The sequence below is a fragment of the Schistocerca americana genome, chromosome 3 (genome assembly GCF_021461395.2).
Source record: "Schistocerca americana isolate TAMUIC-IGC-003095 chromosome 3, iqSchAmer2.1, whole genome shotgun sequence".
In the NCBI taxonomy this organism is placed as follows: Eukaryota; Metazoa; Arthropoda; class Insecta; order Orthoptera; family Acrididae; genus Schistocerca; species Schistocerca americana.
Window position 1 is genome coordinate 611,134,102 of NC_060121.1, and position 576,716 is coordinate 611,710,817.

At 40.6% G+C, this 576,716-nt stretch overlaps 4 protein-coding genes and 1 pseudogene across 7 annotated transcripts; 3 read left to right on the forward strand and 2 right to left on the reverse strand.

Moving 5' to 3' along the window:
• The first annotated feature begins 329 nt into the window (after window positions 1–329).
• LOC124605369 (uncharacterized protein C1683.06c-like) lies at window positions 330–71,608 on the forward strand. 4 transcript variants are annotated; one of them, XM_047137000.1, is made up of 7 exons: window positions 330–428; window positions 20,315–20,511; window positions 47,463–47,643; window positions 47,728–47,844; window positions 69,246–69,385; window positions 70,332–70,448; window positions 70,965–71,606. In XM_047137000.1, exons 2-7 carry the CDS (start codon window positions 20,317–20,319, stop codon window positions 71,214–71,216), a joined length of 1,002 nt encoding a protein of 333 aa, XP_046992956.1. In that variant the 5' UTR covers window positions 330–428; window positions 20,315–20,316; the 3' UTR covers window positions 71,217–71,606. The 4 variants fall into 4 exon arrangements, with proteins under 4 accessions (XP_046992956.1, XP_046992953.1, XP_046992954.1 ...); XM_047136997.1 differs by lacking the exon at window positions 330–428 and adding an exon at window positions 776–878 and having other exon boundaries at window positions 70,965–71,608; XM_047136998.1 differs by lacking the exon at window positions 330–428 and adding an exon at window positions 885–1,909 and having other exon boundaries at window positions 70,965–71,608.
• Window positions 71,609–108,243: 36,635 nt separating this feature from the next.
• LOC124607963 lies at window positions 108,244–108,360 on the forward strand (annotated as a pseudogene).
• A 62,629-nt stretch (window positions 108,361–170,989) lies between these two features.
• On the reverse strand, window positions 170,990–242,044 carry LOC124605771 (corepressor interacting with RBPJ 1). Its single transcript, XM_047137655.1, has 7 exons — window positions 241,848–242,044; window positions 241,147–241,241; window positions 214,645–214,794; window positions 211,640–211,740; window positions 180,430–180,575; window positions 175,166–175,263; window positions 170,990–171,794 (listed from the first exon to the last, which is right to left on the reverse strand). The coding sequence occupies exons 1-7, from the start codon at window positions 241,917–241,919 to the stop codon at window positions 171,344–171,346; spliced, it is 1,113 nt and encodes a 370-aa protein (XP_046993611.1). The 5' UTR covers window positions 241,920–242,044; the 3' UTR covers window positions 170,990–171,343.
• A 473-nt stretch (window positions 242,045–242,517) lies between these two features.
• On the forward strand, window positions 242,518–433,241 carry LOC124607026 (26S proteasome non-ATPase regulatory subunit 6-like). Its single transcript, XM_047139191.1, has 8 exons — window positions 242,518–242,717; window positions 290,913–291,134; window positions 351,619–351,824; window positions 360,007–360,152; window positions 360,238–360,457; window positions 402,736–402,844; window positions 409,854–410,022; window positions 432,623–433,241. The coding sequence occupies exons 2-8, from the start codon at window positions 290,990–290,992 to the stop codon at window positions 432,795–432,797; spliced, it is 1,170 nt and encodes a 389-aa protein (XP_046995147.1). The 5' UTR covers window positions 242,518–242,717; window positions 290,913–290,989; the 3' UTR covers window positions 432,798–433,241.
• Window positions 257,826–262,419, reverse strand: LOC124606252 (putative inhibitor of apoptosis). Its single transcript, XM_047138228.1, has 4 exons — window positions 261,931–262,419; window positions 260,020–260,042; window positions 258,307–258,361; window positions 257,826–257,957 (listed from the first exon to the last, which is right to left on the reverse strand). Exons 1-4 carry the CDS (start codon window positions 262,417–262,419, stop codon window positions 257,826–257,828), a joined length of 699 nt encoding a protein of 232 aa, XP_046994184.1.
• Window positions 433,242–576,716: the final 143,475 nt, after the last annotated feature.

Here is a 576,716-nt window from a genome sequence, read left to right on the forward strand (position 1 = left end):
GCACTGGTCATCTTCACCCACCGAAGGATGTAGATGAAGGTAATAAAGTTTCCATCTACAGCAGACGATTACACTGAAGTCAGTGACAGTGAATAGACTCATGCAGAGAAGTGCAAACAGTTCTAGCAGCGACACTGTTTATTTTTACTTTATTTGTTAAATAGTTTTAATATTTTCTTGTAACAGTGGAACATAAGGTGAGTCATTCTATCAATGTTGGCTGAGATGGCAGTAGGTGGACAGAAATTGAAGAATAAAGCATTTTCAGATGTAGTATGATATTCTTGTAATGGATTGTAGTGCTGTGACTTCCTAACACTGTCGGTGCACTTCACGGTGGTCTGCAGAGAATAGATGTTGATGTGTGGCCACCCGTGTGAATGCCGCTGTTTCAAATGCATTATGGAATGTTTTTACATAACGTGACGGCAAGTGTGAATTGATCTTTAGTATGAAGTAAGACGCGTAGTTGTACATATTGGCTTCTAAACATTTTTCTGTACATTTTCATATGTTTAATGAAAGAAAGAAATTTTAAAGCTTATGATTACTTATCTTGAAATACTTGAACATCACTTTCCCTGTTTTTAGTTACCAATATGCCTTAGGGATTTCGCTTTGGATCTTAACATTACTAAAGCCATTTCCTTAATGCTGAAGCTAACCGGAACTTTTGTGCAACAGATGGTCCCTCATAACATGATAGTCACCCTTTCATACACGTTTGCACCATGACATGTTGCTCACGTTCCTCCTAGGCTCCTACTATTGCCATGCGACAGAGTGAATGAGGTCTACCTCGCTCGGCTCTTACGTAGCCGCCCCCACCACCGGAGTCGTAAATTGCTCACGATTCGTCGGGTTTAGTGGCGTGTGCGGTATGTGCTCATTTGTTTACGAAATGAATAGGGCGCACTTGTTTTGCACTTCTACTCTAAGTTGTACTTAGAAATGACGTAGTAAGCTGTCTAAGTCACTACAGATTTGAAATAAAGTTAATGCGCGACAAAACATTTTGTATTAGATCCACGAACTCGACTATTTAGCCTTAACGCCAACGATGAATCCGCAGAAATTGAACGATTGCCCGACTTGTACTGAACGACGTAACGCAGTCTTTCCAGAATATTTGCAATTTTGTTGTTGTTTCAGCTTATTGCAACTACTTTGGAGAAAGGAGATAAAAATAAAATACATGTGACGAGGCGTGTTTTTTTATTTGTCGTGTTAAACAAGTTCGCCACACGATGTTTATTTACTGTCACTATTTTTTTTTCATTCCAGAAAAGTGAGATTTTCCGTGTGAATCGATCTCAAAAGGTCTTTGATAGGTTTCTCACCGTAAAATTTTTCATTTCAATTAGTAAAATGGCCACATACTAAGAAACAACTACAGTGTATTATGCATTCATAACTACTGCTCTTACACTTTTTCTCTTGTAAGATGTTTTACAGTCGCAGATGTTTACAGTGGCACTTTTAGACTGAAACATTTCCTGCCCCAGTAATAAAACATAATGCATACAGAAACATAACAGATTAAATATTCACCTGTGGCAGATTAACATACTTTACAGGACATGCAGGCGCCTTCTAGTTCGCTGAGTAACACATTTGACACTGTGGTACTGCTTGTTTGTGTTCTTAGCATACTATTAGGTCAACAATGCAAATAAACCATTGGTTGATATAGATTATATATGTTGCAACCTATGAACAAAATTTATGTACTCTTCCATTTGAAAATAAGCCCATTGTTCAGTTAATAATTCAGCATAATAACGTTTGCATGCAAGTCTGTGTGTTTTTTCATGTGATAACTGGAATGCCAAGTGCAATGCTATGTCTAGAAACTGGACCTTCATTCATACATATCTTGGTACTATACAGTCATTATATTTGTGTAAGAGTGAGTGTCTCCTTTCTGGTAATTTTTATGTTTCTATTTATAATGAAATGATAGAGTATTATTAACTTTCTCAAATATTTAAATTAAAATTTCTTGTAGTGGCTTCCAGTTTATTGTTTTAGTGAGCAGTATTACCCTCATTGTGCGTACTTATATGTCTGTGTTGTTCAGGTGCTGGTTTCATGAAACATTCCACCCTTTACATTTTATTCTGTGTTAAATGCATAACTAGCAATAAAATGTTGTCTAAGATGTCTCATCTGTAGATCCTTTCTACTTGATCTGTCAACCTAATCCATTTATGTGACTGCCTACATAACCAGTTGCTTGTTTTCTGATTTTCTTGTTTGCCATTTGTATCCATTCTGGGTGTAGTATTCAAGTTAGGCCTCATAATTTTGATGCTGGGACAGTGCTAGCCTTCTTTAGACATGAATTATATTTGTAAGCTTGTTTAATGTGGAAAATATTTCAGTTTCTTTTTAAACAAAATTCATTTTGCTCTGTAGGAATTTCTAAAAAAATATTCCTAAGCAAGCAGTAAAAAGAATAATTTGCCACAAACACAACTCCTAAATTTACTTTGCAAACAACTGACTCTGAATAACTTTATGCATTTGTTGTCAGAGGGGTTTTGACTTGATGATTTGGAAAATGTATTTCTAGGTGTGTAACTGCATTATTAATAAATCTGAGGCAGAGTTGCTGACCAGCAATTGTCGTCATAAAGCATATTGAGTAGTACTGCTAATGGTCACATATGAAAGTGACACACTACATGGTTTTCACAACTGGCAGAGGTGATGAAGGAATGACAGGTTACTCTGATCGCAGGACGAGACAGACCCAACTGTAATGGAGACAGGGGTTCACCCCAATAAAAAAGTAGTGGCATTCTCAGTTGACCATAAACAAAACAAAACTTGAATAAAACAGATAGGAAGAGAAAGAAAGACTAGCTATAGTATGTCCAACTACATTATTTTTTTGGAACATAGACTGATCTATAGCATAGTCTGAGGTATAGGTTAGGTTGAAAGGTAACGATTTGGTTCTGATTTTGCAAAGACAATGAATATGAATACAAAATCGTAAGGTTAGGTTGAAAGGGAACAACTTGGGTGTGAGCTGCTGAAGAAGTGTTTACGGCTTCAGTTAATCCAAGAATAGCATATCTGAGAAAACAGAAAGTGTTAACATTAAAAAGAAATTTGAATGTTAGAATGTCTTTTCTGAATGTATTTATCTGGAAGGTAACCGTGCACAGAAGTGAAACATGGCCAATATACAGCTCAGACAAGAAGAAAATAGAATCTTGTGAAATGTGGTACAACAGAAGAATGCTGAAGATTGGATGCGTAGATCATATAACTAAAGAAAATGTTCCAGATTGAACTGGGAAGAAAAGAATTTTATGGCACAGCTTGAGTAAAAGAAGGGCTCTATTGATAGTACATCTTCTGAGGTATCAAGCAGTTGTGATTTTGATAATGGAGGTAAGTACATACATTTGTTAAGTATATGTAAGTAAGTAAGCCTAAAGTCATCAGAAGATCAAAATCAATTGCAAAATGGTTGAGATAAGATATCTGTATAATGCAAAAATTGGCTGTTGACCCTAAATAATGGAAAGTGTCAGGTGATTCATATGAGTACTAAAACATATTTGTTAAAGCTGGGTTACATGATATACCAATCAAATCTAAAGGCCGTAAATTCAACTAAATACCTATGGATTACAATTACGAACATCTTAATTTGGAAAGAACACGTAGAAAATGTTTTGGGGAAGGTAAAGTGTTGGTCGAACACTTGGAAGATTTAACAGGTCTACTAAAGAGACTGCCTACACTATGCTTGTCCATCCACTTTTGGAGTACTACTGTATGGTGTGGTGATCCTTACCAGATAGGATTAACGGAGCACATTGAGGAGGGCAACACCTTTTGTATTATCCAGAAATACGAGCGAGAGTATCATTGAAATAATACAGAATTTGGGGTGGACATAATTTAAAAAACAAGATATTTCTTGTTCCGGTGGTATCTTGTCACAAAATTTGAATCACCAAATTTGTCCTCAAAATGTGAAAATATTTTGTTAATGCCAACCTACACAGGGAGAAATGATCATCATAATAAAATAAGGGCAATCAGAGCCTGCTTAGAAATATGTAGATGTTCATTTTTTCTACGCACTGTTCAAGAGTGGAATAATAGCGAATTAGTGCGGAGGTGGTTCGAAGAACCCTCTATCAGGCACTTCAGTGTGATTTGCTGAGTAGCCATATAGATATAGGTGTAGAACTAAGGAAACAATACAGAGGTAATTGCAAAAGCATCAACTGGAGAGATCTGATGAATGAAAAATATGAGAAGATTGAGCTATATTTGGGAAAGAAAGTCTGAAATTGATGAAGATAAAAAATAAAAAAAAAAATGTAAATTATTTAGAAGTAATAAACTAAAAGCTAACACATTGAAATCTTTGAAAAAGTAAAAATCTAGAAACAAATTATGAATTCTTGGTAGCTACAATTCAGAGAATGCAAATGCACTGGGTCGACAGATGCGTCCGATCCCATGCATCGGCTTTGACCTGTGACGTAAGGGTGTTGTCGTGTGTGACGTCATGACGGCGTGGAGTTTGGTTTGTGAGTGTGATGTGTTTGAGTAAAGTTCTGGAAGAGTACAAGTGTAAGAATTTCTAGAACATGGCATTCTTGATAACGTACTATGGAGATGCTAATTCACTGTACGAGTACACCATAAGTCTCATCACTCATTCCACCTTTCAAAATTAGACCACCACTCTGATTATCAAGCAAAAATGGTTCAAATGGCTCTGAGCACTATGGGACTTAACAGCTGAGGTCATCAGTCGCCTAGAACTTAGAACTAATTAAACCTAACTAACTTAAGGACATCACACACATCCATGCCCGAGGCAGGATTCGAACCTGCGACTGTAGTGGTCGCGCGGCTCCAGACTGTAGCGCCTAGAACCGCTCGGCCATCCCGGCTGGTGATTATCAAGCAGATTTCTCATATCACCTCAGTATGCTGGTACTACATCCTCCTTTAAAAATAGACTGACTGTTTTCTTCTCACCAGGTGCCAGATTAGCCAGAAAAGCTTTCAGTAGCCCTCCTCTTCAGGACCACTTTTGAGACAACTGCTGTCATATAACAGTGGACATGCAATGAAGCTTCAGTTTCTTTTTACACAAGAATATTTAGCACTAAGGTGTCAGTGGGTATCAATGATCATGGATGTGGGGACAGTACTATTAGCACAGAGTGTTCTCTCAGTACATAAATATGATCTTTGTACCTCTTTAATCACATGCGCTTCAGGAGATGGAAACTCATTATTGAGTGATTAATCCATTCATACATCATGTACTTTATATTCCATAATGAAGGAGAACATCCAGTGATGTGGAGCATGTCAGGTCATACAGTGACAATTAGAACAGCTGTTATGAACAAATTTTGTACAGCATATTGATATTACACTGTCATGCAATGCTGTGTACTACTATCAGTAACAAGGATAAATTTAACAAACTAAAATCAGCAGGAAAACTGTTACTTCAAATCAATGTTTGTACTTCCTCAGGATCATTAAAAAACTACTTTGTAACACTTTTAGTGTAATATATCTTTTACAGCAAATATTGCTTCTTGCCATGCAGCTAAAGAAATCATAAGTTGTTGATTCTGTGTGCTCAGATAATTTCTGAAAAGACTGGCTAATGCAGTATTTTTTTTTTTTAATTTTCTTTTGAAAGTATAGGGTTTTCCAGTTCCTTGCATTATGTCAGATTGAAGTTTGTTTAAAGTCTTTGCTCCCTCCTCCTCCAGTGCTGGGAGGCTAGAATAGACATGTGGTAATTCATTGCCTGTCATAGGAGGCAACTAAAAGGAGCATTATACCTAGCCATACTTTTCGTTGATGCCTCAGCTATTATTAGAACACTTGTCAGTTTTAGCTCATTTTGCAACCTTTCCCTCAACCTCTTTGGTGTAATTACTAATGGTCTTCATTTAGGGTTGACCTCCGGTTTTCTAAATTTCACAGATCTGTGAACCATTTGGGGAAGGACACTAATGTGGTGCATAACCTATCCACCATGCACCTTGATTTTCTACATCTATTATTAGAGAGCGTTTATTTTCACACCGAAAATCCAGCTAGGTAGCCAGTCCACCAAGGGAAGGTTGTCACGTACCATCACAGATGTAGTGCCCTGACAGTGCAGGGATCACCTGCCTGAGCTGTAACCTTCCCATGCATGCTGAGGAGTAGGAGCCTATCCAGTTTGGGGCACAGGACTTAGAGCAACAGCTAATATGCCAGGTAGCCTTTGCAGTGGTAGGGCTTGCCCATGGGATGAGCCTCTGATTGTAGTGAGTGGCATCAGGGCAGACGATCTACAGTGAAATGGATTAAACTCACCCATACCAGTGGTTGTGCCAATATGGCTATCACTTCAGGGAGAAAACAAGACTTTAATATAGAGACTTACAACCACGGCATTTCCTTGTTTGGTCACACCATGGGATGAGAGTCAGGCAAGGAGAAATGGAGGTGAATAGCATGCTCAGTTGTTAGTGTGCTCCAGAAGTGGTGAAGAATCTTATGTAATAACAAAGCCACTGTTTTTCATTAGAAATATTCACAACGGGTTCAGAGAGTTGCTGCTGTAGGGAAAATGCAAAATGAATCCATGTTGATCAAAATGTACCCTTCAAGCTTGTGACAAGCTCAAGGATATACCAGGTACCATCTCTCCTCATGACAAACTCAACAGGATTAAGGTGTCACCTAATGCTTCAAACAGATGAAGAACTGCATGCAATCTAGAGTGATGTGGAGTACATTTTGTTCAATGCATTCTGAGAGGACCTAAGGATAATAGGGTGGGCACAGGAGCTTTCATCCTTATCTGTGATGGAAATGTTTTATCTGATAAAATTAAGGTCATTGTTTTTAGGTGTGATGTCAAATCCTGGTTCCCTCCTCCTATGAGATGTTTTAGGTGCCAGAGGAGTGGACAATGTCCTCTTACTGTACTAGTTAGGCTGCTTGTGGGATATGCAATGGACAACATATGAGAGCAGTCCATGAGAACAACCACATACATGTGTAAACGGACCAGATCGCCAACCATCCCACTTCCCCCCATTTACCAACATTTTCAGTTTTCAAGAGGAGAGGAAAATCCAGGTAGGCCCCCCTTCTGACTGAACACACCGACTCCAACAGTCTTCCACTTTTGGAAACATTCCTGGAATTTTTTTCCTGGGGTATGTTAAGGACACACTCTGTACTTGCCTTAATGTCTTCAATTGAGTCAAATTGCTTCCCTTTCAGTGAAAATTTCAGTTTAGGAAACAGGTAGAAGTCCACGGGGGCGAAATCAGGGCAATATGACGGTTGTGGAAGCACAGGAATTTTGAATTTTGTCAAAAATTCAACAGTGGAGACGGCAAAATGAGCTGGAGCATTGTCATGGTGTAGCACCCAACTCCTGTCTTTCCACAATGCAGGCCTTTTCTTCTGCATTTTTTTTTACCACAAACGCTCAAGGACACTTTTTTAGTATTCCTGGTTAATTTTCTGTCCTCCAGGGGTAAATTCATGATGCACAATACAGTTAGAATCGAAAAAAAAAATACCAACATTGTCTTCACCTTTGACCGACTTTGCCTTGCTTTTTTTGGTTGGGGTGAACCTGGAGTCTTCCACTGTGATGACTGCACTTTGGTTTCAGGATCATATCCAAATACCCATGATTCGTCACCTGTAGTTACCCTATTTAATAAATCTGGGTAATTTTTAGTCTGATTAATCAGTTCTTGACACACTTCAAGTCGGTATTGTCTCTGGTCACTCGACAACACTTTTGGAATGAATTTTCCAGACACTCAACGCATGTTCATATCTTCAGTTAAAATTGACTGAACTGCATAGAAACTTAAATTAAGTTCATCAGCTATCTCCCTAATTGTAAGCCTACAATCAGAGCACACTTTCACAACATTTTCATTCGTGTTTGAGGTGGAAGGACTGCCGGACCATTGTTCATCTTCACATGATTCGCGAGCCATTTTTAAATCTGTTGAACCAGACAAAAACATTTGACTAGTTCATACAATTATCTCCAAAAGCTGTGTTTAATAGTCTCAGAAGCTGATTTCCCAGTTTGAAAACAAAATTTCACACAAACTCGTTGCTCCGTTTTTACGTCCATTTTCACGCAGGCAGAAGCCGGCAACAAGCCCTAACAGACTCACACTCAACCAGCTTCTACAATGAACTGAGTAAAGGAAATGCAGTTTCTTGTCTGAGAGCATTCAAGGACAAGGCAATGACTCACTCCCCACCCTCTGTGTACCTGCCTACCAAACCACTAAGCAGTAGTGGACCCATTCTTAAAGCTTTCCAGTCACACTTCGTATAATAAACTTGACCATCACTATTATCAGGATGCTAAGAAAAAGTATGAGTGACTCCACCCAGTCGATATGATGTCGAACTTTGCACGGCCGGCTGTTGTGGCCGTGCGGTTCCAGGCGCTTCAGTCTGGAACTGCGTGACCGCTATGGTCGCAGGTTCGAATCCTGCCTCGGGCATGGATGTGTGTGATGTCCTTAGGTTAGTTAGGTTTAAGTAGTTCTAAGTTCTAGGGGACTGATGACCACAGATGTTAAGTCCCATAGTGCTCAGAGCCATTTGAACCATTTGAACTTTGCACGCGTTGTTTCAAAAACCACAGCTAGCGTGGTTAGAAAGTCTCATGTAGCAACTACTGGCCCTAGCCACATGTGAATCCCTGTTTTTCAGTCAGAGTAGAACACATCAGCTCCCTTGAGCCCCAAACCCACAGCACCAGTGGTAACTATCCTATTGGTGCAGCCAAAGATGCCTCATCTTCTGTCAGCATTACAAGAGAATAGGGCACCTGGCAATGTGTCCCCCTCCCAGGATGGACCAGCAGTCTACCATGAACCAGTGGCTGAAAGAATCAAAGTCTGTGGGTTATGGAAGAGAATGCTCGTAAACACCAAAACCTCAAAGAGACAAGGAAAAATTAGAATTAAATCAAATTCTGCTACTCCGATCAATCCAACCCCTCCCCTCCTCCTCCCTCCCCCTTCCCCCCAAATTGGTGAAGAATCACATATTCAGATGGAGCATGACTCAACAGCAACGTAATTTGTACTTCTGTTACCCCTTTGTTGCTTTCTCAGATCACAGTCTGTTCCTTCAATGGAACTGTAGCAGCTACCATTGCCACCTGGCCAAACTCCTTTAATGGCTACTTACTCTGCAGTTGGTGTGGCACTCAGGAGATGTGGGTCTGAGAAATCCAACTCTCTAATTATAAACCAAACATCCTAGTGTAAAAATTGCATTAACACCGATAGTGTGTTTGGGGGAGTCTGCAGGTTCATACGTTTTTACACCTTCAGTGAGTAAATGACATTAAACACTGCATTAGAAGCTGTGGCTGCTTGTGTCCATAAATCAGTTAGGATAACAGTATATAATATCTATCTACCCCCAAACAGATGTATACCAAATGATGTGCGGACGGAGTTAGTGGAACAGCTGCCTCCACCTTTCCTCCTACTGGGGGACTTCAGTGCTCACAATCTTCTGAGGGGCAACAGCAACAAATCTAGCTGGGGCTAAATAATAGAGCAGTTAATTTCAGAATTGCAAGTGTACTTATTTAACACTGGAGCTGCAATACATTTTAGTACAGACCATGTAACTTACTCAGCCGTAAGTATTATAGTTTGCAGCCCGAGCATCTCACCCTTGATTCAGTGGTAGGTCCGTGGCTACCTCTGTGACATTCACCACTTTCCTCTCACTGTATCTTTCTCAAACCACCAACCAATGAAATATGCAACTTGGTGGTTGCTTCAGAAAGCCAACTGGCTTTCACCTACAAAGCAACTATTGAAGCCAATCAAAAAGTTGACATCAAAGGGGTGGTGCAAGATACTATTGACTCAATTATATTCACCATGGAAGCAGTGTAACCTATTCTTGAGCCCCATCCTGATACCTGTGCCTTGTGGTCTGAAAACCATACTACAGCCATCAGAGAGTATTGAGGGAGCTTCAACAACACAAATATCATCATTCTATAGAACATTTAACAGTAATCGAGGGACTTCCAAGTGAAGGCATGGTTTTTAATAAAAAAGAGAAAGCAAAAGTGTTGGGAACAGTATTTGCCCGTGTATGAGGGCACACACCCCATCATCTCAAGTATGGACAAAACTCCACCACATTTGTGGGCATCCAACATCAACATTAGGTCCTGGCATCTACCTCAATGGCAACATCTGTTCTGATCCCACAGTCACAGCACACTTTGCTGAAGTGTACGCTCGCAGTAATTACAATCCTAATTTCCTGACATGGAAACATCAAACGGAATGGAACTGTTGATCCTTCCATGAACAAGGACTTGAATCATACAGTATCCATGTACTGAATGAGAGTTCCAATGTGCTTTAGTAGATTGTTGAGATACAGCCTGTGGACCCAATAAAAATGCTTACACACCTTAGTGACAACAACATAAAGCACATCCTCTAGTTTTTCAGTTGTATTTGGTGGGAAGGGGAGTTTCCCTCCCAGTAGCAGAAGGCTGTTATGATTCCTATCCAAAAATTGGGAAAAGACCCTCAAATTTTGACTAATTGTCAACCAGTCACTCTAACAAATGAGCCACATATGGTATTTGAAACAACAGTGAACCATTGACAGTGTTAGTTACAATAATTGTTATAGGAACCATCTTAATTTGCATGGGAAGTTTGTTTGTTCATTGATGACCAGTTTTGGATGGCTCGTCCATCATCAAATCATCCATGTGCATAAGTCTTCCATTACAACCAGATATGCTATATAAGCCACAAAACTTGTCAATGTGGTACTATACATTGTAGCTCACTGTATGTCAAAACATAAACAACCGTTGCTTTTAAGATCATCTGCAAGATGTCCAGGAATTTAGTTTACATCATGTTATTATTGCTTGCTTTTACAGAATGACTGCAGTCCGTATGTACTTTAGCCCCAAAAAATAATATCATAAAACAACAGAAAGTGAACATGAGCAAAATTAACAAGCACCTATTGTTCAAGTCAACACAACTGTAGGTATTTCTAAGTGCAAAATATGCCCAACCAAGCTCTTGATTAATTTTTCTATGTTTTGACTCCAAATTAACTTATTATACAGTTGGACCAAAAAAAAATTGTACTTAGTGTTTCTTGTGATTTATATTGCATAATATGAGTACTTATGAGATCAGTTTCTTGTGATCCAGTGGTAGACCTGGTCAATTATCATCTGGTATGCTTGCATTTGGGAATCTGACTGTGGTTCAATACTTGTTCGCTTGTGTTTTTTCAGTTACTGTACTTGAAAATGTGGCATCAACCTGGGCATCATTGTTTACAGTGCTCCATATCTCACTGAAAAATAGAATGTGCTGAGTTCAAAAGATCTCTGTTTATAGAAACCATGCTGATCTCTATAAGGAAGATTTTTGCTATCCAAAGAGGTCATAATATGTGAGCATGGAACACACTTCACAATTCCATAAGCAGATTGATGTCAACAATATAGGCCTATAATTATGTTTATACTGGAAATGGCCTGCACTGTTTGCAATAGCTTGGTACCCTTAATTGTTCCAGTGACCCATGAGAAACAGTGACTGTAAGTGAAGTAAGTCTTTTCACATGATCTGTATAGAATCATTCAAGTTTCCCATCAGATCCAGGTGTCCTTCATCTGTTTAGCAATTGTAGTCAGTTTTGTATTATTTATGTCTGTCAGTTACTAGGAGATCTGAAACACTGCTCTTATGAGATGGTTCTCTAACTGCATGAAGTAATTTTTAGAGAAGACATTCAGACAATCTTACATGAATCCCTGCCCCTGGAACCATTTTTAATTACTTGACTCTCCCATTCTGAATAGTCTTCCTATCATGAGGTCTGTTCAAAATATTCTGGAACATTCGTAATTTCGCACCAATGGTGTGTTGGAACAAAATGTGGTTGGCATGTCTCCCCATGCCTGTGTTTAATGTGTAACTGCCAGAAGCTTCATTGTTGTATGTCTGTTAGTTATTGTTCAGTGCTGTATTGAACAGAATGTTGTGTCGCACGGTTTGTGAATTTCGAAGTGGCAGAGTTGGAGGAGCAACGTGACTGCATTAACTTTTATGTGAAACTCAAGAAAACCCTTACAGAGACACACCAAATGAAGCGGGAAGCCTACATTGATGAGTGCGTCAGCTGTAGTTGGTGTTATGAATGGTTCACATGGTTATAAAATGGCCAGATGGAAATTAAAGACGACCCTTGTTCAGGATGCCGTATGATGTCTATCAATGACGCTCACATCAGGAACTTGAACAAAATTGTGCATGCCAATCAAAGACTGACTGACTGAGAGATTGCAAAAGAATGTAGCATTTGAGTTGGACCATATCAGGAAATCCTGACACAGCATCTTGGAGTGCATTGTGTTGCTGCCAAGTTCGTCCCACAGTTCATGAGTTAGAACAAGAAAGAACTTCGACTCACAATCTTTGAAGAGGTTTTGTATCGTGCAAATGAGAACAGGATGTTCCTTAACAGAGTCTTAACTGGTGATGAGATGTGGGTCTATGGTTGTGACATTGACCAAGGTAAAGTCTTCACAGTGGGTCGGGAAAGGTTAAAAAAAAAAAAAAGTCAGTTCAGATCAAATGCCAAAGCCATGCTGATAGTTTTCTTTGACTTTGAAGCATTAGTTCATCATGAATTCATGCTATAGGGACAAACTGTTAGTCAATGGTACTGCCAGGCCGGCGATGCCTGCGAGAAAATGTGAGAAGGAAGCGGCCTGAGATGTGGCGAGACAATTTATGGTTTTTCATCACGATAATGCACCTGTACATTCATCCCTTTTGGTGCATGACTATTGAACATAAAAACAAAATCACTGTGCTGCCTCATCCTCCATACTCTGGAGACCTGCAGACTTTTTTTATTTCCAAAGTTGAAACTCTCACTGAAAGGATGAAGATTTGTAATGATAGACAAGATAAAAAGAAAATTTACGGATAGCACTTTGCGTGATCCAGCAAGAGGCGTACCAAGACTGCTTCCGGAAGTGGAAACAGTGTTGGGAGCAATGTATCAACAGTGGATGAGAGTATTTCAAAGGAGACCATGCACAATAAATAAAAGATAAGTGCAGAAAGGTTTTGTGGTCAAAGTTCCAGAATTTTTTGAACAGAAAAGCCAGAAAACTTATCAGTGATATCCTTGAAATTTTTTCTGAATCATTCTGCCTGAAGCAGGTGGTCCATAAAAAGCATCTGGTTACTATGTTTGAATCACCTTTGATGCATTCCTTTATCCAGTTTATTTCACATTTGGAATCTGTAAAGAACTTACTAACTATTATTGAGTTCTATATGGCAATAAATAGACCACTACAATTGCTGTCAGTCTGCTTTTTCACTGACAGAAATGGAAAGTTTTGTGCAGTGAAGCACCATTCCAGTATTTATTAAATGTTATGGGGATGTTCATACAGTGACTGTAATCTAATGAGACTGGGAATGACTTGAGAACCACCATAAGAAGACCGACTGGCTGAGTCAACAGCAAGTCACCAAGAGCGAACAAGAAGAGTTATACACGATGAAGCACCAGTCCTATAATTATAAGGGGTAATAAAATAGTTTCCATTTGAAGGCATTGCGGGAGTGTATGTGCAGTTTGTGCAAGTATATAAGCACCAACATGTAAGCAAGGATTTAGTGTGGCTTTTGTATCTTTATGATGTGCGTGCAGTAGGTGCAAAAAAGTGAATTATGGTGACATTATTCCAGTGCAAAAAAGTGAACTATGGTGACGTTATTCCAGATGTGTGCAAACAGGACCAATGTGCTGTTATTCTTTTCTTGCCTGCCGAAGCACAAATACTGGTTGACATTCATCGGAGAATGAATAATTTGTATGGGGCGGTAGTGTCATTCATAGCACCCTTGCCCCAAGATGTTCAAGAGCCAGTCATCTGCTGGAAAGGTTGTCTGAACACTGGGGCCCATTGCTTATTGATTTCCTGGTGTCTCCATCACTGGGGAATGATACCCATGTGATTATATGACCTCGGTCCCTTAAAAAAAGTCCTTGAAGATTGCTGACTCCAGTGAGACGAGGATGTGCAGCAGGCAGTTATGGACTACTTCACATAGCAGGACACAGTGTTTTATCAAACAGGTATCTTCATCAATGGGATGACTGCCTCAATGCTCATGATGATTTTGTCTGATTGGTATACCGATTCTGGACTGTGCAGCATTCACATGGAAATTTTTTGATTGCCGCTTATAACATATGTTATGGAGATGGTCATATAGTGATCAGAATCTGACAAGACCGGGAACAACTTGAGACCCAACACAAACTGCCCATCTGGCCGAGGGCACCAGCAGTCAGTTGCAAATAGTACACAAGAGGGTGCAATGAGAGAAGGACAGACAACAGAGGCATAATGACAGAATAACAAGTCCAGAGAGTAAACTGAGATGGAAGACCTAAGACATAGTGAATCCAGAACCAAAACAATGATTTGTAGCAAGAGCAATACAAGAACACTGTGATATCATGACTGACTACAGAGCCATTCCATTGTAGGCTTTAAAGGGTGTGGCTGCAGTTGGTGATAAGTCTGCAAGGTGGGCATGTCCCCTAGACAGTGCTTGCAGCAGTGACACCAGAGCCTGCAGATATAGTAGTGCTGTCTATTGGCTGGCATAGGATCCATACCTTCTGGCTGGCCTTCAAACTTGCCAGGCCGGAATACCAGACTTCATCATGTAACAGGTATTGTATCATTAAACTCTCATTCCATTAAAAACTGATGTCCACCATCAACATCAATATGAGATGTGGCCCCCTCAGGCATGTATACAGTCTTGTATTCATTGTGGCATCCAAATGTCATCTTGAGGAATTTCTTGCTATGTCTGAAACACATGCTGCACTAGTTCATGAAGATTGCTGGCTGGATGCTGGTATGAAAGTATGCGTTGTCCCATCACAGCACAGCCATGCTCTATGGGTGGAAATTCAGCGGGCAGAGCAAGCCAGTCAGGTATCTATATACTTCTGAAGGCATTTTTATGCCATTTGGTACCTGATCCTGAAATATATGATAACAGGTTTGACCATTCTTGCCACATACTGGTGATAATTCAGCCTCTCTTCAACAATAGCCAAACAAGCCCTGGTGCCATTTCCAATTGCTCTCCTCACATGATTCCAGGTGTTCTAGAGGTGTGGGCCTCAAGAATCGCTGCTTCTAGTGACCTTTCACTGGGTCATCTATGGACACATTGATGAATATCTGACCACTACAATCAGAGATGAAACTCATTGCTGAACACCACAAAATGCTATTCAATGTTCCAGCTGACCCTGGCTCTACACCAGTCAAGTCTGTTGTCCGTGATGTGGTGTAAACAACATATGGCAACTAAAGAGCTCAAGCCAGTGCCTATATTTCAGCTGTTGTCATCTGTCTATTCATTCAAGCCAGGCAAACAATCCTACAAGCTCCTCATGGTGAATGGAAGGACCAATGGCTACTTTCCTTCCCACTCTCTATCCTGAGTTCATCTCGTAACCACTCATTCTGCAGCCATTGCACTACAACCAACTGCTTATGCCATCTGTCAATATGATGTTGCCACTCCTTCATACTAGTGATTTGACCTTTCTCAAAGTTGAAAATATAGGGATAAGGTATAAGTGCACGACCTCTGGACATGCTGTCTTGTGATCTCCACTTGAAAAATTGCAGTGATGTTGGACCCACCGAATAACTGTCATGCATGTACACTATTCTTCATCTGTAGGATTGGCTTTATTGTGTACTGAAATAAGCTCACATTAAGATGACATTTTAATCAGTATGCCTCATAGTCATGGAAATACCTGAGTCTCAGTTTGATGTTAAAATGATTTAACATTTTCCATTTCTGCAGTATATATTCCAATATTAAGCTTTTGATTTCTCAGCTAGTCACGTCATATTTTAGGTAGCTTTCAGTTTGTGGTACTATGTGAGACTTGTTACACCCGATAATACTGAAATAAATGTAGGACCTTACCATAGGTATTTCAGCAGTTAACTAACACTACATTAACAGTTAGATCTCATAGCACTGACGAGAAGCAATATCTTCCTGAGAAGGTGTAATCCATAACTCAGTTCCCTACTACAAAACTATGTGTGATGTTGGGACCTTTCTAGGGTATTGCATTGTATTACCAGTGAGTTACTGAATGTTTTGTACCATTGTTCAACCTCTTCAGGAATCATTACAAAGCTGTAACATATTCATTTGGAATAGCAAACAGTGATAAGTTATTTACATCTCATTCTTTTTAAGAAATTCTGTGCTTCGGTTGGATGATGTAAATGCTCATTTTTGTCATACTAGAAATGTCAGGGGTACAGGTTTGGAGCTATCCACATCTAAATATGTGGAGTGAAAATAATAGAACTTGCCCCCAATGTTCTCAGCGAAAGAAGAGATACACTTTGTCACTGAAAAGAGAATGTTTTGAACCACAGCCCACACCTATATGTTTGGAAGGCCACTCACTGTCATTATAAGTCATTAAAGTTTTGGTTAGATCCAACAGTTCATGGGGCTAATGCTCACTATGTCAGAAGCATTCAGTATGCTACATGCTCCTACTGAGTCATACTATATGGTCAGTGTTCTATCTGTGAATGGAGGTACAACAAATAACAGAAGGTGTTAGTAATCAACATAGTTTATTCCTCTACCATTAAAGACGGGAAACTGACTTACACACAACTTCAGTGACTGGCTAAAGCTGCCATTCAGACAGTGATTAGCAAAGTCTGTGAATCACACTGGTGATCAAAGAGTCGAATAGAAGATGTTTATGTCTGGTATGCATTTGTTTCCACAAGTCACAGTCATCAAAGTACAGTGAGGGGTTAAATTCAGTATCTCCTGCGATATCCAAAGATGTATGCTAGGCCTTATCTTTTCACCTATTTGATCCTCTGTTTCTTTAACTCTCTCATTTCTCAAAGCTTTCCCATTTGTCTTCTGCTGTATTCCTTTCCCCTCTTTCAGTCAACCATTGCCTAGTGCTCCCTCTAGAACACTCAACCATCTTTGATTCTTTCAACCTATCCATATCCCATCTCTTTAATTTCCCACCTCTTTCTGATTTCTTCAGTTTTAAGCTACAGTTCTTAACCAGTAAAAGATCTGAGTCTACATCTACCCCTGGAAATGTCTTACAGTTTAAAATCTGGTTCTGAAATCTCTGTCTTACCCTAATGTAATCTGCCTGATACCTCCAAGTGTCCTTAGGTCCCTATTACATATACAGCCTTCTTTCATGATTTTTACACCAAGTGTTAGCACTGATTAATTTGTGTACTGTGCAAAATTCTACCTAGTGACTTCGTGTTTTTCCTTTCCCTCAGTCCAAATTAAACTACTATTTTTCCTTTTTCCACTATTGAATTCCAGTCCCCCTTCACTATTAAAATTTTCTCTCTCTTAACTATCTGATAATTTCTTTTATCTCATCATACACTTTTTCATTCTCTTCGTCATCTGCAGAGCTAGGTGGTATATAAACTTGTACTTCTGTGCAGGTGTTAGATTCATGTATATCTTGACGACAAAAATGTGATCACTATACTGCTCATAGTAGTTTACTGGTATTCCTGTTTTCTTATTCGTTATTAGATCTACACCTACATTACCCCTATTTGATTTTGTATTTAAAAACCTGTACTCACATGACCAGAAGTCTTGTTCATCCAGCCACTGAGCTTCGCTAACCCCCAATATATCTATTTTTAACATATCCATTTCCCTATTTAAATTTTCTAACCTACCTGCCCGTTTAAGGGATGTAACATTCCCACAGAACATCAGTTTTTTTTATGATGACATCCTCCTGAGCAGATCCTGTTAGGAGATCCAAAGGGGAACTGCTTCACATCCGGAATATTTTACTCAAGAGGATGCCATCATCATTTAACCATACATTAAAGCTGCTTGCCTCCAGGGAGAAAAGGCCTCCTTGATTTCAAGAATTTTATGTAAAATGATTAACTGAATTATCTGATGGAAGCAGCCCTTTAGTACTGTAACAGGAAGAGTGTGCTATTTTTCAAAGTATCTCTACTGACGTACATAACATCCTGATTTACAATGAAATGAAAAATCTAGAAGTAATTCCACGAATAACTCAATGTGAACAGATTAATGCTCATGGAAGGAGCCTGCATTATTTACCTGTAACTGTCAAGGTATAACTCAACTAGCTCTCTTTCATAAATGAGATTGACGGGACACAATATGTGAATCGATACATATTATACGAGGTGGCGCAGTGGTTAGCACACTGGACTCGCATTTGGGAGGACAACAGTTCAATCCCGCGTCCGGCCATCGTGATTTAGGTTTTCCATGATTTCCCTAAATCGCTCCAGGCAAATCCCCGGATGGTTCCTTTGAAAGGGCATTGGCAATTTCCTTCCCCATCCTTTCGTAATCCAGTGAGACCGATGACCTCGCTCTTTGGTCTCTTCCCTCAAACAACCCAACCCAACCCAACATATTATAGAAATTTTTGTATATTCCACATCTCCTCCTAAACCACTGGACAATTTTCAATCAAAATTGGTACACATTCACTTACTATCTGTAAAGAATCACTGTGGAGGTAAGATCCACCTAACTATCAAAGTGGTGGGGCTGAAAATGAAGTATAGACCATAACACGCAAATACCCATACATGATCCATCCAGTATTTGAGAATGAGAGCACTTAGTGACTTACAATATACTTTACATGTGATTCAAACCCGCGCAGAACTTTTTCTCACTGACAGTTCCTGCAAAATGATGAAGGGAAAAAGTTTTTCACTTAGGCTACTCCATTTTTTCTGCTCATGCAGTAAAACTATCTTATCAGGCATGACCTTTTAATTTATTACTTGTTTACTACTAACTGTATTCATAACACATTTTGCGTTAGTATTCACATATATCACTACCAAAAATATGTACCTACAAAATGATGTCATTGTACGACACGTAGATCATGAGATAAGATATCATAAACACTGAGGTGCATGAAACATTCATTGCCCATGACACATTGTCACATCATTTACGATGTTTAAATTTATTACGTTTTTGCTACCACTATATTTGCAACACATTTCATGGACAGTATACAAGTATGCCACTAAATGCACCTACCAAATTATTATTGTACGACACATAGTCCAGGCGATATGCCATCATAAACAATGAGATGCGATGCATGAAAAACTGCCGCATCATGCATGATGTTTAAATTCATTACTTCATTACTATTAACCATATATACAACATATCTCACAGACAGTACCCACATGTGTCGCTGAATGTAGCTACCAAATCACATCATTCTGTGACAACGCGTTTCAGGAGATACGATGTCAGAAACAATGAGATGTGTGAAAAACTGCTGCATCATGCGTGGTGTTTAAATTTATAGCTTCTTTGGCACTAACTCCATTCACAACACATTTCATAGACAGTATCCACTTATGCCGCTGAATGTACCTACAAAATTACATCATTGTCATTAATGATACAGGTGAACTATGTTTGTAAATATGTGTAAAATATATTAAATATATGTGAACTGTATGTGATGTGCATACAAGGGCAAAGCTATGAGTAAAAAGCTCCTCTTAAACTGCTGGACTGATTTCAATCAAACTTGGAACATACTCTAATTACTATCTGGAAAGAAATACTGTGCTAGTAACAACCAGCAACTTCCTACTGGGATAGGGATGATAACATGTAGAGAGAAGAGGGTAGGAGGAGACAGAGAGAGGGAGAGGAGAAGATGGACAGAAGTAAAAGGAGCAGATGAACAGAAAAAGGAAAGAGGAGGAGGTGAAGAGTGAGAGGGGGGAGCAGGAGATGCACTAATAGAAAGTTGGAATAAATATATACCTGGGATACACCAGATACTCAGCTAGTGAATGAATGAACTTACCCTACTTCTGTCAGATGTGTAATTTTTGTATAAAGTGTAGTTATTTACTGGTATGTACAGTTTGGCTGTGAAGTTCTCAGTTGGTTGGATTTAGTTGACGTTTAAGATTGTTCCTGATTTTTTGCAGTACATCTTAAAATACAGTGACAATGTTCTAAGAATTTATTCAAAGAAAATAATTTCTAAAAAAGATTTCAGAATGTAATGCCTTGTCTTAATTACAAATATCCTTCTGCAGATATGTCACAAAATCTACAGCTTGTGATAGACACAGATGTAGGTCTAGATGATGCACTTGCTCTTATGCTGTGCTTAGCATCAGAGGCTTGGAATGAAGCTAAAATTCATGGTGTAACATGTGTACATGGAAACACATGCCTTGAAAACGTGTGTAGCAACACACTGAAGGTGCTACATGCTGCAGGCCGCTTAGATGTGAGTCATTGGTCTCCAATACTGTTTAATTGCATAATGTGCATGTTTTTATGAACTCAGTTGCAACAATGTAAACAGCATTTTAATGAATTATTTCCATGTTTTTAGACCTACCACATAAATCTGTTTACATATTAAGAAATAAATGTTAATTTAGTAATTTGCTCTGAATGGTGTTAAAAATTGTGGCACCATTTTTAGAAAATTTGCAATAGCTTATGTTGCATTTGTCAGTGTGTCTGTCTTCTCTCAACATCCATTTTATCTTAATTTGATTAAATTACGGATGTAGTATATTTGCTGATAGGTAAATGATGTGAAATAGTGTAGTTTTGCACGCATTAGTGACAAGAACAGGAAAAACTGTGTGAGATAGATATCCTGCAGAACTGCTTGTTGTTAAAACTAAGAAATTTCCTTTGTGATGTATACATAGGTCACAAAGTGTTATTGACTCACTAACCTATATTGCCAGTAATGTTGGTCTTAGGGATGAGATCAAAGCCTGATACAAAGGGTGTTAAATGATGCGTGTACAGATGTATGAGGGACACTGTAGCTCAGCAACATTAGTTTTTAGATATTAAGCTTAGGTTGTTGCTGAGTGGTGTCCCAGAAGTATGGAATGGGATGGTGCTCTGTAAGGTGGGTTTAAGAGTACCAGTTTGAATGTTGAACAAGGCAGAACTTGTGATAGTTTGGGAAGTGTCTCTATATAATAATTTAGGATTCTGTTGTTGAAGAGCATCAGGACTCAGTGGTGTTGTCTAACTGTTTCGCTCAATTTTTAATGAGGACTTACGAATATTCCATGAGTATCTGAATGACTGTTTAGCAACAAGACCAGCTATGAACCATGAACTTTGCTTTCATTAGCTGTTGAATGGTAGAACTTTATTGTTATGATGGAGGATCAAGATAACTTTGTAAATATCCTCAAGTGTGAGAACTGTAATGGAAGACTACTGAATTTCAATGAACATATGAGGATTCAGAACTTGATTAACTGTGAATTATAGTGAATGACTTAGATGAATACATATGCATAAGCATTCACCTTCCCTAAATATTTTATTGAAGTGACTGCATCAGGCAGCACCCTGCTAATACTGTATTCAAATGTTACAGGATTTTTTTTCCTACTCATGTGGATTAACTTACATCTATCTACATTTAGAGCAAGCTGCCATTCATCACTCCAACTAGAAATTCTACATAGTAATTTGGTATATTCCACAGTCACTCAATAGTGGCACCTTCCTGTATACCACAGGGTCATCAACAAACAGATATACAATGTTACTTACCCTGTCTGTGAGTTCATCTACGAATGTAGAGAAAAAGAGCAGTCTTATCATAATTTCCTGGGGCACTCCTTTCCTACTACCAACCTTACATGCTTATTCCATTTCATATCACTTTTCAATGTTTCGTTGTGTCCCCTTATTTGACTTGTTTCATCAGCACTTATTGTCACAGCATCTTCTCCACACAGTGAATAGATAGTAATGGTGATCTGAACTTGCGTTCCAAATTAAAGTCACTGTGTGTCACCGACCATATTTCAGAATAAGACTCTATAGTCCAGTACTTTTAAGCATTTCTGGTGGCAGCAGGGCAATGTTGACTGAAGTTCAGGGACATAATGCTGCTGTGCACCTGGATAGCAGAGAAAAGTAATTACCAAGGTAATTGTGTTATGTACAGTGCTGTAAACACTATATTTAGAAGTGATGCTACTCATTTAATGCCTCAGATCTGCACTGTACTATTCATGATCCTGTGTTCTATTGTATAACCCAAACCACATTCACATCTGTTAATCATTTTCTTCTGAAATGAGGAGAGGTATGTAATGTGCAGTCATGATTTTTATCATAGCTTTTTTGGAAATTATATATTTCAGTAGAAATCTCTCAAACACTATTTTTTAAAAATTTAGTACTTTCTTGTTTGTGGTGAATTGTCCAGTGAAGTTATGCATCATTTTCATGTTCTGTAAATGCAGCCAGAAGAAAGCTTTAACATAACAAAGCTTACTGTTCACTGGATATATTCTCAAGAGCTTTCATAGTTTTTCTACAAGGATAATGTCAAAAACATCAATAAATCTAACAAGGTTCCTCTCTCAATTCAAAACAATGAGATACTCAGTTCTTTACTTTATTTGTGACTCTGTAAGTTTACAGAAAACTCACCACAGCCACTAGTACTGAATAGTGGTATTGTTTAAATTCAGACATTTGCAAGAGATGCTTATGCCTACAGTCATGATCTTTTACATAAGTTTATTGGCGCATTGACAATATTATGAAAAGGATAGATTGCTACTCACCATAAAGATGACACATCAAGTTGCAGACAGGCACAACAAAAAGAGTGTTACACAGTGAGCTTTTGCCCAAAGCCTTCATCACACACACACACACACACACACACACACACACACACACACACACACACACACACACACACATTCACATGAGCCAGCACACCACTCTGCTGACCATATCAGCATCCTAATGATGTCCCTAGATTTTCACTGGTGTTTTTAATTTTTAAGATGTTTACACTTTAATCAGTGGGGTAGTTTATGAAGACTAATTTGATACTAATTATTTTCAAACCAATGAAATTTCAGCATGAGATTTTCACTCTGCAGCAGAATGTGCTCTGATATGAAACTTCCATGCAGATTAAAACTGTGTGCTGGGCCAAGACTTGAACTCTGGACCTTTGCCTTTTGCGGGTAAGTGCTCTACTAACTGAGCTACCCAAGCATTACTCACGACCCATTCCCACAGCTCCAATTCTGCCAGTACCTCATCTCCTACTTTCCAAACTTCACAGAAGCTCTTCTGCAAAATTTGTGTATTTGTAGATAGCTATGTAGTCTACCTTATCATACAGCTCTACTTTTACCGATTTACAATTTATTTTTTGTGAAATTAAGTTTTTATACCTCAGAATAAACATTCCGGGTTATAATTCAAAATATATGTATAAAAATCTGAATCTTTATTTTGATGCAACTCCTCAAATACTGTCTTCAGACACATGGTTTGTTGGAATTGCTTAAAGCATTTAAAAAGTTATTAATTTTCTAAGTTCATGTGTATTTACAAAGCTTGCATCTTGAATAATTTAAGTATTGAGGAGGCATTAGACATGCATTCTCGTATCAGTTTTCTCTTTCTCCTAATTTTTAGCTATATTGGTTTAGGTTATGGATTTTGCAGCCGTGAAATGATTTCCCCAAGCCAGTAATACACCAGGTTACCTGCTCCCTTCTGCAAACCATGTTTGTATTTGGCTTCTTATTCCCATCAATAGCAGAGTCTAATTTATCATGTACTGGGTTAGCAGCCAACAGGTAGTCACTGCCTTCTGTTGAGCATTCCTAGCTTTTGATTCAAACATGCCATGTCCCCTACAACTATCAAAACAGATCACATACACTGTTACCTTGACATCTCACCACACAGTCACCATAGTGCGTTAGTGTTGTTTGTGTTCCATGTTGTTACCACAGCTTGTAGGTACATAAAAGGCATGAACAGCATCAGATGCTAGGTGATCACTGCGAACTATAAGGAGATTCCCCCTACTCATGTGAGACAGCATTATCATTACCTGATAGATTGTGAAAGGCCTTCATTGTGAATCTCCACTTGGCTGACTGGACAAATCAAGCAATATCCAGATTTGTGTGCATTCAGATCTGACAGTGGCCTGATGTTGAACTGCATGGAAAAGTGGTAGCAGGCACACTTGTCATCAAGGTTGAAGTTAACCGCATCTGACCACCACAAGCACATTGTAACCCTTTCTAATCTGCACATGCCATCCAAGAATGAGTAATCGACCCCTTACAACATTAACTGTCATTGTGCGCCTTTGGTCAGAGACTAGCAGCAGCTGTACAAGAGAATTATCATTTCATTTTTAGGCTGCTGTTAACGCCACAACACAAATTGTTGCATTTGGAGTAGTGACATGACCAGGAAGCATGGTCTGCTGATGAATGTCTTTGCATTGTGTTCAGCGATGAATCACTGTTCTGCACTATCTGGGAAAACCACTGTCAGTGAGTATGGTGTGACCAGGGTAGAAGTCCCATTCTTCTATTGATTTTGAGAGGCACAGTGGTGTCACTCCTGGCATCATGGTGTGGGGAACCATTGGGTTGACTTAACGTCACAGCCAGTAGTGATTGAGGAAACTCTGACAGCATAATAGTACGTCTTAGTTGTCCCGTGTCCTCATGTATTACCTCTCATGCTATGGTATTGTGGTGGCATTTTTCAAGAGGACAGTGCTCATCCTCATATGACACATGACTCTATGATGTTGAGGTATTCTGATGGCCAGCAAGATCCCATGATCTGTCCCCGTTAGAACATGTGTGGAATCAGCTCAGGCTTCAACTCTGTCCAAATGTCAATATTCAGAATATCAAGAACTAGTTACAACAGTTGTCAGTCAGCTTGCCGTGGGAGAAGCTACAACAGCTTTATGCCATCCTTTGCAATCGAATCAGTGCATGCATCCAGGCCAAAGGGGGGTGCATTGTCATACTGAGAAGTGAGCTCATATTGCCAAGTTCTTCGTAATTTTGACTTGATTTTGTAATCACTGAAATAGCATCATATACCAGTATCCTATCAATCATGAAGTTTACAGCATAGATGATAATACTATTAACAGTATATTTTTTAACTCTGGTACAGAAGACATCATATACCCATATGGAATGTGCCTTTTGCATTTATATTGTTTCTGATGCTAATCTTCATTCTAAGGACTTTATTGTGGCAGTAAGGTTTTTAGTAAAAGTTGTGGTGCGTCTTGCCGCATTTCTGTCATCTCATTGCTGATTTTGTTTAAAAATGAAAGAACTATTGGTGGCTTGCCTTTTCACTATTTACTTTATGTAGGAAATCCCGTACATGTACTTGTAGTTCATTTCAAATGTACCTAGTACATTACTCTGACTTGGTTCTACACAGTAGCTCTTTTTGCTTCATTTTTGTCTCTTTATGCATTAGAAGGCATGTTTCTCTCTTAATAGACCCAACAGACGTCTCACAATATCTGCACAGATGTCTGTTCTGCACTTCATTTGTTGTAGCTGCCAGTAATGTTTCTAGTAACTTTGACATTTTGCACCTTTTAATACTGTCCACAATATGTTGTTTCCTCTGTATCTGAAAGTTCTCTACACAGTACAAGTAGAAAAAGTTCTGCTTTCAGCTCTTCCAGTCCACTTAACTAACATTCAGTTGGAATCAGGAAATCTAAAATCTCTACTAACATGTTCAGCTAATGAACGTCTGTATTCATATGCCTGTGACGACAGGTATGTAGACTATCTACTTATCTTGGTAGCACAAGTTTGATTAAGCATTGTTATATCTATATTAGTTTGGGCTTCAGCCCTTTTATGGCATGAATATAGTACCTCCTTCTGATTTGGCACTTGTAGATTAAATTATTATATGATTTCTTGTAGCTCCATTCCTAACTCACTAATTATCCTACTGTTCCACAGCACCAGTGTATCAGTGGTATTAACTGCTACTCCACCAGTAATCTACACAGTGTAATCTTTGAGGTGTAACACTCATAAATATAATACTAAAAGGAAAAATGATTTATGCTATCCATCACACTGCCTCAGCATGTCTCAGAAAGGAGTGAGATATTCAACTATAAAGATTTTGGCCACCTATCAAAGTGATGTAAAGAATTTAATGTGTAATGAAATTAACTTCATATACAAACAGTAGATCTTTAATTCATTTTGTCACACTACCTGTCTTACACTTGTCAGACTTGAACCATTAAGCATTAATTGCCTTTGTATATGAAATATGTTTTTAGTTCTTGAACTATAAGACCATGATATCCAGTGTTATTGTAAAAGTGATCTGCAGATGAACTTTTGTTGGACCTACTTTAATTTTTTTGTGTGTTTTTAAGTAACTAAAATTTGATAGAATGAACGGTAGACTCTTGCAGAGAAATATCTTCCTTAGCATTGTTATTCATAGAAAACCCACACATATGAAATGCTTCTATGTTGTTGTTGTTGTTGTTGTTGTTGTGGTCTTCAGTTCTGAGACTGGCTTGATGCAGCTCTCTATGCTACTCTATCCTGTGCAAGCTTCTTCATCTCCCAGTACCTACTGCAACCTACATCCTTCTGAATCTGCTTAGTGTATTCATCTCTTGGTCTCCCTCTATGATTTTTACCCTCCACGCTGCCCTCCAATACTAAATAGGTGATCTCTTGATGCCTCAGAATATGTCCTACCAACTGATCCCTTCTTCTAGTCAAGTTGTGCTGCAAACTCCTCTTCTCCCCAATTCTGTTCAATACCCCTCACTAGTTATGTGATCTGCCCATCTAATCTTCAGCATTCTTTTGTAGCACCACATTTCGAAAGCTTCTATTCTCTTCTTTTCCAAAGTATTTATCGTCCACGTTTCAGTTCCATACATGGCTACACTCCATACAAATACTTTCAGAAACGACTTCCTGACACTTAAATCTATACTAGATGTTAACAAATTTCTCTTCTTCAGAAATACTTTCCTTGCCATTGCCAGTCTACATGTTATATCTTCTCTACTTTGACCATCATCAGTTATTTTGCTCCCCAAATAGCAAAACTCCTTTACTACTTTAAGTGTCTCATTTCCTAATCTAATTCCCTCCGCATCACCTGACTTAATTCCACTACAGACATGCTTCTATATATACAAAGAAGACTGCTGACAAAGTTAGCTTTGTTTATTTTTTATTTGGTATGCGTATTCCATGATCCGTACATGCGAGTGATTCGCCTGGATGTGGAACGTGAATGTGCACCATTCACATAGTTGGTTCTAGTTTGTAAGCAGTTTTGATGGAGAGTTTTTTTTTTCATACTGATAGTGCCTTACGTTGTACTTTCAGTTTGTGATGAACCAACCCTTAACGGAGCTACCTAAATGAAGTTAATCACTCTCAGTTTTCTTTTAATACTAACCCTCCTGACACAGATAACTGTAAATTAGTGAGTTGCCACTCTCACTGTAAAATGTTGACCCTGCGAGATGAATAATTTGTTAACTATGATACATCAAGCCCTTCTGACTACTGACTTCCTGAAGATCCAGCATATCTTCAGATGATTGGCGAACTATATTAATATGAATACTAAAAACTGCACAATAATAAATCAAATTAAATTAAAATCTCTTCTGTTCAATTACATCTCCCACAAAAATATGACAAAACACTCTGGAATGCAGTGATAACCAAAATTCCTGAAAACACTTTAATGATAGACTAACTCTAATAAGGACACGTCAGTATAAATTGAGAATGAAGCTCTTTTATTAAATCTGAAGTTGCAATATTAGAGTAATGCCGAATAGTTTTTGGGTTTGTATCTTAACCCAAGTAGTTGCTAAAACTTTACTAAGTCTCAGTAATACTCTTAGCAACTCTTTGGACTTCCTAGAAACTGGTAACATTAATAGAAAAGCACAGATCCTTCAGTCCTTTACCAAAAAGAGGTTCTACCTCCCAACTGTAAACTAACTGTGTGTTCCCTTGAGAACTGTACCTTGTGTTATACAGACAGCGTCTCTCTGTTTTCCACCTCTCCAAGTAGAACTTTCAGGCTCTTCCTGTGTGCAGCATATCCTCCGCTGCCTTAATGTCTCTTGTCATGCTCTATATGTTCCAATCCCCCCTTGGGCATTCAGCCCCAGCCTAACACTCATTGACTCACTGACTGGCATCACTTAGTTCCAATAACATCAACATAGAGGAATTATTGGCAAAGTTTAAGCAGATTGTAAATCATGGTCTGGAGAATCATGGGCCTAGTATGGAATTTTCCATGCGGGAGTATTGTAAAAACATACTGTCATTTGACCATCACACAGACTCCCATATGGATGATGTAGTAATAAGCATAACTGAGAGAGTTGAAAACAAATAAGCCACCAGGTCTGCATGGGATCACAATTTGGTTTTACAAAGAGTCTTCTTTTTATTGATGCCATACACCAGTAGTGCATCGGTTGCTTACAGGTGGCGTTCCTTTGCTTCTTGAACCAGCTCTTCAAAGTTGTTGATGTCAGTTCTTGTCTTGATATCCTGTGACCATGATTGCTTCCTTCTACCTCGTGGGTCCTTTCCTTCTATTCTGCCTTCTATAATTAATTGCAGAAGTTCATATTTCTTCCCCCTCATAATGTGCCCCAGGTACGATGTCTTTCTTCTTTTAATTGCCCTCATTAGTTATCTGTCCACCCCGGCTCTACACAGCAATTCAGCATTGCTCTCTTTCTCAATCCATGGTATTTTTAGTAATCAGCGCAAGAGCCACATTTCTGTTGCTTCTAATCTCTTTACAGAAGCTGCTTTAATTGACCAAGTTTCCGCTCCATAGAGTAGGACGAGGATAACATAGCATTGCACCACCCTTATTCTCAGATGGAGCGGCATGTCTGTGTATATCAGCACATTCCGTAGCCTATGGAATGTTTCTTTGGCAATCCCACAGTGATTCAAAGAGTGCTCTATGGAATTGGCTCCTTACTCAGCTTGTAATTATTGCAAATCTCTTGCCCAGTGCAAAGTCCCAAACAACTGGAAAAAAGTGAAGGTGTTTCCTGGATAAAAAGAAGGGTAAAAGTATGGACCTACAAAATTACAGACCAATATTCCTAACACTGGTTTGCTGCTGAATTCTTGAACATATTCCGAGTTCAAATTTCATAAATTTCCTTGGGACTGAAAAGCTGATGTCCATAAATCAGCACAGTTTTAGAAAGCATCGCTCATGCGAAACTCAGCTTGCCCTTTTCTCACATGATATACTGCAAACTATGGATGAAGGGCAACAGGCAGATTCCATGCTTCCAGATTTCCAAAAAGTGTTTGACACAGTGTCCCACTGCAGACTGTTAACAGAAGTGTGAGCTTATGGACTAGGTTCACAGATATGTGAGTGGCTCGAAGACTTAAGTCTTCGGCCAAGGATGTTGTCTTAACGAAAAGTGTTCATCAGCCACAAGGGTATCATCAGGAGTGCTCCAGGGAAGTGTGATAGGACTGCTGTTGTTCTCTTTATATGTAAATGATTTGGCAGACAGGGTGGGCAGCACTCTGGAGTTGTTTACTGATGATGCTGTGGTGTACAGTAAGGTGTTGAAGTTGAGTGAGTGTAGGAGGATACAAGATAACTTAGACAAAATTTCTGGTTGGTGTGATGAATGGCAGTCTGACTCTCACCACCCTCTTGTAGCTGAAAGTTGATTTATTATTTTTTGAAGTAAGTTACTAATTTTGGCAGCTGGTCACATTTTCACTGCACTTGCCACACTGAGATAGTGACACATTGCTGCGAGAGATAGAAAAGATTGAATGTAAATAATCAGCTTTATTATTAACACTCATATTTTATTCCTCTTGTTTGTAGTAAGTTGAAAACTTGTTATTCATTCTTACTTTTGGTATACTTTTTATGACTGTCTTAGAGGATGATTCAGTTGGTATTACAATACAAAATCATGTGAACACTGGAGGACTTTCTGGTGAATACTGCATATATTTTCAGTCATTTCACTTCACAGTACAAATCAATGTAACACACACAACTTGTACTCAATCCTCGCACTTCAAACTCGTACAACCTGCTGAACAAAAAACCGAGATTTACCTCTAACAATATGTAGCAAAGAAGTTACTATCATATGTAGCTCTGTTTATGCAAAATCATCTTTGGGACATACATTTCATTAACAAAATACTAATAATTGTTCACCTTTTTTGAGAAGTCCATAATCATCATTGTAATTACGTTACATGTTTATGTAAGATGACATTCAAACATTTTCACATGGCTATGCAGCAGTGGATTTTTTTTTCAGTGTGGAATCATTCATTTCATTTCATATGACCCAAGATTGGTTAGTACATTTATCTCTCAATAATCAGTTTTATTACAATTGTACCCCAAATATGTTGATAGCATAAAATGCCAGAAAAATTTTGATATACAATAAAACTGGTTATGCCAACAAGTTTTGGAGTGTAACAAATCAGTATTCATTAGTTCTTCATTACATGATATACAACATTTTGATGACCTTACATCATTCAAAGGAGGTTAAGAGCAAAATTTTGCTTTACAGAGTTCTTTTCTCTTACTTGTAGCTTTTTTGACATGATATAATTTTGTATATTTGGAGAAAACATCATCAAAAACAAAAATATAACAATAACCATTTTTGCTATGTTCCATAGTTGCACCTATATTTCATACTCCAATCACAGGTAATTCTATGTAGTCTTGGTTATGTTATGTAGTCCTGGTTATGTCTTATGTTTTTGCTTAAGGATTGAAACACTCCTGAAATTTGGCTGCCTGTGTCAACAAGACACCTGCCTTCCCATAATCCTATTCTGACCTTAATTAATGGACAACAAACATTATTACATTTATCAGTCTGAACATCCTCACATGACAGGTCATCTTGTATCTCTTCAAAACTAAAACCTCCAAAATCATTGTTGTTCTTACCATTTTCATTGCCTTGGCACACTTTCATTAAATTAAAGCAGACATTGTTATCACTGTCACTGAGAATTTTATCAGTCCATATACACTTACCTGTTTCACTTAGATCAGCACTGTAGTACTTGTCTTTAAGCTGTTTTACAACAATATATTTAATTTTATGCCACCAGTCAGGATATAAAGTTAAACATAGATTTTTTTTTTACCAAGATTCTAAAGCTTTCATCTTTCTCAATAGCATCACCATTTAACCACACATTATATAAAAAAATTTCATTCTAATTCATAACTTTAAGCAGCTTACTGTCACTGTCATACCTGGTAACTGAATTAATATGATCATCTGTACATGCCTCCTTACTAGTAATTAAATAAATAAATAAATAAAAAATCAAGAGTTTTTTTGACTGTGATACTGTCATTAACGTCACTTAATCCCTTAACAGTGTCCTTGGGTGCCTCTACAGCATAATAGCCACTACTACACATTTCCTTACTAATACCTAATGCCTCCAACTCTTCCTTAAAACAAACAATGTAATTTTCTTCTTCATTACTATACTCACCATCACTTACCTTCAATTGATTATATTCAATAATACCACAAACAACTTCAATGTCACCACGCAAATTACCAGCATCACAATCCCCTATTTCATTGCTGTTAAAATACCCATTATCACTTAATTTGCTATTCATTAATACTATATTCACTTTTTTCTTCCCTGGTTACTGTATTAGTTTCTGAATTCCAAAATCCTCAACAAAAATCACAACCTTCAGCATTTAACAAATGACAAGTCTCTAACTAGTTATAGAATTCTAATAAATCAATTTCTTCTGTATCCTCCTTTCCAATTTCTGTATGCTCACTGACCTTATTTTCATATTTTACCTTGCCTAGTGAACAAACTTCTTCCTCAACAGATATCATATTAACAGGATAGTACACATCTTTACGATAACTACTGATTTCTTCACTAGGGTGTTTTTCTTCTGAAATACTACACCACCCTGTTTCCTTGTTTTGTTGTTATCATCTATATTCCAATTTCTGTTCTAACTATTGCCATGTTGCTCTCAACAATACAGATTTTTACCATTTACTCTATTACATTCCTTCTGATGATAATTGTTACCATTGTGATTATTATGTTCCTTCCTGTTGTGATTATTACTATGCAAATTTCAGTTACTACCTCTTTCAAAATGTGTGTGTGTCTGTTGCAATTGTATTTCCCTGTTTTTGTTTCCCTAAACACTATCTAATTTATCTACATATTTCAAAAACTTGTCTGTCGTGTCATTTGGCCCATAGATTAGATCCAACTGCACCTCAGCTGATAACCTCATTTTTAAAGCATCAGTCTGGGTTAGTCCATCAAAAAGTTTCCTCAGATGAGCTAATTTTTTTAGTTGAGTTTTTCAAAACTGTTTCATACTAATACGTCCTGCCATATAATTTGGTCCATTGAGCAATTCAATTTTTATTCTGGGTTGTTCAATTTCTGACTAAAATTCATCTAAAACTCCTTTCTCAAAACCTGCATAGGTTGTGTCATCATTTATATATTGATTAGCCCATCTTAATGCTTCACCTCCAGAAACTTCTTTAAAAAACTTGACTTTCATAATATCAGTCTTATTAGACACAAAATTCTCTCTGCAAAGCAGCAGAGAACCTGCAGGATCTTCACCAGAAAAGTTTTTCATTGGAATGTTCCAGAACATTGTACCAATATCGATTTCTATTAACTACATCATTAGACAATTCTTCAGCTTTTTTACACAAAACAGAAACACTACTTTCTAGAGTATTGGTTTTGTTGTAACTTAATTTCACTTTTTTTTTTTTTCAATTTGCTGTCTACTGTCTTCACCTGGCAAGTGCCAGTTTGGTGTTAACATTAGTTGCCAAATTCAAAATTCAATTATTTACATTTTTGTCCACTGAATTTATTTCCTCATGCTCTTTTTCAAAAGCAGCTTTTTTTTCCTAATTTAAGTGATCTCGTCTTTGATATTTTTGACTTCTGTGTTAAATTAAGTTCAATTCCTTTCATTTTAGATTCCACAGTCTCTACTCGGCCCTCTAACCTCTCAATTTTTCGATTGATATTGTTTAGTTGAACTGTATTTTTACCGATACAATTAAATAATGCTCCTATTGGATGACCAATTTCTATGAACTAATTCCCATTATCATGGCTCACTTTGATTAACAATGACAGCATGGTACTTATGTCATTATCATCGTCTCATTTTAATTCATCAATTTGTTTTTGCTGTTTTACAAGTTCATCACAAAAGTTTTCCTGTTCTTGTTTGACTACACTACACTACGTAAGTCTCCCATGTCTGTATTATCCCCACTGTTCCAGATTCTTCAATGACTGTCATTGTTAATAATTGTACAATGAAACACTTCACCAAAAAGAAAAAAATAAAGAAAATATTTCCAGTACTTAACTTCGATGTTTCAGGTCGACGTTGTTAATTACTCACACCACTTTTTATTTTTCATCCTTTTCATCTTCTTGTTTACAAACTCATTTTTGCTGCTGTTGGTGCTGTTTTGTAGCTGTGGTTCATATCTGGCTGATACTTCACATAAAATTTTCACAATTTTTTTTTAAATCTGCAACAAGAAAAATAGTCCAACACAGTATTCACAGTTCACTTTCAAAAAATCCCGAATAATGCCACCATATTCTGACCATCACCACCCTCCTGTAGCCAAAATTTGATTTATTAATTTTTGAAGTAAGTTACTAATTTAGGTGGCTGGTCACATTTTCACAGACTTGCCACACTGAGATAGTGACACATTGCAGTGAGGGATAGCAAAGGTCGAATTTAAATAACCAGTTTTATTACTAATACTCATCTTTTATTCCTCTTCTTTGTTGTAAGTTGAAGGCTCGTTATCCATTCTTGCTTTTTGTATACTCTTTATGATTGTTTGGAGGATGATTGGGTTGCTACTATGAAATCATGTGAACCCTAGTGGACTTTCTTGTGAATAATGTGTATATTTTGAATCATTTCACTTCACAAAAAAGATAAATATAACACACATAACTTGTGCTCCATCCTTGCACTTCAAACTCATACAACCAACCGAACAAAAAACAAAGATTTACCTATAACAACTTACAGCATAGAACTTAATATCATATATTGAACTATTAATGCAAAATCATTTGTGGGACATACATTTCATTTAAAAAATACAAATAATTGTTTCTCTTTTTTGGGAAGTTCATAATTATCATTGTAATTACATCAAGTGTTTATGTAAGTTGACATTTAAAAATGTTCGCATAGTTATGTAGTAGTGGATTTTATTTTTTGTAATTCACTATGGAATCATTCATTTCATAAGGTTCAAAAATATCAGTTAGTACATTTATCTCACCATAACCAGTTTTATTGCAGCAGCTAGCTCTAGATGTAAAAAATGTGTTAATAAAGTAGAAGAAAAAACCCATGATGTTTAGATACAGCATTTGTAGTGTCCTGCTTGACACAGTCACAACATTTAAATCTCTGGGCATAATGTTGTGAAGCGATATGAAATGGAATGAGTATGTGAGGATTGTGGTAGGGAAGGCAAACGGTTAACTTTGATTTATCGGGAGAATTTTAGGAAAGTGTGGATCATTTGTAAGGGAGACCACATATGGATTCTAGTGTGACCTATTATTGAGTATTGCTTAAGTGTTTGGGATCAGCAATAGGTCAGATTAAAGGAAGAGATCGGAGCAAGTCAGCTGCTGATAGATTTGTTACTAGTAGATTCAGACAACGTGCAAGTGTTACAGAGTTGCTTCGGGAACTCAAATGGGAATCCCCAGAGGGAAGGTGATGTTCTTCTCGAGGAATGCTATGGAGGAAATTTAGAGAACTGAAATTTGAAGCTGACTGCAGAATGATTCTGCTGCCACTAACATGCACTGCACATGAGGACCACAAAGATAAGATACGAGAAAGTAGGGCTCATATAGAGGCAGGTAGACTGTCATTTTTCCTTCACTCTGTTTTTGAATGGAACAGGCAAGGAAATGACTAATAGTGTTACAGGGTACCCTCCGCCATGCAATATCAGTGGCTTGTGGAGTATCTATGTAGATGTAGATATAGATGTTGACCCAACTCCCTTCCAGCTCGTGTATCTCGATACTCATTCTTGACCTCTTTCTCCCTTTGGTGGTTGTCTTATAAACATCCATAGAAGCATGCTTACATTGGTTACTCAGCTCCCTACTACACTGCAACCTTGCTTGCTCCTGCCAGGTGAATATATCAGTATAGCTGTTTTCTGATAAGTGAAACTGTTATGTTTAACAGGAAAGTAACACCTTGCATCTGCCAACCGACATCCCTTGTATGGCTGCAAATAGCCTTGGCATTCCTGGAGCCACGATCGTTCCAGAACAAGCCTTGGTGTTGTATAGGCTTCAGAGCTAACATTTCCAAGAATGGATTAATTTCGCTGTGGTCTGGCAGTCATAGGCCACTTGTACCCAAGTGTTAGGTAAGCTGCCTTCTGGCTTCCCAGGGATGTGGCAGAATATGCACCATTCCCACTCTTAGCCAGAAACCATTATCCAGGGAGATATTCTCTTTGTGACACTCGTTTGACATGGCAGAAAGCTGATTCTTCTATAAACTTCAAAATTTGAAGCAAAATACTTTTACTTTTAGGACTATTCTTAAACAATTCATAGTTATATTTGGAAGCTTTTGCTTCCGCATACTTTTTTGTGAGATTTTGTTCATACACTGGTTCAGTGAGCTCTTGCATATGAAATAATTATATAATAACTGTTACATTCAACAGGAAAGTAACACCTTGTAGCTGCTGACTCACATCCATTTTGTGTTTGCAAATATCCTTGGAGTTCCTGGAGCTGCTAATGTTCCAGAACAAGTCCGGGTGTTGTATAAGCTTCAGAGCTAACATATCAGAGTGTGCATTAACCTTGATGTGTCTTGCACTCCTGTGGGGCTTGTACCCAAGGGTTAGGTAAGCTGCCTTCTGGCTTCCCAGGGTTGCGGCAAAATATGCACCACTCCCACTCTTAACCAGAGACCATTATCTAGGGAGATATTCTCTTTGTGACACTAATTTGACATGGCAGTGTCCGCAGACCGTGGTCTAGTGGCTAGTGTTGCTGCCTCTGGATCTCGGCATCCCACGTTCAATTCCCAGCTGGGTTGGCGATTTTCTCTGCCCGGGGACTGAGTGTTTATGTTGTCCTCATCGTTTTATCATTATCATCATCACTCGTGATAGTGGCTAGATTGGATTGTGTAAAAAAAATTGGACTGTGTAAAAATTGGGACTTAGTACGGGCCCTGATGACCATGCAGTTGAGCGACCCACAAACCAAATATAATTGACATGGAAGAAAGCTGATTCTCCTGCAAACTTCAAAATTTGAAGCAAAAGACTTTTATTTTTGAGACTATTCTTAAATATAGTTACAGGATGTATGTATAGTCTCCTTGGTTGCACAAAATTAATGTCAAATTGACCATGGTTTTGACTGCACTAAGGTAGTCTTCATCAGAATAAAAATTACATAGGATTACATGTTATCACACCATGTGTGAAAAATATCTGAGTAAAAGTGCTCTAGTCACACATGGTGTGATTACATGCAATCCTATGTAATTTTTATTCTGATGAAGAATGCCATAGTGCAGTCGAAACCACAATAATTTTGTGCAACTGAGGTGGCTATACATACATCCTGTAACTAAATAACGTACAGTTGCTGGATCTTAGCAAAAAAAAAATGTTTTTATTCTTAAAGAATTCATAATTATATTCAGAAGCATTTGCTGCCCTGTGCTTCTTGATGAGAATTTGTTCATACACTGATTCAGTGAGCTCCTATGTACTAACTAACTAAAATGCAATTTGAATTAATTTTTGCTGAACATTTTATGTTAATTTTCATATAGAAAATGCACTCTTACCAAAAGTGGTGTTAATGTCAAACATATGGGTGTATTTTGTGAAGCATAATACTGTAACTGAACATTGGAGAACTAATAATATTCCACTATAAGTTAATTATTATAAATAGCCCCAGTACTACAGTTAATTTATACATTAACATTGTTAAGATATTATTTATAATACGGGTCCTGCATCTGACTAGTTAGTGGTTCTTTAGCCCAAGTCAGATCACTTTTGAAGGTATTGTTAAAAATTACATTCATTAAAATGAAATCATGATTAGAAATTTTGAGTACATTATTTTTTTATACTCACATTTGTCCTATTCACAAAAACCCAGGATGTTGCAAGCTGCAGCAAGCAGATACTGGAACACATTGTTGACGAGAATAAACAGATGAGATAAGTAAAATTTTATAACTTTGTGTTATTCTGCTACTGCGTGAACCTAATTTTGTGATATGCTTTGTTTTCTTTTTTTAAGTTAAACATGCACAAAGCACAAATAAAAGTATTATTTTGCACTGTACTTGTGGTAGTAGGATAGTTACAGCACTTAACATAGCAGTAAGGTTAATGGTTCCCATAAACTTCATGTTGTCTTCTTTTGCCTATTCACAATATTGCGTCTGCTGCAAGGCACACTTAGTTTGAGCGTATTTTCATGAGTGGTAAAAAATCTAAGTTATTTCACACCAATTCAAATTTTGCAAGCAGTAGTTATTGTAACAGTGTAGGCAGTTACTTTACTCCAGCAGGCCATGTTTCCTACAAAAACTTGAAACAATTTCTGGGGATGCCATGCAACATGTTCAGTGACACTCTGTAACTGGCTGACATTAAATGGTCATCAGCGTCACTAAAAACCATGTGAGACAAGAAAAATAAATTAACTCAGTGATGGTTTGTCCTTATCTGCTAGTTATTAAAACAGTCACCTCAGTCCATACATTGGGCATACTGATAAGCTTTAAAAATTGGGGAGTGAAAGGGACGTTGACAAAAAACAAAATACATGAACATTTATCATCAAAATCTCTACATACTCCATTTTAGGAAACCCATTTCCACAACTGAAATTTCTTCTAACAGTCTGATTCTGGTAATACTTGCAGTTCACAGTAAAATATACAACTTTTTGACTTAACATCCTTGTGCCCCAGTGATGTCACATGATATCTTAATCACACTTACCACTCCTCTGCCTGATTACACCACTCACCACAATATCACTCCTGACTGCAAGGTCTCACCTTGATTCAGAGATTTCTTGTATGGTGAAAAATTCCATTCATAACTTTTCCTGTGTCCACCCACAATTTGTTCGTAATGCTTAGACAACATTGGTGTTACACTGATCTGCCAGAACACTATGACCATCTACCTAACAGCTGGTGTGTCATGGATAGCAGTGGCAACACGTTGTGGAATGGAAGCAGAGGCCTTGGTTGGTCACTGGAGGGAGTTTGCTACATACCTGCACACACAAGTCACCTAATTCTTGCAACTTCTTGGGAGGGGATAACAGTGGCAATGCAGTGTGGCATGGAAGCAGAGTCCTTGGTTGGTGGATAGAGGGAGTTGGCACCACATCTGAACACACAGGTCACCTAATTCTCGCAAATTCTGGGAAGAGTGCAAAGAGCTCAGTCACATCACAGATGTGTCCGATTGGGTTCAGTTCTAGCAAGTTGGGCGGCTAGCACATTAATTAGAACTTGCCACTGTGTTCCTCAAATCACTCCATCACACTCCTAGCCTTGTGACATGTTGCATTATCTTGTTGAAAAATGCCACTGCCGTAGGGAAACATCATTGTCATGAAGGGGTGTACGTGGTCTACAACCAGTGTATGGTACTCCTTGGCCTTCATGGTGCCTTGCATGAGCTCTACTGGACCCATAGATGCCAACCTGAATGTTTTCCAGTGTATAATGGAGCTGCCACCTGCTTGTCTTCGTCCTGCAGTGCAGGTGTCGAGGAGCTGTTCCCTTGGAAGATGATGGATTCACACCCTCCCATCATCCTGATGAAGAAAATATCAGGATTCATCAGACCATGTAATGCTCTGCGACTGCACCAAAGTCCAGTGCTGATGGTCACGTGTCTATTTCAGTCATATTTGCCAATGTTGTGGTGTTAACATTGGCATGTGCAAGGATCGTCAGCTGTGAGGGCCCATTGTTAGGAGTGTTCCGTGCACCGTGTCTTTAGATACACTTGTAGTCTGCCCAGCATAGTAGTCTGATGTTAGTTCTGTCACAGTTCGCTGCCTGTCTTCTTTTACCAGTCTGCACCGCCTATGATGTCTGACTTCTGTAATAACGGGTGGCTGCCCAACCCGTAACGTCTGGACATGGTTTCACCTTGGTTTCGCCATGTGTTGAAGACACTCACCAGAGCAATCCAGGAACGCTCGACACGTCATGCAGTTTCCGAAATGTTCATGCCGAGCCTCTGGGCCATCACAATCTGTCCTTAGCCAATCTCAGATAGATTGCGCTCTGTCCCCCACTTGTTGGCCTTGGGTCATTGGTACTAGTCTCAGCTGGTGGTCAACCTGGTCCTGACTACTGTTTTTTTCCCCAGATGACAGAATTTTTTGGAATTTGCTTGTTCCATCTGAATGATAACTCTGCTTTCTGTTTGAAGTTACACCTGGTAATAGAAACTCAACCCACTACTACATGATGTTTATCCATGGTGTATACACTCCGAGACAACTGGGAAATCCGGGAGAAACCCGGGAATTTTTTTATCAGGGAGAAAACTGGGAAAAATCTCACCCCTCCTGTCATTCATATTTTGTTGACAACACAGCTTCTCTCGGACATACCCAATTAGTTTTGAAGGTTTTTAATTTGCTGAAACTATGCTAATAAACTGCTGCTGTTGATGATATTGTCATAAATATCCTCAAAAATATTATGAAACTTGCTACTCATGATACAGAAGAAGCATTGAATTGCAAACAGACACAATGAAAAGAGTGCCAAATGTTGAGCTTTTGGACAAAAGGAGTCATCCTTTGGAAATAGAAAAACACACACACACACACACACACACACACACACACACACACACACACACACGGCCACTGCCTCTAACCATTGTGACCCAATACCCAATAAGAATCTCTTACCCATAACTGGAGAAAAAAAACAAGCTTTTTCAACTGGATCTTAAAAGCAGTGATTCTGCTAACTAGGTCCACTATATCAATGTATGATGCATAAAAATTAGCAGGAAATTTTTCAACAGAAGATACAGATTTTTCAGTTAAGCCATTTCCTTACAGGTTATTTGTGTGAGATGGAGAGGTACGATACTGTATATGTGAGATCTGTTTTCCATTTCTCTTATTATTCCATTGTATACTGCCAAGTACTTTAATTCAAAACAGTTTCTCTGCACAGATCTTGTATGTCTCGCATTCAGTTATCTTTACAGTCACCCTCTTCATCTTCAAGGGAAAAGCTTCTTTTCCTCAGCAGAAGATAACTACACCACGTGTTTGGGAACTCACGCATCTCTCTTGGTTAATGCTTAAACTATCTTTCTTTCTTGCCATTTTTTACCAGTGTTTGTGCCCCCTCTGTGTTTGTGTCCTTGACGGGGCCTATCTTGCCACCCTTTTGGTATCATCCTGCTGCTGTGTGCACAGAACTTTGAAACACTTGCAGACCTATAACCATACTTAGTACACATAGGGCTTACTAGCTAGGAATAAACGGCATGGAAATAAGATACCTCAAGCACTGTTTGGATTGTGAAGTAGGTGACACTAAAAAATTAAAAAAAAAAAAAAGGTGTTAGTTTCAAATCAAGTTTTTGGTTTTGCTAGTTTGGTTGATGATGGCCCTGATGATGTTTCAGCCTTGGGAGTGATAGAAGAGCTGGAAAGAACGTGACTTGTAAAAAATAATGGAAAAGAACTGACATTAATATCATATCCACTATTTCTGGGTTTGCTAGACTGATTGTTGACAGATCCTATGATGAATGGAATGTTTCATGTGATATATACTGATGAAATGTTCTTGAGCATCCAGCAGCTTCAAGTGATTAAAAAAGCATGAGCTTTCTGCTGAGTGCCTTTCAGTCACTGTCAAATGGTGAGTATCACATGATTGCTGATGCCACACTACCATCTGTGACGTAACTGGTGCCACTCCAGTACCATATATGGTAATGTTTTCACTGCACACCCACCACATCCACTTCAAATTTCCAATGGCCAGGTCCCAAGCAGTGCTTAATGCAGGCCACCATCTTCATTGAGAGTGTTATCAGAAATTTATATCTTGATGGTTCTTTCGTAACACTATCCCAAAAACCATTTCTCAGTTTAAAAATAGATGTCTCAGTGAATGCAATTCAGGATCCTCGTGCCAGAGGATGTTCTGCTATCACTGATTTTTCAGAACACTGTAGGCAGAAACACCTCTCATGTTCTAAACAGCACTGTTCAATAGCTTGCACAGTCTGTCTGACATAAAACTATCCACACCACACAGAAATTTGTGGATCCTTGTGTTATGATCCCCACATCATCTTTCACAGGCTTCTTGCGTTGTCAGACTTTTTCTGGATGCCTAAAAACTAAATCAGTTTCATGCTTCCTTAAGAGCTGACTGATCTTTCTTGTTACCAACATCATCCATGACTGCATTAAGTTCACAAAGGAGATAGAGACAGATGATGCCTTGCTATTTCTTCGCATTCTCATCCATTGAAAAACAACTGGGTATCTCAGCCATAGTCCGTACCAGAAACCCACCCCCACAGACCAGTATCTGTTCACTACCAGCCACCAACACCTGTCACAGAAACATTGTGAGCTAATGACCTCGATACGTTGAGCAGAAGCTATTTCAGATACTGAAAACCTACTGAAAGGCAGAGCCACTTATGGAAAGTTTGGTATCCATACAAGGTGTGACAGTGCCATGAACCATCTCTATTGGCTCAAATGTATGAAACGATGGTGGCCTGACAACAACCTGGGAGCTAAATTCAGAAGAGGGCACATAACTCAATGTGCATGTTGATCTCTGAGGGAGCAGTGTCCAAACACTGTGTAGAGATCAAATACCGAGGAAAGCACAGCACGAGACCATTGCAAGTGACTGATAACTGAGAACACGTGGGGCAAACACTTGGTCTTCAGGCAACCTGGGTCAGTGTCTCTGCCCTTGTCACAATTCACCCACTCTCCCTGTGGCACTGTTCTGTACTATTCTGCTGTGTTAACCATGCCAGCCCTCTGCATCCATATCAATGTCTGCTGGAAGGGATACGAATTCCCCACCCAATGAACAGGCCATGTCAGGCCGAAAATGGCCTGGTTTGTGCTGTACCTCTGTTGCAATACCAGAGAGGGAAGGTGATTTCTTGGCAGCAGATCAACACTGAAGGAAACAACACCAACATCACCTACTCCATCAGAAGGGCAGAAGACTGCAGTAGATGGGGTTATGGTTGGTCCACTGTCGTGAGCAGGGTGAAAACTCCATTGCTGTTTAGCAGGGCAAAGAGGGTACTGGTTCAAATTCCATGGGCTCCACAGTGTTAGGCACAGGAACTAGCCCCTCAGTAGCCTTATATCGTGGTCAAAGATAGAATGGCAGAGAGTGCAGATGGGGTGGCAGTGGGAGCCTCTTCTGGAACAAAGGCACAACTGACCCGATCACCCAGCTGGCTTTCAGACAGTGATGTCGAAGGACCAACAGATTGTAGCCACAACTGATTGGAATAAAGGATCCTGACTGACATGCATCACAAACAGCTACTTGGTTTTGTGGTCCCCCACTACATCTGGCAGCCAACCCTACTGCCATCTGGAACAATGGAAGCACTGTGAGGAAAACATGATGTACTGCGACAGTCTGGGATGTGCGACTCAGGGTGCAACAAGCCAGATAGCTGGCACCCATGCAAATGTTCCACTGGACTACACCCATTAATCAGTCTTTCCCAGCATGTAGCAAGAAAACTTGACAGCACATCATATCAGAATGAGGAAGACGTGGACTTTGTGACTCAGGTCTTGTGTGTACACACACAGCCCTCCACCTCTGAGTTAGATGACAGATGAAACGGAGGGTAGATGTGCTGATACCACATACCATAGCAAATATAAAAATCTTCAAGCTCCAGCAACATAAATTGCTGAACATTATTAGATACAAGCATCTCATGGGGGAAACTGATGCGGTGGCACAACCTGATTTTGTGCATACGCTGCACAAGCCCACACAAGATGTTCAATATCACGATTGACTATTGGCCAGTAGATGAGACAGCATGCAAAAACCTTCATATGAGTCATATCTCAGTGTGACCCATCCAGCAGCTGGAGTATGCAACACCAGAGGGATGACCACTTGATAGATTTGCTCCTCAATGCTGAGTTGATAACAAACGGGGAAAAAATGCCACCACACCAAGTCTTTTCTGAAAAAGTGCACTCTGGCCAGTCCATGTAGACTGCTGAAACGGTTTTTTGGAAAAGCAGGTGTGGCCATGGCAGTCACGATCTCCTGTGCCATCAAAGGAAAATCCAGCAACGTCTGTTGCAAGGCATTGTCCAAGGTGAAAACGAGAGCCTCCTGTCAGTGAAACTCTGGATCCAGTCTTGCTGGCAATCACAATAGAGTATCTGCATTTGTGTACTGGGAGGTGAACTGGTATTGAATGTCAGAACAATAATTACTGAGGAAGAGCACCTACCACTGTAATCTGTGGGCAACCCTGCCTGGCAGCTTGGAATGAGGGCCAAATAATGAAACCAGCAACTTGGGGTTGGTGATGAGTAGGAACATTGTCCCATACAAGAAAACATGACACTTTTTTAAATATGAAAATAACAGCCAGTGCCTTCTTTCTCACCTGTGAATAATTATGTTGTGCGATGAAAAGCACCTTGACGTGTTAGCAGTGGGCTGCTCAATGCCATCCGGGTTCTGATACGACATGACCACAACAATGCTATACTGGAATTCATCACAGGCCAGGGTTAAACTATTACCCAGTGTAAAAGAAGCCAAACAGAGAGCAGAGCACAAACACTGATGTGTGGAAAAGCCCATTGACAGTTGGCAGGCCAGACAAATTTGACACCCCTTTGGTGAAGCTAGTTAAGAGGAAGGCAGATTTTCATGGCTTGGGGAATGAACTTAGCATAATACAAAATCTTGCTCAAAAAGGACTAAAGCTTTCTCAGATTCTTGGGCACTGGCAAGTTGACAATGGCTTTGACGTGCTCTCTGTAGGGATGAGGCCATCTTTGCTGAGCACACGACCTAGAAAATTGACCTTTGGGGAAAAATCCTACATTTTTCCAATTCGCATTGAAGGCCATTATCAAGAAGACATTGGAAAACCATCTGCAGATTCTCTAAATACTCCTCTCACAAGGGGTCCATGATCCAGATGTCACTGAGGTAGTTTACACAACAAGGAATGTCCTGAACCAACTGTTCCAAATATTGTTGATGAATTCCAGGCACAGACAAGCAATTAAAGTGAAAAAACACATAGGGGTGTCAGGCACCAAGAAACTTCAAGAAATTGCAAAAAAATGGTTCAAATGGCTCTGAGCACTATGGGACTTAACATCTGAGGTCATCAGTCTACTAGAACTTAGAACTACTTAAACCTAACTAACCTAAGGACATCACACACATCCAGGCCTGAGGCAGGATTCGAACCTGCGACCATAGCGGTCGCGCGGTTCCAGTCTGAAGTGCCTAGAACCGCTCGGCCACACCGGCTGGCCAAGAAATTGCACCCAGCAGCAGGTACTGGTAAGTGATGCACTAGTTGATTCATGAAAAATAATGGCTCCCTGATAACTTCATCACAACCTCTCTAATGTTGGAATTGAAAATAGCCTGTGACACATTGCGCGTTGATCATCTGTTTAAAATCAACACAAAGGCACAAGGGTGCTCTCATGCTTCTGAATAAGCACCAAAGAGATGGCCCACTTACTTGACGAAATAGGAGAGACAATGCCGAGGTCCTACCAATGCAACACCTCAGCCGTGACATTGCCATGTATGACAAAGGAAATGGGGTGGGAGTGACAAAAGTTAGATATTTCAGACAGCATAAGGGAGATGTGTGCTCGAAATTTGCTCCCAACCCCAATGTATTCTCAAATAACTGGTTGTATGATTATAATAAGGAGTCCAAATCTTGGAATGGGATTACTGAGACACTAAATATACGTTATCAACTATCTGGAAGCTGAAAACAGAATAGTGTCTGATCCAAAAATATTCTGCACCAATGGTGAATTAGCCATTAACAACATTAGCTGCCATTCCAAATTTTTATAATGTGCAGAAATGGAGAATTGTCCCCTTAAACAAATACACTGTTTACTATAAGACACAATGTGACATTGTGTGTGTTGCAGTGCAGGGCAGCCTATGAACCAGTACGTATCAAAGTTAATGAGGACCTGTGGCTCACCTACTGTCACAAACTATTGGCAAATGGCCTGTTTGCAACATACACCACACATAGCATCTATGTGCAGTCAGTCCCATTGAATATACGCCAAATTAAAATTGGGACAGGACTGCCTGCATGCCCATTGAGCAGAAACAAGTGCGGAAGGGCAGTGATGCTGAGAATCTGGAAAATATTGTGAGAGGGGACTACAATTCTTTGATTTATGTGTACCCACTAATCCTGATACATGGTATTGCTGCGATGTCACTGCACAGAAATCATTCACAACAGCAACAAACACAGCGACTCTATGTAAGGCAAGGCTGCCTGGGGTCCCAGAGGGCTATTTACCATGCATGTCTATCTTTGACACATGCCAATTGTTGGAAAGTACATCCCTTGCCACTGCCTTAAGTTTATGTCACTCAGCAATCTTAGCAACTTTGGCTAAAACAGGGGCCTAGTTTGGATCTCTTGGTCAGATGTTAACCGGACGATCACATCCCTAGTGAGTGAGTCTGCATACAGTGTAGCACGTTGGGGACACTCAAACCAACACTTATGTGAGAGACCTGGGTGGTTGGCAATCCATGCTGCATATGAGTACCCGGGACACATGTGGTGCTGGTTAAACTGTAACAGGTAATTTACACGTTTCTGTTGGCTCATCAAAGCTGACAAATGGTGTGAGAGTGGCAGGGCTGGGGGAAGTCTTGTCAATTAGCACCTGGGCTGCAGTCAGCACAGTGTGAGTATGGAGCCATTCCACATTTTGTTTGTTGTTCCTGCTGCAGCTTTTGTTGCTGCTCTTGGAGGCGCAATTGCTCCTTCCAATGTTCCTAAACTGCTGGGTTCATGATGGCCACAGTTCAACACTACGAAAAAAAAAAAAAAAAAAAAAAAAAAAAAAAAAAAAAAAAAAAAAAAAAAAAAAAAAAAGACCTTTACATGTGTAAGAATGTCCAGTGTCAGCACTTTTCTGTTGATACAAGGTGTGATAACCCAATTTAAACCATGTGAGCTGAAGGTGACTTGACAAGAGGCCTGGAGCTGAGCCCTGGAAAAGGGAATGAAACTCAACATGCAAGTCAATCTACAGGGGAGCAGAGTGCCGGAATACCACATAGAGACCAAGCACAGAGGAAAATACAACACATGACCAGCATGAACAACTGCTAACTGAGCACATGAAAACAGAGCACTGTATGAGACAAAGACGTGATCCATGAGCATTAGAAATGGTCGGCCAAGCCTATTGTCACTGGCAACACCTGGGTCAGTGGCTCTGTCCAAGCCATGCTTTGCATATGCCATTCATGACAGCATTCTGTACCATTCCCCTGCGATAACCATGCCACCTCATCCGCATCCATCTCGATGTCCACTGGTAGGAATGCAAAAGAAAGTATTCAAGAAAAAGAGCCAGAATAACAAACACATTTCAGCAGCTATTTCACTGAAGGCATGTGAAGAGATGGCCCCCAAGGAGGACATGAAGAAGTTTGTTCAGTAACATGAAAGATTAGCTGGTTTCTAAAGAAGCATCATAACTTTGAAGTGGGCGCAGAGGGGCTGCAACGAAAACATTATCATATATGGCATTGGAGTAGACACCAGTGAGGTCACAGTTGGCAGCAGCACTCATGTGGGTCATTGCCTGACAATGGCTGAGGGCACTTGACTGGAAGCTTCTGGACATTTAACCATATGTTCGACTGTAAGCTTGAGAAAATGTTGTCAGTATATATCATTGTAAAACCATGCCCTCATACTATTGTTTCATATAAGCTACAGTTTCATGGGTTTGATTCTAGCTCACAAATATGTATATTTCAGCTTCTTTGGAGTATGTGTAATTCACTGTTGCTCTACTTTTGTCCGACTTGTCTTGGAAAAAGATTCAGTGTGCAATGCTGACAAATATGTTTGTATAGATTCCAGTTTTTCGGGGGGCAAGTGAATCTTTGGTGGAGAGTCCAGAAAGTAGAGCAGAATTCTATCATGGCTGTGATGGCTTTGGAGATTTTCAATATCCTGCTGCCCCAGATCCTGATCATCACATACAGAAAGATCATGCTGTTAGTTTCCTGACCAAAATTACCTCAGAAAGACCAAGTAAGTTTTAGTTTTAATTTATAATTATGAGAAACTTTACTAGTATAGATTGTTTTACTGATTTTAGCTACTTGCAATTTTCAGATGAAATCAGTCTTCTTTGTCTTGGACCTCTTACAAACATAGCTCTTGCAATCCATATGGATCCACACTTTTGTACCAATGTTAAGGAAATGGTAATCATGGGTGGCAACATTGCTGGTAAAAAACTAAACATAAATTATAATAACATTTAATGAAAATTTGTATTTATATTCTTAGGACGTAGATGTGGTTCTTAGTTATTTTATTTGTTTACTTTTTGTTTGATTAGATTTGAGCACAGTAAAGCTAATGATCAAAATAAAATGAGATGGGTATACCAAATTAATGGAAAATGTTCTTGGAAATTATTGCAACAATAGTTATGATGCAATGAAGAATTAATGGTTTAAAGGATGCAAAGATCTGTTTACAGTGCAATTTGTTGGTTTATGTTTGTAATGTGTTAATGTTGATATAAGTAAATTATGAAATATTACAGCAGACAATTCCCAAAGGTATTTATATTAAAATTCAACAAAAAATTGAAAAAAATGCATAGTATGCTGTTGAGAGACTGGAGAAATCAGCTTTTCTATCGTACTTTTCTATTTGTGTACATAGTGCAGGGTGTTTATAAATGAATGGTACAGTTTTAAAAACTAATAATAAATTTATTTATTACTTTATGCAGGTAAATCTTACAGCATGAGCAATGCAAACTGTCCAAGTTTTTGATCCATTTATCACAATCTTCCAATATGTGCACTCTTGGACACGCAACACACATAAACTCAGTAATCTAATTCTTTCCATACTCAGTGCAGCATATCTTCCATGATGGTCTGCTGTGCACGCATCATCCAATCAAATATTTCCTGAGGGATATGTGTGTGGTTATCATGTATGGTTGGTCGGTAATAACACACACTAATTATCATATATGCATTTATTAAACACCGGGACAGAAAGAAAAAACATGGCAGAACACAAGTTACACACCGAGAGAAGACATAGAACAAAAGCAGTTCAAATAAATAACAGTCAAAGATGGGGTGCTCTGCGCCAGAGATGCCATAGAGGCTTCCCCCTCCCCCGGTAATGCCGAGCAAGGCGGTTGGAGGCTTCATCACTCGAATTCATAATTTCTGTGCCAGCACGGCGATTGTAGGCGGCAGCCGGCGCAAGAAGAGAAGTATGTGCGTCGGAAACTATGCTGCAAGAGTCCCGTGTGTCCAACAGCTACACAGGCGGTGAGACATCAGTCGAAGTCAGGTTGGCAGCATCGGAGGCAGGTTAGCGGTTGTAGGCGGCAGCCAGCGTGAGAAGTATGTGCGTCAGAAACTGTGCTGCAAGAGTCCCGTGTGTGCAATGGCTACACAAGCGGTGACACATCAGTCGAAGGCAGGTCAGCAGCATTGGAGGCAGGTCAACAGTGTCAGGCGATTAACAGACACAGTCTGTGGTTGTCTGTGTAGATGAATTACAATGTGTTTGTGCCCCAGTGAGGGCCCGAATAAGGTGGCTGCAAGGCCGCTCACATGATGTCATCATGCAACATCACAAATTCACATGAAGCAAGGTCCTTTTGGACAAACATAGGCAGGGTGGAGTGAGGGCATGGAAGGGGGGTGCAGAGGTGTGCAACATGTGCATGAACCTGTTGAACCAGAGCAGGAAGATCCATGGTATCAGCTGATCGTGAATCCTCCACGAATTCTGCAGGAAGGAGGAGGGGTTCGCCATACAGAATCTTGGTGAGCGATGCGTACAAGTCTTCTGTATGGGCCGAGTGAATGCCCAGCAGGACCCAAAGGAGAGCCTCATACCATAAACCACCTTGGCACATAAACACGGCCTTGAGAGTGCAGTGCCACCATTCGACCAGGCCGTTCACCTGCAGGTGATAAGCCATGGTGTGGAATTTGGCAACACCGCAGAGTTTGCATAGTCGTGCAAAGAGGACAGACTTGAACAGTCATCCCTGATCGGCCGTTGGAGACGGGGGACAGCCGAAACGAGCAACCCACACCGAGACAAAAGAACGAGTGATGGTCTCAGCCGTGATGTTAATAAGAGGGACCACCTTGATCCAGCATGTCATGTGGTCGATGTCCAATAAGGCATATCTGTAACCCTTGGAAGTGTGGAGGAGGCCAATGACGTCAATGTGGACATGCTGAAGGCATCCCTTTGGAATGTCAATCTTGCCTAATGGAGGTTGACCACGCCTGCTGACCTTGTTGCGCTGGCACGAGACGCACACGCAGGTCCAAGTGCGGCAGTCATGCTTCACGCCGGGCCAGACAAAGCCCTCAGTCACTAGCTACGTTGTTGCTCACTTTGCAAGGTGAGCCAAGCCATGCAAAGCAGTAAAGACCCCGTGACGAAGGGCGGTAGGAGCCAGGGGTGGGGAGTGCCCATAAAGGTGTCACAAAGGACAGGGATCATTGACCCGTGTAGGATACGGGGTTGGACAGAGAGCGAAGACTCATCTGATATTAATTGGTGTGTATATCATGGTCTTCAGCCTGAAGTTGGGCGAGCTCTTCCAGATTTAGTGGTGCGGTTAGCACGCATATGCAGAAAAGATAGTCTGCCACAACATTCTCTGTGCTGCAGATATAGCACGCATTGGAAGAGTGCTGACAGATGTAGTCCATATGGCAGAAATGCCTCAGCAGAAGGTCCTTAGGTGGGTTATGAATAGCATCCATGAGTGGCATGTGATCTGTGTGGGTTGTGAAAGGTCACCCCTCGAGGTCACTACGGAAATATTTATTCACCTTGTACACAGCAAAGAGCTCATGGTTGAAAGCCGACCACTTACACTGGCTCTTAATCAGTTTCTTGAAAAAGAAGTGGAGTGCTTGGGTTGAGTCGGCAGTGTACTGTTGTAAAATGGCGCCTGCAACTGAGTCTCTGGCATCAGTAGTGATCGAAACATGGGCCTCAGGGTCAGGGTGGACAAGTGTAGCGGCTTTGGCAAGGGCAGTTTTAACGTTACTAAAGGCACTGAGCATGGGTTTGGTCCAGTCTAACCTCCATTTCTCCATGGTGATTTTGCTGGAGAGGGTGCCAGTGAGGGCCATTTGGATGGAGGCAGCGTGAGGAATTTGGCAGTGGTAACAGTTTGCCATACCCAGAAAACGATGGAGCTGAGCATAATCGTCAGGAAGAGGAAGATCAAGTATGGATTTGACATGAGAACTCATTGGTCAGAGGCCATCGGCAGAGACAGTATGGCCTAGGAAGGTAACTGTTGTGGCACAGAGTTGAGATTTATCATGGTTGATCACCATGCCTTTGGCAGAGGGGGCCAAACGGACTGCGTCAAGGTGAACTTGATGCTCCTCAGCAGAGGAGGAAAAGATCAGTATATCATCTAAGTAAGCATAAGAAAATGGCAGATTTAGCAAAATGGAATCAAACAACCGCTGCCACATCTGCGCAGTGTTTTTCAATCCGTGAAGCATGTAACAGTATTCAAATAGGCCGAAGGGTGTGATGATGACCGTGGATGCATAGGGCTTTGATGGTATGCCTTGGAAAAATCTTAAACAGAGAAACACTTAGAACCATGTAGTAATTGCGTGAAATCCTGAATATGAGGAATTGGGTAGTAATCATTAATGGTGCGAGGATTAAGGGACCTGTAGTCCCCGCACTTGCAAAAGGTGCCGTCTTTTTTAGGAACAAGGTGAATAGGTGAAAACCAGTTGTTATCAGTGTGGTGGAGTGCACCCAAAGCCAACAGATCCTGAACGATTTCCTTGGTGCACAGAAGTTTGGAAGTGTTAAGGCACCTGGCCTTATAACGTACAGGTAGGGTGTCTGTGGTGTGAATCCTATGACAAGTGCCTTTACTGATGGGTGATACTTGCGAAGGAAGGTCTGTAAGAGGGGTCAGGAAGGGGTCCACAGGCAACATTGGTTCACTGACCTTGCTGAACCGGGGCGGTGTAGGCAGTGCGTCGGCTCATGTCAATGATGGAGGATGCGGTGCAGGAGCGCAGCACGGAGCTGTGTCTTGTAGAGTCGACCGCGACGATGAGGAAGCAACAGCAGGTGGAGGAAAGCTCAACACAGGGGCAGATTGGGAAGAAGGCACAGTAGAGGTGTGTGTTGGGTCGCCTCATTGTGGTTCTGCAGATAGGCGATGTATCGTACGTCATGCGTGTGACAATTCAGCAGAAGCACAGGCAATGCGGGTGCATAACGTTTTGTTCTGGGTGAGGAGTTCGTCGATTTGTGAGCGCACGTCTGACGGGTCAGAGAGCTGTGTAGTAATGTGCTAGAGCAGGGATGCAAATGTGGAAAGTGTAACCAAGGAGGCAAAGAGTGAAGTTGTGCTGAACTCATTTGAGCACAGAACGGTAGAACCAGATGCGTGTCGCAGTGCAGCGGCCTACAGGTGTGGTGAAAGTCCTTAATGATGTAGAAAATCCAACTCGATCACAGGTTCATCCATGTTGGCAATGTGGAATGCCCAAGGAAAAGTGTGGACCAGTGATAGGCGAAGCGACATCTTGATGGAACCATGGACCACAATGGGAGAACGATTGGTGGCAATCAAAGTGAGGTTAGCAGGTGAAAGTGTGTCGCCAGCATGCTTGGCTGGGATAACACTAACATTGGCACCAGTCTTTACAAGAAAGGGAGTGCCAGATGACATGTCTGTGGCATATAGGTGTCGTGTCGCTGAATGTTGTGGAGCAGTCATACAGAAGGTGCTGTGAAGGGATGTCGCGGGCCGTGGCACCTAAACATGCCAGCCAGAATCATTTGGGTAGGCACAAGGTGTGCAGCAGTTGCGGGTGGCATCCCCTTAAGTAGCGTGGTACCGGCGCAGTGGGTATGCCGGTAGGCTAGGCAGTGTGGAGTGGAAGCAGGCAGCAGCTGTCTTCATTGGGGCCGGTCAACGATTGGGCTGCTGCTCATGCAAGGTTGGCGGCTGTCGGGAGGCTGCAGGCAGTACCTCCTGTAGGCTGTTAGGTGGCAGCTCCTGACTGGCAGCCGAGGTGCCGATGCGAACATGCTGCCCTTTGCCAGCAGGGGTGGAACTGAAGGTGCAGGCATGCCAACTGAGGGTGATAGAGATGTGTCCATGACAGGCGGTGTCGGTGACGAATGATAGCATAAGCTTGATCTGCCATGCATAAACGAACCTCAAGTGGGTCAGTGTTGTGAGACAGTAGATGAAATTGTATATCTGAAGGCATTTTGTCCATCCAAAATGTCCAAATTGCGGCATCAGGTAATGCTTGATCATCAATTAGTGCACGTAGGTGCCGCCAAAGCTGTGAAGGGGTGTGGTTGTTGAGATGCTCATTTTGAATGATGTGGTGGATAGCCTCCACTGGAGGACGAGAAAGGTGCTCGATGAACAGTGCTTTCACCATCGAATACGTGTGCGAGGCGGGTGGTGAGAGAAGCAAATCACTGATGAGGTCCAGATGAGCGAGGAGGTGACTCACCAGGCAGACAGAATGTGCGTTGTTGTCTGAAATGCTGTGGATGTTCAGTAGGTGATCCACTAATGCGAACCAAGTCTTAGGGTTATCTTTTTGCAAAGCAGGTAGCTTGGGGAACCTGCCGGGTAACACATGTTGAGGCAGCACTGGCAGGTGGAGATCTGTGTGAGCAGGGCAAGATGCCTCCGACACTGGGAGTGCAGTAGCGGTGATGGGTGCGATGCTTGAGGTCTGCGTGGGGGGGAGGGGGCGGGGGCGGCTGCATGCAGCACATGGTGTGGAGGGTGTGGGTGCAAAAGTTGGCACGGTGTGTCCAAACTGCATGCCTGATGAAGAGCACGGTGCGGGTGTAATGGCCGGTGTCATCGCAACAGCGGGCAGAAGGCGGTCATGGCACAGCCACGAGGGGGCTGACCCAAAAACCAGCGCAGGTGCAACAGCCGGCGCCATTGTGAAAACTGGCGGAAGGCAGTTGTGGTGCAATCACAATGCAGTGATCGCCAAAACTGGTTCGGTCAAGGCGACCAGCATTGCCGAGACAATGTTCAGAGAGGGGGGAGGGGAGGGGGGGGGGGCAGTGCAGTGATACTAGGCATGTGAGAATTTGCTACTCCATGAACAGAAATGTTCGAATCACAGTTCTGGAACTTTGTTTGCACATCAAACCAGCCCCAAGATAACTGCGTAGATGAGGGGTAAACCACAATGTCTTTAACTGGATGATCATCCATGATGTCGTTAGGCAGTGTGCGCTGTCCATGTTGTGGCCTTTGTTGTGCTGCCACACTAGACTGTGGCCATGTTGAGCCAGTTAAGGTTAGCTGGCCACCGGCGTGGCCAGGTGTAAATAATTGTTCACTTTTATCCAAACGTGCATTAGGAACACTTGACCACTCGTGGTCACAAGCGCAGTTTATAGGGTGTGTGGCAGTAGCACAGAAAGACACTAGTAGATCCATTGTGGCGAGAACAATGTGGGCTGCCACACAAAGTTTGTTAATGATGAAAACAAGTACAAAATAAATCATGATCACACAACGTCAATGTTGGGGTCACCACTGTGGTTATAGTGTATGGTTGGTCAGTAATAACACACACTAAGTATTGTATATAATTTATTAAACACTGGGACAGAAAGAACAAACATAGCAGAACACAAGTTGCATGCCGAGGGAAGACATACAACAAAAGCAGTTCAAAGAAGTAAGGGGCAGCCAGGGGCGAAGATTGTTGTCTTCTGTTGCAGCATGTCCAACACAGTATTGGTGAAGAACACTATTAAGAAGCTCTTGTACACTCCTGTGAAGATGGGGCAGAGCACCATCCAGTTGCAAAATGTAATCACCATAACAGGTGTTTGGCACAGAGAACATTCACTTTTAGAGAGCTATGCTGATGCTCTATTAGCATGTGTGGTTTTCTTGCTTCTGCAGATATGGACATTGTGTGTGTTTACCTTACCAGTCACATGGAAAGTGGCTTCATTGCAGAAGATGAATCTTCCAACAAAACCAGCATCCTCCATTTTTAACTGCAGCTCTTTACAGAATCACCCCTTTTCACGCTGTCTGTTGGTGTAAGAGCGTGTACTAATCCCACTTTGTACAGTTTAAAATGTAGCCATTTACAGAAGACCTTCCACACTATAATCGATGGCATGAACAAGGACTTTGGTGAAATGCCTTGTGCACTCTTTCAACATGTGCATCAGACACGTGACTTCGACCACAACTTTTCCCCTTACAATGCATCCAGTTTCTATAAACTGTTGGTACCTCATACCTACATTATTCTCATTGGGTGGGTATTTCCTAAACCGTGCATGAAACTCATGCTACACAGAAAAAAGAGCACACAGAAAGCCTTTTCCTGTTTGCCGGCCATCTTGGAAACAGATGCTATGCCTGTGTAGTAAGCATGACAACCAAATAGTGGATAGCGCATCTAAAACTTGGACAGTTGCCACTGCTTATGCTGTTAGGCTTGCCCATATAAATTAATAAATCAATTTATTATTAATTTTTAAAACCAAATCTTCTGTTTATAAACGTCCTGTATATCAAGCAAATGCCTTCTCTTCTTAGGGTAGGGGTTTAGTATGAAGGGTAGTCAAATGAAAACCAAACACCTGCCACAAAAAAAACCTTTTTGAATGGTTCCATTTGAAAGTAATCACCACACTCATTAACACATTTATACTGTTTCTTGTTTCATAGAACATTTTTGGATGCTGTTGGATCCCTAACTACACCCACTCTTGCACTTCCTCATCCAGCTGAAACCAACATCCATGCATGTCTTTCTTCAGGTTGCCAAAGATGTGAATATCACATGGTGAAAGAACCAGGCTGTATGGAAGATGTTGCATTGTACTGTTTCCCAACAAAATCACTGCAGTGTGACCTTTGTCCAGTTGGCAGTGTGGGGACAAGCATTATCATGAAACAGGATGATTTCATCTGACAGCATTCCTGGGCATTTTGACTTGATGGTGCATTGCAATTTCTGCAGAGTGTTTTCATAGCAATGTGCATTGACTTTGGTTCTATGCTTGCGGAACTTGATGAGCAGAGGAAGCATCCTGTTGCATGATAATGCCTGCCCCCACACTGCCTATTCAGATGAAGGCTACACTTCAGTGATTTGGTTGAGAATCACTGCAATATCCTCAGTGCAGCTCGGGTCTTTCACTGTGTGATTTTCACTTATTTTGTGACCTGAAGAAAGACACATGTAGACATCAGTTTTAGCCTGACAAGGAAATGCAAGAGATGGTGTGGTTGTGGATCTGCCTGTGGCTGACAGAGTTCTATGAAACAGGAATGGATGCTCCTGTCTCCCAGTAGGATAAATGTCTTAATACATGTTGTGATCACTTTTGAATGGAACCATTCCATGGTCTCATTGTGGCAAATGTTCAGTTTTCATTTGACTGCTCTTTATACATCGACACTAGTGTCCAGCTTAAATAGCAAGCAAGGGAATTTCAAACAAACATCCTCTGTTGTCTCTGGAGGGGGTTGCCATCTCGAATCCCATGTACATGTTGAGGCTTCTATTTCACTTTAAATGCTTTTTAATATGCTTATGATATTTATAATTTATTTTCAGTCTGGTGAACAGTCTCTATGGCTTTATAAAACAGTGAAAAGGATGCCCAGTGCAGTCGTCCACTCCAAGCTGTATCTAAGTGTTCATACCACACGTCATCCAAGTCCTCCAAACTAAGCCCAACGTCAACTGCATCCACAGTCCACCAGTGTGCAGCGCACTGTCACTCCCAGATTACACCGGCTGCTCCATTGCCCATCTGATGGGGCTCATATCTCTGATCTATCAAGTTTCCTTGACACGATTGATCAGTAGTGAGCTTGTGTGTGTTCAGCTGAGTTCTTGTTTTCATTTTTTGCACAATATTTCGGTGACAGACCCAGCCATCTTTTTCAGGTGCTGCAAGTTTTGCCATTATGTGTACTTGCTGTATGGTCTCCAATCGACTGTGAGCCATTGTTGGTCTCATACTATTATTTACAGCCAAGTTTGACTCCCATCATCCACTGTGCCCTTTGAGTCCAGGCAGTAAGTACACATAATAGAAAAACACCTGAAGAAGATGGATGGGACAGAAATGAAACCATTGTGCAGAAAATGGAAACAGCTACTCAGCTGAACACCTGGAAGCTCAGTATTGATCAATCATGCTGAGAAAATGTGAGAGATCATATCACTTAACTCTATGTATGCAAATTAGATAAACTCCACCAGAAGAAAGGTCGACTTCTCAGTGCATTGACCTTCCTAACAAGATGTCGAGTTGAACAAGCTGTAGGTACATTTGTTAAAATCAAACATCACATTAACATACCAGGGGCAAAAAGGATTAGGCACTGTCCAAGCCTGGCTCCAGTACGAGAAGAATTTGTGACACTTGATGGTTGGTAGACGTCACTTCAAAAGAGCTTCTTCATCTCCATCTTTACGTGTCGGCTAAACTCTCTGCAGAGTCTCAAGAATGGGTTTACAACAATATTGCAAGCAGAATCTCTGCAGTTGAAAACCTCTGCATGCCAAAAATCAAAATTTGTTCACTTGCACATGAGCCAAGGCAAGAAGCTGGGGTCATAATGTAAACACTGAGAAACAGTGAAGAGCCTTGCTAAGGGTCTAAATTTTGCACCCATTACAAATGCTGCCAATAGCAGATTATATCAGCACCATGGAGCAGGTTATGGGTGCTGTGGAACATATTGTAGCTGCTCTCACACCGGAAGCAGCAGAAAAGGTTTGCTGCAAAACCTGTAGAGCACTTACCGGGGCATCAGAGCTAAGATCCAACTGCTAATGAAGAATGTGTAGCATTGAAAACTCTGTGGGAGGACAATGAAACTGTAGTTCTGCCAGCTAAAAAGGTTAACACTATGGTCCTAATGTCATGTGTGGACAACAGTAAGAAGATATTCAATCTCGTGAATGACACTTCATACTGACAGATGTCAGTCCTACAAATAAAATTGAGAGGAAGTGTCATAACATGAGCAGCTGTGCTACCATGACTATATGGCCTGCATAAGGTATACAAGGAAAGAATTCCACTAAGATCCATAGTTTAGTAATATTGGCACACTGTAGCAGGATGGGTCATCCTCTTACTTTCCTTTAAGCAATCCGTCTGCCTACCTGGATAGGTTTCAGGTTGTCTGCCCCTTCACTCTATGGTAGTAGATACTGGTTTAGCCAATAAAAGCAGCATTGATGAAAATTTGAATAAATACCTATCACACTAAGGCCACGTAACTCCAGTTCGTGGGCTGTAACTGAAAGTTAGTTAAACTATTGAGTGTTTGGGGTTCTTTGACTCATTTGAAAAAAATGTCTAAAATTTCCTATAAGATGGTTTATTGTCTTTAAAATACAGAAAATAGCTATCAACTCCGTCTTTAATATCCTGACATCAATTATGCAAAGTTCCAAGATCACACCTGAAAGCAGCCAGAAGGTATTTAGTCCGACCCAATATTTTGAACATCCTTAACTGCTACTGGCTCATAACCACTGGTGAGTTAACACATTCAGTCATTCAGTATGCTTCTAGTAAAGAAGTGCTCACCATAATGTCTCATAATCTGTACAAAACATGCCACAAGGAATTTATGTATGACATGAAATTTTCTTGAATTATCTCCTAAAATCGGCCACTCACAAAGCTCAGACTTTCACAAAATACTTGGTGCTGTAGTTGCTTTTCACCCATGACTAGAGAACCAATCAAATGTGCAAATTTCTTCATTTTGGCACAAATTTGATTAGCACAGTTTAACATAGGTGTTTACCAGAAGACGGCTCCCTAATGATTATCTACTCACATGTCTTCTCACTGTATTTCTGTCAGCCAATCAGATTACCACAAGTAATTTAGACCAGAAATTTTGTAATTCTGGAACTAAACAAAATTTAATGAAAACAAAATGTGGTTTCTTGCCCCAAAATAAATAACTAATAAATTTTATACTTGATGCCCCTTCTGGCTGCCTGTTACAAAATCAAGCTCATTCCAACATGTGTCATAAATTCCCCTATTGTGCAGCAACTTTCTCACATGTACATTTTCATAGTTGTAATAAAATATCACATTCTCTGTTTATTTATGTCCTTCATTCACTCTCTCTGTCTCTCAAAAACACTCATTTTACCAAAACATGATGAAATAATAATTTTCCAAAGTACTTTCAATTACATCAGAAACATGTGGTAATAAAACTAAGCAAAATTCCAGAAAATTAAATTATATGAACCTATCCTCTTGGTTGTAGTTTCAAATGATACTGTAGATGAATCCATTACAGTCCCTAACTCTGTTTCATAATGCCAGCATGGTTATATGTTTTAGGTAAAAATTTACATCCCCAAAAGAACTGAACTTATTGATTTGAAATTTTACCAGTACCATTGTATTATTCATAGAATTTGGTATACTAAGTATGAAAAAGATTGATTAATAGATAATAGTACTTCTTCAGATTCATAGAGAGTATGCATAATGTATTGCATGCAGCATTAAGCAAGTACACTGCTTGCTTGGCCCGATAGCCAGTGTCAGCTGTGCCAGCGTGAGAATCAAAATCTGGTCTCCTCCCAGCTCCATGGCCAGTTACACTTTCAGTGAAAGATAACAACTCATAATGATTTGCTGCATTACAGCACCTAGAAACCAGCTGACAAAATATCTGAAATGCATACTCAGTAAATACATGAGAAGTGCAAATACCATATTCAATAGTCCATTGACCTTCCTCAGTCAACTGCTATTCCAGGATATAAATATTACGGTCAGTTTTGATGTAATCTCCATCGTTATGAGAGTTCTTTTTCTGATTCCTTGGAATTAATATTGGAAAAGGTAGACAGTCCTTCCACAGAACTTTTTAGGCATATTTTGACATCTCCTTCCACAGAACTTTTTAGGCATATTTTGACATCAACTTATTTCCTATATGATGGAAAATATTATGAACAGACAAATTGCATTTCAGTGGGTCGTCCATTATCACCTGTCATGGTGAACCTGTAGAGGGAAAACTTTGAAGCAAAGGCACTTGAATCCACAAACTGAAACCCATGTTTCTTTCAGGACATGGATGACACTTCTGTAGAATGGCCATGTGCATTGGAAAAGCTTCAAGAGTTCCTGGAACATTTAAACTATCTCCATCATAATATGAAAGTCATGATGGAACTTGAAAAAGAGAGCCACTGAAGTCTTAGTTAAAAGAAGACTGAACAGATCCCTACGTCACAATGTATATAGAAAACCTACACACATGACCTCTATCTTCACACCACAAGCCATCACCATCTATCACAAATAAATTTTGTGCTGAAAACTCTGGCCCATAGAGCTCGATCACATTCAGACAAGGGGAGCCTTGCCAGAGAATTACAAAACCTGTGACTGATGTTCTGAAAGATGGTTACTCACAGCATCAAACTGTATGGCAATGCAGTCACAATCAAGAACGTCTAAGAAATAGTTTTAGGCTGAGAATGAGGAAGAGAAGCCAAAAATCACTTATCTGCCTTATCCAATATCCAGAAAGATCAGTAGACTACTACAGAAACATGGCATCCAGTGTGTTCACTCCTGTCAACTAAGATAAAAAGTATTTTTTATAATATTAAAGATGATCTACATCTCCAAAAACTGGGTGTGTATCATATTCCATGTGAATGTGACATGACTTGCTTTGCATAGAATATAAGAACAGTTGAGGAGAGACGCAAAGAGCATCAGTGACACACCCAACTAAAACAACCAAGAAAATCAGCTATTGCTGAGCACTGCGTTGAGTATAATCATGAAATGAAATGAAGTACAATGATACCAGTACTGTGGTGCAAATGCCAAGTTTCTGGGACAGTGTAATTCAGGAGTCTGTCAAAATAAAGATGTCAGAAAATGTGATAAACAGGGATGGGAGTTACAATTTAAATAACACTTGGAGTCTGACGCTCAATTTATTAAAATCTCACTGCCCATCACATCTATCAGAGTTGGAAAATGCTGAGGAAATTTATGTTTCATGGAGTATCAGTGCATGCTCTGTAAAACAAAAGAGCGTCACAGCATGCAGTGGACATTAGGAATTGAACTCGGCTATAAATTGGAATCCAAGCAGCGAGTATACACGGTAGCAAAACTCACAGCACCTGAAGAAGATGGCTGGTTCAGTCTTCAGAATACTATGCAGAAAATGGAAACATCAACTCGGCTTGCTATTACTCATCTCTATGCATCATCTGTGGCAGTCATGCTAACACTGACTGGTTACAAGCTTCCACCCCACCATGACCACTATCCTGGACCACCCTTGAGCTCTACTGCTTTCCCCTGCTATGGCCACACTGCCTTTGCCCTTATAAGAACTCATATCAGTGATTATTGGTGGGTTGGAACCAAGTAGTGCAGATTGATGTCTGAATGACTGTGTTGTTGTCTATAGTTCAACAGTGTAAATAAAGTTCATTTATTCTTGCTACTTGGGGGATATTAATTGAAGTGGCTCTCTCAATCATGACACAAAACTTGATGACAAGGAGTGAATTGTTTGGCTTTTTAATACCTTGCATCCTCATCCAGTATAGCTAACCATCCCTGTGCATCACTTTCGAAGGTAGTTGATTTTTTTCTCTTGCTGCATAGATTTCAGTATGGCATTGCCATCTCTGACTATATCAGCACAATAGCTAGTGCTACAGCACCTGCAGTGGAACAACAATTTTCAACAAAAGCTAACCTGTTTCCTTCATACCATCGCAAGTGATGCCATCGCTTTTGCTCCCACCCAAGCTCATCATTATCATGCTGATGTCCCACTGGTGCATCACCAGCTGGCTGAGACTGTCGGTCCCCTGCTGACATCCCATTTGCCTGTCACCATCCTACCAAGCCTGTTGGCATACTGTGTTTCAGCTACTGATGCTGGCTGCTTCTCAACCAGCCAGCCCTGTCACTGCATTGGTGGTAGTCGGGCACCTGCGGAGACATCTTTTCCTTAGCTGTCCCTGGTGCATCGCACTCCATGGTGCATCCGGAACCACTGCCACTGGCTCCACCACTGACACAGCTCCTTCTGTCTCCACCACAGCCTTCTCTTTTGCCACTGGCATAGCCTCCTCTCTCACTGCTGGAAAGACCTCTTCTTTTGCCGCTGGTATGACCTCCTATTTTGCCATCAGCATGGTCCCTCTTTCACCGCCAGTTCAGTCTTCTTCTCAGCCACCAGCATGGACTTTTCCACTACCATCATGCCTTCCTCCACTGCATGCATGGCCTTCTCCACTTCTGGCACACCTTCCTTTACTGTTAACATTGTTTTTTTCCACAACTGGCATGGCTTCCTTCACTGCAGTAATGCCCCCTTGCATCTAGGTCCAGCTTGCTGCCACCATCGTGAGGTCACTTCAGATGGTTTCATTTTCTGTGTCACTTCGTCCTTCCATTCTTGCTTTTTTGTCTCCTGCTGTATCACCCTCAATCGAGCCTTTGTCCTGTTTCAAGTTCCTTTTGCTGTTCTTTTCTGTGAGCATTAATTTTCTTGTGGAACCTCTGAAGCAAAACCCTGGACCACACTTGGCCCCATGACCTATGCCACCTTCCTGTGACCGGCTTTCCTTTCTCAGTAACAGTCCTGGCCATATGTTGTGTATCATGTCTCCAATCATAGCAGCTTTTCTTGTTGGCTGCGTGGCTGCATCAGTGCCACATTGAACACCTTATTGGCTCGTCGGCTTCATTGCGTCTCTAGCAGCTGCCATTCATCAGGTGTCATCTTACAGTGGCTGCTGGTGTTTGCTGATGCCACCACTGGTTCACAAGTTCCATGTCACCTCTTCCCAGCAGCAGCTGCATTGCGTTCTTAAGAGGGGAGGGATATTGTATTCACCTGGGATCCACCTCAAATCAACATGGGTGTATACTGCAGACTGCCTTGTACCTGGCTGCTGGTGAGACCATCATGTGAGATACAAGAAAACAGTCCAGTGACAACATAAGCACACCATGTTGTCATCAACCACATCTCTCAGAGCTGCCAGGGTAACACACAGCCCCAGCTTCACTGTTAACAGCACAGGCGTTGCTGCAAGTAGAGCTATCATTGGGGACTCAATGTCTTCCTTTGCAGGTTATGTGTCTGCTTGATATCAAGCCTGTATGTTCCACTGGGCAGCAATAAAGGGCACTGCCCGACCGTTCAGAACTGGTTCACATTGGAAATCACTCCAGGACAGGTGTGAATTGCATCCTGTTGGTGCATCATTTGGAGCTCCCTTTGCTACAGAAGAGTCGTCAGCTCCACACCATGTCTGAGTGTTCTCTCCACACCTCATCCAAGTTCTCCACAGGGGGCCTGATATCGGTGCATTTGTGGCCCATCAGTGCACAACTCATAATCACTCCTGGAATATGCCGGCTGTGTCCATCGTTCATCTGATGGAACTTGTCTCTCTGTGTCTTATGCCACAACCACACTATCTTTGACCAACTACAAGCTTCCAACTCGCTAGGACCTTTCTCTCTCTTGTGGAAACCCCTAGAGCTCTACCACTCTCCACCTATATGACCCCTTTTATACTCCCTTTAAGAGAACTCTGTCAATGTGACATCAGTCACTGTGAATACATTGGGACCAAGTAATGTTGTTTCATGTATAAACAGCTGTGGTGTTGTATTTAGTTCATGAGCATGAATAAGGTTCATTTACTCTTGCTAACTCGGGTACATTAATTACTGTGGCTCTTTTATGACAATGTAACAAAACCTGGCAACAAGAAGTGGATTTCATCCCACCAGTGACTTTTTCATATTTTGCATGCTTCCCCAGTACAGCTGACCATCTCTGCGCACTGCTTATGATGTTTACGGATTGTTTTCTCTTACTGCATACATGTGACTCGTGCGAGGGTTGACTGAAAAGTAATGCCTCCACCTTCGTAACTCTTCAATAGTTGGCAGCATTGGTATGCGGCAGGTACTGGTTTGTTCTATAGCCTCTTTGCTACAGCTCCAGTTGGCAGGAAGCCTTAGCATTGACCGAGGAAGGTGGCGCAGTGGTTAGCACACTGGACTCGCATTCGGGAGGACGACGGTTCAATCCCGCGTCCGGCCATCCTGATATAGGTTTTCCATGATTTCCCTAAATTGCTCCAGGCAAATGCTGAGATGGTTCCTTTGAAAGAGCATGGCCGACTTCCTTCCCCATCCTTCCCTAATCCGATGAGATCGATGACCTCGCTGTTTGGTCTCTTCCCCCAAACAACCCAACACCTTAGCATTGAATGGTTGTGTTGTTACAGTAGAAAGTATGGAATCCTGCACAAACGGTCGGTCAATGTGATTTAAGCAACGTTCAGTCATTGAATTCTTGACAGCAGAAGGTGTCACCCCAAAGGAGATTCATCAGAGAATGAAAGCAGGTTATGGTGTGAAATCTAGTTTTGCAGGATAGAGAGAATCAGGTTATGGTTGTGGAGGGGGCCATAATCAGTTACTGTCAGTTGCACAAAACACACAAACTTTTATTATCCTAGGCTTGACCAAGGCTAATGATAAGGGCCAGGAGAAATACCCAAGCGATATACTCCCTCAGACCCAATCATGCAGAGGCAACACCTGACCATTGGCCACCCGACATCTCTGCACCGGAGAGGGGACCGACCAAAGTTTCGCAAGATGACCAAATTCAAGAAACCCTTCGAAGATCAATAGTGAAAGGGAGCTACCAGAATCCAAAAGAGCACAAATCGGTTCCCCACCTACTCGAGAATATATATAAGGCAAGGGTGGTGATGAGGGAGAGACAACACGGGTACACCAAGGTTTAAAGGCACAATCCCGAGGTCGCTGCCCAGCCCAGCATCATTTGTTGGCTCTGGGCTTGTGAGGTTGAACGCAAGAGAGCACCAAATGAGCCGTGCTACTGCACCTGAAGCAATGCCGGGGTTCCCTTTTCACAGTCTCATCTGATGTAGGCCATTTTGGAATTTCCCTTGACAACGCCCGTGGCCTGACCCTTAACTTCACGACATACATCGTTCGCAAGCAGCAATGTAGATATCGCTGCAACAGTGGCATGGAGCTCTTCCCAGGTTGAAGGACGATCACGAAAACCAAAGTGTGGCTTATCCACCGCTCGCATTCCCCTAAGAACAATAGACACCAACTCCCATTCTGGCAAATGGATCAACAAGGTTAAGCAGGCCATCTGAACTCTGTTGACATACTGATGTAACTCCTCTTTATCCTGCTGCATCTCCCAAATGTAATGACACTCAAGCTGTTTCAGAACTCCAGTGCTCAATCTCTGGTTAATGACAAGCTCCCTCAATTGCTGTAAGGAAAACCCTTCTGCCATGGCTCAGGATAGGAGGTTCTGCAACTCACCTCTAGCTAATGGGTACAATAGTGACAAAACTACTTGGTGTGGAATGTGAAAGGCAGCAGCATGTTGCTCAAGAGGAACCAACAACTGTAATAAGTTTTCAACCTGCTCAAGTCAATCTACAACTAATTCAGTAATATCTCGAAAGAAATATGCCAGAGGATTAGGCAATTTGGCAAACGCTGCGTCTAACTTGGCAGAGGATATAACAACAACAACACCTGGCTGGCTCCTGGTTCCCCCTTGATACAGCAAGTTCCGCTCTTCATTCCTCTTTCCATCCATTCTAAACATGTAAGCTAAACTGCAATGCATTAACCAAAGACCCCAATTCAATGGTTAATTTTTTATGATGTTCCTCCAAACCTAACATGCCTAAATCCGCTATCCGATTGGTTAAATGCACTAACTGTGCCCAAACCATGTGCAATTGACTGTCAATAAGTTGAGTGCCTTCCAAAACACAAATGGTGTCCTCAAGCCCCCTAACAGCCTTAAACAAAAATTCAAAGGCTGCTTCTGTCTCACCCACCACCTCCAGCATGACATCAACCGGGTGAAGAACGGTAGCATGCAAGCAGGCCACTAAGTCCGGAACACTGCTCTCAATGGCTGACACCTTACCACCAACTCACAAACAAGGTGGTCCCCGGGCACTGCCTGACCGCCATTAAAATAAGTCACCTGAAACAACTTCCTCAAAATTGGCATCTAAAAACTGCCAAGGCACAATAACCACTCTAAAAAAATATGAACAAACAACTAAAAGGCTGCCAAACTACACGCTGTGCCAGACAGCGTCAGCACAGTGAGGAAAAACACACTGCCGGAAAACTACGCTAACGACTACGGCAGGTAACTGGGGCGTTAACGGCCACAAGCCACAAAATTCCACTTGTGCACTTCATTGATAAGTAACAATCAATTTAATAGTTAAATACCATATAGGAAGATGGCTGCAAAATTTTGCCGACTCCAACACACCGTATGTTGCTGCTAGCCGGAACGACCCAGGAAGCAACAACTGGCAATTAACGAAAAGATGTCACAGCAGTTGAGGTTTCATAACATGTTAACTGATCACTCAACTTCAGTGTCCAGGTTTGGTGGGCAGTGAACTTCGTAGGGCTCGCAGCTAGCGCCCCACAATCCGACCGCGTGTGCACGCCGCCAGCGGTCCCGGCCTGACCTCGCCGCTCTCTCCCAACTGACCGACTGACGCACACACCACCACACGGAAATATAGTGATCACACCAAAGATGGTACAGCAGTACTAGTATCGATAAGCACTGCTGCTGCCACTGACAGAGGCAAGTCACCAAATTGTTATGGTAGTAACTCAGGGAGAAATAAGACGCCACTTGATTGTGACAAAATGCCAAAGAACAAATGGCATCAACACGAGCCGGCCATGGCTCAAGGTGATTGTGCTGATGTGAGTACTGTGCGTCTTCATTCTCATAACCTGAGAGGAGTTTCTGGCAAATTTCAAGTCTGTGCACTTTCATTTCAGGAGCATCTGGGGTACCCATCATGCACAGATCTTCCAATAGCCAACCAAAGCAATAATGTGACCCACAGGTTCTTGTGAAATGCCAGTTGTGCTTGCAGTTTCTCTCTGAGTGATACAGTAATCGTTCTGAATCAATCTGTCTACATTTTGCTTGTGAAACTCGGTGGTTGCTGTCACAGGACGTCCAACTCTTTGTTTGTCAAGCAGGTCAGATGTTCCTGCCTCAACATCTGTAAACTTACTAGCCCAATGATGCACAGTACTCACATACACAATCACCATAAACTGCTTTCATTCTCTGATGAATCTCCTTTCAGGTGACACCTTCTGCTGTCAAGAATTCAATGACTGCGCATTGCTCAAATGGCATTGACCGACCATCTTGCACAGGGTTCCTTACTTTACACTGTAACAACACAACTGTTCAATGCTAAGGCTTCCAGCCAACTGGAGCTGTAGAAAAGAGGCTAGGGAACAAGCCAGTACCTGTCTCATACCAATGCTGCCAACTGTTGAAGAGTTAGGAAGGTGGAGGCATTACTTTTCAGTCAACCCTCATAGCAGCCTCCAGATATATTGGCACAATAGCTACTGCTACAGTGCTACAATGGAACAATGACCTTATACAGGGCTAATCTGCATTCTGCTCACTACCATGAGTAATGCCATCACCAATCCTCCCAGGTGAGCCCGTGATAACCATGTGTCATCCTACTGACACATCACAATCCAGCCAAGCCAATCAGCACCCTGCTGATGTTGGCCAAGCCCATTAACACCCTGCCAATGTCCACAGCCTGTTGTCCTCCCAGCTGAGTCTGTTGGCTCCCTGCCGATGTAACACCAGACCATCACCTTCCAGTCGAGCCTGTCATTGCCCTGCTGACATCACGCCAGCCTTTTGTCTGCCAATGCCAGCCCCTTCACAGACAGTTCTGTTGCTGCATTTGTGTCACCCCTTGCACCAGCAGAGATGCCTTTTCATCTGTGACCCCTAAAAACCACTAGTGGGTTCCAACAAGTGTCTTGCTGCTGCTGCCACACTCCCCTCTGCTGAGAGCCCCAGTGCCACCAGCTCCACTGCCGGGATGACTGCCTCTCTCACCACCAGTATGGCCTCCTCTCACACCACTGGCACAGGCTCCTCTTCTACCACTCTTCTCCTTCCTCCACCATCAGCACTCTATCCTCCACCACCAGCATGGCTTCTTCTGCCACCGGCACACTGCCTTCAGTGCTGACATGGCCTCCCCTGCCACTAGCTGGGCCCCACTTTAAGCCATTGTTGCATCCTCTATTCTTATGGTTTCGTTTCCTACATCACTTCCTCCTTCCAGTCCTGCTTTTTAGCCTGCTGCCGTATTGCCTTTGGTTGATCCATCACTCCTGTTATCAGTTACTTCTGCCATTCTTTTCACTAGGCATATGGTGAGACACTCTAGAACGTTCTGATGCAAAATTTTGGGCCACACCTGGTCCCATCATCTTTGCTGCCTCCTGGTGGCTGGCTTGCCATTCACAACAGTGACCGTCCCATCTCTTGTTTTCAGTTCCCTGATTGTGTGTGGGCTTTCCTGTTGGCCACGTCAATGCCACATTGCATGCCTCACCAGCCCATTGACATTGTCCATCTTGAGCAGCCGTCATTGGTCAAGCATAGCCTCCGATGGCTGTTGACTCTGGCTCACTGGTCTCAGGACTTCTGCTCCCAGTGGCACCTTCATTGACTTCACCATCTCTTCTTATAGGGGAGGGATATTGTATCCACCTAAAGTCCACCTCCAAGCAACACATATGTTTGTTGCAGATTGACACCTGTCCAGCCACTGGTGACACCATTGCGGGAGATGTAACAAAGCAATCTGACAGCAACATAAGCACACCACATTGTTGTGAGCCGCATTTCCCGCAGCTGCCACACCGTATAACCAGATGCTGTTGCTGCTCTAGAAATCAGCAACAGGAGTCACTGTTGATGGTTTGCCCCTTACACACAGCTCGCATAAGAGTAACACCATCATAGTCATATGCCATGATCAGCATAAGTTTCACCCGATCCCAATTGGGCTCCTCTCTCATATACATAAATTTGTTTTCCTTAGTTTCAATTGAAATATAATTTTGTGTTTGTCCTTCCACAAAATAGACATGATTGAAAGTAACCAGCTGGACCATGTTTTCATTATTAGCTACCAAAAGATTTTTTTGTGTGCCATATCTCAGATTATGTTATTTCCTTTTTTCATCTGCACATGAGTATCTTTCTTCTCATTCAAGTTCTCACCATTTTTCTTACTCATGATCTCTAAAGTTTTTCCTATTTGTTTGAAATGTTTTCATTTTTTTCATACATTTTGAATTCCTGTATTTAAATTTTTCATTTTGTGTGTGTGTGTGTGTGTGTGTGTGTGTGTGTGTGTGTGTCTTGTTGTCATTGTTGTTGTTGTACAGGAAATCTGTTCTAGTTCTTCTATCCACTGATGTACCAGAAATCTTGTTTGTTTACTGTTTCTTCTTACTCTCATAATCCCTCATTGTCAAAAGTGAGTGATTCGTATAAGATATTAAATTGTTCTTGAGCATTCATCCAAGACATAAGACTCAGACTCCACTAAAAAACTTGATATACTATGCATGGATATTTTTAATGTTCATAGGAGTTGGGAATATCACAGCTGCAGCTGAATTCAACTTCCACTGTGATCCTGAGGCAGCACATGTTGTTCTTAAGAGTATGAAGTCCCCCATAACAATTTTTCCATGGGAAACAGCACTTACAAGAACTAATATTTCATATGTAAGTATTATGTATACTTATCACCATTATATAGGTGTAATATGAAATCTAAAATGTCGTTAATCATTTTGCATTAAAAGCTCATGCTTTTAAATCCATCACTAGTAATGATCAAGAATACATAGAGATGTATGATGTCTAGGTTTGAATTATTTGCTTCATTAAAATTCCGTTTGAGAATTGGACACAGTGCAACAGCCACTGACAATTTATTTTTAGACCCAACAACAAGCAATGATTTTGCTGTAAAATTTTTACCCAGCAGCTTGTCTGATCTCAATAGTCAAATGTTAATAAAATTACTGACCAGTTAAGTACATATATGGATAAAAAGTACTTGATCACAGAAATATAAACAAAGAGTGTATCACAGTTTTTTGGAGAGGTATTACAGGAAGAATTTTGGAGAGAAGTTTATAAAGCTGACAGAGGAAATTCAAGTTTAACTCTTTCTTAAACATGTTCCTACAGCAATTTGAGTCTTGTTTTCCCCTAAAACAAAAAAGGGTGAAACTGAGCTGTAGCAAGGATAAGGGTTTGTCTGTATCAGTGTATGTGTTTTGCCACTTCTGAATAGAAATGTTGACACAGAAATTTAGCATGTAATATTTGTGATGCAGTTTTGCTGCCTTTTTGTTCTCTGTAGCACTGCATATGTAATCAGATAAATTTCTTTATTCTGTTGTCCTAAAAATGGCCATATAGTGTCTAAACAGCTCTGTATCAAAAATTGGGCTGGCACACATGTGATATCGTTAATGGGAATTTGATACTCCATCACACTTCAGCTTGAAAGAAGTTACTAATGTAAAGATTTCTTTTTTAAACATTGTTATAGTAAGCTGAAAATCTAGATTTTGATCTGGAAGGTGTTTACTTGTACTCAAAATTGCAGTGAATGACTGAAGAAAACGTACTCCTTTTTTTTTTAATTTTATTTTAATAGAGATGGCGCAACGATGTTTTGGGAAAAATTCAGAGCCCTCAGATGCAGCTTTTGAATCAGGCAGAAGCAAATGTAATAGCCAGACACTACAAGGATGGTTGGGTGCAGTGTGATCCGGTTAGTATTTCAAACGAAGGTTGATTTAACTGTCAGTCTTTGTATGATTTATGGACCAGTTAAATTGCATTTGTTACTTTCTATTCCATAGTTGATTGATTTATTATTTAGTTCTCACTATTTTTAACTGTCAATGTTTTAGTGAAATGTAAGTCATGAAATGGTAAATGTAGATTTATTAGAAATACAGGTTGTGTCAAAGGAAACACATTGCTTTTTACAAATGCAAGGACATCTTTATCAAATTCTATGGTTTTCATATATATCTATTGAAGTTAACAAAATCACCTAAAAATTTTCGTATACATTATGTTTGTTATGTGTTGTGTTGCGTCCCACTATGAAGCCCATTTGAAAAACAAGTGTTTCCACAGTTTTCCTTTGTGGAATTAACTTGATACTTTGAGTTAAGTAATCTAAAAGATGCATTATTAGAAATTTGACTGAATATGATAGTAAATTTTGCTTCTTATTGTAAAGGAAGTGTTTCATAGTTTCTCATTTGGTTTACTTAAGGCTGCTGCTGCCATCCTCATGAGGCCTTCCATTGCCTCATCAAAAGTAACGCATTATGTGATGGTAGAGTTACATGGACGGCATACAAGAGGAGCAATGGTTCTCGATCATATCAATTCACAAGGGAAAAAGCATAATGTGACTATTATAGAAAGCATTGATCTAAATCTGTACAAGGAGCTACTTCTGACTGCTGCAAAAACTAACTTGAGCAGAAGTAAAATACAAAAAGGACAGGGAGAAGAAACATGATTTTATTTGTAACTTTTGTGTAAGTTAATATCATACAAAAATATTATGTATCAGAATTAAAATTGTAATTTTGAATTTCATAAAAGTAGCTTAGCATGTTTTCATATATTGTCCATTAAGATTTATTTTCAAAACTTTGGCTTATTAGTTTCTTATTCATTTCCCGTGATGTTAACTGAATGCCTGTCTTAATCCTATTACTCCTGCTATTTCATGTATAAAAAAAGGTTCCTTGTGTCATGCTATCATCACTAGATGATAAATTTAATTCTGCAGAATGAATCAGTATAATACTGATATATTATTGTTTGTATTCATGTTAAACATAATTAGTATTATCTCTGTTACATTTCTCTAATGCAATATAACATGAGCAAATATATAACTTTGTATGTAACTATGTTTCATTCTGTTATATTCTTGATTTACTTCCTGCAAGAGACAATAAATACTTCTGATTAATGTCATTTGTTTTTAATATTACCTATTTGCATAACTACATTATCGTATGAAACCACAATCTTTGTGTAACTTAAAAATGAAATGTATTTCTGCAGTTATGTTTTATGTATGTAACTACCATTACCAGTCAGGAAACAAAAAGGGCTATTAGAGACACTTTTGGTATATCAAACATTTTACATTATTTCATTCATTCATTCATTCATTCATTCATTCACACATCCATCAATTTGTGATATAAATGAAAATGAGGTAGCAGCAGAGATGAAAACTGCTTAAGTGAGCACTTACTTACGATAAATAAATTCTTTACAAGTAACAAAATAAAGGCAAAAACGATGTCTAACATGATGGAACTGAACAGAAAGAGTTACACTGCAGGCAGGGGAAGTGTGATATATTACAGGGCTCCCAGTTACAGAATAATTTGATTGGTTAAAGAGTTGATTTTATCTATGCAGGGAGACAAAAGCAACAGTGGTCTTAGCCTGCTGCTGCCCACACCGAAACTGAATTTATTGTGTAGTTTTATTTCCTGTGATTCTACTAAAGCCAACCCATACTCTTAAGAAGTAGTGGGAGATCCTTTACTAATTCCTTTTTAGACATAATTTCTTCAGTCTCTACTGACCTGTATTTTCTGTCCTCCAGAGCTTCACACTGGAAGATTAAATGTGGTAAGGTTTCATCTTCCTCACCACATGTTCTACACTTAGGACTTCTTCCTCTATACAATCACGTGTATCTGTCTGTTAAAGTTCCCATGGCTAGTCAATTGTTCTGCCATGAGTATATTTGTTTCCTGTTCAAGTTTGAGATTACAGACCTTGTCTTTAAATAAGGCTTTGGCATCTTTAGCTCGCCATATTTTTGTTTCTGGACTGTAGTCCAATGTTCTACATGCTGCCTGCTAATCCAGCTATGTAATTTTGGTTTTACCATTGCCTTAGTGATGGTTAGGACAGGTTCTGGTCCAATAACTGGAGTTTTCACACCTGTCGTGTCCAGTCTACCAGCTTATACAGTGTCACTAAATCCTGAATGACCAGGGCGCAAAGCAGGTTTAACCTGTTGCTTTTCTTTAGTTTCCCAATGGCTTCATGGCATTGTTGTGACAGTGCCACGACATTTAACAGTGCCGCCATGACAGTACGCGCAAACGGCAATAGAGGTGCTCCGCAACTCGGCTGAGCACGGGAGCGCCACCTATCTACGAACGGCGCCGGCCGCATGTCACGGCATGGCAGTCAAATAAGAGATACTGAGTTGTTATCAGGTAACGAGCTATTGTTTCTAAGTGAGTGTGTTTGAATATCTACGCAATTATTGGTGATTAAAGGTTATAACACTTTTTGGCGACGAGGTCGGATATTTTCACTGCGTTGTGGATTTGTGTGTTCGTGACGGGGCAGACATGGAACAGCTTATGCAAGCTCTCATTGAACAACAAACACAGCTGACGGCTGCTATTCAGATGTTGTCGACGTCACTTACTCATCGTCTGTCTTCCTCTTCTCCGCCTCCATTCCCTCCTTACGACGAGGCTGCTGAAGATTGGGAGGATTATGAGAAGCGTTTGCGGCAACACTTCTTGGCTTTCGGCGTTGTCGACGCTCCTATGTGTAAGTCGTTATTTCTATCTTGGATTTCCCCACCGATCTATCAGCTGCTATCTCAGTTAGCCCCTCTGCGGGAACCTGCCTCTCTGTCCTTCCAAGAAATGTGTGACTTATTGTCTAACTATTACCGAAAAAACACCCACGTCGTTGCCGCCTGCGTGGCGTTCTACCGGTGTCGTAAACAGCCCCATCAATCTTACCGGGCTTGGGCAGCGGAACTACACGGTCTGAGTAGGAAATGTCAGTTTGTCACGGACACTCATCATGAGTCTTATGCTGATTCAATGGTTAGGGATGCTATTCTACGGCTTGCTCCTGATAAAGAAGTTCGGCAACGTGCCCTACAACGGCCAAACCCGTCGCTGTCTGAAGTTCTAAGCATCGCTCAATCCTTTGAAGTGTCTCACGCTGCTGGCACACAAATAGACGCGTGGTGTGATGTAGGCGCTGTACAGTCAACTTTCGACACGGACAATTTGCCTGTTTCACACGAGAACGAAGGTGTGGCGGTGGTTCACTCGGGTAAACAACGTCGCGTTGGGCCGCAACGCTCGCAGCGAAAACAGCAATCACAGAAGCAGGTTTGTTCTGCGCTTCCTTCTTGTCCACGTTGTTTCGTACAGCATGACAGGGCCGCGTGTCCAAAACGTTGGGCCATGTGTAATTAATGTAGGAAAAAAGGCCACATTGCTTCTGTGTGTCAGTCCCCTAAAGTTCCTGTCGACAAGGACGAGGCATCGGACATGGATGTTAACTGTGTGCTTTCTCAAACAAATAAGTTGTTTGTTACTGTTCGTGTTCTGGATAAAGACATTCGCATGCAAGTGGACACTGGCCCTGCAGTAACTCTCATTAATTCTGGCACGTATTTGGAGTTGGGCTCCCCTCCCTTGTCTCCAGTTACGCGAAATCTGAGAACTTATAATAAACAGAAAATTCCTATCATTGGCCAGTTTGATGCTTCCACTGCCTACAAGTCTGTTGTTAGGCCCCTCACGTTTTATGTGGTGGATCATGCGGGCACTGAAAACCTGTTCGATTATGATGATTTCCAGTTGTTCGGGTTCTCCATTGATGATGATGTGCACCTCATATCTGAGGATATTCCGTATCAACAGCTGGAGGGATTGTGTTCTGAATTTTTGTCCGTGTTCTCTGCTGGTCTGGGTCATGCCAAGGATTTTGTAGCCCACATTACTCTTAAACCTACAGCTTGCCCTAAGTTTTTCCGGGCACGCCCTATTCCGGTGGCGTTGCGTGCACCCGTCAAGGCTGAGATATACAGGTTAACAGCTTCAGGGATTCTCCTTCCTGTTACCTCCAGCGAATGGGCATCGCCAATCGTGGTGGTTTCTAAACCAAACGGGAGTCTGTGATTGTGTGGTGATTTTAAAGCCACTGTCAACGCTCAGAGCCTCATTGACACTTATCCTCTTCCCTGTCATGCTGCTCGCTGGGGGCCAGTTCTTTTCCAAACTTGATTTATCGGAGGCGTACCATCAGTTGCCATTGGATGCTTCTTCCAAGGAATTTCTCATCATCAACACTCCTTGTGGGTTGTATCAGTACCAGCGGTTACCATTTGGCGTCGCTAGCGTGACGGCCATTTTTCAGCAGTTTTTGGAACAGACCACGGCTTCTGTTCCCGGCTGCATAAACTATCTGGATGACATTGTTGTCACGGGGACCTCCACTGAGGAGCACCTTCGCAATTTGCATTCACTGTTTCGGGTTTTGCATTCGGCTGGGTTGAGGTGCAATCTGGACAAGTCACAGTTCTTCCAACCCTCCATTGTGTATCTTGGTTTCCACTTGTCCCATGAGGGTATACGTCCTCTACGTCAGCATGTTGCAGCCATTAACGCTCTACCCCAGCTGTCTACGGTCAAAGAACTTCAGGCGTTTCTAGGCAAGATTGCTTATTATCACAAATTCATTCCATCCGTGGCGGCGGTAGCTCATCCTCTGCATCAACTGTTATGCAAAAACGTCCCTTTCTGTTGGTCCGACGAGTGTGAGCAGGCTTTTGTCCGCCTGAAGGCTCATTTGCAGTCGGCGCCTTGTCTTGCCACATTCCGTCCAGGTCAGCACTTGGTTCTGGCGACTGACGCGTCACAGTATGGCCTAGGGGCTGTTCTCACCCATCGGTATGAGGGCAATGTCATGCCTATGCTTCCAAGACCCTCAACGATGCGCAATGGCGTTACTCTCAAATCGAAAAGAAGGCACTCGCTATCATTTATGCTCTGAAAAAGTTCAGCGTTTTTTTGTATGGTTCTAAGTTTCACCTCATCACCGACCACAAGCTGCTAGTCTCTCTGTTCAGCCCATCGGTGTCGCTTCCGGATAAGGCAGCTCACCGCCTGCAATGTTGGGCCTTATACTTGTCTTGTTTTCACTATGAGATTCACTATCGCCCCACGGCCCAGCACGCCAACACTGACGCATTGTCACGATTGCCGATGGGCCCCGACCCGGTTTTCGACCGTGATGAACTACTCTGTTTCCACATTGATGAGGAAGAACGTCGTGTGGTCGAGGGTTTTCCACTTACAGGTTCGCAGGTTGCGTTGGCTACTGCGCGGGACTCGGTCCTGTGCCAGGTGATCGGTTTTGTTCAACGGGGTTGGCCGGACAGGACCAAGGGCCGGGCATCGGATCCCCTTCGCAACTACCGTGCCTTGCACCTTCGTCTGTCTGTTCGTGATGGTGTTGTTCTTCTGGCCACGGATGGCGCATCTCCATGGGTCATGGTGCCAGCCTCTCTTCAGAAAGATGTTCTCAAACTGTTGCATGAAGGCCATTGGGGTATTTCTCGGACTAAGTCCCTGGCCCGCAGGCACGTTTATTGGCCCAGTATTGATTCAGACATTGCCCACATGGTTGCTGCGTGTGGTCAGTGTGCTCAACAACTGGCTGCACCTCGTACTATGCCCTCTCCGTGGCCTGATCCGGCGCAGCCATGGGAACGGGTGCACGCTGACTTTGCCGGCCCCTTCCTCGGTACTTATTGGCTACTGTTGATTGACGCCTTCTCGAAGTTTCCGTTTGTTGTTCGATGTCCGTCGCCCACCACTGCGGCGACGACGTTGGCTTTGTCCAAAATCTTTGCGCTAGAAGGTCTTCCATCCACGATCGTCACGGACAATGGCCCTCAGTTCTCTTCGCAGGCCTTCTGTGATTTTTGTACTGGACAAGGGATTCATCATGTTACAGCACCGCCCTTCCATCCACAATTGAATGGGGAGCTTGAGTGCCTTGTCCGCACTTTCAAAATCCAGATGAAAAAATTCCTTAGTGATTTTTCCACAGATGACAATCTGCTGCAATTTCTGAGTTCTTATCGCTTCACGCCTCTGGGTGATCGCAGCCCTGCTGAACTCTTGCATGGCCGCCAACCACGCACTCTATTGCACCTGCTTCACCCTGTCAGAGCTTGTGCTGTGTCCCCTAGTGCAGGAAAATACTCGGTGGGCGCCGATGTGTGGGCACGAGGGTATGGATCTTGCCCTAAATGGATTCCAGGGGTGGTCAAGGCTCTTCGCGGCAGCCGGCTTTGTGAAATACGTACGGACGATGGCATGGTTGTTCGCCATTACGACCAGATGCGCCCACGAGTGGTGGCCATGCCGGTGCCACCGCCCTTTCCTTCGCCTCCATCAGCCCGAGAAGCCAGTCCTGTCGCTGCTGCCGATCTACCATACGTGTTGATGCACCCGACGTCGCTACCGCTTCCGAGTACGCCGGAACCGGCCGCAGTCGCGACGCCACCTTCTCCGGGACCCATCTCGCTGGAGCACACCCCCAGGTCCACGACACCTATGGATGCTGCTCCGGAGTTTTCACCCATCATCTCGTCCAGGAGGCACATTCCACGCACGAGCTTCCGTCCTGGACATTTTCGACCATACTCTCGAGTCTCTCTGCGGGATCTTCTCAGGGCCTCACAAGAGGCCATGGATGTCTCCGCACTGTCCATGTCTCCACAGAAGTGAGTGTTTTTTTTTTTTTTTTTTTTTTTTTTTTGAAGGGGGGAAAAGTGTTGTGACAGTGCCACGACACTTAACAGTGCCGCTACAACAGTATGCGCAAATGGCAATAGAGGCGCTCCGCAACTCGGCTGAGCACGGGAGCGCCACCTAGCTACGAACGGCACCGGCCGCATGTCACGGCATGGCAGTCGAATAAGAGATACTGAGTTGTTATCATGTAACGAGCGATTGTTTCTAAGTGAGTGTGTTTGAATATCCACGCAATTATTGGTGATTAAAGGTTATAACAGGCATTCTGCAATGATCTTTGATCTCATTGTAGGTACTGGTAGAGATTACAGAGCTGCAGGGCTATCCAAGTGATTGTAGATGATATGATCATTGTAGCATCTATGCAAATTCTCCTCCAAACACACACTCTGATAGCAGATATTTCTGCCTGGAATGCTGTGACCAACTTCCCGAGAGAGACTGCTCTCTCTGGTCCGGGCTGTACCTCTTATAATTTGGGCCCAGTGCCTTCATCTGTTTTACACCCATCAGTAAAACAGACTATGTCTCCTGAATATTATCGTGGTTCATTCTTCCACTGCCCCTGTTCTAATCATTACACTGAAAGATTTATGGAAGCAGCAGGAAGTTGTTATATGGTCACCCACATTTTCCTGACTATCCCTATACTTATCACACTCACTATATTGGTGTAAGATTCTCGATATTCTAAAGCAATTTCCAATTTTTATCCTGTATGCTCCTACCACTGCCTCCATTGTAACCCAAAGGTGTAATGAGGGTATGTCCAGCATGGTCTCCATTCCAGCGGTGGGTGTGCTGCTGCATTCTTCACATCTTCTCAAGCTCCTTAGGAGCCACCTTCTGTACTACTTTATTCACCCTACTGTAACCCCATAAAATATCATTGGTTTTATTACAGTGGTGTATATCCAGTACATACTCCTGGGGTGTGTGCTTCTATATATCCAGTACATACTCCTGGGGTGTGTGCTTCTATAAGGCAGTGCCCCCAGAGAGGGATTATGGATTTAATTACTGCTGTAAACCACCACCAATTGACTCCTTTTATTAGTATGGTGTATGTCTGTGTGATTTGTCTGTTATTTTTACCTTCAAAACGCAAGAAAAAATGAACTTGATATATGAAGCTATACAGTTGTGAAGTGAGAAAAACAGAACTTTTGAAAAAAAAATCGTCCTTAACATACTAAAAATCATCTACATAGTGTAACTTTTAAGGCATCAAGCTGACTTTGACAACTCTATTCATATTTTTGGTGAATTCTAATGGGAAACCTCCATCATATCTTCATCCTGGCATTCACCAGTGCTAGTTCAAAGGCAAAGATCTCCCACGTAAACACTGAGTGTGGTGGCATTATTCCAGACAAGAAAAAGTTTTAAAAAATCACATTATTCTTTTTTAATGTTGACACATTCCAGCTGACTACTTCATCTTGGGTCCACCTCACCAGAATTGAGAAAATGCAACAGTTGTACAAGTTTATGAATGTTCTACATAACTTTTTAACTTAACCTGCTTCCAGAAAGCAGCAATTGCCGTTAATATGTATTTTAGCACATTAGGCACCCTGTCATGAAATATTCTTTTAAAAAAAGTTAACTTCAGTTCTGTATTATTATCCAAAAACTTTACAAAATTTAGATTCCTCATGGAGAGCTGCATCAAACCAGTCTCAGGACTGAAGACCACAACAACAATAACAATGCGGAATATGAACTGTTTTCTGTGACAGAATCCGTTGCTCATTGTACTTCACATGAAAAGCACAGCATGTTACGTCAGACAGTTCACATAAACACACTCCTGTAACATAACACAAGTCCACATCACCTGGCATGAAACATGTGAATTGTCTTGCATTTCCACAGCTGATTTCTTCAATCACTTTTTCTTGATGTAAGCCATTTATAATGAACATATGTCACAAAATTTTTAACTCCCAAAGCTTTTATATAGGATGTGCTTTTGATGACTGGTGCTACTAATCCCATGCTTAACAATCAGTCTGGAATGTTTCACTGTTTAGCTCATAACTGTCATGCATGCATTATGATGTAGTGTTGCTCCTTGAATAAAGAGGAATATTCAGTTCTAGTCATCAGCATTGACCGGTGATATGGGAACATGCGCTGAACATCATAAACAATATAGTGACTACACATACTATCAGAGTCAATTTTTTTTTTACAAATGGTCTAAGGTACAGATAAGTCTGTAACCACAACCAGGTTTTTTTTTTTTTTTTTTTTTTTTACTTTCACAGTCATTGGCTTTGCCAGCTCATTAGTAAACTGCTCCCTTGTAACCTAAGTTAGAGCCTGGGCTAAGCCACAGATGAGTCTGCCACCACAACCACTATTTTTTGCTTTCACATAAGTTGACTTCATCAGCTCTCGACCAAACTGTCACCTTCCAAGGTAACCTAGCACTTGAGCTGAGCTCCAGATGAGTTTGTCACTACAACCAGGTTTTTCCCTTTCACATTCATTGGCTTCACCAAGTAACAACCAAAACATGAAAATATACATCAAAAGGTGACTTGGCAGCAGCCATTAGCATTACACACTGGTCAAAGCCAGTGACCAGTGCTGAATATTCCTCATGACTCTATTCCACTTGTGGTATTACCAGTTCTTACTTGTGAACACTGCATTGTTGATAGGATTTTGCTTCTGTATACCCAGGTCCACTCTTCCTGTCTTCTTCCATTACTGACTGTTTGAAAGGAACTCCCTCCGATTGTTATTTTTGTACTTTTTTTGAAGCTCACACTAGTTCACCTTTTTGTAGTACTCAGTAGTTTTATGGGGACTGGATAAGAGGGGCGAAATTTTCGGCACCGTCATCCAGAAATGAGCATGAATGTCTGTAATTAATATTATTTTAAAGGTTATGAGGATTAAAGAATATGCTGGTGGTTAGAAATGAGGATGCATGTTTGTAATTAATATTATTCTAATGGTTATAAGGATAAAGAATATGCTGGTGGTTAAATACACTTTGTGAACTCTTCACAAAACTATAATTTAATTATTTCTGTACATAAACAGTATATTATAGTTTCGAATACTTTGGCTTTCACTGTTCTCTTTTGCCAATGGGTATCACTGAAACTGTATGCTGTAATGAAGCAGAAAAATTGATTACTGTAATTAGCGCAAATATTTGTTTTGTGTACTGTATTATTAGTTTGAGATAGCCCTTGGGTGTTGTACAGTGACTGGAGTTCATCAGCATATACTCTTATGACACAGTAAGAGCAATATGCAGCTACCGAACACCACACAGACTGGTCAGAGGAGGACGGGGGAAGGTCTTGGACAAGAGTCTGCAGCAGAGATGCAAATTAATAATGGATAACACTACTATCGAAAAACTTTGTATAATTTGAATCGGTGGGAATTTGAGATCCACTCAGTAAGATCTATGAAACTCAGTCTGTAATAAAAGTGAATTGTTGTCTATAGTAGCTGCAAATCATTTTGAAGAAGTGTAAGTAGAAGAATAATTATTAATATATAAAAAATATAAAAAAGGAAACATACACTCCTGGAAATTGAAATAAGAACACCGTGAATTCATTGTCCCAGGAAGGGGAAACTTTATTGACACATTCCTGGGGTCAGATACATCACATGATCACACTGACAGAACCACAGGCACATAGACACAGGCAACAGAGCATGCACAATGTCGGCACTAGTACAGTGTATATCCACCTTTCGCAGCAATGCAGGCTGCTATTCTCCCATGGAGACGATCGTAGAGATGCTGGATGTAGTCCTGTGGAACGGCTTGCCATGCCATTTCCACCTGCCGCCTCAGTTGGACCAGCGTTCGTGCTGGACATGCAGACCCAAACATGCTCAATGGGGGACAGATCCGGAGATCTTGCTGGCCAGGGTAGTTGACTTACACCTTCTAGAGCACGTTGGGTGGCACGGGATACATGCGGACGTGCATTGTCCTGTTGGAACAGCAAGTTCCCTTGCCGGTCTAGGAATGGTAGAACGATGGGTTCGATGACGGTTTGGATGTACCGTGCACTATTCAGTGTCCCCTCGACGATCACCAGTGGTGTACGGCCAGTGTAGGAGATCGCTCCCCACACCATGATGCCGGGTGTTGGCCCTGTGTGGCTCGGTCGTATGCAGTCCTGATTGTGGCGCTCACCTGCACGGCGCCAGACACGCTTACGACCATCATTGGCACCAAGGCAGAAGCGACTCTCATCGCTGAAGACGACACGTCTCCATTCGTCCCTCCATTCACGCCTGTCGCGACACCACTGGAGGCGGGCTGCACGATGTTGGGGCGTGAGCGGAAGACGGCCTAACGGTGTGCGGAACCGTAGCCCAGCTTCATGGAGACGGTTGCGAATGGTCCTCGCCGATACCCCAGGAGCAACAGTGTCCCTAATTTGCTGGGAAGTGGCGGTGCGGTCCCCTACGGCACTGCGTAGGATCCTACGGTCTTGGCGTGCATCCGTGCGTCGCTGCGGTCCGGTCCCAGGTCGACGAGCACGTGCACCTTCCACCGACCACTGGCGACAACATCGATGTACTGTGGAGACCTCACGCCCCACGTGTTGAGTAATTCGGTGGTACGTCCACCCGGCCTCCCGCATGCCCACTATATGCCCTCGCTCAAAGTCCGTCAACTGCACATACGGTTCACGTCCACGCTGTCGCGGCATGCTACCAGTGTTAAAGACTGCGATGGAGCTCCGTATGCCATGGCAAACTGGCTGACACTGACGGCGGCGGTGCACAAATGCTGCGCAACTGGCGCCATTCGACGGCCAACACCGCGGTTCCTGGTGTGTCCACTGTGCCGTGCGTGTGATCATTGCTTGTACAGCCCTCTCGCAGTGTCCGGAACAAGTATGGTGGGTCTGACACACCAGTGTCAATGTGTTCTTTTTTCCATTTCCAGGAGTGTATATCAATATTTTCATTTTTGTGAACTAGAACCCACTCAAAATATTGCCCATTGTCCACATAAAATATAATTTGCTCCGGTCTGTACAACTCATTAAATATATTTTGCGAACTCTTCATGAAACTACAATTTAGTTATGTCTATACATAAAAAGTAAATTATAGTTTAGAATACTCAGTCTTTTCTGTTCTCCTCTGCTGACAGAAATCACTGCAACTGTACACTGTAATGAAACAGAAAAAGTAATTACTGTGTTTCCCATGTAATGTTGTAATGGAAACCAGTTCTGAGCTGGTGTCAGTGTATTGAGTTCCTTATGTATGTATCTGACAGGATCAGAAACTGACTTTCTACACTGAAACACTGAAGCACTGAAGGAACTGGTATAGGTATGTAGGCATGCAGGCATGTGTATTCAAATATAGAGATACGTAAACAATCAGAATATGGCACTGCAGTCGGCAATGCCTATATAAGACAAGTGGTGTCTGCCATAGTTGTTAGATTGGTTACTGCTACTACAATTGCAGGTTATCAAGATTTGAGTGAGTTTTTATGTTGTATTATAGTCGGCACACAAGCGATGGGACACAGCATCTCCAAGATAGCGATGAAGTGGGGATTTTCCTGGATGACCATTTCAAATGGTTCAAATGGCTCTGAGCTATGGGACTTAACATCTGAGGTCATCAGTCCCCTAGAACTACTTAAACCTAACTAACCTAAGGACATCACACACATCCATGCCCGAGGCAGGATTTGAACATGCGACCATAGCAGTTGCGCAGTTCCAGACTGAAGCGCCTAGAACCGCTCGGCCACACCAGCTGGCTGACCATTTCACAAGTGTACCATGAATGTCAGGAAACTGGTAAAACATCAAATCTACAACATCGCTGTGGCCTGAAAAAGATCCTGCAAGAACAGGATCAATGATAATGAAGAGAATCATTCTACATGACAGGACTGCAACCCTTCTGCAAATTGCTGCAGATTTCAATGCTGGGCTGTCAACTAGTGTCAGCGTATTGAACCATTCAATGAAACATCATCGATATGGTCTCTCAGAGCCGAAGGCCCTCTCGTGTACCCTTGATGACTGCATGACACAAACCTTTACACCTTGCCTGGGCCTGTCAACATTGACATTGGACCGTTGATGACTGGAAAGATATTGCCTGGTCAGATGAGCCTCATTTCAAATTTTATCAAGGAGATGAACGTGTATGGGTATGGAGACAACCTCTTGAATCCATGGACCCTACATGTTAGCAGGAGACTGTTCAAACTGGTGGAGGCTCTGTAATGGTGTGGGCCATGTGCAGTTGGAATGTTATGGGACCCCTGGTACATCTAGATAGGACTCTGACAAGTGACACATACGTAAGCATCTTTTCTGATCACCTACATCCATTCACGTCAATTGTGCATTCCGACAGATTTGGGCAATTCCAGCAGGCCAATGCGACTCCCCACATGTCCAGAATTGGTACAGAGTGGCTCCAGGAACACTCTTTTGAGTTTAAACTCTTCCACTGGCCATCAAACTCCCCAGGCATGAACATTATTGAGCATATCTGAGATGCCTTACAATGTACTGTTCAGAAGAGATCTCCACCCCCTCGTACTCTTACAGATTTTATGGACAGCCCTGCAAGATTCGTGGTGTCAATTCCCTCCAGCACTACTTCAGACATTAGTCGAGTCCATGCCACATTGTGTTGTGGCACTTCTGTGTGCTTGTGGGCGGCGTAAGCGATATTAGGCAGGTATATCAGTTTCTTTGGCTCTTCATATCTATAGTATCTATTATTTATTTGATCACAGGAGAAAATAAGTTTTTTTATTTGAAGCACCATTTATTAAAACAGGCTTGGATGTATTAATGAAAAACAATCACAAAATTGGTATATTCAGCTACAAATTAAATTTTATTTCGGGAACACTGTCTAATGGATTTTTTCTATAACAATCTATTAAGTTCTTTGCAAGCTCTTCAGCAGATTAATAAATAAATAATTGATACAGATTATTTGAATTAACATTTTTATGTACTATTATTAACCAATTCCATTACAAAGCTAATGATACTTTGAACATACCATTTACTAGTTTTTTTTTTTTTTGTATAAAGTGACAAAGATTGCAGTTTTCAAAGTCAGATTACAATATTGTCATAGTGTTTTTTGTTTGCTGTCACTCCAATATTAGTTAAATACAGTTCTCTACTTTAGAAACATGATATTGGATTAAAATAACACCTGTAATACCGAAGTTGCCTCTGTCTTTTGTAAATAAATCTGTTAGCTTCTGTTTCTGGAACATCTGTATCAACAGTATAAGGGCGGAGGAGTAAGCATATGCTGGACGCACAGGGACGCAGTCCAGCATAACCCTGTGAACAAAACTTTAGTTAATTATGTCATATGTGGCGGAGCTTTTACTCTGAGGGTGATAGAAAACTATAACTGTAAATGACAAACAATATGGATTGCAATATGTACAATACTTCCTTGTGTTTAAGACCAGTACAGTAACACAAGATAGGTAACATAGGCTAAAAAGACAGACAGTAATACGTTCCTGCATAATTTGTAGACCTACTTGTTTCATCTATGGGGTGCATTCAAGTTATATAAGCTCCGATTTTCTTTCTCAGGACTGGAAACAGACAGTTTTCAAAATATGTGTGACAGAGATTGGAACACTATATGAAACACACAACTCCAGCAGCAGTGGAGATAGGGTGGACAATTCTTGATTCTTAATATGACGATATTTTCATTATAAGAACAGTGTGTTAGCATCCATTTTCTCCATTTGATGGTGTGATACTGACTGAAATTCATGACCAGTTAAGTGAGATGTGGTGATGATGTCATGGATGTGCCTAATGTGTGTTCCCGGGTATGACAGTTCAAAGGAGACAGAAGAATGTCATATCACAACAAACCAGGACAATCTCAGTCTCGCATCACTGTCTGATGACATGATGGAGTGGGTAGAAAAAGTTGCTTTGGAGGACTGCTGAATGAGTGTGGAATATATCACCTCCAAAGTTGCCATTTCCATGGGATCTGTGCACACAATCCTGCATGAAGACCTGAAAATATGAAAATGTCCTCCAGGTGGATGCTACAAATGTTGATGGACAGCCAGAAGGCTGCCTGCATGGCATGTTGCCAAGTGATGTTGACTTGTGATGACAGCATGAATGGGACATTCTTTTAATCGATTGTGGCAATGAATGAGAAATGGATGCTGTTTTTCAATCCTGAAATGAAGCACCAGTCAGCTCAATACCGACTGCCAAAAAATTTTCAGATAAGTACCGGTGCTGACAAAATTATGGTGGCTATGTTCTGGGACAGCACTGGTGTAATCCTCACTCATTGTGTTCCAAAGGGCACAATGATGTCAGGTGCATCCTTCCAAGATATTTTGAAGAATGAGATCCTTCCAGCATTGCATGATAAAGGCTGCACATGTGCTCTTTCACTGAGAAAATGCATCAGCACATCAGGCAAATACGACACTGCAGTTTCTTCATGACAACAACTTTAAAGTGATTTCTCGTGCTACCAACTCACATGACCTGCCTCCTAGTAGTGAAAGTCACTCAGTTTGGTTGCACATTCACTAGGCATGCCACTATTGCATCAGCAATTTTCCAGTGATCAGACCAGACTCCTCAAGAAGTGTTCACAGCAGCCATGGAGTCATGACGTTGACATTGTGAAAAATGTGTATAGCTGCAGGGTGATTACATTGAGAAGTGACAAGTTTCACAGTTTTTGTGTGATTGGTTTGTGAGGAAAAAAACTGTAGGTGTTATAACTTAAATGCACTACATATTTGAAAAGTTTGTACTTTTTACTAATGTTCAGATAGTGTTTAATGAGACATATATAAATGAAATGTTCCTTACTATTCATAAAATGTCATTATTTTGATCTAGACTATTGATTAAAGAACATATATTAAAATCAGCTGCAAATTAAATTAGGCTTCTAACTGAAATAAAAAGCTCAGTTTCAAAGAAAGGGCTTCTGCATTTCTATAAAACAAATTAAAAAAGCATCTTAGATAACTAGAAATGCAAAATTGTATCATACAGTACAATAAGATTTGCCACAAAGATATGAAAGAGGCAGAATAGAAGAAATAATGAATGGATCACCAAATCAGAAAATGAGACATAGGCGCATTGAATACCATTTGGTGTAAAAACAAAATAAAATGAAATAAAATAAATAAAAAGGCCCAAATCCAAATGCAAAAACTTTCACACCAGTGTGCTATATGTTAACAGAACTTCCATTTACAAAACTGTTATTGGCCAATAGTGGATAAGAAAATATGCCTTTTACTGACATACATAACTTTGGTGGGAAAATATCAAGTTGTGGAAGAAAAAGAAGAAAAGTATTATCGTGAAGGTCAAAAATGTGCAAATATTTGAGCCAACACTTTAGGAAATACTTTCAAAGTATGCTTAAGCTGATGAAAGTTCTTATCCACAATTACTTTGGAACTCAAAATATGCACAAGAGATTAATGTTTCTGAAACAAATCATGTAAGATGGTGTCCTATTGTTCTATAAAATTAACAAGACAGTATATTATAAGACCCCTGATGCTTGGAGTTAATCATTCTTCCCCTACAGCTACATGCCAATCTACCAATGATTTCAAAAGAACTGATGAGTGACAGACCTGTTGGTACACACCAGTGTACGGTATGAGTATAATGAAAACATAACAGCATCATGCCCCTGCAGTCCTATTTCTGTAAGTATTCTAATAACAATATGTAAGCATACTAATAACAATAACTGATAATTCTATGTCTACTTCCATACTTTGCAGACCACTGTGAACTGCATGGCAGAGTGTTTTCCCATTTACGACATACATAATTTCTTCGTGCTCCATTTGCATATGAAACATGGGAAGAATTACTGTTTAAATGCCTCTGTCTGTTATATAATTAATCTAAACATGCTTTAGCAGTCCTTTACTGAACAGTTCTTAAAACTCAACTAAACCAAACTCCTCCCAAACAGGCCACGAAGGCTCAACGATACTGACCGGCCGCCGTGTCATCCTCAGCTCACAGGCATCACTGGATGCGGATATGGAGGGGCATGTGGTCAGCACACCATTCTCCCAGCCATATGTCAGTTTCTGAGACTGGAGCTGCTACTTCTCAATCTAGTAGCTCCTCAGTTTGCCTCACAAGGGCTGAGTGCAGCCCGCTTGCCAACAGCACTCGACAACGCTTAACTTTGGTGATCTGACAGGAACCAGTATTACCACTGTGGCAAGGCCATTGTCACAGAGCAGTTCTTAGGAGGCTGTAATATGTATATTCCTCATTAAGTATTTGTTCTTGAAACTTTACAAGTAGGCTTTCATAGAATACCTGTTATCTACCTTCCATGCAGCTGCCAATTCAGGTTTTGCAGCAACTACATGACACTCTCATGTGGATCAAACAAACCAATGACAATTTATGTAGCCCTTCTTCGTAAACCTTCAGTATCCATTATTAGTCCTATTTGGTATGGGTTCCACACACATCAGAAATATTTTAGAGTGGGTAACACTAATGTTTTGTAAGTGATTTTCTATGTAGACTGATTGCATTTTCCAAGTATCCAGCCAATGAACAGAAATCTGCCCCCTACTTTACCCACATCTGAGACTATGTGATCATTCCATTTCATATGCCCCAAACTGTTACTCTGAGGTATTTGTATTAGTTGACTGATTCCACTTAAGACTCACTGATACTGTAGTCATAGGATACTATGTGTTTGTGTCTTATGCAGTGAGCAATTTTACATTTATGAACTTTAAAACAAGTTAGAAATCTTTGTGACTTTGAAATGTTATCAACATCTGACTTAATATGTGTGCAGCTATTTTCAGATAGCTGCATACTTCGTTATAGATGATAGCATCATCTGTATAATGTCTGAGGTTACTATTGATATTGTTATGTAAGATCATTCATACAAATGAACAGCAAGGGTTCAGTCACACTTCCCTGGAGCATTCCTGAAATTACTTTGATATCTGTTGGTGACACTCTGTCCAAGATAACATGTTGTGTCCCCCTACTGATAAATCCTCAGTTTCATTAGATATCTTCCATATTTCTATTAAATAGTGTTGGTGTGGTAATGAGTCAAATGCTTTACAGAAGTCAAGAAGTACTGTGTCTACCTGATTACTTTGACCCATGGCTTTCAGAATGTCATGTGAGAAAAATGCAAGTTGGATTTCCAATGACTGATGTTTTCAGATTCCATGCTGTTTGAGCTGGAGGAATTCACTCCATTTGAGATACCTCACTATGTATAAGCTCAGAATATGTTCATAGAAAGTATAACCAATCAATGCTGATGATAATGGACAGTTGTTTTTTGGATCATTTCTCTTATACTTTTTTGTAGATTAGTGTGGTCTGTGCTGTCTTCCAATAACTTCAATTCAAGATGGTGGCCGAAGTAAATCGTGAGTGTGATATTTCTGTTAGTAAACAAAGAAATTGCAAGAAAATATGTGAAAAGTGCAAACAATTCAGCGTTTACCGTAATAATATGTGCTTGGTGTGTCTTATTGTCGGAAAAACAACTGAAATAGATACTAAGGACATAGAAAAACGCTATAAAGACATTGCCTGCATAGCAACCACGTCCTACAACAGTGATATGAACGTGTTTCTCAATTCCGGTTATTGCTACTGTGAAAAGCGAGCTCACAAAGGAATAACATGTGTGAAATGTAAAACAGTATTTCATTTTCAATGCGCAAATGTGAGTTCAAAATGGAATATATGGTTATGTGCAAAATGTGATCAAAATGAGTTGAATAGTAAACTTAGAAAGGACTGTAAAAACTAAATTATTATGGCATTAATAGAAGAAATACATACATTAAAATACAAATGTGATGAACTTTCATATATGATAACAGAAAATCGTAGTACAACTCGCACTGATAAAAGACTAGATCCTAGCACCCAAGTTTCAAGTGAGGAAATTTCATCTCGTTGTACAAGATGCAAGAAAAATGTGAAAATTGGTGTGAAGTGCAACGAATGTTGCCTACTATTTCACTTTAGATGTGGAAAAGTTGATCCATCCCTTATAGAAGACATGAAATTGTTGACAAACTGGAAATGCGAGGAATGTAGGACAAGATCTAATGCTGTAAGCCAACAGGAAGTTTACCATAGAGAATTAACAACAGCAATGGACGCGCAAAATAATGAAACACCGTCCCAGTCCACAGGGCAAACACATTTTCAGAAAAGCAGCACTGGATGGATTATGCATCGAGCGACCCGTAAGGTAACGAACAACACAAAAGTGAATAGTTATCTTAATCTTTGTACAATCCCTGAACATGAGAATAGATACTCAGCTCTAACTCATGTAAACAATGACAGTGATCATCAATTGACAGTCCAAAGAAGACATACCCCAAATAAAACTGTGATAAAGCAATCTCTTTAAACAAACACAAAGGTACTGCGAAAAAATAAACACTATAATAACCTAAAAGTTTTCTCAGACATTTTTGGAAGAGGGTTAGCTATAAAACTGAAAACAGATGATGCAGCAGGAAGGTTCGAAATTCAGGGACTAGTAAAACCAAATGTAAGATTAAGCCAAGTTGTTGACAGTGTTGAAGAAGAATGCAAGAATCTATCATCAAACGACTATGCAGTAATTATAGGAGGTGCTATTGATGTGTATCACAATGAAACCATTGCAGCAACAAAAGTGCTGAAAGAGTCACTGGGTAAGCTAACACATACCAATGTAATAGTTGCTAAAATACCTCACCGTTATGATCTAATAGAACAATCGTGAGTGAACATGAAATTAAAAAAGCAAATAACATCTATGATTCAGTATGTAAACATTTCAAAAATTTAACAGTGATTGGCATGAATGATATTTCAGACTGCTGCCACACCACAATTGTCCCCCTAAGCAAACCATGTCACTGTAACAGGGCTTGTCATACAAGCCATGGTCAGCATCTAAATGATGTAGGAAAGTCACTTCTAAGCAAAAAAATACTTGGGATTGTAAGAGAAAAATTAAGCTCTGCTAATAAAACAATTTATAGGCTTCAGTTCAAAGATATGGTACAGGGAAACTCCCAGTAGTGACCAATTCTAACACAAGTTGGATTTGGTCACAACAGTTTTCAAGGGACAGTAAAGATAATGCAACAGAAAAAGCAACAAGTATTCCTCCCAGTAACAAAAATGATTTAATGTTATTTCGTGTTAATGTACAATCCCTAAGACATAAAGTTAATGAGTTACAGAACTTGGCAGACAAAATTAACTGTAGCATACTGTGTATTAATGAACATTGGTTGCATGACTCAGAAATAGATAGGTGTGTACCTTATGGCTACATATTAGCCACAAAATATTGTAGAACAAATATTGCACATGGTGGAGTTGCAATCTGCATCAAAGAAAACTTAAATCTGCAGCATTCAGTGATCGACCTACACAAACATTGCATTGAAGGTGTATTTGAAGTAGCAGCCATAGTACTGCATACCCAAAAAATTATCATTGCTTCTGTGCACCGTACACCAGCCTCTGACGAGGAAGTTCTTATAGAAAAACTAAGTTCACTAATCAAATTATTCACTAAACACAAAAATCACAAAATTTTTATTGCAGGTGACTTCAATATAGATATAAGGGAAAGTAGAAAAAATGTAAATGACATGGTTAACAGCTTAAAGGCACTAAATTGCTACTGTATAAATGAAAAACCTACTAGACTAGATGCATGCCTTGACAATGTAATTAGTAATGTAAATCAGGATCAACTAAAGCATGATGTGATTAAGCTAGAGTTATCTGATCCTGACAGGATATGGGTCAGAATGGGCAGTATGAACCAGAGAGAACTAAACAGTTAGTCACTTTCAGAATACTAAAAGAGAGCAATATTGTACAATTGAAACATGAACTGAAGGTGGTAAATTGGCCAAATACACTACACAATATAAAAAATCTTGATGAATTTTTTCTGTATGTTTTTATGTATCATTAAAAATGCAGTAGGTTGTCACTGTCCACTTATCACAAAAAGATGCACCCCTAACAACAGAAAAAAACCTCAGCACTCTAACAAGTGGTACACTCCAGAGCTCAAGCAAATAAGGACACTGCTAATTATACTAAAAAATAATAGTGATAAAAATGAGGAAGCCAGGAAACACTATGTGACCCTTAAGAAGTTGTACAAATATGAAATAAAATCAGCTAAATGTAAAGTAAATGATGAATATATTGCAGGCTCAAAAAATGCCTGTCAAGCAGCTTGGAAAATAATAAAAAGTGAAATTAATATGAGCAAACAGGAAGCCACAGTGCCTATAGATTGCAACATCCTCAACAAACATTTTATAAATTGTGCCAGCTCTCATTCTTCTTCTTCTTCTTCTTTTGGTAAAAATAATTCTGATAATATTTCAGCTGCTGTAACCCTTCTTAAACAACAAGCACCAGCAACCAAGAAATTCTCTTGGTCAAAAATCACCTCTGGCCACATTATCAAATCTATAAAGAAACTTAAAAACTCAAAAACAGAGGACTATTATGGGCTTAGTAACAGTATTTTTAAACACATAGCATACTTGAAGAAGGAATATTCCCTGAATGTCTGAAAATGACAGTTACACTCCCAATCTATAATAAAGGTGACAGAAAAATGCCAAACAATTATAGACCTATATCAATAGTTCCCATTATATCAAAAGTAATAGAAAACTGCATACATATCCAAATTTACAATTATTTTGAAAGTAACAAATTATTGAGTAAAAACAAGTTTGGCTTTCAATCTGAACTATCGACAACCAAAGCCGTTGAATGCCTCCTTAGTAATATATATGAAGGATATGAAAACTAAGGCTTTCGACTCAGTCACACATGAAATAATGATAAAAAAACTAGAACATTATGGTATTGTAGATAAACTACTACATTTTTTTCGATCATACTTAAGCAATAGGGTACAATTAGTAAAAACAAACTATCAAAAGTCAACACCCATGAAAGTAAAGAGAGGAATTCCACAAGGCTCAGTGCTTGGCCCTTTCCTGTTCATTGTTTACATCAATGACTTCTCAAATTATATGCCATGCAACAATGTACTGTATGCTGATGTTATGACACTAATAACAGATGGAGAATATATGCAAGATGTCATAGAATACAACAAAGTAGTAACTGAAATGAGCAGTGACTGGTGCAGAGCCAACCTTTTATCAATAAATTGAAAACTGAAGAAATTTACTTCACCCTGAAACCAATTGAACAGAATACAAAAAATGTCAAATTGCTAGTTTTAAATATAGATCAAAAACTTACATGGGACAGACACACAAATTATCTATGTGGCAAACTTGCTCGAACTCTCTTTCTATTACACAAGCTGACACACATTATCAGTAAAAATCTGCTAATCTCCACATACTTTGCTTTTTTCCATTCACAACTGCAATATGGGGTACTTCTTTGCGGCAACTCAGTGGGTTCAAGTACCATCTTCAAGTAGCAGAAGAAAGCAGTCAGGTGCATTTTAGGACTAGCACCAAAACAAAGTTGCAAAAATCATTTTAAAGAACTAAAGATAATGACACTACCTAGTATATACATTTATAATTGTTTAATATATGCTAAAGAGAACATAAAGAACTTTAATTTAAGATCTGAAGTGCATGTTCATAATACTCAAAATAATAGTAACATAGACCTACCATACAAAAGGCTGACATTAACACAAAAGAGCCATAAATGCCTTAGCTTGAAATTTTATAACAAACTCCCAAAGGCTGTGAGCGAACTACCAATGAATAAGTTTAAGCAAACAATAGAAGTGTGGCTCAAATGTACACCATATTACTCACTTGGTGAGTTTCAGAACAGTGACACAAAAGAGATATGCTACATGAAACAAAAAACTGCCATATGAATTATACCTGTATGTTTGTGACAGTAATGTACCAACAAAGACATTTTACATGGATACGTAAGAAGTACCATAAATATATCTTGATACTATTGTATAATTAACTGTTATGATTTATTATTATTATTATTATTGTGAATGAATAATTGTTGTATTATAAATATTACTTTAGCATGCATATATTTTTGCCCTGCACAGGCACAATTATGTACAATAATAATTATTGTAATTTTAAAAAAAGTATTGAACACACTGATGATGCCAATTGTATGGAAAACATACTGAAAGGCAAATAAAGATTCTTTTCTATTCTATTCTAACTCGTCCTGCTTTTTTTTTTTTTTTTTTTTTTTTTGTTATTTTTTTTTATTTCATTTTTTATGAGATGTGTTACTGCCACTTTTTATAATTCACTGTAGGTATAAAAGTTTGCTTGAGGGATATTATGGTTCAAACAGCAACTAACTCAGCTGTAAAAACTGTATAGAATATGTAATGATTTCATGAGCTCTGAGGCAGTGTTCATTTTAGCCATTTCAGCTATTTCTCAACATTCTTGACTCTAGTATCTGTTCATTCTTTGTTTCAGTGGTGCATGAATTAAACTGGGGTACTATTCCTGGAGCTTTCCTTGTAAATGAATCCTTGAAATGGAGATCATCATTTTTTCTTTTGCTTTGTTACCATCTAAATAATTAATTGTGTCAGCCACTTTAGTGCCAGTGACCACCTTTACATGTGACCAGATTTTCCTTTAGTTTTTTAAGATTCAGCTATGGTGGTTATTGTGCTTTTGACATCCAGATATGTTTCATTTAGTATCTGCCTATTCATTGCCCTATACTTTGTTTTACATGTATTGTGCAGTAATCACTGTTTCTTTAGAAGTCATTTTATAGAAGGGACCTTAAGTCATTTATGGTTCTTCACATCATGAACTGTTCTACTAGGTGCATATCTATCCAGTGGTTGGTCATCTGTTCTTCTAAGTTTAAATTATAGTTTATCTACATGATCCTGCCCAGAGCTAAATGTTCTCTATGAGACATATTCATTTGATTGCTCTTTGTACTTTGGTTATCATTGTTGCAAAACTACCTCATGCTCACTAATACTAACTTCAATGTGGACATTCTCAAAGAGGTCAGCATCATTTCTTGCCATTAGATCTAAAACATTTCTTCAAGAGAGGGCCTCTAATCTATTTTAATAAGTAGTATGACTGAGGAGTGTAAAAACTAGTGAACTCGGATTTTCTCCACTGTTTTTGGTTTCATTTGAGAATGAGCCTGGTGGTTGACAGAAGGGCCCTATTGTGAATTTATGCGTACTCTTGATACTGATTCTCGCCCACACAATCTTGGATGCATCTTAAATTTTTATCAAGGTGCAGTTGCAGTTTCTGTTTTGGTGAATTAGAATTTCTTTCATACTGTAGTAAATATGGCACTTCCATTTGTCATTAGCACATCCTTTTGAAATGTAATTTAATTTGCCCAAGATCTCATTGCTGTCAATTTCAGGTGTCAGCCAGCAGTCTGAGCTCCATAGGATCACTTCCGAATCTGGCATTTTGTTGTGATTGTTTTGGAAGTTGATCACAGGGGTTATAGTAATCTCTTCTGTGGTAGGCACATTTTTCGATCTTACACTATTTTTGAGTCTCCTACATAAAGGGTGCCCCATAAAGAATACAACTTTTGGAACACTTGCCATTTCTGTTCCAGTAATTTGGCAGGACTGAAAGCTTAGTGATTTTCATTTATTTTCTTTATAGTTACCAATGCAGTGCTTCATGCAGAACAGTGGGTTATCACTGAAAAAACTTGTTAAAGGTGTAGTGAATGTTTGGTAGAGACTGTTTGCATACTCCGTCAAGTGTTTTGTCAATGTAATGCACCAAATAAGTTGATTGTGATGAGACTGATTTCTAAACTTGAGAAAACCAGTTCACTTGTGGACATTAAACCTCAGGACATCCTCATATTAGTCATTCTGCATAAAACATTACCATTGGATTGATAATGTTGCTGTAAATCCAGTGAAATCTGTTAGCCGACAATCAAAGCAATTACTATAACCAGCATACAACAGTTTCCAAAAGAAGATCTTTGCCTTTGGGCAAGTGACACAAGAACTGAAGACAAATGATAATGAAAAGTGCCAAATTTGCCCATTGATTGCTTGTGAAACAAAGAATGGACAACAAGTTCATCGAGAAAATAATATTCAAAATCTTGAGCAAGATGTCAGCAGCTGTAGAGTTATGGATACAATGGGAATCATACAGCAAACCAATTGCACATCAAAAGTTTATTCAAATCTTGACCTACATTTTGACAGATGTAAACCTATCTTCCTCACAAGAAGTAATAACACCTAAAACTAGGATATATTATAACCACTACATAGAAGTCATGTGCATCAAAAAGAAACATCAAAAATTACATACAGTGGAAATATAAAATAAGCTTACGTGTTATATATTGTGTGAAAAGAGAAATGAAGTACAAAGAGAACTGAAGTACAATGATCCATCCATATAAATGCTATGCCACAGCCATAAAGCTTAGTCAACAGCAAAAATGATCCACGTAAAATCTAAGGCTACATGCTTCATACACACTGACAACTAACAGGACAGAAGGGACAAGCCAACAGGAAACTTATGTCCAGATGGTGCTCATATAAGAAGCAGTGCCACCCACATAAGACATATGACATGTTAATAAAATCACATTAAAATAATATTCCAAAAACAGTAATATAACAAAAATTATAAAGTAGCATCTAAATCTATGCAAACAGTGAACAAAACTACGATGCACATTAAAGTAGGACAATGACTGATTGCATGTTTGAGAAAAATAACATCTCAAAACAGCATGGAAAGGCTGAGACAGCTACCATGCCAAACAGGTCAAGAGCCATCATAAAGTTTCTGTTTTTAAGCTGTAATTGATCATTTAAAATAAAGTCGATATAATTGAAATTTTGCTTAAAAATTAAAAATTTCTCCAGCAAGTCCAATCTCAAACCATTCTCTGTGAAAAACAACTGTTTCTTTCAAATTAGTGCGGGAGAGTGCACATTGTATGAGATGCTCAGCATAAATAGACACATGCACATACCGCTCCCTTTTACAAAATAAATGTCCTTTGAATCTAACTTTGACTGGTCTTCCTGTCGGCCCTGTATAGAGACAGGGACAGTCATTGCACCTTATCTTATAGCTGCCAGAATGAGAAAATGGTTCATCATTGCACTTTAAGATGTGAATTAAATTTTTCCAGAGACTGTTGTTAGTGGAGCACAAAACTTTTCAGCTATATTTCTTAGTAGAAGGCAGCATAAATGAAATATTCCTCAGAATTGGTATCCTGGTTGTTTCAGCTCATCCCCAAGCACACAAATTGGCCTTTCTCCATTCTAATATTCATCATGCTTTGGTTACTCAATTATCCCTAGAGAATTTTTGGGAAGAAAGAAATTTGATTGAAACTATAGCCAGTAATAATGGCTATGAACCACCATTAGTAGACTGAATATTGGATAATAAAACTACTAACACATGTTACACTATAACAGATTACAATCTGAAAAAAGGAAGTAAAGAGGAAGGGAATTTCTTTCCTGTCCATTGTTAGGAAATATCTCATATAAGCCACCTTCTTATTAAGGTATATGGCTGTCAAGTTTCATTTTCAATCAACAACAGTTCTGGGAAAAATTTAATTCATGCCTTAAAGTGTGTGTAGAACCATTTTCTCATTCTGGCGTCTACTAAATAAGGTGTACTGATTTCCCTGTTTCTATATAGGATAGACAGGAAGAGCAGTCAAAGTTAGAATCCAAAAACATTTATTAGGAAAAGGGGGTGGCTGTGCTTACACAGAGCATCTCTACAATGTACACACTCCCCTATAAATTTAGAAGATGTGGTTTTATGCCAGTTCGTGTTGGCCATCATGTCATATTATGTCATGTCCCTTCAAAACTTTTGGCAATACATTACAAGTGGTGGCATCCACACTGGCCATCACATCACGGTGCAGTCAAGGTTTCTTGGGAAGAAAGTTTTGACAGCTGACATCATCATCTGTCATTGATACTATACTGATACACAGCCATGTGCTGAGCTACATACTTTGATTCATTGTGCTTTTCTTGATTGATATCAGTTTGTGGCAACCATTGATTGCTGATGACTCAAATGAGGAGTGCTGTATCTTTGGATACAGTGAGCTTTGGAAAACGTTTGGACTTTGGTGGTTTTCACATGCTGTGTTATATTTTTATGTGTGACTGTGTGTGAACCCACTTGGCACTCAACCGCAATTTCATGACTTCTTTCAGGAATCCATCTGCTCGGTAATTGATGTTTTCACTCATGGTCTTGTGCTGCCCCCTTCTACACAGACCATGGATGACGGATCACCAGTGGCACATCTCAGCACTGCTACTTTCATTTCATCTGACTTGCTTCATGATTCTTTCTTGTTGGCCATGCTGTGTTAGTTGTGAGACCATACAGGCCCTTTCTCCACATGAGTTGTAAGTGCCGGGCATAGTATTGTCCCAACACAAGTGCCAGACTTTCATCAGAACATCGCACTTGTCACTGTTGCACAGTCGGGTGCCATTGGATACTACGGGGGTAATCCCAAAAGTAAGGTCTCCTATTTTTTTATAAGTACATAGACCTGTTTATTTCTACAATGGTTTACATCAGTTTACAGCTTGAACATTTAGCTATTTTTTGACATAATCACCATTTCTGTCAATGCATTTTTGTAGATACTGTGGCAGTTTTTGTATGCCCATGTTATACCAGCTTGCCGCCATGCTGTTCAGAAAGTTATGAACCTCTTCTTTCACCTCATCAACGGAGCTGAATCGCTGGGGCCACAATTAATGCTGACAGGTACAGTGAGACTCTGAAAAAACTCAAATGGGCAATTCAGAACCAGAGAAGAGGAATGTTGAGCGAGGGCGTACACATTTTCCATGACAACACTCGCCCACACATCATTCGGCAAACCGATGCTCTCCTGCAACAGTTTCAGTGGAACATAAGCACACACAAACCCTATAGTCCTGACTTGGCACCCAGTGACTATCACCTGTTCCCTACGTTAAAAGAACATTTGGCCTGAAAGCGATTCAGCTCCGATGATGAGGTGAAAGAAGAGGTGCATAATTTTTTGAACAGCATGGCGGTAAGCTGGTATGACATGGGCATACAAAAACTGCCACAGCGTCAACAAAAATGCATCGACAGAAATGGTGTTTATGTCAAAAAATAGATAAATGTTCAGGCTGTAAACTGATGTAAACCATTATAGAAATAAACAGGTCTATGTACTTATAAAAAAATAGGTGACCTTACTTTTGGGATTACCCTCTTACGTGTCCAAACCCACATATGGTGTGCACCCTACCGACTCTGCTATAGGCTCTGCCTCCATGCCATTTTCCAAAGCTGCCACTGATACAAATGGACAGCCCCTAGTGGACAATTTTTTGGACACACGTTATTGTAGACAACGACACTCATTTTGTTTGTTTGGTGGACCATTTGCATGACCACCCCGATCTTATTAGTGACTTACTGCTAAGCATAATAAATATTTTTCTGTTCATGCACTCCTCATTGAGGGTCTTTCACGTACACAAGCAGATGCAATAGGCGGCATCATTTACGGTAACAGTTATGTGACAGAACACCCTCCCAGCTGCGACAACGCTTCTGGCTCAAGTCACGACAGAAGTCATACCAGACTTAGCACTCTGGACATTGTGGTTAGTAAAACTGCCACAGGAATTACAACTACAACTGCTTCCTCATACCTCATCATCATGTGAGGATAAACTGCTGTTGGCTGACAAGACATACGCCATTATTCAACACTGCTGCGTACTTCCCTCATGCAGTGCAGCATCTGCTCCTGAGGTTGGTATGCCAGCAGCTATACTTCCTCCATTGGCTGGTAGAGGTTGGTGTTGGTTCACCTTGAACATGGCAACGAACCCAGGCACCTAGCGACCAGCAACAGGAACCACCAGTGCCAAGCTTCATTGACTGCAGCCAAGTCAATGCAGTCCCCCCTCCACTCCCCTCTCCCACTGTTGTGGAAGGCATAGCAGCTGCAGCTGACCCACACATAGTCCTTCACCCAGTACATCCACTATGCTGGTTCCACACAACTTTCAGGGTCACCACTTGCAACTGTTGATAACCCTGTGCATTACCAAACACTTCACACAGATTGCAGTAGGCACCATGGCCGTCTGTATGCTTTGGATTTATGCTTGTCTCATCATTTTCCTACCAACACTGGAGCTGATATTAGTGTTGTTCCACTCTTGTTCACTGTAGTGGACGTGATACCAACCAAACTTTTCCTTTGAGTGGCAAATAAATTGACACTTCGCATCAACAGTATTGTAGTGTTACCTATTAAACTAATCCTTGGTGAACTATTCAAGTGGTCCTTTCACATCCCTGATGTTGATGACCCAGTACTTTAAATTGATTTCCTGATCCACCTCTGTCTGTCACCTGACCTCCTGCCACCTGCTTTATTGCAACAACCTTCAGGTACACATACTGCATGTTCAGTCGCTCACTCAGCTCCACTTCCCCCTCAGCCCTCCAACGGTACTGACACAGCTCTAATCAAGTGCTCTTCTCTGGTGAACTGCCTCACCATTTCCGTTGCTCAGCTTCAATCCAAGTGTTCTGCAGTTGCCAACCTACACACTCACAATGCAGAATTGAACCACACCTCTCAATGGCCCACTGGTGTGCAATGCCTCAAATTCCAGATGTCTGTGCTGCTGTATCTTGACCACAGCAGCGTGCCTCTTACGACTGTGGCACACTTGCCCTCACCCACACTGACGGCATCTCAGGTTAGTGACTTTTGTGTGCTACTGACTCCCACTTGAGATGTCCCCTTGTTGCGTTTGTCACTTCAAATGAATGCTATAACGAATGGGACAACTCATAAAATTATCAGAACAGATGCCCCCCCCCCCCCTCCACCCACAGTGCGTCATAAAGCACACTGCCTCCCTCCACACAAACTGCCCCTTGCTAAGACTGCAGTGGATAAAATTCTGCAGGCAAGCATTGTTCAGTAGTCAGACAGTAATTAGTCTCCCCACGCACACTTAGTCTCCAAGAAGGATGGTACAGTGCCCCTTTGCAGTGACTATTGTTATCTCAGTGCACATACCATAATAGACAGTTATCCAGTCCCATGTATTCAAGAGTTTGCCCAACTACTTAGCGGAGCACATATTTTCAGCGTTTTGGACTGCTGCAAGACATATTTACAAATACCAATGGAAGAGAGTGGCATGCAAAAAACAGCCTTGATCTTCCCTTTGGCCTTCATTAATTCTGTTACACGTCTTGTGGCCTCAAAAAATGACTCAAACTTAGCAATATTTCATAAGCTGACTTCTCTGTAACTGCTCTTGCTGCTATACATACTTAGACAACATTGTTACTTTCTCCTCCTCTGACAAGGAACATAAGGTACACATTGCCATGGTACAGGACTTGCTGGCATGTAACAGAGTCAAGACTAATAACAATAAATCACAACTTTGCCACACCTCTGTTATGTTGCTTGGGAACACTGTCTCTTGTGAGGGTATATGTCCTGCACAAGATCTGCATTTGTGATCTGCCACTCCCAGTGCCTCCTTTTCATGAATTTTGCCAGTTTTTGGGGTTCATTTTTTTTTCAGTTCCCTCTTACTGATGCATTAGCTGTCAAGCAAACTTCAGGTAATCATTGGATGCTGTGGTCTGATGAATGGTGAAAGCTTTCAAAGATCTCAAAACAGCTTTAGAATGTGCCATCACTCTTGCTCAACCCTTTCCAGATGCTCACATCTCTTTTATGGCAGACACAGTGTGTATACGCGGACAAGGAAAAAAAAAATTCCCAGATTTCTCCTGGATTTCTCGGTTAAAAATACACATTCTCCTGGGTGAAAACATACTTTTTCCCTGTTAACTGACAGTATATTTACTCTCGGAACTGTATAACTTATTCGTGTATATTAGTGTACATTACTGTATAACTTATTAGTCCTTTGAATGATTATGGTTTTATACACAAGCGTAGAATTTCATGGTGCTTTAGAAAACGAAGCACAGGGAAAAAAATACGTTTTGGAAACATCTTTGATGAGCAGCAACATCTATGCTGCATATTTTATAAATTCGAGTTCCACCAAACACCGCATGTTACTTTCTGAAGCATTGAAATCGAGATAGCGATGCGCATTTGTAAGCCAGGCAAAGCTCATCTCACCAGCCGATGACAACAGGTATTCAGAGCTGAGGACACGTGATATAGTCAGCCAATAGTAACATCACTGTTATGAAGTGTGAACACACAAACAGAAAGAAGCTAATGGTTTAAATTAATATACATAGCGTTGCTACCGAAAAGCAAAGCTTTCACATATAATATTGGTCTAGAAGATTAATATGCTGCAAGAGAAGCTAAGCTTTCACATTTAATGTTGGATTTTTTATGCCTGTATTACAATGTAAGATATATTGCACAAATGTTCCAGTAAAATTTTTAATAACGACATAAATGTCTGAGCTTCACGGCTCGAAATTCATCTAAATGGCTCATCATCAAAGAGCTGAATTTTAAATGAGCGTAAAACGCTCTGTGATTTGAGAAATTCATAGTACATTCTCGCACATAGTTCAACTTGCGTAAAAGGAAAGTTAGTTTGATAGCAACGCTTTTCAAACCACCATTTGGAATATTTTCCCGTGACCTATTACAAATAGGTTTGTTTCTGCAGTTGCCAGAAAGCGCCAGATGACAGGCATCACCGCGCTTGCGCAGCTACGATGTCGTAGGGAGCCCATATGTTCGTACATGTAAAACATTAAAAGATCTTACATTATGTCATAAAAGAAACAAGACATCAGAGGATACTCCAAGATCATCAGAATTTCGTGACCCATGCTAAAATGTCCACATTTAAAGTGCACACTTAAAGTGAACATTTGTATGTCCAGATTACCAGTGACGTAGGCCATGACCAGATATTAAGCTTTTCAATGTAGTTTCTGGGATGTAAATTTTCTTGGAGTACCAGAATTATGTTATCTCATGTTTGGTTCTTTATTATGGCATAACGTCATACTTGCTAGAGGTTAAGAAAGTGCACTTGAAATGCAGCGAACAGTGTGTGGAATTAAACACTTCATTTCAAATATATTGTCTGCCTTAGAAGAAAAGATTAATAGCAGAAAATTTCTTTAGAAAATCGACAAAAATAACTTCATTGTTCTGCAAGGCAATTAACGCTTGACTGTCAGAAAGGTGGAAATAAAATGAAATCTTCAACTGACAATACATTTTAGCCTTCCATAATTATGTGAATGTACACTACCGGCCATTAAAATTGCTACACCAAGAAGAAATGCAGATGATAAACGAGTATTCATTGGACAAATATATTATACTAGAACTGACATGTGATTACATTTTCACGCAATTTGGGTGCATAGATCCTGAAAAATCATTACCCAGAACAACCACCTCTGGCCGTCATAACGGCCTTGATACGCATGGGCACTGAGTCAAACAGAGCTTGGATGGCGTGTACAGGTAGAGCTGGCCATGCAGCTTCAACACAATACCATAGTTCATCAAGAGTAGTGACGGGTGTATTGTGGCAAGCCAGTTGCTCGGCCACCATTGAGCAGACGATTTCAATTGGTAAGAGATCTGGAGAATGTGCTGGAAAGGGCACCAGTCGAACATTTTCTGTATCCAGAAAGGCCTGAACAGGACCTGCAACATGGGTTCGTGCATTATCCTGCTGAAATGTAGGGCTTTGCAGGGATCAAATGAAGGGTAGAGCCACGGGTTGTAACACATCTGAAATGTAACGTCCACTGTTCAAAGTGTAGTCAATGCAAACAAGAGGTGACCGAGACATGTAACCAATGGCACTCCATACCATCACGCCAGGTGATACACCAGTATGGTGATGACGAATACATGCTTCCAATGTGTGTTCACTGCGATGTCGCCAAACATGGATGCGACCATCATGATGCTGTAAACAAAACCTGGATTCTTCCGAAACAATGACGTTTTGCCATTCGTGCAACCAGGTTCGTTGTTGAGTACACCATCACAGGTGCATTGGACAAATATATTATACTAGAACTGACATGTGATAACATTTTCATTCAATTTGGGTGCATAGATCCTGAGAAATCACTACCCAGAACAACCACCTCTGGCCGTAATGCAGCGTCAAGGGTAACCACAGCCACGGTCTCCAAGCTGATAGGTCACGATGCTGCAAACGTCGTCGAACTGTTCGTGCAGATGGTTGTTGTCTTGCAAACGTCCCCATCTGTTGAGTCAGGGATCGAGACATCGCTGCACGACCCATTACAGCCATGCGGATGAGATGCCTGTCATCTCGACTGCTAGTGATATGAGGCCATTGGGATCAGCTCGGCGTTCTGCATTATCCTCTTGAACCCACCGATTCCATATTCTGCTAACAGCCATTGGATCTCGACCAACGCGAGCAGCAATGTCGCGATACGATAAACTGCAATCGAGATAGGCTACAATCCGACCTTTATCAATGTCGGAAATGTGATGGTGCGCATTTCTCCTCCTTACACGAGGCATCACAACAACGTTTCATCAGACAACGCCGGTCAACTGCTGTTTGTGTATGAGAAATCGGTTGGAAACTTTCTTCATGTCAGCACGTTGTAGGTGCCGCCACCGGCGCCAGCCTTCTGTGAATGCTCTGAAAAGCTAATCATTTGCATATCACAGCATCTTCTTCCTGTCGGCTAAATTTCGCGTCTGTAGCACGTCATCTTCGTGGTGTAGCAATTTTAATGGCCAGTAGTGTATATGTGACAGACGAAATTCCCTCATACTTCAAGAAGAATGTATTAGTTTTGGTAGAAGCCGACCTCAGAGAGGATGAGTTTGGATTCCGTAAAAATGTAGGAATTCGCGAGCAATACTGACTCTACGACTTCTCATAGAAGATAAGTTAAGGAAAGGTAAACCTCCGTTTATAGCATTTGTAGACCTAGAGAACGCTTTTTATAATGTTGACTAGAATACTCTCTTTCAGATACTAATGTGGAAGAAGTAAAATAAAGGGAGCAAAGGCTATTTAAAATTTGTACAGGAACCAGATGGCAGTTATAAGAGCTGCGGGGCATGGAAGGAAGCAGTGGTTGAGAAGGGAGTGAGACATGGTTGTACCTGATTCCTGTTATTCAACCAGTAAAGGAAGCAATAGAAAAATTTGGAGCAGGTAATAAAGTCCAGGGAGAAGAAATAAAAACCTTGAGGTCTGCCGATGATACTGTCATTCTTGAAAGGAGGATATAAGATGAACATCAACAAAATCAAAACATGGATAATAGAATGAAGTCGCATTAAATCAGGTGATGCTGAGGGAATTAGATTAGGAAATGAGAAACTTAAAATAGTAGATGAGTTTTGTTATTTGGGAAGCAAAATAACTGATGATGGTCGAAGTAGGGAGGATATAAAATGTAGACTGGCAACGCCAAAGAAAGCGTTCTGAAGAAGAGAAATTTGTTAACATCGAGTATACAGGGTGTTACAAAAAGGTAGGGTCAAACTTTCAGGAAACATTCCTCACACACAAAGAAAGAAAATATGTTATGTGGACATGTGTCCGGAAACGCTTACTTTCCATGTTAGAGCTCATTTTATTACTTCTCTTCAAACCACATTAATCATGGAATGGAAACACACAGCAACAGAACGTACCAGCGTGACTTCAAACACTTTGTTACAGGAAATGTTCAAAATGTCCTCCGTTACATGCATCCACCCTCCGTCGCATGGAATCCCTGATGCGCTGATGCAGCACTGGAGAATGGCGTATTGTATCACAGCCGTCCACAATACGAGCACGAAGAGTCTCTACATTTGGTACCGGGGTTGCGTAGACAAGAGCTTTCAAATGCCCCCATAAATGAAAGTCAAGAGGGTTGAGGTCAGGAGAACGTGGAGGCCATGGAATTGGTCCGCCTCTACCAATCCATCGGTCACCGAATCTGTTGTTGAGAAGCGTACGAACACTTCGACTGAAATGTGCAGGAGCTCCATCGTGCATGAACCACATGTTGTGTCGTTCTTGTAAAGGCACATGTTCTAGCAGCACAGGTAGAGTATCCCGTATGAAATCATGATAACGTGCTCCATTGAGCGTAGGTGGAAGAACATGGGGCCCAATCAAGACATCACCAACAATGCCTGCCCAAACGTTCACAGAAAATCTGTGTTGATGACGTGATTGCACAATTGCGTGCGGATTCTCGTCAGCCCACGCATGTTGATTGTGAAAATTTACAGTTGGATCACGTTGGAATGAAGCCTCATCTGTAAAGAGAACATTTGCACTGAAATGAGGATTGACACATTGTTGGACGAACCATTCGCAGAAGTGTACCTGTGGAGGCGAATCAGCTGCTGATAGTGCCTGCACACGCTGTACATGGTACGGAAACAACTGGTTCTCCCGTAGCACTCTCCATACAGTGACGTGGTCAACGTTACCTTGTACAGCAGCAACTTCTCTGACGCTGACATTAGGGTTATCGTCAACTGCACGAAGAATTGCCTCGTCCATTGCAGGTGTCCTCGTCGTTCTAGGTCTTCCCCAGTCGCGAGTCATAGGCTGGAATGTTCCGTGCTCCATAAGACGCCGATCAATTGCTTCGAACGTCTTCCTGTCGGGACACCTTCGTTCTGGAAACCTGTCTCGATACAAACGTACCACGCCACGGCTATTGCCCCGTGCTAATCCATACATCAAATGGGCATCTGCCAACCCCGCATTTGTAAACATTGCACTGACTGCAAAACCACGTTCATGATGAACACTAACCTGTTGATGCTACGTACTGATGTGCTTGATGCTACTACTGTAGAGCAATGAGTTGCATGTCAACACAAGCACCAAAGTCAACATTACCTTCCTTCAATTGGGCCAACTCGCGGTGAATCGAGGAAGTACAGTACATACCGACGAAACTAAAATGAGCTCTAACATGGAAATTAAGCGTTTCCGGACACATGTCCACATAACATCTTTTCTTTATTTGTGTGTGAGGAATGTTTCCTGAAAGTTTGGCTGTACCTTTTTGTAACACCCTGTAGATTTAAATGTCTGGAAGTTCCTTCTGAAAGTATTTGTATGGAGTGTAGCCACGTATGGAAGTAAAACATGGACAATAAACAGTTTAGACAAGAAGAGAACAGAAACTTTTGAAATGTGGTGCTGCAGAAGAATGCTGAAGATTGGATGGGTAGATCCCATAGCTAAAGAGGAGGTACTGAATACAATTGGGGAGAAGAGAAATTCATGGTGCAACCTGACTAGAAGAAGGGATCGTTTGGTGGGACACAATCTGAGGCATAAGCGGACCACTAGTTTAGTATTGGAGGGAAGCGTGAGGGGTAAAAAAATCGTAGAGTGAGACCAAGACATGATTACAGTAAGCAGATTCAGACGACTGTAGGTTGCAGCATTACTCGGAGATGAAGACGCTTGCACAGGTTAGAGCAACATGGAGAGCTGCATCAAACCAGTCTTTCGACTGAAGACCATAGCAACGCGTTATGACATTTCTGGAAACCGAAAATGTCATCTGTAGAAATCCAAATGCGTCCCGGAAATATCGATTGTGTGAAAACCATCTCACTCTGTTCGTCCAAGAGACCAGAAAGCAGTAGATACTGGAGCTCAGATTGATTCCGTGCTTCTTGACTTCTGGAAGGTGTTCGATACAGTTCCACCCTGCCGACTAATGAACAAAACACGAGAGAACGAAATATAAGACCAACTGCGTAACTGGACTAAAGAGTTTTTAGCAGACAGAAAACAGCATGTCATTCTCAATGGAGAGAAGTGTTCAGACGCAAAAGTAACTTCAGGTGTACCCCAAGGGTGTGCTATTGGACCAGTACTTTCCTCAATATATGGGGTGTCTGAAGCGAAATGGTAAATATTCAGTAATATAACAATGGGCTATAAACGCAGAGTTATGGTCACTTCGTCATCTTTGATACTGGGAAACAAATCTCCTCTGCTGCAAGCTCTTTTCTGTCCCTACTGTAGGAGGAGGTAGCACGACCAAAAACTAAAAAACATGTCTTGTAAACATGGGCTCTAAAATGGATACTTAAGACATATGAACACTTGGTCAGTAGAAGAGATGCATTTCACAGAAGGGAGGTGAAGAATTACTTGTAGCTTTGAAAGTACGCACTTTAAAGCCAACGTTTATCAGAATTTTTTCTTCTTTTGGTACATACTACCACGTTTCAAAATATGGGAATCAAAGAGCTTGCTGCAGAAAAGATTTATTTCACAGTATCGATGATGAAGAAGTAATTGCAAATGTGTGAAATCTTATGGGATTTAACTGCTAAGCTTACACACTACTTGACCTAAATTATCTGAAGGACAAACACACACACACCCATGCACGAGGGAGGACTCGAACCTCTGCCGGGAGTAGCCGCACAGTCCATGACTGCAGCACCGCAGACCGCTCGGCTAATCCCGCGCGGCGAAGAAGTCATTATAGCTCTTAAGGTATGCATTTTAGAGCCCATTTTTACGAAACGTAGTGGCTTCGAATGATCAGGTCATATCGTGTCATACCGCTGAATACTGACCATTCCTCCTGGGTCATCCTGTATATAAGAGACTCAGTGGATAACATTGGAAGTTCTACGAGACGTCGTAATGGTAGAAGATTGCATCGAAACGCAGGAAGACCTGCAGAGGATCGACATTTGGTCCAGGGATTGTCAATTAATCCTTAGCATAAACAAATGTAAATTTTCTAGGTACATAAATAGGCAGGGCAACGGCCTTGCCGCAGTGGATACACCGGTTCCCGTGAGATCACCGAAGTTAAGCGCCGTTGGGCGTGGCTGGTACTTTGATGGGTGACCATCCAGCCGCCACGTGCTGTTGCCATTTTTCGGGGTGCACTCAACCTCGTGATGCTAATTGAGGAGCTACTCGACCGAATAGTAGCGGCTTCGATCAAGATTACCATCTTGACTTCGGGAGAGCGGTGTACTGACCCCACACCCCTCCCATCCGCATCCTCCCCTGAGGATGGCACGGCGGTCAGATGGTCCCGGCAGGCCACTCGTGGCCTGAAGACAGAGTGATATACTTTAATAGGCTGAAAGACCTATTATTGTATGATTACAAAATTTTAGAACAAACCCTGGAAGTAATTACTCCTATAAAATATCGAAGAGTATGCATGCGTAGCGATATTAAATAGAATGGCCACATACAATCAACTGCGAGTAAGGCAGATGCATGACTGATATTCACGGGAAGAATCTTCAGGAAATGTAGTCCATCAACAAAGGATGGAGCTTTCAAAACATTCGTTCGACTATTACTTGAATATTGCTCGCCAGTATGTGATCCGTACCAAATAGGTCTGATTGAGTAAACAGAGAGATCCAAAGAAGAGCAGCACGTTTCGTTATAGGTTCATTTAGTAAGTGCGAAAGAGTCACGGAGATGCTCAGCCAAATTCAGTGACAGACGCTGCAAGCGAGGCATTCTGCATCACGGTTTGGTTTACTGTTAAAGTTCCGAGAGCGTAGTTCATAGTACGGATAGCTCGCGAAATGGCCATGATAGTAAAATTAAAGAGATTCGATCTGAAGCGCAGGGTTATCGGGAATCGTTCTTCTTGCGAACAACTCACGACTGGAACAGGAAACGGGAGAAGTGACAGTGATTCACGAAGTACCCTCAGCCACACACTAAATGGTGGCTTGCGGAGTATGGATGCAGGTATGGATGTAGATGTTTATGACAGAGAATCCAGCGCAGACAGACTCCATCGACTTCGACAGAACAGTTTTCTTTTTGCGTGACAATGGTTTGAAATTCGATTGGAAACAGTTAACGGTTCTACAAATCAAATCTGTGACGAATCACAGCTATAAAATATGCTAAAAGCGGACTAGCTGCATATAAAACTCATTATGTTATTGTAATTAATATTTGTAACTTGCAAAAATGTACCTATAAATAAAGCAGAACATTGTGAAAAACGAGATGGTTGCACAAATTGGACCTAGCCTTCGTTATTTCGAATAACATTGATTCCAACAAATAGTACAGCAAGCTGATTCAAAAATGCGATGGCAGATAATGTATCTTCAGTTATTTCGAAGTACAGAGCAATGGATGAGATTTCTGCTCTGTAGCTGTATCTGTATATACATCTACATGTAAACTGCCCAAGCCACATGATGGTTTGTGGCGGAGGGCACTTCATCTACCAAGGTCACTCCCCCCACTTTCCTATTCCATTTGCGAATAGTGCGCGGAATAGAGGTCAGCTGGTAAATGTTAAGTGTGAGTCTGACTACCCCTAACGTTACCTATATGTTTATTCTGCGAGGGACGAGTCAGCATGTTAACTGACTCTTCCTGGAATTTTCAATTTTCTATCTGATGAAAATATCGGCTGCAATGATAGTGACAAAAGGTAAAGCGTCCAGTTATGCAGTATGGCCAACACATCGTAATCTGCGAATATTACCGCGTATCTGCCATGGTTTCGACACAATTTACTACCACGTATATGAGAATATCGACAGGAATCTTGTAAACTAAATTCTATACATGATTCCTGAACAATACATCTATCGGTATCACATCTAGCGATCGAGGCAGTCCAGTTCACAGAACCACAACTGTGGATCAATTTTATTACTATACTATGATCATGTTATATGGTACAACCTATAAGCTAACACAATTCCGTCTAATAAAGAAAGAAAAAAAGCAAAGAATAACATCCTTGAAAAATAGCTGTTAGGTTTTGAGTCTCAGTATGGCACACAGTTTTAATGTGTCAAGTATGTTTTTGTTTCGGAAAACGAAAGAATTTCTACAGTGGCGTAAATAAATTTATGTGAGGTACAACATAATGAGAACAGCTACATAAAAAAGCACCAGAAACTACAGGTTTCAATTAACAAGCGCCCATCCAACAACTGTGAATACTCAGCGAAAGTCTGTTAGCAAATTTCATTTTCATCCAACCTGAATGTGTAGTCGCGCGGAGACGTCACAATCCCTGCTGTCAGTCGAAAACCATCGTTTGCTTACCTCCTCTGTATCATCTAGAGCCATGACGAACCCCGAAGAGCCTGCGAGGAACAGAAGGGTAACTGCAGCTACAGAAACCATGGTGGCCTACGAGTCGGACCATCCATCGTTCACCAATATATCGAGTGGCGGCCGCCAATGGCAGCGAGCCGGTCACAGAGTCAGCCAATAGGGTGCCCTGGGAGTTGATTTCCTGCGCGTGGGCTCCACGTTAATACAGCGGTGCCGGCGAAATGGGCATTCCTTCTGAAATCGCGACTCAATTACTCCGAAAAAATAATTCGACGATATTGCAAGAAAACAATAAAGGAAACGGAAATAATTGGCTTCACAAGAAAAGAAAGGCACTATCTGCTATCAAGAAGAAAATAAATGAAAACGCTGTCCACTGAGATGTTTTATTAGTGTGATTCTCTGAATGTTTTGTTTCAATTAATTTGTCTCAAAACAGAAGGATATTGTCCGAAGAAACTGAAAATAAATTTTCATCATCTACTTATTATTGCTAACAACGACTCTTTCATGTGGAGTTCATTCTGTTATTACCTTATATTCAGGAATTAAATTCCTTGGGGAGATACGAGAGCATGTTGATGCCCTCACAAAACACTTAATTCCGTAAGTTGTTGATTCTGCGTTATTCGTTAGATTAAATAAAACGATGTTTTTAATATAGCTTTGCTGGAAAACGATAACTTCGATAATGGCTCATATTACACGGAAATTACATGTATTTCCATCAGTACACTAATTACTGTGGAAAAATATAGAGACCTAGCCCATTGGTATTTTCTTTATTATCAAAATCCTCATCTCTTTCCTCCTTTTCTATCTTTATTCGAATAGGAATCTTCAATTCACATTCTCTGCCCTTACCCGTGCTATTTTGCAGATGATGCAACTATCTATAATGAAGCACTACCTCAAAAAAACTTCACAAGTACCCAACCAGATCTCATAGCATCTCAAAGTGGCACAAGTGATTTAAATGGTCAGAAATGTTAATTTGTACACTTCATAAAACGCTAAAACATAATATCTTAGGGCTACAATAGCACTGGTGATTCACAATTGGAGTCAAAACCCCAAACATGGATATGGAAATAAACAATAACATAGGTTCGTTCGTATCAAAAACGTAAAAATACGGGAGAAGTGAACAAGTAGATTGAAGCTATAAGATGATATTGGATGACAAGAGAACTGTTAGTTCACGGCAAAGGGCTGGGTCCTAAACCAGTCTGGCTTTAAGTTTTGACAGTTCAGGAAGTACACTTCTCTGCACAGTGAACATTTCATTAAAAACAAAGGTGTGAGTTTAGGCACTAGCATGATCAGAGACTGAACACTCGATAAGTTGGAGCAGGATGGAGGAAATAACCGGCCGCGATCTTATCAAAGGAACCGTCGTGGCGTTTGCCTTAAGGCGTGTGTCCACGAGCAAGTAAACTTCCGCTAGTCCCTTGCAGAATGTACTTCTGCAAGTTCTTTCACGTGGAAACACTCCCAGAAAGTCGACTTCCGAAAGTTTAATCACTTTGCAGTAGCTTCTGCAAGTTGATGGGAACAGTATCTAGCACCTTGCTGCAAGTAATTGCCGAACTTGCTACTTTCTGGATTTGTTCCCCAAACCTGCAGAATTTTTTTTGCTTTCGGGACAGGTTCGAGACTGTCAATGTCGAAAATGAGAATGAGGCGAAGATAGAAATGTGAAATGAATTCACCGGTTTTTGGTTTCTCTAAAAGGGAAAGAAGAATATCTTTAAATTTTTAGCTGTTTTTTTTTTATTTTATCAGAAACATAAATGCGCTACATAAAAGTAATAAATGTTACCTGCAAAAGTCGAACAGTAATTGAAAGGCCATTCTTGATAATATAGATTGCTACATTTTTGTATCCCGTTTTCGAATATTTGTTTCTACCTAAAGACAGAGATGGACGAAACTAGATACGACATTCTCAGAAAGTTTTTGATTTGAGCGAAGTCGCCTGATTTCATTTCATTCAATAGTCTCTTGATAATTTAAATAACAACTCTGTACCCATTTCTTTACCCAAATATTTCTTCTTTTCATAAAGTTGTCTTTCGTGGCGATTTTTCTTCACTAATAGTAATGGAACAGCAGTAAGTAACGGCTGCTCTGTTTTTAACCACGACTATCCCAGATGCAAGAGTCACTAAATGTATTTTCGAATTGGGCACCCTGCCATATAGATTTTTTCAGCAGCTACACGTTTGCATAGGTTTCAGAGTGCAAAATCTGCTATAAATCGTTGAAAATGGCTGTAGAAAATCGCTTTCGGTTGGAGGAGCCGAATGTTGTCTTGGGGGCAAAGATCGCCAATTTTTTGTAAACCTGGTCGCCATGCCATGCCTGGATTCAAAGCAACCGCTAACTTCAAATTGTCTTCTAGTGCAAAGCCTGCTAAATGCTTCCCACACCCGCCAAGATCAACAGGCATGGCGTTCGCCATGCCATGTCCAGATGCAAAGCATGCCAACTTACCAATGTAGGCATTCAAAGCTACCTTACAGTTTGTTACGTTTAGAAGCGATATTTTTCGCATTCAGAGTTACGTTGGCTGCACGGTAGCGAACGTGTACGCAACAGTGAAGCTCTCGCTACCGATGCATTGTCGAAATATACTACGGTAAGCACAGTTCAGCTGACCAGCAGTTGTCAGGACGGTTTAAATACAGAAGATGGTTCAAATGAAATGGGAGTAGTAGAAATAGTTGGAATTCTGCAAGAAGTTGAACCTGTCATAGCAGTTACAAATGACCAGAACGATACCGTGGGCGACAGTCCCTCCCAGAAAAGAAGAGGTGTTTCGATCAGTGGAAGAGAAATTTTTCCAAAAAAGAAAGGTAAGTATGTGAAAAGTATTCTTAAAGCAATGTTATGCAGTGAAAATTGTGTTTACACTAATTGTTATGACGTAACCTCAACAAATTCGTTGTACGATCTGTGCTCTCCTCTACACAGTGGCATAGTCCGACCAATTTAATGGTTAATTATGCAAAACTGAAACTGGTAACTATCAGGCAAAAAGTAAGAGTGTAGCCCATAACAAAAGTTAAGAAAATTTGTGTTAAATGCAATAGATCTCGCAGAGAGCAGCAGGAAGTTCTTGCGATCACCCGTACTTTTACTATGCACTACACTTACCCTGTTGCCAGATTGCTCCCAGTTTCAATTTCGCAGGAATTATCTGCTGCGGAGGATTTTAAGCAACTATTGGGGGATAGGATGTTGGCACTAAAAATGAAATTTTCTACCAATCATGTGGTTTAATCATGCATTTTTATATACATTACTCGGTTTTTTAACTTAGCTCGTCGTGCTTACTATACCTTTTATTTTATCTGCATGTACAGACTTCTACCTACTTTTCAAGACCCATGATGTGCTTTATTTATTTATTTACATGTCTTGCATGTAGGCCATCAAACTGATGACTTTTGCAAACGTCATACATAGCTTGAGTGGATTAATATACATAACACTTACATATAGTATACATTCAGCTTAATATTCTAATTATATTATATGTTAGGACAGACTGCAAGTAGATTAGAATTCACTGAGTGGATATATTTACTAAGAAGGCTTTTAACTCCCCGTGGAAGAGCTTTGGTTCACAAATTTTCAAAGCATGTGGCAGCTTGATGAACCATATCTGCCCATTAACATAAGGAATAATTTTACTTCTGTCCTCGGCCTGAAGCAGTTACCCTCGCTTCTAGTATTATAATTATGTGTGTCACTGCACATACTTACGTTGTTTTCATTATTCAGAAAATATATAATAAGTTTGTACAAATACAAGGAATATATTGTTAAATATTTATGTTGGACAAACGTTTCAAGACAGGACTCTCTGGACTTTAGTCCACGCACAAACCTAATGGCTCTTTTCTGTAACATTAATATTCTATTCACGTGCAGGTCTGCTCCACAAACCCACTGTTCAATACCATAATTGAGAAATGGATAAACTGTTCCATAGTAAACAATTTTTAGTGTTTGATTTGGGATTATTTTCGCCAACTGATTTATCAGAGACAAGTTCCTGCTGATTTTCTCACTTTCAGAAGTAAGGTGGTTTACTCAATGGACAGTTTTGCCCAGGTGGACGCCAAGAAGTTTAATGTTATTTGTTTCTGCTGATGTAATATCGCAAGTATTGTTTATTTTAGCCTTATTAGAACCAGTTGTTTTAAATGTCAGTAGCTGGGATTTACTGATGTTGGTGTTTAGACCCTGGTGTAGAAAATATATCGTTACTTTCATCACATCCTTAGTTGCAGCTGAGTGTAATGTCTCAAAGTCTTTTTCATAAAATTAGAGGGCAGTGTGATCAGCATAGGTTACTAGATGTGAGTTGAAGGGTTGTGTAATGTCATTGGCATAAAGCAAGAAGAGAAAGGGACCAAGAATCGATCCCTGTGGTACCCGCTGGATTACTATATCTCTGACTGGAAATCTATTACCTTATTATCTATTTTATACGAAAGTTTAGTGCACTGTTTGCAATTTATCAAGTATGTGGTGACAAATTGCATAGATGAGTTCTTGATGTTGTAAACTTTAAATTTCTTAATGAGCAAACCAGGGCTGACTGGATCGAAAGCCTTGGAAAAAATCTAAGAATATGCCTGGTGTCTTTATACCTTTGTCAAGGAGAGTGTACTCTTTACGAAGAAATTCAGCAACTGCAGTGCTTGTGCACCAATCTTTCCTAAAGCCATGCTGTGTTTCTGTCAACAATTTGTTCTTGTAAAATAAACAGAGAGCTGAGAAAGGATAACCATTCCAAAAACCTTACTGAAGGTAGTGAACAGTTATATTGGGCAGTAGTTTGAAAGCTCTTTTGTTTTTCTCTTTTTATGCACTGGTTTAACAATGCCACTGACTGGGACTACTTTGGTCTTTGCTGGGTTACTTTGGTCCAACGGAAAAAGGTTTAAATTTTTGTGCTGAACAAAGAAAACCAAATATATTGGTATTTTTTGGTTTAAAATATATTTTATACCCTACTTGAGGGTATTTTATAGTTTTGGGTAATTTAAAATTTTTTTATCACTGGCAACACTGGAGTTTTTGTAAACCTTTGTTTCGATTTGTGATTTGTTTACCTCCAAACTTTTCATTGTGGACGAGTTCAGTAACAAGGTAAAAATAAGGTAAGTATCAAAATATCATCTTTCATAGTCTGTTACCAATGTGTGATAATTGTGTTTGCTTATTCTTTTTTCAAACAGTACATGTTTAACTTTTTGTAAACTTCGCCTAAAACTAGATTTTCAGGGCTACTTTGTACTAGGCCTAATTTGGACTAAAGTAGCCCCATCAATTTAAAAATACGCTTTTTACTTCCAGATTAAAACACAAATATTTTTACTAACGTTGTTGTATATGTTACTGTTGTGCAATATTATTTTGGTTGTTTTTGTCCAGTAGCTGATTGCACAATGATGATAATGTACAAGAGGTTCAAGAAAGTACACTGATTATAATGTTGAGATCTTGGAAGCTTGATTGGAGGACATACGAAGTGGAGTAAGAACACAACGAAGTGCAAGTCAGTATTACAATGTACATAAAAGCACAATAATAAATAAGCTTAAAACCTATTTGTTACTGCTACCAGTAGGCCTACCAGCAAAGAAATATGGCCATCCTACAGTCTTCAATCAAGAAGAGGCTCATATTGACAAGTTAGCTACATTTGGACTTCCTATCACTGATCTTGATTTAAGATACTCCATAAAATACTATCTTGACAAACAGTTTTAAAAACAACTTTCCAGGTCCCAATTGGGTAGCGTCATTTAGAAGTCACCTTAAGTTAACAGTGTCTACAGCAAGCAACATCAAACGAGTGAGGGCTGTTATTGATGAAACTGTAGTCAGTGATTATTTTGACAACATGCAAACTGTGCTCAGTAACGTTCCAGAGGAGAACATAAGGAATTATGACGAGACGAACCCGCGAGATGACGCTAGAGCAAGCAAAATCATTCGTAAAAGGGGGCTGAAGTACGTTGAAAGTATAATGGAGTCAACAAAGCCTTGTATTTCTTTAATGCTTTGTAGAAGTGGCTGTGGAGAGATGTTACCTTCCTACATGATGTATAAGTCGGAGCATTTATGGTCTATATGGACTAAAGGTGGTCCTGCAGGATGCAGGTACAACAGAGCAAAAAGTGGATGGTTTGATTCTGAGACATCCGAAGATTGGTTTATGACCACCTTACTTCCACAGTTGAAAAATCTGTCTGGTGGCAAGGTTGTGATTGGGGACAACGTAAGTTTCCATATCAAATTAGAAATTGTAAAAGCTTGTGAGGATAATGGTGTAATGTTTGTGTGTCTGCCACTGAACTCAGCACATATCATCCAACCATTGGACATCACCTACTATGGCCCTATTAAAAGGGAATGACGCAAGATATTGACTTTTTGGAAGGAAAAAATCAAGTCAGTGGCAGGCTTGCCCAAGCATCAATTTCCTGCTAAAACAGCTGGCTGAATGTTTGTATGTAGAGAAAAAGGAAAATATGATATCTGGATTTTAAAAAAATAGGTAACATACCTTTTGACAGAACCAAAGTACTGGAGCGCTTGCCTCAACATGGTAGCTTCAACAGCCCTATGGAAAGTCTAAGTGGAGGACGTGTCATGCAACACCTTGCAGAAAAAAGGAAGGATGTGACAAAAAGTACTAGACCAACTCAGAAACGTAACAAGTTGGATGTTCCAGCTGGAAAAAGCTTTTGTTCAGAGTTGTTTCATGAGTCGAGCAAAAATGAAATGGACTTAGAAGGTGCATGAACCTTTATACCTAAGCTGAAAAAAGTGGTCTAGTGTAGAAAGCAAGAACCAGCAAGCGAATCGGGTAACACTAGCACTTACAGTCTTCATGATGACAGGGCTGCTCATGACGGCTCACACCTTCCTTTAAGTGAAAGTGAATTGTAGATTTCAGTGAAGTGGTAAGTACTATCGAGGCTATCAAGGAAACGCCACCGGCACCAGACCTAGAATCAAAAGGCTCTGAGCTCTATGCGACTTAACTTCTGAAGTCATCAGTCGCCTAGAACTAATTAAACCTAACTAATCGAACGACATCACACATATCCATGCCCGAGGCAGGATTCGAATCTGCGACCGTAGTGGTCACCCGGCTCCAGACTGTAGCGCCTAGAACCGCACGGCCACTCCGGCCGGCAGACCTACAATCATTAAAAATAACTTTGTTATTGTCATGTATGAAGGAAAGCACTAGCCAGGTTTTATAACAATACTACTTAATAGGGGATAGCTATGCCCTACAGTAGACGGTATGAGCAAGACCACAAAGTCCTGGAAGTGGCCCAACAAAAAGGAAATTCTTATTTATGAGTGGACTGACATGACGAAAAAAATTATCCCTCCCAAACTCATGAAATGAGGACGCTTTAATGTTCCTGAGATGGCTGATTTTCAGTTGGTATAAGAAATTTGCATTAAAAAAGTCAGTAGAACAAAAATAAAGGCTTCTCATGTTTTTCAAATCAACTCTAAAATTTTGTTTTTATAGGTATTTAAATAAGTATTTTTTTGCTGCTTTGTATTGTCATTTCATTGCCTGAACGTTGTGTAAAGGGTTACAACAGTCTAACATGTGATTTGTATTCAATTTTGTATTAAAATAGGTGAGTGGTGCAAAGTAGCTCCAAGCAGGGGTTACTTTGTTTCAACATTTAAAAAATAGTGAAAAAATAAAAAAAGATAATTTCTTTAAAACAAGTTGATATAGTTTACTTCTTCAAACTTTGTTAATTGGTTAAAACTAAATTTTGACATTGAAAACCCATTTATTACATTTTTATTAATTAATATGCAAGTGAAAACATGAAAAACTGACCAAAAGTAACCACACTCGAGGGTGCCTATTTTTAGACTACTTGGATCAGTGCTTTCTCTAATACGACAGTTTATGAGGCACGTTAGTGGTTTAAATATTTCTTTTATGCATTTTTCAACTACTACACTTGACATACCATCCCATCCAACTGAGTATTCGTTCTTTAATGTGGGGATTATCATGTTTATATCATTTTATCTAATCTCCTCATATTTAAAACTCACTGCGTGTAGGGTGTGATTTGGTATCTCTGGGTACATTTCTAAAGCGTGTGGTTATTTCCTGTTGGTGATATGAAATGTTTATGAAAAAGGTTATATAATGCTTTTGGTTCTTTTATAATAGTACCATCCTGTATAATTCATAAGGGTTTGCTGTACCTAGTTGTGGAGGTTTTTCGATACTTATTGATCAGTTTCCAGGACACCTTACTTACATTGGTAGAATATGAGATTTCATTACTGTGGACTTGTTTTCTAAGGTTTGAAAGTTCTGCTTTAAAGGTTTTCTTAGTAGTGTTATATTTTCGTTTAAAAGTGTGTAGTCTTGTTGATTTGTACAGGACATCTAGGTCATTCATATTTTGCCTAGGTTTAACAAGGCTGGCTGGAAGTCTGAATTTGTTATTACTTCCACTCTGTCTGTGTACTGGCCCTCTGTGCATTTCTTTAATGGGACAACAGGAATCAATGTGTCTCATTAGAATGTTATAAAACACATCCCATTTTTATCTGATCCTTCCACCTGGTAGATTCTACCCCACTTCTCCTCCGGTAGTTTAATTTTCAGAGAGTTGGTGTTATTATTTCTCACAACTCGCTTCTTTTCAAAAGTTTTTGGTATTATTTTAGGAACTGTTTTTCTATATTCTATCTTTTACATACAATGGTCTGAATAATGAAAGTCTGTGTTTCTGTACTTAGCAGTGACTTCAGCAGTTTTGTTAATTATTGGATAATCTATCCTGGTAGAAGTAGAATCTGAGGCCTTGGTATCCATGGTAACTGTATTACTAAGATAGTATGAAGGTGATACATCTAAAAGTTTCATGTTAGCTATGTTGCTGGAGTTTGCATCAATGTTAAGGTCTCCAAGTATAGTAAGGTCTTTGGGACCAGTTTGCCTAATTATGGTATTGAAGCTGTTGAGAAAATGGATTACATCTTCACAAGATGATCTGTCTATTCCTATCACTTTTTGTTTTACTACATTGACTCCATGCTCTTTTAAATGAATTGCCATACCACTCGCTTCTCATATCCCCTCTTCACTATATTGCTAAATAAATGTAAGATTCTTAGACTGAATATGTTCTCTCACAAAGATCGCCACAGCTCTAGCCTCATTCTGTTTTCTGTAATAACTGTGTACCATAACTTAATCATCTAGTTTATAATAGTTAATTTCATTAAATTTCAGACCATGTTCAGTTAATACTTGTAGCAAATGCTCATCTACTAATATCTGCAATATAATGAATTTCTTTCTTAGGTCTACATATTCTGATGTATCATGCTAAGTGATGCTGTGGTTCTACTGTGTTTATACATCTGTGAATGTTGCAATGTTCTGTGAGAGTGGAACCAAGATTATCTCTGCTGTTAAACTAATCTTCTACATGTGTGATTACTGTGAGTGCACAGTTTGCTTGGTTGATCACTGCTTCTTCCCCCTAGTCACCATTTACTGCTAGTATTTACTGAAGCATGGGACTTTGTTTCAAATATGAATCCAAGGCCTTCTCAAAGACGCCTGATTTTAAATATCTCTTTGGAAAACCAACACATAATGAACTTACCGTGCAAGGCAAAAAAAATCACCAAAAGTGTTACCGGAAAAAAAGACGAGAGTGGCAGAGAAACTATGTAGCTCAGTGTGTCTCTACTATATCCCCTAAAAGAAGATCCGGCGAGGACGAAAAGAGGAAAAGAACCATCAACTCCCATTTTTCTTTACCGAAAAGACGGGCCAGGAGATCGAAAATGTTGCTGTTTGCGAAGTGGCTTTTGTGTCAATTTTACAAATTAACGTAGATAGGGTCACCAGATCGTGCCACAAAATTTTAGACCAAGATGCAGTTCCCACTGAGACGAGAGCAGGCAACAGAAGAACCAAGGTGTATGGAGCGAGAAAAGAGTGTGTAAAACATCACACTAAGAAATTCAACACCTTAAAAGATCTCTACTCCCGAGGAACCAACATCCAAAGAGTCATTTAAGTAACGAATTGAGCGTAATCAAGATGTTGATCATGTATTGTGAAGAGAACCCTGAAAATGTTGTCAAATACGATGTCTACACGAGCATTTTTTGCCAAGGTTTCAGTACTGGCTTTGGTGGCTCGTATGTTGGTACCTTCATGACATGCTTTCGATGGAAAATCGTGTTGAAGCGGGAAAAAGAAGCGCCGAAAAGGAGTGCGTGCAAACCCAGCTCAAAGTCAACAAAACGAGAGCTGACATCTTCTACACAAAGCTGAAAGAAAACAGCGAAGTTGAAGTGACTCTCAGTACGAGTGTCAAAGAAGTGCCTGACCAAACGGCCTGTTACTGTCATTGAATGTGCCCTTACAACTTTACAGACCTGTCAAGTGTCTTTAGAGTTCCACCAGAACACCGACACAATGTTTTCGTATATTTGGATGCAACATGAAAACGAAATAGTGTCAATGGTTGACCACAGACTAACTCACCAAAACTCGGAAGGAGGGAAAAACTTCGATTGTTTTCCGGCGGATGTGGCGCCAGATCAAAAACAGGACGATGATCAGCATTCTATATGTCGCCTATTTCCTCTCGAAGCTCCCATCAGTCTAGAAGAAACAGAACTGTAGTTCCCAATATTGGGTCTCTCTTTCATCCTACCTAATCCGGTTTTTTGTAAAATCAAAAGACAATTCTGCAAGTTGAGCGTCATTGAAAACCCATTTGTATACATGCAGCATATCGAGAAATTGACAACGGTAGTACGTCTAGGACAAAATGAATAACCTGTTCAAGATTGGAAATAAGATGCGGAAAGGTCAGATAAAGTTACTAGTAACTGGCATTTCCAGCCTGGAGAACAATTTTGAAGCTGGAGAGGGGAGGAGCATCCTGAACAAAGGAAAAAATTAACGCAAAGCAAATGGCTTAACACCTATCACAGCAGGTTTAGAACCTTCAGAAGCGAAACTCAGAGACGTCAAAAAGCTTCTGGAGCTCCACTGTACTGAAGGTTGGTCGACCAACAACAAATTCAAATTCTACAGCTAGATGTTCGACAAGTAGGTAGGCACACCCAGGGTCCCTCCTGCTGCTGCCAACCCTCAGAACTCGGAGGAAGGCAGAAACGATTTTGAGTTGATAGTGTTGAGGTCGATGTCACTCAAAAGCAATTTTCTATAATTTTTTGTCGCTGTTTTAACTAAGATGCAACTTTCTGCCAATTTTTTCATTATCTAATATTTTGTCGATATTTACGAAGATGCAATTTGGAGCTTATTTTATTTTCTACAGTATTTTGTGATGTCAAAAGCACAATGGTGTCTCTTCTTTTTTAAAAAAACCTTATGTTAAACATTCATTTTTGTTCTCTTTTTGATGTTAAATAAGTCAGTCTTTCCTTTATATGACAGTTTTTTAGAATTTTCAGACTTCTCTTTGAAATTAAATGTTTTCTGTTTACAGTCACAATCATTACATTCCATCCTTGTGTCATTCCTAACATGTGATCGAATAGTGTAATTTTATCGATATGTTTGCAAAACCGGCTAACTGCATAAATCGGGTGCAGAAATCGCTAAGTCAATATTCCACTTAAGATTTTAACGTCTAAAACATAATCGCAGATTTCAGCTTTTATTAGTGAGTAATTACTTAATTTCTTACCTATTGTTAAAAAAAATTAAGTCCTTAACTTTAATAGTTTGGATGGAACGAGTTTTTCGCGGTTATCCCAGTTTCACTTATCATGTAGTTAGCGGCTTTTGCATCTGGGCTGCTCCTGTGTCTATCTCCCGACGCAACATTAGTGGAAACATTTCTGCAAGTACTTGCAGCAAGTTACTGAAATTAACGTGGTAAAACAACTTGTAGAAATAAATGTGCACAAGATTTCGTTCTGATGTAAACACCTCTGTAACTGCTTGCAGAAATTGGTTGCTCAGGTTACTTTGAATGATTTAGGAAAATGTAGGAAAACCTGAATTCGGACTGGGGAAACATAATTATAATTGTTTTTACCCCATTCAAGTTCAATAGCCTGAGGGTCTGAATCAGAGGCTGAGACGGTTCTGCGACCGTGTAGGCTGCAGATTCCTCGACTTGCGCCATAGGGTGGTGGGGTTTCGGGTTCCACTGGATAGGTCAGGAGTCCAATACACGCAGCAAGCGGCTACACTGGTAGCAGGGGTTGTGTGGCGTGGATTGGGCGGTTTTTTAGGTTAGATGGCCTCGGGCAACTACAGAAAGGGCAACAGCCTCAAAGGGTGCGGGGCAAAGTCAGGACATGTGGGGACCAAGCAGCAATCGGTATTGTAATTGTAAACTGTCGAAGCTGCATTGGTAAAGTACCGGAACTTCAAGCGCTGATAGAAAGCACCGAAGCTGAAATCGTTATAGGTACAGAAAGCTGGCTGAAGCCAGCGATAAATTCTGCCGAAATTTTTACAAAGGCACAGACGGTGTTTAGAAAGGATAGATTGCATGCAACTGGTGGTGGCGTGTTTGTCGCTGTTAGTAGTAGTAGTAGTTAGTAGTAGTTTATCCTGTAGTAGAGTAGAAGTGGATAGTTCATGTGAATTATTGTGGGTGGAAGTTACACTCAACAACCGAGCTATGTTAATAATTGGCTCCTTTTACCGACCTCCCGACTCAGCAGCATTAGTGGCAGAACAACTGAGAGAAAATCTGGAATACATTTCACATAAATTTCCTCAGCATGTTATAGTCTTAGATGGAGATTTCAATTTACCAGATATAGACTGGGACACTCAGATGTTTAGGACGGGTGGTAGGGACAGAGCATCGAGTGACATTATACTGAGTGCACTATCCGAAAATTACCTCGAGCAATTAAACAGAGAACCGACTCGTGGAGATAACATCTTGGACCTACTGATAACAAACAGACCTGAACTTTTCGCCTCTGTAAGTGCAGAACAGGGTATCAGTGATCATAAGGCCGTTGCAGCATCCCTGAATATGGAAGTTAATAGGAATATAAAAAAAGGGAGGAAGGTTTATCTGTTTAGAAAGAGTAATAGAAGGCAGATTTCAGACTACCTAACAGATCAAAACGAAAATTTCTTTTCCGATACTGACAATGTTGAGTGTTTATGGAAAAAGTTTAAGGCAATCGTAAAATGCGTTTTAGACAGGTACGTGCCGAGTAAAACTGTGGGGGGCGGGAAAAACCCACTGTGGTTCAACAACAAAGTTAGGAAACTACTGCGAAAGCAAAGAGAGCTTCACTGCAAGTTTAAACGCAGCCAAAACCTCTCAGACAAACAGAAGCTAAACAATGTCAAAGTTAGGGTAAGGAGGGCTATGCGTGAAGCGTCCAGTGAATTCAAAAGTAAAATTCTATGTACCGACTTGACAGAAAATCCTAGGAAGTTCTGGTCTTACGTTAAATCAGTAAGTGGCTCGAAACAGCATATCCAGACACTACGGGATGATGATGGCATTGAAACAGAGGATGACACGCGTAAAGCTGAAATACTAAACACCTTTTTCCAAAGCTGTTTCACAGAGGAAGACTGCACTGCAGTTCCTTCTTTAAATCCTCGCACAAACGAAAAAATGGCTGACATCGAAATAAGTGTCCAAGGAATAGAAAAGCAACTGGAATCACTCAACAGAGGAAAGTCCACTGGACCTGACGGGATACCAATTCGATTCTACACAGAGCACGCGAAAGAACTTGCCCCCCTTCTAACAGCCATGTACCGCAAGTCTCTAGAGGAAAGGAAGGTTCTAAATGATTGGAAAAGAGCACAGGTAGTCCCAGTCTTCAAGAAGGGTCGTCGAGCAGATGCGCAAAACTATAGACCTATAACTCTGATGTCGATCTCTTGTAGAATTTTAGAACATGTTTTTTGCTCGAGTATCATGTTGTTTTTGGAAACCCAGAATCTACTCCATAGGAATCAACATGGATTCCGGAAGCAGCGATCGTGTGAGACCCAACTCGCTTTATTTGTTCATGAGACCCAGAAAATATTAGATACTGGCTCCCAGGTAGATGCTATTTTCCTTGACTTCCGGAAGGCGTTCGATACAGTTCCGCAATATCGTCTGATAAACAAAGTAAGAGCCTACGGAATATCAGACCAGCTGTGTGGCTGTATTGAAGAGTTTCTACCAAACAGAACAGAGCATGTTGTTATCAATGAAGAGACGTCTACAGACGTTAAAGTAACCTCTGGCGTGCCACAGGGGAGTGTTATGGGACCATTGCTTTTCACAATATATATAAATGACCTAGTAGATAGTGTCGGAAGTTCCATGCGGCTTTTCGCGTATGATGCTGTAGTATACAGAGAAGTTGCAGCATTAGAAAATTGTAGCAAAATGCAGGAAGATCTGCAGCGGATAGGCACTTGGTGCAGGGAGTGGCAACTGACCCTTAACACAGACAAATGTAATGTTTTGCGAATACATAGAAAGAAGGATCCTTTATTGTATGATTATATGATAGCGGAACAAACACTGGTAGCAGTTACTTCTGTAAAATATCTGGGAGTATGCGTGCGGAACGATTTGAAGTGGAATGATCATATAAAATTAATTGTTGGTAAGGTGGGTACCAGGTTGAGATTCATTGGGAGAGTCCTTAGAAAATGTAGTCCATCAACAAAGGAGGTGGCTTACAAAACACTCGTTCGACCTATACTTGAGTATTGCTCATCAGTGTGGGATCCGTACCAGATCGGGTTGACGTAGGATATAGAGAAGATCCAAAGAAGAGCTGCACGTTTCGTCACAGGGTTATTTGGTAACCAAGATAGCGTTACGGAGATGTTTAGCAAACTCAAGTGGCAGACTCTGCAAGAGAGGCGCTCTGCATCGCGGTGTAGCTTGCTCGCCAGGTTTCGAGAGGGTGCGTTTCTGGATGAGGTATCGAATATGTTGCTTCCTCTTACTTATACCTCCCGAGGAGATCACGAATGTAAAATTAGAGAGATTCGAGCGCGCACAGAGGCTTTCAGAAAGTCGTTCTTCCCGCGAACCATACGCGACTGGAACAGAAAAGAGAGGTAATGACAGTGGCACGTAAAGTGCCCTCCGCCACACACCGTTGGGTGGCTTGCGGAGAACAAATGTAGATGTAGTACAAATGTAGATGTAGATGTACCACTATGCTTTTGAAAGATGCGGGGCACACGGTGCTGCCACTGGAGTATTAAAATTCCACAAATTTGGGATTACTGCAAGAATCAAATCTGTACCACAGTCTAATATAACAGTCGCGACACTCACTGCTGTAAAAGTTGTTGCCGTTTGACAGATGGAGCGACACTAGCGCTCCAAGCGGCAGGTAAGGTGAACGTCAGACACGTCGTAAGCATAATGTTTGTTTACATCCATTTCCTACGTAATTTCCGAATTATTCGAGTTAGTTTCTTGCCTCCAAGAGTTTGTGTAGTATCAGAAGGCATATATGTTTCTAAAAATGATTCTAAAATAAAAGTATGGACAAAAACCATGAATAGAGTGGCAAGCTACAACACATTCGTGAAGAAACACTTGTGACATTGGACAGAATTGCAGCTTACCACTTTGATATCAAAAGAATATAAACACACAGATTCACATGTAAGAAGCACAGACATGTACCTCTACATGCAACAGCGATGAACAGCTCGTTTATCGTTCTGTAGGCCTACTGTGTTTGTCATTGTCGCCTGATGCCACAAGTACGACCTTCATCTTTATATTATTCTAAGTGGGACAAGCAACTGCCAAATAGTGGGAGAAATATGCTGAAAACATTATAATGAGCTGATTACATTACATTTCACGAAAAACCAAATATTTGAATAATTTTCAAACAATCTGCCTGTAGGCACTTTCCTTGTCCTACAATAGTTTCGCTCGAAGTCTAGCGATCTGCACATTCTAACACTTCACACGCTTTTGTAAGACACGAACAGCTGCACTTAATCTAACCACTTCATCGTCAAAGCAGGTCTGTGTTGATGATTCTCACGAATCTGGCACTAATACATGGAGAGTTGAACTGGCTGCTTCTGTGTCATAGGACTGTTTTACAGCTTTAGATTGACTGTCGAATCTTTGTGGCAGTTCCTCTTCATCGTCAGTTGGCTTATTTGGAATGTCAAACAGTGTGGATACTGCATTCCACACGAGTTTGTTATTGTCTGCGTTCATGAACTGGTTTTGTTCGAAATGTAGCGAACAAAACCTAATGTTATTATACAGTTAAACCGGGTCTTTCTTCATAAGGTCTTCTCGACTGCTATAAACTAGCCATTTTTTGCTCCTAAAATGAAACATTCATCATTTATACACATACGGTTTGCAAGTGAATCCTGACGATACAGTTTAGTAACATGATGGTGTATACCTCTCAGGATCCTTAGGAAACCTAAAAAAGGCAGCTGTGGTGTCTTCTTCGTATTGCTGCTGCAATTTATTGCGCTACAAACGCTCCCGAAGGTAAAAACCATTGTAGAAATCAAAATAAACAATCACTATTCGCTTTCACGATCGCGCCGAACTCACAGTTCAACCTACCGGCCGCTTGGGGCGCTGCTGGCGCTGAAGGCAACAAAATCGAGGCGAAGTGTTGCGACTGTTATGTTAGACTGTGTCTGTACTCTGAACGTTTTAATATTTGCACGGACACGGGCGCAAGAACAGAGAACTCAGAATAGTATATCACAAAAGTCCAGACATTCTACCCGACTGCTTTAAATTATACATGGTCCAGTCACATGAATGTGACAACTGCCTTCGCTCGATGCCAATGTGCAGTAACCACCCACAGACGACAGGTAGCATAACTAGCACTGGAGGGTACATAAAGCGTAGCAGGGGATGCAGAAACATGAAGCTGTTGCCATAATTCGGAAACGGAGTGATTTATTTGACGGCCAAAAGGGCATAAATCGTTGACTTTTGGGCCAAGGATGAAGGCATTTCCGAAACGGCTAAGTCTGCAAACACTTCACATGACGTCATGTTTAAAGTATACTGTATAGCAAAATGGCGCCATCCAAAACCAGCGCCGAGACAATTGTGGTGCACCACGGGCCATAAATAACAGGGGGAACGACAGCTATGGAGACATGTATGGCCAAAGAGACGTGCAACTGTTGAGATACTGACCACACAGATGAATCAAGGAGCTACTAACAGTGTCTCCTCAATGACCATTCAGCTAATATTGCTGTTGCTGTGAGGGAGGGGGCAGGGGGTTGTGCAGCAGGTGTCTGATTCGTGCACCAATGCTGACTGCTGTTCATCAGTGAAGAAGACTCGAATTTGGAAGCTAATGAACGTCCACTGAGTGACAGCAGTTGGCCTTTTGAGATGAATCCTATTTTATGCTCCATTGGATATATGGCCATTGGCACCGTGAAAAGTCTGAAGGCAGACCTCTGCAAGGGTCCAGGTTGGAGGAGGGGGCATTCTGGTCTGGGGAATGTCTTCGTGGCATTGCCTGGATTATCTCGTCATTCTGGAAGGCACAATGTATCAAAACAAGTATGCACCTATCCTTGGGGCCCATGTCCACACCTACATGCAGTTCGTCTTTCCTCGGCAGGATGACATCTACCACCAGGACAATGCAATGTGCCACACAGTTTGCAGTGTACCTCTGTGGTTCAAAGAGCAACAAGACGAGTTTACTACATTCCCTTGGCTAGCAAACTCCCCAGATTTAAACCCAATAGAGAATCTTGTGATTCCTCAGCTGAGAAACCTAGTGCAGGTGGAAACAGCACAGGAGTTGGCATGGCTCCACATCTCTGTTGGTACCTTCCAGTACCTTATCAACTCACTCCCTGAACATCTTGCTGTGGTCTGTGCTGCAAAATGTGGTTATTCATGCTTTTCACAGTTGGTTACAGTGATGTGACTGAACAACATACATACAATTAAATTCGAAGTGCACACTGCAAAAACACCTCGAAAAATAATGTTTCTGTAGTGTTGCTTGGAAATTTTGCATTTAGGACTACAACAAAAAAGGCAACATTGTGATTTAAAGATTCAGAATCAGCCCAAAGAAAAATTACAAATTGCTCAAAAGAAGTATTTCACCACACTGTGGCTCACATAGCCTGCTTTTATTTCTGTCTCTGCATACAGCCACCCATCTGATGAAAGTATAAGTGAACTTACATTCTTAGTGCAGATCAATAAAGCACGTGTTCTGAATCGTATATAAGATTATGCAGCTTGTGCATGTTATTCAGTCTGTCAAAGTCTGTCAACATGTCTCAAAAAGCCATTTTCAAGCTCGGGTTGAGTACATGTTGTTACACTATGGCAAACAGGACTGTCAGTGCGTAAAGTCAACACCTTATTGGTGTATAACATAGCAACATGATTCGAGTAATCAACCACTATCATGAGACAGAAAACATTGAAGAATTGTCTTTTGATGGTCACCTGCAGTCAGCATCACACTGGGCGTTTAGGTGTTTGTTATGAACGACTGTAAAAACCCTACTAGCCACTTGGTCAGCGAAGAAAGTAGGCAAGGGAACATCTGGAATGGCCATTTTGATATCAAATGTGTATCAGTGTCATTGAGTCTTCTTCACAGACGACTGCCAGGTTTTCATGAGGACTGATGATAATTTGTAGCAGGGTGCGGAGGCAGCTAGCAACTATCATATGTCTCAGACATACACCCACATGGGCTCAGCAGGAAGGTGGGTCTCATATTCTGTGCGTCACTGCTGAGAGTAATTTGTGGGCTGTACACTGTTGGGACAGGATCCTGCCAAACTGTGGCCAAGAGCAAAGTAGATTGCCCTGTTGCACAACATGCAGCAGAACATAACACACTTGATTTCAATGGCTGCCTCACTACCAGAGCCATCTGTATCCTTGCTCCACCACCAGCTTTTCTCAATTGCGCAGATAGGAGTTATCCTTACAACACATACTTTGCTCCCATAATTATCCTGACCTCAACCTACGGTAACATAATGGCCCCACACCCTCGACCAAATAGTTTCCATCTCCTCTGTCCTATCATCTCCTCCCCATTCTCATCTCACATCCTGTTTATTTGCAACCCTCTCCCAATGCATCTGCCTGTCTTTCCCCACTCCTCTCCTTTTCCGTTCCTTTTTTTCTCACCTCCCTACCCCACAACCTCCTGACACTGTGCCTGTTGGCAGCCTAGTCCCGGCACACTCCACCAGACAGCGTTCATCTCTCTCCCCACCCATACACTAATATCCCTTCGCCATCCCCTTCCCAACTCCTCCAGATTGCCGCTTGCATCCCATGTGATGTTGCATTCTGACCTGAGATGCTGGAATTGGTGGTCGTGTGTGCATGAGGTGTCCTTCCCTATGTATCTAACAACAAGAAAGAGCAATGACCCAGAAACAGCCAAATATTATAAAAAGTACTGTGCTAAATTAAGAAAAGTTATTAAAAAGTCCAGAAGCATGTGCATCACGTCTGAGATTAATGCCTCTGATAACAAAATCAAAACAATTTGGAATATTATTACAAGGTAGACAGGGCAACCAAGAGTACAGGATGACGGCATCACCATCAAAGTGAATGGAAACTTGATAAACAACAAGCTGGAAGTTGAAAACATTTTGAATAATCATTTTTTAAATGTTGTAGAGAAAATAGGATCTAAATGTTTATTAGAAGAAGCAAGGCAGTTAATGGAAGAGGCCTTATCCACACCATTTGATACAATTGAAATTCCACCCACCTCTCCTTCTGAAATTAGGAAGATAATAAACTCTCTCAAGAATAAAAGCTCACATGGAATTGATGGCATTTCCAGCAGGATAATAAAAGCTTGTTCCCAAGAAATAAGTGAGATTCTTAGCCACATATGTAATAGCTCTCTGAAGCAGGGTATTTTCCGAGATAGACTGAAGTATGCCATTGTTAAACCAATGTATAAAAAAGGGGATACGTCTGATGTCAACAACTACCGCCGTCCAATCTCTCTTCTGACTGCCTTATCCAAACTTCTTGAAAAAGTAATGTATTGTAGAGTAGCTTCATACCTTTGTAAAAACAAAGTTTTAACAAAATATCAGTTTGGTTTCCAGAACGGTTTTTCAACAGAAAATGCTATTTACACTTTCACTAATGAAATATAAAATGCTCTGAGTAACCGGAAGTTACCCGTTGGGATTTTTTGTGGTCTATCAAAGGCTTTTGATTGTGTAAATCATGGAATACTTCTAGATAAGCTCAAGTACTGTGGTATGAATGGGACAGTGCTCAAATGGTTTAAATCATACCTAACTGGAAGAGTGCAGAAAGTTGAAGTAATCAGTTCACATAATATGTAAAAAAACTGGTGATTTCTCGAACTGGGGAACAATCAAGAATGGGGTGCCACAAGGTTCGGTCTTGGGTCCTCTGCTGTTCTTAAAATATATTTATGACTTGCCATTCTATATTCACGAAGATGGAAAGTTGGTACTTTTTGCCAATGATACAAGTATAGTTATCACACCCAACAGACAAGAATTAACTGGTGAAATTGTAAACAATGTTTTTCAGAAAATCACTAAGTGGTTCTCTGCAAATGGGCTCTCATTAAACTTTGACAAAACACACTATATACAGTTCCATACAGTAAATGGAATGACACCATTAATAAATATAGCCTTCGATCAGAAATCAGTATCTAAGGCAGAATATTAAAAATTTCTTGGTGTATGCATTGATGAGGGGTTGAACCGGAAAAAACACACTGAGGATCTGCTGAAACGTTTGAGTTCAGCTACTTGTGCTATTAGGGTCATTGCAAATTTTGGTGATATACGTCTGAGTAAATTAGCTTACCACGCCTATTTTCATTCTCTGCTTTGGTATGGCATCATATTCTGGGGTAACTCATCATTGAGTAAAAGAGTGTTCATTGCACAAAAGCGTGTAATAAGAATAATTGCTGGAGCTCATCCAAGATCATCCTGCAGACACTTATTTAAAGAGCTAGAGATCTTCACTTTAGCCTCACAATATATATATATTCACTTATGAAATTTGTTATTAACAATCCGAATGAATTCAAAAGTAATAGCAGTGTACATGGCTACAACAATAGGAGAAAGGATGATCTTCACTACTCAAGGTTAAATCTAACTTTGGCTCAGAAGGGGGTAAATTATGCTGCCACAAAAGTCTTTGGTCACTTACCTAATAGCATCAAAAGTCTGACAGATAGCCATATAGCATCTAAAAGGAAATTAAAAGAATTTCTTAACTGAAACTCTTTCTACTCATTAGATGAATTTTGGATGTAGTAAGTGGGTAGTTTCCCCAAACCACACACACACACACACACACACACACACACACACACACACACACACACACACAGAATTAAAAACATTAAGTGCCATGTAATATTTCGTGTAATGTAATATCTTGTATAGACACCTTTTATTAACCTGACATGTTCCACATCATTACAAAGTGTCATATTCATGATCTATGGAACAAGTACTAATCTAATCTAACCTGTGTGTGTGCATGAATGTTACATGTGTGTCTTTCTTTAGTGATGAAGGCTCTGGCTGAAAGCTATATGTGAGTATCTTATAGTCATACCTGTCTGCAACTTGACATGCCTGCTTTACATTGAGTACCAATCTGTCTTTTCCTACATTGTTGATATATTTATTTAAAGCGCTCTTGTGTCAACAAATATTTTGTTTGACTTTCCAGATTCATGGACATATCCTTTGACCATCTTCCACCCATTTATCATTAGCAACTGGGACATAACATTTGGATCCTCAGAACATAGTTGCTGCTGACTCACATCATAAAATCTGGCAACAAACTGTGTCAATGCCATATCATTTAATTTCCTTTGTTGCCTATTTCTTATTGCTTTTCGGACATTTTTGTTGTGCTTTTACAATTTCTGCTTGTGTAGGGTGACCAGATGCAATTCTTTAAAAAGGAGGACAAACAGCTTCAGAAAGGAGGACAAAGGAAGAAAAAAGAGGACACATCAAACGGGTCAACTGCAGACAAGGATACCACTCGTCAGCTTTGGACAAGTCACGTGACTGCCGGGAATTACCGGTAAAACTAGTAGTTGATTGTTACTGATGGTCAGGTGATGGTTAAATGAGCAATATAAACAAATTAAAAACATTCATTGTGGTGACAGTGTGGCATCCATTGTTTTGTTGTGTCAACAACACGGAATTGTTTACAAAGTGAAAAACGTAAGACCACTTACCTCCCTTCATTTGACGCACCGCAACCAACATCTACAATTCAAGTAGCAGCTGACGACATGTAAACTGCACATTAACCTTCCGAATACAAATAAATTGAACGACTATGAAACAATGAAATAAAACCATGACAGTTAATCAGTCGAGCTATTTCTTACCTTTATTGGCCACTGAGACGTACAAACTAGCTCCACATATCTTACATTCTGCTGCAAATTCATTTCTTCCTTTCTTAAAGCCGGATATTTGCAGGAATGGACATCAGAAAATTTAAATTTTCGTTTAGGCATAGGCAAATATTTTATGTAACTCATTCGGTTAAAAATTACACTCACAAATCACACGTGCACTACAGGAAGCTAAGCCAATACAAAGCGAAGATATGAAACGAAAATTTTAAATAATCGATATTTGCATTCACTTATAGGCAGATAAATGATAACATCAACAATCCTGGTGCAATCTACTAACACCGCCTTCATACGTGTTTCTCAAGAAGGCTGTGCCAATAGTTAAACTATTTAAGAAAAGAGCAACAGAATGGGATGAATTGTAAATTTAACTGTATTACCCTCAACTTTGCGAAAAAGCCAGACACTGTAAAAACCCGCCCGGACCCCAGACAAAGAGCTAAAAAGGAGGATATGTCCGGATAAATCCGGACGTCTCGTCACCCTATGCTTGTGGATATGTCTGTTTCAGATCCCTGCTTGTCACTTTTGTTTAATTTACTTGTTGTTGATGCCATATATAGATTAAGCTTTAGTATTATTTGCTTTGGCATAGCTACCCCACCACCCCAAGCCCCACAGATTCCCTGCCTGAATGATGTAGCCTGCATCCCCTCTGGCTGCCAGTGGTCTCATGCCACCACTGTCTGGCACGGAACCTATGGCCTGAACCCTGCATCCCATTCGTTGCCAAGTGGACAGCAGATGCCCACAGGCCTGGTCCCCTCCACTCCACACTGGCCAGAGAGTCACCACACCACTTCAAAACACAATTGCAGTTTGACCACCAGAAGACCTCGCACCATCACTGGATGCAGGGGCATGCCCTCCTTCTTGCTCCTCAGTTGTCTCTCAAGGTGAATGCCGAGGCATGGTGAAGTGCTCGGCACCAGCCTCATCTTCAGCTCCTCTCTCCTCATCGTATCCTGCATCCATGCCTAGGCCTCCACCATTGTTGCAGCACTACACAATAGTGGTGAAGAGGTTCAGGGAGAAGGCACATAGTGTCGTAGCTTATTGATACTGCCAGAGCCAGTACATCAAAGAATCCTGTGGCTGGCCGGCCGGTGTAGCCGTGCGGTTCTAGGCGCTCCAGTCTGGAACTACGTGACCGCTACGGTCGCAGGTTTGAATCCTGCCTCGGGCATGGATGTGTGTGATGTCCTTAGGTTAGTTAGGTTTAAGTAGTACTAGGGGACTGATGACCACAGATGTTAAGTCCCATAGTGCTCAGAGCCATTTGAACCATTTTGTTGAACTCCTGTGGCTGCAGCAGATCAATGAAGACCACCTAGGCACCAGTCTTCTAGTTCAAGATTACTTCTAGTTTCTAGCTGGTGCCAAACATTACACCAAGTTGTTGATAGCTCTACTGGCAAACATTCAGTGTACATATATGCATGCCCATCTTGGGCCTGTGCTTATACATAGCCACGGCTACCACAAGCTGTCAACAGTGTAGCATTTCTTCACCCACAAGTTGAGTACAATATGTTTACTTAAAGTTCACTTGTGTAAACTAATCTTTTGATTGTCTGTCCAGATTCCTGTGGTGGCAGATCCTTTGGCCGCCTTCCACCCCTTTATCATAAGCAATGAGGCTAATCAGATACAATCATGACAGATACGAAGCACAGTGATATTATACATCAGACACTCTTGCATCTTTATGCTGAGGAGAGGAGGGGAGTGTAGTCTATGTCCAATCCTCACACATCAAGACAGGGTGCACAATACTAACCATACTAACCTTAAAGTTGCTGTGTGTGCTCAGTATCGTTGGCTACATTGCAGTTGGGAGCATGGGCAATGGTGTGTAATTGGTCAGAAGGTGCATGATCACATACACTTTCTCATGTTTGTCAGAGCAGTGGGTGTGTGAGATCACCTGGAGGTGTTTGCATGCCAACACAAGAGTAGCTGATGTGTTTTCAATGACTTGTAGGAGTGTTTTCAATTACTTGTAGGGGAGACATGTTCTCAGCATGGAGTGCATCGGAAGCTGTATGGCAGTCGTCATAGCACTGATGTATTGAGGATAGTTCTTCTGCTACTGTGACACATCCCTTGAGTGTGCTGACGTGTGCAAAATCATGGTCCTACTGCCTGGATAGGTAATGTGTTGTGTCACAAAAGGATGAGGATGGGGCTATCAGGATAACAACCTTGTGATGTGGTATCCCTAATTGCGTTGCAAGAGTGAAGATTATTGGATGTCCGTTGAGGGGCAGAAGTGATGGAGGAAACTGATTTCCACAACCAGTTCCATGGTGATGATAACATAGAAGGTCCGTGTGAGTTGGTGTTCCGGTGATAGTTGCAAGGTGTGTGTGTGTGTGTGTGTGTGTGTGTGTGTGTGTGTGTGTGTGTGTGTGTGTGCATCTATGCATCTTGATCATTGAATTACTAGCCGCCTGAAGTTGTAGCATTGAATTTTGTTGAGTGTTCATGAACTAACATTGGATTCCGTGTCCACCAAAGAGTGCTTTTTTAAATTACAGTCAAAGATTTACAGTCAGCCTCCCAGGTGTGTAGCCTGAAATGGCTGTTGGCAGCTTGACGTCTCTGCATGGGTTGATGCACCGATGGCAGCCTACGTTTGAAGTTTGGGAACCCACAGGGAGAGCGGCAATTGCATGCGACATTACCGAACTTGGCATAGTATTAGCAGTGTTGTGACCTTGAGACAATGGCAGCAGTCAGTGTAGTGTTGCCCGCTGTGAGAGTGGTGACGTGCACCCTGCTGGTTGGTGCCTGGGTTTAAGGCAGTGACTGCCAGCCATCCTTGGCTCTGCTTGGGGCAGCCCAGATTGGGGTAGGGGGAGGAGGGGGTTAGCAGAGGTTGTGGGCATCCAAGTAGTAATGTGCTGCAATGGTATGGTGTCTCTGTAATTTATATGGTGCCTATCTTGTAGTATAGTGAAAATTCTGTCCATGAGAGTCAATCATTTTCCAGGGTTTCAGTTCTTGTGGTATCATTGACAGTAGTAGTTGTGGTGGAAACTTAGTTATACAGAGTGGCCCAAGCAACATCCAGCATGAGGTTAATATCTAGAGTAGATCGGGGTTATTGCCAAAGCAGTGACAGTGTTCTGTTGACCAAGTGTTCATCACTGTTTTGTTATTGTTATTATTATTATTATTATTGCTACTCAGCTGTCCAAGAAAGCCTTTGTAGCAGTGCAGATCTGGCTATGTTGCACTTGTTGTGGATGGGCAATGCTACTATGCCACCATGTGTATCAGGATGACAAATTGGGTCATGAGTCATCAGTCTTTAGACTGATTTGATGTGGCCCACCAAGAATTCCTCTTCTGTGCCAACCTCTTCATCTCAGAGTAGCACTTCCAACCTGCATCCTCAATTATTTTCTGGATATATTCCAATCTCTGTCTTCCTCTACAGTTTTTATCATTTACAGCTCCCTCTGGTAACACCACATCTCAACTGCTATGTTCCAGTTTTCCCACAGTCCATATTTTACTACCATACAATGCTGTGCTCCAAATGTACACTCCTGGAAATTTCTTCCTCAAATTAAGGCCTATGTTCGATACCAGTAGACTTCTGTTGACCAGGAATGCCCCTTTTTGCCAGTGCTAATGTGCTTTTGATGTCCTCCTTGCTCCATCCATTATGGGTTATTTTGGTACCTAGATAGCAGAATTCCTTGACTTCAACTATCCTAATGTTAAGTTTCTCTCTGTTCTCATTTCTACTACTTCTCATTTCTTTCATCTTTCTTTGATTTACTCTCAATCCACATTCTGTGTTCATTAGACTTTTCATTACATTTAGTAGATCCTATAATTCTTCTTCACTTTCAAGGATAGCAATGTCATCAGTGAAGAATCTTATAATTGATGTCCTTTCACATGGGGTTTTAATTCCATTCTTGAACATTTCCTGTATTTCCATTATTGTTTCTTTGATGTTATAGATTGAGCAGTAGGGGTGAAAGACAACATCCCTGTCTTACAGCCTTCTTAAATTGAGCAATTTATTCTTGGTCTTCTACTCTTCTTGTTCCCTCTTGGCTCTTGTGCATGTTGTATATTACCTGTCTCTCCATATAGCTTACACCTATTTTCCTCATAATTTCAAACGTCTTGCACCATTTTACATTGTCAAACACTTTTCCCAGGTTAATAGATCCCACCTTGATTTTTCTTTAGCCTTACTTCCAGTATCAACCACAATGTCAGATCTGCATCTCTGGTGCCTTTACTTTTCCTAAAGCCAAACTAATCACCATCTAACACATCGTCAATTTTCTTTTCCATTCTTCTGTATATGACTCTTGTCAGCAACTTTCATGCATGAGCTGTTTAGCTGATTGTGTGATAATTCTCACACTTGTCTTTGGAATGAATCTCATACATTCTACACACCAATGTGACTAGTCGTTTTGTTGCCATTTATCCGAATAATTGTAGAAATTCTGATGGAATATTATCTGCCCCTTCAGCCTATTAGACCTTACGTCTTTCAAAGCTCTTCTATATTCTGATTCTAATACTGAATCCCCTATCTCTTCTACATTGACTCCTGTTTCTCCTTCTATCACATTAGACAAGTCTCCCCCCCCCCCCCCTCATAAAGGCCTTCAATGTACTCTTTCTGCTCTCTCCTCTGCATTCAATGTGGAATTCCCTTTGCACTCTTAATTTTACCACCAGTTTCCTATATGCCGAGGCAGACCTTCTGACAATTGTTTCTCTTTCAATATTTTCACATCTATCAAGCAGCCATTTTGCCTTAGCTTCGCTGCATTTACTATTTAATTCTTTTGAAAGAGACTTTTATTTCCATATTTTGAACTCCCCTCAACATTTTTGTACTTCATTCTTTCATCTATCAGCTTAAGTATTTCTTCTGTTACCCATGGCTTCTTCACAGCTATCTTCTTTGTATTTACATTTTTCTTTTCTACTTCTGTGATTGTCCTTTTTAGAGATGTCCATTGACCTTCAACTTAACTGCCTACTGAGCTGTTCCTAATTTCAGCATCTGTAGCCTCAGAGAACTTAAAGCAATCTCTTCACTCTCATTCCTAGTACCAAGCCCATAGTATCCCATAAGCCTTTCTCCTATTCCTTCCCCTACAACAGCATTCTAGTCCCCATGACTACTATATTTTGATCTCCCTTACATACTGAATTACCCTTCAACATCCTCATATAATTTCTCTATCTTTTCATCTCCAGCTTGCGATGTCAGCACGTATACCTGAATTATCATTGTCAGTGTTGGTTTGTTCTTGATTCTGATGAGAACAACCCTATCACTGAACTGTTCACAAAAACTCACTCCCTGCTCTACTTTCCTATTCATAATGAATCTGAATCCTGTTATATCATTTTCTGTTGCTGTTGATATTACCCTATACTAGGGTGTCCATTCGTCCCGTTTTTCCCGGGACAGTCCCGTTTTTTACCAAAATGTCCCGCTGTCCCGAAAGTTTTTTTGGGGACGCTCAAATGTCCCGTTTTTTTATGATTCCGCTTGGCTAGACTATTTTACGCTACTGGTTGTTTGACTTGGTATTAACTGCGCAATTGTTTACGCTAGGAAGCGTGTGATGACTTTCAGCATACCCCAAACATGTACCGAACTGTCAAAAATCGCAGGTAATTTTAAACTCACTATAGGTTACGAATAACAACGAAGATTCATCTCCTCTAAATCGATCCACTGAATCCGTCCTTTCGATCCAGAGATACTCTACACCACTGATACTTGCGCTCTGGCTTCCGTCACCACACAGTTAATGTTGTGCACTGTGCAATCACTGTTTCATTATGCCAAAACGAAAGTGTAATTTTAACAGCAATGTAAAAAACGAGTTTCCTTTTATCACTGGTTGTGGAGAAACTGTAGAATGTATGTTTTGCAGATCAAAATTTGCTATTGGTCATGGTGGAACGTATGTTTTCGTTAGTGAACTCTCTGTGGTCAGACGCAAAAAAAAAAAAAAAAAAAAACAGAATGAAAGTTGAAACAATGAGGGCCTTGCTCAATGTCAAAACACACTTTAATGGTGTATCGTGTACTGACTTTTGTGATACAATTTCAAACGAAAATGCACTTCTTGATAAAGTACATAAAAGTGAAAAGTACGGTGATAGTGTGGCAGAGTAATTGAAAAAAGTGATTTGGGATCATATCAGTGCATGTTGTAAAAGTAAACTTGTATGTATATTAAATTTAGTCAATACAATATTTATGTCCCGTTTTTTTTCTTCATTGTCCCAGGTTTTTCTCAAATTTATTTTAAATGTCCCCTTTTTCAATGAAAATGAAATGGACACCCTACCCTATACTCATCCAACCAGAAATCATTTTCTTCTTTCCATTTCACTTCACTGATCCCCACTTCACCTAGATTGAGCCTCTGTGTGGGGCAGCGGGTGGAATAATTGTTATAAATGTTTTGTTTTTCCCAGCCGATTAGCAACATATATGGGGCGGCGGGTGGAATAATTGTTATTAAATGTTCCTATTATTTATTTAATGCTGTTGTTTGCCGTTCTCAACACTGGCTCTCTAACTACAATATTGGCAACCAGAAAGTGATTAGCAAAACGTGAAGCCTGTAGTTAGAATTCCTAGTGCCCACTTCATCTGAGAAATACATTTATAGCTACAGCTTATAGCTCTGAGGAATTAGGAGATTGTCTGGGATTCATAATCAAAAACCATTCTCTCTAAAACGTTCACTATATTCTGAAAGTCACAGACCAGAAAAAGAATCCACACAATCCAACTACCAGAGCAGTTCAGAGTCTAATGCGCTGATGCAACTATAACTGCTCAAATTAAATGTCTAAGTGAATGCTCGCCATAATTTGATGATAATGTTCATCAAACGCCATGCTAAATAATGGTAGAATGTCTGTCCCGCAGCAGCATGTGAAAATACGACATACGCAAACTGAAGATAGATCATTAAAGTCATCCCAGAATTAACACTTCACTCGAAAACGATTTCATGGTTACGCGTATCCCGAGTAACTTATTACGGCATCCGAGGCTGTTTATAGCAATGATACCAACGTGACGTGACTCCCGGCACAGGTGGTTCGCTAATCAGCGTCTGGAGAGAACTGGGGCCTTCCTCGCACAGCGTTCTTACATATAAAGCCGAGGTGCGAACGGCTAAGGGAATGCCTGATCAAATCCGCTCTCCCGACTAGCCGCTGGGCTAGTAATGCACCACTTTAAGTTATCGAATAAATCATTTCTTCCTTTGCTGATGGCCGATGAAGCTCTCAATTTAAATATGCAATCAGCACACAGGTAAGTAATCATAATAAAAGCAATTATTATGAAAAAGGAATCTAAATATAAATTTTTAAGTTTATAGCTCTTTTCTGTTGCGCCAATGATTTTTACAGAAAAACATCCAAATTTCGAAAATAGTTAAAGTTATTGAACTGATATTCAACACATATTGATATAGTATTACTCCTGACATGCTAGAAACGTTTCAGGTGATTTACTTGATTTTTAAAGTATTGTGCAACATTTATAATGTCAGAGCTAGTTACAGTGGACTAGGCTGGCACACAATGGAAAGACATGTGAATTTTGTAAAGCAGAGTATGCTGCTTCCCTACATCAGCCTCTACTTGATTTTTTTTAATGTAAATGGGGAAAAAAATTAATTACAAAAAGGGAAGCAAGAGTACAGCTTAATTCCCTATGAAAATTTAAATTTTAAATGTAAACATATAGAAATATTAAAAGAAAACTTATTACCTACTTCAATTATTTAAATTGCTGGCATGTTCACTGCCTCTTAATAAGCAACATTAGCACTCAAAATTTAAGCAAAATCAATGAAACACTTTGGCATACATATTGCCTTAGACAGACAAACACATAAAATATGTAAAATTGTGAAAATCTTAAATCCGTTAATACATTTTTACATATACAAATTCAAAGAAAATAACGCAGTTATTCATGATACGTAAACAGATAATTATATCTTAGCAGTCTTTTCTAAACCTGAAAGAAAATTTCACAAATCATGACAATTTCATTTTTACACACGTGGTTGTAGCCGCTTTGGCTGGCGTTCTACACTTCCATTTACAAGGGTAGAGGAGGGGAAGTTGCTATGGTGTGTGTCCTTCACGTTCACTCTAAATTACATGGGGAAAGGGGAGGGGTCACTGTGAGTTGTGTCCAAGTCACTCCACGCTTTCACGCAGCTACCAGGCTACCATTATCTGGTTTGTCCTGTAGAACAAACAAAAAGAGTGCCTCAGACTCTGTTTACTTAATATCTAAGGGTGGGTCACAATGAAATGAGGATATATACATCTTATCTTTCAATATGTTACTGGAACAAAGTTAACAGAACTTTTTCAATTTTACTCTCGCGGTTACTTAACTGTCATAAAATCGGTAAACAAATGGCTCAAAACGCCATTAGTCACGTACTAGAGAAAATTTATGCTCAAGGCATACAATCATAAATCCCATTTAATCTCAATTTATCATTTCTGGGCCAGAACACTGAACCAATGCTCGGTACATTCCTGATACATTTGTATTTTATTTACTTAGCTGACTCATGTTCGATTACCTTATTCTTAAAGATAGTGTGAGTATATTTGATTAGTAGTTGTCTTTTCAGCTTCTTTGTACATGTGAGTAACTTGTGGTAATAGTACAATTCTGAGTGTTCAAAACACACTACGTTTAGTTGACTACTAAATCCACTTATTGGTCCTCTGCTGCTGTGTCAGTTCCACATCTGCAATTATGTACTTACTTCATCGAAGTGTATTTATGCTTCACGTCATATTTATGTTTCACATCTGCCATTATGTTACTCAATTATGTTGCTAGTGTATGTACTTATTTAACACTCACTCTATTAACATTTAATGCATAGGATAGCACATTTATTTCACATCTATAGTGTATTGCAGCTGATCTTTTTGCTCACGTGTCAATCCATTTCCACTTGATCGGACGCTGAAACCACAGGTAGTCTCTCTCGACCTACCCCTAAAGTGCATTAAGTAATTATGGATGAGCGTAATGCTAAATTCCTTAAACCTATAGGACACCATGAGCTGCTCTGTCTCATCTAACATAAGGGTACCTATGGTTGCATTCACGCCCCCAACTCATAACCTCAATATGTGTAGGTGTGTTCTGTCACACACTACACCAAATAACGGCCAGCTCCAACCTTATAAATATTTCAAGGACGTGTCCTTCACGTCTCAACCACAAACACTGTTCAATTCTATTACACTGCCATTCCTTGCTACACAAGGTGAGTTCATTTTTACAAATTATCTGCATTTTTTCATAACACTAAGCAATCTCTTTTACTATTAATTAGTTAGCTCTACAGCATACAATAGGTTTCACTGCCATTTCAGATCCTGCTTTTTAAATTACTGTTGGTGGACCATTTCCAATAAAACAACAACTTTGTACTTATAATATTACCAGGGTTCTATACATACTTGTTACTCAAATACATTTGTATCTTAATTACATCATACTTCTCTGTTGTTTATGTCACTGTTAGGTTTGTCACATTAGGTATTTTCTTCACTAATCGGTGGATAGAATGATTACAGAACTCATGGCTTGATAGCCATGACGGAAAATTTTTTTGTATTGCATAGAAGGAGTCGAAACTTTGGTGGATAGGAAAGATGAAGAATGAGTGAGACCTGAAAAGGAAAGAAGATCTCACACAGCTGGGACTGCACAGCTGCCACACTGTGTAGAGGTTACAGAACAACCTCCTCCCTACAGAGTTCATTTGTTTATTATTGGCTTGACAACCATAACAGAAAATTTAATGTGTTGGAAAGAAGAGGTCGAAATTTTAGGTGGATAGAAAAGATGAAGAGTGAGTGAGATCTGAAATGGGAAAGAAGATCTCACACAGCTGGGACTGCACAGCTGCCACACTGTGTAGAGGTTACAGAACAACCTCCTCCCTACAGAATTCATTCACTACCTATGAACTTCTTTAGGTCGATCACGTTCCTGAAACCTAATAGCTTTTTACTATTAGGGTACTCTATCCTATATGCATTGGCATGTGGTTTTCCTATGATCCTGAAAGGTCCTTGGTATACGAACATGAATTTCTTTGTTTCTGCATTTATTTTCTTTGATTTTTCCTTGGTTTTGACAAGGACTAACTGACCTATTTCAAAACTGGTGGGTACAGCTTTTGCGTCATGACGCTTCTTCCTTTCCAATGCTCTTTTTCTTATATTTGTCCTAGCCTTTAACTTCTTCTCGTCTGTGGATATTTGCATTAGAATAGGGAATTCTACCATATCTGCAATCACATTGTGTGGTTCTTGGCCAAACATCAATTCGCAAGGCGCAAAACCAGTTGCATCATGCCTTAAGTTGTTAATTACATTCTCAAAATACTTCATGTGCTCTGCCCAACTTGAGTGTTTCCGAGCACAATAAGTTCTGCAAAGCCTATTCAATTCTCTCATAATATGTTCACTCATATTTCCTTGGGGGAAATACGCAGATATTTTCCGATGTTTCACTCCGGCCTTATCCAGACATTCTTTAAATCTATCAGAAGTAAATTGAGGCCCATTGTCTGACAGCAAATTCTTCGGAACGCCAACGTTCATGAAGAAATCTTTTTCCAACTTTTCTACCAACGTTTTTGCATTTGCTCTTTTAATTGGGTATAGCTTAACAGATTTACTAAATCCATCCACAACAACAAAAACATGGGTGCACCCACCTCTCGAAGCGGGAAGAGGGCCAAACAAATCACAAGCCAGTAATTCTAGGGTTTTAGTTGGCTCTACTGAATGCGTATCCCCTTGTATTCTTGTGTTAGCAGCACGGACTTTCTGGCACACTACACAAGATGCTAGACGCTTGGCAACACGGCGGTACATGTTGTCAAACTCAACTTTCTCTTTTAATTTTGCAATGCACTTCTTTGCACCATATGCCCATACCTCAGGTGTACATAGTCGATTAGAAGTCGACCTGTTGTGAGCGAAAGCACAGCTTCCACTCAGAAACACCTACCTTTTTCCTCCTAAACAGAATACCTTTATGCAGACAGTAGTATTGCAAAACCTTATGATAGTTCGCATCTCCCAAATAGCTCTTTACTAATTTCAGCTGGTCGTCTGCATTCTGCTCACGTCTCAAGTTCCTAATCACCCTCTTTAATGCACTTTCTTCCTTTACTTCGTGCAATGCAAACATTCGTACTTCACTTAGGTCTGTTGCTGTAATTCCCGCGTCGTCACAGAGCTCCGCACTTCTAGATAACCCATCAGCTACCAAATTATCTTTCCCTTGAATATATCTAACCTCAAGGTCAAACTGCTGGAGATACAATGACCATCTTACCAAAGGAGCATTCCTCAACTTACAGGTCTTTAAAAATGTCAACGCCTTATGGTCACTGTAAACTATTATCTTGTGACCTAATAGATACTGCTCAAATTTCTGTACCCCAAATACAATTGCCAATGCTTCCAGTTCTGAGATGCCATAATTTCTCTCTGCTGCCTGTAAAGATCGACTTGCGAAAGCTATAGTCTTGTGCACTTCTTGTTCGTTCTCTGTTTCTACTTGGAATATCTCCACAGCTATACCATAGCCACTAGCATCAACACACATACAGAATGGTTTTTCAAAATCAGGATGATGTAAAATAGGACTATTAATTAAAGATTGTTAAGCACCTCAAACGCCTGTTGACATTCTGCTGTCCAAACCCAAGGGGTATTCTTTTTCAGCAGGAGGTGAAGACAGGGCGCATTAAAAGCCTGATCACTAACAAAACGCCTATAGAAGCCGAAAAAACCGAACATTGATCTCAACTGCTTCTTGTTTCTGGGAGCCTCAAATTTTTCAATGACTGCTAGCTTGCCTGGGTCAGGCAGAATACCTTTTCCACTTATCATATATCCCAAGAAACCTATTTCCTCTTTAACGCACTCTGTATTTTCAATCTTTAGTTTCATGCCACCTCTCTCAATAGCCTCTAACACTTCCTCTAATAAAACTATGTGTTCTTCCCAGGTAGGAGTTGCTATTAACAGATCATCTACGTAGACTGTGATTTTATTAATTAAGGCTGGTCCTAAAACATGGCACATCACACGTACGAAGGCACAAACAGAGATATTAAGTCCGAAAGGTACCACATGGTATTGGTAACAAACTCCTTTGTACAAGAAAGCTGTGTACTTCCTTGAACTTTCCGCCAGTGGCAAATTCCAATATCCACACGTGATGTCCGTAGAAGTTAAGAATTTTGCTCCCCAGAACTTTTGCAATAACTCGTCCATGTTCTGTGGTCTATCACGTTCCCTAAACACTATTTCATTCAACCAACGAGCATTCAAGACCAATCTGACACTCCCGTCTCTTTTTGGTACAACAACAAGAGGATTATTGTACTCACTGACCGCTTTTTCAATCACACCCCACTCTAGCATTCTCTGTATCTCCTTTCGAACCGCCTCCTTCCTAGCTACATGTATTTGGTATGGCTTCCTGAAAAACACTTGGCCATGTTTCGCCTTTAATTGACATTCATAATCTTTGACCACGCCAGGTCGATTTGAAAATACCTTATGATGCCTTTTTAAAACCTGTCTCAGTTCTTCCTCCCGATTAGCTGAAATTTTATCGATTTCCTGCAATTTAGCTTCTATTTTGTCCAAAATAATTGCTTCTTCTTCTTCTGTGTTTAGCTTACTTTTACTAAGACTAACACCTTCGTCCCAGTATCTCCTATTTTTCATAACTCGATAGGCAGCTCCCAAGTTTCATCATTAGTTACTACATGTTCATCAATAAAAGGTTCCGTAATTACTCCGGTTATCAGCAAGACCATTTTTAACTGGCTTCTTTCAAAGTCAACAACACTCTGATATTTCGGCAAGAGATCTATGCCAATTAAAACCTCAATACTGAGATTGTTTACAATTAAGCATGGATGATCAATTAATTTACCATTAATGTCAAAGGGCAGCAAAGCTTCTTGCTTTACCATTTTTGACCCCTTGCCAGTAGCACCAATTATTCTTAGTCCTGATACCCTCATTATGGTAAGCTTGTCTTTACTAGGTAATGCATCAAAGAAGGACTGAGATATCGCACTCACCTCACTTCCACTGTCTAAGAGACAATGTACATTGATACCCAACATATTCACTATTATTATAGGGTGGCTTATTCTAGTTTGTGCAGGTGGTTCCTCAAACTCATCCAATCGTTCCTTTTGGATTTGTCTCCAACTAAAGTGATCGACATCTGTCTTCATTACATTTAGGTCAAAGTGTGTAGGGGTTTCCTGAATTACATTTTCAGCTGCCTTTTCCAGTCGGTCTATTAATTTCAAACTGAAACACCACACAACTTCATTACATTTAGTTTGCTGACCATGACCCAAATTACTGTAGTCTGAGCGATTCTGCGCCTCCAGACCGGGCATAACACTAGTTACAGCTAAACCACTTTCACTATTATCGTCGGGTTTCTTCTCAAGTGACAACTGGTCACAGCTACTGGGTTCATCGACCCCCAACAGGCTATCCTCTACATTCTCACTTACCTCCTGTCCTAAATCTATTAGTACAGTATCAACATCCTGCACAGGCACTTTAGATAAGAGCACATCATCCTCATCGTAAATATAAGCATGAATTTCTTCTGCTTCTCCACCTGACAATTCAGTATTTTGTAGCTCCTCCCTACCATTACATTGCTGCGCCTTCTCTTTCTCTTCCCACTTAGAAAGCGTCTCTAACACGGTATCTATCAAATACTGTGAGTGATCTAATATTTCTGCTGTATCCTTAGATGCTACCGACCCCTCATCCACATGTTCAGTCTGAGTATTCTGATCTGTCTTACCAATTACTGTAATTACTGGCTTAGGAAAAGTAACCGCCTGGTGAGCGCCAGTGTCCTCATAGATGGGAACTAGTTTTCCTGCCTCGGCCTACTACTGTTTCCTTTATTTCCATTACAATTAACTGGCACAGCATTGCTTTCCGCACTGTTGTTTACCTGCATAATTTTGTTCGGAACAAAATTACTATCATTTGGATGCCATTGTTGGTTCTGATAATTATTTTTCCAATTCCTACCTCTCTTAGGATGGCGAACACCTACTGTTCTGATGTTTACATTGCCATTCTGCTTGTTCTTAAAATTACTACTAGTGTTATTAGCATTTCTGTTATTACATGCTTGCTCCTCATTGGCAGCCACACGCTCTACACGTTCCGAATATTCAATGAAACGATCCAGATTGTCTCTAGGGGCAGATATAATTCTAGTTTGCCAATACCATGGCAGTTTGGCTTCAAGACCCAGTATTATCATTTCAGGTTTTAGCTTTTCGGCCAAATGTGACAAACGTGAGATCCATGACCTGGCAAACTCTTTAATAGATTCCTTGCCTGCATTGAAGCGTTTTCAACTCCAAAATTCTCGCAACACTTCATTTTGCTTATTGCTACACCAATACTCATTAATGAAAGCTATTTTAAATTCCGCTAATGTTTTACACTTCAACATGACATCAGCTGACCAACGCATGGCGTCACCTGCTAAATGGCTTCTAATAAATGAGATTTTCTCTCGTTCAGACCAAGTTGGTGGAATCACATCTTCAAAATCGTTCCAGAAATCTAGCGGGTGGATATTTTTATCTGGATTGAACCACAAGAACTGCCGACACTCAATAATAGCGGCGTTTGCAGCTACAACTTGTTGCATACTACCATTACCAGAAGTTACTAAAGCTACTTTACTCTCAATGTCAGCAATGTTAGTACTAAAACCAGAGAATCATGAATTTCAACTAAAATTTTAATTTGTGAGATCCAGAATACTGTTTCTACTAAATTATTATGAAAAAGGAATCTAAATATAAATTTTTAAGTTTCTAGCTCCTTTCTGTTGCGCCAATGATTTTTACGGAAAAACATCCAAATTTCGAAAATGGTTAAAGTTATTGAACTGATATTCAACACATATTGATTTAGTATTACTCCTGACATGCTAGAAATGTTTCAGGTTATTTACTTGATTTTTAAAGTATTGCGCAACATTTATGACGTCAGAGCTAGTTACAGCGGACTAGGTTGGCACACAATGGAAAGACTGATGTGAATTTTATAAAGCGTGAGTATGCTGCTTGCCTACATCTGCATTTCCCTTTTCAGATTTTCTGGCTTTCCTACCATGTTCTGACATTCCATGCCCCAACTCCTAGAACATTATCCTTTCATTCGTTGTTCAGTCTTTTTCTCATGATCATCTCCTTCTTGGCAGTTCCCTTCCAGAGATCTGAATGGGGGACTATTCCGGAAACTTTTACCAGTGGAGAGATCATCGAGCCACTTTTGCAATTACAGGCCACATGTCCTGCGGATACACATTATGTGTTTTTAATGCAGTGGTTTCCATTGCCTTCTGTATCCTCATGCCATTGATTATATCTGATTCTTCCACTTTAGGGGCAGTTTCCCACCCCAATGGCATTATAGTGCCCTGAACCTCTGTCTGCTCATCCAGTCTGTTTGACAAGATCATTGCAGAATGAGGGTGACTTCTTATGCTGGAGGTGTTTTGCCACCAATGCTGATGATTTTTATTCCAAATTTAAGCAATGGCAGGTTCACACCCAGTCACTCAGTCCCCCCCCCCCCCCCCCCCCCTACCATCCCTGCCCCCCAGAGCCCTAGACCACAGATCTCCATATAGCACTCAATGAGTCAAATGTACACTCTGCAGTGGCATTCCAAGAGGTGGGTTTTTACAGGTTGGAATGGTGGCACTTTAGGTTGAGAGTTGAATCTGTGAGGTAGATAATGACTGTGATGTGGTGCAGTTGCAGTCAGCCAAGCTGGTAATGGTGAGGAGAGAATTTGCTGGAATCACAGTGTGGTAACAAATGTGGCTCCTAGTACGCCATAGTACCAGACCAGCTGTGTAGGTATGTGATGTGTATAGGTTGCGCGGGTAGAATGGCTCATGCAAGTCATACTAGGTTTAGATATTGTGAGGTGGACGGAGGAACTGTGACAGTGCAAAAAAATTAGTGACATGTACATATACAATTTATTGTAATGCTATTTTTAACTAAAATTGTATGGAAATTCGCTGGATGTGCTTCAGGACAGCTACAACTAAGTAGTGGCCTGTCAAGGTGTGCGTTACTGAATACAGTCTCAACAAGACTATGTGCATCCTGAGTGCACTGTCAATCACTGTAGCAAACACTTGTCCCTATGCAAAGGCTATAGGTGACTCTACTTGTAGATTAAGTCTCGCAGGGTGATCTCCACTACGAACTGCAACCTTGGAACTCCATACTAGAACTGTCATATTCCAACGCTGAACATGAATCATCCATTGCTACATGAGCCGCCACTTACCACAATACAGAAATCCATCTCATTGGCAGTTGTGTGGAGGTTGCTGATTGGGCCGTGATTGTGGTTGGTGGTGAACTTCAAAGTGCTGTCCATGGCACCAGTTCAGAAACTGTCTCGGCATGCTGGCTACAATGTATCAACTGGCAAGGACACAACAGTATGTGTGAAGTGGGTAGATATCCAGTCACATTACATGGTGTGGGTGACATGGCTGACTCATGGGGCATATCACAGTTTGAAGAAGGTTTCACTTGGTGATTGTATGCCCACTGTTGTGAGTTTCCAGTTGATTCCTGCTCATTTCTCCTCAGAGTCTAGCAACAAGTTGTCTGTTGCCTGCCATTGCTGCGACATAGTAGGAGTTTTGTTGGTTGGTACCATAGCATTCATAGCTGCGGGACACTCACATTTTATCATAGGTTGATATCCACACAAAGATTGCACTGTTAGTACACTTCAGATGCATTAATTGCATTTTTGATGTTCCATGGAGCTGGCAGAGCTGTATTCAAAACAAAATATGGCTGCATTGTTATTGCACAATGAGATGTTTGACACAAAAATGCATACAACATGTTTTGCAGTTGACGAAGGGTCACCACTGTGGTTGAATTCCCTACCAGGTGACAGGGAATGTCCAAATGGTGAGTTGAAACTATGATCGTATAAATTATTTATTTACAAAGCATGAAACAATGACACATCTACATTGGGTCATGGCTTAGAAGCACTGAAGACTTTTCTCTGCCCACAGATATACCTCTCTTTGCTTGCCAGTGATGTGCATCACTATCAATATCCCCATAGTCATCTTCTCCCTCTAAAATGCTGAAGTACTATTTTTCACTCTACAGACTGATACTCAAATCTAAAGCCTTCTCATTCCCTGTCAGACTAGCCAGTAAAACGTGTCCAGTTCTTAGTAGGACCAGAACTTTGGGGTTCTCAGCAAGATCCTTTGCTGATGTAATGGTGTAAGTTGTATGCTTTGCACATTGATTTTTCTCTGCTAACTCTTGCCAGCCAAAATTTTTATCACTGTACTATTGCTTGTTCTAAAACTATCACTTCCACTTTTTTGTGTATACTCTTGCTCAATGCAAATGCCACCCTTCCTGTCATTTCTCTCTTCATCAATGATGTCTCATCTCTGCACTGCCAGTGCTACAGAAGCTTCTACACAATGTTTTTGTTGCATATCAAATCTGCAAAATGTTGAAAAATGGCACTCATTTTTGCATGAGAGTGTTATTCTTAAGTAACAGTATCTGCACTTTATCAATTATAAATGGAACTGTGTACCCACTGGCACACTTTCCCTCTGAGAATACAGATCCTGCTAAGTAAAGGAAGCCTCAACGTCACCTTCACATCCTTCTGACTTTGTTGGCACTATTCATTTAGTGAATGGCACCAGTTTCTGACCCTTTTTTGCAGCAGTGTCTTTTACAGCTCAACTGACTTCTGGCACTACTTATGAGTAATGACAAACCGCAATACAAAACGAAATATAACAAAACAAACTTTTGCACATCCACAGTCATACAAATTTGGTGAATTAGGTGCTAAGGCGCTGGGTTGCCAAAGGTTGCTTTCAATCACTGCGCATCTACAGTAGCTCATAGTATAGACTGACTGACAGTACCTCAGCTGGCTGGCTGCTGGCTGGCAAAAATCCTTTTGAAATGACTAAAAGAAGAAAGTATAAAATATCAAAACTTGTACATTTCAATTAATTAAACTTTTTATGTATTTAACACTTGTATAGGGAGGTAAATTAAAAGCTATCCAACTCAAAAAACGTTTTAAGTCACTTAATTCTTTTAATAATGAATGTGCTTTAAATACTTATATTATCATCATATGAAACTAACCAAAAACATTTTAAGCATTTCAAAATGAGTGCAGCAGCTCAATTACCGTATTTACTCGAATCTAAGCCACACTTTTTTTCCGGTTTTTGTAATCCAAAAAACCGCCTGTGGCTTAGAATCGAGTGCAATGCAAGCGGAAGTTCTGAAAAATGTTGGTAGGTCCCACCACAACTAACTTCTGCCATCAAATATATGTAGCGCTACACAGGCATGCTTTGTAGGCGCAAAGATAAATACTGGCGCCAAAACCTCTGCGTCAGTAAATAAATTTAAAAGAAAAGGTAGAAGACGAGCTTTTTTTTCTCCGCCCCAAGTTTCGACCACTGCATTTTCATACGTTATCCAACGAAGTAAATACAAATTCCGTATTCTTCATCTTAGAATGTAGCAGAATTTCAATGTACTACGAAAATCCGACTGGCAAGATTGTTTGGGATGTTTGTCAATATGGCCAACTCTACGTTCTGAATTTTTTCCTACCAGTGAGAAGAAATGGTTGCTAATAGGAACCTGATGAAATGTGAATCACATGCAATATTCTCTTCACCATAAGAATAATACGAATACAAACATTTTGCCATGTATTCTTGCGTGTTTGTTGCTATCTCATTTAAATCCTGTCTGCCTAATAAACTACGAAACTAGAGTGAGACAACAGCAAACGCGGAAGAATATACATATCATGTCATGTTTATATTCGTATTATTCTTATGCGTAATAGTGATACAGTCAGAAATGAAGCACAGCAACTAACTAGATTTTTAAATCTAAGATGTCTCTAATTTCTATGCAGAATTGGATGTACTAAAGAAGCGGCCGCAAAGATTTTCAAACGGTGAAAAATTTTTGTCTAACTCTCGTTCAGAACATGTTCTATCATACGCAGTCTATTATTTGGTTCTTGTTGATCATTATCAAAGAAAGCAGCAGTGTAAGTAACAACAAATAGCAGTCTCTTGCCATTGTTTCGCTAATGAGACGATTCCTATCTCTTTAAAAAAAAAAAACTGTAAGCGGCGGTAGCGCGCACAAAAGCTAGCCATCCCGCGAGCAGCGACAGGCCGTAAACACGCACTATCAGAATGCGGCAAACAATGCATGACACAGTATAGTAATGCATTTTCAGCTTGGCGACGTAAACACCATTAACAAAGAAGACGGCACTTATCAGATCAAAGGAAAATAAGCAATCGATTCAAACCAGACGAAGCACGTGAAAAAGGAAGGGTACCCGTATAAATACGGATGGAGCGCCTGACGCATAGCAATGGCTACCTGGTAAAGCTTAACTGCTAAGCTTACGACTCAAACCAAACTACTGTAGCTGCATCGTCATTCATTCAACCTAAATTGTGTCTCATATTACAATGGACCAACTTTGTTTTGATTTGGAGGTGCGGCCTAAAACTTTTCTCTCCCCTTGAATTTTGAGTCTCAAATTTCAGGTGCGGCGTAGATTCGGGAATTCTTTTTTTTTTAATTTCGAGTCTCATTTTTCAGGTGCGGCTTAGATTCGAGTGCGGCTTCGATTTGAGTAAATACGGTAGCATACAAGGTCCAACAAAAAGCAGTGTGTTTCATCATGGGATTGTGTAGCCAGCGTGTGAGTGTTCAGAGATGTCCAACAACCTCCTTTGTTAGATGGTACAAGAGAGGCATTGTGCATCATGGAGAGATTTACTACTGAAATTTTGAGAGAGCACTTTCTGGATAGAGGTAGACAACATATTACTTTCCCATAGATACGTCTTGCCAATTGTCTTACAGCCAATACAGCAGTTACACAGTATGGTCCACACTGGGTTGAACTGGTTACCATTTAAGGATAAAAGTGTCTCTATGCTTTCAAGGCTGTTCTATATAATATTTTATTAATTATCTGGGAACTTAATACCTATGAGCAGACCTTCATTAACGTGGTAAAGAGGGGCACCATATCAAATGCTATGCAGAAATCTAGAAGTATGGACTCTTTCTGTTGGCTTCATCAATATACACAGGATATTGTGCTAGAAAAGAGCAAGTTGAGTTTCACATGAGTGGTGTTTTCTAAACCTGTGCTGCTTTGTGGACACTTAATTCTGTCTTCAAGGAAATGTATTACATTCAAGCTTAGAATATTTTCAAGAATCCTGCTGTGGATGTGTTAAGGATGTGTATCTGTAATTTCATGGGACCATTCTTTTACCGAACTTATACTAAGGAGTCGCCTGTGCTTTTTTCCTGCTGCTTGGGATTTTGCATTGGCTGTGGTATTCGGCATAAATGCAAGCTAAGAAAAGGGCCAATGCCCTCTGTATAACAGAATTGGGATTCATTCTGTACCTGGCGACTTATTTGTTTTCAACTCTCTCTGTTGCTTCTTAACATCAGGGATGCCTACTTCTGTGCCCTCCATATGGGAGTTTGTGTGACTGTCAAACAATATTATGTCTGTACAATCATCTTGCATGAATGATTTCTGAACTGTGAAACTTAAACCTTCTGTTTTCGTTTTGCTGTCTTATATTACCACACCAGACTGGTTGACAAGCAACTGGATAGAAGTCCTTGACTCACATAGTGATCTTATTAGGACCAGAACTTTGGGGTTCTCGGCAAGATCCTTTGCTAATGTAGTGGTGGAAGTTGTATGCTTTGCACATTGATTTTTTTCTACTAACTCTTGCCTGCCAACATTTTCACATCCTTTTTTGACCAGAGTGTGCAACAGTCTCTGCTACTTCAGCATTTTCTGACTATTGTTATTAAAGCATATTGGGTCTTTTCCACTCCTAATCCACTTCCTTGGCACATACCTCTTCAGAGTGCAATTTGCAATCAGTTTAAAGTTTGCCCATAACTCCTCTACATATATCATTCTGAAACTAGACTATGTCTGTCCACTGTCTAAGTAGGACGCTAACAGCTATTTATCTGCTCTTTCCAGCATAAATATGCTCCTAGCTCTCCTGATGGATTTATTAACTTTAGTAACTGTTGTTCCTATGACATCATCATGGTCTGTAATCTCTGTCTCTACACTGATACTGTCAATAATGTCACACCTGTTTGTAGTTACAAGGTCTAAAATATCTCCGATTTGGATGGGTTGACTAACTACTCTGAAAATTTTTGGAAAATGTGTTCAGAGCTATTTCATGAGACTGTCTCCAATGAATCCATAGAAGTTCCAGCCTAAATTCGGTAGGTTAAACTCACCTCCAACCAGTGCTTTTTTTCTAAAAAGAAGTTTGTGGGTACTCCAACACTGGATATAATGCAACGAAAATTACTTATAACTGAAGCACGAGAGACCACCCGTCTGCTTTCAGCCACGATGTCATCAACATGTCGACATACAAGAAAAAAAAAATGGTATCGGACTCTTCAGTTGACTTTACTGCAGCTAAAATGAAGCAGGCGATACCGAGAAACACCCAAACATGCAAGAGAATGTGGTATAGAACACTTCAGTTTACATCACCTCAAATGAAGCATGCGATTCCCATCAACCCCTGAACAATAAAAGAAAATGGTAGAGTACACTTCAATTGACCTATAATACACTTCAAATGAAACAGGTGAGTCCAATCAACCCTCCGACATACAAAACAATACAAGGAAATATTACCGAACACATATTTTAGGCTACAAAACGCCACTAAAAGACACAATACAACAAAAACCATCCACACCTATCATCAACAACAATAGAAACTACACTACAAATATCTTTTGTAACCTTGTTTGGCTTCCGAAATGGCATAGATGATGGGTGGTATCCCGTGCTTCAACTGACCCAGTTTTTAATACAGCTGAAAATTTATTTAACTATAAAACTACAGTGTAACTTACATTAATAGCATTACAACAGTTTCCAAAATGGCTTTAGTTCATGGCTGCTGTAGTCTTCATGCCGTCTTACTTTACTCTTGCTATCAGTAGCAAGATGTCTGCTGAATGTTTGAGCGTACGCATATCCGTTTAGCATTACCATCGACCACTATTAGTGAGTGAGAGCACTACATGCTTGTCGAGCTGGTTGTCAGCGATTCAGTTGTCGAGAACGGTTGCCGCAGCTTCGAAATGCTTGAAACAGTCAATGACATCGCTTTTCCCATCAAAAACTGCACTGGTGTCATTGGTATCACAATTACCAACATGAAAAAATGAAATAAATAATTTACATCCGTGAAATAAATCTTTGACACTCTTCCAAGTTCTCAACATCATAAAAAAATTACTCTATCGACGAAAAAGTTTAGAGGTACGCATCCCCCAGCGTTCCCCCAGAAAAACAGCACTGCCTCCAACTAACATTGCATGATCAGGGTATTTCCGCTCTACTGGGTGTCAATTTTCTTTTTATGTTTCTACAACATTTACGCCAGAATGAGGTGGCTGGCATAAATATTTGACAATGAACTTGAGTTCACCTAGGCCAGTTATTTGTGTCCTGATACCTTCACAGACTCAATTTCAACTTCCATAGAGAAAATATTTTTGTCTACTGTACTGCACTCTTCCTGCTATGAAGTATAACCTCTCTTTTTGATATACTTTGCATGCCTCATTAGATATTTCAGAGCTTTCTACTTCGGGTTTCATCTCTGTCTCAATTCTGAGAATAAATTGAATATGACAATTTCCTAGAGGGCAGTAAATTAAGGAAATTTCTTATGAATGCTTTAGCAGTTTACTATTAAATTTTGACAGCTAAAGTGTTGCTATTATGTATGTTATCTGATTTACAGGCACTTCACATTTTATAACAAGTGGAGCTAGTCACTGGTATGAAGACAAAATTATGCCATTGCTCATGCTTTGTATAATACCAACACTAGTTGTTTTAAAATGTTTGTTAAAACCTTCTACTCTTTCATTAACTAACTTTCAAGCCATGAAGACACATCTTCAGATGGTATTTACGGACGCTTCACATTTTATACCAAGTGGAGCTATTCTGGGATTGTAAGTATAGTACTTTGTAAGTATAGCACCCATTAAACACCAGCATGGGGAACACAGCATAAAGATGCATTTGGTTTAACAAGTAATTGTGAAACAATTACTTGTTGTACAAAGTGCATTTTAATTACAATACTATATTCCTTCCTGGATTTTCCAAATGCATTTTAGCACTCTGTTTTCCTTGCTGACGCTTATACTGTTTAATGTTCTTAAAAATATTATAAAGTGACTGGTCACAACATTAATTAACTGCTATTTTAACCACAGTTGCAGGTTCAATTTCTGTAATAGATAAGATTAATGCACTTCAGATTACACAAGCTGCTCTCTCAGTATGAGTACGAACACTGGGTGCCACAACAGTGTGGACGAGTAGTGACGCTTCATGAAAGTTCGTTGACAATAGCAGCTGCAATCCACACAGTGGTTATGAATGTCAGATTTTCAGGAACTGCAGAAAAGTTGTTTCTTCGGATGAAACCCAAATCTAATGCATCAAGGTAGTGGTCTTTGGCACATACTGTGCTCACTTTTGGGACATCAGTACTTAATACAGGGATTAGCAAAATACAAGATGATGGTAGTGCCTAGTTCCTTGATACGAGTGTAAACAGTGTCTCATGGTTACCATTCACCTTCACATATTTGCTTTCTTCCATGATAGCAATGCACAGTCCATCACAACATTGTGACCTGAAATTCTGTAAATAATGTCAAAGATTGCCCTGGACACTTTTTATTTTACCAAAACTCTTTGCCTTTTGACATCATCATACATCTTTGATCTCAGTTAAACAGACATAGCTCCATCATACATATTGAAATAGTTCCTCTGTACCAACGCATCTGGCTCGCAGAATCTTACTGTTTCCATAGTACGGTGTTTAATTGTTGATAGTAATTCAAAATGAGGTTTTTCTGCTTACTAGGTATGCAGTTGTATTAATAGCATCAAACTGTGTGAAAGTACTAAGCCAAGTGTTGAAGACGTTTGGAATCATCAGAGTCTACACCATGGAGCTTGCTATCACATGGCCACAGGTCACACGTCACACAGTCCACTGACAGCAGTTTCTGGCTCATGCGCAGTGTCGCTCAGCTGGGTTGTGCTGGCACAGTGTGCTGTGTCAAAATCACGGATTTCATTCGCCATTACAATTGCTGAGCATCCAATCTGCTAAATGGCCAATAAAACCTGATAAGTACAATACGCATATATGTGTAAAGCATTAAAAGGCAATAAAACATGTTCTAGATGATCCGAGCATGCCACAGAGAAAACAGGTGGTGAACGCATGTGGCTTCAGTGAGGTAACAACTCACCATCACTAAGTCCAGAGATGCTGAGTCAGTGATGTGATGCAGCCAGCTGCTATCGAATTTACCAGATGTCCAAAAGGAATAATAATTGAACTGTCAAAAGTTGGTGTGGCATTGCATGTTTGTTCATGTGAATGGTTCCCCAGTAGACCTCTTACCGATAAAGTTAATCTCAGGGTAGGTCTAGGTCGGATATAGTATCGACCCAATGCGTGTTGTAGAGAGGTATCGCAGTTGGAGAGGTGGAGTTTGGCTGGTGAAGCCAGTGTAGTATTTTGTGCAATTTATGGAGACAGTGTGGCAACTTTGTCATTTAGCCCCTGTTGATAGATGTAGCTGTGACTGTAGTTTTCCTCCCAAGTCCGAGCTATGGAATATATGTAGGTTCCGGGACTTTGAAGTAGTCGCGGATTAGACACTGGTTTGGCAAAATTGTGTTTTTGGGTGGTCAATTGGTTGTCATCCTATGGACAGTTCGGGAGGAAGGAGTGGTTATTTTGCTGTAGATACAGCGTGAACCGTGTTAGAGAGAGAGAGAGCTTTACAGTTGATGATTTTTAGGGAATTGGTAGAACCCGGTATCCTGTTCGTGTTGTATGATTAGTGGTTGCGTTCACCCAGAGGTAATTGGACTCTTAGTTGTTTTTGGGAGCGGTTTGATAGTGACTGGTGTGTATCAAGGAGGGAATGCCTTGAACACATTTTTGGTTGTTGTTTGGATGTTCGAACTGTTTCACCTTGATATGAGAGATTCCACCAGCAGGTGGAGTTAGTATGCAATGGGAACAAAAAGGAACCATTTACAAGCAACACGTAACTAAACAAAAAAAACTTGGTTAGTAGAAGTGACGAGGGGCCTGATTTAATTTAGGGAACTTTAGTGAGTTGTGTTGTGCTAACGCCTGAAGGGGCTCAGTTTTGTTTGAATAGTTAATTAAGGTTAAGGCAAAAGAGGTGGTGGCTCCTAGGTTTTTTGTTTATATTTTTGTTTGTTCTTGAATTTCCGTTTCTGTGAGGAGGGTGTAGTCTTTGCTGGCATTTGACCACTTAGGAGATTTCAACTTGTATTGAGATACCTAATTGCGAGTTTAAGTGTCACCCTAAAAGTGACGTGTTGGAAGGATATTTAATTTCAAAGTGCAAGGGAAACTTATTTGGTTGAAATTGAGTGATGAATAATCTCAGAAAACAGTATTATTACATAAATCTGAATCAGTAGAAACTCTTACAAAATGATGAAAGCAAAGGTTTAAGTTTCAGATATATTACTAGCTTCTTGTGTAGCATAACCTCGAATTGGTATTAGGAAGTTTTGGTTTCAGTGAAAAATCACTTAATTGTTTTGGTACATGCAAACTACACAAGAGTCCAATACTAATAAAAGGTAACAAGATTACATTTACGTAAGAAAAGTTCTCAGTGACAGAAAATCAGAACTGAAGTTATTTGAAGTTGTTACGAAAAGTCAGCGATCATATTCACAAAGATGGTGTGGTTAATCTGTAGGATACATTGTATATCATTATTTACATAGCAACATTAGACTACACAGAAAGAAATAAAATTCTCTCTTCAGTTATCTTTATCCTGGTATAAACATTGTCCCAATACGAGTTTAATATGAATCGGTCTTTGCTCTCACTCCATATTTGAGGTGAATGCTTTAAGTTGTTAAAAGATTATGAGGTAGTTCCAGAGAAATTGTTCTGCATTGGAAGGAAGTTGTTGCTTGTGAGGACAATTGCACGCTGGCTTTACAATTTAGCTTGACATAATATAAACAGGTATCGTACTGAATAATTTTGGTGTCTTGTTTTGGATGTTGGGGAGATAACGTGTGTTGTCGCTGTATTCTGCTATAACGTGTGTTGTCGCTGTATTCTGCTAGTCTCATCATTGCTGGTAGATAGCGATTGTCAATGTCATTTGGATATTTGAGTTTATCTATTTGTGGTGTAGAATTGCTGTACAACCTCGAATTTTGCATATAGTGAAAATGCTGTTTGTTATTATATAACATTTGAGTTGACTGTCTCATAGGTGTGTATTATCATTGCAGTTGCCAATCACCAAAGGGTTGATCCGTCCTCAGTCTTGTCTAAGAGTGCAACTACTGTACTAGCTAGGCATGAAGTGTTTGCGAGACACTCAGCTGCTACTGGACTTACTTTTCTTTACTTTTTTGTGTCCGGTTTTGCTTTTCCGGTGTTGGAAGGGTTGGCCGTTGTCATTTATTGCAACGTTTCCGGGGGACGCCAGCATTATCCGACAGATGATTCTCGGTCTCTTATCTCAGATAATGCACGCGTGGAGGTTCCTTCCTTGTCCCCCGCTGCTACTGGAATCTTCTATGATCAGAGAGCGATCCACAGTCATAGCAACGACTGTCGATACTAAAACTACATAATTCATGCCGTAGTAGTCGATTGGTTTGCTCAAGCAATTTTGCATGGCAGAAAGCCATACATCAGCAGCACAGTACGACCCCTTGTCATTTTGAGTTAGATCTTGACCCACCAGTCGGCGTGTTACAAAGGCCCTGTATACGCACTACCGGCCATTAAAATTGCTGCATCACGAAGATGACGTGCTACATACGCAAAATTTAACCAACAGGAAGAAGATGCTGTGATATGCAAATGATTAACTTTTCAGAGCATTCACACAAGGTTGGAGCCAGTGGTGACACCTACAACATGCTGACATGAGGAAAGTTTCCAACCGATTTCTCATACATAAACAGCAGTTGTCTGGTGAAACATTGTTGTGATGCCTCATGTAAGGAGGAGAAATGTGTACCATCACGTTGCCTACTTTGATAAAGGTCGGATTGTAGCCTATCGCAATTGCGGTTTATCGTATCACGACATTGCTGCTCGCATTGATCGAGATCCAATGACTGTTAGCAGAATATGGAATCGGTGGGTTCAGGGGGTCATACGGAACACTGTGCTGGATCCCAACAGCCTCGTATCACTAGCAGTCGAGATGACAGGCATCTTATCCGTATGGTTGTAACGGATCGTGCAGCCACGTCTTGATCCCTGAGTCAGCAGATGGGGACGTTTGCAAGACAACAACCATCTGCACAAACAGTTCGACGACGTTTGCAGGAACATGGACTATCAGCTTGAAGACCATGGCTGCGGTTGCTCTTGACACTGCATCGTAGACAGGAGTGCCTGCGATGGTGTACTCAATGACGAACCTGGGTGCATGAATGGCATTTTTTCGGATGTATCCAGGTTCTGTTTGCTGATGGTCGCATCCATGTTTGGCGACATCACGGTGAATGCACATTGGAAGCGTGTATTAGTCATCACCAAAACTGGCGCATCACCCGGCGTGATGGTATGGGGTGCCATTGGTTACACGTCTCTGTCACCTCTTGTTCGCATTGACAGCACTTTGAACAGTGGACGTTATATTTCAGATGTGCTACGACCCGTGGCTCTACCCTTCATTCGATCCCTGCGAAACCCTACATTTCAGCGGGATAATGCACGACCACATGTTGCAGGTCCTGTACGGGCCTTTCTGAATACAGAAAATGTTCGACTGATGCCCTGGCCAGCACATTCTCCAGATCTCTCACCAATTGAAAACGTCTGGTCAATGGTGGCTGAGCAACTGGCTCGTCACAATACGCCAGTGACTACTCTTGATGAACTGTGGTATTGTGTTGAAGCTGCATGAGCAGGTGTACCTGTACACGCCATCCAAGCTCTGTTTGACTCAATGCCCAGGCGTATCAAGGCCATTATTACGCCAGAGGTGGTTGTTCTGGGTACTGATTTCTTAGGATCTATGCACCCAAACTGCGTGAAAATGTAATCGCATGTCAGTTCTAGTATAGTATATTTGTCCAATGAATACCCGTTTGTCATCTGCATTTCTTCTTGGTGTAGCAGTTTTAATGGCCAGTAGTGTAGTTGTCCCTGCAGTATCACAGCGGCCCTGGGCAGCATACAATCATGAAACAGCTACACGCTAATGCCGCTCCAATCACGTTGTGGCATGCCAGAGCACTCACTGCCAGCAACCATATCCATAGGCTGCCAGGGCCCTACAAGTGCATGTGGCACCACACACTGGCAGTATCACCCTACACTATGCTACCTCTGCTGCCTCACCACTCAGATCGACCTCATCTGGACTTTTACTCAGATTGGTACTGGACTGACTTTCCTGGGATTTCTACTATATTGCAACCTGACCGGATTCTTCCATGGAGTTTGCCACTTACTGTCCCAGTTTCAGCTCTCAGCCCAGCCACTGAACTTATGTACATTTTTTTCTGTCTTTCCTTGCAGAGAAATAAACTGTGTTGCTTGCTCATGCCTTCTATTATTTATTGTACTTTCATTCATGAATACAACAGAAGGGATGGTTCCCGAAGTAAAATGGATGGAGGAATAAAGATTATGGTTTAACTTTTTATAGAGGTAAATCGTAAGCTCGGATTTGGTAGGAAATTGTACATTACCTTTTGACAGATATCATCACTGTGTTTAACACAAGTGATTTTGAAAAATCATGGAAAACCTAAATACGAATGGTTGGATGGGGATTTGAAGTACTCTCCTCCCTATTGAGAGTGTAGTGACTAACCCATTGCTCCAGTTTTCACTGTGAATAGGACTGAGTTAAAAAAATGGAAACACTGGTGAAGATATGACACTGTACATTTTTAAGTAATTACATGTACATGAAGGATTCAACATCAAGGAAATGTGTGTGTTGTAGCTGAACTTTTATGTGGTTTCATTAGCATCAGCTGTTAAACGTTGCGCACATTGTCCAAGCTGAGAAAACTGAATGTTATGATTTAGACAACTGGAACCCCTTCAGATGAAATCCATCAGTGAAAGAATTTCGGGAGTAAAAATAGTAAATGGGATAAAACAACTGCTGCAATTTTTAATCCTGTTATTGTACCATCTGTATTGACTGTGTAGTTACTGACTATGGTATCTCGACTCTTTTGTTGTGTTATTAATTCCCCTGCCCCAGAAGCACAGAACATTTTAGAAGTAGTTTCAGGAATAAAGTTACATCCAATTTATTCATGTACTGTTCTGTACTTCTAGTACTTCTATATCCTTTTCAAAGTTTGAATTGTGATGTCAGCAAAGCTACAAATGACATTACTTGCATTTTTCACAGGGAGTTTTCTACTGCTCAGAAAACTGTAGGCCTATAATATTTATTTATGCTCTATGTGTCTAACAGACAGAATTATGGCAGCTTCAGAAGGAAGGAGGATTAGGATTTACCATCTTGTCAACAATGAGGTCATTAGAGACAGAGATCAAGTTTGAATTGGGAAGAAAATTGGCCATGCGTTTTCAAACGAACCATCACAGCATTTGCTTTAAGCAATTTTGGAAAATCATGGAAAATATAAATCTACACAGACAGATAAGGTCTGAACTGTGGTCCTTGGGAATGCAATTAATATGGGCTAACCACACCACCACCTCACCCATTGTGGCAGCTCTCGTAAATAAAGCAAAATTAAAGCAGCATTAGCTGAATCTTTTGTGTTGAAACCATAACCACCCAACAGCATAACTTATGTTCTCTCACAAGTTATAATAGAAAGGGTTTATCAAAAAGAAAAGGCAATTGGTTAACAAAAAATCTGCAGAAATCAGCTTGTTCTTGTGCAGTGTTATAGGGGTAGGTAATGCAACATGGACATAGATAGAGGGTGGAAGGGGGGGGGGGGGGGGGGGGAGAGAGCTTCGGGGGTTCAACAAACCCCCAGCCCTCCCTCCCCTCACATGTTAACAAATATCCTCTTTATTTCAAAATTACTGCGTTTTTCAAACCACAACTATTGCCAGCGTGACATAGTGTACGAGGAGAATACGGCACCGATGCGCCAGCAATGGCAAAAATATTGGCACCAATGTGTGGACTGAGCCACAAAGGAATGTGGTTTGTCTGGAGTCCAGGAAAGCCCAGGTAGAACTGCCCTTGCATGAGGATTACCCTGATTGTCACAGAAATTCATTCACACAGCAGCAGCTTAAAACTACTGTCGTCGTTGCACTTCCTGGAAACTGTGGAAATGTAATTATCATGTTGAGTATTTTTTTAAGCATTTATTTTAAATAATGTTATGTACAATGGAGGAATGGCTAGTTTGCTCCATACGATAAACTCAGTTTTTTATGTTTACTCTTCTACTTTTACATATATGAGAACTGGCCAATTTGATGCAAAATTGTCCAAAGAGAAAAGTAGTACAGCACCAAAGCGGGTTTACAAAAAGTCTAAGAAAGTGACAAAAGCTTATCTGGTAAGTACATATCACCATTTAACAATGTAATACAAATCACATGAATCGAGATAATACTTCGATGTGCAAAAAGTAACTTTTGCACGATGTGTCACTGCCGTATAATATACCTCGTTGAAACTTGGACTATACATAGAAAGAACTGCTACAATATAGTACAGGAGTAACTGGAAGAAACATGCAATTAGAGAAACAGAAATGATTTTTTTTTTTATTCAGAAGCAATAATTACATTGACACCCCCTCCCCTTCCATGAACCATGGACCTTGTCATTGGTGGGGTGGCTTGAGTACAAACAGTCATACTGCAGGTGCAACCACATTGGAGGGGTATCTGTTGAGAAGTCAGACAAATGTGTGGCTCCTGAAGAGGGGAACAGCCTTTTCATTAGTCACAGGGGAAACAGTCTGGATGGTTGACTGATGTGGCCTTGTTACATCAGCCAAAACAGCTTTGCTGTGCTGGTACTGTGAAACGGCTGACAGCAAGGGGAAACTACAGCCATAACTTCTCCCCAGAACATGCAGCTCTACTGCATGGTTAAATGATGGCATACTCTTGGGTAAAATAGTTCCCTATTCCAATCTCCAGGTCAGGACTACTCAGAAGGATGTGATTATCAGGAAAAACAAAACTAACTTTCAACGGATCGGAGTGTGGAATGTCAGATCCCATAATTTGGGGGGACTGATGACCTCAGATGTTAAGTCCCATAGTGCTCAGAGCCATTTGAGCCTTAATAGGGCAGATAGGTTAGAAAGAGAAATGGATACGTTAAAGTAAGATATAGTATGAATTAGTGAAGCTCAGTTGCGTGAGGAACACGATTACTGCCCAGGTAAATACAGGGTTATAAATACGAAGTCAAGTAGGGGTAATGCAGGAGCGGGTTTAATACTGAATAAGCAAATAGGGATGCTGGTAAGCTACTATGAACAGCATAGTGAATGCATTATAACAGCCAAGATACACGCGAAGCCCGCCTCTATCACAGTAGTACAACTTTATATGTCAACTAGCTCCACAGATGATGAAGAGATTGAAGAAATTTATGATGAGATAAAAGAAATTATTCAGACAATTGGAAGAGACATAAATTTAATTGTGATGGGGGACTGAAATTCGATAGTAGGGAAAAGAAGAGAAGTAAAAATAGTTGGTAAATGAGGACTAGGGAAAAAGGAGCGAATTTCATAATTGCTGAAACTTGGGTTAAGACTGTATATGTGGAAGAGACCTGGAGACACCACAAGGTTCCAGATTCAATATGTGTTAGACAGAGATGTAGAAACCAGATTTTAAATTGTAAGACAGTTCCAGGGCAGATGTAGACTCTGATCATTTACTGGTTATGAACTGTAGATTTAAACTGATGAAACTGCAAAAGGATATTAGGCAACAGATGATTACAACAGGGAAGAGGAATATAGCAGAAGACAGATGGGTAGCTTTAAGAGATGAAATAGTGAATGTGGCAGAGGATCAAATAGGTAAAAAGACAAGTATGAGTAGAAATCATTGGATAACACAAGAGATATTGAATTTAATCAGTGAAAGGAAGAAAAATAAAAATGCAATAAATGAAGCAGGGCAAAAGGAATACGAACATCTAAAAAATAAGATCGACAGGAAGTGCAAAATGGCTAAGCAGACAAATGTCAGGATGTAGAACAAGTGGTAAGATAGATGCTACCTACAGGAAAATTAGAGAGTCCTTTGAACAAAAGAGAAGCACTGTATTAATATCAAGAGCTCAAATGGAAAACCAGTTCCAAGCAAAGAAGGGAAACCAAAAAAGTGGAAGGAATATATAGAGGGACTGTACAAGGGAAATGGAATTGAGGTCAATATTATGGAAATGGAAGAGTACATAGATGAATAATGAGAAGGGAGATATGATACTGTGTGAAGAATCTGACAAAGCTTCGAAAGACTTAAGTCAAAACAAGGCCCTGGAAGTAGACAACATTTCATTAGAGCCAGTGATAGCCTTGGGAGAGCCACCCATGACAAGTCTCCCATATGGTGTGTAAGTTGTATAAGACAGATGAAATACACAACAATTCCAGTTTCAAAGAAAGCAGTTGCTGACAGATGAGAGACCAGCCAAACTATCAGTTTAGTAAGTCATGGTTGCAAAATACTAACACAAATTCTTTACAAAGAATGAAAAACTGGTACAAGGCACCTCAGGGATGACAGGTTTGGATTCTGGGTAAATGTAGGTACACGCAAAGCAACACTGACCCTACGACTTATCCTAGAAGATAGGTTAAGGAAAGGCAAACCTACGTTTATAGTATAGTGAAGTTTTTGACAATGATGAATGGAGTACCCTCTTTGAAATTCTGAAGGTGGCAGGAGTAACATTCAGGAAGCCAAAGGCTATTTACAACTTGTACAGAAACCAGATGTCAATTATGAGTCGGGGAAGCAGTGGTTGAGGAGTGAGACAGGGTTGTAGCATATCCCCGATGTTATCCAATCTGAACATTGAACAAGCAGTAAAGGAAACAAAAAGAAAAATTTTGAGAAGGAAATAAAGTTCAAGGAGAAGAAATAAAGTTCAGGGAGAAGAAATAAAAACTTTAAGGTTTGCTGATGACACTGTAATTCTGTCAGAAACAGCAAAGGATTTGGAAGAGGAGAATGGACAGTGTCTTGAAAGGAGGATGTAAAATGAACATCAACAAAAGCGAAACAAAGACAATGGTTGGTCAGTTGGTTTCGGGGGAGGGGGGGACTAACAGTGACGTCATCGGTCCCATTGGACTACGGAATGATGGGGAAGGAAATCAGCAGTGCTCTTTCAAAGGAACTATTCCAGCACTTGCCTGAGGTGATTTTAGGGAATTCGTAGAAAACCTAAATCAGGATGGTCAGACACAGGTTTGAACTGTCATTCTCCCAAATGCGAGTTCATGTGTGCCTGGCATGCACCACCACACTTGGTAAACAAGGATAATGCAATGTAGCCAAATTGAAGGGAATGAGATAAGGAAACAAGACACTTAAAGTAGTAGATGAGTTTTGCTATTTGGGTGGCAAAATAATTGATGACGGCCAAAGTAGAGAGAATATAAAATGTAGACTGGCAATGGCAAGAAAAGAGTTTCTGAAGAAGAGACGTTTGTTAAGACTGAATAGAGATTTAAGTGTTAGGAAATCTTTTCTGAAGGTATTTGTCTGGAGTGTAGCCATGCTTGGAAGTGAAACACGGACGATAAACAGTTTAGACAAAAAGAGAATAGAAGCTTTCAAAATGTTGACCACATAACTATTGAGGAGGAACTGAGCAGAACTGGGAGAGACAAGAAATTTGTGACACAACCTGACCAAAAGGAGGAACAATTGGTAGTACACATTCTGAGGCATCAAGGGATCACCAATTTAGTATTATAGGGAAATGTTGGGGGTAAAAATCATAGAGGGAGACCAAGAAATGAGTACAGTCAGCAGACTGAGGAGGATGTAGATTGCAGTAGTTATTATGAGCTGAAAAGGCTCACAGAGGATAGAGTAGCATAAAAAGTCAAACCAGTCTTCAGACTGAAAAAAACAATAACAACAACAATTACAATAAAGTCACCACATTCATGTTGGTCCTCTGGACATAGCAAAAGGTGGGACATGGTTCTTAAAAGTGTTTGTGATCACCACAGAAGAGAATGCATGCTCTGCAATGTGCTCCCACACTGGCCACAAGGTTCCTCCAATAGCGTTGTTGACCACCACTCGATAGCTGTTGGTGCATGCGGACATGCTGCAGTATGCCTTCACAACACATCCCACACTTGCTTGATGGGATTTAAATTAGAGGAATGGCCAGACCAGTCCATTCATCAAATATTCTCTCGTTCCTAAAAGCTTCTCCACCAGCACCGTTCAATGCAGTTGCAAATTTTCATTAAAAAAAAAAAAAAGAGCCAAATGCAGCTTTGAAAAGGTTCACGCACATAGGGAAGGAGTACAGAGTCATAATAAAGTTGACCAGTGAGTGTGTCATGTTCAAAGATTTGGAGGTCAGTACGCCCATGCAACATTATGCCTGGACCACCACGACCTAACACCTGGACCACAAAAATGATGATGATCAACAATGCTGGACATCCCTCATATAGTGAGAGGTGAGAACACCCAGGAAAATCGTCAAACACGACCATTTTCGATGTCCAGGAGTTAGGTTGTGGTGTCAGATGAGTTCCTGTTGCTCTTTTTGCACAATTACCATGGTATGTACCTTCAACAACAAGATTTTCAATATGCCCTCTCAAAATTTCACAAGTGCCCAAGTCATTTTTTTCCAATTACTGATCTGAAAATTTCTTTGTAACATCACAGACAACTTTTTAAAAAAATTGGTTTCTTCACCTCATATTTGATGTAATCCCATGATGTGCTTTCCCCACAAAATATGCCTTTTGTTTAAGGTAAAATTTTTGAACAGATGGACAATAAATGTGGGACTCATTTAACACTGTACTGGTTGTAGCAAACTGATCCGTCTAATAGGATTTACTGCACTTTTCGTGAACAGTGACTGCAGTACAGTTAACCCAAAACTGCATGTTTATCATTGTTTCACATCTTAATCCCCTTAATAAGCCTTTTTTTCTTCACTGTATCAGACCTACCCCATCCCTAACACTTCCACCACAAATAAAACATTCCGATGTTGTGCCGACTTCCACTGACGAATGTAACCAAACAGTGGTCAGTTGATGAGTGATGCCTCCTCCAGTGCCAGATTTAGCAGTGGCCAATAGAACAGCTTGCAGGAAACAAATGTTTTCCTCAGTAGAGCAACAAGATCCAGACAATGATTGTACTGATAAGTAAATGATACAACAAAAGTAGAAAAAATAAACCACTGAATGGAAAGTAAAAGACTGATTGTCATTAACCATCAATTTCCATAAAACTGATAAATGATTATATTTACTAGCCAACTAGGTTCTTTGACACTTCTCTGAATTTTTGAAAACACGTTTTAATGCTATACAACTTTCCTCTTTGAATTTTTTTTGTCAAGTTCACCAATTGCTAGATATTTGCAAGTTTTATGGCACTGCAACTCAAGGATAAAAAGAAATCTTGCCTGATATGCTATAACTGACTCTTGCAGAAAAACGATTACACTAAATAATACAGACTAGGGGAAAGGTTTAACACGAGTTCATCATTGTTAAATAACATAAAAAATTTAGTGAATTATTTTTAGAGTATTATTCAGAATTGGCTGAAGATTTCTGCAGCTCACCTGAGCAGAGTTTTCATTTGTTGGCAGTTGGGTATATTACAGTTGAGTTGGTACCTACATGAGAACAGACGACAATGCAACCAACACATAGATAATAATGTTCATAATCTGGCTGCATGAATGACAGATACCTCAGCAAGACTTCGTTATGTCTGAACTCACTGCACCAAAACATGAGATTCACAGCACATATAGAAGAAAATAATCAACTTCCATTTTTGGACATTCTCTATTACATTATCTCTTGCAACAAGACGTCCTCTAAAAGCACTAGTGCATCGAGACCATAAAATCCCTGACTTACAACAGTTTAGCAGTGGAGCTACAGCATCTACAGACTGTCTTCTGTAACACCAGTTACAGTGACCACCAGATCCAATGCACCACGAAGCAGAAGAAGCCTAGGTAACATCATCTAAAGAGAAAAGAAAAAGCTGCTGTGATAGTATGTATACCTTATGCCAGTGAACATATCAGAGAAAATCGGAAGAATTCTCCAGAAAAAATTATAATGTCAAGTGTATATTTCACCTGCCATCTACAATGAAAGCTTTGTTGGGGTCTGTTAATGATAGCATAGTACTCCAGAAACCAACATATCTAGAGGATATATAATGAATTATAACAGAATTACAACAGGCTAACACATTTTGGGATTGAATTTTCAAAGGATCCATAGAGATCTGGCTGTACAATAAATTTATAAATAAATAAAAAATTTTTAAAAAAATCTTTCCAACCAAGCAAGGCTTGGGATCCAGCCTTGGACTTGTTGAAAGTGGGAAGATCCACTTACATCTGGTAAACCAAAGTGTTAAGGCCACACACTGTAGATATGCCTCCTCTGCATCAGCAGCATTATGGGCCTGGTAGTGGAAGAAAAACAGTACATTACCCACACCGTCTTGTCAGTGGTGTCATGCCTGTGACTGCCAACGCATGAGCGACATCAGGAGGGAGGAGTATGAAGAACTTCATGAACTTGAGCACCCATCTGATAAAGTCATAATACAACTGCTTTTGTAATATGCACAAATAGTTCATTTTGTTGAACTTGTGGAAGTCTGAAAATACTATTTGTGTCTTTATAGCCTATGATGAGATCTCTAGCATTAAGAGAAGAGAAGTTAACCACTAAAAGGTGCTTTGGACCACAACCTTAATGCCCATAAAACAAAAATCATCAGTGATAGAAATCATCTGTTCAGTTCATCGGATGTAAAGAACACTCCACAGTAAAAACAAAATGAGGCAATGTAATAAGAGTAAACTGAAGTACAAATACTTTTTTGTTGACAGTGACACCCACTGGCTTCTTACAACTTTATTTTTATTATTCATGTCACTACAGGAGTGATGCATATAGGTTGCAAGAACAATTTTTATGTTGCCTGAAAATAATCAGAGAGATTGAACCTAGTAGCAAAATAAAGGCTTGTTTGTAAGTTGTTCATTCTGATACATAAAAATAACTTTCTTTAAATTTTTATGAGCTGTGGGGCAATGCCTGCAAAACCCAAAAAATTACTTTGTTTTGTACTTGTGTTGTTCATACACTTATTCTCAGTCTGTAATGGAAGACTGACCACTATGGTAAAATATTCATTGCATAAATTAGCAAATTGACATTATTTTTCAACTATAGCTAGTCTAAGAATGCAATTATTTTGCCATCTAAAAACAAATTATTTTGAGGGTGATTACATGGTTACTAATCTAACCACCGATACAAATCAATTTTATTTCATTATCTCCTTTTCTACATTTTACTCTGCGAATAAAAGAAACCTTTATATATAACACAGTACTAGCAGAATTCTCTAATTAAACACAAATCTGAGTTTGCACAAAGTGTGGCTGCTTCAGTTTCACAGATGGAAGGGCTGCCACAAAGTATCACTTAAAACAATTAATATAACAATGATGTGTGGAATTAATACACAAATATTCTCCAACAACTATTTCTCACATGATATTTCTTATTCCAAATAAATCCAGAAAATTTTATAAATGATTGTCTATTGAAACAAACTGATCTGTAATGAAAACTGTTGCCAATGTTCTCTGACCATGGCATGAAATCAAGATCTACGTTGCCTCTTTTCTGAAGATCCCTCGTGGTTTTCTATTGATTTTCTCTTTCTTGACTGTTCATCATTGTAGGTTGGGTGTCTTTTATCTTCAGATTTTCTGTTTTCATGATAATGTTTCGACTTTGATTTTCCTTTTGAGTTTTCCTCTGTTTCACTTTCACTACTACTGTCTTCACTACTACTGCTTGAGCTTGAGGTAGAAGATGACGATTGTTCATTATGGTTGTGCTGCTTTTTCTTCTGTTTCTTCTTGTCTTTATCAGTATGTTTCTTGCTTGATGTTTTCTTTGATTTCTTTTTCTTGTTCTTATGCTTTTGTTCTCCATCTGAATTAGAACTGTCTGTATTATCCTCTTTCTTGTGTTTTGAATGGCTTTTGTGTTTCTTCCTCTTTTCCTTTGAATGTCCGTTTTCCATTTTTTCCAACTTAAGTAAAGCTCTGAAAACAAAACAAAAAGAGCTACAGAAACACCATACTTAACAATTAAAATGCAGCACTAAAAATTATGAAACAACTCTTTACATAGTCAATAAGCAGTAATGACTGTAACTGGATGTCATTGAGTATACTCCTTCCTCCTCTTTTACACACACACACACACACACACACACACACACACACACACACACAGAGAGAGAGAGAGAGAGAGAGAGAGAGAGAGAGAGAGAGAGAGAGAGAATTTTAACACATCTATCAGTCTTACTTCTTCCTTTCTTGCCAACTCATCTGTGTACCCATATTCTAGATTCATCTTTCAGCATTATTTGTATCTTTTTTCACCTGCACACAAAATTGTGGATTAAATCAGCTTTTGGCATATTACCGTATGCCAATGTCCAACAATAAAATCTTATTTTCTGAAAGAAACCTATCATAATGAAAATAATTGTCTACAATTAATGCTTCAGTTCACTAGCAGATTTAGCCATAATAATTCATTGTTAAAAAGACTGATTAAGCCTCGTGTGTCTGTCACTGATGATAAATATTCTTTTACTGAATATCATACCAGTCTAATCATAGCTGCTCCAACAACTGGGTGTTTAAAATTACACTTAAGGAAAGTTACTTTATAATGAGAACCAAGAAGACATTTTTGGTACACTATTGGCATTGAGATGAAATACCCCATACCTACATTACTACAAAATCGCAGTACCTTCAGAAAGACCAAAGAAAAGGCATCTGGAGACTCTTAGGAAAGACATACAGTATTTTTCCTCAGAGGTTTCCTTTGTGGGGAACTACTGTCATGAAGAACTTTTTGAAAGAAATTTCCACCACATGACTGTAAATTACTACTCATTTATTTCACACAATCATGATCTTGGCTTTATAGCCATTCTCAAGTGAAAGCTGAAATGTCACAAAATGTCTTACATGCCTAAATTACATGTCATCGTCAAAATAACATTTATTATCTGCTCTTATACACCAGTCAGCGTATTACAGGATACAAGTACATATCAAAGATACCAAATAAGGCTGACACTGTGCACAGTAAATAAACACTGTCAAACTGCAATGTGTATCTGTCAGCCATTGTTATGACCTGCATTAATCATGTCCTTACATCAACTGACAGAATTTGTCAAAACAACCTAAGATTTTCTTATCACGATTTCTGCAACAAGTAACCAAATTGATTTGAATTACCTTGGTGAACATCCTTGTCTCTCAGTAAATTACAGACAATTCTGTTTTCATTTCAGTACCCTAACTAAAAATATTTTATTACTTTTCAGGGGCTATCAGCTGCTCATTTGTTTACTTCATCATCATTTCCTTCAAAAACAAACTTCTGAATCCTTTAAGACATTTCTTCTCCTGTCAAATGTAGAGCCATCTGTGAAAGCAGCCATGTCATATCAGCTGTGCTGCTAATATTATCCAGCATTCAACTCGAGTATGACAACTAAACAGCTGCCTAACTACATGAGTGACCATCGACAAACTGTAGCTAACTAGAAACTCTACCATCCACTTGATCAACAAGTTGCAAATTGCTACATGCTTCATCAATGGCTTCAGCAGCTATTCAGTACCTGTACTATTTGGATTTCTCCCCTACACTTCTTGTCAGCCTGAGCACCCACTCATTAAACAGGTGCAAAAACTGATGTGTGAGTTTCTTCCAATTGTATTAACATAGCTGTGCAGGTGTGTCCGTATGACTTAGAGGAGCCATATGAGATATATATGGATAAAAATACGTACCAAAGTCAAATTTTACAATTAACTAACTAGGTTGAAACTGCAGGGAGAGTATAATGCCTTGGTCTACACACAGTGCACATAGCTGTCATTTTAATTCACTGATACACATGTAACACTGTAAAATATGTCTCCAAATTTATTATAACCTACTAAATACACTTTTAGTACTTGGTTCAAGTACATAAGCATCCACATTTTAGCAGTCACACCAAAGTTCACAGCTGCTGCTGATGTATGAAAACAAATACACTATGTGATCAACAGTATCCAAACACCTGGCTGAAAATGACTTAAAAGTTCGTGGAATTCAACATGGTGTTGGCCCACTCTCAGCCTTGATGACAGCTTCCACTCTCGCAGGCATACGTTCAATCAGGTTTCTTGGGGACTGGCAGCCCATTCTTCATGGAGTGCTGCACTGAGGAGAGGTATCGATGTCGGATGGTGAGACCTGGCACGAAGTCGACGTTCCAAAACACCCCAAAGGTGTTCTATAGGATTCAAGTCAGGACTCTGTGCAGGCCGGTCCATTACAGGGATGTTACTGTCATGTAACCACTCCACCACAGGCCGTGCATTATGAACAGGTGCTTGATTTTGTTGACAGATTCAATCGCCATCTCCGAATTGCTCTTCAACAGTGGTAAGCAAGAAGGTGCTTAAAACATCAGTGTAAGCCTGTACTGTGATAGAGCCATGCAAAACAACAAGAGGGGCAAGCCCCCTCCATGAAAAACACGACCACACCATAACACCACTGTCTCAGATTTTTACTGTTGGCAGTACTCATGCCGGCAGATGACGTTCATTGAGCATTCGCCATACCCACACCTTGCCATCTGATTGCCACATTGTGTACTGTGATTCGTCACTCCACAAAATGTTTTTCCACTGGTCAATCGTCAATGTTTACGCTTCTTACACCATCGTGGCATCATTGGCATTTACCGGCGTGATGTGTGGCTTATGAGCAGCCACTCGACCATGAAGTCGAAGTTTTCTCACCTCCTGCCTAACTGTCATAATACTTGCAGTGGATTCTGATGCAGTTTGAAATTCCTGTGCAATGATCTGAATAGCTGCCTGCCTATTACACATTACGACCCTCTTCAACTGTCAAAGGTGTCTGTCAGTCAACAGAATGAGGTCAGCCAGCTTTTGTGCTGTACGTGTCTCTTCATGTTTCCACTTTACTATCACATCAGAAACAGTGGACCTACGGATGTTTACGAGTGCGGAAATTTTGCATACAGACATATGACACACGTGACACTCAATCACCTGACCGCGTTTGAAGCCATGAGTTCCGTGGAGCACCCCAGTCTGCTTTCTCATGATGTCTAATGACTACTGAGGCCGCTGATATGGAGTACCTGGCAGTAGGTGGCAGCAAAAAGCAGCTAAATGAAAAACGTATGTTTTTAGGAGTGTCTGGATACTTTTGATCACATAGTGTACTTATTCAGGTGGGTTAATACATTACACAGACATCAGCAAGAAAAATCTTACAATTCTAAATTCAATGATCAATTTTCACCCTGCATTTGGAACACAACATAATGCTATCAGCAAAGTAACTCGATACTTCTTACCTCAAAAGCTTTTTCTTCTGCTTTTTTGACAGGGATTTCAGCATCTCAATATCTGATGCCTTCAGCTTATCGTCATCTGACTCCACTTTCACTGACCTCTGGAAACAAAAGCCATAACTGTAATGTAAAAATATAAATTTCATCTCATTTGCAAATCTAGTAATAATATGTAGGGGTTTCCAGAAATGACTAATTTCAAATTTTCTTTTACAACTAAATACTTTATTCAACAAATGATATGAAAAGAACCACAGCTTCTATCTGGTTAAGGGACACGGCGTTGCAACTTTAATCACCTACTCTAAAGGAGACTTACCAGATGAGATGAGAAGGAAAGTCTGTCCTCCTCATCCCGTCTGGTAAGTCTCCCCTGACCCACAGCTCTGGGCGACTTTCCCAAAATCCACCCTTCTCCTAGACATCTCCAATTCTTTTCCTTCACCCCTCTTCCCTCCCCTACAACCCTTCTGTCTGAAGAGGGAGACACTGGCTTCGGAAACTTCTCTAATTATAATCTTTTGTGTGTGTGTTCCGCTGCTGCTTGGTGGGAAGATATTATCTATCCGGTTACCTGATTTTGTCAAAAATTGATTGCTTTTGCTGTTACATCAAGCAATTACGATGTTTGAAACTAATTACATATTAAGTATTTTTTCAGACAATGGTAAACAGATTGCCCTTACATCCTCTTACCCAGGTTTAAACTTTGCTGGATGCTTCATCAGTTTCCACATTTTGCTACAAATTATTAACATCACCGGCAAACACATGCAAAAGAGTGGAAATTTTGCTACATATCTCTCTCTCTCTCTCTCTCTCTCTCTCTCTCTCTCTCTCTCTCTCTCTCTCTCACACACACACACACACACACACACACACACACACACACACACACTTTGCGCTGGATGGTGTGTCCATCCTGAACTTTCCTTACTGTACTTATAATCTAAACGGTAATATCTTTCAGAGACATAATGAAGTTCAAAACAATAATGGAAATTCCTGGATGGAGCAATATTTACAATAACGGAAAGGCAGTCAATCACCTACAGCAGGCCGCTGCATGGAGCACAGAAACACATAGCAAAAAAAAAAATGGTTCAAATGGCTCTGAGCACTATGGGACTTAACATATGTGGTCATCAGTTCCCTAGAACTTAGAAGTACTTGAACCTAACTAACCTAAGGACATCACAAACATCCATGACCGAGGCAGGATTCGAACCTGCGACCGTAGCAGTCGCGCGGTTCCGAACTGCACGCCTAGAACCGCTAGACCACCGCGGCCGGCAAACACATAGCAGGAAAAAGCGTTTACACTATAATCCGTTCATCATAAGAATAAACCCGATGTAAATGAACACAAACACAATGAATGGTCAGAAGCTGTAGCACACGTACACTGGTATTGTTATGCTCTTGGAAGTAGGTCCTACTTATGTATTAGATATTACTAAGTTCCATTAAATGAAACTTAAATATATTCAAATGTATTTACAGCCATCAACATTTTCTTAATCACACTTTAGCTATGTGGTTTTTATTTCAAAAATCGTGAATAGTCACAGTCTCTGCAGCTTTGTGCTCTGATTGTCGCACTGTTAATGCGCAGTATGAAAATGGCTTAGGCTGCTTTCTGTTCCATAGTGAAACGCATGTGTGGAACATGGTTAAAAAGTGCCGAGAAATAGGTTGTGTTCTTAATGTTTTTCACAAATTTACAGAGATAATCGGCTTTGAAGTTTTCCCAGTGCTGTATATAATGCAGTTGATACACAAATCCACAACGAATGTGTAGTGCTGTCGGTAGCATAATGGAATGTGAACCAATTGCAGTTATTCATGTGTTGGTTCAAACCTCCACAGTAACATTTTTTTTTCCTCATTCAATTTGAAATACCTACATCTCGTAATTATAAAATTCATCATAATTTTTTATGAATAATGCACATCGTCTTGTTTCTAATTACATATTGGACAAAAAATTTGTTTCCATTTAAAATACAAATTTTTAATTAATTTATCGTGTTTTACGAAAGACTGTTCATAAAAGTTGTTTACATTAAGAAAACATAACAATTTAATTTTTTAAGGCATAAATGAAAAACCAAATCCTCTTTATTTGGAGATGTCCATTGTTTTATAAAATACCGTAAAACATGAGAAACAACCATTTTCACAGCATCCAGCACAACATACAAATGCGGCATTTTTACATTTGCTACTGTACCATTACAATACGAACCCAACAGAACCGAGGCTGGAGCCAAGCCACAGGATTTGACCCGAGAAGTAACAGGACTGTTAAGCTGCCAGACATACTGGAACTAACGCACACAGCTTTTTCACGTGTCATTGCTGAATACACAACGGCTCATCTTAAAAGAAGAAGAGAAAATGCTGCGCCAGGTTGGCTTCGTGAATTCTATTGTTGACAGGCTCGTTATCAACGTAGCAGGTGACACTTCCAGAACTGAAATGTATTTCTTGGATTCAGATGAGGAAGGAGCTAAGAGATTACGAGACAACTGACTGTAAGTAATACCTTCAGTGGCTTCAATATTTAACTATACAGTGAAATCCTTCATTACTCTCTTACATTACACACAGCTTATGCAGAAAAATTACCCTATGGTTAAGTCTCAGGAATTTTCATCATTCTTGTTTTTAATTACAATAGTACGTTAGCTAAAAACTATAACATGTCGCGGTTTTCATCCAGTCATCTAAGGAGTGTATTGAGGGAGATTTACAGTGTATTATTTCAAACTGCTCAAAAATTAAATGACATTCAAAGCTGTACTACTCCTATGCTCGTCTCTCTTTAGTGGGAACTGCAGTTGGCCATGTCACTGTAGGCTAGCTGTACCAGCTGACCGGCCAGTGGTGTCTAAGTTAAATGCGCTGGTAAATCTGTTGTCCTGTATTATCACTAAGTCAATGTGTGCGCTACACACAGCACAAAACGCACCCTTATTATCATACTTAAGAGACTCGAGACAGCCTGGCTGCAGCCCCACGTGAAACGGAAATCTAATGAGGTTCCAGAAAATGCGGAAGAATACATAGTGCAATGTTTATCAGGTTTATTCTTACGACGAAAGGATTACAGCTTCCGAGCAATAGCTCTTTTTCTAGAAAATGTACACACATTCATGCACACAACCACACAGATACCCAAACACAACAATGACTATTGTTTGAAAGCAATTTATAAAGTGGTGCTGGAAAATAGAGAGTGTTGACAAAGTTAATGAGAATGGAGACTTGAGTATAGGAAGACAGCTGAACAATCCCAGCACTTATGAGTTTGAAATGCAAGCAGTGAGTACAAGGGAAGATGAGACAAGACACTGTACAGCAAAAAGTACTGCTTCTTTATCTATGGTGTCTTGATTATATTCCATCATCACTGCAGGAGTTCATCTGATAATGTAGTTAATCAGCACACACAAAATTATTAAAACAGACAAGCTTAAAGAGCACATCCTAAAACTTTCATAAATCTTAATTAAAGATAACCCTGCCCAGTGAACTCGGTACAAAGAGTAGTTTCCAAACATGATGCAAGAAGAGGAGATCATTAAGGAAATTGTTTGGCCTGATAAGGTTTAGTTTAAGCCGTAAGAAAAAGTAAACATACTGAACTAAGCGAATTATTACACAAGTAATATACACGCGTTGGTGGAAAAGAAAGTCATAATACCAAGAATTAAAGTGATTTAGATGTCGTCTCAAGGCCACTGTTTCATGTATGTGCAAGTAGTACTCGTCACTTGTATCTGACCACACATCTCTTTGGCATGCTACGAGGGTGGTTTGAAAAGTTCTTGGAACGGAATAGATAAAAAGTACTTAGATCACTGAAACTTATTTTTTTCAATGTAGTCTCCTTGTAATGCACTTGTCCGATATTCAAGTGCCTTGATCCCATCTAGAAAATGAGTTTCCTCGAGGCCTGTAAAATAGTTGTCAGCTCCGGCTATCAATTCTTCGTTTGAAGTGAATCTTTGTCCACCTAGAAAACATTTCAATTTTGGGAAGAGATGGGAGTCTGATAAGAGTTATATCAGGTGAATAAGTGGGAAGGGTGGGGGGAGGGGGGGGGGGGGGAAGGTTGGCAACAATTCATACCTTAGTTCATGTAATCTTGCCATGGTGACAGCACGTTTTTGATCCAGCATCAAAAGTTGTGTCATCCATCTTGCAGATAATTTTTTCATTTCTAATTTTTCAGTTAAAATGTGATATACCCTTTCAGATGACATCTGGCAAGTGTGAGCAATTTCACGCACTTTCAATTGGAGATCCTCCATGAGCATTTTGTGCACTTTTGCAATGATTTCTGGAATAGTGACACATCTTGGTCGAACACTGCTCGGATCATCATCTAAGCTCTCCTGACCAAATTTAAATTCATTTGTCCACTTGGCAACAGTTGAATATGAAGGAGCAGAGTCCCCCAGTGTATTCTGGCAATCAGCATGAACGTCGTTTGCTTTCATTCCCTTCTTTACGAAGTACTTAATCACTGCTCAAATCTCAATTTTTTCCATCTTTGCAAATCACTACACAGAAAAGACAACACAGCCATGTCACTGCCACAGCTCTCTTGGAAGAGCACTGACATGGCATGTGTTTACAGGCAACAGTCCAATGAATATCATCTGAACAACTCTTGTGCTAGTGCAGACCTCTTGTGATGATTCCGAGAACTTTTCAAACCACCCTCGTATTTGTGTGCTCCATGATAGTGACAACAGCAGATATTACTAATGATATATGAGATTGCCTTGAGTAAAGGGTAAGATTGAAAGGAGGATTGGGTTTTCCCACATTCTTCACATTTAGTATCACTAGACTTTATCGATTGGAATCCCAAACCATGTTGTGCAACATAGGTAACTAACCACATAGGCACAATGTCAGGAAAAAAAGTGAAAAGCAATATGTGACAATCACAAGAGATACATTGAGAAATCTTTACCAAAGAACATTTCATGTTACAAAAGAACATTTCACGTTCATCAAATGTGACAACACTGATGATGACCTATTGTGTCACAAGTAATTGCTGGAGGTAATCAGGATTCATCATCTTATGTCTGTATCAGTTTAGAGTTATATTTAAACTGTCTCATCCCTCAATCCCCTGGGAATGTCTACACATTTTATGGAAACCTTTGTATTCAACACGAGATTCCAACTTTCAAGGACAAATTTAAACAGGCTCTGTTAATGATTTATCTTCTAATGAAACAAACCTGCGATGTCTGCTGCTGGAGAGAAAGTGCACTCTTTTTCATTGCAAGTCCATCCTCCCTCATCTGCTGTAGCAACAAATGAGTATCAAGACTGGAAGCTGTGTTTTCAGCACTTGATGACTGATTATACATAGGACATTCCTTATCTGAAATAAAAGAGAACTGGTAAGATGATTAACGTCACGCTAATGAGTGACAGGAAATGCTGTTCCCAACAGGCAAATTAAACGATACATATTTATTTACCATGCATGTACTTTAATCCAAACAGAGATTAATTTACATATTTCATCTTACATTTAGTAAAAATCCCATAGAAACTGAGTACCAAGGCAGTGAATTTAAAAAGTAAACTTCACTGTAAAATAATTTATTACACACCATACAGAAGCAAATTATGTCATAACACAGCAACTTGAAGCCATGACCAATATGAAGTAGTGCAGAATCACAGGTCTCAAAATATTTTGCATTTTCCTTCCTCCTTACTGGTAGATGGAAACTAATACTAAAACAGATGCTGAAAGAATGATGAGCAATCAGGAGAGCTACTGTGATTTAGTCATTCTAAAGTCACAATTTACTATGAAGTGCCTATAATAATTGCTACTGAATTCTTGACATCTGTGCACATTTCCACCGCACATCCATCGTGTGTGACATCCGGCAACTAGAGTTCTATGAATGTGCTGGGTGACACTTCCAAAAACTCCATCTGTAATGTCACACACTATCTTACATACCATCTATTCCATTAAATTTATATCAGAAGAACCACAAGGAAGTAAAAATCTCATTACAAATGTGCTTAAGAGGATTGCAGGAACCACAAGCTGTTCCAGTTGCACAATAAAGAGAATAAAAGAGGGGGGGGGGGGGGGGGGAGGGACTGCTTCCTAAAGCTTTACAATTTCAAGAAAGACATGGAGTCACGGGAAGGAAACTTTATATTTAGGTAATATTAATGAACAGGTTGTCATGGGACAGATTGTCAGGGGGCTGACACATAATTTGTATGTGATACATGTTCTTTATTTTACATTTCTAGAATTGTAATAATCAACATTGTGTCCTATAGGACCGAAAGGCAAAGGTCCAGAGTTCGAGTCTCGGTCGGGCACACAGTTTTAATCTGCCAGGAAGTTTCATATCAGCGCACACTCCGCTGCAGAGTGAAAATCTCATTCTGGAAACATCCCCCAGGCTGTGGCTAAGCCATGTCTCCGCAATATCCTTTCTTTCAGGAGTGCTAGTTCTGCTAGGTTCGCAGGAGAGCTTCTGTAAAGTTTGGAAGGTAGGAGACGAGGTACTGGCAGAAGTAAAGCTGTGAGTACCAGGTTAAAACTGCAGCAAGGCCTTTGGCCATGTGAATCCCTAATCTATAGATTTAATTTTTTATGCAGAAGTCAAACATTTTCCGAAAAACTACTTCAGCATGAGATGCAGATTTGGTTCCTTTACACAAAGAAACCTTTTAAACAGCACAGATGATGATTCAACAGCCAGTTATCTCCTTTCCTTCAACCACACCTAGATACAGACATTATTCTTTGTGTTACAGGGCTAAAAAGTCTACCACAAAGTGTACATGACAAAGAAATGGGCACTGAATCTGAATAATGAGTCAGTGTTTGTTATGCTTTACACGAGGAGTGTTGTCACAGGCTACACGTCTAGATCAGCCAAGTCACTCACTGCATCAAGATGATAGTCAACATAGTCTCTTTTAACGTTAGTGATCATATTGTAACAAAATAGTTCACGCAGATTTCTTTTGTATTTTACTCTCTCTTTATCTCCAGCTTGCAACTACAATTATGGCCATATTTGAAATCATAGACATGTGCGTGTGTGTGCACGCGCAACTTTTGTTCTGTAGTTAAAAAGCCAGCTTGAAGCATAAGTGAAAAGCAGTTCTGTCTACTATGAAGTAATTTTTAGATAATAACTGTGAATGTCATTTATGGTGATCTTTTTATGATTACTGCTCACAAGAAGACAGTACAAACTTCCCCTCACCAATTTGATTCATACTAACAGAGTGTGTAGGGCACGACTGGGACTGTAACATACATAAACAGGAACAGGCAACTTTCAAGCGGTTTTGAGAAAATTGAGTTCGAAAATTATAGGCATGCTTATACTGCAAGCTTTGTAGGACCACCAGTGTTCATGGGATCTGCAGCCGAGCAAGTAAGCACTTAGTTTCATATGTGTGAGGTCTCTGGATCAAATCTCGATGCTGGCAGTTTATTTTTCAATCCCATATAATTCTAACAACAAATTTATTAAGACAATAAAAAGTATCAATATTTAATCACTCATTTACTTTTTTATAATATTTAACATGAAAAAAATTAGAAAATTTTTTTTCTTCAAGGAGATTGAAAATCAAAAAAAGGATACACGAGGACTTTCAATCAAATCAGTGTAGTCATTTTATTTACATTATTACATCTACATTTGTGAAGATTATAATGTGTAACCTATTCAGCACTGCTTGAATCAGGATGATACTGACTGTAGAAACATGGAAAACTATATTTATTGCAACATACATCACATGTAAGGTACATCAAATTTTTGCATGTGCATGGTTTTTTCAATATATCTATTTTCAAAAGAAACTTGATTTACATTTATAAACGGTCACTGATCACCACACAAATTTGCGGCGTACCATGCCCATTGAAGTACAGTATTAAGTACTGGTGCAGATAACTCATAAAAAGATAGAGTACTGGCAGTGAGATTTGATACAGAAACCTCATGCTTATAAAACTAAGTGCAAGGAAGTAATACCAGCAGCAAGATTCAATCCAGACCTCGCGCTTATGAAACTAAGTGCTTATTTGCTCAGCTATGGACTTGTTGCATATTAGCAACCATACAAAATATATACACATGCCTAAAATTTTCAAACCCAATTTTCTCAAAAATGGTTGTGAGTTGTGTCTTTCTACTTATATATGTTGAAGTCCTATCCATATCCTGCACACCCAGTCAATATGAATCAAGTTGGTGAAGGGAAGTTCATGTGATCCCCTTGTCAGTGGCACCACAACTACAAATAAAAAAATCTTCCACATCCACTGATACCTTATCAATTCTGCTATTTATGTGCAATAATAAATGAAAGGAAGTGTTGTAAATTAGGAATTTCTTACACAACAGTTGGCACTTGAATAGCAAAATTTCACTCATTTTCTTCTATGAAATACATTGACTAAGCATTCAAATCAGATGCATTAACTTCATGTATTCCATTGACTTGGTTGGTGAACAAATGACTGACTTCTGAACGAAGCACAATGAGTGACCCAATAACTCATTGGAGCCTATAACGAACGTGCCCCCCGAAACAAGTAGCCAGTTGAAGATGGCTATCATTGCCGACTACACATGAATTTCATATAATGTCATTAATACATCCGCTGTGGTCTCTGCCACATCACGTTGTATATTTATGCCCTTCGTTGACAATTTTAGAATTAGCTACCTGTCTAAAAATTATCAGTCTAATGAAGTAGTGATGTAAATTTTTTAAAACTATGTGGGTTCTGTGAGTGAACAATAATTGAACCTTTTCTATTTTTAGCCCTAGATTGTTTCATTTCACTTCTTTAGGGGTAATTACCTCACATATGGAACTATTGATTTAGATAGTCACATTAGCTGGCAAGTAATCAGAGAGGTAAGTTTTTGATTTTCTTTTGAGTGGGGTGGGCTTCTCAGTTGCTTGCTTTATGATACGTGGGATCTTAATGAATATCTTTGCACCAAGAGCACATAGCTCCACCATGAACCCCAGGCAGGGAGGCAAAGTCTATATGAAAATTATATTTTTATCTGGTATTGTGATTTTGTTGATCACAGTTCCACTGAAATGATTCCTATTGTCAACAACAAAAACAATTTAGGAATGCAGAAATCATTGATAGCATTCAACTATATTCTGTTCTATACGCAGCTCAATAACATGTTTTGAGGGACAATGTTCATCATCATCATCATCATCATCATCTAGTTGTAAAAAATAGCTTCTAAAGATAAAATGCTAAAATATCAACTGCAGTGTACAGAAGATAAAATAGGCTCTGGGCTCTTTTCTTAGATTAAAATCTTCGACATCTATCAGTGGTTCCCCATCTCACACTGCACATTACACCAGGCCACTCTGTTCTATTGTGAGCTCCAAAAGTGTCAAGTTGACACTTCTGTACGGATCTGGTGGATAATGTGAACTGACATGTCCACAGCATTACTGTATAACTGCAGCTTATTGGCTAAACCATAATGCTCTTCAATTGGCCACCTACTTTTCCTCATTTCCTAAGCTGACGATCATCAGCCTCTAGCTATTCCATCAAAGAGGTATCAAAAATATATAATCATGTTTTGGACCTAAATATAATTCTACAAAGCCATTAAGAAATATCATTTCGTTCCAGAATGAGATTTTCACTCTGCAGCGGAGTGTGCGCTGATATGAAACTTCCTGGCAGATTAAAACTGTGTGCCAGACAGAGACTCAAACTCGGGACCTTGAGAGCACTTGCCCACAAAAGGCAAAGGTCCCGAGTTTGAGTCTTGGTCCGGCACACAGTTTTAATCTGCCAGGAAGTTTCATATCATTCCATTGTCTTTCATTTGTGCCTTCAGAATATTGCCATGCTTCTCTTTGCAAATGGCAATCTCCAGTTTTTCTAACAAGTCAAATTTCCTCTCATTCTTTTCTATGAGCAAGTTTTGTAAGTCGTCGTCTTAATGGGACGGCCTGTCTTGTATATATGATTCACAACAACTGATTTGTCACAAGTACTTAATCTGACTGCAACTTTCTCTTACTTGTGCCTGATCCATTGTTCTTCCTGTTTGTCCAATATACCCTGCATCAAGCATGTGCATTGAATTTCATAAACTTGAACTTATTTATCTTTGTACCAACATCATGCTTGAAGTTATACTTAATTAGATTGTTTGTCAGGAACACTATTTTAATACTGTGGGTTTAAAAATGTTCATGGTCTTTTGTGGGCACAGAATCATGACCATTTTCATTTAATCTCAGTTAAATCTGTTCCTTCGGTGCTTATTACCTTTATGCAGCAATTTATTAATAATATATGCTTTGTAACTAGTGTTAACTGCTATCTTTTTAATGATGTTTAGTTCCGTGTCTCTACCTTCTTGATCTTGGTGTAGTGCACACTGTAGTCAGTAAACTGCACTTCGCACTACACCATGGAAGGAAGGTTATTTATAAGACTGCGGATGGCACAAATCACTAGTAATCACAGCATCAGTTGTCGCTTTTCTGCACATGGTAAATGTGTGCTTACTGCCCTGCTTTTTAACATTCAAATTAAGGAATGACCTTGTGGATAACATCAGAAGTTCACTGAAGCTTTTTGCGGATGATGCTGTAGTATATCGAGAGGTTGTAACCATGGAAAATTGTACTGAAATGCAGGAGGATCTGCAACGAATTGACGCATGGTGCAGGGAATGGCAATTGAATCTCAATGTAGACAAGTGTAATGTGCTGCAAATACATAGGAAGAAAGATCCATTATCATTTAGCTACAATATAGCAGGTCAGCAACTGGAAGCAGTTAATTCCATAAATTATCTGGGATAGGCATTAGGTGATTTAAAATGGAATGATCATATAAAGATCAGTAAAGCAGATGCCAGACTGAGATTCATTGGAAGAATCCTAAGGAAATGCAATCCGAAAACAAAGGAAGTAGGTTACAGTACACTTGTTCGCCCATTGCTTGAATATTGCTCAGCAGTGTGGGATCCGTACCAGATATGGTTGATAGAAGAGATAGAAAAGATCCAATGGAGAGCAGCGTGCTTCATTACAGGATCATTTAGTAATCGCGAAAGCATTACGGAGATGATAGATAAACTCCAGTGGAAGACTTTGCAGGAGAGACACTCAGTAGCTCGGTATGGGCTTTTGTTGAAGTTTCGAGAACATACCTTCACCAAGGAGTCATGCAGCATATTGCTCCCTCCTACGTATATCTCGTGAAGAGACCATGAGGATAAAATCAGAGAGATAAGAGCCCACATGGGGGCATACCGACAATCTTTCTATCCACGAACAATACGAGACTGGAATAGAAGGGAGAACTGATAGAGGTACTCAAAGTACCCTCCACCACGCACCGTCGGGTAGCTTGCAGAGTATGGATGTAGATGTAGATGTAGAAGGAATTGAAAACTGCTGTCAATTTCATGGTGCACAGTAAACTTAATTTTGATATGGGTGTCACTGAACTTTTTTACTGTTTCATCAAAACCTCATCAGAACGGCCAACAAGCAACAAAGTATTGTCTACATAAAATTTATAATAAACAATTGTACCTTTAATGGTTAGGTTAGACAAAAGCTTTGTCTTCTACGTCATTGCTAAAAATGTCAGGCATAGTCCATGCCTGTGAAAGTTCAATAGTTCAATTAAATCGCTGGTCTCTTGTCTTGAAAGTTTACTGTATTTAAGGTCATTTCTTCTGATTATCTCTACAGTTTCATGACCAAAACACAGGAGTATGTATTCTTAACATCTAGTGAAACCAAATGGGAATCATCAGTGACTGGCTTCTCCTTCATGTTGTCAATTAGAGCCATACTATCATACACTGAACAGTTGTTCTCATACATGTAACAAGAATTTTGTTATGCAATCTAGACATATACTCAGTGGACAGAACAGCACCTACCAATCTTGAACATAGAAAACAAAGGGAACAAACTTGACATGCTAGAAGAATTGGATATTGTTATTCATGAAAAGAAACATAGAAATATTATGAATACACAAGTGAAAGACAATGAAATGACATTTCTTAGCAACTTCGTAGAATTGTTTTTAGGGCAGATTTATGATTATAAATGGTAATACCTCGTTGACAGAGTAGTTAGTGGCTGGCAATAGTATGATTAAGAAATGAAGAAAAGCAGGTACCAATAGAACAGCATTATGGTTGAGCCAATTGCTGCAGTTACACGTAATGCTGCAAACATGTCCATTCATAACAACTCCTTAATCTCTGCAGAAGTGCCAACTTGACACACTTGGAGCCCACAGATGAGCAGTAAGACGCAGTGCGGTGTAGTGTATGGTGTGAGATGGGACAGCTACGATGATTTTAGTGTAAGACTTGGACCTAAAGTCCAAAGTGTCTTTATTCTACTTTAATTACTGAAAAAACTAAATGGCTGTTACTTCACACCTGTAACGGATAATATTGAATTGCATAAAGGAGTGAATGCATTGGAAAATGAGTGTAAGACTTCCAAGATCCTTAAGATTTTGACCATCATGTCTATCAAATGCCACATCAGACAACTGTAGGTGACACCCTTCACCCCCTGGCAGCCACGGTATTTTTGGAAATAAGACATCCTGCAGCCACTTCATTTTTAGTCAAACTTGGTAGCAGTGAAAGAAGCAAATATTTGTGAATTTCACACTTCTTTCAAAACCCTAGGACAGGTAAATACAAGTAACAGAACGTGTTAGTCAGATGCAACTGATGTGGAGTTATAATGTTACATGTCACTTATGACTGGTACCTTGGCAGGTATCTAATGTCTAATATTTTTTGGAAGTTTTAAAATGATTTGTCAACAGGCACAGCCAATAATGTGGGTGTTACCTCAACAACAATGAGGTTGAGTGTAGATGGTAGGATTAATTTGCTTCATACCTTTAGTGTGCGTAAGACGGCTGTTGAAAAGTTGAGTGAAGAAGTAGTGCATAGCATTTTACAAGTTATCAGTGATTAAGAGATTTCTTCTAATGACTATTCCATATCAGATATGGAATCCTGTGATTCAGATGATGAAGGATATACTAAGAACAAACGCAGCTGTTGTATTTCAGCAAACAGAAACAGAGGAAGAGGAAAGATTGGTAGACCCCATATGAACAAAAGTGTTGTTGGCAGAAATAAAAGAAATTATTCAGAGAGTGAAGGGAGACGAAAATTTAATAGTCATGGGTGACTGGAATTCGGCAGTAGGAAAAGGGAGAGAAGGAAACGTAGTAGGTGAATAATGATTTTGGCTAAGAAATGAAAGAGGAAGCCGCCTGGTAGAATTTTGCACAGAGCTTAACTTAATCATAGCTAACACTTGGTTCAAGAATCATAAAAGAAGGTTGTATACATGGAAGAAGCCTGGAGATACTGACAGATTTCAGATAGATTATATAATGGTAAGACGGAGATTTAGGAACCAGGTTTTAAATTGTAAGACATTTCCAGGGGCAGATGTGGACTCTGACCACAATCTACTGGTTACGAACTGTAGATTAAAACTGAAGAAACTGCAAAAAGGTGGGAATTTAAGGAGTTGGGACCTGGATAAACTGACTAAATCAGAGGTGGTACAGAGTTTCAGGGAGAGTGTAAGGGAACAAATGGCAGGAATGAGGGAAAGAAATACAGTAGAAGAAGAATGGGTAGCTTTGAGGGATGAAGTAGTGAAGGCAGCAAAGGATCAGGTAGGTAAAAAGACTAGGGCTAGTAGAAATCCTTGGGTAGTAGAAGAAATATTGAATTTAATTGATGAAAGGAGAAAATATAAAAATGCAGTAAATGAAGCAGGCAAAAAGGAATACAAACGTCTAAAAAATGAGATCGACAGGAAGTGCAAAATGGCTAAGCAGGGATGGCTGGAGGACAAATGTAAGGATGTAGAGGCTTATCTCACTAGGGATAAGATAGATACTGCCTACAGGTAAATTAAAGAGACCTTTGGAGAAAAGAGAACCACTTGTATGAATATCAAGAGCTCAGATGGAAACCCAGTTCTAAGCAAAGAAGGGAAAGCAGAAAGGTGGAAAGAGTATATAGAGGGTCTATACAAGGGCGATGTACTTGAGGACAATATTATGGAAATGGAAGCGGATGTAGATGAAGATGAAATGGGAGATATGATACTGTGTGAAGAGTCTGACAGAGCACTGAAAGACCTGAGTCGAAACAAGGCCCCGGGAGTACACAACATTCCATTAGAACTACAGACGGCCTTGGGAGAGCCAGTCCTGACAAAACTCTACCATCTGGTGAGCAAGATGTATGAGACAGGCGAAATACCCTCAGACTTCAAGAAGAATATAATAATTCAAATCCCAACGAAAGCAGGTGTTGACAGATGTGAAAATTACTGAACTATCAGTTTAATAAGCCACAGCTGCAAAATGCTAACACGAATTCTTTACAGACGAATGGAAAAACTAGTATAAGCCGACCTTGGGGACGATCAGTTTGGATTCCGTAGAAATATTGGAACACATGAGGCAATACTGACCCTACGGCTTATCTTAGAAGCTACATTAAGTTAAGGCAAACCTATGTTTCTAGCATTTGTAGACTTAGAGAAAGCTTTTGACAATGTTGACTGGAATACTCTCTTTCAAATTTTGAAGGTGGCAGGTGTAAAATATAGGGAGCGATAGGCTATTTACAATTTGTATAGAAACCAAATGGCAGTTATAAGAGTTAAGGGGCATGAAAGGGAAGCAGTGGTTGGGAAGGGAGTGAGACAGGGTTGTAGCCTCTCCCCGATGTTATTCAATCTGTATATTGAGCATGCAGTGAAGGAAACAAAAGAAAAGTTCGGAGTAGGTATTAAAATCCATGGAGAAGAAATAAAAACTTTGAGGTTTGCCGATGACATTGTAATTCTGTCAGAGACAGCAAAGGACTTGGAAGAGCAGTTGAACGGAATGGATAGTGTCTTGAAGGGAAGATATAAGATGAAAATCAACAAAAGCAAAACGAGGATAATGGAATGTAGTCGAATTAATTTGGGTGATGTTGAGGGTATTAGATTAGGAAATGAGACACTTAAAGTAGTAAAGGAGTTTTGCTATTTGGGGAGCAAAATAACTGATGATGGTCGAAGTAGAGAGGATATAAAATATAACTGGCAATGGGAAGGAAAGTGCTTCTGAAGAAGAGAAATTTGTTAACATCGAGTATAGACTTAAGTGTCAGGAAGTCGTTTCTGAAAGTATTTGTATGGAAGTGAAACATGGACGATAAATAGTTTAGATAAGAAGAGAATAGAAGCTTTCGAAATGTGGTGCTACAGAAGAATGCTGAAGATTATATGGTTAGATCATATAATTAATGAGGAGGTACTGAATAGGATTGGGGAGAAGAGAAGTTTGTGGCACAACTTGACTAGAAGAAGGGATCGGTTGGTAGGACATGTTCTGAGGCATCAAGGGATCACCAATTTAGTATTGGAGGGCAGCGTGGAGGGTAAAAATCGTAGAGGGAGACCAAGAGATGAGTACACCAAGCAGATTCAGAAGGATGTACGTTTCAGTAGGTACTGTGTAATGGAACTGACGAATAGACGTCATTTTATTTTATGATACACTAATAGACGTCACTTTATTTTATTATTCACTAAAGTCGTGTTATAAAAGCTTTTGCTTAAGATAATACTAAGTTAGGTGTTGCGATCAATAATCGATATTGGAATTGTACGTTCTTTGTAGCTTATGACCGTGATCTTTGGTCTACTACGGGCTTTCGGCCACTTGTGGTCTGGCCACGGTTGAGTGTAGTTGTGCATATAGTTCTTGCAATAAATGTGTTTGATACAAAGAAACCGTGGAATACTGCGTCATTTTTCGATAGTCCAGTAATAATTAAAAAACCCGCACCTTTTTCTTGGACCCAAAGCAGCCAAGGAATCATCGCCTAGACAACAAGAAGCCACAAGGACAACGCAGACACAGCAGCATCAACAAAGGAGACATCATGGCCAGCTCTACTAAATTACTTTACAGCCATTAGCCACACCGTAACGGTGTCCTTATGGAGTTAACTTTTCCTGCACAGTAGAGCCGGTTCGTGACAACTGGGGGCTCGTCCGGGATCCAGACATTTATATGTACTGGATTGACGAAATCTGTTGTGCAGAAGTCTAATGACCACGTGGTACGAAGCAATAAAGTGGACTGACCACACGCGTGAGGACCAAGACTGAAAAGATAAGTACATTTGTTTAGTGCTGTTTTTTTTTTTTTTCCTTTTATTATTTTGTGTGTGTGAAATTTCACGAAGATGACCATTGTGAAAGAGAAAAGTGGTGCGGAATCTGAACAGGAGTGTGAAAATTTGTTAGTCTTTGGGGACGTAGACATACCGATAAAAACGGAAGACGAGTCAGTCAATGAAACGGATCAGAGCCTTAATCCCTCAGAACGTGAGACGTCGGACATTAAATTACTGTTACAAATGATGAATCAATCGTTAGTTTTTAATCAGACTGTTGCAGCCCGCTTACAAGCTAATGAAGAACAATTGCAAAGCATGAATCAGTTGGTCGCGGACAATTTTCGGGTTATAAACCAGAAAGTGTCGCGTCTAGAGGGAACTATGAACAAAAAATTTGATAATGTCTTAGTTTGGGGTAATAAACTTCGCAACGATATTTTAAAGATAGACAAGAAACTTAGCAAGGCAGAAACAAAGATTTTAGTGGTAGAATCTAAAGTGGGAGAAGTAAATTCTAGTCTGAGTAACAAAATTCAGTCTGTAAAAAATGAACTGGTCACAGACAGAGAGGAAAATGCAAAATGTTTAGTTAATGTTAATAATCAAATAGATACAGTTTGTGTAAATGTAAAAGCTATGGCAGTAGATCTTGAAAGTAGAGTAGACTCTAAACTAAATGTTGTGAATGATAAAGTGGAAACAGTCAGTAACACGGTAAAACTACACGAGATTGAAACTAAGACAGATGTTAGTGAATTAAAAAGTACAGTATCAGAGTTGAACCAAAAGTTTGAAATATTTAGCAATGAGGTAGCTAACAAAAATTTTTCTATGAACACATGTACCTTATTATCCAATATTCCAGTTAAAAACTTTTCTAATGAGTGTAGTTTGCATCCTGTCGACTTTCTGCAGAGTTGTAGAGACAACTTTTTGCCCAATATGAGTGAAAGTTTCAAAATTAAGTTTGTTAAAAAATTTTTGGAGGGAGAATCTTTGTCATGGGCCAATCAAAATTTTTCTATAGACATGTCTTATGCAGAATTTGAAATTGAGTTCTTGAAACGGTTCTAGTCTGAAACTGAACAAGCCAGGATAAAGAGCGAGTTCCTAAATGGGCCAAATTATAGAGAAACACAGGGGACTATGAAACAGTTTTGTAAGAATCAACTGAAGAAACTTGTGCATTTGAGTAAACCCTTCGATGAGCTCACACAGATATATGCTTTGAAGAGAAGGTTGCCAACAGATGTGCAATGGGACCTAGTGTATGGACCAGATGACAACATTGAACAATTTCTTAACTATGTGGACAAGCTTGACAGGATTATAGACAAAGTGGGGAAACCAAAAAACTATTTCAATCACGCACAAAGAGGTGGGGATCATAGTTGGGGAAACACTAATTTTAACAGGAGGGAAAACAGTAGGCCCAACAACCATAGTTTTCATCATAGGGAACAAAATAGTCACAATATTAATAACAATTTCCATGCAAGGGAAAACTATAATTTCCATTCGAGAGGACAATCTGGGAACAATTGGAACAGAAGTAATTACAGGGATTCTGAAAACAGGAATTGGCGTGAACATAGTGACACCAGGGGTCAAAATGCTATGGGAAGTCCTGAAGCAAAAAACTAGTGTACGCTCCATTGTCGGTCCACAAGGTAGGGGCGAAAAGCATAGGTAATAGAAGGACCAATAACAGTGACTACATTGCACCAAGAGATACGTCTCAAGTAATGAGTAGTTATCTTATGAATGTGTACTACCCTCTAAACACAGTACCTGTTAAGAATGAACACATTGATTGTAATAAAGAGCCAGAGAAGATATTTAACTTAGTTGAATTTTATGAATGGGCAGAAGCTTGTAGTTTGTCAGAGGACCTGCAGATTAACGATTTAAATAACCTAGGAATTGATGCACTGATGAGGGAACCAAGTGAGCAAATTGTCGACACTGATTTAACGGGCAAAGAATTAAAAACACCTGGATGTGAAAGCAACGTTTTAAGTTTTCGGAAGAGAGAGGTTGATGATTGTAGTATGTGGGGAAATGAAGATTTAATGATACATGATGATGGTGAAAAATATTTTGTTTGCTTGAAAGAGGAAATGGAGGCATTAGGTGTTGTGGGAGATACTGATATGCATGTTTTAGATGTACCCAAAAGTGTTATTAACAGTTCAATTGGTGTTAATGCCAGTGTCACAACCAATAGGCTCAGTAATCCAACATCTTATGAAGGAACCTGGGCAGTTGATAAAGATTCCCTGAACAGTGAAACTGACTGTGCAAGTAGGCTACCATGTACAATGAACAAAGGTGACTTATTTCTTTATAATATGTGGCTAAATAGTGATGCAATTAAAAATGATAGCAATTTTAGAAAAATGATTCTTAATATGTCTCAAATTTTATATCCTGATTGGTGGAAAAACACTAAACATATTATTGTTGAGCAACTGAAGGATAAATACCTTAGTGGTGAACAATGTTATATGGGTGAAAATATTTGGATTGAGGGAATTATAAATGCAAGTGACAGTGCCAATGATGTGTGTGTTAATGTAATGACCGTAGATAATAAAGGTGACAGTAATATAGGTACTTGTAAGTCAGAAAGTCATTGTTTCAGTGAAATTCAAAATGATTTATTGTATGAATACGTTCAGCCTGAAAAAGGTGGTGACATAGGTAGTCCGTTCATTAGAGCAAAAGTTGGTACATGGGAAGGCAAGTGCCTTATAGACACAGGGAGTCAGGTGTCAGGAATATCTGAAATTCTGAGCGAAAAGCTGAAGTGCGAGAAAGATTACATTGAAATGCCAGTCATTGGGGTGAAAATAAGAGGGGCTACAGGAAAACATAGTAAAACTGTGAAAAGACAAACTTTGTTATCTTTTACAATTGAGGGAGTCACATTTACACATGGATGCCTAATTATACCAGGCCTCGGTGAGGACTGTATTCTCGGGATGTCATGGATTCGGAGTGTAGATGCAAGATTTGACTGGGGAGGACAAAAACTTATCATAACAACACCAAATGGGGGGTGTATCTCCACCAAATTTGTCAGATCAAATACAGTTTTGTGTAATGATAAATTTAACACTATAAATCTTGTAAAGGAGAAAAGATATGTTGACAAACACATAACGGAGCTAGATTTAAGTGAAGTAGATTTCAACACTCTGGTAAACACTAAGATTTCAGAAGCTAGCAGTCTAAATGATGAGCAAAAACAGGAACTAGAGTCTTTGTTATGGGAATACAGTGATGTCTTTAGCAATATTCCAGGGAAAGTTAGGGGTTACGAATGTACTTTGCTAGTAAGACCACATGACCCATTTTTCATAAAACCATATGGTGTGCCCATAGCAAAACGTACAGCAGTTGAGAAAGAATTACATAAGATGGAAGTGTGTGGCATTATTGAAAGGAGTATCAGTGCTTATAATAACCCACTGGTAGTTGTGTCAAAAAGGGATGTGGGAGTGAGAATAGTTCTTGACTCAAGGCCTTTAAACAAGATCTTATACAGAGAAACAGACCACCCTGAAAACATTGATGAGCTGTTGCACAAGTTCAAGGACATAAAATTAATGTCAAGTCTAGACTTAACCTCAGGCTTTCACCAAGTACCCCTGGCACCCAAATCTAGAAAATACACTGCTTTTCTTTACAATGGCCGTTGCTATCAGTTTTGTGTAGTCCCGTTTGGCTTGAACTCATCGGTAGCAGAATTCATTAGAGCTTTAGACCATGTGCTTGGGCAGGAACTTGTATCCAAATTAGTGATTTATGTAGATGACATTTTAGTAACTGGACAAGATTGGAATGAGCATGTTGGACTTTTAAGACAGGCATGTGAGAAACTTAGAAGAGGGGGAATGACTCTAAAACTAGAAAAGTGCAAATTTGCAGTACCTGAGTTAAAATTTTTGGGACATGTCATATCAGAAAAGGGAATTTTGGCTGATCCAGACAAAATTAAAGCTATTGCAGAGTTTCCTATACCCCGTAACAGAAAACAACTGAAATCATTTTATGGGCTATGTGGCTTCTACAGAAAATTTGTAAGTAAACAAAGCTTAAACACACCCTGTCTCAGTAACTTGTTAAAGAAGGACACTGTTTGGATATGGAGTAAAGATTGTCAAGAGGCTTTCGACATAGTAAAAAAGGAACTGAATAACCAGAACCTGTTACATAGACCAGATTTCAATTTGCCTTTCTGTTTACATACTGACAGCAGTGATTATGGGTTAGGTGCTGAATTATTTCAAGTAAAAGAAGTCAATGGGGAGACAGTTCATGCTACAATTGCATTTGCAAGCAGAATGTTACTAAAGCATGAAAAGAACTATACAGTAACAGAAAAAGAGCTAATAGCCATACAGTGGTCATTTTCAAAATTCAGGACCTATTTACTTGGACATAAGGTAATAGTGTACTCTGATCATAAAGCCTTAAGCTATATACAGGAATGCAAACTCTATCATGATAGGCTTACAAGATGGGCATTGTATTTACAACAATTCAACTTTGAAATTAAGTATATCAAAGGCAGTGACAACATAGTTGCGGATGCTCTATCAAGGCTACCAGTAGGAGGGGAAACAGAAGTTTTTGATCAGAATGAAGAAAAACAGTTTAAAATGAGGTATATTAAAGGGGTCACAGATGAAAAAGTTGTTAGATCATTGTGTGATAAAATCAGGAGGAACCAGAACCGTGATGCAAATTGGAAATTAGTAAAGAGCTGTTTAGGGAAAAAGAACTATGAAAAATTAGATAAGTACTATAAGGTGTTTAAAGGTACCCTGTTTAGGAGAACTGACAAAGACTCTGATAATTGGAAACTATGCTGGCCTGAGGGGGAAGCTGAGAGGTTAATTAGATATACTCATGAGAGCTATGGTCATTGTGGCATACAGAAGTGTATGCAGAAATTACAAGAAAACATATACTTCTACAATATGGCCAAGAAAGTCAGAAAAGAATTGTCAACTTGTGATAAGTGCCAACGAGTCAAAGTAAGTAACAGAAAATGTCAAGGTGAAATGCATAACATTATTCCTGCACAACCTCTAGACTTAGTCGCTGTTGATTTCTATGGTCCACTTCCAAGGAGTAGGAGTGGTCACTGCTACATTTTTGTCATGGTGGATGTATTTTCTAAACTGATCAAGTTGTATCCTGTCAGAAAAGCCACAGGGAAAGAGATAGTTACAAAGGTTGAAAAACATTATTTCTTAAATGTTGGGAAACCAAAAGCAGTCTTGTCAGATAATGGTTCTCAGTTTTTGTCAAAAGTTTGGAAAGCCTTTGTTGATAAATCGGGAATCAAACATGTTCAAATATCTGCATATAATCCATCGTCAAACCCAGCTGAGAGGTATATGCGCGAGATTGGCCGCTTATGTCGTACATATTGCAGTCATAAACATCCTACATGGTACGACCATGTACGAGACTTTGAAGATGTTATGAATAGCTTGCAGCACACTTCCACAGGTTTTTCACCTTATGAAATTATGTTCCATCTAAAACCAAACAACATTATCACTGAACTCGTAGAATTTCCACCATGCACAATGATGACTATGCATGAACGTGAGGCCATAGTCAAAGAAACAATGATAAAACAGGGGGAAATTAGAAAAAGACGACATGATGGTAAGATCAAAGCATCCAAGTTTAAAGTAGGAGATTACGTTTTAGTAAAATCACATGAGAAATCAAAAATCCTAACTTCTGAAATAAAGAAATTCTTTGATATATACATGGGTCCATTCGAGATTGTAGAACATCCACACCCAAATGCATACCGGTTGGTGTATCCTAAATCCAGGAAAGTTCTCGGGCTGAGGGATATTGTTTCGTTGAAATTGTATAAACAAAAGGGATAAGACTAGTCTGAGAAAGTTAAAAGGTGACGCAAACAAAAGTTTTTCACTAGAAATTTTGTATACAAAAAAAAAAAATTGTCTGAGTTTGACACAGTTTTGTGCCCTTGAAAATGTTTATTATTTGTCTAATATGTATTCACTGTATGAAGTGTTTGCAATGAATTTTCTGTGTAATATGCTAGCCATGTTAGTTTTTGATATTTCTGTATGTTAATGCAATTTGATTGAAGTTTAATAATTTGTGTACTTTTAGTTTGTGTAATTCTCACACCACACTTGTTGAGATGTCATTTAAAATGCAAGCCACTAATCTGCACTAAATCTGTCTTGCAACAATTAAGTTTTTTAAATTTGTTACTCTTAAAGGCAGAGTCCTAATTACTACACACTTAAGTGCTTGAAATGTCCAACTCTACAAGGAGATGATAATTTTCAGTAAACCACATGAATTACTGTATATTTCTCTCTCAACCACTGCAAATGCAAAGGCAGTAATATTTTTTTTAATTTTGATATATACATACCATTCCAAAACTTTCATCCATGATTCTACCTTTGCACTTTTATTGTGAATATGAACCCTCGGAACAAACAATTGAACCTTTTTATCCTTGGAGTAATGTCTCTGTGATTAGATATTTTACACCCAATATGTTAATGCATTTGTATTACATGTTTATAGAATTTATTAGTATTTAAAGAATCTTTTTTGACCAGTTCATATCTGTGTAGTATTACTCAGACAGATACTGTAAACTTCTCCCACTAGATAAACATTAGCAGAAGGTTAACTATGTATCCTAACCAAGTACTTACATATAAACATTATGTAACCAAAAGGTAATCTCTATATGTGATTTTTAGATAACATGGCATTATAGACAACAAAGCAATACAAACAGCTAAGCTTTGAAAACAGACGCACTGCAGGACAAGCAAGAATCAGACCTTTTAACGGACGTCACCTATGTGCAGATGGTCAATGTGGGACAGACTGTGAGTAGTGTGAAAAGTGGACACTTAAAGAAAATAAAACAAGCCTGCAGTTAAAAGTTACAGTTCTTCAATGGTCTCATGTGAAGTGCTAAAACATTATGGACTCTTCTAAGTGAAAATTGTGAATCTTCTTTCGTATTTCATTTACCCTAAGGTTAAAAAATTGTATGTTTTCCTTTACTAAGTATAACAATTTCAGTGTTAGCATAACTCAAAGGAAACAGTCCTATTAAAAATTTTAATTTATTTAAAAACATATTCTTGGCAGTTCCATTATTCTGTTGTCAGAATTTTGTTCGCATGTTCATACGTACAAAATTCTTGGGGGGCTATTGTAATGGAACTGACGAATAGACGTCATTTTATTTTATTATTCACTAAAGTCGTGTTATAAAAGCTTTTGCTTAAGATAATACTAAGTTAGGTGTTGCGATCAATAATCGATATTGGAATTGTATGTTCTTTGTAGCTTATGACCGTGATCTTTGGTCTACTACGGGCTTTCGGCCACTTGTGTGTTGGCTGCGGTTGAGTGTAGTTATGCATATAGTTCTTGCAATAAATGTGTTTGATACAAAGAAACCGTGGAATACTGCGTCATTTTTCGATAGTCCAGTAATAATTAAAAAACCCGCACCTTTTTCTTGGACCCAAAGCAGCCAAGGAATCATCGCCTAGACAACAAGAAGCCACAAGAACAACGCAGACACAGCAGCATCAACAAAGGAGACATCATGGCCAGCTCTACTAAATTACTTTACAGCCATTAGCCACACCGTAACGGTGTCCTTATGGAGTTAACTTTTCCTGCACAGTAGAGCCGGTTCGTGACAACTGGGAGATGAAGAAGCTTGCGCAGGATAGAGTAGCATGGAGAGCTGCATCAGACCAGTCTCAGGACTGAAGACCACAACAACAACAGATCGCTACTCACCATAAAGATGACACTTTGAGTTGCAGACAGGAGAGAAGATTAGATCACAACAGGCACAACGAAAAGACTGTTACACATTCAGCCTTTCATGTGTGTGGGCTGCTTCATAAATCATCATCCGCATCACTACTACCAAAAACAAAACTTGAGAAAAGGACAGACTGCTGCTAATCATAAAGGTTACAAGATGAGTTGCAGACAGGCACAATGAAAAGAGTGTTAGACATTGACAGTGGTCGGAGATAGCAAATGGGTGCATGAGGTTTACTCGCGCGCGTGTGTGTGTGTGTGTGTGTGTGTGTGTGTGTGTGTGTGTGTGTGTGTGTGTGTGTGTGTGGGCGCGCGCGCCTTTCTGAAGAAGGCTTTGGCTGCAGCTCAAAGTACCATCTTTACAGTGAGTAGCAATCTATCCTTTTTATAATATTGTTGGTAATCGAACCTGGACTTTCCACTTTTTCATACTAATAAACGTGTTATTTGTGAAGCACATATAGTAAATTTTGTGTCTGCTGTATTTAAACCAATTTCTTCTGTTGTACACAAGGCCATGACCACTGCGTCCAAAGCTTCATGAGAGGGGGACAGCCTTTGCCCGCACAATAAAATTGCACTTTATGTCAGCCTGATGAGAGTCACACAGTTTCTCTGAAATAAAGGGTGTCATCCATATCTGCCTGATATGATCTAGCATGAAAATATTAGTGTCAATCACACTCAGCTGACTCTTTCACAATAAGTTGCCTGACATTTACTATGTTAAACAGGCTTCTTCAATAAACATGGTTGCCTACTTTATACAGTATTATTATTATTTACTTCCATTGAATAATTACAATCTTTACTCTACATACAATTGCCCCAGAACATACTTCCACAAGACAACATGACATGAAATTACACAAAAATAAGCAAATAGTTTCTCTTTAGGTCAAGACAATGAGGATAAAACATGCTGAACAGCCAACCACATTTGTGTTTCTCTTTATTTATGCCAAGGCACATTTTGAGCTTTTATCAATTTTCAGTTGCTTTAATATAGTTACTTCATCATCATTACAGCATCTTTATGAACTTCAGTTGGTTCAGTAATGTTTATGTCTGGTGCTAGCAGTCGTTTTTGCTTGGCTGAAATTGCATAAACTAATCTTTCTCAGATTAAGACAAACTATTTGCCCATTCAGCAGAGTTGCGTCTGGTTAAGGTTGAGCTTGGATCTTTCAGTAGTGCGATTCTGTCATCCGTAACATACAATTTTCTGACTCGTCCATTAAGTCACTGGAAGATCATTTACATGGGTTAAGTAAAGGAATTGTCCCAGTACCAATCCTTGTGGGATCCAACATTATGTTCCACCATTCTGAGGTTAGCTTCATGCTTGTTAACACAGCCTGTCAATGACACTCCTCTGCTTTCTGTTAAAACTTTGGCGACATGACAGCCAAGTGACAAGCATGATTACAGTGCTCATGAAAAAATAAGTTTTTATCATACTTTTTGATTGAATTTTTGTTCTTTTTTTGTTTGTTTCACATCATGAAAACGTTTTGCAGTACATTCAGTGGTTATTATATTGAAAGTTTATTGGTACACTGAATTTCTGACGGTCTTCACCCAGGTCTGATTTTTGTTTCCATACTAAACCAACACTTATTACAATATGTGCATGTTCCTCATGTATATACACAATTTTTGCTTTCAATAGCTACACTAGTGTCTTTTTCCTTGTCACAAACGTAATTTGGTGTCTCTGTATAATGTTTAGAAAAATCTGGATGGCCAGATGGGATCTGAATCATTGTTCTCCTGAATTTGAGTCCAGTGTGCTAACCACAGAGCCACCTCACTTGGTGAGAGAGCATACAAGCCCCATTAACAAAAAGTAATAAATTACTTCTTTAGTTAAGGCATTTTTCTCACATTATCTAAAACATGCATGTGTTGTAGCCTTACTGAAGGAAGGTAACGCAGGATTGGAAACTACAGGCCAGTCTCACTACTGCCTGCATTATCAAAGATAATCAAATCAATCATGAAGGATAGGCAAATGAGTTACATCTTTACGTTACAACTTTAAAATGATGCAAAGTTTGGTTTCCAAAGTGGACGAGGTACAATATTAGTTGTTACAAAGATCAAAGAAGTGGTACTTGCTCTTGACAAGAACAACTGTGTCACAGGTATATTCTTAGGCTTCTCTGACTCATTTTCCAATATTGACCATAACATACCACTAAACAAACTAGAAGCACCAGTTATAAGAGGAACAACAAAGGAATGGTTTCAATCTTACCTGGAAAATAGGATGCAGAAGACGAAGAGTGTTCACATATCTGCTGGTGACAAATTTTCAGTAAAACAACTGTCAGACAAGAAACCTATACATATAGGTGTTCCTCAGAGTAATATATTGGGTCAGTTATGATTTTAATACACAGGGTGATAAAAATTAAAGCTGCAGAGCCAAAACACTGTAAAAAACAAACCATTGCACAAAATGACACCAAATTTGAATGAAATATTACTGAAGAAGGGGGAAACATTATGGATACAGAAAAAATTTAACAATAATTTTACTACCAGATGGTGCCATAAGTTGCAGAATATGTAAAACAAAAGATATGACGTGTACAGCTGTTCGTCAGTTTGCATCTGAGCAGTACAGTCAACATGTAAATGTTGATTCTTTTGATAAATATTTATCATGCAAGAATTTCTTCAAAGCTTCCAGACCAGGAGATGAGCCAAGACTTTCACAACATTTTCTTAAAAAAGGTAAAATAGGTGAAGTATGTCAGTTGTCAGTGTGTTTCAGTTCAGTTCGTGAAATGCCTTTGAACAGGAGCTTGATTTGGTAGTGATTGACTATTACTTCCGGATGTTGCACATTAATTTTGTTCAATTTACATGCACTTGCTTGCTTGTTTTTCTATACAAGTTCGTTAATCTGTCTAGCTTACAAATGAATCGTGGGTATATTTCTATCAGCACAACATTTTGATTATTTTCATGCTTGCACTCGTGATGGTTGATACAGAGGTGATGTGAAAGTTCTTTTTAACTAATATTTTTTACATTTATTCCGTTCCCCAGGCAGTTGAGGTGATCTTTGCAACTCATTAAAAATTGTCTAAAGCTTGTTAATCTGGTTTAATTTGCACTGAATACCATTATATATTATTCAATATTGTATTATTTATATTACAGGTTGGATAGGACCTGATACAACTAATTGATGCTCCGCGACTTGCAAGTACTGTTGAATTACATTAAGAGTACACAAAAAAAAAAAGGATCTCGTGAGTCACACAAAGACTGAAAAATGTAAGAAGGCTGTAGCATTTGACAAATCTGCAAAGTCACGCAAAACTTTGACTTCAACGTTCAAACCAGTTTTGTCAGAAACAACCAAGATAGCTGAACTGAAAATTGTTGCATTCATCGCAAAGTACAGTTCATTATAGACAGTGGACCACATGATCGAGATACTACCACAGCTACACCTTTAGGCATCTGCGATTTCGGATCTAAAACTCCATCGTACTAAATGTTTGATGCTAAGTAAGAATGTGCTCAGTCCGTGCATGCTTCAGGATTTGGTAGAAGCAATTGATGATGGTCCATATTCAATCATAATTGACGAGAGCACTGATCTTTCGACACAAAAATTTGTGTGTTATACTGTGCTTTTTCTGTGCAAAGAAAAAGGCACTGATCACAACATTTTACTGATTGATAAAAATAATTATAATTGATACTAATGCAAAAAGTATGCACGGTGCCACTGAAGCTCAATTAGAAGAAGATGATTTAGGAGTTGAAAATATGGTCGGGATTGGCGTCGATGGTGCGAATGTCATGGGTGGGAAACACAATTCAGTCACCGATCTGTTTAAGAATGAAATAAGCGACATAATTGTCATGAGGTGCATTTGTCATTCACTCCATCTGTGTGCTGGAAAGGCATCGAAAACATTACTGTGTCAACTGGAATTCTTGGAACGGGAAATGCTTAGTTAGTTTTTCTACAGCCCTAAATGATCAGAAAAGTATAAGATATTGTACGAAACTATGAATGGTACTGGAAAAATAAAAAAGATTCAAGGCCTTAGTGGAACGCGTTGGCTTGCATAGTCCAAGGCAGTTAATACAATATTAGTTCAATGGGAAGAACTACAACTGCTATTTTCAATTGCTAAATCGGAAGATAAATGCTTTATTGCTTTATGGCCGAACAGCTTTACGATATTATGGTGAGATTACCATTCAAAGCTTTCCTGATCATCTTAAAATTTGTACTGAAAAGTATAACACAACTGAATTTACTTTTCCAAAGTGACCACGTGGAACCTACTAAATTGCTCAAAAAATTATTTTTTATTTTCAAAAGTCTACTGCAAAAACTTGTGGTATCATCGAGCCTACAGAAAGTGAGTGACAGTGAATTAGCGGATTTCGATTTCGAGACCCATCTAATGCATACATCCGCAAAGTATTTTGGCCATGAGTTTCATTCCATTGCACAAAATATCGATGAGAAAGACTTACCCGATGTCAAAGAATGGTGCAAGAAATTTCTCTGTACTTTGGAGCGAGAAATTCAAAAAAGATTGCCTGATAATTTGTCTATTCTGAAGACGATGGCCTATCTTCATCCTCAAGTTGCATTGTCTCAAATAAAACCGAGTGTGTCTGTCATTTTCACTAAAATTTACAGAACTCACTTATACGGTGACAAAAATGAAACAGAATAGGAATGGAATCAGTTGCAAAATAAGTCATGGTCGAATGTAACCATCTCTGTTGAATTTTATACTGAGGTATTTCAAGATTGTGATTCTGCTGGAGAAAAGCATTTTGGAAATGTAAAAAAATAAATTACACAATAATCTGTCTCTTGAAGTACTTCAAAGTATCATGATGGTAAGATTTACATTGCAAAGAGACTGTGGTTTGTGTGTCAAATTTGTTCCATCCACTCGTATGCTCGAAATATTCAACGTCACTATGTATGATCACAAACGCGCAGGAAATAGTAAAACGCAACATGATACTCAAGCCTTTACCGAAATATTCAATGTTTTATAAGTTGAAGTCAGAGTACATTTTTATTGTTCCTGAAATATTTTTGTTCCATGTTAAATTAGAAGAATTCGTACTGTGTGTTATTTTTTTCCCACTATCATTATTCTCTTAACTTTAAGATTTACTAACATCGAAGTATGTTAACAAACAGCATTACTAAGTTTTTCAAATAATGAATTAAACATCCTTACATAAAAATGTCTATTTTTATATCAATTAACATCATCACAATGCTTAAGAATTAGTCTAAAAAATTCGCCAGTGTCTGTTTATCATTATTTAGATTATAAGTGGCATTGTATAAAATACAACTATGTAAAAAAAAAAAAATCATCATTTCTTCCTACCCGAATGTTTTTTGTTAGTAGTTCAATGTTCCTATCAAACACAGGTGCCTCTTTGGAATTTTAGGTCATTCAAAGGAAAATTTAGGGGGATTTCGAATTGATCCTAAGGGGGAACGTTTTTTAGGAGTTGACAACACTGCATCTGAGATGCATGACTGTCTCAATGTAGAATTGTGTGTTGTTGTTAAAGTCCTTTTACAAGAACATCGACTGTGTGCAAATAGTTCTGCAGAAGTTCTGGATACTAATGAATATGAAAAAAGGTGTTGGCCCGATGTTTGCCAAAGATCAGGAGAAAACTATTGGTAAATTCAAAAAGGCAGGTTCTTTTGATTTGCAGTGCTATAAAGGGAGGAAAGCAACTGATACGACATCAGTAGTTGTGGGCACAGCACTGCTGGAGGGGTCAAGCAGAGGCAAGCAAACATGTAGTAGACAGGCAACTGCCCAGACTTTAGCCAAGCCTGTGAACATGGTGCACAAAATTCTACGAAACATCCTGTATCATCCAATATTGCAGTCCACAACCGAGAACATCATGAGGAGGTATCTGCTCCAAAGACGTTGCAGTCGACTTAGTAGTAGTATCAATACGAATTATTGCAACAGTCAACCAACATTAACCAACAGGATTGTCAGTAACAGAAAAAGTAACATCAAAACGACCTCCTCGAAAAACAGTCTGTCCTTTCAACACATCAACCAGAACGGACAAACTGACGCTCATGTTATATTCAGTCTCCACATCCAAAATAGATTTGTAAATAGTAGGCTTCCATCGGAACACACGATGTACCTATGACGAGGCATGCTGCCGACTGTGTGTCAGCTACCGGAAACACGCTATTTATAGACGACACGTCACCCAAGGTCACGGATTTAGAATTATTTCGACTGCGGCGATGCACTTATCCAGCCGTCGCGCATAGGAGCTCTAGTATGCGCGACGCCAACTGAGCGGGCGGCCTAACAACAAGGGGACCGAGCACATGAGTGATATCAAGATATTAGAGTGTGGAATGTTTAGGATGGGTCATTCATACTGACCCAACAGGTTTCTTTTATGCTGTCATGTCGTTTATTAAAACTAAGGGTACAGCTCTATGTCTACAGTTCGGAGGATGTACCACCACTTCATTACATACTATTATATCCAGTTATATCACCAACTATTTTACATTTCATATCAACACCTTTACCATGGACAGAGACACAAATATTATCATCATGAGAGAGTTTACAAGACCTGCGGGTCCTAACACACAATGGTTTATCAATTAAAAAAATTAGTCGATGTTTCACCAACACCACGAGCTTGAGACATGATTACCATGAACATCCGATAACCAAGAACATCACGAGGAGGTATCTACTCCAAACATGTTGCAGTTGACTTAGTAGAAGTATCAACACTGCAACATCTTCCATCCCCAGTTTTCCAAACAGACTGGAGTTAGTGCATGGGGTGTAGCAGCACATTCTGGGATCCAGAGTCTTCAGTGGAGCCCTTGACATGTGCAGCAATGAAGAATAAAACTGTGTTTATATGACAGAATGTTGTACAATAGTGACCATCTAAAAGATGCAGTGCAGTTGTTAAGAAGCTGGCTTTACATTTGGGAGGATGGAGTTGGCTCTGCCCAGAAACCTTGCTTTTGGTTTCCTGTGGTTCAGGCAAATGCCAGGATGGCCAGGATGATTTGTTCAAGGGCTTGGCCAACCACCTGTCCCATCCTCCAAACCCATAGATACGTATTATGTTTACAACACTGTAAGATGAATAAATAAATAACTAAATACATACTATGACTGTTTCCATACTAGAGGAATTCCAACCAATCGCATAATATTTTAGTTTGTCAAGTCAAATTTTGTGATCCACGTACTCTGAGGCTTTGCAAGATCGCAGAATATACCACGAGGATAATTTTTCTTGTTTATCTCTTGCAAGACTTCGTACATGAATTCTTGTATTGCTTCCTCTGTAGAGGACCCTGTGCAATAACCAAATTGAGAGACAGATAATAAGGTCTACACAGATATGTGAATCAGTGTCGTATCTTAGGCCACTTTCTCAAAAACATTTGAACAGACAGGAAGGAGTGAAATGGGTCAGTAATTCAAATGATTTGCTTGTTGTTGTTGTTGTTGTTGCGGTCTTCAGTCCTGAGACTGGTTTGATGCAGCTCTCCACGCTACTCTATCCTGCGCAAGCTTCTTCATCTCCCAGTACCTACTGCAACGTACATCCTTCTGAATCTGCTTGGTGTACTCATCTCTTGGTCTCCCTCTACGATTTTTACTCTCCACGCTGCCCTCCAATACTAAATTGGTGATCCCTTGATGCCTCAGAACATGTCCAACCAACCGATCCCTTCTTCTAGTCACGTTGTGCCACAAACTTCTCTTCTCCCCAATCCTATTCAACACCTCCTCATTACTTATGTGATCTACCCATCTAATCTTCAGCATTCTTCTGTAGCACCACATTTAGAAAGCTTCTATTCTCTTCTTGTCTAAACTATTTATCGTCCATGTTTCACTTCCATAAATGGCTACACTCCATACAAGTACTTTCAGAAACGACTTCCTGACACTTAAATCTATACTCGATATTAACAAATTTCTCTTCTTCAGAAATGCTTTTCTCCCCATTGCCAGCCTACATTTTATATCCTCTCTACTTCGACCATCATCAGTTATTTTGCTCCCCAAATAGCAAAACTCCTTTACTACTTTAAGTGTCTCATTTCCTAATCTAATACCCTCAACATCACCCAAATTAATTTGACTACATTCCATTATCCTCGTTTTGCTTTTGTTGATTTTCATCTTATATCCTCCCTTCAAGACACTATCCATTCCGTTAAACTGCTCTTCCAAGTCCTTTGCTGTCTCTGACAGAATTACAATGTCATCAGCGAACCTCAAAGTTTTTATTTCTTCTCCATGGATTTTAATACCTACTCCGAACTTTTCTTTTGTTTCCTTCACTGCATGCTCAATATACAGATTGAATAACATCGGGGAGAGGCTACAACCCTGTCTCACTCCCTTCCCAACCACTGCTTCCCTTTCATGCCCCTTAACTCTTATAACTGCCATTTGGTTTCTATACAAATTGTAAATAGCCTATCGCTCCCTATATTTTACACCTGCCACCTTCAAAATTTGAAAGAGAGTATTCCAGTCAACATTGTCAAAAGCTTTCTCTAAGTCTACAAATGCTAGAAACGTAGGTTTGCCTTTCCTTAATGTAGCTTCTAAGATAAGCCGTAGGGTCAGTATTGCCTCACGTGTTCCAATATTTCTACGGAATCCAAACTGATCTTCCCCAAGGTCGGCTTATACTAGTTTTTCCATTCGTCTGTAAAGAATTTGCGTTAGTATTTTGCAGCCATCACTTATTAAACTGATAGTTCAGTAATTTTCACATCTGTCAACACCTGCTTTCTTTGGGATTGGAATTATTATATTCGTCTTGAAGTCTGAGGGTATTTCGCCTGTCTCATACATCTTGCTCACCAGATGGTAGAGTTTTGTCAGGACTGGCTCTCCCAAGATCGTCAGTAGTTCTAATGGAATGTTGTGTACTCCCGGGGCCTTGTTTCGGCTCAGGTCTTTCAATGCTCTGTCAAACTCTTCACACAGTATCATATCTCCCATTTCATCTTCATCTACATCCTCTTCCATTTCCATAATATTATCCTCAAGTACATCGCCCTTGTATAGACCCTCTATATATACTCTTTCCACCTTCCTGCTTTCCCTTCTTTGCTTAGAACTGGGTTTCCATCTGTGCTCTCGACATTCATACAAGTGGTTCTCTTTTCTCCAAATGTCTCTTTAATTTTCCTGTAGGCAGTAGGTATCTTACCCCTAGTGAGATAAGCCTCTACATCCTTACATTTGTCCTCCAACCATCCCTGCTTAGCCATTTTGCACTTCCTGTCGATCTCATTTTTTAGACGTTTGTATTCCTTTTTGCCTGCTTCATTTACTGTATTTTTATATTTTCTCCTTTCATCAATTAAATTCAGTATTTCTTCTGTTACCTAAGGAATTCTACTAGCCCTCGTCTTTTTACCTACTTGATCCTATGCTGCCTTCACTACTTCATTCCTCGAAGCTACCCATTCTTCTTCTATTGTATTTCTTTCCCCCATTCGTGCCATTTGTTCCCTTATGCTCTCCCTGAAACTCTGTACAACCTCTGGTTTAGTCAGTTTATCCAGGTCCTATCTCCTTAAATTCCCACCTTTTTGCAGTTTCTTCAGTTTTAATCTACAGTTCATAACCAATAGATTGTGGTCAGAGTCCACATCTGCCCCTGGAAATGTCTTACAATTTAAAACCTGGTTCCTAAATCTCCGTCTTACCATTATATAATCTATCTGAAATCTGTCAGTATCTCCAGGCTTCTTCCATGTATACAACCTTCTTTTATGATTCTTGAACCAAGTGTTAGCTATGATTAAGTTAAGCTCTGTGCAAAATTCTACCAGGCGGCTTCCTCTTTCATTTCTTAGCCAAAATCATTATTCACCTACTACGTTTCCTTCTCTCCCTTTTCCTACTACCGAATTCCAGTCACCCATGACTATTAAATTTTCGTCTCCCTTCACTATCTGAATAATTTCTTTTATTTCATCATACATTTCTTCAATTTCTTCGTCATCTGTAGAGCTAGTTGGCATATAAACTTGTACTACTGTAGTAGGCATGGCTTCATGTCTATCTTGGCCACAATAATGGGTTCACTATGCTGTTTGTAGTAGCTTACCCACATTCCTAATTTTTTATTCATTATTAAACCTACTCCTGCTTTACCCCTATTTGATTTTGTATTTATAACCCTGTATTCGCCTGACCAAAAGTTATGTTCCTCCTGCCACCGAACTTCACTAATTCCCACTATATCTAACTTTAACCTATCCATTTCCCTTTTTAAATTTTCTAACCTACCTGCCCGATTAAGGGATCTGACATTCCACGCTCCGATCCGTGGAACGCCAGTTTTCTTTCTCCTGATAACGACATCCTCTTGAGTAGTCCTCACCTGGAGATCCGAATGGGGGACTATTTTACCTCTGGAATATTTTACCCAAGAGGACGCCATCATCATTAACCACACAGTAAAGCTGCATGCCCTCGGGTAAAATTACGGCTGTAGTTTCCCCTTGCTTTCAACCACTCGCAGTACCAGCACAGCAAGGCCGTTTTGGTTAGTGTTACAAGGCCAGATCAGTCAATCATCCAGACTGTTGCCCCTGCAACTACTGAAAAGGCTGCTGCCCCTCTTCAGGAACCACGCGTTTGTCTGGCCTCTCAACAGATACCCCTCCGTTGTGGTTGCAGCTACGATACGGCTATCTGTATCGCTGAGGCACGCAAGCCTCCCCTTCAACGGCAATGTCCATGGTTCATGGGGGGACGATTTGCTTATCTCTAGTTTTATACTGTGGCTGTTGTCTTCAGTCTAGAGACTGGTTTGATGCAGCTCTCCAAGCTACTCTATCCTGTGCAAGCTTCTTCATCTCCCAGTACCTACTGCAACGTACATCCTTCTGAATCTGCTTGGTGTACTCATCTCTTGGTCTCCCTCTACGATTTTTACCCTCCACGCTGCCCTCCAATACTAAATTGGTGATCCCTTGATGCCTCAGAACATGTCCTACTAACCGATCCCTTCTTCTAGTCAAGTTGGGCCACAAATTTCTCTTCTCCCCAATTCTATTCAATACCTCCTCATTAGTTATGTGATCTACCCATCTAATCTTCAGCATTCTTCTGTAGCACCACATTTAGAAAGCTTCTACTCTTTTTGTCTAAACCATTTATCGTCCACATTTCACTTCCATACATGGCTACACTACGTACAAATACCTTAAGAAAAGAATTCCTGACACTTAAATCTATACTCGATGTTAACAAATTTCTCTTCTTCGGAAGCGCTTTCCTTGCCACTGCCAGTCTACATTTTATATCCTCTCTACTTCGACCATCATCAGTTATTTTGCTCCCCAAATAGCAAAACTCCTTTACTACTTTAAGTGTCTCATTTCCTAATCTAATACCCTCAGCATCATCTGATTTAATTAGACTACATTCCATTATCCTTGTTTTGCTTTTGTTGATGTTCATCTTATATCCTCCTTTCAAGACACTGTGCATTCCGTTCAGCTGCACTTCCAGGTCCACCGAGCGAGGTGGCGCAGTGGTTAGCACACTGGACTCGCATTCGGAAGGACGACGGTTCAATCCCGTCTCCAGCCATCCTGATTCAGGTTTTCCGTGATTTCCCTAAATCGCTTCAGGCAAATGCCGGGATGGTTCCTTTGAAAGGGCACGGCCGATTTCCTTCTCAATCCTTCCCTAACCCGAGCATGAGCTCCGTCTCTAATGACCTCGTTGTCGACGGGACGTTAAACACTAACCACCACCACCACCACCACCACCACTTCCAGGTCCTTTATACTATTTATAGTATACACTACACTACATAAGTAAGTCAATTAGCAACCAGGCCCAGAACCAATGACCATTTAGAAAAATAGATCAATGGTAGTTTTATCAAGTCCATGTAAAATTTTAATATTCTGCTAGGAAGACTATTGTAGCCAGCATAATTATTACAACTGATGTATCTTGTAATCTCTTTAGGAATGATATTTTTGAAACTGGCGGTGCATTCAGTGTCAGCTGATGTAAACATAACTCATCTATGATGAACAGTAGTAAAAGACAAACAACTGTGCAAAACGTTAAGATTACACATTACACAATTTAACATGAATAAAATACAGCAGTTCTCAGTTTTGGCTAATTAACACCACACTGAATGGTGTAGTATGATATTATATAGCCACATAAAAAAATAAAAACAGAAGTACCTGTGTTGATGTGTCCCCACTTGTGACATTTAATGCAGCGAACATTACGCACTTGTATACCAAATGGTTGGTCCCGAATTTCTGAATCACCTTTACAGTAGCTAGAAGAAAGAACATCAATGGTAACACAACTTTTATTAGCAAAAGTTTTTAAGAAAAAAGAAGCAGCCAGTTCTAAACTAACATCATTATTTCAATAAGATGAAATCTTGAATGGGAGACTGAATGACTTATAAGGGAAGCCAACTGTTCATTATACAAAGGAGGTACTCAGCGGACCCCCCCCCCCCCCCCCCCACACACACACACACACAGCCTGCGTTCCCTCCTCTCTCTGTTTCTTTCCAGTTAATGACTGCCCCTGAGTGCATTTTTTCTGTATGGTGATTAACTCTGAAAGAGAAAGTGATAAACTCAATTTTTCAAACTGTGATATTCAAGTTAATGACCGAAGATACACAAAAATTTTCCAGTAAAACATACATGCTTGGCAAATATTTAAAGACAAAGACTGTGTAATGGTATGTAAAATAAGTGAAAGGCAACTGCTCACACATAGAGGACTGGCATGTGGCACATAAAAATACACAACAAAAGACAGTTAACACTAGCTTCCAAGCTTTTGCTCTCTCTCTCTTTCTTTTCTTCTTTTTTTAGTAAGAACACACACACACACACACACACACACACACACACACACACACACACACAAATGTACGTAGAATACAAGGAGGGGTAGCCAGATGACTCAGCAGCTGCACGACAAGACAAACAGAATTCCGAGGGTAGGGCTTATAAGGGATACAGAGAGGTGGAGGGGAGGGGAGGGGAGGAAGATGGTGATGAAGATGGAGACAAGGAGGGGGAGGGAGAGCAAGGGAGAAAGCGCGGAGAAAAATGAAGGTAGGCAATAGAAAAAAGAAAATGTGCCATGGCCTACATCCTGCATTCAAGACACCCCATCCTACACTCAAGACACTCCTCACTTCCTTCACTGTTTTTCCACAGTTCCTGTCAAATTAACAGACTGCTTGTTACTCACTGTTGATGTAATGTCCTTATACACCAACACCCTCCTTGTCCTTCTCAACTTAAGAGCCACCATCCTAGATGCTGATCTCCACCTCTCAGATGGCTCCATAATACATTATTCATATCAAGTGCACCAACCTCCAACACTATTTTCATTCTGACAGCTGTCACCAGTTTATATTAAAAAGTCCCTACCATACAGTCTCACCACCCATGGAAAATATATCTGCAGTGGAAAGTTGTCAGAATATACCAATAGCCTTACCAGAGCTTTTATTGAGAGACAATAGCCTTTCCAACATCCATAATCACATGTCCCGTGTCATCTCCTCCTCTGATACAAGTAACCCTGTTAATCAGGCATCAACCAGCACTCCTCTAATCACTGAGTATCACCATCACCTTGAAAAGCTCAACCACAACCTCCACCAGTGTTTTGCTTACCTCCTGTCATGCCCACATGAGGGATATCCAACCCAAAATCCTACCCCCCCCCCCCCCCCCCCCCAATCACCCAAAGTAGTGTTCCACCACCCGCCCAACCTACAGAATATTCTTGTCCATTCCTACTCCAATCCTGCTCACAATCCTGCACCCCATGTGTCAGTTGCATGTGGTTGACTCAGGTGCAATACCCATCCCACACAGCCACCCACAACCTCCTACTGCAGTAGACAGACAGGCATCTGCCACCCAAAAAAAAAGTATGGCCATGTTTGAAAGCAGCCGTATTATATATTAGCTATGCTGCAATTACTGTACAGCATTGCATGTGGACATAAAAGTATCCAATTACCCAACTGTTCACTAGTGTGAATGGCAGTTCCAAAACTGTGGCAAACTGCAAATTTTACCATACAGTTGCCAAACTTGCAGTGCACAACTCTTAAACATGCATATCTTGAGCTCTCGCATTCTCCCTGGTCTAAACCTCTGTTAACTTGTTTCCCACTGCCTCATCTTACCTTTTTATTTCTCTCTTCTATTCTTCTATCCACACTATTCCTTCCCCATCCCCATCATGTCTTGCCTTCCTTCACCACTCTTCCCCCCTTCCCTATGTGAGTTCTCTCTCTCTCTCTCTCTCTCTCTTTCCCATTTTTCTCCCTCTCCTCCCTTTTTTCCACACCTCTCCCTTACTCTCTCCTCTCCTTGTGTCTCTCTTCATCATCATCATCATCATCATCATCATCATCATCATCATCATCATCATCTTCTCCTTTTCTCCCCTCCCCTCCCTCTCTTTCTAACCCTTCTATATGCTGCCCTCTGAACTCCGTTCACCTTGTGCACTGCTTACTCAACTGGCGAAAGACCTGCCTTGCATTATTCTGTTACTCTCTCCTTGCCATTTGTGTCCTTCCCTACACCCTCCCTGCTTCCATCTACCCAGGTAACTGCTTTCAATAACTGACATTCAATAATCAGTGCGTCTCTACCATAAGCATGTACATTTTACTGTCTGTGTGGTTATGTGTGTGAATGTACATACTCTTACAAGCAAAATGGCAAGGGTTCGAAAGCTAGTGTTAACCATTTTCTATAACATGTTTCTATGTATGACACATCAGTTCTCTACAGGTAAGTGGTTGACTTTCCCTATTTTATTTATTTTTCCATCCAGAAATTTCCATTACTGTTATAGTGCGTAAACAATGATACCTTAAGATGCACCACAGGAATACTTTAAAGCATTGACACAAGAGGCAGATTTAACTCAAGTATCACAAATTTAGGCAGGAAAATTGTACATTATCTTACAGTACATCTGAAGCAAGCAATCTGAAGGACAAGCTTGGCTAACTATCTAGTTAATAAATCAATTTGTGCAAGTAGCTTCTAATAAGGGAAATATTCTCCTTCAACAGAAAACATACGATAAAATCCAAATACAACATAGAGTGTCAACTATTTTGGGTGTGTGAACAAACAGAAGCATTAAAAATAATGCATTTACATTTATAAGTACTCACTCCTCTCTTGGGGCATTGAATTTCCGCTGCCATTCAAATTTATACTCTGGCTCATCGTCTTCTCTTTCACGTTCTTTTTTAGTTCCTGGAGGTGGTTCATACATAAAATTGACACTAAGTTTGTCCTTGCTCTCCTTGCTCAGCAACGCCCTAGTAACAAAAAAAATTATTAACAAAAGAATACACAAATATTAACTTACGTATCAGTGTCAAATCACAAAATCCCCGATGAAACTAAATCTTCGAACTATTTGGTAACAAGATTAACATAATACATCAACACAACAATTTCAGCGAAGTGAACTAATTCACCAACCATCTAAATTCGCACACTAAAATGTAATGCAATGAACTGCATGCATGTAAACTGGCAATACACTGTGGTGTCATATTATTATGACCACATGCTAACATACATATTAGTCATTTGTAGTATGTAGAACATCTAGACAAGCTAAAACCACATTGTTATTTGACATGTTGATGTCCATACATTGTACACAATTAATCACAGTCAAAACCTCTCTCCTTGAAAAAAATGGTAATTTAGATTGATGTCATTAGTAGTCCCTTGCAATAGACTTTCACTTATAGAATCAGCTATGCACCATAAATTTCACATATAAGAGGAGTTCAATACATTATTCAACAGTTCAGTAAAAAAACTGGACTAATTTATCACCAAACACTGAAGAATTACCCTAACACTCATGTCAATAACAATCAGAAGCAGACATTTATAGTTCAGATAGAAGGACAATATAACTATAAAAAAAATTGATAAGCTTCATGGGTTGGAAGATAATAGAAATGAATGTTATAGAGAGTCAACCACAATTGATATGTCATGTTCAACAGCACTGTCATTGAAAAATTGAGAGAGAAAAGGGTGTCAAATTTTGGTTACATTATGAAGTTTGCCAGCCATCAAAGAAGTCCATTGTTATTGAACTACATGGCCTACCCCTTTTGTCCTCTCATCACAACACCTGACATAACCCTTCATTGACCAACAGATTAGCAATGTTTGCAGTCTCGTTTATGCTCCCGACAGCTCCTCAGTACCTTAGGTATACAATAAATGGTCACCTTTACTCTTTCCATCATTTGTATTCTACCTGGGCTTTCCAGTAACATCTTTAAATTAAATATGTACTTTACTTTACACATAAATTCTTTGTTTCAAGAGTAAAGGTCAATATTCCTCAAACTCACAAAAAAGATAACTTGAAGATAAAAAGTTCAAATACACATCTGTTCTATTCTCAATTGATTCAGAGTCAAGACATATTTCATAGACTTTCGATTAATTTATATTTTCCCTGGTGATGTACGATTCCCATATTGTCCAACTACTCCTTACTTCTTTGCTCTGAACAATCTTGGTCTGAATATCTTTGCAGTTATGAAACAGTGTATTTCGTTTGTTGGGACTCGTAAGTGATTCAAAGTGCATCCCAGGGAAACATCAGGTAACTGTTTCTTTGGGAATCAATACTGTAACCAAAGCAGAACCAATGTCATAGCATTCTCATGTGATGCTAGTTAATTCTAAGAACAAATACCAGTTGATAAGTTAACCACTTTGAGTTTTTCTGCTGTTGAACATTTCACATTCAAAAAGTAGACAGTAATATAGGTTGGAAAATCTCAATAATGTATGACGTCAACACTTGCAAGAAAGTACGGAAAAACAAGTAATGAATTCAATCAATCAACACAATGAAATTGGATAGAAAGTGATGGTAGGAGAACACACATATAAAAAAGGTATTGATTTTGCAAGTTTTTTTGAGCCAGTGGCACTTTGTGGTGGTCATGCCAATGTAAAAGGCCAAACAGTGTTTACAAACAGTTGGTACACAATATGCCTTGTTTCAAAGGCAGCTCTCTCCTTGATCATATATGTTTTGTCAGATCCAGGGCTGGGACAGGTGGTGGTATAGGGCAAGTATTACATTGCAGCCAGTCACAAGGGAAGGTACCATAGGGTAGGGAAATGGGGGTAGAAGGAGCATTGGCTCTAACAAGGATATTGTGGAGATTGGGTGAGCAACAAAAAGCTATTCTAGGTGTGATGGGCAAAATGTCAGACAGAATAGACCTCATTTCAGAGCATGAATTTAGGAAGTCATAGCCTTGTCAGAGCAAATGATTAATACATTCATTCATGAATGTAATGAGTTGCCTCTAAGATATTACACAATGAATATCAAAACAGACAATGACCAAAACCAATATGTGGAGATTAGGCCGCAATGAAAATCTGACAATCAGAGGTCTATAGAAACAAGTTATGGAGTTCTTACAAAGGACAACCAATGCAAGAGTATCTTAAAAAAATACCCCACCATCACCCAGGAGGAAGAAATAAATTTAGCAGATCAAACAGAAGATGGATCCATCATGCAAAACTGAAGCCAAAGAAGAAAATATATTTCAAAGCTCATTTCTGTAGCAATGAGCAGTGCATCACCATAATTTATACAGGATGATCAGAAAGTTTCTCCCCTTTTTAACAGAGCCCCTGAGTTTTGATGCTCTGTGGAGAGAAGACCCCTTTATACCAACTGACATTGCTGGCTGTATAAACTTTAATGCAAGTCTAAATTACTTGAAGAGTCATAGTGAACACATTCCCACACTTATTTTTCTGTTGCTGGCAACTGTTGTAGTGGTGCCCTTCTTCTATGTTGATCTTTTTCATAAATTTAACATGCCTGAGCTTGGTAAGTTAATGAAAGTTTGTCATTCAGTTTTTTTTGTTTTACATATCCATCTGTTTCCACCTAATGAAAGAACAGAAAAATAATTTATCTTATATCTAAATTGTAATTAGGGAGATAAAAACGACAGATTGGAGAAAGTTTAATTTTCTTTGATTTAATGGATTTGTACATTCCTTATTTAAACTAATTTTTAATTTTATCTGTAGTTATAATAGAGGGAAACATTCCACATAGGAAAAATATATCTAAAAACAAAGATGATGTGACTTACCAAATGAAAGTGCTGGCAGGTCGACAGACACACAAACAAACACAAACATACACACACAAAATTCAAGCTTTCGCAACAAACTGTTGCCTCATCAGGAAAGAGGGAAGGAGAGGGAAAGACGAAAGGAAGTGGGTTTTAAGGGAGAGGGTAAGGAGTCATTCCAATCCCGGGAGCGGAAAGACTTACCTTAGGGGGAAAAAAGGATGGGTATACACTCGCACACACACACACACACACACACACACACACACACACACACACACACATATCTCCATCCACACATATACAGACACAAGCAGACATATTTAAATCTGCTCCCAGGATTGCAATGACTCCTTACCCTCTCCCTTAAAACCCACTTCCATTCGTCTTTCCCTCTCCTTCCCTCTTTCCTGATGAGGCAACAGTTTGTTGCGAAAGCTTGAATTGTGTGTGTATGTTTGTGTTTGTTTGTGTGTCTGTCGACCTGCCAGCACTTTCATTTGGTAAGTCACATCATCTTTGTTTTTAGATATATTTCTCTGTAGTTACCTGCATTTCTCATCCTTTAAGGGTGTCATTTAACAAATGGGACCAAAACATGAACATGTTCGTTCCCAGATTCAAGGTCTACATACCAGAGGAATGTCTTAACACAAAAATTGCTCAAACATCAAAAATCGTTAGACTTTGAGTTAACAAAAGAGATGGCAATGTCAGTGACAGTGAAGGAGCTGGAGGACCAAAAAAACACACATCAAACATTAAAAACAAAATCTGGTACTGGCGGAATTAAAGCTATGAGAACAGGTCGTGAGTCGTGCTTGGGTAGCTCATTTGGTAGAACAATTGCCCATGGAGGCAAAGGTCCCGAGTTCAAGTCTCAGTCCAGCACACAGTTTTAATCTACCAGGAAGTTTCAGCAAAGGATAAAATTGTCATTGGTACTTGGGCAGTTACCAAATGTCTGATGACTAGCAGCAGAGACAGAAGACCATCAATAGGACAACTATAACAGGCTTTACGCATAGATAATCCTGGGGAAAACATGCTTATGCCTAACCAACAAAACACACGCTATCAGAAAAAAAACTTGTTGACTGTCATGCATTTTGTAAAAGAGTAATGTCTGGTGGTTTGTGCAATGTGAACCCTGAAGGAAAGAGCAAAAGTATGAACATTTCATTTACAGACGAGTCTTCAGGAGAGCTTTATCCAAAGCACAATAAAAAAAACTGTCAAATCTGCACAAATGAACCACAGAAAATTGGCCCAGCTCACAGAACAAAGCAAGGATTGCAGATAATGGGTACTGAGGGGCATCTGTGGCTATGGAAAAACTAAACTGCATGTGGTTGATGCAAAATCCAAAAAGGACCATCAATGGTCATTATTATTGGCAAAGAAATGTTCCTGTCTCTTCTTAAGCAGTTTAGAATGGCCTTTTCCAAATCTAGAAATGCTGTTCTTATGTAAGAGAGAGAAACAGTTCACATGGGTCAGACAACAGGATGTAGTCTGCAACAAACCTTGTTAACGTAGCAGAGACCAATTTATTATACATGTTCAGGAAGAATGGAACTCAAGTCACCTGTGAAAAGACAGCAGTGCTTGCAGAAAGTTTTGGCAGATGGCTTAAAGAATGTCTCCATAATCAGGAACACCATATAAAAATACTGACAAGTGAACTAATGACTGTCCAAGTCATTCATTTAAATGCAGAGACATGTTTTAATAGAAAAACTTCTGTGTAATAAAAATATTCTAAAAATGTGAGGGAAAAACCAAAAAACTTTCCATCCACCTTGTATATCCATAGGTGTTGATGCACTTCTAAAAAGCAACGGAGCTCTTACAATACTAAGTATAGGAAGTTAATAGTGCACAGAAATACTGTGGCTCAAGTCTTTTTTTTTTTTTTTAAAAAAAAAAAAAAAAAAAACAGTTGTTGACTATATGCTGGATAGTTATACATCTAGTAGACCAATTCATGATGGGAGGAACTCTTCATGGTATACAGTCACTGTAAAAAGACTTCTCAAGCAACAGCGACTTTTGCATAGTAGATGTAAGGCAAATCACGGGGCCCTAGGCAGAGAGATGTAGAACTAAACACGTTCAGATGTCAAGAGGGCTAGGACTACCACAGCAGATCCTTATCAAGAGATCTGTCATAAAACCTAAAGAAATTCTGCTCATACGTAAAGGCTGCCAGTGATGCCAAAGTTTGTGTCCAGACATTCATAGATGACACCAACACAGGAACTGAAATTGAGACCAGCAAAGTAAAAGCAGCAACAGTGCATTCTGTTTTCAAATGTTCTTTTACTAATGAAGATACAGATGTATTGCCTCAGTTCCCTTTTTGGAACACTGCGAAGATGATTAATGCAGATTTTAGTGTCAGTGGCATTGAAAAACAGCTAAATTTAACAAGGCTCCGGGGCCCAAATGGATCCCTATAATATTCTACACAGAGTTTGCTGTAGAATTAGCTCCAGTTTTAACCAAACACAGGTCACAGCCAGCTATCAGGACAGTAGCAGAAGTTATCCACAAAACTTCCGTCCAATGGCAGTGACATCCACCTGTTTAGAATCCAACAGGATATTCTGAACTCTAACACAGTAAGATATCTTGAACAGAATGATATCCTCCATGCTAACCAGCATGGATTCCAAAAATAACGATCATGCAAAACCAAACTTGGCATTTTTCTCAAATGATATTCTGAAAGCTATGAATCTCAGCAGTCAGATCCAGTATTTCTTGACTTCCAAAAACAGTTTTACTCGGTATCACTCCAAAATTGATTAACAAAAGTGTGATCATCTGGGGTATCAAAATTTATGACTGCAACATGAATTAGAATATACAGCTTTTCACCACAGAGTGGAGGCACTGAGAGGCAGATGGGCCCATTAAAAGTACAATAAGCTTCTGTACAGTGCTGAACATCTTTATGTAGTAAGTAGTAATTTATCTTTATTCAATTTGTTGTTATTGTATCCCAGATCTTCCACTGTTTGAAGATTAATGATTCTGTTGAGGATTACTTGGTAGGGAGGATGTAGCATGTTACCTTGGACGGAGAGTCAATGAAAGAAGTAACTTTAGGCGTGGCACCTGGACGTGTATTGGGGTCCTTTGTTGTTAATGTTGTAGAATTATGACCTAGCAGACAATATTAATAACAACATCAGTTGACATAGTTATCTATAATGAAGTAATGTATGAAGGGAGCAGTAGAAATATTCAATCAGATCTTGATAAGCTTGCAAACTAGTGCAAAGATTGGCAACTTGCTTTAAATGTACAGAAAAGTAAAATTCTGCACTCCACAAAATGCAAAAATGTAATAGTTTATAACAAAATCAATGTGTCATAATTGGAACCAGTCACATCATACAAATACTTTGTAGCAACAAAACAAGAACATAGGCTCACTAGTAGGTAAAGTAGGTGTTAGATTTCAGTTTATTGGTAGGATACTGGAAAACTGTAGAAAATCTATAATGGACATGGCTTAAAAAATATTCCTCTCACCCATCTTAGAATATTACTCAATTGTGTGGGACCCATTCCAAAAATGAGTAACAGGAGATACTAAACTTATACAAAGAGGCCATGTGAGGTGGCACAGTAGTAATACACTGGATTCTTATTCAGGAGAATGGCAGATCAAATCCTCATCTGCCCAAGCAGGTTAAATTTTTCTTTGAGTTTTTCAAATCACTTTAGGTGAATGCTAGGATGGTTCTTTCAGAGACTACAGCCAGTTTCCTTCCCCATCCTTCGTGCCGAGTTTGCTAATGAAGTTATGTCCGAAAAAGGCTGCATAAATATTCAGTCAAATCTTGATAAGATTTCAAAGTGGTACAAAGAATAGCATCTTACTTTATATATACATAAATGTAAAATTATGCACTTTACAAAATGAAAAATGCAGTGGCCTAAGACTACAGCATCAATGATTCACAATTAGAATCAGTCAACTCCTTCAAATACCTGGATGTAACAATTCATAGGGATATGAAATGGAATAATCACATAAGTCAGTCACAGGTAAGGCAGGTGCCGACTTCCGATCATAGCTAGGTTACTGGGAAAATGCTGCAGTCTACAAAGGAGACTGTTTAGAAATCATTAGTGCATCTCATGTTAGAATATTGCTCGGGTGTGTGGGGCTCATATCAAATAGGACTACAGCAGGATGCTGAATGTATATGAAGAAGGGTGGTATGAATGATCCCAGTTTTGTTTGAACCATGGGAGACGGTCACAGAAATGTTGAAAAATATGAATATCCAGCCTCAGGAATATAGATGAAAAATATCCTGAGAAAGCCTACTTCAATTTCAAGGAGCAGCAATTTAGTGAAGATTCTGGACATATTCTTCAGTCTCCTAGTTATCAAACCTACAGGAACTAAGAAGATAAAATCTCACTAAATACCGTATGCACAGAAGGATTTAAGCTGTAATTCTTCCCGTGCTCCATAGTTGACTGAAATGAGAAGAAACCCCAACATGTGGTACCATGCTAAGTACACTCTGCTACGCACTTCACCATGGTTTGCAGAGCATGTATGAAGACATCACTGTTATTTTGTACAAATGAATTACAGGACAATTATATGTCTGTTTTGGAAAATGTGTTAACTGAACAACTAGATGAATTCTACTGCCCACGAGAATAGAAATGTACTTTCAGCACTCCCCATTCTACCATAATGCGAAACAGCATTTCCATTGCATTTAGCCCAATAGGCTGTGAAAGACAGAACACTTCCTCTATGGTACAGATGTCGGCAATACTTTAGTTGTGTGTGGCCTAAAGAGGAGAGGGGAGAGGGTCAGTGTAGAGTAACTGTAAGTAATAAATGAAAGGTGAAAAAAGAGGTGATTATTCTGAGTGCCGATATTGAAACGATTTGATATTATTCGTAGATTATTTCTTGTTACGGTGGGTCATGACAAGTAGTAGCAAATAAAGGTGTGATATTTATATTTGTTACTTTTTTGAAACAAAGGTGGTTACAGGCTGATATGTAGCATTGTCCACGGCCTGGATTACTGTTTAGCTTCGAAAGTGGTGGTGAGTTGGTTCTGCATTAGTGAAGCCAACAAATGAGATGTCAGAACAAACAGCTCACCTGTATTTACTGAACAATATAAGTAGTGATTCAGATGTATCTATCACATCACTTCACACCATAATTTCAGTGGTAAATCATGTGCCACAAATTGATTTTTACTGCTATGGTGAATAACTTGAAAACTTTTGGGGTTAATGGTGGTTTTATTGAATACATGTGCATTCTGTGGTTACATTCACGCAAAGATTTGAAATAACTACTTCAACTAACTGTGAAACACACTGTTCCCTCTTTTGGGTGTTTATAACCAACTGCTGACACATTCTCTTTCATATCTCCCTGCCTCATGCCCAGTGCAACCAACACTGCGCTGCAAAAGACTACGTAATGGCCCTGGCCCCATTCTAGTCGTATCTTTTCTGATCACCACACTCTCTTAGAACAACGCACACACATTTTCAGATTTTTGGTTATAGGGACGAATGAAAGCAGAACAGTACACAGAATAGAGATATCTGTGAGATCAACTGCTAGCTCGCCTCATGCACGCTGCTGTCCCCATACAGGAATATGGGTATGCAATAGCTAAGCGAGTCCAGTCTGATGTAGTGGTAACACAAGACAGCAAAAGGAAAGCTGGCGTTTTAAATATCACATCAAAAAATTACATATGGAGGATAATCACACAGACATACCATCATTTCACTGCCACATAAACTCCTGTTTAGTGAACATCCTAGGCATCCTTGGCATTGAAAAGGAGTTGAAAGAGTTGAAAACAAATAAGTCATCACGTCCAGATGGAACACCAATTTGGTTTAACAGAGAGAACTCTTCAGTATTGGCCTTGTTGACTGGTATTTATTGCAAATCTCTCGTCCAGTCCCAAAAGACTAGGAAGAAAAACGCCAGTATATACGAAGAGTAATTAGGAAAACTACAGATCAATATCCTTAACGTCTATTTGATGCAGAATTACTGAGCATATTCTTAGTATGAATACAATAAATTTGGTTGAGAGAGAAAGGCTTCTACCCACAAATCAACATGAACTTAGACAGCATCGCTCATGTACACAACTCAGCTTGCTCTTTTCTTGCACGATATCCTGTGGACCATGAATGAAAGGCAACAGGCAGATTCCACATTCCTTGATTTCTGGAAAACATTTGACATAGTTGTCATACTGCAGACTCTTACCAAAGGTCCAAACATATGGAATAGAGTCTCAGATTTGAGAGTGGCTAAAAAAATCTGAGCAACAGTGAGTGTTGTAACTGCGACCGAAACGGTCGCAGGGTTGACGGAACAGAAAGCTCGGCGGGACCCATGGAGCGGCCTGCGAACAATGACACAAACGGGAGAGGACGGACACAACCAATGAAGGACCTAACTAACAACAACAAGACCGAAACAACAGAATCACAAGAAAACCATGTCCACTCGTCTCGTACACAAAACAAGAAAGTAAAGAAGCTGTCTAAGGCAAGGCGATAAGTCCAGAGACGCACGCAAGATTGGACTGACTGGCTGAGCAAGAGGCAGGTGCTTAAATACGTGATTGGGGGTGCTGCTATTGGCCGCTAGGACCACGTGTTCCACTGTGGTGCCTTCACACTAACTGTGGGCCATGAGGCGCGTGCTGCCACGGCTTACGGTGCGATGATGCAGAGACCTCTAGGGGTCTTCGAGCTCCATGCCGTCTGGCGCGGATTCAAATTCTGCAATACGCGGTACCAGAGCGAGTGTCCATGGAGACAAGGGGTGGGGTGGGAGATGGGTCCCTGTTTGAGTATGATATGTATCAAATGGGTACAATGTTTACACTACATGTTGGATGGCCATGTAGAATACTAAGTATGTATTTAACATCCAACCACTGAAAATCCACATGCTTCCATACATCAACTTATTCTCTCAGTATGTCCACATGCAGACCAAACTCCAAAACAGCTGTTCTAATGGATAGCAAAGATATTACCAAAGACACTAGGGGTTTATATTTCATTGCGGCAGAAATTGGGATAATTACATGCCTCATTTCTGAAATATAATACATGTAACATTGATTACAAATTTATAGTTAAATAAACCTAATAACAAGAATGTCAACTGTGTATTCCATAAAGTGAGTATGAGGTGCCACATAAAAACCTCATTTGCATCATCAATTCTTGAACAATTACATGAATCGGACAAGTAAAAGTGCACTTACAGGGTCGGTGGCTGTTACACTGCTTGTCAATGTTGGTAACACTTTGCCTGATGAATGGTGGGAACTGAATAAAATGAATCAGAATGCTTGTTTGCTACTACTCTATGTTTCATAAATAAAGTTGGCTGTTGTTTTGTTTTATCAAGATAGAATTTAATCACATCATCACAAATCAGGAATATGGCATATAAGTAAGTTATTGCAATGATGAGCCAATATGTTGGACTAAATCTACACATCAACCTACTGCTGCAATCAAATTTTCGTTTTGAGATTTGTTGGCTTCACCGAGACACAGCAAACTGTCACATTCCAACCTAACCTGGGCCTCAGTCTGTGCTTCAGGCCAATCTGTCAGCATGTCAGGTTTTCCTACCCCAATTGAAGTATTCGGTATCATATGTCTGCTTTGACCAGTGACATAGCTGTGCCATGTTATAATACATCATGGTGGTGTGGCATATATGAATTGGATCATGTCTGCAGAGTGCATGTGGTGAGTTTGTGGTGGTATGCCCTGGTGTGGGAAGTTTGATGTTTGTTCCTATATTGTTTGTGAATGCTGTTAGTGATATAATGGACTTCATGAGTGCTATCTGTATGAATAATACTGAAAGAGATTGTGATGGGATATATGCTTTTGATGTAGACAATTATGGAAACATATTTGAAACTTCCTGGCGGATTAAAACTGTGTGCCAGAGGGAGACTCGAATTCGAGACATTTGCCTTTCGCTGGCAAGCGCTCTATCAACTGAGCTGCCCAAGCACGACACACAACCTGCCCTCACAGCTTCACTTCTACCAGTACCTCGCCTCCTACCTTCCCAACTTCACAGAAGCTCTCCTGCAAACCTTGCAAGACTAGCACTTCTGGAAGAAAGGATATTGCGGAGACATGGCTTAGTCGCAGCCTGGGGGATGTTCCCAGAATGAATTTTTTACTGTGCAGCAGAATGTGCACTGATATGAAACTTCCTGGCAGATTAAAACTATGTGCCAGACCGACATCAGAACTCAGGAACTTTGCCTTTCACGGACAAGTACTCTAGCAACTGAGCAACCCAAATAGGTTAGGTTAGGTTAGACTCATGACCCATTCTCACTGCTTCACTTCCATCAGTACCTCGTCTCCTACCTTCCCTTCCCATGGTAGGAGACAAGGTACTGGCAGACGTGAAGCTGCGAGGACAGGTCGTGAGTCATGCTTGGGTAGCTCAGTCGGTAGAGCACTTGCCCGCAGAAGGAAAAGATCCCAAGTTTGAGTCTCGGTCCAGCGCACAGTTTTAATCTGCCAGGAAGTTTCATATCAGCACAGACTCCGCTGCAGAGTGAAAATTTCATCAGGGAAATATATTTGTTTTTGGGTTTGGGTTCATTAGTGTGGTGTGTTGTTTATGGAAGGAGATTTAATTTTATGTTTCAGTTTTTGTTAGTTGTGGATATGATAACAAAGTGGTTCTTGCATGCTGCGATGGAGGACACATTGAACACAATTAAAAAATTTGATTTAGCTGCCATATGCGTTCATTTGTGCAGATGGTTTGAGACTGATCATCGTTTCTGCATTTCGGACTAGGAACCAATATTTGTTGCAATGTCAGCAGGACAATGCATGGCATTCTATCCAGAGGGAATCCTGGTTGCAGAGGTCTAGGCTGATCATTTGAGAGATTGCACTGATGGCATAGTATTTTTGCTATCATTAGATTGCTAGATTTCTACACCGTTGTCTTTGGTTGGTAAATATGTTTTCATGGTTTTATTTATTTTTCATTGCATGGTATGTGTGTTTACATGCATAACTGGATGTTTCTTGTATTGTATATCAACATTGGTTTCAATGCAATTTTTAATGAATTTTTGGGCTGTGTTGTTAGTTGTTGGTAATTATTTTGGATTGTGAGAAGTAGGTATCACGGAATTTGTTTTACCTACAGTGGTCAGGTAATTATATGGAAGAGTTTTGTTCTTGTAGCACTGTGGATTTCGTTTTAGCCATATAGGTCAAGTGAACTATTAAATACTGAATTTGTCAAGTTGTATGTGGTTTTGTGCTAGTGTGGATTTTGTTTCTGCTATATAGGTCAATACAAATTTCCTGTACTGGCTATTGGAGCTATGTCTGAAGTCATGGCATTATACACTCCATTTGAGCTATACAGGCCACGTGAAATTCTCGGTCCTATGTTTTGGAGCTATGTTTGGGTTTATGGACTTACTTTGAGCTGTACTGAATAAATGAAATTTCTGATACCAGTTTTTGATCAGATTTGTTATTGTTGTTTTGTTGTTTCCTGAGGGTTTCATTTGACTGATTTTTGTGTTAGTGTTTGTTCCAGTATGTCTTAAATATTAGGCGCTTGTCGTGTATTTAGTTCATCCCAGCCAATGAAGCCCTTAGTTTCGTATTATTTCTGCAATCACATTTCATATTATTTGTGTCTGTTCACACGTGTAATGAGTGGTGATGTCGTCGTCATCATCCATACCACTGTATAAACACAAGTCATTGTTTACGGTTGCTACCAAAAATATCGAAAACTACTCGACTGATTTACCTACAAATTTAACACACTACTCTACTGAATATTTGGATGGACATATATTATACATATAATATATAAAAATATATGTTATATATAGAGGAAAAACTTTTTTACCACAAATCTCAAAAAGAACTTGACTGATTTGTTTAAAATTTGTACACGATATCTAAGGAACATCTGAATAGACACAGATTAAATATTTTTTTAATCTATATAATATATAAATATACATGTCTGTGAAAGCTCGTGGCCAATTAAGTTCAAATTTTTACATGATACTGTAATGAGCATTTGGTCAGACACAGGCTACATGTTTTTAACACACACACACACACACACACACACACACACACACACACACACACACACACACGGGAGGGGGGGAGAGAGAGAGAGAGAGAGAGAGAGAGAGAGAGAGAGAGAGAGACTGCTGGAGGGTGGAGAGAGAATAGACAGAGAGATTGCTTGGGGGGGGGGGGGGGGGGGGGGGATGGACAGAGAGATGGGGTAGGAGGTGATGAGCAGAGAGAGGAGGGAAGAAGAAGAAAGAGATGGTTGAAGATAGGGGGAGGAGGAAACCGGCAAGTGGGAGGGATGGTGGGGAGGGGGAAGTTTTTAGTGTATATCCAATTCCCATAATTATTAAGCAATGGTGAAGCATTGCTGGGTATATTAGTGTTATATAACCTTGAAATATGGTTACCCATCATTTTCATGACATTACAGGGAAAAGATAACGGCAACAGTCAGTTTTGCCATTTTCTTCCATTCGCCAGTTTTACAATTTTCTTCCATTCACCGTGTTAGTTTTGCCCATAAATGACCAAACTGCCACTATGAACTTCAGCTAGGCCTCGAGCTACACTACAGGTCAGTCTGTCAGCTCATCTAGTACAAAACTCCATAACCAACTATAAAATATTATATATAACAGGAAATGTGCTGACTGTTTGACTCATCATTGCCTAGCCCAAACTGCTAAAAACAGGAACTTTAAATTTGGAGAGGGTGTTGATCTTATGCCACAGGCACCATTTAATATGGGATATAGCTGTTATTAGGGCAATTTTGAAGCTAGAACTACGAAAACTGGTATTTGGTTTCTTGTTAAAAAATGACAAAAAAATATGATTTAGTGTTTTGGAAATTCAACCCCTAGGCATTTTATGAAAGTATCTTATTGTGAAGGCATTTTCAAAACTAAATCTATGAAAATTTATATTTGGTTTCTCATAGAAACAACAAAAATTGGAAATTTAACCCCCAAGGTTGGGTGCAATGGGGATGAAAGTTTTCATGAAAATATTTCATTATCTCAATTAGAAATAAAGAAATATGTGTATAAGGGAATGCAAATTTCTATGGTAACATCACCACAAGAATTTAAAAAGGCAGGATTAACAAAAACTTTCAACTCCAGCTACCAGAATCACTTTGTTGGAGGAAGTATATTTGGAAAACACCATGCTTCTACAGCTTTAGCTAGACAATGCAGTCTACACAAGTGAAGCAGTGGGCACTACACCAGTTCATAATAATCATACCAGTAAAAGTTATTCTAGCACTCTGCATATCAAGAACAAATGTAATCAATTCATATCTTCTTACAAAAGAAGATTCAGCGATTCTCATTGGCTACCAGATAGTATGACCCGTTTGCCTACAACCCACACGAACAAACTGCCACAACCAAGAGCCACAAAATCAGCATTAAGTGAACATTGGTGTTACAAAACATGAAATCTCACCAATTCATCTAAGATGATGTAATTGAAGAAATAAGAAACGATTAAACATTATTACAGCTGCATTCCAGAATTACAGTACATGTAATATTAGTCACAAAGCCATAGCCAAATAAACCTAATAACAAGAATGTCAGCTGTATATTACATACAATGAGTAGCATAAAACCACATACAAAATTTCAGTAGCATTATCAGTGTTGTAGAATTACATTAACATTATATAAATAAAAACAACATTATAACAATGAAAATAATCAATTTTTGACAATACAATGTAATTGGATGGATAAAAAATGTGCTCCCCAGGCGGTGGCAAGGAAACACAAATATAAAAAAGGTTTTACATATGCAAACTTTCGGATCCAGTGGCTTCTTCCTCTGGCAGAAGGGTTGAAGGGGAAGGAAGAGGAGTGAAGGAAAAGGACTGGTGAGGTTTAGGAACAGGGACAGAGTTCAGAAATATCACCCAGAACCCTAGGACAGAGAAGACTTACCAGACAGAAACTGCCCAGTAAGTCTCTCCTGACCCGGGGCTCTGGGTGACTTTTCCAAACTCCACCCCTTTTCCGAAATGTCTCTAGTCCTTTTCCTTCACCCCTCTTCCTTTCCCTTCAACCCTTCTGCCAGAGGAAGGAGCCACTGGATTCAAAAGCTTGCAAACCTAAAACCTATTTTTATACGTGTGCTGTCCTGCTGCCGCTTGCTGAGTAGATTTTTTTATCTATTTAAAAACAGTGTTACAACACACACAACTGCAATAGCCCAGCTAAGGAGAGGAAATTGAGGCTATGGGAAAGGAGTGAGGTTTGCTTAATGGTGTTTGCAGATACATATTGATGGTAGGCAATGAAAACCTTGTAACACAATTTGTCTGTCTGAAAATTTGCACAATTTCAGCAACCAGTAACTCCACCATGAAAGGGGGATTTGAGAGTGCATAGATTTCTCTAATTTGTCTATAACGAGGCTTCTACTATATAGTTATACATGTAGCACTTCACATTTTTTTAATAAGCTGGCTTTGCTTCACCTGAAAAATTTAACAAAATGTAGTTACACGGTTTTCATTGCTTACCATCGATATGCTACTCATTTAACTCTACAACAATGACGACATAAGTGGGACTTTATATGTGGATTTTATACTCCTCACTGTATGTAATACACAGGTGACATTTCTGTATTTGGTTTAGTTAGTTATAAAATTGTAACTAATGCCATTATATCATATTTCAGGAATGAAGCATGTAATTATCCCTCTTCCTTGTGCCTTGAAGGGAGATCTATGCATAACGCACAGATATACATTATATAAACTTGTAGAGGTCAAGAGGAATGTCTAATATGAGTCATCGCCTTTGGCCAGCGATGTAATGTTAATGGCTGCTGTCATGTCACCTTTTCATGCATACAGCCACTGTTTTAAATAAATAAAAATAAAAAAGACTGGGTGTGATGACAGACTGATCTGTAGCCTTGCCCAAGGTATAGGTTAGGCTGGAAGGTAACTGTTTGGTTGTGAGTGATGAAACCAATGAACGTGATACTGAGAAAACAGGGTTGTGGTGACAGAATTAACTGTAGCTTAGCCTAATTGAAAATAAAAATCTGCAATAATGTCAAATTACAGTTGCCACATTGTTTACAGCATTTCTCACATTTTTCCTAAGTCACTGCTCAAAACCAACAACTTGTATCGAACATTCCTCTATAACCAACCTGTAGCACCTTTGTTAATTGTTTTGAGTCATCAGTTTTCTGCCTCCAATGAATTCATCTCCTCTGATAACTCTTCATCACAGTATCACCTGCAACATATGTCCTAAATTATTTGCTGGATGTATTCCAGCCTCAGTTTACGTCCACGTTTTTACTCTCTACAGCTCCCTCTAGTACCCAGGAAGTTATTCCGTGATGTCTTAACAGATGTCCTACTATCTGTCCCTTCTTCTTGTCAGTGTTTTCCATGTATTCCTTTCCCCGTCGATATTCCGGAGAACCTCCTCATTCCTTATGTTATCAGTATACCCAATTTTCAACATTCTTCTATTGCACCACATCTCAAATGCTTCAATTCTCTTCTTTTCCTGTTTTTCCACAGTCCATCTTTCACTACAATACAATGTTGTGCTCCAAACACACATTCTCAGAAACTACTTCCTCAAATTAAGCCCTATGTTTGACACTAGTAGAATTCTCTTGGCCAGGAATGCTATTTTTTGCCTCGCTACTCTGTTTTTATGTCCTCCTTGCTCTGACGATCGTAAGTTATTTACCTGCTTAGCTGGCACAATTCTGTAACTTCATCCACTTCATGACCATCAATCCTGATGTTAAGTTTCTCGCTGTTCTCATTTCTGTTACTTCTCATTACCTTTGTCTTTCTTCGATTTACTCTCAACCCACATTCTGTATTCATTACACTGTTCATTTTGGTCAGCAAATCCTGTAATTCATCTTCATTTACACTGAGGATAGTGATGTTATCAGTGAATCTTATCACTGATGCCCTTTCACCTTGCATTTTCATTCCACTCTTGAACCTTTCTTTTATTTTTGTCATTGCTTCTTCAATGTACAGACTAAACACTAGAGTTTAAAGACTACATCCCTGTTTCACACCATTTTTAATCTGAGCACACGCCCTTGGTTTTCCACTGTTATTGTTCCCTCTTGGCTCTGGATCATATTTTATATTACCCTTATTCCACAGTGGCTTACCACTACTTTTCTCAGAATTTCAAACATCTTACACCATTTGTGATTGTCAAATGATTTTTCCAAGTTGACAAATCCTATGAACATGTCTTGATTCTTCTTTAGTCTGCTTCCATTACAACACTCAATGTCAGAATTGCCTCTCTGGTGCCTTTATCTTTCCTAAAGCCAAACTGATCATCATCTAATACATTCTAATTTTCTTTTCCATTCATCTGTATATTATTCTTGTCAGCAACTTGGAGCACGAGCTGTTAAAATGACTGTGATAATTCTCACACTTGTCGCCTCTTACAATCTTTGGAATTGTGTGGATGATATTTTTCCAAAAGTCAGATGGTATATTGTGAGACACACACAAGTGACATGCCACGTCATGACTTGTAGAATGTTGGCAAGATGGCGTCAAGTGAACATTTTTTTGTGTAGTGATGTCTCAGTGTCTTTAAAAAGTGAATGTGAGGTTTGTAAAATTTGCGTGAAGAAGGTCAAAAGGAGTATCATGTGTGCCGACTGCAAGTACTGGTACCACGATAAATGTGTCAAAGTCAATTTGAAATATATAAAAGACGAACATGACTGGACATGCCAACAGTGCTTCGTAAGTGCTGCGGAAAACGAAATAACGAACATGCTAAAGACAAAAGAAAAAATAATAGGCGTGTTAACAAATGATTTGATGTGAATCAATACAAAATATCAAGAACTTCTGAGGAAATATCAAGAGCTGGAAACTAAATACAAAGCAGTGGATCAGAATTATCGCCTAACTCAAGACAATGCCGTTGTTATTTGTCATTCTGAGCGGAAAATGTGGCGTGTGCCGAAAAAAACAAACAAGCAAGAACTACATGTAAGTACAGCCCCAGTGATACCATTATCAAACAAATTCTCAGCGCTAGTAGCAGATCGTGGTAGCACAACAGACATAATCGAACCAGAAAGGAATCACAAAACTCCCACTAAAGAACCAAAAAAGAACTTGCCAACCTTACGAAGCACCAAAGGGTTCCTTCTGTACACCGACAGTCATGGAAAAGATCTATCCAAACATTTTCGCAAAAGTATGTCTTCAAAGCATTTAGTTTTCGCGAAAATCAAGCCTGGTGCAATGTTAAATGCAGTGGTGGAGAATATTACAACAGAAACAAGTCAACTGAACAAAACCGCTCATGTTGTGATTACTGGCGGTGGCAACGACGTATACAAAAACAAAAGCAAGACAGCCCTGCGATGCTTCTGTAACATATTACCAAAACTATTTCAAACAAACATTGTCATCACAAACGTGCCAGTGCGACACGATTTACAGCTGTGGTCATGTGTAAACAAAGAGATTCGACACTACAATTCCAAGCTAAAGAACCGGTGTGATAAATTTAGCCATGTACATTTGATAGACTTAATTAAGTAAGATGAGTTGTGATGAACGCGGATTCCACTTAAACAGGAAAGGGAAGGCCAAGCTAGTTTCCCACATAAGCAAACTGTGTGAGAAAGACAGTGTGGAGAAAGCGCCAACTGCTCTGGACTACAACCACGAGACTTTTTTAGAATAAAGGATCATAATAAAAGTTTTCAGGGATGTATTTTGGATATGACTGAGTCCCATTCACGCAAGAAAAGCCGGCTGTGAAATAAATGATCAGTCATTGCAGGTCAGTTCTAAAAAACCATTGTATGCAAAATGCTGTAAAAAGTGTAACTCAAAACAACTTTGATTCGTGCAAGATGGTAAATAAACAAGAAGGGATAACACCCTTAAAGTTAATGCACTTAAACGTGCAATATCTCTGAAACAAACTAGACATTCTACAAATATTCATAGAGGAACACTCGCCACATGAACTATATTATAGATTAGAAAGTTACATACTAGCAAATAGTTATTGTAGGCAAAACCATAAAGGTCATGGTGTGGCAGTTTATGTTAATAAGGATATAGAAGCTAAAAAAAAATCCTTTCTGGAACACCACACCAAAGAAGGATCAACTGAAATGACAGGTATTGTAGTCCACAGTAATGATCTTAAGTTACCAAAGCATAAAGCGATTGGAGTATGTAGGCCACCAAAAGCTTATGTAATGCTGTTAATGGATAAACTCAGTAGTGTTGTTGGTCAGGCCGGTTCTAATGACCTTACTATATTAGGTGACTTTAATATAGATGCAAACTCAAATAGTATAGTAAACTTTAAACTCAGTGATGTACTGACCTCATACAATCTTGTAAATATAGCGAACACTGACACCAGAGTGACAGACACATGTTCCACTAGAATAGACTATGCTATAATCAACAAAGATGTTATAGATAAGGTAAATTACAGTAACCTAGATTTTCTTATTCTGACCACTTCTGTCAGGCGATAGAATACAAAAATTCAGTTGTGCCTAAAATACCAAAAATTGTGCTACAGAAATGAATGCTGAATTCTTCAAATATTAATGTTCTTAAAGACAAACTAATGAATGAGAAATGGGAGTCTGTGTACCAAGTAAAAGGGTCGGATAAGAAATGGAATGGATTCTACTCAATCCTACTGCAACATTATGAATATAGTTGTCCACTCATAGAAATCCAGAAGGTAGTTAAACACTGTCAAAATGGAAGTAATCCTAGACTAAAACTCCCAACAAATCTGATTAGGCTCAGGCAGCAAGTACATGATCTAAACCAGCTTTATAAAGCTACTACTATGCAGGTTTTCAAGGAAAAATACAATAGGACCAAGAAAACTTTTAAAACTGCAATTGTTAACCTAAGGTAGCAGATTACCAGCAAAACAATAGAACAGTCTGACAACATAAGCAAAGCATCTTGTAAGCTGATTTACAAATACCAAAAAGGTCCCAACAAGATGAACATGGCACCACTCAGCATAAGACGTGATGGTAACGTTATAAAAAACCCAGATAATATACATAATATTTTTAATAACTATTACATTTCTGGTGAACAATCAACCCATATTATAGATTCACAGGTAGAGACCCGATGCCATCTCACCCAGTGTACTGAATTTGAATTTGTGGAAGTGAATGAGCAGGAGGTTCACAGGGCAATATACATGCTAAAGAAAATTTTTTTGTCTGGATGGGATTGTGTATCCAGTGCTATTACAAAAGTGTGCTTAAAACAAATCCAAACCTCTTGCTCACCTGATTAATTGCAGTATTAGAGAAAACATGTATCCAACAGTTCTAAAAATGAGTGTAGTGAAACCAATGTATAAAAAGGGAAGTAAGGAAGATGTCTCCAACTATAGACCAATATCATTAATTCCCACTTTTAGTACGATATTCAAAAGCATTATCCTTTCTCAGCTAAGTGTCTTTTTCACAAAATATAAACTGCTTGTAGATTCACAGCATGGCTTCAGAAAAGAGCTAAGTACAACCACAGCAGTTACACAAATGATCCATGAAGTTTACTGTCTGTTGGAACAGAAGATGCAGACTGCAAGTATATTTTTGGACCTGACAAGAGCATTTGATATGGTAAACCATAGGGCACTTCTTAAAAAGCTAAAATCTTACAGTATTGGAGATCAAGCCATGAATCTTCTAACCACGTACCTGTTGAATCGCAAGCAAAGTACTAAATTGTCATAAAAACTAGATAATAAAATCACGAACTCCCAGTCCACCAGCGAACCTGTATTAAAAGGTGTACCACAGGGCTCAATCCTTGGACCCTTTCTCTTCCTTATATATATTAACGACATTGCACAACCCATTAACTCCCATATTGTAAGCTATGCAGATGACACGTCAATCTTATTCTATGGGAGTGAATCTAATGAGCTAGAATCTCTTGCTGCTAGTGGTGTAATAGAAGTAACAAAACACTTAAATGATCAGGGACTCAAGGTGAATGTCACACAATCTCAAGTACTGACATTTAAAACAGGCAGTTCTCACCGCAACAATATGAATAGTGTGTGTAATATCTCCGCAACAGAAAATGGTAACTGTAAATTCCTGGGTGTGTATGTTGATGAAAATTTGCGGTGGACATTTGTGTTTCTTAAGAAGAGAAATTTGTTAACATCGAATATTGATTTAAGTATCAGGAAGTCGTTTCTGAAAGTATTTGTATGGAGTGTAGCCATGTATGGAAGTGAAACGTGGACAATAAATAGCTTAGACAAGAAGAGAATAGAAGCTTTCGAAATGTGGTGCTACAGAAGAATGCTGAAGATTAGATGGGTTGATCACATAACTAATGAGGAGGTACTGAATAGAATTGGGGAGAAGAGGAGCTTGTGGCACAACTTGACTAGAAGAAGGGGTTGGTTGGTAGGACATGTTCTGAGACATCGAAAGATCACCAATTTAGTATTGGAGGGCAGCGTGGAGGGTAAAAATCGTAGAGGGAGACCAAGAGATGAATACACTAAACAGATTCAGAAGGATGTAGGTTGCAGTAGGTACTGGGAGATGATGAAGCTTGCACAGGATAGAGTAGCCTGGAGAGCTGCATCAAACCAGTCTCAGGACTGAAGACCACAGCAACAACAACAACAACATACCACATTAATTTTGTATGCAGAAAAGTCAGTAGTGCCATATATCTCCTCAGCCAGCTCGCAAAGATAGTTCCTATCCAAGCACTGAAATTAGTATATTATGGAACACTTTACCCCTTTCTCAATTACGGAATTGAGCTATGGGGGCTGTGCAGCTGATGTGCATTTAAAAAGAATACTACTACTACAGAAAAGAGCAATAAGACGTATACACGGGATGGGACATAGAGATTCATGCCGTGAAATGTTTGTGCAGCACAAATATCTGACAATATATTCTCTGTACATCTTCAAAATAGTTTTAATTTTTATAAGTCAACCAACAGAAGCTTCACTCTTTTTCTCATTGTCACCTTCCCCATGGCAGTATCCTCCCAGAGATCCGAATGGGGGACTATTCCAGAATCTTTTGCCGGCGGAGAGAGCATCATGACACTTCTTCAATTATAGGCCACCACATGGTATGAGTACACATTACGTGTCTATAATGCAGTGGTTTCCATTGCCTTCTGTATCCTCATGCTGTTGATCATTGCTGACTTCCTGCCTTTCAGGGCAGTTTCCCATCCCACAGGCAAGAGTGTGCCCTGAACTCTTGTCTGCTCCTCCACCCCCTTTGACAAGGCCATTGGCTGAATGGGGGTGACGTCTTATGCCGGAAGTCTTTGTCCGCCATTGCTGATGGTTTTTATTTAAAATTTTTAAGTTGTGGTGCAGCTCAAACCGAGGACTGACGATGTTTTGATCACTAGTCTGGACCTCTGGACCATAATATTTGGCAATATATTTTAATACATCAGAACAGCTGGTTTGGACTTCAGTCTGCATGTAGACATGACGAGAGAATAAATTGTGATCATATATGGAATGATGTGGGCTCTCAGTGACTGCATGTTAAATATTCATTGAAGTTCTCCCACAGGTATACAACCCCAGAGCTACGATATTTTGGAGAAAAAAAAAAGGGATTTTTCAAAATGTGTTGATTTTGTAGTGCACATTTTTCTGAAGAGTTTGATGTATGAAACATGTATGTTCGAGGAAATGTAATATACGATATTTTCTTGCAAGTGTGCCAAAGTGCTGTTCCATGCCTCTTCCCACAGGAGTCTTCTATGGCATGTCACTGTATTTTGCTATGTGGAATTCAAATGTATATATTTTGTAATTAAAGCCATCAGGACAGTGGAAATAAAAATATCTTGTGGTTCCTCTCCTACCCCCAGTCAGCCAGTTTGACACCCTACCCACTTAGAAAAACTCATAACTTGTGACCAGGAGAATAAGAACGCTTCAGAAAATTTGCACTCTTTATTGTCTTTTAGCTATTAACTTTCTCTTTTGTGTGACATAATATTAAATATAGGCAACATAAAACCAGTACAGACAAGAGACAAGACAGTACACACTTCTTCGATCTGTAGGTCCCAGCAGTTTTTTCTCTCTAATCTTGCTACAACTTTACACGGCATGCTTTCAGTTCATCAAACGTTTTGTTACATGAAAAATCAAAATGTCATTACCTAATACTGGAAAAGCAGTTAATATGAATAGACCCAAGAGTAGGGTGGTTTCTCTATTTGATTACACCTATTCTGTCACTGTCTGCTAGATAAAATGAAACAAGCCTTTCTAATACTGGAGCAGTTGTAACACATGCCAAGAGACTGGTTAGGCACAAATGATAATTTTTATCTACCACATTTAAATAAATAGCACAAAAGAATATAATTAAGGAAGTATGAATATCAAATGCCTATTAGGTCTATTACAAGCAAAAAGTTTTATGTCAGGAAACAGTTTCACATTTCGCTCATACATCCCAGTTTCTCAAGCACAAGATCGAAAAGCAGTGGTGGCAGGAATTTTTTTTATATAAATTTGGGAACATCATGTTCTTCCATATAATTTGTGTAATGCATTTCTTCTTCTTCCTCGTTCTAACAAACAATCTTGTCATCACTAATTCAGTAACTATTCCTGCCATTGTCAAAACTTATTCTCCGATTAAGTTCACTAACCCTGACAAAAATCAACGGTTCAGTTATCCCGCATTTATTCTCCAGTTAGGCATCATTGTGTGTTAGTACTATGATTTTTCCACACTATTCTCAGAATAGAATTTAAGTGGCTGCAATTGGGGACAGTAAATCTGGCACTTAGTAGTGTAGCAATCTGGCAAAAAACTTTCAGCCAAAACTTCATTTTCTTGGACACACCAGGAAGATAATATGTAATCTTTCTTACCTGTTGGTTGTTTATTTCCACTTTGATAGTCTGAATCTATGGACTCCGCTAATGATTATAACAACACTTACCATTTGCACACCCAATCAACCACATAAACAAACAGTGATTGGTATTCAACCATTTGGGTTTATTCGGCTCAGCTTGTATAGCCCAGCCCCCTTTTGTCGGTGGGAAAGTTCTTTATTTCTTGATTCGACGTGGATTCCCCTGGCAGAGATATCACACATTCAAAAATCAACTCTGAATGTCTTGAAAAATGTTCACAAACCAACAGGGATGCGTTTTCAAAATCATATGAATAATTGACTGAACAACGTGCACTGGATGCTAGGTGCTTTGTGAGACAACATTTTTTCCTTCGAGAATATAAATTTGCCGCTGACCGCCCCCCCCCCCCCCCCCAAGAAATTGCCGCAAAGGGCAAATACCCAAATACGCTGGTTTGTCCCCTCCCTCCCCGGATCCATGCAAACATGTATTAAAAACATTATGTTACTATTTGATACAAATAATGTTAATGTTTTAAAATAGTTTTGCATGTGGGCTGGTGGACTGATTTCTGTATCTCCTCTGTTGCACCATGATGCGTAGAGGTGTATGAATACAAGTACTAGGCTGTAGACAACATTAAATTGACAACTCTGCCACTTGACGTGTATTTATGTCAGTTTTTTTTACATGTTACATGTTTTGTTCCATCTCTGTTTCATACATTTTGTAGATTGCTATGGCTATGATGTCCGAACTGGCCAATAGTAAATAAACTGAAAATTGTACAACCTACAATGGAAAATGTTTTCTTTTGAAAGATATATCAAGGCTGTCAACTCACCTGCACACAAACTTATCAACATTCGACACTGTTTGGTAAGCACACTGTTAAGAACACGAACTCAAAATCTTTATTCACAGAAACTGTTCTACTGAATCCAATCACCCCAGAAGTCACAAAGAAGCCAGCTTCAGATATTTACTTCACAAACTGAACAAAATACCCATGAACAAACATGATTACACACAAGAACTGAACACAATAAAACAAATTGCACAGGAGAATGGAGAGTATGCAAAATAAACCACAAAATACAAAAACAAATAACCAAAGCGCGCAAGCACGCACACACACACACACACACACACACACAACAAATCAGCTGAGAGTAAACAACAAATGCCACATAATGACTTACAAAAACAAAGTCACACACAAGGTGGGTAATAAACTAAAGAAACAAGGACTCAACATTGCGTACAGAACCAACAACACAATACAAAGCAGACTTGGAAGAAATACCACCAACACTGACAAATACAGACAGTCCAGTATGTACCAACTTACTTGCAACTGGTGTCAATCTGTATATGTGGGCAAACATGTAGGAATTTCAGAACCAGGTATACAGAACACCTCAGAGCACGGAAATGCAATAGCTCACAGTAAAAATTTGCAGGCCACCTGATAGCACACAACCACTACCCAGCAAACTTTGAAACTGACAAATACAATTCAAACTCGCACGCCTCACTCAGCCAAACATGCTATGAAACAAATGAATACCACACAGCCCCAACAACACGCAATGGCAACGAAAACTCTGCCTATGTTTTGAGAAATCAAAAAACTGCAGTGCCAAGCGACCATAGGTCACAAAGTAAGCCTATTTACTTCACCAAAAACACAGGAGAATGCACCACAATCTCAAAACTATAAGTTACACACAAAAAATGTGATATAGACTCAGTTCCGTTCGTAAATGCATAACAAACGGAAAAATAAATTACATTTTGCTGTTTGCACATGACAAGTTGTATACTGTGTAGCAGAATAGCTACCAAAATAAATGGACAATAGCATCATGTAAGGTATATTAACTAATGCATACATCCACTTTTCACCAATTAAGCTATAAATCGAACTTTGACATAATGTTATAAAGAACAAAAATGTTAATATGTGGGCCTAACAACAATTTTACAGTTAAAAATAAAAATTAAACCCACTAAAGACAGCACAGAAGAGCTGAAACATGTATGGGTGAAACAAAACAGGAAAACAGGTGTCTTGCATATGACGGAATTTCTCATCCCATTTTCGTAGCAAGCACAGGCGTAACAAGAAAAAACTGCACCACAAGATGATTGGTCTCAGGTTGATTGATTTTTGTTGTAGAGTAAAAAAGAACCTTAATAGTATGAAACAAAGAACAACTCAGGTTAGTTCAATCTTGCATGAGCATTCTATCATGATTAGTATTCTTCAACAGTCAAGGGCAGACATTCTTGTACTTGCTATGTTAAAATAAAGATGAAAATTGGAATGTGATGAATACATACTAACAATAGGCCAGAACTGATTTACTTATGACAATAAAAAGTGCTACACTGTTATTACATGTAAATTACATATTCTTACTTGTTGGTATACAAATCTTGCTCCTTTTCATATTGTACTCTAAGTTCTTCTTGCTTTTTCTTATAAGAATCAGCTTTCTGTTCAGCCATCCATACCTGTAATTATAAAGTTACATCTTTTGAAGCAATAATTTAGGTACATGTGTCAATTCTATAAGCAATATACCGAAATGACAGTGTTATAGGTGGTTACATATTGAGCCAGATTCTTGCTGGAAATTATTGGTTGGATTAAATGAGGGCAGTAACAAGGTGCAACTATGCAATGACTTTTAAAATATCTTTTGATATTTTCTGTTATGCAATATACTCAAAATGAGAATGAATACAAAAGCAGTCAAATGTGGTGTAATGTTTTAACTTTATGCAAACAAAATTGTGACATTGTATCTGCATTTCTAAATAAAGAATTTTTAAGATGCAGATAATTTGGTTCCATGTTCCATGGAACCTCTTCATGATAAATCGTTATGATGTTGAACGAGTTTATTTATATTCACATCGTTGCATGCTGAGCATCTCTAAATCTTTTTTAAAATATACAAATGTGAGTAACTAATTTATATCCGCCACATTTTGCACATTACAATGATATAAATTCTTCTACGGAATACAAGAGGTTGTCAAGAATAACATACTATTTGTAGTATAACTCAGTTTCCGATAAACGAAATTGTTAGTGAGGTATCATAAAAAGCTTACTCTCTTTAAGTTATCTCGAGAGGCTGGATGGAAAAACTTTTTACACATATAATTATTAAATCCTTTCCCCATCTTTTATTTGTGTTTGGCACTAACACTAGTCACAACAAACAATAAAAATACACAAAGTAAACACTATTCCACAACCACTCTCCCTGCCCTACTCCATTCTCCAAAACACTGAAGTTGAAAGGCCTGTGACAGGTGACAGCGATTGCACAGTTCGATTTAATACATTCGAGTTACCAAACTATCGCTATTCATCACGATTATTGCAGTGTGATTCGTAAAGTTTTGAGAGATATTTTTGATCTCATTTTAGAAAAGATTTTTTCCGGCTCAACTTTTTCGAGGAATTAGATGACGTTTTAGAGACTCTTAAACTAGCCACTAGCTCCTGCGGAACTCCATGGAATGTGATAATAGGTACTCCCAAACAAAAATAAATATTTGTATTTTATTGAATAATTTTGTAATATTTCATAACCTCGTGCTGCAGTTTACATTTAAAATTTTCATCCTCAAATAGTCATTATTGGAAGGTTGTATGAAAGGGTTCCATATCGGATCTATCATTGCTTTTATTGAGCACTTTGACAAATCTCCATTGGGTCTGCGTAAGAACTCTGGACCCGCCATCTAACTTCAAACTTTGGGATGACTAGCACTTCGTGAGGAGAGTTTGTCGAAGCAAGGCTTTATTATACGCGGATACGTCATGCGGCGTGGAGTCATCTGGTTGAGAGTAGTATTTTCCGCGAAATTTACTATCGTTGTTGCGTGGTAATCGTCGTTAGAATAGTGCACGTTGAACACGAGGATTAGTAGTGTACTTCGCACGTTGAGAAACATTGACGTCCACGTCCTGAGGTCAGACGCTGTTTGTACTGTATGCCATAGGGAGCATGAGTCACTAAGATAAGTTCGTATAAAATTTTTCTGAAGTACTGGTAATCTTTTAGGTGCAGCTGTCGTTTTTTGCGAAAGAATGGTAGTAAGATTTATTGTTGGTTTACAACTTTACCGTTTTTGTACGCAGTAGTTTAGTGACATGTATTTGCTTATTATAAGAGCGCTTTTAGTTTGTGAGAGTTTTGAGTCTTGGTTGCACGAGTTGTAGATGCAAGCTGCATTGGAGGGAAGCGAAGACTGACGGTTTCTACCGTAAATACAAATGTAGCTTAATTTTTACGTAAGACACTATCAGTAGCAACTTCTGCCTGTCATTTACGTTCCTGATGGCTCTTCTCCATGATGGGGTATATGAAACCCGTGTGAATGAATAAATACAGAGAACTTAGTTCCCTGTGTGAGCCGAGTATAACAGTACTGGTGATATTGCGCAACAGATGGTAGCTATTTTTTCCCCCAAAATGAGGACACCCACAACGCCACTGACCAACACGATTTTAGGATTGTTCTAGTCCGGATCTCCGTGAGAGGGCAGAATAGCGTATTACCGACGTCATACAGTACTTAGCGGTGCTAGATTTTTTTTTTTCTCTGTAGCCTAGCCCAGGTAATCGATGCTATCTTGTGACGTTTTTTTGGTTTTAAATAAGAAAGTATGACTGCAGTAGAACGGTGACTATGGTGAAATCCAGACTAATGCCCTCAGGATTGCAGGATTTAACACTTTAGCTTAATTTTGTATTTTCAGATAGCTGTATCGCACCGAAATAAACTGTTAAATGAAACTAGGAGGAAAGACAAACTATCACAGCCAAGAAACATAGACCTCACAGATATATATAAATGCCCCCGTGAACGAGCAAACTTGTTTTTGAAATGCGCTCTTTCCTAGCCAAAGCATCTGTCAAACAAGCCCTTACATGTATAAAAAAAGTTTGCCAGTTAAACCTCACTTTGAAGCACACTGTTAGTGTTCGTGAGTATTTTGACAGTGGTGAGAATGGCCACAAATGCAAACAAAGTTGTCATAGCACTGACTTTGGCACTGTGTTGAAAGAAGAAAACAAGCTGCTGGTCCAGGGAATTGCTTAAAATGAGAAATTCGCCCATGAAAATCGGCTAAGGGAAATATTACTCTCATAAACCGAAGATTACATCAACTTTTTTCGAGCGGACAATGGAATTTTTGCAAACATGTTTGGCACTAGTAAAAGAGTAAACTTGTCTATCAAATTCGTTTTTATGTAGGATGGAGGTGTGGAACGAACCCCTTACACGTAGCAAAAATGATCGTCAATTGAATCTGAGTTTTGAAGCAGACACTTTTCATGTATGCTTATTTTGGCACTGGTAGGATTGGCTGCAAATGCATATAAAGAGTTTCTTAACATCGACTCTGCCACTGCGTGTAAAGAAGAGGAAGAAAAAAGATGCTACTCCAGGGAAAGATTTAAGAGAAAGAAGTATACACATGAACCTGTTAATGGAAATGTTACACTTAAAACCTCGTGATTGCACCAGTTTCTGCAGATGGACAGTAAAGCGTTTAATAACTTGTTTAGAGCTACATCTCCCTCACACTGAAAATTTACCTTCATCTACTTGGTCCTCCAATGACAGTTCATTAAAATATAGACCACATCGCCTGTCGAAGAACCGGAAAACTTTAGTTTCTTTAATTTCATTGCATGCATGTTATGCACGAAATATTTTGTTCAGAACCTCATCCTCCGTAATATATGGCTGGAAAAGATGAGACCTCTAACATTTTGGTATTGGTCAGTGCTTTTTGTTTTTGTCCTTGATAGTAATTTCCACAATTGAGACTCACGATACAGTGAGATAAATTATAATAAAACAATTTTCACGAAACATCGACAGAAACAACGTCCGCCCTATTGCCAAACTTTTCTTCAATCAAAATTTCGGGACTCTCGTTTCCGACAACCGCATGATTGGCTATCGACTGATGTTGGCATTCGATACTGGCCTCTCAGAAGGTTGCATACGCGTTCCAAAGATTCACAGAAACACGTCATTCTTGGAATGATTTATTATAATTATTTATGTAATAAAATGTCACGTAATGATTTATCAACGGCCAGTGCCTTCATATAAGAGTGCTCTCTAAGGAGAGAATTATTATCGTCAACAATTTACAAATTAAGAATAAACACTTATTTTACAATTTGTAGTATGCCTTCTCATTATGGCTGATCACTGAAAATTTATTACAAACGCATCACCATTATCTTTAAATGTCACTTCATTAGCCATCAACGATACAAGCCTTCAAAACAGAATATAATGATCATGACCAGACGTTGCATGGTTAAGTGCTAGTGTAATGAATAACGTCGTGGTTGCTGAAATCGAAAGTTGTTGGTTCGCATCCCATTACATTCAATTTTTTTCAGTGTTATTAACACGTTCTATTACTTTCTGCTGACAGTAATAAATGTATTCTACAATACTGGTTGTTATTTACATTGTCTGGTCCGAGCACGAAGGATGAAATAAATATTTAGCGAGTTCCAATTGTGTGGTTAGGCAAGAACCTAAGAGGATATCTTAAATTCCTGCGACCGAAACGAACAATAATAAAATACATATATTGGGTCTTTATTTCCACATATGCGCCGCCTTTTGAGTGTGTGGTTAGGCTGGAATGTAAGAGGACATTTTAAAATGTTGCGAGTGAAATGAGGAGCATTAACATTCATATTCTTCTGAACCACAAATGTTTCGCTGTTTATGTACGAATATGTGGCGTTATCCTAGGGCATGGTTAGGCACTGATGCAACTAAAACAAGCAGCAATAAAATTCATTTTCTGCCTTTTTACTAATATTTGGCTCTTTATTTCCGAATATCTGGCGTTTTCCGACTGTGTTGAGGCTGGAGCCTAAGAATACAGTTTTAAATGCTGTGGCTGAAACGAGTTGCAATAAAACTTGTATTTTTTCTCAGAACTATTCGTCTCTTTATTTCCAAATATTCATATTCTTTTTTGTCGCAAAGTCGATAGCCGATCATGCAGTCGTCGAAATGACATTACGTTTGTGGGACTTGTAAAACGAGCATTTTTCCAAAAGTTTCTTGCAGACATGATCTATGCTTGACATACACCAAACAGCACCACACCCTGTCAGATGTTTGGCAAACATAGTACAGTGTGATAAACTGTTTGATTATTTACGGAGGCCTTAAGCTAAAAAGAACTAAACATCGATTGTAAGTAATATACATAGATATATTAGTTTTTAGTGACATAATCGATCGTTTTTAAAAAACTAACAAATAATGTAATGCAACAACCGAAATACCGGTGTGTAAATTGTTGACTATTTGAGAGGAAATCGAAAATAGAAAGAACATCATTCTCGAAACAACGCGAAATCGTAGAACTGTATTCAGACGCTACATTAAACGTCGAAAATGCGGACATGTCGGCATACCTGCGGACGTATGGTAGTCCCGTGCAGCATTCAAACTCTGACTGCATCAGCAGAGGTATGCGTGCAAAACAGATACCATACCATGCACTCTAGCTGGAGGAATAGTTGTGGCATTCGATTAAATGGTTTAGGAAAATCATTGCCAGATTGTAGTAGAATAATATATGTCCTGAATCGGCCAGACCACGAGATCAAAATAATAATTTTAACAATGGTTACCTTCCTCCATGATCTCCCTTCTGCTGGTTCGAGCATGTTAAAGGAAAACCTGCATTATGACAATTATAAAAGTATCGACTTTGAAAGTTGTAATTCTGAAATGATGTCTTCTGTAGATAACAGATAAAGTTCCTGTGTAAATAGAGCTATAGCTTTATTACACCTTTCTTAAAACTGACACGAGAGAAACAAGGTATATATAAAGAAAAATTCCGCATAACAACTGGAACTGAAAGCCTTGGCATCTCAGACAAAGTCACACGATGAATTGAATGCCACCAACAGGAACTCAGAGTCTTGGCATCCCAAACCAAGTCACATGACAAATTGAGTTCTACCTCTTACCTTTGTTACACCAACACATGTAACTGTCAGATGACTGTGAAACAGTAATATTGGCAAGACAAATATTGTGACTTCAGCACATAAACTACTCCACAATGACATAAATTTTATGTAAAAAACAAATATTCGATTCTATACCAACCACCTACCACTGTAACCTGTGACTTCTAAACTTCACTGTTGCAACCATTTCAAGGAAATGGACATATCAGAGCAGCGAATTCTGAACATTTTTCTCCACACATGCAAATACCAAATTTATTTCAAAACATTGGCACCAGATGACACAAATCCAGGGACCACCCAAATAAAAGTGTCCTCTAATAACACCATAAAAGTTAACAGAAAAAATGATTAATACAAAACAAACTAACTTTCGAATCCAATACGCAAACATGGTGTCACTTTCAGAACACTGTTATTGCAAAAAGCTAATGGATGATACCAAAGACTTCAATTCACTCATTTCCTTCGCAATATAATTTATACATCTGTGTTGTTTTCATTGTGAAGACTGGCTGTGGCAACTTCCCATACTACTCTATTGTGTACAAGGCTCTTCATCTCTAGATAATTGCTGAGATTTGCATCCATTTGAATCTGCCTGTTTCCTGTAGTCAAGCCTTTGTCTTCCTCTACAGTTTTTAAATCCTGAACATTCCTCCACTGCTAAACTGACTCCTTGTTGTCTTTGGATGTCACCCATCAACCTACCCCTTTTTTTTTTTAGAAAAATTGTGACAATTTCTTTTCTTCTCTATTTGATTCAAGACCGCTTCATTAGTAATCCGATTTACTCACTTATTCTTCAACATTTTTCTGTAACACCATATTTCAGATGCCCCTATTCTCTTCTCATATAAACTACTTAAACTCCCAATTTCACTCATGTTCAATGCTACACTCTAAGTAAATATGGTCAGAGAAGATATAACACTTAAATTTCCATTTGATTCTCAACATATTTCTCTTTTTTCAGAAACGCCTTTCTTGCTATTGCTATTCTGCATTTTATGTCCCCTCTATTTCAGCCATAGTCAGTTATTTTGCTAGTGCTTTTGCTATGTTTTTAAAATTTCATTTACTAATCAAATTGTTGCCTCATTTCCTGATTTGATTCGACTGCATTCAATTGCCCTTGGTTTACTTTTGTTGATGGCCATCTTACGTCCTTTTTGACACACTATCCATTCCATGCATGCACTCTTTCAAGTCTTTTGCCAGCTCCAAAAGAAGTGCTGTATTATTGGCAAACTTCATAGTTTTATTTCTTCTCCCAAAACTCAAATAAATTTTCCAAATTTTCATTTGTTGCCTTCTCTCTTTGTTTCATGTACACACTGAATAACATTGAAGAAAGGATACTATGTTGTCTCACTCCTTTCTCGGCTTCCCTTTCAGTGATTCACCTCTTATAACACCAGTGTCGTTTATGTTCACGTTATAAATAACTTTTCGCTACCTGCATTTTAGTCCTCCTGCTTGAATGGGTGGTACTGCGCTTGCCTCCTATGCCAGTGGGCCCATGTTCGATTCCTGGCTGGGCTGGAGATTTTCCCCACTCATGAACTGGGTGTTGTCCTCATCATCATTTCATCCTTATCACTGGCTGCAAGTCGCCCAGTGTGGTGTTGAATGAAATAAGACTTGCATATGGGGGCCGAACTTCCCCAACTGGGGCCTCCCGGCCAACGATGCCATATGCTCATTTCATTTACCTGCTTTTTATCCCTACTACCATCAGAGTTTCAAGGAGTGTGTTCCAGTCAACTTCATCAGAAGCTTTCTCTGAACCTACAAAGACTATAAGCATTGGTTTCCCTTTCATCAACCTGTCTCCTAAATACTACAGTCAGTATTGAAGAAAAAGTTGATGCCATGCTGAGATTCAGTGGAGGATGTTAAGGAAATATAATTCACCCACAAAAGAATGAGATTACAAAACACTTGTTTGACTGATTCTTGACTCTTAATCATGCGATTGGAACCCTTACCAGGTTGGATTAGTAGAAGTGAGAGTGTTTCATCATAGAATAATTTTGTCAGCTGAAACTGCATTAATGAGATGCCAAAAAATCTACAGTCACAGATAATACAAGAGAAGTGTTCTGTAGAACAGTTGGCCAACATTTCACTTCTTGCCACATACATCCTGCAAAAAGAAAAATTATAGCTCGTACAAAGCCTTGTCTACAGTATTTCTACCCAGTTGCCATTCACTAATGGAACAGGGAATGGGAGATATGATAGTGGTACCAGAAATACCCTTTGACACCTCATACACCTTGAGATGGCTTGCGGAGTATAGATGCAGAGTCCTCTGGCATACAAACTGATCTTTCCCACATTCAATTTCTCCCACTAGTTCCACTGCTCTGTGTACAATTTGTGTCAAAATTTTGAAAACATGGCCTCTTAAGGATGCAGGCTACTTTTCTGGCTCTATATTATGTAAAAATCAACACCTATTTTTTCAGGTATTGTTTATAATGTATAAGTTTTGCATATGTTTTGTTGATACCAGGTAATGCAGCACTCTTTCTAAACAAATTAGAAGTATTTTGAATATTTTTAACCTGCGTGGGGTTATTAAAAAATTACAAAGAAATTGATGCAATTTTTCCAAAATGTTCATCAAATTGAGGTACCATTTATTCCAATCTTATACATTTGAAGGAGACCAAATTTTTAGCAGATATGCATGACATGATGGCTGAGGTACTAGATCTGTTTAATTCCACCTATTATGTACAAGGACAAGACAATATATCTCACATTTTAATTTTTATAATTTTTTCTTAGTAAAAATGTTATTTTTTCTATAATTTAGTTGATTCTGCAATAAAACTTAGGACTACTACATAAGTATGGACTATTGCAAGTTACAGAAAAAAGTTAGAACAATGCTTTATAAACTTAAGGAAATATTTGGACCAGAATTCTGAAAAATACAACTTGCAGGAAATTGTGAATGAAGATATGAGTCCATTTAAACTGTGCCTCAGAATATTCCTGAAGCATAGTCTTCATCATGCAGCATTTCTTCATCTTCAGGCTTCCTCTTGGCATTCCTTTTAGCACTTCTTGCTTCTTTGCTAACTTGAACAGCGAATCAAGCAAGCAATTGATCTTCCATGTTAGAGCCACACTTCATTCCTAAATTTCTCAGGACTTCCAACCTTCCTATCGCTCCATCATCGAAACATATCACTTCATCTAGTACACCAACTTTAAATGTATTTAATAGTACAAAAACATTCTTGGGTAATCTTTCCCATACGCAATGGTTGAAACTTTCATTTGTATTCTGAGTGCCCCCATGAAGACATTTACTAAGCAAAACAGGGTCACTCCGGTTTCTAAAAATTGGTTTTATTTAATTCATAACAGGCTCAGGAAGATAATGCTTATGATGGTATATCTGACCACTTTCTTATGCTTTTTGGTAACCACACTAAGAGTCTGCTCCTTTAGGGCGAAGTCCGTGAACAGGGTGTTTATCTGTGGACCACTTATGAAGGTAGGTGGCCCATACAGCTTTTCTCATTGCTGTAACATCATTCAGAGGTGCAGTTCATCTAATGGACAGTCCATTATAACTCTGAAGAAGGTCTATTTCAGTTTCTGTCAATCTGCCTCAGCCAGAAAGAGATTTTCCATTAAATAGGAACTTTCATTTCTCTTCATAGCTTCCTCAATCTAGAACCCATCATCTTTTGCACACGTTCACAACACTTCAGTTTTGTTACCAAGGTATCACCATAAACATTGAACTCACTAATTTTATTCAAAGCTTTAGAGTCCCCATCGCCTAGGTAGTTCATACATCTAATGTTATAAAAGGGCACTGACCTCTGAAATATTTTTAGAGTTCCATCACACTCCATACCTCCACTGTAACCACCACAATTCTTAGAACACCGATGTTCAATAAGTCCTTCAGTGTTACCATGGCAGGTGTGGCAGTATGGAGATAAGCACTCAACATCAACAACTTTTCCATTCTCCAGAGAAGTAGCACTTACAACACCATTCAAGGAACAATGTCCTCAACATCGCCATGTCCCATCAAGTGCAACAGCAATGTCCCTGGTTGCGCTATTATATACAGTTTCTTTTACTGCACGTTCCATAGATGCTTTAGAGACAACCATCAATGCACCTAAAAGTATTTTTATGTACTTGCTGAACCTACTGGGAGGAGGAGAAAGGTCCATCAAATCACAAAACGTTTGAGCAGCCTTTTTTTCCTTTTCCTATTGCACGCATTGCATACACTAACTTCAAATTCACATCATATGAATTATGCACAAAGTTCAAAGTCCTTTTCGAGGTAGATTTATTGCAGTATCTACACAGAACAACTAATTTTGACGCTAAACCTTTCCTGCTAAATTGTTGTTTAGTTATATCCAGACAGCTTACACCATCACATTGTTAACATTTCGCCACTTCCTTTGTCAAAGAAGATAAGATGCCCACATCAGCAACAACAAGTCCACCACAAACAACGTCATTGTTAACACAAAAACTTGAATCGCCAAGAGGTGTGCCACGTGGAAGTTTCTTCGATGAGGAACTGATACATAGGTTACTTTCAACAGTGTGGTTACCACAGAATTTCCTTTTATTGAATTTCTTGATGCATAGCATAGTTTGTAGTCATTGCACGATAAAGGATATGTACTTCCACAAATATATGTAGCACTTGAGCAACAAACATTCAGTAACACGTGAACAAACTGCTTCAGCGAAACAAAAGTAAATACTAGTAAAGATAATCATTTACAGACACTAGAAACCTGCACTGTTGCCAACATATACAGTGTATCATACGTAAAATCGCTGGAAACTGAAAGTTCACAGTTCTTTTCGAAATAATACTCATTTCTGTAACAGAAATAAAGGGGGCATAGCAGCATAAATGACTGTAACTTTAAAATTTGATGTATATATAGGGTTTTTTCATTTGAAACCCTATAATGTGTATATCAATATAATCAGGAAAGACTATAGAATTTAATAACGTCATAAAAATTTTATAAGTACCCTGTGTCCTTAAACTGACAGTTCTATAAATTCACACTTGTCTGCGCTTGCTGCCTTTGGAACTTGAATTATAACAATCTTCTCACTGTATCAGGTTATTTTGCCTGTCTCACACACCTTGATCCGCCTCTGTAGTGGGGTGGTTGGTGTAGATTGCTGCCATGCATAGGACCTAGCTTTAATTACTGGTACTGTGAGAGAATTTTTCTTGGTGGGAGGACTGTAACAGTAATCACTCTGCTTTATGATGTCAATTGAGGAGCTCCTTGAGCAGATAGTAGCAGCTCCAAGGTCTGTTAACCTGACAACAGTCAGGAGAGTGATGTACTGACCACATGTTCCCTCATTACCACAACCAAGTGATGTCAGGACAATCCTATGATCTCATAAGAAAACAAACTGTCCAGTTGCGATACCTTAATATTATGACTCATACGTAATCAAACCACTAACTTGGGCACATGTTTTGTTTATTCAAGCTGTAATTAATGGACAGTAACAATCATAATTACCATAATTTATGGGCAAGATGGCCCCCTAGTGGTGCCATGTCTACTGAGATGAGGTGTTCAGCGCATTTCACTTAAAGTCATAACCATCTTTCTTTTTTTAATGATGGTAGTTTTAAATCAGAAAACAAGACACTTCCACTGTGCTGCTTTGGTAGTTTCTCTGCCACCACCAACGCCACCCACTGCTCCTTAGCGTCACTGAAATTGTCATTCATAATAAGGTCTCACAGGAGCAGTAACTAACAGATTTCTGCCACTTTTTAAGAAGATACAAGTAAATGTGTGTTTTGTCTCTCTTCTGGGGATGAGGTGGAGATCCTGCCGTCCGCTGAGGATCTAGATCTCTCCAGACCCTCAGACACAATGGATATAGACTGCTCAGGCAAAAAGTCGGTGACAGCAGGTGACCCTGAGGCGTAAATTGCCTCATTGAATGTTCCATGCCTTCCCAGTCTCACGATGACATCATCCTCCTGTGGAATTGCGGCGGTTTTTTCCACCGTCTAGCTGAGCTATGGCAACTGTTAAGCTTTACATCTGCTTTCTGCATTGCCCTCCAGGAAACCTGGTTCCCGGCAATGCGGACACCTGCCCTCTGTGGCTATAAGGGATACAACAGGAACTGTAGCGAGTATAATCGAGTGTCAGTTGGAGTTTGCGTTTATGTCCTACACTCAGTCTGTAGTGAAACAGTGCCCCTTCAAACTCCTCTTGAAGCTGTGGCTGTCAGAATAAGGACGACGCAGGAAATAACTGTCTGCAATGTATATCTCCCTACAGATGGTGCAGTACCGCTGAATGTATTAACTGCACTGATTGATCAACTCCCTAAACCTTTTCTACTTTTGGGAGATTTTAACACCCATAACCCCTTGTGGGGTGGCACCGTGCTTACTGGCCGTGGCAGAGGTGTCGAAACTTTACTGTCTCAGTTCGACCTCTGCCTCTGAGATACTGGGACTGCCACACATTTCAGTGTGACTCATGGTAGTTACTCGGCCATTGATTTATCAATTTGCAGACCAGAACTTCTCCCATCTATCCACTGGAGAGCACATGACGATCTGTGTGGTAGTGACCACTTCCCCATCTTCCTGTCACTACCCCGGCGTAAGGGCCACGGATGCCTGCTGAGAAGGGCTTTAAACAAGGTGGACTGGGAAACTTTCACCTCTGCTGTCACCGTTGAATCTCCCCCACACGGTAACATCGATGTGATGGTTGAGCAGGTGACTACAACAATCGTTTCTGTGGCAGAAAACACGATCCCTCGCTCTTTAGGGCGCCCCCGGCGAAAGGCGGTGGTCGCCGGAAGTCGCTGAAGCTTATCAAACGACGGAAGTAGGAGTGTTGGGAGAGATATGTCTCGACCATTGGGTGCCATACGTCACCTTCACAAGTCTGGGAAGAAATCAAACGTGGTTTCGGGTACCATACCCCAACAGGTGTTCCCGGTGTTAACATAAATGGCGTGTTATCTAATGACGTAAACGCGATTGCCGAGCACTTTGCTGAGCCCTATGCCCAAGCCTCTGCATCGGAGAATTATTCTCCAGCCTTTCGCACTCTCAAACAGTGGCTGGAACGGAAAGACCTCTTGTTCACTACATGCCACAGTGACTCCTATAACGCCCCATTTACAGAGTGGGAGCTCCTCAGTGCCCTTGCACATTGCCCTGACACTGCTCCTGGGCCAGATCGATTCCACAGTCATATGATTAAGCATCTCTCATCTGACTACAAGCGACATCTCCTCGTGATCTTCAACCAGATCTGGTGTTGTGGCATCTTTCCATCGCAAAGGCAGGAGAGCACCATCATTCCAGTACTTAAACCCTGTAAAAACCCACTTGATGTGGATAGCTATCGGCCCATGAGCCCCACCAACGTTCTTTGTAAGCTGTTGGAACCTATGGTGTGTCAGTGGTTTGGGTGGGTCGGGTCCTGGAGTCACGTGGCCTGTTGGCTCCATGCCAGGGCGGCTTCCGCCAGGGTCACTGTACCACTGATTGTCTTGTGTCCCTCGAGTGTGTCATCTGAACAGCCTTTTCCAGACGCCAACACCTGCTTACCTAATTTTTTATTTCCGAAAAGCGTATGACACCACCTGGCGACATAATATCCTTGCCACATTATACGAGTTTAGTCTCCGAGGCCTGCTCTCGATTTTTATCCAAAATTTCTTGTCTCTTCGTTCTTTTCATGTCCAAGTTGGTGCCTCCCATAGTTCCCCCATATCCAGGAAAATGGGGTCCCGCGGGGCTCTGTATTGAGTGACTCTGTATTTTTAGTGGCCATTAATGGCCTAGCAGCAGCTGTAGGGCGGTCTGTCTCACCTTCTCTGTATGCAGATGACTTCTGCATTTCGTACTGCTCCACCAATACTGGTGCTGCTGAGCGGCACCTGCAGGGAACCATCCACAAGGCACAGTCATGGGCTTTAGCCCAAGGTTTCCAGTTTTCGGCCTCAAAGTCGTGTCTTATGCTCTTCTGTCGGCGTCGTACCGTTCATCTGGAACCACAACTTTACTTTAAAAATGATCCAATCACTGTAGTCTAGACATATCGATCCTTAGGACTGATTTTCGACGCCCGATTGACGTGGTTTCCTCACCTTCGTCAACTTAAGCGGAAGTGCTGACAGCACCTCAATGCCCTCTGCTGCCTGAGGAACACCAACTGGGGTGCAGATCGCTCTACACTGCTGCAGCTCTACAGAGCTCTTGTTCAATCCCACATTGACTATGGGAGTCTGGTTTATGGTTCGGTGGCGCCCTCAGCGTTGCGTTTACTCGACCCAGTGCACCACTGTGGCGTTCGCCTAGCGACAGGAGGTTTTGGGACGAGTCCGTAGATCAGCGTCCTTGTGGAGGCTGGAGTCCCTCCATTGCAGATTAGGCATGCACGACTGCTGGCCAGTTACGGTGCACATGTTCGTAGTTCTCTTGCACATCCTCCTTTTCCCAACCATGGCAGTTCATCTCTTGCATCGGCGGCCCAGGTCAGGGGTTCCAGTTGCAGTTCGTATCTGATCCCTTCTTTCCAAACTGGAGAACTTGGCTTTAGCACCTATACTTGATGTCGATTCATGTACACCTCCATGGTGTACACCTAGGCTGCAGCTTCGCCAGGACCTTTCACATGGCCCTAAGGATTCAGTTAATCCTGCAGCTCTCTGCTGCCACTTCCTCTCGATTCTTGATATGTACCAAGGCCACGAAGCAGTTTACACCAGCGGCTCGATGGCTGATGCTCACATCAGCTTCGTGTATGTCCATGGAGGACATATTGAACAGCTTTCCTTGCCCAATGGCTGCAGTGTTTTTACTACTGAGCTGGTGGATGTATCTCGTGCTCTTGAGCATATTCGTTCATGACCTGGGGAGTCGTTTCTTCTGTGTACTGATTCATTGAGCAGCCTACAGCCTACCCTCATCATCCTTTGGTAGCGACCATCCAGGAGTGCATCTAAGCCCTGGAACGGTCCAGTCGTTTAGTGGTTTTTGTCTGGATCTCAGTTCACATTGGAATTCCATGCAACAAACTTGCTGACAGGCTGACCAGACAGGCTATGCGGAAACTGCTTATGGAGATCGACTTCTCTGCAACTGACCTGCGTTCAGTACTACACCACAAGGTTTTGCGACTTTGGGAGACGAAATGGCTTAAACTCAGCAAGCACAACAATGTGCCGTTAAGTAGAATGTGTGGCCCTTGCAGGGACTCTGTGGTTCTCTGCCGGCTCCACATTGGCCATGCTTGAGGGACTCACGGCTACCTCCTGCATCGTGATGACCACCTCAGTGTCATTGTGGCACCCCGCTGACAGTGGCTGTGGCTGGCTTTTCCTTTTTATTCTCATGGTCAAGCAGCCATGGACATCTACTGTCTTCATATTACCCCTTCTACCTGTTTCTTGCTTCTCTCTATGGATTTATTTTCCTGTTTTGTCCATAGTGGTGTTGGTTGTCCTTCTGTTCTTCTGATTCTTCCTTTCTCCTGTTATTGTGCTGTACATCTCCTTTCTTTTCTTCTTTCCCTTGTGTAATTATTTTATGGGGAACAAGGGACCAACGACCTCGCAGTTTGGTCCCTTCCACCCCTTTTAATCCAACCAACCAACCAACTCTCCTTACACCAAGTGAGGCGCCGTTTGGCAGCCACTCGACCATGAAATCCTAGTTTTCACACCTCCCTCCTAACTGTCACAGTACTTGCAGTGGATCCTGCTGCAGTTTGGAATTCCTGTGTGATGTCTGGATAGATGTCTGCATATTAGACATTATGTCCCTCTTCAACTGTCAGTGGTCTCGGTCAGTCAACAGATGAGGTTGGCCTGTACACTTTTGTGCTGTACGTGTCCCTTCATGTCCCACTTCACTATCACATTGGAAACAGTGGACCTAGGGATGTTTAGGAGTGTGGAAATCTCGTGTACAGACGTATGTTACAAGTGACACTCAATCACCTGACCATGTTCGAAGTCCGTGAGTTCCGCAGAGCGCCCCATTCTGATGTCTCACGATGTCTAATGACTACTTAGGTCGCTGATATGGAGTACCTGGCAGTAGGTGGCAGCACAATGTACCTAATATGAATAACGTAAGTATTTGGGAGTGCGCGGATACTTTTGATTACATAGTGTACAATGCAGTGGTAATGTCATGTTTCTTTCTTTCCTATCCCACCATAACATACTTGTTGAGATAAAATGAAAGACAGAACTGCTGGTGCTGAATGCCTCTGGACAAAAACTTTTGATTAGGACCTGATTGTCTCATTGCAGTCCTTATTGTGAGATGCATGTTGGGTTGAGTATCATTGTTGCTCACAACACTTTGATGAAGAAGTAAATACATAATATCTCTATCTCCCTTTCGTCAGAATATTGCTTACCCCTCATGTTCTCACGAATCTGCATCTACCTGATTTGGTTGTGTAAGGCTGGCTCTTGCCACGTCGCAAAGCCCTGATAATTCTCTCGAAACCCCATCACATTGGGACATCACTGTTCCCTTTGTTAGGTTGTTCAGTGGTTTAGCGATCAATGGCTATGTAGAGAGCTAAACAACAAGAAAAGATAGCACATTAACACACAGGAGGGAGTTCAGCATCACGTGGATGCTTTTATCCAGATACTTTACAACTGATCCTGTTTCCAGTGATTTGCAGTCGGTGTCATAATAGAACAGTAGCAGACGCTTCAGCTATTTTAGATTCAAAAGTTAAATTTATCTACATTCAGCTCCAACTCCCACCAATCCTCAGTCCTCGGCAAATCGCTATAGCCTATCAGTGTCGCAACACTGCTGTAGATGGGAGCGTATTTCTATATATATATATATATATATATATATATATATATATATATATATATATATATATATATATATATATATTCCGCAAACCACTGTATAGTGCACAGTGTCGACTGTGACGTAGCAGTATTCTCGATTCTTTTCATTCCTGTTCCACTCACATGCTTAATGTTCGAATAATAGCAAATGTCTGTGTGCCGCTATATATTCCCAATCACTTTTATAATTGCTACGGCAGACAGAAGCTTTTTCTAATGACCAAGGAAGCCTCACTGCTGCACCTTCAGTATACATGGACTGCACAACAAAACTCAGACATGTAACACACGTAATTAATCGATATCAAATGATTCTCTGTAAACGTGTCCCTGTCACTGTACTAATAATTTTCATTGTATTCCATAATTGTTACCCTATAAATATGATGACACAATAAAGTCAGTCTTCGTTGAATGCACAACGTTTTGCGAGAAATATAGTCTTTTATCGATTGGGATATACCCTCATAATGCGATTCTGACAGCATCACAGAGCTTTTAACATTCACTATTAGTTTAGATCTTTAACACTGATGCAACTACTGTGAACAAACAAGCACAATTCTGAGATTGAAAGGGGGGGGGGGGAGGATTTAGCGTTTACTTACAGCACTGTTAATTTTTTTCACCCACGAACTGTTTGAAGTGGTTTCACCATTCCAGCTAGAGCAGTGGACAGTATGCATAAATGTAGTGGTACTAATTTTTTTGTTTTTAGAAAGAAACCCACCACTGCTCAAACATTGGTCTGAGCAGTGATGTTGATTAGGTGACAAGCAGACTGAATTTGCGACTGCTCACCTGCCACACACAGATCGACCTGTCTGTTCTTAGTGTTTGGGTTATTTCCCTTAAGATTCCAGTAAACGAATCTGAGCCTGAAGACATATGCATTCTATTTCAGCTTGTTCCAGACGCTTACTGCTAGATATCTTACAGCAATTAATGCTTCCAGTTACAGTGTAGAGGATTTATGATTCTATTATTGTGTAACAGTTCGTCCAGGTCAAGTAATAGCTGCACCATATGATGACTCACCTGCTTTATTTCTTCGTTGATTGTCCTCGGTGTCGACGTACTGCGTTGCTACACTGGCTGAAAAATGGTTTGTGGAAGTGCAGCTACTGTCTACTTTAAATGATGTAGCCAAGAGATGCACAGTAGAGTTTCACAGTCTTTTACTTTCACTGTTCACAACCCCCAAATATTACACAGTTATATGGCCAATGCACTATTCTTTAACTTTCGATAAACCTCATTAATAATTTTCAGGCAAACATCCATATACTGCTACAGTATGTTTGTTGATTTAGTGACTGAAATCACAAACACCACATCTCCATCTCAATGCCCCCACACTCTTAAGCCAGACAATACCATCCATCTATTCTCATTCCACTGCAGTACATACCACTTTCTGTAGACCATATTGAACATCTACGAGCAGTAAAAACCTAACCACAAAGTTCACAGTTCTAGAAGAAAAGAAAAGTGAGGATGTAGCAGACACTGTCACTGTTTTTACACACGGCCTAATGGTTTAAAACTTGTTCCACAGTTAAACTGTAGTATTGTTGTTGTTCTAACCAACACAGGTTTCTCATCCGAAACTCGGCCCTGGACTGACTGTCTCGTGACCAAGAACTGGGCCCTTATATATCTTCACAATAATAGGTGCTGAAACTACATATTGTTCAAAGTTAAATTTACAGAAATTACAATTAAAACTTAACTCATTAAATTAACTGAACACACTGAAAAATTCGTTCCTTTTAACAGTCTCTTCTACTGCAAGGTTTAGACTGAATTATTTGTTTAAAGCATGAAATTAACAAATATAAGTTATGCAAACAATACTTTTGACGAAACTGAAAATTACTTTGGAATTAATTAAGGGCTGGTATTGTTAACATATTTTCGAAGAGAGCCAAATAGATACTTTAAGATTACTAGTTTTTCGTCTTCCAAATGTTTGTAATTAGTACAGAATTTATATTTGTTTGTAAGTCAAAAACAGAATTTAAGTTATGAAACAATTACTGATTCCACCATATAACAAAAGATACTAACAAGTAATAGTTAAAATAAATTAGAAAATCAATTACATACATAAAGATATGCACAAAATTAGATCTGGTGTTATATTCTTTATAACTGAGGGTCAATTTTTCTCTGTTATGAAAATACAGATTATTTTCACATATGTTAATGGTAATTAATTCAAAAAATTTAAAGATGAATTTCAAGGAGGCAGATGGCAAAACAAGAGGAGAAGTAAAAATCATTCCAGCCTGCTTTGTCACAACCACAGGTCTTCCCACCTGCTTGTAGCTGACTCTATCGCCTACGAACATCCTAAATCCAAAACAAATACACTATAAACTACTGATCGTGTAAAAAAAAGTTACTGCTATATGCTTCCATACATAACCTAATCCATCCCTTTTACTCTCAGAGAAAAATGTAGTCGTTACCAGAGTCTCTTTTCCATTACATATTCGAATGAACGATGTCAAACTATATGATTCTAGCAGCATCCACATCATGCTTTTGCTTCGATGATCACACATGTAAAATGAACAGATATGAACTCACATGATTGGTAGAGCTTCTAACAATACCACCACTTGCAAAGTAGGTTAGAAATCAGATTAATAATGTTGCTCACACAGCATATGTTCGCTTTATCGGACAACAACAAAGTTATTGACTGTGGATGGTATCGTCAGAATGGAAATAATGAGGTCACTGTAAAAAAGTCATTAATTTTGGCACTTATCTTGAATGGATTCCCATGTAGATTTCATCGAAGTTGTTATGGCTCATCTTGTTGATTCTAGAGTGATTCCACTATGACTGCTAGAAGGTCCAGATCTGTATTTTAGCAATATTTGAAGACCTAACAAATACGTTTATCAGGAAATTCTCAATGACCAAACAATCCCAGATCAGAACAATGGTATGGTAGAAGTATTTTTTGACTTGGTGTTCATGATCCACCTTTTTATTAAACTTCTTGTAAATTCACATATACTTCTTCTTAATTGTCACATCATCAAGAAAACAGTTTTGTATCAATCTTCATATATTTAATTTCCACTTTAACCAAACACAAGACTTGACTGTTCTTTTACAAAGCGAAATGACAACTTAACTTCTGCCATAGAAGGCCAAAATGGTTACAAGTAAGTCACAGAAATGAATACACACAAGAATCATATCACTGTAATATATCGATACATCGGAATACTTATACATTAATAAAACCAATGTGAATATTGTCACAAAAATATGTCTGTTACTTTGCAGAAAAGTAGTACGATATTACTGGTATTGAGAACTGGGGTTGGAGTGCCGTAATGGTCACGTAAATAGAGAGCCATTACAAGCTGTTGAGTAAATGTTACTGTCCACCGGTACATGTCATTTAACCACAAACAGGTCTATGCATGCTAAAGGCAGGATATAGCAGCTGACAATGTCCTCAAATTTGCAATGGAAATTAAGAATGTATTGTGAGGTACAATGGTGGGGCTCATTCAAATAGTGGAAAAAGCTGTACAACAAACTGATACATATCATGTGACAGTTGATGGCTAAGTATGGTGCATTCTGTTTCAGCATTCCTGTCTCTGACAACAGTGGTGTTGGTGAACTAATACTCATTGTGTTTTGCATTGCTACATTAAAATTGACAGCTCGAGAATCATCACAGAGCATATTCCTAAAACATCAAAGTGTCATGATCAGTTATGGACTGGAGAAAGTGGTATATACTGCAGTGGAATGAGAGTAGATGGGTGGTATTGTCTGGCTTAAGAGTGTGGGGGCATTGAGATGGAGATGTGGTGTTTGTGATTTCAGTCACTAAATCAACAAAAGTTCAATGCAAGATGGTATATCACCTCCAACAAGTTTTGAATGCAATAATGTGAATTCAAAGCACACAAAAACCAATTATTTGCTAAATAATGTGTTCAATTAAAACTATAGTCTTTCATGCTATGTACAAGCGTATAGATTCATTCCTGATTTTGAAATGTAATTTGCGTATGGCAAAACTATCCATTCATCCTGTGAAGCAATGTAAACAGATGGGTGTAGCAATTTCCAAAAGTCTGTCAGGGCTATTGATGTTGTGTAGAGTGCTCCCTGCCATCTTTTACAAATGTTCCATTAAAAATATAGCCTTCCACACCATATGCACACTGTACTAATATTCTGAAATGTACTTCTCTATCGCTAACATTTAGCCACATATGACACACGAGAGCAATGTTAGAAGCTCTCACAGTCACATTGTGTTCTGATGTTGCTTTCAGAAGATTTGATGGAGGTTTAATACTAGCTGCATTCTTTTCCACAATTCTTGCACCTATATTCAGACAGATATTATCCAAAAAAACCTTACCCTTTGCAAGAAGCATGAACAAGCACTTGGAAAACCATACAGCATGCTCAACCCATGGGTTGCTCATTTCATCCCAATATTTCAAACTTCTACCACAATGGAAATGCATAGTTTCATCTCCATCACCGGCATAAAAGAATGCAGGTTCAGTTAGTTTGTCAGGACGCTGCTTAATAACTGAAGGCCAACCTTCAAAAGATGGCAGCCTCGCATCGTATGTTCTATATTTAGGGTGAGCTAAACTAATCTCCCACACATCTCCCACTGCTGAAATACAAATGATGCTGATCCAGGAGGGTAGTAAATCCATTTTGCACAGGTTACAGGTATCATACAAAAGAAACAATTCAACCCACAACAGGTATACTTTTTCAGATATACCTTCCCAACAGCCTCCAACACCCACTATGTTACAGAGCGACCTGATTTCAAAGCTTCCTTCCTATATGGCCTACTCTAAAGATTCAAGATGCTGACACTTCTGTTCACGTGACCATGATGTCACTTCTGGTCACGCATTCTAAATTTGGTAGTAAATCTAATACAGTTGTAAAAATCTAGTACAATGGTGCTATTTTATTGTGTGTGTGTGTTTGTGTGTGTGTGTGTGTGTGTGTGGCAGTTTCTCGCATGGGGCTCCCAGACTGTACCCCAGACCTAGCACTGGTGAATCCACCTTCAGACACGGTACTGCATATTGTGGATGGATTCACGTTCGAAACCTACACTGGACCTACCACTGATGAATCCACCTTCAGACATTGCCTTGGAAGTGTCTCAGGTGGATTCGCCTTTGACCCCTGCCCCAACTGTAATGCATGGTGGATCCATTTTCAAACCATATCCTGGATGGAACATGTGGTTCCGCCTTTGAACTCTATCCCAAATGTTATGTGTGGTGTATTCACCTTCGAGCTGTATCCTAGTCATAACATGCTGTGGATCCACCTTAGAATCCAGGAATGTACCGTGGGGGGCACTGCAGGACACAGATACACAGTTACATACAGGAAAATAGCGCAATTGTTCTAGGTGTTTACATCTGTACTGCTTTTACAAGAAAATTTAGAATATGTGACCAAAAGTGACATCATGATCACTTGAGCAGAAGTGTCGGCATCTTGGACGTATAGAGTAGGCTATATATAATGGGAGCTTTGAAATAGGTCGCTCTGTAATGTAGTGAATGTATGAGGGTGTTTGGAAGGTGTGTCTAAGAAAGTGTATCTGTGTTGGGTTGAACTGTTTCTTTTATATGATACTTTTAACCTGAGCAGAATGGATATCTCCTGAATCACCATCATTATGCCGTTCAACATATATGTGAAGCTGCAATCTTTCAAAGATTGGTCTTTAGCTATTAAGCAACATCCTGACAAACTAAAGCCTGGTTTACACGACGACATTGGGTTGCGCCACTCATCGTGCGGAACGAGTTGCACGCAAGTGGTTTCATATATGACTGTAGACATGGCGAAAATAGTATACACTTCAGTTTCGTCTTTTTGTGGGTCCCTGAGTCATGTCTGAAATGAAAGTTATGGCAGCTGCACGTCACGCGAATTGTGATGGAGTTAAAGCTTATTTTGTGGAATCGCTGCAGAAGAAGAAAATAAGAAATGTGTTTCGATTCGTGACTAGATGAAGAAAAGACATCATCTTGGTTCCTCAGCATCCCTCCTGAAATAATTTATAATGGAAGAGCCAAGAAGTTCTTTTAATTTTTTTAGAATGTCACCAGGACTGTTCATGTTCCTTCTAAATAGAGTTAATTATGCGATAATGAATAAAGGTACTGTACTGCATGAAGTACTGTCGCCAGAACTGAAATTACATATCATATTTCGTGCATTCAAAGCGAGAACACTCGGCATGCTATAAGATAGGGTTTTTGTTGGTGATGACGTTATTTCATTAACACCAATGATTATTTACATTAACAGTAATGAGTATTAACATTAGCAACAATAATTATTCAAAGCAGGTCGCATTAAGAAGAGAATGGTTTGCAAACTACTCTCTTGAAGATAGATCTGTACAGTGCCAATATTTCAAAATTCTAACATATGTGAATGGGGAGCACTGCAGCGATGTTTTAAATAGATGAATATTGAATAAAGAATGCAGCTTCTTGAATTTGTTTAGCCTTCCCTCCTGTCGACAATATTCCTTAACAAAGAGTTGCCCAACTCAAACGATGGGATTTTAGAGTTGTAGATGAGAGAAGTGCCTCAGCTAGAATTACACTTGCTTATATTTTTCTTAATTCAGTTGTATATGCGCTCCTAACTCCATAAATTTTGCCCTGCAGCTCAGATATTGTCAAACCACCTATGTTATGATCGCACATGATGGTCTCAGTGACAGCAATATGTTGCTTCCTTTTGTAATCGACATCACTGAAATCCCACAAACAACTATGCAAAGTATATATATCCAAAAAGCGAACGTTATTCTCCGTTCCCCACTTCATATTTCATTTTGTCTACACACTATGAACACACATAATTTCAGTTTTTCTACACTCTATGAACACACATAACCTCAAAACTAGTCCGCAGCTCATTGTCTTGCGGCAGTGTTCTCGCTTCCGACGCACGGGGTCCCGGGTTCGATTCCCGGCGGGGTCAGGGATTTTCTCTGCCTTGTGATGACGGGTGTTGTGTGTTCTTTATCATCATTTCATCATCATTGACTTGCAAGTCGCCGAAGTGGCGTCAACTAAAAAGGACTTGCAATACGGCAGCCGAACTTCCCCACATGGGGCCTCCCGGCCAACAATGCCATACGATCATTTCATTTCATACCTAAAACTTACGCAACTAGTGTCGCCAAAGTTGGAAAACGCCGAAGTGTTTAGTTTCACCAATGAGTTGCGCAAGCTCGCGGCGCGCATACGCAGTGGCCGTTAGTGCAGTTGCCTGCAACTAGTGTCATCGTTTAAACTAGGCTTAAGTGTAGCTGGATTCTTTATTACCAGCAATGGAGATGAAACCATTTGCTTCTATTGTGGTGGAAGGTAGAAATATTGGGGTGGAACGAGCAACCAATGGGTTGAACATGTTGTGTGGTTTCCCAAATGTTTGTTTGTGCTTCTTGCAAATGGTAAGAATTTTGTGAATAATATGTCAGAATATAGGTGCAAGAATTACTGCAAAGGATGTAGCTAATATTAAACCTCCATCAGATCTTCCTGAAAGCATCATCAGAACACCATGTGACAGTGTACACCAGCGCAAAATTTGAGTCGAGGAAGAAATGGGAATACTATTCTATTAAATTCCTTGTGTTCTATGTGTCACAGCCCTGTTTTAAGCTACAGTAAGAGCATTATTTAATAAAGCAACGATATTGTAAGCGATATTATTATTTTATTTTCTGTTTTTTATACATCATTGAGATACATTTTAAAAAAGCATTATCATTGAAATGCATTTATTGAGAGCTTTTTCCTACATCAGTACGCTTAGGTCTGCTCTTAATATGATAGCTATGACTACACTGTGATATTTACACCTCACGATCTGCGTTGAAGGATCGTGATGTTTTAATGTCAAAACGTACAACTGACGTTCAATACCACCATTCTGTCGAAGTATCTAGCCTTGCATGGTGTTAAAAAAACATTTCATCCCCCAACAGAGCACTATTGTTACGACCTGTGCTACTCAGTTCCAAATAATCTGGTAACAAATACATTGTGACATGTACGCTCCACTAAGCTAGTGGTAACCAGATTCTGTATTGGGATGTATTACAGGAATCTGGTCATGTCGTCGAGTGTTGTGTGTCGTATCTATGCACTCTAGAGATATTGTACCATTTTCTATGGTCAGGAGCAGGAGGAATATTAGGAGAAATTGGTGTAGATGCATTGGAACTATGACAGCCATCTAAAGCAGAACTGGTTTAAGTTCAAAAAGGACCATCAGCCTCTACTATTGTAATGATTTTGTATAGATGACTACTAGCTTATGGATTCGGATAAAATGCCAGATGTTTTTAACATAATGGGAGAAATGCGTACATAAAAAAAGAACTAGTTTTGAAGCTCTGATTGTTCGAGTTTGATCCTGTCTAAAAGCTAGTGATATGGAAGAATATTTCAGAAAATCAGTATGGGATGTATGTGGAGTGGAACACTGCATTATTGACGGAATATTTGTTAATGATGACAGGGAGTACCATACATAACATCACTGAATTAATGTAGCCCTGACAGACATTTGGAAACACTTCCACACATCTGACTCTATTGCTTTGCTGAATGGCTGGGTGTTTTCATCACAAGTAAATTACATTCCGAAAATTGGCAAGGAGTCTATTTACATGGCATAGAAGATTGTAGTTTTAATGAAACATATGTTAATGGTTGCAGGTAGTGCTTTATACACACACACACACACACACACACACACACACACACACACACACACACACACACACACACACATCACTGTACTGACAAAGGTTTGCCACACGGAGTGGCTGCACGGTTTGCACAGCCCCTCCTCCTAGTGGTTCGAGTCCTTCCTCGGGCATGGGAGTGTGTGTTGTTCTTAGCATAAGCTAGTTTATGTAGTGTGTAAGTCTAGGGACTGATGACCTCAGCAGTTTGGTCCCTTAGGACTTCACACACAATTGAACATTTCACACAGGTTCAGAAACTATGTGACAATATTTCACAAATATTATTTTTTGTGTGCTTTGAATTCCACATTATTGCATCCAAAACCTGTTGGATGTGGTATACTATTTTGCATTAAATATTCATTGCTCTTAGTATGCTTGAGTGATGGCAAACAATACATCTCCATGTCAATGCTCCCACTATCTTAAGCAAGACTATACCACAGATCTACTCTCGCTCCACTACAACACATACCTCTTCCTGCAGACCACATATGGTCACGACACTATGATACTTTAGAAACATGTTCCACGATGACTCTCAAGCTATTAATTTTAACGTAGCAACACCAAACACAATGAGTACTGATGCACTAACGCTGCTGCTGTCAAAGACAAAAATGCCAAGACAGAAATATTCCTCCATTCTATTTGAATGAGACCCACCATTGTACTTCACCACATATTCTCAGTTTCCAGATGTAAATCATATCTGCATGTCACCTAACATTACAACAAGGACCAATGTGTAAGTACTGTTGTGTCTGTTTCTAAAAACACAAAATTAGTACCGCTACACATATACACACTGCCCACTGTTCTAGTTGGAATGCAATTTCATGGTCAGCCCTCTCTGTAACGAAGCTGTAACGAAGCTGTGATTCAATCCTGCCGCGCGGGATTAGCCGAGCGGTCTTTGGCGCTGCAGTCGTGGACTGTGCGGCTGGTCCTGGCAGAGGTTTGAGTCCTCCTGCGCGATAATTTAGGTTAAGTAGTGTGTAAGCTTAGGGACTGATGACCTTAGCAGTTAAGTCCCATAAGATTTCACACACATTTGAACTTTTTTTTAAACATTAAATCCTGAATCTTTGACCTGGTCTTACAGTAGCTCTGATATATGCTTGTTTCTGCAAAGCAGTTGCATCTGTGTAAATGATTCAATATACAATGTGTATTGGAAGCTATGTGATGCTGTCAGAATGGCATTGCGTAGGTGTATGCCAACTGAAAAGAAACTGTATTTCTCGCAATATGCTATGCATTCAACAAAGACTCTGATACCGTTGTATCATCGTGTTTCCAGTGTAGCAATCAAAGGAATGCAACAATGGTAATTAGGACACATACAGGGACATATTTATAGACAATCATTTGATACGGATGAGTTATGTGTGTTATGTGTCTGAATTTCTTTGTGCAATCCTTTTATAGTAACGGTGCAGCAGTGAGGCTTCCTTGGTCATTAAAAAACCTATATCTGCTGTAGCAATCATAACAGCAATTCGGAATATAGAGAGGCATACTGACAATTATTTTTATTCGATCATTACACATGTGAGAGGAACAGGAACAAAAAAATCAATGATACTGCTACACCATAGTCGACACCGTGCACTATACAATGGTCTGCAGAATATGTATTTAAACACATGCTCCTGTCTATAGCAGTGTTGTGACACCAATAGACTATAACGATTTTCAGAGGACTGAGAATTGGCAGGAGCTGGAGCTGAATGTTGATAAATGTAACTCTTGAATCTAAAATAGCCAAAGAGATCTGCTACTGTTCTATTATACTATTGACCACAAATCACTGGAAACAGTACCGTTCGTAAAAAATCTGGACATAAGCACCCAAATGCTGGTGAATTTCCTCCTGTGTCTTAATGTTCTATTTTGTCTCATTGTGATAGCTCTCTACAAAGCCGGTGAGTGGTAGAGGGCTGGACAGCCTTCTGACTAATGGAAAATTGCTGTCGCAATGAGACGAGGTTTCGAGAAAATTAGTAGGGATATGTGACTTCGCTGTGGATATCTAGATCCAGTCTCACTCATCAAAATCAGGTAGATGCAGGTTCCACATATCGAATACTGGACTATTCATGAGAATATGAAGAGGGAAGGGGTAAGTGATACTCTGACAAATGGGACGTAGAGATATGATCCCTCTACTGCTTCTTGTAAATGTAGTGAGCAAACATTTCACTCCCTCCCACATAGGTCTCGTGAAGTGAGTATTAGAGGCTAAAAGGAAATTTTTTATCCAGGGACATTCAGCAGCAGGTGTTCTATTTATTTTCTCTCCATAAAGAAAGAAAGGTGATGATGCTGCCACATTGTCCATGAATATATATCGACAGACGAATTTTTTTATGAAAGAATTGTTAAAGGTGAGAATATGGGGGAAAACCAATGTCATCAATGAAGGATCAACCCAAGTATATTAAAGTTGGTTGGTGGCCCCCACCTGCTACTAAACAGCTCTGTGAAGGTATTGAATAAGTCCTTTGAATGATGCTTATGTAATAAATGTGGCTGGACAAATTGCCTGAAGAAGCTTGTAACATCAAGCTAAACTGACAAAGGCTTTCAAGGTTCTTTTCGACGACTTCTGGAAGAAAATGTTAAACACCACCAATACAGAGATGACTTGCAATTCAGCATTTTCTTTCAACTACTCAGCCATGAAATATAATTGCGTTACCTCGACAATTGTTACCAATCCTCTGCGCAGTTGCAGTACAATAAATAAAGTGTAAAAAATTCGTGTGTGACTGAGAAGACACATTTCTCCGTGAGTTTTTCCCGTCCTTAAATGGATAGACTAACATTTTATAAGTAGACTAAATAAAAAAAGAGAGGGACAGTGAATACGGATTACCCTGACTGACAGACATATTCTTTCCATGCCCAATTCATAAATGGTTTTAGTTGCAGACGAAAAACAGTTTGACAACTCCTAGGAGTTGGTTGGTTGGTTGGTTTGGGGAAGGAGACCAGACAGAGTGGTCATCGGTCTCATCGGATTAGGGAAGGATGGGGAAGGAAGTCGGACGTGCCCTTTCAGAGGAACCATCCCGGCATTTGCCTGGAGCGATTTAGGGAAATCACGGAAAACCTAAATCAGGATGGCCGGACGCGCGATTGAACCGTCGTCCTCCCGAATGCGAGTCCAGTGTCTAACCACTGCGCCACCCCACTCGGTCCTAGGAGTGATGTAGTGTATATCTGATTGCTACGACAGCGAAACTTAAAACGAGGCGAGAGCCATCTGCCGGATTTGGAACATTGATGCATACATCGACAAGCATTCGGTTGGAACGACAGAAAAAATACTAGATTTCTCAAACCATAACTGAACGTGAATTTTCGTAAAACTAATGAAACAACATACCTCTGGAAATGTATACAGGTTATCAGGATGGATGCAGATTCACATATACAGTCTCCCTGAATATCTAGGTGGGGGAGGGGATATTGTGATTAAAGCAAATTTTTTTATCGTGGTATGCACATTATTATCTCATAGAGCCTTGACTGCAGCTGGACAGAGGTGTGTGTCTTCTCGAAGATGAAGGGGCAGAGAAGAACTCGCCGAACAATTGGTGGCAATGTGGTCTGTTGTCCTGCCTACTCATCAATATGGGGTGCCTAGGAAACCTGCTTTTTCGGACCGCTAGACAACAAATCAAGCAAATTGTATTAATGAACTTTTATTACATTAAGATAATTGACAGTACTTAACGTTGAGAATTCAAAATGATGTGTTGCAAGCAATGGCTGACAGACCAAATAAGAAAATCGCCCATTATTTGCAATTCCTGATACCAGTGAAATAATACAGTTCCTAAGTCGCTGCTGCAGAGCTCGTGGAACGGCTAGTCTCCAACTGGCCTGCGCCAGGCGGCTTTTTTCCCCCTTTATTGTAATTTCATGCCCCTTCCCCACTTGGGCAGGGGAGGGCTGCAAAGGCACAATCCACCGCTTCAGCTGAGTGGCATTACAAAAAAATAAAAATGAGAACTGATACATAAAAAAGGGCGCAAAAAGGGGGAAATAATAACACAGTAAATGGAGGTAATGGAAGTTAAAATATACACTAATATGGGGACGTTCATATGGGGGCAGTTAAAAAGTCGATATAAAGTTAAAATGACACAGTTCGCGATTTGGGGCACTTAAAATACGCTGGAGTCACACACACAAGTTAAAAGTCAGTCACAATACAAAAACACACAGAGTGAGAGACACTTAAAAAAAACTGTAAGTGACGGTGCACACATGAAGAATAAAAACTGCTGGTAGGGACCTGCCCCGAGGGGTGGGAGGCCTGAGGCGGGGAAAAGACAGGAGAATGAAGGTGTAGTTGGGATGGGTGAGGGGGGAGGGGTGCAGGCGGCGCGCCCTTATTTCAGTCTCTGTGTCGTCCTATAGAGGGATCGGCCAGCTAACAATTGGCTGGCGTTTTCTTCACAGCCCTCTCTGCTCCAAAGTTCCTGACCGGCGTGGCGGCACTTGACTTTATGCTGGAACATGGTCAGTCGCAGTTCAATGCACAAAGCCCCTCTGCCTTTACGCCCACTGCATGCAGGGATGAGCGGGGAAAATGCTCCTGCAAGTGACCATTGATAGAGCGTCTCTTTACATGCAGGTGCTGTGGCACATATGGCGCAGTGAAGACACTGTGTTCATTGCTACGATAGGGATTACTCTGTAGACTATGGAAATTTATTGTTTTTTACATATTTTTAAGGGGTCATTGCATTGTGCTACATTTGTTTCAATACAGTCACTGTAATTATTCGAATACTAGGCCCGGCAGTTATCTTGTGGCAGTACTAATATGTGAGTGTGAGTGATCCATTAGGTGGCCGTAGAAACATGACTCAGCCAGTCTATTGCAGGCTTCATGAGTAGATCATATACATTCCTCTGGAAAAGCATTCCAGTTGTTGTTTCTTACAACTCCGTTAAGATCACATAGCATCATAGGAGCTGGAAGTTATGTCACACACTAAAAGTGTGTGGGGATAAGTTCGTTTCAAGCAAAATGTAGGGTTGCTGTGTATGTCTCATTGTTATTTGTTCTCCTGAAAAAAGTGGCTATCTGTGGAGAAAATCGACAAAATTTGTAAGAACTATAAATAGTGTCATATATTGGTGTGCTCAGAGGGTATGCATCAAGGTGTTAGTCACTACACATTTAAAGTCCCGTGTTTAAGTACATCTTCCTGAAAAAGTAGGTATTTTGCGGAATACTGAGGGAAAATAAACAGAACTCATGCGAATTGTCTGAAAACTATAAATAGTGTCCTTTGTTGGTGGGTTTGTGAAACATTTAAAGCTGTTTATTTTTCGATGTGTTTCCTAAAAGTCGATAAAATAGCAGCGAAACCCTTATTTATGTACTTTAAAAAAAGGTAAACTTAGTCTTGAACCCTATATTTACAAGAATCTTCTTAAAATTGAGGGAAAATAGCAACGAAACCCATAGTTACAAGTAACTTCTCAAAAAGTGGGGGTAATAAGTCAAATAGCTATGAAACATACCATCTTATGAAAATAGGTAAAAATTAGCCACGAAACTGCGTAGTATAATATCTTGCAGAAAATAACTTGGGTACTGAACAATCATGCAAGCCAGGCAACAACACTTTGTGCTATACTACGCTGGAAATTTTCAACGTCATACGAATTTACGACTACTGTGTCTGCTGTTGCTTCAGTGAGATCCATATTAAGAATTACAATGTGGGGGACGCTGAGGAGCAGTGGGTGCGATGGTGGTGATAGAGAAACAACCAACAGCACCACAGTGGGGGTGTCTTGTTTTTTAGGTCTCAACTTACCATCATTAAAAAGTGATATTATCACTTGAAGCCAAAAGTGTTGAACACTTTGCTAAAAATGACGGTACTCGGCGACCATCTTGCCCATAAATTATGGTAATCATGACAGGTTCTGTCCATTAATTATAGCATGAATAAACAAAACATGAGTCCATGTGAGCGGTTTGTTTGCATTCGGGTCATAAAATTGGCTAGCGCAACTGGGTGGTTTATTTCCTTAAGAGATTGTCCCGAAACTGGTACATACTCAATACGATTGTGTCCTGTGCGCCGACCGAAGTGGCCGAGCGGTTCTAGGCGCTGCAGTCTGGAACCGTGAGACCGCTACGATCGCAAGTTCGAATCCTGCCTCAGGCATGGATGTGTGTGATGTCCTTAGGTTAGTTAGGTTTAACTAGTTCTAAGTTCTAGGGGACTAATGACGTCAGAAGTTGAGTCCCATAGTGCTCAGAGCCATTTTTTTTTTTGTGTCCTGTGCGAAGTGAACTGGGTCGTTGTTGTGGTGCAGAAACAAAGATCCTTGTAAAGCATCATCTTGAAAGACTCTCATAAACTTATCAGAAATTTCAGTAGTGAACTCCTGTAACTGTTTGCCCTTTATGAGCGTAATCTGTTAGCCAACGTCCCAAGGCAGTCCCTTGAAACACTCAGCGTCACCTTGCTTATTGACGGTAGGGTTTTTGTGTTATTCTGGTGGCTATGAATCGACATGTTCCCTCTGCTTGCTTTGCTTCTTTTCCCTGGGTTCACAGGAAAGATATATACAGGGTTATTACAAATGATTGAAGCGATTTCACAGCTCTACAATAACTTTATTATTTGAGATATTTTCACAACGCTTTGCACACACATACAAAAACTCAAAAAGTTTTTTTAGGCATTCACAAATGTTCGATATGTGCCCCTTCAGTGATTCGGCAGACATCAAGCCGATAATCAAGTTCCTCCCACACTCGGCCGGCGCAGCATGTCCCCATCAATGAGTTCCAAAGCATCGTTGATGCGAGCTCGCAGTTTGGCACGTTTCTTGGTAGAGGAGGTTTAAACACTGAATCTTTCACATAACCCCACAGAAAGAAATCGCATGGGGTTAAGTCGGGAGAGCGTGGAGGCCATGACATGAATTTTCCAATCTCCTGTTTAAGAAATGCCAAACATCATGATGGAAGTGCGGTGGAGCACCATCCTGTTGATAGATGAAGTCGGCGCTGTCGGTCTCCAGTTGTGGCATGAGCCAATTTTCCAGCTTGTGCAGGTACGCGTGTCCTGTAACGTTTTTTTCGCAGAAGAAAAAGAGGCCGTAAACTTTAAACCGTGAGATTGCACAAAACACGTTAACTTTTGGTGAATTGCGAATTTGCTGCACAAATGCGTGAGGATTCTCTACCGCCCAGATTCGCACATTGTGTCTGTTCACTTCACCATTAAGAAAAAATGTTGCTTCATCACTGAAAACAAGTTTCGCACTGAACGAATCGTCTTCCATGAGCTGTTGCAACCGCGCCGAAAATTCAAAGCGTTTGACTTTGTCATCGGGTGTCAGGGCTTGTAGCAATTGTAAACGGTAAGGCTTCTGCTTTAGCCTTTTCCGTAAGAATTTCCAAACCGTCGGCTGTGGTACGTTTAGCTCCCTGCTTGCTTTATTCGTCGACTTCCGCGGACTACGCGTGAAACTTGCCCACGAGCGTTCAACCGTTTCTTCGCTCACTGCAGGCCGACCCGTTGATTTCCCCTTACAGAGGCATCCAGAAGCTTTAAACTGCGCATACCATCGCCGAATGGAGTTAGCGGTTGGTGGATCTTTGTTGAACTTCGTCCTGAAGTGTCGTTGTACTGTTATGACTGACTGATGTGAGTGCATTTCAAGCACGACATACGCTTTCTCGGCTCCTGTCGCCATTTTGTCTCACTGCGCTCTCGGACGCTCTGGCGGCAGAAACCTGAAGTGCGGCTTCAGCCGAACACAACTTTATGAGTTTTTCTACGTATCTGTAGTGTGTCGTGACCATATGTCAATGAATGGAGCTACAGTGAATTTATGAAATCGCTTCAATCATTTGTAATAGCCCTGTACATGTTTATGATGATTATGAAGCTAAAGAAGTAATTGTACCGACCTAATGCAGTTACAGTATTTACGCTTCTGTCTCAGTTAAGCAAGTTTTTTTAAATAGATGGGAACAGTTGTGGAATGGCAATGTTCAGAGTGCCGTGCAAGATACTGAAAACCAATCTATAGCTGGTTTTGCAATTTTTGCACTATTGACTAAAATCTGACACACCATACTTCAAGCACCACAGCCTCAGTTTCTCTTATGATTCCCATGTCTTCGCAAAGAAGTGGTTTGCTTCTATGTTACTCATCATTCAGATTCATCTGGACGCATCTGCACCACATAATCATTGTGTCACATGAGGGCGCACTGTTGTTATTGTTGTTGTGGTCTTCAATCCTGAGACTGGTTTGATGCAGCTCTCCATGCTACTCTATCCTGTGCAAGCTTCTTCATCTCTTAGTATCTACTGCAGCCTACATCCTTCTGAATCTGCTTAGTGTATTCGTCTCTTGGTCTCCCTCTTCGATTTTTACCCTCCACGCTGCCCTCCAGTACTAAATAGGTGATCTCTCGATGTCTCAGAACATGTCCTACCAACCGATCCCTTCTTCTAGTCAAGTTGGGCCACAAGCTCCTCTTCTCCCCAATTCTATTCAATATCTCCTCATTAGTTATGTGATCTACCCATCTAATCATCAGCATTCTTCTGTAGCACCACATTTCGAAAGCTTCTATTCTCTTCTCGTCTTAACTATTTATCGTTTACGTTTCACTTCCATACATGGCTACACACCATACAAATACTTTCAGAAACGACTTCCTGACATTTAAATCTATACTCCACGTTAACAAATTTTTCTTCTTCAGAAACGCTTTCCTTGCCATTGCCAGTCTACATTTTATATCCTCTCTACTTCGACCATCATCAGTTATTTTGCTCCCCAAATAGCAAAACTCCTTTAATACTTTAAGTGTCTCATTTCCTAATCTAATTCCCTCAGCATCACCCGATTTAATTCGACTAAATTCCATTATCCTTGTTTTGCTTTTGTTGATGTTCATCTTATACCCTCCTTTCAAGACACTGTCCATTCCGTTCAACTGCTCTTCCAAGTCCTTTGCTGTCACTGACAGAATTACAATGCTATCGGCGAACCTCAAAGTTTTTATTTCTTCTCCATGGATTTTAATATCTACTCTGAACTTTTCTTTTGTTTCCTTTACTGCTTGCTCAATATACAGATTTCATATTATCGGGGACAGGCTACAACCGTGACTCACTCCCTTCCCAACCACTGCTTCCCTTTCATGTCCCTCAACTCTTATAACTGCCCTCTGGTTTCTGTACAAATTGTAAATAGCCTTTCGCTCCCTGTATTTTACCCCTGCCACCTACAGAATTTGAAAGAGAGTATTCCAATCAACGTTGTCAAAGGCTTTCTCTAAGCCTATAAATGCTAGAAACGTAGGTTTGCCTTTCCTTAATCTATTTTCTAAGATAAGTCGTAGGGTCAGTATTGCCTCACGTGTTCCAACATTTCTACGGAATCCAAACTGATCTTCCCCGCGTTAGTATTTTGCAGCTGTGACTTATTAAACTGATAGTTCGGTAATTTTCACATCTGTCAACACCTGCTTTCTTTGGGATGGGAATTATTATATTTTTCTTGAAGTCTGAGGGTATTTCGCCTGTCTCATACATCTTGCTCACCAGATGGTAGAGTTTTGTCAGGACTGACTCTCCCAAGGCTGTCAGTAGTTCTAATGGAATGTTGTCTACTCGCGGGGCCTTGTTTCGACTCAGGTCTTTCAGTGCTCTGTCAAAGTCTTCACGCGGTATCATATCTCCCATTTCATCTTCAACTACATCGTCTTCCATTTCCATAATATTGTCCTCAAGTACATCGCCCTTGTATAGACCCTCTATATACTCCTTCCACCTTTCTGCTTTCCCTTCTTTGCTTAGAACTGGGTTTCCATCTTAGCTCTTGATATTCATGCAAGTGGTTCCCCTTTCTTCAAAAGTTGTAACCTCCCCACAAAAATTTAAATGATAATACTCAAATGTAAATGCACATAGAGCTGAGTGTAACCTCCCAGCAATTAAATTTAAAGACAATGACAATTAAATGAAAAACAATAGCAATCTGACCCAAGTGTAAGCTCCCCAAAAAATGAAAGTCAATTCAATGATAATGAAATCTCAGTCACAATGAAAAATACAAATAGACCGAAATGTCGATCTTTAGGCCCTGATTAAACTCAAATTCTTACCTCAGTAAAACTGCATCTGCTCTTATTTTTCGCCATAGCTTGGAGGAAATGCATCGCAAAATATTTTTTTTTTGAATTTTAAGGGAACTTTTCTTTAAGGAAATGTAAGGCAAATATTCTTTCAAAAAATGATTATTTGTTAAAATTGGTTGGTTTAGAAACAAAATTATTATTGGGGCGATTCTTGAACAAATTAATTACAGTTAATTTACATTACAATTATCAAATGTGCGCAATGCTGCTTCATTACCTTATTTAAAAAAATACCTCGTCCTGAATCTTGACCAGAGTGCCATGTCGATGCCCGCCGACTCCTCACACACAACTGCTAACTCCCTACATGCAACTGAACTCTACTGCGACTCGACCGCAACTGCACTCTCGCGCTACTGCCTCGCTACTGAACACTCGCGCGGCCAAGCGCAGACTAGGAACTCTCTGGTCAAAGATTTTATCATGCCTCACCATCGCTGCTACATAACATACGTGTTTCATAACCCTCCACTAGGGGGGCAAAAATTTGGCAGCGATGGTGAGTCATTTGGACTTGCCATCGCAAGATATTTTTTCAACTAATTAACTTTACAATTACAGCATATATACAGATATAGAATGTGAAGGAAATATGGTGCACATGCATCAAGTACAGAACATATTAGACAATGACAAAATGTGAGTACAAAACATATTAGCAAATCAGAAAAATGTATATACATATTATTTGATAGATAATAAAGTGCACACGCACTGAAAAAATTCTTTAGCATTTTCAGAACAAATAAACAGAATGGCAAAAAATCATGTTGACAAGTGATATGAGTGCACATGCACTGCAGTTGAGAACATATCAGCAAATGACGAAATGTATATACAATGAGTAACAAATGACATAAGTGCATACGCACTGAAGTATTGAACATATCAGGAAATTATAAAAAGTATACAGAATGAGTACAAATCATATTGAAAAATGAGAAAAGTGCACAGGCACTGAAGTTCAGTAGAAAACATATTAATATATAACATAAGTGCACATGCACTGAAAAACTCTTTAGCATTTTCATAACAAAAAAAAATGCAAAGGTAAAAAAAAATTATTTTGACAAGTGACATAAGTGCACATGCAGTGCAGTTGAGAATATATCAGCAAATCAGAAAATATATTAATAAATGGCAAAAATACACACGCACTGTAGTACAGAGCATATCAGAAAGTCACAAAATATATACGAATGAGTACAAATGGCATAAAGTGCACACGCACTGAAAAACTCTCTAATATTTTAACGACAAATGACAAAAGTGCACACGGACTGTAGTACTCTCTAGTATTTTTCTTCAACAAACAAACAAATCAAGGAGTGTGATAAAGTGCACATGCACTATACAAGTCTTTAGTAATTTCAGGATAACTGATCTTATTAACAAAAGAAAGGAAGTGCACACGCACTGTATATGACTTTCCATTTTACAAGAATTATGGAAGGAATAGGAAGGATTGCATCATGGTTGTAGCACTTAGGTTGCACGCAGCTGCACTGAAAGTCCATATCTTTCCACAGAAGTACAACACCAAGTGAGACAATTTGCAGTTCTTTTCCCAGAAGTATTTATCAGCGTATCCAAGACACTGAAATGTCGTAGTGATATTTCCTGTTATCATTTTGGAAGTACGTCAGGTACACCAAACAGTGGGACCATAATAACGTCTTCATCGCTCACAGTGGTGGACAGCATGTCGTGTCAACACCACGCTCTTACAAGGCACACCAACGTAGAATTAGTGCAAAAACCAAATATAGTGCTCCATGATTATGAGGATGGACAGGACAAATGGATATTACAGTAATTCCAGGTAGTTAGGTCAGAAGGTGAAGGACATTAAGTCACAGTCTAGTCTTGATTACATTAGTAGTTTGTGGCATTCATAGCCCAGTTATTGAACATTTCTGTACCATGTATTTAGTATTACAGAATAATGTTCATAAAATTAAATTATTGGCATCTTGGGTAATCGTATTACAATAAACAGTGGCAGTCCTTGGCCAGTCACTAAGCATATTTAGTATGACAGAATAATGTTCATCAAAAGTCATAATTGAAAAGGAGAGTCAATTATTGGCATAATTAATAACATAATTCATTTAGTTACATTAATTATTGGCACTCAGTGGCCAGTTACCAAAATATGAAAAGTCATCATTGAAAACAGGAGCTAATTAATGGCATAATTAATAACATAATTCATTTAGTTATATTAATTATCGGCACTTAATGGCCAGCAAGTATTGAATAGTATAAAACATTGTTCATCATTCAGTATTATTCAGAACTCTCTTAAATGAGTAGCATTATTTGAAACTGGTGATACACACCATTAAGAAGTCATGATTAAAAATCAGTTAATTACAGTCATAGCATTAATAATCATGGGCATTATAAGTAGTCTCATTACAATAAACAGTGGCAGTTATTTGCCAGTTACAAAGCATTATATATATATATATATATATATATATATATATATATATATATATATTTGTATCATTAAAAAGTCATTACTGAACTGACATACTATTCAGAGCTGATCAGTATTATTCAGAATTCTCTTAAACTAGTAGCATTATTTGGGACTGGTAATACATTTTTTTTTGTTTTTGTGCTAGCAATGCATTGCGTTGGGATCGATAATTAATTGCTGAGGCATAACAATATTAGCTTTTAACCTATTGCTGCAAATGAGGATAGGTATCGTCATTCGTCATGAGTCAGCTGTAGCAAAGTTATGTAACAAGGCAGTATATGTGATCACATTTATAAATGATAGACACAAACAGGTAAAAAATAAAAATGCAAGTACTAGAACCGGTATAATAAGTAACAGGTTTAGTAAGTATCATGAAAAGCTTCTCCTGAAAAGAAGAAAAATAATACAAAATAGATTATTGAGCTGAAACAAGAAACGCATACTATGCTGAAAAGTAGTGAACTTCGAATTAACAGGTAGTGAAATGCGTATAAAAATGCGTTCCATAGCTGTCCTTTCCAAAACCTTCAGTCATCATACCATACGATATAAAACATACTGTCAAAACAAACTGCAACAAATACTTAAATAACTACATAGCATAAATACATAAACTTCAACATCATCCTCATCTGTAAAGAAAAACTTCATTATCCATATTATCTTAACTTCATTATTATCATCACCTGTAAAGAAAAACTTCATTATTCATAGTAGCATATTCTTCATCATTACTCTTCATCAGCATTCATCATCATCTGCAAAAAATCACTTCATTATTCATTACACAACTATTCCTTATCTAGCATATTTCATCACTTAAAACTAAGATGTGTAGTTCTGTCTGACAGCCTGCATCAATCGCCTTGTATTCTGAAAGAAAAAATTAGTTAAGACTGCTATTCTACGATGTGTATAGTATATTCTTGTTAATGCTTGTTAATTCTGATCCATTTACTCTTTCTCATAAGGAGTTTGTATCTTCTTTCGTCTATTCCGTGGTTGAAATTCCCATTTCTGTTTAATTTATTTCCTTTACGTATTATTTCTTTCTGAAATTGATGAACAAAGATTAATGCCTTGCATTTAAATCGTATACCCACTAAATAATGACTGGTTTATGGTAACATAATTAAGCATACAGCATAACATGACAGAAAACGTAATATGTCAAAAGCATAGACAGTGTTCAAAGGCAAAAATGTACTGAGAATATCACAATGCAGCAGAAAAAAAAGAACAATGTAAAATAGTCACGATGTTGAGATATCACAGGGCAAAAAATGTCAAAGTCAACTGGTGTGTTATACCTTAACTATTTCACAGTGCATACAAACAAAACATGAAAACAATCGTACATACTTAAAAAAGACAAAATGTGATGTTCGTTGTGTTCAGCTTGTATGTAGTGTAGTTAATAGAGGCGACAATTAAAGACTTTAATGGAGAGAGAATTTGATAAAATTAATACGTCACTACATAGAATTGCATAATTATTCATAAAATGCGTAAGTTCACCTGGAAAATATGCACGGTCTAATGTGTAACAACAAGAAAAGCGACCTGCTAACCTTACCTTGCCGGGCACTTGGCAAGAAAAAATACGATAATCATCAATAATTAGTCATGTGAATATAATTGCATAAATGTTCATAAAAATTAGCAAATAGCATTACAGCGTGATAAATCGTAAAGTATGTTCACTCAATAAAGGGTTTTATGTTGGATAAGTGGTGGTTTCCATTCGATTTTCTGGTTCTCAGAGTTTCGACGTGTACTACATTGGGGTGAGGAATACTGCGAATCCGATATGGACCTGCGTATAGAAGTTCAAATTTACTGCACTTACCTTTTAATTTGCTGGATAAATAGTGTGTTCGTACTAATATCTTCTGTCCAATATGAAAGTCACGGCGTGTACAAACCTGTTTTTGCTGTCTTCTCCGGCGCTCTGCGGCACGTTTGATGTTGTTCAGCGCAATGTCAATTATTTCATGGTGTCGTAATCGACGACAGGTAGGGAAGTTTACTAATTCTTTAATTTTGTTTGGTGGTTCAACGTTTTTCAGTATAACAGACGGAGATAGCATAGTGGATTCATTTGGAATGGAATTAATTACATCTTGGAATGAGAATATGTGTGTATCCCAATTAATGCAATTAATGTGTCTTTTGTGGCAGTATATTCTACACAGTTTACCAATTTCTTTCATTAATCGTTCACAAGGGTTCGAAGAAGCGTGGTACTTGGATATATAGATCGGAGAAATGTTTCTAGCTCGTAACATGCGTGTCCATATAGCAGATCGAAATTGTGATCCATTATCGGAAATTACTCTCATCACATGCCCTACATGAAATAGAAAATGTTTTACAAATGCTTTCGAAACAGTTTTAGCAGTAGCTTTGCGTAACGAAGTGAAAGTAACAAATTTTGAAGTGAGTTCAACAGCGACAAAGATGTAGCAGTAACCTCTATTAGTTCTCGGAATTGGACCAAAAATGTCTACTGCAGCCATATGTCTTAATTTAACAGGTATAATGGGATATAATGGAGGAATGTGTGAAGTGTTGTCTGACTTAGCTTTCTGGCAAATTTTACATGACGCTAAAACTCGTCGTATACGTTTTTCCACGTTGGTAAAATAACAGTTCTGTCTCAGTATAAGAAAACATTTTCTGGCTCCGTAATGTGCATAACTTAAATGAGTGTACCAGATTAATTTGTTAACCAGTTCGTCAGGAATGCATAATAACCAATTGTTGCTGTCAGGATGAGAGCGGCGAAACAGAATGTCATTGCGTACTGTGTAATGGTTTCTAATCGTAACGTTATTCTTATCTTGCCAAAGGTGTTTAATTTATTTCCACACGTTGTCTTTATTTTGTTCTTTTGCTATGTCCTGTAATGACGACGAAATAAAATTTTCAAATGCAACTTGTTGAATGTACATGACACTGAAATTTGCTTTGCAGAAGTTGGTTGCTACGTCTTGCTTATTGTTGCTGAGAGAACGCGATAGTGCGTCTGCTATAACATTTTGTGTGCCGGCAATGTGAACTATGTAAAATTAAATTCCTGTAAATAAAGTTTCCGTCTGCTTAATCTGTCGTGAGTGAATTTAGCCGAGAGTAAGAATTGTATAGCTCTATGGTCTGTGTAAACCGTGGCATGTCTGCCATAAATTAAGTGGCGAAATCTCGTGAAAGCCCATACAACACATAACGTTTCAAGTTCTGTAACGGAATAATTTCGTTCAGCAGGCGACAGAATGCGGCTTGCAAATGCGATGTTTTTAATTACTGTACAATTCAATTTCCTGAAAAATATGTACGCCTAAAGCGGTGTTAGAGCTGTCGGTGGCAATGGAAAAATTTTTGGTAAGATCTGGATGCGATAAAAGTGGAGCATTCAACAAGGCATGTTTCAGGTTCACGAATTCAGAATGTGCTTGCTTATCCCATGACCAAATAGTGTTTTTACCTGTTAATTGGCATAATCTAGGTGTGTCTAAAGCAGAGTGATGAATAAATTTACGAAAAAAGTTAATTAAGCCCAAAAAACTGCGTAGTTGCTTTTTTTGTCGTAGGAACAGTAATATTACGTAGAGCTTGAAGTTTTTCCGGGTCAGGCGCAATGCCTTCTGCTGAAATTACATGTCCAAGAAATTTTATGGAAGTTTTGCCAAAGTGCGATTTACTAAGATTAACTGTAAGTCCTTGTGCATGAAAAGTTTGTAACAGTCGTTCAAGAATCATATTGTGTTCAGACCAGTTAGCTTCTGCGATAAGAATGTCGTCTACGTACGTCGTAATTCTGTCTTTAAGTTCTGTCGGAAGTATTGTGTTCAAACCGCGAATAAAAGCTGCAGAAGAAATAGTTAAGCCGAACGGTAATTTACAAAATTGATAACAGTCACCAAAACAGAGAAAAGCTGTGTATTTTCTGCAATTCGGATTAAGCTGAATTTGTCAAAATCCCGATTTCAAATCTAGTGTGGAATAAATAGCTGTACCGTGAAATTTCTGAAGAAGTTCCTCTAATGTCTGTGGTCGATCTGTTTCATTAATAATTATGTCATTAATGTGACGTGAATCAAGTACGAGGCGAAGTGAGCCATCTTTTTTCTTAACAATATGTAACGGGTTTATGTACGGACTAACTGCTGGTTCTATGATTCCTTGATCGAGCATATCCTGCAATTCTTTTTTAACTTGTTCTCTGTGGATATATGGAATGGGATAATGCTTTGCTTTAAATGTATCGTGCTGTTTGACTTGAAATTCATACATAAAACCGGACATAGTACCAGGAATGTTGTCAAAAACTGGAGCTTGCTGTAAAAGAATTTTGTGTAATTGCGTTCGTTCGTCGTCTGTATTTGCACTGCTTTGTTTAACTTTTTCAGAAATCATTTGCATTACGTCGTAGTCAGCTTCGTCTGGAGTGTTATAGTTATGTACGTACGTATCTGCGAACAATGTGGAATTACAGTCTATGTTACGTGTTGCGGAAATGACCTCTGCGCGGTTGTTTGTTCTTCCGCAGATAATGAATGCTGAAACTCTAAAGCCAATTCTATATTTTCATCCTTCAACATTAAATAAGAATTCTGAAAATCGATAACTGCATCGTGTTGTACCAGAAAATTCGTACCTAAAATAACGTCTGTTGTCAATAAAGGAACAATCCAAAAATTTGAGTGAAATGTGTGACCTGCAATACAAAATGATAAATGCGTCTGTAATTTAACGTCTATTCCTTTACTCGATACTGCTCCTTTTACTTTCGTTTTGCCTAATGGTAATGTAGGATACGTATCCTGTTTGTTGCACTAGTTAAAAGTTTCTTCATTTATTACTGACATAGGTGATCCTGAATCGATTACTGCTGAAAATTTCGATGAACCAATTTTAATTTCGATGACAGGATGTGAAATGGTTTTCTGAACAACTGGTCTTTCCTGCAAAAGAGTGTTTCTGATGTCGTCAAAAGTAATTACATTTTCGTGAACAACATTTTGCGTGTCAAAAGTAGTGTTTGTGTTATTGGAAGATGCGATCTTTACTGTATCTAGTCAAATTCTATCTGACGTGTTACTATTATCAGGAGGATGCTGTGGCATTTCTATTATTTGAACAGTTCTATTACTTCTTCCAGACGTGTTACGCTCTGGATGATACCTACTGTCGGGTTCATTCATGAGAATAGGTTCTTGCGGATAATTTTGCTGTTGGTATGACCGACTGTTATTATATGTACGCTGATAATCGTGCTCATCGTTTTTACGTCTGTCGTGATAGTCATTCCTATACGGTGCATTGTGATAGGAATTGAAATACTGTGTTTTCTGTACGTAGTTGTTTCTCTGCTGCCGTGCGTTACTGTTTGTTGTACCAGGGACTATACGTTCACGCGGCGAAACATTAAAGTTTGGTTGACCTTGTGCATTACATTGTTGGTTAGGTATTCTAACCGGATGACTTTCATGCTGTTGCGGTGAAAAACGTCTATTGTTACTAAAATGTGGTTCCTGTTGCTCATAATTTTGACGATATTGATAATTCGAATTTTGTCTGTGATTTAAGTTCTGGTAGTTGTCGTTCCTAAAGCGTCTGTTACTTTTCCTGTTGAAATTACGTCCCTGATCATAATGACTGTAAGTTTGTTGACCTTGACTATTATGTGAAAAAATTTTTGTTCACGAAAGAATAATCTGATTGCTGCACTTCTAAAAGCTGCAGCAGATCCCTGAATGCCGAAATATTTTCTTTTTGCTGACCCGTCAGAAGTGACACTCTTAATGACCGTGGTAATTTAGATATGCATAATTGAATGAGTGCAGATTCACTATACGACTCACTTAAATACTGGTTTTGTTGCACCATGTGCTCAAAAAATTGCGTCACACTCGGAAAATTTGAGTTCTCATAATTTGGCAAACTAATTAGTTGATCTTTAATTCCGCGCTGTGTCGTCTTCGACCAATACGCCGACAGAAAAGCATTCTGAAACTCATCTACCAAGTAACATTGTCTCGCGATCGGTCTCATACGAGTTACCGGTTCGCCTTCCAAAAAACTGCAAATAAATTCAAGTTTGTGTGTTACAGGCCAAGTCGGTGGAAAAGCAAAGCTAAATTGTTGAATCCAATCCAGTGGGTGAATCTGTGTTCTGTCATTCTTAAACACTTTAAATTTTCTAACTGACAGAAAATGTTTGTAATCAAAATTATCGTCTCTATGTGATGGAACAGGTTCAGGATTGTAAGAGAATCTATTGAACTGTGGTTGTTCGGAATCAAAGTCGTGTACTCTCTGTTGATTTCCTAAATTATACGCACTGCGTGAGTCTGACAAACGTTCACAAAGTGGCGTCTGCTGTGATGTGTTAAACGCTGAAACATTTTTTATCTCTGTTACCTCTTGCTGTAAACTTGACAATTTTCTGCGTAATGTGTTATTAGATGAATCGATCTCATTAATTGTCTGCTGTAAATTTTGAAATTCAGGTGTTTGGTTAAATGAAACCGGTGGAGTATCGTCTGATTTATTGTCATTAGTACTTTCGATAACATCAATACGACTGGCCAATTCATGATATTTTTCAGTCAGTATTTTTACCTGATCATCGTTTTTAGTGTCAGTAGTATTAATCTGCTTTTGTAATTTCAGTGTGGTTTCGTTCAATTTTTTAACGTCAGCTTTCACGACATCGGAATCCTGTGTTAGTTCTAATTGTTCGAGTCTGTCGGTCACTGTTTGAAAATCTGTTGTGTATGTGTCCGTTTTCGATTTAAGATCGGAAATTTCGTCACGTAATTCTGTGTTTGACTGTTTGATGGTATTAATTTCGTCGGACACTGTAGCAATATTGTTGTCTACATACGATTTTGCCTTCGCAAACATTTTACGTTTGTCTTCTTGTCTCTGTGCTGTGATTGTTTCCATTACTTGACGTTTTACTTTATTTTGATCCTGTATGAATTTGCGGAAACGTGTATCACTGTTTTGTATGTGAAGATCAAAACGTTCGTTAATTTGAGAGTTCTGTTGTTCGAATTTCGCGTCAATCTTTTCATCCATTGTGCGCGAAAGTTCTGCTGTCATTGCTTTAAATTCGTCGCGTAATTGTGTAGCCTTTTCAGAGCATTGTTTAGCGACTGTACTGATTTCCGCTCTAAGTGTTTCTGTTGTGGCTGTTTGCATTTCCCTTAATTCTTGAGCAACAGATCTAATTTCTTCGCTACTTTTCTTTGAACAAGCCTCAATTTCCTCGCGTAACTGTAGCTTAGTATCATGACATTGCGCAGCAACGTCTCTAATTTGTTCACTAAGCTGTCTCGAATTGTTGTCTAATTTTTCACTCTGTTTGTCTTGTTTTTCATTAAGTTGTTTGAATTCTTCCCTAAATTGTAGCAGTATTGCCATAATTGGATCCGAGCCAAAATTAGCATTTCTATTATCTGTACTGTTTAATGGTGTATCTGCAATTGTCTCGCTTTCTGTAACCATTTGGTTATTCTGAGATTTACAAAAAGGTCTGCTTATCGAATCTCCACTGTGCGTCCCTATTTCGGAATTAAATGTATCCTTCGTACTTTCAGTACACTGTCCATTTTCATTAGAAAAATTTGTCTGTACGTTACTTGAATTTTTCAAACCTGGTGTGTTAAGCTGGGCAGCGCTCATTACAATAGGGCTCCCCGCGTCATCAATTGTCGTCAAGTTAACAGAGGAGACAATTGAGTTCGTTTGCTCACCACTAAGATAATAATCATCATTAGAGGTTGGAACACACCGATTGTCGGTGAACGCAGGATTGTCATCGTTACACTGCGTGTCACAATTATTATCAGTCACGTTGTTTAAGTCGGTAATTTCGTTCATAATACCTCGCGATACACTATTCACAGTCTTTCGCGGCATTTTTACAATAGTCACAATTATTCACAAAACAAATAAGCACAATACAAAAGCAACACACAAATACAACAGAGCAACGAATTTCCGATGATCTGAGGAAAGAAAGTCATAAAATTAGTAAAAGCGTTGCGCCAAATGCTAATTGTATTTAAGCAAATAAGAGCAGATATCTGGCTACGTTTCAGAAGATTCTCAACGAAATACGATCCTGGACCGGATGTCGCCAAGTGTAACCTCCCCACAAAAATTTAAATGATAATACTCAAATGTAAATGCACATAGAGCTAAGTGTAACCTCCCAGCAATTAAATTTAAAGGCAATGACAATTAAATGAAAAACAATAGCAATCTGACCCAAGTGTAAGCTCCCCAAAAAATGAAAGCCAATTCAATGATAATGAAATCTGTCACAATGAAAAATACAAATAGACCGAAATGTCGATCTTTAGGCCCTGATTAAACTCAAATTCTTACCTCAGTAAAACTGCATCTGCTCTTATTTTTCGCCATAGCTTGGAGGAAATGCATCGCAAAATATTTTTTTTTGAATTTTAAGGGAACTTTTCTTTAAGGAAATGTAAGGCAAATATTCTTTCAAAAAATGATTATTTGTTAAAATTGGTTGGTTTAGAAACAAAATTATTATTGGGGCGATTCTTGAACAAATTAGTTACAGTTAATTTACATTACATTATCAAATGCGCGCAATGCTGCTTCATTACCTTATTTAAAAAAATACCTCGTCCTGAATCTTGACCAGAGTGCCATGTCGACGCCCGCCGACTCCTCACACACAACTGCTAACTCCCTACATGCAACTGAACTCTACTGCGACTCGACCGCAACTGCACTCTCGCGCTACTGCCTCGCTACTGAACACTCGCGCGGCCAAGCGCAGACTAGGAACTCTCTGGTCAAAGATTTTATCATGCCTCACCATCGCTGCTACATAACATACGTGTTTCAAGGTCTCTTTAATTTTCTTGTAGGCAGTATCTATCTTACCCCTAGTGAGATAAGCCTCTATATCCTTTCATTTGTCCTCTAGCCATCCCTGCTGTTGCTTTACACGGAACACTGACACAGCATGTACTGTTGCAACATTGATCCCTTTCAGTGGTAGAAAACGCATTACTGTACTTCAACAATGGGCTACGCCATTTTGTTTTGATTTTTCTAGCAGTGTACTAGTAATTAAGTACGAGGTGCGTTCAATAAGTAACGTAATACATTTTTCCGTAAGCTGGTTGATTTTATGCAGAATTTCTGTACACCATATTATTCCCTACTCTTTTGCTACAAAATCGTATGTTTCAACATAATATCCGTTAAATGCGACACCCCTACACCACCTTACTGGGAGGGCCTGTATGCCCACATACGTCGGAGCCATCGTCTGCTGGATCAATAACCTTTCCATCATCCACAAATTGCTTCCTACGGAGTGCATCCTTGATTGGATGGAAGCCGGAAGGTGCGAGATACAGGCTGTAGGGTGGATGAGGAATAGCCGTCCAATGAAGTTTTGTGAGCTGCTCTCATGTGAACAGACGTGTGTGAGGCCTTTTATTGTCTTGGAGATGGAGAAGTTCATTTCATTTTTGTGGCAATGAACACACCGAAGTCGTTTTCTTTCAATTTCCTGAGATTAGCACAAAACACTTCCCACTTGATCGTTGCTCCATGAGGGAGGACATCAAACAGAATAGCCGCTTCGGAGTCCCAGAAAACTATCACCATAATTTTACTGACTGAGGGCGCAGCTTTGCACTTCTTCTGAAGCAAGGTGAGTGGAGACACTCCGTGGATGGCTGTTTTGTTTTCAGTTCGAAGTGGTTAACCTATGTTCACTGCGTGTGACAATGTTCGATAAAAAGTAGTCACGATCAGCCTTTTACAATTCCGCACAAATGGTCCTTCTCTGCTCTTTATGCTCTCCTGTTAGCTGGCGAGAAACCCGGCAGACACACGCCTTTGAGAACCCCAACTGGTGGACGAGGGTATCAGCGCTATCAACAGAGACATCCAGTTGACCAGCGAGGTGTTTGCTCACCTCGAATGAGAGTATCTGCACATCCTAACTTTGCAGCAATCACAGATGTGTGCTGCCGGCCGATTCACGTGAGATCGATCTGATTTGCGAGACCTTGTTGCGATGGTGACAGATGTCTCCCCTAATAGTTCAACCTGCTTCCATCCCCTGCTAGGTGTCTGTAAACATTCTGCAAGCGCCTGTGAATACGTATGATGCTCTGGTTTTCCACCGAAAGAAACTCAATGACAGCTCTCTGCACAGAACGCGCCTCTGTTACAGACGCCATTTTGAAGGCTACGATAGCGCCGCCGCCTACTGGAACTTCAGGAAACAACATTATTTAGCGGGAATATTCCACAATGTCCTACAACAAATACTGCATTTTTTCAATGGGAATTGGCCTAGAAAAAGGTGTATTGCATTACATTAAACGCCAGTTGTAACTTTATTTTACGAGATGTAATTAAAACTCTACGACACCACCTTGCATTTTCTCCAAAGGTTGGTTTCGCTGTCATCTATCTCCTCATAGTCATGTGTGCTTCCAAAGCTAAACATTTCTCTCCTAATCATTCCTGCTTTACCATTTTGCTCTTGTCAGTCTCATATTTTAGATGTCCATATTTCATTTACAAGCTCTGTGTGCAATGTTTTTATATTTTCTCTTTTTCTCAAGTCTTTCAATACATCCAAATTTGTACAATGTTTCTTACAGGGAGTTGTTTCTTTGCCTCATTGTTGCTCTGCTGCCTTCACTGTACCATATCTCAGAGTTTCCTATTCGTATCCATTTGTGCTCCCTATCCCAGTCTCACAGCAACCTCGGGCTCTTCAACTTGCTCTGACATGCCTGTGGTCTTTTATCTTCTGCTGTTTCTTCAGTTTTAATCTGCAGTTTATAACTTAAAAATAATATTCAGAGTCAAAATATGACCCTGGAAAAGCTTTTCAGTTCATACCATGGTTTCGAAAATCTCTATCTTATCAGTATGTAACGTAATTCATCTGAAACCTTTGTGTCTTTACGGGTCTGTTGAACACATAAAACTTTCTTCAATGATTCTTAAACCAAATGTTAGTTTTTTTTTCTATTTGCATCGAAGCACATGCTTGTAATTTTAACATAAACCAAAAACTCTTGCTTACTTCTCAAAATATTAATGGCCAACCAAATATTAGCAAAGAGTAAATTATGTACCGTGCAGGATTCTACGTGGCAGTTTTTCTATTGATTTCTTTCTCCCTAATCACCGTTCTTTTACTTTTTGCTTCTCATAGTTTTCCTGTTATCTGATTACAGCTCCCTCCCCTGCAATCAAAATTATATTTTTGTCACTCTGAACGATCCGAATAATTTCTTTTACCTCTAACGATTTGAATAATTTATTTTACCGCTCTACACATTCTTTCAATCTCTTCATCTCCTGCGGTGCTAGTAGGCATATGGGAGGTGCTGGATTTGTATGTCTGCTGTGTGGATTAACTACTGACGAATATGCTGATTACTACTGACTGTTCACCGGCTTCATTATTAAATCGTTCCTGATTGTTTTTATATTTTACACTACTCGTCTTTATTTTTTTTTTACATTCAATGAGAAACTAAAACCGATGGTTGCATCGTAAATCCCTTTAACAATGTCGTTGCTTGTTTAAATTTATATCTCTGTCTGGATGCTAACCGGCAAGGCACAATATTTTTCGATTATTGTTTATTGTTAACAGGATTGTGATAATACACGTGTGTGGCGTTGCACGAAGTGATTCTTACACATTCACGCTTGTAATCGGCATCCAGGAAAATGCCTATTGACTACTTAGAAGATGAAGGTTTAGCGAAGAATCCGAATCTCAAGTTGGCGCAGTGGAAATTTCGTCTGAGCCTGCATGATCGACGCTTCAACAAGGAACTACAGAAGCAGTTACTGGAGGCAATTAAAAGTGGAGGTAAGTTATTTATTACCTATTGCCGACTGAAATCGGACGTATTTGTGTATTTTCACGAACAGGTAAACTCATGAGCACATTGGCGTTTCGTGACGAATGTTGCCCGCTACACCGAAATAGTTTTTTGAGTAACTAAAGAATTGTAATGAAATTAGACTATATTGCAAAATACCGGTTTTTAGTATTAATTCTTAAGTTACAGCTTGATTTCTTAAATGTTTTATAGACTGTGATAGCGAAATTTTCTTTGCTTGTTTCTGATTTATCAGTAATTCCGTTTTGAAACAAAAATAAAAAACTGCGTGTTACTCTACACATTTCCACCAGTGCGATTAGGGATTACGTATTTGAAAGAAAAGAATCGCCTATGGTCAGCTCCCCAAATAATTTTGAATAGGCAAGTAATTTCAAATATTTGACAAAGACGATTGCCAATTATTTATTCAGTAGTTGGTAGCACCATTTCATATTATTTAATAGTGCAGCACATGTATGGAAATTCTTATAAATATATTTTTGAATCCTAGACAAACGTAAACTTCATTGCACGGAAATAATTACACAAGGCATGTGTGCGATTTACTAAGCAAAGTTCTAAGTGTGTCCACTGTCTCGCGTCTATGGGCGAAGAATCTGTAGTAATTTTACTGTGTGCTGAAGAGGAGGGCACTTGGTAAATGTTACGCCGAATATGTTACAGGCCTCTAAGCTATTGCTACCGCGTGAAGAACTCGAAGCCGACCAATATTTTGATTAGGCTAATTTCACTCTCGTAGTTTACGATGTAGTCGAATGCTGGGTACTTACCGAGTTTAGGGGGAGAAAATTTTCGAAAATATTTTTTCTCACTTTTTGATCATTTAGACTAAGTTGATCTCGAAGATGTTATTTATTTTCATCCCCGATAAAAGCTGACCACGAATATGTTATTTGCAAACATCATTCGAGCTAAATCTTAGCACATCAAAGCACTCGGATAAAATCACTTTATTCAGTTTACACTAAAGTCAAATAACAGTGTAGTTAAGTGTTAGTTCCGTGTTTGTTCTGTGTGTTTGTTCTACTAACTCGTAATGGCTAGAATTTTCCCTGATGTGGCCGAATTTCGTATGATAAATTTGTTATTATGTTGTTGTATTGGTACATTTTGAATAAATGACTATGTTGTTTTACTGTTTCAAAAGTGATGAAAAATATGTCATATTCGTGATCAGCCTAGTCAAATTGACGATAATCGGTATAAAATCAAAGATCTCATGGGTGTCCCCCTAAAGTCAGTAAGTGCCGAATGCTGTTTACGCCGGTAAACATTGTGGTTTAATTTTTACTTTTGCGTGAATTCTCAATTTGTTATGAGTACCTACAGCGTAGCAAGTGTTTTTGTGACAGCACATAACCGCAATTGTTTCCTCAGAACTAATTCACGGCAAGTTGTGTAGGAGTTCTGGATTTTACCTTTTTTTTATTTTAACCTTAGGAACGCAGTATATATCAAGGTTCTGAATAGTCCATTCGATAGTTACCTCTCGGTAAAAACTTCACATTGCCGTAAAAACTTCACATTGCCAACCGCGGTGGCCACGCGGTTCTAGGCGCTGCAGTCCGGAACCGCGCGACTGCTACGGACGCAGGTTCGAATCCTGCCTCGGGCATGGATGTGTGTGATGTCCTTAGGTTGGTTAGGTTTAAGTAGTTCTAAGTTCTAGGGGACTGATGACCTCAGAAGTTAAGTCCCATAGTGCTCAGAGCCATTTAAAAACTTCACCTCTCGCAATTTTAATAAAATTAATGATAAGATTTAGAACCGACACGCAAGAATATTATCTAATATAACGAACTGTGAAATATGATTATTTACGTAACAGACATGCGCATTAAAATTGGCGACAGTGTGGATGTGTTACGTATCATTTGTAAATCGCAGGCATCCCTCGTTTCCATAGATCACCAAAGCCCTTCAATATGCATACGATGAATGGACCAGTTACAATTTGCCGACTGAAGAATACTGACGAATGGGATACAACCCTTCGGCTTTGAAAAATGTCGTCACAGGTTACCCCAGATGGTACGTTGCAAAGACATAGACGATGTTGACAAACACATTAATGTAGTACCGAGAAGACAGATCGTGGATATATATTACGTATTTCCGTATTTCGAACGTAATGTTATATATATCGCTTTTTCGCAGTAGAAAGCTCTAGTATTCTTCTGTTGACCTATATAGGTCAACTGAAGGATGGGATACTAGTGCTAGCGAAAGCGGAAAAAAGCGACAAACGTAAATTTTGTATCCTATTCCTTAGTTGACCTAGATAGGTGAACTGAAGAACAGGATACTGATACTAGGGAATGCGGTTTTTAGTTGACCCATATAGATTAACTGGAAAATAGGATCCTAGTACTAGCGAAGGCGAAAAATGGCAACAAAAATGAAAATTTGTATCCTGTACTGAAGATGACATATATAGGCCATCTGCAGAATAGGATACTGGTACTAGCAAAAAAGCGACTAACGTAAAATTTGTACCCTGCACTTAAGTTGACCTATATAGGTCAACTAAAGAATAGGATACCACCTTCGTAATGCAGCTGAGGTATAAGATGCCACTTTGAGGAACGACTCACTATTCGACAAAGATATAATTCAAAATGTGACACAAATGATTTAAAATTACCACAAGCGTCAAAAAGTATTTCACAGTATCTATGTCTTAATAACACAACAATGGAAAATTCGGGATCGAAAGCCCTACTCACCATGTATCGGAGACGCTGAGTCGCAAATCGGCACAATAAAAAGACTGTCACAAAATGTGCTTGCGCCCCCCCCTCCCCCCCCCCCCCCCACACGCACACACACATTATGACCACAGTCTCTGACAGCTGAAGATTGAAGAATCCTGAAGAATGCGATACAATACGTCGGCTTTGAGAAATGACGTCACAAGTTATCCCAGGTGGAGCATTGCATTGTTAGCTGAGTCTGGCTTCAGCTGCCCAGCTGCCAGAGACTGTGGTCACACCTGTGTGTGTGTGTGTGTGTGTGTGTGTGTGTGTGTGCATAAATATGTTGTCTATTTTCGATAAAGGCCTTGTTGGCCGAAAGCTCATTTTGACAGTCATTTTTCTGTGCCTATCTGCGACTCACCATCCTAATAACACATTAATTCATTTTTATTTGCGATTGTCATGCTTTGCTACATGAGATAATCGATTTATTATCCACGGCTCGAAAATAAACTGATATCTAAGATTAAAATATGACGTCATTGGTCACGGGTTCTGTGTGGATGTGTTTTGTGTCATTTGCAAATCGTAGGCATCTCTCGTTTCCAAAGACTGCCATAGCCCTTCAATAGGCGTACGATGAATGGACCATTTACAATTTTTGGACGCGGAGTGCGGAGTTCGAATTTGATTATGAGTACGTTAAAATAAGTCTTTCGCTTGTCATGTTATACGAAATGGTGTGGCATGGATATTTACTCTTGAGAAAAGGGACACTAAAGGATTTGATACACAACCGAGAAATACGCAACACATCACAATTGGACGCCACAAAACCAGCCTTTCTTGAATTCTGAAAGTATCGTACAGTGATTCACAACAGTCCAGGGCCCTAAAGAAATGTAATAGGGCAATGCGGCGAAACAAGTCATTCTTGCAGGATGAAGGGTAGGGCCTAATACTCAGTTTTAAGTTGACGAAATTTGAACAGTTTTTTGTTACTTTGAGGAACGTATTTAAATAGCTCATGTCAAGCGGGAGGTTTTGCAGAGGACTGAACGAACGTCCCTTATCTTATAGTCATTTGTCACGTCTGGTACCGAACATAACTGCGCGACGCATATTGCTAGCTATATCAGCGGAAATAACCTTTGAATTTTGCTACTGGTTTGAATTTTAATTCATATACCAAACATACCGGTAATCTGGTATCCCCCCTCACCACTATCATTTCCTTACCACGAATCACACCAAACCCGAAGCGTTTTTAAGGTCTGAAGCAACGCTATATCAAAACGCATATTTTCATAATATTAATTTACGGCACAAATATTTAATCAAATATGGGGTCATTTAGGTTTGTCTATAACTGTGATAACTGATAACGCAAATCAATCGTTTAGCTGTTTAGCCCGCCAATTAATCAGTAGAAGTGGAGGGCTATGGGCCGATTATGTTTAGTGTCCGTTCTCTGCCAACCATAGCTATCAAACAATTCTCCCTGCAGCAGCACTGATGTACTGTTGTTGAGTGCTGATACGTAATTTGTAACATTATCATTAAACAATATTTCATTAGATAAAGCGCACTCAATTGCAGTTTTGATTACACAAAACATTTTAGTGTTCATTAGTTAATTTTGATTTCGGAGAATCTCAAGTACGATGAAGCTCCGTTTGTCAACATGAAAACGGCAACGGCGTGAATTAGAGACTTTTTTCGGCATCTACCGATCGGGATCAAGATTGCAGAGCACTTAAAACATTAAACGAATTGTTTTCTCATACTGGCCATGAATTTACGGATTTCACGCCCTTTGCCTGCTGATACTAACCTGAGACAGAGATTTACTATTAATGCAAGATCCTAGTCATAGCCTACTCGATGGAAGCCTTTTCACCTGATAAGCAAGCTTAAGGGCAATAATATACAGAAATAATACGCACTGCTGGCTACCAGCATCCATAAAACGTCAGCAACGTAAACAATATATAGACGACAGTAACTTGTCATTTACTTCAATTTCTTGCTAAAACTACTGCTCATCGTATGGTTGTTGAGAATCGTACACAAAATCAACAGTTACATTACGCTCAACAGTTGTAAATTGTCGTAGCTGTGTTGGGAGAGTATCAGAGCTCCAAGCGCTAATAGAAAGCACTGATGCTCAAGTCGTTATAGGCACTGATAGCGGGCTGAAGTCAGAGATAAGCTCAGCCGAAATTTTTGCGAAGAACCTAACGGTGTTCCGAGTGGATAGGCTAAATACAGTTGGCGGTGGCGTGTTTGTTCCTGTTGGAAGTAGCTTATCTTGTCGCGAAACTGAAGTAGGTAGTTCCTGCGAATTAGTATGGGCAGATGTCATTGTTGGCAACCGGAGTAAAATAATAATTGGATCCTTTTACCGACCTCCCAATTCAGATGATACAATAGCTGAAAGGTTCAAGAAAACTTGATATCAAACACTTAACCGACTCATGCAATTATAGTTGGTTGTGACTTTAATGTACCCTCCATATGTTGGTGCTGCTGCTGCTGATGATATTTGGTTTTGTGGGGCGCACAACCGCGCAGTCATCAGCGCCCGTACAAAGTCCCAATTTTGATACAGTCCAATTTTTACATAATGCAATCTAGCCACTGTCACCAATGATGATGATGAGGATGAGATGATGAAAGCAACACAAACACCCAGTCCCCGGGCAGAGCAAAAAATCCTCAACTCGCCCGGGAATCGAAACCGGGACCCCATGATCCAGAGGCAGCAACGCTAGCCACTAGACCACGAGCTGCGGACCGTATGTTGGCGAAAATATATAGTTAGTTCCTGAGGTATGCATAAGACATCATCCGAAATTGTGCTAAACGCATTCTGTGAAAATTATTTCGGACAGTTAGCTCATGAGCCCACTCGTATAGTAAACGGTTGTGGAAACACACCTGACCTCTTGGCAACAAATAATCCTGAGTTAATAAAAAGCATCAAAACGGATACAGGGATTAGTGAACATAGGGTTGTCGTAACGAGACTGAATATTGTAATCCCCAAATCCTCCAAAAATAAACGAAAAATATGCCTATTCAAAAAAAAAAAAAAAAAAAAAAGCAGATTAAAATTCACTTGACGACCTCCTGAGAGACATTCCCCACTTCTTCCAAATTAACAATATAAGGGTAGTCCAGATGTGGCTTGAATTCAAAGAAATAGTATCGGCAGCAATAGAGAGAGTTACACGAAATAAATTAACAAACGACGGAGCTTATTCTCCTTGGTACACAAAACGGGTCACAAAACTGTGGCAGAAACAACGACGAAAATATGCCAAAGCAGAGTTACTAAACACAGTCTTCCGAAATGCCTTCACAAAAGAAGACGAAGTAAATACTCTAGAATTCGAATCAAGAACAGCTGCCAACATGAGTAACGTAGAAGTAAATATTCTCGGAGTAGTGAAGCAACTTAAATCACTTAATAAAAGCAAGTCTTCTGGTCCAGACTGTATACCAATTAGGCTCCTTTCGGAGTACGATGATGCATTTGCTCCATACTTAACAATCATATACAACCGTTCGTTCGACGAAAGATCGCCGGCCGGAGTGGCCGTGCGGTTCTAGGCGCTACAGCGGTCGCAGGTTCGAATCCTGCCTCGGGCATGGATGTGTGTGATGTCCTTAGGTTAGTTAGGTTTAACTAGTTCTAAGTTCTAGGGGACTAATGACCTCAGAAGTTGAGTCCCATAGTGCTCAGAGCCATTTGAACCATTTGAACGAAAGATCCGTACTCAAAGACCGGAAAGTTGCACCGGTCACACCAACATTCAAGCAAGGTAGTAGGAGTAACCCACTAAATTACACGCCCATATCGTTAACGTCGATATGCAGCAGGATTTTGGAACATACACTGTGTTCGAACATTATGAATTACCCCGAAGAAAACGGTCTATTAACACACAGTCAACACGGATTTATAAAACATCGTTCTTGTGAAACACAACTAGCTCTTTACTCGCATGTAGTGCTATTGACAAGGGATTTCAAATTGATTCCGTATTTCCGGAAGGCTTTTGACATTGTACCACACGTGGGGCTTGTAGTGGAATTGCGTGCTTATGGAATATCGTCTGTTATGTGACTGGAGTCGTGATTTCCTGTCAGAGATGTCACAGTTCGTAGTGATGGACGGAAAGTCATCGAGTAAAACAAAAGTGATTTCTGGCGTTCCCCAAGGTTGTGTTACAGGACCTTTGCTGTTCCTTATCTATAGAAACGATTTGGGAGACAATCTGAGCAGCCGTCTTAGGTTGTTTGCAGATGACGCTGTCTTTTATCGACTAATAAAGTCATCAGAAGATCAAAACAAATTGCAAAACGATTTAGAAAAGATATCTGTATGGTGCGAAAATTTCCAGTTGACCCTAAATAACGAAAAGTGTGAGGTCACCAACATGAATGCTGAAAGGAATCCGTTAAACTTTGGTTACACGAGTGCTGAAAGGAATCCGCTAAACTTCGCTTACACGATAAATCAGTCAAATCTAAAGGTCGCGAATTCAGCTCAATACCTAGGAGTTTCAATTGCAAACAACTTAAATTGGAAGGAACACATAGCAAATGTTGTGGGGGAGGCTACCCAAAGACTGCGTTTTATTAGGACACTTTGAAAACGTAACAGATATACTAAAGAGACTGCCTACACTGCGCTTGTCCGTCCTCTTTTAGAATATTTCTGCGCGTTGCGGGATCCTTGGCAGGTAGGATTAACGGAGTACATCGCGAAGTTCAAACAAGAGCAGTAGGGGAGAGTGTGTCACTGACATGATACAGGATTTGGGGTGGACATCATTAAAGCAAAGGCGTTCTTCGTTGCGACGGAATTTTCTCACGAAATTCCAATCACCAACTTTCTCCGCCGAATGCGAAAATATGAGAGAGAAATAATCACCATGATAAAAATAAGGGAAATTTGAGCTTGTACGGAAAGATACAGGTGTTCGTTCTTTCCGCGCGCTGTACGATGAGCCCTCTGCCAGGATCTTCAGTGTGATTTGCAGAGTATCCATGTAGATGGAGATGTAGATAGGGCCAACATTAAACAGAAGATAACCGCAAATCGTTTCAAGCTACCTCGCAGTTTCAAGTAACCCCATTTTATGTACTGATTTTTACACCGTATTCAAAAGAAGAAAAATCCTGTCATACCATCTGATCCTATTACAAAATCTTAAGTCAGTGTTGAATGATCTGCCCACTTAATCGTATAACATCATTGACTGTACATGTGCAAGATGCAAGTTTCACACCAAATATGCAAAGCATAGCCCGTGATTGTTTTTAACAGAATGATCCAAAGCTTAAACACTGAACAACACGTACAACGTACAGAAATGTACTAAGTCATGCATACAATCGCCTGACTGTACATCTCGGCGTTGCCTCCGTTCTCACATTTTTTCTCATAACGCATGTGGAAACTCTGGACTGTTTGGGACAAAAAACCGATGAAAGTACTTCTAGTAACGCTAAAATAGCGCTGATTATACCACATTTCTTGAAAGGAGCAAAATCCTTTTTTTTTTTTGTCGTCAAGATATCGGTCAGTTTTGGCGGCTGATAGGGCGGTGCGGTACCCTATCTTGCAGTGAAGATTAATCATTTGACAGAAAAGTCGTAAAAAAAAAAATCACTTGAATCTTATTAGCTCTCATTATTTTGGATCGAAGCAGAGGCCACCGTCGCATCTATAAATCCGCTCTTCCTCACTCGTACAGTATTACAACAGAAGGTTACCTGTGCCATACGGGCAATAATAAGTAGATACAAAAGCAGTTGCAGGTGAGCTCTGAGGACAGGGTACCCTAGCCGATGTAATGCTTCCTTACGACAGAGCCAGTAGCCACTCGCTTTTAAACAAAACCCGTCATCTGTAATTAAAAGAGCGATTTCACAAGTTTCTACTTATTATGCACGCAATGACTCTGTGGGAAGCATCATAATTCTGAGAGATACTGACCATGGGCGTACCCAGCGAGGGGCAGGGGGGGGGGGGGGGCAGCTGTCCCCCCCCCCCCCCCCCAGAAGATATTCGAACTCGTTCGCACAGATCCGGGAGTAATTTTTTCGTCTTCGGCACGTTACTGTCGGCAAATCCTAGAAGATTGTTACTGAATTAAAAAGTTGTATTTTTAAACAAGTGCATTCTTATATTTAAAATGTTTATTGAAAGCAGTTTTTCACTAGTAATAAGAAGTGCTTCATATTGTCTCGAGTCCTTGTTTCCTGAGACTAGTATGACCTCCCCGCCCCCTCCCCCCCCCTCCCCTTAGTTCAGATCCTGGGTACGCCCTTGATACTGTCGATCATCAAAACCCTTCCAGAATGAGATTTTCACTCTGCAGCGGAGTGTGCGCTGATATGAAACTTCCTGGCAGATTAAAACTGTGTGCCCGACCGAGACTCGAACTCGGGACCGTTGCCTTTCGCGGGCAAGTGCTCTACCAACTGAGCTACCGAAGCACGACTCACGACCGGTACTCACAGCTTTACTCCTGCCAGTACCTCGGCTCCTACCTTCCAAACTGTACAGAAGCTCTCCTGCGAACCTTGCAGAACTAGCACTCCTGAAAGAAAGGATATTGCGGAGACATGGCTTAGCCACAGCCTGGGGGATGTTTCCAGAATGAGATTTTCACTCTGCAGCGGAGTGTGCGCTGATATGAAACTTCCTAGCAGATTAAAACTATGTGCCCGACCGAGACTCGAACTCGGGACCTTTGCCTTTCGCGGGCAAGTGCTCTACCAACTGAGCTACCGAAGCACGACTCACGACCGGTACTCACAGCTTTACTCCTGCCAGTACCTCGACTCCTACCTTCCAAACTGTACAGAAGCTCTCCTGCAAACCTTGCAGAACTAGCACTCCTGAAATAAAGGATATTGCGGAGACATGGCTTAGCCACAGCCTGGGGGATGTTTCCAGAATGAGATTTTCACTCTGCAGCGGAGTGTGCGCTGATATGAAACTTCCTGGCAGATTAAAACTGTGTGCCCGACCGAGACTCGAACTCGGGACCTTTGCCTTTCGCGGGCAAGTGCTCTACCAACTGAGCTACCGAAGCACGACTCACGACCGGTACTCACAGCTTTACTCCTGCCAGTACCTCGTCTCCTACCTTCCAAACTGTACAGAAGCTCTCCTGCGAACCTTGCAGAACTAGCACTCCTGAAAGAAAGGATATTGTGGAGACATGGCTTAGCCACAGCCTGGGGGATGTTTCCAGAATGAGATTTTCACTCTGCAGCGGAGTGTGCGCTGATATGAAACTTCCAGGCAGATTAAAACTGTGTGCCCGACCGAGACTCGAACTCGGGACCTTTGCCTTTCGCGGGCAAGTGCTCTACCAACTGAGCTACCGAAGCACGACTCACGTCCGGTACTCACAGCTTTACTCCTGCCAGTACCTCGTCTCCTACCTACCAAACTGTACAGAAGCTCTCCTGCGAACCTTGCAGAACTAGCACTCCTGAAAGAAAGGATATTGTGGAGACATGGCTTAGCCACAGCCTGGGGGATGTTTCCAGAATGAGATTTTCACTCTGCAGCGGAGTGTGCGCTGATATGAAACTTCCTGGCAGATTAAAACTGTGTGCCCGACCGAGACTCGAACTCGGGACCTTTGCCTTTCGCGGGCAAGTGCTCTACCAACTGAGCTACCGAAGCACGACTCACGACCGGTACTCACAGCTTTACTCCTGCCAGTACCTCGTCTCCTACCTTCCAAACTGTACAGAAGCTCTCCTGCGAACCTTGCAGAACTAGCACTCCTGAAAGAAAGGATATTGCGGAGACATGGCTTAGCCACAGTCTGGGGGATGTTTCCAGAATGAGATTTTCACTCTGCAGCGGAGTGTGCGCTGATATGAAACTTCCTGGCAGATTAAAACTGTGTGCCCGACCGAGACTCGAACTCGGGACCTTTGCCTTTCGCGGGCAAGTGCTCTACCAACTGAGCTACCGAAGCACGACTCACGACCGGTACTCACAGCTTTACTCCTGCCAGTACCTCGTCTCCTACCTTCCAAACTGTACAGAAGCTCTCCTGCGAACCTTGCAGAACTAGCACTCCTGAAAGAAAGGATATTGTGGAGACATGGCTTAGCCACAGCCTGGGGGATGTTTCCAGAATGAGATTTTCACTCTGCAGCGGAGTGTGCGCTGATATGAAACTTCCTGGCAGATTAAAACTGTGTGCCCGACCGAGACTCGAACTCGGGACCTTTGCCTTTCGCGGACAAGTGCTCTACCAACTGAGCTACCGAAGCACGACTCACGTCCGGTACTCACAGCTTTACTCCTGCCAGTACCTCGTCTCCTACCTTCCAAACTGTACAGAAGCTCTCCTGCGAACCTTGCAGAACTAGCACTCCTGAAAGAAAGGATATTGCGGAGACATGGCTTAGCCACAGCCTGGGGGATGTTTCCAGAATGAGATTTTCACTCTGCAGCGGAGTGTGCGCTGATATGAAACTTCCTGGCAGATTAAAACTGTGTGCCCGACCGAGACTCAAACTCGGGACCTTTGCCTTTCGCGGGCAAGTGCTCTACCAACTGAGCTACCGAAGCGCGACACATGACCGGTACTCACAGCTTTACTCCTGCCAGTACCTCGTCTCCTACCTTCCAAACTGTACAGAAGCTCTCCTGCGAACCTTGCAGAACTAGCACTCCTGAAAGAAAGGATATTGCGGAGACATGGCTTAGCCACAGTCTGGGGGATGTTTCCAGAATGAGATTTTCACTCTGCAGCGGAGTGTGCGCTGATATGAAACTTCCTGGCAGATTAAAACTGTGTGCCCGACCGAGACTCGAACTCGGGACCTTTGCTTTTCGCGGGCAAGTGCTCTACCAACTGAGCTACCGAAGCACGACTCACGACCGGTACTCACAGCTTTACTCCTGCCAGTACCTCGTCTCCTACCTTCCAAACTGTACAGAAGCTCTCCTGCGAACCTTGCAGAACTAGCACTCCTGAAAGAAAGGATATTGCGGAGACATGGCTTAGCCACAGCCTGGGGGATGTTTCCAGAATGAGATTTTCACTCTGCAGCGGAGTGTGCGCTGATATGAAACTTCCTGGCAGATTAAAACTGTGTGCCCGACCGAGACTCGAACTCGGGACCTTTGCCTTTCGCGGGCAAGTGCTCTACCAACTGAGCTACCGAAGCACGACTCACGACCGGTACTCACAGCTTTACTCCTGCCAGTACCTCGTCTCCTACCTTCCAAACTGTACAGAAGCTCTCCTGCGAACCTTGCAGAACTAGCACTCCTGAAAGAAAGGATATTGCGGAGACATGGCTTAGCCACAGCCTGGGGGATGTTTCCAGAATGAGATTTTCACTCTGCAGCGGAGTGTGCGCTGATATGAAACTTCCTGGCAGATTAAAACTGTGTGCCCGACCCAGACTCGAACTCGGGACCTTTGCCTTTCGCGGGCAAGTGCTCTACCAACTGAGCTACCGAAGCACGACTCACGACCGGTACTCACAGCTTTACTCCTGCCAGTACCTCGTCTCCTACCTTCCAAACTGTACAGAAGCTCTCCTGCGAACCTTGCAGAACTAGCACTCCTGAAAGAAAGGATATTGCGGAGACATGGCTTAGCCACAGCCTGGGGGATGTTTCCAGAATGTGATTTTCACTCTGCAGCGGAGTGTGCGCTGATATGAAACTTCCTGGCAGATTAAAACTGTGTGCCCGACCGAGTTCTGCAAGGTTCGCAGGAGAGCTTCTGTACAGTTTGGAAGGTAGGAGACGAGGTACTGGCAGGAGTAAAGCTGTGAGTACCGGTCGTGAGTCGTGCTTCGGTAGCTCAGTTGGTAGAGCACTTGTCCGCGAAAGGCAAAGGTCCCGAGTTCGAGTCCCGGTCGGGCACACAGTTTTAATCTGCCAGGAAGTTTCATATCAGCGCACACTCCGCTGCAGAGTGAAAATCTCATTCTGGAAACATCCCCCAGGCTGTGGCTAAGCCATGTCTCCGCAATATCCTTTCTTTCAGGAGTGCTAGTTCTGCAAGGTTCGCAGGAGAGCTTCTGTACAGTTTGGAAGGTAGGAGACGAGGTACTGGCAGGAGTAAAGCTGTGAGTACCGGTCGTGAGTCGTGCTTCGGTAGCTAAGTTGGTAGAGCACTTGCCCGCGAAAGGCAAAGGTCCCGAGTTCGAGTCTCGGTCGGGCACACAGTTTTAATCTGCCAGGAAGTTTCATATCAGCGCACACTCCGCTGCAGAGTGAAAATCTCATTCTGGAAACATCCCCCAGGCTGTGGCTAAGCCATGTCTCCGCAATATCCTTTCTTTCAAGAGTGCTAGTTCTGCAAGGTTCGCAGGAGAGCTTCTGTACAGTTTGGAAGGTAGGAGACGAGGTACTGGCAGGAGTAAAGCTGTGAGTACCGGTCGTGTGTCGTGCTTCGGTAGCTCAGTTGGTAGAGCACTTGCCCGCGAAAGGCAAAGGTCCCGAGTTCGAGTCTCGGTCGGGCACACAGTTTTAATCTGCCAGGAAGTTTCATATCAGCGCACACTCCGCTGCAGAGTGAAAATCTCGTTCTGGAAACATCCCCCAGGCTGTGGCTAAGCCATGTCTCCGCAATATCCTTTCTTTCAGGAGTGCTAGTTCTGCAAGGTTCGCAGGAGAGCTTCTGTACAGTTTGGAAGGTAGGAGACGAGGTACTGGCAGGAGTAAAGCTGTGAGTACCGGTCGTGAGTCGTGCTTCGGTAGCTCAGTTGGTAGAGCACTTGCCCGCGAAAGGCAAAGGTCCCGAGTTCGAGTCTCGGTCGGGCACACAGTTTTAATCTGCCAGGAAGTTTCATATCAGCGCGCACTCCGCTGCAGAGTGAAAATCTCATTCTGGAAACATCCCCCAGGCTGTGTCTAAGCCATGTCTCCGCAATATCCTTTCTTTCAGGAGTGCTAGTTCTGCAAGGTTCGCAGGAGAGCTTCTGTACAGTTTGGAAGGTAGGAGACGAGGTACTGGCAGGAGTAAAGCTGTGAGTACCGGTCGTGAGTCGTGCTTCGGTAGCTCAGTTGGTAGAGCACTTGCCCGCGAAAGGCAAAGGTCCTGAGTTCGAGTCTCGGTCGGGCACACAGTTTTAATCTGCCAGGAAGTTTCATATCAGCGCACACTCCGCTGCAGAGTGAAAATCTCGTTCTGGAAACATCCCCCAGGCTGTGGCTAAGCCATGTCTCCGCAATATCCTTTCTTTCAGGAGTGCTAGTTCTGCAAGGTTCGCAGGAGAGCTTCTGTACAGTTTGGAAGGTAGGAGACGAGGTACTGGCAGGAGTAAAGCTGTGAGTACCGGTCGTGAGTCGTGCTTCGGTAGCTCAGTTGGTAGAGCACTTGCGCGCGAAAGGCAAAGGTCCCGAGTTCGAGTCTCGGTCGGGCACACAGTTTTAATCTGCCAGGAAGTTTCATATCAGCGCACACTCCGCTGCAGAGTGAAAATCTCATTCTGGAAACATCCCCCAGGCTGTGGCTAAGCCATGTCTCCGCAATATCCTTTCTTTCAGGAGTGCTAGTTCTGTAAGGTTCGCAGGAGAGCTTCTGTACAGTTTGGAAGGTAGGAGACGAGGTACTGGCAGGAGTAAAGCTGTGAGTACCGGTCGTGAGTCGTGCTTCGGTAGCTCAGTTGGCAGAGCACTTGCCCGAGTTCGAGTCTCGGTCGGGCACACAGTTTTAATCTGCCAGGAAGTTTCATATCAGCGCACACTCCGCTGCAGAGTGAAAATCTCATTCTGGAAACATCCCGAGTTCGAGTCTCGGTCGGGCACACAGTTTTAATCTGCCAGGAAGTTTCATATCAGCGCACACTCCGCTGCAGAGTGAAAATCTCATTCTGGAAACATCCCCCAGGCTGTGGCTAAGCCATGTCTCCACAATATCCTTTCTTTCAGGAGTGCTAGTTCTGTAAGGTCGCAGGAGAGCTTCTGTACAGTTTGGAAGGTAGGAGACGAGGTACTGGCAGGAGTAAAGCTGTGAGTACCGGTCGTGAGTCGTGCTTCGGTAGCTCAGTTGGTAGAGCACTTGCCCGCGAAAGGCAAAGGTCCCGAGTTCGAGTCTCGGTCGGGCACACAGTTTTAATCTGCCAGGAAGTTTCATCAAAACCCTTATTTCCAGCCTGGAGGCCAACCCAATTTCCGAGCTGTACGTGTAAGACAGTGCTGGTATTCGGTCGGCGTTCTGCTAAATATGAAAAGGGTTAATCATTTTCGACTTTTATGAAAAGGATACCTACATTTATGAAGATACATAAGATACTTAGTCCTTTTCATTTCAAACAAACCAATTTTAAGTGATTCACAGAATTTAAAGAAAATAAAACTTGTTTGTAAAATGTATATTACAACTGTTGTATAAATACGTATAGCTTGTTTAATCTCCGCTAAGACAAGCAGAAAAAGTTTGAAAATGAGAAACATGTTATCAAAGCAAAAAACGTTTAAGTTAAAAAACTAAAAAAAAAGGGGCTACCGTAATTTGATGTATCAAAATATATAATTGTGTGTTTGAATATATAACGGTCAGCAGTTGCATCTCCACGTATGTAAAACAGCAAGTTTAATAATGAAACTATCGTAACGTATATACGTCTACGTATGTAGATATGTGGATACGCGCATTCTGTACATGTGAAGAACTTTTACGTGTATGATTTATGATTTACTTTCCAAAAGAATCGTTTTGCTCATCCCATGATTGTGATAACAGCTTACACTTATTTGACGTTTGTAGCAATTTTATCGATTTTGACCTAAAAAAAAGTGAACTATATGCGACAAGCTGAACCTGCAAAATCTGTGTGTTGTGCGTCTGCGGTCTAGGACCCAGAGCTAAATAACCCTGACAAAAAATAGAAAAGATACCATATGGCACCCATGCGGCTGACTTGTCCGCGTATGGCATCTATGAGGCATTCATAAATAGCAGTTCTGCATATTAGAAATGATGGATAGTTTAAGATACACCGTTATCATACAAGAAGAGGGGGGGGCAGGAGGGGGGGACGGCGAAGGGGGTGGGGGTAGAACAAGTGACTTCTCAGATTTAAATCCACACGTCCTATATTACATCAACGTAAACCACTGGATGATAATAGACAAAATGAGAAGTAAATGCGCATATTTGGACAACTGTAAAGAAAAGCCTACAACAGTGTTAAATAAGCCACACTAAATGCTTCTGTGAAACGCATTATAATATTACCATCTTAAACCATGGAAGACAAACGAACCAACTAAGTGCCCAGGCCGCTAGTGAAGAGTTACAACAAACGTAAATGCATTTCCGAACAAGGTAACACGTTCTGGAAAATTGTCGCTAAATGCAGGTAAGTCACCAATTGTAAGAGTAATGAAATTGAGATCTTACCCAACAAGTTCCCGATACGTATGTGCTCTAACGCTGTCAGAGGAACAGGTCAGATTTGTGATTGACGCCGATTTAACTGTGCCTGGAAAGAAATTGGCGTGTACATTTGCGTATACTTCCGGACACTCACGAGGAGCACACATACTACAACTTTTGCAACGAAAGTTCCCTCAAAATGGGAGAAAAAATTCCCATTCAGGTCTCCTCATACGTCCAGAAAGCCATGAACAGGAACGTTCTTTATGTAGCAGATCTAGTAGGTTTAGCCTTAATCAGCTGTGCTTCCCTAGCTAATAACCGCATATGCTGATTTTTTAAAACTTGTTCTTGTCTAGCTAATAACAGCACTTGCCATAAAGCCCCATCTGGCAAGTTGCTGAGTACTTTGAAATGACGTTGTAGGCTGCCGCTGATTTCTGGATTCACAGCGCGTGTCGATACTACAAGTATTTTGGAGGCAGATGCGGTTGTTTGTCGACTTTCCATGCAGTTGGAAATGTGGAAACTAGATGGGGGGTGGGGCACCATCTTCTTACTTCTGTGCGGATCTACGCGAGACATAGCTACTTGCTTTTTCTGAGCAAAATCTTTTTTTGTCGCATTGCTCTCATGTCCATGGATGGTTTAATACACATATCAAAAAAAGTTTTTCATCGACCCGGTTCCCAGAACTACTGAAGACAGAGTAGACTGTGGATATTGTATCACAGACACAGTCCCTTTGACTGTTTAGAGACGTCAATAAACCTGCCCAAAGATGTAAACAACCATGCATGAGCAGCGCCTATTAGATGGAGGGGGGTCTGACAGCCGATAAGTTCCAGGCATTCCACCAGGAAGGAGGTACACGGCTTGTGTTGTCTGTAGTTCAACCATGCCTAGACGGTCAATACCGCGGTTCGATCACGTCCGCATTAACCAAAGCGATGTTGTTCGGACATGGAGGAGATACAGAGAGATAGGAACTGTGACATGCCTTGCTCAGGCCGCCCAAGGGCTGCTACTGCAGTGGATGACCGCTACCTACGGATTATGGCTCGAAGGAACTCCTACGGCTGCACCACTACGTTGAATAATGCTTTTAGTGCAGCCACAGGACGTCGTGTTAACGACTCAAACTGTGCGCAACAGGCTGCATGATGCACTACTTCACTCCCGACGTCCATACCGAGGTCCAACTTTGCAACCACATCATGCAGCATGGTACAGATGGGCCCAACAACATGCTGAATGGACCGCTCAGGATTGGCATCACATATGAGTGTCGCATATGCCTTCAACCAGATAATCTTTGGAGACTCGTTTGGAGGAACCCGGTCAAGCTGGACGCCTTAGACATACTGTCCAGCGAGTGCAGCAAGCAGGAGGTTCCCTGCTGTTTTGGGGTGGCATTACGTGCGGCCGACGTATGCCACTGATGGTCATGCTGGAAGGCGCCGTAATAGCTGTACGATACGTGAATGCCATCCTCTGACTGATAGTGAAACCATATCGGCACCATATTGGCGAGGCATTCGTCTTCATGGAAGACGTTTCGCGTCCCCATCGTGCACATCTTGTGAATGACTTCCTTCAGGATAACGACAGCACTCGACTAGTGGCCAGCATGTTCTCCAGTCATGAACCCTATCGAACATGCTTGGGATAGACTGAAAACGACTGTTTATGGACGGGGTGACCCACCAAGCACTCTGAGGGATCTATGCCGAATCGCCGTTGAGAAGTGGGACAATCTGGACCAACAGTGTCTTGATGAACTTGTGGATAGTATGCCACGACGAATACAGGCATGCATCAATGCAAGAGGACGTGCTACTGGGTATTAGAGGTACCGGTGTGTACAGCAATCTGGATCACCACCTCTAAAGGCCTCGCTGTATTGTGGTACAAGTTGCAATGTGTGGTTTTCATGAGCAATAAAAAGGGTGTAAATGATGTTTATGTTCTTTATTCCAATTTTCTGTACAGGTTACAGAACTCTCGGAACCGAGGTGATGCAAATTTTTTTTTTGATGTGTGTATTTGCCAAGTTGGATGGGACATTAGGCGTTCGATACATATAGAATGAAGTCAGTCTTTACACGACTCATAGTGAGTTTTCTTACGATTCCCAGTGTCTCTTTGTTTACACACACAGTACAACTGAATATCTGCTGACTGTCTATTGAGCGTACAATAGTAGAACGTCTCCGAGTGCATGTAAAACTTAGGAGGATATCCAAATGTCTGAAGCAAAGCATAATAAAGCACGCAATGTTTTTACAAAGCGTGTACAGGGTGTTCTGAAATGCCCGTTACAAACTTTTAGGACTTGTAAAGGAGAGTGAGTACATAATATTTTGTATAGGAACCCATGGCAGACAGTTTCAATTCAGATGATTAACTCATCCACTTCCGCTTAAGGAATTGAATTAGGCGTGACGCTTTGCAATGGTTAGATAACAATTCGAAAGGAAACATGACAAAATATCCATTTATCACTTAAGCACATTCGTTTGTATTAACACGTACACAACTCTGAGCCTTTTCTGTTTCCTTCAGCAGACGTGGACGCATTACATATCTGAATTGAAAGCGTCCTAGAACGGAAACTGTCAGTTTTCGGACAGGGTTTCCTATTCAAAATGTCATGTACTCACTCATCTCCACAAGTCCTAAGTGTGTAACGGTAATTTCCGAACACCCTGTATACCTTAGGTTAGACTAGATTAGATTAATTATTCATTCTATAGACCCATAAAAGAGGGAATCCTCCTGGGTGTGGAACATGTCAGATAAACACATTACAAAAATGTAATTAGGAAAACTTGAGTTTCATTAATTTTAAAGATCCTCAGTCAAACAGTAAAATTATGTACATGAATTGAATTTAAATTTCTAACATTTACAGGTTTAATACTTAACATCTGCTTTCATTAAATCCATCATTCAGACATTTGCTAGTTTCTTGGCTTTTACAACCAAGTATTGTCAAAAATTTAAGTAAATTATTCATTTCAGTGATCCTCAGTTAAGAACAGTCAGATTATGTACAAGATTTAAAATTAAACTTCCACTGTTTACAGACTTAAGACTTACATCTACTTTCCATACATCCATCCTTCACACAGTAGGTAGTTACTTGGTTTTTACAACCAAGTATTGTCAAAAATTAAAGTATAATACATTTTCATTAAAATGGTCTACTGCACTTGTTGAGAAACTCATGGATGGAATAGAAGGAGTTGGCCACCAAAAATTCTTTTAAATTATGTTTAAATTGTGCCTTGTCTGAAACTAAACTCTTAATGGTTGCTGGTAACTTATTGAAAATATGCATTGCTGAATACTGGACTCGTTTCTGGGCAAGAGTAAGTGATTTTAAATCTTTATGTATATTGTTCTTATTCCTAGTATTGATACTGCGTAATAAGCAGTTAATTGGAAAAAGAGATATATTATTTACAACATTAGGATGCTTTAAATTTGCTAGGGTTGTAAAAGACGTATAGGCACTTGACGCGTTCCAGCAGACTCGAAAACTTGTTATTACATCTTTAATGCGTTTGTACTGAGATTCAGTACGATTCCTATCATTTATCAGGAAGGTTTGCAATTCCTTTCTGAAAACGTATGCCCACATTTCATGACAGTCGTACCAATTGGATTTAAAGAGTTCTTTAAATTTGGAGGTTATCAGCGTTTCAGACAATGGGTTTCACCAATCATATTTAAAAACACTCGTATCGTGAGAGTTAAGCGTCTTTAGCAAAAGCTGTAGGATCCTTTTCGTTAGCAGCCAAGTTACTGGTCTGCTTATATCATACCTGTCAAGCGCAGCGAACACGTAACAGCACATAATTGCCATCATTCAGCCTATACATTCTGTCTACTTCCACGAGTTCAGGCTACTGACAGTACCATTTGCACAATTTACTCGTTTCAAAGCAAATTACTTCAACCAAGCTTGCCACAGAATCACTGACACCCTTTAACGAACGCATCAGTGTTGTGGTTCGTGACGGCTTCAAAAAAAAAATCAGTGACTTGCTCTACATCACTTAATGGAGACGCTTTGCGTTTTTAGCAACGAAATTGACAACATCGCGCATAGTCACTTTCAACGCAAATATTGTCGTGAAATGGTTGGTGACAAGTTTCTGATAGCGTGTAGCTCATCTGTGCCCTCCACACATTCAGCTGCTTCTTTAGTTAGCCTTCTTCGCTCAGGACAAAGCTTAAACAATGCATTAGATATTGCGTGATTATGCTCGATGCGCGATTTTTTAATTAAGAGCCTATCTATACGCTGGTCGTATGCAGTCACTATCTGGCTTTCGCATCCCAGTCTTCGATGGCCCTCAGTACTCAGTTCGAAGCGGGACTCATCACTGAAGACAATTTGACTACGTCAGTGAGATTCTAGACCTCAAACGTGTCCGGAGACGCGTCAGACGGCGATGGCTTGCCAGTCTGACTGTCGCCTGACATACTGCCCTACAACCAGGAGTGATGGTCTGGGATGCCATTTCTTTTCATTGCAATATTTCTTTGGTTGTCGGCCGCGGCATCCGTACAGCGCAGCGGTACGTTGACGATTATTATACGCCCCGCTTTGTTGTTCTTACATTTCAGCAAGATTATGCCCGCCCGCACACAGCAAGAGTTACCACTGCTTATCTTTGTGTTTGCCAAACCCTGCCTCGGTTAACAAGGTCGCCGGATCTCTCCCCAGTTAACACAACGCATACCGGCTCTCACGCCGCGGTTAGTGTTGCAGTTCCCTGCGATTTTCGTAGGACGCGCGCGAAATGAGCGCGCCTTCATTATCTGAATGAACTGCACTGACCAGTGTCCGATGCTGATGAATAGAGAGATTATATGCATCATAAAAACCTTAAAATATACATGGAAAATGCTTAAAGAATGGATGAAAAGTATCGAATGCAAATATATTGCGAGGAAGTGCGCCGGCCACTCCAAACATCGGTTCATTTAGAACGCTGATATTTTCTGAATGCTTTCTAGTAGAGGTTAAATTTTCTAAAAAATTGCAAAATGGGGACGCATACTGTGTTTCAAGAATTGTTCCTTCTTTGCTATTGTTGTCAGTGACAAGCGGATGCGATGCGAGTGAGTCGCAGCGAAACAATCGATATGTACAGGACCAACTACGAGATATAGCACACGCTGAAGGGCACGCTCAAAAACTCTGTAATGTTTCATTTAAAGAAACAACATACAATCTTGAATTTTTGGAACGGCATTAACTTTTAATTAATACTAGTGGACCAAAGCATCATTTACAATTTATTTCACATTTTCTTCTATTGTAAACATAAACGACCAACTACAGTTACAAATGTTGGGTAGTAAGATTATGTCTTCGATCACTCAAAACATTTTTATAACCAGAAAAGGACCGTTCTACATCAAATGAGGTAACTGGGCAGTATTTGAATTTAGGTACTACGTTGGCATATTGTTTGTGGTAAAAGTTCGCCCATCCCATTAATCAAACTATCAATTTGGCACAAGCATTCAAAGTCTGGGTTATTGTTTAAAATGTTTTCAAACTTTTCTTTGAGTTTTCTTGGGAATGCGTCAGGCAATGAGGAGTTCACTAGAATAATTTTATTCATTAAGTGAATAGATTCATTCAACGTCAAACCTTGGGTTTCAAGCTTTTTTATACTTGCAGGTAGGCCTATATGGGAAAAATGAGTGCTAATCAGAGCAATGTCTTCTTTAATACAGGTATCATTAAAAGCTTCCTTCCACTGACAAACTGCCAAAGCCTGTGCACTATCAAAGTCGTTTACTACCTCTGCAATTGCCTCGAAATATCCCCCCCCCCCCCTTCTGCGGGTCTGGCGGTTACAATAGGCCTGAGGTGTTCCTGCCTGGCGCAAGAGGCGACTAACATGAGTCTCACACGTTTCAGCCTTTAGCAGATGGTCCCCTGTAGGGTTTGACCTCCACTTTTCAAAATTTTCCCAAAGAGCGAGCCAATTGGGGAAGGGCGGCTTACATGGTGCATGGTGTCCATCATGCGCTGAGACAACTCGCAACCTTCGTCGACGTAGATCTGCACTTCTGGCCATTCTCCTGGGTGCGTTATCCACCATCCTCTGTGCAGTATCGCTTTCTGTGCTATCGTCAATAATTCATTTCTTAGCTCGTTTGAGACAATTCTATGTATTGACATTTTCTTTAGGTGGAAATGGGCTTCGTCTGTCCACAGATTGTTGTTACGGCCATTCATTGTCCACTTTCATGCTAACAAGAAATACTAGAGCAAACGTTTGTCCATGAAGTGACTCCTGAACATTGGTAATTTTGTGTGAATAGCAATAGAGTATGTTTTGTAGAATTTTATGCATCATGTGTATCATCATCATCATCATCAGCCAATTCAATCATTAAATGATGTGGCCTCTTCGAGTCGTGGATTCAGGTAGGCTTTCAGCAGTCTTCTCCAAGTGGGACGGTCTTGGGCAGTTCTCTGCCAGGTGTTACCAGCGATCTTCTTGATGTCTTTGTCCCATCTGTCTGGTGGTCTTCCTCTAGGCCTCCGGCGCTCTCTCGGACTCCACTCCAGCACTAGCTTCGTCCATCTGTTGTCTTTTCTTCTTGCGACGTGGCCAGCCCACTGCCATTTTAAGGAACCTACTGTCTCTAAGATGTCATTAACCTTTGTCACAGACCGGGTGTCATCTGCCCTTTTCCTGTCCTTTCTTGTATAGCCCAGCATTGATCTCTCCATGGCTCTCTGTGCTGTCCTAAGTTTCCCTTTTGTAAACGAGTTCAGTGTCCATGTTTTGCAGCCATAGGTCATCACAGGAAGAATGCATTGATCAAATACTGCTTTCTTCAAATTTACTGGCATTTTTGATCTGAATACTTTTGAATTCTTCCCAAATGCTTGCCAGCCAAGCTTGATGCGTCTATAGATTTCTGGCCTTATGTCTCCCTTCATATTTATAATCTGGCCAAGGTAGACATATTCACTGACCTCTTCTAGTAGACTGTCCTTGACTTTCACATCTCCAGCTGGGACCCATTTGTTGGACATTACTTTTGTTTTGGAAAGGTTCATGTTCAAGCCAACCAGCTGACATTCCGATGCTAGATCTGTAACTAAATTTTGGAGCTCTGCGAAGTCTTTGGCCAGTAAGGCAATATCGTCAGCAAATCTCAAGTTGGTAAGCCTTCTTCCGTTAACTCTAATTCCCTTACCTTCCCAGCTCAGCTTTGACATAGCCATTTACAATACAGCAGAGAACAGTTCTGGGGAGATGGGATCACCTTGCTTGACACCTCTCATGATGCGGAATTCTTTAGTTGATTCGCCGATGTTAACGTAAGTTGAAGAATTCTCGTAGATTTTCCTGAGCACTTCAGTGTATGCTGCTCCCACTCCTTGCTCACTCAAAGCTTGGAGGACAACTACATGGCTAACGGAGTCAAATGCCTTTTCAAAGTCAACAAAGGCAATGCAGAGAGGCAGTTGGTATTCATTCGCTCTGCTTATCACTTCACTAATGGTCAGAATGTGGTCAATAGTGCTAAAATTGCTTCGGAATCCTGCTTGTTCTATAAGTTGGGCTGAGTCTAGGGTAGAACTAATTTGGTTTAACAAGATCTTTGTTAAAATTTTGTACAAAATTGAGAGCAAGCTGATAGGACGGTAGTTTTTAATATTGTGAATACTTCCTTTCTTGTGTATCAATATAATCTTAGCCTTGTTCCACGATAATGGGATTGAAGCATAGTGCAGGCAGGAAGTAAATACTTTTGCCAAGTGATTTATTGTTACCTCTCCTGCCAGTTTGAGGATGTCAACGCTGAGCTCATCATCACCTGGCACTGTTCCCTTCTTCATGGTATCTAGAGCACACTTGACTTCCGATGGGAGTATATCTGGAACACTAGGTACATTATTTAATTTAGATACACTAAAATTTTCCCTTGGATTGCTATACAAATTGCTATAAAAGTCTCTGATGGACTTCAAAACCTCCTCCTTTTCAGTGATTTGACTGTCGTTTCCATCGAGTGCGATAATCTGCTTTTTACCGATTGTGAGTTTGCGTTTGGCTGACTTTAAACTTGTCTTGTTCTCCAAGCTTGCTCGTAAGGTGTCTTCAGTGAATTTCTGTATGTCAGTTTTCATTTCACTTCACACTGCCTTACATAGTTCAGAATACGCTACCATGTCATGATCGGTTTGGATTTTCATTTCTCTCCTCTGTTGTAAAAGGGTTTCAGTTTTGGCACTGATTTTCTTTGGTTGTTTATTTTTTTGGCATAGGCCACCGACTTCTTGTGCACTTGAAACAGTCATTTCCACCAAATCACCATCTTTAGTTATGTGGAACTTGCTTTGGAGGACTTCTTGGAATTTCGAGGAATGTTCTTCCAGATTTTTGAGCTTGATTACCCTTCTCTTCCCTTTCATAAGTTTATTCCTTTCATTTCTTACATTGAGTTCGACCCTTGCTCTCGCAAGACAGTGATCACTGCCAGTGTTGAACTGATTTAGCACTGATACGTCTTTTACAATCTGCAGAATGTTTGACAGAATAAAGTCTATCTCATTTTTGACACTGAAATTTGGGCTCCTCCAAGTCCATTTTCGGTCAGGGTGCTTCTTAAAGAACATGTTCATGATGGACATACTGGTGTACTCAGCGAACTGGACTAATCTCTCACCTTTATCGTTTCGGTCATCAATCCCATAGTTGCCCACCACTGTGTCGCCTTGTTTCTTGGTGCCAACTTTTGCATTGAAATCGCCAATGACCATCTGGAAGTGACAATCGCTACCTTTTTTACAGATGCTATCCAGACTTTCATAAAAGGATTCAATTTCTTCGTCAGGGTGACTTGAGGTGGGAGCGTACACCTGAACAATCTGTATTTTGTACCTATTCGACACCTTCAGGACCATTCGAGCTGTCCTGCTGGAAGTTCCTTCTAAGACAGATACTCTATCAGCAATATTCTTGTTGATTAAGAACCCAACTCCATTGAGTTTTCCGTCTGGGTCGCCACAAAAGTAAAACAAGTTGCTAGACTGCAAATGGAGACAGTCTTCCCCTTTTCGGCGTACTTCACTTAAACCAACAATACTCCAGTTGATTTTTGTAAGCTCTTTCTCGATCTCTTCTAGTCTGTCGTTGCCTATTAGAGAGCGACAGTTATATGTACAGACTTGAAGAGTCTGTATCTTCTTCTCAGCACCACTTGGTGATAAGCAGTTTGGCAAGAAGACTGCCTGTGATCTCATTACAGTTATCCCAGATCCATCATTGAATTGAGAAGCATACTGTGTTTGAGGTACATGTCAGTGACTTCTATATCCTCAGAATGTCCCTTGAACAGCATAAAAGTATAATAGTAAATGAGGAGAGTAGTGATGATGAGGTAATGTAGCTAACTTCTAAATGAAGGATGAAGTGTAACAATATTATGAGAAGGAATGTTGCCACTCACCATATAACGGAGATGCTGAATCGCAGATAGGCACAACAAAAGGACTCTCACAATTAAAGATTTCAGTCATTGGCTTTCATCAACAGTAGACACACATACGCACACACACACACACACACACACACACACACACACACACACACACACACACACACGCACACACCCATGAGTGCAATCTCAGGCAACTGAAATCAAACTGCGAGCAGCAGCACCAGTGCATGATGGGAGTTGTGACTGGGTGGGGGGTAAGGAGGAGGCCAGGGTGGGGAGGGGAAGGGATAGCACGGTGGGGGTGTCAGACAGTGGAGTGCTGCAGGTTAGATGGAGGACGGGGGAGCTGGGGAGGGAGGGAGGAAGTAGTGGAAAAGGAGAGAAATAAAAAAGAGGGTTTGGTGGTGGAAAGACAGCTGTGTAGTGCTGGAATGGGAACAGGGAAGGGGCTAGATGGGTAAGGACTGTGACTAATGAAGGCTGAGACCAGGAAGGTTTCAGGAGCATAGGATGTATTGCAGGGAAAGTTCCCACCTGCGCAATTCAGAAAAGCTGGTGTTGGTGGGAAGGATCCATATGGTACAGGCTGTGAAGCAGTCATTGAAATGAAGGCTATTACATTTGGCAACATGTTCAGCAACAGATTGGTCCACTTGTTTCTCGGCCATTGTTTGTTGGTTGCCAATCATTCGGACAGACAGCTTGTTGGTTGTCATGCCTACATGCAGCACAGTTGTTGCAGCCTACCTTGTAGACCATATGACTGGTTTCACAGGTAGCCCTGCCTTTGATGGGATAAGTGATGTTACTGACCAGACTGGAGTAGGTGGTGGTGGGAGGATGTATGGTGCAGATCTTCCATCTAGATCTATTACAGGGGTATGAGCCTTGAGGTAAGGGATTGGGAGCAGGGGTTGTGTAAGGATGGACGAGTGTATTGTGTAGGTTTGGTGGATGGCGGAGTTCCACTGTGGAGGGGTGGGAAGGATAGTGGGCAGGACATTTCTCATTTCAGGGCATGACAAGAGGTAATTTAAACCCTAGCGGAGAATGTAATTCAGTTGCTCCAGTCCTGGGTGGTACTGAGTTACAAAGGGAATGCTCCTCTGTGGGAGATTGGAAAGATAATGTATAGGAGGTTTGTTTTTGTACAAGGATGGGAGGTTAATTATGGCCAGTGAAGGCTTCAGTGATACTCTCAGTATATTTCAAGAGGGACTTCTCATCACTGCAAATGTGACCACCACAGGTGGCTAGGCTATATGGAAGGGACTTCTTTGTATGGATTGGGTGGCAGCTGTCGAAGTGGAGGTATTGCTGGTGGTTAGTAGGTTTGATGTGGACAGAGGTACTGATGTAGCCATGTTTGAGGAGGAGTTCAACGTCTAGGAAGGTGGCTTGTTGGGTTGAGTAGGACCAGGTGAAGCAAATGGGGGAGAAGTTGTTGAGGTTCTGGAGGAATGTGGATAGGATGTCCTCACCTGCGATCCATATAGCAAAGATGTCATCAGTGAATCTGAACCGGGTGAGGGGTTTAGGATTCTCGGTTTTTTGGAAGGAATCCTCTAGATAGCCCATGAATAGGTTGGCATTGGATGGTGCGATGTGGGTGCCCATAACCATGCCCCGGTTTTCTCTTTTTAGGTAATGCTTTCAAAGGATAAGTAATTGTGGGTGAGGTTATAGTTGGTTTGGGCTTGGTTGATATGGTTAGGGCTAAGAATTGGCGAAATCTGAACAGGTCAAGGTCATTGTGGAAGGAGGGGTAGCAGCCAGAGACAGGTAATTTGATGGTAAGCCCATTAGGGGGGATTCCATGAACCAAGCAACAATGCAGGAACAGTATATGGGACTGGGATCTGGCTAGGGATAGGGAAACTTTTCTGTATTGACACAGATGGAAGGAGCAAGGATCCATGGTGGTGGAAAAATGCAGAAAATTACGTAAATAATGTAGAATCACATCTGAAAAATTTTGCAAAAATACACCCAAATACGTGTGAAAATTCACTGAAAGGATGACATGGATGCAAAAGGGGAAACAAGATGAAATCTGAGGGAGTCGGCGATAGCGAAAGGTGAAAACTCACTAAAATTGGCGAGAAATCACACGGATTAAAGTGAATTTAAATATGTCTGCTTGTGTCTGTACATGTGTGGATGGATATGTGTGTGTGTGCGAGTGTATACCCGTCCATTTTTCCCCCTAAGGTAAGTCTTTCCGCTCCCGGGATTGGAATGACTCCTTACCCTCTCCCTTAAAACCCACATCCTTTCGTCTTTCCCTCTTTCCTGATGAGGCAACAGTTTGTTGCGAAAGCTTGAATTTTGGTGTATGTTTGTGTTTGTTTGTTTGTGTGTCTATCGACCTGCCAGCGCTTTCGTTTGGTAAGTCACATCATCTTTGTTTTTAGATATAATAAAAAATATATATATTACTGTTGGTAGCAGGGGGACGGCATATGTGGCTGGATGGTGGAATTAGTGGGTGTGAACTGGGATAGAACGGAGGAAGTGTGTGTGTGTGTGTGTGTGTGTGTGTGTGTGTGTGTGTGTGTGTGTGTGTGTGTGTGTGTGTGTGTGTGTGTGCGGAGGGGGGGGGGTGAGGGGGGGGGGGGTTCGTAAGATGAGATACAATACCGTGTGGCACCGGGAAAGTTGCGGAGTTAACATACAGAAATACAGGAAATGATGCAGGGAGAGTGATCACTTTGGAAGTATAGGATTAATTATATCGGCGGGAGTAATGTGGGACATAAGGTACTGCACCAAGAATAATTGTGGTCTTGTAGCTGTCTGTTGACACAGTGTGGCTCATTAGTAGAGCCAGGAAGGATGGACTTTGTTAACTTTTACGTGAGCTAATTTGAAACACATGTCGTTGGAACTTTATGGTACAACAAGAAATTGATGATGCCATATTTTGTAATATTGTACCCAATAAAGAGAGGTGGAATGATAGCGCCTGAAGATGACAATGGTATTGTGGTGCTAAAATGGAGGGATGTTTGCAGTGTTAAGATGTTATCAACAAACCTTGCACCAATTATGATGTCAAGCTTGGATTCCTTTGGAACAGAAACCTTCGGCGATAATGGCATATAATAATGGAAAAACTGGCATCAACAGAAGTGACCAGATGATGTCTTATGTCACAATAATTCGGAAGGTTATCAAGGAGTTATGGAAATTAGCACTACATTTGCTTTTAGGAACAAGTATAGTAAATGATCACATTGTGTACCAGAGGCCCACAAAAACAGAAATCGATATAATAAAATTTTAGGAACATCTCATTACTGAATGGTTGTCGACAAGAAACACTATGCCCGACAGTAATAGAAAGCAATGAATGTGTATGACCATTTAGAGATCAGTAAGAACCAGGATGGCAAGCTTATATAGAGGACGTGTGGCCTGTGTTACCAGAAGAAGAGGCAAACTGCTGAACAGCAAGAAGTGAAGAAAAATGTAAAAAAACACCATGCCATATTATTGAACTTGTTCAAAATTGCCTCAGGTGTGTTTAGCATGTGTTAACAGACACCATTTGACACAGTATAATGCAATATAGTATCCTAAATATAAATGAATAACATGTTTAATATTATGTGTATATTGTTTGTATGTTTATGTTGTATATCCATATAGTTATATTTCAGTGCTTATTCTATTTAAATTCATTTGAAAAATCCAATTGCAAATCCTATCAACATGAACATGAAGAGCATGCATCATGCATCACCCACATGTGAGTGATGGGACCATTATGGAAGCTTACCAGTCAGCCCAATGTGGAGTGACAAGCTTGTTACGAATCTGAAGAATTCCTCCAGTGTTTCAGAAAACAGTTTTCATGGTGTGGACTCACCTTAATACGCTATTCTTGTTGATAATTTTAGCAAATGTCTTTTATATTAGTAGAACAGGCTAATAAGTCTTTATTCGTCCATTTACTTACTTGTGAAGTAGAACAATAGCAGCATAAATCCAGTTCAAGCAAATTGTCATACTCTGCAGGCTTTCTGTAAGTAATCTTGTGGTGTCACCGCCAGCCACCACACTTGCTAGGTGGTAGCTTTAAATCGGCCGCGGTCCATTAGTACATGTCGGACCCGCGTGTCGCCACTGTCAGTGATCGCAGACCGAGCGCCACCACACGGCAGGTCTCGAGAGACGGACTAGCACTCGCCCCAGTTGTACGGACGACTTAGCTAGCGATGCAATGGACGAAGCCTCGTTTATTTGCAGAGAAGATAGTTAGAATAGCTTTCAGCTAAGTCAATGGCTACGACCTAGCAAGGCGCCATAGCAATTGATAGCTATCTTATGAGGCATGTCTCATCAAGAACGATGTATACAAATGATGGATTAAAGTTAAGTATTCCAGAAGCTACGTACTTTTCTTTATAGCATTCATTACGTATCCTGTTTCAGATCTCACGCCATCCTGCGTGAGCTTATAGCGTGCATTTCGGTCTCCTCAAACCACACTGTGTCGGCTCTTCTGTCGACACAACAAATCTTGCAACTCATTTTTGTAATGCTTTTAATGCTTTCCCTCCAATGACATCAATTTCTAATGGAATACTGTCATCAAGCCAGTGTCTTCTTAACTCTAATAGTTTAGCATGTGATGTTCTCCCGCTTTATTTCTTTGATGACAGTCCTTGGTGTTGATGTACTGCATTATTATACTGGCTGAAAGAAATGAGGGGGGGGGGGGGGGGAGGTGGAAGTCCAACAGTATGTTTAAGTTACAGAACTCATTCAATTAACTGAATAGATTTAAAATAAAAATTCCTCATTTTTAACAGTTCCTTATACCACAAATGTTAGGCCGAATTATTTTTTTAAATAATGAAATTAACAGATATAGTTATACAAACAATACTTTGGCATACCTAGTAATTATTTTGGAATTAATTAAGGGCTGGCTTTGCAATATGTTTTCAAATAGAGCCAAATAAAAACTTCAAGAATCCTAGTAGTTCTTCCAAATGTTAATAATTAGTAGAGAATTTATTATGGAAGCTTACCAGTCAGCCCGATATGGCTGACTCAGTGACAAGCTTGTTAAGAATCTGAAGAATTCCTCCAGGGTTTCAGAAAACAGTTTTCATGGTGTGGACTACCTTAATAAGCCATTCTTGTTGATAATTTTAGTAAATGTCTTTTATATTAGTAGAACAGGATAATAAGTCTTTACTCATCCATTTACTTACTTACGATAGAATCTAGGTCACAAAATAATTATTTATTTCACCCTATAACAAAAGATATTAACTTGCAATGGTCAAAATAGATTAGGAAATTAAATACATGCACAAAACTAAGCACAAAATTAGACCTGGTGCTATATTCCTTAAGAGTGAGGGCCAACTTTTCTCTTTCATGGAATGCAGATTATACACGTGCATGTTAATGGTAATTAGGCATAAATGAAAATAAAATGAATTTAAGGGGGCAGATGGCAAAACAATAGAGGAAGTACAGAGATCCGAGCTTGCTTTGTCACAAGCTCATCTGGCATTATTTCAGGAATTGCTTTACTTTTATTAATAATTATCTGTCTCTGATATATCTTTTGGTATATGCATGCTATTTAAATGGAATACTTGGACTTTTTTTCCTCTGTTACTAGTTGCTGCACCACTGTCCTTGTAAGTGATGGAAAGCGGTAACTGGTAACATGTGGTGCCCACCCAGTATAAGTTTCTATTTTATTGTCATCATGCTTATGGTTTTCGATCATTCCTCTAATTAAATTTTTATGATGTCATCTCATATCTACTCAAAGAAATGTTGTAATAGTTCAATTTAACTCAGCATATTCTGTCATGTTGCAGCAGTACCACTCAGGATAGGTAATAAATTATACTGGCTCCTGGAATATGGCTCAACCAGAATGCAATGAAATTAATGTGTATGGCTCTCTGTTGACTTAGGAATACTACAGCAGTAACTGAACAGCACTGCTGCATGGTGGTAGCAGCCAGTGTGGGCCAGTGTGGTGCTGTCACTACTGGAGTTATGGTTATCTTACATGTTTTTGTTTCCAAAACAAATATTACACTAGACTAATTTGGGACCACACTATCTAATAGGCAAATAAAATTCCATTTCAAAAATCATTTTGTTTATAGCAGGAAACAGACAGATACTTTCCATTGGCACTAAGAGTCACACGAACGATGTGATAAGTGGTATTTGTTAGGGCTGACTACAGCTACGCATTGTAAAAATGTAATTGCTGATATCTGCTGAAAGATAAGAGAAAATGCATTTAATTTATCTTACGAGGCACTTGGTGTATGTATATGATTTCAGATTGAGTTTGAAGTTAATTTTATGATTTATTAAAACCTTTACATCACTCAGTAGGTTTCAAAAGATTTTTATGGCTGAATAAGTCACTCCTTATGTGCCAAACTAAGGCTGAGTGATGGGCAGTGAAAAATCATTTCTTCATCTAGTGCTATATATGTGAATGTTAATGTTGTTTTCCAAACTATGACTGATGGCTGAAAACAAATTTCATATGAGAGAATGTACTGTGAGGCTGTTGTCAGTACGCCAAACTGTTTGAAGAGCCGTATAGAGCGGACACCATTTTTTTCCTGTGACCAGTCACACCACAAAATAATGCCATAAGGCATTAGTGTATGAAAACTGGGATTGTAAGACTGCTTTTTGAAAACTTCATCTCTGAACATAACATAAAAGTTGCAGGTTGTTGTATCCTGTCTACTCGTCAAGTAGGAGGAGCCTAGAGAAACTGCTTCTCGAATCACTAGACAGACAATTCAAGCATATCATATTAATGAAGTTTATTACAAAAGGAAATTATTATGAAGCGAAACGACTAATCTTGATGCTATTCTTTAACCCGCCGCTGTAGAAATGGGTAGTCTTCAACTGGGCCACAGCCAGTCAGATGCAGCATTTATGTTCTCTTTGCGTAGAGATTGCTGCTGTCATGTTTTCGTCCTTGAGGGGAGTTGGTCCACTTGCAATTTGCTGATGTCTTCTTCACAGTCCTCTCTGCTCTATCATTCCCGGCCGGCATCCTGGCGCTTGACATTCTGCTGGAACACAGGGCGTAGGCATTTATGAATATCTGTAACATGTGACTTCTCAGTTCAGGTTCATGTCACCATAAACATATAAAAATTTAAAATGTTCTCTTTTATTTATTGATTTTTCCCTCCTGCATTGTTTGTAATGGTATGGTCAAGCCATGTGCAGCACTGAATAGCGTGTATTGCACTGTATCTAAATTCAGTGACAGTCAGTTTGCAGAGAACCAGTTATTAATTACTTTCATTTTCTGTGGATCATTTGCATGATCAGTTGTAATGATGTGGAATGAGTAATTTTATATTGACATTGCACATTCATATGTAAAAACGGCTAATGGTAAATCATCTACAATTTATTGTTGTTGTTGATGTTGTTGTAAGCTAGTAATTCCTCCCTAGTTTTTACAATTTACAAAGTTAGAAATTCTTATGTGGAATAAAAGGTGTAGTCAAGCATAAAAGTTTTCATTTTGTTTTCAAATTTAAATTTGCTGTCTTTCAAACATTTTATATTGTTGGGTAAGTTACCAGAAATTTTGGTGGCAACATTGTGCACCCCTTTTGTGCTAAATACAACCTTAAATAAGTAAATAATGTGGAGTAATGAATGTTGTTTTTCCTTCTGGTATTGTAGTTATGTACATCATTGTTCCTTTTGAACTGCACTGCATTATTAACAACAAATTTCATGAGAGAATAAATATACTGTGAAGCAGTAGTCAAAATGCACAACTCCTTAAACAGATGTCTACAAGATGATCGTGGTTGAACACCACATATTATTCTTATAGCAAATTTTTGAGCAATTTACACTTTCTTTCTTAAAATTGAGTTAACCCAGAAAATTATTCCAGAGGACTATGACATTACTGAATAAAAATGTGCAAAATATGTCAGCTTAGTAATTTGTCAATCCCAAAGATTGGGAATTATTTGAAGTGCAAATTTGTCTGAAATAAGTTATTTTAGGAGCCCCAAAATATGATTCAGTGAACTACCTTCAAGCTGTCTCCCTACCATTCCACTCTCGAATGGTGTGCGGGAAAAACGAGCACTTAAATCTTTCTCTGAGAGCCCTGATTTCTCTTATTTTATTGTGATGATTATTTCTCCCTATGCAGGACAGTGCCAACAGCATTTTTTTGCAGTCGGAGGAGAAAATGGGAGATTGAAATTTCATGAGTAGATCCCATCACAACAAAAAACGCCTTTGTTTTAATGATAGCCACTCCAATTCACATATCATTTCTGTGGCACTGTCTCCCCTGTTGTTGTTGTTGTTGTGGTCTTCAGTCCTGAGACTGGTTTGATGCAGCTCTCCATGCTACTCTATCCTGTTTAAGCTTCTTCATCTCCCAGTACCTACGGCAGCCTACATCCTTCTGAATCTGCTTAGTGTATTCATCTCTTGGTCTTCCTCTACGATTTGTACCCTCCACACTGCCCTCCAATACTAAATTGGTGATCCCTTGATGCCTCAGAACATGTCCCACCAACCGATCCCTTCTTCTAGTCAAGTTGTGCCACAAATTTCTCCTTAATTCTATTCAATACCTCCTCATTAGTTATGTGATCTACCCATTTAATCTTCAGCATTCTTCTGTAGCACCACATTTCGAAAGCTTCTATTCTCTTCTTGTCCAAACTATTTATCATCCATGTTTCACTTCCATACATGGCTACACTCCATACAAATACTTTCAGAAACGACTTCCTGACACTTAAATCTATACTCAATGTTAACAAATTTCTCTTCTTCAGAAACACTTTCCTTGCCATTGCCAGTCTACATTTTATATCCTCTCTTCTTCGACCCTCACCAGTTATTTTGCTCTCCAAATAGCGAAACTCATTTACTACTTTAAGTGTCTCATTTCCTAATCTAATTCCCTCAGCATCACCCGATTTAATTCAACTGCATTCCATTATCCTCATTTTGCTTTTGTTGATGTTAATCTTATATCCTCCTTTCAAGACACTGTCCATTCTGTTACGCTTCTCTTCCAGGTCCTTTGCTGTCTCTGACACAATTACAATGTCGTCGGCGAACCTCAGAGTTTTTATTTCTTCCCCATGGATTTTGAAACCTAATCTGAATTTTTCTTTTGTTTCCTTTACTGTTTGCTCAATATACAGATAACGTCAGGGATAGGCTACAACCCTGTCTCACTCCCTTCCCAACCACTGCTTCCCTTTCATGCCCCTCGACTCTTATAACTGCCATCTGGTTTCTGTACAAATTGTAAACAGCCTTTCGCACCCTGTATTTTACCCCTGCCACCTTCAGAATTTGAAAGAGAGTATTCCAGTCAACATTGTCAAAAGCTTTCTCTAAGTCTACAAATTCTAGAAACATAGGTTTGCCTTTTCTTAATCTAGCTTCTAAAATAAGTCGTAGTGTCAGTATTGCCTTACGTGTTCCCATATTTCTACAGAATCCAAACTGATCTTCCCTGAGGTTGGCTTCTACCAGTTTTTCCATTCGTCTGTAAAGAATTCACTTTAGTATTTTGCAGCCGTGAATTATTAAACTGATAGTTCGGTAATTTTCACCTCTGTCAACGCCTGCTTACTTTGGGATTGGAATTATTATATTCTTCTTGAAGTCTGAGGGTATTTCGGCTGTCTCATACATTTTGCTCACCAGATGGTAGTTTTGTCAGGACTGGCTCTCCCAAGGCTGTCCGTAATTACAGTGGAATGTTGTGTACTCCCGGGGCCTTGTTTCGACTTAGGTCTTTCAGTGCGCTATCAAATTCTTCACGCAGTATCATATCTCCCATTTCATCTTCATCTACATCCTCTTCCATTTCTATAACATTGCCCTCAAGTACATCGCCCTTGTATAGACCTTTTATATACTCCTTCCACCTTTCTGCTTTCCCTTCTTTGCTTAGAACTGGGTTTCCATCTGAGCTCTTGATATTCATACAAGTGGTTCTCTTTTCTCCAAAGGTCTCTTTAATTTTCCTGTAGGTAGTATCTATCTTACCCCTAGTGAGATAAGCTTCTACATCCTTACATTTGTCCTCTAGCAATGCCTGCTTAGCCATTTTGCACTTCCTGTTGATCTCATTTTTGAGATGTTTGTATTCCTTTTTGCCTGCTTCATTTACTGTATTTTTATATTTTCTCCTTTCATCAATTAAATTCAATGTTTCTTCTGTCACCCAAGGATTTCTAATAGCCCTCGTCTTGTTACCTACTTGATCCTCTGCTCTCTTCACTACTGTATCCCTCAAAGCTACCCATTCTTCTTCTACTGTATTTCTTTCCCCCATTCCTGTCAGTTGTTCCCTTATGCTCTCCCTGAAACTCTGTACAGCCTCTGGTATTTTCAGTTTATCCAGGTCCCATCTCCTTAAATTCCCACGTTTTTGCAGTTTCTTCAGTTTTAATGTACAGTTCATAACCAATAGATTGTGGTCAGAGTCCACATTTGCCCCTGGAAATGTCTTACAATTTAAAACCTGTTTCCTAAATCTCTGTCTTACCATTATATAATCTATCTGAAACCTGTCAGTATCTCCAGGCTTCTTCCATGTATACAACCTTCTTTTATGATTCTTGAACCAAGTGTTAGCTATGATTAAGTTGTGCTATGTGCAAAATTCCACCAGGTGGCTTCCTCTTTTATTTCTTACCTCCAATCCATATCCACCTACTACGTTTCCTTCTCTTCCTTTTCCTACTATCGAATTCCAGTCACCCATGACTATTAAATTTTCGTCTCCCTTCACTATCTGAATAAGTTCTTTTATCTCGTCATACATTTCTTCAATTTCTTCATCATATGCTGAGCTAGTTGGCATATAGACTTGTACTACTGTGGTAGGCGTGGGCTTTGTGTTTATCTTGGCCACAACAATGCGTTCGCTGTGCTGTTTGTAGTAGCTTACCCGCAATCCTATTGTTTTATTCATTATTAAACCTATTCCTGCATTACCCCTATTTGATTTTGTAGTTATAACCCTGTATTCACATGACCAAAAGTCTTGTTCCTCCTGCCACCGAACTTCACTAATTCCCACTATATCCAACTTTAACCTATCCATTTCCCTTTTTAAATTTTCTAACCTACCTGCCCAATTAAGGGATCTGACATTCCACGCTCCGATCCGTAGAAACGCCAGTATTCGTTCTCCTGATAACGACGTCCTCCTGAGTAGTCCCCATCCGGAGATCCAAAGGGGGGACTATTTTATCTCCGGAATATTTTACCCAAGAGTACGCTATCATCATTTAATCATACGGGAAAACTTACGGCCGTAGTTTCCCCTTGCTTTCAGCCGTTCACCGTACCAGCACAGCAAGGCCGTTTTGGTTAGTGTTACAAGGCCAGATCAGTCAACCGTACATTTGTCTGGCCTCTCAACAGATACCCCTCCGTTGTGGTTGCACCTACGGTACGGCTGGTATCGCTGAGGCACGCAAGCCTCCCCACCAACGGCAAGGTGTATGGTTCATGGGGTTCTCCCCTATTCTACGATAATACAAAATGAGCTGCCCTTCCTTGAACTTTTTTTAAGTCATCTCTCAGTCCCACCTGATGTGGATCCCACACCGCACAGCAATATTCCAGAATAGGGTGGACAAGCATGGCGTAAGCGGTCTCTTTAGTTGATCTGTTGCACCTTCTAAGTGTTCCGCCAATGAATCACACTCTTTGGTTTGCTCTACCACAACATTATTTATGTGATTGTTCCAATTTAGGTTATTTGCAATTGTAATCCCTAAGTATTTAGTTAAATTTACTGCCTTTAGATTTGAGCGATGTATCAAGTAATTGAAATTTAGCGGATTTCTTTTAGTACTCATGTGAATAAATCCAAACTTTTCTTTGTTCAGGGTCAATTGCCACTTTTCGCACCATACATATATCTTATCTAAATCGTTGTTCAATTTATTTTGGTCATCTTATGACTTTACAAGATGGTAAATGACAGCATCATCTGCAAACAGTCTAAGACAGCTACTCAGATTATCTCCTATGTTGTTAATATAGATCAGGAACTATAGAAGGCCTGTAACACTTCCTTTGGGGACACCGGATATTACTTCTGTTTTACTCGATGACTTTCTGTCTATTATTATGAAATATGACCTTTCTGACAGGAAATCGTGAATCCAGTCACACAACTGAGGCGATATTCCATAGGCACCAGTTTGGTTAGAAGACACTTGTGAGGAACGGTGTTGAAAGCCTTCTGGAAATCTAAAAATATGGAATCTATTTGACATCCCCTGTTGATAGCACTTATTGCTTCATTTGTATAAAGAGCTAGTTGTGTTTCACAAGAGTGATATATTCTGAATCCATGCTGACTGTGTGTCAGTATACTGTTTTCTTTGAGGTATTTCATAATGTTCAAATACAGTATATGTTCCAAAACCCTACTGCAAATCGACGTTAATGATGGGCCTGTAATTCAGCAATTACTGCTACTTACCTTTTTGGGTGTTGGTGTGACTTGGGAAATTTTCCAGTCTTTAGGTACAGATCTTTCTGTGAGCAAGCAGTTGTGTATAATTGCTAAATACAGAGCTATTGTATCAGCATACTCCGAAAGGAACTTGACTGGTACACAATCTGGACTGGAGGCCTTGCCTTTATTGAGTGATTTAAGCTGCTTTGCCACGCCGAGGATATCTACTTCTATATTTCTCATCTTGGCAGTTGTTCTTTATTGGAAATCGGGAATATTTACTTCATCTTCCTTGGTGAAGGAGCTTTGGAAAACTGTGTTTAATAACTCTGCTGTAGTGGCACTGTCGTCAGTGACTTCACCATTGTTATTGCGTAGCGAAGGTAATGATTGCATATTGTCACTGGTGTGCTTTCTGTATGATCAGAATCTCTTTGTGTTTTCTGGCAGATTCCAAGACAAGAGTTTCATTGTGCAAATTATTAAAAGCATCTCACGTTGAAGTACGTGCAATATTGTGAACTTCAGCAAAACTTTGCCAATCTTTGGGATTTTGCATTCTTTCAAATTTGGCATGCTTTTTTTTGCTGCTTCTGCAACAGCGATCTGACTTGTTTTGTGTACCATGAGGGATCAGTATCATTACTTATTAATTTATGTGGTATATATCTCTCAATTGCTGCCGATACTGTCTCTTTGAAATCATTTCACATCTTTTCTGTGCTTGTGCAATCGGATCAGGAGGAGTGGAGCCTATTTCTTTAGGCATTAAGAGCATTTTTATCAGCTTTTTTAAATAAATGTACTTTGCATTTCTTTTTGATGGTTGTAAGTGTTACAGTATTCAGCCTAGTAGCAACTGCCTTGTGGTTGCTAATCCCTGTATTTGTCACGATATTCCCTATTTGTCCAGGCTTATTTGTTGCTAATAGGTCAAGTGTGCTTTTGCAACCATTTACACTTCGAGTGGGCTCATAAACTAATTGTTCAAGATAATCTTCGGAGAAAGCATTCAGTACAATTTCAGATGACGTTTTATGCCTGCTGCCGGCTTTAAAGTATAACTTTTCCGGCATATCGAGGGTAGATTGAAATCACCACCGACTATATAATTAGAGTGGGGTACCTATTTGAAATGAGACTCAAGTTTTCTTTGAACTGTTCAGCAACTATATCTTCTGAGTTGGGGAGGTCGGTAAAACGATCCAATTAGTAGTTTAGTCCAATTGTCAAGTATAACCTTTACCCATACTATTTCTTAGAAACTATCTACTTCAGTTTCACTACAAGGTAAATTACTTCTGACAGCAATAACCACCACTAACTGTATTTAATCTATCCTTTCTGAACACTGTTAGGTTGTTTGAAAAAATTTCAGCTGAGCTACTGTCCGGCTTTAGCCAGCTTTCTGTACCTGTAACTATTTGAACTTCAGTGCTTGCTATTAGGGCTTGGAGCCCTGGTTCTTTCCCAACACAGCTATGACAATTTACAACTACAATACCAATCATTTCTGCAATTACCTTAATATATTTTTCTTGCCCTCTTTTAGATAGATGCCTTTTCCGTGGTTTCCTGAGACCCTCTAACCTAAAAAACAACCCAGTCCCTTCCACACAGCACCCACTACCCGTGTAGCCACTTCCTCTGAGTAGTGGACCCTTGACCTAATAAGCTGAACCTGGAAACCCACCACCCAATGGCACAAGTCAAGGAATCTGTAGCCTACACTGTCACAGAACAGCCTGAGCCTCTCATTCAGACTCTCCACTTGGCTCCACCAAAGGACCACAGTTGGTTCTATCAATGATGCTGCAGTTGGTGAGCTCCACTTTAATCTCGCGAGCAAGACTGTCAGTCTTTACCATTTCCGCTAGCCGTAGGAAACCAGAGAGAATCTCCTCTGATCCAAAGCGACACATGTCTTTGGTACCGACATCTGGCTGCATTCTGTACTCTTCATGGCATCCGGAAGCACCCTTTCCACATCCAGAATGACTGAGAAGCTTCCTCTGGAACAGGGTGGACAACTGCATCCGGCCTAGATACTTTGTCAGCCACAGATAATGCCCAAAACCTGTTCGTCAAACGAACCAGGGAGGCCCTACTCAGCCACAGGTGAATTGCATGCATAATATGTGGCAACATCTATGTCGGTTAGACCACCAGTGAGAGAGCACGTCATGTTTCTGCTGCTAATAAGGCGAGTACACCATTCATTTGCTGTATATTTTACGACATTCTAATAGAAGCGACTGATCCCTCACCTGTGGTAGAGTGGGAGGTCGTCTCAAGGTGTGACAGGGGGCGAAAGACATTCCGGAGGGCTGAACGGAAGGCCTCTCCAGTTTGTCTGACGAACCGGTTTGAGGCTCTGTCTCAGGCTGATACTGATCTTCGGCCTGACATGGCTGCTTGTCCTGTTCCAGAGGTTGCCCCTCAGTCTGCAAGATCCGGGCGGTCGGAGAAGGTGGGCTTACTGGTAGTTGGGAGCTCCAACGTCAGACGCGTAATGGGGCCCCTTAGGGATATGGCAGCAAGAGAGGGGAAGAAAACCAATGTGCACTCCGTGTGCATACTGGGGGGAGTCATTCCAGATGTGGAAATGGTCCTTCCGGATGCCATGAAGGGTACAGGGTGCACCCATCTGCAGGTGTTCGCTCATGTCGGAACCAATTATGTGTGTCGCTATGGATCCGAGGAAATCCTCTCTGGCTTCTGGCGGCTATCTGATTTGGTGAAGACTGCCAGTCTTGCTAGCGGGATGAAAGCAGAGCTCACCATCTGCAGCACTGTCGACAGGACTGACTGCGGACCTTTGGTACAGAGCCGAGTGGAGGGTCTGAATCAGAGGCTGAGACAGTTCTGCGATGCGTGTGGGCTGCAGATTCCTCGACTTGCGCCATAGGGTGGTGGGGTTTCGGGTTCTGCTGGATAGGTCAGGAGTCCACTACACGCAACAAGTGGCTACACGGGTAGCAGGGGTTGTGTGGTATGGGCTGGGCAGTTTTTTAGGTTAGATGACCTTGGGCAAGTACAGAAAGAGCAACAGCCTCAACGGGTGCAGGGCAAAGTCAGGACATGCGGCAATCGGTATTGTAATTGTAAACTGTCGAAGCTGCGTTGGTAAAGTACCGGAACTTCAAGCGCTGATAGAAAGCACCGAAGCCGAAATCGTTATAGGTACAGAAAGCTGGTTGAAGCCAGAGATAAATTCTGCCAAAACTTTTACAAAGGTACAGACGGTGTTTAGAAAGGATAGATTGCATGCAACCGATGGTGGAGTGTTCATCGCTGTTAGTAGTAGTTTATCCTGTAGTGAAATAGAAGTGGATAGTTCCTGTGAATTATTATGGGTGGAGGTTACACTCAACAACCGAGCTAGGTTAATAATTGGCTCCTTTTACCGACCTCCCGACTCAGCAACATTAGTGGCAGATCAACTGAGAGAAAATTTGGAATACATTTCACATAAATTTTCTCAGCATGTTATAGTCTTAGGTGGGGATTTCAATTTACCAGATATAGACTGGGACACTCAGATGTTTAAGACGGGTGGTAGGGACAGAGCATTGAGTGACATTATACTGAGTGCACTATCCAAAAATTACCTCGAGCAATTAAACAGAGAACCGACTCGTGGAGATAACATCTTGGACCTACTGATAACAAACAGAGCCGAACTTTTCGACTCTGTATGTGCAGAACAGGGAATCAGTGATCATAAGGCCATTGCAGCATCCCTGAATATGGAAGTTAGTAGGAATATAAAAAAAGGGAGGAAGGTTTATCTGTTTAGCAAGAGTAATAGAAGGCAGATTTCCGACTACCTAACAGATCAAAACGAAAATTTCTGTTCCGACACTGACAATGTTGAGTGTTTATGGAAAAATTTCAAGGCAATCGTAAAATGCGTTTTAGACAGGTACGTGCCGAGTAAAACTGTGAGGGACGGGAAAAACCCACCGTGGTACAACAACAAAGTTAGGAAACTACAGCGAAAGCAAAGAGAGCTTCACTCTAAGTTTAAACGCAGCCAAAACCTCTCAGACAAACAGAAGCTAAACGATGTCAAAGTTAGCGTAAGGAGGGCTATGCGTGAAGTGTTCAGTGAATTCAAAAGTCTGTTGTGGAATTTTGGAACATGTTTTTTGCTCGAGTATCATGTCGTTTTTGGAAACCCAGAATCTACTATGTAGGAATCAACATGGATTCCGGAAACAGCGATCGTGTGAGACCCAACTCACTTTATTTGTTCATGAGACCCAGAAAGTATTAGATACAGGCTCCCAGGTAGATGCTATTTTTCTTGACTTCCGGAAGGCGTTTGATACAGTTCCGCACTGTCGCCTGATAAAAAAGTAAGAGCCTACGGAATATCAGACCAGCTGTGTGGCTGGATTGAAGAGTTTTTAGCAAACAGAACACAGCATGTTGTTATCAATGGAGAGACATCTACAGACGTTAAAGTAACCTCTGGCGTGCCACAGGGGAGTGTTATGGGACCATTGCTTTTCACAGTATATATAAATGACCTAATAGATAGTGTCGGAAGTCCCATGCGGCTTTTCGCGGATGATGCTGTAGTATACAGAGAAGTTGCAGCATTAGAAAATTGTAGCGAAATGCAGGAAGATCTGCAGCGGATAGGCACTTGGTGCAGGGAGTGGCAACTGACCCTTAACATAGACAAATGTAATGTATTGCAAATACATAGAAAGAAGGATCCTTTATTGTATGATTATATGATAGCGTAACAAACACTGGTAGGAGTTATTTCTGTAAAATATCTGGGAGTATGCGTGCGGAACGATTTGAAGTGGAACGATCATATAAAATTAATTGTTGGTAAGGCGGGTACCAGGTTGAGATTCATTGGGAGAGTCCTTAGAAAATGTAGTCCATCAACAAAGGAGGTGGCTTACAAAACACTCGTTCGACCTATACTTGAATATTGCTCATCAGTGTCAAATCCGTACCAGATCGGATTGACGCAGGAGATAGAGAAGATCCAAAGAAGAGCGGCGCGTTTCGTCGCAGGGTTATTTGGTAACCATGATAGCGTTACGGAGATGTTTAACAAACTCAAGTAGCAGACTCTGCAAGAGAGGCGCTCTGCATCACGGTGTAGCTTGCTCGCCAGGTTTCGAGAGGGTGCGTTTCTGGATGAGGTATCAAATATATTGCTTCCCCCTACTTATACCTCCCGAGGAGATCACGAATGTAAAATTAGAGCGTGCACGGAGGCTTTCAGACAGTCGTTCTTCTCGTGAACCATACGCGACTGGAACAGGAAAGGGAGGTAATGACAGTGGCACGTAAAGTGCCCTTCGCCACACACCGTTGGGTGGCTTGCGGAGTATAAATGTAGATGTAGATGTAAAGTTGACAGCCATGAAATTTGTAAAATAAAGCATGAAAACACCACCATTGTAGATCCTGCTCAAGTATCAGAACACTTCAATGGATTCTTTATCAGTGTGACAAAACATCAATGTTACAAATTACAATAAAAATGTATGTCCATATGGGCTTGAGCGAAAAAATATATTTCCAATGAAATTTAGAAATATTGCAATGAAAGAAATAGAAGACATTATATTATCACTAAAAAATAAAAATTTGTTGGGATAGGATACCTGCGAAAGTAATTAAATCAGTGTACAAAATAGCAAGTCCTCCACTAGTTGAATTAATCAACAAATCATTTCAAAAAGATTGTTTTTCAGAATCATTAAAATATGCAGAAATAAAACCACTTTTTAAGAAAGGGTCAAGAGAAGATATGGGGAATTATCATCCTATCTCCCTCCTTCCAGTGCTGTCAAAAAATTTCGAGAAAGTAGCTGCTATCCAAATCCAAAACTTTATTGTATCACAGGGGATATTTTGTGCAATCAATTTGGCTTCCAGCAAGGGAAAAATACAACAGATGCCATAAATAATTCCATAGAAAAAATTAGCACAGCTGTAGACAAAAAAAGTAAAGTAGCCGGAATTTTCTGCGACCTGACAAAGGCTTTTGATTCCGTAAATCATTCCTTGCTAATTCACAAACTAGAAAAATATGGGATTAAGGGTGCTGTACTTCAATGGCTTACTTCTTACTTACCTAATAGGAAACAAAGAACAATCATCTCTTCAAATGGTGTAAACTACATGAAAACAATAACACAGGGTGTCCCGCAAGGTTCGATCCTCGGTCCAATTCTCTTTCTATTATATGTCAACGACTTACCATTAAACATAAATTCACCATCTGTTCTGTTTGCCGATGACACGTCTGTCTTGATAGAAAGCGAAGAAACAGAAACAATTCCTGATAGAGTCACTGGTACATTATACAGGCTGGAGTCATGGTTCCAGTTAAATGGTCTGAAGCTTAACATATCAAAAACAAACTTGATTGAATTCAGAGCCAAACATTCAAGAGACAAGAAAATTAGTATAAATCATAAAAGTGAAGAATTAACAAAAGTGTATTCTGCCAAATTTCAAGGTCTACACCTTGATAAGAATTTACACTAGAATACACATATTGAGTACCTGTGCAGCAAACTGGATAGCGTTTCATATGCAATGCATATATTATCAAGTGCTACTAACATGTCCACTTGCAAAGTAGCATATCTAAGTTACTTTGAATCAGTGATAAGATATGGCATTATTTTCTGGGGGAGCTCCAGTAATATATCTCGTGTACTGAAGCTCCAGAAGAAAATAATCAATAATATGTGCACTGCACAGCAAAGAGAATCATGTCGTCCATTATTACAGAAACTAAAAATTTTGACTGTCCCCTCCCTATACATATGTGAGCTAATGATATTTTTACACAACAAACTGGAATTGTTCATTAGAAACCAATTTGATCATCCATACGGTACAAGGAATAAAGATAATTTTATGCTTCCTGCCCATAGATTGAAATTATATGCTATATATGGGCATGAAAGTCTACAACAAACTTAAAGGCAAAAACATTCTAAACATGGAGCCAGGGATACTAAAATAAGAAGTTCCATGAAATTCTTATACACAAATGTTATTACTCATTAGAAGAGTTCATGGAAGATGAACTGATAATTTGAGCAGAATCCAATCGCAAATTAGCATTATATTGTGAAAAAAAAAAAATTGTCCATTATCAAGACAGATATTTACCTATGCTGGAAAATAAGAAAATATAGTTACTGCTACATATACTAAATACAGTTTTAAAAATTAATATTAGACTCTACTTTGTAATTTTGACATGTCTCCTGTTCCATAATTACATGATTTGTTAGTGTATGTTATGAAACTAATAAATCACAATTCACAATATACCATTAATTCCATGAAACCTCAGTTTACATAGGAGAATATCGTGGTTCACACAGTCAAATGCTTTAGGTCGTTCACAGAAAATATCAACTGGTGCTACTTTATAGAATGAAATTTTCACTCTACAGCGGAGTGTGCGCTGATATGAAACTTCCTGGCAGATTAAAACTGTGTGCCGGACCGAGACTCGAACTCGGGACCCTTGCCTTTCGCGGGAAAGTGCTCTACCGACTGAGCTATCCAAGTACGGCTCACGCCCCGTCCTACCAGCTTTACTTCCGCCAGTACCTCGTCTCCTACCTTCCAAACTTCACAGAAGCTCTCCTGCGAATCTTTCAGAACCTTTGTGTCTAGATGGCACACAGTTTTAATCTGCCAGGAAGTTTTATATCAGTGCACACTCTGCTGTAAAATGAAAATTTCATTCTAGAAACATTCCCCAGCCTGTGGCTAAGCCATGTCTCCGCAATATCCTTTCTTCCAGGAGTGCTAGTTCTGCAAGGTTCACAGGAGAGCTTCTGTGAAGTTTGGAAGGTAGGAGACGAGGCACTGGTGGAATTAAAGCTGTGAGGACGGGGCGTGAGTCATGCTTGGGTAGCTCAGTCGGTAGAGCACTTGCCTGCAAAAGACAAAGGTCCCGAGTTCGAGTCTCGGTCCGGCGCACAGTTTTAACCTGCCAGGAAGTTTCATATCAGCGCACACTCCGCTGTAGAGTGAAAATTTCATTCTAGAAACATTCCCCAGGCTGTGGCTAAGCCATGTCTCCGCAATATCCTTTCTTACAGGAGTGCTAGTTCTGCAAGGTTCACAGGAGAGCTTCTGTGAAGTTTGGAAGGTAGGAGACGAGGTACTGGTGGAATTAAAGCTATGAGGACGGGGTGTGAGTCGTGGTTGGGTAGCTCAGTCGGTAGAACACTTGCCCGCGAAAGGCATTGGTGCTACTTTGTTATTTATAGCTTGTAAAATTTGGTGAGTGAATGTGTAAATAGATCCTGTTCTACAGTAGCTACGTGACCTTCTCAAAAATTTTGGAAAATGATGTCAGTAGTGAAATGGGCTGTAGGCATTGACCTCTCAACTATCACCTTTTTTATGAAGGGGTTTAACAATGTCTTATTTCAGTCTCTATGGGAAAATGCCAATATTTCAGAAAAGACAGAGTGCATTATATGGGAACAAGTTTATGGTACTTTTATTTTTGGGAAACTACATAATTTTCTTAATTTCAGAAGGAGAATTGGGTGGACTTCATATGAATAAATTCAATATGGATTACTTGGTCAACATAATATTCTGATTTTCCCTTCAACTGTTTGACCCTGTATTTTCTACTACATTTAAGAAATGATTACTAAATATATCTGCTGCCTGTGACTGTTCAATTATAGCTCTTCCATTTAAAATAATGTTATCCCATTATGTGGCTTCTTTTCAGGTCTTAGGTCTGTTCTCAGAATTATTGATTTCTGATATGACATGCTTGTCGCTTGATATTTTAATAAATTTTCTTAGTAATTTTGAGCAGATTTTGTAGTGTACATCTACTGCAAGATCCCTACTTGTTCTTGCCGACAGATATGTTTTCCTTTTGCTTTCACAAGGTGCTTTAATGCCTCTAATGATCCGTGATTTTTGCATCTGTTAAATGTCTTTCTGATTATCCTATGAGAAAAGCTATTTTCAAATAATGTCATGAATGTATCATGGAATAGATTAAATTTTGTGTCAGCATTTGGTTTATTATAAATATCATTCCAAGGTAATCTCTTGCAAACTGTTCTTAAAAGATATTTGTCCTGGCACCATTTATCAGAGTAGTATGTATATTGTAAGGCACTATCTCATTTATCATAACTAACTGTGCATCATGATCAGAGTGAACATTTGTTATTGGGTATAAGTAATTTTCTCAGTTTGAGCTTCATGAAAGAAAACATTATCAATGGTGGTAGTGCCGTCTTCATACAATTATGTTAGAAAGTTAATTATTGATATCAAATTGCAGGACCCAAATAAAGCATTTAGATCAGTTTTACCAGTGGGGATGTGTATATCTAGTTACAATTAAAAGTGATCTATTTTTCAGTATTAACTCTTGCAAGCACGCACGCGCGCGCGCCCACACACACACACACACACACACACACACACAAACACACACACAGATGTATGTGCTGATCACTACAAAACCTACTTGTTTTAATGTTTTTGAATTTGTACTCTGTCTTAATGTATGTAACACCTCCTTTTTTCATGTTAGTTCTAAATAAGTAAGAAGCTAAAGTGTAATCTCTTATAATTATTTAACTTCTCAGACCCTATGGTTGTGTGATGCTCAGATAGGCACAGGATTATAACCATTTCAGAGTTCTACATTTTCCAAACAGACAAGAAGCTCTTCTGACCTCTTTCTTAGTCCTCTAATATTTTGTTGAAATAAGTTAGTATTCTTTTTCTGTGCATTCTTATGCATTTTGTGGGACTCTTCTGTTTGTTGAACTTCGTTCAGAACAGGGTGCCTGGTTTCTGACTTCTACTTAAAGAAGGTACCACTCTGCCAGCATTAACCGCAGGGATCTTATCTTGCTTTGTATAATGGTAACCCTTCCCTCCCCCTCCCCATCCCCAAAAACATTTTCTGCAAGAACCTTGGCCAACCTATCTTTCCCCTTCTTATTCAGGAGTAAGACACATGTAGTATATTCTCATCTCTCAGCTGTAACTGCGTGAGTCTCTTCTGCTCCTACTTCAGGTAACAGATCAAATTCATTAGATACAGTAAGCTCAAATGTAGTTGAAGAAGTTGAAAAGCTGTTTCCCTTTTTCCCCTTACTTGGTATGTTTAGCAAGTTCCTATGGTCTTTTTCCCTTTCAGCCTGAAGGGCACAGATTTTTGCTTCCTGTTCAGGGATTCTCTTGTCTGTTTTTTAGAGCTTACAGTTCCATGGGAGAGCTTCGTTAAGTTCCCCATTATAATTGGCCCAGTGAAACTCCAGCCTACAACCTAAACATACAATTTCTTGTCTGACTACCATATGCCAACATCCTCACTTGTCACATTTTGCAACACGGGCTAAACACTTAAAAGAAGAATTAAATCATGTAACACACGTGAATTTTAAATATTTACAATCCGTGAAAATTAGGCATATAGGTTAGCAGTTCAGGTATATGTTATAACGTAAAAATTATTTATTTCCACTTGAAACAAGAAGTCTGCACTCACTTAACTGCAGATTGTGTTTATTAACTTATTTACAATAAAATGTAACGCTTAATTACTACTTTCATGAGTATTACTTGTTATTACCCATTGTTTAGAATCGGCGAAATATAGCCAGCTACATGAGATGTGATTTTACATGATAATATAAATACAAAACATCAGATCACAAAATCTTTTAGTTGCCCTGACAAAGGAGATATGATTGTGGTTTAATATGTTTGGTAAGAAAGCAAGAAAAAAATGTGTGTTTCATAAACAACTTACCTGACTTCTTGACAGCCTCCTTTGAGGGATATACACTTCATCCAGTGATCTTAGAGCTTTTTCATCCCATTAGAGAAATAGGTTGTGTCAAATACTTCAATATACACATTGACTACAATTGTCACTTCCTCAGTTGATGTAAATTTCTTCTCAGCAAGCTAAAGTTCAAGTTAGGGAACAGGAAGAAGTCACTTGGTGTTAAGACTGGTGAATAGGGTGGATAGGAACCAATTCAGAGCAGACTTCATGTCCTTTTACCATTATTATCACTGATGCATGGGATGGTTCATTATCCTGCTGAAAGAGCGCATTTTTGTATGCCAACTTTGGTCTTCTTTCAGCCAACTATAGTTTCAAATGCTCCAACGCTGATGCATAATAGCATCCAGTTATGGTTCTGCCTTTTTCCAAGTAATCTATGAGTATTATTTCTTGGGAACCCAAAAAACAGCTAGCATCACCTTACCAGCTGACAGAATGGTCTTTGCCTTCTTTGGTGCATATTCACCACCTTTGTCCATTGTTTTGACTGCTACTTGGACTCTGGTGTGTAATGACGGATCCAGGTTCAATCAAAAGTCACAAATAAACACAAAAAGCCTTGGGAAAGTGTGATTGAACATCACCACACTTTGTGTTGAAATGTTTTGTCAGATGTGCTTTTGGTTTACTGTGAGCAATCTCAGCACCCAACTTGTGCACAGCTTTTTCATAGCCAATTCTAGTAGTAGTTGTAGTAGTAGTAGTAGTAGCAGCGGCAGCAGCAGCTTTATTCATCCATAGATCTCTTTTTTTGCAAGGATATAGGACATGTTAAAGTATTTACAAGTTTAGATCAATTTAAAATAAGCTAATTCATATACACATATATTTACAGACTTCTAGTTAGAGACAATCATTAGATTTACTCCTGGTATACAATACTTTTGTACAAATAACTTATTAAATAATATAATGCCACACTGTTCACTCATATCGCACTATCAGTCACTGCACACACTACACACACACACTGTGGTGATCTCTGGGCCATTTTCTGTACCGTAACTTCCCATTTGCTATCCTGAAACACTGAGTCAGCATCCCTCCATAATGAGTGAGATGTTGAGCTCAGAAAGAGGAAGAGGTGTTAATATTGTGCTATGCATAGCTTGGGGGTAAGTTTTTCTAGAAAGGAAAAAAGGAGGAAAAAAACATAAAGTGAAGGTGTTATGTGGAATGACGGATGTTTTATAATAATAATTATTATTATTAATTTGCCAACATTTTTATCAAACTCCTACTATGTTTTATCTAAGTAATCCTTCAATACATCTACATCTATCTACATCTACATCTATACTCCACGAGCCACCTTACGGTGTGTGGCGGAGGGTACTTATTGTACCACTATCTGATCCCCCCTTCCCTGTTCCATTCACGAATTGTGCGTGGGAAGAATGACTGCTTGTAAGTCTCCGTATTTGCTCTAATTTCTCGGATCTTTTCGTTGTGATCATTACGCGAGATATATGTGGGCGGTAGTAATATGTTGCCCATCTCTTCCCGGAATGTGCTCTCTCGTAATTTCGATAATAAACCTCTCCGTATTGCGTAACGCCTTTCTTGAAGTGTCCGCCACTGGAGCTTGTTCAGCATCTCCGTAACGCTCTCGCGCTGACTAAATGTCCCCATGACGAATCGCGCTGCTTTTCGCTGGATCATGTCTATCTCTTCTATTAATCCAACCTGGTAAGGGTCCCATACTGATGAGCAATACTCAAGAATCGGACGAACAAGCGTTTTGTAAGCTACTTCTTTCGTCGATGAGTCACATTTTCTTAGAATTCTTCCTATGAATCTCAACCTGGCGCCTGCTTTTCCCACTATTTGTTTTATGTGATCATTCCACTTCAGATCGCTCCGGATAGTAACTCCTAAGTATTTTACGGTCGTTACCGCTTCCAATGATTTACCACCTATGGCATAATCGTACTGGAATGGATTTCTGCCCCTATGTATGCGCATTATATTACATTTATCTACGTTTAGGGAAAGCTGCCAGCTGTCGCACCATGCATTAATCCTCTGCAGGTCCTCCTGGAGTACGTACGAGTCTTCTGATGTTGCTACTTTCTTGTAGACAACCGTGTCATCTGCAAATAGCCTCACGGAGCTACCGATGTTGTCAACTAAGTCATTTATGTATATTGTAAACAATAAAGGTCCTATCACGCTTCCCTGCGGTACTCCCGAAATTACCTCTACATCTGCAGATTTTGAACCGTTAAGAATGACATGTTGTGTTCTTTCTTCTAGGAAATCCTGAATCCAATCACAAACCTGGTCCGATATTCCGTAATCTCGTATTTTATTCACTAAACGTAAGTGCGGAACCGTATCAAATGCCTTCCTGAAGTCCAGGAATACGGCATCAATCTGCTCGCCAGTGTCTACGGCACTGTGAATTTCTTGGGCAAATAGGGCGAGCTGAGTTTCACATGATCTCTGTTTGCGGAATCCATGTTGGTTATGATGAAGGAGATTTGTATTATCTAAGAACGTCATAATACGATAACACAAAACATGTTCCATCATTCTACAACAGATTGACGTAAGCGAAATAGGCCTATAATTATTCGCATCTGATTTATGACCCTTCTTGAAAATGGGAACGACCTGCGCTTTCTTCCAGTCGCTAGGTACTTTACGTTCTTCCAGCGATCTACGATAAATGTATTCCACAATAAGTACTTTTTAGCTGCCTTTTTAAATAAGTTTATTTTTGAAATTTCTTTAATCTATTTCGGTAATTTATTGTACAGTTTTATTCCTTGGTAGAAAATGCTGTTTTGAGTTTAATCTTTATTTTTCCTTGGTAAATGTAAGTTGAGTCTTGTCACATGGTCATGGACAGAGCTGTTTGTGCAGTTATTACCAATGTGATTTTTGATGCATACAACTGACTGGTAAATGTATTCACATGGAGCAGTTAAAATCCCCATTGTTTTGAGCAGATCTTTACAATGAGCTGGACTGGTATTTTTGGTTATTATTCTTGTGGCTCTTTTCTGGAATTTGAAAATTGTGTTCATATTTTGTGCATTTGTTCCCCAAAAAATAATGCCATGACTAAGAATTGAGTGTACATATGAATAATATGAAACTAAAAGACACTGCATGTTACACACTGATGATAGGATTCTAAGGGCATAACATGCTGATGACATTCTGTTTGCAAGTACCTTTGTATGTTCACACCACTTCAACTGAGAATCAGTATTCATTCCTAGAAATTTTGCGTTTGTTACACAGTCTATAGAGGTGCCATCTACATTTAATTTAACATTGTCATTTTTCCTCTTCAAACTGAAATTCGTGGCATTAGTTTTCTTTATGTTCAGTGTCACTTTATTGCTTATTGACCAATCATAAACTTCCTTGAGAGTTTCATTTGATTTCCCGGCAAGGAGTTCTCTTGTTTTCTCAGTGACTATAATATTGCTGTCATCAGCGAATAGAATTTTTCCACCATGAGTAACACCACTGGGAAAGTCATTGATGTATATCAGGAACAGTATTGATCCTAATATGCTACCTTGCGGAACCCCTATATTAATGTATTTCGATTCTGATAAGTGTTTGACTATATGAAGTATTTGAAGTATGTGTTATCTCTACTCTCTGTACCCTATCTGTTAGGTATGATAGAAACTAGTCATTAGCTACCCTTCTTATTCCTAATGCTTCTAATTTATTTAATAGAATCTTGTGGTCGACTGCATCAAACGCGCTTTAGAAAGATCCAAACATATGCCTGTGACACAGTATACTGCACACCTTTTTGCACAAGAGTTAAGGAAGTCCGATCCAAATGCAGGTTTGATTTCTGCCGATTATTATCTGAGTGAAAGCTGCTTATTCTTGGGAATAAACTGATATTGGTAACAAGAAATGTCAGTAAGGAATATACATATTGAGAGGCCAATGTCAAAATACCCAGGCTCGTGAACAGAGGTCGACAAGAGGTTTGTGAACTAACACCACTTATTGCCCGAACTTCCCATTTCTGAGCCAAAAATATCCTTTTATATAATACCATATGACAATAGCGAATGAAAATAAGCAAAGTACACTAATTTTCATGTTGAACAATCACTCACTTCTGATACCATTCGAATAGTAAAAATGGCAGTATTAAGTCTTTGAACAAGATCCTGAACGTGGGCTTTCCACGACAGCTTACTATCTATCTGAACACCTAGAAATTTGAACTGTTTAGTTTCACTAATCATATGCCCATTCTGTGAAATTAAAACGTCAGGTTTTGTTGAATTGTGTGTTAGAAACTGTAAAAACTGGGTCTTACTGTGATTTAGAGTTAGTTTATTTTCCACAAGCCATGAATGGAGGTCATGTACTGCACTATTTGAAACTGAGTCAATGTTGCACACAACATCCTTTACGACCAAGCTAGTGTCATCAGCAAACAGAAATATTTTAGAGTTACCCATAACACTAGAGGGCATATCATTTATGTATATAACGAACAGGAGTGGATCCAACAGTATAAAGGTATACTGTATATTTACTAAGATATGCAGACATGAAGTTCATAAATGATGATATTAGTCAGTCATGTTAACACTCAGAGATACAGGAAGTTATAGACAAAATTATACCACACGAGTGTCACCATAATAATCATATCAGTGTGATATGATTTCCATCAGTGCTCATCTGTTAACGGGAAAACTTGAGTGCTACAGTGTCAAGCTACAGGAACTATGTAAAAAAATTAAATCATCTGCACCTATGAGGTACAAGCAAAATAGTGTGTGAAGAACATGTCATGCATGGACTTCACTTAAACAGAAATGGAAAGCTCAGTTTAGTGAACCAAATAGTGGGACTTTGTGATGAACTGCATAAAACCATGGACCCAGTCACCCTAGACTATAATCAGCAGTATTTTTAGGCACAAGAAACAACTAACACCCTGGATAAGAAAGAATCCTGTTCACATGGTGAACAGACAGGGTTAGAAGTGAATAAATTTTCATTGCAGTACAATGTGAAAGACCTGTGTAGCAAACCACTGCTTCAAAATCCCTTAGTCCAAAGTTTTGTGACTTACACAGAGTGAAAAGTAAACAAAATCAGTCAGTGCATCTTAAGATAACACACCTAAGTGTGCAGTATTTTGTGAATAAGCTCAACTTGCTGCAAGTTTTTGTGGATGAGGATTCGCCATGGTCTGAAAGTCATTGAAATTGAGTATTACAAATTAGATGGTTCTTGTAAGCAGGTGGTTACTGCAGGCAACAACACAGAGGGGTGGGATGGGTCACATTTAAAAGAATCTCTTTCCTTGAACTGTACATTAAAGAAAGAGCAATTGAAATAGGTGGTGTTGCCATTGACATAAATGCTCTTTCAAGTGGGTTACTTTAACAAGGTAATAAGGCAAACTGGTCACATTGAACTAAGTGTGGTTGGAGACCCAAATATTGAAGCAAAATCCTGTAGTATAACTTATACAAAACTGATAGATATATTAAACACTTACAATCTTATAAATATAATAAGCTCTGACATAGGTAACAGAGTCATGTTGCAGTAAAATCGATATACAATAGTCAACAGAAGTGCACAAGACAATGTTAACTGTCAAAGTGCTGATTTTCATTTGTCAGAGTACTTAAGTTTTTCTGTACCAAAAGCAGCTGAAACAATTGAGAAGAAGTGGTTTCACATCATCATCATCATCACCATCATCATCATCAGCAGCAGCAGCAGCAAAGCTAGCACAGGGGAGGTGAGACATCATTTATCAAGCTTAACAGTCAGTAAGCAAATGTTATGAATTTTATAGAATTGTGTTGAGGCATTTCAACTACTACTGCTCTTTCAAAGAAATGACTAGGATACTAGATTGAAACTTACACCTAGTCTAATTAAATGAAGGCAGAACATATGTGATTTTGACCATTTACATGAAGAAACGAATCTACATATGTTTAAGGAAAAATATAATCAAGCCAAAAATCCTTTAATGCAGACCCTTCACACTCGAAGAATCAGATAAACAATGATACAGTAGAGTATTAAGCCAACATTGGTAAGGCAGCCTTGAGATTAGTCTATAAATAACATAAAACCACCAGAAAAGTGCAAAGTGAACAAGTCAGCATTAGACATGAGGGCCACCTAGCAAAAGATACAAATTCGTCAGTAACTTGTTCAGTAAGCACTTTATCTATCCTTTTGACAAACCAGCTCCTGTTGTAGATCTGCAGGCTGAGACACCAAATAATATCACAAATGATGCAGGGTTTGAATTTGTGGAGGTGAAACAAAAGTAGAAACTCATGTGGATAATATGGTATCTCAAACTCAGTTTTTTCTATTGCAAAGACTGTGAGGAAGTGCAGTTTTTGGCAATCAGTTGGGTATTAAAATTAATTACATATTTCCAAGCTCAGAGACAAAAGTCAATGTAAGTAAATCCCAGGTGCTAATACTTGCTACTTGGCAGCTAAAGGCATTCATGCATAAAAATCTAAGGTGGGATAATGATGGTGGAAGCAAACAGCTTTAATTCCTAGGTGTCCACCTGGACCCAAACCTTCAGTGGATCAATCATATTAATGGTGTGTGTAAGTCAGTAATGCCCTGTGCCTTTTTAGCCACGTGTCCACCCACACCCTTAAAACTGTAAGTTATGGAACAGTCCATCCCTATCCTAGCTATTGAATAGAAATATGGGGTTGTGCTACAGACATGCACCTCAACAGCATACTGCTGCTACAAAAAAGGGTGTAAGGGATTATGCATAGACTATGTTACAAAGATTCTTGCCGCGAAGTTTTCTGATCTCCTAGAAAGTTGAAGTAATTAACTGTCATGATATGCTTGGCCACAACAACAGGTCCAAATGCAGCTACTTTAGACAAAGGACTAGATTACAAATGGAAGACCAGGGCCCACACATTAAAAGACAGAGCCCATACCATAAAAGACCAGACCCTATAGATTAATAGGCTGACAAAGTACAGGGTTATTCTCAGCGATTCTTCAGGTTTCAAAGCAGTGTTTATTTATAATTTTATGATATAAAAGGATGGGTTATGCATAAAAGGATAGAGATACACTCACTAAATTTGTGGTGTTGGTACATTCTACAAATTTTCAATGGTTGTGCAATTCATCAGAGGGGCACATTCAAAAAGTAATCCATTCTGTCCATATGTTCACTTTCATGTTTCTGTCAATGTCTGTCACAGCAGGAATGATGCAGTCGTGTAGTTCTTGCAGCACTGTTGGCACTGGGGTACATAAACTTTGTCCTTAAAATTACCCAGAGGAAAAAAATCTCACAGCATGAGAACTGGTGTCCTTTTGGGCCATGGCAATGTGAGACTGTCGTTTACTTTCATTTGTGTCCTATATAGCATAATAAATACTCAGTTTTTTGTAGAATTAGTTGTAAGTCTTGCAGTGAGGATCTATATACAGCAACAGTTATAAATAACAAATATTTCAGAATCAAATTCAGTTGGTCAGTTGCACAGATATTTTTATTTTGCTGTACCAGTTTCGGAAGACAAATTTGTCAACTTCTGAAGCTTAATATCTTCTTCACAATGATATGTCAAAGCTGTACATGTTGGACCTGGGAATTGCAACCATAGGTAGATAATTTACAATAAATTAGATATGAAGACCAATATCTTCTTCACAATGATATATCAAAACTGTACATATTGGATCTGATAATTACAACCATAGATTGATAATTTACAGTGTGCAACTGACAACTGAATTTTATTCTGGAATATTTACCGTACGACAGCTGCTGAGAAAACAATAGCTGTAAATAAAATCATGAATGACATTTCTGGTATCGGCAGTTCACTAGCACAGGCCTCCAACTGTTGATTGAAGCAGAAACTACTGCTATCAATAGATTTGAACTGGATTTTATTTTTTACATGCATGAAAACTTCTTTCTTCATATTTTTCCTTAAGAAATAGACTACTTAATTTATAGCATCCAGTTTAGTTATTTATTTATTTACGTGCTTACTTAACATCCTTGTCATCATATAAACAATACTGGACTTGTCATACACAGAAATTAAAAACTTGGAATGTACAAATTGAAACTGTTTGCAATATACACCACTAAATTTACTATTTCTTTGCTTATGAATGGTGTCTAATAATTTGTTTCTCAGCAATAACTATCTGTAGAATAAATAGTAATATAGATAGTAAAGTAGTATACTATAAAATGAAACATACACAGATAGAAACTTCTCACAAGATTCATCACACACTATACTACATATATGAGTTTAGTGTTATCGGATTGCAGGATCCAATGATGTACACTAACCACCATAAAATAAGTATGATTTTAGTGGTCTGAAGCACATATATACATATAACTAGTTGATTCCCGGTACACACGTGTTTACAGTTGTGCACCACAACCACAGACTGCTCCCAAAGAGCTTAGAAAACAAAGGTGTTGATACGCGACTTCGTCGATAGTTGCTACATTGGTCCCCCCCTTTTCATTGTGGAGCACAAAGAGAAATATGAGGGCATACATGTAAAGGAAGCACCAGGGTACGGTGGGGGGGGGGGGGGGGGGAGGGGAGTGTGTTTAACAGAAACAATACATGACATTAGGAAATGAAGTCCTCGAGCCAGCGAGGGGGGCGGATGGTCCTGCCCAAACAGGCAAATCCTTATACCGCACTGGAGGAATCCAGGGAGGCAATGGTGGATTGTGAGGAGTCAGGGTAGTGAGCATGAATACCTGTTGCAGTATGAAGGACTTTGACTGTTGACGGGTCAGTACCAACAGGCAAGGGGATAGACTGGAGAAGGTGAATGCTGGTAAAGTTGTCATTGGGGAAGCTGGCTTGTTCATAGAATACAAACACATTACCAGGATACACAACAAAAATCACTTTAGTACTACAAATGAAATCAGTGTTCACATGAACTACCATTTCCATGGAGGTGGTGACAGAATCTCCACATGAATCATCATCGGCGACATCACACGTTCTGAGGTTGGCCCCTGATAAGTCACTAAATCCTAACTGGGGAGAGGCGGGGGCTGTCTATAGGAGGGGGAGAGTCATCACATGCGTCACTCTGTTTGGTGATGTCACGCACACCTATAACACAACACTGTCACACAACTGGGAGTAGGTAACGTCACACGTGTGGGAATGGTCATCACTCACCTCAGGCGAGGTGGATGTGGGAGGAGGTGGGGGCTGGCTGGGTGGAGTATCAAGTAGTTTCCTAGAGCCCATGACAGTTTGAGGTGGCAGATACATACGGTTTGAGATGTGCTGTTAATAAGCACTTCAAATGTGTTGTTACCCCACAAGATGACTTTGTGCGGGCCCGAGTAGGGCGGGCTGAGCGCTGGTCGAATGGTGTCATCGTGCAGCATGACATGAGTGCACGACGCTAGGCCCTTGTGCAGGAATATGGGGGGAAGTGAGTGCGGCTGAGGAGGGGGCACGCAAATGTTAGTGGCTAGCTACGTGACATGCCCGATGAAAGTTGAGTCACAGATTTTATCCGGAGGGAGTGAAGGCTTGACTAACTGTGCTGGGAGTGTGAGGGATTCTCCATATATTACTTGTGCCAGAGATGCACCAAGAGTTTCTTTGTACGCAGCCCGAATGCCTAGCGTTACCCATGGTAGGGCTACAACCCACTCGTCTCCATGGCACATCAGTGAAGCTTTAAGCATTCGGTGTCAGTGTTCGACAAGCCCGTTGCTCAGGAGGTGGTGTGTTGTTCTTAATCGTTTCACCTCCCACACTTCTCAAAGCTGCCCTGGTCAGTGGTGATAGAGGCTGAGTAGCTGAGGCACAAGAGTCATATTAATAAAAGGGCTCGGGCCACTGCGCTGGCTGTGATAGTAGCGAGGGGAATCACCTCCACCCAGCGTGTAAACCTGTTGATGGCAGACAGTATGTAACGAAAGAGGCCTGATGAGGCAGGGGGGGGGGGGGGGGTGCAACAATATTGATTGTGTGTGTGTGTGTGTGTTGAACTCTTTGTTTTGCCACATCGAATGTACCCATGGGGGGCTGTTCATGACGTCCTATTTTGTACGCAGACAAGCCATGCATGCTTGCACCCATCTGTGACATTATTTAATCACCCGAGGCCAAATGAAATGTTTGGATACCAGATATGCGGTGGTGCATATGCCAGGGTGTGCCAAGTCAGGAATACTATTAAAAATGTCCTGATGGAAAGGTTTGGGAATCACCAGACGTATTTGTCCAGTTGAAATGTCGCACCAGATGGTGACGAGAACCTGGGAAGTGTCTGTAACTCAAGTTTGAGTTCTGTTTTACTATCTGAGTGCAATGCGACAAGTTCAGTATCATCTGTTTTCAATCTAGGGAGTTCGTTGAGGTCTAGTTATGAAGATAGTAAAGACACATGAGATAAAAAATCAGCGACTACGTTGTCTGCCCCTCTGATGTTAGTTGTAAACTGGCATATGAGGCCCGTATGACGGAAGCGCCTCAGGGATGGGTCCTTGCATGGGTTGTGGAAAGTGTATATGAGTGGTTTGTGGTCAGTAAATACCATGAGATGGCGACCTTTGATATCGTCTTGGAAATGTTTCATGGTGGTGTAAATAGCAAATAGTTCCCAGTCGAAGGTTGACTGTTTGCATTGAGAAGCTGACAGTTTGTGAGAGAAAAATCTGAGCAGCTGTACAACAGAACCCACAGATTGCAGATGTACTGCCCCCACTGCTGTATCACTTGTGTCTGTAGTAGGCAAGATGGGAGCATCAGGGATGGGGTGAGCGATTGTAATGGCCATCTGTAAGGCTGACTTGAGGTTATCAAATGCGCAGCACATGTGTGGAGTCTATGTGACTGCCCGAGACCCTGAAGTGTTATACCTGTGAGAGCATCTGTCAGTGGGGCTTCTATGTTGGTGGCATGGGGAATGTGTTTGTGGTAGTAATTTACGGTTCCTAGGAAGCGGCGGAGGCCGTGAAAGTCTTTGGGCAAAGGCACCGTACTGATAGCCTCGACCCATTTGAGTAGGGGGTGGATGCAGTTTGCAGAAACCACTTGGCCCAGAAAAGTGACTCTTGTGTGGTGGAATTGTGACTTAGCATTGTTCACCTTGACACCGTTTGCTTGTAACAGTTGTAAAACCATATTTAAGTGGAGTTCATGTTTCTCCAATGAGGAAGAGAAAATTAGCAAGTTGTCTATGTACCCATATGCAATGTCTGGTTTCCCAACCAAAGAGTCAATGAACAGTTGCCAAGTCTGTGTGGGCGAATGGCATAAACAGATACTCGAACCGTCCAAATGGGGTGGTGATGGCAGTTCTTTCAACATCCTCGGGTATCTTTGGCAGTTGGTGGTACACCCTGTGACAGGCAATTACAACAAAAAAATTTTAAAATTTTGTATTCGCATTACATTTAACATGGACAAATTTTTCTATATTTCTTTTCATTAATGTCATTCTCCAATGTTTCAGAAATGGCACCAATTTATGAAGAATGGTGCAAGAGCTTAAAATGGACTGTTGATGAAGAACTGTTGTCTAGGCTAAAGCAGCTTAATATGGAAAAACTCAAACAACTTAATGATGAAATTGAAGATGCAGAGAAGAATTTAGGGGAAATGGAAGTTCAGGGAGCGTACATGAAAAAATCAGAATACCTATGCACTATTGGAGCAAAGGTAAAAACTACTGGGTTTGAATCTAGATTAGCTATTGTATGTGGTTAAACTATCACAGATACATAGTGAAATTGGACTAATTACTGGCTTTCTACTGTATGATGATACCACTTACTTTTCTTTAGTTGAATACTTTAGTGTGTTCATCATCTATGAAGACTCATTTGTGTTTGTCACGCCTCATCCCTAAATTGGTGGGGACGGGTGGCAGACTTTAATGTGTTAAAAACTGCTCCGCATGTGGGGACAGTCTTTGTCCCCTCCCATGAGACTTACATGTTAACTTTTTGTCAGGGCGCTGATGATCATGGTGTTGAGTGCCCCCTCAACCCAAATCATCATCATCATCATCATCATCATCATCATCATCATCTACACAACATGTTGAGTGAATGAAACAATGAATGCAGAACATAGTCTCCTCAGCGCAGAACTGCTCACTCTCGTACCTTCTACAACAAATCACTAGCCACACTGTAGTTTCATGTAAGACAGCTTCTACGTATCTAAATTCCAGTGTGTTTTAAATGAAATTTAGTGTGTACACAATCTGATCACAGAGGTAACACAGTCCATTCATGTGTTTTTGTTACGTACAACTGGTTAGAGTCCGGGTCCGAACACGTTTTTAATCCCTCTTAAATGTTTTGTTCTTGCGAAACCCTGTTGCGTAACTTGGGAAAACCTGTATTCGATGCAGCAACCCTCCCTGATAGCCGTGGCATTAACACGTTTCCGAGACAGGAGGCGCGCCAGCCCAGGGTTGAATCCACCTGGCAAATTTACGATGATGGCTGGTGTGCTGGCCCGTGTGCACGTGTTTTTTAGGTGGTTTCCCATATGCGGCCAGGTGAATACTGGGCTGGTACCCACATCCCGCCTCAGTTACACAATTCGCAAACATTTAGAAAATGTTAACTCACTTTCAAATTAGATAACACTAGACAGTCTGCTGCTCGTGGTATCGCGGTATCGTTCTTGCTTCCCGAGCATGAGGTCCCGGGTTCGATTCCAGGCAGGGTCAGGGATTTTCCCTGCCTCGAGATGGCTGGGTGTTGTGTCATCTTCATCATCATCATTCATCCCCATTAATGTCAGAGGAAGGCAGTGGCTAACCAGCTCCACTAGGACCTTGCCTAGTACGGCGGTGTGGGTCTCCCACATCATTCCCTTACTCTCTGTCACGGAGTATGGGACTTAATCATCATCATCATCATCACAACAAGGATCAACTGTGGTAATTTCTTAATATTTGGTAATATGCCTATGATTTGGTGAACATTTTTATATGCAGCATAAGCTTCAGAAATGATTTGAAGACGTGCAGGGTGTCAAATGACCGAAAGTGCTATTTCATAAAGTCAGCTATTCTGTGGGATTAACATGTGAGGAATTTCAGAGCCACACTCATTAACATCCACACTGTTCCCTTCCAACCATTCCCATCTGGAATGTGTGCAGTAGATCTTCTAAGATACCATTGCTATTCATATGAAAATGAACATTGTCAAATGGTCACCGTCTGTAACAAGACCGCATTGCTAGAAATACATTTAGCATTCCTCTGTGGGAACCTGAGAACTTAGTTTGTACTATTTAACCATGGTTTTTACCATTGTTACCAGACAACAGTGTGAACACCCTGCAGGTTTTTCACATTTGAATATTTGATGGAGTTGTTTATTTTCTTATTTTTAAAATCTGAAGATGAATAGTTGTAAATTTGTTAGAAGCAAATTTTAACAATGTTGTTTAATGCAATATTCTTTTTGACTTTATTTAGTCCTGTCTACCCACTTTCATAGCCACCATCTCTTTGTGGCAATCACTCTAGGGTCAAGTATACATTTTAAAATGAGGAGCTGAATTAGTTTAAGTGACGCCTGATGCTGTTGTCTGATAGGAAGTGAATTTTAATCAACACATGCAATAATCTTACATGTATGTGTCGTATCTGTTCTTTTGGGGATCTGTTCTTTTGGGGATGTCTGAAAGAACAGGCTTGAACTCTTATGGGAGTCAGTGAAATGCTACAAGTCATGATAATAATGGGCAAGAGGTGCTATATTCAAAGTCTGTGGATAGGGTGAGAATTTGGGTCTGACAGGAGGCATGCTAAGCTAGTCCGTGCAATTGCAATGACTACTGTGTACAGATGGCACATTGGTCAGCACATCTGCCTAGTATGCAGGAGAACCTGGTTTGAAACATTGGTCAAGCACAAATTTTCAATCTTCCCCATCAATTTAAATCAAAGTCCATTTGTAACCAATGTCTGTAATTCCTTTGAGTCCTAATAATCTTACAGCTACCCAGCTCAGAAAATTCAATCTTCCAAGCTATGGCAATTGTAAAGCTCATCCCCCCCCTTCCCATCCACCCATGTATGCATGTGAGTGTGTGTTTAAAATTCTTGCAGTGAATCAGGGTTGGTTTTCTGGGTTTGGTGGTGGTGGGGGGGGGGGGGGGGATATGTCTTCATCTTGCATTTTAAAAGAGGTGGTTTGTCAGTAACAATATTCAATATTTGTGCAACCTATTGAAAATATGTGTTTCACAGTTCTGTATACTAATCAATGATGTCCTTGGTACATAAATTGTGTTAACTGAATGGCTGTTGCTGTTCTTTTTAAACAATATTGTGTTGTCAATACAGGGTGGCTCATAGGAAATAGAACATTTGATTGGCCAGGCTGCAAACATTTAGATGTTCTCACACCATCTACTACATCTAATTGGATCCACGTACTATGCCATTCCGTTCCGTTCACAACATGGTTGTGGAAGGGACTGCCATATGGTGTGAGATGACTTCTGTAACCACTGTAAAACATAAGGGACCTGAAATTACAATTCAAATTCTGGAAAATATCCAACAAATTCATGCAGCTCTGCAACAAGGCTCGTAGTGATTCCTCAGTTAACATTCCACAGCATTTAAATCCCTCGCAGGTCTTTACAGAGGACTGTGAAACAGGATTTAAAGTATAATTCTTATAGGATGCAAATGGCTCAACAGCTACAGCTGAGAGAGAAAGTAAGTAGGTGAAATTTCTGCACAACTTAACTGGACATACTGGTAATTAATCAGGATGAATCATTTCTGACAAATTATGTGGTGCCTCCTGAAGAGGCAATCTTTCATGTGAATGGGGTTGTCAATAAACAACATTTCTGATATTTTTTGGACATAAAGCAAGGCCTGTGAGATCACCTGAACTTCCTGGCTCTAATTTTTTTCAATGGGACAAGGGCTTTTCAGCAAAGCTGATGGGAGTATAGAGCCATGAGAAGTAAATAGAGCAACATTTTAGAGCAACGGAAAGAGCGTGGGCTGTGTTGGCTGCCAGTCCCACCCATCAGTTCATTTAGACATGACAGAAGCAGCAAGCACTCTTAACAGCAAGTCCTCAGCACTACCATATTCCAATGCTGCAAGGGAGGATATGTACCTTATCCCTGAACATGACTGCAGTGCACAGTGTTTAGTGTGTCACAAAGTATGAAATCATGTATAGACATTCAATTTAAGATGTCACTATGCAGTAAATCAAGCGGCAGAGTACAACTAATATGTTGACGATGAAATAAAGGCAGTAATCCTTGAAGTGAAAGACAGCTTTTCAAACAAAGTAAGTTACCACTTAATAAAAAGTATTCTTTGTAATATGGTGGCAATGGAAGGTATAAGATGAGTTGCTTCGTTTGAACAATTACCATGTCAGTTTTGAGAGCTCGTGCTACTGATAAAAATATTTCAGTTATTTGTGGGATGTTGGTCACCCTGGGAAGAGACTCATGTGAGAATTGGCTACAGAATTTCTTATCAGATAGCTGTGCACTTGAAGCTATTTGCTGAAGGTGAATTGTGGCACATCACTTTTTGGCAGGAATGGTTCAGTGAAATTCGTGAATGTCAGAACATTGCAATTTCTTTTGCAGATAACACTAAATGAGAAGCGAAGAGAATTAGAACAATTAAAATAAAGAAATTTGTAAAGGGTTGTTGGGTAGATGGACAGATGGACAGATTGATGATGTATTGTGTGTCACAAAATGAAGTATTGTTTTCTGTCTGTGTTTGTACAATGAATGGTTTTGAGTTGAGCTTTGTAGACAAGTTTGCAAATGTCTCTCGTGATGGATGTGTCATTGACCAAGGAATAAAACAAGAGAGCTGATTTGCAGAATGTTTTTTGTATCAAATACCTATGTGAAGCGAATTTGTCAATGGTGAATAACCTCAAAACAGATCTTATCAAGGAAATAAGCATGTCTGAAGCAGCGTCATTCTTTTGTGAAGTGTGTCAGTATGGAAAGTCTTACCTTTTAATGAGAAAATTGAAGCAAGGAATTTGGAAATTGGTGCTTTTATACACAGCAGTGAATGCAGACCAGTGCAGGTCAGATCACTCAGTGGTGCAAAGTATTTTGTAGCATTCAACAGATGACACATCTGGTTTCTGTCGCACCTGTTTCTTGAGAAGTAAATCTGACATTTTTGATCATTCCAAGAAATTTGAGATGATGTTGAACAGGGTGCCTGAAAGTACAGAGACCATCTCGGTTGATTGAGGCATGGAACACTTGAAGAAGAACATCAAGAGGACTCAAGACAGTGGCACCACATACTCCTCAACAAAACGGGACTGTAGAGTGTGGAAACAGGACAATTATTGAGTCTTAGAGGACCCTGATCATTGCAGGGAGTTTTCCAAAAATTTTGTGAGTGGAGGCAGCTAATACCACTGTTTATACAATATATTGAATTGGACTGCAATTGAAAAGAAACACAATACCATATAAATTATGGTCAGGCAGAAAACCGCAAATCTTACACTTGGAAACTTTCAGAACAGAAGCATTCAGCCGTATTTCTAAATTATTCTCCCAGAAGTTGGATTCAAAGACCAAGAAAATCAATTATTGTGTTCAGATATCAGAGAGAATCTTGCAATTAAAAACTTTTTGGTCCAGAAAACAAGAATATCATCGAATTCCACAGCATGAATTTCTGTGAGGGAATCCTGACCATCCATAAACGTGTTTTTGAAGCAGGATTGTGTCAGTTTACATAATTTGTTCCCTATTTTAGATTCAAACAAAGAAGAATCTGAAGGCAAAGATGGAGAACATGATATTGAGCCACCAGCTGAAGATGAGAAATAGCACAAGGAGAGGTGGGTCAAGACCACAAATAACCACTCAAAGCTCAGCAGCAGTCTTACAGGCTATGTGACAGGAGCCAGATTAAACATCCAGCCAGATATGACGTGAACTATGTAGATTGTCTAGAACCAAACATATTTGAAGAGGCAAACTTGGATCTAGACAGATAAAATAGAAAAGAGTAAAATAGAAATGAATTCAAAGTGCATCAAATGAATGAAACTTCTCTGTCATCATGCCAAAAGAGACCCATCAGCCAACAGACTCAAAGTGGATTTTCCAAATTCAAGCATCAAAAACTGAAGAATGGCCCAAACATAAAGTTCAACTTGTCACTCAAGGCTTTACTCAATTGTTTGGATTGGACTACAACAAAACTTTCTCATTAGTTGTGAGAAGATACCACTCACTACTCACTTTACTTGTGATTTCAGAGTAAGAAGATTTTGAAATGTTGCAGTTCAGTGTAAAAACTTGAGTTTTTATATGGAAAACTAAATGAGGAAATTTAAATGTCAGTGCCGCAAGGTGTGATGCTAGATGAGAATGAATATGTATGCAGCTTAAAAATTCTTTTTATGGTTTAAATGTACTTCCTGTTTCCAGAATGAGATTTTCACTCTGCAGCGGAGTGTGCACTGATATGAAACTTCCTGGCAGATTAAAACTGTGTGCCCGACCGAGACTCGAACTCGGGACCTTTGCCTTTCGCGGGCAAGTGCTCTACCATCTGAGCTACCGAAGCACGACTCACGCCCGGTACTCACAGCCTTACTTCTGCCAGTACCTCGTCTCCTACCTTCCAAACTTTACAGAAGCTCTCCTGCGAACCTTGCAGGACTAGCACTCCAGAAAGAAAGGATAATGCGGAGACATGGCTTAGCCACAGCCTGGGGGATGTTTCCAGAATTATACACTGGATTGAGTCCTAAATTTGTGGGTGGTCTGGACCCCTGAATGTTTGTACTGTGTAAATCAGGGATGTCCAGTCCCCAGCTGACAGGATTTGTGCGGCCCAAAGCAAGTATCTATCTGGCCCAAGAAGTGAACATGTGCCACATGATTGATGAAAAAGAATCCCATAAAACTCCACTTACATAAAGCTATGATAAATTCAGTGTTCCCAACACACAATGATATTCTTCTTTCATTGGCCTTTTCTTTTTTTTTCCTGTCAAAAGCTATGGCTAGAAATTTAGTTCTCAGAGTATTTGAACAAGCTATCTGTTGCATAGATTGTAATGGATGGGGCCTGCCGATCTGAAGCCATTCGGTTCCCACTAATATGCAGGCCCTGCTCATCAGATCTAGTCCCACTGATCTGCCTGCAGGCCGGCTCTGTTTGTGTGTGGCATAATGCAGTAGATTTCCGTGGTTTATCCATGGACCCAGGACTGTGCTGCTTCTCAGCAGTCCAGAGGCCATGGGCGATGGATTTCAGGAATTGCAACTGTCTTACTACAAGTACATTGTACAGTGTGGTGGTTATAGATATTTTATTTGTTCTAGTACATTTTGGTACTTCAAAAGTAGTTTAACATCTTAGAAAGTATGGACGGTAAGAAGAAGAAATGTTTTGCAGTCACTGGTGGTTTGTGTGCTATGTACTCATATATTTCTTGAAAGAAAAATCACACAGTACTTGTGAAATAGTAGATATAACACAGTGAAAAATAACCGACAAAAACGAACATAGTAGAACCAACATTTTATTGGTGGTCACCTACAGTGTTGGTTTACATAATTCTTGCTGCCTTACACACTTCTTTCAAGAGGCCTACTTTTTTCTAATGTTATTTCTGAAGTCAGGTATTTTAAATCTGTCTTGTGTCTCCAAGGAAATGTGTATTTTTGTCACCAAATGTTTTGTTTTATTGAAATAAATAACATCAGTGGTCTTAATGAAACACGTATACCATTTGGCTTGCTTTCTCCATCTAAAAACTTCATTACAAAAGATGTTGATGTTAGTGCTAAATACTTTTGCTCACATCAGGAAACGCCATCTGCTTGCAAGTTTTGTTTAGATATTTCTTGTTAGCACTATTGCTTCTTTTATCATAACTGCAAAGACAGTTTGTCACATCTTAACTTGCCCTTGAGATCTCAAAATTTGTCAGGGAAAAATGCTAAAACTTTTCTGGAAATCAGGAAATTTCATTGGGGAAACTTGTGACAACCCCAAAAATGTGAAAATACATTAATAATAAAACTAATGATTTGTTTCTTGTAATGAAACTGAAGAAGAGCCTGCTTAGATTTTGCGAGCGTAAACAGTGTGTTATTTGCTACGTTTAACTCAAATTATCCCATATTAAATGGTGCTCTCAGAATCAGTAGACAGCTGAAAGTTGAAATGAGTAAAAATATGATTTATTCTTGATATTTCATTTGCACAGTGTATTCATGTAAGTTCAGTTATGGAAATGTTTTACTGAATGCTGAACTATAATGTTGTCAAGAAATATATTTATGTAAGCATGTCGTATTCTTTAAAAACATGTTACCGGAAATAAAAAAAAATTGAAACACACTACAACTCTTTCATAAGATTGATACAGTTCCTCCACTGTGTGTTGGTTGATGTATATCTTTGAAGAAACTGGATGAAATGTCAAATTAAGAGTGTGTTCAGTGTTCAATTCTGCTCTGCACATCCATGAGATACTCCTGAAATGTTAGTCCTCAAGTTATTTTAAATATTGTGTAGATACTAATATAATTCCAATTGTGAAGAAAAGGGCAATATTGATTCTATTTAAATTGTTTTTTTTTTTTTTTTTGTGTAGTTCTTGTAACAGTGATGTAGCTGAAAGGAAAGGTGCTTCAAAAGAAATGGTCAGTATATATTTTGTAGTAAATAATGGAAAAAGACCTGTAGAAATGAATTACATCTGTAACACATATGTAGAGCCAGTATCTAAAGCTTTAACAAATGTAATTGAGCAAATATTGTAGTTTGTAAAAATTATTACATTACATGGTCGCTACTTTATTCAGTCATCATTTTCAGGATGAAGCAGTGAAAAATTTTCAAATCACATATGACAAAACTGTATCTCTTGGCCAGCGGTTGGAAATTGTGTTTTATTTAATTAGAATTGGCTTTTTCTATTGGGATCATGACCTGATTACAAGAAACATTGACAAAGCAGAAAGGTAAACTCCCATAACTGCTTAAAGTGTAAATAAATTTGCTTACAAAATTTTTGTCACTTTTAAATGTCTTCCATCATTTTCAAAGCTTAATTGAAGAAGGTGACAGTTGGGAACATCGCAACCGGATGAAAGTTTACAAAGGAATATATTCTATGATGAAAAGAGATTTTAAAAGTGCTGCTAACTCATTTTTGGACTCAAGTTTAACTTTCACTTGTTATGAATTGATGGATTATCATGAGTTTATCCGTTACATTGTACTAATGGGTGTGATCTCTGTGCCTCGGAATGAACTTAAGGAGAAGGTAAGCTCTGTAATAGCAGTTCAAATTCTAATTAATCATTCATACCAAAATGAACAATCCTTATATGGACATGCTCATTTGTCTTGCTAATAAGGCATGATTTCTGCATCTAAAACTTGCCACGCTGATACAAGAGTTCTTATTAAAGGAAGCATACAGATATTCTGAATGCGTTCAGAAGATATAAATAGTTGCAGTGCATGAACTAAATAAATTTATTAGTTGGTCAGGATGGAAATTGATTAGACATTTTTTGAAATAACTTTTATCTTTGCACAGTTACTGTACAATGATCTAAAAGTTAGCTTCATGTATCTTGCGTTAATTCATAAATTTATATTTATGCAGGCTGCTGTTTATATGTGTGTAAGCTAGCAGAGTAGTTCATAGGGAAGGCAAAAAGTATAAACATTTATTTCACCCCAAAGACAGTCTTTACAGAAAAGTTTGTTCTAAATAAATTTTTCAAAATTTGGTCGAAATGTTCATTTATGTTCCATGCTAAAATTATGTTATTTCCTATTGTTGTTGTTTGCTTTACTGTTGTTGTAGAAACTGCAGTTTATAAAATTTTATTTTTATTATAATTACTGTTAATAATTTAATTTTATTCTTCTGAGCTCATCTTCAGTTTAAAATTAAATAATTTTTATAAATAATAAATTAAATAAAGTTTAAAATTTTCCAGCACCATAATATTGAAACAGCTTGTATCTCTTTCCTCCATTACCTCATAATCAGGAATAGAGAGAGAGAGAGAGAGAGAGAGAGAGAGAGAGAGAACTCCTTTCACATACGTACCTCCCAGGGATTTGTATTCCTAAATATTTATTTATTAGTTAAATGTATGATTATAGGTGGTGCCTCCATTTGAAATCTGCTCATTTCTGGTCATTGGCTTCTTCAGTGTGTGTGTTGTGCTTGACAACGTATGATCAGAGACAATGTTTTTTAATAATATCACCTAGCATTCTCAGACTGAGTATTTCATCAGTGTCCAAAAATGAAGCACAAGCAGAAAAAGAAAAAAATCGAAAGAGAAAAGAGAGCAATCACTATAAATAATTGTCAGGATTTTTCCACATTATGGTGTCCTTATAAGAAAAGCATGTGATTTTAATTACAAAAGTGGATTATGGTAGACCCATAATGCCTCAATTCTATTAACACTTTTGTTTTGAACTGAATGTAGTGTCTTCGTGCAGTTTGTATTGTATTGCATTTTATTGGTCCAAGTTATCTTATTGTTGTGTAATTTGCTATTTAATGCCATAAAGAGCCCATTTGAAGCCTGAATTGCTGCTTAGAATCCTTGAAGACATTGAAGTACATCAGATACAGATCACAGTGTCAACAACAATATTGTAGTACTGGTGTTATTCTGATGACGATGCCTGTGGTGACCACAGCTGTTACTAAACACATCAGATGTATTTGCAGTTGCAAATAATGACTGTCATTAGCTATATGGAATGATGACAATGGAAATTTGTGCCGGTTCGGGACTCGAACCAGAGTTTCCCACTTATCGCGAGTTGTTGCTTTACATTTGGCTATCTGTGCACGACTCACGGTCAGACCCAAACTTTCATATGTCGTCACCAGTGCGTCTACGATCTATACTCGCATATCCATTATGTGTATTCCTGTACAGATCTGACGTTGTGCTTGAAAGTCGCATGCCCGGTATCGACAAGTAAATACGATATTGCAGTGCTGGTGTTATTCTGATGACGATGCACTGCAGCGACCACAGCTGTTACTAAACACATCAGATGAATTTGCAATTGCAAATAATGACTACCATCAGCTGTAGAGTGGAATGATGACAATGAAAATTTGTGCTGAATAGCCAAATGGTGAGGCGACCGCTCGCAATAAGCGGGAAGTCCAGTTTCAAGTCCTGGTCCGGCACAAATTTTCTTCACTAAGGGACTGGGTGTTGTGTTGTCCTAATCATCATCATTTCATCCCCATTGACGCGCAAGTGTCTGTAATGTAAATGGAGATCTAGCATGGAGCAAATCAATGTATTTTATTCCACAGGGATTTTGTTCCACGGGGATCTGTGTTGGTACCTTCTTTATTTCTGAGAATGATTAAACACACACCCTAGTAACTAACGTTCATCATAGCGTAATATAAAATTGTTAGAACTTCAAGTTTAACACATATATTTAGGAACGACACAACAACACATATAAATCACAGAGTAAGTTGACATGTGTACACGTTAGCGTTCGAATAAGCACTGAGTCTCAGTCTAGCGGCCGCTGCTCGGCTGGCCACTTAGGTGGCGCAGCTGCTGCATGGCTGGCAGACAGCGCCGCACGTAGAGGACGTGCGTAATTGCGTGGTGGCACTTTGAATGATCGGCGAGTCACAACACTTTTCCCCCCTTTGAAATTGTTGCACTGGTCTTGATGGAGGTGTCCTGGAGATGGCTAACGTCCATAGGCGTTGTTTGACTTGCCGTGAAGTCTCGAGGAGGAGGCTTCCCGTACGGACGGAAGTGTCCCCGATGATAACGGGTCGAGATGACAGGAGACGTAGGGGTCGAATCTGCTGGGGCCCCATGCACCAATCTGCCCGTTGCGGCAAGTCCAGTTGATATGACAGGAGACATGGGTGATGTGTCAGCGTCCGTTGGAGGAGGAGGCGAGTAGATGTACTCTGACAGAGGATGGTCCTCCGGTTCCTGCATGGGCACGTCTCCTGGTGGCGTCCGTTCTGGTGCTGGCATCGCGATGACGGTGAGAGGGCTGTGTTGTGGGTATTGAGAGATGCCAAGATCCCGAGCATCAGGTAGAGCCAAAGGTGGTGTGGCGGCATTCGGAACAGGCGTTGCTGGCACCCGAGGCCAAAGCTGGTCCGAATGACGCACTGCAACACCCGTGTCCGTCTGGATTTCATACAGGCGTCTGCCACGGTGTCTTAAGATGCGGCCCGGGCTCCATTTTGGCCGCCTGCCATATCCCCGTACCCAGACGAGGTCGTCGGCGGTGAACCGGCCAAGTGAAGGCACTCGCGGCCATGAGGTGGGAGGCCGCAGAAGATGAAGTAGCGTGCGGGGCTGTCGGCCATGTAAGAGCTCAGCCGGGCTGTGATCGCCCATGGGGGTGAAACGGTAAGACGCCAGGAACTGGAGAAGCACATCATCAGCAGCAGAAGAAGTCAGAAGTTTCCGCATCTGAGCCTTAAATGTGCGGACCAGTCGTTCAGCCTCACCGTTGGATTGTGGATGGAATGGCTGGGCCGTGACATGCGTAACGCCGTGATGAGCACAAAAATCCGCAAAGTCGGAAGAGGCAAATTGCGGACCATTATCAGTAACAAGAGTAGAGGGGAGGCCTTCCAAAGAAAAAATGTGGGCGAGAGCACTGGTGGTTGCCGCGGTGGTAGGTGACGTGCAACGGACAATGAAAGGAAAGTTAGAGTAGGCGTCAATTACGAGGAGCCAATAAGTACATAAAAAGGGTCCTGCAAAATCAGCATGAATGCGCTCCCAGGGCTTCTCAGGCGAAGGCCACGGTGACAAAGATGACTTTGGGGCAGCGGCCTGTGACGCACAAGGGCCGCAGGCAGCGACCATGTGTGCTATTTCAGAGTCGATGCCAGGCCAGTACACATGACGGCGCACCAGAGATTTTGTGCGAGACACACCCCAGTGCCCCTGGTGAAGGAGGCGCAAGACCGAAGCACGCAAAGACGCAGGGACCACAACACGCAGCGAAGCATTGTCAGTGGAGAGGAGGATAACACCATCCCTAGCCATGAGGCGGTAGCACAAAGTGTAGTAGTTCCGCAACGGATCAGAAGTCTTAGTGGACGGGCGATCTGGCCAACCCTTCTGAATACAGCGTAAAACCCGGGAGAGGGTAGGGTCAGAACCCGTAGCAGCCGCCAGCCTGTCCCCAGTGATGGGGAACCCGTCCACAACCCGCTGCTCGGCAACATCCAGGTGGAAATACAAAAGTTTGTCCCTATCGAATGCCTGATCAGGACCCATGGGAAGGCGAGACAAAGCATCAGCATTCGCATGTTGAGCCGTTGGCCGGAAATGAATCTCATAATTGAAACGGGACAAGTAAAGAGCCCAACACTGGAGGCGGTGTGCAGCCTTGTCGGGAAGTGACGTTGATGGATGGAACAAGGAAACAAGTGGTTTGTGATCCGTAACAAGATGAAATTTTGAGCCATAGAGAAAAACACCAAACTTATGAAGAGCATAAATGATGGCCAAAGCTTCTTTCTCAATTTGAGAATACTTTTGTTGGGCATCCGTGAGTGTTTTGGAGGCATAAGCAATGGGTTGTTCCGAACCATCAGAAAAACGGTGCGCAAGGACTGCCCCAACCCCGTATTGAGAGGCGTCTGTGGCAAGAACAAGATGTTGGCCAGGTCAATAAGTAGCCAGGCACGGGGCCTGTTTCAGCATAGTCTTTAATTTCTGGAAAGCCGCGTCACATGACGCGGACCAGTGAAAAGGCACGTTTTTATGCAACAGGCAATGCAACGGCTGAGCCACTGACGCCGCAGATGGTAAAAACTTGTGATAGTATGCTATTTTCCCCAAGAAGGCCTGCAGTTGCTTAACAGATGTAGGGCGAGGAAGGGCATCGATTGTAGCGACAGTTTGTTGAAGCGGACGAATACCATCCCGAGAGAGTTGAAACCCCAAGTACGTGATAGAGGCCTGAAAAAATTGTGATTTCTGAAGATTACACTTAAGACCGGCAGTCTGTAAGACATTAAAAAGTGTGCGGAGATTTTGAAGATGTTCTTCAGTGGTGGAGCCAGTGACAACAATGTCGTCCATGTAATTGATACATCCAGGGACAGGGAGCAATAATTGTTCCAAGAATCGCTGAAAGAGAGCAGGGGCGCTAGCAACCCCGAATGGCAAGCGTTGGTATTGATAGAGGCCGAAAGGCGTGTTAAGGACCAGAAACTGCCGGGAAGCAGCGTCAAGAGGAAGTTGATGATAAGCTTCTAACAGGTCAATTTTAGAAAAATACTGTCCTCCAGCGAGTTTAGTGAACAATTCTTTAGGATGGGGCATAGGGTAAGTGTCGATGAGGCATTGAGCATTTACAGTGGCTTTGAGATTGCCACAGAGACAAACATCACCATTGGGCTTAGCAACTACAACGACAGGAGAGGACCACTCACTGGAAGTGACAGGAAGCAACACCCCTGAAGTAGTGAGACGATCCAACTCCCGTTTTACCCGTTCACGAAGGGCCACAGGAATGGGCCGAGACCGAAAAAACTTAGGCCGAGCAGTGGGTTTCAGCGTGATATGAGCTTCAAAGTCGTTTGCACGGCCTAACCCAGGAGAAAAAAGGGACGAAAATGTCGTCGACAAGGAATCCAGTTGAGCATAAGGAATAGCGTCAGAGACAATATTGACAGAGTCATCTATGGAGAACCCAAAAACGCGAAAGGCATCGAAACGAAAAAGATTTTCTGCGTTGCTCTGGTCAACCACAAATATGGGAACAGTGTGAATGACGGATTTGTAAGATACCTCAGCATTAAACCGTCCCAAGAGAGAAATCTTCTGTTTATTGTACGTCCGTAATTGCCGAGTGACAGGGGACAGGAGTGGAGAACCCAGCTGAAGATACGTTGAGAATTAATTATAGTGGCAGCAGAACCGGTATCCACCTGCATGTGAACATCTCGACCAAGGATTTGGACAGTGAGGAATAACTTCCCTGAAAGGGAAGAAGTGCAATTAACAGACAACACAGAATCAGAATCAGCATTATGTTCATGAACATCATGTATGCGGTCGGATTTACAAACGGAAGACACATGACCTTTCTTTTTGCAATTGTGACACACAGCCCAACGTTGGGGACAATTCTCGCGTGAATGTTCGTAAAACACCGCGGGCATGAAGGAAGTTGCCGGGAATTTTGCTGCAGTTTCTTAGTGGGTTGTTTACGGCTAGGCCGAGGCTGCACGTGGGAGCGCACTGCGGCCATGTCGGCCGGCGGGGACGCGCCGCATGCGTCGTCAACAGCGCACAGAGGTTGTATTTCCCCGACATCACCCCACACTTCTATTTGCACCCCAGTGGCGCGAGAAATTTCAAAAGACTGCGCAATGGAGAGAACTTAATCTAGAGTCGGATTCACCAACTGAAGGGCACGTTGCCGAACTTATTTGTTGGGCGCCGACCGGATAATAGCATCCCGTACCATGGAATCGGCATAGGATTCTTTGTGAACGTCAGTAACAAATTGACACTTTCGACTGAGGCCGTGAAGTTCAGCAGCCCAAGCGCGATAGGATTGATTTGGTTGTTTTTGACAACGATAAAAGGCAACACGAGAGGCTACCACATGCGTTTGCTTTTGAAAATAGACAGACAGAAGTGAGCACATTTCAGCAAAGGACAAAGACACAGGATCCTTCAAAGGAGCCAATTGCGACAACAACCGATACATTTGAGGTGAAATCCAGGAAAGGGACAGAGACTTACATGGTCGCTCGTCCGCGACATGAAATGCCAAGAAGTGCTGTCGAAGATGTTTTTCATAATTAGACCAGTCTTCCGCCATCTCGTCGTAAGGAGGAAAAGGAGGTACAGCCAACGACGAGAAACGCCCCGCATTTGACGCCGCGTCAAAATCGCGAATCGCCGCTGTTAGAAGCGTTTGCTGTTCAAGGAGATTTTGCAAGAGTTGCTCGACAGTAGCCATGGAACCCTGTGAGTCAACGGTGAAAAGGAAAAATCCACTATCTCATCGCCAATTGTTAGAACTTCAAGTTTAACACATATATTTAGGAACGACACAACAACACATATAAGTCACAGAGTAAGTTGACATGTGTACACGTTAGCGTTCGAATAAGCACTGAGTATCAGTCTAGCGGCTGCTGCTCAGCTGGCCACTTAGGTGGCGCAGCTGCTGCATGGCTGGCAGACAGCGCCGCACGTAGAGGACGTGCGTAATTGCGCGGCGGCACTTTGAATGATCGGCGAGTCACAACAAAAATCAAATAATTAAGATCAAATTACATGCTTCTTACAAACAAAGATTGTGACATAGATGACTTGTCAGTTCCAAAACTAATAAAATTAATTTAAATAGCAGCAAGTCCAGGATGAAATAACAACACTGTAGAATAATTAATTTTACAGTGGCAAGACCATGGAAATTCAGGATGTTAGTACAGTGGGAGGTGACATCTACAGTGCCAAGCAAAGTGCTGGGTGGTAAAGGGACATGAGCTATGGAGAGTCAGTGGAGGAAATTGTTGGTGTCTTGCTCTGCACCTCATAGTGAGGCTATGGGTTGCAGACAGGCCCAAAAAAAAAAAAAAAAAAAAAACAGATAAATCCAATCAGTACAAAATTGCCTTAGACACCAAGAAATTTATTGAAATAGGATAAAATATGGTGTAAACCAAAACCTAATATGGATTTAAAAACTTTGAAAAATATTAAAATAAACTGACAGCTGGAAAGTCTATCGGCACTAAAGCCAACAAAGGTAATATACCTACTTGTTATTATCAGAGAGGATGATACAGTTTTTTTTAATGAAAATGAGATTTCTGGAAGAGCAAATGATATGGGTATGGAGTTCCAAGCAAAAGTGAGAATGCTAGACTACAGTAACTTTTTGTTTATGCCAAAAGAGAAAGATATCTGAATGTGATGAATCCACAATTGCCTACACTGAGATCTGAACTGAAATTGTATGGGCTAGATATTCCGATTAGACCTATTGTAAAGAACATCAGTTGTCCATCTTAAAAACTAAAAAAAAGTTACACATAAATAAGGTAAAGGCAAGCACTGGCCTACAGTGGATTTATGTGTGCAGCACGGTAACATATAATAGAAAACGGCATTCACACCAGCTTCTGAGCACTAGCTTTTTTTCCAGCAGTAGTAAACACATTGTTACAATGACTGCATGGACACACACACACACACACACACACACACACACACACACACACACTCCCTCTCCCATGGATATGCCAAGACTAATTATTGAAACTTGATTATTGAAAGTATTTGCCTGAACTGATAGAGGTGAGGAGGGGTTGGGGAAGGACATAAGGAGAGGGTAATGAGAAAGAGCCAGGTTTTTGTACAGATGACTTTGCAGCCAGGTGGAGTGTGCATTAAGGGACTTGTGTGGTTGTGTATGTGGATGTGTGTACTATTGCCCCTCCCTTGTTTTACATATTGCTCCAGCCAGGAGTCCCCAATACTATTATGAATAAAAAGTTAAATATATAGAAAACTTACAACTACAGATGTGGTTATTGTTTATCATTAGATGCATTAGAAGAAGTGTAAATTTGTAGCCAACAAGAGAGCTACCTTCAAAATCTGTTAAATTAGCTGATAGATCAGAAGGAAAAACATTTCTATGACTTACTCACTGTTTGTTGTAATTTTTATGAGGTTTTCTTCTGGTTTTACATTTTGCATTTTACTATCTTCTGTAATGTAAGTAGTATGGTGTTTAGAAAGGATAGATTGCATGCAACCGGTGGTGGAGTGTTCGTCGCTGTTAGTAGTAGTTTATCCTGTAATGAAGTAGAAGTGGATAGTTCCTGTGAATTATTATGGGTGGAGGTTACACTCAACAACCGAACTAGGTTAATAATTGGCTCCTTTTACCGACCTCCCGACTCAGCAGCATTAGTGGCAGAACAACTGAGAGAAAATTTGGAATACATTTCACATAAATTTTCTCAGCATGTTATAGTCTTAGGTGGAGATTTCAATTTACCAGATATAGACTGGGACACTCAGATGTTTAGGACGGGTGGTAGGGACAGAGCATCGAGTGACATTATACTGAGTGCACTATCCGAAAATTACCTCGAGCAATTAAACAGAGAACCGACTCGTGGAGATAACATATTGGACCTACTGATAACAAACAGACCCGAACTTTTCGAATCTGTATGTACAGAACAGGGAATCAGTGATCATAAGGCCGTTGCAGCATCCCTGAATATGGAAGTTAATAGGAATATAAAAAAAGGGAGGAAGGTTTATCTGTTTAGCAAGAGTAATAGAAGGCAGATTTCAGACTACCTAACAGATCAAAACGAAAATTTCTGTTCCAACACTGACAATGTTGAGTGTTTATGGAAAAAGTTCAAGGCAATCGTAAAATGCGTTTTAGACAGGTACGTGCCGAGTAAAACTGTGAGGGACGGGAAAAACCCACCGTGGTACAACAACAAAGTTAGGAAACTACTGCGAAAGCAAAGGGAGCTCCACTCCAAGTTTAAACGCAGCCAAAACCTCTCAGACAAACAGAAGCTAAACGATGTCAAAGTTAGCGTAAGGAGGGCTATGCGTGAAGCGTTCATTGAATTCGAAAGTAAATTTCTATGTACCGACTTGACAGAAAATCCTAGGAAGTTCTGGTCTTACGTTAAATCAGTAAGTGGCTCGAAACAGCATATCCAGACACTACGGGATGATGATGGCATTGAAACAGAGGATGACACGCGTAAAGCTGAAATACTAAACACCTTTTTCCAAAGCTGTTTCACAGAGGAAGACCGCACTGCAGTTCCTTCTCTAAATCCTCGCACAAACGAAAAAATGGCTGACTTCGAAATAAGTGTCCAAGGAATAGAAAAGCAACTGGAATCACTCAATAGAGGAAAGTCCACTGGACCTGACGGGATTCCAATTCGATTCTACACAGAGTACGCGAAAGAACTTGCCCCCCTTCTAACAGCCGTGTACCGCAAGTCTCTAGAGGAACGGAGGGTTCCAAATGATTGGAAAAGAGCACAGATAGTCCCAGTCTTCAAGAAGGGTCGTCGAGCAGATGCGCAAAACTATAGACCTATATCTCTTACGTCGATCTCTTGTAGAATTTTAGAACATGTTTTTTGCTCGCGTATCATGTCATTTCTGGAAACCCAGAATCTACTATGTAGGAATCAACATGGATTCCGGAAACAGCGATCGTGTGAGACCCAACTCGCCTTATTTGTTCATGAGACCCAGAAAATATTAGATACAGGCTCCCAGGTAGATGCTATTTTTCTTGACTTCCGGAAGGCGTTCGATACAGTTCCGCACTGTCGCCTGATAAACAAAGTAAGAGCCTACGGAATATCAGACCAGCTGTGTGGCTGGATTGAAGAGTTTTTAGCAAACAAAACACAGCATGTTATTATCAATGGAGAGACGTCTACAGACGTTAAAGTAACCTCTGGCGTGCCACAGGGGAGTGTTATGGGACCATTGCTTTTCACAATATATATAAATGACTTAGTAGATAGTGTCGGAAGTTCCATGCGGCTTTTCGCGGATGATGCTGTAGTATACAGAGAAGTTGCTGCATTAGAAAATTGTAGCGAAATACAGGAAGATCTGCAGCGGATAGGCACTTGGTGCAGGGAGTGGCAACTGACCCTTAACATAGACAAATGTAATGTATTGCGAATACATAGAAAGAAGGATCCTTTATTGTATGATTATATGATAGCGGAACAAACACTGGTAGCAGTTACTTCTGTAAAATATCTGGGAGTATGCGTACGGAACGATTTGAAGTGGAATGATCATACAAAACTAATTGTTGGTAAGGCGGGTACCAGGTTGAGATTCATTGGGAGAGTGCTTAGAAAATGTAGTCCATCAACAAAGGAGGTGGCTTACAAAACACTCGTTCGACCTATACTTGAGTATTGCTCATCAGTGTGGGATCCGTACCAGGTCGGGTTGACGGAGGAGATAGAGAAGATCCAAAGAAGAGCGGCGCGTTTCGTCACTGGGTTATTTGGTAACCGTGATAGCGTTACGGAGATGTTTAATAAACTCAAGTGGCAGACTCTGCAAGAGAGGCGCTCTGCATCGCGGTGTAGCTTGCTCGCCAGGTTTCGAGAGGGTGCGTTTCTGGATGAGGTATCGAATATATTGCTTCCCCCTACTTATACTTCCCGAGGAGATCACGAATGTAAAATTAGAGAGATTAGAGCGCGCACGGAGGCTTTCAGACAGTCGTTCTTCCCGCGAACCATACGCGACTGGAACAGGAAAGGGAGGTAATGACAGTGGCACGTAAAGTGCCCTCCGCCACACACCGTTGGGTGGCTTGCGGAGTATCAATGTAGATGTAGATGTAGATGTAGATGGCACATCTAAAGCAGCATGGTTTTAACTAAATTCCAACCACACATTTACATACAATAGCATGGTTTTATTAGATTTACAAGGAATAGATATGACCAAATAATTATAAGGAATAGATATGACCAAATAATGTAACACTTAGAATTGTTTGTTATTGAACCACTGTATTTGAATGACATGATTCATTGTAGCCATTATTATATTTTATCATAACATGTTTTAAATGAGTTTAGATAGTACTATTGAAGCAGATGTCTATGAAAGCAAATACTAAGACTGTGATTAGATGCTGCAGTGGCATTATGTTCCCAAATACTGAGTATTGGGTGTTGCACAATACTCCATTGTCCCACCAGCAAGAGAAAACTACACCTATGATGAACAACGCTGCCTTATTTGCATCTCAGTGGCAAATGCCTGTCTCCTGCTCGACATATTCATTGTTAAACAGATAGGACTTTCCATGCTACTTATGATGGTAATTAAACACAACCTAATACTTTGCTTAGCTACATGACAGAGGCAGTATTTTGTTGGCGCCACTATTATGTTTTACTGCGATATGTTATAAATTGTTTTTGGTAATTTTAATAAGTAGACTGTGTACACAAGTGGACAGGTTGTGGCTAGGCACTGGAGAATGCTGAGTATTGAGCCAGATGTACCACTACAGTGGTCCACCAATAAGAGAAATGAGACCTGGGATGATAGTACAAGCTGACTTGCATGACTGTGATGGCTATTGGCTTCCTGTGCAACATTATCTTTGCTTAGCATGATGGATCTTATGTGCTAGTCACTATGACAATGTATACACAGTCTAATGGCTCAGTCTAGTAAATGACAGAGGGCAGCTTTTATTATTCTTGCTGTTGCTGCCAGCCTTCTAAACTTTTTAAAATGTATTAATAGACAGTGAGCAATATTGTATTACATTTTCATGTGTAATATGAGGTTTTTGTGTGTACACTGTTTGTGGATTTTGCTTCTTTTATTATGGATCACTTTAAAGGCAGGCGGTTCTTCTCTCTTATAATGCCTAGCCTTTGCTAGCTAATCAGCAGTTAGTGACAGGTATCAGTCAGCACTACACAGCAGCTCTATGCACCGACTCCTCAAGTCATCTGGGTAACACATCATTTTATATCATTACCAATGTTGCTTTGTTTAATTCTGCTTACCCTTTTTATACCATTTCAAAATTGTATTCCTAAAATGTGAGAGACCATCCTTCTAGTCTGGCACATAGCAGTTTACAGTTCAGTAAGGAACTTTTAACACCCATATGAATTTTAATGCCTTTAATTGTGTGACAGAATGTGATTGCTCACATGCTGTTAACGCTTGGTGGCAAAATTTTTTGTGTATACAGTAGTTTTACCATCAATTTTGATGATTTGAAAAAGAGAAAGTCCCAATCCAAAGCTGGAAATATCCATGCCAAACTGAAATCATGAATCATGTTTGGGTGATTAAGCAACCTCATGGCTCTTAAGTATTGTTTCATCAGGGTTGCTACAAGTTTTGGAAATCAGGGAATTTCTGACATGTCAGGGAAATCAGGGAAATATCATGGAAATCTGAAGAAGAAAAAAGCACTGAAAAAATCTCATTTTTGTCTCAGTAGATGAAATGGTTTGTTTACTGAGATGCTATGCATCATTGCTGGCAGGGTGCAGCTGAGTACGTGCACTGCTTCCGTATTTCCTCACTCTTACTGCCTCTCCCATTCCTAACCACTCCCCTCAGCCTGCAGTCAGTGCTGCCACTACCTCTTGCCACAGAGGCTATTGACGCAGCAGACAGAGACGGCGGTCATGTGTACACGAGTTACGTCTGAATGATTATGTGAAAGTGTGTGCACACTCACTTTCTGACAAAGGCTATTGCCAAAAATTTGGTTGTGTCTTTTCTATGTGCCTATCTGTGGCTCAGTGATCATCTTCACTGTGACTTGCTACCTATCCTCATTATTATTGATTCTCAGAGTATTCACTCAAATTATCTATTGCATGGACTGATCACTGTGGTCTCATTTCATCAACATACTGTCTGTGACTCGTGAATAGCTGCCCACATGAGTGGATTTCCACAATGGGCCAAAACTGCAGGCCATTTCTGCGGGTAACTCTGATGGATCGTGCCTGCCAATCTGAAGCCCATTGTTTCCCATTAATGCACAGGCCCTGTCCATCAGATTTGGTCTCACCAATTTGCCCGCAGGCTGGGTCTGTTTGCATGTGATGTAATGCACAGATTATAGTCATGGACCCAGGACTGTGGTGCTCCTCGTCAGGCCAAAGGCCATGAGCGATGGATTTTAGGAATTGCGACTGTCTCACCACAAGTATGTTGTAGAGTGTGGCATTTCATAGACTTTTAGTTTGAGTACATTTTGTTTCTTAAAAAGTTATTTTTACATGTTAGAAAGTATGAATGATAAGAAGAAGAAAATTGTGGCAGTTGCTGGGGTGGTTTGTACGCTATGTACTCATATAGTTCTCAAAAGAAAAATCACAAAGTACCTGTAAAATGAAATGATTGTGTGGCATTGATGGCTGAGAGAACCCATCCAGGGAAGTTCAGCTGCCGGGTTGCAATTCTTCATTCAGATGATGCCACATTGATCAACTTGCATGTCGGTGGTCATGAAATGTTTAGGAGAGGAGAAAATATCCAACCTGGCCAGGAATCGAACTGGGCCTGCTGCATGGTAGGCAAACACATTACCACTCAGCTAAGCAGACAAACATACAATACCACTAAAATAATAGACATAATACAGTGGCTAATAACTAACAATAACGAACATAATAGAACCAACATTTTATTGGCTGTCACCTATAGTGTTGGCTGTCACCTATAGTGTTGGTTTACACAACTCTTCCCTGCCCCTGCTATACACTTCTTCCAAGAGGCCTACTTTTCTCTGAGGTTAGTTCCAAAATCAGTGAAGGTATTTTAAGTCTGTCATGTGACTCCAAAGAAAGGTGTATTTTTGTCAAAAAATGTGTTTCATTTTACTGAAATAAAATAGCATCAGTGGTCTTAATGAAACGCATATACTATTTGGCTTGTGTTCTCAGTCTGAATACAGTTCATTACAAAAGATGTTGATGTTAGTACTTAAGATTTTGGCTTACATTTTTAGAAATACAGAAGTTGCTACATTATTTTGTTAACTTATGTCTTTACTCATCCTTGAGATCTCAAAATTTGTCAGGAAAATCTGCTGAAACTTATCTGGAAACCAGGAAAATATCACGGAATTTTGCTTGGGGAAACTTGTGGCAAACCAGTTTGTGATATCAAATGCTTATTCACACTGTTGCTCATTCCCATACATCATGCTTCCATAATACTTGGCTGAGTGCATTACAATTAAGTGCTTGTATGGGCATGAACCAGTGATACAAACTGCAGAGGCTAATGAAACTTGTCCATGCCTTCCTGTTTTGTATTCTGGGAATTTTTTTCATGGCACCAATCTTTCTTGGATCTGCATTCTCTCTTCTGGTGTAATGCTGGAGGAATATTATTTCCAAACTGTGATATCAATGTTCGTCTTGGCATCTGATCTCAGCAAACATTTTAATAATATCATGATTATGAAACAGTCCAATCCAAAAAATAATAACCATCCTGAGACAAGTTTTGAAGGTATGCCATGTGTGCTTGGACAAACTCTACCTGAAGCATCAGCCAGGAAGAAATCATAAATGAAATACAAAAAGTAGTACTTGATAGACTAGCTACAATGACTGTTAGTAAAATTATCATGGGCATCAGCAAAATAATTAAAATTAAGGGAAAGTTACGTAAATTGAAGGGGAAGGTAATACAACAATTTCTTCAGAGGCTAAAATACAGAGTATAATCGAAATAATGAAGCGCTTAAACTCATTCATGACAGCAACAAAACAAGGAGATGAGGACATGCTAAATGTAGTAATGATAAATTAATATTTGTTCACCAAAATGTTCAGCATCTAACAAATAAAGTACAACAACAAAAACAAACAATTTTTGAGAGTATTACGTAATTAGATACATAAAAAAATCTACTCACCAAATGGTGGCAGAAAAACACACACACATTAAAAAAGGTTATACTTATGCAAGCTTTCGAAGCCACTGGCTCCTTCTCCCAGCAGAAGGGTTGCAGGGGAGGGAACAGGGATGAAGGAAAATGACTTGAGAGGTTTAGGAAAGCGGTAGATTTTTGAGAAGCCACCAAGAACTGCAGATCTGGAGAGATTTACTGTTCGAGATGAGAAGGAAAGACTGATTGTTGGGGACTGCACTGGATGAGATTTGAAAACCGGAGAGCTCAAAGGTGGAAGACAGAATAATATGCAAGGCAGTGATTACTGCTAAAACATCATGCATGAGTTAATAAGAGTGAAAAGCTAAGTGCATTGTATCTAACAGAGGTGGGAGTGGGATGCCAGATCAGGAAATGAAAGATGTAGAAAACTAAAACAAAGTGAAGAAAGTAGTAGTTATTGTGAAGAAACCCCGAGACAGAAGAAATTAAAGTAAATTAAAGCCAGGTGGGTGGCAAGAACCAATGGCGTGTTACAGCACTAGTTCTCACCTATGGAGTTTTGAGAAACTGTTGTCTGGGGAAAGAATCCAGATGACACACGTGGTGAAACAGGCACCGAGATCATGCCTATCATCTTGTAGAGCATGCTTTGCAGCAGAATATTGTGCATTGCTGGTCTACACCCTCTGCCTGTGCCCATTCATCCTAACTAATAACTAGGCGGTAGTCATACTGATGTAAAAGGTTGAACTCCTGGAATCCGTAAGTATCTTCCCCCAGTTAAATTTCACATGGTCCTGTTTCGAATCCTATGGCACTTTTCTTGATGTTGATCTTGTCCTCACTGAAGACCAGCTACACACTTCTGTCCACATTAAACCTACTAACAAACAACACTACTTACATTTTGACAGTTGCCATACTTTCTGTGCAATACAATCAGCCCTTGGCATTTGAGGCAAATGTATTCATTCGGAGGCAGACTCTTTACAACAATACACCACCATTCTCACCTTAGCCTCCACTGAACTTAATTACCCCACCAGCCTAGTTCAAAAGCAGGTTTCCTGGGCCATCACACCCAATACTGGTACTGTTGATCCCTCCAAAAAATAACTTTAGAGCACACCACTTGCCACTCAGTATTATCCTGGTCTACTTTGACAAGGCTTTGACTTCCAAAAATTGTGCCCTAAAATTAGATCCATTCTGTCTGAGACTTTGCCCACCACACCTAGAATAGCTTTTTGTTGCCCTCCCAAACTCAGCAATGCTCTGTGCACCCTCTTTCCACCACCTATACCAGCCCTGTAACTGGCAAAACATATACTGTCAAAGGGCAAGCCATCTGTGAAACAACATGTCATGTACTAGCTGTTATGTAAATAAAGTACAATAGCCAAAGATTGAGTTGAAGGGTATAGATAACTCTGTTTGTAACATAGAACATTGGCACATAGAATTTAGAATTAATCATGCGGTCTTAAAGTCTTACAAATTAGCCTGTGCGTACACAGGATGTGTACGCCCCGGGACAACTGGGAAATCTGGTAAAAACCCAGGAATTTTTTGCTCTGGGAGAAAACTGGGAAAAACCTGGAAATTTTTAGAATTCCAGGTATTTCTCATTGTTTTAGTTGTCAGAGATGGGAAAGCACTGACACTGTTTTGCTTGGATTTAGCTGCAGGCTGTTGGCCTCATAATACTATCCCATCTCATCAAAAGAAGACATAAGTTGTCTTTCAATACCTTCAGATGTCTTTTGCCGGATAGAGAGCGCAAGGCTATCAGCATCAATAAACGAGGTGGAAAGCCTATTGTGTGGCTGGCCATTTGTGTACAAGTTGAATCATGTGGCAGCAAGAACACTTCCTTGGGAATGACCATTTTTTGTTTTGTGCCATCAACTTTTTGTGTTTTGAAGACTAACACAGAGTCTTCTGCAGTGATCTTCATAAAGTCATAATCTTTGGTTGCGTTGTATAACTTTGGGAGAGATTTCCTGGTGTTTACCATGTCATACGCCACATTCCAGGTCAACAAAGGTAACGGAGGTGACAAGACCTTTCTTGAAGCCATTTTCAATATGCTGGGTACAATTCAGTACCTGTCCTATACAACAGCACCCAGGTCAGAAACCAGCTCTTTCTCTAATTACCTTATCTTCTATAAATGGAGTGAGCCAGGCTAGAATAATTTATTCAAACAGGCTGAATGGATGGAAGAGTAAACATATTGGCCAAAATGTTTCAGGCCATTTTGTGGTTTTCTAGCCTTGATCATACCAGCAATATGAGCTCGTTTCCAGAGCTTTGGGATGCTGAATGTTTCCAGGCAGTTGTTGAACCTTTGGCAGAGCCATACAGTACATCTTTTGCCAAGTTTTTTTAGCAGTTCTACATGTACAGTGCCTAAACCAACAGCTTTGCCTTCTTTCAGAGCCCAGATACCATCAGTGATTTGCTCTGTTGTTACAGGGTGGCGGATGATTAATTGATAAGAACTGATAATCAACAAAGAATTTTCCTTTAGTCCTCTACTGCAGAATAATATGCAGAAATAAATCATAAACAAGAGAATAGCATCAGAATAAAATTTTAGTTAAATTCACCATTTTCAAAAAAGAAGAATAAAACAGTGCACCACACGTGTCTGCAGACAGAAAAATGTGTCAAAGACTATGCACTACTTCATAATGGAAAACTGCTTTTGATGATCTTGATGTCACAACTGTTTACATTTCTAACAGGCTGCTGGAAAACGTTGTGAATCGTGGTTTGAGAAGCATTATTTTCAAAATAAATTTCCATTTACTCAAGATGAATTATATTATGCATGAAAATGTGTGATGCATTTTGTAACTCACAGAGCATTTAAATCTCATTCAAACTTTAACAGCCACCTAGCAACATTTTGGACCCATAAGACCAGACATTTATGTCATTATTTAAAATTTTGCTGGTGCATTTGTGTTTGCTATTTCTTGAAGGACAACACATGGAAAAAAAGATCGATATTATATGTGAAAGATTAGCTTTCCTTGTAGCTAGACACAATATATATAAATTTAACCTGCGAACTTTTCTCATTGGTGCTTAAGAGTGATGTTGCCGTGGCGTGACTTCATCATATGTCCTATGCTCTGAATATCAGCTGTCATTGGCTCGTAAGGTCACGTGATGTAAGCTGTGATTGACTGACAAAAACACACTGCTATCTCAGTTTCAGTGCTTTGGAAACTAAAGTGTTCTGTTTGGTGGACTTCGTAATTATACTTTCGTAATATGAACAATATAGTGTACTTGTTATTGCACATCAAAGATCTTCCCAAAATGCATCTTTCTTTTTGCTGGATTTTGTTTCCTAAAGTACCAGGACATTCTGCACTATTCTAAGGATTGAGAAGTTTCCCAGTTCTGGGGGAAAGTATACTGTCACTCAAAACAGAAAAACTGTATTTTCACCAGCGAAAAAGTGTATTTTTAACCAAAAAATCCAGAAATTCCTTATCTGCATATACACCCTGATACAGTAGAACATCTATGAAATGTGGAGGTTGTTGGATTTATACGAAACAAAACTGTTCATTTAATGTCAGAAGTGACCTGTGTACAATTAGATGAGAGAAGCATTTTGAGCTGGCAACAGAAGAATTAAGGGACCAATTTAACTGTAGAAAATGGACTGCTTTATGTTTGTACAGATCTGGAGGAGATATGAATATCTTTTTGTCTAAACTAAATCAAGTTCTTGATATGATATCCACTCCTAAAGGAAACATTCTTATTCACAGATGATGACATCAAAATCCAAACTGTGGAACTTGACAAGTGCACTGTAACTTCTGTCTACAAACCTATTGCCACTAAGTTTGTTTTCTGACCCCTAGGACATCACCACAACCAGAAAAACAGTCACTGTCGTGATTTCAACAGCCACCATGTTGATTGGGTGTATAGTGCATGTAACAATGATGGACTTGAAGTTGAGCACTTGAAACTGAGCTATGGGCAGAATGACAGCAACTCGAACTCATCCATTACCCAGAGCAAACAGATAAATTCTATTGCAGTCAGTGGAAGAAGAGTTACAACTCTGATCTCCTATTGATAGCTATGGCACGAGTGAAACTATAAAGAAGCAGGTTCTGCAAGTGGTACCCTCCACACAACACAGGCCAATTATGTGCACCACTCAAAAAGTCTTACAACCTCAAGTTGCACACATCAGACAAAGATTCCACTTTAAAAAGGCCAAGTGGAGTGTCTTTACCAAAATAGCAGAAGACAAAGTGTTGGAAATAGATGCCAATCCAAAGAATGAAGAGGTGTTCATCAAGTTCCTGCTTAAAGCTGCATGTCACAGTATTCCAAGGGGTTGCAGTATGAGCTACATACCAGGGTTAGAAGTAGATGATGCACAGCTATATGCTGATTATTGTCACAGATTTGAGGAAGACCTTTTCTCCAATGTAACGAGGGAGTAGGCTCCACTGACAGAGCTGAGTGGTACAGATTGATGACAGACCTCGACTTTACTCACAACAGCAAGAAGGCCTGGTGCGCAACAAAGGAATCATCCAATGACCCTCACAAACGTGAGTGATTTAGCAACATCACTGCAGATGAAATTGCTCATTGACTTCTACTTAAAGGGAAGTGTAGCAGGAAGTGTCTGAAGACTACAGATAAAGTAACATGTGACATAAAGTCAGAAACTGAGAGCATCCTCCACCCTGTAACAACAGAGCAAATCACTAATGGTATCTGGGCTCTGAAAGAAGGCAAAGCTGTTGGAGTAGGCAATGTACGTGTAGAATTGCTAAAAAACCTTGGCAAAAGATGTACTGGGTGGCTCTGCCAGTGGTTCAACAACTGCCTGGAAACATTCAGCATCCCAAAGCTCTGGAATCAAGCTCATATTGCTGGTATGATCAAGGCTAGAAAATCACAAAATGGCCTGAAACATTTTTGGCCAATATGTTTACTCTTCCATCCATTCAACATTTTTGAATAAATTATTCTAGCCTGACTCACTCCACTCATAGCAGGTAAGGTAATTAGAGAAAGAACTGGCTTCCGACCTGGGTGCTGCTGTATAGGGCAGGTACTGAATTGTACCCAGCATATTGAAAATGGCTTCGAGAAAGGTCTTGTTACCTTTGTTGACCTGGAATGTGGCATATGACATGGTAAACACCAGGAAACCTCTCCCAAAGTTATACAACGCAACCAAAGATTATGACTTTATGAAGATCACTGCAGAAGACTCTGTGTTAGTCTTCAAAACACAAAAAGTCGATGGCACAAAACAAAAAATGGTCATCCCCAAGGAAGCGTTCTTGCTGCCACATGATTCAACTTGTACACAAATGGCCAGCTACGCAACAGTTTTTCCACCTTGTTTATTGATGTTGACAATCTGGCCCTCTCTATCCGGCAAAAGACATCTGAAGGTATTGAAAGACAACTTTTGTCTTCTTTTCAGGAGATGGGAAAGTATTATGAGGCCAACAGCCTGTAGCTTAAATCCAAGCAAAACAGTGTCACAGCTTTCCCCTGTCTTTAATAAATATACTATCTACAGGTTAAAAGTCTCAGGGCTGGTAACTCCTCTCGATCACAACTCTACTCCTAAATACCACAAGATTATTCTTGACACGAGAGAATGAAGGCTTCAGCATGAAACAGTTATCTTAATAGATCTCAAAGTCACAAGTTAGGGAGTGAGCCCACATACACTCAGATGTTAGCTCTAATATTACGCTGCTTGGCAGGAGAATATGCTTCCCCTGTGTGGCACCAATCCTGCCACTCAAAACAGGTTGATAATCCTCTTCCCCAAACTTGCCACCAGGTGACAGGATGCTTGACAGCAACCCCAGTCAAGATGATCCAGGTTCTGGCTGGAATAGCTCCACCCAATATCAGGTGAATAGTAATTGCAAAATCCAAAAGGGGCAAAGTCAATACTGGTAACAAACACCTACTTTATGGGCATGAACCTGGTGCTCAGAGCCTTTACATCAGGAAAAACTTCATCTCAATTACCTCTTCCTTGTTGTTGTTGTTGTTGTTGTTGTGGTCTTCAGTCCTGAGACTGGTTTGATGCAGCTCTCCATGCTACCCTATCCTGTGCAAGCTTCTTCATCTCCCAGTACCTACTGCAACCTACATCCTTCAGAATCTGCTTAGTGTATTCATCTCTTGGTCTCCCTCTACGATTTTTACCCTCCACACTCCCCTCCAATACTAAATTGGTGATCCCTTGATGCCTCAGAACATGTCCTACCAACCGATCCCTTCTTCTGGTCAAGTTGTGCCACAAACTTCTCTTCTCCCCAATCCTATTCAATACCTCCTCATTAGTTATATGATCTACCCATCTAATCTTCAGCATTCTTCTGTAGCACCACATTTCGAAAGCTTCTATTCTCTTCTTGTCCAAGCTAGTTATCATCCATGTTTCACTTCCATACATGGCTACACTCCATACAAATACTTTTAGAAACGACTTCCTGACACTTAAATCTATACTTGATGTTAACAAATTTCTCTTCTTCAGAAATGCTTTCCTTGCTATTGCCAGTCTACATTTGATATCCTCTCTACTAAGACCATCATCAGTTATTTTGCTCCCCAAATAGCAAAACTCCTTTACTACTTTAAGTGTCTCATTTCCTAATCTAATTCCCTCAGCATCACCCGACTTAATTTGACTACATTCCATTATCCTCGTTTTGCTTTTGTTGATGTTTATCTTATATCCTCCTTTCAAGACACTGTCCATTCCGTTCAACTGCTCTTCCAAGTCCTTTGCTGTCTCTGACAGAATTACAATGTCATCGGCAAACCTCAAAGTTTTTGTTTCTTCTCCACGGATTTTAATACCTACTCCAAACTTTTCTTTTGTTTCTTTTACTGCTTGCTCAATATACAGATCGAATAACATCGGGGAGAGGCTACAACCCTGTCTCACTCCCTTCCCAACCACTGCTTCCCTTTCATGCCCCTCGACTCTTATAACTGCCATCTGCTTTCTGTACAAATTGTAAATAGCCTTTTGCTCCCTGTATTTTACCCCTACCACCTTCAGAATTTGAAAGAGAGTATTCCAGTCAGCTTTCTCTAAGTCTACAAATGCTAGAAACGTAGGTTTGCCTCTCCTTAATCTAGCTTCTAAGATGAGTCGTAGGGTCAGTATTGCCTCACGTGTTCCAATATTTCTACGGAATCCTAACTGATCTTCCCCGAGGTCGGCTCCTACCAGTTTTTCCATTCGCCTGTAAAGAATTTGCGTTAGTATTTTGCATCCGTAACTTATTAAACTGATTGTTCGGTAATTTTCACATCTGTCAGCACCTGCTTTCTTTGGGGTTGGAATTATTATATTCTTCTTGAAGTCTGAGGGTATTTCGCCTGTCTCATACATCTTGCTCACCAGATGGTAGAGTTTTGTCAGGACTGGCTCTCCCAAGGCCGTCAGTAGTTCTAATGGAATGTTGTCTACTCCCGGGGCCTTGTTTCATCTCAGGTCTTTCATTGCTCTGTCAAACTCTTCACACAGTATCGTATCTCCCATTTCATCTTCATCTACATCCTCTTCCATTTCCATAACATTGTCCACAAGTACATCGCCCATGTATAGACCCTCTATATACTCCTTCCACCTTTCTGCTTTCCCTTCTTTGCTTAGAACTGGGTTTTCTTCTGAGCTCTTGATATTCATACAAGTGGTTCTCTTTTCTCCAAAGGTCTCTTTAATTTTCCTGTAGGCAGTATCTATCTTACCCATAGTGAGATAAGCCTCTACATCCTTACATTTGTCCTCTAGCCATCCCTGCTTAGCCATTTTGCACTTCCTGTTGATCTCATTTGTGAGACGTTTGTATTCCTTTTTGCCCGCTTCATTTACTGCATTTTTATATTTTCTCCTTTCATCAATTAAATTCAATATTTTTTCTGTTACCCAAGGATTTCTACTAGCCCTCTTCTTTTTACCTACTAGAACCTCCGCTGCCTTCACTCCTTCATCTCTCAAAGCTACCCATTCTTCTTGTACTGTATTTCTTTCCCCCATTCCTGTCAATTGTTCCCTTATGCTCTCCCTGAAACTCTGTACAACCTCTGGTTCTTTCAGTTTATCCAGGTCCCATCTCCTTAAATTCCCACCTTTTTGCAGTTTCTTCAGTTTTAATCTACAGTTCATAACCAATAGATTGTGGTCAAGAGTCCACATCTGTCCCTGGAAATGTCTTACAACTTAAGACCTCCCCCTTAGTGAAGTCAAAGGCAGAAGATTGGCTTCAGTGTTGGCAGGAAAGACCTAACATGATCAGATAACCACTAAAAGAGGAGCTACCCACAGGAGATGCCTGTCATGACCAATATGGAGCTACCTAATCATCCTCACAAGGGCATTGACTGAACTAAAACTGTCGTGTTAAAATAGGGTCTCTGTGATTTATTTATTTTATTTAGCCATCCATTGACAATAAATATTGTATGGATGTTGTCAAGCCACTTCAAAGACATGGACACAAACAATATATACGTAAAAAAAGTACAAAACAAAATAATACAATGAGGTTAATAATAATACAATGAAAGTACTATAGCCTATATACATCCCTGCTTGTTATTTTAAATGCATAGTCTGTTTTTCATAAGGCTTTAGTTTTGTCCTCCCTAAATGGCAAGTCCTTATATACACAACACTGCTTAAGCATATATATACATCACACAACAGCTGTCCTTTAAGTATGTAAATGTAATGAATGATTAGGTACATATTGGGTATTTTCCATTTTGCCTTTATAAATATCATTAGAAAAAATTTATTGACCTACATAGTCATTTACACAATTAAAACATTGTTCTACTAGAAATTTTTTAAATTCTGTTTTAAATTTGTTATCATCTTCTAACTGCCTGATGTTGACTGGCAGTGCGTTGTACAGTTTTGCATCGATATGGCTCAAATGCCTTTGTGTATTCGTTCTTTTTGTTCGCTGAGTATGGAGTGCTGTGCTATTATGGGTATTGTAGTTATGAAAGTCGGCATTTGTCTGAAAATCTGCAATGTGGGTCCTGACATATAATACACATTTGTATATGTATAATGATGGTATAGTAAGTATTCTAAGCTTTTTGAATATGGGTTTACAGTATGTCTGTGGATGACTGTGAGTTATTATTCAGATGGCCCTCTTCTGCAACAAAAAAATTTGTTTTAGGCGCCCTGTTGTGGAACCCCAAAATATTATTCCGTATGTGGCAAGAGATTGAAAATAGCCGAAATATGCCATTCTGGCCCGCTCTGAGGTACAAACATTTGCAATAATTCTCAGAGCAAAACAGGCTGAATTAAGTTTCTGTGCAAGTTTTATTATGTGGTCATTAAAATTTAAGTTTTCATCCACATGAATTACCAGCAATTTTGTGGATGTCACTGTGTCTAAGGCTTTGTCACCCCACACCAGATCGAGATTTACATTTTGACATCTTTTCGCAAACTGCATTAATTTGTTTTATTTACATTCAGTGTCAACCTGTTTGCATTGAACCAAGAGTAGATGTAATTTAGTACTTTATCAGCAGTCATTGGTAGCAATTGCTTTGGTGCACTTATTATCACACTAGTATCATCTGCAAATATTATTGCTTTGGCTGCATCATCTGAGATGTGAAAATCGTTTATATAGACAACAAACAATATGGGCCCTAGGATGCTGCCTTGTGGTACTCCCATTTCTACAATTTTTGCCTCTGACACTGAATTTATTTTGTGGTTGGAGTAAGTTGATGTCAGTCCTACAACCTGTGTTCTGTTTTTTAGGTATGATTCAAACCATTTTTTTCCTATCCCATGTATACCCAACGATTCCAATTTTTCTAAGAGAATGTCCTGGTTCAGAGTGTCAAAAGCTTTGGAGAGGTATAAATTTACTCCTACTACACTATAATCTTTTTCTAGATTTTTGATTATTTGTTCAGTGTAGCACATTACTGCTGTTTCAGTATTTTTACGTGCTTGGAAGCCATGCTGATTTCTGTTAAGTAAATTATGGTCATTTAGATATGTGTTGATGCCGTGCTTCATCAGTTTTTCTAATATTTTTGAAAATGCTGGGAGGAGAAATATTGGGCGATAGTTTTCTACCTTATACTTGTCGCTGTTTTTAAATAATGGCTTCGCTTTTGAAATTTTCAGCCTTTCTGGAAAAGCTCCTTCACTGAATGATAAATTGGCTATGTGTGCAAAGGGCTTTGCGATTTGTGGTGCTGTCCTTGTTATGATTGACACAGGCACCTCATCTATGCCAGCCAACATTTTGGGTTTCAAGCTTTGTATCGCTTTCAACACTTCACCCTCATTTGTTGGCTCTACCCTCATCCTACAAGCTGTTTTTGGATATTCAGGTTTTTCTTCGTATGTAAATTTTAAGCTTAATGAAGTTGTTGCGTTTATGAAATAATTGTTAATATAATTTGGCAAATCTTGTTTATTAATATTGACATTTTTAAAATTTTTGTGGCTAATGTTCTGGTTTTCACAACTCTTCCCCGTTTCAGTCTTCACAATACCCCATATGGCTTTTGATTTGCTTTCAGACTGTCTTATAAAACTATCATTACTCATGAATTTTGCTTTAGCAATTACTTTTCTATATACCCTCTTGTAATTCCTGACATATTCTATGAATTGTGGGTCTGTGGATGTTTTCATTTTAGAAATTAGCCTCTTTAGAGTTCCACAGGAAGTTTTGATGCCAGCTGTGATCCAAGAACTTGGCTTTGTATTGCCATGTGACTTGATTTTTGACAGCTTTTTTGGAAAACACATTTCAAAATATCCCATGAAAATGGAAGAAAATGTGTTATATGCATCATTTGTATTTGTTAGGGATAGTACTTCTGCCCAAGCCTCATTAGTTAGCATATTTATGAATTCTACACAGTTCTCTGCAGAAAAATTTCTTTTATACATGAAGTGTGTTTTTTTCTCTTTCAGTGGCCTTGAAGGGATTTTGAGGACAAGAGCATTGTGGTCTGATAATCCCAAATCAGTATTTGTTACTTCAACTTCTGTGCATCCTACATTTGAAAATATATTATCAATAAGACTGACTGTATTATTTGTTATTCTTGTGGGTGGGTGTATGTGTGGAAGCAGGTTGAAACTACATAACAGATTTAGGAACTGGTCTTTTAGCCTACTTTCACTCATAAGATTAATATTGAAGTCCCCACACACAACTAAAGTGGCTCTATTGGTGAACAGAGTGTTAAGCAATATTTCTAATTGGTTAAAGAATATGTCTGCATCACCAGTAGGTGGTCTGTATATTGCTATGACTATGACTTTTCCCTGTATTTCATTCAACTGCACAGCTGCAGCTTCAAAATGATTTTCCACACTCAATGATTCAGCTTCACACCTTCTTTTATAGCTGATACTTGGTTTGGTAAATATACATACACCTCGATTTTTGGTATTTTTTCTACAATATTGGCTTGCCAACTTAAACGGATGAATATTAATGCTACTTAGTTCAAAACTTCTGCACCAATGCTCCACAATGCACATGCAGTCAATATTTGCACTGTTCATAGCTACCTCGAGTTCTAATGATTTATTTCTAAGACACTGAATGTTTAAGCTTAGAACCTGCAGGTGATGAGGATGAGAACTGGTTACATTTGTATTTACATTTTGTGGTGTCATACTCCGCTCCTTGCCCTGGCGAGGTACCAAAAATCCCCCAGAAGGACAGGTTTTCTGCACCTTGTAGGTCGTTCACTAGGATATGGTGAGTTGCTTGCTGCTGCTGCTGCTGCTGGTGTAGCTCCCGGTGTCATTGATGCTGTCACTTCTGTTGTTGTTGTTGTTGTTGCTGTAGATGATGATGATGATGATGATGATGATGATGATGATGGTATAGCTGTTTCTGATACTTCAGGTGTTGGTTCTGTTGTCATTGATATGCTTCCTTGTGAACTTGGGGTGTTTTCTTGCAATGTCAGAACATCACACTTGTCTTGTAGTGGAGATGCTTCATTTTCAGATTTACCAAGTAGTTTGTGGGTCTTGTCCTTGAGGGGAATTACGTTTGAAGTGTCACAACTTACTTTCGTTTTGGCATTTACTATTTCTATTATTTTTGCAATTACGAAATTTTTTCCTAATCTATTTAAGTGGAAACCATGTCTAGTATGGAATCTCCTTCCTAGTTTGCTTATATCTATGAAAGTCACATTTTCAAATCGTTTGCATATCTGTTTTATCTCACTATTTGCACTTTCCACTTCTTTGTTAACGCAGGACCATTCCGCTAGGTCATGACGATGTGGTACTGAAAAACTGAGATGTGTCCTGGGTGTGTGGTGTTGAGCAGATAATAATCTATTTCCTTCATTGCCTTCTGTACACCTTTCCTTCTCACCCCATCCAGTAAGTCTCTGCTGACCCGGACTTATGGGTGACTTTACTGAACTGTACCCCTTTCCCTAAACCTCTTTAGTCCTTTTCCTTCACCCCTATTCCTTCATCTTCAACTCTTCTGTCAGAAGGAGCCATCGGCTCCGAAAGTGTTTAAAAGTTAAACCTTGTTGTGTGTGTGTTCTCCTGCCTCCAATTGGCACAATTTACAATTCACAGTTTAAATCAGCTACATCACAGTACAAAATAAAGGCATATGTCACAGTCATTTCCTGGTGGCAACAGTGTCATTGATACAGCAAACTACTATTACTGGAGATAAGTAACAACAGTTACATTATTGAACAGTCAGTATGTCTGACTGTTGTGCAGAGAACTCAGGTTTAATTTCTGCCATTGATAAGACCCGTATTAGGATGATAAACTTACATCAAAATAACTTTTTTGTTGACACTAGAATTGTCACCACTAAAAAAGTTTCAAAAACTATAGTAGTAGTAATAATAATAATAATAATAATAATAATAAGAATAAGAATAAACAGAGATAGAAGCTGCTCAAAAAAAACAGAGACATATTATGGGGTTTTATCATGGTGGGATCTAACGGAAAGTTTTGTAGAGAATGCAGACATCTCTTAGCAACCACATCCACATTGGTTGTCTTCAGTGCTTAATGATTAGCACATGTTGAATGTCTTACACCGTGCAGTCACACTAATGTGAGAGAGTCACTGAGGTTGTGGAAGGTGCCAACAGGGGTGTGGAACTATGCCGACTCCATTGTTATGACCAGCTGCTCTAGGTTTCTCAGTTGAGGATTGATGATGCAAACAACTTGATTGAGCTGGTCCCACAGATTCTCAATTGGATTTAAATCTGGGGAGTTTAGTGGCCAGATTAGATTAGATTAGATTTACTTTCATTCCAATTGATCCGTAGTGAGGAGGTCCTCCAGGATGTGGAACATGTCAGAAAAACAACAATACACGACAAATATTTACAACTAAAACAAGTAAGCTAATGTACCATTCCACAGGTCCCAAGTGGAATGATCGTAATTTTTTAATGAACACGAAGAGTCATTTTACAAATACTAATGCACTGAATTTAAAATAAAAAAGTTTTTTATTTATTTATAAGGTAATAAACATGTAATACAACTACTGTAATACTCATTTACAATGAACACATTACTGCACTGAAATGGTGCAGAAGTTACATTATACTTACACACACACACACACACACACACACACACACACACACACACACAAATTTTCAATGAACACATTACTGCACTGAAATTGTGCAGAAGTTATGTTGTACTTATATACAAATCAGTTGGTTTTACTAAGAAATTCATCAATGGAGTAGAAGGAGTTGGCCACCAATAAATCCTTTAGGCTTGTCTTAAACTGAATTTCATTGGTTGTTAAGCTTTTTAGGGCTGCTGGCAAGTTATTGAAAATGTGTGTTCCTGAATAATGCACACCTTTTTGTACAAGACTAAGTGACTTTAAATCCTTGTGAAGATTATTCTTATTTCTAGTATTGATTCCATGAATTGAGCTGTTGGTTTGAAAAAGTGATATATTTTTAATGACAAATTTCATTAAGGAATAAATATATTGGGAAGTAGTAGTTCCCTAAACAGGCTTCTGCAGGATGTTCTTGAGTTCACACCACATATAACTCTTACTGCACGTTTTTGTGCCCAGAAAACTTTAGCTTGGCTTGATGAATTACCCCAAAAAATAATCCCATATGACATTATGGAATGAAAGTAAGCATAGTATGCCAGCTTTTTCATTTTTATATCCCCTATGTCTGACAAAATTCGCATTGCAAACAGAGATTTGTTAAGACGCTTCAGCAGTTCTGTGGTGTGCTCCTCCCAGTTGAATTTATTATCAAGCTGTAATCCCAAGAATTTAACACTGTCCACTTCTTCTATCTTCTTGTCATCATATGTTAGACATATACTCTTGGGACACCCCTTACAAGTTCTGAACTGCATGTAGTGTGTTTTTTCAAAGTTTAGTGACAAAGAATTGGCTAGGAACCAGTGGTTAATGTCCACAAATATTTTATTGGCTGATCTTTCTAAGACTACACTTGATTTGCTATTTATTGCAATGTTTGTATCATTGGCAAACAAGACAAACTTGGCATCTGGTAATGTTACTGATGAAAGGTCATTGATGTACACAAGAAAAAGTAAGGGCCCCAAAATGGAACCTTGTGGGACCCCACATGTAATTAGTTCCCAGTTGGATGATGCCTGATAGCTTGATACATGTCTCTTTCCTAATAACACCCTTTGTTTCCTGCCAGAGATATAAGATTTGAACCATTTTGCAGCATTTCCCGTTACACTATAATATTCTAATTTACTTAAAAGGATATTGTGATTTACACAGTCAAATGCCTTTGACAGATCACAAAATACACCAGTTGCCTGCAATTTTTCGTCTAATGAATTAAGCACATTTTCACTGTAAGTGTAGATAGCCGTCTCAATATCAGAACCTTTTAGAAATCCAAACTGTGACTTTGACAGTATGTTATTTGAGATAAGATGGTTATAAAGACGACTGTACATTACTTTTTCGAAAATTTTTGAGAATGCTGGCAACAGTGAAATTTGACGGAAATTTGATGCTATTTCTTTATCTCCCTTCTTAAACAGTGGCTTAACTTCAGCATATTTCAGCCACTCAGGAAATATTCCACTGATAAACGACTGGTTACACAGATAGCTTAATATGTTACTTAGCTCAGAATCACATTCTTTAATTAACTTTGTTGATATTTCATCATACCCACTAGATGTTTTTGATTTTAAAGATTTTATGATGGACATTATTTCTGTTGGGGTAGTGAGGGTCAAATTCATATTATGGAAGTTACTTGATATGTCTGGTCTAAGGTAATCCATAGCAGCATCTACCGAACCTGTCAACCCCATCTTTTCAGTAACAGTTATAAAATGTTTGTTAAAAAGTTCTGCAACACTATACACATCTGTCACCAATGTATCATTTACTCTTAATGCTATTTGTTCCTCTTCATGTCTGGTTCTACCAGTCTCCTCCTTCACTATATCCCATATTGTCTTTACTTTGTTATCTGATATGACTATCTTTTCCTTGTAATATATTTGCTTTGACATCCGTATTACAATCTTTAATATTTTGCAGTATTTCTTATAATGTGCTATAGCATCAACATTGGAAATGTTTTGGATTGACAGATACAGTTTTCTTTTTGTTTTACAAGATACCCCTATCCCTCGAGTAATCCATGGCTTCTTTGTAGACTTTGCTCTAACCTTGGTAAGTTTTGGGGGAAAGCAGTGTTCGAATAAGGTAAGCACTTTATTAGCAAAAATGTTATATTTTTCATTCATGCCATGAGCACTGTAAACATCAGTCCAGTGAATGTCTCTGAGGAGTGTCCTAAAATAATCAATTTTTGGCTTACTGATTACCCTCTTGAGCTCAGATTTAACAGATTTTATATCCTGTTCAGTATTAACATTTAACAGAAGGAACTGCATGTCATGGTCTGAGAGGCCATTGACTATTGGTTTTGTAATATAATTTTGTTTATTGGACTTTTCTATAAAGATATTATCAATGGCTGTTTGTGAGCAAGTAGGTATCCTAGTGGGGAACTTTACAGTGGGAATTAAGTTGAATGATAGTGTTACTAACTCAAATAAGTTCTTATTGGGAGAGTCTTTAAGGAAATCTACATTGAAATCACCAGCAACCACTATTTCTTTGTTTTTGGTTGTTAAATGGGCCAGTACAGCTTCAAGGTGGTTTACAAACAGATTAAAGTTAACTGCAGGTGCTCGATATACACTTAATATTATGAAGGATTTTTTGTAAAATTCTAATTCTGTTGCACATGCTTCCATATGCTGTTCTAGGCAAAATTTATGAATGTCTATGTTCTTAAATTTATGACAGTTCCTGATGACTGTGGCAACTCCTCCTTTCTCCATTTCTGATCTACAAAAGTGAGATGCTAATCTAAACCCTGTAACACTTAAAAGTTCTGTACCAGTGGTCACATGATGGTCAGAGAGGCAGATTATGTCAGCTAGGTTGGAAGACTCTAATTCATCTATGCAGATAGTTAATTCATTGATTTTATTTCTCAGTCCTCGAATATTTTGATGAAATAAAGATAGCTGACATTTCACACTGACTGAGTTAAAATTGGGTGGAGTTAAAATATCTGCTGACATTTGAAAATTCTTAACCAATGGCTGTTTATGCTGATGTAATAAGCTGGAATTATGTTTTTTGATTTCTTTCTCAAATTGAAGGTTTGTCTCAGTTCTAACCTCTCTTAAAATTTGCTTTCTTTCTGTCCTCCCTACCCTAAAAAAGGGTCTTGTCTGAACCCTATAACCACTGGTATTTTACCACTCCCCCTTTAACTTTCCTGCTATTTCCCCAGCCAATTTACCCTTCCCCTTCCTGTTGAGGTGAAGGCCATGCCTAGTATAATCCCACCTACCTGACCCCGCACCCGACATGAGCAGCCGTTCCAGCTCCAAATTAACTCTCTTGACAGAAGAGTTCAAATGAGGTCAGTCATGGCGCCCAAGAACAGATACAAACTCAAAACTTGTATGCCTCGATGCTGATGCATTCTTCGGCAGGGCACACTCTATACTGTACCCAGGATCTCTGTCAATACTGTTACTTGCCCCACCCACTATAACCACGGTGTCTTCCTTAGTGAAATCTTTGCAAAGTGATCCTAAATCCTCTGTCACCTGCTCCAGACCAGCACTAGGTTTAAAAAAATTGGGGACCTGGTATTCTGATCCTAGTTCATCCTGCAAAAGTTGGCCAACACCTCTTCCATGGGAACTACCTAACAACACTTTCTTTCTCTTTACTGATTTTCCTACATTCTTACTTTTCAATTTGCTGCTGAAAGTTTGTTGTGCCCTGTCTACACCTGCAACTGCTTGAGGCTCACCAGCTTCTAACTGAAGCAACAGGTCAAATCTATTTTCCACATTCACCATAAAGCTGTCAGACAAAGTTCTAGGCCTGTTCCTCCTGTTGCCTGTTGCCACTTCCCACCTCTCTTTACCCTTCTCCCTCCTTAGCCTGTCAAGATCCCCCCTGGCCTTGTCTAACTCAGCCTGAAGGGCGACAATTTTCCCCTCCTGTTCTAGTATCTTCCTATCTCTACAAAACCTACAAAACCACTGATGAGTCTCATTTACTTCCTCTATTCCCACGCCACTACAGTCACCCACATGGAAAAAACTACAGCACCCATCCCACCAAAGCCCCGACCTAACAATTCGACGGCAAGTCAAGCACTTTTCACTCTTGATAAAGGTAATAGTTTATTAAGAATAAGTCAATTAAATTACAGATAAACACGAAAATATGGTTACACAAATTTGGCCTATACGCAACTGTGTGTAAACAAAAACAAAAGTGCAAAGTTTCTGAAACAACAACTTAAATTTTACGCTACTTTCTGGAAATGCTAGTTAAATAATGAAGAGGTACGCTAAGTTAAAGTGCTGGAGAGAGCAAGGAACAACTAAACGAAATTCTATAGATTTGCTGCAGCAGAACGTAAACAGAAAATACGACTGTACGGTCTTTTCGCGTTTTCTGCTATATTACGTAGAGAAAAATGAAACCTTTAATGGTACACTTAAACGGCACACTAATACACCTATTTACCACATAATCAGTACTAATCTATATGTTTTATAATCTAAACTGACTTATCTTTACGAGAACACCAAAACTCGCGCTAGTCGCCTGGCTGCAGGGCTGCCAACTTAGGAGTAAGATACATTCACCGTGGTGCTCTTACAGACCATGCCCATTCACAGGAAGCTGTGTGACACATTTTACTGTCCTGCTGGCAGATGCCATCGAGCCAAGGACAAACAAGCTGCATGTGGGGGTGGAAATGGTCCCCAAGGATAGTTGCATAATTGTATTGATCCACTATGCCTTCCAGAATGATGAGATCACCCAGAGAATGCTACAGAAACATTCCTCAGACCATAATTCTCTCTCCTCCAGCCTTGACCCTTCCAGTGATTGTTGCAGGGTGTTTGCTTTTAGACGTTCCTGCCTGTGGCCATCTGTCTGATGGAGTGTAAAATGTGGTTCATCTGAGGAGGTCACCTGTCGCCACTCAGCGGATGTCCAGCTGCGGTATTCATGTGCAAATTCCAGCATTTGTTGCAGGTGAACAGCAGTCATGTGACTGGACTGTGCAGTATGTAGGAGAAATGGTACTTCAGTAAATGCACTGGCTGCAGTAATGAACAGCTTTGTGCAGTGTCTAGCGATTGGTGGCCAGTTCCTCTTCCTATCCACTTCATAATGATTGACCTCTGACTTTGGGTTCTGGTTACATCATGTGACAAAGATTCAAGTGTTGTACTTTGCCAGAATTGTGGAAATGTCTACTTTTACTTAATGTATTAATATTACACTTCGATTGAAAAGGGGGTGACAGACATGGTAATATTTAAGAGAAAGTTTGCTTTTACGAGCATTTTTTGGTGAGTGTCAGCTTTGAGGAGTCGTAGAAGTCAGACTATAATTATGAGAAACGTTTCTTGACCACAGTTTAGAGATAGAAACTTGTTATATCTGCAGCCAAAGTTTCTTTATTTTCTGGTAAGAGGTTCTGTTGTTATAATGTCGAATGTAAGACACAGATTTAGCTTGCCATTGTAGCTATTGTGGTGGAGAAAGCATGGAAGCCTGAACTTTCATTTCATTACTAATGAATGTTTGTCAGTTAAGAGTTTGTAAAGGAATTGCATTATTGGCTGCAATACATGTGAGGTTGTGATGGAGCCTGCTGTTGTTTTAATTGGTGATAAGTGCTTATTCACCAGGAAGAATGGCAATTTTACTCTAGCATTCTGAATGCTTGATATACTAGCAGCTTTCAATAAATGAAATGTGTTATACATTTTAACAGTAAATGGAAAACAATTTAGCTCAAATAAATTTTGCAGGAAAGAATGATGAATGAAATAAGACCTACCTTAATTGCTTTTGCTGTTGTCTAAGGTCTCACTGTCACTGTTTCAGTCATCTACTTGGATCAGCAGTGGGCCTGTTGCTGTTTCAGGACAGTGAGCTCTTTGTGCATAACTGTTTTCATGTTTGTGTACAAGACTCACTGAATGCCTCCAGGCACTTTCTGGAGTAAAGCAACACAACAGTAAAGTATCATTTACCTTAAAATTCTTTTCTCCCTATTGCTATCTTGTTCTTGACAAATGCCCAAATAAGTTCAGTGCTGATGAATTCGCAGTGTACCATAGGACATTTAACTTCCCTGACCACTGAGCACATTACACTTTCATAAGGTATTCTCATGACCTGAAGTCCAGCTGCACATATTCCAGTGGGCCTGCTGTAGTAAATTCCTCATATGACGTGGCATAGATGGAAGCTCTACATTATTGCTTTCTATCCATTTAATAAAATAATCATTCCTCCATTTCATTGATGGGTTTTCTGATACTGGATTTGTCATCGTGCAATATTGAGCCTGATCTGTTGGTAATTTTTTGATAAATCTCCTAAACCACTCTTCATAGTACCTAATCTCAGAATGATAATCTGGACCTCCTTGTTGCCCAATAAAACATAAGGCAGCATTTTGACTGAACCCATCATCATTCCCAATGTGGCATCATATAACCCTTTTTCCAGAACCAGGTGGTGCTTGAATTCCTCCTTTCAAGCCATTCCACCCTTGAACACTTGCTCTATGATAATTGTATACATTTACTGATGTACAAGGCATTTTTATTTGTTCCTGGCGTCCAAACTTTCTGGAATGATGCACTACATCAACTCCCATCAGTATAATAAAAAATCTATCTTGTTGGCAAGTGTCGTATTTCTGCAAGAACTAATCTATTTTTCGTGCTGCTTGGTTGTTTTCCACCAGCACAGGTTTATTTGTTGAACTTTTTGTGTCCGAAGCCCAGTTTCTGAATAGAATACCGAGAGATTGTTTCACTCATATCAAGAAAGTGTTCCACTTCAGTTTTTAACTTTTCCAATACTGTAGCTACTGTTGGAACCTGCTTTTCCACATAGAAGTCATTGATTTTCCCTCTTACGACTTCGTTTGTAAACTTGTCCAATGAAAACTTCTATTATCTGCCAGTAATCCTTTTTTGTGATACAAAATATGAAGTTTCCCTATCTCTCTCAAAATTCATTTGACTGTGCTTTCACTAATCAACACATTTAGAAGTTCTTTTTACTGGCTGTGATATGATGAGCTCCGTAAATGATATAAGTGGAAATACTGTTCAGAGGTCCATCAACATAGCACATGAGCACACAGTGCATATAGCATCAAAAGCAAATAAATAAAACACATGATATTAGCACTTAGTAGATCAATGTGTGTAGAAACATAATAGCTGTGAAAGGCAACAACAGAGCTTCCATTTAAACGTTTTGCCTTTCTACATCTACATCTACATCCATACTCCGCAAGCCACCTGACTGTGTGTGGCGGAGGGTACCCTGAGTACCTCTATCGGTTCTCCCTTCTATTCCAGTCTCGTATTGTTCGTAGAAAGAAGGATTGTCGGTATGCTTCTGTGTGGGCTCTAATCTCTCTGATTTTATCCTCATGGTCTCTTGGCGAGATATACGTAGGAGGGAGCAATATACTGCTTGACTCTTCGGTGAAGGTATGTTCTTGAAACTTTAACAAAAGCCCGTACCGAGCTACTGAGTGTCTCTCCTGCAGAGTCTTCCACTGGAGTTTATCTATCATCTCCATAACGCTTTTGCGATTACTAAATGATCCTGTAACGAAGCACGCTGCTCTCCGTTGGATCTTCTCTATCTCTTCTATCAACCCTATCTGGTACGGATATCACACTGTTGAGCAGTATTCAAGCAGTGGGCGAACAAGCGTACCGTAACCTACTTCCTTTGTTTTCGGATTGCATTTCCTTAGGATTTTTCCAATGAATCTCAGTCTGGCATCTGCTTTACCGACGATCAACTTTATATGATCATTCCTTTTTAAATCACTCCTAATGCGTACTCCTAGATAATTTGTGGAATTAATTGGTTCCAGCTGCTGACCTGCTATATTGTAGCTAAATGATAAAGGAACTATCTTTCTTCGTATTTGCAGCACATTACACTTGTCTACATTGAGATTCAATTGTCATTCCCTGCACCATGCATCAATTCGCTGCATATCCTCCTGCATTTCAGTACAATTTTCCATTGTTACAACCTCTCAATACACCACAGCATCATCTGCAAGAAACCTCAGTGAACTTCTGATGTCATCCACAAGGTCATTTATGTATATTGTGAATAGCAACGGTCCTATGACACTCCCCTGCGGCACACCTGAAATCACTCTTACTTCGGAAGACTTCTCTCCATTGAGAATGACATGCTGCATTCTGTTACCTAGGAACTCTTCAATCCAATCACACAATTGTTCTGATAGTCCATATGCTCTTACTTTGTTCATTAAACGACTGTGGGGAACTGTATCGAACGCTTTGTGGAAGTCAAGAAACACGGCAACTACCTGGGAACCCGTGTCTATGGCTCTCTGAGTCTCTTGGACGAATAGTGCGAGCTGGGTTTCACACGACCGTCTTTTTCGAAATCCATGCTGATTCCTACAGAGTAGATTTCTAGTCTCCAGAAAAGTCATTATACTCGAACATAATACGTGTTCCAAAATTCTACAACTGATCGACGTTAGAGAAATAGGTCTATAGTTCTGCACATCTGTTCGACGTCCCTTCTTGAAAACAGGGATGACCTGTGCCCTTTTCCAATCCTTTGGAATGCTATGCTCTTCTAGAGACCTACGGTACACCACTGCAAGAAGGGGGGCAAGTTCCTTCGCGTACTCTGTGTAAAATCGTATTATCATTAGGTGAACTGTGGCAATCTACTTCCACCATTATTAGGACAAAACAACTAATTGGAGAGCAATGAACATTCACCTGTAAGTAGAGAATGGCTGTATCTACATCTACATGACTACTCTGCAATTCACATTTAAGTGCTTGGCAGAGGGTTCATCGAACCACAATCATACTATCTCTCTACCATTCCACTCCTGAACAGCGCGCAGGGAAAATGAACACCTAAACCTTTCTGTTCGAGCTCTGATTTCTCTTATTTTATTTTGATGATCATTCCTACCTGTGTAGGTTGGGCTCAACAAAATATTTACGCATTCGGAAGAGAAAGTTGGTGACTGAAATTGTAAATACATCTCGCCACGACGAAAATCGTCTTTGCTTTAATGACTTCCATCCCAACTCGCGTATCATATCTGCCACACTCTCTCTTCTATTACGTTATAATACAAAACGAGCTGCCCTTTTTTGCACCCTTTCGATGTCCTCCGTAAGTCTCACCTGGTAAGTATCCCACACCGCGCAGCAATATTCTAACAGAGGACGAACGAGTGTAGTGTAAGCTGTCTCTTTAGTGGACTTGTTGCATCTTCTAAGTGTCCTGCCAATGAAACGCAACCTCTGTCTCGCCTTCCCCACAATATTATCTATGTGGTCTTTCCAACTGAAGTTGTTCATAATTTTAACACCCAGGTACTTAGTTGAATTGACACCCTTGAGAATTGTACTATTTATCAAGTAATCGAATTCCAACAGATTTCTTTTGGAACTCATGTGGATCACCTCACACTTTTCATTATTTAGCGTCAACTGCCACCTGCCACACCATACAGCAATCTTCTCTAAATAGCTTTGCAACTGATACTTCCCTAAACTGTGCAAAGGAAACGTTTTTCCTACTTGTGATCAGACTTACATGACTCCTCAAATTTGACACTCACCAAAAAAATGCTCAAGAAAGCACAGTTTCTCTTAAATATTACCATGTATGTCACTCCATTTACAACTAAAATGTAATATTCATACTCTAAATAAAAGTAGGTATTTCAACAATTCTAGCAAAGTACAAACATTGGTGTTAATCATTCAACATATCCAGAATATGAGCTCAAAGTCAGAGATCAGTCATTTTCAAATGGATAATAGTTCAGTTACCCTCTTTCTCCAGCATCCACAATGCAACAGCCTCATTCCTCTCCTCTGTCACTCAGAGCTCAAAGTCAGGGGTTAATCATTATGAAATGAAATGGATAATAGTTCAAGTAAACTTTTTCTCCAGTATTTACAATGCAACAGTCTCATTCCTCTTCACTGTCACTCACCGCCCTCCTTCCCCAACTTCCAGGTCACAACTACCAGAAGAGGGAAATCTTCAGTCAGAATGTTTATTCCATTTTCTGTTGGTTTTATAATGCCGGACTGCCAATCTACAATTGCTTGATTGCTGGTAATTTGATAGTTATGTCTGTATCACCCTTGTTGGGTGGAAACTAGGCAGACGTACCCAGCAGTATATTATTAGACTTGGATAGGCATGAATATGTGGTCCACTTTTGGTCTCATCCATCACATCTGAAGGTTCCCATCCATGCTTGAAAACATGAAGGATTATCAGTGATGTAGTTTGTGCATGAAAAGAATTCCCATTTGTGTGTCTCACACACACCACAAAAAGAAAATTGGCGCACTTCTGCTTGCTGCATTTCTGCAGACCCCTTACTGTCATATGTTGCATCTTAATAAAACAATTAACAGTAAATATCACCTTAATATAGAAAATACATGCAAATAATGTAAGGGAAGGCAGCCGGGAGATTTCTATGACAACCACTGATATTTTGACTAGTGCACATCCTGTGATTTTCAAGGCACACCTGCGTGCAAGCGCGTGCGTGCACACGCGCGCACACACACACACACACACACACACACACACACACACACACACACACACACACACACTCTCTATGAGCACTAGTACAACTGAAACCTAAGATAACCAATGTCAGGAGTTATCGATAGTGAGTATTAATAGTCAATGGGTGAGGCAGTGTTAACTATGTCCCTTTGTTATATAATGAAGGGGAGAGCAGGATTCCATCAAGAATTTAAGCAAAAACCTCAATTACTATTCATAAGCTCACATGGCAGTGTAATCGCAACTGCTTCCTTAATAACACTATCCAGTAGTTGGAAGATCATGCCAAAATCTGCATGTTGTTATATTCCAAAATATGCATGTTGTTATATTCCATAGAGTGACCAGTCCCAAGTCATAGTACTGCAATAGCAGATTTGCTCAGCTGTTGTAAGCATAAGTGATGCTACACTCAATACACTGATCTTCAAAGGTCCTTATTGTCTGACCAATATATGACATGCCACAACTGCAAGGAATATGATGGACACCCTCCTTAAACAAACCAAAATCATCCTTGATGGAACCTTAACACTTCGGGGCCTGGCCACTTAGAAGAATACTGGGGCTAGGAAACTGGCCATTTATGCCGTTATTTAAAGTGTGATTGGTACATATGGAATTGCTAAAGCACAATTGATACATATGGAATTGATGTAACATCAGTAGTATTACATACTAAGAAAAAGGACCATTGATGTATCATCAAGAGTAGCACGTACCAGCAAAGGACCTAGCTTCAAGATTTATTTTTCATATTTAATTTAGTTCTTTGATGCATTACAAATTTGTTGAAATACCAGCAGTTGTCAAGTACTTCATCCAGCTCCATTTCCATAACTATTTTAACATTTTATGATCTGGAAGAAACTAAAAATTCACAGAAAATAAATTGTTTGTGAAATATGAGGTACTCATATTTCTTCTGAAAGTAAGCAGATTGCACCTTGTATTGTTAATGGTAAAGTAGAAAATCAGTTTGGTCCTTTTCGTGGGTATGAACAGATATCCCATCATAATACAGGTATCAGAAAAAGTTGTTTTTGTGCTTTGTTACAGATATTGTATCAATGCATTGAGGTTTTACTACAGTGAGATACGATGCAGATGTTATTCACATATTATTATATGTACACACCTTCCTTTATATTAACTTTGAATTAATAAAGAGTAATTGTTATTAAACATAGGCCATTATACTCTATCTGTAGTTGTAACCAACCCCCCCCCCCCCCTTCCTCCTCCCCATGCTCCCACTAGATGTCCTCAGTAGTAGACAGCTCGAAAATACCCTTATCAATCCAGATAATAATTTAGTTTCATCCATTTATTATTTATGTAGATGTCATGCCAGTTCAATACAAACTGTGGTAACACAGACAGAAAAACCCTTTGACATAAAATCAGTATTTTTTTAGTTACAAGAAATATCAGTGGTGGATATTAATGGAATTCTGGGCACAGATCCTCATTGGATTGAACCAAGTGATGCTTAATCAACAGCTAACTTACGTTCCCCTTGGTAGTGTACTATTGTGTACATGACATTTCTGAAACCTGTGAAACAAGCCACAAGTACAAATTGTCTAAGGAAATTAACTACATATTCATTAATCTCTGTTATCTACAATATTATGCCTCAATCTTCACTGTGAAAATGCGATATTATTAAATAGTATGTACATTAACTGCGCCTGCTAAGAAATACATTAGTGGAGTAGGAGGAGCTAGACACAAAATGAATTTTTGGGACTCATTTTAACTTGTACTTTATTAGTAGTCAGGTATCACATAGCTGCTAGCAAATTATTGGAAATTATTCCTGAATAACACACTTTTGTGATGATAGTAATTGACGTTAAGGCATCATATAGACTGTTCTTATTGCTGGTACTGATCCTGTGAACTGAACTGTTGGATTGAAAGAGAATGTTATTCACTCAAATTTAAATAAAGATTAATTATACAGAAAAACACTAAGTATATTTTGTCCCAGTTACTTCCAAAGGATTCTGCAGGACATTCCTGCATGAATATCACAAATAATGTTGTTCAATATAATAGAGGGAAACATTCCACGTGGGAAAAATATATCTAAAAACAAAGATGATGTGACTTACCAAACGAAAGCGCTAGCAGGTCGATAGACACACAAACAAACATAAACATACACACAAAATTCAAGCTTTCGCAACAAACTGTTGCCTCATCAGGAAAGAGGGGAGGAGAGACAAAGACGAAAGGATGTGGGTTTTAAGGGAGAGGGTAAGGAGTCATTCCAATCCCGAGAGCGGAAAGACTTACCTTAGGGGGAGAAAGGACGGGTATACACTCGCACACACACACATATCCATCCACACATATACAGACACAAGCAGACATATTTAAATTCACTTTGATCCGTGTGATTTCTCACCAATTTTAGTGACCTGTGGAATGGTACATTAGCTTATTTGTTTTAGTTGTAAATATTTGTCATGTATTGTTGTTTTTCTGACATGTTCCACATCCTGGAGGACCTCCTCACTACGGATCAATTGGAATGAAAGTTAATCTAATCTAATCTAATCTCTCTCTCTCTCTCTCTCTCTCTCTCTCTCTCTCTCTCTCTCTCTCTGACTCTCTCTGTGTGTGTGTGTGTGTGTGTGTGTGTGTGTGTTTTGTATGGAAGGCAAAAATACCTTATAGAAGAAAAGCTCTGGAATAGAATTGATTATTTTGGAGAGTCTTTTGCTGTATATTCTCCAATGATCCATGTGTTTCTTTACAGATTATAAAAAACTCTGAAGTTTTGGAAGTTTTGCATAATGACCGTTTCATGAAAGACTATGTGATGTCTCTATATGACTGTCATTATGCGGAATTCTTCAAAAATCTTGGTAAGTTTAGTATGTTGTTTATAGCTTTGGGTCAATTGTCATTCAGACTTCCTTTTTCAGTGGACTTAGTGAATGTATTACTACAACATCAAGAATGATCATGGAAGCACTAAGACAGACGTCTTCTCTTTCCTGCAATAGGGCCTTCTAGGGACCATATCCCAATTTCAATTTTTCATCTCCTGTTTTCTCTTCCTCTTCTTTTTCATTTTTTCGGACTGTGCTCTTTTTATTTTAATTCTTCCCTTGGAAGCATTCTATTTGCAAAAAATTTGTGTGAGTCACCTATTTTCTAACCAAACTAGAATTCCTATTATGCCTTTTTTCAAAGCCACCCCAGTATGCAGTGCTGTTATGGGGCAATTCCTTTAGAGCAAAAAGAAGTTTTATTTGGCGGAAAAAGGCCATTAGCTTTATTGCTAGACTAAGAAACCATGTGTCATGTAGACAATACTTTAAATAGCTCAAATTACTGGGCAGTTGCAACACTGTTTATTCTCAGCTGCTTGGTGCATATCAAGGAAACCAAGACAGCCATAAACTGCGAGAGTCTATACATAACCATGACACATGTCAAAGGCTGATGATGGACAATTCGGTTATTAGACTTAAAAAAAAACATAGAGATACAGTTGTTTAATATGTTACCACTTACAGCACACAGTGTATCACTGAATATCTTCAGAGACGTTCCAAAAATGTGGTGTGGACAAAAAGCCTTTTATACAATAGAAGAATCTGAATGCATTTGTACTTAAAGATTAACATGTATCCAGCATATCTCATTTATATTTATTATAGTGTTTTTCTCAGCATGCATTGTATTGTGTTAACACATACTGTTTCTCCTTTTGTCTGGCTGCATGTTGCATTTATATTTAATGACTGCTAAATGTGTCCAGTATGAACCATATATATTTCTTCAACATGTTTTTTAATACTTTGCTTCCAAACATTTCTCTTTCTATTACTTCTTCTTCTCTTACATTGTATCATTCCAAGTCTTTCTCAACCTTTTGGAATCAAATGATTGTTGAATTTCTTCCAAAAGATGTTTGGAGTGGTGTTGTTAGTCTGTTGTCATCACTTTTGTAAATATGTCCAAAGTATAGTAATCTACACTTCCTCATTGTTTCTGACATGTTTTCTATGTTCTGATAAATTTCATTGTTATTTTTTAATTTCCAAAACTCTGAAATGTTTAGAGGAGCTATTACACAACTGGCTATTAAAATTACAGTGTCATGAAGGTGAAAAATAAATAATGTCAAATAGTGCTGTAGTTACAGTTCTTAGCCAGGGTGTTCCTTTCTCCACCTACTACAATAACCTGATCCTCTTTGCCAAAATCTTTGCATAAATTCCCTGTGTCCTCTGCCACCTGGTTAAGACTAGTACTTGGCTTGGTACCCTGTTCCTAATTTGTCCTATGTCATGTGGCCTACAACCCTCCCAAGTCCACTGCCCAGCATCAAGACTCTTTTCTTTCCACTCTCTTTTGGTACCAATCTACAATGAGTTTCTTTGCTAGAAGTCTGTAGCATCATACTGAGACTAACAGCTCTATGAGGGTCTTCTCCTCCTATTTCAGGTAACAAGTCAGTCAAACTTATTCAGTATTGTAAGTTCAAATGTAGATGAAATTGAAGAGTTATACCTCTTTCAGTTCTTCTTTTAACTCAGTAGCATTTAAAACAGTCCCTGAATCTTTTCAATAAATGTAATCCTTTTTAAAGCCCACTTATTGTCTAACCCTTGGTTTGTTTCTATAGTATGTGTTCAGGCTGGTGATCTTCTGATGATCCTTGAAAACCTGAAATCCTCAGGAAATTACATTTCACTTGGGAAAAATCAGGGAAATCTCAGGGAATTTCAGGAATTTCATAAAATCTCAGGGAATTCTGTGTTTCTAACCTTGCATTGGAATTTGATTTTGTTGGGTTTTATAAATCACAAATTTTAAAATACTTAATATTTAAAATATGTTAATGATACATGAATATAACTGCAGTCAAATATCTTAGCCAAGAGGAAAGAAAAGCCCTCATTGTGAGTTGTGAGATGCGCTGCCTCCTCCCAACCACCATTAATTAACCGAAGCTTCCATCTGGCTTCCACATACATGTAATTCTCAGGATATTTTTTTCAAGTTTGAGTATTTGAGTAGCCACCCTGGTTTTTAATGCAGCCTTCTATATATTGATTATGAGCAACAAAAGTGACAGTTATTTCAAATTGCATTTATCTGCTTCAATTTTTTTAATTAACTGAAAAGTTTTAAAAGAAACTTAAAGTAACATAATCATATGGTGGTTATAAATTTTAATGAGATGAGTGGTACTGGTTCTTATTTTCGCATATATTCATAATATTAGGCTTCATAGACAAAAACTGAATACTCATGATGGTTATAGCATAAAATTTGTTGTGGTGTTTATTGTTTGTCAACACACAAGTTAAGAATCTTGTTTTGCACATATATGTAATTGCAAATGGTAAAAGTGCTGACATAGCATTTTACAACAGTTGAAGATAGTCATGTTTGAAGTGGTACTGAAATTCTACTAATGGAATTAATTTAAATTTATCTTTTGATTATGATTGAAGCAGATGTCAGTTCAATAAATATCTTTTTATTGTAATGCTGAAATCGTTGAACATAATTCAGTTTGATATTTAATCTGCTGTTCATTTAGAAAATAGAGATTAAAATCTGCTTTCAAATTTTTCAGCAGCTGAAAAGCTTCTTCAGTGAATGTCTCTCCTGTTTCAAACTCTTTCTCTTCTAAAACACCTTTTATAGTTGGGAAGTGGAGTATATGTCGAAATTATCAAAATTATTTCTTTTTCCCTAAAGCAAGAATTTTTTTGTGGACAGTATTTACATTTACTTGCTTGCCATGAATGATTAAATTAAGTTAATTGATCTTTGGAAGAATGTCACTTAAATAGGCAATCTGAAGCAGTCAATTTCTATTAAATAAACTGACCTTTCAATTTGAAATTGCGTTCAGGTCAAAAATATCTTCTTTCTTCAAAATAATTGTCTGACCTCAGCATGGAAAGGAAGAAATGTGTGTACATTTCCCACATAAAATGTTGGATAAAAAATTATTCAGTGGTTGAGATTTGATCAGCTTAATGATTTTGATGAACCCATCAACAACATTCTTACAGTTGGAGGACAATTCTTCTGTAGCAAGTGTGTACTGATGGACTATGTAATGGCAGTTTTTGGCAATGTTTCTTATAAGCTATACACCCTCATTTATTACACAACTTATGAGCTTTGCTCTGTCAGTATAGATATCAAAGCATTTGTCCATGGTATTTTATTCTTCTCAAGGAAAGAATTTAGGAGATGAAGTATTGGAGTTCAGTAGTGTGTGGTGGTAGAGATTTGGATAAAGGAATTTCCTCTAGTAATGCATTTTCTACTGACATCTATTACTGTTAATACTTCAAGTTGAGCTACATTGTTAGATTCATCCATTTACAATGAAAATTTGCATGATTTGAGATAAAAAACAAGTGATATTGACTGTGTCATTTGAAAAAGGGGTCATTGCTATTTCTTATGCTGATTTTGACCAACATACATTTTACTATCTCAATAGCAGCAGGCTGAATAAGATTTTTTGCAACTGATTAGGCTTCACTACCTTGAGCAACATGATAGCTGACTAAGTATGCAACCTCCATTGCTTTTTCATTCACTGTTATTTTAGTTTGAAACATAGATTTTTAAAATTTTTTGCCGTTGTTACTTTTTTTAATGAAAAATTCAACAAGCAAACAAACATTCCCTTTCATATAAATTGCCTCAAGGGGCGGAAAATGCAAAATGGGATGGGGGGGGGGGGGGGGGAGAATTGAAATAATATGTAGGTGGTGACCTCCTTTCATTTTTAATAATTTAAACTGTCAAGTGTAAAACATTTTTACAAGGCATGACAAAACGGTAGGATTCTGTAATATATATATCTGGTCTCTGATAAATACAACATTACTCACTGTCAGTGTTTGGTTCACACTGGCTATCCAAATTAGTGAGTGGAAACAGTGATTAAAATTTTTAAAAAAAATATTTTAGAGGCTTCATTTCAAATGAAAATACCTCCTATTATTTCTGAAGGATACCGAAACACTTTTTGCATACATCCTCTGGAATGTTTTTGCCTGAACCAGTCATCCCTAGTAGTACAACTCCTTTTCGTCAAGTTCTTCATCAAAAACTTTTTTTTCTTTTTCAAGCTTCTGTCACCTATTGCTCTTTGGAGAATCCTTTCAGTTTCAACCTTTTTTTCTTTACCCATCTTTGCAACAATAATAAAGGACAGTCTGGTTTTGGCAGCTATTTGTCCTTTTCTGGAATTGGCTGTTCTTACTCTAGATATCTGACCTAAGTAATTTGCCAAGAATTTACAGGTAAAATTTGAACACTTAGTTTTCCTAATTAAGTTCACATGAGTTTTTCCTATAATTGAAGTGGTCGACAGAAGAAAATGCTAACCCCCATTTGGGCCAACCATTTCTCTGAAAGTACCAAAGCATTATTGCTGCTGTGGAGTATTGCTCACATATTTTTCATTTATAGTGTTAAATTGATCTCTGGGTTGATGAAATCGTCTGTATACTCCTTCCCATCCTTCTGAAGTAATTCTTCTAGCTTTGTGTGAAATGGATTTTATATTTCCATAACCATTTTTGCTTTTTACATAACCCAAGAAATTTACTAAGTCCTGACTAGGGCTATATTATTTCTTTATTTCTTTGCTAGGTATGTGTCCTATCAACTTCACATTTACAAATACTGTAGCTGTGAAATGATTGCTCATACTAATTTCCACTTATAACTTCCTTGTCTTTTGCATGTGTGTTCTTTGTTATCACATGAGTGAGTGCTCATCTAGAGTTTCTACCTCCTCTGCAGTATCCAGGGTTGCCTCAACTGTGTGGACGTTGGTGTCCATTACTAATGTTTGTATCTAAATGGAAAGCTTCTGTAATATTGTGAGGACTTGATCTTATTCCTCAAAAGGCAAGTAAGTCTTAATTTCTCACTCTCCTGATAAGTTGTGTGAAATAATTTAATCTAGATGGCAAAATCACTTGGACTTGCCTCATACAGCCGAATCCCAGGTCAGATATCCCAGGTCAGATATGCTCCTGATTGTGTGTCAACCAAAACTGTTCTTTGTATGTTTTCCTAAACTTAGCAAAATAAATAAATGTAATTTTACTTCTATTTCTGTGTGTTCTATACAGCCTAGACTGTAAGGTCTGTGTCAGTATAACTTCTGGTAAATCACTGAAGTGGTTCATAAGTTCAACTGGATGTGGTTGATTACTGCCTAAGCATTTTTCAATGTTGAACAATGCCACCTGCCACTGCATATACCGAGCGAGGTGGCGCAGTGGTTAGACACTGGACTCGCATTCGGGAGGACGACGGTTCAATCCCGCGTCCGGCCATCCTGATTTAGGTTTTCCGTGATTCCCCTAAATCGCTCCAGGCAAATGCCGGGATGGTTCCTTTCAAAGGGCACGGCCGATTTCCTTCCCGTCTTTCCCTAATCCGATGAGACCGATGACCTCGCTGTCTGGTCTCCTTCCCCAAAACAACCAGCCAACCACTGCATATATATTGACTTGGCTATTGCCATTCATCTTTTATTCTATGTTGTGTAATTCAGAGGTGTAAGATTCTAGTTCCTCTGAAATTTGACTTTGATAATCTATTCTGTGTGCTCATCTAGCTGAACTATATTCGTTACATATTGGGCAAGAGATCAGCAACAAAAGTTCCTGTGATGTTACAGCTAGCCCCCAGTATACTCCATGGAGGGAAATCATTCTTGACTATCAAGCTTGGATTTGGAGGAAAAGTTGTACATTCTTAGCCCTCCAACAAGGGGATTATTCCAGTTCCTATGCAGTTCAGGCCATCTCCCAAAAGTCCAACAGAGGCTCATGCCCATTCAAAGATTGTAACATACTGCTATACTACAGTTGATCAAATAATTACTCCTCTAATAATCCATCCCTGCTGTCATGGAAAAGATATATTATAGTGCTACCGGAGAAACAGATTTTATAACAAAATTAAGCATCTGCATTTTCTATATTACCCAGGCTACTTGTTTTCAGTTGTAAAGTCACCTGTAATATAGAAAGAGCTATCCAATCAATGATTACAGTGGTCTGACACATCACAATTAAATCGTGTGAAATTACTCTCCTATAGCTTTTCCCTTAGCCAATCCATTTGACACTAGAAAGATAATTTACCATAAGGTTCATGTATACAGAAAGAGGAATAAAAGAAGTCTTGATGGGAAGGGATCTGTTTATGTGTGTGAGAAATGAGACACTTTTGAAGTTTAAAATAGCCATAGAGCAGTCTGGAGGAGAGAAATTACAGTCATTCAATGTTCCTTGGGAGCCTAAATAATTGTGGCTACTGGCAGTTGGTGGAAGTAAATGATCAGAACAGTTCAAAACTCAGTTGTTTCTGTATGTGATGTAGTCTGTAGTGAAACAAACTTAGATTTTGTAAAATTGAATATCTTTGCCTTCTACACTATGTAAGTTTTGTTTAATATTAAAATTTCATCTGTTGAATATAAGGAGTTTTCTTATTTGATTTAAAATCTGTTTTGCTATCTATCAGGCATTTTATATGCCTTTGAGTATTTTTTTTTTTTAATTTTTAAAGTGCAATGATACTGAATGGTGCTTGAAGTCAAGTCTTCCCAGGTACATCCTATGTACAAAAATTCCATATATTATGTAGCGTACATGCTTAACTTAGTGGACTAGTGACTCTTGTAACATATAAAATGAAACAGTAATGCTGAGATAACATCAGAAAATAATTTAGTTTTTTTACAAATGGAATGGACTGTTTGTGCAATGTAGATTTGGACAGCATGTTTTCATATATTGATCTTAAATTATTATTTCAAATATCAACAATGATGCTACATTGTAGTCATATTTGTTCCAGCTCAAGTGGAAGACTTTCTTAAGCATGATTATTACCTTAGCCCTCACTATCGTCACTATATACGAGAAATGCGACTGAGAGCATATACCCAAATTTTGCAATGCTATCAAAGCTTAACTTTGGATTTTATGGCAGATACATTTGGAGTAACTGCTGAATTCATTGACAAGTCAGTATAATATATAAAATTATAATGATATACAAACTTATTTTGACTTCTCATTTTAAATATGTGCAGAAATGTGATAAAAGTGAACGTGTTCTTATATTTTATTATTGTTATTGGATTGTGCTGCATGGCTAAATTACTCACTTCTGGGTTCTTAATTGTGTTTCTCAATCGAGGCTGGTTTTTTCACTATTCATCAGTGTTCAAAGATTGATATAATGTTCAGAAAGATTTTGTTGTTGTTAATCTTGTCTTACCACCCACTTGATATGATTATCAGTGACATTTATCATTTTAACAACAAATAGTTTGTATTTTCCAAATGGGATGCTTGTAGTACTGCCCCAAAGTATGAGTATTAGTAATTGTAAAAGCAACTTTCTTATGCATATTAGAACAAGCCAGTAAAACCAATTGAACTCCCATGTATAAAAGAGCTTGAAATGTCTAATTGGTTAACAAATGAGTTAATGTGTTTAATATTTGATGTTAAACATGTAAGTTAAGAAAAGTTTAGAGAAGGTTTGAAATTATGTTTAACGTTCCTTGAAAGTTGATAAGTGCTCTCATTATGAAGCACTGGATGAATATAGTATGGGTAATTGGCACTCCATTTTAAGCAAAAGTCAGTTGTAATAATGAGATCAAAGAAATTCAGAGACTTGCTGTGATGGCTGTATTTCACTGGCTCAGTTGATGTAAGAGTGTTTTGGAGATGCTCAGAAAACTTAACAGGGAATAACTAAGGAAAGGATGTTCTCATCTAAGTCCATGGAACAGATTTACAAATATTCATCTACATACATACTCCACAAGCCACCTTATGGCGCATGGTGGAGGGTACTTTGCACCACTACCAGTCATTTTCGTTCATTGTCCACTAACAAATGGAGTGAGGAAAAAATGACTGCTTATATGCCTCTGTACAAGCCCTAATTTCTCTTGTTTTGTCTTTGTGGTTCTTGCACAAAATGTACATTTGCAGCAGTAGAATTGTTCAATAGTCAGCTAAAAATGTCTTTTTATAAATTTTATCAATAGTGTTCTGTGAAAAAAATGTCGCCTTTCCTCCAGCAATTCCTGTTTGATTTCTCAAAGCATGTATGTAGCTATCACATGTTGAGTGAATCTGAAAGTAACATATCTAGCATCATGCCTCTTAATTGCCTCAAATTTTTCCTTTAATCCTACCTGGTTTGAATCCCAAACTCTGAAGGAATACTCAAGATGGGTCGCATTAGAACTCTGTATGCTATCTCCTTTGTAGCTGAGCTACACTGTCCTAAATTTCTCCCAGTAAACTTAAGTTGACTATTCAACTTTGCTACTGTTGCCTTTATGTGTTCATTCATATCACTTTGCAAATGCTAAGTCTAGATATTTAATTGTTGTGATTGTATCAATCAGCACATCAGTAATGCTGTATTCGAATATTTGCAATAACTTATACATTTCTACATTGAGAGCAAGCTTCCATTCATCACAAAATAGAAATTCTGTTTTAATCTTCCAGCTGCCTTCCACAGTCACTAGTTACAAAATCTGCTAACAGATGGGGCTGTACACTGTACAGCTCATATCAGCATACATAAGTGAAATATTCGTATGAAAACAATCTTTGCAAACAATCACATCACAATGTTTTCAAAATGTTCACCATTGTCACTACAGAGGTGGCGCAAATGAAGAATGAAATTCACCATCACATTTCGTAGTGTCTCAACCGAAATGGATTCACATGCCACAAACACAGAGATCGCCGATTCAAGCTCGTCCAGCGTGGCGGGATGCTTCGGGTAGACCATGTCTTTCACTGTGCCCCACAAAAAAAAGTCACAGGGAGTCAAATCCGACGAATATGGAGGCCAATCCATGCCTGCACCAGTAAATTTGGGATATTCCAAAGCAATGACTCGATTCCTGAAGTATTCTTCAAGAAAGCAAAACACTTGTTCGGTCTGATGTGGTCGGGCTCCATCTTGCATAAACCATTCAGTACCTGGTCGATCCTGTAACGCTTGCTGTGTGGCGACAAATTGTTCCAAAATTGCAACGTAACGTGCACCAGTGACCGTTTCTTGAATGAAAAAAGGGCCAATAATGCCTCTGCTGCATACTGCAGCCCACACAGTAACTTTAGGAGAATACAGGGGTTTTGCTTCACACCAATATGGCTTTTCGGAACCCCCAAAATCGCCAGTTCTGCTTATTCACATATCGATCCAGGTGGAAGTGTGCTTCATCTGTAAACCAGATGCAGCCAACATCAAATCCTTCACTATCAATCATTGTGAGCATCTGATTAGCAAAGGCAACCCTTTGTTGCACAGCTCGTATGGGTATGGCCTAGTGCGTTTGAATTTTGAATGGAAACATGTGTAGGCTCTTTCTCAGTATTTTTTGCGTGCTGGAACACTTCAAACCAGTCTCAGATGCAATTCTACAGACAGATGACATTGGATTTCGCTGAATAATTCCAGAAAGTGTGGCGATATTTTCAGGCGTAACTGCGGTTTGCTTGCGGCCAACATGCCCCACTAGATCATCAGTTACGCTGCCTGTTCATTGAAATTTTGTGAGGAGTGTACGAATGGTTTTCGCATCGGGTCCTTTTGGAACATTAAATCGTGCTTGGAAACTTCGCCTTGTTGCCATAGGACTCTCGTCTAACCTGTGGTACTCTAGCACCAGAAAAACGTGTTGTTCAATGGAGTACATGGTTTTAATCTCTTCCTTCGGTACGCTAACCTCCTTTCCCGTTTCAATAGTGGAACTGATCGCTGTGGGCTTCAGATCACTATTTACACTAGGCATTACGTATGACAGATTACAGCACCATCTGTTAGCAGCTTTTGTAACTATTATTTCAAACTGCTGTATAAACTTCTTACAGCTTTCACAATAGACCTACCCTTTACTGCATTCCTCTATTGATCTTTGTTTTCGAGATATTTAATTTTGAAATCAGGGAGTCCTTTTCTGGACACCCTGTAAATTCATATGATTTGATGCAGACTGTGTTTTTTCCATCTAGGGTGCAGGGGAACAGTAGCACTGCCATAAACAATATTTTTATTCATTCTGCATTACTAGATGGGCATTCTGTTAGTAAAAGGGTGGATGGCCTTTCAGACAATGATGCACAATTTTTAACACTAAAAGGCTTTTGTACTCAAACAAATGTCACATATAATTACAGACTATGTAGGAAAGTTAATCCAATGACAATAGAGATTTTTTTAAACGTCGTCAAGGAACAGAGTGGCAGGATGTTTATAGTGCCGTCAACATAGATGACAAATATAATGCTTTCCTTAACAAATTTCTCATGCTCTTTGAGAGTTGCTTTCCATCGGAACATTCTAAATGGGGTACTGGCAGCAGAAGGCAGCCTCAGTGACTGACTAATGGTATTACAAAGTGGAAAGTGTATCAAAATTTTAGAAGTCAGAATCAAGCTACAGTAGCCCATTACAAACAGTACTGTAAGGTGCTTAAAAATGTTATTAAGCAGGCAAAGAGTATGTGGTACACAAATAGATTAGCTAATTCACAGGATAAAATTAAAACCATATGGTCAGTTGTGAAGGAAGTGGAAGTGTCTGGTCAGCAGCACAAGGTTGACGATATAAACTCATTTTATAGTAAAAATATCTCTGTTACTGATAAATCAGGTATATGTACAGTATTTAAAAATCATTTTCTGAACATTGCTGGTGAATTAAATAAAAATTTTGTTTCTGTAGGGAATCATATAACTCTCTTGGGAAATGCCTTTCTGAAATTTATGTCTGAAATATTCCTCCGTGATACAGACAAGGGGGATATTGTGTCAATAATTAAATCACTGAAGACTAAGACTCTCATGGATATGATGGAGTGCCTGGCAGAATATTAAAGGACTGTGCTGCACATGCTAACCCTGTACTTAGCCATATTTGTAATTCTTCCTGTAGGAATGGTCAGATACCTGAACAATTAAAGTATTCAGTTGTGAAGCCACTTTATAAAAAGGGAGAAAAGAGATAATGTAGACAATTTTAGACCTATTTCTATGCCATCAGTGTTGTTAAAGTTACTGGAAAGACTGTGTATGTAAGGATGATTAATCATTTTATATCACATAATTTGCTATCAAATCTACAGTTTCGCTTTGGAAGTTGTTTAACAACTGAAAATGCTATGTTCTCTTTTCTCTGTGAGGTACAGGGTGGGTTAAACAAAAGGTTTCAAATGTTAGGCATATTTTTTGATTTAATTAAGGCATTTGATAGTGTTGATCACAAAATATTTGCTCCAGAAGTTGGACCATTGCAGAATACGGGGAGTAGCTTACAATTGGTTCACCTCTTACTTTAACAACAGACAGCAAAATGTCATTATTCACAGTGTTGAGAATATCTGTGATGTGGCGTCTTGAGTGGGTATGGTCAAATGGGTGGCGCCCCAGGGATCAGTGTTGGAACCACTCCTGTTCTTTATTTATATAAATGATATTCCCTCTAGTGTCATGGGTAACTCTAAAATATTTCTGTTTGCTGATGGCACTAGCTTGTTAGTAAAGAACATTGTGTGCAACATTGGCTTGTTTTCAAATAGTGCAGTTCATGACAGAAGTTCATGGTTTGTAGAAAATAAACTAATGCTAAATCACAGTAAGACTCAGTTTTTACAGTTTCTAGCACACAATTCAACAAAACACAACATTTTGATTTCACAGAATGGACATATGATTAGTGAAACTGAACAGTTCAAATTTCTATGTGTTCAGGTAGATAGTAAACTGTCTTGGAAAGACCACATTTCAAGATCTTGCTCAGAGACTTAATGCTGTCATTTTTACTATTTGAATGGTATCTGAAGTAAGTGATTGTTTGACACAAAAACTAGTCTACTTTGCTTATTTAAGTTCGCTTCTGTTGTATAGTGTTATATTTTGGGGTAACTCTTCCCATTCTAAAACGATATTTTTGGCTCAGAATTGGGTGGTTCAGGCAATAAGTGGTGTAAGTTTGTGAACCTCTTCTCGACCGCCTCCCAATATATGCAGAGTGAAGAAAAACTGTTGTCACGAAATTTTAACCCTTGATAGCTGATGCCATTAGGAACCAAGATTACTAATGTTGTGTAGGTCGACAACGCACAATTTTTAAACTGTGGAAAATCTGCGCCACGCGCTCCGATTGGCCGCGGGATTGTCCTGTTGCCAGATGCTCTGAACAACACGACTGCGAATGCTTTGGTTGCCGGAGTTGGTGATGTATCTAAGGTGGCCTGCATGTTTGGTGATAGCATGCCAGCCTTCCACTCTGGAGGCCTGGGGGCAAATCCACTGGGGTCCCAACACATCCATTGTAGTTTTAAGATAAGACGTACCAGGAACAAACCCGTCAATAGCTGTTAGTTTGCATACAGAAAGTCTTTTACAAATTGTGTTGGCCCTGAAAAGGGCCTTCTTTTTTGGCCAGGATAGTGTTTACTTAAAGTAGGTGCTCGAACTGGTGACCCTCTGATGTGACGCAAACTTGGTAATATCGAACGGTGTTTTGCGAAGTCTTTCAAGGATTCCTGGCATTGCCTTGATGTGATTGGTGGCATGCTGAATGTGATCCATTAATGCCTCTTCATTGCTAGGTGGTTCACTTCTGGATGGGTGAAGAGAAAATGTCATGTGGCCTGAGGTGTGATGATCGCTGGGGCCATGTTCTGCGAGCAACTCTGCCAGTTACCTGGCTATTGAGGAGTTCATTTAAATATCCGCGCACAGCATGACTATCATGTGTGGGTGCCCCATCATGCTGCAACCACACGCATAGACATATGTCCAGGGGAACATCTTCCAGCAGGCCGGGTAGAGTTTCTTGCAAAAAGTGAAGGTAATTTGCACCAGTAAGTCGAGGAGACAGACAGACTGGCCCAATCAGATGGTCACCCACAATGCCTGCCCAAATGTTGAGTGAAAATCGTTCCCGATGTGCGTGGTCATACATGACGTGAGGTTTTCCCCTTGCCCAGTAATGAACATTCCAAATGTTGTAAAGGCCATCGAGAAGGAAGGTGCACTCGTCAGTAAACAACACAATGGCGGGGAAGTCAGGATCCTGTGCAACACATCTCAGAAACCACCGGCAAAACCCTAGCCTGTGTTCAAAGTCCGCCACAGGATTTAGGTCTTGGACAGGGTGGAAACTAAATGGATGCTGGCCATTGTCCCTCAAACCCTCCAAGGCTAGCCAGTGAGTGACCCCCAAGTCGTGTCCAGTTGCTCGAGTATTTGTCATAGGTGCTTTCTCAAAGCGCTCGAGTACAGTCTCTTCAAATGTGCCATCCTGTCATGTTCGAGGTCTTCCAGCATCATCGTGATATTCCACTAATGAGCCTGTTTCACCAAGTTCCTGGTGAATTGCTGTAAACATTTGCAGGTGTGGGTGGCGTCTTGCTGGATACTGTTCCTCATACAACCGTCAGGCTTCGTGCGTGTTACATAAACAAAAACCATATCTCTTTGTTCTTCAAATGTATATTGTGCCGCCATGTTTACTGTGTGACTAAATTGCAAGTGATGTGTGTGGTCTGACATGAAGCTTACATGTGAATGCCTCTGATGTGAGATGGAGACAAATAGCAAGACCCATTCGACACCTGAGCATATCACATTGGGGCAGAGACGGGGTTAGGGACATTTGTATGTGTGAACCGACAACCGGTGTGCTGCCTGTTAACCAATGAATGGCAGCGGGGCAATCCCACGGCCAATCGGAGCACGTGGCGTTCAAGTTTCCGTAATTTATAAATAGTGCATTGTCGACCTACACAACAATAGTAATTTTAGTTCCTACTGGCATCAGCTATCCAGGGTTAAAATTTTGTGACACAGTTTTTCTCCACCCTGTATATTCTTTATTGTCGTTTCCTGTTGACAATATCAGCAAATTCCCAAAAATAAGCAGCTTTCACTCCGTTAATACTCAGCAGAAATCCATCCTGCATTTGAATCAGACTTCCTTAACTCTTGTGCAGAAAGGTGTGCAATATACTGCTGCACCCATTTTCAATAAGCTACCACAAAAATTCAAAAATCTTAGCAGTTATCCATGCAGTTTCAAATCAAAACTGAAGAGTTTCCTCATGAGTCACCCCTTCTATTCTGTTGAGGAGCTCCTTGAAAAATTAAGCTGATTCTTATGTTATATTGTTGATTGCATTTACTTAAACCTATGGCTTGACTTTTTTTGGGTTCATAAACATTTTATTTTTATCTGTTATTACATCTATGTAGTAATTTCATGTACTGTCACGTTCCATGACCTTGGAGATTTGCTCCTCAATTTGGTCCTTCTCAACTTGATGTGTAAATAAATAAATAAAATAAAGAATCTCTAGAAGTGTATGATATGAATTGTGAAACATCATGTATATGCAGTGTCCCAACAGTACAAAATGTGTATAGAAAGCAGTCTGTTGATGGATAACAAACATACATTCATAAAATATTGTTTTTGTGAAACACGACTACTTATTCACATGGAGGTAATAAGTGCTACTGGTGGGGGATCTCAAGTTTATTTCATACTTCTAAATTTCTCCAAGGAAGTAGTATAGGCCCTCTGCTGTAATTAATCTTTAGGAACAGTTTGTGATACAATGTGAGTAGCCCTCTTATATTGTTTGAATATCCATCTAGTAAAGTTATCTGAAAATCAGAACGAATTGCAAAATGCTGAAGACAGATTAGCTGCATGGGGCAAGAAGTGGTAGTTGATGCTAAACAATAAAAAGTGTGAGGTTCTTCATATGAGAGTTAAAAAAATTATGTTAAATTATGGTTGTAAGATAGGTAAAACAAATCTAAAGTTTTTAGATTCAGCTAAATATCTAAAGATTACAATGACCAACTACCTGAATTGGAGCCATCACATGCAAGATGTTATTGGCAGGTGAACCAAAGACTGTATTTTATGGGCAAGACACTTAGAAGGTAACAACAAATCTACTAGAGATTGGCTATGTTATGTGATTTAAATTCTATTTCTCCCCAAAATGCTAAAATATTGTATTGATTTCAACCTACACCTTGAGAAATGACCACTGTAACAAAATAACAAAAATCAGAGCACGCACGGAAAGAGGTAGGTATTCATTGTCCTACATGCTGTTTGAGGGTGGAAAAGTTGAGAAATAGTCTGAAAGTGGTTCTATGAACTCTGCGCCAAGCACAAAAGTTTGAAATGCAAAGTAATCATGTGGAGTTAACTGTAAATGAGGAGGGAAATGGATATAGGTAGAGATTCTGGGATGGACATAAGGATATGAGCAGAGATTGATTATACTGAGCATCTGGGATGGGATCACTATGTCAGGGCTTATATGGAGAGAATTAATGGCTGCCATCTGTCAAGTAATTACCATGGTTCATCATGGCAGTGGTAGAACATTTGTCTGCAGAGAGGATGATTAAATTGGGATTTGTTTTCTGGTTGTGGAGTGCTGTTCTTTCTTCTGTTTAGAGAAAAAAGGGGGGGGGGGGGGTAATGGGATGATTATGTTTGAGAGGGAGGAGGCTTACACTTTACTTTTATAGTGGTGTGAACTGTGGTAGGGAAGATTCAGTCTTACACTTAGGTTGGTTTTGGTTGGATTGATTAATAGGAGAAAAATGTGTCCAGTATAGAGATAAGGAGAAGAACAGTATGTCTTTGATGGGTCCAACATGATTGTAGTTGGGTATGATACTAAAGGGGCATGATGGAACTTTGCATTGGGTCTGAAGGTAAAGCCTTTGGATAGGACTGAAATGTCAGTAGGATTGAGGTTCTTGGTTGATAGTCTGACTATAGTTTTTTGGGTTTCCTTAGGTGAACCTCCATCAATCCCCCATAGCAGCCAGATCTCGTCTTGCTTACTTCTTCCATCTATCTCATCCCCCAAATCTCCCAGCATCGCACAGATCCCAGAACCTAATCTGAGACTTTTATATAGGATGTCCCACACAAAACTAGTATGCCTCACATACCAATTAATCATCTCTAGTCGAATTGCTTGTGAAGTGGCAACACTGTCTCAAAAGTTGGCCACACTGCATCTTATAAGAAAGTTGAATGCAGCTGTGTGTTTGTGCATCAGTTGTTGTGAGAAGCACATACGGTTGAGTTGTTACAGAAGTGGGGCAATTTGCATTAGAACAGAAAACTAATATTGTGGAGTGTTACATAAAGACAGGTTCAGCCCACCTGGTTAGCAGTGCAGTCTAATGCACTGCTTTCTGGGTGGGAAGGCGTGCCGGTCTCCGGCATGAATCTGCCTGGCAGATTAGTGTGGAGGTCCAGTGTGCTGGCCAGTTTGTGGATGGTTTTTAGGTGGTTTCCCATCTGCCTCAGCAAATGTGGGCTGGTTCCCCTTATTCTGCCTCAGTTTACACTATATCGGTGATTGCTGCACAAACACTTTCTCCATGTACGAGTACACCATAATTACTCTATGACACAAACATTTGGGCTACACTCATCTGGTGTAAGACATTCCCAGGGGTAGGGGAGGGAAGGGGGGGGGGGGGGGGGGGTCCACTGGGGGCCGAACTGCACAGTAACCCTGGGTTCAGTGGAGGGGTGAGTGGACTGCTGTAGCCTGTTGTGCGGTTGTGAACCACTGAGGGCTACGGCGGGGACGAAACCTGTTTGTCATTTCTAGGTTCCCAGTTCCATACAATACAATACAAGACAGGTTCCATCAGTAAATGTAAAGAAATTTTTCAAATGAAGTAACCTGGTAGGAAACTCCCCAATAGCCAGCGCTATTCAAGATCTGTGCAAGGAATGGAAGACTGTAGGATCCGTTCAGAATGTGCAGAGGAATGGCAACTGACAATGAGGACCTCAGAAACTATAGACAGAATTCACATGGAGAAGTCCCCACAAGTTGGTAAGGAGGTTTTTGCAGCAAGTTGATATGTCTCATACATTGAAATTTGAAAATCAGGAAAAAAAAAAAAAGGAGTTCATTATTGTAACGACTGTTACCATCAACTGCTAATGGTTACTTGGACTCTTTGCTTTACTTCATGTCAGATGAAGCCTGATTCCATTTGTCAGCATATGTAAACTCCCCAAATTCCCATTTACTTATGTTTCTTAATCTTTTACAGCCCAGACTAGTTTATTTTTATTCCACACAACGTTTGGAGTAAGTGTCAAAAATTAAATGTTTCATTACTAGTAAAACTACAATAAATTTTTTTCTCCTTATTCCTCTGGTACCACTGCCTTCTCATTCCCCATCAAATATTCTCCACAGAGATGGAGTCCCTATATACAGTATTCTCCACTCCATCTCATCACACATCTAGGTCCTCTTCCTGTAGCACACCTACTGTATCTCCTTCCATACTACATATATTTGGGTACACCACTCTGAAAGTAATACCTTGTATTCCTCTGCATTTTTTCATTAAAATTGAGAGCCTGTTACTCCTACCATGCGAATAGAGAAATTAAACCACATGGTTACATATTTTTGTCTTATCTCAGTCTTCCAAGTACCTCTCCATGTAATTCCAGTTGCATGGTAGCTTCCATCCCAGCAGCAGCACATCAAAACACATCATTTCATTTTTGAGTTGACACAGCTTGTAATAAGAAGTGAATTATTTTTATCCTATGTGTGCTCCTTAGTTTAAACTCTTAAATTTATACATAGTGAGAACTCTGCATAACAGGTTTTAGTGTCTGTTTACTCTTCTTGGTTATATTTTGCATTCATTCCAGCCTCAGTAGCACCACAGTTGGGTAAATTCTATTTTATTTTATTTATTTCATTTTTTGGCGGGGGGGGGGGGGGGGGTGGGGGGGGGGGTGGGGGGGGGGGGGGGTGGGGTGTGTTTCTGTGCTTTCTCACTTACTCCTGTCTGCTTTGTTTGTATTTTTTGAGATCTTATTCAGTTATTTATTTATTTATTTATTTTTTATACACATTATGGTGTGGCTAGGAATTGTACGTGTTGTGCATGGACACAAGGAAAATTTGCTCTTTCTAACAGAAACACTCTCCTAGCCTTCGTGACCTATTTATTAACTATAGTAACCATAATCGTTTTGATGACATTTTGATCGTCAATAACCATCACTATACTGACACTACTGATAAGGATCGAACTGTATGTAGCTACAAGGTCTAAGGCACTTTCATTGCATGTGGGCTTCTGAACTGGCTACTCAAGACAGTTCTGGAAAAGTGTTCAAAAGTACTTCACAAGACTGTCTGTCTGTCTGTATGTTCTGCAATAAATCCATAGATGTTGACACACACCTATGTAGGGAGTAATGATCATTGTAATAAAATAAGGGAAATCGGAGCTCATACAGAAAGATTTGAGTGTCTGTCTTCCCTGCGCACTGTTAGAGAGCAGAACGGTAGAGAAATAGTGTGAATGTAGTATGAAAAACCCTCTGCCAGGTGCTTCAGTGTGGAATACAGAGTAGTCATGTAGATGTGGCTGCACGTGCACTCTACCAACACACCTCCTAACCCAAGCGGTCTATAAAAGTGTCTGATTACTGTTCTGACCCACATTTAATGCTTAACTTCACACAGATTAAAAGGCATTCAGGATCTGTGGAACCTTGCTACATATTATCATATTTTTTACTGCACGATTGATAACAAACCTATCCTTGTGCTAAATATTCCAATCTGAACTTCGCTACTGTTCAGTTCTGGTTTTAACCAGCGTTCTGCTCCTAATACCATCTGAGCATTATAAACTCCAACAAGTGATAGTATTTCTGGAACCTTACCTTGGATGCTCCTGTATTTTACTAATATTAACCAATTCTAAATTCTATCTGCAAGGACAAGCAATTTCTGAGAACATTGTCACTGTTGTATCTTTGATTTTGGCAGGCAATTTTTCATATTTCTAGATTTCCGTAGAGCATGTGACATGATGCCTCACTACAGATTGTTAATGGAGGTACGAGCAGATGGAAAAGGTTCCCAGATAAGTAAGTGGCTCAAAGACTTTTTAAGTAGTAGAACCATGTATGTTGTCCTTAACAGTGAGTTTTCATCAGATAGAAGGGTATCATTGGGAGTGTCCCAGGGAAATAGGATAGCAACACCATTATTTTCTATAAATGTAAATGATCTGGTGGATAGGTTGGGCAGCAAACAGCAGTTGTTTGCTGATGGTGCTGTGGTGTGTGGGAAGGTGTTGAAGTTGAGTGACTGGGAGGATACAAGATGATGTAAGCAAAATTTCTAATTGGTGTGATAAATGGCAGCTAGCTCTAAATACAGAAAAAATTAAGTTAATGTGGATGAGTAGGAAAAACAAACCCTTAATGTTCAGATAGAGCATTAGTAGCGTCCTGTTTGACACTGTCACATCGTTTACATATCTGGGCATAATGTTGTAAAGTGATATGAAATGGAATGAGCATGTGAAGCCTGATGTGATGGGGGTTGACTTCAGTTTATTGAGAGAATTTTAGGAAAAGTGCGATTCATCTGTAAAGGAGACCGCATACAGGACATAAGTCGCACCTGTTCTTGACTACTACTCAAGACACTAGGTCAGGTTAAATAAAGGCATTGAAGCAAGCTGCTATATTTGTTACCCCAGTAAGTATGAACAAGATGCCAGTATGTATTACAGAGACAATTTGGGAACTGAAGTGGGGTGCACTAATGGGAAGGCGACGTTCTTTCCTAGTCCAGGATTTATCAAACATGAGATGTGATGCTTATGCAAAAACCAAGTTCCTGGATTTGTCACCAAATGTGATGACTATGCAAAAACTATTTTGTATCATACAGGACTTGTAGTCAAGCATGAGTTATGTTATGATTATACAAAAACTGTGAACCCAGAGATGCTTTGAGAACTGAAGTCGGATTCACTAAAGGGAAAGTGACGCTCTTTTTGAGGAACACTGTTGAGAAAATTTAGAGAACTGGCATTTGAAGCTGACTTGTAGAACCACAAAGATAAGGTAGGACACATTAGCACTCACATGGAGGCATATAGACAGTAGTCGTTCTTCCCCCGCTCTTTCTGTGAGTGGAACAGGAAAGGAAATGATTGATAGTGGTAGAGAGTACCCTCCGCCACGCAGTGTGCAGTGGCTTGTGCAGTACATATGTAGGTATAAATGTAGATGTAAACAGAATATACAAAATAGGAGGAAGAAAGGATTATTGTATGTAAAACAAACTGCAAAAAATTAAAGAACAACTGACGTGGGGACTTGTAGGCATTAACTAAAAATTCATGAATAGTGTGAACTCCCTGAAGGGGCTTGTCAGTGTAATGTGAAGGTCTTGTGATTCTCTTTAATAATGCATCCTGTTTTACCTTTTTCATTACAATTCCCGTTGCAAACCCAAGCACTTGAGTTAAGTCTTACATTTGAATCAGAACCATGTTGCTACCATCAGGTATAAACTTAATTATCTTTTCATTAGTAGTTCTTTCTCTTACTGCTACTGTTTAACTGTTGGTTACTTTTCTATCAAGTTCCAACATTTCAAACAAATTAACATCAATCATGATAACCAAAACCATTCCACTTAATTTGAAATGTTTACAGAATTGCTGTGTACTACATTTTAAATACTCTCTCCCAGACCAATTCCATATCTACAATAGACTTTTCCAAGTGCAGTTGACAAATGAAGTGTACTAATGGGTAATTCTATATTTTACTGAACTCGTGGTTCAGTCAAGTCATTCATACATTCCTTCAATGCTGTGACAGTGGAACTTGAGATAGTTACTTCATCTGAATCTTCAGATTGTTCTGAAACATTTAACCTAAGGCTAATATATGAGCTAATTTCTAATTAAGTCAGAATATAATTAATCTTTTAAATTCAGTATAGTTGTATCTATTTGACATTTTTGACATTTGTCTTAGCAAAATTTACATTGCCTTCAGATCAGTACCTTAGTGTCTCATTTCATTACCCAATGGTCCAACTTGAGCCTCCAGCTCTGCATAAAATTGATGACTAAAGCTCTTAAAAATTCCTTGCAATTGTCTTCCATTGTTTGGGTTAATAATCGCATATGGTTTAAATAGTAATACTGGAACAAAACTTCTTCCAATCCACAACAGTTACCAACACAGGAAATTCCTACTTCAAATAAACTCGTTTCTCTCTCAACGCACAATTTCATGCAAGAAAAGGAATATTTTTCACAACTGACTCTTGCACTGCAAATCACTGCATAGTCACCCGTCACCCACCACAATTAGTTACCATCTGCCAAAGAAACCACCCACTGAGCTTCTGTTTCATCATCTTAAAAATATTCTTTATGATATGCTATGCTGTGACCTTTAACTGCATGTCATCAGTACCTTTGTTTTGGTAATAATTGCTTTTGAGTGCAAGTATTAGCATACACACATCCATCCTTCAATAAGTTGTTTATTGGTTTCCAGGGACTCCATGTGTAATTCTTTTGCTGTTAAAAGAAGCCACACAATGTTTTTAAACTTCACCAAATAAAAAAAAAAGTTTTGAAATTTCCAAAAAAAATTACCGTTTGAATTAATAATACATATAATGATGTCTCAGATATACATCATCAAACAAATAATAAGATCCAGGGACAGTGCTGAAGATCAATCACAAAATGAGTTTCAATAGAACATTTGGTTTGGTTTTCGCAGCTTAATCTACATTGTTCATGATACACAGCCCAGTTACATTAATAATTATCAAAAGCTTCAACAACGACCTTTTGCAGCATGGCTTGCTGCAAGATATGCAGCGAGAGTCAATAAGGTTCTGGAAGGTAATGACTGAGATGTGGAGTCATTCCAACTCCAGTGCTGTGGCCAGCTGTGCTAGGTTTTTAGGTTGAAGATCCGTGGCACAAACAGCATGATCAAGGTAGTCCCATAGATTCTCAATTGTGTTTAAATCCGGGGAGTTTGGTGCCCAGGGGAGTACGATAAACTCACAACATGCACATTCACTCGAGCTGTGTGACGTGTTGCATTGTCCTTCTGTAGATGCCATTGTGCTGATGAAAAACAAACTACATGGGTCCCCAAGAATATATGCGTATTTGTATTGATCCATTGTGCACTCCAGAATGACAGAATCACCAAGGAAATGCCACAAAAACATTCCCCAGACCATAATGGTCCTTCCGATGATTGCTGCAGGGTGTTTGTTCTCAGACATTTCACACTGTACATGGCAGTGGCGATCTGTCATCTGAGAAGGCCATCTGTCGCCACTCAGTGGAGATCCAGTTGTGGTACTGGTGTGAAAATTCCAATGTTTGTCATGGATGAACAGCAGTCAGCATGGGTGCACGAACCAGGCATCTGCTGCGAAGGCTCATACTCAGCAGTGTTCACTGGACAGTCGTAGGAGGAGATACTGTGGTAGCCCCTTGGTTCATATGGATGGTCAGTTACTCAACAATTGCACATCATTCACCACTGTCATGTATGTACTCTGCACTGCTATTGCCACCAGCTGCCATTGACATTGAAAGTAGGCAGTGGTCACATAATGTGACTGGATGTGTATGTAATCCTAAGTATTCTGTGAATCTTCCAGGCAGGTCAGAGAACCCTGTAACTTCTATTTCTGCATCCACGAAGGTATTTTCTCTTGCAAAGTTGCTATGATCACCATCCCATGTTGAAGTCATACATGTCTTTTGGCATTGACTCATCATATGCAAATAAAAATCACAGCACTGCACAACATCTGTGATTTTACTTATGGTATCTTGTTCTATGGTTTTCAGATGTGCGTATCATTCAGAAGCTAGAAGAAGTAGGGATACACACTGCTCCATTGGGGTGGGATGTATCACCACTCTGGCAGGTTCAATCTAAATAGTAAAAATGTAAATGCCGTGTGACTAGGGCCTCCCATCGGGTAGACTGTTTGCCGGGTACAAATCTTTCTATTTGATGCCACTTCGGCGACTTGCACGTCACAATGAAAAGATGATGATTAGGATAACACAAAACCCAGTCCCTGAGTGGAGAAAATTTCCAACCCAGCCGGGAATCATACCCGGGCCCTGAGGATTGACATTCTGTCACACTGACCACTCAGCTACCGGGTGCGGACATCTAAATAGTTACACCCACAAATTATGTATTGCAAAACAGTGAAAAATTAAAGGAGATAAGTGTATAAATTATTTAACTTTGAATCAAAGGCTGCCAATGATTGCTTTCTACATCTACATCTACATTTATACTCCGCAAGCCACCCAACGGTGTGTGGCGGAGGGCACTTTACGTGCCACTGTCATTACCTCCCTTTCCTGTTCCAGTCGCGTATGGTTCGCGGGAAGAACGACTGTCTGAAAGCCTCCGTGCGCGCTCTAATCTCTCTAATTTTACATTCGTGATCTCCTCGGGAGGTATAAGTAGGGGGAAGCAATATATTCGATACCTCATCCAGAAACGCACCCTCTCGAAACCTGGCGAGCAAGCTACACCGCGATGCAGAGCGCCTCTCTTGCAGAGTCTGCCACTTGAGTTTATTAAACATCTCCGTAAAACTATCACGGTTACCAAATAACCCTGTGACGAAACGCGCCGCTCTTCTTTGGATCTTCTCTATCTCCTCCGTCAACCCGACCTGGTACGGATCCCACACTGATGAGCAATACTCAAGTATAGGTCGAACGAGTGTTTCGTAAGCCACCTCCTATGTTGATGGACTACATTTTCTAAGCACTCTCCCAATGAATCTCAACCTGGTGCCCGCCTTACCAACAATTAATTTTATACGATCATTCCACTTCAAATCATTCCGCACGCATACTCCCAGATATTTTACAGAAGTAACTGCTACCAGTGTTTGTTCCGCTATCATATAATCATACAATAAAGGATCCTTCTTTCTATGTATTCGCAATACTTTCTGGAATTCAATAAAAATCTGATTTCAATTTATTCATTACAACTAAATTAGTGACCCATCAAAGAATGCCGTTGAGAGAAAAGCAGGATTAACAAGCAGCTGAAGTCATTAGTCATGTCAAATGTTTCTGTGCTTTCTGAAATAATAAATTAGGCCCATGCCAGTTCCATCACATTCAAGTTGGGATTGTAGGGCAGTAAGGGGGATACTTTGTACTCCTTGCTGGCACCATGTCTGTTGACAGTACACACCTTCTCAGCTGCTTTGTTGGCTTTAATTAAGTAGTTCATTTTTTCTTTTCATTTTATCATCACAGATTATTTATTTATTTATTGGCTCGTAAGCACTCTTAAAATGGGAATATGAGACCCTATGCCACTTTGTCAATCTGCATACTGTGTTGTGACATGTTACACATAACTATAATAGATGCAGATGGGGTGTTCAGAAGCATCACTTCCCAGAATTTCATTAGTTACACCTGGCCATAATAATTGCTCTTGGTTGACATTACCAGAATTGGAGCTGTCCTTCCCTAACAAACCCATTCTTTGACATAATATGAGCTTTGATCATCCTCTGGGTTGCTTTCCCACATGCTAACACCAATTATGCTATCTGCTTGAATGTGTTTGTCAAGTGTATCTTACTGCCTGTCCAGGTTTCATCCAAGGAAAACATCTGACTCATTGCTTCCATAATGAGTTTAACTTTGATGACAAAACAGGAATGACAGTGCATAACATCGGCACACTTTAGCATCACAGTTCACTTATTACTAACATGCTGCCATACAAAATCCATTGAATTTAAAACTATGGTCAATGAAGTGCATCTCCACTTCCACCAATCCTCTCTTGTAAAACTGGTAAAAGCTTGCACTAGTTAGGCACTATCGTTTTCACGTGGTAAAACTCTTCAGTAATGCACAAGTAAATCGTTTATTGAACTTGTCAGTATCACACAGTACTGCACCAGGTCTGCTCTAATGTGTGTAAGAGAAAAAGAAAAAAGCATATCTCAGATAGCTGAACCACAGTCAACATATCTTTCAAAAGTAAAGATTTAAAGAAACTATCCATGCACTGTATTGTGTGCTTTGCGCAAAAGGTTATGGAAGTAATAAAGAGAATTCACTAGCAGTGGCTGATTGGGAAAATCTCATCAGCCTCCTAAAACTGGACAGGCTTTTGCCTGTGTATATAACAGCTCTTAATTTAGCTGAGCCTGTTTATGTTTTTTCTTTGTCATAGCAAACTAAAATTTTCTGCATAACTTGATTCCTGCTGTGTATGTCAGTTCTCCTTCTCTCTTACAGTCCTGATGGCGAAACATGTGAAATCCTTGACAGAAAAGGAATAGCCTTTTCATCCATTCTAGTAAGTTACTGAAATCTAAATACCAAAATAACAAGACAACATCGTATTAATCTAAGAAAGGGTTATATATGTTGTCCAATAATGCATGCTGCAGCTCTGTTGAAGCAGAGTGTTTGATACCTATCATTGGCGGCATCTGTAGCCAAGTGAATATCATCCAACTTCCTTCCATTTTCTCAACTTGCTTCCATGTTCTACATCACTGGCAGGTATGAAGAATCTTCCTATCATGGACAAACAGAAAGAACATAGTCTGGCTATTGAACGCTACCTCTCTCAACACCCTACTGACTTAAAACCATCGCCTTATGCCTTATACAACTGTCTTACTGCTTCACAGACAGGCTTTAATCCCAAAACTTGGACAACAAACAGATTTATTGTGCCATATCCAGACAAATCCTTAATCCTTCTTACCATCCCCATGAACCTGTTGCAAGGGAGCACCCATCCACCTCTGTAATCAACCAGTATTATCCTGGACTTATACAACTAGACCATTTCCTTCGCTAAGGCTTTGACTACATATTTTTATGTCTCAAGATGAGGAACATGCCACACACAATATTTCTTATCCATCCCAAAGTGGTATTTCACTGTGCACCCAAACTATTAGGTTGGTGCATAACTTTACAGCGATTCCTTTCTTTCTTTCATTTTTTTTCATGTTGGTATTCTGTTTGCTATAGGTTTATTTATTGATTGTCATTCTTTATTTGTAGTTAGATATCATGAATCTGTTATTTGAGTGCTTCCTTCAAAGACTTGTCAAGTCTTGAAAAACGAATTCACAATGTCCAGACACGGAAGGCTCCAGTATGCCAGTATCGATACATCTGAATGTGTACATGAAGTGCGTATGGGACCTGAAGATGGCGTACAAAATTCTGAAATTGATAGTCAAAATAAAACAACTTCACAGGCACGTATAGCAGTTTGATGATCTTCCTTCATAAATATTCTACTTCAGTCTGTCTAACAGAATGAATGATCATTGAAAATTGTAGCCAAGAGCAGAGTTCATCATCCAGTGACAAAACACGTTTCTGAGCACAACATGTTCAGTGTCAGTGGCTGATTGACAAAAAGTGCCTTATAGATCCCTCTTTCTCCCTTCCCCTGGTGAGCTTCTATTAATTAAAGTCAATCCTGTAGTTCTCCTGGCCATGATGTCATTTAGCCTTATGGTTCCACTCCCATCTCGATCCCTGCCTCATGACCCTAACTCCAGTCATCCTGCACTCATACCATCCTCTTATCAGTCTCCATATTCCTCTGTTCTAGCTCCCTAGCTTAATCCGCTCCTCCACATCACTGTGCATGGAGCAGAATTCTCCCCATGTGTGTCTAGAACAAGCTCATTGATGTTACTTTCACACCCCATGCATCTTTTAACCCTCCCTGCCAGCTGTCAGCCACCTTCCCCAATTCTCCTCCAACTCCTCACATCCTTTCTCCTCTTGTCCATTCCACTGACACAGTCCCTCACAACAGTCAAGCTGCAGTGCTGGTACTATGTAGCCAAGAAGGACAATGTAACCATACAGGTGTGTGTGTGTGTGTGTGTGTGTGTGTGTGTGTGTGTGTGTGTGTAAGTGTATTTTATAACTCTGAAGAAGTATTCATCTGAAAGCTAGCAGACTTTTCAGTCTTCTCTATATGTCTATCAAAGACTCTGTGCCTTAACTAAACTGTGAGTTGTTATGTTTACCACACATTATTTACATAGTTTCATTAGTTAATACAATATTCACCTAGTAATGGATATTATTGTCTTGGTTATTGGAACGTGAGCACAAGTGTAAAAATATATGATGTATGAGGAGGTCTTTAAATGAAACAACAAGTTTACTATTACTAGTCACTGTTTATTTATCTCCACGACATGTTTCAATGGTTTAAACCTCCATCATCAAATGGATTTATATTTGTTAGTATGACATTTGTGTGTGTGTGTTGTGTTACAATTTTTTGGAAGAATTTGTGGCACTGTCTAGTGGAGAAAACAAAACACTATTTGGGAACATGTTTTTGGGTTTCTTTTGACAAAAAATTAAACATATCTCAACATAAAATAACTGAAATAGAGTACCTCCAGTGGTCACAGGTTCCTTTTGCTATCGTAACACAGTGAAAGAAACCTGTGACCACTGGAGGTACTCTATTTTAGTTATTTTATGTTTATTGTTAGATATACATTTAATTTTTTGTCAAAAGAAACCCAAAAGATGTTCCGAACTAGTGTTTTGTTTTCTCCACTAGACAGTGCCACAAGTTCCTCCAAAAAAATTGTAACTCAACACATCCACAAATGTCATACTAACAAATGTAAATCCACCTGATGATGGAGGTTTAAACCATTGAAACACATTGTGGAGATAAATAAACAGTGACTGGTAACAGTAAACTTGTTGTTTCATTTAATGTTAGTAACAGTCAATGTAAAGCCTAGCCTAAAATGTTTGCATTTAATGTATGAGGTCTGTTCAAAAAATTCCAAAACTTTATTCACAAAATTTTTCTATTCTTCCCTCTTGCTTATTGTGCATGATCTCCTTTGAAATACTCTCCTTCACAATTGATACACCACTCCAAATGCAGTTTCCACTTGTGGAAGCAGTCTTGGTACACCTCTTGCTGGATCATATCATGTCTTGTCTATTGTTGCAAATCTTTGTCCTTTCAGTGGGGTTTCCAACAGTGGAAATAACAAATTAGGCCACAGGGGCCAGGCCTGGAGAATAAGGAGGACGAAGGAGCACAGCGATTTAGTTTTTTGTGCATTAGTCAAGCACCAACGGGAATGAATGTGGGGGTGTGTTATCGTGATGCAAGAGCCATGAATTATCTCACCATGTTTCAGGTCATTTCCTTGTCATATTTTCTTGCAGGCGTTGCAGCACACCCTGATAGTACCTGTGATTAACAGTTTGGCCCTGTGGCACCAATTCATGATGAACTAATCCTTCAAAGCCAAAAAAAGACTGTTAGCATGGCTTTGACATTTGACTTGCCCTGATGAGCTTTTTTGTGTCTTGGAGAACCCTCCCCAACCCATTGTGAAGATTGAACCTTGGTCTCAACATCATAACCATAGACTAACATCTCATCACCAGTTATGATTCTCTTAAGGAACATCTCATTCCCTTTTGCGCGATCCAAAAGCTCTTCACAGATTGAGAGGCGTAGGTCTTCTTGGTCTTGACTTGCGAGGCGTGGGACAAACTTGGTGGCAAGGCAATGAATTCCAAGATACTGTGTCAGGATTTCATGACATGATCCAACTGAAATGTTACATTTCTTTTGCAGTCTCTTGGACAGTCAGTCTTTGATTGACGCTCACAATTTCATTGACATTCCTGAAATGAGTGTCGTCTTAGACGTCATAAGGGCATTCTGAATGAGGGTCCATCGTTAACTTCTGTCCAGCCATTTTTAAGCCATGTGAACCATTCATAACACCAAGTAAAGCTTAAGCATTCATCACCATAGGCTTCCTGCACCATTTGGTGTATTCTGTAAAGGTTTTCTTGAGTTTCAAACAAAATTTAATGTGGATGCATTGCTCCCCTAACTCTGCCATCACAAAATTCGCAAACTGTGCAATACAATGTTCTACTCAGTATGGCACTGAACAATAACTAGCAGACATAAGACAATGAAACTTTTGGCAGTTACACATTAAAGACAGGCGTGTGCAGACATGCCAACCGCATTTCACTCCAACACACTGTTGGCGCTGAATTAAGAATGTTCTGGAATTTTTTGACCAGATCACTTACATGAAACCATAATTCCATTTAGGCTAGTTTATCCTTGAAAGTGATCAGTCAGCTTGAAGGTATATGTAATGTGAATAAAGAGAACAGCACTAGTACGTAGATACATGTAGAAATGCATCAACTTTCCATCTTTCAAAAATTGTAATTAAACTTCAAATTAAACTCAAGAAGAATAGACAAAATTGCATCATCTGATATCTAAATAATTAATTTCAGACTATTTATGAATTAATTAGATGCATGTAATCATCATGCTCGGTTGCTTGAGAATGTTTGGAGTGTTATGGACAGAGCCCTTTGACCATCTTGGGATTTTGACTAAGCACTGTTTATTCACTTTTCTGAATTATCACCTGTCAGTCATATTCCTCATTTGCAAATGAGTAGGATTATCAGGCTGTATGAGTATTTTGCTAACAAATGTATGTTTTCTGCTTGGTGTGTGACCCAGATGTGTTTCTTTTACAGGCATACTATCCAGCTCAAAATATGTTTTATTTTTCATGAAACTGATAGTTTTCTGTCATTTTACAGAGAACTATCAAGATTCATATCTGACAGAAGAGTTGATGGTAAAATTGATAAAGTTAGCAACATTGTTGTGACTGATCATCCTGATGCAAAGAACTGGCAATATCAAGAAATAATTAGACAAGGGGACACATTACTAAACCGTGTTCAGAAGCTCTCTCGAGTGATTAACATATGATGCTGCAATTTATCCTACACTGCTGCAAGTGAATATGGATTGTTTGACTCATCCATTGCCAAATATTGTGCAGTTACCCTCCTTCACACAATTTCTGTGATTTGTAATGAATGTGAATTTTTATAGAAACCTATTGTTCAGTGTCTACCTCTATTAGCTACTATCAGTTATACTCACATTTTTTACCTCGGAAAACAGTAGTTGTTACAATGAACAAAAATGAGAGAAGTCAACCATTCACCGGAAGCTGATTAATGATGGCACATAGGCACATGTAACGGCATAGAGATGTCATGTTATACCCTACCATTCTTTTCCTATTTTAAGTACAACCCCTCTCACACTCAGTGATGCATATTCATTATTCATGTGAGTGCGCAACCCCCCCATCCCACGGCCACGGCTTTGAGTGTGTGCTCTTTGGTTTCTGTATGGTTCTCTCTCTCTCTCTCTCTCTCTCTCTCTCTCTCTCTCTCTCTCTCTCTCTGTGTGTGTTTTAGTGAGTGAGTGATATAGAAATACATCATACTTTGGTCAGCTCATGTAACTGGTTGATTTTCTTATTTTTAGTGCTTTTGTCTTGCAATTTCCATTATTGTAATAATTTTTAAAACATGTTTGAATAAATTGTTTCATTCTAATGTTTAGCATAGTGTACAAATATCTCATTTAATATTTATTTCAGACATAATTTAAGTTTTTTCCCTTCACCAGTATAATATATTCTATTTAAAATATTTGAAGTCTCAGTATTCATACTGGGCCATTCTTTATCTTATTTATCCCTTTTTGTGTGAAATTATCTAATACTTTGAAGCAGTTTCAGTGGCTAAAAGGAAGGAAAAGGTTTTGACTGTGTTGTTGGATTATAACTTGAAATACAGCTGGATAGAAGTACAAGTACTTTCTCTGAGAAGTATATAGAGAAGACATAAGTAGGGGCAGAAAAGAGAAGCGAGGTGATGGTGTCAGAAGAAAGTGGGGGGGGGGGGGGTATGGGAGTAATACACATTCATCACTAAAGAATGTCATAATGTTAAGTATCAGCCAAACAACTGAATAGTAATCTGCTGACACATGGAGCAGTACAGATGTCAGCGAGACATGGGAGAGAGAAAGGGGATACTGAAGGAGGAAAAGCAGAAGCAATACGAATGAGAGAAAAACATAAGAAAATCAGTGTTTGACGAACAGTTCCAACATCATTCAGAATTTGTGTATATGGAAAACTATTGTTTTAACTAGGTGATTCGAGGAGATTGGAGGAACAATTTGAAATAACGTCAACGTGTTCACAGGAATTTCAGAATGAGAAAAATGAAGATTTTGATATAGCTGCAGTTCTGGTAGGAAATATAGGGTTGAAAAAAGGAAAAACTGCTAAATTCAGATGGCAAAAATGAAACTTTTAAGTGGCTCACAAGGTTCTACATTGTTAGATCACATGTGAATGTTGTTAGTCAAGAAATAGAAATGGTCATTTTTGAGTAAAATAGAAACATGTAATTTATGATACAACATTCACAAAGTATGGGTGGACGTATGTTTCCGTTGATCTAATGATAAAAACAAAAAAAGAAAACTGACAAATAATTGGGCAGCACAACATAAACAAACCACAATGACACACCATGAAGGAATTATCCAAGTGGAATGGAAATCTATAGATCTGGTGTACATGTACGGACAAACAAATGACAATCTGAGAAAAATTGGATGATTTATTCAAGAGAAAGAGCTTCACAAATTGAGCAAGTCAATAATACAGTTTTTTTTGTCTTGGCATTAATTGATTGACACACACACACACACACACACACACACACACACACACACACACACACACACACACACTGCACCATTCTGATTTCAGCACATCATTGTGCTTCAACATAGAGTGCAACCTTCAGAAGTGAAAAAGGTGCATTTGCAAGTTTTGTGCAATTTCTCATGGGTCAGAGTAGCATGTATTACCTGTGTAAAGAACTGAAACAAATACTTGAATCATTCATCAGTTAGGGAAACTTTCAATTTTTTTTGGCACATTGGGCCACTCATAAACATTTGAAATGTTTAAATATAAATATGAGTGTCTCTGTGAACATTTAAACAGAGTTAGTTATTTCAATTCTTGGTTATTTAATACTTTATGTGGTATACTGGTTGAATTCATGTGTGTATCTGATAACATTTTATAGAGTAACTTCTAATATCATCTTAGCTGGTAAAATGGCATAGGTCAATTCCTATACAAAATACAAAATCTGGACTAAAAACATTTCAAAAAATGAAAAGATATGTCATGTCTACCATTGCACATAAGGTTCCACAAATAAGTTTGTTAAGAGTAGTCATAACAGAAAAGTCAGTCCCCCAATGATTAGTGAATAATAACTCTATATTGCTGTTATGACCAAGGTAATGATTTTATCGTTTTCTTATTTATTCTTCTTCTTGAAGAGTTGTGTGCATGAATCCTATGGCTACCACTAAATGCACTGTGAGTGTTGATTATGGTTGTCTGAAAGGAATGGAAGATTAGTGCAAAGGGACTTCTAAGGTAAGGTTTATGTCCTCATGTGATGGAAATATCAGAATAATTTATGCTATGCCCCAACTCCATATTATAATAACTTGGACTGCTAAAAGAATGTGGAGAAGGAGACTAAAAGAAAATATTCAACCGCTTTTGGTATGTGTAATATTTGTAGATACAGCTGCTATGCCAAACACTATCATTTGTTCACTCCTGGAATACATAAAACTTTCAAATTAAGCCTTGGAATTAAATGAAAGATGACCATGAATCCTAAGTTCTTCAAGTGCAAGATATCATTGTACTGAATAAACCAGCTGAGGCAGCTAGCAATATGGACATCTTTAGTCACACGTATCTTTAGTCACACATAGTACTGAATAACACTTTTTAATTTATCATTTTGTATTTCCTTGTTGGATTGAGCTGGTAGTAGTTTAGTATTTGCTCTTTGGTCACCCAAATTTTACACATGAAGTGGAACATATAACCATTAAAAATAAAGAATTCTGATCTAGTTGTAATGATGAATGACTGCAAAGGTGATGGTTTTTATATCATAATGCTGATGAAGATGTTTATATTGGAGATGGTATTACGCTGGAGACGATTTGTCTGGAATTTGATAAGCATCTCTGGGTAAACTGTAGAAATGAAGTGGAATAGGATTTTGAGAAGGTAAGTTGAGATGTTGTATAGATGCAGACTATTTATCTATTTTTGTTTCCAAGTTTTTGTATTTGTGTTCATTCATTTCACTTTTTGGAACACTCCAATGCAAAATTAGATAAAGCTAACTCAAGGGATGTCTGAAATTTGAGACAGATTGTTTCTTTTTGATTTTTTGAGTGTTTTTTTATATTTTGCAAACTGTTGTTAGTCTCAAATATTCCTCTATTACAACTACTTCTATTTCTGTTCTATATATAATTTTTCTGTAATAATAAAACTGCTTCTGCAATACTCCATTCAGTTATGAAAATAAACTTTTTGAGATGCGAAAATGCAACTTCTGTAGTGACTAGCTTGAAAAGACAGATAGTTGGGAAAGTAAAGTAACTGCATGGGGTAAAAATGTAGTTGAAACTATTTTGTACTGTGTCTTCTTCTCTCTTAATTTTTTGAGAAAAGGTTTTCAGGCAGTTTTTGAATACTCATGTTTAACAAAACGTAACATTAACTTTGAAATTAAATGTGGGGCACTTCAATTACATTTAGAACTTTCAGGTCAGACATGACTTTCCAAGTTTGGTCATGTGCCGCAATAAAGATATTAAGTTAACAAGGATTGTTCCACCACCACTGAATTGATTTGGGCAATGAAATCAGTGATTTCCAATTATTGTGTGGATTTGTAAAATAATATTTGTAATATTTCTAAGATGATGTTCTCCATTAGTGTACCTGAAAATTTTTCAGTTGAGATATCTAATAACTGATAGACTGGCACCATATTTCCAGGAACATATGTTACTAGAAGCATGCTCATTATATTACATTTACAAGAAGCATGTTCATTATATTACACAGCAGACAGCCTATAATGTTCAGAACTTGCAACATTCATACAATGCATAGTGTCTATATAAAGAATATGAAGTGGTTAGGTGAAGACGTATCCAAGTTTCTGGTCAACATTTACTGTTATTTTGATGGTTGGCCTGTTTGCTGGGAAGAATTTGAGGGAATTCAATCTTAAGTTCAACATTACACAAGTCTTTGAGGCATACAACAACAAAATGGCTTACATTAGGACTTTCAGCTGAAAGGATTTTGGAACAGTGAGATGGTATTCAGTGTTAATTTCTGAAGCAGGTTTGGTTTAGCAATGAACCCCACTTTCATTTGAATAGGTTTGTCAGCAAGCAAAATTGGCACTTTTGGGGGACTGAGAAACCACATTTTGTGATTGAGAATGGGTGACTGTGTGGTGTGCAGTGTCCACTCATGGAATTATCAGTGCAATATCCCTTGATGGAGTGTCCACTCATGGAATTATCAGTGCAATTTTCCTTGATGGCAAAGTGACTACCAAATGGTATGTGAAGGTTTTGGAAGCTGATTTCATACCCATTATCTAAAGTGAACCTGATTTTGACAAGATGTGGTTCATGTAAGACAGCTCGACCCCATCAAAGCAGGAGAGTGTTTGATGTTCTGGAGAAGCACTTTTGGGGACTTTATTCTGGCTCTGCGGTACCCCGAAGCCACTGGCATGGACCTCAATTGGCCGCCATATTCTCCAGATCTGAACACATGCGACTCCCTCCTTTTTGTGGGGCTGTGTTAAAGACAAGGTGTACAGCAATAACCAAAAAACCATTGCTGAGCTGAATACAGCTTCTGAGGAAGTCGTTGGCAGCACCAACGTTCCAACACTTCTGCAGGTCATGCAGAATTTCACTATTCATCTGCACCGTATCATCGCCAATGATGGCAGGCATATCGAACAGGTCATAACCTAAATCCAAATATACATGGTGACATTTACATGTTGAATAAAGTGTGTGCACACCATAGTTTGCAACTAATTTACATTTTTTTCATATAGTTAAATAATTGTCACCCTCTACTGCTAGAAAGAATTCTGCTACTGTTCAGTCCAAATCATACAGTGCGATTGTGGATGCTTTAAAAAACCTTCACTGTAAGCAGAACTTTATTTTCTAATTTTATTTACAAAACTATTCGGTAAGTTCATGCAACATTTTCAAAGCCAAATACCTTTGATTCACAGATTTCATACTGGAATGGAAAAATACTGGAATGTAAATCATACTTCAGACCTTTTCGGCTTGTATTTTGAGGGTTTCAGCTATGAGGAAAATTGATAGTATTTTTGAAGTTCTTCATATTGAACTCTTTAAATTAGGTAATGTGCTTTCTCTTGAACAACTAATTGTAGTGGGGAAATAATCAAAGATATTGGTAAATAAAAGATCATGACAAGTTGTGGTTTCTAAGGAATGCCCAAAAACATTACATCACAGCTTGCAAAAATGTTATGGAAAAGACATGCATATCAGATGCACTGCTGAGAAGTTGTGGATTTTGAAACCCAAAGGAAACAATAAAGAGCAGTAGCTTCAGTGACATGTTAAAGTTTGCAAAAAGGATGTCATTCAATTTCTGGCAAGATAACTTATTAGACAAGTGGAAGGTTCTATTTGAAAAAAAAATTTTCAGAACTTGTTATGGTTTCTCTTGCATTGTCCCAATGAAATGCAAACATAGAAGAACTTCAATTTTGAAGCACACATTAGAAGATAAGACAACAGTGACCAAAAGATTTTTAAACAGTATACTTGATTGTGAGGGATGCTTTGGGACAATACCCCCATTTTTATTTCTGTGCCAATTTACTGCTCATTGGATATGGACAGCAAGCACATGCAAATTATACTGCTTATAAGGATGAATCTGAAAGGAAAAGAAAAACTGAAGTAGAAGAAACGAGAAAAGAGGAACAAAACCAAGAAAATCTTGAAGAGCAGGTTAAAAAGATGAATTACTTGAAAAAATCTACTCACTATGAGACAGCTGGTCTGAAAGCAATGAAAAAAGAACATCAACTACTGAAGAAGGCACAAGAACCTCTCTCTTAAACTTCAGCTAAACTGAAGAAAGCATCAGAAGAAATGATTTAAGGGCAGCAAAAATGGTCTTAAGGTATGCTTGAGGGTGCACAAACCATGAAAATAGAAGGAAGAGTGAAATAAGGAGAGATGAAAACCATTCAGAAAAATCTTGAGAAAAGAAATCTAGTGTGATTATTTCACTTTTTGCTAAGGTTTCTAAGAAACCGTACCGATAACCTAAAAATATTTGGTTGGTCATTTTCTGGTACTGAAATGTAGAACATAATTAGTCATGAAAACGTTTGTGAATTACATTACCAATAATGAATTATTAATACAGAATTACTAATGTAATATTGCATATATTAGTAAATTCATATGACGAAATAAATAGCCATATTCAGTCCAGGGTCGTAAAAGAGAAATTTATTGTGGCCTTAACCAGCACTTTTGATAAGGATTATCAAAACTGAAAACAATTTATTTGTGCCATATCTGTTGATTTAAAATATTTTTCATCTTTTAATCAGGCCTTAAAATACTTTATCACCTTTTAATTGTCACTTTCAGATATTTTGTCACCTTTTTCAAGCACCACCACAGCTCCTCGCCCAGTGTACATGAGGTTGTGTGGGTAGAATAGAGGTAGCTATAAATAACTGAGTGAGGTGACACAGTGGTAAGACACTGAATTCATATTTGGAAAGACAGTGATTCAAATCCGTATCTAGACATCCAGATTTGGATTTTCTGTGATTTTGATAAACTTCTTAATGCAGATGCTCAGTGTCATTTCTCTGAAAAGGACTTGACCAGTTTCCTTCCCTAAGCTGAGCCTGTGGTCTATGAAAAATGAACTCTTAGTCAACAAGATGTTACATCCTAATTTCCTTTTCTTCCTTTATTGATGTAAGATTTTATGGGAATAACATTGGTTATTAAAATACACTGTAGGTGGAGAAGACAGCAGAAGGTGAGTTAACAGCTGTGTTCATGAATATTATAGTTGATGTTGTGAATGATGAAGGTGAATTAAAAGGTATGAAGTTGCCTAGGAAATTTTATTGACTAGTTAAGGCTAATCAGTGCATGAGTGAGTGACAGTTTTCAATACCCAGATGTCTGACCAACTAGGCCTTCACATCAATGAATTGAAGGAATCAAAAGTTGTGTTAAGTGCCAAAATTTTTTATGGGAACTACTGGTAATTCAGTGTCTAAAATTTAGGAATTTTAATATCACATCCACAGTGAGATGACAGATGAGACACTCAATGGAAGAGAGATGACACCAGTTTTTGAAGCATAGTACTTATTTGTTTGTACTGTGGCACCCATATGATATACAGAAAAGCACTAATTATTTTAAAGAGTGCAACGCTTGGAACAGTTTCATGCCACATGTGTATTGCTACTGTGATTTTGTGAGAAAATGTCATACTTTGGTGCTGGTTAAGAAATTGATAAATTAGACAAGTAACAGAGCCCAGGTTATACCATCACTCTGAGATTCACCTCTAGATGGAACAATATTATAAATAAATTTTCTTTTGTGATTATGTAGATGCATTATGTTGAACTCAGTTTTGATTTAACCTTATGGCAACATCAGTTGCTGTGCAAGTAGCGAGCATAAGAAACAAAGCTGAATCATTGGTTTAACAGAATATTTATTATAGATGTAGAGTTTTGGTCATTATTCTTTGTGTTTACATTGGTTATGATTTGGTGAATAATAATGTTATATACTGAATAGACATCGTGTTTTCAGTGTACATGGAAAATATTTCTCGTTGTCGAATTATCCATAGTGGCGGCCACAATGTAATACCTAAGAGAGGAGGTTTGTAACAGATTTTTTTGTTTTCTTTTTGCAATAATGATGGATACAACATAATAATCGCCAGAGATAAAGTGGAAAAACCATGTCTCCAGCTACACTGCAATGTGCAGGAACATAAATTGGCAAGAAGTGTTTTTCACAATTCATTTTATTCATTTCACACATCCACTGTTTGGTCCGATCACCAACCAGCATGGTTCACACACATAGAATGCATCTTTCAACAACATGGATGTGCACCAATGATGACAAGTGTGTAATCATGATTGGAAGGAGCAGTGGTAAAAGAAATAGAAGATGTTCTAACACAACTTTGCTACGCATTACTAAAGGAGGCACTGGTACAGTGCTATACATTGTTAGTGGAGCTCACCTCTCTGGCTGTCACTGCCTTGACAGAGCACTTTGTGTGTATGTCACCTGGCCAACCCATCGCAGCTTGTCTGAGAAGGCTTCCACCTCACAGACTCCTGACAGCAAAAGTGGGGTTCAAGGAGCTATTGAAAGCAGGTATTTTGAATGAATCATGTAATCCTTGAGCATTCCCACCACAAATGGGACACAAAAAGATGGTTCCTGGTGATTGTGTGAGAATTACGGGCACTCAATGACTGCGCAATTCCAGAGTGTTACTCTGTGCATCATGTGACTGCTTTTAACAACGCCATTGCCAATGTTTAGTAGTTTAGTGCGGGCAATTCTACAAAGGCATTTTTACAAATTTCAGTACTGCTGGAGGACATTAAAAAGCTACTGTAATAATGCCTTTTGTGCTTTTCCAATATAAATTTGTTTCTTGGACTGAGAAAATCTGCACAGATGTGGCAGCATTTTGTGCATGAAGTGTCAGCATTTGTATTCTGTTATATAGATGATATCTTCATTTTGTAATTTTAAGTTGATGACCACGTAACTGACCTCCAGCAGCTTTTTAAGTGCATACAGGAGTATAGCATAGTCATCAATACCTCAAAGAGTGTTTTCTGCAAATGAGAGGTGCAATTTGTGGGATATGTCATCTCGGTTAGCCAGTCTGCAAGATGTGCCTTTGCCAACAACCTACTGAGGGTTGTAAAATTTTTTGGGAATGTGAAATGACTATTGACAACACCTTCCAGGGCTGATGATTTAGCAGGAACCACTTACAGTGCTGCACACAGAGAAACTATTTTTGTAAGTCTTTAGTAATCAGTCTTCTGACTGGTTTGATGCAGCCTGCCACGAATTCTTCTCCTGTGGCAACCTTTTCATCTCATAGTAGCACTTGAATCCTACATCCTTAATTATTTACAGGATGTTTTCCAATCTCTGTCTTCCTGTACAGTTTGCAGCCTGTACAACTTCCTCTTGTACCATGGAAGTTATTCCCTGACGTCTGATGTCTGAACAGATGTCCTGTCATCCTGCCCCTTCTTCTTGTAAGTGTTTTCCATATATTCCTTGTCTTGCTTATTTTGGCAGAACGTCCTCATTCCTTACCTTATCAGCCCACTTAATTTTCAACATTCTTCTGTAGCACTACATCTAAAATGCTTCAATTGTCTTCTGTTCTGATTTTTCCATAGCCCATGTCTCGCAACCATACAATGCTGTGCTCCAAACGAACATTCTCAGAAATTTCTTCCTCAAATTAGGACCCATGTTTGATACTAGTAGACTACTATTGGACAGAAGTGCCTTTTCGCCGTTGTTAGTCTGCTTTTTAGAGAGTCTGTCCCAAAAGTTCCCATAATGACTTTTAGTATTTGTCAGGCTGGCTGGCAGGGCAGAGCTTTGAAACAAGACCACTGTCAGTCCCTTTGGGCAGTTGTTGAGGCAGAGTAATGCTTGCCACAGAGGTACCTACTGCGCTCTCATCAAGCAGAAAATAGTCCAGTTTCTGGAGCAGCATTATGCAATCAAGTTCTGTGCGAAACTGGGGATAAACGGAGTGAAGACGTTCAAAATATTTCAGAAAGGATACGGGAATGGTGCTATAAAACAAAGTCAAACTTTCATGGGGCACAAGAGGCGCTGGGAAGATCAGGTGTCTGCCAACAGTGACGACCGTCTAGGATGCCCATTGACATCACAAATAGATGACTCTGTGCAAAAAGTGCATCAAGTTGTGGACAAGGACTGACGATTTAAGTGCTCATACGGTTGCAGAAGAGAATGGAATACCCAAAACAATCATTCACCACATTTTAACTGAGGATCAGCTACATGAAAATGGTGCTAAAATTCCTGACAAGTGAGATGAAAGTGCAACATTTGTTGAAGTGCCAGGAACTGAGTGAGCACGAAGAAACTGACCCAGAAGTTTTGGACAGAGTGATTACAGGGGATGAGATTTGGATTTTTGAGTATGACCACGAAACGGCGTCAGAGCTGCGATGTCACACCAAGGAGTCTCCTCACTCAAAAAAAGCAAAGATGAGCAAATTTATTTATTTATTTATTTATCCATCCGTTGACAATAAATATTGTATGGATGTTGTCAAGCCATTTCAAAGAAATGGACACAAACAATATATACATAAAAAAGTACAAAACAAAATAATACAATGAGGTTAATAATTATACAATGTAAGTAATATAGCCTATATACATCCCTGCTTGTTATTTTAAATGCATAGTCTGTTTTTCATAAGGCTTTAGTTTTGTCCTCCCTAAACGGCAAGTCCTTATATACACCACACTGCTTAAGTATATATTTACATCACACAACAGCTGTCCTTTAAGTATGTAATGTAATGAATGATTAGGTAATGAATGATTAGGTAGGGCCTACATATTGAGTATTTTCCATTTTGCCTTTATAAATATCATCAGAAAATATTTATTGAGCTACATAGTCATTTACACAATAAAAACATTGTTCTACTAGAAATTTTTTAAGGTCTGTTTTAAATTTGTCATCATCTTCTAACTTCCTGATGTTGACTGGCAGTGCGTTGTACAGTTTTGCACCGATATGGCTCACATGCCTTTGTGTATTCGTTCTTTTTGTTCGCTGAGTATGGAGTGCTGCACTATTACGGGTATTGTAGTTATGAAAGTCGGCATTTCTCTGAAAATCTGCAATGTGGGTCCTGATATACAATACACATTTGTATATGTATAATGATGGTATAGTAAGTATTCTAAGCTTTTTGAATATGGGTTTGCAGTGTGTCTGTGGATGACTGTGAGTTATTATTCGGATGGCCCTCTTCTGCAACAAAAAAATTTGTTTAGTCGCCCTGTTGTGGAACCCCAAAATATTATTCCGTATGTGGCAAGAGATTGAAAATAGCTGAAATATGCCATTCTGGCACCCTCTGAGGTACAAACATTTGCAATAATTCTGAGAGCAAAACAGGCTGAATTAAGTTTCTGTGCAAGTTTTATTACGTGGTCATTAAAATTTAAGACAATGCTCATTGTGTTTTTTGATAGAAAAGATGTGATTCATATGGAATTTGTACTACAGGGACCAACAGTGGCAGTTTGACTGTGAAATGCTCAAATGGTTGCGCAACAGGGTTCAACATGTCCGGAAAAAAATTCCGGCAGTTGGATTGTGTACCATGACAATGCGTGAAGCCACACTGCACTCATTGTCTCCGAGTTGCTGGCCAAAATGGGTGTGGCAACACCGCCCCATCCAACATACAGCCCAGACCTGGCACTAGCAGATCTCTTTTTGTTCCCAAGGATAAAAAGAGCTTTGAAAGGAACTCAGCATGGGATGCTGGAGGTGGTAAAAGCAGCTTCGACAGCCGCATTTAACGAGATTCCCATTGACACCATCCAGGGCACCTTCAGTGATTGGGTGAATCGTTGACAAAAGTTACGAAAAGACTGTAAACTGATATTGAATAAATGATTGTTTTAAAAAAAGAAATCACTGTGGGAACTTTGGGACAGATCCTGTACGTCCTCCTTGCTCCGTCTGCCATGGGTTATTTTGCTGCCTAGGTAGCAGAACTCTTCAACATCACCTACTTTGTGATGACCAATCTTGATGTTAAATTTCTTGCTGTTTTCGTTTCTGCTTTATCTCTTTACTTTCGCCTTTCTTCGATTTACTCTCAGTCTATATTCTGCACTCATTAGAAGTTCATTCCATTCAACAGAACGGTAATTCTTCTTCACTTTCACTCAGGATAGCAGTCATGAGCGAATCTTAATCCCACTCTTGAACCTTCCTTTTTTTTTTCACATCTACATCTATGTGATTACTATGCAATTCACAATAAAGTGCCTGGCAGAGGGTCCAATGAACCACATTCAAGCTATCTCTCTAACGTTCCACTCTCGAACGGCGCGCGGGAAAAACGAGCACTTAAATTTTTCTGTGCGAGCTCTGATTTCACTTATTTTATCGTGATGATCATTTCTCCCTATGTAGGTGCGTGCCAACAGAATGCTTTGCAATCGGAGGAGAAAACTGGTGATCGAAATCTCATGAGATGATCCCGTTGTAACGAAAAACGCCTTTGTTTTAATGATTGCCACTCCAATTCATGTATCATGTCTGTAGCACTATCTCCCCTATTTCACGATAATACAAAACGAGCTGCCCTTCTTTGAACTTTTTCAATGTCATCTGTCAGTCCCACCTGATGTGGCTTCCACATTGCACAGCTATGTTACAGACTAGGGCAGACGAGCATGGTGTAAGCCATCTCTTTAGTAGACCTATTGCACCTTCTAAGTGTTCTGCCAATAAATCGCAGTCTTTGGTTTGCTTTACCACAACATTATCCATGTGATCCTTCCAATTTAGGTTGTTTGTAATTGTAATTCCTAAATATCTAGTTGAATTTACAGCCTTCAGGTTTGTGTGACTTATCGCATATCGAAATTTGGTGGGTTTCTCTTAGTATCAGTACCCATGTGAATAACTTCACACTTTTTTTTTATTCAGAGTCAATTGCCACTGTTCGCACCACACAGATACCTAAATCATTTTGCAATCCGTTTCGGTCATCTGATGACTTTACAAGACGGTAAATGAGAGCATAATTTGCGAACAATCTAAGACAGCTTCCAGATTGTCTCCTATGTCGTTAATATAGACCAGGAACAATAGAGGGCCTGTAACACTTCCTTGGGGAACGCCGAATATTACTTCTGTTTTACTCTATGACTTTCTGTCTATTACTACGAACTGTGACCATTGTGACAGGAAATCACGAATCCAGTCGCACAATTGAGGCACGCAGTTTGGTTAGAAGACGCTTGTGAGGAACGATGTCGAAAGCCTTCTGAAAATTTAAAAATATGGAATCAATTTGACATCCCCTATCGATAGCACTCATTACTTCATGAGTGTAAAGAGCAAGAACGACATTTTCTGAATCCATGCTGACTATGTGCCAATAAATCGTTTTCTTTGAAGCCCTTCATAATGTTCGAATACAGTATGTGTTCCAAAACTCTAATGCAAATCGACGTTAGTGATATAGGCCTGTAATTCAGCGGATTACTCCTCCTTCCATTTTTGGGTATTGATGTGACTTGAGCAATTTTCCAGTCTTTATAAACGGATCTTTCTGTGAGCGAGCGGTTGTATATAATTGCTAAATATGTAGCTATTGTATGAGCATACTCTTCAGAGGAATCTGACTGGTATACAATCTGGACCGGAGGCCTTGGCTTTTTTTAGTGATCTAAGCTGCTTTGTTATACCGAGGATATCTACTTCTATGTTTCTCATCTTGGCAGTTTTTCTTGATTGGAATTCAGGAATGTTTACTTCGTCTTCTTTGGTGAAGGAGTTTCGGAAAACTGTTTTTAATACCTCTGCTTTAGTGGTACTGTCATCAGTGACTTCACCGTTGTTATCGCGCAGTGAAGGTATTGATTGCGTCTTGCCACTGGTGTTCTTTATGTGTGACCAAAATCTCTTAGGGTTTTCGGCCAGATTTCGAGACAGTTTCATTGTGAAAATTATTAAAAGCATCTCGCATTGAAGAAAGCACTATATTTCGAACTTCTGTAAAACTGTCATTCTTGGGGATTTTGCGTTCTTTAAAATTTGGCATGCTTTTTTCGTTGCTGCAACAGCGATGTGACCCGTTTTGTGCACCATGGGGGATCAGTACCATCACTTGTTAATTATGTGGTGTGTATCTCTCAACTGCCGTCGGTACTGTCTCTCTGGAATCATTCCACATATTTTCTACGCTTACGTGATCAGATCGAAAGAAGTGGAGACTGTCTCTTAAAAGGGCGTTAAGAGCGTTTTATCAGTTTTTTAAAAATAGATTGCGTTTCTTTTGGATGACTGTAGGTGTTAGGGTATTCAGCCAAGCAGCAACTGCCTCGTGGCCGATAATCCCTGTATTCGTCATGATACTCCCTATTTGTCCAGGATTATTTGTTGCTAAGAGGTCAAGTATGCTTTGGCAACCATTTACTCTTCGAGTGGGCTCATGAACTAATTGTTCAAAATAATTTTCTGAGAAAGCATTCAGTACAATTTCGGATGAAGTTTTATGCCTGCTGCCGGCTTTAAATTTAGAGGAAGTGGTGGTAATTGGCCCCTGCAACAAATATGCCCCCCCCCCTTATTATCTTAATAACATTTAGCTGAACTCTAGTGGTGACAGCTGGAACTAGTATACTAGTATGCTCACTTGCCTGTAGGAGTGCTGGAAGCGGGTCAGTACAGTGGTTGAGCGATAGTGAGGTTATAATTTTCAAGCACCTGTTTAAAAATTTGAGGTATGTAAATTTCACTTTATTAACGTACCATTATTGGTTAATACTTAGATATAAGCACCATGCATACAACCTAGAAAGTATTGGCAACAGTTTCAAATAGATTAAAAGGTGTGGTATTATTTCATTTTTAAGTTGTTTACACGAGTTTACAAGGTGTAGGTGACTAATATGGCCCCCATTTGTGCTTGTAATGTGGACCCCAGGGTCTATAATATAAGCAGTCTGTAAAATGTTTTTATTTTTGTTTTCAGATGCCTAGGACTAATCTGGCACCTAAACCAACCCCCAAAAGGCATGTGTGAGATAAAAACAAGTGAGAGGCAGTGTCTGCTGTTGTAGGCAAGACGATAGGAGTTAAAAAAGCATCAAAACGTTTTGCTGTCCCAAAAACAACCCTGCGCCAGTATGTGTGTGAGGTTAATACCTTACAGATGGCAGATGTTGAAACTAAAAAGCTTGGAAAAAAATCAGCTCTACCAGCAGCCCTAGAAAGTGAACTAGTGGATTACTTACGTATATGGAGGCCAAATTCTATGGTTTTACTCATATGGATGTTTGAAAAATAGCCTACCAACTTGCAGTTAGGAATGGAATTGCAACAAACGTCAGAAATGAAATTGCTTGAAGGGCTTGGCTTGACTACTTTCTTCGACATCATCAAGATAAGCTTTCAATTAGAAAGCCAACTGGAACATTGTATGCTCAAGCAAAAGGCTTTACCGTGAGAAAGTTATTTCTACAACTTGCTACAAGTTGAATACCAGAAACATAAATATCCAGAAGATCGTGTATGGAACGTCGATGAAACAGGCCTTAGTTCAGACTAAGATACTGCAAGTAACGGAAAGCAGAGGTAAACGCCAGATTTGTTCTCTGACTGCTGCAGAGCGTGGGTGTCTAGTAACAGTCATCTGTTCGATGAGTGCAGGAGGTTCTTATGTTCCCCCAATGTTCATATTCCAGAGAATGAATATAGCAGATGTTCTTATGAAAGGTGCTCCTCCAGGTTCAATTGGGACAGCCCACCCATCTGGTTGCGTTAAAGCAAACCTATTCACGGACTAGTTGAAACATTTTGTTGAAAAATCAAAGCCAGCAGAGACTTCGCCTATTCTATTCATCCTTGATGGTCACTTGTCCCATGTAAGGAATACTGATGTGACTGATGTGGCAAGAAAAAACTTCATCACCATTTTGTCACTGCCTTCACACACAACACACAAACTGCAACCCCTGGATCATACTTTTATGAGTGCACTTAAGACTCACTACAGCGAGAATATTCTTCAGTGGATGCTCCGTGAAAGCAAACCTGTTGGACCTATGATATAGCATCTCTCTTTGGCAAGGCCTACCTCCAGTGTACAACCGGCATTAATCCAGTAAATGGGTTTAGGGTAACATGAATTTATCCCTTAGAAAGAAATATATTTCAAGATGATAAATTCATCATTGGGGAAGAAGTCCAGATTCCTGTGCCTGCCGACCACCTGAAACAACAGGAACCCGAATAGAGAGTTCAGACTGAAGAGGACCTTGATGTTATAAACTGATGTCCATGGGCCTATTAAAATTACGTTTAGTGTGTCTCCAAGGGATATCCATCCCATAACTGAGAAGATGAAAACATTGTCTCGTGGGCGAAAACTGTGTGTTGCTAGTCTTGTGACAGGATCTCAATATATAAACGAATTAGAAGCTTACGTAGAAGAGCAAAAAGCTGCAGCTAATCTTCATGGCCATGGACGCGGACGAGGGAAATTAACAGCTATCAAAAGGAACTTGACTTTTATCACAGCCATCTTGTTCTGGAACCCAAACCCAAACTCGTAGCAGAGGGCGTGGTGCATCTGGTCGTGTAAGAGGCGTTAGTAAGAATAGTCGACAGTTAAAGAAAACTTTGATTAAGCCAGAAGAAATGGACTGTGATGACTCAGATTGTGTTGATGATGACGTCATGGTGCTCCCAACTGGTCCTGGTGATTCTCCATGTGACCTTCCGGTTGATGAACTCCAGCCAGGTAAAAACGATACTGTTAGCCTATTCTGTGACGGGAAGTTTTCAAATGATGTTCATGGCGAATTATGTGTGCAGTGCCTAATGTGCTGGTTATGGGCTCACAACGAATGTAAAGGGTTGGAGAAAGAGGACTATGTTTGTCTCTTTGTCACTAGTACTGTGTACTTTGTACGTTTATGGTTTTATATTTCATAATAAATATGTATTTTAATTAAAAAGCAATTCTTCGTTTTTCTTGCAGCAAAAAATCCTTGAAATATACTGGGGACCGATAGTGCAAACACCATGGGGGCCATATTAACTGCACATCTTGTTCCCAGTCAAATTTATCATCATAGCGAAACAAAATAATAATAAATATATTCTGACATTTTAAGGAATTTAATCACTATAATGACTTAGTTAACTGTCAGTAGAGTATAACTACATCAATTAAGGTACTATTATTGTATTAGTGTACAATATTTTATTGAAAAACAAACTGGGGGTCCATATTACCACCACTTCCTCTATTATTTAATTTTTCCCGCATATGGCGGGTAGACTGAAGTCACCACCATCTATAACTGCATGAGTGGGGTACGTATTTGAAATGAAGACTCAAGTTTTCTTTGAACTGTTCCAGCAACTATATCTTCTGAGTCGGGTGAGTAGGTTGGACAGCAGGGGCAAAAGACTACATCCCTGTCTTACACCCTTTTTGTCCATGCAGTTCATTCGTGGTCTTCCATTGTTGTTGTTCCCTCGTTTTCTTTGTACATATTATACATTACGTGTCTCCCCCCCCCCCCCCCCCCACCCCCACCCCCCAATACATGAATTGCCGTCAGCTCTACTTTTTAACACGCCATAGATGCCTACAACCTCTTAGCATAACTTCCAAGGAATTCAGAGAAATATAGCATCTGACAAGCATTTGTTCAAAAGTTTGAGAAACAGACCTACTGTGTGTGCCATAAATTGATTTAAGAACTGTAATAGAAGCAAACACTCAGTTTTGACGGTCGTATTTTACAGAATATAAAAGTACAGTGTGCACTCATCATTATCAGTATTTCGATTAGCACTGCAAGTGTATGGTTTTGCAAGGGTAAATGGGTAGGATGCTGTTCAGTTTTGTACACTCGTTATTATGAAGACACTCTTTCTGTTACTTTTTATCTTTGTTGACGGCCCTTTCCCTCTGTGTCTTGCCTTTCTCAACTTCCTATGATTTGCTGGTCTTATACTTGTGGTTCCTGTAGTCATGTCCTAGTTCATGAACCACGGGCAACGTATGAGTGGCCAAGTAAGTGGTCCTGACAGTCGGGATACCAGTTACTTTGGAATAAGGCTGGGCATCTCGGACATATTCTGAGTCGTGGTCACCTTTGTGCTCATACGGCAAAGACTACCAAATCCACCGGTTAGTCCCTCAGCCGTTAGGGGTAAAACCCAATGGGACTCGGGGCAAGTAAGGCTAGCAACCTGCTTCCCTGGTACTTTAAATATGATGCTGGCAACAATCAGAGCAAAATGCCTCGGACCTTTGGAGGTGACGGAGTCCCACCTCTAACTGACAAACCAGGGACTCCAAAGATGCGACTTGGCAAACAAATGGTAATGAGATGGGGAGCTATTAATATCAATGGGGGCTACTCTGGGAAGAAGGTAGAGCTGGCAGAGGCTGCAAGTAAGATGGGGCTGGACGTTTTAGCTGTTAGTGACATTCGGGTAAGGGGTGAGAAAGAAGAGGAAGTGGGAGAATACAAGGTCTACCTGTCAGGAGTCAAAGCAGGAATAGCACAATGGGGTGTAGGGCTTTACATCAGGAAAGAAATGGAACCCAGCGTAGTTGCAATAAGGTATGTAAACGAACGACTGATGTGGATAGATTTGACAGTGTCTAGCAAGAAAATTAGGATTGTGTCAGTATATTCGCATTGTGAAGGGACAGATCAAGATAATATGGATGGTTTTTATGAGGCACTCAGTGATGTAGTTGTTAGAGTAAAGGACAAGGACAGTGTCCTGCTCATGGGTGATTTTAACGCCAGGATTGGAAATCGAACAGAAGGGTATTGAAAAGGTTATGGGTAAATTTGGAGAGAATATGGAGGCCAACAGGAACGGGAAACAACTCTTGGATTTCTGTGCCAGTATGGGCTTAGTAATCACAAACTCCTTTTTTAAACATAAGAACATTCACCGGTATACGTGGGAAGGCAGGGGAACCAGATCTGTCATTGACTATATAATAACAGATCAGGAATTCAGGAAGGCTGTGAGGGACACACGTGTATTCAGGGGATTCTTCGATGACACTGATCATTATTTAATCTGCAGTGAAATTGGGATTGTGAGGCCAAAAGTGCAAGAGGTCAGGTCCATATGTAGGAGGATAAGAGTGGAGAAACTTCAGGATAAGGAAATCAGGCACAAGTACATAACAGCGATCTCAGAAAGGTACCAGTTAGTTGAATGTAGTCAATTACAGTCATTGGAAAAGGAATGGACAAGGTACAGGGACACAGTACTAGAAGTGGCTAAAGAATGTCTTGGAACAGTAGTGTGTAAAAGTAGGATGAGGCAAACAGCTTGGTGGAGTGATACAGTCAAGGCAGCCTGTAAAAGGAAAAAGAAGGCGTATCAAAAATGGCTACAAACCAGAACCCAGGTAGACAGAGAAAATTATGTTGAAGAAAGAAACAAAGCCAAACAGATAATTGCAGCATCCAAGAAGAAATCGTGGGAAGACTTTGGAAACAGGTTGGAGACTATGGGTCAAGCTGCTGGAAAACCATTCTGGAGTGTAATTAGCAGTCTTCGAAAGGAAGGTAAGAAGGAAATGACAAGTATTTTGGACAGGTCAGGAAAACTGCTGGTGAATCCTGTGGATGCCTTGGGCAGATGGAGGGAATATTTTGAAGAGTTGCTCAATGTAGGTGAAAATGCGATCAGTAATGTTGCAGATTTCGAGGTAGAATGGGATAGGAATGATGATGGAAATAGGATCACATTTGAGGAAGTGGAAAAAGTGGTCAATAGATTGCAGTGCAATAAAGCGGCTGGGGTGGATGAAATTAAGTCGGAACTCATCAAATACAGTGGAATGTCAGGTCTTAAATGGCTACACAGGATAACTGAAATGGCCTGGGAGTCGGGACAGGTTCCATCAGACTGGACAAAAGCAGCAATCACACCAATCTTTAAACATGGAAACAGAAAAGATTGTAACAACTATAGAGGAATCTCTTTAATCAGCGTTGTGGGTAAAATCTTCTCAGGTATTGTTGAAAGGAAAGTGCGAGTATTAGTTGAGGACCAATTGGATGAAAATCAGTGTGGGTTTAGGCCTCTTAGAGGTTGTCAGGACCAGATCTTTAGCTTACGGCAAATAATGGAGAAGTGTTATGAGTGGAACAGGGAATTGTATCTATGCTTTATAGATCTAGAAAAGGCATATGACCGGGTTCCTAGGAGGAAGTTATTGTCTGTTCTACAAAATTATGGAATAGGAGGCAAACTTTTACAAGCAATTAAAGGTCTTTACATAGATAGACAGGCAGCAGTTAGAGTTGACGGTAAATTGAGTTCATGGTTCAGAGTAGTTTCAGGGGTAAGACAAGGCTGCAACCTGTCTCCACTGTTGTTCATATTATTTATGGATCATATGTTGAAAACAGTAGACTGGCTGGGTGAGATTAAGATATGTGAACACAAAATAAGCAGTCTTGCATATGCGGATGACTTAGTTGTGATGGCAGATTCGATTGAAAGTTTGCAAAGTAATATTTCAGAGCTAGATCAGAAATGTAAGGACTATGGTATGAAGATTAGCATCTCCAAAACGAAAGTAATGTCAGTGGGAAAGAAATATAAACGGATTGAGTGCCAAATAGGAGGAACAAAGTTAGAACAGGTGGACGGTTTCAAGTACTTAGGATGCATATTCTCACAGGATGGCAACATAGTGAAAGAACTGGAAGCGAGGTGTAGCAAAGCTAATGCAGTGAGCGCCCAGCTACGATCTACTCTCTTCTGCAAGAAGGAAGTCAGTACCAAGACTAAGTTATCTGTGCACCGTTCAATCTTTCGACCAACTTTGTTGTATGGGAGCGAAAGCTGGGTGGATTCAGGTTACCTTATCAACAAGGTTGAGGTTACGGATATGAAAGTAGCTAGGATGATTGCAGGTACTAGTAGATGGGAACAATGGCAGGAGGGTGTCCACAATGAGGAAATCAAAGAAAAACTGGGAATGAACTGTATAGATGTAGCAGTCAGGGCGAACAGGCTTAGATGGTGGGGTCATGTTACACGCATGGGAGAAGCAAGATTACCCAAGAGACTCATGGATTCAGCAGTAGAGGGTAGGAGGAGTCGGGGCAGACCGAGGAGAAGGTACCTGGATTCGGTTAAGAATGATTTTGAAGTAATAGGTTTAACATCAGAAGAGGCACCAATGTTAGCACTGAATAGGGGATCATGGAGGAACTGTATAAGGGGGGCTATGCTCCAGACTGAACGCTGAAAGGCACAATCAGTCTTAAATGATGATGATGATGATGATGATGATGATGATGATGATACTTGTGTACTCTTGTACAGTGGTTTGTTGTTGACAACAGGAACGGTTGGCCTGTGAATGGGTGCTTTTTCATCACTGGATTGTTATCTGCAGATAATCAGGCCACGAGGCCTTCTGTGTGAACAGTCCCTCAAGCAATCAACTGAAAAATGTCCTGTGTTTAGCCTGTAATGTCTAGAATTTCTTGCCATATTTGGAACACTTGATGAGTTTTCATACGTTTGTAAAACTATGAACACTTATACTAAAATGTTTACTTGTCTTATCATAACCCCCAAACCTCTTGGATCTCCGTCTGTCAGTGATTTGCCTAAATCACGTAAGGAGAATATTGGGATGGTTCCTTTGAAAGAGCGGGGCTTACTGCTGTCTCTAATGTCCCCCAAACGAAGCTAATACCGCATTTATAATGACTATATGACCACTCTGCAGTTCACACTTATGGGTGTTCGGCAGATGATTTATAAAACCACTTTCAGACTATTTCTCGACGATTCTACTCTCGAATAACACCTGGGTAACATGAATCCCTAAATCTTCAGCGTAAGTTCTGATTTCTTGTTTTTTATTACAGTGGTCAGTGGTCATTTTTTTCTATGTACATTAAAGTAAAATAAAAAAAAAGAAATTAACTTTCGGGGAAGTATGTTGATGAGTGAAATTTTGCGAAAAGATCTCTACGCAACGTAAAATGTTTGCTTTAATGACCACAAACCCCAACTCGCTTATTATTTCCATAAAACTCTCCACTACGAGGGTGGTTTTAAAAGTTTTCGGAATCATCATGAGAGGTCAGTGCTAGCGTAACGAGTTGTTCACATGATATTCATTGGACTGCTGCCAGTAAACACGTGTCACCTAAGTGCTCTTGGAAGAGAGATGTGGCGGTGACGGTGCCCTGTTATTGTTCCCGCGTAGTGATTTGCGAACATAGACAAAATCGAGATTCGAGCAGTGATTAAGTACTTCATAAAGAAAGGTACGAAAGCAAAGGACATTCATGCCGATTTCCATAATACACTGGAGGACTCTGTTCCTTCATATTCAACTGTTGCCAAGTGGAGAAATTAAATTTGGTTGGGGGAGCTTAGATGATGATCTTCTCAGTGGTCGGCCAAGGTGCGTCACTACTCCAGAAATTATTGCTAAAGTGCACAAAATGGTCACGGAGGTTAGCCGATAACTGCGTGAAATTTCTCACGCTTGCCAGATGTCATCTGAGAGGGTATATCACATTTTAACTGAGGAATTAGAAATGAATAAATTATCTGCAAGATGGGTGCCTCGACTCTTGACGCTGGATCAAAAACACATGAGAATGGACATATCCGAACAATGTTTGGTCCGTTTTAGGAGAAAAAAATGGTTCAAATGGCTCTGAGCACTATGGGACTTAACATCGGTGGTCATCAGTCCCCTAGAACTTAGAACTACTTAAACCTAACTAACCTAAGGACATCACACACATCCATGCCCGAGGCAGGATTCGAACCTGCGACCGTAGCAGACGCGCGGTTCCGGACTGAGCGCCTGGACCGCTAGACCACCGCGTCCGGCGTTTTAGGAGAAACGAACAAAACTTTCTGTGCCAGTTTGTGACCACAGATGGAACTTGGGTGCACTACTATACCCCAGAGACAATACAACAGTCAAATCAGTGGAAACATGCTGATTCTCCGCCACCAAAGAAAGCAAAAACAGTTCCTTCGGGGGAAAGGTCATGGCATCGGTGTTCTGGGATGCGAAGGGGATTCTGTTTGTAGATTGTGTCCCCACTGGGCAAACAGTTACTGGAGAATACTATGCTGACTTCCTGGACAAATTTCAACAAAAGATAAGCGAAAAAGGTCAGGTTTAGCAAGGAAGAAAGTTTTCTTCCATCAAGACAATTCGCGCCCGCTCACATGTGCCTTCGCCATGGCAAAATTACACGAACTAAGGCATGAATTGTTGCGAAACCCGCCTTATTCACCTGATATGGCTCCGTCAGACTTCCATGTCTTCCAAAAACTGAAAATTTTTCTTGGTGGACGAAGATTCACTTCCATCGAAGTACTGACAGCCGGAGGTGACAACTATTTTGCAGGCCTGGAGGAAACTCATTCTCGAGATGGGATCATGCACTGGAACATCATTGGACCAAGTGCATTAATCTATAAGGAGACAACACTGAAAAATAAAAAAAAGTTTCAGTGATGTAAGTACGTTTTTTCTATTCCGTTCCGAGTACTTTTCAAACTACCCTTATATATCGCGACAGTACAAAACGAGCTGCCCTTCCTTGAACTTTTTCGATATCCTCAATCAGTCCTACTTGTTAGGATTCTGTACATCGCAGCTGTAGTCCATACGAGGGCGGAAAAGTGTAGCCTAGACATCGGTAGACAACTAAAATGTGTACGTCTACGATAAAACTGCTGTTCGGATGAAACTGGCCGATAAAATATGGCGTAAGGTAAATGCGACAACAGCGTGCATTTGAGTTTCGTAGTTTTGTGAGTGGCGGAGTCGTGTCTGTAGCTAAAGTTTTGGTAGCTGCACGAGGTGTGACGGAGTGTTTGCATGAAATCGCTGCATAAAGAAATAAGAGACGTATTTGGGTTCATGGTTGGATAAAGAAAAGACGTCAGCGACATTGCTGAAATAAATTGTTGTGGAAGATGGCTCTGAGCACTATGGGACTTAACTTCTAAGGTCATCAGTCCCCTAGAACTCAGAACTACTTAAACCTAAGGACATCACACACATCCATGCCCGAGGCAGGATTCGAACCTACGACCGTAGCGGTCGCACGGTTCCAGACTGTAGCGCCTAGAACCGCTTGGTGTTGTGGAAGATCCGAGACGTTATTTCCATCATCTGAGAATGCCACCAGGAGCGTTCACGTTTCTTCTAAATAGAGTTAATGATGCAGTAATTAATACATCCGTCAGTGTACCTTGTCTTCAGTACGCAGGTGGTATTTTACTGGAACTATAATACATATTATGATTTCATTGTAACAGCACTAGAAGCTAGGAACAGAATGGAATGAGGTTCCAAATGGTTGTGTGTTTTATGAGTCTATTACTGAAGCATAAAAGAGCTGTTCAATACAGTGGTTGTTACAGGTCTGTGGTCCTCGGTTTTATTCCACATTGTCTTTATACAGGAACTTACACTTTCCTTAAATTATACCTCCACTAATGGGACACTAACTTGCATCCATTTTGGCAAGCCTCTTCAGTTTCTGTGATATTCAAATAGTTACTGACAGGAAAATGAAATGGAACGATAACATAGGCTCAGTCGAAGGTAAAATGGGTGTCAGACTGCTGTTTCACAGCCAGATGTTTTGCTTGCCTGCATTTTTCTGAATTCGTGTGTATATATAATCCTAATTTAATGAAATTTGCTATGCAGCTCAGATATAGTTGATCTATCCATGTTCAAATCGCGTAGAACAGCCTCAAGCAGATCAAGACGTTGGTTGTTTTTGTAGTCAGCATCAATGGAATCCCACAAACTGTACACATAGCATAAATATCTAAAAAGCGAAGAATTTCCTCTGCTCCCACTTCGTATTTAAGTTTTTTTACACCCTCAGCACGAGAGACAACGTCAAAGCATGTGCAGCTGGTGTCGCCAAATTTGGATGAAGCCCAAAACTATTAAGTTTCACAAAGGAGTTGAACGAATGTGTGTCGCACATGCACATGGTGCGGTAGCACAGTTGTGCACAACCTACTGGCATCGCGTAGGCTATGCTATAGGTCAGTGTGCTACCACAACCATTATTTATCATTCATATTCCTCGGCTTTGCAAATTCAACCAAAATGTCACGTCTCGAACTAGCCTGAACCTTGGGCAATACTACAGATCAGTCTACCAGCACAATTAAATTGTCTGACATCAACTGAGCACCTCTTGTATCTTGATCCTGGCGAAGTGGGCCGGCCGGTGTGGCCGAGCGGTTCTAGGCGCTACGGTCTGGAACCGCGCGACCGCTACGGTCGCAGGTTCGAATCCTGCCTTCGGCATGGATGTGTGTGAAGTCCTTAGGTTAATTAGGTTTAAGTAGTTCTAAGTTCTAGTGAACTGATGACCTCAGAAGTTAAGACCCATAGTACTCAGAGCCATTTGAACCATTTCTGTCGAGCGCTGTTGGCGAGTGGGGTGCACTCAGCCCTTGTGGGGCCAACTGAGGAGCTGCTTGGCTGAGTAGTAGTGGCTCCAGTCTCGTAAACTTCATAAACTGACATACAGCTGGGAGAGCAGTGTCCTGACCACATGCCCCTCCATATCCGCATCCAGTGACACCTGAGTATGAGACAGTGGCTGGTCGGTACTGTTAGACCTACATGGCCTGTTTGGGCAGAGTTTAGCTTTTATTATCCAGCTCAGTGTCCTTGGGCGGTGTCGGTTGGTGTTCGATTGATGTCTGTCTGATATCCTAGACGATGGTCTGGCCAGTTTCCAGATTGGTGTTCTGTGTCTTGTTTGGAGTCCTACCCCGCACTGAGTCTACTTTGGTTGGTGATCTGGGTGTCACTGACGAATGCTGCAGGAGATGATACCGACAGATGAGCTTCAGGGAACAGCTGGCATTTAGTCTGTAGCACAAGTGGTGTTGGTTAGTGGTCGTACAACATCTTAAGTAATGTGGTGGAAGGATTTCTTTGTGGTTGATGTGACATCCAGATGCATGACTCATAGCATGCAGACAAAATGTTGTGCCATGGTCACACCGCTGCAGTCCGCTGCGTGCGCTGCTGGCAGGCGATACTGGTGCCTCACGTAGTCTGCCGTGTACACAGAGTGATGTGTTGATATTGTGGCGTTTAGGCAGAATGACGCATTGCTGTTGGCGTCTGCCACAGTTTGTAAGTGTGTGGCTCGGTGGCCAGAACTGGAATTGACATGTGTGTGGTTTGGTGGAGGTTGCTTAAAGGTACAGCAACCTGCTGGCAGTAGATGTGTTCTGTGGTGGTACGTGTCAAGGCAAGTGGCCAGATACTACTGTACCATACTCATTTTAGTGACTTATGATTTGTCGCACCTTCTAAGTGTTTTGTCAACGGAACACAGTCTTTGGGTCTATTTTCCCGCAAAATTTTCCATATGATGATTTCAGTCTAAGTTGTAATACTTCTTCGATGGGATGTTAAACTCTAATCTTCCTCTTTTAAATGTAATTAACCTGTTGAAAGCAGTGGAACGAGATATGCAGGTTAAATTCGTAACAGTGGTTTAAATACCGTAAAGTTTTGACCACACAGACAAGTTAGCCAAATACATTGAGATTTTGACAGCTAGCCGAGAAAGTAACTGTACTGAAACTGTTGGCGAGAATAACAATCATAGGGTATCTTGGAGGTGCCACGGTGACTATAACAAGCGGAAGCAATACATTATAATCAACCAGAACACTATGGAAAATTTTTTAAGGGAGATCTTTGGAAGAGTCAGGGGAAAGCGACCCTACAAGAGGAGCTCTTTTGAGAGCCCTGAAAAATCAGTGAATAAGCGGCCAAACAGAGAGCGGAGTCTGTTTTGAATTAGAAGCAGTCAATAACAGGAAGTAGTCACATTAGCAGTGGTCAGGAGCAATACCACAGCTGAGCCTTAAAGTCACGATAGCAGTGGTCGTCTTTGCTCAAGTGTAAATACTGTAATTATGGGTTTCACCTTGGGCCTCATAAAAATCTATCTTATTATTATTTGGTAACCTAAATAAATTAGAATGTTATGATATCCCAATAGACTAGCTACAGTAAAGGCGCGATAACGTGGTTTCCAGACCCCAACTGCTGATAGTTAAAAGTCGCCGCACTTCAGAAAACATGTCGACTGCACTCTGTTTCAGAATACAGCCGTGCTCAGGGATTCCAAAGTTGTGACATAATTGCCTGACGAAATATTTTGCTGCCTGTGTGAGTGGATTATTAATTGATTAATAACATTAACTGTACGTCTACACTGTCCAGTCACATTAATGTGACCACCTATCAAAAGTCTGAATGAAATCCGTTTTGTGGCAAGGACTGCTGCGAGACTTGCAGGAAGAGTCAGTGAGGCTCTGGAAGGTATTGGCATGGCTCCAGGGATGTGGACTCATGCCAAATGCACTGCCCTGACCAGCTGTGCTAGGTTTCTCGGTTGAAGATCCATGGTGCTAACAACCCAGTAGGGATGGTTCAGATCCCGAGATCTGGTGGCCAGGGGCGTATGGGAAACTCATTTTGATGCTCTTCGAACCATGCGTCTAAACTGTGAGCTGTGTGGCACGTTATTAGCTTGTATACATCCCTGTAGCAGTCATTCACTCCTGTCATCTATGGCCCATGGTGCACCACATTGCCTCGGCGCCGGTTTTGGATAGACGTCAGACAAATCACCCCGTTTGAGCGTTACGACAACGTGTCCACTATGCAAATCTCCCGGACACGCTTTATATGCCCTCCACTGCTAGTGCTTCCACCTGACGTCTGCGAGTGGTTAGTGCACGCTGACGACGAACATAGGGGATGGCACATTAATATGACGACCGTGTATTTAAATGCATTATGCAATATGAGACACTATCACAATGTTTAGTAACTGTTTTGAATGACGTTTTTCTTCTACTCATTCCTCTGTATTACAACAGTTTAAAGAAGCCATATTCCCCTTTACAGATATGTACTACTTTTGAAGATAACCGCCTCTGTGACGAGCATTCACAAATCCTTGTTACTTTCGTTTGAATTTTATACAATAGCAACTGATCGGTAGCTGGTACAGACGCTGATGAGTCGTCAGCACTGAAAGACAAACAAGAAAATATTCGCCCTGTCACAACCTCTAACTCCGCTACTTATTTCTCTGCCCCTCAGGTAAGCGGCCAGCTTTACTTAGGTCACGGCCGAATTTACCAACATCAATTAAACTTTTTCTCTCCCTCTCAGTCAGAATTGGCCTTGGAAGGCCCAACGATACCGACCGACTGCCGGTCATTCTCAGACTATAGGCATCACTGATGCGGATGGAGAGGGCTATGTGGTCAGCAGATCGCTCTCCCAGTCTTTGTCAGTTTCTTTGACTGGAACCGCTACTTCTCAGTCAAGTAGCTTTTCATTTGGTTTCACAAGGGCTGAGTGCACCTCGCCCCTCGCCTTCCATCAGCGCTCGGCAGACCTGAACGCTCACCCATCCAGTGTTAGCCAGTCATGGCAGCGGTTAGCTTTGGAGATTTGACGGGAACCGGTGTTGTCATTGCGGCAAGACCGTTGGATATTAAAATTACGCACATCTTAAAATATTATCGTTTCCGTAACTATTGTTACTGAGCCGGAAACCTACACTCTGGAGAAGCTCTTAACGTTAATTGTTGTTTCTGGATTTGGTTGTTAATTGCTTGATGCATACTATTATAAAATATGGCTGAGAACCGTAGGCGGCACGAACACTTGATGCGGCCAGCATGTTGCCCACTGGCCGGTCTTTGACAACCACTGCCCTACTGGATTACACTTCGATGTTGCTGCAGTAAAGACTCCGAGAAGTCTGTCCAAACTTTGAGAGGGCAACTGAGTTTTTGATATGTAAATTATTCAGAAACAGTTATCTTGAGTTTCATAGCTGTTAACGAAGAACAAACACTATATAGGGTGAGTCACGTAAGATGTAACATCCCTTTTACGTCGTGATCGTTTACACATTTCGAAACACGGTTATTGGCAGATGTTAGAACATCGAGGGGCACGTACGTTTTTGTCTGATTAGTGCTTTTAGCACTGGTATCAAGTAAGATATTGAAGTAAGTACTTTTTTAAATGGAGTGATGTACTTTTATAACTGCATTTGGCAGCTCTTGTTTGTTAATGTTGACATTGAAACATGTGGTAAAAAATTCGAGAAATGTTCCAGAATGTGAAAGCATGGTTGCCAGAAATGGCATTTGCGGTGCAAACACTGCCAAGCTGGCATCTCTTGTCAAACCAGACTGCGCGTTTGTATACTGTAAGATAGGCCTCCGCTACGAGAACAAAGCTTTATTTCCCCTTGAACAAACTTACGATCTAGATGCAGGTTCAACTATGAACGCTGTGTAAGGAAACATGACATAAGCTAGAATCTAGCGTATCGTAAAGGGCCTAGGAAAACTATTTCACACTTGAGCAGAAACAGCGAAATCAACTGTTCTTTCTTCAAAAATACAGAGATATACGCTGTAAAAAGCAACTATTGAATTAAATATCCAAATGTTAGAAGGATGATTTGACATCTCTCTTCCTGTACGTGGCTGTGTGCTTCCTATATGTAAAATACGTGCTCTCGGACAACTGTCTGTACCTACACTGATCCAAATTATATCATATGTGATACATTCGTTGAATTACGCATTTTATTAAAAATACTTGGGGACCACCTGTACACTTCAAAATAAGTATTCTTCTTAACGTCGCTTCATACTGAACATAAGAGCGAAACGAAACGTGCAATACACGCTGTCCACTTATTTGAAATGGCAATGCAGTTTCGTACAAAAGCAGACGAAATAAACAGTTTACTAACAATGACTTGGTAACTACCAAAATCACATAGCATGAATTTTGTCTTCCAAAAAATAACTTTATCCTCTATTTAAGCATGTGTTGAAACTGTTGAAAGGCACGTTTGCAATCGCCGTTAGAAAGAACGATAAACAGATGTAATTACAGCGGACGATATAGTAGAGCATGCACAAGCGATTCGACACATATCGTCTTTTCTTAATAGACTTTGAATCTATGAGGAGTCAAATCGGGGGACCCCGCAGGCCATTTGACAACAGAATTTCGTCCTGTCTAAAATCCAAGAAAGTTCTCATTGAGTAATTGCGTTGCAACACGGGACGAATGAGCTGGACAACCTTTTTGTTGCAGCCACATACACTGTCGAATATCCAGTGATACTCCTTCCAGAACAACCGTCAGAATGTTCGTCAGAAAGTGTGCATACGAATGCTCATTTAGAACGCCTGAGATGAAGTAAGGTCCCACAACGTAGTTTCTTATTATGCCGCACCATACGTACTCCACGGCCGTTGATGTTCCACCTGACGAAGGCAGTGTGGATTTTCGGCTGCCCAGTTGTGCATGTTATGCAAATGTACATTAGCGGGTTAGTAAACGTTGGTTCATCGGTAAAGAGCACACGTTGGAAAAACGTAGGGTCATCTCTCAGTTACTGAAGGGGAAACCGTCAAACTTCTGTACTACGTTTGAAATCACGGTCGTCGAGTGCCTGGTGTAGTCACAGATGACAGGGATGGAAATTCTGTCGATGCAGGATACGAAATGACACTTGTCTGGCTGATTCCACATTCCTTGGCAATGTGTCTCACACCACTGTGCGCGGTTCGTAGCGAGAACAGCGTCTTCATCTCCACTGTCAGTTGCAGTGTTCTTTCTTGTCCTCTTTTTGACGTTCGAGCAGCCTGTCGGCACTAGCATCTGATAATTCTTGCAATTGCCTGGTGCGTCGGACATTGGCGATTCGGATAGGCAGCGCTATACCGCTGTACTGCTTTTATGGCATTTCTTTTAGATTCACCATATAAAAGCAGTATATCAACTTCTCTTCATTGGTGTACACGTCTACACGCAACGAATGTTGAAGCAGAAACGAGCGGCCTGCCGTGCAGACAAGCAAACAGGCAAATGTATTGACATTCTGACGCAGCGTAGCACGAGAGCTCTGCTTGGCGCTGACTGCAGCGCTAATCATAGTATGAAAGCTTTCACGACCGGATGACATATCTTCTGGTAAACCTTCCGGGATGTAAGGTCGTGGTCCATGAAACTCTTCAGCTCCTAACGTTTCGTCCAGAGCTGCGCTGGACATCTTCAGAGGGGTGTTTCTCCTCCGGTCGGCAAGACTCACCGGAGGAGAAACACCCCTCTGAAGATGTCCAGCGCAGCTCTGGACGAAACGTTAGGAGCTGAAGAGTTGCATGGACCACGATCTTACATCCCGGAAGGTTTACCAGATGATATGCAGCGCTAATGCCGATTCCGGCCACCGTACTCTCATATTCTAATACACTTCTCGGATTTTTTTACTACATGTTTCAAGGTCAACATTAACAAACGCTATATCTCTGTAATTGTCTCCTCGAGAGCTATCGAATGCAGATATTCAAAGTGTGTGCGGTCCCTCCATTTTTTTTTTTGGGTGGGGGGGGGGGGTACTTGCTCCAATATCTCCGTTGGTACCAGTGTTACAAACAGTGACCAACAAAAAAATACGTGCCCCACGATGCTCGTAACATTTACCGGAAACCGCGTTCCGATTTGTGTAACTGTTCACGAAATACAGTGGGTCTTAACGTCTTATGTGATTCACCCTGTATAATTTATCTCTAGTAGTAACGAGCAGTAGGTGGTATTTTATTCTGTCAGAATATAGGGAGGAACACGCTCAGTCTTCAACTGGTATCCACTGTGAATTAGATATCTGAATGCATATAGTCTGCAACGAGTAATAGTTGATTTTCTGTCTGTCAGATTAAAAAGAGGAACAAGCGCTGTCCCTCATTTGCCTGCAATTGGGTTAATGTATTCGATGGTGTACTGTTGCAAGGAGTTGCAAGAAGAACACTCTTCTCTGATAGAGTAAGGCAGAACCGGGAGCTGCTGGAAAGGCGTAAGATAGAGTGGTAGGGTGTACTAATTGATTTGCAATGGTACACAGGCACTGTAACAAGTCTCACCGAATAAGGTTAAACTGTTTCAGACATCTCTTCGAATCAGGTTAAACTGTTTAGAAAATAATTTGATTTTGAATTGAATTCTTAATCGTAAATTCTCCTCTCTGTTCCAGAAACACCTGTGCTAAACAATCTAGGAGACTTTGTTCCTCTCACTCTGCTGAAGGTGGCTTACAAGGGAAACTCCCATCTCATGCCCCCCTCCCACCCTCACCCCTGAGGTTTAATGGTTAGTTGAGCCATTTGATAGCCTGTCAAAAACTGATCACAGATCAAACATGAAATCGGGAAGAAGGTATACTGAAACGTGGAAATAATAAGCAAAACAGAAACCGTCAACGGTCCATAATTAATCTATGCAGTATGAGCAATGTTAATGACCGTCATGTCATGCTTGTGTGGTCACGGTGTTGGGCTGCGAAAGGTGAGGTCTGGGTTCAAATTTCCCTCGTGTCCCATATATATGACGAACTGTCCGTCCGGTCATTGACGTGTCTCTTCGCTGCATTCAAATTTGTGTATGTGTCATTGTGTAATACCCATTTGCAACAATGACGTGTAACGTAGGGACTTCCAGACGTACGTACCTTCTATTTGTTCTACACAGGTATCACATGTTACGCCTTTTGCATTCCGTTTTGGAAGTTTGGCTCTTGAATTCCTTCGTTGTAACATAGTTCACACCCGTTTATTTGTGTGTTGCATTTCTGTGAGAGGGCTATCCGGCATCTCGCCTGCTGCCGCTATTCATCACATGAGTCATGTGATAAGAATGTATTACCGTCGCAAGTAAATGTGATGAATAGTGCGAGCACGCGAGATGCCACATAGACCTCTCACAGAAATGAACACAATAAATAAATGGATGTGAACTATGTTATAACGAAGTGATTCAAGAGTCAAAACTTCCAAAACGGAATCTACATCTACATCTACATCTACATTGATACTCCGCAAGCCACCCAACGGTGTGTGGCGGAGGGCACTTTACGTGCCACTGTCATTACCTCCCTTTCCTGTTCCAGTCGCGTATGGTTCGCGGGAAGAACGACTGTCTGAAAGCCTCCGTGCGCGCTCTAATCTCTCTAATTTTACATTCGTGATCTCCTCGGGAGGTATAAGTAGGGGGAAGCAATATATTCGATACCTCATCCAGAAACGCACCCTCTCGAAACCTGGCGAGCAAGCTACACCGCGATGCAGAGCGCCTCTCTTGCAGAGTCTGCCACTTGAGTTTATTAAACATCTCCGTAACGCTATCACGGTTACCAAATAACCCAGTGACGAAACGCGCCGCTCTTCTTTGGATCTTCTCTATCTCCTCCGTCAACCCGACCTGGTACGGATCCCACACTGATGAGCAATACTCAAGTATAGGTCGAACGAGTGTTTTGTAAGCCACCTCCTTTGTTGATGGACTACATTTTCTAAGCACTCTCCCAATGAATCTCAACCTGGTACCCGCCTTACCAACAATTAATTTTATATGATCATTCCACCTCAAATCGTTCCGCACGCATACTCCCAGATATTTTACAGATGTAACTGCTACCAGTGTTTGTTCCGCTATCATATAATCATACAATAAAGGATCCTTCTTTCTATGTATTCGCAACACATTACATTTGTCTATGTTAAGGGTCAGTTGCCACTCCCTGCACCAAGTGCCTATCCGCTGCAGATCTTCCTGCATTTCGCTACAATTTTCTAATGCTGCAACTTCTCTGTATACTACAGCATCATCCGCGAAAAGCCGCATGGAACTTCCGACACTATCTACTAAGTCATTTATATATATTGTGAAAAGCAATGGTCCCATAACACTCCCCTGTGGCACGCCAGAGGTTACTTTAACGTCTGTAGACGTCTCTCCATTGATAACAACATGCTGTGTTCTGTTTGCTAAAAACTCTTCAATCCAACCACACAGCTGGTCTGATATTCCGTAGGCTCTTACTTTGTTTATCAGGCGACAGTGCGGAACTGTATCGAACGCCTTCCGGAAGTCAAGAAAAATAGCATCTACCTGGGAGCCTGTATCTAATATTTTCTGGGTCTCATGAACAAATAAGGCGAGTTGGGTCTCACACGATCGCTGTTTCCGGAATCCATGTTGATTCCTACATAGTAGATTCTGGGTTTCCAGAAATGACATGATACGCGAGCAAAAAACATGTTCTAAAATTCTACAAGAGATCGACGTAAGAGATATAGGTCTATAGTTTTGCGCATCTGCTCGACGACCCTTCTTGAAGACTGGGACTATCTGTGCTCTTTTCCAATCATTTGGAACCCTCCGTTCCTCTAGAGACTTGCGGTACACGGCTGTTAGAAGGGGGGCAAGTTCTTTCGCGTACTCTGTGTAGAATCGAATTGGTATCCCGTCAGGTCCAGTGGACTTTCCTCTATTGAGTGATTCCAGTTGCTTTTCTATTCCTTGGACACTTATTTCGATGTCAGCCATTTTTTCGTTTGTGCGAGGATTTAGAGAAGGAACTGCAGTGCGGTCTTCCTCTGTGAAACAGCTTTGGAAAAAGGTGTTTAGTATTTCAGCTTTACGCGTGTCATCCTCTGTTTCAATGCCATCATCATCCCGTAGTGTCTGGATATGCTGTTTCGAGCCACTTACTGATTTAACGTAAGACCAGAACTTCCTAGGATTTTCTGTCAAGTCGGTACATAGAATTTTACTTTCGAATTCAATGAACGCTTCACGCATAGCCCTCCTTACGCTAACTTTGACATCGTTTAGCTTCTGTTTGTCTGAGAGGTTTTGGCTGCGTTTAAACTTGGAGTGGAGCTCTCTTTGCTTAGCTGTGTAGAACAAATAGGAGGCACGTTCGTCTGGAGGTCCCTTCGTTATACGTCGCTGTTGCAAACTGACATGACACCACGGCACATACACAAATTTGAATAAAGCGAACAGACACGTCAATGACCGACGGACAGTTCATAATTTTGTGGGAAAAAAATTGGGCGGAGGGAGTTTTGGACCTGGATCTTCAACTTAGTAGCCTTACACCGTGACCATACAGGCACGACATGAGGTCATTAATGTTCCTCGATATTACACACATTAAATTTGGACCGTTCACTTCACTGTGTCTATTTTTCTTCTTTTTTCCACTGTTCCGTACACCTTATTCCTGTTTTCACACTTGATCTGTGTTCAGCTTTTGACGGGCTATCCAATGGGCTATTTGACCGCTAAATCTGAGGGGGAGCTTCCCTTGTTAGTAGAACTAAAAAAAAATGGTTCAAATGGCTCTGAGCACTATGGGACATAACTTTTAAGGTCATCAGTCCGCTAAAACTTAAAACTACTTAAACCTAACTAACCTAAGGACATCACACACATTCATGCCCGAAGCAGGATTTGAATCTGCGATCGTAGCGGTCACGTGGTTCTAGACCGTAGCGCCTAGAACCGCTCGGCCACCCCGGCCGGCAGTAGAACTCAGCCCACGATAAATATATAGTCACCAACGTCCCGGGGCCAACGAGGTATACGGGCCCTGCAACCATCTTGTGACGTCACAGTAGTCGGCTTTCCCGCTACACTTCGGTGAACGCTCGGCTCCGTGGAAGGCCCACAGGAAATCAATATTTAATTGAAAAAATACCCACTAAAGGTCTTAATTTTGTCGTGTGCTATCGACAACTTCCATGCTGTTAAACACGCAGTCTGGAATTATTATGTATGTTACTCACTCCCCGCTGGAGACGCACTTGTAACACCTGCATAGCTACGTGCTGTAACGTACGTGTCGCGGCCTTTCTTTCTCATGGGCCTCGCAACCTCGTAATTGCGCTACGCAGGCCACATGTTGACCAAAGCTACTGTTAGGACCTGTTTCATGATGCGATAAAGATTACAAGCTTTGTTTAACACACGATACTTTTCACTTACGTTCCTGAGGGCAAAGTCCACTTGGACTGATTCCCAGTCAGACTAGTTGCAGACACTCATTCCCGAGCTGACTTGCTGCCGACAATAAATCTGACACATTCCGTGAGTCGACAGGTGGAACCGGCAAATCACGAAAACTTGAGAATAGGAAAGACAGAAGGGGAAAGATGCTTCTCTAAGAAAAAATAATAGAAAGAGCAACGTTACCGAACGTAGATAGAAACACCAGAAAGATACAGCTTTCCACCCATTTATGTGCTAGCTAGCCGCATTCCACACCATGTATTCATAATGTTGATGTTAAGAGCTCAGTGTAACACTGATAATGGTGAATGCTCACATCGATTCTATGGTGTACTAGCGAATCCGGCAGTGCTTTGTACTTACTAAACGTGTATTGAAATTACTTATACATTCTAATCTCCTCCCCTATCTCTCTATCCATCTCCTCCTCGCTCTCTATTGATCCACCTCGTGCTCCCCTCTTTGTCTATCGATCACCTCTTCCTCCCTCTCTCTGCCCATTACCTCCTCCGCCGTCTTTCTGTCTATTTCATCCTGTCCTCATCTCTCTCCATCTCCTCCCTCACCTCTCTGTGTCCATTTCCCCTCTCCTCCCCTCCCCCTCTTTGCCCATCTTCTCTTCCTGTTTCTCCCTGACCTTGAGTCTCGTTTATTGTTACTGCAAATTCGTATTCTGTAGTACTATTCCAGCCATGTACTGTCATTGCAAATTTGTATTCTGTAGTACTACAAGTATTCTAATCAAGTCAGTAAGTCATTTATATATATATATATATATATATATATATATATATATATATATATATATATATATATATATATATATATATACACATAACTTTTATGTTTTCTGTTAAAAGGGACAGTGAGGAAGAGAACAAAATTACTGCGAGGAAGTAAGCAAAATTACACATCTTTCTGTAGTACTACTGTAAAACTGGCTGCGAGGAAGAGAATTACTCTGAGGAATGTAACAAAATTACTCATTACCGTGCATCAAATTAGGTAATGAGGAAAAATATATATGGGAGAAACAACTTGTCTGACTGTGAGAAATAAAACGAAACCACACGTTTTCACAGGAGAGCACAGCACATAATTTTGTTTTTCGCAGTCGAATTTAACAGAAAACTTGTACATTGTTGTTAAAAAAGTATGTAGTCCATGTCCGTCCAAATGTTTGTTAGAAATACCATGTAAAGTTTAAAGTAAATCGGTCAAGAACTTTTCGATAACTTGGTAACAACAGTACTCCTTTATACGTTACTTATATATTTGAATCGCTTAGATGCAAAACTGTCCATGTCCACTTTTCAAAACAATTGAGTTGGCAACTCTGGATTGTAGAGCATAACATTTTACACATGCTTGAAATGCTATTTATGCTCAAAGCTCTCCATGTCCTATGGAAAACAGCTCACGAAAAGTGTGGTTAGATTCAAAACTGTCCATGTCCATCAGTAAGTTGGGTGCAATACTTGCCTTGTCCCTTTTGACAAACCGCATTGAAGGCTAGGGTCATGTGACTTTAATGCAAGATGGCTACCATAAGCATGTAAACGTTGTACTTGTGTGGTCTCTTACAGCTGTTTATTCTGAAAATTATACACATTCTCAGAATGCTATAAAAGTCCAAAGGGAGCCTAATTATAATTCTGAAATCAACCTACCAGTGTCCGTATGCAAACATGGGAAACACTTAGGACACATAAACTCGAGCTGCATTACGAACACGGTTGTTCCTATTAATGAAAAGAAACTGGAGGATGTTTCAAAACTCCTCTAGAAACACTATTGTGAGTCCTGGAGGGAACGTGAATCCCTGTCGTGGTACATGACATTACTAGGTTCCAGCGGGTCAGGGGCATCAGTTGAATCAGAATGCCTAGCAGGAGAAGATGAAGACATTGTTCCAGATATGATGTATTAAGTGGATTGCAGTTTGTCAGTTGTTACACCATGTACCACGGTTTTATGTTCACCCCATATCCTCTCCTCATGTACAACTAGTAAGGTTCAAAACTGTCCATGTCCATTTCAGTTGCATGCAAAAGAGGCCATCTGAAAAGTCAGATGGAAGACTGTCCAAGTCCATTTTTATTTTGCTTGTATCTTACATGCATTGAGTTCCTGATTTTTTTTCGATAGCCCAAATGGTTTTGTACTAATACATACTTATGTATACAACATACAGTGTAGGGCAGTTTGTATTTACCCAGTGAAAACAGTTTTTCCACTTTTTCTCAAAACCGGGTATGGAGGACATGGACAGTTTTGCATCTAGGCGACTCACTTATATACACACATCATAAAAAGTTTTTCATCACCTGGTTCCCACAACTCCCGAAGATAGACGTTGACTGTTGATATTGTATCACAGACACAGTCCATTTGACTGTTCAGAGATGTCATTAAACCCACACAAAGATGTAAACAACCATGCATGAGCAGCGCCTATTAGATGGAGGGGGGTCCGACAGCCAATGAGTTCCGGTTATTCCACCAGAAAGGAGGTACACGGCTCGTGTAGTCTGTAGTTCAACCATGCCTAGGCGATCAGTACCGCGGTTCGATCGCGTACGCATTGTTACTTTGTGCCAGGAAGATCTCTCAAGAAGGGAAGTGTCCAGGCGTCTTGGAGTGAACCAAAGCGATGTTGTTCGGACATGGAGGAGATACAGAGAGACAAGAACTGTCGATGACATGCCTCGTTCAGGTCGCCCAAGGGCTACTATGCACTGGATGACCGCTACCTACGGATTATGGCTCGGAGGAACCCTTACAGCGACGCCGCCATGTTAAATAATGCTTTTCGTGCAGCCATAGGACGTCGTGTTACGACTCAAACTGTTCGCAATAGAGTGCTTGATTCGCAACTTTACTTCCGACGTCCATGGCTATGTCCATCTTTGCAACCACGACACGACACAGATGGGCCCAACAACTTGCTGAATGGACCGCTCAGGATTGACATCACGTTCTCTTCACTGATGAATGTCGCATACACCTTCAACCAGACAATCATCGGAGATGTGTTTGGAGGCAACCCGGTATGGCTGAATGCCTCAGACACACTGTCCAGCGAGTGCCGCAAGTTGGTGGTTCCCTTATGTTTTGGGGTAGCATTATGTGGGGGCGTCGTACGCCTCTGGTGGTCATGGAAGGCGCTGTAACGTCTGTACGATCGTGAATGCCGTCCTCCGACCGATAGTGCAACCACATCGGCAGCATATTGGCGAGGTATTCGTCCCCATGGACGACAATTCGCGCCCCAATCGTGCACATCTTGTGAATGACTTTCTTCAGGGTAGCGACATCGCTCGACTAGAGTGGCCAGCATGTTCTCCAGACATGAACCCTATCGAACATGCCTGGGATAGATGGAAAAGTGCTGTTAATGGTCGACGTGACCCACCAGCCACTCTGAGGGATCTACGCCGGATGGCCGTTGAGGAGTGGGACAGTCTGGACCAACAGTGCCTTGATGAACTTGTGGGTAGTATGCCACGACGAATACAGGCAAGCATCAATGAAAGAGGACGTGCTACTGGGTATTAGAGGTACCGGTGTGTACAGAAATATGGACCACCAGCTCTGAAGTTCTCGCTGCACGGTGGTACAAGATGCAATATGTGGTTTTCATGAGCAATAAAAAGGGCGGAAATGATGTTTATTTTGACCTCTATTACAATTTTCTGTATAGGTTCCGGAACTCTCGGATGAGGTGATGCAAAACTTTTTTTGTTGTGTGTAATTAAACATATGTAGCCTATGTTCATCTGAATGTTCATTAGAATATTTCTGTAAAAATTTGAAGTAAATCGGTCAAGAACTTTCCGACATTTTTGATGACAACGTTTCCCCTTTATATATTACACATATGTATATATATTGTGAAGGCGTACACTTGAAATATACAGCCTGTGTCTGCACCAATGTTTATTAGAGTATCCTATAAAAATTTGAGGTAAATTCTCAAGATTTTTGGTAATGTTTCCTGTTTAGATAATACATATGAAGTTAAATATTTAAAAAAAAAAGTTTATATGGCCTATTTCCGTCCAAAAGTTCAGTAGAGTATCATGTAAAAATTTGAAGTAAATAAGTCAAGGATTTTCAAGATTTTTGCCGACAACGTTGTATAAACACTGAAGAGCCAAAGAAAGTGGTACGCCTGCCTAATATCGCGTACGTCCCCCCGAGCACGCAGAATTGCCACAACACGACGTGGCTTGAACTCGACTAATGTCTGAAATAGTGCTGGAGGGAACTGACACCATGAATCCTACAGGGCTGTCCCTAAATCCTTAAGAGTACGAGGGGATGGAGATCTCTTCTGACAGCATGTTGCAAGGCATCCCAGATATGCTCAATAATGTTCATGTCTGGGAATCTGGAGGCCACGAAAGTATTTAAACTCAGAAGAGTGTTCCTGAAGCCACCCTGTAACAATTCTGGACGTGTGGGGTGTCGCATTGCCCAAGTCCGTCGGAAAGCACAACAGCTGTGAATGGATGCAAGTGATCAGACAGGATGCTTACGTACAGTCGTGCTTAAAAGTATCCGAACGACCTGAATTGCATTTCGCCTGATTCGCATGCAACCGGCATAACGCAGCTGTCTAGCAGGTCCTCTAATCGCTCCATGGTACAGTCGTTTGACTATTGAAAATGGTTCCAACAAGACACCACTAGAAAACACTGCTCTGTATCGCAATAACTCAAGATGTAAAGTAATACCACAGTACTACAAATATCAGGGAACACCTTATCACAGATAAGACTGCCCTTAAGGCTTGTAAGCTCACTTTTGTTACAATAAATGACGTACCTGAAATGTTACCACTGTCATTATTACGTCAGATAGGTAATGCACGTAGTAAGTTCGTCGTATTCATGATTTACTCTTGGAAGTAAGATATCGTACTTATTATTTAACACAAAATGACCTTAAAAATTTAAGTTATTCACGAGCAGCTGGTTGAGAATATGTATGAACTTCAAATAACACGACGAACCGTCTCGTTCTGCATATGGATTCAAACCTAGGTCATGCAGACTAAGCAAAGATTTCGTGACTGACGGAAACTAACAGTCATTCCTGATTAGGCATACAGAGAGTGATATACCTCGATTTTAGACAGTATCAGTTAACAAATATCAACTTTAAATTACATAACGCAGACATTTTTAACGGACGCGAATTCCTACACAGCATCTACTGTCCCTGTTAACGAACTACGAGAGATGTTAAATATTGCTTCTTCACAAGTACCATACTTGAGATGCCGTGAGGTAAAGCTTTGTGTTGGACAGGGATTCGAACCCAGAACCTAATCGGATTGATATCGAAGCGCGATCAACTGTGACATATCGGATTTTCTCGGCAGTAGCTAGATGTTTTAACTGAAATGACGAGACGAAACATTAATTTGTTCCTTTCAGGATTCCAACCCGGCACCTATCGCTGTTATATTCTAGAGAAAAAGAAAGTTAAATATGAGTTTGTTGCAACAGTAGCGACATGTGAGCATGTTTGAACTAGAAATAATATGGCGATGAGTTCAGTGCTTACTGGGAACTGAGTCCCACACATATCGTTGTTGACTACACACAAAGAGACGTCAGCTACCGAATTTTTCTCCACCAGGAGATTGGAATAACATCTTCAAATTACAGGGATCTCGCAAATAGGTTTGTGTCTCACTGGGAGTCAAAAACGTCAAATATCGGTAGTGTTAACAACGAATGAAAATACATTAAACATCAAAATTATTATCCACCAGCAGATAGGTGTTCTCTTGCTAGAGCTTGATAATACATAATGAAATCTTTAGTGCCGGACCAGGATTCGAACTCATTCACGCGCAACATGCGGAGTGTTGAGGAATCTGCAGTTTTGAACAAACAACAAATTGTAGCCGAGCTGTATTATCACGAAGGGATCAAATTCCGCGTTAAGGGCGGTCTGAGTTGCATTCCCAGTTCAGAACCAATTTTATCGACATACAGAAGCTCAAGTAAAAGATGGAATAGTGTCCTGTGACTCTACACAACGTTTCTTTCGTCACTAGAAATAAATAACTAGTATAAGAAAGGTTAATGTTGATAGATTTTCTACATGTCGCCACTCCAGACTTTATTGTGATTCAAACTAACGTCTACTTGGTAGAGAAGGAATATCATAGAGAAAGAATATCATTTTTAATGTGTATTTCAGACCACAGTGCCATTGTATCTTCTTCACTTGGTGTACCCAGAAGAGAATGGAACGTGTCTCTCCCTATATAAAATCGTTGACACGAGTTGGAATCGAACCGAGACCATAAGTATATGAACCTATCGTCAGTCCCACAGACCACCAAATCCTATTCTGTGTGACTCATTTTTCTATAACGCCGTTGCGCCACACTGGATGAGAATTCTGACACACAGGCTCCCTGTAGTAATTTGCAGCATGTTCAGTAAATTCATTTACTTGGGTTGACCGAATCACCATGAACTAGCTGCCTCGGCTACCCAGTGCATACATTCGACTCTATTTTGTAATCACCGAAATAAAATCACGTAACTGCTACCTACACATAACAGTCAACAGTGTTGGATGCAGAAATTTAAATAGGAAGTGTTCCTTTCCACTTGGGCTACTCTATTGCGCTTTCTGTTTGTTGTAAACGTCGTGCAGTGCAAAAGAAAAGCTTTAACTGTTTTGTCTCTCAGAAGTCTAGACCCAGCCATATGCATTATCTCACAGTGCAGTGGAATGCAGAAGTTATGGAGGAAATGTTGAGTTCATGGTAAGTGTCGCGCACTGTAGATAAGATGTCGCGAGTTCGAATACATTCACTGCTACGTTTTTTAAAACGCAATTCCGCTGTCTGCTAAAGTTATCAGTCTAATGGAACTTTGAACATAATTCCCTTCACTTCTCAACCCAAAATAGTTGCATGTCAAAAAAGGGCTAACTTCTGCCACATTTTGTTCTTTTCAGGTTTAATAGACAGCCAGGTAGCAGATGTATCTCAAAACTTTTGTATTATGTATGGGGAAAGCGCATCGTGCCAAAATACGTCAGAAAAGTATTTTCTACATTAGCTGTCGTGTGGTAGTGACATTTTATTCTTCTGCAAACCTTGTTTGACAGCTTTAACTCAGAACAAGTTTTCTACATGCATGTAATCAATAAACTGCATGTGCATTGTCAAACTGTTACAGATAACATCAGAGAATTCGCATATATCCTTGATGATTAATATGTCTCTCATGCTTACTATTGTTTTAACAACACTGAAGGAAAACTTTCGAAAATTGTGCACTGTATTATAAGAAATTAAATAAAGCTACCCACGATAACCTTATGACGAAAGTCTGTTTTAATAAAACTGAGTATCTGTACGCAAACGTGCCTCTATGGACACGAATTAGTAAAATACTACTCATTTACAATTTGATTGGGTTTGTGTTTAATTGGTATGCTGTGACATACTCAAGGGGTATACAAATGTGGCATTTCATAAATAAAGTTACATTTTCCTAGAACCCAAAATTTCCTTACCAGCAGCAGAAAGAGGCGTTATCTGTTGTGCAGCATTGTAAGTTTTTCACCATTGCACTATGAGCCGAAAGTATTTTCTTGCGATTTCCTTATCGATGTTTGATCTGAGTGCTTGTAGCTCTTCCACAGAAGGGATAAAAACGTTACATTTAGCGAGACTGGAACTGCGAACCATAACAGGCACTTTCTCACAGGTGAGCACGCGAAGAGGTATGTGTCTTAGTTTCGCCTTACGAGGCCAATAGTTGCTATAACTCGTAAACCGCTATTTAATGGACGAGGTTAGTTGCGATTTCCACGTGCAACGACTGTCCTGGGCTGAAAACCGTACATTTTCAATCTTTTATTACACCTCAAGCGATAATAACACAGATTATTCAATGGAAATGACAGGTAAAATGAAGTGAACTTTGAGGTTTATTTCGTGCACACCAGGAAGTAACTCGTCGATCACAGAGTAGCCAAACATACCCTGCCTTGTTGCCAAATCTCAGTTACAGTACCAGCAGGAAGAAGACGAACCGATGTGATCCTACAGCGGGCTGGGAATGACCATAGCTGGCGTCTCCAAGTCACGGCTGCTACGGCCTGGAATACGTAATGCGTCTGATTCGCATTTCTGTAACTAGGTTTAGGGACTGGAGCGTACTTACTAATAATACTCAGAACTGACTGCAAACTAAGCATCATAAATCAGTAACTCTCATAGTTGGTTTTATATTTCTTTTGTAAGTGTACCCAAAACTGAGAACTTATTCATAGAAATTTTCGTGCCTCGCTGATAGTCGAACACAATAAACAAATAAAAATTTAAAAAAGAATGCGTGTGTGTGGGTGACAGAGAGAGAGAGAGAGAGAGAGAGAGAGAGAGAGAGAGAGAGAGAGAGAGAGAGAGAGATAAAAATAGAATGAGAAAGAGAGTAAAAAATTGTTGTAAAGAAATTGAATCATGATATGTAAAGAAATCTTTCATTAAAATAAAACGTTCCACATCATTCCGAAATGTATTCATGATGTATGGAACAAGAATTAGTCTACTGTAATCTAATCTAATCATATCATATTGTGAAATAGCAACGAAGAGTCATGAATTACCGAAACTTTTGGCAATTCCAGCAACCATATCTAAACTTGACAGTAAAAGACAACAATTTTTGTAATAAACCGTTTTGTAATAAACCGGGACTCCTATCAAGACCTTCTTTTCCCAACACTTAACTAACCACGAAAGATATCTGACATACATCCATTCTGAAGTAACAAAGTGTCCATGCACTTAAAGATGAAGTGCATGATGCGGTGTTCTGTGGTGGAGATACGAACCCAACACATAATCGGATTGTTAACTAAGTAAAATCAAATGTTATGTATCGGTTTTTCTTACCAGCTGCTAGGTGTTTGAATCTAAAATAAGGATACAAACTTTCGTGCCTAAGCGACAATCGAACTACACACCTAACGTGCATCCACGAATATAGCTTAAGTATCAGCTGCTTACTCACCAACAGTAAGATGTGTGCATGTTTCACCAGAAATGCGGCAGCTAATGCGATTGTTGTCAACACATGTACAGACATTAAAAATGGACGTTAATTTTCACTAGCAGGCCGGTAAGCACGTGATAGGGCTTTAAATGATATTATGAACATTTTTGTACTGGATCAGGATTCGACCCACATACTTACCTTTGGAGGAGACCTATAGAAGATTGCAGTCTTGGGAAAAGGAACGAAATGATTGAACTATACTGTGCCGAAGGATTCAGATCCTCGAAAGAGGAGATACGAATTCGAATCACAGTCCAGCACCAAATTTTTCAACGTCTCTAGTTCAATCAAGTACCAGTAAAATAAGAGCCCTGTTCCTTTAAATGGCTATCGGTTGATCAAATGAAATAAAATTTTCTAATGTAAGTAAGTTTACTGGCGACTGTATTTCTGCTTACCATGACTTCCGCTATGTCACTTTCCAACGTAAACCGGCTCTGCCCAGTTGGTAATGAAGGAACGTGAGGTTTAATGCAGATTCTGGATTATAACGTCTTTTTCTTGAGGTTACCAGAGGTAAAGCAAATCTATTTGTGCCTCTTAAAAGTAAATGCCCGAACCCACGCATTGCACCTGTGATAGTTCGTTTCACCAGACCATTGTGGCCACATTCCCCTGCCTCAGGAGTGTGCTGTAACGGATGATGTGCTTAGCTTACGAAATTAGTAACGGTGGAAAAAATGCGAGTGTATTCAATGTTAGCAGCATGTGAAGACTCTTCTAGGCATCATAGGCTAGCCACTTTGAAATGTTCACAAATTCAGCAAATTTCTTACTTCGAGAAAATGCACTGTGAAGTGTGAAGTTACGGATAATTCGAGTATTACCGTCATTATTACTATCATTTTCTTCATACAGCTGCTGGAACACATGTGCTTGAAGATCATTTAATACCTTTTGGTCATTATAGAAGTAGATCTTCTTGGCAGATTGAAACTGTGTGCCGGACCGACACTCGAACTCGGGACCTATGGGTGTTACTTGAGTTTCTCCCGGCGTATTTGATAATCAAAATATCCACGGGTGTACTGCCGGTCTACAGTGTCCAACGGGCACAATACTTCGGCGATCATACATGTCGCCATCATCAGGTGAATTGACGGACTGAGCTCCTGTGAACATGCCGGCATGGAGATCTGTACGCTATGGCTGCTCAGAGGGAACTGGGTTCGGTCGCGGCGGCGGCCGATTTAAATACCCTCCGCCCGCGGAGCGCTCCCACCGCTGTTCGCACCCCACGCCACGGACGCGCGGTGGAACAGATTGTGACGGCGCCTGAGATGACGTCGGAGTGATGGCTCTGTCCGCCGTGGTCGTCACAACTATACGTTTACTCGATTTACTCTTGATTAACCCAATCGTTGGTTCCCAAGCCTTGCTAAGATTATAGCCACAGTCACGGGTTATGAGGTCGTTATTGGTGCGAATTTCGATGGCCTCTCTAACAACGCTGTCCCAGTATCTCGACGTCTGTACCAGAATCCTCCTACGTTCATACTCCATAGCGTGATTTTCCGACAAACAATGTTCAGCGACCGCCGACTTGCTCGAGTTCGAGTCTCGGACGAGCACACAGTTTTAATCTTCCAGGAAGTTTCATATCGGCGCACACTCCGCTGCAGAGTGAAAATCATTCTGGATTATAGAAGTAGTTTCCCAAGAACAGGTTCTTTCCCCGTTTGCGGAATACTTTTCATGTTAATATCAAACATCAGCGATTACTCGAAGATTACATTAAAACTGAAGTAATTGATGAAGACGTTAGTTGATAACAAAAACGCGCTGCCTTTCTTCATTTACTTGCGCCTAGAAATGGCTATCGAGTACTGCCAAACCGAAAGGCAAGAGATCTTACTGCCTTCCCATATTCGTCGCTGTCAGTTCTTCCATATGATTTGGTCGACATGACCTGTTTCAAGTTTAGAAAAGCAATTGTTTTCCTTTGCAAAAAACAGAAAGATTTTCGTTTTAAGCTATCCAAGTACAAAATTTTCGCAATATTAGTTCAAATTTAATATTCGCTTCTATAATGTAGGAAAGTATTTGACAGTTGCAAAACTCGCATCCAGCTCATTGACCCTACACTTAGTCGCTGACCACAAATTCTAGCTCAGAGTGACACCGGTTTAAGTAACCTAATGTAGCGAAGACTGCTTGCCAGTGCTCTCTCTCACTGGGAAACACGCAATTCACTCATCTGGCTTCATAAGTACGCTGTAACAGTAATTTCTGTGTGTATGCAACGCATACAGGTTGTAGAATTTAGTGGTGCTCTCTCTTCCACTTCTGTATACAATATGCCTGACCTAAACGGTTCCTTTATCATTACAGGGCCTGGGCAGTGCAACATCATACCGACAATAGTAATGTGCTTATACTGACAACCTGTCTGTTCGTTTTACCTGATCTTGTAAACATTTAAATAAAACATGACCTTCCAGTGGGCGGCATTTCGTCCCTCTTTTCCTTCTGTGAAATTTGTCAGTAACCTTCTTGCTTCACAATCAGCGAAATGCGGCAGAGTACAGCCGGTAAAAGATTCACAAACCACGATTTAGTGCCGTTAAGACGATTTCCTTAAACATTGTCGTAGCTGAAGGAATTTAGTTTCTTCTTAAATCGTCTTACGCAGCAACGTTCACAGATATCTCAAATAGGAAAAGCTCATTATCCAGGTACGGAGGTTGTAAAACAAACTTCCCACAGTTTGTGTCAGGTTGATGATTTCGTCTGATAGCGTAAGTATTTTGTCTAAGAGTTATCACAAGTAAGTATTCCTGTAACTGTGGAACTCATTGGTTGAATGCGAGTTTAACACCAAGGGTACAGTACCGCTAAATATTCAAAATTACGATCAACTTAAGTCTGAGTTCATCCACAAACTGAGGCGTATTTATAATATTGAAGTTAGACTGTGTATCCTTGTCTTCCTTGATTGGACATTGGAAGGCGTTTACACACACGTATACAATACATTGAATACTTCGAACGCTATAGTTAAAGTTCCTCTCATAAAATACTTTTGTTTTTTTAATTCGTCTGGGTCTTCAGCGTCCAATATGTGCTGCAGATACAGTCTTAGACCAAAAACTTGACCGCCGAGTCGTTCACGTGAGGTGGACAATACAGTCGTGCTCCTCTCAGAATCCTATGTCTGGCAATATGCCAATATGCTCGATCTGGCAACATTGTAGATTGCGGCACTTCCCAGAGGAAATCTTGACTGCAGTCTCAGTACATTACTCTTGACTGCGACTGTAGTCTTGAGGTAAAACGCGATACTAGCTAATATGACGTCTAGCGACCGAAAGCACACGTCGACAAAATTTTTATCGCTCCTTTCCTCTCAGTGCAGAAGCTATAAATGTAATTCAAGTGAATCTGCAATATATTTCGCTTTCTGTCACATTGGTAATGACAGTTTGGTTCAACAATGTCTTAGCTAGAGATTTATTGGCCGATCATCTGCCTCTGATAACCGCATGCGTCTGAGTTCTCTGGGACACGTTTGCTGCCTAACGGCAGGCGAAAAGATCAACCTGACACAAACTGTGGGAAGTTCGTTTTACAACCTTCGTACCTGGATAATGAGCGTTTTCCTATTTGAGATATCTGTGAACGTTGCTGCGTAAGGCGATTCAAGAAGAAACTAAATTCCTTCAGCTACGACAATGTTTAAGGAAATCGTCTTAATGGCACTAAATCGTGGTTTGTGAATCTTTTACCGGCCATACTCTGCCGCATTTCGCTGGTTGTAAAGCAAAAAGGTTACTGACTAATTTCACAGAAGGAAAAGAGGGACGAAATGTCGCCCACTGGAAGGTCATGTTTTATTTAAATGATTACAAAATCAGGTAAAACGAACAGACAGGTTGTCAGTATAAGCACATTACTATTGTCGGTATGATGTTGCACTGCCCAGGCCCTGTAATGATAAAGGAACCGTTTAGGTCAGGCATATTGTATTCAGAAGTGGAAGAGAGAGCACCACTAAATTGTACAACCTGTATGCATTGCATACACACAGAAATTACTGTTACAGTGTACTTACGAAGCCAGATGAGTGAATTGCGTGTTTCCCAGTGAGAGAGAGCACTGGCAAGCAGTCTTCGCTACATTAGGTTACTTAAACCGGTGTCACTCTGAGCTAGAATTTGTGGTCAGCGACTAAGTGTAGGGTCAATGAGCTGGATGCGAGTTTTGCAACTGTCAAATACTTTCCTACATTATAGAAGCGAATATTAAATTTGAACTAATATTGCGAAAATTTTGTACTTGGATAGCTTAAAACGAAAATCTTTCTGTTTTTTGCAAAGGAAAACAATTGATTTTCTAAACTTGAAACAGGTCATGTCGACCAAATCATATGGAAGAACTGACAGCGACGAATGTGGGAAGGCAGTAAGATCTCTTGCCTTTCGGTTTGGCAGTACTCGATAGCCATTTCTAGGCGCAAGTAAATGAAGAAAGGCAGCGCGTTTTTGTTATCAACTAACGTCTTCATCAATTACTTTAGTTTTAATGTAATCTTCGAGTAATTGCTGATGTTTGATATTAACATGAAAAGGATTCCGCAGACAGGGAAAGAATCTGTTCTTGGGGACCTACTTCTATAACGACCAAAAGGCATTAAATGGTCTTCAAGCACATGTGTTCCAGCAGCAGTGTGGAGAAAATGATAGTAATAATGACGGTAATAATCGAATTATCGGGTAACCTCACACTTCACAGTGGATTATCTCGAACTAAGAAATTTGCTGAAGTTGTGAACATTTCAAAATGGGTAGCCTATGATGCCTAGAAGAGTCTTTACATCCTCCTGACATGAGAACAGCATAATCTCCGCGTCAGAAGCTTGCTTCTACTTAACCATTGAATAAACTCGCATTTTTTCCACCGTGACTAATTTTGAAAGCTAAGCACATCATCCGTTACAGCTCGCTCCTGGGGCTCGGAAATGTGGCCACAATGGTCTGATGGAGCGAACTATCACAGGTGCAATGCGTGGGTTCGGGCATTTACTTTTAAGAGGCACAAATAGATTTGCTTTACCTCTGGTAATCTCAAGAGAAAGACGTTATAATCCAGAATCTGCATTAAACCTCACGTTCCTTCATTACCAACTGGGCAGAGCCGGTTTACGTTGGAAAGTGACATAGCGGAAGTCATGGTAAGCAGAAATACAGTCGCCAGTAAACTTACTTGCATTAGAAAATTTTACTTTATTTGATGAATCGATAGCCATTTAAAGATACAGGGCTCTTATTTTACTGGTACTTGATTGAACTAGAGACGTTGAAAAATTTGGTGCTGGACTGTGATTCGAATTCGTATCTCCTCTTTCGAGGATCTGAATCCTTCGGCACAGTATAGTTCAATCATTTCGTTCCTTTTCCCAAAACTGCAATCTTCTCTAGGTCTCCTCCAAAGGTAAGTATGTGGGTCGAATCCTGATCCAGTACAAAAATGTTCATAATATCATTTAAAGCCCTATCACGTGCTTACCGGCCTGCTAGTGAAAATTAACGTCCATTTTTAATGTCTGTACATGTGTTGACAACAATCGCATTAGCTGCCGCATTTCTGGTGAAACATGCACACATCTTACTGTTGGTGAGTAAGCAGCTGATACTTAAGCTATATTCGTGGATGCACGTTAGGTGTGCAGTTCGATTGTTGCTTAGGCACGAAAGTTTGTATCCTTATTTTAGATTCAAACACCTAGCAGCTGGTAAGAAAAACCGATACATAACACTTGATTTTACTTAGTTAACAATCCGATTAAGTGTTGGGTTCGTATCTCCGCCACAGAACACCGCATCATGCACCTTATCTTTAAATGCATGCATACTTCGTTACTTCAGAATGGAGGTATATCAGACATCTTTCGTGGTTAGTTAACGGGGACGAAGGGTCTTGATAGGAGTCCCGGTTTATTACAAAAATTGTCGTCTTTTATTGTCAAGTTTAGATATGGTTACTGGAATTGGCAAAAGTTTCGGTAATTCATGACTCTTCGTTGCTATTTCTCAAAATGATATGATTAGATTAGATTACAGTAGACTAATTCTTGTTCCATACATCATGAATACGACATTTCGGAATGAAGTGGAACGTGTTATTTCAATGAAAGATTTCTTTACATACCATGATTCAATTTCTTTACAACAATTTTTTACTCTCTCTCTCATTCTTTTTGATTCTCTCTCTCTCTCTCTCTCTCTCTCTCTCTCTCTCTCTCTCTCTCTCTCTCTCTCTCTCTCTCTCTCTCTGTCACCCACACACACGCATTCTTTTTTAAATTTTTATTTGTTTATTGTGTTCGACTATCAGCGAGGCACGAAAATTTCTATGAATAAGTTCTCAGTTTTGGGTACACTTACAAAAGAAATATAAAACCAACTATGAGAGTTACTGATTTATGATGCTTAGTTTGCAGTCAGTTCTGAGTATTATTAGTAAGTACGCTCCAGTCCCTAAACCTAGTTACAGAAATGCGAATCAGACGCATTACGTATTCCAGGCCGTAGCAGCCGTGACTTGGAGACGCCGGCTATGGTCATTCCCAGCCCGCTGTAGGATCACATCGGTTCGTCTTCTTCCTGCTGGTACTGTAACTGAGATTTGGCAACAAGGCAGGGTATGTTTGGCTACTCTGTGATCGACGAGTTACTTCCTGGTGTGCACGGAAATAAACCTCAAAGTTCACTTCATTTTACCTGTCATTTCCATTGAATAATCTGTGTTATTATCGCTTGAGGTGTAATAAAAGATTGAAAATGTACGGTTTTCAGCCCAGGACAGTCGTTGCACGTGGAAATCGCAACTAACCTCGTCCATTAAATAGCGGTTTACGAGTTATAGCAACTATTGGCCTCGTAAGGCGAAACTAAGACACATACCTCTTCGCGTGCTCACCTGTGAGAAAGCGCCTGTTATGGTTCGCAGTTCCAGTCTCGCTAAATGTAACGTTTTTATCCCTTCTGTGGCAGAGCTACAAGCAGTCAGATCAAACATCAATAGGGAAATCGCAAGAAAATACTTTCGGCTCATAGTGCAATGGTGGAAAACTTACGATGCTGCACAACAGATAACGCCTTTTTCTGCAGCTGGTAAGGAAATTTTGGGTTCTAGGAAAATGTAACTTTATTTATGAAATGCCACATTTGTATACCCCTTGAGTATGTCACAGCATACCAATTAAACACAAACCGAATTAAGATCTAAATGAGTAGTATTTTACTAATTCGTGTCCATAGAGGCACGCTTCCGTACAGATACTCAGTTTTATTAAAACAGAATTTCGTCATAAGGTTATCATGGGTAGCTTTATTTAATTTCTTATTATACAGTGCACAATTTTCGAAAGTTTTGCTTTAGTGTTGTTAAAACAATAGTCCTTTTCTGACATGCAAATATTTTGGGTTGAGAAGTGAAGGGAATTATGTTCAAAGTTCAATTAGACTGATAACTTTAGCAGACAGCGGAATTGCGTTTTAAAAAACGTAGCAGTGAATGTATTCGAACTCGCGACATCTTATCTACAGTGCGCGACACTTACCATGAACTCAACATTTCCTCCATAACTTCTGCATTCCACTGCACTGTGAGATAATGCATATGGCTGGGTCTAGACTTCTGAGAGACAAAACAGTTAAAGCTTTTCTTTTGCACTGCACGACGTTTACAACAAACAGAAAGCGCAATAGAGTAGCCCAAGTGGAAAGGAACACTTCCTATTTAAATTTCTGCATCCAACACTGTTGACTGTTATGTGTAGGTAGCAGTTACGTGATTTTATTTCGGTGATTACAAAATAGAGTCGAATGTATGCACTGGGTAGCCGAGGCAGCTAGTTCATGGTGATTCGGTCAACCCAAGTAAATGAATTTACTGAACATGCTGCAAATTACTACAGGGAGCCTGTGTGTCAGAATTCTCATCCAGTGTGGCGCAACGGCGTTACTATAGAAAAATGAGTCACACAGAATAGGATTTGGTGGTCTGTGGGACTGACGATAGGTTCATATACTTACGGTCTGGTTTCGATTCCAACTCGTGTCAATGATTTTATATAGGGAAAGACAATTCCATTCTCTTCTGGGTACACCAAGTGAAGAAGATACAATGGCACTGTGGTCTGAAATACACATTAAAAATGATATTCTTTCTCTATGATATTCCTTCTCTACCAAGTAGACGTTAGTTTGAATCACAATAAAGTCTGGAGTGGCGACATGTAGAAAATCTATCAACATTAACCTTTCTTATACTAGTTATTTATTTCTAGTGACGAAAGAAACGTTGTGTAGAGTCACAGGACACTATTCCATCTTTTACTTGAGCTTCTGTATGTCGATAAAATTGGTTCTGAACTGGGAATGCAACTCAGACCGCCCTTAACGCGGAATTTGATCCCTTCGTGATAATACAGCTCGGCTACAATTTGTTGTTTGTTCAAAACTCCAGATTCCTCAACATCTCCGCATGTTGCGCGTGAATGAGTTCGAATCCTGGTCCGGCACTAAAGATTTCATTATGTATTATCAAGCTCTAGCAAGAGAACACCTATCTGCTGGTGGATAATAATTTTGATGTTTAATGTATTTTCATTCGTTGTTAACACTACCGATATTTGACGTTTTTGACTCCCAGTGAGACACAGAACTATTTGCGAGATCCCTGTAAGTTCAAGATGTTATTCCAATCTTCTGGTGGAGAAAAATTCGGTAGCTGACGTCTCTTTGTGTGTAGTCAACAACGATATGTGTGGGACTCTATTCCCAGTCAGCACTGAACTCTTCGTCATATTATTTCTAGTTCAAACATGCTCACATGTCGCTACTGTTGCAACAAACTCATATTTAACTTTCGTTTTCTCTAGAATATAACAGCGATAGGTGCCGGGTTGGAATCCTGAAAGGAACAAATTAATGTTTCGTCTCGTCATTTCAGTTAAAACATCTAGCTACTGCCGAGAAAATCCGATATGTCACAGTTGATCGCGCTTCGATATCAATCCGATTAGGTTCTGGGTTCGAATCCCTGTCCAACACAAAGCTTTACCTCACGGCATTTCAAGTATGGTACTTGTGAAGAAGCAATATTTAACATCTCTCGTAGTTCGTTAACAGGGACAGTAGATGCTGTGTAGGAATTCGCGTCCGTTAAAAATGTCTGCGTTATGTAATTTAAAGTTGATATTTGTTAACTGATACTGTCTAAAATCGAGGTATATCACTCTCTGTATGCCTAATCAGGAATGACTGTTAGTTTCCGTCAGTCACGAAATCTTTGCTTAGTCTGCATGACCTAGGTTTGAATCCATATGCAGAACGAGACGGTTCGTCGTGTTATTTGAAGTTCATACATATTCTCAACCAGCTGCTCGTGAATAACTTAAATTTTTAAGGTAATTTTGTGTTAAATAATAAGTACGATAACTTACTTCCAAGAGTAAATCATGAATACGACGAACTTACTACGTGCATTACCTATCTGACGTAGTAATGAGAGTGGTAACATTTCAGGTATGTCATTTATTGTAATAAATGTGAGCTAACAAGCCTTAAGGGCAGCCGTATCTGTGATAAGGTGTTCCCTGATATTTGTAGTACTGTGGTATTACTTTACATCTTGAGTTATTGCGATACAGAGCAGTGTTTTCTAGTGGTGACTTGTTGGAACCATTTTCAATAGTCAAACGACTGTTCCAAGGAGCGATTAGAGGACCTGCTAGACAGCTGCGGTATGCCGGTTGCATGCGAAACAGGCGAAATGCAATTCAGGTCGTTCGGATACTTTAGAGCACTACTGTACGTGTTATCTGCCAGCATCGTATCTAGACGTATCAGGGGCCCCACACCATTCCAACTGCACACGCCCCACACCAAATGAGCCTCCACCAGCTTGAATACTCGCCTGCTGGCATGCAGGGCCCATGAATTGATGAGGTTGTCTCCATACCTGTGCACACCCATTCACTCGGCACAATTTGAAACGAGGCTCGTCCGACCAGGCAACACGTTTCCGGTCATCAACAGTCCAATGTCGGTGTTGACGGTCCCAGGCGAGGCGTGAAACTTTGTGTTGTGCAGTCGGCAGGGGTACACTAGTGGGCCTTCGGCTCCGAAAGCCCATATTGATGATATTTCGTTGAATGGTTCACCCGGTGACACTTGTTGATGGCCCAACACTGAAATCTGCAGCAATTTGTCGAAGTGTTGTACTTCTGTCACATTGAGGGATTCTCTTCAGTCGTCGTAGGTCCTCTTCCTGCAGGATCTTTTTCCCGCCGCAGCGATGTCGGAGATTTGATGTTTTACAGGATTCCTGATAGTCACAGAACACTTGTGAAATGGCCGTACGGGAAAATCCCCATTTCATCGGTAGCTCGGAGATGCTGTGTCCCATCGCTCGTGCGCCGACTATAAAACCACGTTCAAACTCATTTATATCTTGATAACCTGCCATTGTAGCAGTAGTAACCGTTCTGACAACAGCACCAGACACTTGTTGTCTTATATATGCGTTGCCGACAGAAGTGTCGTACGTCCGCAGCTCGTGGTCGTGCGGTAGCGTTCTCGCTTCCCACGCCCGGGTTCCCGGGTTCGATTCCTGGCGGGATCAGGGATTTTCTCTGCCTCGTGATGACTGAGTGTTGTGTGTTGTCCTTAGGTTAGTTAGGTTTAAGTAGTTCTAAGTTCTAGGGGACTGATGACTATAGATGTTAAGTCCCATAGTGCTCAGAGCCAATTGAAGTGTCGTACTCTGTTGTTTACATATCTCTGTATTTGAATATGCATGCCTATACGTTTCTTTGGCCCTTCAGTGTATATACACTTTACCGTGTATATTAAAAATATGTGACGCGTACACCACGCGTGTGCCCGACACATGATCGACACCAGTTCAGAGCGTAGTGCGGGCTGTGTCTGTGTGCGTGGAGCAGTGCAAAAGTACGATGGTGCTTACAGCCGAGCAGTACGTGTTCGTTGTGGTAAGTTACGTGACAACGAAGTCGTGGAAACAGTGTGATCAGTTGCTTGCTGAGAAGTGTAATGGTGTCAAAGTGCCAGCAAAGATTGACATGCAATGCTTAGTCCGGAAATGGCATGAGACAGGATCTGTTTTGAACAATTCAAAAAACATTCTGAAACGTGCCCGCATCTGTTCTTTATGTCCGATGAAGCCTGATTTCACCTGAGCGCCTGTCAACTCACAGATTCTAGGCAGAGGGGAATTTGCATGACTTCCACGAAACACAACTGCATTATCAAAAGGTTGGGGTCTGGTATTTAGTGTCTGCACGCTGAATTATTGGTCACACCTTCATTCATCAAACGCTGACTTCGGCGAGTTACATTGCCAACATTTTGAAACCACCTGTGCCAGCATTAACGAAAGAGTAAAAGACCTACGGTTACTTCCAACAGGATGGAGCAGTTGCCCATACAGCCGGCCGAAACTTGGAGCAAGAAAGGTCACCGGATCTTTCTCAATTCAGAACGCATGGAGCATTATGGACAGGGCGCTCCAACCACCTCGGGACTTCGACGATCTAACGCGCCAAGGCAGAATTCGGTACGATATCCCTCAGGAGGACAGCCAACAACTCTACTAATTAATGGCCAGAGGTTATTGCCTTGTTTAGTTTGTGAAGTACTTTCTCTTTGAGAAATCATCGAATTTTTCTGAAAGTGTAATTATTTATTTGTCTGTACATGTGCGAGTACATCACATCTACTGATTTCCATCCCATCCGGATGAGCGGTGTGTGTGTATTAACAGAATTCAACTTAATTCACTGTTTTTTAAAGGAAAGGCTGCAATAATAATATATTATTGTTATTCTTAAAATCTTAGCTAGCTGTGGCTCATTAACAGTGAGGGCGACGCCATATTATAAATTTTAGGCGTGTGTGGCCTTGGGGGGGGGGGGGGGGGGGGGACTGTCCGACAAACTGTGGCTCCCCCGCCTAGATGCACGACTGACATGGCGTTTGTTGCTGTAGATGGATTGGGGCTACTGTTGCTTGGCAACGAGCATTTGGCGGTGGGGCGCGTTCCTGAGTCAGGTGTGTCGCCGGAAGAGCCAGTCGCCGTGGCCCGGGTGGCGCCGAAGCAGATTTAGCGCCGCGCCGCCCAAAATAGCGCACCGGCCGCGGATTCTCAATGGTGGCCATCCTTTACTGTTTTAGCCGCAGCGGTCGGCCCAGTTGCGTGGGCGCCAGTAGCTTCTTGGTCGTCAGTGGCACTGCGGCCACTGGTCTGCGCCGACCGCAGCTGAAACTCTGTGCCATTGGAATTAGAAAATGATTCTGTATAACGAGCACCTTGCAATAAGCTGACCAGTTCTTCTATTGAAAGCTTACAATATCGGTATATGAATTCTTAGCAATCACACACAACTGGTCGCTAGACGAAAGATGCGTACCTAACGAATGGAAAGTTTTACAGATCACGTCAGTACTCAAGAAAGCAAATAGAGATAATCCGCTGAATTATAGACACACATCGTTTGATATCTCGTTGTAGTAGGACTTTGGAAGATACGTTCTACACAAACGGATGATTATAATTTCAGAAAAGTTGGACGATTGTTCAAGAGAAAGAGCTTCAGAAATTGAGCTAGTCAATAAATAACGCTTTGGTCCACATGCAGTCCTTATGCAAGCAGTTATCCGGCTTGGCTTCGATTGACAGAGTTATTGGATGTCCTCCTCAGGGATGCCCAGCGTTAAGTCCCGAGCGACTGGAAAAAAGCGCAGGTGACGCCTGTATACAAGAAGGGTAGAAGGACAGATCCTCAAAATTACAGACTAATATCCTTAACATCGGTTTGTTGCGGGATTGTAGAACATATTCTCAGTTCGAATATAATGAATTTCCTTGAGACAGAGAAGTTACTGTCCATGCATCAACACGGCTTTAGAAAGCATCACTCCTGCGAAACGCAACTCGCCCTTTTTTCACATGATATCTTGAGAACCATGGATGAAGGGTATCATACGGATGCCATATTCCTTGACTTCCGGAAAGCGTTTGACTTGGTGCCCCACTGCAGACTCCTAACTAAGGTACGAGCATATGGGATTGGTTCCCAAAATGTGAGTGGCTCGAAGACTTCTTAAGTAATACAACCCAGTACGTTGTCCTCGATGGCGAGTGTTCATCGGAGGTGAGGGTATCATCTGGAGTTCCCCAGGGAAGTGTGGTAGGTCCGCTGTTGTTTTCTATGTACATAAATGATCTTTTGGATGGGGTGGATAGCAATGTGCGGCTGTTTGTTGATGATGCTGCGGTGTACGGGAAGGTGTCGTCGTTGAGTGACTGTAGGAGGATACAAGATGACTTGGACAGGATTTGTGATTGGTGCAAAGAATGGCAGGTAACTCTAAATATAGGTACATCTACATCTACATCCATACTCCACAAGCCACCTGACGGGGTGTGGCGGAGTGTACCTTGAGTACTTCTATCGGTTCTCCCTTCTATTCCAGTCTCGTATTGTTCGTGGAATTAATGCAGATGAATAGGAAAAACAATCCCGTATGTTTGAATACTCCATTAGTAGTGTAGCGCTTGACACAGTCATGTCGATTAAATATTTGGGCGTAACATTGGAGAGCGATATGAAGTGGGACAAGCATGTAATAGCAGTTGTGGGGAAGGCGGATAGTCGTCTTCGGTTCATTGGTAGAATTTTGGGAAGGAGACCGCTTATAAAAAACTAATACGACCTATTCTTGAGTACTGCTCGAGCGTTTGGGGTCCCTATCAGGTCGGATTGAGGGAGGACATAGAAGCAATTCGGAGGCGGGTTGCTAGATTTGTTACTGGTAGGTTTGATCATCACGCGAGTGTTACGGAAATGCTTCAGGAACTCGGGTGGGAGTCTGGAGGAAAGGAGGCGTTCTTTTCGTGAATCACTACTGAGGAAATTTAGAGAACCAGCATTTGAAGCTGACTGCAGTACAATTTTACTGCCGGCAACTTATATTTCGCGGAAAGACCACAAAGATAAGATAAGAGAGATTAGGGCTCGTACAGAGGCATATGGGCAGTCATTTTCCCCTCGTTCTGTTTGGGAGTGGAACAGGGAGAGAAGATGCTAGTTGTGGTACGAGGTACCCTCCGCCACGCACCGTATGGTGGATTTCGGAGTATGTATGTAGATGTAGATGTAGATGTAGATGTCGAGCCAAATTCTGTCTAACTGGCGTGTTAGATCGTCAAAATTCCGAGATGATTGGAGAGCCCCGTCCATAATGCTCCAAATGTTCTCAATTGGTGAGAAATCCTGCGACCTTACTGGCCAATGCAGGGTGTGGCAAACGCGAAGACAAACGGTAAAAACTCTCGCAGTGAGCGGGCGGACATTGTCTTCCTAAAATGTAAGTCCAGGATGGCTTGCATGAAGACTAACAATACAGGGCGTGGAATATCTTCGACGTACCGCTATACTGTAAGGGTGCCGAGGGTGACAACCAAAGCGGTTCTGCTATGAAATGAAATGGCACCCAAGACCGTCACTCTTGGTTGTCGGGCCGTATGGCGGGTGAGATTCAGTTCTGTAGTCCACCTCTGTCTGGGGCGTCTCCAGACACGTCTTCTGCCTGGAATCTCATTGACTGGAGTAGAATGTCTTCAGTGATGACTCCCGATTCGAACTAGGTCCCAATGACCAGCGAATACTTGTCTGGAGACGTGATTCCAGTGCGACTGTAGGCCACTGTAGGGCCCTTCAACCAGGAGTGATGACCAGCGAATACTTGTCTGGAGACGTGATTCCAGTGCGACTGTAGGCCACTGTAGGGCCCTTCAACCAGGAGTGATGGCCTGGGTGACATTTCATTTCATAGCAGGACCCCGTTGTTACCTGCGGGAGCCTTACAGTACAGCTGTGCGTCAGCGATATTCTACGCCCTGTTATGTTGCCCTTCATAGCAGGCCATCCTGGGCTTACATTTCAGCAAGATAATGTCCGCCCACACTCGGCGAGAGTTTTTACTGCTTGTCTTCGTCCTTGCCAAACCCTGCCTTGGCTAGCAAGGTTGCCGGATCTCTTCCAAATTCAGAATGTTTGGAGCATTGTGGTTTGGCCCTCCAACCAGCTTGGCATTTCGGCTGTTTAACACACGAATTGGTCAGAATTTGGCACGACATCGCTTAGGACGATATGCAACAATTCTATCAACCAATGCCAAGCCGAATAACCATTTACATAAGAGCCAGAGAAGGACCAATGCGTTGTTGACTTGCTCAGTTTCTAAAGCTCATTCTTTTGAATAAATCATCCGATCTTCCTGAAATTGCAATCATTTGTTTGTCTGTACATGTACATCACGTCTACTGATTTCCGACCCATTCGAATAAGTCCCTTGTGGTTGGCTTTTATTGTCTTGGATTGTATAATGTGCTCCAACATAATGAAATACAAGGGCGTTTTGAAAAGTAATGTTTTATGTGAAACTCTTACATCTTATTAAATAAAACAAACATTAACAATTAAATCTTTATTCTTCAGGTTCACATATTTATTTCTCAACATAGTCGCCCAGGCGACGAAACATTTCTCCCAGCGAGAGACCAGTTTGTTGATACCGTCACTATAGAATGTTTGGCTTCTTTGACAGCGCCACAACCTCACCTCTACTTGCACCGCTTCATCACTGTTAAAGTGAAGTCCTCGAAGTTGTTCTTTAAGTTCTGGAAGCAGCTGAAAATCGGAGAGTGAACAAGTGGGGACTATATGGAGGATGATCGATGACAGTGAACCTAAAGCGTCGGATTGCTGCAAATGTCGCAGTGGTCTTGTGTGATCTGGCATTGTCATGCTGAAGGGGGGGGGGGGGTGCTCCATGTGTGGATGAACACTTGAACACTTTGAATTCGAAACTCGATTACAACACACTGTTACTCTCGCACCCACACAATTACGTTACACACTGCCGTCTAGTGACATGTGGCTGCAAATATGCAGACATGAAGAATGCAGATGAAAACTATTAATAACGTTTGTTTTATTTAGAAAGCATAAAGAATTTTCACAGAAAAAATTTGGAGACATTATGAAAGTTAACGATGTGGGGACTATATAAAAATGATTGAGAGTGTGTGCAAAATTTAGTTTAATTACAACATTTATTTTCCCAAAACAAAGACAGACATAAATTATGCTAAGCAGGTTATGACTGAACACTGTAAACAACTAACAGGTCGTTTACGACCACAATGGACAAGGATCCTGGGTGGGAGAAGTGAGTCATGTACTCTGGCCCTAAAAATGTGGATAATGCAATCTGAATTGATCTGATGCTGAGCAGACTTTGTCTGTTCAATCTTCAGAAGTTTATATAGGTGCAGCTGAGAGAAAGTGGCGATTAAGATTTGTACGCCCTGGAGCGGCAGTATGTCACCCTGTTTGCTTCGTGCGGTGATTTAACTTGCGGCCGGCGTGATGTGTGCGGCGGTGAGACGTGAGGCGGCACCTGTGAATCGATCGTGGCCATGAAAGAAATGCAAAAATCCCACGGTATAGCGATGAGGTAGACGGATTGCAATTTACTCTCTCTCAGAGCCCTGAAATCGTGGTAGATTTCAGTGTGTGACACACCCGTTTGCTGGTCATACCAAAGACCAATTTGGCTCACTTATACGACAGAGCGCACCAAACGTCAAGACTGGTAAATCAAAATCGAATAAGTGTGCCCTCGCAAACGAGTAGTCTGAGACGTTTGACGTCACACTGTCGTTACAGTAAGAACTTCACCACAGGCTCCCCAGTCTAAACTACTCACAAGTCAGTCTCAGGACAGGTTCCAAGTACCAATCACATATGCCAGAGCATCGACCAGAAGGCTTCTCCTACCAGACCAAAGTCCAGCACTCGAGTGCCTCGCACCTCTTAAAAAAAAAAAAAAAAAAATTATGCGTTTCCCCGCGCAAAGTGCACGAACGACACCGCCTTCACGCCTTCTTGAGCCAATTATAGAGCTCTAGAGGCGCTAAATATCCCCCCCCCCCCCACAAGACAGCACAAACTCATGTTGAACCAGGGGAAGAGTTACGAAACCTGTGTCTCTGGAAAAATAGAAAACCGCCAATAACTGGTTTTTGTAAGTTATCGTGGAGGGGGAAGATGTTTTTCTCTGAAGTTGCATTGATTACCTTGGCAACAAGCGAACAGATACAATCTTATAGATCTTTATCTTAATTGCCTGTGCCTTGGAGCTTGTTATTCCTGCCTATGAGATGTAAGAAAGATTCTATCTCTAAACGTTTCTCAGGTGCTGAATTTTCTTATACAGCCGAGGCGGCCGATGGAAGTGGGTCACAGGCCTATTTGCAGTATCAGCGAATATGAAAACTTGTGAATTTTTATTACACGTGGCTCTGCACTCAATGCCCAGTTTACGGCTCAACTGTGTAAATGTGTCACTTCAGTCCATTGTGTCCAGCCAAGCCTTCAGATGGCTCCAATGCAGGTATCGTTGCATTGTTCTGCTGGAGACCTATCTCGACAAGGGGCTGCTCTGTCCACCCTGTACTGCTGTGGACCTGTCTGGCAAGATTTACTGAGGGATGGGCTCACCGCCAATTGCTTTTGACTCCAAACATGCTATTTTTATGAGCTAAGAACTATAACAATACCTCTTGCTTTTAGCACCCCACCAGGTTCCATCAATGTCTGCTCAGGCTGTTAACTTTCTAGTCTCCTCAAGGTGTGTCAGGTTATAACAAAATCTTTCATAACTTTCCGTATACGAAAAATAGGTGAGAGAGTAACTCATCCTCTCTCAATTACTTTTCAAGATGGCCTTGTATTTATGACAAGTTCAGAAGATCTCAATTTGGATGGAAAACCGAGGGATTTGAGCTCAATTTATCCCGAATATGAGTCCATCGTGCTAACCACTTTACTGTGTGGCATTGCATGGTGTAACTATTGTCGTTTCCCTTGGTCCGTTTCCAGATCTGTGGCATCGAGTGATGCAGACAGTGTCGCTGGTGGTCAAATTTGCTGTGATATGTCACCTGACTGATACACAGTACTGCCAGAAACTTGTGACCCACAGTTAATGTTAGAAGATATTTTGTACCCACCTATTCTTAACTCTCCGCTATAGGTATGTTATAGTGCCCGGCAACTCCACAATAAAAGTCTTGGTGGATTTCCGACTAACGATACTAAACCGACATTTGTCGCTAAAACATTACATTACCATTGCGGTTATTATGATCTGAATACGGAACAACAGCCGACTGGTAATTCCAGTCATTGTCTTTTGTTCTCAGTTACGGTACGTTTCTCTCTCACTCCTCTGTTCTAGTTAGCGCCTTTCAGTGCTTTTATTTTTGTCCGTTATGGATGTGAAGTATTGAACGCAAGACTGAACGCCACACATTCACGTTTGGTTATTCATTTATTTAATGATAAATAATAAATTTAGAAATTATTAGTTAACACAGTCGAACCTACTAGAAATAAAAATCTTATTGTAGATAAGTTGTGTGGTGTGCTAAGGAAAACATCGGAGAAAAAACTGGTGTATATAATTATCCAGGGTGTATCCTTAGATTACGCATTTTTATGTTATGCGCTCGCAGTATGGAAACAAATTAATGCGAGCTGTATATTTAGATGCGTAGTTAAATAATAGTATCCAAATGGTACTGACTCTGGTAACACGCGTTTTCTGTAATTTTGTGCAAAGAGTAATGTAATGAACTAATTAATTCTCATTGTCGGTAATCATATTGAAGTAGCGTCTTTTCCCGAACATTTGACATAATAAATAACGTATCTCTAGCATCCGCAGTGATATGAAATAATGTGCAGTATCTGTTAAGCGCACGTTATGGAATGCGGAGCTGTTCAGTTTGTGCCTGGATACCACAACCCTAATCAGAGAGAGAAGAGCACGACGTTACTGCTGCGCACGTTACTACAAACTCTCAAATGGTTCAAATGGCTCTGAGCACTATGGGACTCAACTGCTGTGGTCATTAGTCCCCTAGATCTTAGAACTAATTAAACCTAACTAACCTAAGGACATCACACACACCCATGCCCGAGGCAGGATTCGAACCTGCGACCGTAGCAGCAGCGCGGCTCCGGACTGGAGCGCCTAGAACCGCACGGCCACCGCGGCCGGCTACAAACTCTCATATCAAATCTGTGTATCAAAGACTTGTAATGTAATACATGCGTATTATGTCATAATTTTTGTTTTGTCAACCGTAATCTTGTCCAAAATATTGTTTTATTCAGATAACGTCTCGGTGCGATTTCATGCCACGCTTCCGTTACTGCGTCGTTTCATTCTGAACACCGTTTGGTTGGTCAGCCCAGAACACGCCACCTCACGCACCGGATTCTGCGCACGTCGTTTCGTAACACGCGCTTATTTTACCGCCGACAAACAAACACTATTATTATCCGAATATACAACGGCGCAACTTTGACTCTTCACGGTCACTTTAACTAATTTCTAACGAAACACTGGTTAGCAATACTTAACGGCTTTCTGCACTAATAAGGTCTATGGTAATAAATGCTGTATAGTTTTAAGCCTATGAACGCGCATGCAGGTTTCCCGTATGTGTGTATCACACCATAGCAAGTAAATTATTAACCAATGAGTAGTTGGTGTCGGTCTCTTCTTCGATACATAACTGGAGTTAAAAAATTTAAAGATCTGTGGATACAACGTGTACTCGCTACTGCTGTGATTAAAGACTTGTTCAATTTAGTTTCCAAGTTATGGCTCAGTAGCATATTTGTATCTTTATGCGCGATACTTAGCTGTTTCCTGACGACGGTCTAATAATCCGAAAACTGGTTTGTGACAACGTAAATATTAGGACAACAATCACAGTCCATTGAAAATGCTTACTGTTAAAGACAACGGTAGACCTTTTATCCTGCGTTTATATCTTCTGATTGAATCAGAAGACGACAGAGTTGTGTCATGGGCCGAGAAACTAACAATACTTACCGTTTCTCTCTCACAACCCCCACCCTATTAATCATAATATTGCCGAGCTGAGGTGGCTTGTGTGCCTCAAGAATACAGATAGCCTACCTCAAGTGCGACCACATCGGAGGGGTCCCTGTTGAGGGCCAGACTAACTGGTGATTCCTGAAGATGGGCGCATTCTTTTTAGGAGCTGTAGGGGCAAGAGCCTGGATGATTGACTGATCTAGTCTCGTAACTTTAACCAATACTGACTTGAAATGTTGGTACTGCAAACAACTCAAAGCTAGGGGACACTACAGCCGTCATTTTTCTCGAAAGCATGAAGCTCTGCTATATGGTTTAATAATGAAGGCGTTCTCAGTATTCTGGCGGTAAAATAATTCCCCACACGGAACTTCAGCCGGGGACTACTTAAGCAGACGTCATCAGGTAAAACAAAACTAGCGTCCTATTGCCCGGAGCGTGACTGGAAGATCTCTTAATCATGAAAGGAGGTTAGAGTATTTGAGAAGGGAAATGGTTAGATTGTAGTTATATGTAGCGGGAATGAGTGAAGTGAGGTGGCTGGAAGACCATAATTACTGATCATGTGATTACAGCGTTCTAAAAAATAATCAAATAGGCGTAACGCAGGAGTAGGTGTAATGGATGAGAAAATGTGATTGCAAGTCGGTTACTGCCAACAGCATAGTGACTGCATTATCGTAGCTATGGTAGAGACAAAAGCCGGAACCCATCACAGTAGCGCAAGTTTATAATATGCATACTATCTCCGCAGATGTGAAGAGGTAGAAACGATCTGTGGTGAGTCAAAAGATATCATTCAGATTAATGTAAGTGTAGACTTCCGCGACCGTTATCACTGTCAGTATAATTCTTCTTCGGACATAAGAGGGAAAGGAAGATAAGGAAAAATACTGGGAGTGAAAGCTGCCTGGTAAAATTTTGCTCAACGCTTAATTTAATCATTGCAAACCATTCATATAAGAACCACGAAATAAAATTGTGCACGTGGAAGAGACGTGGAGACACAGGATGATTTTAGATACTCGTACATTATGTAATAGTAAGACAGAGACTTTGGAATCAGGTTTTAAACTGCCTAACATTTCCAGAGACAGTTCTTTTACTCTGGCCATAATTCATGAACTGAAGATTAAAACTGAAGAAATTGGAGATGAAACCAGGCTAAACTGAAAGATGATAATGATGTTTGGTTCTTGGGGCGCTCAACTGCGTGGTTATCAGCTCCCGTACAAATTCCCAACCTTTGCTCAGTCCAATCTCGCCTCTTTTATGAATGATGATGAAATGATGAGAACAACACAAACACCCTGTCATCTCGAGGCAGGTGAAAATCCCTAACCCCGCCGGGAATCGAACCCGGGACCCCATGCTCGGGAAGTGAAAACGCGACGGCGAGACGAGGGGCTGTGGACTGAACTGGAAGAACGGGAGTTTGACATGATAGACACAGTGGTAAATACGATGTAATGTTTGTGTAGCACCAGTAATTAACCACTTTTTTATATATTTTTTTAAATTCCTTAGTAATGTTTTCTTAGATCCAATTTCAGTTCATCTTGCACACATTGAGAACGCAGCATTGACAATGGCCAGTTGCCAGACTAAAAAATGCCTGTTGGCAATGAATACTAAAGCTCAACTCCAAAGAATAATCACTCTGTGGTCCGGACAGTATTCCCAAAAATCAGTAGCTTCTCATTGTTAACATTGTAATCCTCCGAAAACAGCTATTGGATTGTCTCAGTTCCCGCTTAGAGCTGATTCGAAGCAGACGTTATGTTCTAGTAACATACGCCCTCTAGTATTACGGGTAATTCTAAAACATTTCTGTTTGCTGATGACATTATCTTGGTAGTAAAGGATATTGTGTGCGACATTGGCTCTGTTTCAAATAGTGCAGTTCATGACGTAAGTTCATGGCTTGTAGAAAAAGAAACTAACGCTAAATCACAGTAAGACTCAGTCTTTACAGTTTCTAACACACGGTTCAACAAAACCCGACGTTTAATTTCACAGAACGGGCATATGATTAGTGAAACTGAACAGTTCAAATTTCTAGGTGTTCAGATAGTAAACTGTCGTGGAAAGACCACGTTCAGGGTCTTGTTCAAAGACTTAATGCTACCATTTTTACTATTTGAACGGTATCTGAAGCGAGTGATCGTTCGACACGCAAATTAGTCTACTTTGCTTATTTTCATTCGCTTATGTTGTATGGTATCGTATTCTGGGGTAGCTCTTCTCATTCTAAAAGGATATTTTTGGCTCAGAAACGGACAGTTCGGGCAATAAGTGGTGTCAGTTCGCGAACCTCTTGTCGACTCCTGTTTAGCAGTCAGGGTACGTTGACATTGGCCTCTCAGTACATGCATATCTTCTTTACAGTCTTTTCTTGTAACAGTATCAACTTATTCCCAAGAATAAGCAGCTTCCACTCTGTTAGTACTCTGCAGAAATCCAATCTGCGATGAATCGCGCTTCCTTAATTCTTGTGCAGGAAGGTGTATAGTATACTGCTGCAGCCATTTTCAGTAAGCTACCACAAGAATTCAAAAATCTTAGTAGTAATCCATGTGCTTTCAAATCGAAACTGAGGAGTTTCCTCATGGGTCACTCCTATTCTGTCGAGGAGTTCCTTGAAAAATTAATCCAATTTTTATGTTATATTGTTGATTGCGTTTACTTATACTTATGGCTTGACTTTTTTTGGATTGATAAACATTTTATTTTGTCTGTCATTACTTTTCTGTTGTAATTTTATGCACTGACACATGCCATGACCTTGGAGATTTGCTCCTCCATTTGGTCCTACGGAACTAGACGTATAAATTAATAAATAAATACAAAAGGTCGAAGTGTAACATTTTCACCGTTTTCTTCAATTTTGAGCTGATTAAACTAAATGCGCTTTTCGTAGGTCGTGAAAACTATTGATGTTTGTCGAACTTGAAAAACGTTCAGATTGTTTGAATAATTGACGAAAACATAGCTTAGACGGACACCGTCCTAAGAGGCCTCTGAAGGCTCAATGGTACCTGCCGATGGGTGTCACTGGATGCGGATGTGGAGGTACATGTCGTCAGCACACAGCTCTCCCGACTGTTGTCAGATTTCGTGACCAGAGCCGCTGCTTCTCGGTCAAGTAGCTCCTCAGTTAACCTCACCAGGTCTGAGTGCACCCCACTTTGCCAACGCTCCGCAGGCCCGGACGATGACGCATCCAGGTGCTTCAAAATGGTTCAAATGGCTCTGAGCACTATGGGACTTATCATCTGAGGTCATCAGTCCCCTAGAACTTAGAACTACTTAAACCTAACTAACCTAAGGACATCACACACACCCTTGCCCGAGACAGGATGCGAACCTGCGACCGTAGCGGTTGCGCGGTTCCAGACTGAAGCGTCTAGAACCGCTCGGCCACAACGGCCGGCATCCAGGTGCTAGCCAAGCCCAACAGCGCTTGACTTGGGTGATCTGACGGGAACCGGTGTTACCACTGCGGCAAGGCCGTTGACTAACTTAGTCGGAATCTGTGGTGTCACCGCCAGACACCACACTTGCTAGGTGGTAGTTTCAAATCGGCCGCGGTCCATTAGTACATGTCGGACCCGCGTGTCGCCACTGTGTGATCGCAGACCGAGCGCCACCACAAGGCAGGTCTCGAGATACGGACTAGCACTCGCCCCAGTTGTACGGACGACTTTGCTAGCGACTACATGGACGAAGCATTGCTCATTTGCCGAGCAGATAGTTAGAATAGCCTTCAGCTAAGTCAATGGCTGCGACCTAGCAAGGCGCCATTAGTAACATTGCATGTATCTAAAGAGTCTCACTTGTATCGCCACAATCTCCAGATGTACCAAAAGGATGGATTAGAGTTAAGTATTCCAGAAGCTACGTACTTTTCTTTATAGCATTCATTACGTAGCCTGTTTCAGACCTCACGCCCATCTGCGTGAGCGTAGCGCGTGCCTTTCGGCTTCCTCTCATTGTGTCTAGGCTGTCTTGTCTAGACACAACATTTTTGGCGACGAGTCCACAAAGGGTCTTGTTCTTTCTAATTGCTTACATTTACTTGTGTCATGGCTTCGCCAGATGCACTGTCCGAGTTTTATCGCTTGCAGAATCAGCAGACGCAGGCGTTATTGGATGCCCTTGGACAGCTCGTCCAGGGTCAACGTGCACTGCAAAACGATGCGGCAGCCGCCGCTTCACCGCTACCGCAGCCACAACATGCAGTTGCACCACCATTCCGTAATTTTCAAGCAGACGTGGAAACATGGACGGAGTGGTCACACCAGTTTGGATTTCATCTCGCCGCCTACAGAATTCAAGGTAACGAGCAGCAGCCTCACTTATTGTCTTGTGTCGGCGTGCAAACGTACCGTGTGATAGTGAAATTATTTCCCCGCGACGTAGCAACTCTGTCCTACGAAGAAATTTTGTCTGCTTTAGATGCCTATTTCAAGGAAACAGTCAATGTCGTTGCAAAAAGGTATACTTTCTTTCGTACAAAACGTACGGCCGGTCAAACTAATAGGGAGTGGGTTGCAACATTGCAAGGCCTTACTCGGGATTGTGCTTTTGAGTGTGAATGTGGACTCCCTTATTCAGATACTATGGTACGTGATGCAATTGCACAGAACGTTTCTGATGTTCGTATACGGGAACAGATTTTGAAACTAGTTAATCCCTCCCTTCAACAAGTGATAGACATATTGGATAGACAAGACACGCTTGACTTTGCTCAGGACTCATTTGAAACTTCGCCGGCCGTGTGTCACATTAACCGGCCCGCCGGGCGCGCTGCAGGGCCTGGTAAACTGCCCTCGCACACGTCTGCGCAGCTGCCACCACGCTCTAAACCAGGTGTGCCGCGCCAGCATACAAATGCAGTGAAATAATGCCCGCGGTGTGCAACTAGACATTCGCGTCACAATTGCCCGTCACGCCAAGCTATTTGCTTTTTCTGTAATAAGAAAGGACATGTTCAAAGTGTTTGCCAGAAACAGCTCAGATCAGAGAATCACAACCATTCCAGGCCCTTTGCTTCGCGCCGGAATCCAACCAAGAATACTCAAGCTCGTGAACCTTCGCCCATGGACATTCATGTAGTTAATTCCACTTCGTCCAGTGCCACTGTCTCTAACAGTGACTGTGTTCGTCCCCCACAAAGTGTGCGTCGACGTCGCCGGAAATCGCGTCAATTAGCAAGTGATGCTGTACCTGTATCAGCTCAAATTGCACGAGACAGTCGCTCTTGTCGTCAGCAGGACAATAAACTTTTTGTAGATTTGGACTTTAATGGCAAGGTCATACCATTCCAGCTCGATACCGGAGCTGCTGTTTCATTGATCAATCACGACACGTACAAACAACTGGGCAAACCTCCGTTGCGTGCCGCCAATGTTCAGCTCACTAGTTATTCAGGACAGCATATCCCTGTGTTAGGACAGTGCACTCTTCTTGCAACATACAAGGGACAAACAAAACTTGTGACATTTTACGTTCTTCGTTCTTCTACTGCAGTGAACTTGTTTGGTTTAGATTTATTTCAGTTGTTTAACACGTCTATAGTAAATCAGGTCCTATCAGTGAATCAGACTGTGCCTTCAGACAGTGTTTCTCGTCTGTGTGAAGAATTTGCAGACATTTTTGCACCGGGCTTGGGTTGCGCTCAGAACTATGAAGCACATTTGGAACTGAAAGTCAATGCGCAACCGAAATTTTTCAGAGCGCGCAATGTTCCTCACGCATTGCGTGATGAGGTCGCAAGAACATTACACGATTTAGAATCACAAGGTGTGAGTGAATGTGCACGTGCCTCTTCCATTTCAGCTCCGCTTCATCGCTTACGCCATACAGGTGTTCCGTTCGTCTGGACGACGGAATGCGAACGCGCTTTTCGCCAGTTGAAATCGGCGTTGCTTTCAAATACTTGCCTTACACCATTCGATCCCCAGAAACCCCTTTTGTTGATGGTAGATGCATCGGATTTCGGGATCGGTGCTGTGCTTGCGCACAGAGATGTGTCGCATGATCGCCCTATTGCCTTTGCGTCCAAATTGCTCTCGTCTGCACAAAGAAATTATTCACAGATAGAGAAAGAAGCTTTGGCTCTCGTATTTGGTGTTACTAAGTTCCATGATTTCTTGTCTGGTCGTCACTTTACCATCATCACAGACCACAAACCTTTGACGTCGCTTTTTCATCCGAACAAGCCTGTACCTCCGCGTACAGCGCAGAAATTCATTCGCTGGTCTATTTTCCTCTCGCAGTACCGCTACGATATCTTGTATCGGTCTACTGCTAAGCACGGCAACGCCGATGCGTTGTCCCGTTTGCCTGTTGCTGAGGATAAAGCATTCGATTCTTCCGAACTTGCTTGCATGTTCATTGATTCGGAAACCGATGGCGTGGTCGACTCGTTTCCGATTGATTTTCGTCGTGTAGCTGCAGCCATAGCTGCTGACCCTGTCCTTGCTACCGTTTTGCGTTTTGTTGCTACACAATGGCCCTTGTCAAAGTCACGGATCGAGGATCCGTTGGTTCGCAGATTTTTTGCTCACAAGGAGAGACTTTTTGTACGACGTGGTGTTTTGTTGTTGCGTTCTGATAATGATCAGTCCAGAGTCGTGGTCCCACGTTCGTTACAGTCCTCTGTCTTACGGCTTCTTCACCAAGGACATTGGGGTATGGTGCGAACGAAACAACTTGCTTGTCAGCACTGTACTTGGTTCGGAATCGATGCTGCGATTACGACTACGTGTTCTTCTTGCATGGCGTGTGCCGAACAACAATCCGCACCACCGCGGAAAGTCTTTGCATGGTCAAAAGCCACTTCCCCTTGGCAACGCTTGCACATCGATTTTGCTGGTCCATTCTGGAATGCTCGATGGTTGGTTCTGGTAGATGCCTTCAGTAATTTTCCTTTTGTTGTCCGGATGTCTTCCACGACGTTAACTGCCACCATCCAAGTGTTGTCTGCTATCTTTTGCATTGAAGGTCTTCCGCAGACTATTGTTTCCGACAATGGCCCACAATTCATGTCCGCAGAATTTCAGTCATTCTGCAAGGCCAATGGTATTCAACATCTGACGTCCGCGCCGTTTTCGCCTCAGTCAAACGGTGCCGCTGAACGACTGGTCCGGACTTACAAGTCACAGATGTTGAAGTTGCAAGAGTCGCATTCTCGGGAGGACACGTTGTTGCTCTTTTTCTCATCGTATCGCTCTCAGCCCCGAGATGGTCGCTCGCCGGCTGAGTTGCTCCACGGGCATCCTTATCGAACCTTGATGTCTTTGCTGCACCCGCCGCATCAGGTTCCTGTGCAGCGGCAGACTTCTGCTTTTGCTCCAGGCGACGTTGTATTCTATCGCAACTATCGAGGTTCACGGCGTTGGCTCGCAGGGCGCATTCTTCGCTGCCTTGGCCGCGCGATGTATTTGGTTTTGGGGGCCTCTGGTGAGGTGCGTCGGCATCTCAATCAGCTGCGCCTCTGTCGTCGCACGGGATCTGCCGCTCCCCGTCTGTTTTCAGCGACGGTGCCGTCCGGTCAGCGCCCTGGGGACCCATCTACTGGCTCGCCTCCTCCCCAGGTGTTGCCGACGATGCCTTCCATTTTGCCCCATGGAGACGCGCCGCCGCCGCCGCCTGTCCTCCAGCCGGCGCCGCCCGCAGTGGACGCTTCGCTGCAGCCGCCAAGCGCCTCCCTGGGTCACGCGCCGCCGATCGCTTCCCGTGACCAGCCGTCCTCCGCTTATTCCCAAGAATAAGCAGCTTCCACTCTGTTAGTACTCTGCAGAAATCCAATCTGCGGTGAATCGCGCTTCCTTAATTCTTGTGCAGAAAGGTGTATAGTATACTGCTGCAGCCATTTTCAGCCCGCTCCGGACCACATGGCGTCTTCGCCCGTCGGGTGCCCCGACGCAATGGAGGTCGACCCTTCGGCCCCTCCTGTCTCTTTACGGGCGCATACACCGCATGTTGACGTGCACCTTGGACTAGGTTTTCAGGCGTTTCCTAGATCCCCTCGGACCGAATGGCCGGGTGCGGGTGGCACAGCCTCGCCTGTTGTTAGGCTCCCCACCTCATCGCTTACGTCAACATGGGGTCCTCCCCACGGCGGGCGGAAGCCTTATAACACGACCGTTCGCCGATTTGCGGGGGAGGAATGTGGTGTCACCGCCAGACACCACACTTGCTAGCTGGTAGTTTCAAATCGGCCGCGGTCCATTAGTACATGTCGGACCCGCGTGTCGCCACTGTGTGATCGCAGACCGAGCGCCACCACAAGGCAGGTCTCGAGATACGGACTAGCACTCGCCCCAGTTGTACGGACGACTTTGCTAGCGACTACATGGACGAAGCATTGCTCATTTGCCGAGCAGATAGTTAGAATAGCCTTCAGCTAAGTCAATGGCTGCGACCTAGCAAGGCGCCATTAGTAACATTGCATGTATCTAAAGAGTCTCACTTGTATCGCCACAATCTCTAGATGTACCAAAAGGATGGATTAAAGTTAAGTATTCCAGAAGCTACGTACTTTTCTTTATAGCATTCATTACGTATCCTGTTTCAGACCTCACGCCCATCTGCGTGAGCGTAGCGCGTGCCTTTCGGCTTCCTCTCATTGTGTCTAGGCTGTCTTGTCTAGACACAACAGAATCAATGTTAAAAGTCGGGCATACAGCCACTATACCAGCAAAGACGCTCCATGTTATCTATTGTCCAGGGTACCTACACATTTAAAGTGAAAATGACGCTCATTGTATAGAATGCTGAAGACAATACTTTGAGATGTGAAGCAAATGGACGGAAAAGAATATTTTTATTAACATAAACAACTTTCCCTTATAGCAACTGTTCAAGGTAATGACTATCAGTTTCAACACATGAATGACAAAAGCGATCAAATTTCAGTCACAGTCTCTCAAATAGCCCAGCTGTCAGTTGTACCACGAGGCAAACAGTTCCTCTTCAGTTTCATTTGGGACTTCATTAGTGAAACCACATTCCTCGATACGTAAAATTCTCTCATTCTTCGGCTGTTTGCTCACAGGATCCCACTTTTGACTGAGGTTTGAAAACCTCATATTATATGAAATATTCATTTCTGACCTCTGATTCCTTACCTAAAAATAATCAGTTTAGAGTAGGTAGTATCTGTTCCCGAAAGAACTGATACCATTGATGACCGTGCAGCTTCTCTAGAATGAAATGATTATTAAATCGACACCCTAGCTGCAAACAGGAGTTGATATACATCATTGGGGACATGTTGAAAATGTGTGTCCCGACCGGAGTAATGAGTGTGATTGGCAAACATCTGTTAGGCGCACTACGAATGTAGTGGTGTGGACATGTTGGGAATGTGGGTCTCACGGAGAGTGTGCAAGGGATAAGTCCCTGCAGGCGCAATATTCTCTGTGCCCTCGGTGGCTCAGATGAATAGAGCGTCTGCCAAGTAAGCAGGAGATCCCGGGTTCGAGTTCCGGCCAGGGCACACATTTTCAACATGTCCCCAAGGCTGTATACCAATGCCTGTTTAGAGATAGGGTGCGATTTAATTATCATTTCAGTTTAGATTCCTTAACATTCCGAATAATTTTGGCACTACATTATTGGGACATCCCGTTAGTGACAATTGAGAGCTGTGCTGCAGGTAACAACATGTGTTACAAGTCGTCGCCTGCGTGCTCATCCTGTTGTTTTTTTCTTTGACAGTATCGGTTATGGGGAAGGAGGCGTTCTTCAACCTGGAGTTCACTGGTCTGTCCTTCCCTGACCTTCCTAAATGGGTAGAGGTCTGATAAAAGAAAAGGCCGGGTCAAGGACGAGTGATTTCCCCAAATCGGCCGGTATTTTCCAACATCCGTTGCAAAGAGTCGTGGCTGGAGGTAGCGCCTTTCAGAAGCTCTATAAGCGGAGTTGAAAACGACTGGCTGGAAGGGTCAAATGTTAAATAATTTCGTGGATTGGTTGGCACATCGCGAAATCTAGGAAACGATCGGTAACCCTCCCGGGGGGTCGGAGTCGTGGGCTCTCTGGAGTGGACGTGCTGATTCGAGAGTGTTACTGATTTCTGCTTTAGGAGACGCACTGATTCACGAAGTGTTTCTCCTAGTATAGATAGCTGAGAGAACTGGCAAGGACGCTTCCAACGTGCGTGTGTGCGCTGTTCAACGGTTTCGGTAGGAGAGTGTTGCCACTTAGCGAGTGTACTCAAGCTTAGCAGACAGAATCCTCATACTATGTTGTGGAACCAACAAATTACTCTGCCCAGCAACATTAAAGTGACCACCTATCAAAAGCCTGAATAATCACATTCTGCAGCGTGGGCCGCTGCGAGACGCGCAGGGGGAGAGTCAAAGAGGTTCTGGCAGATACTGACAGGGATGTGGAGCTGTGGCGACTCTAGCGCCGCGGCCAGCTGAGCTAGTTTCAAGGTTGAGGACTCATGGCTCGAACAGCCCGATCGAGGTGGTGTCAAAGAATCTCGATTGGGTTATAATCCGGCGAGTTTAGTGGCCAGAGGAGTAAAGTAACTCATCTTGGTGCTCTTTGAACCACGCACGTATGCTGTGAGCTGTGTGACTCGTTGCATTGTCCCGCTGACAGATGCCATCGTGCGGAGGAAAAACAAACTGCATGGTCCCAAGGATAGACTGCATATTTTGTCGATCGATTGTGCTTTCCAGAATTACCAGATAACCCAGGAAATGCTAAGAAAACATCCCTAGACCGTAAAGCTCCCTCCTCCGGCCTTGAACCTTCGCTTTAAGACATTTCACGCCCTACACACCAACGGACATGTGTCCGATGCACGGTAAAACGTGATTTATCTGGACATACCTCCTGTCGCCAGCAAGTGTGCGTCCAGTTGCTGTATTGGCAAGCAAATTCCAGCCTTCGGCGTCGATGAATAGTAGTGCGTGAACTAGGCGCTTGCTGTTGAGGCCAATAAGCAGCCTCATTCACTGAACGGTCATTGAGAAAATATTGTGGTAGCCCCTTGGTTATCTGGGTCTTCACTTGCTCCACAGCTGCACGTCTATTTGCCCGTACACATCTCCGCAACCATCGTAAATGCCTTTCATGTATTGCCCGTGGTGCGCCATACTTTCCTCGAAGCCGCGCGGGATTAGCCGAGCGGTCTAGGGCACTGCAGTCATGGACTGTGCGGCTGGTCCCGGTGGAGGTCCGAGTCCTACCTCGGGCTTGAGTGTGTGTGTTTGTCCTTAGGATAATTTAGGTTAAGTAGAGTGTAAGCTTAGGGACTGATGACCTTAGCAGTTAAGTCCCATAATATTTCACACAAAACAGCCAGGCCAGTTTCCTCGGAGTCGGTCTTGGACAGCGTCGTTTTGCCATCTACTTCTACATTCATGCTCCGCAAACCACCGTACGCTGCGTGGCGGAGGGTAACCTGTACCACTACTATCATTTCCGTTCCTGTTCCATTCGCAAATAGATCAATGGAAAAAAGACTGTGTATATGCCTCCGTATCCGTGTGAGTCCTACTTCTTCGTATCTTATCTTCCTGGTCCTTACGCGAAATGAATGTTGGTGGAAATAGAATCATTCTGCAGTCAGCCTCATATTCCGGTTCTGCAAACTTTGTCAGTCGTGTTCTTTGAAAAGAACGCCATCTTCCCTCTAGGAATTCCCATTTGAGTTCTCGAACAAACTTCGCCATTCACAGTATCTTTAACCACAGCGTCACGCGAATGGTTTAGAAACTTAGCCGTTTCGGAAATGCTTGCACCCTTGTCCAGAAAGCCGATTATCATGCCCTCTTGGAAGTCAGTTAAATCACTCCATTTCCAAACTGCGACGACGACTGCACTACTTTTTACGTCCCACTGACAAACTTTTATATAGCCTCAACTGCTAGTGCTGCCACCTGTCGTCTACGTGTCATTACTACGTGTCATTATTGCACGCTGACGTCGAATGTAAGGGGCTGTCACATTATTGTTAGTGGACCGTGTAGTCGGGTGGTTGGTGTTTCAGTGAACGAGATGTATTTGGAGGAGGTTTCATTGAAGCTAATGAATTACAGGCGTTCCATGGAAATAGGTGTGTGGTGTTTTTGTGTGACTCTTTCTTTCCCTGTTGACTTTGAACTGTATTCATGTTTTCTCGCTATGGAGATCACCAGCGGAAGTTTCTAGGAGCCAGCTGGAGGACGCTTGTGAACTGTAAGCGGTGTACATATTCCAGTCCAGTGACCGGATTACTAAATATTTCTGAAAGTGATTGGATCGCCATAGGGCTTTTACCTTCTGACTTTTGAGTACTGAGAAGTTTAACCATGTCATGCAGGTCAAAGCGAGGCTGGTGGTTCTTTTTAAAACTGACTGGAGAGTGTGGCAATGCGGATAATTAATACTGGTTTGACAATAAACACTTCCAATTAAACCTGCTGAGTAGTACATTGCGTAATTTGTCTTGGGCGCAGCATACTGCTGAAAGTGCGTGACCTCTACCCACGGCCACGGAAACTCTGAAGAATGGTTGAAAGGAATGTCTCACTTGGGTACGTGCCATCGGTGAGTAGTACGCTAGCAATTCGGCTACCCGAACATGCCTCATGAACTAATTGAAAGGTTAAACCTGCCACAAGCTATTCCTCATTATTTGAGGAATTACTACCAGAGAGTCAGTCTGGCTTCGGTCCTTCTAAAGGGACCACAGACATATACGTAGCTATTCCGCTTTAGGAAAAATGCGGGGAACAAAATAGATCTCTTTACATGACCTTTATTGACCTCGTTAAGGCATTTGATTCCGTAAAGCCTAAAGCTTTGTGGAACGTTTTAGCTCTGTATTATTTTATACAAATTTATTGCCATCTTTAAATCACTCTACACAATTATGAGAGAAGCTGTCATTGGTAACGACTCTATCGATGAACCATTCCGTATCAAAACTGGCGATAAGGAAGTATGTGTAAGGGACAAAAGAATATCAGTGTCACAGTCGACCGGGTGACTCTTCAAGTAGTTAACACCTTTACTTACCATGGCAGCATCCTCTCATCAAGTGCAAATATATATTCGGAAATTCAAGGCAGAATTAAGCGTGCTGGGACATCCTTTGCCAGATTAAGATCTCGAGTATTTGACAACCACGATAGCAATGCTGCAACAATTATCCTTGTGAACAAGTCAGTTATAATTGCCACACTGCTTTATGGATTTGAGTCGTGGGATTTTTACAGACAACATCTCAAAAAGCTGGAACAGTATCATCAGCGATGCCTGAGGAGGATTCTGCGCAAAAATGGCAAGATGGACACAAAAGTATCAACATCCTTGAAGAGGCATATAGATCCAGAACAGAAGCGAAGGTTTTAAGACGCCAGTTATGATCAGCAAAGCATGTAGTCCACGTTCCCAGTAATCGCATTCCCAAACAAGTGTTTCACTCAGAGTTACTAATGGGCCAACGATGTGTGGGAGGTCAAAAAATGGTTCAAATGGTTCTGAGCACTATGGGACTTGACATCCGAGGTTATCAGTCCTCTAGAACTTAGAACTACTTAAACCTAACTAACCTAGGGACATCACACATATCCATGCCCGAGGCAGGGTTCGAACCTGCTGTGGGAGGTCAGAGGAAACGATTTAGGATGTAATTAAGACTAATATGAAGATGTGTCACATTAATATTTACAACTGGGAGACTTCAGCCCTCTCGTTCAACCTGGAGATTACTAGTCCACCGTGGCGCACTTTTTATGCAAGAAGACGGCTACTGATAAGGAGCAGCGTAGAAGAGAAAAGGAAATGCTGAAACGAAGTGGAAGTTTAGAACCTTCTCCACCTGGGACCACCTGTCATACTGTCGCAAACTGCGTACCTCTCGCTTTGTACTGAACAGTCGCCTCCGGACTCAGCCGGCCGCGGTGGTCTAGCGGTTCTAGGCGCTCAGTCCGGAACCGCGCGACTGCTACAGTCACAGGTTCGAATCCTGCCTCGGGCATGGATGTGTGTGATGTCCTTAGGTTAGTTAGGTTTAAGTAGTTCTAAGTTCTAGGAGACTGATGACGACAGATGTTAAGTCCGATAGTGCTCAGAGCCTTTCGTACCATTTGAAGCCTCCGGACTCACAGATGATTGGAAGATAAACCTACTCGACAACGAGCGTTTGCTATGATGATGATGATGATGATGATGATGATGACGGCGATGGTGTTGATGATAGTGGTGGTAGTGATTATGATGATGATGATGATGATGATGATGATGACAACTCTTCGTTCCTAATAAACACCAACGACGCTCCCCGATCACCGCTGGACCAGTTTCTGCGAGAGAAACGATTTAGTGGGTAGTTTGGCTTTTCCATCACGGGATGTTAATGTTACGGAGTTCCTAAAGAAAGGGAGAAGCCTTTGGGGAATTAAAGCTTTGAGTCAGTTCGCGAGGCGTGCTCGGGTAGTGCAGTATCCTGGAAGGCAAGTAACAGGCCACAAGTCCTGGTGCAGCACACATTATCAACATATCACATTCAGTAAGCATATCACTTCTCTGTAACAGTAGAATAATTTAATCTCAGCTCCGTATAATTGTTTGAAGACCTCATTGTACTAAAAAACGTGAACCATCACAACAAGACGTAAGGTAACATTCGGAACGATATGGCAAACTTAAAAATGGACCACGAATGGATGCTGATACTCAGGACAGAAACCAATGGAAGAACGTTCACTGTGGACTTGCAAATCCGATCCGCAATAGTTGACTCCTAAATGAACGGAAAACACGATGTTAACATCAAAATGGCTCTGAGCACTATGGGACTCAACTGCTGAGGTCATTAGTCCCCTAGAACTTAGAACTAGTTAAACCTAACTAACCTAAGGACATCACAAACATCCATGCCCGAGGCAGGATTCGAACCTGCGACCGTAGCGGTCTTGCGGTTCCAGACTGCAGCGCCTTTAACCGCACGGCCACTTCGGCCGGCGATGTTAACATCGTGGCGGTTCTTCTGTTTATTGCTTCATGGTTTTGATATAATTTATGAGCGTCCAGCTGCTCAGCGCTCACTTCGCATATACGAGGTATGATCAAAAAATACGGCGAATGAATTTCTGTAGCAGCAACAGCTCACGCTATAACCATTTGATGTAATTTATCCGACAGCGTGATCCGTTGACACAGACAGCGTCAAGTTGAACAAGTTTTGACTTGGCTATGTTCGTCCAGAGACGCTAGAGTGAGGTTGTATTTACCGTGTCTGTCGCGCATCATGTTTCAAGTTGCAAAAAAGTGGCGAAGAAATTCATAAAATGTTGAAATTGGTGTATGACGATAATGCTGAAACTGTAAAGACTATTTAAGGGTGGTATGAGCGACGTAAAAACGGAAATGAGTTGTTAGAAGACAAGGAACTTTCGGGACATCGATTAACTTCGAAAACAGAAGAATACGTACAAAAACTGGTAAAAATCGTTCTTTCAAAAACGCAAATAACTATTGTAGAGCTTACCAAAGAAATCAGCATCTCGTATAAGAGTACGTGCAAAACATTTCAAGCGATAATTTCCAGATGAAAAAATGGGCTAGTGGCAGTCTTCATGGCGACAACGCGCTGTGTCACATCTCGCTTTTGATTCGCGAGTTTTTGACCGGAAAAAGTGTTCATGTTTGTCCTGCGTTACTCACCAGTTTCAGCACCGTGCGACTTCTGGCTCTTCCCAAAAATTAAAACCGTGCTTAAAGGTAAACGTTCCACACCATTCCTGACATTGAGAGGGTCACGATAGAGCGGCCGTACACCTTTCCAAAAGAAGCTTTCCAGAAATGCTACAAATCATGGATTCAACGTTGGGATAAGGGTATCGATAGTCAAGGAAAGTACTTTAAAGGAGATTAAATCAAATGTCACGTAAGCTTGTTGCTTTGTTTCTAATAAAATTATTCACCGTACGAGGTGCATTCAAGTTCTAAGGCCTCCGATTTTTTTTCTCCGGACTGGAAAGAGATAGAAACATGCGCATTGTTTTAAAATGAGGCCGCGTTCATTGTCAATAAGTCCCAGAGATGGCAGCACCGTATGGCAGATGGAATTTTACGGCCAGCGGCGAGAATGAGAACTGTTTTAAATACTTAAAATGGCGACGTTTTCCTTACTTGAACAGCGTGCAATCATTCGTTTTCTGAATTTGCGTGGTGTGAAACCAATTGAAATTCATCGACAGTTGAAGGAGACATATGGTGATGGAGTTATGGATGTGTTGAAAGTGCGTTCGTGGGTGCAACAGTTTAATGAAGGCAGAACATCGTGTGACAACAAACCGAAACAACCTCGGGCTCGCACAAGCCGGTCTGACAACATGATCGAGAAAGTGGAGAGAATTGTTTTGGGGGATCGCCGAATGACTGTTGAACAGATCGCCTCCAGAGTTGGCATTTCTGTGGGTTCTGTGCACACAATCCTGCATGACGACCTGAAAATGCGAAAAGTGTCATCCAGGTGGGTGCCACGAATGCTGACGGACGACCACATGGCTGCCCGTGTGGCATGTTGCCAAGCAATGTTGACGCGCAACGACAGCATGAATGGGACTTTCTTTTCGTCGGTTGTGACAATGGATGAGACATGGATGCCATTTTTCAATCCAGAAACAAAGCACCAGTCAGCTCAATGGAAGCACACAGATTCACCACCACCAAAAAAATTTCGGGTAACCGCCAGTGCTGAAAAAATGATGGTGTCCATGTTCTGGGACAGCGAGGGCGTAATCCTTACCAATTGCGTTCCAAAGGGCACTACGGTAACAGGTGCATCCTACGAAAATGTTTTGAAGAACAAATTCATTCCTGCACTGCAAGAAAAACGTCCGGGAAGGGCTGCGCGTGTGCTGTTTCACCAAGACAACGCACCCACACATCGAGCTAACGTTACGCAACAGTTTCTTCGTGATAACAACTTTGAAGTGATTCCTCATGCTCCCTACTCACCTGACCTGGCTCCTAGTGACTTTTGACTTTTTCCAACAATGAAAGACACTCTCTGTGGCCGCACATTCACCAGCCGTGCTGCTGTTGCCTCAGCGATTTTCCAGTGGTCAAAACAGACTCCTAAAGAAGCCTTCGCCGCTGCCATGGAATCATGGCGTCAGCGTTGTGAAAAATATGTACGTCTGCAGGGCGATTACGTCGAGAAGTAACGCCAGTTTCATCGATTTCGGGTGAGTAGTTAATTAGAAAAAAAAATCGGAGGCCTTAGAACTTGAATGCACCTCGTATTTTTGATCACACCACGGAATGTCAATTCTGCTGTTCAGACTCGGTGAACTGTCTATAAAAGGGGGCCAAACGTAAAAGTCCCCGATTATATCAACGCATCCAGTACATAATGTCTTAGTGAGGCCCTAAATTCGTATCTGACTGCGTATTCTCACTTACTTCCTATGCTAATAAAAGTTCCGTCGCTCTGGGGGTATAACAGTGCAAAGTGTAGTCCATCGCAATCAAGAAATAATCCTCTCCCTGCATCACTCAGTATTCGTTAAACTTAAAGAAAAGCTGCACTGCGCTGTAAGTTAGTAAATTAATCATCACATGGTCACCAATATCTTCTTAATATACAAAGGAAAGCCATAAATTGCTTGAGTAAAATAACTTTACCGTAGCTATTATCCTGGCCTGAAGTCAGTGAGGGAAGGATATAATATGAAAATTGGCATTAAAAAATCATATTTTAGCTCGGCAACAACTTCTGTTTATTCTGCTCTGTCCGAGCTACTGCTACGTTCCCATCACCGCTCATGCCTGCTCCGTCCATGTACTCAATCTCTTGGATTGAAGCACTGCGTGCCTGCTCGATACTCCATAAGAAACAGATTTTCAAAACAATTATAAAAAGGATTTTCCCCCGCCGACAGTTACAATTCCGTCACTCAGTAAACATCTTTAACGTAACTTTTCAATGTCACTGATGAACGAAATGGGAAAAAAAGGAGTCCTACTTAATATGGTGCTGGAGAAGGTAGTTCGGGATATGAAAACAGAAGGCAAAGGGGTGACGCTAAGTGGAAGAACACAGTTATTGGGACATGAAGACGACATTGCAACCATACAAGAGTAAGAAGAAGAGACGATGAAAACTTTAGAGGACGTAGCAAATGGCGGTAAGACTGGACTGAGAATTAATATGGAGAAGGCTGAAATGATTAAAAGTATTCAGAGAAGCCCCGAATAACGCCCCATTAGACTATGGAACATAGCCAGAGTGGAAAATTTTAAATATTTTGGCACCTGGTTCAACAGGCATGATAACCTAAAACAATAAATTAATCGACGTGTTGTCTATGGATCTAAACTTTATTTCAGTTTGAAGCAGATAATATCGTCAATAAATCTGTCAATTAATATCGAACTTAAAGGCATAGTGCAGTGATAGTATTAGTGTTGTTATCTGGGACAGAAACCTTTTAAGCGTTACAAAAAGAAGATGAAGAGGACCTGTTGATCTTTGAAAGGGGGAGATGTTTGGACCAACCCGTGAAGAGACCGTCTGGAGGCGAGGAGAATAAGTCTGGCAGAGCACACTATCACGAGTCCAGACACTTGCCAGGTTTATCGGAAAACCTGATGGAAGCCGTGAAGTTGGAAGACCAAGGAAGAGATCGGGTTTCCGTGAGAACGGGATCCAAAGTGCACAAGACGGCATAGGGGATGAACATGAATAAAACCGACAAACTGCAGGGACCCATTCCTGACTGGAAATTAAGGAAAAAAGGGCCTACGAACGTATGTCCGGAAATGGACAGTGTACATGCAACGACCACAAATCGTCCCGGAAAACAGTACGGTGTTCAAAGTAGCCTTTACGCAATGCAGTGCACGCGTTCACGTGTTGCATCATGGACAGCCGCACTCTTTCGCACATTTCGGCCTCTCTCCGAATAGTGTCACAGGGGTCGCGACAAGCTGTTGAAGGTTCTTCACATCAGGAACTAGTTCAGCATACATAGCGCTTTTCAGATGGCCCCAGAGGTGATCTAGCAGGCCATGCTACAGGGCTTCCGCGTCGTATATAACGACTAGGGAAGATGCTGCTGAGATGTTAGCGAACTATAATGCAGAAGTGGGGTAGTACTCGGTCATGCAGAAACCACATAACTTGTCGTATTGCCAAAGGCATATTTTCAAGCAATCCAGGCAGAGTATTCCGCATGAAGTCCAGGTACATTTCTCCATCGAGGCGTTGTGGAATAATGACCTGTCCAAGTATGTGGCCTCCAAGAATCCCTGCCCACACATTGCTGCTGAACCGATGCTGATGAGGTGTCTCAACTATTTCCCGGGAATTGCCTGTATCCCACAGATGAGGATTATGCACACCGATGATGCCAGTTCTGGTAAAGGTGGCTTCGTCGGTAAAGAGAACTGATAACAGAAATCCAATAATTGTGATAGTCCAGTGCAAAAACCATCGGCAAAAGCCTTCCCGTAGAGGGGAATCGGCTGCATCACCTCGCACTCATTGCATTTGATAGGGATACTAGCGGTTATTATGTAGGATACACATAATCGTACTTTTGCTTACACCATGTTGGCGGACCACATGCCTGGAACTTGAATTATAGTTCGTCTCAATATCCTATAGAGTCTGGTCCTCCAAATCTGGTGAAAGCGCAGTCCGCTGCCTCTCTGCAGGTTCGCCTGTCTGAAGGGACTCACGATGACAGAAACGCCCAAATAAGGTTTGAAATGTGTGATTTGATTTGTGTCTGTGAGGGTACTCGTGTCAGTATAGCCGTGCTGCCTCTCAACCGTTTCCATCTGCTTGTCGGTACACAAACACATCTCGGCTTGTTCCCGACATGTATATCGGAACATCCTGCCGCTTACAGTACGCTGCGTCAATCACATAGCCTCGGGGCCCACGAGGAAGACAGGCTGTGGTGCATATATCACAGCAAGTGACACTGCAGGTTTTACGAGTGCCAGCAGCAGTCTCCGGCGTGGAGCGAGGAAATATTTCAGACGAGTTTAAGAATTCTTGATTGTTTGTTTAAATGTATGCAAGTTCTCGACAGCGCACAACAAAATTGAGACCTTCAGTGTGTACCTCTTCTCTTAAATGTTGCACAGAGCCGAGTGATCGATATGTGTGGCGGACAAGACGACTAGTGTGACGTCACAAGTTCGATGCAGAACCTGTGTATCTCGCTGGCCCCGCAAAGCCTGTGGGGCCAACACAGTAGGAACACACGGCACGTAGTCAGAGGAACTTTCTTTCGTCAGCGCCACCTACCGCGACAACGATGCATTTCCGGATACATGTTCACAGGACCTTTTTTCCTCCATTTACAGTCAGGAATCAGTCGCTGCAGTTTTTCGGTTTTATTAATGTTCACCCTATATACGGAGCGACGTTGTCAGTTTCCGTGATCGCCAATAAGTGTATATGTGAGTCAGAGTTGATGTAGGCCAGTTTCTGCTAGAGCCCTCCAGTAACAGTGCTCCTCCATTACGCCGGCCAGCAGACGACCAGCGTCGAGGCAACGGTGCGGCTGTAGCAAAAAGTTAGTGGCGCCGGCGCCGCTGGGTCAAGGCGCCAGTGGGGTAGCCCACCGGCCACAGCCGGCCGCCGCAAGCAGGGCACAGCCGGAGCGCCGACCGCATTCCCCGCCTGGGCCTGCGCCCCAGTTCTGCCGCTGCGCGCGACAGGCTTGGCGAAGCAGGGTAAATATTGTCTCTGGAAAAAAAAGAGAGACAAATTCTGCTGTCGCTTTTTGTTCAGTCCGCTGCTCTGGTTTTAATATCGGAGCTGTTTACAGGGGACTTCTGAGCGTGTCAAATGGAAATTTCCCTGTGATGTAAGCGTGTGTGTGGTTTCGTACCCACATATAAAATCGAAATGAAACAGAAGTTAGACATTTCTCAACGTGAAAGCTAGGCAACGGAATGTTAGTACTCTGACTATGAAGGTGTGCTTTATCACAAGCCCTTTAGCAGCAAGAATCATACACGTAAAATTGTTCAGTCCAGGAAATCAATGTTATTGCTATCCAAACAATCAATATTGAACCTTTTGAAGATGAAAGAACCTACCAGCATCAAATCATGGAACAAGTTATTGAGTTCCACAAATGACAGGGCATCTCCTTGTCATCGTAGTGCATTACCCGAAATGAAACCCGACTATTCAAATGTCTCCCGTGCCAGTTTTAATATGCTCTCAGTGTTCGTCTCACCTGCAATCATTATAACTACAAAACTCTTACCATGTGACCGCCTTCTGAAATATGCGTCGTGCCGTGCATGTTTGTACTGGGGCATGTAATGAACACTTCAATTCTACCCTCCAGCAACACGCACCACAATGTCTCGAAATGAACTGAAATAAAAAAGGCGAGACGTGTAGCCACTTAAGATGTTTCAAAAGGGATAAACCTTTCTGGCCGAAAGGTAAACGAGATTGTCAATGAAAACTGTTGTAGGCTGCAGATTTTACTTGCAATCTATACAGGGTGAATCACCTAAAACTTGAACCGCAAATACTTTTGTGTAGACATACACTTTTTTTGATGGCAAAATGCCTATTAATTTAAGAAAAACTAAAAGTATTTTAAATTAGGATGTCGGTGGTGTTTGTTTGCAGGATTCTAGTGCGAGTCGTGCACGAGATATCGAATTTGGAACAACACTGTACAATATCTGTGGTAGCACACACTGAAGAACAACACAGGTGCATACGCTAGTTATATCGATTCTGACCATTTCTGTTCAAAATGACCACCGGCAGCAGCAATACACGCTTCCAGTCTCGTATGGAAAGACGGCTGCCCACGTGCTGCGCCCCAGCGGAGATGTCCCAGCAGGCTGCAGTGACAAGTCGTTGCGCGTCATCGGGTGTAGTTGGTGTCCTTTTAGATAGCGTCTTTCAGCTTTCCCCACAGAGAAAAACTCTACAGAAGTGAAATCTGGGGAACGGGTCCTCTGTGTCCAATCACACGATTTGGAAACAATTCGTGAAGACGTGCGACTGCGCGGTAGTTAACGTGAGGATCAACTGCAATAGCAGCAAGAACATTAATTTCCCCCTCTTATGTCGTCACTTGTTTCTGCCTGATGCATACGGGTGTTATTCTTTCATGTGGACATAAAAGTTGTGAAACAGATGAAATAAAGGAAAAGGCAAGAAAGCGTAGTTACCAGTCGAATATCCAAAATGCAATAAACTGTGCTCTTCAGTTCAGTTTAGTAGCTCCCTGCTATATTAGCAGGTCGTTTGCGTTCCCATTTCCTGCGATCCATTGCTTCCTTCTTAGTTGCTTTATGTGCTGACGTCCATCACATCACCGAGGATCTGAAATCTTCCTCCCTCATCTCCTCTTTTCTTCCATATATCCTTTCAAGACTGTTTTTATAACCCCTCCTCATTTCTTAATATACCTCCAATCCAGTTTCGTTTCGTTCTTTTTATTACAACCAGTGTCTGCCCCGATAGCTGAGTGGTCAGCGTGACAGACTGCCGTCCTACGGGCCCGAGTTCGATTCCCGGCTGGGTTGGAGATTTTCTCCGCTCAGGGACTGGGTGTTGTCGTCATCATCATTTCATCCCCATCCGGTGCGCAGGTCGCCCAATGTGGCGCCGAATGTAATAATACCTGCACCAAGGCGGCCGGACCTGTCCCGCAAGGGGCTTCCCGGTCAATGACGCCAAACGCTCATTTCCATTACAACCAGTAATTGTCTTTGCTGTTCTACTCTTCTTAGTATCTCTTCATTTTTCAGTGTATCCACCCAACTTATTCTTTCCACCATCCGTCATGTACACATTTCAAAAGCCTCCAGCCTTTCCCTGTCTTTCTTCCTCAGCGTCCACGTTTCAACATCATACCTGAGGACACTCCAAACAAAGGATTTTATTAGCCTTTTTCTCAAATCTATGTCCATATTGCTGCAGAAAATTCTCCTTTTCTTATAAAATGCCTCTTTAGCCATTGCTATTCAGGTGTTAATTTTTGTGCAGCCCTTTCAGTCGGTTTATATCCTGTCTCCAAGGTACTGAAACGTTTGGACAAGTTCTCATACTTCTCCATTCAGCTTTATCTTTCCTTTTTCTTTTCTCCTAGTGCCGTTTCTTTTGTTTTCTTTGTATTGATTTTCATTTGATAAATTTTTCCTTTAGCTTCAGTGGCATCCGCTATATCCAATAATTCTTCTTCAAATGGTTCAAATGGCTCTGAGCACTATGGGAACTAACATCTGAGGTCATCAGTCCCCTAGAACTTAGAACTATTTAAACCTAACTAACCTAAGGACATCACACACATCCATGCCCGAAACAGGATGCGAACCTGCGACCGTAGCGGTCGCGAGGTTCCAGACTGAAGAGCCTAGAACCACTCGGCCACACCGGCCGGCAATTCTTCTTCACCTGTTCCTTGGAGAACAATGTCGTCTGCAAACCTTAAACACAATTTTCTTCTTCCTCCAATTTTACGCCCTTGTCGTTCAGCGGGCAGCGATCAGTCGTATTTCCTAAGTGTAGATTGAAACGGGTAAGAGACAAACAGCAGCCTCGTCTTACTCTTTTTCCTAGCTCTGTCCAATTGGTACTTTCTGCTATCACTTTTCATTGATGCTTTTTGATTTTAATACCAGGGCGTGCTGAACAGTAATGCCTCCTAATTTTTTATGTCAAAACTCTTATAAAGATTTTTAAATAAAACAATCGTTATTAACATTCTATGTCTTTATTGTTCAGGTGTGCTTATTTATTTCTCAATATAGTCATCCTGGCGATGAACACATTTCCGCCAAAGAGAGACCAGTGTGTTGATACCGTCACAGTGGAATGTTTCACTTTGTTGACGGAGCCACAACGTCACCTCTGCTTTCACCGCCTCGTCACTATCAAAGTGGTGTCCTTGAAGGGGTTCCGTAAATTTTGCGAAATGCATGAAAATCGGATGGGGCTGCAGTGTAATGTGGCACTGTCATGGTGAGGGAAGAGGTGTGCCACGTGTGAACGAACTCTTCGAGTTAGAAACTCGTTTACAGCACGCTGTTTCTCACGCGCCGTCGTAGTTACGTTACACACCGCTATGTTACACGCTACCATTCGGAGCCCTCTTGCAGCTGAGGGCTGGAAGTCCGTAAACATCAAGAATAAAGATGTACTCGTAGAATGTTAATAATGTTTGTTTTATCTAAAAAGCTCTTAGAGTTTTCACATACAAAATTCGGAGGCACTACTTTTGAGCACGCACTCGTGTAATGAGCTTGTAAGTTATCTCGTATTCCAGTCTACTCTCTTTTTCCCTGATTGTAGTTGCAAATTACCCCAAGCCACATCGTCAAAGGCCTTTTCTGGGTCTGTAAAACACGTACATCAGTCGCTTTCCTTTTCAATAGAATTCTCTCCAAAACTGGCGACAGTCCTATTGCATCTATTGTGTCTGCATTCCGTCTATAACCAAATTGGTCTTCAGCTTCGTTGGGGGTGGGGGGTGAGGAGGGGGGGATGGGGAGGGAGTGACGTATAGCCATACAAGAAGTCATGGTAGTTTTATTATATGTTTTTAGTTTTATTTCATTATATAAATGAAATAGCACAATTGGCTGCATTTTAGGTATTCGACTGGTGAATTATACACTTTACCTTTTCTTTTGAAATAATCTATCTGCCACTTTTATGTCTACGTGAAGAAATAATACCTGTGTGCATCATCTGTATATGTTGAGTCCATCGACTTTGTATATCTGTGTATACCTCAGCATAAGGTCTTTGCAATAGCTGTTTCATAGTCGTTTGCCCACATTAAACATCGTGTGCCCAGACCGTGCATGGTGAATGCGATGGGATGTGAAAGGTGCGTAGTTTTAAAAACTGTGACGTGCAACCGTGGTGACGGAGCTAATGTTTTCAATTTTATGACATTTAAGACACCTGCGCTCATCGGCACAATAGTGGTGGACGCAGTTTAAATGTACTCAGGTACAGAAACTTGTATACATCCTTTTACCATTATCCTCATCTATAAATTCCTAATACACCCCATCCTTCCACCTACGCCAACATTTCCTGGATATCCGAATCCCCTAAATTCTAATAGTGTCTTGAAACCCCAGAAAGACATGCACTCTACCTCGGCCTCCACATCCGATTACCTTCCCCAACTCCTTCTTCCCTTCCTAGAGCAAGTTCCAATCCAATGCACTAATCGCTAAACCCCGTCCTGGCACCCAATATCCCAACCATTAATCACCAGCCTAGGCCTAGGTACTCTGCAGCGCCCCTACAGCCACATTCCACGTTCAGTGCACTTTCGTGGTTCATCCATCGTCTTCCCAACGGAATATCAATTCCGTCCCGAGATATACCGCTCTCTCCAACCCTACCCACAACGCTCCACTTCACATCGTCCTTCCATTTTTCTCCCTCCTCCTTCCACCACTGTACTGACTTTTAGTCGCCGCCCGTGGTTCCACAGCGTCCTATTGACATACCTATCATTCCACCTCCGTTACGGCCATAATCGTTTTCATGCATCACCAAAACAACACAGCATCATTCACATTATCTTCAGCGATTACATTGTACGAGGGCAGTTCAATAAGTAATGCAACACATTTTTTTTTCTGAAACAGGGGTTGTTTTATTCAGCATTGAAATACACCAGGTTATTCCCCAATCTTTTAGCTACACAACACTATTTTTCAACGTAATCTCCATTCAATGCTACGGCCTTACGCCACTTTGAAATGAGGGCCTGTATGCCTGCACAGTACCATTCCACTGATCGACGTCGGAGCCAACGTCGTACTGCATCAATAACTTCTTCATCATCCGCGTAGTGCCTCCCACAGATTGCGTCCTTCATTGGGCCAAACATATGGAAATCCGACGGTGCGAGATCGGGGCTGTAGGGTGCATGAGGAAGAACAGTCCACTGACGTTTTGTGAGCTCCTCTCGGGTGCGAAGACTTGTGTGAGGTCTTGCGTTGTCATGAAGAAGGAGAAGTTCGTTCAGATTTTTGTGCCTACGAACACGCTGAAGTCGTTTCTTCAATTTCTGAAGAGTAGCACAATACACTTCAGAGTTGATCGTTTGACCATGGGGAAGGACATCGAACAGGATAACCCCTTCAGCGTCCCAGAAGACTGTAACCATGACTTTACCGGCTGAGGGTATGGCTTTAAACTTTTTCTTGGTAGGGGAGTCGGTGTGGCGCCACTCCATTGATTGCCGTTTTGTTTCAGGTTCGAAGTGATGAACCCATGTTTCATCGCCTGTAACAATCTTTGACAAGAGATTGTCACCCTCAGCCACATGACGAGCAAGCAATTCCGCAAAGATGGTTCTCCTTTGCTCTTTATGGTGTTCGGTTAGACAACGAGGGACCCAGCGGGAACAAACCTTTGAATATCCCAACTGGTGCACAATTGTGACAGCACTACCAACAAAGATGTCAAGTTGAGCACTGAGTTGTTTGATGGTGATCCGTCGATCATCTCGAACGAGTGTGTTCGCACGCTCCGCCATTGCAGGAGTCACAGCTGTGTACGTCCGGCCCGCACGCGGGAGATCAGACAGCCTTGCTTGACCTTGCGGCGATGATGACACACGCTTTGCCCAACGACTCACCGTGCTTTTGTCCACTGCCAGATCACCGTAGACATTCTGCAAGTGCCTATGAATATCTGAGATGCCCTGGTTTTCCGCCAAAAGAAACTCGATCACTGCCCGTTGTTTGCAACACACATCCGTTACAGACGCCATTTTAATAGCTCCGTACAGCGCTGCCACCTGTCGGAAGTCAATGAAACTATACGAGACGAAGCGGGAATGTTTGAAAATATTCCACAAGAAATTTCCGGTTTTTTCAACCAAAATTGGCCGAGAAAAAAAATGTGTTGCATTACTTATTGAACTGCCCTCGTATTTGTAATATAAAATCACCCATAAAGTTCTAAAAATTATCAATATTGTCCATTAATGTGTTTTTTTTTAAAAAACTTCATCTAAATATTGTCCACAAATTTGCTTTTTTTTAAAAAAAATATTTATTGTCATCTGTTTTTATGTATTTTAAAATATCTTTCCAAATTAGGCAACCTTCGGCTGAAGAGTAGTTTTATCTGCTGCTAGCCCGCCCCTTCGTGGAGAATTGAAATAACGATAAAGAAAAAGAGGGGACATGACATAATAGGCCATCAACGATTTTTTTGTAGTGTTAGGTATATCTTTCCTAGCATATCACAGGATATGATCTGCTTTTATCTTAAATTCGTAAGTGATTGCTAGCACAACGAACGTATGGTGCTTCCGTTTTATGGTGTAAGACCAAAACTCCAAAATCGGAAAACAGACAGCTGTAGATGGCATAAAATCATTTAAACAACTCATCACAGCCACGGACCCAGTCTCATTGAGGACAATCGAGTACAAAAATTCGTTAACTACAAAATCTCCCATCAGGACATGTGGAAGGCCGTGAGGTCTCTTTCACCCACAGATTAACGAAAGCACCAGAACTGTTCTACGATCGACTGGCTTTTCTACTACAAACCTACACTTGCTTACAAAAAGCATCCAATCTGTGGCGTCGTCGGAAGAGCGTGGAGTCAAAGCAACAGAAGATAGTCGCTGCAAGCCGAATCGCCGAAGTAGCGACACCAGCGTAGTCACGCTCAGAATTGTTCCTCTACGCCACCGCAACGGCTCTTCAACTGACGGCCGAGCGCAGGACCGGTCAGCCCATTCCGCGATCATCGACTGAAGGCCTGGCCAGGCGTAGCGCTCTGGCGGCGCGGTTCGTGGAGCAACGGTTGGCAGCGGCTTTCAGTGGCGAGGGACGTCACACAGGAAGCGGTTCCCGCTGAGCGGCTGGTTGCGGTACACGGAAAAAATGAATCTTCCAAATTTCTTGCTGTAAAAAATACTGAATTTAAACGAAATAGAGCTACGTAAACTCCTGGCGTTAATTTTTCGGCAGAGATTCTCCTTTTCTTAAAAAAATTAAAAACCACTTCTTTCTGTTTTGTGAGTTTTCTACACTGTAAAATACTTCTCATTCGATTCTGAGGAAAATAATTGGCGCAAAAAGTTGCTTGTCTTATAGTTTCACATTATAGCTTGATGATGAAGTGTCTATTTGGTCGATATGGGTCATAGTTACTGTGATACCTATTTTCCTGGTACTATGTAGCATAAATTTTGAACGGTTTGCAGTGATAAATGTTGTCGCTGGCTACGTTACATTTTGTTCCTTTTAGGTGATACGTTTCTGCGAATTAAATGTAGCTAATATACCGAAATTGTTTTGAAAGTAGCAACGAAAGCCATATCTCAGTACAGTACGGAGAAAATAGAAGCTACAGTACCTTATTTGTGTGCGCTAGTGCCGTGCACGCTGACTGAACACGGCATGAGCAAGTACTGTAGCCTGCGGCTCAGTCGTGACCATTTCGTGAAAGTACACGCACTTGAAATTAGTGATCGCGAATTATTATTGTACTTACTGCTGGAAGAAAATGATGAAGAAGAAGACATTCTACTCCAACAGCTGCATAATGGAAAAGTTGAAACATATCCCGTCTTTAAGATAAAAATATCGTTTACGACATTCCTCAATCGTCATTTATTAAATGAAGACAAAGTTCTGTGAGTTCTTCCGGTTAAATATTTCCCTTAGTTTAACTATTTCCTGGTTCTAGGCGCTACAGTTTAGAACCGCGCGACCACGACGGTCGCAGGTTCGAATCCTGCCTCGGGCATGGATGTGTGTGGTGTCCTTAGGTTAGGTTTATGTGGTTCTACGTTCTAGGGGACTGATGACCTCAGAAGCTAAGTCCCATAGTGCTCAGAGCCATATGAACCATTTAACTATTTCCTAGATATGGTTAAAGAAGCTTTCGGGAAGAATTCATGAAATTCGGAATTAGCCGTAATACTAAAGTAAGAAAAGTCAAAATAGTATGAAGATTACAGTAGTTTATTTGCAATTTATTTTGTTGTAGATGGTGTTTTTCCACATACCTGGCAAATACGAACAAAAGTAGAATAGTTGTATTTTAACTTCAAGCAGAACACTCCACTGTTTTCAGGCCAGTAAAGCAAGTTTGCATTAAAATTCGGAATGTTTTGCAAAACTACATAAGAAAATATCTGCACTGCGTCAACACTTATGAAGTTGAGCCTGTCGTAGGCACAGAGACATTCTCTCCAGCAACTCACAACGCTGTTAACTGCAGAGCTATCTATGTTGCAATTTCAGTAAAGCACAGTTTCGTAGACTACTACAGTATTACATTTGAATAAATGAATACCTTTAGAGGGAAGAGAACCAAGCCACATCTCTGCTAAACTGCATGCAAGATCTAATTTCTTTTTTTAGTGTATCCAGACATAATTCTACATCTACATGTATACTCTGCAAATCGCTGTGAGGTGCGTGGTAGTGGGTAAGTCCTATTGTACCAGTTATTAGGGTTTCTTCTAATTATATTCCCGTATGTAATGCACGAAAAATGACTGTTTAAATGCATCTGTGCATGCTGTAATTTGTCTAACCTTGTCCACACTATCCACATCAGAAGGGGTTGTAGCATATTTCTAGTCATAATTTAAACCCGGTTATTGAAACTTTGTAAGTAGGCTATCTTCCAGTATCTACCAGTTCAGTTCTTTCAGCACCTCAGAAACATTCACCCGCGGGTCAAACGAAACTATGACCATCCTTGCTGCCCTTCTCTGCATGTGTTCAATATCCCCTGTTAGTCTTGTTTGGTATGGGTTCCACGTATTTGAGCAATATTGTAGTATGAATCTGAGACGGGTGTTACGATTAATCAAGGAAAACCCCCAGTTGGGAAACGGGGTCAAAATTAATTGGTTACTGTCGGGTTGCAATTTACAATTTCTTTATTGATTACTTCAACCATTAAAAGTCATTTCTTTATCACTTGACCAGGAAGAGATCCAAAAAAAGCTAGTAGGCATCAGTGCCTTTTCAAAACTGTGGTGTCACCGCCAGACACCACACTTGCTAGGTGGTAGCTTAAATCGGCCGCGGTCCATTTAGTACATGTCGGACCCGCGTGTCGCCACTGTGTGATCGCAGACCGAGCGCCACCACAAGGCAGGTCTGGAGATACGGACGAGCACTAGCCCCAGTTGTACGAGGACTTTGCTAGCGACTACACTGACGAAGCCTTTCTCTCATTTGCCGAGAGACAGTTAGAATAGCCTTCAGCTAAGTCCATGGCTACGACCTAGCAAGGCGCCATTAGCCTTACATAGTTTGATAGTTATCGTATGAAATGTCTCATCCAGAATGCTGTATTCACACACGGAATAAAAGATAAGTATTCGAGGAGCTGCATACTTTTCTTGCTACCATTCACTACTTATCCTGTTCCAGAATTCACGCCCGTCTGCGTTAGATAGCGTGCATTTCGGCCTCCTCTATCTACAAGGTGTTGGCACATTTACCAACACATCAAAAACAATTTACTTTACAGTTAACGGCCAAACCATTTTACTTAAAACCGACTTTGATAAAACATTTGATACCAAATCAAAATTTTCCAAGTAATGAAATTAAAAACTTTACTTTACCGTTAATAGCCAAGCCATTTTACTTAAAACAGACTTTGATAAAGCATTTAATAACAAAATTAAAACTTTCCAAGTAATGAAACAAAAAAACCACCAATTTGCATACAATTTCTCTACCGAACAAGTAGGTAGCCAACTTCTTTTATACTTTGGCACAACAAGATGTTAAATTACAAGGGCTCGCTAACAGGGAGGCAGAACTAGCATTTTCAAGGGTTGCCAAGTAGATTAAAACAATCAGAGTAAAGATACAGTCATTCACCTTCTACAATAACTAACAATTTTAAAGCCACGTATTTTAAAAACCCACCAATGAAAGGCAAACTTAACCTTTTTAAACAGTGGCCAAAAAACAATCAGAGTAAAATACAACCATTTAACATTTTACAGTAACTAAAAACTTTAATACCATGTCCTGCCACCAAAATGTCCTGGGATAGAAATATTTAACCGACGGGTTGTAAGGGCGGCCACAATTGTCTCAGGCTAGAAGCGGATTAACAGACCCATAACGCCTCACATTCAGCAATCACATCGACCTCACGCGAGGTGCCTCCCAGGCAGTACTAATAAGAAGCCAAAAGATCACTGTCTATAATTACACCGGCGACAGGGACAGGAAATCCGAACGCAGGAGGCCACAACGCAAAAAAGACGCTGGTTGCACAAACCAAAATTCTTCAATTAACATCTAAACCTTTAACCAACTTAACTTGCAGTTTATCAGAGAAACAGCCGGTGAGCTCCGATGCAAAGGTTCCTCACACTCGACCGTGTACACGTCGCCAGCGTACCCAACTGGGCACCGTCTTGCAGCCACGCGCTCTGTCACCGGAGCCCTCGTCTTCTCTGCACCCACGGCGGCGAAATACCACTCCCCAGGTTAGGCGAGTTACTAATCCATCATTCCCGCCTCCAGACGGAAAATTTAAAGACATCCGTTGCCGCTCCCACCAAGTAGTGACTCGGAACCACAGCCGTGGCCCCCGGGTGTTCACAGCAAGAGCTGTGTTCAACTAGACCCACACTTCTCGCACCCCCAGGATAGACAAGGCGGCTTCCCGGAACAACAGCCAACTCTCCACCGCCACGCCACGCCGCGATCTCATCGTACGACATTCTCTAATTCCCGATTTTAAAAACCGACCGACCGACTCGTCACCGCTAGGCAACCAACTGGCCATCCCCCCAGAGATATTATCCCATTACACAAGGCTAACAGGAAGCAACGACTCGAAGGTCAATAAGACCAGACACGCCGCCAGAGGGGAATCTCAACAGAATCGTACGCAGCATAACGATAAATATGAAAGAATCAATTAACGATGGAATGGAAGGACTCAGAACAATCTTTACAGCGCGATATACACTCCTGGAAATGGAAAAAAGAACACATTGACACCGGTGTGTCAGACCCACCATACTTGCTCCGGACACAGCGAGAGGGCTGTACAAGCAATGATCACACGCACGGCACAGCGGACACACCAGGAACCGCGGTGTTGGCCGTCGAATGGCGCTAGCTGCGCAGCATTTGTGCACCGCCGCCGTCAGTGTCAGCCAGTTTGCCGTGGCATACGGAGCTCCATCGCAGTCTTTAACACTGGTAGCATGCCGCGACAGCGTGGATGTGAACCGTATGTGCAGTTGACGGACTTTGAGCGAGGGCGTATAGTGGGCATGCGGGAGGCCGGGTGGACGTACCGCCGAATTGCTCAATACGTGGGGCGTGAGGTCTCCACAGTACATCGATGTTGTCGCCAGTGGTCGGCGGAAGGTGCACGTGCCCGTCGACCTGGGACCGGACCGCAGCGACGCACGGATGCACGCCAAGACCGTAGGATCCTACGCAGTGCCGTAGGGGACCGCACCGCCACTTCCCAGCAAATTAGGGACACTGTTGCTCCTGGGGTATCGGCGAGGACCATTCGCAACCGTCTCCATGAAGCTGGGCTACGGTCCCGCACACCGTTAGGCCGTCTTCCGCTCACGCCCCAACATCGTGCAGCCCGCCTCCAGTGGTGTCGCGACAGGCGTGAATGGAGGGACGAATGGAGACGTGTCGTCTTCAGCGATGAGAGTCGCTTCTGCCTTGGTGCCAATGATGGTCGTATGCGTGTTTGGCGCCGTGCAGGTGAGCGCCACAATCAGGACTGCATACGACCGAGGCACACAGGGCCAACACCCGGCATCATGGTGTGGGGAGCGATCTCCTACACTGGCCGTACACCACTGGTGATCGTCGAGGGGACACTGAATAGTGCACGGAACATCCAAACCGTCATCGAACCCATCGTTCTACCATTCCTAGACCGGCAAGGGAACTTGCTGTTCCAACAGGACAATGCACGTCCGCATGTATCCCGTGCCACCCAACGTGCTCTAGAAGGTGTAAGTCAACTACCCTGGCCAGCAAGATCTCCGGATCTGTCCCCCATTGAGCATGTTTGGGACTGGATGAAGCGTCGTCTCACGCGGTCTGCACGTCCAGCACGAACGCTGGTCCAACTGAGGCGCCAGGTGGAAATGGCATGGCAAGCCGTTCCACAGGACTACATCCAGCATCTCTACGACCGTCTCCATGGGAGAATAGCAGCCTGCATTGCTGCGAAAGGTGGATATACACTGTACTAGTGCCGACATTGTGCATGCTCTGTTGCCTGTGTCTTTGTGCCTGTGGTTCTGTCAGTGTGATCATGTGATGTATCTGACCCCAGGAATGTGTCAATAAAGTTTCCCCTTCCTGGGACAATGAATTCACGGTGTTCTTATTTCAATTTCCAGGAGTGTATGTTGAGAGCCGACACACGGCTCAGAGTCAGATGAGTGTTTTGCAAGCAATCGCTTTGTAGACTGACTGCACTTCCCCACTACTCTACACATAAACTGAAGTCCAATGCTTGCCCTGCCCTCCCCGTGACTGGGTCTATGTGATCGTTCCATTTCATATCCCTACAAAGCGTTACAACTAGGTATCTGTACCAGTTGGCTGATTCAAAATGTGACACGCTAATATTGCAGTCACATGTTACTACATTTTTTCGTTCTGTGAAGCGCAGAATTTTATATTCCTGAACATTTACAGCAAGTTACCGACGTGTGAGCCACGTTGAAACCTTAGAAAAACCTGAATGAATATATACGCAGCTTCTTTCAGACAGTGCTTCACAACATATAATTGCATGATTTGCAGAAATACGAGGTTGCTATTAATATTGCTCGAACAGTCCAGGGGTGTACTACCGGTCCATAGTGTCTAACGGGCACTACGGACACTATGGACACTTGGACCGGCAGTACACCCCTGGACTGTTCGAGCAAGAAATACGCCGGCAAAAACTGAAGAATCACGCTATTAATATTGTCCAAAAGGCCATAAATGCACAGAAAGAATATACATATCATTCACATAGAGACTTTGAGGTAAGATTACCGCATGCACAGAGGCATTCAGACAATGATTCTGCCCGTGCTCCATACGTATATGAAACCCTAATATTTGGTACAATGGGACGTACCGTCTGCCATGCACCTCACGGTGGATTGCAGAGCATAGATGCAGATGTAGATGTAAATCTCAACACACTTCCTGAGGTATACCTGAAGTTAAGTCAACACCTGTTGTTGACACTCCATCCAAGATAGGTTGCTGAATCCTCGCTAACAAAAACTTCTCAGTCCAGTCACAAATTTCACTTTATACCCCACATGATCGTACTTTTGATAATAAGCGTAGGTGTTGTACTGAGTCAAACGCTTTTTGAAACGCGAGAAATACTACGTCTACCTGACTGCCTTTTTTATGGCTTTCAGGACGTGTGAGAAAACTGCGAGTTAGGCCTCACACGATCCGTGTTTTCGAAACCCATACTGGTTGGCATGGCGGAGGCCATTCTCTTCTAGATACCGCATTACGTTTGAGCTCAGAATGTGTTCTAAGATACTACAAAAAATTTATGTGAAGGATATTGGACGGCAGTTTTGTGGATCACTTCTCCTACCCTTTTTGTAGACGTATGTGACCTATGCTTTATTCGAACTACTGGGGACGGTTTTCTGTTCGAGAGATCTACGACGGATTACAGTTAACATAAGGGCTAGCTCAGCCACAGTACAGAATTTGATAGGGATTCCATGAGGTCCTGGGGCTTTGTTCGATTTTAACGAGTAGATAAACTCTTTACTGACTGCAAATGTTCAGCATACAATTTCTAATAAGATACGGGGCATTGCTTTAAATTCGTTTACACTAAAAGTGTGGAGAAGAACATCTTCCGTTGTTAGTGTTAGAAACAAGCATGAAAATAAATAGTTTTGGCATCAGAAATACCATGTGAGGCTAGACAATTAATTTTCGTTTGAATGAGATACATAAATGACTTATATGGAACTCTATTTCTTGCGTGTTGCTTCTTGTTTTGTCTGTATGACTGTTTAATACTTGCAGTAATATCTTTCACATGCTTCAAGATGTAATACACACTGATTTCTGGTAATTAAAATTGTAGTGTACTTTATTATATGTAGTATTGCATGTGTGAAAATGAGAAGAAAATGAGAAGTTTAGCAAAAATATTTATCAATTTGAAGCATGCTTCAGCCTTCTTCTAAATGTTCTTTAATCTACATTACCTCTGTTGAATAAGAAGTTGTACTTCCTCATCTCTTCGATAAGCTTTTCTGTTTGCATGATTTCCACTGAGTGCACTACACGCTCACCGATGCGACAGATGTGCCTCCGGCTGCTGGCTCAGCCGACACTGTGAGAACACAGCCGAAAATGCGGCTGCAGGCGCTCACAGCCGCTGACCGCGGCGGCGAATCTGCATTCTGGTCCGCCGCTCGTGGTCTCGCGGTAGCGTTCTCGCTTCCCGAGCACGGGGTCCCGGGTTCGATTCCCGGCGGTGTCAGGGATTTTCACCTGCCTCGAGATGACTGGGTGTTTGTGTTGTCCTCATCATTTCCTCATCATCCAGGAAAGTGGCGACATTGGACTGAGCAAAGATTGGATAATTGTACGGGCGCTGATAACCACGCAGTTGAGCGCCCCACAAACCAAACATCATCATCATCATCATCATCATCTGCATTCTGAAATAGACTGGCGCTGCCCGCGGCGGCTGCTCTGTTGCCGCGGCGGCAATACCGCCCTTTGTGTGACCGACACGATGCAATAAGCAAGTATTTCAACGACTCAGCTTGCCCGCCGCCGCTCAAGGTCGCAGACCGCGTTTGGTGTGGCCAGGCATTGCCTTCTAGTACTCCAGCTGGGTGATCAATGTACATTACTGGCCACTAAAATTGCTACACCAAGAAGAAATGCAGATGATAAACGGGTATTCATTGGACCAATATATTATACTAGAACTGACATGTGATTACATTTTCACGCAATTTGGGTGCATAGATCCTGAGAAATCAGTACCCAGAACAACCACCTCTGGCCATAATAACGGCCTTGATACGCCTGGGCATTGAGTCAAACAGAGCTTGGATGGCGTGTATAGGTACAGCTGCCTATGCAGCTTCAACACGATACCACAGTTCATCAAGATTAGTGACTGGCGTATTGTGACGAGCCAGTTACTCGGCCACCATTGACCAGACGTTTTCAGTTGGTGAGAGATCTGGAGAATGTGCTGGCCAGGGCAGCCGTCGAACATTTTCTGTATCCAGAAAGGCCCGTACAGGACCTGCAACATGCGGTCGTGCATTATCCTGCTGAACTGTAGGGTTTCGCAGGGATCGAATAAAGGGTAGAGCCACGGATCGTAACACATGTGAAATGTAACGTCCACTGCTCAAAGTGCCGTCAATGCGAACAAGAGGTGACCGAGACGTGTAACCAATGGCACCCCATAGCATCACGCCGGGTGATACACCAATATGGCCATGACGAATACACGCTTCCAATGTGTGTTCACCGCGATGTCGCCAAACACGGATGCGACCATCATGATGCTGTAAACAGTACCTGGATTCATCCGAAAAAATGACGTTTTGCCGTTCGTGCACCTAGGTTCGTCGTTGAGTACACCATCGCAAGCGCTCCGGTCTGTGATGCAGCGTCAAGGGTAGCCGCAGCCACGATCTCCGAGCTAATAGTCCATGCTACTGCAAAAGTCGTCGAACTGTGCCTGCAGATGGTTGTTGTCTTGCAAACGTACTCATCTGTTGACTCAGGGATCGAGACGTGGCTGCACGATCCGTTACAGCCATGGAGATAAGATACCTGTCATCTCGACTGCTAGTGATACGAAGCCGTTGGGATCCAGCAGGGCTTTTCGTATTACCCTCCTGAACCCACCGATTCCATATTCTGCTAACAGTCATTGGATCTCTACCAACGCGAGCAGCAATGTCACGATAGGATAAACCGCAATCGCGATAGGCTACAATCCGACCTTTATCAAAGTCGGAAACGTGAAGGTACGCATTTCTCCTCCTTACACGAGGCATCAGAACAACGTTTCACCAGGCAACGCCGGTCAACTGCTGTTTGTGTATGAGAAATCGGTTGGATTGGTTCAAATGGCTCTGAGCACTATGTAACTTAACTTCTGAGGTCATCAGTCGCCTAGAACTTAGTACTAATTAAACCTAACTAAGCTAAGGACAACACACACATCCATGCCCGAGGAAGGATTCGAACCTGCGACCGTAGCGGTCGCTCGGCTCCAGACTGTAGCGCCTAGAACCGGACGGCCACTCCGACCGGCAAAATCGGTTGGAAACTTTCCTCATGTCAGCACGTTGTAGGTGTCGCCACCGGCGCCAACCTTGTGTGAATGCTCTGAAAAGCTAATCATTTGCATATCACAGCATCTTCTTCCTGTCGGTTAAATTTCGCGTCTGTAGCACGTCATCTTCGTGGTGTAGCAGTTTTAATGGCCAGTAGTGTATCAGGCAGAAATCTACTTTAAATGTATTCTGAGTGAGTGACTTGGGAATGACTGAAAAGTGGGGTACCAGCTGCTTCTTTCTTACTTCCTCATCACCTTTAAAAATTTTGGCTTGCGTACATATTCGCGATCTTTTTGACGTGCAGCTCACCTATCACTCTCACAAGCTCCTCTAACTGTAATTGGCTTACACCCACTAGTCCATCGCTGTAGGTCACTCATCCCATCCACTCCGCCGAGTGACGTGGCGCAGTGGTTAGCACACTAGACTCGCATTCGGGAGGACGACCGGTGAAACCTGCGTCCGGCCATTCTATTTAGGTTTTTCATGATTTCCCTAAATTGCTTCAGGCAAATGCAGGGATGGTTCCTTTGAAAAGGCATGGCCGACTTCCTTCCCCATCCTTTCCTAATCTGATGGGACCGATGACCTCGCTGTTTGGATCCCTCCCCCGAATCAACCAACCAACCAACCCATCCACTCCCATTTGACCATTCTCACTCACTCATTCAGCCCAACTCTTTATCTCTTTGTGTCTCTCTGAACACTGTCCCCTTTGTTCTGTCTCCTTTGTTCTGTCCTACTACTCCTGTCTCCTCCCACTGTCACTGTCTCCCTCTTCCTGTCTCTCTTCCTGCTACTGTCTCATTCATTCCTTCCTACAGCCGCTGCCTTTTCTCACTGTCACTATCTCTGTCTTCCTAGTTGTCACATAGACTGTGTCCTTCATTATCACTAGTTTTCTCCGACTTCCACTATCTCTTTCTCTATTTCATTCTCACTGACACTGTATCCTTCACTGTCTTCGTAGCACTATTCTGTCACTGTCAACAATGTTCCGCTTCCACTAATTCCCTCTACTTCTCTTATACTGCCATTGTCTTCCTCGCATTTTCTATACTACAACCACTGTCAACTATCTTCGAGTATTTGTTACTTTTTTGTTTGTTTTCCAATGCTCTTCTCTCTCAGCAAAAAGAAGTGCGAATGTGATCGCATACCAAAATTTTTGGAAAATTTTTTAAAAGTGCGAGAAAAGTAGAATGAGGTAGCTGGTGCCCAGCTTTTCAGTCAGTCTTTTAAAAAGGAGCATTCACCTTTTTTGTGCTTTGATTGTAGCATTTTTCCGCTGGTTCCCTTCTTTACCCTGCTGCAACAGGGCATGTCACTCATATGAAAAGAACTTTATGGTCAGTAAAATTTTGACATTTTACTTATGTGAATTGAAATAATGTAGTCTAGTTTTATATCTCAGACCGAAGTTTACAAGCACAAATATTTTGTATGTGCTCCAGTACTACAAACTGGGGTTGCTGCATAAAATCGTCCTGGAATCCGCGGCTCGGCTTTGGTACCCAAAAACCATGTTTTTGGGGTGTTTCTCAATAATGAACAAATATTTTTATAAACGTGAGGGCAGCACTTCTAGATAAATGCCTAGAGAATATACCGTTAAAATATGAGCAGTTCGCTGCGTTTAGTTATTTAGATACCAGCTGCTACGGCAAAAAAAAAGCTTTTTCGGGTTTTCTTAGGAACCGCCCATGACCTAAACGGTGCCCTCATCAGTCCCTTAAGATGCATTATAAATGGTTCAAATGGCTCTGAGCACTATGGGACTTAACATCTGTGGTCATCAGTCCCCTAGAACTTAGAACTACTTAAACCTAACTAACCTAAGGACATCACACACATCCATGCCCGAGGCAGGATTCGAACCTGCGACCGTAGCAGTCGCGCGGTTCCGGACTGAGCGCCTAAGATGCATTATAGACCACATCTAAAGCGAAAATCGATTTGCTCCATTTACCTAAGCTGGAGAAAGTGTGTAATTTTGAAATATTGGTAGTTACAGTAAGACGATCGTTTTGCTTGGTATACAAATAATCCGTAGCTCAAGAGCTATCCAAAACACTTGATCCGACCTTTCTATCACCAATAGAACCTGGGATACGAGCCCCTGAAAAATTTCAGTTTTATGTGCGACATTTTGGACCATATTGGCAGCGCATGCTGTCACATGATCCCGATAACGGAATCTGTTATGTTTGCAGATGGCGACCGATAAGAGGAAAATATTTATATTACAAACGCAGAGGTACACAGTTGCGTAGCACGTACTTTTATTTATAATATTTACATTTAACCTAAGATGGCAAAGACGAGAAGCAGATACTTAACTTCTTCTGTTGGATTTACAATAATTTGTGCCACTGAATACTTTCTTTGTTTTGACGATTTGCTGTGCAGGAAGGACAGATTGGGAACTTGAAATAGTAACAGGAAATTCCAACTTAGGACACATGCATTTCGGTGTACTTAAGGTGCACCTAGGGAAAGGAAGGCCAGGCGGCGAGAGCCTGGTGGAGCCATTTGCGCTAGGATGTCGAGGGGTGGGGAGAGGAAGCATGCTGTCAAGTCTGGGGCTGGCGGCAGACAGAAAGCTGGTCTCAGTCCACTGACTGTCTGCAGCCTCTGCTGCCTTACGTCAAATCCTCCGGCTCTTCCTATTGGTCGCTAATACAAGCCAAATTTGCAGACTTACTTTGCCAGCAATATCCAACTCTGGGAACCGCGCTTAGCACGGCAATAGCAAGGCGAGCTGCAGAGCAGCCTTCCAGCTGTAGCACATAAAATGGAGCGAAATAGCTCGTAATACACTCCTGGAAATGGAAAAAAGAACACATTGACACCGGTGTGTCAGACCCACCATACTTGCTCCGGACACAGCGAGAGGGCTGTACAAGCAATGATCACACGCACGGCACAGCGGGCACACCAGGAACCGCGGTGTTGGCCGTCGAATGGCGCTAGCTGCGCAGCATTTGTGCACCGCCGCCGTCAGTGTCAGCCAGTTTGCCGTGGCATACGGAGCTCCATCGCAGTCTTTAACACTGGTAGCATGCCGCGACAGCGTGGACGTGAACCGTATGTGCAGTTGACGGACTTTGAGCGAGGGCGTATAGTGGGCATGCGGGAGGCCGGGTGGACGTACCGCCGAATTGCTCAACACGTGGGGCGTGAGGTCTACACAGTACATCGATGTTGTCGCCAGTGGTCGGCGGAAGGTGCACGTGCCCGTCGACCTGGGACCGGACCGCAGCGACGCACGGATGCACGCCAAGACCGTAGGATCCTACGCAGTGCCGTAGGGGACCGCACCGCCACTTCCCATCAAATTAGGGACACTGTTGCTCCTGGGGTATGGGCGAGGACCATTCGCCACCGTCTCCATGAAGCTGGGCTACGGTCCCGCACACCGTTAGGCCGTCTTCCGCTCACGCCCCAACATCGTGCAGCCCGCCTCCAGTGGTGTCGCGACAGGCGTGAATGGAGGGACGAATGGAGACGTGTCGTCTTCAGCGATGAGAGTCGCTTCTGCCTTGGTGCCAATGATGGTCGTATGCGTGTTTGGCGCCGTGCAGGTGAGCGCCACAATCAGGACTGCATGCGACCGAGGCACACAGGGCCAACACCCGGCATCATGGTGTGGGGAGCGATCTCCTACACTGGCCGTACACCACAGGTGATCGTCGAGGGGACACTGAATAGTGCACGGAACATCCAAACCGTCATCGAACCCATCGTTCTACCATTCCTAGACCGGCAAGGGAACTTGCTGTTCCAACAGGACAATGCACGTCCGCATGTATCCCGTGCCACCCAACGTGCTCTAGAAGGTGTAAGTCAACTACCCTGGCCAGCAAGATCTCCGGATCTGTCCCCCATTGAGCATGTTTGGGACTGGATGAAGCGTCGTCTCACGCGGTCTGCACGTCCTTCACGAACGCTGGTCCAACTGAGGCGCCAGGTGGAAATGGCATGGCAAGCCGTTCCACAGGACTACATCCAGCATCTCTACGATCGTCTCCATGGGAGAATAGCAGCCTGCATTGCTGCGAAAGGTGGATATACACTGTACTAGTGCCGACATTGTGCATGCTCTGTTGCCTGTGTCTATGTGCCTGTGGTTCTGTCAGTGTGATCATGTGATGTATCTGACCCCAGGAATGTGTCAACAAAGTTTCCCCTTCCTGGGACAATGAATTCACGGTGTTCTTATTTCAATTTCCAGGAGTGTAGATTCCCTAATTTTCGTACAAAGGGGTGGCCGCCTACACGTTGCTTTTAGGAACTAGTGATTGCGGCGTATGCGTCGATGGTAGTCTTCCAAAGACCAATGTGTCTTCTCCGATATCGGCGTGCGCCAGCTTATAAAGAGGTGCGTAAGGATACAATCAGCTTCGCTGTGGGCGTGCTCATTTTCGGCGACGGCTGTCTTCTTATGTAGCGAACTGTAAACTTGACTTCAATAACATAATTAATGAAGTTGCTTCACTCAAAGCAAGGAAATACAAAGTACGACGTACCATCGATCATCCAGAACATTATGACCAACGAACTGCTATCAATAAAAACCCGTCCTGGCGATAGTAGCGTCACCTGGAGAGGAATGACTGCTAATCAGACACACACACGGTGCATGTAGTATCAGTGAGTGTGGTGTCCATGTGCAGAATGGGGAGGTGCGCGATCTATCTGAGGTAATGTGCCATGTCACAAGGCCGGGAGTGTGATGTAGTGGTTCGAGGAACACAGTAGCGAGTTCCAATTGATGTGCTGCCCCCCAAACTCACCAGATTTGAACCCGATCGAACACATCTGGGATGTGATTGAACGTGGCATCAGAGCTCATCGCCCCTATCCCCGAAATTTACGGTAATTAGGTGATTTGTGTGTGCAGATGTGGTGACAAATTCCTGCAGCGGCCCACCAAGGCCTCATTGCTTCTATGCTACGACGCGTCGTCGCTGTTATCCGTGCCAAAGGTGGATATACCGGCTATTAGGTAGGTGGCCATAATGTCTAGGCTGATCAGTGTATAAACACAGTGTCTAAAATGGATGTTTTCTCAGTTTTTAGTTGCAGCCCTTGTTCTTGTATTTCTGATAATAATTTATACACTGTTAAAAAGTTTTGAGGAGCAAATAAGACCTATTCTTCGTTGTATATCATACTAAAACTGTGATGCAGTAGCTGCCATAAACAATAACATCAAGTCGTTTTACGTGATGAAATCACTAACTAACTAGCTCACCGACAAAATTTCGTATATTGTTCAGAGAGATTTCCTGAGTATTTTAATATAATGTACCCACGTCTCCGGTGCGCCTTTACTGAGTATTAATTCCGTTGTGCCTGAATCGGTTTGATGCCTCAGTTACGTTTGTTTATTTGGAAATACCTGACCAAAATACACAATAAGGCGCAGATGCAAAAGTACTGTAATGCCATTAGCATCACTGTGAGAACAGCTCAGCACAGTGTTGTTGTACCACACTACCCTCGCAGTTTATGTACCCGTACACGAGGTGCATATGACCCAGGTGTTCATTGGGAAAATTATCCATATTGCTATGTATCACTGTTAACTTACAACAAACACTACCACAAAAACAAATCAGAAACAGAACAGAGCGGTACTGAAGGCAAACTTGAGGCCAAAGAGTGAAGTGTTCTTGCTGCTAGCAGCAAGTACTGTGAGTGAATGGAACAAATTTTTCCAAAGAAGACACACAGCGCCTGCAATGACATTACACTGTTGTGTATATACACTCTAAGACACAAGAAAACCCACGCACCACCAAGGAATTATCTGATATCTGAATGGGGCGGCAATCCCTAGATGTGATTGGCATGTATAGGCAAACAAATGATTACAGCTTAAAAAAAATTGAATGATTTGTTGAGGAGAAAAATCTTCACAAATTGAGCAAGTCAATAATGTGATGGTCCACCTCTGGCCATTATGCAAGCAATTATTCGGTTTGCATTTAGTGACAGAGTTGCTGGGTGTCCTCCTGAGGGATATCGTGCCAAATTCAACTGGCGCGTTAGATCGTCAAAATCTCGAGATAGTTGGCGGGCCCCTACCCATAATGCTCTGAACGTCCTCAGTTGGGGAGAGATCCAGCGATCTTGCTGGCCAAGGTAGGTTTTGGCAAGCACGAAGACAAGCAAGAAACTCTCACCTTGAATCAGCAGATGTGATGTACATGTGCACACAAATAAATCATTACATCCACGGTATCCTTACAGCACAACGGTACGTTGACGATATTCTTCACCCCGTTTTGTAACCTTCCATGCCAAGCTACCCTGGGCTTACATTTCAGCAAGATAATGCTACTTGTCTTCATGCCTACAGCAAGGCCGCTGGATCGCTTACCACCTGAGAACGCTTGGAGCATTATGTGCAGGGGCCCTCTAACAAGCACGGGATTTTGACGATCTATCGCGCCAGTTGAATATAATTTGGCACGATAGCCCTCAGGAGGACTCCAACAAATCTGTCAATCCATGCCAAGCCAAATAACCACGTGGATAAGGGCTAGACGTGGACCAACGCGCTATTGACATGCTCAATTTGTGAAACTCTTTCTCTTGAATAAATCATCCCATTTTTCTGAAATTGTAATCACTTATTTGTATGTACACATACATCACATCTATCGATTTCCATCCCATTCGGATAGTCCCTTCGTGGTGCCTGTTTTTTTTTCTTAGAGTGTATTTTCATTATAATACAGATAAGAGATAAATGAAGGTAGAAATCAACGGAATGAAACTATTGTCTGACAAGGCACCGGAGATTAAGAATCGCTTGTACCAAAATATTCAGACAATATCCCCGAAAACGCGCCTAAGTTCTTTCAGTGCAATTTGGATTTACTCTTTGTAACTACTTGTTCGATGTTTTCTCAACAGTTATACACAAGTTAATATTCTGAATTAAGAGACCGCTCGCACCTGGATGGGAGCTATGTCACTGTATAGTACTGATATCCAATTCAATGGCCGCGCGGTTTAGGGCGTCTTGTCACGGTCCGCACGGCTCCCCCCCCCCCCTCCCCCCCGTCGAAGGTTAGAGTCTTCCCTCGGGCATGGGTGTGTGTGTCGTCCTTAGCGTAAGTTAGTTAAAGTTAGGTTAAATAGTGTGTAAGCTTAGGGACCGATGACCTCAGCAGTTTGGTCCCATGAGACCTTACCACAAATTTCCAATTTCCGACTCAATGAGATGACTTCGAAAAACGTGCTGACAAATGTCACTGTTTTTAAAGTAACCTAATTCGAAATTTATAAATTTTTCGATTATGGCTCTGAGTGGATCAATACTGTGTTAACCGCAAAAAGGAACCCTCTTTGCACGATAAAATGAGTCTGGAAATTAAATTTCCGTTTACTACATGTAGGGAACTAGTCCTGGACATGGCGGTGGCACTACGTGGCTGGTTTGCGAACTACATTTCACAGAACATGACAGTTTTCATCTGTCGTGAAGGTGAGAGAGGAAAGGGCTCAAATGAAGTGTCTACGGCGTTGAACTGGTCCATCGAAAATAAGATCAACAAGGATGTAGGAATGTTATACGTGTTGGGGGACTATTGTGTGTGCCAGAACAAAGACTATACTCTGGTTAGGACGCGTTTCGTGAAGCGTCTGCCACTGCGTTTTTTTGTTTTTCCCCATAACGCTCTCCCACTTTCTAAACGTCCTTACGTCGAAAGGTGGCGGTCTTCTCATTCGATCTCATCTATTAATATCACTTTATAAGGGTCCCACACTAATGAGTATCCCTCAAGAATTAGTATTATTTTTTGTAAGCTATTTCTTTAGTGGACGACTTACATTTTCATTAACGTTCTTTCACTGAATTTCAGCCTAATATAGGCTTTCACTGCAGTTAGCCCTATGTAGTTATTCAACTTCAGATCACTCCGGACGATTACTCCTGAGTACCTTACAGCTGCGAATGTTTCCATTGGTTTATCACCAATAGCGTAATTGAAAAAGAATGGATCTATTCGTCTAGTTATGTGGAATGCTCTATATTTATTTTCGTTCCTCACCAACTGCCAATGCCTAGTTCAGTCATCGATCCTCTGCAGGTCTTCCTGAATTTTACTTTGGTCATCTGACGTTGCAGCCTCCCTAAAGACAATAGCATTGTCTATGAACAGTCTTATGTAGATAACGTTGTTATCTCCTGAGTAATTTCAATGTATTGTAAATATTAACGCCCATGTACCGCTGCCGAGGGGTACTTCCCAAATTATCTTTAGGTCTGTGGATTTTGATGCGTTAAAATTAATATGTTGATTTCTTTTTACTACGAAGCCCTGAATCTAGTCTGTTACTCGGTAAACTCGAGTTTTTTTCATTAGCGATAATGCGGAACTGGATCGAGTATCTTACAGAAGTCAAGTGACATGACATCAACCTGGGCCCATTTGTCTACGGCGCTCCGGATTTCATGGACAAACAGACCGAGTGGAGTTTTGGAAGAGCCTGGTTTACGCGACCCACATTGTTTTTTGTGAAAGAGGTTTTGGCCCCCCAAAAACGTTGGACTAGGTGAAAATAAAAATTGTTCGTATTTCTGCCACGGATTGTCATCAACAGAATATCTTTTTTTCCCTTTATTGTAATTTCCATTCCCCATCAGGGGCGGGCTGGCAGGAGCATAAGCACTGCTCTTCAGCTGAGATACATAAATAGACAGGAAGATATGTAAAACAATATTAAGGAGAAAACATGGTGGAATATAGAAACAAAAAAGGTGGAACAGAAGAAAAGAAAGCATACAAAGCGGTGATTGTAAAACAAACATTAGATTAAAAGGCACCAGGCAAACTACGGCCGGAGCATAAAAAGTTGACCGAGCGAGGTGGCGCAGTGGTAAGACACTGGACTCGCATTCGGGAGGACGACGGTTCAATCCCGCGTCCGGCCATCCTGATTTAGGTTTTCCGTGATTTCCCTAAATCACTCTAGGCAAATGCCGGGATGGTTCCTCTGAAAGGGCACGGCCAACTTCCTTCCCCATCCTTCCCTAATCCGATGAGACCGATGACCACGCTGTCTGGTCTCCTTCCCCAAAACCAACCAACCATAAAAAGTTGCAGAACGATTAAAGCAGCACGGAACAGTCATGAACGATAAACAGGTCGAGCACACAATTAAAACCACATCACTAGATGACACTGTAAAATGGTACCGAAACACAACACACTAAAGCAGCACACTGATAAGAATAAAAACCTGGTGTGTGGGGAGGGGGGGGGGGGAGGGGGAGGCAAGGGAAAAGGGAAAAGGAAAAGGAGGTGAGGAGGAGGGAGAGAAAGGGGGATGAGGTGGGGGGCATGCCAACGGAGGGCTGGGGATGGAAGGGGCAGGAGAGGAAAACAGCCGAGGACGAGGTACAGGGACTCAGGGGGAAAGAGGGAAATCCAATCTGGGAGGCGGAGGGGAGAGGAAAAGGGGGGGACGCTGGGGATGGGGGGGGGGGGGCGGAACAAAGCCAGGTTACAGTTGGAAGGAAGGGTAGAGGTCACAGTGAAGTTCAACATCCAGGAGGGAGATTCTGGAAATTTCCCTGATGAAGGAGATGGAGGGTGTGGAGGTGGAGAGCGGGAGGGATACAGCGATAGAGGCACAGCAGTGGGCGAGGGGTGGAGAGGAACGAGGAAACCAAGGGCTGGGGGATCAAGCCTGCGGACAGTGTAAAGGATGCGGAGATGTTGGGGGAAAAGGAGGAGGTGGAAGAAGGGGATGAGGTCATACACGAGTCGCAGGATGTCATCTCTTCTCTGTGTATATAAATTAAAGTCGCCTCCTTGCATCCGTCTGCATGTGCAGGCTAATCTCAGGGACTGCTGTAGGAATTTTGATCCAGTTTTCAGTAATAGATACACCGATTCACAAGGAATGTTTTTGTATGTAATTAAAAAGTATTTAGTACAAACTGTCTGAATTATGATGAGTACAATTAAAGTTGTGGAAACGATGCCGTTGCCACCTAGTGAACAGCCGCCATAACTCGAGAGAGCATCAGTGCCTTAAGGGAGCAGAAAGCATAATAAACCTCCCATCTGCTGTGCTAGTCTGGTGATAGAGTGCTTGCTATAAGTCGAAAGGTTGTGAGCTCGAATCCTAGCTGCATTAATTCTTTTAACTCTGTGTTTTAAGGAACATTCCCCTCTCAGTGATGTAGAGATTCGTCACAAACTAAATGTGGCTCGGATTCTACGTTACACTGTGGCTGCCCTTCCGCCTGTTGGATAAGTGGTTAGGGCCATGCAAGTCGCCTAAGTGACATCCTGCTGACTAAAATCGTTTCAGAGGGATTGCAAAATGAAAAAAAACATAGTAGTCCACAAGCAGTGGTTTTCAGTTATTTTATGCTCAGAGTAAAACGCAGCATAGAATGCAGCTTCACTTCGTTTATATAAAGGAAGTTTTGCAGCAGTGCAATAGAAGGTTCAACTTTCAGCGTGCTGCTTTCCTTGAGCCAAACATAGATGCGATCACGATTCTCTGCATAGTTGTTTGAAACAGATTATTTGTTTGGAGGAGGAGGAGGAGATTGGTGTTTAACGTCCCATCGACAACGAGGTCATTAGAGACGGAGCACAAGCTCGGGTTAGGGAAGGATGAGGAAGGAAATCGGCCGTGCCCTTTCAAAGGAACCATCCCGGCATTTGCCTGAAGTGATATAGGGAAATCACGGAAAACCTAAATCAGGATGGCCGGACGCGGGATTGAACCGTCGTCCTTCCGAATGCGAGTCCAGTGTGCTAACCACTGCGCCACCTCGCTCGGTTTTGTTTGGAGGCTTTCAAATTGTAAAGAAGACTGGTAAACGAATCTCAAGTGCCGAGAAAGAGATTTAAGCTGTTTAAAGATCATAGAGACATGAGCTGATGAATACGCAAGATTTCGAAATATTTCTACAGATGAATGAGAGCCGTATTACGAAATTCGGTGACAATTTCAGACTGCCAGTTTCCGCATTCCTCAGGTTACTAGTCGCAAATCGTACTCGTAATTAACTTCAAATTCTTCGAACAACGGCCAGTGAGCTATTCAACTTTAAAGTATCGTAACAACTATGAGAAATAAAAATATAAGAACCCCATTATCAGGCTGTCACGTGAGATTTACAGTTTGAAATAATCAAATATTTCTAACCAGCAGTTTCCCTGCAGTCGTTTGAGAACAATTATTGCATATTGAAAAACATTCTAATTCAAAATATGTAGCTTTTCATTTTTAATGCATCAAGTTTTCCGTAAAGAATTTTAGCAACTTTGCTTCGTTTACAAACAGTACTTTTTTCAGCAGCGCAGCAGACGACGTAACTTTCAGTTGTCACTTTCCTTGAGTCTAGCCAAGACATGGACACGATTGGTTGCCTGGCGCGTTGAACAAGTCTGCCATAAAGAGTCCACGACAAAGAATTGCGCCAATAAGTCCCAACAGTGCACCACCGTATGTGCTAATCTTCACAAGGTGTGCTGCAACACGATGTGACGTTATGATTTCAAGTAGTACTGTAATATAGAAGAATTCAAGGAGCCCACCTGCGTACGTAGGAGCTAATACGCAGATCCGATACAAAGGGAATGATGGACACGGCCAAGATTTTGTGGGTGAATACGGCGATCTAACGTAGTATTATTAATTGGTAAGCATAAATCTACAGCAAGAGAAAGACTATTTCGTCCATGCAGAACTTTCGGGCGCCGAAAAATTAATCTCATTGTTTTCATACGTCATTATATATTTTTATTATATTGTTACGAGCTAAACATATAGGTCACGCGTATCTTTTCTTATTGATTTCTTGTATTAATGCCACCTCAGCCAACCCCGTTACGTATTGAATCACTCACACATACGTACACCCATGATTCATATGCAATATTTACATTCGTTGTAAGCATATTGCTTGGATCCGGATGTGCTTACAACTCTGCTATGTTACTACAGACGCCAATTCAATACGAAACACGTGATATTCATGCCTCCAGACAACTTTCCTGGCGTGAACTATTTACATCGTATTGGTTAATATATGAAAGTGATGATATTCACTTCCTCAACGTTGTTCTCTGAATTTCATTCTTGGCCCACAAGCAAAATACGCTACGCGAGTCAAGTTGACTGGCCGTAGTGATCTGCTGGTACCCGTGCAAGATCGGGTCGGGTCGCTAGTAGGCATTTAGTAATGTGCATCTTACCAGACCCTACTCGAAAACGCGAATGACCTGCGTTTTATTTCAGTCGATAGGTAACTTTGGTGCGCGTATGTTACACATATCGGATTTCGGTGATTGGTTTTTGTCCGCCGTCAATATGTTACCATTGGTGGCTGTTGATGGGTGATATCGGTAGGTTCAGTGTTCACCATCTTCATGTTTTCGCGGCGTAAAAACTGTTCCATAAAATTTCGGGCGTGCATCCGCATAAATTCAGTTTCTTCTTCTAATATTTCGACCAAATATCGTCTAGACATCTTCAGAGTGAGCCGAAGTGACTAACACTCCAGCACTTGCTCCGTCCTTTTAAACTCAAGGACCGAACCACTGCGTATGCGGCCAAAGATGATATGGTATGTTGATGACGCGTTTGTAGTGTGGCCCCATGGTGAAGACAAGCTAAAAGAATTTTTAAATCATCTGAATTCTATCCACAGACAAATTCAGTTCACGTTGGAAATCCAAAAATATGGATGCCTTCCATTTTTGGATGTGTTGGTACGGCGCAAAGATGATGGCACTTTGGGACATGCAGCGTATCGAAAACCGACCCACACGGATTTATATTTACGTGCAAATAGCTGCAACCGTCCTTCGCAGACGATGAGTGTACTCAGAACTTTAGTACACAGCACACACGTCGTTGCTGACTAGAGCAGTCTGGAGGACGGGCTTCTACACCTGAGAAGAGGTTTTGAATCCAACGGGTAACGCACTACAAATGAAATCAACAGTGGGTACAAGAAAAGCAGAAAAAGACACGGAAAGATTTAAATCCATGGATTTCCTGCCATTCGTGGGAAGCCATTCGTCAAAAATAGGACGAATCCTCAGGAAACACAAAGTGAAAGTGATTTTTCGCCCTCCACCAAAGACTGCAGCACTCCTGGGTTCCGTTAAAGATGCTTTGGTGCTTCGGAAGCCTTGGGTTTATAAGATCCTCTGTGAGGGCGGCCGTTCGTACATCGGATAGACGACGCGTACAGTCCAGAGAGATGCACAGAGTACCGCAGGTACATACACTCGTCTCTTACAACCTAATAAATCTGCGGTGGCAGAGCGCTGTATTGACACTGGGCACTCTGTGGTGTACGATAATGTCGAAATGTTACCCTCGACTTCATCTTTCTGGGACACAGTAGTGAAAGAAGCAATTGAAATTCGGTTGTCGACGAATTTAATTGCTAGAGATAGCGGCTTCAGCTTGGACAAATCATGGAACCTGGCAATTTCTGTAATTAAATCACAAAGATGCCGCGACGGTACGGCTCACCGAGACACATCGATATAACCGTGTGGATCGACTGCGTAGCCATAGATTTAATTTCCATGCATATGTTACACCTCTTTGCCGCCTATCAACGTCTCTGGCGCCTTGTGTATCTTTGGCCGCATACGCAGTGGTTCGACCCTCGAGTTTAAAAGGACGGAGCGAGTGCTGGAGCGTTAGTCACCTCGGTTCACTCTGAAGATGGCTGGACGGTATTCAGCCGAAATATTAGAAGAAGAAACTGAATTTATGCGGCTGCACGCCCGAAATTTTATGAAACAATCAGTATTCACCAATTCGACAGTAGTTCAATTCGGATGTACTCTTCGAATTCGTTTCCCGACGATTATATTCGTTGCTTCTGAAGACAGTGATTCACACACTTGGTGATTCAGTCTCCAACTCCTGCTGCAGGCCTTGGCAGTCAGGCGACACGGTTGGACTCACTCGAGGAATGTCCGCGAGGTGGGGCGAGATGGGCCAATAAAAAAGGAATTACGGCAGGCCTTGAGAGCCAGCTGGGCTCTGGAGAGCGCGTGCCAGCAATAACACTGGTGGCGCGCCATGTGGAACGCTAGCAGCCTCTGCAACCGGCTTAACAGCACCCGCGGGCTCCGTTTTCCTCATACCCGCTGTACCCTGGCTGGCGACGGTGGCACAGTGCGGCCTCGATCACGAGGAGCTCGCGCGACACGAATCTCGTTCGCCCCAATGGTCTCATTACCTACACAACGCAAAGAGCAAATTTGGAGTTGCTATGATTTTCCTCTTTGATCTCAACTTACCTGGCAAAATGTTATCCGCCTCCGTCTTTGAACTAATGCAACGACATTTATGGACGAAAAAAAAAAAAAAAAACGTAGTCCTGAATATTGTAACACAATACAAATATTTTAGAAAGAACAACATTTCTGTCATGATGGAGACGCCAGTGACAGTCTAAATAGTTTTTAATAAGTAGTTTATTTTCCGGCACTTCATAAGCCATTGGTTGTGGCATCATACACAACCATTAACCCGACTCAGGGGAATAGGACCGCCTTCCATATCACGCACTTGAGAAATTCTTGCTTGACGCATCCACGCGACGGGGACGGGCATCCTCCACATCAGCTGGCCGATGTGACACGATGGCTGAGTTCAGGCAGGGACCCAGCTACACGAGGTATAACGTGGAACCCATGGACAGGGCTATGGGCGAAGATCTTAACGGCACCTTCGGTAGAGAAGGAGACCTCCGGAATGGCAGAGATGGCGGATGATGCAACCCATCCTCCCTAGGGTAATTAGAGGTGGATATCACTGGCTTGTGGAGAAGAGGGATCTTCAAACGCTAAGGGAGTACCTCCTGAAAGAAAATCCTCATCTGTGTTAGGCCTAGTAAGTCAGCACCTGAATAAATATATGTCAAAACTAAACCAAGCTTTGGATAGACGAACGATTTAAACACAAGATATAACAGTTCTTCTAATATCTCTCGAAGTAATGAGGCCAAATACCTGATGTTCGTCGAAGATACCAGAAGACACAAAATCCTCCCGAAAAGGAATGACTGAAAATTGGTGCACTTAGTAGCCTCATTCTCACCAGCAAAAGTGCACAGGCATAAGCTCAGAATATTGGGGTTGAGTGAGACAAAGCGGAAAATCGGTGAGAAGAAATCATTGATGAATGGAGTGGTAACAATAGTGAATCCAAAAATGGAGTTGGCCTCGTCCTCCATAAATATATACACTTACAGACTAACGTCAAATGCTTGAGTGACAAAGTCATACAGATGAGACTAAGGGCTGGTAATACACAGCATACTGTTTTGCAGTATGTGCACCACAGACGGGGTGTGCCACGGAGAAAGAACATTTCTGTAATGAACTTGAAGAACAAATAGAGGAGAAAAAAATCATTATGGGCGATCTGAATGCTCAAGTTCGTAAAGAAAGACTAGGATGTGAAAACATAATCTATCCTAATGGTTATGGGAAAAGAAACCTGGGAAGAGAGAACCTAATTTATTTATGTGCACGAAACAACTTGATCGTACTGAACACGTGGTTTCAGAAGAGGAAAAGTCATAAAATAACGAGATAGCAGCTGGGATGGCAAGCTCAAGACTATGGTAGACTTCATCATCAAATGGAAAAGCTGGTCAGTACGTTACGGATGTGGAAGTCATAACCAATGAGTGCCTAGATAGCGACCGCTGGCTGTTAATTGCTGGCCAAAAAGATGTTTAAGAGGTTAAGACTTGGCTGTTGAAGGACGTGAAAACGAAAAGAAACTATGAAGCACGAATATCAGTTAAATTACCCAAAACTGAGAAAAGAGGAGTAGGAGAAAAATGGCATTTTTTTCCAAAATAACCATTGTTAAAGAAGCCACATCTGCCGATAAACGAGTGGCACAGTAAAAGTGAAGGAAACACCTTGGTGGAATGTTCGGGTGAAGAGAGCAATAAAAAATAGGAATGTACTGAAAAGAAAAATAGACCATGAAAAATAAGAAATAGACGATAGACGAAATGAATTAGCAATTGAACATCTAGCACAGGAATATCGGAGAAAGAAACTATCTTTAAAGAGACTGAGCCAGGAAGAAAAGGAAAAGTGCTGGGAGGACTTTACTACAAGCGTAGAGGAAGATTGTCAGGGAAGTGGGAAATTACGATACAAAGTACAAGAGCGTAAACGAAATGAATACATAGCTATCCTTGCACTGGAATCAGATGACGGTAACTTAGTATGAAAGAGCAAGGGATCAGGTATGAAATGAAAAAATACTTCAACGTGCTGTTAAATAGAGAAGGGGACAACACAACCATCAACGACTTAGAGTAATTAATGAAGTCCAATCCACCGGACACCCATTAACATGGTGTGAGGCAGAAACAGCTTTATAGAGCATGCAGAAAGGGAGGTCGACAGGTTTTGATGATCTGAACTCAGACATAATAAAGGCAGCTGGAATATTCGGTTTAAATTGGCTGTATGGGGTGTTATCAGTGATTTGGGCGGAAGACAAAGATTCTAGTAAAAGAGTCATCATCCGTCTGTTCAAAAAGGGCAATCGACGAAATTATAGAAGCATCACGCTGCTGTCACACATCCTGAAGCACACAGAAATGATCATAGAAATGAGACTTAAAAAGACAGTAGAACCTCTGCTTGAAGAAAAACAACATGTATTCACGAAAGATCGAAGTACTATGGAATTTATTTTTGCAGTAAGAATTCTGACAGAATAGCACTGGGAATATGGAAGGAATCTTGTGATCGTATTTGTGAACACTGAAAAAGCGCATGACAGTTTTCCACGAAACAAGATATGGGGATGATTGGACCACCTAAAGGTGTCAGAGTACCTAATTGATAAAGTGAAGATGCTATACCAAAAGTTTTACAGCTGTGTCCAAATAGGCAATGGACGATGTGAGTGGACTGAAACAAAGAGAGGTGTTCAACACGGAAGTGCTCTGTCACCACTCCTGTTTGTGATAGTAATGGATAAGATCACAAAATGTATAAAGAAAATAGACAGCGAACCAAATGCCCTGATTTTTGCTGATGGATTGATAATACGAGGAGAGACAGAAGCTGAAACACATAAGAACCTTAATGATTGGAACAACACATTCAGAAACTTCGGAATAAAACTAAGTAAAAGAAAAGTAAAAGAAAGACAGTAGAAATGATCGTCAACATGCAAGGAACAACCTCAAATATATTTCTAGAAGGAGTCAAAGTAGAACCTGTTTCCCATTTCAAGCACCTACGAAGCATGATCTCGAAAGACAACACCGGACACAGAAAGGATCCGGTTTTTACTGTCAAATCGGAAATCTTCTCTGTGAGGATAAAATGCCACGAAAAGCAAAAGCCACGTATACCACACCTCTTTCGTACCAGTCCTTACATATGGTTTGGAAACATGAGCCCTACTAAACAAATACCTCGGCAGAATTCAGGCAACAGAAATGAGATTCATTTGAACTATGAATCAAACAACGAGAAAGGACAAAATCAGGAATGAGGTGACTAGGAAAGTTGCTGGTATTGAGTATCCTGTTGCTTATGTCATAAAGAAACGCGGGCTTCAGTGGTATGGACACATAACGAGAACTGCAGTTGTTACATTTGTTACTATGGAGGGTGGTCATACAAAATGTTGCATTTGGTGTTAGGCTTATTATGATGGCCCTCTGTGTCTGCAAGGCGTACGAAATCGAATTGTCGTGACGATTTTGATTATATTAAGACAGACATGTATTTTAATAAGCTATACAGACATTTTAGATGTGGCGGTATTTAATTTCTGCTTGCTAAGTGTGAGATGTCTCGCAGTATATTGTGGTAAGTCGTTTTCTGTGAGATATCGACTGTGATATTCTCTTTGGAATGGCACATCTCCCACTGTTACTGTCTTTGGTCGTGTGTTTACAAGTTATATGCAACATATACTTGAGTTGTCAAAGTAAAATTTTTGGTAATAAAGAAAACGCCTTCCTCTTTCCTTCCTTCCCTAATAACACAGATGTGTTTGTGTGTGTGTGTGTGTGTGTGTGTGTGTGTGTGTGTGTGTGTGTGTGTGTGGGTGTGTGTGTGTCTGTGCGTTTATGGTGCTGTAGTTGATTACAGGTTTTTATTTTTGCAAGCCATATTTCCCAGAGACGCAACTGCACAGATCGAATACTCACTTTGCATACTTATATTATGTAGACAGCACTGCTGATGTATTGTTTTAGACTACTGTGATCAGTAATATGGGACAAATACAGGCTATAAAGCTTTTAGGGTGGCTGCTGACTGCAGACTTTGGTCATTTACGTGGATTGTTGTAGGTCTGTGTCATTTTTACAGTACTGACATCAATAACTGACAGTGAATAGCTACATTTACATTTTTTCTAGTGAATAACACGACGCATTACCTCTGGTCCTGTGAAATTGGGCTTGAAATTATTTAAAATTCTGAAATATATACTTCGAGGAGGTACTGTGAGTAGTTAAATTCAGTCTCTACTTGCCTGATAAGCTAACACCTATTTTTCTGCAGAATTCTTCTCTAGTAATAGCATAGTGTTTATTTAAGCTTCAGCTCAGTTCCATGACTACAACAGCAACAGTTATATTAAATTTCATTATATACTTGTATCATTTTATAGTTGTGATATTATTATAATCTAAATTATAACTTAAATATGTCTTGCGGTATAAATTACTATCATAGTAAAGTTGTATTTATGTATTTTGACAATGTTGTATCTTGACGCTGTTTGTCCAGCTGTGGCTGGTGAATGACACAGAACTGGTAATAAAGGTAATAATAAAGGTAATAGTCAGGGTAGCTTTAGAACAGCTGTTGAAATCCACCATTGGGGCACATACTTCAAAATTCTGGGCTCTAATTTGCTGAATGTGTGTATAAGTGGAAATCAAGTCACTCATTCTTTTATACTGCAGACGATTTTTGTTGCATTTTGATATGAAACAGGGTTTTTCCGTTTGTGAACCTCATCTAGTAGGTAATGCAAACATTACAATTTTTGGCAGTGCCTTGGCAATATTTTATTTGAGGGTGAGTTGTGGGTAGTTACATTCTGTATATTTGCCTACTTAGCTAAAATTTATTTTCCTGCAGTTATAGACCTGGTAAGGCTAGTTTTATTAGGTCGAAATTTAGGCATAATTCCTATGAATGTCAAATGTTGAAATCTCCCATTGGGATACATGATTCAAGAATTTGGTTACAAATTTGAGGAATATGTATATATCTGAAAGTTAACTCACTTCTTTTACGTTGCCGATGTTTTTTTGAAATATTGTGACATCACACAGCGTTTCTCAGGTATTAACCTCTACTAGGAATGTAAACTTCGCACTTTTTAGCACTGCTGGTCTATTTGCAGGCATTTTAGAATATTTGCCACGTCTTAGACGCACAAAATAATTAATTAACGATCAATTGTGTGTTTCAATTGCTGCTGGAGCCATCTATTGGTGTGGTTCAAAGAGAGAAGTATGGTCGTGGTTTTACAGTGATTTCAGGTGCTTGTGACTAGGGGAATGGGGATTTGCCATTACTTCATGTTTTCTGGCATTTTAAGGAAAACTCATCTTCAACAGATACCAATTCCTAATTTGTTATTTACATTTTCTAAGCAATTTTATTTATAGAAAAATATAGTTTTTAAGTGCAGCCATTTTCTGGTGATAAGATCAAGTAGGATGTAAAAGTGAACTTGTCTTTATTTACGTTTTCAGAGTTTGTGGGAAAATGTTTATGGTAAAAAACTCATTTTCCACGAATTAGAATTCCTGTTTTGTTATTTATATTTAATACACAAATATTGGTTTTAACTGCTTACAGAGAAATATGCTACCTACTCTTTCAAATCTTCCATGACGAATGATATATAGCTTCAAATCAAAGTTACCAATGTGGTGAGCCAGCCTTTAAATGAATTCTTGGAAGTCCACAATACAAACATAGTTGTTGAGCAGATGCGCGAGGCGAAAGATGATGTGCATGCAAGTTGCAGTCGAATCTCACTCCCACAAATACAGGCGAGCGGTGGTGCAGTCTTTGGTGGGGGTGGTTCATGCAGAATTTTGAGAAGTGCGGGGGGAGTGGCGTGGACCGGCCCTCCTCTCCTCTCCTCTCCTCTCCTCTCCTCTCCTCTCCTCTCCTCTCCAGTGCTGATTGTGATATCAGCGAAAAATGACATGTACGATTGTCTCAGCTGTGGTATGACACCGTGATAAAAAAATGCTAACAGATCATGAGTCGGCGTTTTTTGCTGCAGTGCCGACGACCAAAGTATTGTCGTATCGTATGACTCGTAAGCTGAGGCAACCTCGCGTAGGAAAGAATCCAAAAAATCTAAAAGCCCAGGGCGGAGCCAGTGCGAGAGATACGGTAGCATCGGAACGGAAATGAAAAAGGGTTATATACTTGGCCCATTGGACATACGAGTACCATCGACAGTTCAAACTTGCAATTTATCAATTTTCTAATCATTGTACACTGAAGAGCCAAAGAAACTGGTACGTCGTGCAGGGCCCCCGTGAGCACGCCGAAGTGGCGCAACACGACGTGGCATGGACTCGACTAATGTCTGAAGTAGTGCTGGAGGGAAATGACACAATGAATCCTGCAGGGCTGTCCATAAATTCGTAAGAGTACGAAGGGGCGGAGATCTCTTCTGAACAGAACATTGCAAGGCATCCCAGATATGCTGAATAATGTTCATGTCTGGGTGGCCAGCGGAAACGGTTAAACTCAGAAGAGTGTTTCTGGAGCAATTCTGGACGTGTGAGGTGTCGCATTGTCCTGCTGGAATGCCGAAGTCCTTCGGAATGCACAAAGGACATGAATGGATGCAGGTGATCAGGTATCTAGACGTATCAGGGGTCCCATATCATTACAATTGCACACGTCCCACACCATTACAGAGCCTCCACCGGTTTGTACAGTTCCTTGCTGTCATGTAGGGTGCATGGATTCATGAGGTTGTCTCCATATCTGTAGACATCTATCCGCGCGATACAATTTGAAACGAGACTTTGTGGCGGTTTTTGTGTATCATCAACATCGACAAGTGCAGTGAATATGGATGATACGATACTCTATGGTATTCTGCGGTTTGAATTCACTGTTTTTTTTTCTTTTCTTTTCTTTTTTTTTTTTTTTTTTTAGCAGTTGCATTGATTTGATTTTGTAAATGACACTGACAATATTATACACATGTATAACTTCTCCTGGATAATTATTTTGTTCAAATTGCACAAGAATTCCACCTGACGTAGTGTAATAATGTTGACTGTAAGCTGTGTTCATATCACTAAAATTACAGATCGTACATCAGAGCTTTTATAATTTTTTTTGTCTTCGATGGATTTAATTATTCTTAGCAAATTGACCATGAAAAGGAACTACAGAATACCACAACACTGACGTATGCTACCAGAAATATTTTTCGCCATTATTCGTGCGTAGTTTAATTTTGGCGACATACATCAGCAATAAAATCTTGTTCAACAATAAATACCATCAGCACTGTTCTTAGAAAATGCAGTCTGATTCGATTAATTTTTTCTTTTATAAATAGAGTTCAGTACCACCGGTGCACATTTATTTCTTACACATCGGAATACTGAAAGTTTGCAGTTTCAAGTAATTTAAATTTGCCGCTGTAATAAAAGTTAAGATGGCAGCCAACAAAAGATAGAGGATTTCTTTTTTTATTAAGATTTTCCTTTTCCCAATAAATCATTTAAATTGATGCCACCAATAAAGAAATTATTAAATTGTTTTGAAAATTAGTTTAACACAAACCCATGCTATTTTCAACTAGAAGTACAGACGAAGTTGCTATATAATCGCAACTAACAATGGCTCCGCTTCTTGCAGCTATGATAAAACAATTAATACAAAATTTTAATTAAAAGAGGAAGTGAACTTTCAATAATTAATCATAAATAGTTTTAACGCATTTGGCTCTATTTGCTTTTACCAGCAAATGAACATAAAAGTACAATAATTTTACATTAAATGTTTTTCATTTAACAGACCTCAAATCGATTCACGTCTTGCGTCGGCGATGTACATCAGAAAAAGACGACAAAAGAGTACAAAACAAAAGAAAAGAATGACATAGATTAACAAAGAATGTGAGACAAATATTGTCTCTGTTTTACATAATTATCATCTTTTTAAGAAATAGTTACATAATTGAATGAATATTATCCACACGTTCACATTACACTCGTAATAATATGTATATGTATATGTATATGTATATATATATATATATATATCCTGGATGTTATAACTTGTCCTACTAGGCAACAGGTTTCTAGTCATCAACAGTCCAATGTCGGTTTTGACGGGCCTAGGCGAGGCGTAGAGGTTTTTTATCGTGCAGTAATCAAGATTACACGAGTGAGCCTTCGACTCCGAAAGCCCATATCGATGATGTTTCGTTAAATGGTCACACGCTGTCACTTGTTGATGGCTCAGAATTGAAATCTGTAGCAGTTTGCGGAAGGGTTGCACCTCTGTCACGTTGAACGATTCTCTTTAGCCGTCGTTGGCCCCATTCATGCAGGATCTTTTTCCGGCAGCAGAGTGTAGGGGATATGATGTTTTACCGGACTCCTAATATTCAGGGTACATTTGTGAAATGGTCGTACGGGAAAATCCCCACTTCATCGCTACCTTGGAGATGGTGTGTCCCATCGCTCGAGCGCCGACTATAGCACAACATTCAAACTTATTTAAATTTGAGAATCTGCCATTGTAGCAGCAGTAACCGATATAATAACTTCGCCAGACACTTGTTGTCTTACATAGGCGTTGCCCACCGCAACGCTGTATTCTTCCTGTTTACATATCTCTGTATTTGAATACACATGGCTCTACCAGTTTCTTTTTGCGCTTCAGTGTGTATTCAAGAAAGTAAATAACGAAGGCCACAACAAAAGGTTGTCCGCAATATTTTGCAATGTAGCATTGTTGCCTACACCACAGAGGTTACATGATAGCGGTAACGTAAAAGGACGGGTAGCATTTGCATATGACTTGTTTTTTCATCGTAAGCGGTGACTCCAGAACAGTTGTGTCATGGAGTGCTCCATGAACTTGAAGGGTGGTGTCGAATGGTCAAATTGTCGTTAACACCTCACAAAACTACATACCTCATGCGGAAAGGAAACCTAGCAAGGACTCCTAAAATAAAATTAAACGATGTGACGATTTTAAGAAGCATAGCAGTGAGATATCTAGAGGTAGTCCTGGACGAAGTTCGTAATATTGCACTTCATATACTTGTACAGCAAGCAGACAGAAAAGGTACACAAGGGATGAAAAATATTATAAGCTTCGCAGACAGGCAATTTCGATATTCCTTGAAAACAACAGTCTACACTAGAGTCAGTCGTGGAATGTGGCGCGAGCGTTTGGGCCCACAGATTTCAGCTTGGGAAGCCACTTTCATTAGTCAGAAGAGTTCAGCGAGGAATGCCCCTAAAATTGACGGAAACCTACTGTGCTACCCGGTACTATACATTGTTAGTAATTTTAGAAATAAGCGCTTTGGACTTGGAACTAAGGAAAAGGGGAGCACTCTATTGGTTAAAGAAGGGCAGGCGAATGGAAGTACGAAGTATACTTGGAACTGAGGTCAATACGAAAAATATAATACAACATAGCACATTACAAATGCGGAAAAATGAATGAGACACTTGGGTACAGGCAGGAAGTAATACGAATTTCTCCCTATCATCAGGGAGAGAATAATATGGGATTTCTCTGCCTCACTCACAAAAGAAAAAAAATGTATTTATTTCTGACGCCAACCTGCGAGGCTTACAACAAATTATGTTCACTGAGATGTGCTATTAATCTCATACATTTTGCGTTCTCAAAAAACTTCGGAAATATTTGTAGCAATTAGACTGATCTGTAATTGTAGACACTTTTCCTTCTCATGAATCAGTTTCAGTAAAGAGTTGTAAAACAATATGGTCACTGACGGTATCTGAAAGACGTATTACACATACGACTCATTAAAGCACTAATGAACGGGTGTCTTTACTATTCGTCACTCAATAAGGCTTTCAGTTTTCTTGGAACACCGGGTTGCAAAAGTTCTGCTTGTTTGCCCGAACAGAATAAATTAATTAAATAGAATTATTTGATTTGCCAACTACTGATTAGCAGCAATCATTAAATACTTTGTAGAACTCTAACGAGTCACAAACCGTTTCACCTTACCAAAGACGAGGTATAAAAGGCTGAGAACCACCTACCACCTTCTATCATATTTGACACACAACTGACCTTATGTTTTTATTTGGTTCTGTGATCCCCTATCCACTTTTTTGTAATGCATGGTTTTAACCTGTTTGATGACATTTTTCAGCACTTAAGAATGTCGTCTGTACCGAAATACTGCAACAGAGCTGTGTCTTTCATATTATGATACATCGCCCGTTTCCTCTTAATTGATATTCAAATGACATTAGCCTTTCAAACTTTATTTATTGGCACTGCATCTGAGATTGCAATTTTTGAATGGAGACGAGCTGTAGGGAATGTGACTGTGGTATGCAAAAACACATTATACACACTCAATTTATTTGTGTATTTATTTATTCTCCACTTTTACAGCCTAATATCTAGGAAGCTAACATAGGCCATAAAGTCAAATTTTTGTGGATAGTACTAATTGCACGTATTACATTTTTTATTGCTGAAACGTATTACACTAAAAAACTGTTACAAAGCTACAATAAAAAGCGCAAACCAACTTCCCAATTACTAATACTAGTGTTAGTGAAACAGGTTCTGTCCTGTTTATGTTTATTTCTTAGGATGCAGCGAAACTGTTCATATTTCATTCGGCTGCTGAATCTGGACCGCGCTCATATTACCCCGGTCAACATCCATTGTCTGATTTCTTGGAAGCACATCAGCAGTGTTTCCACTGTAACAAGCGTTTCCACGATTCACTGTAAGGTCTTAGAATCCACACTTCCGAGATCACTTACATCACCGCGTGTAGTTCAACGCGTCGTATAGCCTTCCATGGTGTCCCTCCATAATGCGGCTGCTGTATCGTCCGAGATGTGCCAGACTGATTCGTCGCTCAGTGCTGCTCTGAGATCCGGTATACTTTATGCTAGCAGGCTAAATGATAATCTGAAGACAGTAGAATATTCCTTGATATAAGAAAGGTATTTAATTTTACACAGCGCGCAATTCTTATAAATTGCGGGCTTCAGACATTAGAGAAATAGTTCAATAATGGTTCCTTCCGTTTTTAGAAAACAGAAAGAATATTTAATGTTAGCAGGCAGGGAACGACTGGTACACTGTAATGTAGGCCATAATTCTGGATTCTGTTCTACTGATTTACTTAATACGTACAGTACACATCAATGCTCTACCAAGAAACGTGAAAGATAATTATATAAATGATGATGATCACAATCGAGTTTTGTGACCTGAAGTCCTACACCAAGGGCAGGCAGTTGCCTTAAAGTTACACTACTGGCCATAAAAATTGCTACACCACGAGGATGACGTGCTACAGACGGGAAATTTAACCAACAGGAAGAAGATGCTGTGATATGCAAATGATTAGCTTTTCAGAGCATTCACACAAGGTTGGCGCCGGTGGCAACACCTACAACGTGCTGACACGAGGAAAGTTTCCAACCGATTTCTCATACACAAACAGCAGTTGACCTGCGTTGCCTGGTGAAACGTTGTTGTGATGCCTCATGTAAGGAGGAGAAATGCGTACCATCACATTTCCGACTTTGATAAAGGTCGGATTGTAGCCTATCGCGATTGCAGTTTATCCTATCGCGACATTGCTGCTCGCGTTGGTCGAGATCCAACGACTGTTAGCAGAATATGGAATCGGTGGGTTCAGGAGGGCAATACGGAACGCCGTGTTGGATCCCAACCCCTTCCAGCACTCCCACACCCTTTCCCAAATCGCCCTCGCTGCCCATTCCATCTACCATCTTACCACCTATGCCACCTACTCCCACAACCAGGCCCACTTCATCTTCACCCCCTCACCACCCTAGTCTAACTCTTCCCTCCCATGGTTCAACAACCCTACCATGCCTGTACCACAATATTCGCTCACTGACCACCCACAAACTCCTCTTCCTCCACACCCTTCGTCAGCACCGCGTGGATGCCTTTGTCCTAAATGAAACCTTCCTTCAACCCCGTATCTCCATCTCCACAGCTCCTTATGCTCTTCACCGCACTGATAACCCATGCCCTCTGGCGTGTGGCGGAGTTGCTATTGGCCACATCAAGCACCTCCCTGTCCAGCCCCAACCTCTCCTTAACAATCCTACCGAGCATCTCACCCTCAGCCTCTTCTTCCCCACCCTTACCATCATTTATGTCCGCCCTCGCACTCCCATCCCATACGATATCCTGGCCCACAGTGACGGCACCTTCTCCATCTACGTGACTGATGCCGGCCTCAGTATCCACAACCGTGATCCTGCCGACCTCCAGCGGTGGCGTCAGTTTATCACCACCCTCCAGGGAGACCTGGTTCCCCTCTCTCAGCACACCCGACCCGAATCCAAAACCACTCCCGATGTGGTCCTTGCCTCTCCCAACCTCCTTAGGCGCATCACCACAGATGTCCTTGATCTCATTGGCAGTGACCATGCTCCTGTGCTCCTCACTATCTCTAGTGGTCGCCATCCCCGCAACGCTCCTCGCCCCGACATCCCTCCTAAACTTGTCCATGATTACTCCCATGCCAACTGGGATGCCTACCAGGACTCCATTCACAGCCAGGTTGACGGCCATGACCTTACCCTCCAATCTCCTGATGAAATCTCTCGCTCTGATGCCTTCCTGCACCAGACCTTGTATGACGCCGTCGCCACCCATATCCCCACCAAAGCCATCTACCCTCACCACCCCGCCCTGCCTCCACAGGCCATCCTTCTCCTTCAAGAGTCCCACCGCCTCTACCGCTCGTTTCTCTGCACTTGTGACTGGGATACACTTACCCACCACCGGCAATTACAACAACACATCTGCAACCTGCTTACTGTGAAGAAACGCCATGCCTGGCGCCAGACATGTACACAACTCAACACCACGCTTCCCATAAACTCTTCCAAGTGTTGGTCTGCTTTCCACTGCCTTACTGGGAACCGCCCCACCCCCCAGTACCCTCTCCTCCTTGATGACCGTCCCTTTCATGACAACCTCAGTAAGGCCAACCACTTTGCCTCTCACCTCTCCGATGTTTTTTCCATCCCAGATGATCCGCATTTTGGTTATTCCCTCTTCCCTGACATTATGGACCGTACGAATGCCTCTGTTCCTTCCCTTGCTCCTAGCTTCCAGTACTTGGGCCACACACCACCATCTGAACTTAACATTCCCATCACTCCACAGGACATCAACCTCACACTCTGCACTAAACGCTACACTGCTCCCGATCACGACTGCATTACCTACTGCCACCTCCAACACTGCCCTCCCTCCTTCCTTTCAGTCCTTGCCACCCTCTACAATGTCATCCTTGCCACTGGCTTCTACCCTGACCTGTGGAAAACCTCCCATATCCTGATGTTCTCCAAACCCAACAAGCCTCCATCTGATGCCTCTTCCTATCATCCTATCTGTCTCACATCAGTGTTCAGGAAGCTCTTGGAATCCATCCTTTCCCAGCGCGTCCATCACCACCTCTGCCAAAACCACCTCCTCCCCGACACCCAATGTGGCTTTCAACATTCCTTCTCTGCCGATGACCAACTCCTTCACCTCACTCATCTCTTGTCTCCCTCAACCTCGAAAAGGCCTACGACTGTGTCTGGCATCCCGGTCTCCTGTTTAAGCTCCAAACCTATGCCCTTCCTGTCAACTACATCCGTCTGGTGGCCTCCTTCCTCTCCCGCCGCCCCTTCTATGTTACAATCCATAATGCCAATTCCCAACCCTTCTACCCCTCTGCAGGTGTGCCCCACGGCTCGGTCCTCTCCCCTCTCATCTACCTCCTGTACACGACAGATATGCCCCAACCCCCCCCCCCCCCCCCTCCAGTACACCTCTTGCAATATACCGATGACACCGCATTCCTCGCCCTCGCTCCTACCCTCCAATGGTCCCAACACCTTCTCCAGGATCACCTTGACCTTTTTGCCGCATGGTGTAACAAGTGACTCCTGAAAATCACTCCTTCCAAGACCCAGGCAATCATCGTAGGTCATACCATTCGCTCCTTGCGGCTCCTGGATTTCTCCCTTACCATCTGTGCTCGTCCTGTCCGCCTCACCCCCACCCTCACCTACCTTGGCCTCACCATTGATCGTCACCTCACCTGGATCCCTCATCTCCGCTCCATCCAATCCAAAGCCCACAGCCACCAACGACTCCTCAAACTCCTCTCTGGCCGGACATGGGGGTTGCACCCTCTACTATCCTCCACACCTACAAATCCTTAATCCGTCCCATCCTCTGGTATGCCAGTCCCACCTGGGTATCTGCCCCCCCCCCAAATTCTATAAGTCCCTCCAGATCCTTGAGCGTCATGCACTCCACCTCGCCTTCTGCATACGCCTCCCATCCCCCACACGGATCCTCTATGACCTCATTCCTTTCCCCCATCTGCTCCTGTTCCTCGAACATATCCGCATACTCTACACCTCCCGCCGCCTTGATCCCCCTCACCCCCTGGATGCTCCTCTCCTCTCCCATCCCCGCCCGCTGCCACGTCTTCACTGTTGTGTCCCCCTACCCTCCATCTCTACACCCTTCATCTCCTTTCCCAAGGTGGCTTCCATCAACTCCCCCTCCTGGATGATGCCCTCTCTCCCTCCATTTATCCCTCCTATCAACTCTGATCCTCACCCCCCCTCCTTTCCTCTGTCCTTTTCCTGGGCTCCCTCTCCCCCCCTTCCATCCTCTTTTTTTCCCTATCTACCCTCTCTCTGCCCCCCTTCTCTCCCCCGAGTACTTTTGCATTTACCTCCTCTGCCTTTTCCCTTTTGCGTCTGCCCTGCCCCTCCCCCCCCCCCCCCCCTTATGAGTCCTCTGCCTCCTTTGGTTCCCGCCCTTTCGTTTTTCCTCTCCTCCCTCCTTGTTTTCCCCCCCATCTGCCCAGGTACCCCCACCCCCCCCCCCCCCCCCCATCTGCCCTCGGCTATGGTGTGTTATCTTTGTGCCGACATTTTAGTACAGTGTTTACAGTGAGTGTTCAGTGTTGTGTGTCTTCTCCGAAGTGTTTTGCGAACGGACATCATACTGTCGCTCGGTGTAATTTTTATATTCCTTGCGAACAGAAACCAGACTGTCGCCATGTTTTTTTAATTGTCTGTCTACTATGTTCCCTGTCTGCTTCCTGTGTATTTTCTTAGCTTTGCCACCCCTTTGCTTTATGTTTTAACTTTCCACAATTTTCCGCCGTTTTACAATTTCAGTCACCGTCTTATCGCCTGCTTTTATTGTTTCTTATCTTCTTTCTTACGTTTTAAAAAGGCTGTAGGCTGCAGAGCAGCATACTAAGCTGGTGCCAGCTCACCCCCTTCGGGGTATCGAAATACAATAAAGGAAAAAAAAACTGGATCCCAACGGCCTCGTATCACTAGCAATCGAGATGACAGGCATCTTATCCGCATGGCTGAAACGGATCGTGCAGCCACGTCTCGATCCCTGAGTCAACAGATGGGGACGTTTGCAAGACAACAAGCATCTGCACGAACAGTTCGACGACGTTTGCAGCAGCATGGACTATCAGCTCAGACACCAGGGCTGCGGTTACCCTTGCCGCTGCATCACAGACAGGAGCGCCTGCGATGGTGTACTCAACGACGAACCTGGGTGCACGAATGGCAAAACGTCATTTTTTTTTTGGATGAATTCAGGTTCTGTTTACAGCATCATGATAGTCCCATCCGTGTTTGGCGACATAGCGGTGAACGCACATTGGAAGCGTGTATTCGTCATCGCCATACTGCCGAATCACCTGGTGTGATGGTATGGGGTGCCATTGGTTACACGTCTCGGTCACCTCTTGTTCGCATTGACGGCACTTTGAACAGTGGACGTTACATTTCACATGTGTTACGATCCGTGGCTCTACCCTTTATTCAATCCCTGCGAAACCCTACAGTTCAGCAGGATAATGCACGACCGCACGTTGCAGGTCCTGTACGGGCCTTTCTGGATACAGAAAATGTTCGACTGCTGCCCTGGCCAGCACATTCTCTAGATCTCTCACCAATTGAAAACGTCTGGTCAATGGTGACCGAGCAACTGGTTCGTCACAATACGCCAGTCACTACTCTTGATGAACTGTGGTACCGTGTTGAAGCTGCATGGGCAGCTGTACCTATACACGCCATCCAAGCTCTGTTTGACTCAATGCCCAAGCGTATCAAGGCCGTTATTATGGCCAGAGGTGGTTGTTCTGGGTACTGATTTCTCAAGATCTATGCACCCAAATTGCGTGAAAATGTTCTAGTTCTAGTATAATATATTGGTCCAATGAATACCCGTTTATCATCTGCATTTCTTCTTGGTGTAGCAATTTTAATGCCCAGTAGTTACTAATTCACAAGGGACCTAAACAAAAATCTACAAATTACTAATTGTATATCAGAAGAAAGTCCGAGAATACTATTTTAGGTATGTTTGGCACATCTCGCTAGAGTAAGATTAGGATGAATCGACTGAGAAAAGCTTTCGAAGATATATGGCAAAACTCCTGCTCTCACTACTAAAGGGAGCAAGAAATGATGCTAGTTAGTTATCTATCTAGAACTCTCCCTCGAGGAACCACGCCAATTAAACTGTGTACAACAGATTTAATAAACGCTAACTTTCGACCCAGCAATGGATCAATTCATGGGGATAATCATGTAGTCTGCTTAACTATGCACAGAGATGACTAGGTATAGAATGAACTTTAATGGTATGATAAATTCCAAAGTTTATTAGTACAAGTTAATTTCATTAAAAATTGACATGTAATTCTGTAAAAGTTACGCCAGATTTAACGACAATAATAAATACAAAAAGATAAAATTGAAGTGACTTATGGCTGGGAAGGTTCAAGAAGGGAAGCACGAGAGGTGAGCACTATGGGACTTAACGTCTGAGGTCATCAGTCCCCTAGAACTTAGAAGTACTCAAACCTAACTAACCTAATGACATCACACTCATCCATGCCCGAGGCAGGATTCGAACCTGCGACCGTAGCGGTCGCGCGGTTCCAGACTGTAGCGCCCAGAACCGCTCGTCAACCCCGGTCGGCAGCTTTCTAACATCTTAATGTTTAACTAACTCAAATTTACGACTCAGCAACATTGATTATATTCGCGCTTGGAATATAAGTGAAGTTGTTCTGCAACTGTGACCAGACAGAAACTAACCGTGAAATTACTGAGGGTTATTAAATTCATCGCTGTCTGTAGCGCCGTTGCTGTCCGTGAATCTCATTAGTGTTGAAGTACGAGTGTGCTAATGTGGGAAGTACCGATGGATCGCTGCTTGCAACTGTGCGTGTATGCCGCTGCTGCATCGTCCATAACTCTGCTGGGCGATGTCTCGACTTCGAGTGTCCTGACCGAAGAATGTCGCAGTAAAACGCGAAATGACTCTGCTGCAAACAGAAGCCCAGGTGTCCTCTCTGAAAGCAGAGCCTGAAGCCACCCTATTGAGAGCAGAATCCGAAATGAGAGTCGAGAAGTGCAGAGCATGTCAGTTCTGTGGACGTTTCCTACGTCTCAGGCAGCAGTTGCCAACCGGAAAGGGACATTTTTGTCCCTGCAATAAAAAAATTAAGCAGGCGCCGCTGTACTCTTACCACTACAGGAAAAATGCGGCTCTTACAATCAAGTATACTGAACCTACTCATCCAGAGACGTGCATCTAAAATTTTACGTCACGATACTCGAGCCAATCCAGATATGTTACATCTGGCGGCTTTTGCGTGCTGTTTTCTAGTAAGGGAACATAGAAAGAGACAAAGAAAAAGGAAAAAAAGTGTTGGAATAGATGCTGAACAGGCAGCTAAACCGTATGATCATCATTCCCAGGGACTGCCCACGTCTTTTAGAAACTTCTCGATTCGGCATCTCTCCTAGAAAGTTTTCTCCTAATGGCTCAAAAATCTGTCCGCATTACTTACAGCACCAGAAGCCGATGTTTTCCCTGCCTGCTAAACCAGCGGGAGCTGGAACGGTTCTTTTATTGAACTGTCCTAATTGTTGTGTGCCTGGCACAGCATGCAGAATTTGTGTTACCTCGTACCTGCCACGTGCAATGGAATGTCTAAAATTGTCGAGGTGGAAGTAAAGGAAGATATCACCTACGTAATCACTGTTGTATTTCAGTTGGAAATTAATATGGGTTTCCGCAGTCTCCTTAATTTCGACTCAATTTATTTTGAAATATAATTAATTTGCATGTGAGATTGATTTTAATTTCCGTATAAAAATGTCGCTAGTACGCATAATGACGTATTGCGGAATGAAAAGAGATGTGGCCTACGGCTTCAACGGCTTTCAGTATGTCAGATATGTCTGAAGATGCTGGAAGTATATGGACTATGATATTTGCTTAATCGGTTTCTTACATTTCTGTGAAAGTTTCTTAATTCTAGAATGTAGCTTTCACTCCGCAATGAAATGTGTACTACGTTGAGACTACCCAGTAGATAAAATGTCTGTGCTGGACCCGGAAAGACAAGGTTCCGGGTGTTCGAGTCCTGGGCCAGCCCACAATTATAATCTGTCAGAAAGTTTCAGTTTGGTGACTTCTTAGGTAATATTATTGGATAGTATAGGTAAAGTGTTCCAACAAGATTTTCTTTCTTGAAATTTGTGTATACGTAGTTGGAAACGTCAGGTCATCAAATGCGTAATTTCAGTACACGGATAGCTGTATTTTAACGAGGAACTGTTATGCCACGTCATCTGCTTATAGCAATGTAATGTTTAATCTTCGGGTCTTGTCCCCTTTACTTGTCTGGGCCCCACATCTCTATCGTATAACTACTGTTTAATTTAGTGTTGGCAGTGATGTAAATGGAAACGATTTCTTCCTGCTAAATTTTGGAAATATGCTACTGGGAAACTGAATCCATTGCGACAACACTACTAAATTCAGAGAAAATTATGTTGATATAACTGAGAATGCTCCCGACGAGAGAAGAAATATCTATTCTGTACAGTACAGCCACCGCTGTTTAACACGCTTTTCGATAAAATTTTGCTAAATGAAAATATCAAAAAAGTGTTGCAAGTAAATATCGCTAAACATTTTTTCTGATTCTAGAGGGTGAAAGCAATGAGTATCGTTTTGCCATGGGGATAAGCATTCCAGACACATTTTTTTGACGAATGCAAGTTAAAACATCGTTTTTCTGCTTCCAATAAAAGGTTCCTGAACTGAAAATTTTGCTTGGGATACGTAGGGCTACATACTTGTAAACTTGCGGTTACTTTTCATTGTTATGAACTGGACCACTTCGCAGCTACTGACTGCAAGTAATGCTGTTTCTGGGAACGGTTAGTATTTTCATTCACGAAATAAATGTATAGTTTTATAGTTATTATCAACCATTGGGGATCACAGTTTACCAATGCGGTTATATCTCTTCTTTGATTCTCCAATAAGGGTTAAATGATAAAAAAGGAAAGGAGACCACTTTGTGACTGTCGTTTTTAAATTTGGTTCATTAATTCATCCACGGTACCACAAACTTTTATTTTCACGTAGTATTCTGTGGGATTATACAGGGTATCTCTCCTAAGAGTCGTCAGGCCCATTTCCCCTGGCGTTTCGGTAAATACCTGCAATTCAGAGTTCGCAGTGTGTCGGTGAAGTCAGCCCAAGCAAACACCACTCATCACGTCTTTCATGCGACTCCCGGTGTCAGTTTGTTTCCCGTTACAAAGAAAACAGTTTTTAAAGCAGAATTTTACGTGCCCATTCGATAAAGCGGTCCCAATTTAGGCTACTGCGACATTTATTTTGTCGATATATGTTAACAAGTGTAGTAAAACACAATGAATTATCAGTACTCCTTCAGCGACTGAGTAGCGCTACTACACGACTGTAGCAGTCAGAGAGGGCCAGTGCGTGTTTTACTGTCCCTGTTAACACGTATCGATGAAACAAATACCACACTAGACTAAACTGGGATCTCTTTGTCGAATGGATACGTAAAATTCCGCTTTAAAATAATTTTGTGTCTAAGGCGAAACACTCCGACACTTTCTGTGGACACTAGCCCTCGCATGAAATATGTGACTAGTGAGGTTTGTTCGGGCTGCCTCCAGCTACACATTGAAAACGAGAAACTGCAGATATCTACCGAAACACCAAAGAAAATGCACCTGACAACTCTTAGGAGAGACATCCTTTATACATGTGAATTCCGAGGAATTCACATGTAGAAACTTGTGAAAACAAGTGAAATTACTGGATATGTTATTCACAAAGGCTCGTGACAAACGGCAATTCTGCTTCCAAATCGCTGCAGTACCTCCAACTATAGAATAACAAGATATGTAACCTCTGGACTTCTAGCTTTGCTTGTACAAACATCCATGGACATAGTATGAAGATGAATGTACATAATGAATTTCTCAGCTTGTTGCTGTATCATGAATAGCTCTGTTGAAATCAAGATGAGCATTACTTTTTTCGACACGTTTTACTTGTTTAAGGGAAGACGGAAGGCAATTTTTATCCTTATTCTGCCAATGCTAATTTACCCTTTGACGTTTTACTTGTTTAAGGGAAGACGGAAGGCAATTTTTATCCTTATTCTGCCAATGCTAATTTACCCTTTGAATAGGTACACTTTTCAAAAGAACTATAAGTGATAAAACAATGTAATTTCTACTGCATATATGTGTAACATAGATGCCTCAATTTACAAGTAAAAAGAACATAATACCTCTTGTGGTTTAGAAGAAAAAAATTTTTATTCTTTCACCAGTAAAATTTAACTTTTTTGTACATTAATTATCATAAAACAGTGTATGATTGTTTGGTGGCTATCAATTTACTTGTAATAACTTATTACCATCTGCAGTACAAATTGACCAAGTTTAATGTTTCCAACTCCATTAGTTTATCAGATAATGGTACCTGAAAGTAAAAAAAAAAAAAACTGGGCATCATCTTAATCGTACTGATCTTCTTTTCTTCTCTTGACCCCTCTTCTTTTCTGTCTGGCTTATTTTGTGCATTTTAAATTAGCTATATCTGCTTTGCGGATTCTCTCTTTATCTATTTGCAACAAGGATTTTGCAGTATTTCCTCTAGATTTTATGCACAATAATTCCAAAACATCCAGTTTTCTAATTAGACCATCATTGAAGCATAAAATAGCATCATAAACACCAAATTTGAGGGTTGTAAACTGAACAAATACAGTTTTCGGCAACCGTTTCCAAATTAATTTAAATATTTGGTTTTCCCATGAAGACATTTCTTCAAAGAGATATCTTTACAAAGGCCTCTAAATATGGGTTTAATTTCATTCATTACTGATTCAGGTAATGAATGTTTGTGGTCATATCTGGCTCTTCCCCTGTACTTGCACTAAGTGTCAAGATCATTCGGGCAAAGACCGTGCACTGGATTTTCATTTGTGGAACGCTTATGGAAAAAGATAGTCCATACAGCTTTTTTCATGTTTTCTAAATTCCCTACATTTCTTCTTATCGCCAAGCCATAATAATTCTGTAATCTATCTATTTCAACATTTGTCAGGCGACCTTTACCACCTATCTTATCATCTTCCAATACTATTTTTGGCTTTTCTTTCAATAATCTTCACAACTTGGACCCCATTCGCTTTTGTACAGTACTAACATTGTAACATTAGGACCATGGGGTTGTCCTGCACATACCTGGTCATAAGCCTTGCTGTCACTGTCCCCTAAATACTGTGTGTATATGACACCTCTGTTTGCCACTGAATAATTACAATTCCTGGGAACTCCTGCTACTTTCATCCTAGCACTTGGACCAGTATAATTCACCTGACAGCTATGTTAATGATCTTTCTCAGTTCCACTGCCACAGGCTTTACAGTACTTGCTTAGAATATCTACATCAATTACCTTACCGGTATCAAATGGTGTAGCTGTCACAACACCATTTAGTGAAGTGTATCCACATTTCTACCAGCTGCCAGCAAAACATGCACAAATATCACCACTTTCACTGTCATCAGTTTCCTTGAGTGCTTCTTCAGCTGCTTCCTTCATTGAGATGTTACAAATTTCAGCAACAGCGGTACCAATAACATTATTGTAAGTCATAAATTTTGCAGGAGGATTTGGAATATCAAGTAATGCACGTAAGAGTTTGCTTGTCTCCATCCCTTTACAAACAGACCTGAGACCATAAACTAGCCTTATGATTCCAGAATGAGATTTTCACTCTGCAGCGGAGTGTGCGCTGATATGAAACTTCCTGGCAGATTAAAACTGTGTGCCCGACCGAGACTCGAACTCGGGACCTTTGCCTTTCGCGGGCAAGTACTCTACCATCTGAGCTACCGAAGCACGATTCACGGCCGGTACTCACAGCTTTACTTCTGCCAGTACCTCGTCTCCTACCTTCCAAACTTTATAGAAGCTCTCCTGCGAACCTTGCAGAACTAGCACTCCTGAAAGAAAGGATACTGCGGAGACATGGCTTAGCCACAGCCTGGGGGATGTTTCCAGAATGAGATTTTCACTCTGCAGCGGAGTGTGCGCTGATATGAAACTTCCTGGCAGATTAAAACTGTGTGCCCGACCGAGACTCGAACTCGGGACCTTTGCCTTTCGCGGGCAAGTGCTCTACCATCTGAGCTACCGAAGCACGACTCAGGCCCGGTACTCACAGCTTTACTTCTGCCAGTATCTCGTCTCCTACCTTCCAAACTTTACAGAAGCTCTCCTGCGTGAAGCAGCTGAAGAAGCACTCAAGGAAACTGATGACAGTGAAAGTGGTGATATTTGTGCATGTTTTGCTGGCAGCTGGTAGAAATGTGGATACACTTCACAGCTTCTGTAAAGTTTGGAAGGTAGGAGACGAGATACTGGCAGAAGTAAAGTTGTGAGTACCGGGCGTGAGTCGTGCTTCGGTAGCTCAGATGGTAGAGCACTTGCCCGCGAAAGGCAAAGGTCCAGACTTCGAGTCTCGGTCGGGCACACAGTTTTAATCTGCCAGGAAGTTTCATAGCCTTATGATATTCTCATATAAATTATTATTTGCCATTTTTGATGTCATTGTTGTAGCAACTGCACCACATTTTGTACAACTCAATGTCAAGTTTGACACAATTCCTTTACCAAGACGCTGATTCTCACCCAAAGATACGTCACCACCATATATTATGCACACACTATTTTTGGAAATGAAATCACAGAGAATGATAAGGTTCACCATAATATTTCCAAACGAATATTCATCTCCTCAAGCTGACTGGGAGAAAATGCCTTGAAGAAACTGCAGTTTCTTTTTTGATATGCTGATTTTATTTATGTCTAACATTCTTGGGTCCTTTGACCCACTAACCTCATTTACCTTTATGTATTTATTTCCTCTGAATTTTAATTTAGGCGAGAATTTCTTTATTCGCGGCGTTTTTATGAAAACACGCGGAACCAAAGAAAATACAAATAAAGACGTACTTCACTCACAACAAACTTCACTAAGTACAACCATTAACGCACGAAAACAATAACAGACACGATCGGGAAAACGAGTATCGATAGTAGATACAGGATAGGAAACATTGAAGCGATAAAACAATAGAAGCTTGAAATAATATAAAAGGAGTAAAAGAATGCTGTGCATTATCTCTGCATGGCGCAAAAAGGAAGGCGTGGCATTTAAATGCCAGATTGCACAGAGCGTCAGGAAAACCATCATATCACACGAAAAAATTGTCGTATTTATAAAAAACAAAAACCGTTTCACCCAGGAAAGACCAGGCATTTCAAATATGCTAAAATCTAAAAATCGAATTTTTGAAGCCCACTTGCCTTCCGTCTCCCCTTAAACTGTTGTAGTTCTCGTCTTAGATAAGAGCACAAATCTACAGCTAAAAGGTTATCGAAAGAAGTGGCTCTGTAGGTCACCTCGCTCCTAAATCGACTAACATCCGTTACTTTAATGTTTAGTCAATCATTTACAATTATTCGAAAAAAAATACTTAGCATATTTCAAGAAATGTGTTTATAACAGCAATAGCACGCAGATGATGCGAGTGCCCACACGAGCGTCAGTAGAGTCGCAAGCGCAAGACGCAAATATCGGCGTAGGAGCTGGCCCCAACCGGAATGAACTAGTGCTCGCCTTGCAGCAGTCTGCGAAAATCTTCCAGGAAGATACAATAAGCTCCAAACAGTACTCACGTAAGAAGAATAAGCGGACCTTCTAATATAATTAAACTAATGAATAGTGTTCTTTATCGAATGAATATCTTGAAAGTATATTATGATAGTGAAGGAAACCCAGCTTCCATTCGCAATACTATATTCTTCGACATCAGCTTCGAACTTGGAAATTTCCAGTTTTTATGAGAAATATTGAAAAGTACTATTCCTCGCCACAAACAAAGACGAAATAGTTGTAAGCGATCTCCATGAGATTAACAGCATTCCGCAACAAGGAATTATCAGTCTTAATTTCATAGTTGGTTAAAGTAGCTTAGAGATCTATGCCGAGACGTAAGGATAGTGTTGTTGTTGTTGTTGTCTTCAATCTGAAGACTGGTTTGATGCAGCTTTCCACCCAGTCCTTTTTGTGAATCCTCTTCATCTCCCGTATACTGATGCAACGCACATCTATTTGGACCTGCTTACTTTGCTCAAATCTTGATCTGCACTCCAATCTTCCCCGAGGTCTGTTTATAGCGATTTTTTTCATTCTGTAACTGAAAATTAGCCTATTGTACGCGTAAACAGTAACTAGTAAAATGTCTGAATCTATATTATTGTAATAGACACAAGGATCAGCTGTTTACGTTCTGAAGTTTAGATTCAGTAGTGTATTGTTTAATATCAAGTTCCAGCAGCGACCACCTTGCTTTAATCCATATACTGCTTTTTTAGTCTGTTAATACCTGTATCACTGTTTCCATAACTGCGTCTATTTCTGAAACTTTTACACGAATCTCTTCATGTAAGTCATCTTGTAAGCTAGCCGTGACAATGAACAGGTGATTAATGTTAAGATCATGTTTAGGAGCCAAAGCTAATAAATACTTCAATGAGTTTTATCTTATAACTGATGCATTTGTTACAGCGTACGATGTGGCCCTTCAAACCTTTGTTAGTTTTACAAACCCACTCCGTATTTAATAGATTCATATATGACGGTAAACCGTCAGATCCTTATGTGTGGTTCTCTTTGTGAGATAGTAACTCTTCTTGTACTGTACTGCATACAGCCAGTATTCAGCGTCGTATGACATTGTTGCTTCTTCCAGTGACAAAAGATCGGAATCAGCTGACTGATTAGACTGACAATTGCGAAGTCATACAGTTTCTTTGGTTTCGAAATTCTTGATGGCTTTGGTATTGGGTCAAGTTGCTGCGGTTGCTCTTTATCGATATTTGCATTGATTCCTTATTGCGTTTAGCACTCATCGAACTACTACTCAAAGTAACGGTATCAGATTCAGATCCAGTTTCTTCTAGATCAGTCGTAGTTTCAATGAGTTTCGGATCTGTAAGTTGGGTGAACAATTGTCTTGGTTCCTATGAGTTGTCTTCTTCTTGCTACTGTTTAGAAGTACCTTCACCAAAAATAATGCCTCTCGTTTATACGATTCTCTGGCGATTAGATTCGAAAGGCCGTTCTTCACATTATCCTACCATGAAACATTCAATACTTTTATGGTCTCATTTTCGTCAGTTTGCTCTCGGAATGTCAACATAGGCCTCGCTTTCAAATACACAAAAAAGTTTTGCATCACCTCGGTTCCGAGAGTTCCGGAACATGCACAGAAAATTGGAATACAGATCAGCATAAACATCATTTACGCCCTTTTTATTGCTCATGAAAACCACACATTGCATGTTGTACCACCATACAGCGAGACTTTCAGAGGTGTTGGTCCAGATTGATGTACACACCGGAACCTCTGATACCCAGTAGTACGTCCACTTGCATTAATGCATGCCTGTATTCGTCGCGACATACTGTCCACAAGTTCTTCAAGGCACTGTTGGTCCAGATTGCCCCACTCCTCAACGGCAATTCGGCGTAGATCCCTCAGAGTGGTTGGTGGCCCACGTCGTTTACAAACAACCCTTTTCAATCTATCCCAGGCGTGTTCGATGGGGTTCATGTCTGGAGAACATGCTGGTCACTCCAGTCGAGCGATGTCGTTATCCTGAAGGAAGTCATTGACAAGATGTGCACGATGAGAGCGCGAATTGTCGTCCATGAAGACGAATACCTCGCCAATATGGTTGCACTATCGGTCGGAGGATGGCATTCTCGTATCGTACAGCCATTACGGCGCCTTCCATGACCACCAGCGGCGTATGTCGGCCCCACGTAATGCCACCTCAAAACAGCTGGGAACTTTCACCTTGCTGCACTCGCTGGACAGTGTGTCTAAGGCGTTGTCTCCAAACACGTCTCAGACAATTGTCTGGTTTAAGGCATATGCGACGCTCATAAGGGAAGAGAACGTGATGACAATCCTGAGCGGTCCATCTGTACCGCGCTGCACGGTGTCGTGGTTGCAAAGATGGACCTTGCTACGGACGTCGGGAGTGATGCGATTAAAACGTTCGGTTTCTCCGTTTTGGTCTGGCGTACATGACGCAGTGTCTGATGCCGTCTTGCCTAAAAAGTTTATCTGATTATATTTCACTCTTCTCTGCCATTACCGGTGTGTGGAGTGCAGATCCTTTATCCCAGTTTGCCTTTCAACAAGGTTTTCGAAGTCTAGAATCAGGCGTGGTACTTGATTTTTATTTCTCTCCCCTTCATCCACGTACTGCTTTCTGCGGAGCGCATTCTTCATTGAACCAAACAGATGGAAGTCGGAAGGTGTGTGATTCAACTGTAGGTTGGATAAGGAAGAATAGTCCAGTGAAGTCAGGTGAGCTCCTCTAGGGTGCACAGATTTGTGTGAGGCCTTGCGTTGTCGTGGAGAAGTTCGTTTGCAGTTTTGTGGTGATGAACATTATGAAGTCGATTTTTGAGTTTCCGGAGGGTAGCACAATATACCTCGGAGTTGACTGTTGTACCATGAGGGAGGACATCATACAGAATAACCCGTTCAGAGTCCCGGAGCAGTGTCGTCACGACTTCATCAGCCGAGGGTGCGGCTTTGAACTTTTTTTCTTGGGATGAGATGATGTGTGGCGTCACTCCATGGATTGCCGTTTTGTTTCCGGTTCGAAGTGAAGCACTCATGTTTCATGTTCGACAAAACCCTATCACTATCAGCCTCGCAACGCGCAAGCAGTTCCGCGCAGACAGTCCTTCGTTGCCCTTTATAGTCTTCTGTTACG

Bases quoted from the DNA above. Each gene is read 5' to 3' on its own strand.
- LOC124605369 (XM_047136997.1), top strand. From the start codon at position 788: ATGAGGTCTACCTCGCTCGGCTCTTACGTAGCCGCCCCCACCACCGGA. The intron at 47,845-69,245 runs GTAAAAAACTAA...TAATGTTCATAG, and splicing joins CATGGGTGGCAACATTGCTG to GAGTTGGGAATATCACAGCT. The intron at 70,449-70,964 runs GTTAGTATTTCA...GGTTTACTTAAG, and splicing joins GTTGGGTGCAGTGTGATCCG to GCTGCTGCTGCCATCCTCAT.
- LOC124605771 (XM_047137655.1), bottom strand. From the start codon at position 241,919: ATGGGGAAAGGATTTAATAATTATATGTGTAAAAAGTTTTTCCATCCA. The intron at 241,242-241,847 runs GTAAGCTTTTTA...TTATAATTACAG, and splicing joins CTCGAGATAACTTAAAGAGA to GTATGGATGGCTGAACAGAA. The intron at 214,795-241,146 runs GTAAGAATATGT...TTTTGTTACTAG, and splicing joins CAAGATTTGTATACCAACAA to GGCGTTGCTGAGCAAGGAGA.
- LOC124606252 (XM_047138228.1), bottom strand. From the start codon at position 262,419: ATGGATTTACTACCCTCCTGGATCAGCATCATTTGTATTTCAGCAGTG. The intron at 260,043-261,930 runs GTACATTTCAGA...GGATGTTCGTAG, and splicing joins TAAATGTTAGCGATAGAGAA to GCGATAGAGTCAGCTACAAG. The intron at 257,958-258,306 runs GTAAGTAAACGC...TTTGTTGTGCAG, and splicing joins TGAAAAAAATTAACAGTGCT to TCCATGTATACTGAAGGTGC.
- LOC124607026 (XM_047139191.1), top strand. From the start codon at position 290,990: ATGCCTATTGACTACTTAGAAGATGAAGGTTTAGCGAAGAATCCGAAT. The intron at 291,135-351,618 runs GTAAGTTATTTA...CCAATGTTTCAG, and splicing joins GGAGGCAATTAAAAGTGGAG to AAATGGCACCAATTTATGAA. The intron at 360,458-402,735 runs GTAAGCTCTGTA...GTTTCTTTACAG, and splicing joins GGAATGAACTTAAGGAGAAG to ATTATAAAAAACTCTGAAGT.